The 576,716-nt window shown below is 45.4% G+C and overlaps 1 protein-coding gene across 1 annotated transcript; it reads right to left on the bottom strand.

Moving 5' to 3' along the window:
- Positions 1-181,045: 181,045 nt before the first annotated feature.
- On the bottom strand, positions 181,046-516,532 carry TTLL12 (tubulin tyrosine ligase like 12). The gene is made up of 15 exons (XM_029600086.1): positions 516,374-516,532; positions 448,366-448,529; positions 426,022-426,220; positions 423,191-423,350; positions 379,421-379,554; positions 364,724-364,800; positions 330,794-330,910; positions 330,517-330,700; positions 323,811-323,821; positions 271,470-271,581; positions 237,467-237,618; positions 237,289-237,370; positions 214,404-214,472; positions 202,955-203,093; positions 181,046-181,670 (listed from the first exon to the last, which is right to left on the bottom strand). Exons 1-15 carry the CDS (start codon positions 516,485-516,487, stop codon positions 181,519-181,521), a joined length of 1,866 nt encoding a protein of 621 aa, XP_029455946.1. The 5' UTR covers positions 516,488-516,532; the 3' UTR covers positions 181,046-181,518.
- Positions 516,533-576,716: the final 60,184 nt, after the last annotated feature.

The following is a 576,716-nucleotide window of genomic DNA, read 5'->3' as shown; positions in this document are numbered from 1 at the left end:
ACTCAAATTGTCAACAGCCCCACCCCACAAGGCAGGCCATACATTGGACCTCATCTTCATTAACGATAGCTTTACCATCTACTCCAATCCCACCTGCTCTCCAGTTCCCTGGTCAGACCACCGGGTCATCTACACGACCCTTAAGATAAAAAATCAGCCACCTCAAGTCCCCACCAAATCCACCATCCACTTCAGGAAACCATGTTCACTAGATCTACTCAGCGAAAAGATATCCAAAGCACAAACCAACTAGACCTCACAGACGCAACCACAGCAACCTCTTCATGGATCAATCTCACCAATAAAATTGCAGATCAAATCTGCCTAACATCAACCAAAACCATACAACCCGCATTGGACAACAGAAAACCTTTGTTTACCCCTGAACTTAAATCCCTCAAGCAAACACTAAGAAATAAAGAACAAAGCTGGAGAAAAAACCCTACCTACTCGTCACACACTATCTACAAATCCCTTCTCAACACATACAGGAACGCCATCCTTAGAACCAAGAAAGATTTCTACGCAAAAAAAATCCACAACTTCATTTTTGACTCAAAGGCACTTTTCTCCTACGTCTCCTCACTCACCAAACCATCTCCTCCCACTATCCCAGACCACCAAGCACTCAACAAAGCCAACGAACTCGTCAACTATTTTAAGACTAAAATCTCCAACCTTACCTATTCTCTCACAACCAACAGCCTCCCTCCAATACACCACCTCATAACCCTGCCTCATCAAAACGCTAGTCTCGAGTCATTTGAGCCCACCTCTTCTTTTGAGATAGAAAATACCCTCAAGAAACTCAAACCATCCTCCCACCCATCAGACCCATTACCGACAAACCTGCTCATTGCCATCCCGAACACCATTTCTAAACCAATTTCTGAAATTATTAACACATCGCTATCTCAAGGTTTAGTACCTAACCAGTTAAAATTGGCCATCCTCAAACCTCTGCTAAAAAAACCAAATGCCTCTCCATCAGACCCAGCTAACTTCCGTCCAATCGCAAACTTACCTCTCATTGCCAAATTGATGGAAAAAATTGTCAACAAGCAACTGTCAGAATATCTGGTAGATCATAACATTCTATCTCCGGCTCAGTACAGCTTTTGCAAATCCCTAAACACCGAATCGCTCCTACTATCACTCATGGACTCCATCCTCGTAAACCTGGAGAAAAAACAATCCTACCTGCTTGTTCTATTAAGATTTGTCTGCAGCTTTTGACACGGTAAAACACACACTGCTTATAGACCAACTAGCCAACATAGGCATCAAAGGCTCAGCTCTCAGTTGGTTTCGGTCCTTCCTGAACAATAGGTTCTATAAAGTAAGGATAAACAACAAGGAATCTCATTCCATCCTTACAACCTCAAGGATCTTCACTTTCACCCACCCTCTTCAATATCTACCTCCTCCCTCTCTGCCACCTACTCGCAAACCTTAAGCTTACCCATTACCTCTATGCGAATGACATACAAATCCTTATCCCGATCATGGAATCCCTTCAAAAAACTATTACCTATTGGTATTGGCCTTCAGCCAATTAAAGACCTACTCTCTAGTCTCAACTTAGTTTTGAATGCCAATAAAACGGAAATGCTCATTATCTCCCATGACCCCTCCACCATCTCATCAAGCTCCTCTCAATCAACAAATTCAAATATCAATTTCTCTCCTGACGTCAGGGATCTAGGAGCTTGGCTAGACAACAATCTAAACCTAAAAAAGTTTATAAACACTACCACAAAGGACTGCTTTTACAAACTGCAAGTCCTCAAAAAGCTAAAACCCCTCCTACACTTCAACGACTTCCGGCTAGTACTCCAATCCATCATACTATTTAAGCTAGATTACTGCAACTCCCTTCTACTCGGACTCCCCACAAATACTATCAAACCCTTACAGATGGTACACAACGCTGCAGCCAGAATCCTCACAAACTCCAACAAAAGAGATCATATCACTCCTATCCTCCGTAACCTTCACTGGCTTCCTATCAAACATAGGATTCTCTTCAAAGTTCTTACAAACGTTCACAAAGCGACTCACAAACTCGCGCCCATCATGTTAAGCACACAATTTCAACCTCATACATCTTCCAGACCCATCAGAAGCGCTTACAAAAGCACACTGTATGCCCCGCCTGCAAAAACATTACTAAGGAAACGAGCACTATCTTCAGCAGGCCCCCACCAATGGAACGCGCTCCCCCCAGATCTAAGACTTGAACCAAGTCATCAGGAGTTCAAAAAAAAACAAACTGAAAACCTGGCTCTTCCGCCAAGCCTTCCCAGACACTTAACGCTGCCTAGATGCTCGCATACTCGCGTACTATTTATTCAGTAGTCATTCACGTCAACCCGTCCACTTGTTCCCTATTAAGATACTGTGCTTTATTATAAATACTGTGTTTATATATACTTTATTGTATAATATATACTTTATTGTATATACTGTGCTTTATTGTTTTATTTATTTGTTACTATACTATGATACTTATTGTTCTATTTGTTACTATACTATGATACTGAGTTCAAATGTTTCTTGTAACTACACTATTCTATGTTCAATTTGTACTTTGTTCTATTGTTATATGTAAAGCCCCTCCCTTTTTTGGGCATCTCAGTGTTTTATGTAAACCAGAGTGATTTGTATTTGATACAAGAACCTCGGTATATAAAAATTAAAAATAAATAAAATAAATAAGTAAAAACTTTTTAAAATAAATCCGAAGCAGAAAGCCTGTGAGGGAATCAGTTGGACCATTAGATGATTGAGGGGTTAAAGGGGCACTTAAAGATAAGGCCATCGCGGAAAGATTAAATGATTTCTTTGCTTGGGTGTTTACTGAAGAGGATTTTGGGGAGGTACCCGTACTGGAGAAGGTTTTCATGGGTAATGATTCAGATGGACTGAACCAAATCACGGTGAACCTAGAAGATGTGGTAGACCTGATTGACAAACTGAAGAGTAGTAAATCACCTGGAGTGGATGGTATACACCCCAGAGTTCTGAAGGAACTAAAAAATGAAATTTCAGACCTATAAGTAAAAATTTGTAACCTATCATTAAAATCATCCATTGTACTTGACGACTGGAGGATAGCTAATGTAACCCCAATATTTAAAAAGGGCTCCAGGGGCGATCCGGGAAACTAGAGACCGATTAACCTGACTTCAGTTCCAGGAAAAATAGTGGAAAGTGTTCTAAACATCAAAATCACAGAACATATAGAAAGACATGGTTTAATGGAACAAAGTCAGCATGGCTTTACCCAAGGCAAGTCTTGCCTCACAAATCTGCTTCACTTTTTTGAAGGAGTTAATAAACATGTGGATAAAGGTGAATCAGTAGATGTAGTGTACTTGGATTTTCAGAAGGCGTTTGACAAAGTTCCTCATGAGAGGCTTCAAAGAAAAGTAAAAAGTCATGGGATAGGTGACGATGTCCTTTGTGGATTACAAACTGGTTAAAAAGACAGGAAACAGAGAGTAGGATTAAATGGACAATTTTCTCAGTGGAAGGGAGTGAGCAGTAGAGTGCCTCAGGGATCTGTATTGGGACCCTTACTTTTCAATATATTTATAAATGATCTGGAAAGAAATACGAGGCGTGAGATAATCAAATTTGCAGACGATACAAAATTGTTCAGAGTAGTTAAATCACAAGCAGATTGTGATAAATTGCAGGAAGACCTTGTGAGACTGGAAAATTGGGCATCGAAATGGCAGATGAAATTTAATGTGGATAAGTGCAAGGTGATGCATATAGGGAAAAATAACCCATGCTATTGTTACACAATGTTAGGTTCCATATTAGGTGCTACAACCCAAGAAAGAGATCTAGGCGTCATAGTGGAAAACACATTGAAATCGTCTGTTCAGTGTGCTGCGGCAGTCAAAAAAGCAAACAGAATGTTGGGAATTATTAGAAAGGGAATGGTGAATAAAACGGAAAAATGTCATGATGCCTCTGTATCGCTCCATGGTGAGACCGCACCTTGAATTCTGTGTACAATTCTGGTCGCCGAATCTCAAAAAAAGATATAATTGCGACGGAGAAGGTACAGAGAAGGGCTACCAAAATGATAAGGGGAATGGAACAGCTCCCCTATGAGGAAAGACTAAAGAGGTTAGGACTTTTCAGCTTGGAGAAGAGACGGCTGAGGGGGATATGATAGAGGTGTTTAAAATCATGAGAGGTCTAGAACGGATAGATGTGAATCGGTTATTTACTCTTTCGGATAATAGAAAGACTAGGGGGCACTCCATGAAGTTAGCGAGTGGCACATTTAAAACTAATCGGAGAAAGTTCTTTTTCACTCAACGCACAATTAAACTCTGGAATTTGTTGCCAGAGGATGTGGTTAGTGCAGTTAGTATAGCTATGTTTAAAAAAGGATTGGATAAGTTCTTGGAGGAGAAGTCCATTACCTGCTATTAACTGAGTGGCCTGGATTGGCCACTGTTGGAAACAGGATGCTGGGCTTGATGGACCCTTGGTCTGACCCAGTATGGCATATGTTCTTATGTTCAGTAGCGAATTGTGAGATGGTCTCGTGAGCTCTACCACACTCTTGCTAGCAAACATTCCAGTTTTAAACTACATGGATTTTCAGTGGTGAATTTCAGTTTTGGCAACTTAGCAGTGTTGCGTTTGGGGGTGGACCCCTGGCCTGAGGTAGTACAGGAACTGACCACAGGGGGCGGAGCACTGAAGGAGACAGAGGCAGTGGAGATCTTCACCACTGGAAGCCCGAGGTCCCCCCGGGAGGAGCCCATAGGGACCCGGGCCGCTGGGACTTAGGTGAGCCTCGCAGGGTCTCCTGGGAGAGTCTGAGTCCAGCATGCCCACAGGGACTGGAAGAGCGTTATTGGATTTGAGGCTGGAAACAGGTTGGAGATAAGCGAACCAGAAGAGTGTTGGTGATAACAAGGCTAGGGACAGAGCCAGAATCAAGCAAGGTCAGGCGAGCAAGTTCAAGTCCAAGAATCAGTCCGAGGAGTGGTCAACGAAGCAAGGGTCAAGATACAGAGGTCAGGCAGGGTCGAAGAACAGGCAGAGGTCTTGTGTAGGCGGCAGGCAGGCAGACGAGTCAGGAACAGGCTGAGGTCTTTGGCAGGCGGCAGGCAGGCAAGTAGGTCAGGAACAAGCAGGGCAAGGAAGCAGGAACAAGCAGGAAAGGAACTGGAACAGAAGGATCCTGGAACGAGACTAGGAACAGGCAAGCAGAAACACGAGCAAGGGCAATCTCAGGAACAAACCGACCCGATTGCCAAGGCAAGGAAGTGAGGCCAGGAACTTCCTTTTAACATTTATTTATTTTTATTTATTTATTTATTTTATTTTATATACCGGCAACCGTTTGCACATCGTGCCGGTTTACAAAGAACTTACAACCAAAGAATATATAGGCAAAGCCTTTACAAGGAACAGTGTGTAACAAAAAACGCAGTAATAAGGCAATTAACTAGATAAATAAGTAAGGGAGGGAGGGGTAGGGGTAGGCGAGACACAGGAGGGGGCGGGGGGAGGGTGAGAGAGGATACATAGGGAAAAGCTAAGTACAGGGGTTCGAGGAACAAATGATATGTACAGAGGTTATATACAAAATAGTATAATCGCAGGACAACAATGATTGAGGTGGGATAATGTGTGCGGTTGTACTAAGTAACATTTTATGTTTGTGATTCCTAGGAGGGGGTGGGTGTTGTGTGTAGGTCCTGTGGGGGGGTGTTGGTGGGGGGTGGTGGTCTGGTTAAGGTGTTAGTAGGGGATGATGATGATTGAGGGTATGCTTGGAGGAAGAGCCAGGTTTTGAGTTTCTTTTTGAAAGTGGGTGTTGATGTTTCGGAGCGTAGGTCAAGGGGCATGGAGTTCCAAAGGGAAGGGCCTGCGAGGGAGAGGGCCCTGTTGGTGGTGGAGATGAGTCTTGTAGATTTTATGGAAGGGGGAATAAGGGTTCCACGGAGAGAGGAACGGGTGGGTCTTGTGGAGGTACGAGGGAGGAAGGGTGGGTTTAGCCAGTTGTAATTATCGTTAGTGATACTTTTGTGAATGAGTGTAAGGGTTTTGTAAATAATTCGTGAGTGAATGGGAAGCCAGTGGAGGTTAATGAGGGTAGGAGTAATGTGGTCTTTCTTGTTGGCATTCAATCATGGTGCGCTGCGGCACTAGGCCCCGCCCTAGAACCTATATCAGGGCGGCTGGTCCGCGATTGCATAGGGGCTAGCTGCTGGGACGCTGAGACCCGGAGTGGGGCCTGGGGTATGACTGAAGGCCCAGTGACCGCTGCTGTGGAATGCCAGGGCCTAACTGGGCTTGCGAGGGCCGTGAGGAGACAGGACTGGGACCCGCTGTGTGATCCCGAAGGTGAGCGATACTGAGCGCGGGATGACCGCAGGTGGGGCGCGTAACAAGCAGTTGTCATTCAGCTAAGTGATAATGATTTATAGTTGTGTTCTGGTATTCATACGGAATTGAAAACAGTTTGAATACAGTATAATTTTGTCACAAAAACCTTTTAAGGAGGCTTTTGACCACTGATTGAGAGTTCAGCAATTGTATGCAGTTATTGCATTTTGCTCCGTTCTGCGGTCTTTTCCTTCTCTAAATATATTTTAATAATAATTTGATGACCAATACATATATACTGTATATTAGTGGTACCTTTTTTAGGGCCCGGATTCATCAAGATATTTTTCCATAGACATAAAATGGGAGAAAAGTCTTAGGGGCGGATTTTAAAAGGCCCGCGCGCGCCGGCGCGCCTATTTTGCATAGGCCGTCGGCGCGCGTAAGTCCCGGGGCTTTCGAAAAGGGGAGGGAGGGGGCGTGTCCAGGGGCGTTCCCGAAACGACGTGGCGTTTCGGGGGGCGGGCCCGGGGGCGTGGTCGAGGCCTCCGGACCAGCCCACGGGACCGGAGGATGGAGCGGGGCTGCCGGCCGACGCGTGCAAAGTTACGCCTGCTAAAAGCAGGCGTAACTTTGCCGACAAAGGTGGGGGGGGGGGTTGGGTTAGGGAGGGGAAGGGAGGGGAAGGTGGGGGGAGGGCGGAGGGAACAGGCAGGCCGCGCTGGGCTCGGCGCGCGCAGGTTGCATAAATGTGCACCCCCCTTGCGTGCGCCGACCCCGGATTTTGTAAGATACGCGCGTAGCCGCGCGTATCTTATAAAATCCAGCGTACTTTTGTTTGCGCCTGCTGCGCGAACAAAAGTACGCACTCGCGCAAGTATTTAAAATCTGCCCCTTAGTGAATCAGGCAGTTAGTGATTTGTTTAATTTGATCTCGCTTCCCATTAGTTTCACTGAAAAGACCAAGCAATACAAATGCTATTGGTAATCGCTGAAAGTATTTTTTTTTTTTTATAATACTGTTAAGTAACTTTATTCTTTAATTTTCACATATTTACAAATTTAGCAGTTGGGCCAGGTTTAAAAATGGGCACATGCCTATGGCACCAAATTCTGAAGGTACCTAAAAACTGGAACACCCTGACGCTCTCTGATTTTGGAGGACAAAACCTCCTGCTACTCTCTCCCATCCTCTGCCTATGGGTACTATAATCTTAAATACGGCCCTGTTTAGGGGTACATTTTCAACGGGTTAATTGGGATCAAATCACACAAAAAGGAATTAAGCGGGTAGATTTGATAAACTTGTGTTAGTGAATTTTCTATCGCCTGTAAAACTGTATGTACTTTTAACCATATTATAAAGAGGTGCTCTGGAGAGTGTTTCATAGGTGTGACTGGGAACTCTATGCAAACATTTAAATTTAAAATATGTATACACTTACAGGCCGATACAGTAAAGTCCGCGGGAGAGCGGGCGAACGCCACTTGTGGTGCGCGCGATTCTGTATTTAAATTAGGGCCGGCGTAAAAACAGGCAAAAGGAGGCACGGCTGTCAGTGGGTTTGACAGCCGACGCTCAATTTTTCCGGCTTCGGTTCTCAAACCCGCTGACAGCCACAGGCTCGGAAACCGGACGCCGGCAAAATTGAGCGTCCGGTTTTCGGCCCGACAGCCGCAGGCCGAATTCAATTTTTTTTTTTTAAACTTTTTTTTTACTCTTCTGGACCTCTGACTTAATATCGCCATGATATTAAGTCGGAGGGTGCACAGAAAAGCAGTTTTTACTGCTTTTCTGTGCACTTTCCCGGTGCCGGAAGAAATTAGCGCCGACCTCTGGATCGGCGCTAATTTCTGAAAGTAAAACGTGCGACTTGACTGCACATTTTACTTTCTGTATCCCGCGCGCATACCTAATAGGGCCATCAACATGCATTTGCATGTTGAGAACGCTATTAGGTGCCGCGGGTTGGACGCGCGTTTTCCTCCCCTTACTGAATAAAGGGTAAGGGAAAACGCGCGTCCAAGAGCAGGCTAACAGTGCGCCCCGTCGGAGCGCACTGTACTGTATCGGCCTGATAGTAAGTATGCCACTACCATGCATAACTTATGCCATTGTTAGACACTGTGTATGTGCATACTTTTAGTCACATAAGCTGATATTCAAACCCAATGTACTCATATACTTTATATTTGAGAACTTTCTGCAGGCTAGAAAGTATGCATATACTTCTGAAGTTAGTCACGGTATTGAAAATGTATCCCCAAATCAATAATTCTATTGTTTAATCTGCCACACCACTCCAGTGTAGCATTTGGAAACAACAATGGAAGTAAAAACCATTATACCTGATACCAGACTCTGTGTGAAGTACAGCATTAGCTGGAATCACTGATATTAATCTGCCATGGCGAGTGTCTTCTGTGCTGTTCCAGTAGCCAGAACGATCCTGCCTGGAGAACTGTCCTGTAGGTTGAGACATTTCTTGTCTGGCAAAATGGAAATATAGAGTTTAATTCTATTTATTCTTATTAACTGCTCACTCAAAATACAACTTAATAAAACAAATATTAAAAACACAACAATAAGTCATACAAAAAACCCCGAAGTTTAAAAATAAAATTATTTAAAATTACCTACATTGGGCCAGAGAATTAGCAAATACTGCTTACAAGTCTAGCATGGGAAGAGCCAAGATTTCATCTTTTTCTGAAAAAGTAGATAATTTGAGTTCATTTGCAAGTCTCTTGGTGCTGAATTCCACAATTCAGGGAATATGATGAAAAAAGTCCTCTTCCTAATTGTGCTTCTTGATACCTCTTTCACTGTTAGAACATTACATAGAATCTCCGAAGCTGAACGGAGACATTTCCTTGTCCTAAAAATCTCCATTAGCTGTTGTATATACTTTGCCCCCTGCCCTTTAGTCACTTTGTACATTAAGCTCATGTTCTTAAACTCAACTCTTTGAACTGGGAGCCTTAATAAAATAGCTAACCTGACTCTCGGTGAGACCTGTAGTCTTGGGGGAATTCTGCACTGCTGTGGAGTGCAGAATTCCCACCCTGCGCAGAATTGCCAAATTCTGTGCAGAAAATAGCAGAGAAGACCCCGGCATGCCGCGAACGGTGTGCCCGGGCCTTCATCTTCACCGGTGAGAGAGAATGTGTGTGTGAGAGAGGGAAGGGGGTATGGGGGAGGGGAGGGTGTGAGAGAGCATGGGAGGTAAGAGGTGGGGGTGGGGGGGATGCTTGAGTGTGGGTTTCAGAGAGGGAGCCTATATGATGGGAGGGGTGTGGGGGAGGGGAGGGTGTGAGAGAATATGGGAGGTAAGAGAGCAGGGGGGGATGCTTGAGTGTGGGTTTCAGAGAGAGAGGGTTTCAGAGAGAGGGAGCGTATATGAGGGGAGGGTTTGGGGGGGTAAGAGAGCAGGGGGGGATGCTTGAGTGTGGGTTTCAGAGAGAGGGAGCCTATATGAGATTGTGAAGGAGTGTGTATGTGTGTGAGAGACTGGGAGCTCGTGTGTATGAAAAAGGGATTGTGTGTATGTGAGGGGTGTGCCTGTGTGAAGGGATTGTGTCTGTGTGAGACAGAGCCTGTGTGAAGGGGTGCATGAGAGAGAGACATAGGTAGCCTGTGTGTGTGTATGAATGTGTGAAAGAGAAAGGGAGCTTGTGTGGGTGTGTATGCAAGAGAGAGGGCCCTGTATGAGGGGATGTGTGTGTGTGCGAGAGAGAGGGAGCCTGTATGAGGGTGTGTGTATGTGTATTAGAGAGAGGGAGCATGTGTATGAGAGAGGGAGGGACAGAGGGAGCCTGTGTGAGGGGCACTACTGAGAACAGGGTCAAACTTTGGGACTGGCAATAGAGTGGAAGGGGTTGAGTCTAGAGATGGAGGGGAGAGATACTGGCAGGTGGAGGAGTTGGGGCCTGAGAGGGCAAATTGGCCAGGGGAGTAGGGAGAGCGAGTGGAAGGGACACTGTTTACAGTGAATTTCTAGGAAAATTCTGCTCAAAATATTTAAAATTCTGCATCTTTAAGTAATAACTTTTCTGTATTAATTTAAAATGTAATTACTTAAAGACTGTCATGTAAATTGTGTTATTTTGACCAATATAAAGTTTGCAGAATTTTAATTTTTTGTGTGCAGAATTTTATATTATTTTTTGCGCAGAATTCCCCCAGGAGTAGACCTGAAATGATTCACAAAACAATGCATAAGCATACAATATGCATAAGGAAAACAGAGCAAAACAATCATAAATGCAGGCATTATGGGTAGATTTTTATTTATTTATTTATTTTTTATAATTAAAGTTTTTATTGGAGACAAGTTTGAAATTGTACAACAAACACTGAATGCACTTGTACAACAAAATAAACATTATACAAAAGAATGGTCTCCTCAACATTTTGTTATGAACCCCTCCCCTCCCTTCCTGGCTTAACAAATGCTAACATACAATGAACATCAAAACAATACAAAGTCAATGGTAAGTGCAAAGAAGCCTTTAGCCCAAAGTGCGAACATCCCGCCATTCAATGTATTGTTGCCATACCTTCAGAAATGACCCAAATCGTCCCCTCTTATGTGCGGTGATTTTACACAATATAAAAATCTTATCCACCCTTGCCTGAATTGCGGCCAGAGTGGGCCCCAAAGGAACTTTCCAATGATATGCTAATTCACATCTAGCTGCCGTCGTCACAAACCTAATGAACTGAGAACTATGTGTGTCCCCTAACATAGAGTCCTCGTTTAACAAAGCCACCTGAGGGGTGAGTGTCACCGGCTTATGTAGAATAGCCGTCACCCACTCCGCCACAGAGCTCCAACCCTTGGATACCATTCCACACTCCCACCATAAATGAAAGAAGGTACCTTCCCCACCACACCCTTTCCAGCACCTATCAGAGATAGTTGATTTGATGCGGTGCAAACGCGCTGGTGTATAATACCATCGATATAGTACCTTCAGTGCATTTTCCACCAAGGAGGCAGAAATCATTCCTTTCCCCAGAGTAGAGTACGTGTCAGCCCAATAGTGTTCATCTAAATTCGTCCCAAGGTCCCGTTCCCACGCAGACTCAAAGGACGGGGAAGACGACAGGTGATTATTTAACAGCTTATAGATCTTAGAGAGTAAATGAGGAACCCTATCCACCTCTTTACAATAAGTTTCAAATAGGGATACTGGGGATTTTAAATCTCGAGGCAGACCAGATTTTATCCCATAGCTGCGCAGTTGCAGGTAATGATATAGTTCCCCCGCTGCTAGCCCAAATCTCGTCTGTAGGATATCAAAGGGAACCCACCCTTGATTTTCCCATAGTTGCCCCCATGATCGGATACCCTTCGCAATCCAATCTCTGAAAATCCATGGGGCCTGCCCCTTCAAGAAGTCCTTATGGAAGAAAGGGGAAGCGTTTAGAGAGCCCACCCTATCCCCTATGAGCACGCTACGCCAGGATTCCCAAATCTGTAGAGTATTACACACAGGCGGTGGGAGATCCAAAGGTCTAGGCCACTCAGATCTAGGCCGCCAGATTAAGGTGAAAAGGGGACAACCCACTAATTTCTGTTCCAGCTCTATCCACTGCTTCCCCCACCCCTGCCCGTGCCATTCAGCCACACCACGCAGTTGTGCCGCCACATAATACCACACCAAATTTGGGACCGCAAGACCCCCTTGGACTCTTGGGCGATACAATACTTTACGCGCTACCCGTGGTTGCTTACCCTGCCAAATGAATTTCATGAATCGGCGCTGCCAGTTCACTAAAATAGGTTTAGGAATGTGAATTGGAAGCGTTTGGAACAGATAACAGAGCCTGGGTAAAATATTCATTTTAAAAGTGGCAATGCGTCCCAACCATGATATGTGGTAACGACTCCACTCCTCCATTTCCTTATACATCTTAGTTAACAAGGGGGGATAATTAAGACTAAACAAATCAGTTTTTGCACTAATATAGACACCCAAATACTTTATCTTATCCTTTGCCCAACGAAATGGGAATGCCGCTTTAAGAGTACAGACTTGAGTGTCAGGCAGAGATACATTTAAAATTTCAGTTTTGTCCCAGTTTATAGAGTAGCCCGACACCTGGCTATAACTTTGTATGATGCTAACCACTGAAGGCAAAGAGCTCGCCGGATTAGTGAGCATCAATATCACATCGTCAGCAAACATAGCCAGCTTAGAGGAAAAATCCCCCACTTGAATACCAGATACATTAGATGTATTTCTAATTTTTTGGGCTAAGGGTTCTATAAAAATAGCAAATAATAAAGGTGAAAGGGGACACCCCTGTCTGGTCCCTCTACCAACAGTGCAATATGAGGAGTACCCGCCAATCACCTTAATACAGGCTTTCGGGGCATTATACAAGGTTTGAATCCAATTAATAAAGAATTGACCAAAGCCCATCACCTCTAGTACTTGAAAAAGGAATGGCCAATGGACCAGGTCGAATGCTTTTTCTGCGTCCATAGCCATCAGAAGATAGGGAACATTGCACCGTTTAACCCACCATAACGAATCTAATATTTTCCGAACATTATCGGACGCCATTCGCCCAGGTATAAAGCCTGCCTGGTCTGAATGTATTAATTGTGCAATGTAATTGTTCAACCTGTTAGCCAAGATCTTAGCCAATAATTTATGGTCAATATTTAGGAGAGAGATGGGTCGATACGAACCACACTGGGTGGGATCCCTTCCCGGCTTAGCTATAATAGTAATGCCTGCAACATTGGAGTTAGGGGCCAGTTGTCTCTCTGTGCGTAGTGCATTAAACATCTGAGACAACGGAGCAGACAGCTCTCCGATAAAACTCTTATAGAAGCGGGCGGTAAACCCATCCAAACCAGGTGACTTGCCCACCTTCAATTGTTTGATAGCATTAGAAACTTCCGCTACAGTAATTTCTGTATCTAGACAAGTTCGTTGGGACTCTAATAAGGATGGCAGAGATAAATCCTGCAGAAAAGCCACTATAGCCGACTTTTCAATGGTTGTATTGCCGCTATAAAGAGTAGCATAGAAACGAAGGAAACGCTGTCTAATATCCTCATTAGAGGTAATCATTTGCCCCTGTTCATCTTTTATTTTAGTAATAAGATTCTGCATTTGCTTGGCCTTCAGCTTATTGGCAAGGAGCTTACCAGCTCTGTTCCCCCCCTCAAAATAAGCTTGTTCAACCCGCTCAAGGTCAAACGCTATTTTAGCAGCATCCAACTCAGCAATCTGAGATCGACAGCTGTCAATCTCCGCCATCCCCTGATGTGTAGCACTACCCTTATGTTGCTTCTCCAATTTCAACAGGCGGTCAACTAGTGACTGCCGCAATAGCCGCTCAGATTTCTTAACATAAGAGGCTCTAGCTATAAAAATCCCCCGTAGCACAGCCTTTAAACAATCCCATAATAATACTGGTGACATATCAGGGGTCAAGTTAAACTCCAGATATTCATGGATACTCCGTCTACATTGTTCAAGAAATGATTTATCATCCAGCAAACTATCGTTTAGCCTCCAAAAGCGCTGCCCCCTGTCATAGGCTGGAAAGGAGATTTCGACCCACAGCGGCGCATGGTCCGACCAGGTGATAGCATCTACCTGAACTTGTTTTACCCTATGTAAAAGACTCTTGTCCACAAATATATAATCAAGTCTGGAATACAAATTATGAGGCTTGGAATAGTAAGTGTACTCCCTCTGGTTGGGGTGAAGAAAGCGCCAGGTATCTTCAAGTTGAAAACGACAAAGGCATGTAACAAAACTCTGTCTGTCTTTCCTGGAGACAGAACTCCGATCCACAGAGACATCCATCTTAGGATTGATCGGGATATTACAGTCACCGGCCAATAAAAGGCTACCCTCTAAATTGGCTTGTATAATAGTCTGTAGAGGATGGAAAAAAACAAGCTTGTGATGCATTAGGAGCATAAACGTTCAAAGTAAATTGTTCTCCAGCAACCACGATATTAAGTAGCAAAAACCTTCCATCAGGAGCTGCAATACTTTTCCGTAATTCAAAAGCGAAGTCTTTCTGGAATAAAATCCCAACTCCCGTATATCTCCCGTCCTTTGTACACGCAGACCAGAATTGAGTGGGATAGTGGGAGGATCGCATTAAATGTTCGTATCTCCGCTTTAAATGAGTCTCTTGTATCAAGGCTACGGCAATATTAGCCCTCTGAAGCTCTTGAAAGAGAAGCTTGCGCTTGCGTGGAGAATTTAAGCCTTTAACGTTCAAAGATAACAATTTAAAGGTCGCCATCATGCAAATGTGAATAGTCCTCGCCCTTGTGGCTTGACCAAGAGTCCTTGACAGGCAGACCAAGCACTTCCTTGACAAATAACAAGTTTTGTGTATAAGCATGTAACTGAAAACAGCCGAGAAACCCCAAAAATTCCCTCCCCCTCCCCTTCCTCCCTAACCCCGAGACCATATAAACCTCTGGCCTCACAACCCATTTATAAGGGGAAATGGAACAGCAGAACTCCCACTGCCCATCCCACAAGGAATCTCGCAGAAAGAACAGCAAATAAAATAAAGCAGCCATCCGGAGGATGAATTACTGACGCAGCAGACTTAGCCTCCACTAAGGAACACTGCAGGGTCACGTTGGCTCACTAGCATGAATTTCTGGATCTGGTGTACGTCGAAGTCGTTTCCCTCCTTTGCCCATTCGCTGCCAACGAGGTTCGTCCTTCTGTGCTGTGTTAGGAGATGCCGGGGCACGATAGTCAGGCAAACGGTAACCCGCTTCCTGTAAGCATTTTGCAGCTTCTTGCATGGATTGCGCTTTGTAAGTTTCAGTGTACAAGGTATGTACACTGAAACTGATCCCAAAAGGGAATAGCCAGCGATATCTAAAATTTTCCTTATTTAAAAGCGCAGTAACTGGTTTCAAGTCGAAACGCTTCTTCAGCGTAAGAGGAGAAAGATCTGCATATACTTGAATGTCATGACCATCCAGCTGTAATTTTCCCTGCTTGCGGGCTATCAGATAAACCTTCTCCTTAACAGCATATTCATGAAAACAGGCGACGATGTCCTTAGCTTTATTAGCTACTTAAGGGCCCAATGCCCTATGTGCCCGCTCAATTTTCACTAGCGAAAGCTGCTCCACTTCCACATTGTTAGGGTGTCCCTGTCCTCGGAGCGCTTCCGTGCACAATTTGGACACTGTTTGCACACAATCAGCATACTCTGGCTCTTCCGGTATGCCGTGAAATCTCAGGTTTACTCTGCGGCTCCTGTTTTCTAAATCCTCCAGTTTGATGGATAGTTGCTGCAGTTCAGTAGCCATGGTAGCATTTTCTTTAGTAAGTACAGTGAGGGACTCCGCTTGGGCCTCTGTTAGGGTTTCATACTCAAAAATACGCCGGCCCATGTCGCTCACTTCCTCTTTCAGGTCGCCCACCACGTCTCTAATTTCTTTTTTAAAACTTTGCAAATCGTGCCGCAATTCACTGAACCACAGTTTAAACTCACCCCTCATCGGGATTTCCGATTCGGGGCCTGCCGGAATATCTGCCTCGGCGCCCTCGAGCGCTGATTCAGTCGCGTCCGCCATCTTGAATTTTTCGCGGCGATCCTCCCGCTCTCTTTTTTGGTAGGAATATTTTTGGAAATCAAGTCCCTGTTTCCTAGTCGACATGTAGGGACTGTCGGCTAGTCAGCACTGTTTCTGCCGCTCAAAATAGGCTCCGGATGGCTGCGAAAAAGCTAGATTCCAAGCGGTTCGGTCGGGAGCGGGGATTCAAGCTGCCTCACGCTCCGCTGACGTCATCAGCCCCCATGGGTAGATTTTAAAGGTGCGTGCGTGCGTCCATGTGCATGCACTTCCTGGCGCGCACACATGGACACACCGATTTCATAACATGTGCACGCCAGATTTTATAATCCGCATGCGCATGTGCAGACGGCGCGCGCAGGGAAGCCTAATTTTGTAAAAGTATGCGCGGCGATGAAATCCGGCCTTACCCCGTTCCCTCCCAGTCCGCTCCAATTTAGGAGTGGACTGAGAGGGAACTTTCCTATCCCCCTACCTAAACTCCCTCCCCTCTTCCCCTCTCCTCCCTATCTCCTAAACCCTACCTTTTTGTTTTGTTTTTCTTTGTTTTTTGATTTACTTCAGCTCCTGAGCTAAAGTATTTATGCACGCCAGCCGACTGCCGGCGTGCGCTTCCCGGGGATAGCGGCTAATGACTGCTGTCCCGGCTGGCCCTCCGGCCTGCCCCTTTTCAGGGCCCTGCAATTATACACGTATTGTCACTTACACACGTGGCTGGGCCCTTTTGAAAACGCGAACAGCGCGTGTGGCCGATTTAATATTCGGCCATATGTGTTTTAGATACAACTTAACAGAAACACTTATGGGTGAATTTTAAAAGCCCGTGTGCCAAAACTGGAAGATACACGAATGTCGGTCTGGCACATGCTGAGTGGATTTTAAAAGCCACATGAGTATGCGCGTATCTCCCAGTACACACACAAATGAAAAAGTCCAAAAAAGGAACGGGGTTCCTGGATTTATGAATAAAACCAGCATGTAGGAACTTATGCACACAAGTGCACGTTGGAGGTCTCCTACCATGTAACCTTACTTCTGCTTAGATGGCATGTAAGTTCTAAAATAAAAAAATATAGGTATGTCAGCAGGGTTTGAAGGGTCAGGGTTAAGAGAGGAAAAGAAAAGCTATTTAAATAGGGGGTTAGGAAGTCCTATCACTTAGCTGGGCGAACTGGGAATGAAGTGGTTTAATTGGTAATTGCATTGGCGCGCATTTCTATTAAAGTCCCCCCACTTATGCGGTAGAGGTGGCATTTGCGCACGTCCATATAAAATTGTGCATTTACGCAAGTACAGCCTATTTTATACCATGCATATCTATATGCGTGTATGTTATAAAATGGCTGCGGCTCTGGAAGCGAGCCAGCACATGTGTGTGTGTGTACAGTAGGATGGTATTAAAGTTACCATCCTACTGTAAATCTTTCCTGAACTTTCAATGGGAATTTAGACTGTTAAGGAATAACGTTTTGGAGGTACCTGCAACTTAGGAGCTGCCTGTCTAAAATAAACCTCTGTAGGAATTGTTCCTAGCTTAAAACACATCTAGACATGTTTGTGTAGTTAGGAGATTCAGTGAGATGCTGTTAGAAAGGATCTATTTAGAGGAGGTGTTTTAGAAAACAGAGCATCTGAGAGGGGCATGGGAGAGACCTTGGACAGCAGGAAGAAGAATAATATGAAAAGTCTTGATGCTTCACTTTGGTGTTCACTAAAGATGATCTTTGGAGAAGGACTGTCGCTGGTTGACAAGATCGTAGAAGGGGGTGGAGTAGATGAAACTCCATTTACAGAAGAGAATGTATGGGAAGAGCTAGGAAAACAAAGTGGACATGGGGGCTGATGAGGTACTTCCAAGGATACTAAGATGCTGGCAGGACTGCTGAAAAATCTGTTCACTAGATCCCTGGAAACCAGAAAGATGCCGTGAGATTGTCCCGCTTCACAAGAATGGGAGCAGAGACGAGGCTTGAAACTACAGGTCAATTAGCCTCACCTCTGTGGTGGAAAAATTAATGCAGAAGCTGCTGAAGGACAGGATAGTGAACAATCTCCAATCTGGTGGGTTGTTCGAACCGAGGAAGCATGGATTCAGCAGGGGAAGGTACTGTAAGACAAATATGATTTTTTTGATTGCGTGACTAGATAATTGGATCAGGAAAGAGCGCTCAATGTGATTTACTTGAATTTTAGTAAAGCTTCTGATATGGTCTCGCATAGGAGACTAACAAAATGAGAAGCTTGAGAGTGGGTGCCAAGGTAGTGCTGTGGATTGCAAACTGGTCAACTGACAGGAGACAGTATGTAATGGTAAATGGAACCTACTCTGAAGAAAGAACAGTGTTAAGTGGAGTGCCACAGGGATCAGTTTTGGGACCGGATCTGTTCAATATCTTTGTGAGTGACATTGCGGAAGGGAAAGAAGGAAAAGTTTGTCTATTTGTGGGTGATACTAAGATTTGCAACGGGGTGGACACACCTGAAGGAGGAGAGAAAATGAAAAGCGATTTAACAAAGCTTGAGGACTGGTCAAGGATTTGGCAGCTGGGATTCAGTGCCAAGAAATGCAGAGTCATGGATCTGAGGTGCAGTAATCCAAAAGAGCTGAATGTGATGGGCAGTGAAAGACTAATGTGCACAGACTGGGAGAGGGAGTGATAGTGTCTGGTGATCTGAAGGTGGTGAAGCAATGTGACAAGGCAATAGTTAAAGCCAGAAGAATGCTGGGCTGCACGGAGAAAGAAATAACCAGTAAGAAAAAGGTGGTGGTGATGCCCTTATACAGTTCCTTGGTATGGCCTCACCTTGAGTACTGCTTTCAGTACTGGAGCCTGTATCTCAAAAATGATAAAGATAGGATGGAGACAGTCCAAAGAAGAGCAACCAAATGGTGTGGGGGTCAGCATCGGAAGACTTATGAGGAGAGGTTGAAGGATCTGAATATATATATCCTGGAAGAGAGGAGGATATAATACAGACTGTCAGATACCTGAAAGGTTTAAATGATGCACAATTAGTAAACCTTTTCCAGTGGAAAAAAATCAGTAGAACTAGGAATCACGAAATAATCTCCAGGGAGGGCAACTAAGAACCAACGTCAGAAAATATTTCTTTACGGAGAGGATGGTGGATGCCTGGAATGCCCTTCTGGAGGAGGAGGAGAAGACAAAAACAGTGAAAGAATTCAAAGGGGCATGGGATAAGCACTGTGGATCCCTAAAGGCTGGAGAATGGAAATAAAGAAAAGAGTGCATGGGGGTAACTTGCTGGTGAGGTGATTACTACCCTTTACCAATAAGCCTTGATACTGTTGATGCAACTCCAACATTGCTCTCTGCTTCAATGGCAAGGGATAAAGGAGAATTAGATTCAGATAGCAACTAACAAGGGCCCTGACTTTTACAGTCTGGGAAACTGATAAGCATGGGGGTAACTACACAGCACGGCAGACACTACCATAAGCTTGTTTGGCAGACTGGATAGACCATTTGATCCTTTTCTGCCATTATTTCCATGTTTCTATGATTTGATCATGCCAGGGACTCAGATACCCATACAGTAGCCTACAAAGACTTCTACAGACTATATTGGAATCCATCTCAAATTAATGAAATTAACAGGCTGGCACCCGAAACTGTTGGAGGTGCTGTGGACAGGTGAAGGACAGATTCACATGATTTGGTTTTGTCTTCTTGCAAAAAGTTTTTAAACTGAGGGAATGAGCAGTTTCAGGGGAGATTCCTAGAGACCCAGTCTGGACTTAAGAGATAGACTGCATGGAATTGCAAAAAATGGTATAGCATGGTATAGAGAACAATACTGAGAAACTGGAAGAAGATGAGGTAAGACATGTTTATAAAGTGGGAAGTCTTGAATCAGATATTGCTTCCTTTGAATGTCTTCTTGCCCCTCTTAACAACTAATATGGTATATTTCCTAGGATTTGGGATAAAATTTTCATCTACCAAAATGCCAGTTGATTGAACCCAATTTCCCTTTTATGCTTTGTAGTTGAAGCAGAGAGCAATGTTGAGTTGCATCAAAGTATCAAGGCTTTTTGGTTAAGGGTAGTAACTGCCACATCAACAAATTATCCCTATACTTATGTTTCCTCAGACTGTAAAGGTCGGGGCCCTCATGGGTTGCTGTTCAAATCCAATTCCCCTTTTCCCCTCTAACATTGAAGCAGAGAGTTATGATGAAGTTACATCAAGAGTATGAAGGCTAAAAAAACAAACAAAAAACCCCCACTACCAAAAAAGGACGCACCAGCAAGTTACTTTCATGCATTCTTTTCTTTATTTCCATCCTTTTTATTTAGGCGGTAATGATCTGGTCTTGGTCAAAAACATTGGCCTCATCATTTGATGAAAAGGGTCTTAGCGTTCATCAAGGCCCTCTGGCCATCTGTGGTGTTGGTTTGGTCCCACATTATCCCTTGCTTGGTGTGGAGAGAAGCAAAATCCTGCAAATGTATCAAAAAGAGCAGGCGAAAATTAAACGAAGTGGGATCTTGGGTACGGGCCATAGGGGGACATGTTATCATACACGAGGATATTGTCACTGGCTGCATGGGCTTGTACAGGCCAGATGGGGTTCATCTATTTGAGGTTGGCACAGATCTCTTTATCCTCTCCTTGCAAATGGCCACAGAAGAACTAGTGGGTTAGATGGTGGATAGGGACCAAGTAAGGGGTTACTAGTACCTACTGTGGCAGGACCCCTCACTGGTGCACAAGGGGATGCTTTGGTGTTTAAGGGAGGGGGAAGGGCAATAGTCCAGATGCCAAAGATTATGCATAGGGGGTAGCTTGTGGGGGGGCGCATGAAGCAGGGTGGTATTGGTCAGCCTATTAATAAGCAGGGAGAGATGGACCTATGCAATGGATGACGCAAACCGAGATGGTGGCCGGTGTAGGGATGGCCAAATGGAGGCCTGGTGTAAATAAATAAGGCATGACTTGCAAGAACAGCCAAGGGGGTTGGTGAGGTAGTGGCACACTGCATGGAGCGGCAGTGGCCATGACGGCATTCACGGAGTGGGATGCCAGAGGGTACCGCCTTCACGGAGCAGAAGGTGGAGGGTTATTGCCTCACTGCAAACACGGCAGTCTTCTACAGTGAAGTCTTTGCTGGTGGGGGTGTAGGCCAGTCTCTTATAAAAAAGTGTAATGTTAGGTTTGCATAAAGTATTTCTTTGTTGGGTTTCAGTTCATGCTTGTATGCCTGTGGCCGTTTTTATCCACTCAATAAAGAGCAATATGGAAACTGTATTGTCATTATTAGTAATGGGGCCAGGGATGGGGAGTGGAATTCCAGGAAGCTACAGCATGCCCAAGTTAAGATTACTTCTGACGACCTGTTTGTTGTAGGCAACTTTATTTTCTTCCACAGGAGTGAATTTTCAAAGGGTTTTGTGTATAAGTAGTATGTAGGCATGCATATGCTATTTTATAAATGTCAAGAAAATGCACATATTTTCAGTTTTGTGCATTCATTTTCTGGGTAAAGAAAGGGGTGGTCTAGGAGCATTCCAGGGTGAAGTTCAGAAGTATGCACTTCCTATCACCCAGACAGATGGATTCAGGACCAGTGGGTTATGCATCTCTACCAGCAGATGGAGACAGAGCAAACTTATCACAGTATATACTCCTGCAGGGACATCAGCCTACCTGTACTGTCCATCTTCAGCAGATGGTGGACATGCATTTCCCTACTGGGGTTGATTCAAATTTTAGAGAATTAATAGGAGCTTTGTGTTGGGAATCCTGGCCGTAGACCACTGCAGCCAGGTCTCCCTACCTTGACTGACAGACTCCGGCTTCTGCCTTCCACAGCGACGCCTCCGGGTAGGCCGCTCCAGGCCTCTGCTGCGGCGTACTCCCCACGAGGGAGGCGCCGCAGATTATATCCTGGAATCCTCCCCCTTAGGCGTGCACACACAGCCTAGCCGAAGATTTAAAGGGCCGTAGCGGGAAACCTCTACGGCCCCCCAACACTAACATTATCGGTTGGGGTTATTTAAGCCCACTTCCTGCATCCTTTCCTTGCCTTGGCAACAGGTCAGCTCATGAGGTAGCTAGTTGCCCGTTCCTGTGCTCCAATCTCCGTTCCTGTATTCCAACATGTTCCTGACTTCGTTCCCGTGTTCTTGCTTGTCTAGTGCCTGTTCCCGAGTTCCTGGGTTCCTGCTCCCGTGATTCCTCTCCTACTCCGGTTCCTGCCTTCGGTTGATTCCTCGGTTCTGACTTCGGCTTGGTATTCTGATTCTTCTGTCTTCTGCCCGTCCTGACCTTTGGCTTGTTCTCTGGCTCCTGCTCGTCTTCTGCCTGCCCCGACTTCTGGCCTGGTTTATCGTGTTGCACCGCTGCTGCCCACCTCGACTCCTGGACCGTCTCTGTTCCTCTGGACCTCCGCCAGCCTTGACTCGGACCCACCTACTGGACTTCCCTCTGCCAGGAGACCTCCACCTAAGTCCTGCTGGCCCCGGCACCCAAGGGCTCAACCTGCGGGGAATGAGGGCTGGTAAAGGTGAAGCTCCTGATAGGTCTCCTGGTCCTGCACAGCCTCCCGCCTATGAGATCCACTAGAGGGCCTTCCCTCAGTGGATCCACCAGCTCTCAAGCCGGCTCAAGTGTCCACAGTTTCAACACTTTGAGTTGCCCCGCTCTCCTGTGGTGATACCTAATGGTCCATCCCCGAGTTGAGAATTCCTGAGGTGATTTCCATGGTCTCTCAGATGAGTGCCTTGGTCCAGTAGCTGGTTCTCCAGCCAGTGTGGACTTAGCTGATTAAAACAGCTGAAAGGCAGCGGGTGCAGGAAGCCAAACTCAGCAATGTAGGTATATGCCTTGACCCCCTGCAGCCAGAGATCATCTCTGTGGCTAAGAAACCTAAGCATCTTTCCCTCTGTGCTGCCTGTCATATTTGAGCATCTCAGTCTGGAGTGCCTCTAGCTTGTACCAGTGCAGCTTAGAGGCTCAAGGAGAATTATCTTCCTTTGATTTTACTAAGCCTGGTTCTTCCCACAGCCTGGTGATGACCAGGTTAAGGACATGTCAGGAAGGACGCCTGACCTTGGAACTCCCTTGACTGGTTCGTCAGCAGAGGACTGCAGCTCAGTGGGTGCAGCACAAGTGCCTTATGGTTTTGGCGTAGATTTTTCTGCCTTTCTTGGGTACAATTTTTTTCAAGGATTGCAATCCTTTCTTTCAGGCACAGTCCTCAACCCCGTCCAATCCTGTCAGTTCAGGTTCTCATGGGCGGTGGCCTCTCCCTCTTCCAGTACTACTATCAAGCGCTGAAGTACACCTCGATTGATAGTAGGTATCCCCTGATAGGAATCCGAATGGCACTGAAGATGAGGCATGTTCCTGACTCTTTGGATGATGAGTAAATCCTTTGGGACTGGAACCATATAGGACTACGTTGCGGATCTTTCATAGAGATGAACTGCTGGCTCTGATTTCTCAGACATTGAAGATGCTGGGAGTAAGTGAGGCAGAGTCCATGTCTGAAGCAAAGAAAAATTCCATTTTGGTTTCCTTTGCGTAAGCCTCTTGTTTTTTGTCTGTTATGGAGGCCTTTCAAGAAATGATTGATCTTGAGTGGGATGCCACGGAGGGCAAACTGCAAATTCTGAAATTCATTGCCAGAGGATGTGGTTACAGCAGTTAAGTGTAACTGGGTTTAAAAAAGCTTTGGATAAGTTCCTAGAGGAAAAATCCATAAACTGCTATTAATTATTAAGGAATATCATCTTGGGATTTATTTAATGTTTGGGTACTTGCCAGGTACTTGTGACTTGGATTGGCCACTGTTGGAAACAGGATACTGGACTTGATGGACCTTTGGTCTGACCCAGTATGGCATATCTTATAGTCGGACCTTGGAAGGTCTGTACCCCCAGTGGCGTAGCCACGGGTGGGCAGGTGCCCACCCAACTTAGACCCAGGCCCACCACCAAACTGGCACCGGAACTGCAAGGCTGTCGCGGGATCTCATCCCCGCGACAACGAACAAGAGAACCAACGCCTCGCGCGCCATCACGGCACACATGGGGGAAGCGCTGCTGCGGCCGTATGGCCAACCGGTCTTCCTGTTCGGGGGGGGGGAGCGGAAGCGCCGCGCGCAGCTTCCGCTTCCCCTCCCCCAATGCAGGAAAGATCAGCTGCCCTCTCCTGCTGCCACCCGTTCTCCTGCTATCTTCGGGCGTCGGGCCCGAAGTTCCTGTTGGGGGTGGGGGGAGCGGAAGCGCCGCGCACAGCTTCCGCTTTCTCCCCCAAAGCAGGAAGATCAGCTGCCTCTCCTGCTGCAACCGGACTCTTGCTATCTTCGGGCGTCGGGCTGATCTTCCTGCTTGGGGGGGGGAGGGAGGGGAAGCGACGTTGTGCGCTGCGCTTCCGCTCCCCCCCCCCCGACAGGAAGTTCGACCCGACGCCCGAATGATAGCAGGAGGCCGGTGGCAGCAGGAGAGGCAGCTGATCTTCCTGCTCTGGGGGAGAAAGCGGAAGCTGTGCACGTGCTTGAATGTGTATGTGTGGATGAGAATGGGAGTGTGTGTGGGTGAAAACTGGAGCCTGGGTGTGTATGTGGGTGAGAATGGAAGCTTGAATATGTGGGTGAATGGGAGCTCGAATGTGTGTATGTGTGGTTGAGAATGGGAGCCTGGGTTTGTGGGTGGGTGACAATGGGAGCTTGAATGTGTGTATATATGGGTGAGAATGAGAACCTGGGTTTGTGTGGGTGGGTGAGAATGGAAGCTTGAATATGTGGATAAGAATGGGTGCTTGAATGTGTGTATGTGTGGGTGAGAATAGGACCTTAAATGTGTATATGTATGGATGAGAATGGGAGCTTGAATATGTGTGGGTGAGACTGGGAGCATGGGTTTATGGGTGAGAATGGGAGCATGGGTTTATGTGTGTGGGTGAGAATGGGAGCATGGGTTTATGTGTGTGGGTGAGAATGGGTGCCTGGATGTGCGTCTGTGTGTGCATAAGAATATAAGCCTGGGGAGGGGTGAGAAAGTGAGAACTTGTATGTGTGTCTGCAGAGAATGTGAGCTTGTGGGGTGGGGGGGGAGAGCATATGAGAGTGACAGCTTGAGTGTGTGAGAGGGAGTCTGTGAGAGAAAGCGTGTATGTGTGTGTGTGTGTGTGTGTGTGGAAGGGAAGAAGACAGTAATAGAAGAAAGACACTGAAAAGGAATTAGGAAATGAGCTATAAGGGAAAAAATGGGAAAAAGAGACCAGGACCAACTGATTAGAAAATACAAAGATCAGACAACAAAGGTAAAAATATATATCTATATTTTGAGATGTTAGCAATTTAAATATAAGCAACACAACCGCTCTCTCAAAATTTATGGACAGGTAGGAGCCGTGTATAAAATCGTAATAAGAAGGCTAAAGTACCACAAATCACCGTGATGAATTATGTTTGTATCATTAAGTAAACCTCATACTTAGGCGTAGATGTGAATGCTATGCTGCATAATTTGGCATTATTTATCAGTAAAAAAAACAACTAGTAGACCTGCATGCCTACAGCCCACCCATGTTAACCTTGTGCCCACCCAAAAAATCAATTCTGGCTACGCCACTGCTGTACCCAGTGATGAGAGTGCGTCTATATTTCCTGAAAGTGGATGCGCGTGTCTATGCTGTCTCTAAACGGACAACTATCCTCATGGAGGGAGGAGTCGTCTTGAAGGATGTGCATGATAGGAGGATTGACGCCATCCTTAAGCATGCATTTGAAGCAGTGGCAATGACCTTACCTCTTGTTGTTCCCAGGTGGCTACATAAGAATATAAGAAATTGCCATGCTGGGTCAGACCAAGGGTCCATCAAGCCCAGCATTTTGTTTCCAACAGAGGCCAAACCAGGCCACAAGATCCTGGCAATTACCCAAACACCTAGAAGATCCCATGCTACTGATGCAATTAATAGCAGTGGCTATTCCCTAAGTAAACTTGATTAATAGCAGTTTATGGACTCATCCTCCAAGAACTTATCCAAAACTTTTTTGAACCCAGCTACACTAACCACATCCTCTGGCAACAAATTCCAGAGCTTAATTGTGCGTTGAGTGAAAAAGAATTTTCTCCAATTAGTCTTAAATGTGCTACTTGCTAACTTCATGGAATGCCCCCTAGTCCTTCTATTATCCGAAAGTGTAAATAACCGATTCACATCTACTCATTCAAGACCTCTCATGATCTTAAAGACCTCTATCATACTCCCCCCCTCAGCCATCTCTCGACTGAACAGCCCTAACCTCTTCAGCCTTTCCTCATAGGGGAAGCTGTTCCATCCCCTTTATCATTTGGTTGCCCTTCTCTGTACCTTCTCGATCGCAACTATATCTTTTTTGAGATGCGGCGACCAGAATTGTACACACAGTATTCAAGGTGTGGTCTCACCATGGAGCGATACAAAGGCATTATGACATTTTCCGTTTTATTAACTATTCCCTTCCTAATAACTGCTAACATATAAAAAGACATGGTTTAATGGAACAAAGTCAGCATGGCTTTACCCAAGGCAAGTCTTGCCTCACAAGTCTGCTTCAATTTTTTGAAGGAGTTAATAAACATGTGGATAAAGGTGAACCGGTAGATGTAGTGTACTTGGATTTTCAAAAGGTGTTTGACAAAGTTCCTCATGAGAGGCTTCTAGAAAAGTAAAAAGTCATGGGATAGGTGGCGATGTCCTTTCGTGGATTACAAACTGGCTAAAAGACAGGAAACAGAGAGTAGGATTAAATGGACAATTTTCTCAGTGGAAGGGAGTGAGCACTGGAGTGCCTCAGGGATCTGTATGGGACCCTTACTTTTCAATCCTACCTAATAAACGAAGCTTTGACCGATGTGCTGCAAATGCGCAGTAGAGAGCAGCTCTACCGCGCATGGAGCACGTCGGTCACAGTGTGCCTCTTAAAAATAAAAAATGGCGCTGTAGGAGCGGTGGCCCGAAGACCCGGAGCGGCAGGAGCGGCGGCGGCGGGGCACCGGCCCGAAGACCCGGAGCGGCGGCGGCACCAGCCCGAAGACCCGGAGCGGCAGGAGCGGCGGCCCGAAGAACCCGGAGCGACGGGAGCAGCGGCGGCACCGGCCCGAAGACCCGGAGCGGCGGCGGCACCGGCCCGAAAGACCCGGAGCAGCAGGAGCGGCGGCCCGAAGACCCGGAGCGGCAGGAGCGGCGGCCCGAAGACCCGGAAGCGGCAGGAGCGGCGGCCCGAAGACCCGGAGCGGCGGGAGCTGCAGCGGCGGCCCCGGCGCGGCAGGAGCGGCGGCCCGAAGACCCGAGCGGCGGGCGGCGCATGCGGGCGAGGGAGGGACAGACTTCCAGGAAGTCTGTCCCTCCCTCGCGCGCATGCCGCCGCTCTGGGTCTTCGGCGGAGATCGACTGAAGGGAGGAGGGATGAGAGGAGTGACTGGGGGGAGGGAGGAGGAGGGAAGGGGGAGTGACTGAGGGGAGGAGGGAGGGGGGAGAGAGGAGTGACTGAGGGGAGGAGGGAGGAGTGACTCAGGGGAGGAGGGGGGGGGGGGAAGTGACTGACTGAGGGGAGGGGGGGAAGGGAGGAGTGACTGAGGGGAGGGAGGAGTGACTCAGGGGAGGAGGGCAGGGGGGAGAGAGGAGTAACTGGGGGGAGGGGGGAGTGACTGGGGGAGGGGGAGATAGGAGTGACTGAGGGAGGGAGGAGGGGGGAGTGACTGAGGGAGAGAGTGGGGGAGGTGGGGAGGGAGAGAATGAGGGGGGAAGGAAATGATCCAAAAAAATGTTAATGTAGCCCGTTTTAACGGGCTCTTAACGGCTTCTTGTATATGTATAAATGATCTGGAAAGAAATACGACAAGTGAGGTAATCAAATTTGCAGATTATACAAAGTCATTCAGAGTAGTTGAATCAAAAGCAGATTGTGATAAATTGCAGGAAGACCTTGTGAGACTGGAAAATTGGGCATCAAAATGGCAGATGAAATTTAATGTGGATAAGTGCAAGGTGATGCAAATAGGGAAAAATAACCCATGCTATAGTTACACAATGTTAGGTTCCATATTAGGTGCTACTACCCAAGAAAGAGATCTAGGCGTCATAGTGGATAACACATTGAAATAGTCAGTTCAGTGTGCTGCGGCAGTCAAAAAAGGAAACAGAATGTTGGGAATTATTAGAAAGGGAATAGTGAATAAAACGGAAAATGTCATAATGCCTCTGTATCGCTCCATGGTGAGACCGCATCTTGAATACTGTGTACAATTCTGGTCGCTGCATCTCAAAAAAGATATAGTTGCGATCGAGAAGGTACAGAGAAGGGCTACCAAAATGATAAGGGGAATGGAACAGCTCCCCTATGAGGAAAGACTAAAGAGGTTAGGACTTTTCAGCTTGGAGAAGAGACGGCTGAGGGGGATATGACAGAGGTATTAAAAAATCATGAGAGGTCTGTAACGGGTAGATGTGAATCGGTTATTTACTCTTTCGGATAATAGAAAGACTAGGGGGCACTCCATGAGTTAGTATGTGGCACATTTAAAATTAATCGGAGAGAAAGTTCTCTTTCGCTCAACGTACAATTAAACTCTAGAATTTGTTGCCAGATTGATGTGGTTAATACAGTTAGTATAGCTGGGTTTTGAAAAAGGATTGGATAAGTTCTTGGAGGAGAAGTCCATTACCTGCTATTAATTAAGTTGACTTAGAAAATAACCACTGCTATTACTAGCAACGGTAACATGGGTACTTGCCAGGTTCTTATGGCCTGGATTGGCCACTGTTGGAAACAGGATGCTGGGCTTGATGGACCCTTGGTATGACCCAGTATGGCATGTTCTTATGTTCTTTTTTGCCTGCTGCAGCACACTGAGCCGATTTTAAAGTTTTATCCATTATGATGCCTAGATCTTTTTCCTGGGTAGTAGCTCTTAATATGGAACCTAACATCATTTAACTACAGCAAGGGTTATTTTTCCCTATATGCAAAACCTTGCACTTGTCCACATTAAATTTCATCTGCCATTTGGATGCCCAATCTTCCAGTCTCTCAAGGTCCTCCTGTAATGTATCACAATCCGCTTGTGATTTAACTACTCTTGAATAATGTTGCATCGTCCGCAAATTTGATAACTACACTAGTCGTATTCCTTTCCAGATCATTTATATATATATTGAAAAGCACTGGTCCAAGTACAGATCAATGAGGCACTCCACTGTTTACCCTTTTCCACTGAGAAAATTGATCATTTAATCCCACTCTGTTTCCTGTCTTTTAACAAGTTTGTAATCCACGAAAGGACATTGCCTCCTATCCCATGACTTTTTAGTTTTCTTAAAAGCTTCTCATGAGGGACTTTGTCAAATGCCTTCTGAAAATCCAAATACACTACATCTACCGGTTTACCTTTATCCACATGTTTATTAACCCCTTCAAAAAAATGAAGCAGATTTGTTAGGCAAGACTTCCCTTGGGTAAATCCATGTTGACTGTGTTCCATTAAAACATGTCTTTCCATATGCTCTAGGATTTTGATCTTTAGAATAGTTTCCACTATTTTTCCGGGCACTGAAGTCAGGCTCATTGGTCTATAGTTACCCGGATCGCCCCTGGAGCCCTTTTTAAATATTGGGGTTACATTGGCCACCCTCCAGTCTTCAGGTACAATGGATGATTTTAATGATAGGTTACAAATTTTAACTAATAGATCAGAAATTTCATTTTTGAGTTCCTTCAGTACCCTAGGATGCATACCATCCAGTCCAGGTGATTTGCTATTCTTCAGTTTGTCAATCTGGCCTACTACATCTTCCAGGTTCACAGTGATTTGGTTCAGTTCGTCCGACTCATCACCCTTGTAAACCATCTCCGGAACTGGTATCTCCCCAACTTCCTCATTAGGAAACACGGACATAAAGAATTCATTTAGTCTTTCTGCAAAAGCCTTATCTTCTTTAAAGGGGCTCTTAGGGAATATAAGGCCATTGCAGAAAAGTCTAAATGAATAGTAGGATTAAATGGTCAATTTTCTCAGTGGAAAAAAGTAAACAGTGGAGTGCCTCAGGGATCTGTACTTGGACCGGTGCTTTTCAATATATATATAAATGATCTGGAAAGGAATACGACGAGTGAGGTTATCAAATTTGCGGACGATAGAAAATTATTCAGAGTAGTTAAATCACAAGCTTACTCTTGTTTGCTTCTCTCAGGAGGTTGATGTCTCTGGAGTGAATTCCAGGGCAGTTATGGAACCCGCCTTACCCTTTCTAGCAGATGCAGGCTGCGATTTGATACACACCTTGGAAAGAAGAGTGACTTCAGTAATAGCGGCCAGGCATCAGTTATGGCTGAGAAATTGGTCTGCCGATGCGACCCTCCAAAGCTAATCTTATAAAATTGCCTTTTAAAGGCTCTCTCTTGCTTGGGAATGAGTTGGAAAAAACTGGCCATGAAATAGGGCCAATCCCTGGTTCCTAAGTTGCCAGAGGATAAGAGGCAATCGCTGCACCCCTTTGGAATGAGGGGTTCGTCTCAGGGGTTTCCAAATGTTTTCGTCCCTACAGAGGGACGACTTTTTCAGAGGACTCAGCCTTTCAAAAGGTCTCAGTCCCTTTCGTCCCAGACAGCCCAGGCGGGGTGCGTGCGTGGGTAGTGGAACATCCTGAGCCTCCCAATGAAGGTTTGCTTACCTACCCCTGAGAACAGGAGATGAGGGATGTCTCACTCTTTTATCAGAGGTAGGTCAAAACACAACAGATCAGTGCATCCTGGAGGTGATATAAGAGAGATATGTGCTGGAGTTTTGCAGTATCCTCAGGATGTGTTTCATGGTGTCCCTCCCTGCCACTCCGTGTAGAAGAAGCAGGCAGTGGAGTGTACACTGTCAAGGCTCCTCAGTCTAAGGACTGTCGTTCCAGTACCCACATCTCAAAAAAATATGGGTCGATATTCCATTTATTTCATTGTGCCCAAAAAGCAGGGCTCCTTTCGTCCCATCCTAGATCTCAAAGGGGTCATGGCATCATTTGTGGACAACTCATTTTTGCATGAAACATTGCGCTCAGTGATAATGGCATTGCAGTGGGGGGGATTTTTGACCTCTTTGGATATGTCAGAGGCGTACTTCCATATTCCTATTTGATTGGCGCACCAATGTTTTCTGCGTTTCATGGGCAGCAGGGTCAAGCGGTCTAGGTAATGTTGGACAACGCAATGATGGTGGCTTACAATCAATCGGCAGGGAGGAACAAAGAACCAGCAAGTGTCGCAGGAGATACGCCAACTTATAGAATGGGCAGAAGTGCATCTTCTGAGAATCTCAGCCTCGTACATTGCAGGAAAAGACAATGTAAGAGCAGACTCTCTCGGCAGGGAGAGTCTGGACCCAGAAGAATGGATATTATTGGACAAGGCAATTTCAGCTGATAGTGGATCACTGGGGCCTTCCGTTTCTAGACCTGCTGACAACTTCTCAACAATGTAAAAGGTTCCTCAGTTCTTACAGTCGCAGGAGAGATCTGAAGTCCTTGGGTATTGATGCTCTCATGCAGGTCTGGCCGGAGAACAAGCTGCTGTATGCCTTCTCCTGTGCCCCTGTTGGGACAGAATAGTTCAGAGAGAGTCGAAGGTCACAGGGGGATGGTTCTTTAATGGCACCAGAGTTGGTCCAGAAGACCATGGTATGCAGATCTGAGAAGGCTCCTGATGACTCCCCCCACTGCCTGAATCTGTTGCAAGCAGGGACCTGTTCTTCACGAAGATCCGATATATGGTATGGCCCTTGAGAGGGCGCTCTTGCTGAAGCGTGGATATTATACTGCGATGATTGCTACAAGCACGAAAGTTCTCCACTTCCTTAGCCTATGTGCAGGTTTGGTGACTATTTGAGGTTTGGTGTGAAGATTGAGGAGTGCTTCCTCGTTCAGTTAAGATCCTGCTAATTTGGGAAATTTTTGCAGGATGGGTTGAATAAACGGTTGGCTCTCCTTGCCTGTTTCAGGGGGCCAAATGAATGGTGAATCCTTATCGGCTCATGCAAAATGAGGCCAGTTTCTTGAGGGGAGTAAAACATCTTCGTCCTCCCTTGTGGTTACTGGTATCTTGGATTTCCTTGGCAGGCCCTAAGTTCAAGTGCTGCGTAGCTGTTTCTTTGCAGTTACTTGACCTTGAAAAACGGTGTTTCTTGTGGCGATATGTTCTGCATGTTGAATTTCCGAGCTGTAGGCCTTGTCTTGCCAGGAGCGGTTCCTTCAGGTGACTCCAGGAGCAATACAGCTGCGTATTGTTCCTTCTTTTTTGCCTAAAGTGGTCTCTTTCCCTATCCAGAGATGCCCTGGCATCTCTGGATAGGGAAAGAGATGTGGAAGAATATCACCTGTTGCATCTCTTGGATGTCAAGAGACACATTGTGAGATATCTGAAGGTTTCTTCTGTTTGTCCTTCATGGTGGAGGTAAACAGGGCAATCTGGCTTTGCGGGCTACAATAACTCGCAGGATTAAGGAGGTAGTCATGGCTGCTTATGTGGCCGATGAGAAGCCATTGCCTACTGAAGTAGAGCTCATTCCACTAGGGCTCAGCCAGTGTCATGGGCAGAGGTTAGATTGTTGTCTCCCATTGACATTTGCTGAGCTGCGCTGTGGTCCCTCCTTACACCACCTTTCCAGATATTATTGCCTGGATGTGGCAGGCCCCGGCAGATGCAGGCCTTTGCATGTGTGGTTTTGACTGGACCGTGGGCAGCCTCCCACCATATTCAGGGGTAGCTTTTCCTGGTCCTGAATCCATTTATCTCAGTGCTAGGAAATGAGAAATTACCTGATAATTTCCTTTTTCTTAATTCAGACAGATGGATTCAGCTTCCTGCTGTTGGTTTCACTAGGACATTCCAAACTAACTCCGCATATAGCTGTATATTTGAACACACTTTGTTACCAAACCATTTTTGGCACTTTTATTAAACGTCGATTTATTTATTTATTTAAAGAATTTTTATATACCGGGGCACGTAGCAAAACATCACCTCGGTTCACAGTGTAACATAACATAGCAAATAGCTTTACAATGAATATAAATAACGGTTCACAATATAAAATGATATAGTAGCAGGCTTTACAAAAGATTATTATTTGCTTGTAAACTATATACAAGAGGCTGAAAATTAACTATATACAAGGGAGGATGCAGTCAAGATTGACTGATAACATGGGCAACAGTAAGGTTTGGGGAGGAGGGGGGTGGCGGAGAGGTAGGGGTGAGCTGAAGGGAATATGGAATGGTAACATGGGAAACAGTAAGGGTTAGGGGAGGAGGGGGGTGGAGGGGAGGTAGTGTGAGCAGAAGGGTTAGGGGAGGAGGGGGGTGGGGTTATTAATTTATGTTATGATTTGTGCCTTCCTGTAAACCGGTGTGATGGTAAATAACTTAACGATGGTATATAAAAGATTTTAAATAAATAAATAAAATATATGACTGTGTTATGGTCCTCCTGTGTGGCTACGTGTTCCAGGGGTTACTGATAAATGTTCATCCAGTCCCCTAGATTAGTGTTCATACATTCTTTGCCTGAGTTCAGTGTTTCCTGTTGGTTGAGTACTGAAAGGGTTATCTGTTATTAATCAATCAAGTTTTTGCTAGTCTGTCCACAGTTGACTTTTGAAGAGAATACTTGTAGGCTGACGTCCCTGCAGGAATATATATACTGTGACATCAGTTTGCTCAGTCTCTATCTGCTGGTAGAGGTACAAATCCCACTGGTCCCAAATCCATATGTCTGGATTAAGGAAAAGGAAATTATCGTTGTGGTTGCTATTTTGTGAGTGATATATGAATATATATTATTAAACTTATTCATACATTTTTAGATCTGCTAATTGACTTGTACAATTGAAAACTGAACTTAGCTGTTTGCAGTTTTTAGGTGGAAGGTTTGGATAAATCAGTGGGGGTTCAGGGTGAAGTGCTAGAGGGTCTAGGTGAATATACTGGTAAACTGGTGATTCCAAGTATGTGCAACTATTTTCAAAATGGCATTTAATTATTGGTGTTTACACAGCATCACAATTATTTTGTGCATAAAATATGCATGAGTATACTTGTAAAATGGGTATAGAAAACATGCAGTTTCTTGCATTGGAAATATATGTGCTTATTAGGATGTGCAAATGAAAAAAAATTGTTTTGGTTTGTTCATTTGTTTTAGTGGGACCCACATTTGTTTCATTAGCTTCCACATTTAAAAGAAATTTCATTTATTCATTTCATTAGTTTGTTTTCATTTAATAGCTATGGGGGATGCTTTGCAGTTTATTTTGGGCTCCAGAATACTGGTTTTCTTATGAATTCTAATGAAACTTGTGGGGGTAAAGAACTCCAAGATACATAAAATGTGGCAGTGGCACCAAAAGTGGCATAAATAGCTTAAGTTTCTGCGTAGGGTCATAGGGGTACCAGCATTGGCAGCAGTTCTCCATAACATGAGAGCAGCAACAAGGTAGCAAGAGGAGGAAGAATACCCCAAGGTGCAAAAAGAGCACATCAGCAATAGTGACATGAACATCTGATGGAATTACGAGAGGCAAAGTGGTACCAAACATGGCATCTGTATCAAAAGGCACCATGAAGGGGGCACAAAGCAGAAAAGGTGGCAGAAAAATCACAAGGCACTGATAAAGGGACCAAGAATCAAAAAGAATGGTATCAAGATTTCAAAAGCACATGACATGTGCACAGACTGGCAAGAGCACCTCAAGGAGTAAGAGATGGAGAATACAAGGAAGGTACAGTAGCAGAAAGAATGGTTGTGGTTGGAGCATGGTATGCTGAAGCTGGAAGTGTCAGGCCCCAGGGGTTGTGGATGGAGCAAGGCAGGCTAAAGCCAGCAGTGTTAGGTCCCAGTGGTTGTGGTTAAAGCATGTTAGGCAGATTCAGGATATGTCAGGCCACAGTGATTATGGTTGGAGCCTGGCATGCTGAAGCTGGAAGTGTCAGGTCACAGAGGTTATGGTTGGAGCCTGGAATGCTGAAGCAGGGACGGATTTAGGATTTTGCCACCCTTAATCACTTTGTTACGGATTTGACAGTAGAACCAATGTAGAGAACCACCTTACCTTATTCTGTGAGATGATCAGAGTTGTCCGAGAGGCAGTCCGGTTGGGGCAGGCAGCTGGCAAGAGTTCCAGAGCAAACAGATCAGACGGCAGGCAGTATAGCAAGGCAGGTCCAAAATTTCCTCGACCTTGAATTGTGTATCACTTTCAACAATCGAGGTATTAGGTTTTTTCTTTCTAGAGGACTATGACAGATTTGCTGGTTTGAGAAGTGAGATGTGGAAAACGTCATGGATACGTAGAGATGATAGTAGATTAAGTTTAAGCGTGACTTTGTTGATTTGCTTAGCAATAGGAAAAGGACCAACAAATCCGGGTGCGAATTTCAAAGATGGTATGCACAAACAAAGATTTCGAGTGCTTAACCAAACCAAATCTCCAGATGAAGTTGAGGAGTCTGTTTCCTCTTTTTATCAGCTTGAGTTTTCATTTTTAAAACAGTCTTTTGTAAGAGGCATCGTGTCTCCTCCCAAGCTTAGCCATAGAACGGATGGTTTCATTAACTGTAGGACATGCTGATGGTGTAGTGATGGGTAGTGGAACTCGGGAGTGTCTTCCAAATACGACAAAAGAGTCTTTCTAGTGGCCTGAGCCATGATTGTTGTGACACATCTCTGCCCACATCTAGGATGTACTAGGAATTATACATTACATTTATGCTGATGATATCCAACTAATTCTACCTATAGATGACACAATAGAGAAAACATTAAATCTAGCTAACATGTACCTTAGCATTATAAAACAGCTACTAACCCAAATGGAACTTGTAATTAATATTGATAAAACAGAATTTCTACACCTAGAACGGAAAAATACTGAAATCAGCCAAACCTCAATAATCCTCAAAGACAACCAGAAAATTGAACTAGCTGGAAAAGTACGTAACCTTGGAATAATAATGGACCCTGAAATCAATCTAAAACAGCACATATCACTAAAAGTAAAGGAAGGATATGCAAAACTCATGGTACTCAGAAAACTAAAACCACTACTAACTCAAAAGGACTTCCGAACAATTCTACAGGCACTAATGTTCTCCAGCACGGATTACTGTAATGCCCTGCTGCTAGGACTACCAAATACAACATTAAGACCACTTCAGATACTTCAGAACACAGCAGCTAGAATACTAACCGGAAAAAGGAGGAGGGACCATATAACCGAAAACCTAGCGGAACTACATTGGTTACCGATTGAACACAGAATTAAATACAAAACCCTATGTACCATCCATAAACTAATTCATGATGAGAAATCAGACTGGCTAAACACAGCATTACGGGTACACGTCCCACACAGAAACCTTCGATCAGCAAACAAAGCACTCCTAACCATTCCTTTAGTAAAAACAGCAAGGCTAACCCAAGTGAGGGAAAGGGCCTTATCATTAGCAGGACCCACAATATGGAACACAATGCCTCCAGAGATCAGATTACAAAGTGATCTCAAGGCATTTAAGAAAAGTTTAAAAACATGGCTTTTTAAACAAGCATTTTACAAAGAGACGGGAGAATAGAAATTATTCGGGAATAGGCAGATAAGCACTGACACACAGTACTTAGGACGGTACAGTAGAGTAGTCCCTGAACTACACATCACAATAAGCATATTGATAACACCATGTATGATAAATTTACCCGTGAAAATACCTTCGGTACACTCGGTCATGACCCACTCCTCTAAAAATTATTTTGTCTAATGATATATTGTAACCGAACCTTTGACGGCACCTGTTAGAATGTACTATAGTACACTTTTACCCTACATTAAATATGTGCCTACATGTAAACCGTTGCGATGGTATATAACTTAGCGACGGTATAGAAAAGATGTTAAATAAAATAAAATAAATAAATAAGGATGCCCAATTGTCTTGACATTGATTAACATATGATCGAAGGAAGGTCTTAAGGGATTGATTAGTCCGTTCGGTAAGACCGTTGGATTGGGGGTGGTAAGCTGAAGAAAAATAAAGTTCAATTTTTAATTTTTTACAGAATTCTCTCCAGAATCAGGCCGTGAATTGAACTCCTTTATCGGAAACTATGCGTACCGGCAGTCCATGAAAATGAAAGATGTGTTATAGGAATAGCTGGGCTAGTTCTGCGGCGGAAGGTAATCCAGGGAGGGGAATAAAGTGGGCCATTCTGGAGAAACGGTCTAGTACAACCCAAATGACAGTGTTCTTTTCTGAAGGAGGGAGATCAGTGATAAAAATCAGTGGCTATGAGAGTCCATGGTTTTTTAGGAATAGGCAGAGGCTGTAATAACCCCAAAATCTGCCGATGGGGAGTTTTCAGAGCAGCGCAGATTTGACAAGACGCCACGTATACCTCTTAACATCCATTCTCCATTGGGGCTACCAATAATGTCTTGAGACAAGATCTCTGGTTCGTGGTACTCCGGAGTGTCCAGCTATATGAGGAATGTCTGGCTCCTTCGAAAAGGTATCGTAATTCTTCAAGAGCGGACTTTATTGCCAGGAGCTCCCGAACTCCAATAGTGTAGTTTTTTTCCACAGGGGAGTTTTTTAGAAAAGAATTCACAAGTGAGTAATTTTCCAGAATCCGATGGTTGTAGAAGAATGGCTCCTACTCCCACGGCTGAAGCGTCAGCTTCCAAGATTTTAGTACATATTAATGAATGTATTGAATTTAGTATTTAATTTATATTATTATACTTATTTTGTCCTAATTTTTAACATTGTTTAGAAGTTAATTATCGCTTATTTAAATGTTTTACTGTGACTATTGATTGTGATTTTACTGTTTCAAGTTTATTTATTGTTAACTGATATGATGGTATATAAAAACTAATAAACTATGAAGGGTTTGGTCGGGTCGGGGTGTCGTAAACAGAGGTCTTTTATAAATTCCTCTTTTAGACATTGGAAGGCATGGATGGCCTCGGGCAGCCAATTGTGAATAGGAGCTCCCTTCTTGGTCAAGGTGGTGAGCGGAGCCACTAGGGTAGAAAATGCTGGAATGAATTGTCAATAATAATTGGAGAAGACTACAAATCATTGTAAGGCTGTTATTATTTAGGATAGTTGTGGGTGGATCCTTGGGCCAGTGGCAGATGACCATGCCTCCGGGGTAGATCCCGAGAGGGACCACCAGTCAGGCTCAGAGTTTGGAGACAGACACACACTAGTTCTTTTATTAAACAGTATATTGAACCACCAGAGGTGGCAGTAGTGAGCTGGAAGTGCCCGGCTGGGCTGTAGTCCCTCAGGTACTGGAACAGCGATCCCTGCGATCCCTGGATGGCTGAGCTGTTGAGAAACTGAATATAGTGAGTAGGCAGGGTATGCAGAGTTCGTGAACAGAACCTTGATGGTAACACTCACATAATGGTCTCATGAAGCTTAGGAGCTGGAATGAATTAGGCCCTCGAGGAGCGAGTACCTGGTTCCAGGGAAAGCTCTGAGAGAGCGATGGTAACTCATTGATGTAGTAAGCAGCGATGACTTCAGGCAGAAGTGAATTCAGAAATAAGTCCGGGAATGAGGGCCCTCGAGGAGCGAGTACTGGTTCCAGAAAGCAAACTGAAAAAGCAAAGAGAGAGCGAGGCCCCCGAGGAGCGGGTACCCCTGGTAAGTCCGAGGAGGCAGAGTAGCTAGGAAAGCCTTAGCGAGTCCTTGCTAACTCGATAGTTAGCGATATCAGAGACCTTTAAATATTCGGTGCAGATGACTTCATCTCAGGGGGACACCCCTGAGGTTCGCGCCATTGCTGGTACTTCAGTCGGGACGCGTGCACCCCTAGCCTTCTGGGCAATATGGCGGATAGCAGCATCGAGCCGGTCCGGGGACATCGGAGGAGGTCGGCAGAATGATGCCACGGCAGCCAGCGTTCCATCAACCCCGGAGGGAGTCGCCAAAGCGGTAAGGTGGACGGAGTGGAGACGTCGGGCAGCGACGGTCGCAACAAAGGCTTTGAGTCCCACTGGTTGAGGCCATTCTAGGATAGCTCTGAGTTTCTCTGGGTCCATAGATAAACCTCTTTTGGAGACAATGTATCCTAAGAATGGTAACTGTTCTTTATGGAATAGGCATTTCTCTAGTTTGGCATATAATTTTACTCTGAGACATTGGAGAACTTGTCGTACATGATCCTGGTCTGATCTTGAAAAAATTAGTATATCGTCCAGATAAACAAGTACATGGGAGTACAGGAGACCTCTGAAGATTTTGTTAATCCTAGCTTGAAATACAGCTGGAGCGTTGCAAAGCCCGAATGGCATTACCTTAAATTCATAACGTCCATCACATGTATTAAAAGCCGTTTTCCATTCGTCCCCTTCTCGTATTCGGATTAAATTGTAGGTCCCTCTTAAATCGAGTTTAGTAAAAATCTGAGCCCCTTTGATTCGATCAAATAGTTTGGAAATAAGTGGAATCGGATATCGGTTCTTCTTGGTAATGTTATTTAATCCTCTGTAATCAATGCATGGTCGCAGAGACCCTTTTTTTTTTTTTTGACAAAAAAGAACCCAGCTCCAGCTGGAGGATGGTCTGATAAATCCCCGAGCCAGATTCTCCTGGATATACTGCATCATTGCTTCAGACTCAGTCTTGGAAAGAGTGTAAACTTTTTCCCTCTTGGGGGAGACTGACTGGGAAGTAAATTTATCCCATAATCATAGGGCCGGTGCGGTGGTAATGTTTCTGCTTGCTGCTGACTAAAGACATCCGCGAACTCCATGTATGGAGGTGGTATGCCTGAGCACTTGGTCATGGAACTGACTTGACGAGGTTTGACTTGAATTAAACAATTCTTATGACAATATAGACTCCAACTAGATAACTAGGGATGCTCAATCCAGACGGCGTTGATGTAACCTTAGCCAAGGTAGGCCTAGGATCACTTGATTAACAGAGGAAGGAAGTACATAGAAATGAATGGACTCCTGCTGTAACATTCCAGAATTCATTTTAACTGGTTTAGTGTTGTGGGAGATTCGGACCCCCAAGGGTTGACCCGAAACTGAAGAAATAGAGAGTGGAGTCTTTAAGGGTTCGGTGGGAATGTGATGAAGCTGGACTAGATTTTCCTCAATGAAATTGCCGGCCGCCCCTGAATCTATGAAGGCTTGGAGGTAAACAAACACTTTTTCCAGGGAAATGGTAACAGGAATTAATATTTGTGGAGAGGGAATGATGAGACCCAGGGAGGCCTCTCCTACCTGGCCTAGGTCCGAGAGTTTCCTGACTTCTTAGGGCATTTGTTCAAAAAATGTCCTGTTCTGGTGCAGTATAGGCAGAGATTATTTAATCTTCTACGTCATCGTTCCTCAAGGGAAAGTCAACACCGGTCAATTTTCATGGGTTCCTCAAGTGCGGGTTGGGATTCCGCAGACCTGGGTATCTCAAGTGGTCATTGAAACGTGAGTGCTAACCGAAAAGATCGCTGAGCAGATGCACGTTCTCGCGCTCCTTCCTGGAATCGTAAATCCAAACGAATTGCCAGACATATCAGTTCCTCCAATGATTCAGGTGGCTCCCCGGCTAACTCATCTTTTAAGGGTTCTGATAATCCCTGACGAAAGATAGCAGTAAGACTATCCTCTCCCCAGCATAGTTCGGCCGCCAAGGTCCGGACTTGTAGGGCATAATCCCCCACCAAACGAGAACCCTGCCAGATCTGAAGGAGGTCGGTAGCTGCTGAAGTCAAGCGTCCCGGCTCCTCAAAGATAAGACTAAATTCTTTCAAAAATTGGTCCAGGTTATTCAAAATGGAATAGTCTCTATCCCATAATGGTGATGCCCAGGCTAAGGCTGGACCCTTCAATAAAGACAAATTAAAGGTGACTTTAGTCTTGTCTGAAGGAAATAGTGAGGCTTGGAGTGAAAAGTACATGCGGCACTGGTTTATGAAGCCCCGACACTGCAGAGGTGCTGCATTAAAGCGAGGTGGAGATGGAAGGTGTAAGATGGCAGGTGGTGGAATGGCAGCAGGTGGAGTCACAGATGGAGCCAGTGCCAAGGCATCCATACGAGCATAAGAACATAAGAACTTGTCATGCTGGGTCAGACCAAGGGTCCATCAAGCCCAGCATCCTGTTTCCAAAAGAGACCAAACCAGGCCACAAGAACCAGGCAATTACCCAAACACTAAGAAGGTCCCATACTACTGATGCAATTAATAGCAGTGGCTATTCCCTAAGTAAACTTGATTAATAGCCGTTAATGGACTTCTTCTCCAAGATCTTATCCAAAACCTTTTTGAAACCAGCTACACTAACTGCACTAACCGCATCCGCTGGCAACAAATTCCAGAGCTTTATTGTGCGTTGAATGAAAAAGAATTTTCTCCGATTAGTCTTAAATGTGCTACTTGCTAACTTCATGGAATGCCCCCTATTCCTTCCATTATTTGAAAGTGTAAATAATCTATTCACATAAGAAAATTATTCCTCACCTGCTAATTTTCGTTCCTGTAGTACCATGGATCAGTCCAGACGGTGGGTTATGTTCCCCATCCAGCAGATGGAGTCAGAATAAAAACTCGAGAGGGGGCATTATATAAGCCCCTCCCCTTTCCTCAATCTTCAGTAAACTAGACTAGCAAAGCCAACAAGAGAGGAGATAGAGGGATCAAGTAAAGAGAAGCCCGAAAACAAGGCCAAAAAAGTGAAACTTGACTAAACATTACCCCAGAGGGAACTTGCCAACAGAACATGAACCATAACACTGGAAAAAATCCCAGGAAACAGAGAGAAATAACAGAAAGACTGACCTTCGAGCGGAGTCAACAATCCCAACTGAGAAGAGAAAAACCCCATAAAATACAGGGAGGGCGTCTGGACTGATCCATGGTACTACAGGAACGAAAATTAGCAGGTGAGGAATAATTTTCTTTTCCCTGTACGTACCAGGATCAGTCCAGACGGTGGGATGTACCAAAGCTTCCCTTACTATGGGTGGGCCACAGACAGCCCCGCTTGAAGGACTCTATCCCCAAAAGAATCCAAACCTGGCGCCCGGACATCTAAACGATAGTGGCGCGAAGGTGTGGAGAGACGTCCACGTGGCCGCCCTGCAGATCTCCTGGGGAGATACCGAAGAACTTTCCGCCCGGGACCGAAGTGAATATGCCCGAACAGAAATTGGAGAGATTTTCCCAGCCCCAAGATATGCGGCTGAGATCGCCCCTTTGAGCCAACGGGCAACAGTTGCTTTGGAGGCCAGATGACCCTTCCGAGGACCCGACCAGAGTACGAATAAGTGGTCCGAGAGACGAAACTCGTTAGTGACCGATAGATATTGAAGGAGACACCTTCTGACATCAAGCTTGCGGAGTTCCCTGGGTTCCGTCGAAGCGAAGGAAGGCAAAGCAACAGATTGGTTAATATGGAAGGCTGAGACTATCTTTGGTAAGAACGACGGGACCGTGCGTAAAGATTCTCCTTCGTCAGTAAAGCAAAGATATGGCTCCCGACAAGACAACGCCTGAAGCTCCGAAATACGACGGGCCGAACAGATAGCCACCAGAAATATTGTCTTGAGGGTGAGATCCTTGATAGAAGCCGACCTAAGAGGCTCGAAAGGCGGCCCGCTCAGTATACGAAGTACTAAGTTAAGATTCCAAGACGGACAAAGTGGCCTCAAGGGTGGCTTCAGGTGTCTAGTACCTTGCAGAAAACGTACAATATCTGGGTGAGCCGATAGCCTTGAGTCCTGCCCATTGTGCAGGAAAGCCCCTAACACCGCAACTTGTACCCTAAGTGAATTATAGGCTAACCCCAAATCCAGACCGGCCTGCAAGAAGGAAAGGACTTGCGTCACTGAAGCAGAGACCGGACGAATAGAACGTTCCTGGCACCATACCTCAAAGACTTTCCAGACGCGCACATAAGTGACAGAGGTAGACGTCTTGCGTGCCCTTAGGAGAGTGGAAATCACTCCCTCGGAGTATCCACGGCGTGTCAACTTGCCACGCCGTGGATACTCCGAGGCCTCTCAAAAGCCAAGCCGCAAGACAGAAGAGATCTGCCTGCTCGAAAAATATAGGACCCTGTCGCAGTAGATGGAAGAGATGATTAAGCCGCAGGGGTCCCTCCGCCGCTAGATGAAGAAGGTCCGCAAACCAGGGCCGTCTGGGCCATTCCGGTGCCACTAGAATGACTGGACCCGGATGGCTCTCTATGCGACGGAGAACCTTCCCCACCAGGGGCCACGGAGGGAAGACATACAGTAAGATCTTCGGAGGCCACGGTAGAACCAGGGCATCGACTCCTTCGCCCCGTATTCTCTTTGTTGGCTGAAGAATCGAGGGGCCTTTGCGTTTGCGGCCGTGGCCATAAGGTCCATGTGAGGAGTCCCCCAGCGGGAGGTTATTAGACTCATCGCTTCCTCGGAAAGCTCCCATTCTCCGGGATCTAAGCGCTGTCGGCTTAAGAAGTCCGCCTGTATATTGTCCACGCCTGCAATGTGAGAGGCTGCCAGACGACTCAAGTTGACCTCCGCCCACTGCATCAGTCTGTCCGCCTCCAGCGAGACGTGACGGCTCCTTGTGCCCCCCTGACGGTTGATATACGATACCGTGGTCGCGTTTGTCTGATAGGACCCTGACCGCCCGATAGCGGACCAAGGGAAGAAAACTCCTGCAACGCCAGGCGCACCGCTCTCGTTTCCAGACGGTTGATGGGCCACCGGGACTGTTCCGCTGTCCAAGTGCCCTGAATGGAATCCGCCCCGCAGACCGCTCCCCAGCCGGTCAGACTTGCGTCCGTGGTGACGACCACCCAGTCTGGGACCTCCAAGGAGACCCCAAGTGCTAGGTGGCGAGGAACCAGCCACCAGCAGAGACTGAGCCTTGCAACAGTCAATATTGGGAGAACCTCCTGAAATTCCCGCGACACTGGCTTCCAACGGGATAACAAGGCCCACTGAAGAGGACGCAGATGCGCAAACGCCCACGGGACTAGGTCTATGGTGGAGGCCATGGACCCCAGTACCTGTAGGTAGTTCCATGCTGTGGGTGCCTGGAGAGATTGGAACTGGAGGATCTGTTCGCGCAAGGCATGTGCCCGGTCCTCGCTTAGAAACACCTGTCCCAGATTGGTATCGAAGCGCGCACCCAGAAAATTCAACGACTGGGATGGAGAGAGACTGCTCTTGGGAAAGTTGATGATCCACCCTAGGGCCCGAAGTAATCGCACCACCTTGCTGACCGCTTGGACCCTCTCGGTGCGAGATTTTGCCCGGATAAGCCAGTCGTCCAGGTAAGGGTGCACCAGAACCCCATCTCGGCGCAGGGCTGTGGCCACAACCACCATAATCTTTGTAAAAACCCGTGGAGTTGTCGTCAAACCGAACGGGAGTGCTTGAAACTGAAAATGCTGTCCTAGAATTTTGAAATGAAGATAGCGGTGGTGCGCCCTGTGAATCGGGATATGCAGGTAAGTTTCCGTTATATCCAAGGATGCGAGGAATTCCCCTGGGTGGACCGCCGCCAGCACGGAGCGTAGAGTTTCCATGCGGAAACGTGGGACCCGGAGGTACTGGTTGACAGTCTTTAGGTCCAGGATGGGCCGAAAATTGCCCTCTTTCTTGGGCACCACAAAATAAATGGAATAATGACCCCGACCCAGTTCGGCAGCAGATACTGGGGTAATTGCCCCCAAAGAGAGAAGACTGTCGAGAGTTTGCCGGACTGCTTGTCTCTTGAGAAAAGAGCCACAGGGGGAGAAAAGAAACCTGTCTCTGCGCGGGCGGACAAAATCCAAGGCGTAGCCGTGTCTTAAGATATCCAGGACCCACTGATCTGACGTGATTCGGGCCCATTCCCCGTAGAAGCGGGCAATGCGACCCCCCAGTCTGGGAATCGGATCGCAGGTCAGCCTGGCATCATTGCAGTTTTGAGGAAGAACTCTGGGGCTGTCCTCCCTTGCCGGGCCTGTGGCCCCGAAAGGACCGGTTCCAGGTCTGCGAACGAAAAGGAGAAGTCCGAGACTGTTGATGCTGCTGTCTGGGAGGATGGTATCGTCGTTGAGTATGGGAGCGATACCTGGTGGAGCTGAAGGACCTAGATGTCCGCGGCCTGTCCTCCGGAAGCTTGTAAATCGCATTCTCGTTGAGGGACTTGATGATCTGGTCCAAGTCCTCTCCAAAGAGAAACTTACCTTTAAAAGGAAGCGAGCCTAAGCGTGTTTTGGAAGAGGCATCTGCTGACCAGTTTCGCAACCACAGAAGCCGACGGGCCAAGACCGCAGCGACCATCGAGCGGGCCTGGACCTGAAGGAGGTCATAGAAGGCATCTGCTCCATAGGTGAGCACGGATTCTAAACGATCCGCCTGCTGAGCTTCAGCATCCGGAAGAACCTGGGAGGTGAGCAATTGTTGAACCCATCGGAGTCCCGCTCTTTGTGCAAGAGAACTGCAGATGGTCGCTCGGAGGCCCAATGCTGAAACCTCAAAGATTCTTTTGAGATAAACCTCCAACTTCCTGTCCTGGAGATCCTTGAGCGCTGTACCGCCCGTGACCGGGATGGTAGTGCTCTTAGTTACAGCCGAAACTGCGGAATCCACAGCAGGAACGTTGAGGAGCTCCAAAAAGTCTTCTGGCAGAGGATAAAGTTTGTTCATTGCTCTACTGACCTTGAGAGAGGCCTCCGGTGAATCCCATTCTCTAGAGATCAGTTGCAAAAAGGTGGGATGAGTTGGAAACGCCTTCGACAGAGGACGAAGACCTGCCAGCAAAGGGTCCCCCTTTCTGCCCTGACAAGAGGCTGCTACCGGTTCTGGGGGAGCATCAATATCCATTTCCTGGAGAATATGAGGAATTAGGTCATCCAGCTCATCATACTGAAAAATTTGTAGGACCCTTGGGTCATCCCCTTCCACCTGAGAAGTGAACGTGGGGTCATCCTCTGCATCCGGGAGCGGGTCCCCTGTCGGAGGTTGCTGGGGCCACCCACTGGGGCCTGCGGGACCCGGGAGGGTCCTGGGTCTCCTGCGAAGAAGACCCCTCCAGGGACGATCCCAGACGCGCCCATTTGGGAAAAGGGAGTCCCCCAGGAGTCTCCAAAGGCTGAGACTTGCACTGTAAGAAAGCCCGGTACATAAGAAGCAAGAACTCGGGCAAAAACTCCAGAGGTCCCTGAGGAAAACTATCCTGATGCTCCCCTCCACGACCGCCAGGTTCTTGATCCCTTTATGAGAAGATGGCGCCGGCCATCCAGTGCTCCTACCATGTGACAGGAGCCGGCCAATGGCACGGATACCCTGTCACATGGTAAGGGCAAAGGGCCATCGGCGCCATCTTTATGAGTGGCAGCCGACGGCCCGAGAACGGGAGATCGCTCCCGGGACCACCACTAGACCACCAGGTAACTTTAAAATGTTTTGGGGGGGATCGGGAGGGTGGGGGAAGCTAAGGGGTCGTTTTTAAAGGGTCGGGTGGGTTTTTTTTTTATCGGGCCATCGGCGCCATTTTTGAGTGGCAGCCAAAATAGCACCGATGGCCCGAGAGCGGGAGATTGGTCCCCGCGCTCCCACTGGACCACCAGGTAATCGTAAAAAGTTTTGGGGGGGTTCGGGAGGGGGGGGGAAGGTAAGGGGTTAATTTTAAAGGGTCGGGCCTCACGATCAGATTTTTTCCCCCCTCTAGCCAAACCCGATCAATAAGACGATCGGGCACACGATTCACATCTCTAATACTAACTGCACTAACCACATCCTCTGGCAACCAATTCCAGAGTTTAATTGTGCGTTGAGTAAAAAAGAACTTTCTCCGATTAGTTTTAAATGCGCCACATGCTAACTTCATGGAGTGCCCCCTAGTCTTTCTATTATCCGAAAGAGTAAATAACCGATTCACATCTACCCGTTCTAGACCTCTCATGATTTTAAACACCTCTATCATATCCCCCCCTTTTTTTGAGATGCGGCGACCAGAATTGTACACAGTATTCAAGGTGCGGTCTCACCATGGAGCGATACAGAGGCATTATGACATTTTCCATTTTATTCACCATTCCCTTTCTAATAATTAACATAAGAAACATTCTGTTTGCGTTTTTGACTGCCGCAGCACACTGAACCGACGATTTCAATGTGTTATCCACTACGATGCCTAGAGTTCTTTCTTGGGTTGTAGCACCTAATATGTAACCTAACATTGTGTAACTATAGCATGGGTTATTTTTCCCTATATGCATCACCTTGCACTTATCCACATTAAATTTCATCTGCCATTTTGATGCCCAATTTTCCAGTCTCACAAGGTCTTCCTGCAATTTATCACAATCTGCTTATAATTTAACTACTCTGAATAATTTTGTATAATCTGCAAATTTGATTATCTCACTCGTCGTATTTCTTAACAGATCATTTATCAATATATTGAAAAGTAAGGGTCCCAATACAGATCCCTGAGGCACTCCACTACCCACTCCCTTCCACTGAGAAAATTGTCCATTTAATCCTATTCTCTGTTTCCTGTCTTTTAGCCAGTTTGCAATCCACGAAAGGACATCACCACCTATACCATGACTTTTTACTTTTCCTAGAAGCCTCTCATGAGGAACTTTGTCAAACGCCTTCTGAAAATCCAAGTATACTACATCTACCGGTTCACCTTTATCCACATGTTTATTAACTCCTTCAAAAACGTGAAGCAGATTTGTGAGGCAAGACTTGCCTTGGGTAAAGCCATGCTGACTTTGTTCCATTAAACCATGTCTTTCTATATGTTCTGTGATTTTGATGTTTAGAACACTTTCCACTATTTTTCCTGGCACCGAAGTCAGGCTATAGGTCTGTAGTTTCCCGGATCGCCCCTGGAGCCCTTTTTAAATATTGGGGTTACATTTGCTATCCTCCAGTCTTCAGGTACAATGGATGATTTTAATGATAGGTTACAAATTTTTACTAATACGTCTGAAATTTCATTTTTTAGTTCCTTCAGAACTCTGGGGTGTATACCATCCGGACCAGGTTATTTACTACTCTTCAGTTTGTCAATCAGGTCTACCACATCTTCTAGGTTCACCGTGATTTGATTCAGTCCATCTGAATCATTACCCATGAAAACCTTCTCCAGTACGGGTACCTCCCCAACAACCTCTTCAGTAAACACCGAAGCAAAGAAATCATTTAATCTTTCTACGATGGCCTTATCTTCTCTAAGTGCCCCTTTAACCCCTCGATCATCTAAGGGTCCAACTGACTCCCTCACAGGCTTTCTGCTTTGGATATATTTTAAAATTTTTACTGTGAGTTTTTGCCTCTACGGCCAACTTCTTTTCAAATTCTCTCTTAGCCTGTCTTATCAATGTCTTACATTTAACTTACCAGCGTTTATGCATTATCCTATTTTCTTCTGTTGGATCCTTCTTCCAATTTTTTAATGAAGATCTTTTGGCTAAAATAGCTTCTTTCACTTCCCCTTTTAACCATGCCGGTAATCGTTTTGCCTTCTTTCCACCTTTCTTAATGTATGGAATACATCTGGACTGTGCTTCTAGAATGGTATTTTTTTTTTTTAACAATGACCACGCCTCTTGCACACTTTTTACTTTTGTAGCTGCTCCTTTCAGTTTTTTTTCTAACAATGTTTCTCATTTTATCAAAGTTTCCCTTTTGAAAGTTTAGCACGAGAGCCGTGGATTTGCATACTGTTCCTCTTCCAGTCATTAATTCAAATTTATTTATTTATTTTTAACTTTTATATACCGATCTTCTTGTATAGAATACAAATCAAACCGGTTTACAGTGGAACAAAAAACTTCGCATGAAAGCGTTACATAGAACCAAAAAACATAGAATATACTTTGCATAGATTACAATAAATACAATATATACTTTGCATGGATAACAGTAAATAGAAAGGGCTGTGAATGCACCAAAGACGAACTGAATTGATATATAAATGAGGTACAAAGATTTAATAAATGAGATGCAAAAGGCATGGAAATAGGCTGAAGAGAAAGTGAAACATAGATTTATTTATTTATTTATTTAAGGATTTATATACCGGAGGTTCCTGTATAATATACATATCACCCCGGTTTACAATGAACAGTAACTATCGCTTCAAGTTAGCGGTTTACAATGAACATAGTTAATCCAAGAAACAGAATAAAATATATATATATAACAATGCTAACAGTTAATAAATAACAATTAATAAATGAAAATAAATGCAATAACAATTAATAAATAATTAATAAATAAACAACAATAAATATCAATGAAAAATGGAAATAAAAAATGACAATAAATAAAATACAATAGCGGTTGGTAAAATAACATGAGGGTTAATGAGAAAATAACATGGTTAAATAACAAGGTTATGTGAAATATGCTGGGGTGATCGGAAAATATGTGACTGATTTTCTTCCTGCTCTTGGTTCTATGGGAATGCTTGTTTGAATAACCAAGTCTTAAGTTTCTTTTGAATGTAGCGTGGCATGGTTCAAGGCGAAGGTCAGGAGGAAGCGAGTTCCAGAGTGAAGGGCCCGCTGTGGATAGAGCGCGTTTTCCTCAGCGAGGATTTAGCCGGTTGGGTGGTTAGTCTGTTTTGATAAGCGCTTCTGGTGGGTTTTGTAGATGTGTGTAGTTGAATTTGGAATGTTAACTTGAGCGGTGCGATGTTGTGCAAAGCTTTATGTATCATCATTAAGGATTTGAATTGGATTCTGAATTTAATCGGGAGCCAGTGGAGATGAAGAAGGATTGGGGTAATATGATCTCTTTTTTTGGCATTTGAGAGGATTCTTGCTGAGGCATTAAGGACCATCTGAAGTGGTTTTGTGGTGCATGCTGGTAGGCCTAGAAGGAGGGAGTTGCAGTAGTCCAGTTTTGGGAGTATGATGGCCTGTAGTACCATGCGGAAGTCTCTGTATAAGAGGAGTGGTTTTATATCAAGAGGGATTAAAAGATGCAGAATACCTTAATACAGTATACAATGCTTGCTAGGTGCCACGGGACAAGCTACGGTGAGTTGGAATGGTTACCCTGTCAGTTCTGGAAACACTGATTTAAATAACCTCGTTTTGAGGTTTTTTTTTTTTTTAAGGAGATTGGGCAGGGGTCTTGTCTGAGGTCTGGTGGGAGAGAGTTCCATTGCGTGGGGCCTGCCGTGGATAGGGCTCTATTCCTTAGGGATAATTTTACTTGCAAGTGTAACATACCTCTAGGAACTAGGGCAGAGAAATGTTGAATCATCATTGTGACATGAAAAGACTGACAATAGAGTGCTGTCTCTTTAAGAGCTGAGGGGGGGGAAAGGAGATTCAAAATTGGATTGTATTGAGCATGTGCGAACAGATCACTGCTCAGCCTGAACAGAGTTCCTGCCCTGCTCTGAACTAATAAATATTATCTGTGCTGATTAAGGTGAGCAGCCCTCTATAATTGTATTCATGTGTAATGTATTTATGTTAGTTAACATTGTTTTGAGATGTATTGAAGTTGTTTTTTTACTTTACCTAAAGAGATTTATAAAAATTGGATTGTACTGAGCATGTGCGAACAGATCACTGCTCAGCCTGAACAGAGTTCCTGCCCTGCTCTGAACTAATAAATATTATCTGTGCTGATTAAGGTTCTCTTTTCTGGAACCCTGCTGTGGACGACTTGGGAGTAGTTGAACTGTGCCCTGTCAGAATTTGAAGGTCTTCTTTCGGATAGAGGCTGCTGTATTGTGGATTTGACAGTTGAAGCAAAGAGCAGTACTGACGCCCTCTTCAGCTCTAAATTCAAATGGACACACAGTAGGATACAATCTGGGACTTTGCTTGTTCAGAGACTGCTTAAGGTCGGGTGCTATATCACATGCTGATTCTGGTTGAAATACTTAACATGAGTTTATGACAAAGTTGAGTTTTCTCTTGTACTATATACATGTGTTTATATGACAAATGCAGATGCTTAGGAAGTGAACAGATTTATTTCAGTCATTCATTCCAGTAAAGATAAAACTGTTACTCACTAAAGAGCGTGTGGATTCATTTCTGATACTGGGTTGGGAATCAAAGTGCAGGTTTCAGACACAAGGAGTCATAAAGAAAATTGAACTTCAAGGGTTACACAAGGCGTATAGAGTGCCTTGATAGGCTCTTCTAATCGGTCTGATCGAGGTGTGAGGGCGCAGCTGGAAGGTGAGATCAGAGGAAAGATTGTGTATGGATTTGTGCAAAATGGTCAAAACTTTATAAAGTATTCTGAATTTGATAGGGAGCGAGTGGAGGTTGTAGAGGATGGGCGTGATGTGGTCACTCTTTTTTGAGTTTGTTAGGATCCTGGCAGCCGAGCTCTGTAACATCTGCAGGGGCTTGATGGTGTTGGCAGGAAGGCCAAGAAGCAGGGAGTTACAGTAGTCAATTTTTGTGAGGATGGTTGATTGTAGAACCAAGCGGAAATCCTGAAAATGCAGAAGGGGTTTCATCTTTTTTAGTACTTGTAATTTGAAGAAGCATTCCTTGGTCATGTTGTTTATAAATCTTTTGAGGTTGAGCTGGTTGTCCAGGAGCACACCCAGATCTCTTACATGAGCCGTGGTTTTGTAGTTGTCGGGTATAGTGGAAGGCGAGTTGAGGAGGAAGTGGCTGTCCCCCTGAGAGACGATGAGGATTTCTGTCTTGTCCTTGTTGATGACTAGATTGAGACTGGAGAGGAGTGTGATGATTTCATGGAAGCAGCTGTTCCAGAAGTTTAGGGTTTTTTTGTAGCGATTCTGTAATAGGGATGAGAATTTGCACATCATCCGCATAGAGATAGTGTTTGATCTTTAGCTTGGTAAGCAGGTGGCAGAGAGGTATATGTTGAAGAGTGTTGGTGAAAGGGAAGATCCTTGGGGGACTCCCAGATTGGAGCTGACTGGGTGCGATTCTTTGTTGTTTATTTTTACCTCGAAGGCTCTGTTGCCGAGAAAGGATTTGAACCAGTTGTGAGCGGTACCTGTGATACCAATGTCTGCGAGGCGGTCTAGAAGGATAGTATGGTTGACTATGTCGAAGGCTGCAGAAAGATCTAGGAGAACAAGTAGAAGAGGTTGTCTTTTGTCCATGCTCAGTATAATGGAGTCAGTGAGGGAGATTAGAAGGGAATATGGATTTCGCAAAGCACTAAACACGGAATGTGTTTAGTGCTTTGCGAAATCCATATTGTGAAGGAGCTAGAATCTTGTGTTCCTCCAGGTATTCTGTGAGTTGCTTATTAACTATTTTCTCCATATGCTTGGCAATGATGGGTAGATTGGCAATGGGCCGGAAGTTCGATGGATCCGCTATTGATAAGTTGGGTTTTTTTAGGAGAGGTTTCAGGATGGCCAGCTTTAATGGGTCTGGAAGAAGACCTTGAGCTAGCGAACAGTTAATAATTCCTGTGATAGGTTTTGCAATGGTGTTAGGGATTGAGATGAGGAGGTTTGACGGAATGGTGTCTAATGGGTGGGAGAAATGTTTGATTTTCTTGAGAATGTTTTCGATTTCGAGAGAAGATGTGGTTTCGAAAGTTTCTAACCTTGCGCCCAGTTGAGTTGGGGTTGCGATCGAGGGTGGGGGCGGTGGGTTAGAGGAGGAGAGCGGTCTGGTGAGATTGATAATTTTATTCTCAAAGTAGTTCGCCAGTTCTGTAGCTTTGATGAGTGTTTGGTCTTCTGGAATGGTCGGAGGGGTGGGTTTCGCGAGAGCAGAGATGTAAGCGAAGAGGGCTTTAGAGTTAAAGATGAAATGGTCCCAAGCGGCCCCACCACCGTTACCTCTCTCACCAAATCCTGTGCTCCACTGAGATTTAGATCTAAAATTGCTTCCTCTCTCGTCGGTTTCTGAACCAATTGCTCCATAAAGCTATCATTTATTCCATCCAGGAATGTTCTCTCTTTAGCGTGTCCCGATGATACATTTACCTAGTCAATACTGGGGAATTGAAGTCTCCCATTATTACCGCACAACCAATTTGGTTAGCTTCCCTGATTTCTCTTAGCATTTCACTGTCCATCTCACCATCTTGACCAGGTGGACAGTAGTATACTCCTATCACTATAGTCTTCCCCGACACACAAGGTATTTCTACCCATAAAGATTCAATTTTGCATTTAGTCTCATGCAGGATGTTTACCCTGTTGGACTCTATGCCATCCCAGACATAAAGCGCCACACCGCCTCCACTGGGGCATGACTCCACTGACTTCCTCTGCTTGCTTTGCCCCAACAGTTGTTGGGTCATGCCTCAGTGGTAGTGTTTGGGGCTAAGCAAGCAGAGGAACTCAGTGGAGTCATGACTCTGCGGTGTTTGGGAAAGGCAGGCAGAGGATCTCAGTGAAGTTATGCCCCAGTGGTAATGTCAGTTTTTTGTGGCAAGACAGGCAGAGAAAGTCAGTAGAGTCATGCTATAGTGGTGGTATTTGAGGAAAAGGAGACAGAAGAACTCAGTGGAATTATGCTCCAGTAGTAGTGATTGGGGAAAAGCAGTCAAAGGAACTCAGTGGAGTCATGATCCTAAAGCTTTGTTTTCAGAATGTTTCCAGCAGGGCTTAATTTGTAAACAAAAAGGAAGCGCACCTGTGCAGCAGGGGAGAGGTAGAAGGGAGGAAAAGACTAGGACTCGGTGTGAAGGGGAGGGGCCAAGGCCAGATTATACCTGTTTTCTAAACATATACACTCTCTCACACACATATATGCGAACACATCCAGTGGCAGCAGAAGCAGTAGGGCTGGCATTCACCTCCGGTCTTTTTGACCTTGGCCATTCTCCCTCATGGCATCCTCAACTGTGCCAGCAAATTGCATAAAAATCAAAGCCATGTGGCTGCTCCCATCTCAGGATAAGCAACTCACACTTCTCTGTGCTTCCTCTGGCACCTGGGGACCTATAAATGTTCCATACCACCACCACCAGCTCTGCTCTTTTCTGCAGGGGAGCTAGAACCGATTTACACGGCTATCTCATCCTCCTTAGGTCCCAGAAAAAAGGTGGCAGAAGGCCATTCTTGGTTGTTCTGAGAGAAATTAAGTCCTGGGTAACAGAGACAAAAAAAGGTTGAATTAATACAAGTTTGAAACTTGTGAGCAGCAGTACTTATCACGAAGGCCATGGTTGAAGCCCTGACAACTGGCACTGCTGTTTATAAGTTTCAAAGTTGTGCCAATCCCACCTCTTTTTCTTTGCTATGTAGTGTCTACTTCAATATCACCTTCCTGTTCCCAACAGAACACAAGAAGGAAGGGCTGGATTAGGGAGCAAAGTGACTGTTCTCTGCTCTGACTGGTCTAGGATAACTACCTGTTCTCCACTTCCCTGCAGGCTGTCTGAAGGGGAGGAGCTGGAGCAGAACCCTCTTGCTGCTCTGCCATTTAAAATGGCCTGGAATGCAATTCTGCCATTGAAAAGATATGGCAGAATTGCATTCCAGGCCATTCCCCCACAAATTAAGCACTGGTTTCCAGTGATGCTTGGTGACATGCTGTTCAAAACTTGGATGCTTTGCAATTATAAAGATGGTTGCCTTTTGTGCTCTGTGGATGGAATACTGATTTAAAGACATTTGCTGGACAAGTCCCCTGATACAACAGATGAAATTTCCAAAACATTGACCATATCAGGTTTACTGGGTTCATGGTGACTTTCCGAGTAGACTGCATTATTGCTTCAACCTTAAAGATAAGTGCAGTTGTTTTTGAAAATTGTGTGTGCAAAATATTAAAAAAATCTAAAGAAAAAGTACTGTTCTATATCAGGCACTGATAATTATACACAGGGTTGTAAACATAAATATATGCATTCTCTATATTCTTGTATGAGCAAGTGTGGCCCACAAGTATGAAGGTGCCATTATATTTAACAATATAAGCACAATTTTCAGCAATCTTAGTGACAGGGGTTTTTTTGTATTGATTGTTTCAAATTTTGGTTCCTCCCAGGACATATATCTTAATAGCATGTTGTGACAATAGGCCTAATATCATATGGGTTATGAGTGCTTGCAGGGTTTTCTGGTAGGCACCACAGCAGTGATAATTTTACTTCAAGACTGTACACTTTGTCCATTTTCATGTAAAATCTATTCTAAATACAATTTTTTAAAATTGTGTGTGTGTGTGTGGGGGGGGGGGGGGGGGGGGGCTTGCAACAGGCGTGGGGGCGGGCACTAGGCTGCAAGATTCACCTAAGGCACCTAATACCCTTGCATCGGCCCTGCTGGACATTGCACTATCAGAGGAGATAGCAATAAAGGGAAAAGACAAAAAATGGACAGAGCCCAGAGAACTTGGGCCTTTTTGTTTGAACAGACTATGCAGAACTGATAAAGTGGTTCAGAGAAAAGTCTATGATAAGTGATCAGTAAACTACTGTTATGTACCACAGTGGATCATGAATAAAGCAGAGGCATTAGGACAGTGGTTCTCAACCGGTGTGTCGCGACACACTGGTGTGTCGCCAAGAACACACAAGTGTGTCGCCACACTTCCCGATCCCCCGCTGCTCCTCCGCCCGGGCTTAAAATGCTGTCAGCCCGGGCGGAACGCGGCAGAACAGCTGGAGTCGGCAGCACGGTCTCTTCTCCCCGCCCCCCCCCCGCGGCCCGGAAGAGGAAGTGGTCAGCAGCGGGTGTGTGCGCGGGAAGAAGAGACCATGCTAGTGTGGTCAGCTTTGGCCCGAAGAACAGAAGAGAGACATAGCCGGAGGAATGAGCAGCACGGCTCAGAGAAAAATGAAGAAGAGCGTCAACCCCCACGGCCGATGGGACTCCTTTCTCCGCGCGAGGGCTGAAAATGAAGGAGATTAGGGTTGGGAGGAGGCTGCTGTTGCAGCTAGTTCCGGGGAGGAAGGGAAGGAGAGAGCGTGAATAAGCAAGCAAGCATGTGTGTTTGAGATCCTGTGTGTGTATGTATGTCAGTGAGATAGCATATATGTGAATGATTGAGAGCCTGTATATGTGAAAGAGTATGTCTGTGATTGAGAGCCTGCCTGTGAGAGAGAGAACATGAATGTAAGTTTGTGATTGAGAACCTGTTTGTGTGAAAGAGTATGTGTGAATGATTGAGATCCTTTGTGTGTGAGAGAGATCATGTGTATGTATGATTAAGAGCCTGTGTGTATAAGTAAGAGAGAGAGCATGTGTGTCTGTGTGTGATTGAGAGCTGGTTTAGGTGAGTGAGCATGTGAGTATGTGATTGACAGCCTGTGTGAAAATGAGAGAAAGAGAGAGAGAGCATGTTTGTAAGCATGTGAATGAGAATCTGTGTGTGAGAGAAAAAGACAGCATGTATATGTGTGTGATTGAAAGCCTGTGTGTGTAAGCGTGAAAAGATAGACAGCATGTGTGTAAATGTGTAATTAACAGCCTATATAAGTGAGAGAAAAAGCATGTGTATATGTGAGTGACTGAGAGCATGTGTGTATAGGTGTGTAATTGAGAGCCAGTGTGAGAGAGAGTCATTAATGGCTGACTGAGAGGAGAAAGTTCCAAGCAAACCACCCCTCCTCCTGCTACTTCAAAGCAATCTCAGGACACCTGGATATCAAATGTTCCCAGGTACCCAGAGTAGTTAAATCACAAGTGGACTGTGATACATTACAGGAGGACCTTGCAAGACTGGAAGATTGGGCATCCAAATGGCAGATGAAATTTAATGTGGACAAGTGCAAGGTGTTGCCTATAGGGAAAAATAACCCTTGCTGTAGTTACATGATGTTAGGTTCCATATTAGGAGCTACCACCCAGGAAAAAGATCTAGCATCATAGTGGATAATACTTTAAAATTGTCGGCTCAATGTGCTGCAGCAGTAAAAAAAAGCAAATAGAATGTTAAGAATTATTAGGAAGGGAATGGTTAATAAAACGGAAAATGTCATAATGCCTCTGTATCGCTCCATGGTGAGACTGCACCTTGAATACTGTGTACAATTCTGGTTGCTGCATCTCAAAAAAGATATAGTTGTGATGGAGAAGGTACAGAGAAGGGCAACCAAAATGATAAAGGGGATGGAACCGCTCCCCTATGAGGAAAGACTGAAGAGGTTAGGGCTGTTCAGCTTGGAGAAGATATGATAGAGGTCTTTAAGAACATGAGAGGTCTTGAACGAGTAGATGTGACTCGGTTATTTACACTTTCGGATAATAGAAGGACTAGGGGGCATTCCATGAAGTTTGCAAGTAGCACATTTAAGACTAATCGGAGAAAATTCTTTTTCACTCAACGCACAATAAAGCTCTGGAATTTGTTGCCAGAGGATATGGTTAGTGCAGTTAGTGTAGCTGGGTTAAAAAAAGATTTGGATAAGTTCTTGGAGGAGAAGTCCATTAATGGCTATTAATCAATTTTACTTAGGGAATAGCCAAAGCTATTAATTGCATCAGTAGCATGGGATCTTCTTAGTGTTTGGGTAATTGCCAGGTTCTTGTGGCCTGGTTTTGGCCTCTGTTGGAAACAGGATGCTGGGCTTGATGGACCCTTGGTCTGACCCAGCATGGCAGTTTCTTATGTTCTTATCCAGAGCAAAATAATGTTTGTATCCTTATTTTTCATCACTGGGTCTTTGATTCTGCTATTTTGAAATATTTTATTGGTATCTAGAAATTTTTTATATGAGTTTTTAATTATTGGATATTCCATGCATCAGCTGTTTCAAAATAATCTGTTCTTTTTGTTAGTATGGTTTTACTGCTACTGATTTTATATTTCTTGATTTGTTTTATAAGAACATAAGAACATAAGAAAATGCCATACTGGGTCAGACCAAGGGTCCATCAAGCCCAGCATCCTGTTTCCAACAGTGGCCAATCCAGGCCATAAGAACCTGGCAAGTACCCAAAAACTAAGTCTATTCCATGTTACCTTTGCTAATGGTTTAATAATTACATCAATGGTTTAATAATTACATCAATATTTTAATTGCATGTTATACATTATTGGATGGTCCACAGTCTGTCCAGCCTGTTTTCCGTCAAAACTGTTATATTGATTTTAGTATATGTAATACCTATTAATAATGTCAATGTAAAGCCTGTTGCTAAGTTATTGTTAAATGTAAACCGCGGTGATGTATTTCTTTACGTACTGCGGTATATAAAAACCCTTAAATAAATAAATAAATAAATGGCAGTGGCTATTCTCTAAGTGAACTTAATAGCAGGTAATGGACTTCTCCTCCAAGAACTTATCCAATCCTTTTTTAAACACAGCTATACTAACTGCACTAACCACATCCTCTGGCAACAAATTCCAGAGTTTAATTGTGCGTTGAGTAAAAAAGAACTTTCTCCGATTAGTTTTAAATGTGCCCCATGCTAACTTCATGGATTGCCCCCTAGTCTTTCTACTATCCGAAAGAGTAAATAACTGATTCACATCTACCCGTTCTAGACCTCTCATGATTTTAAACACCTCTATCATATCCCCTCTCAGTCGTCTCTTCTCCAAGCTGAAAAGTCCTAACCTCTTTAGTCTTTCCTCATAGGGGAGTTGTTCCATTCCCCTTATCATTTTGGTAGCCCTTCTCTGTACCTTCTCCATCGCAATTATATATTTTTTGTGATGCGGCGACCAGAATTGTACACAGTATTCAAGGTGCAGTCTCACCATGGAGCGATACAGAGGCATTATGACATTTTCCGTTTTATTCACCATTCCCTTTCTAATAATTCCCAAAATTCTGTTTGCTTTTTTGACTGCCGCAGCACACTGAACCGACTATTTCAATGTGTTATCCACTATGACACCTAGATCTCTTTCTTGGGTTGTAGCACTTAATATGGAACCCAACATTGTGTAATTATAGCATGGGTTATTTTTCCCTATATGCATCACCTTGCCCTTATCCACATTAAATTTCATCTGCCATTTGTATGCCCAATTTTCCAGTCTCACAAGGTCTTCCTGCAATTTACCACAATCTGCTTGTGATTTAACTACTCTGAACAATTTTGTGTCATCTGCAAATTTGATTATCTCACTCGTAGTATTTCTTTCCAGATCATTTATAAATATATTGAAAAGTAAGGGTCCCAATACAGATCCCTGAGGCACTCCACTGTTTCTTTTTTCCTTTATTGCATTGCATATAGAGACTCTGGCTTGTTGCAGTTTCCAATTCAGTTTTTTCTGCATGCTTCTAGTTATGTGTTTTGGTCTCTTTATTCTTTGTTAGGTGAGGGTCAGCACATGTGATTTCAGTGAGGTTTTCTGCTGGCGTGTAGTTTCTGTGTAGGGCTCTATAGCAGCCTGGCTTGGTCCGTTTTCCTATTAGATGTATTGGTGTCTTAAGGTCTGGTGTAATATTTTCAGTGTTGCCTTTTCTTAGGTAAGGTGGTTACTGTTTAAGTGCTGGAAACTGATGCTGTTTTGATGTGGGATGTTTACTGTTTATGCAATTTCTGTTCAGACAGAATACGTATTTTATCCTTGTATCATTTTAAACAAAAATAATTACCGGACCTTTACTTTTTATTTCTGCCGGGAATTGTATTGAGCAGTGTGTCACACATGTGAGCGTGGCCTGTCAGGTGTGTCACGATGGGAAAAAGGTTGAGAACCACTGCATTAGGAGATAAATGAGTCAAAGAAACCATTTCATTGCATCTACATAAGAAATGTCATGCAGGGTCAGATCAAGGTCCATTGAACCCAGCCTCTTATCTCTGACATTGGCCAGTCCAGATCACAGATACCCCAGCAGACCCGAAAGAGTAGATCTATTTTTTTTTTATTCACTCCTAGGTATAGCTGTGGCTTTTCCTAGTGTACCAGACTAATAACGTTTTATGGACTTTTCCTTTAGGAACTTATTTATTTATTTGTGGCTTTTATATACCGAACTTCGTAAAGAAACATCAGATCGGTTTAAAATAGAACTTCAAAATTCAGCAACAAGAGCTTTACATAGAACTTGTAAGAGAACAGTGAATAGAACTACAAAAATTAGGAACTAGGCTTATTGTAGAAACTTAGCTAGTAGTTATTGGTAAATATAGATAAATATAGATAACATTGGGAGAAATGTTTGGGTGCGGAAGCAGGAGGGAAAGATTGGGGGGAGGGGGGAGGAGGGAGATGGCAAGGATCTATTTACAAAATATACATTTGTGTGGTTATATAAATCATGACATAATAGTTAAGTTTACAAGATAAATGTGATTGTGAGAGATAGACATCGTATGCGAGACCAAGTATTTAGAACTGAAGGATCTGTTGGGGGTGGGGACATGGGAAGGTGGTGCATTGAGGGAGGAGGGAGGGGACTTAGGGAGGGGAATTACAAGGGGCTGTAGGTGGGCTGAAAGGAGGGAAAGGAGGATGAACGGTTGTGTGGGAAGGGAGAGAATAAAGTCAGCAACAAGGATAGTGTTGAGACCTACGCCAAACCTCTCTTAAACCCTGCTATGCTAGTCATATTAACATATTCTCTGGCAACAGATTCCACAGCTTGATTGGGCATTGAGTGAAAAAGTTCTGTCTACGATTAGTTTTAAATTTGCTGGTTGCTAGTTTCATGAAATGACTCATTGTTTTAGTGTTATTTAAAAGGGTAAATAACCATCTCTATTTACTCGTTCCACCAGACTTCTATCATGTCACCTTTCAGCTGTCTCTTTTCCAAGCTCAAGAGCCCTAACCTGTGTAACCTCACTTTATTGAGGTTATACAGGTTTATTCTATCCCTTTTATCATTTTTGTTGCCCTTCTCTGCAATTGTTATAGTTCTGCTATGCCTTTTTTGAGATGGAATGGCCAGAACTACACACAATACTCAAGGTGCAGTTGCACCATGGATCAATATAGAGGAATATGATATTTTCCATTTTATTCTCCGTTTCTAAAGAGGATCGATCCTAAAAAAATAAAAACTTTCAAATGTAAGACGTGTGCCAAAAATATTAGAAAGAACCAAGCAGCCTGTATTTTGGTAGGAAAAAGTAAGAGGTTTGCATCAATACAAAGAATTCTGCTGGATAATACAGCTGTGAAAAAGCCACATCCTAGACATTGTCGTTAAATGCATTTAGAATCTGCACTTTTGCTTTAACTTAATTATTTCTATTTCAAGTTCATCCTCAATTATATCTTTTGAAGAAACACCAGATGGACTATCTATTTTTCCTTTGTGTTTCATTTACAGATTTCCAGTTTCCCTGGATGGATAGGAGTCCAGATGCTTTTCAGAGACTGCAAATGGAGGAAATCACCGCTGAGATGCTGCCTTCTGGACAGATAAAAGGATTCAGTTTGCTCTTTGTTTTGTTACTTTGAAAACATTTTTTAAAAATTACAAAATATAAAAAATTGTTTCCTTGGAATTTTCTTTTGCTCTCTTACCTAGAACTTTCTTCAAATATTATTCTTTCTACAACACAGGTAATATGTACAGAGGATTTGCAAAGAAATTGATACAGAAAAGGAATCCACATTTTCTTCTTATGTAAATATATTTTGTTGCAATCACAGGCATAGTAAACTAACTAGCATTTCCTTAAGTAAATAATTTCTGATACATTCACGTGCATTACATTACAGGAGTATTAATCAGGTTGTATCCTTTTGATATTAAAAGCACTGGAAGGATAGTGTGTAATTTCTAGCACCAGTCTGGAAGCTAGATAGAATTAATATTGAATGTAGCACTATAATACAACTTAGGGCTGAGATATTGTCATGGATTCGCCTGCCATGCAGCCTCACCATGCTCTGGTCCTGCCTGCTATGACACTTCCCTGCCTGCAGAGGACTCGTGAGTTCTGCTTCCAGCTATCTGAGCCATCCTCTCACTGACCACCTGACAGCCTATTTTGCAGCTTCTGTTCCTTGAGCTTCATCTGCAGCCTTGCCAAGCTCCGCTTTGCTGCTTGTACCACACCCAAGCACCAACCCCATTTAACCCTGCCTTGCCAGAACCACCGTGTCTCTACATGGAGTACCCTTGGCTCTCTGACCTGGCCATTGTAGGCTTGTATCTTGTGGCCTCCAGGCCTTCTTGTTCCTGGTCTTGTGGCGTATCTAGGCCTTATGCTTTCTTGCACCTTGTCTTGTCTTGGAGGATAACCAATGGGACAGTGCTATACCGGGGTACAAATTATATCGCAATGACAGAGAGGAGCACCCGGGAGGCGGTGTGGCGCTTTATGTCCAGGATGGCATAGAGTCCAACAGGATAAACATCCTGCATGAGATTAAATGCAAAACTGAATCTTTATGGGTAGAAATCCCTTGTGTGTCGGGGAAGACTATAGTGATAGGAGTATACTACCATCCACCTGGTCAAGATGGTGAGACGGACAGTGAAATGCTAAGAGAAATTAGGGAAGCTAACCAAATTGGTAGTGCGGTAATAATGGGAGACTTCAATTACCCCAATATTGACTGGGTAAATGTATCATTGGGACACGCTAGAGAGATAAAGTTCCTGGATGGAATAAATGATAGCTTTATGGAGCAACTGGTTCAGGAACAGACGAGAGAAGGAGCAATTTTAGATCTAATTCTCAGTGGAGCACAGGACTTGTTGAGAGAGGTAATGGTGGTGGGGCCGCTTGGCAATAGTGATCATAATATGATCAAATTTGAATTAATGATTGGAAGAGGAACAGTATGCAAATCCATTGCTCTCGTGCTAAACTTTCAAAAGGGAAACTTTGATAAAATGAGAAAAATTGTTAGAAAAAACTGAAAGAAGCAGTTACAAAAGTAAAAAGTGTGCAAGAGGCGTGGACATTGTTAAAAAAATACCATTCTAGAAGCACAGTCCAGATGTATTCCACACATTAAGAAAGGTGGAAAGAAGGCAAAACGATTACCGGCATGGTTAAAAGGGGAGGTGAAAGAAGCTATTTTAGCCAAAAGATCTTCATTAAAAAATTGGAAGAAGAAAATAGGATAATGCATAAACGTTGGCAAGTTAATGTAAGACATTGATAAGACAGGCTAAGAGAGAATTTGAAAAGAAGTTGGCCTTTGAGGCAAAAACTCACAGTAAAAATGTTTTAAAATATATTCGAAGCAGAAAGCCTGTGAGGGAGTCAGTTGGACCGTTAGTTGATTGAGGGGTTAACGGGGCACTTAGAGAAGATACGGCCATCGTGGAAAGATTAAATGATTTCTTTGCTTTGGTGTTTACTGAAGAGGTTGTTGGGGAGGTACCCGTACTGGAGAAGGTTTTCATGGGTAATGATTCAGTTGGACTGAATCAAATCATGGTGAACCCTGAAGATGTGGTAGACCTGATTGACAAACTGAAGAGCAGTAAATCACCTGGATCAGATGGTATACACCCCAGAGTTCTGAAGGAACTAAAAAATGAAATTTCAGACCTATTAGTAAAAATTTGTAACCTATCATTAAAATTATCCATTGTACCTGAAGACTGGAGGATAGCTAATGTAACCCCAATATTTAAAAAGGGCTCCAGGGGCGATCCGGGAAACTACAGACTGGTTAGCCTGACTTCAGTGCCAGGAAAAATAGTGGAAAGTGTTCTAAACATCAAAATCACAGAACATATAGAAAGACATGGTTTAATGGAACAAAGTCAGCATGGCCTTACCCAAGGCAAGTCTTGCCTCACAAATCTGCTTCACGTTTTTGAAGAAGGAGTTAATAAACATGTGGATAAAGGTGAACCAGTAGATGTAGTATACTTGGATTTTCAGAAGGCGTTTGACAAAGTTCCTCATGAGAGGCTTCTAGGAAAAGTAAAAAGTCATGGGATAGGTGGCGATGTCCTTTTGTGGATTGCATGTAATGGTCAGGCTTGTGAACCCTTGGACCGATGGGAGGATGGTAAACATTAGGTGGTGGGTCCTTAGGTTCCCCCGTCGGGTGGCGGAGCGGAACACAAGATGTGACAGGCTGACTCTCTGCACGAATACTGAGGCGACTGTGGAGACCAACGAAGAATCGTGAAGTCAGAGATCCAACTGGGTCTTCGCCACTGGAAGCCCACGGTCCCCCGGGAGGAGCCAGTAGGGACCTGGGCCGCTGGGACTTAGGTGGACCTTTGAGAGGTCAAGGAGACGAGAGCTCGGGGCAAGGGCCAACTGGAAACTTCACCCCTGGAAGCCCGCGGTCCCCCCGGGAGGAGCCAGTAGGGACCCGGGCTGCTGGGACTTAGGTGGGCCCTTGGAGACGATGGTCCAGAGAAGAAGTCCAAGGTTAAGTGCCAGAGGGTCATCGCTTACCAGTCCGAGGTCACACACTGAGGGATCGCCGCTTGCCAGTCCGAAGTCACACACCAGGAATCACCGCTTGTCAATCCAAAGTCAGGTACCAAGGAATCACTGAGACGAACCAGGAAACAAGGATCCAAAGCACAAGAAGACTCACCGAAGCAAGCAAACAACGCTGACAGGAGACGTTGCCAAGTCAAGGAATGAGCCGAGGGAAGTCTCCTTTTATACTTCCCCCTGGTCTGGAGCATTGGAAACAGCTGTAGACAATTAAAGGGAAGAGGTCCCTTTAAATCTGGTAAGGAGGAGCAGCCTCGCGCCTAAGATGGCGGTGGCCATCTTGGATTTCGGCCACGGAGGAAAAGCTGCCCGATGCCGCGAGGGAGGAGCAGGGATGGCTCACAGCCGGGCGGCCACTCCGGAGGCACGCGCCGGTGCACGGGATCGACGGGGTACCGGACTTTGGCAGCTTCCCCCGATGGTGAATAAAACGGAAAATGTCATAATGCCTCTGTATTGCTCCATGATGAGACCGCACCTTGAATACTGTGTACAATTCTGGTCGCTGCATCTCAAAAAAGATATAATTGCGATGGAGAAGGTACAGAGAAGGGCTACCAAAATGATAAGGGGAATGGAACAGCTCCCCTATGAGGAAAGGCTAAAGAGGTTAGGAATTTTCAGCTTGGAGAGGAGACGGCTGAGGGGGGATATGATAGAGGTGTTTAAAATCATGAGAGGTCTAGAACGGGTGGGTAGATGTGAATTGGTTATTTACTCTTTCGGATAATAGAAAGACTAGGGGGCACTCCATGAAGTTAGCATGTGGCACATTTGAAACTAATCGGAAAAAGTTCTTTTTTACTCAACACACAATTAAACTCTGGAATTTGTTGCCAGAGGATGTGGTTAGTGCAGTTAGTATAGCTGTGTTTAAAAAAGGATTGGATAAGTTCTTGGAGGAGAAGTCCATTACCTGCTATTAATTAAGTTGACTTATAAAATAGCCACTGCTATTACTAGCAACGGTAACATGGAATAGACTTAGTTTTTGGGTACTTGCCAGGTTCTGATGGCCTGGATTGGCCTCTGTTGGAAACAGGATGCTGGGCTTGATGGACCCTTGGTCTGACCCAGTAACATAGAAACATAGAAATGACGGCAGAAGAAGACCAAACGGCCCATCCAGTCTGCCCAGCAAGTTTCACACTTTTTTTTTTCTCATACCTATCTATTACTCTTGGCTCTTAGTAACCTTTTGGTTCTATTTCCCTTCCACCCCCACCATTAATGTAGAGAGCAGTGTTGGAGCTGCATTTAAGTGAAATATCTAGCTTAGTTAGTTAGGAGTAGTAACCGCTGCAATAAGCAAGCTACACCCATGCTTATTTGTTTACCCAGACTATGTAATTCAGTCTTTGATGGTTGTCTGTATATAGATCCACTTTTCTTCATTCCCCCTGCCGTTGAAGCAGAGAGCTATGCTGGATATGCGTGAAGTATCAGACTTTCTCCCCTGCCGTTGAAGCAGAGAGCTATTCTGGATATGTGTGAAGTATCAGACGTTCTCCCCTGCCGCTGAAGCAGAGAGCTATGCTGGATATGCGTGAAGTATCAGACGTTCTCCCCTGCCGTTGAAGCAGAGTTATGCTGGATATGCATTGAAGGTGAAGTATCAGGCTTATTTGGTTTGGGGTAGTAACTGCCGTAACAAGCAAGCTACTCCCCGCTTTTTTGTGAATGCAAATCCTTTTTTCCACATTCATTCACGTCCTCTAGACTTTATGGATCCAGTGTTTATCCCACGCCCCTTTGAAGTCTTTCACACTTCTGGTCTTCACCACTTCCTCCGGAAGGGCATTCCAGGCATCCACCACCCTCTCCGTGAAGAAATACTTCCTGACATTGGTTCCGAGTCTTCCCTCTCGGAGCTTCAAATCGTGACCCCTGGTTCTGCTGATGTTTTTCTGACGGAAAAGGTTTGTCGTTGTCTTTGGATCATTAAAACCTTTTCAAGTATCTGAAAGTCTGTATCATATCACCTCTGCTCCTCCCTTTCCTCCAGGGTGATGTACATATTTAGATTCTTTAATCTCTCCTCATAAGTCATTCGATGAAGACCTTCCCACCTTTTGGTCGCCCTTCTCTGGACCGCCTCCATCTTGTCTCTGTCTCTTCGGAGATACAGTCTCAGAACTGAACACAGTATTCAGGTGAGGCCTCACCAAGGACCTGTACAAGGGGATAATTACTTCCCTTTTCTTATTCGATATTCCTCTCTCTATGCAGCCAGCATTCTTCTGGCTTTAGCTATCGCCTTGTCACATTGTTTCGCTGACTTCAGATCAGTATGCCATGTTCTTATGTTCTTAGCCTATCTAGACCTTTCCTTGCTAGTGAAGTCCTGGCCTTTGTGTCTCCAGCCTTTGGGCTTCTATGTTCTTGCTTAATCCTTGTCCAGTCATGTCCTAGTTTGACATGTCTGGTTCTCTCTTGTTTGGTCTTGTTGTGCCCAGCCCAGTCCCGTTCCTGGTATTCACTGCCTGTCATGACACTGTCTTGTTTGTGCCACAGCCTGTGCCTAATTCCAGTTCTTGGCCATGTCTCTCCCAGACCGTGCTCAGTATCTTGCCTTATCCATGTTGGTGTTCAGTGCTCTGCTCCAGTAACCATCCAGCCCTGCTTCAGCCTCTCCAGCCTGACTAGGCTTGCTCCATTCTCTCCAGTCTAACCAGCCTTAATTCAACCTTTTTCAGCCCTGTTCCAGTCTGTTTGGTTTTACCATAATGTACTGGCACTGCAGCAAAATCCTACTGGCTCCAGAACCAAGGGCTCAACCTGCAGGGGAGGGGCTGACAAGGTGGAAGACCAGCCTTTGTCTAGCCCAGTGTCCTGCTTGTAGTCCTGCACAGCTCCTGAAGTGGTGTACCCTGATCCCAGTAACCATGACAGATATAATGATATACTTACTATGCTACGCTAAGTAAAATTATGTCGTTTGTGAGTGTAGGTCATGGGTAGCCCTGTTAACAGAAATAACTATAATACTAAAAAAAAAAAAATCTCTATCCTGGATTGCGTTTTCTCCCTAGTATATGGAGAAGATTAAAAGTTAATCAAGGGTAAAATAATCCAGATTATTATTGCCCTATTGCGTGCTATGGGTTCCTAATCAGTTACCGTACATGCCTTACCAGTTAATGTTCCTCTCAAAGCCTGTGTTCCTCTCAAAACAATCTTTACCAGGAACATGTGTGTGTCTCATAAAAAGGACAAGTGAAGGTAGTGAGAGTAGGTAGTGGACCAAACAATTTTTATTTAAGCAACTCCCATGGAAGGTGCTACAGTGGTTTAGACCTGGGTTTAATATAGTGACACTTAAAGAGTTCTAGGGGCAGAGAGGCCAGTAGCAGTTAAGGTGCTGTGTTGGAAACTCTAGAGAGAAGAAGTGTGTTACCTTTTCCCTCTCCTGCAAGGTGTTGCATGAGGGCAACACTCTGGATGCCTTGGAACGACTTTTTGCCTTAGTGAAAAAAAAAGCTTGATAAGGTTATTTTCCATTTTTTATTTTGTAGTGGAGAATTTCCCCTTTTGGTCCAAGGGAAGATAGTTCATCCCCTTCTTGGGTTTGTTTCCAAGGGAAGAAATCCCTGTTTATTTTGCAGAGCATTCTCTAGACGTTTTCTAGGAACTTGCAGTCTTCTTGTTGTACTTTTTGGACGTGGAGAAGGAGCTTTGCATCAGCTATTTCAAATGGTGTATTAGTATCATCCTGGTATTCATACCTGGGAACTTTTGATTTCCAATCACCCTGAGATTACCGTGAATGCGAGGACTAAATGTGCCAAACTTACTCTCATACACACACACACACACACACACACACATTAACACACTCACATGTTCATGATCACTTTCACATACACACACACTCATTTTTACATGCTAACTCTCATTCCTCATTCTCTGACACATTCTCACATGCTTACTTGTACCTTTACTCCTCTCATTTTCCCACATACACTCACACATGCTCTCTCACTCACTTCTCTCCCTCTTCCACACATACAAATGCCCACTCACCTCACACCCATGTTCATTCACCCTTTCATGTGTCTTCCTCCTACACAAAACACACACAATACATGCTCTTTCCCCTTCCCTGTTTTTCTTCTCTCTCTCTCTCCCCCACCCCTTCTTTGGTCTTGAAGCTGCTCTTCCCCAAGAACTGCTAACCGTTGAACTCTACTGCTTTTCCAGGAAACAAGCAGGTAAATCCCCCTTTTTTAAATTTTCTTTTTGGGACACCTGCGGCAGCAGGGACAGTTATATGGGCAGATACCTGGGATGAGCAGAAGCAACAGCCCAAAAATGTTTTTTCTTCCCACCCCTTTTCAAATAATATTTTTTCACTGTTTGTTTGGAGCAGACAAGACTCTCCCCTATCGGGGGGGGGGGGGGGGGGAGGGAGAAGGGTGCTCTTGAGCAGCGACCAATATGGCTGCCTGAGCTCACAGCTCCATGAGACCTCACCAGCAATCTGCAACGGAAACCTATTTAAATAAATAATCGCTGTTACATGAACCTAACAACTTCTGTATATGGCTGCACCCAAATCAGGCAAAATAGAAGCAGCTTTCGCTGCCGCTTCGTGCTCCAAAAGAGCGAAGCAAGATCTGCCGTCGCTGGACAAAACTCCACTGCTCAAAACTATGGCGTTGGCCGAATTGGTATTAAATGGAGCTTAAACAGCTGAAGGAGATGATTCAACTGAATATCAACGCTACAGCGGCAATAAGGGGAGACCTGCAAACCATATCATCACAAATGGCTAATTTCCAAATGCACTTCGACGATCTTGAAACGTAAACATCGTCCCTGACAATAACTACTGCGACACTCCCGTGCCTCACCTGTGATGTTGAGAAAATGGAGCAAGAGATAGAGGACCTCTCGAATCGAAATCGCCGCAACAACATACGTATATTAGGGGTACCCGAAGGAGCTGAAGGTACTGACATGATTGCTTTTCTTCTTAAACTAATCCCTTCAAGTTTGCAACTCAATTTTGAGCATTCCTTTGAATTAGAAAGAGCGCATAGAGTACCATCGCGGCCTCCCCATACCGCCAAATATCCGCGACCTATTATTTTTAAAGTGCTCCTTTACCCACAGGCACTGATCATCTTAGCGGCGGTAAAAAGCAAAGCTCCGATTCAATATCAGGACAACACTATTCTTTTTGTCCCAGACTTAGCAAAAACCATGGCAGGCCGGCAGAAGGCCTTTCTTGCCTTGCGGCCCCGGCTACAAGTTTTGGGGGCACATTATGGCCTATTATACCCAGCCCAAATGCAGGTTACCTGTCATAACCAGACCAAGATTTTTGTAAAACCTGAGGATTTGGAGGAATTTTTGCGCCCTCTGGAATAAGGTCAATCCATGGTTACCTGAAAATCAATCCTTTCTTTCTTCAGGATTCACATTGTCTTCTCTTAAACCACGGAATACTATGGAGAAGGTAAACACTAGACTCATTTATCAAGATGAAGCAATCTAGTTTTTATTTTAACTTTGACATGCTTTCTTTTTTTTTTCTTGTGCCATACTAGCACCGAGGCACTGCCCGATAAGGAAGGGCAGACAACATGACCTTGAGTTCTTACTTTACATAGGACTTCTATGTGGTTTTTTCTGTATTTACCAATGAAATGTTTTTTTGTTTTTTTTTACTGGTGAGGGTCAGGGAGCCAATGGTCCACCCAGAGACCCTACTTTTTTTTTTGACTACTTGGTGCTTTGCACTATAAGTTTACGTCACATGTTTTCCCTTTTTCTTTTTTTTGCTTCCCTTGTTCATTATTCATGTCGCCATCTTCATTCACTCTCTTATATCTCCACTTTTTTTTTTTTTTTTTTTATCTATGCATCTCTGCCATTTGCATCGCTATGGACTCATCACTTCTTTTCAATATGGAATTATCTGTGTTTTTAAGGACTGATCTATCCCATACGCAGAACCAACCTCTCTCCTCATGGCATCTTCTATTAATGCTTTCACATTGGTTTCTTTAAATGTCAACGGTTTTTCACACCCGATCAAGAGAAAAAAATTTTGACTTATTTGTTATCTTTGCATATAGATATTGCTCTCATTCAAGAAACTCACCTTTTGTCCAGTGAATCCCTTAAATTACAACAACAGTGGGTTGGCCAAGTTTATTTTAGTCTGGCCTTGCAGAAAAAGAGGGGTACAGCTATCCTGATACATAAGTGTTTGGGGGCACAGGTCTTACACCAAGCGGCTGATCTGGATGGACGCTGGAATCTGGTACAAATTACCATATCCTCTGAAATGTTTACTCTCCTTCATATATACGCACCAAATATTGATGACCCAGATGTTTTTCATTCCTCCTTTGCGCAACTCTTAACTTTTGACTCCTCTCAATTTATTATAGGGAGAGGTTTTAATCAACCAATGGATCCTTTTCTAGATAAAAAGACGTGAGTCAAGGCAACAGTATCTAAGTCCACTACAGCTTTGAGACATTTGACTTCTACTTTCGGACTGCCTGACCCCTGGCGCGTACTGCACTCCATGGATAAAGACTTCACCTTCTATTCCTTCCCTTACTCATCCTACTCTAGAATTGACTTTTTCTTAACTTCTCATACGCTAATACCAAGAATTACAGCGGCAAAAATTTGTCCAATTATAATCTCTGATCGTGCGGCAGTCACTCTTACTTGCACTTTAAGATCGGCCATTTCATCAGACCGACGGTGGCGTTTCAACTCCACTTTATTGGCGGAACCGGATTTCTCCAATCTACTTCAATCCAAGATATCGGAGTATTTCCAATTCAATAGTACTCCAGATGTCTCCACCCCCACAATCTGGGCTGCCTTTAAAGCTAATATCAGGGGAGAAATAATTAGCTATGCCAGTCGTCATAAGAAATCCCAAACAATTGCTTTACAATCCTTACATAACGAAGTCTCCACACTAGTGGAGTCCTGCCATCTCTCTTCAGGACCTACTTAAGGTTAAGGTACAAATACTATCAATTGCTCAGTTCTCAAGTTCAAGTGGGTATTTTCCGGACTAAAGCATTATATTATGCTGACAATAATAAATGTGGTCACTTATCGTACCTAAAAAAAAAAAAAAAGCAGAAAAACACTGGATTGTTAAAGTTTATCCTCAACGCCCAGTGACACTGGACTCATAGTTACTTCAGGCCTTTCGAAACTTGTACACTTCACTATATCAATTGGAAGTCACGGCGACTCCAGATCTAATTTGCAAGTTTTTCTCTACATTGTCTTATCCCATCTTGTCAGAGTTGCAAATAGCAGTACTGGACACGCCCATAATAGAACATGAAATAAAGAAAGCTGTCACATCTCTATCAGCGGGAAAAGCACCAGGCCCAGACTGATTCCCTTCGGACTTCTATCAAGCTTTCAAATGTTGCGTCCGTCGGTCACAGACGGCTGCGACAGCTCTGCCTCATCTCTCTTCTATCCTTTTCCTCCTCCCTTGGAAGGATGGCTGCCTCTGCTGCTGATTGCCGAAACCCTCAGCGTCTCCGAGATAGCATGGGCGTCCCCGTCCGCAATGCTTCTTCCTAGGCCTCCTAGGGCATGCTGCCTACGCTTTTGAATACGTCATGGCAGGGGCGTCCCCACCACATGACTCAGTACCCTCCGGGTATTTAAACCTCAGCTCCACTCCAATACAACGAGTTAGCAAGGACTTTGGTTTTGCTACTCTGACCACTTCTAAGCTGCTCGCTTGGATTCCTTGCTACCCTCTGGGGTATCTCACTCCTATGGAAGCTCTGGGTACCCGCTCCTTGGGGGCCTCTCGCTTCTATCTGCCCTTCGGGGTTCAACTGCCTAACCCAAGGACATCCGCTCCTCGGGGGTCCTGTCTGCTTTCTTTCAGGAACCCTTGGCGCTCCTAGGTACTCGCTCCTCAAGGGCCTATTCTGCTCAGGGTATTCGGCACCTCGGACCATGGGTCCTTCTGTTCATTCTACTACCGAAGGAAGTTATCAGCACTGCCACACTGTGAGTATCTCTATGCTCCAGCTCTTCCTATTCCACCCCTTCAGGTCATGGCCTATCTCACGCTGCGGAACACTACCGGACCTTTGCTACATCTGGGTGAGACCATCTACTACAGAGACTGTCTGAGCTTACTGCGATATCACTGGACTACAGTACTGTTTCATTCCTTGGGCAGATTCAACAGCACTATAACAAAGCCTTCTTACCTCAGTGTCTGCTTACTAAGAGTCTAGCCAATCTTTGTAGTCTCCCACAGGGCCTCCCCCCTGGTGGGAGAAGTCATCGCCACTTCGACCAAGAGTCCACAAATATGCCACAAAACACAACAGATTGCTAACTCCATGAACTCGGCTCAGCTTGCAGCCTTGCTGGCCATTCCTGGCCTAGCCCAGCGGATCACTGAGCAACACAAATCTCTGGAAAGCCAGGCTGCTGCCTTCAGTCAGTTACATGCACAGCTGAATACTTCAGCAACTCCAGTGAAAGAATTGCTGTCTCAGATGGTGACCGTCAAGACCACCGTACCATTATCCACACCTACCCTTTCACAGGTGAAGCACAGATGTGTAGAGGGTTTGTCAACCAATGCAGTATACATTTTTCTTTACAACCTACCCTCTTTCCCACAGAAGCTTCCAACACCACCTATATCATAGAAACATAGAAATGATGGCAGAAGACGACCAAATGGTCCATCCAGTCTGCCCAGCAAGTTTCGCATTTTTATTTTTTCTCATACTTATCTGTTACTCTTGGCTCTTAGTAACCTTTTGGTTTTATTTCCCTTCCACCCCCACCATTAATGAGAGAGCAGTGTTGGAACTGCATCTAAGTGAAATATCTAGTTTAATTAGTTAGGGGTAGTAACCGCCGCAATAAGCAAGCTACAGCCATGCTTATTTGTTTACCCAGACTAAATAATTCAGTCCTTGTTGGTTGTTGTCTGTATATAGATCCACTTTTCTTCATTCCCCCTTCCATTGAAGCAGAGAGCTATGCTGGATATGCATGAAGTATCAGTCTTTCTCCCCTGCCGTTGAAGCAGAGAGCTATCCTGGATATGCAATGAAAGTGAAATATCAGGCTTATTTGGTTTGGGGTAGTAGCCGCCGTAACAAGCAAGCTATTCCCTGCTTTTTTGTGAATGCAAATCCTTTTTTCCACATTTCCTCTTGCCATTGAAGCTTAGAGCAATATCCTATCTCTACTTGAAGGAAGAGCCTTGGCTTGGGCTTCACCGTTATGGGAACGTGAAGATCCTATCCTGAATGACCTATCAGGATTTCTGAAACTTTTCAAGTCTGTCTTCGATGATCCAGCTCACCAGACCGTCGCTGGATCTGCTCTGCTTAATCTCCAGCAAGGTAATAAACCGTTTACAGACTATGTGATCGAATTCAAGACTTTAGCATCCGAACTACACTGGGACACTGGATGTTTACGTGCTATCTTCATGGAGGGCCTCAACTCTCGCTTAAAGGATGAACTGGTGGCTTGCGATCTGCCCGATACCCTTGAGTGTCTTATGGAACTGGCCGGGAGAATTGACAGTCATATTCGAGACTGGAACTCAAGAGGTTAAGAGTCCTCAGAGGCCTGTCCCGAGAGCTAACTGTCCTAAATCCGTGCCAATTGCCTCAAGCCTCCCGTCTGTCCTAGTTGCCTATGCAACTAGGACAAAGTCATTTAACTTCTAAAGATGATTTTGCAAACACATGGGGTTATACATGTACTGTGGCCAATCAGGCCACACTGTCCAAACCTGTCCCATCTGTCCGGAAAACTGCAAGGCCTAGGATCCGCAGAAGGACTCCTCCTAGGCCTCACCACTCCATTATCTCTACCAGTCTCACTTCTCTGTGGAAGCCTTGAGTTCAGACCCTTGCCCTCATAGATTCCGGAGCCGGAGGAAAATTTCATCTTAAAATGCTTGGTAGAACATCTACGGATTCCTACCACACCAATAGCTAAGCCATTGCTATTATCTTCAATCCATGGGGAACCACTTCCTAGAGAAGTTTCATTGATTACCCAGGCCATTGGTCTGCGCACCGGAGCTTTACACTCTGAATCCACCTCCTTCCTCGTATTGGAAAAGGCCATGCATCCGGTGGTACTTGGACTGCCCTGGCTACAAGATCATATGCCACAGTTCAATTGGGCAACGCTGGAATTATCCCAGTGGGGACCTGGCTGTCATGGCCGGTGTCTCGCAGAAGTCTCGCCACTAATATGCATGCCCAATACACTATCGTTACCAGGCTTACCTAGCAATACGCCTCCTTCCAGGATGTCTTCTCTAAACAAGCAGTAGATGTACTTCCACCTCACAGAGTTTTTGATTGCGCTATAAATCTGAAACCCAATGCGGAGCCTCCAAAAGGAAGAGTTTACCCTCGTTCTGCAACTGAGACTAAGGCCATGTCCGCCTACATACAAGAGAACCTTCAAAAGGGATTCATCAGACCCTCCAAATCCCCGGCTGGTGCAGGATTCTTTTTTGTGGGGAAAAAAAAGATGGCACCTTACGTTCCCTGCATCAACTACAGGGGTCTGAATGAAATTACCATCAAGGACCGGTATCCCTTGCCCTTAATTTCTGAACTATTTGACCGACTCCAAGGAGCCAAGATATTTTCTAAACGTGGATCTCAAAGGAGCTTACAACTTGGTGCGCATTCGTGAAGGAGACGAATGGAAGACACCTTTTAACACATGCGATGGACACTTCAAATATCTCATCATACCTTCGGACTAAGTAAACGCACCTGCAGTCTTCAAAACACCGATGAACGACATTTTATGGGACTTACTAATATCATGTGTTGTAGTATACCTTGATGATATTTTTGATCTTCTCACAAGATCTATTTATAAAAACTTTTCAAAAGGGATGTATCTCGTTAACATTCATATAACATGTTTGTAACCTTCCTATGTTTGTAAACAGTTATGATGGCTTTATCATGAAGTCGAATGACGTATATAAAACCTGATAAGATAGATAAATAAAATAAAGATCTACAAACACATCAAGAGGACGTCAAGAAGGTTTTAAGACGCCTGCAGGATAGTACCACTTACACGCAAAAATAGAGAAGTTGCAGAGGTTCCACAAGGAGTTCTGTACCCTTCCCTGGGTTACAATGTTTCTAAAAACAGGTTTCAGATGGACCCCCAAGAAATTAGAAAGCATCCGGGATTGGCCCCCACATACAGGCCTGAAGGCACTACGCCGCTTCTTGGGCTTCACGAACTACTACCCATTCCTTTATCAAGAACTACTTATCATTGAAGGTCCCTCTCACTGCTATGACCAGAAAGGGAGCCAATCCCGCCAACTGGTCTCCTGAAGCCATATCAGCCTGACTCTCAAAGAGGCTTTTCAAAACAAGCCGTGCCTCCACCATCCAGACCCCGCATCGCCCATTCATCGTCGATGGTCGACGCACTCGGAGTCGGCGTGGGAGCTAGTGCTCCATCCCTGCTCCTTCTTCTCAAGGCAGTTCTCGCCTGCCGAAAGAAATTATAGAATCGGAGACAAAGAGTTACTTGCAATTAAGCTGGCCTTTGAGGAATGGTGTCCTTGGCTGGAAGACGCACAACATCAGATAGTAGTGTACACCGATCACAAGAACTTGGAGTACCTCAGACATGCATGACAACTTAATCACCATCAAGCAAGATGGTCACTGTTCTTTAACAGATTCAACTTCCTTTTGAAATGCCGTCTGGGAGAAAAGAACACCCAGGCTGATGCCCTGTCATGATCCTCTTCCCTCAGGATGTGCTTGACGAACCCCATCGCATTGACCACAGGAAGGTGATCCTTGCAGCCACTCATGTTGTACCTGCTGGGAAGACAGTTGTAGCTAGAAATCAAAGGAAGAAACTGTTGAAGTGGGCGTACGATTCCAGCCTGGCCGGCCATCCTGGACAGAGTCGTGCTTTTGGCCATGTTACAGCGGTATTACTGTTGGCCAACCATGAAAGAGGATGTACAAGCTTATGTGGGTTCCTGCGCTGTCTGCGCCAAGCAAAAGCTTTCAGCCAGACGTCCTTGGGGTCTGCTTCAACCCTTGCCAGTGCTGGATGAACCCTGGACACATATAGCAACCAATTTTGTGGTAGACTTACCACTCTCCAATGGGAACAATACCATTTGGGTCACCATTGATCGCTTCTCCAAGGATGGCCCATTTTGTAGCCTTACCAGGATTACCCTCTACCGTGGAGTTAGCAAGACTCTTCAACAAACATATCTTCTGCCTTCATGGAATGCCTAAGCATATTCTGTCCGAACAGAGCAGTACAATTCACTTGCTAAATTTTGGAGAGCCCTATGTCAAAAGTTTGACATCTCCTTGGAATGGACCCTCCGCTTACCACCTCAGTCTAATGGACAGACTGAAAGAATGAACAGAACGCTAAACAGTTTCTACTGTCCCTATGTTACTTCAAGAAACAGCAAGGAAGGCTGTCTAACAAAGCTTCAATTTACAATATCCGTATTTATGTTTTCCCTTAATTTATATTATAATATTAGTTTTTTGCTGTGTAATTATACTTTTTATAGTGCTTTTCATTTTTTAATTTTTTTTTTATTTTTTACATGCTTAGCCTTCATAAGCAATTCGTAAGCAAGGATCTGCTCCTTAAAGTAGGACAGAAAGCAAAAAAGATCATGATGCTCACCATCAAGAGGTACCTCAGCTTCAAGCCTGGCAGACAAAGTCTGGCTGAGTACCAAGTTCCTTCGTCTTAAACTACCTTCAGCACGTTTTGCACCTCGCTAGTAGGACCCTTTGCAATCCTTCAGCGCTTGGGAAAATCTGATGTACAGTTTGAAACTACCTCTATCAATGAGAATACACAACACCTTCCATGTCTCTCTGTTAAAACCCTTGCTGCTCTCAGAGTTCTCTAAGAAGACCCCAGAACCCTTAAACCTGGACACGGAGGATGACATTGAGTATGCTGTAGATGACCTCTTGGATGTCCATAGAGAGGCAAGACATGGGAATACCTCATCTCCTGGGAGGGATATGGACAGAAGAAAACTCGTGGGAGCCTCTGGCTAACATCATGGATAAAGACATGGTACGTCAATTTCATCTCGCACACCCTCGAAAACCCAGACAATCAGGAAGAGATCCTAGAGGGGGCCACTGTTGCGTCCGGTCGCAGATGGCTGTGACCCGCTCTGCCGCTGCCATCCAAGGGATGCCAGCGGAGGGCAGCCATCTCTTGGAAGGATGGCTTGCTCGCTGCTGACTGCCGAAACCCTCGGTGTCTCCAAGATAGCATGGGCGTCCCCATCTGCCATGCTTTTCCTGAGGCCTCCTAGGGCACGCTGCCTACACTTTTGAATACGTCATGGTGGGAACCTCGGGGGCGACCCCACTGCATGACATCAGTACCTCCGGGTATTTAAACCTCAGCTCCGCTCCAATACGACAAGTTAGCAAGGACTTCGGTTTTGCTACTCTGACCGCTTCTAAGCTGCTTGCTTGGATTCCTCGCTACCCTCGGGGTATCTCAATCCTACGAAGCTCTGGGTACCCCGCTCCTCGGGGGCCTCTCGCTTCTATCTGCCCCTTCGAGGTTCAACTGCCTAACCTAAGGACACCCGCTCTTCGGGGGTCCTGTCTGCTTTCTTTCAGGAACCCTTGGCGCTCCTAGGTACTTGCTCCTCGAGGGCCTATTCTGCTCAGGGTATCCGGCACCTCAGACCACGGGTCCTTCTCTTCATTCTACTACTGAAGGAAGTTTATCAGCACTGCCACTCTGACTATCTCTGTGCTCCAGCTCTTCCTATTCCACCCTTCAGGTTCATGGCCTATCTCGCGCTGTGAGACCTTTGCTACAGCTGAGTGAGACCATCTACTACAGAGACTATCTGAGCTTACTGCGATATCACTGGACTACAGTACTGTTCATTCCTTGGGCAAGATTCAACAGCAGTATAATAAAGCCTTCTTTCCTCAGTGTCTGCTTACTAAGAGTCTAGCCAATCGTTATGGTTCCCCACGGGGCTCCTCCCCGTGGGAGGTGTCATCGCCACTTCGACCAAGAGTCCCCAAATATGCCACAAACACAACACCAAAAAGTGCTTATTCCACATCTACATGGCTATTTTTCTTCACTTCCTTCTCATCCTGCCGCCGCTGCAGCCTTTACTGAAGCTTGGATAATGGTGTTTCCATAGCCAGGAAGAGATGATACTGCTGTAGCAAATTATAGACCCATATCCCTCTTAAATACGGATTATAAAATTTTTGCTAACATTTTTGCTAAAATTTTAGCTACCAGACTCTCCCAACCAGTATGTTCTCTTATTCACCCAGATCAATCCGGTTTTATTAAACACCGATTAATAATAATACCCGCCTTTTTTTACATATACACGAACAGGCACTCTCCAGCTCCAAGCCCGTGGTTGCAATTTCATTGGACGCAGAGAAGGCCTTCGACCGTGTCAAATGGCTTTTCTGTTTGAAGCACTCCATTGGTTTGGTGTGGGCCCCACATTTATTTCTTGGATTCAACTCCTTTACAAATCTCCATCTGCTTTTTTATACATAAATAATTTGGCTTCTCCCACCTTTTCTCTGTTCTGAGGGACACATCAAAGCTGTCCTCTGTCCCCATTTTTATTTAACCTGGCTTTGGAACCACTACGCTTGGCCATTCCCCAAACTTTGTCCATTGAAGGTGTAGTTATCGGATATGAGACTTATAAATTATCTGCTTATGCTGATGATGTTCTCCTTTTCTTAACTAATCCTGTTACATCACTCACAAATTTATTTAACCTGATTTCCTCATACTCTTCCCTATCTGGTTATAAAATAAATTGGCATAAGACAGAGCTTCTCCCCTTGAACTACTTAGGATCCACAATCGATCTCACCTGTTTTTCACTGAAAAAAGTATTGACTGGGCTTAAATATCTAGGAATCAAATTTTTTACTGACCCTGTGCACACGACAACCAATTGTGAAACTATGATACTACAAACAGTTAAGGGAAGCCACATTGCAATGGTCCCCTCTGCATCTTTCTTGATGGGAGAGACTGGAAACTATTAAAATGGTCTTAGCACCCAAAATCTCTTACATATTATCCATGATACCCATTTATTTCCCTAAAGATTTCTATAGGCAACTGGATAGGATATTACAGAGATTCCTTTGGTGCAATAAAACCCCCAAAATAGCCCTTGTTAAATTGAAAGCCGCACGGCAGAACGGGGGGGGGGGGGGTGAACTTCCCTGATTTTTATGCTTACCATCTGCAACAAGGATATCATTTTTTCAATGATGCCTCTGATCCCTCGAATCAACCCAGATGGCTGTCAATCGAAAAATATATCCTGGCCCCATATCCCGCTAACTGCTTTCCTGGAATGTCTCTACTTCTCAGACAGGCTTCCAATCCCATTATACGAACACTGCATCGTACCTTTTTAGAATTCGAAGCTCTCCGACCATCTAACACATATATGGAAGGCCTCTAGGATGGCCCCTATTTGGCACAACCCTCTTATCAAGATAGGGGGGCACCCAATTATTGGCCAATTTGGCAATCCTCTGGAATTTGGACCCTCTCTTCCCTCCTTCATGATAACACATTGATACCGTTCCAAGACCTCCAAAACAAATTTGAGCCCTCTAAAATACAATTCTATGCTTGGTTACAACTCCAAAGCTCTCTCCCCATCTTCAAGCTTCAAGAGCTATTTCTAGATCAATCTCCTTACCTCTTAGTCAAATATCGGGAATATGGGACAAGAGGTCATTTAGCATCTCTCTTTTACAAATTGTTAAAAGAACTCTTATCCAGACATTTCCCAAAGCTTCTCCATCCATCCTGGGACTCCGACTTTCCCTAGGCTCCAACATTTGGAATGTGTCTACCCGTATATCTTTATCCTCCAGCCTGACCCAGACCTCCTATTTCATATTACATAGGGCAATCTGGACCCCTTGGAAGCTCTATCAAGCAGGTTTGTTAGACTCCCATGCTTGTTGGTCATGTTCAGCTAGTAATGCCTCCCTCAGTCATATGCTCTTTTATTGCCCTTTTGTACATACCTTTTGGGAACAGGTGTGGGCAGTGATATCGGATATTCTAAATTTACACCATCCCATTACATATTCTCTGGTTATTCTCAAAGGGGCCGATCCTTCTTTAACCCTTTCCTCCCCTCAACGTAAATTAGTGGACTTTCTTCTCACCGTGGGTATACACAATGTTATGTCAAATTGGAAAAGAAGTGATTTACTCTCTGAACATCTTTGGTGGAACTCTGTATGCTTATATTGTAAATATAGAAAGCCATGGTGATAAAATATAACAGAATAGTGAAATGGTTATAGGTGTGGAAACCCTTGGATGCTTATACTGCTTCTAGAACCTAATTTACACATACAGATTAGTCTTTAACCATCTTTAAGAGATGCACCTATACTTTCTCTTCTGTGCTTCTTCCATCTCCTCTCTTTCTTATACTCTCTGTAGTCTTTTCTTTTCCCTTTTTTCTGCTTTTATCTTTTTTTTATCTTTAAGTGATGCCTACTGTTTCAATGTATCAGTAAAGAACAGTTGTTTTGTTAATATATACGCTGCTGATGTACGTTATCCCAGCTGTTTTGTATTTTACTTTGTTTGTATCGGTATACTGTTCTTTTTTCTTTCTCCTTTAAATAAAAAGGATTTAAACACACAAAAAAAGACTCTCCCCTATCTATCTCTTTCCTTCAGCCCTCATTTCTAGTCTAATTGTCTAAGTTTTTCTTTCCCCTCAGGTTTATCCCTCCCCCTCCCCACCAAGTTTTCAGTTCAGAACAGGTTTACTGCTCTTTAGAAAGTAGGAGCCCTTCTCCTTTTTTACCCCTAGTCATTTTCTGTGAGTATTAGTTGTTTGCTCCACCCATTTTTCCTCCATTTTCCTGTGGGTTTTTTTCTTATTTTACTTAGAGCTGAGGTAAAACTTGTTCAGCACAAACTGTTTTTTTTTTGTTTTTGTTTTGTTTTTTTTTTTAAGTCTTATCCCTTGTCTTCCCTATCCCACTCATGGGAAGAAAAAAAAAATCCCAAAATATTTTTTTCCTTTATAAAGTGCTAAGCATCCATACTTGCCTCAGCAATGCCACAAAAAAACAAGAAAGGGTGAACAGATATTTCTTCCTCCCCCCTACACAGGATGTCTTAAAAGCCACAGGGCATATCACACAAGCCCCATCAGCATCAGGTATAGGCCCAATAGCGGCAAGATCGCAACCTACTGCATATGTGCAGCTGCTCCCAGCTCCTTTAGCCCAAGGCATCTCTCAGCAACTGGCCTCAGAGGTGGAGACTTTTCACCAGGACAGACCAATACCACAAAGCCTATGACACTGTTTCCTTCCACCACCACTACTGTGGCAGACCTAGTTCAGAGGGTCCCCAGCATTAAGTGTCCTGACCACCCCCAAAAACATTGGGCTGAGAGAAAATACTTACCGGTCTCCAGGGGGCACCAAATATACGCTAATACCCACAAACACTACCGCAGGAATACCACAGTGTTATATAACCGCGTCCCTGAGAACATCCATGCTACACCATCCACACAGGTGTCAGGACTGATGACTCCATGTGCTACAATAAACCTTTCATCAGCCCTGATGGCCCCACCTGCCTCTGGTGGGCCCGTGGCAACCGCCAGATAGCACCACCCTTACAGAAGAAAAAACTGGGTTTCCATCACCTCACGTCGTCCAGGAAGGGAATAAGAGCATCCCAGCCACCATGGGGGAGACGGACGGGTACACTAACCCTTCCAAATGCCACCTTGGAAGGAAAGCAGGTCATCCCAATCACCCCAAGCGGGATAACTACCCTGCACCGATCAAGTACAGCCCTGGAAGGAACAACCCTGACCCAAGTCATCCAGGGAGGGTTAACCCAGCAATCATGCACCACCCTGGGAGAAAGTGTACCAACTCCAGTAGCCCCAGGAGGGGTGGCACAGATGCAGTGTGCCACCTTGGAAAGGAACACACCAACCCTGATTGACATGGGAGGAATAGAACATCAGACATGCATCACCCTGGGGGGGGGGGGGGGGGATACCCTAACTGCAACTTCCCTGGGAGGGGTGATGCAGCCTGAGAGGGAACACCCAAACTCTACTCAACCTGGGAGGGATAAACACAGCCAACCAGCAAGACATCAATGCGAGTGGAAACCTACCTGCTTCAGTCATCACTGCCCCCACAGGTGGGATCCATCATACAGAACCCACCCCAAAGTAGAGGCAAAAGGAAAGATAAAGTAAAAGTCTATGCCAGTGCAACCTCCAGGGATTAACACCCCCCCCCCCCCAAACTCATCAAAATCTTTCCACCCAAACTACTCCTACCTAGTTTCGTAAAGATTTGTGCCCCATGCAGGAAGTCTAAAAGTTCACTAATTAGGGGCAGTGGGTATCTGTTCTTGCAGGTTACAGCACTGAGACCCTTATTGCCTGAGGGAGAAATTCTTCTTGCCAACAAAGAATAATCCTGCCCCTGCAGGAGATGACGAAGGGCAGATAAAACCCCGCTTCAAGTTTTCCTGGATGTAAATGGACATAGCCGCTGTTTCCAGGAGTGGATAATGGATAGACCCTGCCCCTAGGTGGCATCTTACCTAGAAGTAGCTTGATCGGGCAGTTGTAAGACCTGTGGAGTGGCAGTGTTTCAGCATGCTTTTTACTACGAACATCATCAAATGATGCGTACTGAGAAGGAAGGCCCAGGGGGATCCGAGATCTGAGTCTAAGCTAGCAGGCACTGGTGGAACGACCCGGGTGAGACATCAATGCTGGCAGGATGGCTCCCAAGCGGGCAATCTGTACAGCCTGACAGTCAACAGATGGATTATGGAGCGTCAGCCAAGGCAAGGATGATGGGGCTGACTGAATTGGATAGAACATAGGGGATATTTCTTTTTGTGCAGGAACCCAGTTTGATGCATGGATTAGTAAGGTGACCAAGGACAGCTGGCCAGGGAGGGGTGTGCCATAAACAGAGGATATGATAACTGGCTTATCCAGAGTCCCTCTGGGGAGGTTGTGCTGGCGAACCAAGGCCTCATTTATAAAGTCGCTGTCAGCATCTGAGTCCAAAGAGCTCGGTATGCACCTTGGTAACACAGGAGGTGAGGCAAACTGTACGAAAATCTGAGGAGAGGATGAGGGCTGGCCTAGGATTGCCTCTCTGATCAACCCTAGGCTCAGAAGTTTCCCACCTTTTCAGGACAACAGCTAGTGAAGTGCCCCTGAGCCACACAATAGAGGCAGATGTTGAGCAGCTGACACCTCTGCTTCTCTTCCTTGGTAAGGCAGGACCTGCCAAGTTGAATGGGTTCTTCTGAGGGGGGAGCAGGCAACGTGTCTGTGGGAGGGAACAGAGGCCATTGAAACTGTAGCACTAGCCTGAAGTGACGAGAGGTCTCCCTCTCTTGGGCTCACTCTTGAAAGTGAAGGTTCACTTGTATGGCCAGGGTGATGTGATCCTCTAGAGCAGGTGGCAGGTCCTGGTTCACTAGCTCATCTTTGTTGCATTCTATCAGGCCCTGCCAAAAGATGGCGTTGAGACTATCTTCGCCCCAATGGAGTTCCAAGACCAGCCTATGAAATTGGATAGCGTAGTTGCCCATGGTGCCCTGTCCGATATGAAGTAGTTCCATAGCTGTGGATGAGGCCCGACCACACTCATCAAATACCTTCCGGAATTGTCAGTGGAAGTTATCCAAATTCTCCACTAGGGTGTCATTCCGTTTCCAAAGGGGTGATGCCCAGGTTAGGTGAGGCCCTACCAGGAGAGACAGCAAAAAGTTCACTTTAGTTTGGACTGCAGGAAAGCTGGCAGCCTGAAGTTCAAAGTGCATTTTGCACTGATTGATAAAACCTCAGCAGGCCCTAGGATCCCCATCATACCTGAATGGTGGTGGAAGATGTGGCATGAGTCCCAGATGCTGGGCAAGAGCAGCTGGAGGGGACCCCAGCGCAGGTGGGCTATGGAGCTGCATGGATTCCATTCGGGCCACCAAGCTTAGAAGATGTTGGTCATATTGTTTAGCTGGTCTTGTTGTTGCTGGACCTGGATAGCCAACCATGAAATAGCCTGAGCCAGGGATGAGTCTGCCAAGCTCATGGCCCAAGCCTAAGCTCATGGATGTGAGCCCTTGGGCAGTGGCACGGTTGACGAAGCCTAGCAGGTGAACCTAGTAGGTCCATGCCGACAGAAGGTAGACACACTCTTACTAGAACTCGAGCTGGTGTTTCACCTATACCAGCCCCATTCCCCACAGGGTTCCAGGGGTTGGCAGGGCTTAGGAGAAAGTCCCATAAGAAGCGGTCTGATGAAGTCAGATCTTGGGCAGAGGTTAGGGCTGGCAGCAAGCAACAGAAACTGGATCCAGGTCAAGGTCAGGGCAGGCAATGAGTGTCAGGGTCCAGGCTACAGTGGAGGCAGGCAGCAAGAAGGCAAGCTGGGGGTCAGGGCAGGCGGCAGTCCAGAAGAGTGGTCAGTATCCATTGCAAAGGTCAAAACCAGAATCAGGCAGGAGATGGACAGACAAGACACATGGGACCAAGGCACAGGCAGGGCGGACAGGAAAGGCAACAGAGAGGCAATGCAAAGCAAGGAGACGACGAGGCAAGGCAGGAAGGTCACAATGAGGCAAGGCAGGATGAGGCAAAACTAGGCACAGAGACTAGTAGCAAAATGCCCTGCAACACAGGCTAGAAATGTGGCTGGGGTTTAAATCCTCAGCCCTCGCTGATGTCATCTGCTGGCACCACTGCTGTTTCCCACTGTGGGGTCCTAGTAGTCCAGCGTGTGCTGTGCCCGTGCACCTAAAGGGAAGATGCCGGCATCCATGCTTTGTTGGCACTGGGAGGGGGGAGTGGGGCTGGCCTGTGGCCAGCCAAACATAACCTACAGATCCCTCCTTAAATCAGCAATCACTTTAACCCACCTTGCTAATACAGCAGCTTATTCTATCCACCATGAAAATAGATGTGCCTTCACAGACTTACAAAAATTCAAATAAATTTAGCTCCATTCTCACCTGAACTGGCCATTTGTTCCAAATGTTTGGTGCTGTCACTCTAAATGCCCACTTAGCATAGCGAGTCAGCCAGATTTTCTAGCAACACGTAGCTATCAACTGAAAGCCATGAGAAAACTAAGAACACTGCCTGGCTTATATCAAGTCAGTTTATCAAATCCATATTTTGGACAATTGCCCCTCATACATCAAAACACCATTACTGGAAATTTAAATGTGGCTCTCTAAGCTATTAGAAACCAGTGTAAATGGGACAACAAAGGAAATGCACTCTAATTTTGAGATTTACCATACACTAAACTAGTAGTATTATTTTGTAGCATCTGAAGCTTCCAGGTAAATCTTTTAGGGAAAAGAATCATTTTAAATAAAGCATTTCTACCAATCATAGTTAAGTCAGATACTGCTAAAGTTCTAATTGATTATATATTTTCTCCAGCATCCTATTTACATTTAATTTATATAAATCTTGCCAATTAACTGGAATTCTAATTTCTAAATATGTTATCTTCAGTTCAGACCATTTAAATGGGAATGTCCCCTTCCAAAGATGTTGGACAGAAAAATTAATAACTAGGGTCTCAGATATTTTAAAGTTTATCACAAATCCAGCAAATGTAGTAAATTAATTAAATATATCTTGTGTAATTGAAACAGAATTTGTTGCATCAGTGACAAACAATAAGATGTCATTATTTAGCTCACTTCCAATCTTATTTGTGTTTGTTTTATTGTTGTCCTGTGGAAAGGCCAGGAGCAGGACCACACAAAAAAACACAAATAAGATTGGAAGTGCAATAAACCTCAATAGACTTTCAGAAACATGTGTTCATGATAAGCTAAACAAACTTAAAAGTCAATAAAGCAATGGGGCTACTTGGGTATTAAGAGGAACTTAGAGAAGTTCTAGGAGCTCTGCTGGCTGACCTTTTCAATGCATCTTTAAAGTTAGGTCCGGAGGACTGGAAATGGATGGATGTGGTTCATATTCACAAAAGTGGAAGTAAGGAGAAGGCAGGGAAACTACAAGCTTCTGTGGTGAGAAAATTAATGAAATTACTGCTAAAACTGAGTACAGTGCAGTTTCTGGAATCCAATGGATTGTAAGATTCAAGGCAGCACAGTTTTTAACCAGAAGTAGTTCTTATTAGACAAAGCTAATCAATTTCTTGAATCGGGTGTCCAAACAGTTGGATTAGGGGAAAGTGCTAGATGTAGTGTACTTGGATTTCAGTAAGGCCTCTGAAACGTTTCCACAGAGGTGACTTATAAACAAGCCGTTAAGCCCTTTAAAATGGGCGAGATTCCATCGGTCAACTGGCACGTCAGTCAGAGCCGCTCTGTTCTCCACAACTTCTTATCCTTCCCACTTACTCACTCATATTCTCTTCCTTTTTCCTTCCATCCCCTCATCTCATCCACAACCCCTTCCTTCTCCCTCAGCCCTCCTCCACTCCCTCTTTTTCTCTTCTCCAGAACGTCTTACCCTTCCCACTTACGCACTCATATCCTCTTCCCTTTTCCGTCCATCCCCTCTCACCTCATCCACAACCCCTTCCCTCTCCCTCAGCCCTCCTCCACTCCCTCTTGTTCTCTTCTACAGGGCCGGCTGTACCCTGCTGAACCTTTGAGATACAGAGGACGAGGGGCGCCGCTATGGGGACCTGCCTCTCTCCGTACCTCCCTCCCTGTGTATTGTGGCTTTTCATTGCTGTCCCTTTGCGTGCTGGTCTGTCTGTCCCTACTCCCTACCCCCTTTCCCCGGCGGTGGAGGGACAGGCTCAGGCTGTTGTCGGTCTGACCTCCTCCTCCTCCCCCCCCCCCTGGTGGCAGGAGCTGCAGCGGCGGTCGAGGGGGATGTCGCAAGTCTTTTCACTGCTGTCCCTGTGTGTGACAGCCGGCCATCCCAGCTCCCTCCCCCCTTCCCCAGCGGAGGGACGGGCTCAAGCTGTTGTCGGCCCAACGTGCTCTCTCACCCACAGTAGAGAGCGGCTCTGACCGACGTGCTCTCTCGCCCGCGCATGCGCGGCAAGTTGGGCAGAGCCGCTCTCTACTGCGCAATTGCGGATCGGTCAGAGCCCATTTATATTGTAGATTAAGCCCTAAAGTGATTAACTGGCTTAGAAACTGGTTGAGTGGGAGCGACAAAGGGTAGTGCTAAAAGGAGGAGAGGGATGTTACTAGCAGTGTGCCACAGGGAGAGATTCTTGGACTGGTTCTTTTCAACATTTTCATGAGAAATATTGTGGAACGATTGTCAGGAAAGATATATTTTTCTATCAATGATACCATAATCTACAACTGGAATATGTGGATGATATGAGGAGCAATCTAGAGAAGCTCGAAAAATAGCCTGGGTTCTGGTAGCTAAGATTTAATTCAAAATAATGCAGTTATGCATTTAGGATGAAAAAAAACAAGGGAGAAGTACAGTAAGAGGTGAAATTCTTCTAAGAAAGAAAAGCAGGATCTGGATTGATCATATATGATCATCTTAAGGTGGCCAAACAGGTAGATAAGGTGATGGCATAAGACAAAAAGATGCATGCATTTTTAAGGAGAGGCATAGTCGGCAGAAAAGGGTTAGTGATACTGCCCCTATAAAGGTCGCTGATGAGACCTCATTTGGAATACTGTGTGCAATTCTGGAGCCTGCACCTTCAAAGGATACAAACTGGTTGGAATCAGTCCACAGGGTGGCTATTAAAATGATCATAAGAACATAAGACTTGCCAAAGGTCCATCAAGCCCAGTATCCCATGTCCAACAGTGGCCAAGCCAGGTCCCAAGTACCTGGCAGGATCCCAAGGGGTAGATAGATTTCAAGCTGCTTATCCCAAGAATAACCAATTGATTTCTGTAACTCGTACCTTAACAATGGTTAATGGACTTTTCATCCAGAAACTTGTCCAAAACTTTTTTAAATGCAGCTGTACTAATAGCTTTCACCATATCCTCTGGCAATGAATTCCAAAGTTTAATTATGCATGGAGTAAAAACATATTTCCCTCTTATTAGTTTTAAATGTATTACCTAGTAACTTCATTGTGTGTCCCCTGGTCTTTGTTCTTTTTGAAAGAGTAAACTGATCAATGTTTACTCATTCCATTCCACTCATCCCTCAGCCAACTTTTCTCCAAGCTGATCATTGGTCTTCATTCTGAAACATATGGGGACAGACTTAAAGATTTAAACATGTATACCCTGGAGAAAAGGTGAGATAAGGGATAAGGTTTTCATGCATAGCAGGTGGGCCTCTTTCAATGGAAGGAGGCTCTAGAACAAGATCTCATAGGATGAGGATGAAAAGGTCTAAACTCAGGAGTATTCAAAGGAAATATTTCCTTACAGAGAAAAAGGTAGTGGTTGCATGGAACAGCCACTCAATGGAGCTGTAGTGATAAGAACAGTATCTGAATTCAAGAAATCATGGGATAAACACAGGGGATTTCTGACAGTGTGATAGGGATTGTAAAACCGAATTAGTGTGGATGGGCAGACTAGATATGGTCTTTGTCTGCTGTCTTATTTCAATTTTCTATGCAAAACAGATAAATATTTTAGGCAATGACCTTTGTAATGAGGTCATAGAAAATATTTGCATTCGACAACTTTTCCTTATAGATCATTGTTGTGTAAGCAGTGGTGTACTGTAGACCTGTGGTCAACTACTCCAGTGGTCAGCTAAACCTTTTAGCAGGTTATTTGTAGTGATCTGTGTGTTATGTTTTGCAGATCTGATCAGTTTTCAAACAGTGTTATCAAATATTTTTCTTGATCTTTCAGACCTTACCTTGACCTCAACAGTTCCATAACACTTCCATTTCTTAACTATATTTCTGACAGTTGAATTTGCTAGCTGGAAGCATCGAGATTTTTTTTTTTTATAGCCTTTTCATGCTCTGACAAAGTGAATTATTTTCATGTTCAAATGTTCAGTCAACTACTTTGAGGAGCCCAGGTGTAAAGGAATGTATATTAGATCCTCTTTAAAAGCCCTGGGTCCACCTTAAGCCAGGAAGGAAGGAAGGTCTAATCTGAGGGTGTTTTCCTTAGAAGGGGATAAGAAGCTAAGCCCAGAGAGAACCCACAGGCCCCAGGAAAGAGAAGGAAGCCTACGGAAGGCTAATAGAACTAAGAGTTATATTGTTGTCTTTATTTTGTGAACTATGAAGGTAAGCAGAGCTGTTGTTTTGTTTTCTTGTCATTAATAAAGAAGTTTATGAGAGAACAGATAGAATCCGACCTGAAACTTAAGAGCCGACAGGCAGGGTTTATTTGTATTTTGATTCATCCTTGAAGGAAAATTTTGTGGTATATTTAGTTCTGAACAGAGCTGAGACCTGCAAGAACGTTTGTGTGTGACCAGATCCAGCTGACATAGAACAATTAAAACAGGCCCTTGTGGAAGAGCAGCAGCAGCTCCTGAAATGGGTTCAAACCCTATACGAACAATATGGCACGCAACTAGGAGTGTTGAACCAGCAGCATGGGGCACTGATACAGATGGCCCAAGTAATATAAGCTGCTACAACATGGGCAACCCCAGTGTTGTTTAAAATGAAGTTGGGAGCAGACTCAATTGTTTTGTTAAAGAACTTTGAAAGAACATCCTGCATGACTGGTGGCCAGAAGCTAGCTGGACCACCTACCTGACAAATCTACTTATCGGCAAGAGCCAAGCCACCTTTCAAGCTGCAAATTCAGATGGGAGGAGAGCTAACTACTCTGCCATCCTGGAAAGAGCAGAGAACATGGCAGAAACATACTGGCAATAATTCTGGAGAGAAGCATCCTACAGCCTGGGGAAACTCCACAAAGCATTTTTCATTGGCTAAAAGATGTTGGATGGAAGTGGCTATGACCAGCCCAAGTGAATTTGGTTGTGTCAGCACCCAGGGCTCATCCTGGAGACAGCGTTGGAAGTGGACACCTTCCACCATGCTCAGTTGATGTTGGAAGTAGGGAAAGAAACAAGAAAGACAGTCCACACAGGTTTCTTGGCATGGTAATGAGAATGCAGGACCCCAACAATGTTCCTCAGAGCAGGACAGCTCTGGTTCTGCATTCAGGTTACAGACCCCAGCCTTCCCAGCTTATTTCAAACTGTGGAACAAGAGGCCATATGGCCAAAGACTGTTGCCATGAAAAGGAGCAAACCTAAGGAGGTCAGCCTGATGACACAGTCAGTCACCACTGAAGGTTAAAGTACCCAGAAGCAAAAGAAAACCTCCAAAATGAGGATGATCCCAGACTGGAAGAGGACCCGAGGTACCTGCATGAACAAGTAGCAAGATTGTTGATGTTTTCCCCTCTTGCTAACTTTGTGCTGGGTAGGGCCATAAGGAAGAGCATTGCCTTTATGGTAAGAAAGAGAAGATAATAAAATAAGATGGCCAAACTGGATCAGTCAAAAGGTCCAATAAGCCCAGTATCCTGTTTCCAACAGTAGCTAATCCATATCACAAGTACCTGGCAGTATCGCAAAGGGTAGATACATTCCATGCTGCTTATCTCAGGGATAAGCAGTGGATTTCTGCAATACCACCTTAATAATGAATTATGGGCTTTAACTCTAGTAAACTGTCCAAACTTTTTTTGGATACAGTTACACTAACATCTTTCACCACATTATCTGACAATGAACTCCATAGCTTAATTATGAGTTGAGTAAAACAATATTTTCTCTTATTAGTTTTAAATGTACAACTTAGTAACTTCATTCTATGTCCCCTAGTAATTATACTTGTTGAAAGAATAAAACTAATTAACGTTTACCTATTCCACTCCAATCATTATTTTACAGAATCTATCATACCTCAGCCGGCTCTTCTCCAAGCTGAAGAGTCCTAACCTCTTTAGACTTTCTTTATAGGGGAATCATTCCATCCCCTTTATCATTTTGGTCACCTTTCTCTGTACCTTTTCTAATTCTGCTATATCTTTTTAATATATAGTGACCAGAACTGCGCCACAGTACTCAAGATGAGGTCACACCTGGAGGGATACAGAATCATTATGATATTCTCTCTTTTATTCTCCATTTCTTTTCTAATAATTCCTAGCATTTTATTTGCTTTCTTGGCTGTTGCTGCACACACTGAGCAGAATATTTAAGTGTGCTTACAACGATAACGCCTAGCTCCTTTTCCTGAATAGTCACTCCTAATGTGAAACCCTGCATTGTATAGCTATAATTTGGGTTACTCTTCCTTAAGTGCATCACTTTGCACTTGTCCACATTAAATTTCATTTAACATTTGCATGCCCAGTCTCTCAGTTTTGGAAGTTTCTCTTGCAATGTCTCAGAGTCCTCTTGAGATTTAACAACTTTGAATAATTTTGTGTCATCATTAAATTTAATCATCTCCAGGTCATTTATAAATGTATTAAAAAGCAGTGGCCCCAAAACAGATCCCTGGGGCACTCCATTATTCATCTTTCTCCACTGAGAAAATTTACCCATTTAGCCCTACTCTTGTTTTAACCAATTCCCAATCCATAGGAGGACACTGTTCCCTATTCATGATTTTTTAATTTCCTAAGAAGTCTCTCCTGAGGGACTTTGTCAAATGCTTTCTGGAAATCCAGATATACTAGCTCACATTTATTACGCCCTCAAAAAATGTAGCAGATTGGTGAGGCAAGACATCCCTTGGCCAAATACATGTTGGCTTTGTCCCATTAAACTATGCCTATCTATATGTTCAGTAATTTTATTCTTTTAGGTTAGTTTCTACAATTTTGCCTGGCACAGATGTCAGACTCACTGGTTTTGTAATTTTCTGGATTACCCATGGATCCTTTTTTAAAAATTGGTGTTAAATTGTCAACACTCCAGTCTTCACATATCATAGACAATTTAATAATAGTTTACAATTACCAATAGCAAGTCTGCAACTGCATTTTTAAGTACCTCTAGTACTCTGGGATGTATACAATCAGGTCCATGTGATTTGCCCTAGCACATCTTCCAAGTTCACTGAGATTTGTTTCAGTTCCTTTGACTCATCACCTCTGAATATCATTTCTGGCATGGGAATCTCTTATATCTTCTCTCTGCTACGGCTTTGTCATCCCCTAAGTGCCTATTTACTTTGAATTTATGCATCTATGACAAGATTCTTTTCAAATTCTCTGCCTTCCTTATCAATGCTTTGTATATAACTTGCCAGTATTTTCCAAGAGTATAAAGACTAGGGGACACACAATGACGTTACTAGGTAATACATGTAGAACTAATATAAAGAAATATTTTTTTTTCTCAATGTATAATTAACATAAGAACATGCCATACTGGGTCAGACCAAGGGTCCATCAAGCCCAGCACCCTGTTTCCAACAGTGGCCAATACAGGCCATAAGAACCTGGCAAGTACCCAAAAACTGTCTATTCCATGTTACTGTTGCTAGTAATAGCAGTGGCTATTTTCTAAGTCAACTTAATTTATAGCAGGTAATGGACTTCTCAAAGAATTTATCCAATGTAGAGATTACTTACCTGATAATTTCCTTTTCCTTAGTGTATGCAGATGGACTCCAAAACAAGTGGGTATAGTGTGCTAGTGCTAGTGCTAGCAGTTGGAGACGGATCTGACGTCAGCACGGGTACATATACACCCACAGGAAGTGTAGCAATTCAGTAATCTTCCTTGCAAAAGCTTGTAGCTGACCGATTGTTTAAATGAACAGGATTACCCTGACCAATTGATGGTAGCTGGAGACCGCCAGTGTCTCAACCGGAAGGCGTCGACACCCGGCAGGGTGGAAGCCCTATATAAGCAAAACATGGCTTACCGTGAGTCGGCGAATCCGCATGTATACCGGCAGCCGGGCGGGATGCTGAGTCCATCTGCATACACTAAGGAAAAGGAGATTATCAGGTAAGTAATCCCTACACTTCCTAGCGTGTAGCAGATGGACTCAAAACAAGTGGGATGTACAAAAGCTACTCCCGGACTGGGCGGGAGGCTGCCCGAGGACCGTGTAGGATTGCCCTCGCAAATGCTGTGTCCTCCCTGGCCTGACGTCCAGACGGTAGATAGAATCTGGAGAAGGTATGGAGGAGGACCACGTCGCCGCTTTACATATCTCTGCAGGCGACCAGCATCCTAGTTTCTGCCCAAGAGGCCGCTTGCGCTCTGGTTAGAGTGAGCCTTGACCTGTAGAGGCGGTGGTTTTTCCCGCCTCAACGTAGGCCTGCCTTGATAACTTCTTTGATTCAGTGGGCGATGGTTGGCGTGAGGCCGCTTCCCCCTTGCTTCTCCAGCTATGAAGGACGAACAGATGGTCCGTCTTTCGTACTGCTTACATAAGAACATAAGAAAATGCCATACTGGGTCAGACCAAGGGTCCATCAAGCCCAGCATCCTGTTTCCAACAGTGGCCAATCCAGGCCATAAGAACCTGGCAAGTACCCAAAACTAAGTCTATTCCATGTAACCATTGCTAATGGCAGTGGTTATTTCTCTAAGTGAACTTAATAGCAGGTAATGGACTTCTCCTCCAAGAACTTATCCAATCCTTTTTTTAAACACAGCTATACTAACTGCACTAACCACATTCTCTGGCAACAAATTCCAGAGTTTAATTGTGCGTTGAGTAAAAAAGAACTTTCTCCGATTAGTTTTAAATGTGCCCCATGCTAACTTCATGGAGTGCACCCTAGTCTTTCTACTATCCGAAAGAGTAAATAACCGATTCACATCTACCCGTTCTAGACCTCTCATGATTTTAAACATCTCTATCATATCCCCCCTCAGTCGTCTCTTCTCCCAGGATGAAAAGTCCTAACCTCTTTAGTCTTTCCTCATAGGGAGTTGTTCCATTCCCCTTATCATTTTGGTAGCCCTTCTCTGTACCTTCTCCATCGCAATTATATCTTTTTTTGAGATGCGGCGACCAGAATTGTACACAGTATTCAAGGTGCGGTCTCACCAGGAGCGATACAGAGGCATTCTGACATTTTCCGTTTTATTCACCATTCCTTTTCTAATAATTCCCAACATTCTGTTTGCTTTTTTGACTGCCGCAGCACACTGTACCGACGATTTCAATGTGTTATCCACTATGACACCTAGATCTCTTTCTTGCGTTGTAGCACCTAATATGGAACCCCAACATTGTGTAATTATAGCATGGGTTATTTTTCCCTATATGCATCACCTTTGCCACTATCCACATTAAATTTCATCTGCCATTTGGATGCCCAATTTTCCAGTCTCACAAGGTCTTCCTGCAATTTATCACAATCTGCTTGTGATTTAACTACTCTGAACAATTTTGTGTCATCTGCAAATTGATTATCTCACTCGTTTGTATTTCTTTCCAGATCATTTATAATATATTGAACAGTAAGGGTCCCAATACAGATCCCTGAGCACTCCACTGTCCACTCCCTTCCACTGAGAAAATTGCCCATTAATCCTACTCTCTGTTTCCTGTCTTTTAGCCAGTTTGCAATCCACGAAAGGACATCGCCACCTATCCCATGACTTTTTACTTTTCCTAGAAGCCTCTCATGAGGAACTTTGTCAAACGCCTTCTGAAAATCCAAGTATACTATATCTACCGGTTCACCTTTATCCACATGTTTATTAACTCCTTCAAAAAAGTGAAGCAGATTTGTGAGGCAAGACTTGCCCTGGGTAAAGCCATGCTGACTTTGTTCCATTAAACCATGTCTTTCTATATGTTCTGTGATTTTGATGTTTAGAACACCCTTTCCACTATTTTTCCTGGCAGTGAAGTCAGGCTAACCCGGTCTGTAGTTTCCCGGATCGCTCCTGGAGCCCTTTTTAAATATTGGTGTTACATTTGCTATCCTCCAGTCTTCAGGAAGAATGGATGATTTTAATGATAAGTTACAAATTTTTACTAATAGGTCTGAAATTTCATTTTTTAGTTCCTTCAGAACTCTGGGGTGTATACCATCCGGTCCAGGTGATTTACTATGCTTCAGTTTGTCAATCAGGCCTACCACATCTTCTAGGTTCACCGTGATTTGATTCAGTCCATCTGAATCATTACCCATGAAAACCTTCTCCATTACGGGTACCTCCCCAACATCCTCTTCAGTAAACACCGAAGCAAAGAAATCATTTAATCTTTCTGCGATGGCCTTATCTTCTCTAAGTGCCCCTTTATCCCCTCGATCATCTAACAGTCCAACTGACTCCCTCACAGGCTTTCTGCTTCGGATAAATTTAAAAAAGTTTTTACTGTGAGTTTTTGCCTCTACAGCCAACTTCTTTTCAAATTCTCTCTTAGCCTGTCTTATCAATGTCTTACATTTTAACTTGCCAATGTTTATGCTTTATCCTATTTTCTTCTGTTGGATCCTTCTTCCAATTTTTGAATGAAGATCTTTTGGCTAAAATAGCTTCTTTCACCTAGCCTTTTAACCATGCCGGTAATCGTTTTGCCTTCTTTCCACCTTTCTTAATGTGTGGAATACATCTGGACTGTGCTTCTAGAATGGTATTTTTGAACAATGACCACGCCTCTTGGACATTTTTTACTTTTGTAGCTGCTCCTTTCAGTTTTTTTCTAACAATTCTTCTCATTTTATCAAAGTTTCGCTTTTGAAAGTTTAGCACGAGAGCCTTGGATTTGCACACTGTTCCTTTTCCAGTCATTAAATCAAATTGATCATATTATGATCACTATTGCCAAGCGGACCCACCACCGTTACCTCTCTCACCAAGTCCTTTGCTCCACTGAGAATTAGATCTAAAATTGTTCCCTCTCTCGTCAGTTCCTGAACACAATTGCTCCATAAAGCTATCATTTATTCCATCCAGGAACGTTATCTCTCTAGCGTGACCCGATGATACATTTACCCAGTCTATATTGGGGTAATTGAAGTCTCCCATTATTACTGCACTACCAATTTGGCTTAGCTTCCTTAATTTTCTCTTAGCATTTCACTGTCCATCTCACCATCTTGACCAGGTGGACTGTAGTATACCCCTATCACTGTAGTCTTCCCTGACACACAAGGGATTTCTACCCATAAAGATTCAATTTTGTATTAGTCTCATGCAGGAGTTTATCCTGTTGGACTCTATGCCATCCCGGACATAAAGTGCCACACCTCCTCCCGAGTGCTCATCTCTGTCATTGCGATATAATTTGTACCCCGGTGAAGGGGGGAAGCAAGAGAAGGGGGGGGAAGCAAGATGGCGGCCAAGTGAGAGGTGTGTGAAGGCAGCGTGTTTCCTTCTCTCTTCAAATTTGTAAAAATTTACCTCTAAATGCCACATACGAAGCGTAAAGCTCGACTAAGGGAGAGCTTACCGTCTACTAGTATTGGAGATTTGACTCAAGCTACGATTCCAACCTTCTTCACTTCGACACCTACGCCTTGTAGTTCCGGGAGCGACAGCCGCGGAGGGCAGAGATGAGGAGCGTGCATCTCAGCCCCTGGCTGACGAAATCTCGCTAAGTCCCGGCGCACCCGAGACTCCCCCCCCCACCGCAGTGTATGGAAGGCCGCGGGACAACGCAGGCAACTTCGCAGGGATACCTCGCAGAGCATCGAGCTCAGGGTGAGAGACCCATCGAAGGAAACATCGCAGCTGGGTATATAGCAACACCAGTCCAACCTTGGATGAGGGAAGGGAAACTGCCATTGGAATCGCAAGTGCTGGTGAGTTCAGGCAATTGACTCCTTTCTTGTAAAGCCTGAAATAGTCACAATGGATACCATTTGGGTTGCATTAGCAGCAGTTGAAAATGCAATTCTAAACCTATCTAAGATGTGTGTGGAAACGAAATAAACGTAGTGTTGAAAGTGAAAGAAAAGCTGAAAAGCAAGAACAGACAATCCAGGGGATGGAAGAAAAAGTCAAGAATTTGGAAACTTTTCAACACCATGTAATACAAAAGAGACTGTGACTGATAAAAGATAGAAATCTAGAAAATGCAATAAGGAGTGGCAATATAAGAGTTTTTTAAATTTTCCAATTATAACTTTAATAACACCATTGGAGTTGTTTAAAAAATATTTAAATCTGTCTTGAAAATTCCGCTAGAGGCAATGCCGCTGATTACTAAGATATATTATTTACCAGTAAAAAGAAATGAACAGCAGAGTCAAGAACAGCAAGACCCAATTAAATATTTCACAAGTACTGGAACTTTCTGTTGAGGATGTAGTAAACAGCAAGAGGAAACTCTTTTTCGTATCCTTGCTTTTCAATCAGAAAGAATAACGTATTGAAGATGTTTTTTCCGAAATAGGGCTGCAGTATTCTATGGTCAAAAGTTATGGCTTTTTTCCGGACATTTCGAGGCCCACAAAAGAAAGGAGGAAAAAAATTTATCCAACTGAGAGAAGATGCGATGGTTATTTTGTTCAAGTTTACTCTTCGTTACCCTTGTAAATGCGTAGTCAAGTATTTAGACTCCGTCTATGTTTTTTTTGAACCCTCGCAACTCCGTTTTTTCATAGATTCTCACCGACTAACTGCGATATAGGTAATGGCAGTGGGTTGCTAAAAGGTATAGAATGGCTGGGTTTGGTCACCTTAAATTTCTTTTTTCATGTTAACCTTGAAGTTCGTACGCTCCTTAGAAGGTTTCTATACCCCCCTCAATATTTCTTAATATTGATTGGTTACTGTATGATTATGTCTTTAGTACTTCTTAAATAATATGATATACCAATATGTAACCTATAATTTCAATCACAATGGTTTATTTGTGTAAAAGGTGAAAATGCAATAAATAAAAAATAAAAAAAAAAATAATAATTTGTACCCAGGTATAGCACTGTCCCATTGGTTATCCTCTTTCCACCATGCCTCTGAGATGCCAATTAAGTCTATGTCATCATTTACTGCTATACATTCTAATTCTCCCATTTTACTTCTTAGACTTCTGGCATTAGCATACAAACATTTCAAGTTTGTTTGTTGTTTGTATTTTTATTCTGCTTTTTAATTTATAGGGATAAGTTAGAATTTTTTAGCTCAGGTGAGTTTTTAGTTACAGGCACTCGGACTACTTTTCTAATTATTGGAACCTCACTGTCGGGATGCCCTAATTCTAATGCATCATTAGTATCCTTTAAAGATACCTCTCTCCGAAACCATGCGCTGCTGAGCGACTGTCGGCTTTCCCCTTTGTTTCTAGTTTAAAAGCTGCTCTAACTCCTTTCTTAAAGGTTAGCGCCAGCAGTCTGGTTCCACCCTTGGTTAAGGTTGGAGCCCATTCCCTTCGGAAGAGGACTCCCCCCTTCCCCAAAAGGTTCCCCAGTTCCTAACCTCCTTCTTCTGACATTTCCAAGTATCTGGCCAGTATTTCTGCCGAATGTCGAGATGACGCAGTATTCGACTCTTCTGACTTCTTCAAACCTGCCGTAGATGGCAAGGATATGGTTTGGTTGAGGTGAAAGTGTGAGACCACTTTGGGTAAGAAGAAGGAACCGTGCGAAGATGGATAGCTTCTGGAGTGATTCTGAGAATGGAATCACGGGCCAGGACAGTGCTTGCAGCTTGAGATGCGGCATGCTGAACACACAGCCAGCAAGAACACCATCCTCAGGGTTAACAAACGGAGAGACAGGCCTCGAAGGGGCCTGAAGGCGGATCCCGCTAGAAATTCCAACACTAGGTTGAGGGTTCCACAAGGGCACTGGCCACTTCAGTGGCGGGCGAATGTGTTTGACTCCTTTCAGGAAACGTGAGACGTCTGGGTGTTTGGCAATGGTGTTGCCGTCACTCCTGGGGACCGTAGCAAGATAGCGCTGCTACCTGAACCTTGATGGAGCTGAGAGACAGACCCTTCTGAAGTCCATCTTGTAGGAAGTCCAAATGATAGGAATCTTAGCGGCATGTGAATTGGTGCTGTGAGAGAGTCGCACCAGTCTTCAAAAACTCTCCAGATCCTGATATATGTCAGTGATATGGAGAACTTGCGTGCTCGGAGGAGTGTATCGATTACCGGCTCCGAGTATCCTCTTTTCTTCAATCTAGCCCTGTCAATGGCCAGACCGTAAGAGAGAATTGAGTTGGATCCTCATGGAGGATGGGAGCTTGCCGCAGGCAGGTCCCTGTGTGGAGGCAGGCGAAGAGGATTCCCTGACCAGTAGTCTTCTCATGTCTGAGTACCAGGGTCTTCTTGGCCAGTCCGGAGCCACTAGAAGAACTAGGCCTCTGTGTCGCTGAATCTTGTGTATAATGGCGCCCAGGCAGGGGCCACAGAGGAAAGGCATATAGCAGGATTCCCTGAGGCGTATGGCTGTACCAGGGCATCGATCCCCTGGGATAGCGGATCCCGCCTGCGGCTTGAAATATCTGGGGTACTTGAGCGTTGGACCTTTCTGATAATAGGTCCATGCCCGGCGTCCCCCACTGATCCACAATCATCTGGAAAGCTGTGGGCGACAGCTGCCATTCCCCTGGATTTAGGCTTTCTCTGCTCGAGGAAGTCTGCCGTGGTGTTGTCCTTCCCGGCAATGTGAACGGCGGAGATATCCTGGAGATTCGCTTCCGCCCAAGTCATCAGGGGGGCTATTTCTAGAGAGATACCTGTTGGCTTCTGGTTCTGCCCCGTCGGTTGATGTATACGAACCGTGGTGGCGTTGTCTGACATCACTCTGACCGCTCTGTTGCGAAGTATGTGGGCAAGTCACAGGCACGCTAGCCTGACTTGCCCGCTTTGCCTCTAGTCGGTTGATGTTCCACCTTGACTCTTCTCTGCCCCACCGCCCTTGGGGGTGAGTTCTTCACAGTGTGCGCCCCATCCGTTCAGGCTAGCATCTGTAGTGAGCAGGGTCCAGGTTGGGGAGGACATTCTTGACCCCCGGCTCATGTGGCCGGGCTGCAACCACCACCGTAGCTGATTCCACACTCTGGCTGGTAGAGGTAGGTGTACGGTGTAGTTCTGTGATCGTGGGCTCCACCGAGATAGGAGGGCGCGTTGTAATGGTCTCATATGCGCCCGCGCCCATGGTATCACCTCCAGAGTGGATGCCATGAGGCCGAGGACCTGTAGGTAACCCCGAGCTGTGGGCCGGCTGGCGCTCAGCAGGGCCTGCAGATGAGGTCCGGAGTTTCGACCTCCCTTTGGAGGTCAGGCTGACCTTGTCTTCCTGGGTGTCGAATTGAACCCCTATGTATTCAGCAACTGGGACAGCTGTAGGGAACTCTTGTTTATGTTGACTACCCATCCTAGGCTTTCCAGAAGAGCTATAACTCTGTTGGTTGCCCGGTGGGTCTCCTCCGGTGACTTTGCCCTGATCAGCCAATTGTCCAGGTAGGGATGGACGAGAATTCCTTCCTTCCTGAGTGCTGCCGCTACTACCACTATGACCTTGGTAAAGATCCGCGGCGCGGTGGCTAACCCAAAGGGTAAGGCTCGGAACTGGAAGTGCTGATTCAGGACTTTGAAGCGTAAATAGCGCTGGTGATCCCGATGGATTGGAATATGCAAATAGGCTTCTGACAGGTCTAGGGAGGTGAGAAACTCCCCTGGCTGTACTGCATTCTTGACAGACCGTAGAGTTTCCATGCGAAAGCTGGGGACCCGTAGGTATCGGTTTGACTGACTTGAGGTCCAGGATGGGCCTGAAAGTGCCCTCCTTCTTAGGTACTATGAAATAAATGGAATAATGCCCAGAATTTATCTCCTCTGCAGGCACTGGGATTATGGCTTTTAGTGCCAGGAGCCTCTGTAATGTCACTTCTAGTGCCGCCTTCTTGAGAGGCGAACAAGGAGATTCCACAAACTTGTCCGGCGGGAGCCGAGAAAATCCAGGAAATAACCTTCTCGGATGATGGTGAGGACCCACTGGTCCGAAGTAATCTCGACCCACCTGCGGTAGAAGAGGGTTAGCCTGCCCCCTATGGCTGCTACCCCCGGATGGGGTCGGCTGATTGTCATTGTGGGTTGTGGCCGGGCCAGAACCAGAGTCGGTTCTCCTCTGTTGTGCTTAGCCCGAAAGGGCTGGTTCCTGGCCTGAGAACGAGGTGCTTGATAGCGAGCCCATGTAAGGGTTGAAGCACTGAGAGTTTCTACCTCTGGACGGTCTAGAAACGAACGCTGGTTCCTCCTCGACCTGTCTTCTGGCAGACGGGGTAATGGAGAGGCACCCCATTTGTTAGCCCAGTTCTCGAGATCGCTGGCGAACAGTAGGGATCCCTTAAAGGGCATTCTTCTGAGGCACATCTTGGAGGAAGAGTCGGCAGCCCAGTTGCGTAGCCAGAGCTGTCTCCTGGCTGCCACTGAGGATGACACTCCCTTGGCTGCGTTACGAACAGGTCGGAGGCTGCGTCAGTGAGGAACGGCCGAGAGTTAGATTCCATGTCTTCTCCAGGGGTGTTGTTCTCGCTTGTGATAAACAGGAACGCGGTCACCACGGTGCAGCAGGTCACGATTCTTAGGGACATGGCTGCACCACGAAAGCTTGTTTCAGAATGGTGTCCATGCGCCAGTCATGTGCATCCTTGAGGGCCGCTCCCCCCTCCACTGGAATTGTGGTTGACACTTCACAATTGTGTTAACCATTGGTGTCTACCTTAGGGCATGCCAGCAGCTCCTTGGATGCCGGGTCCAGAGGGTACCATGCCTGAGAAGGCCCGACCCCCCCTTTGAATGCGGGCCTCCGGCACAGTCCATTCCAGATCTATTAGCTGCTGTGCTGCTTGTAGGAGGGGAAAATGGTGAGCCGTTTGGCGCAGGCCCTCTAACATGGGGGTTCATGGTGAGGGTCCCCTGGGGTGACCCGGCCCGGAATGGCCAGTTCTGATAGGCATTGTGAGACCAGGCCTGGAAGATCCTCTTTCCGAAATAGTGTCTCATGGTCCGATATGGTTCTATCTCCGAGGGAAGTTCTCCCTCCTCGGGGGGCTCCTCATCTTCCTCGGAGCAATCCGAATCCCCATACGTGGGGCTTCTGGGTGGCGAGTGGCCGCGCCTAGGTCTCGAGGGTCCAGGGGCCGGATCATCCGGAACAGAAAAGCCCATTCGAGGAGCAGACTGCATCTGGACAAAGGCGTGGATCCCCTTGAATAATTCCACCCAGGAGAGTGAAGCCGGATCTGGCCTTAGGAGCACCAGGTCTCTCGGGTTCCCTGGCTGCTCCTCCCCGGCCTGCTAAGTTCCGGAGTGTTCCCTGAGGAACCGCTGGGCTGGGAAGGGTCCTGTCCTGGGACTCCCATGGCCTCCTCACATTGGGCACATAGTGAGTCTCCTTCCTCGCTCTTGTGTGGCTCTGAGGTTGCATGCTGAGCAGAGGCTTAGAGCTCTTATGGCCTGATTCTGGAGGTGCCGGCTCTGCGGAGGTATGGGCTCTCTGATGCTCCATACGCTTTGCAATATGTATCGCCTACTAATATGCGCTTATCTTATGAGTGTGCGCTTATCAAACCTGCGCTTAGCTGCATTGCACCTATGAAACGGGCGCCTACCAACAGGCGTCTTATGAACATGCGCCTATCAACGGCGTCTTAGGAGCGTGCGCCTATGACATGCGCCTATCAACGGCGTCTTATGAATATGCGCCTATGAATGTGCGCCTATGAACGGCGTCTTATGAATATGCGCCTATGAACGTGCGCCTAGCCGCTTGCCGCCTATCTGCTTGCGCTTAGCTACGTGCGCCTATCTCAGTGTGCGCCACAGCAACGTGCGGCTAGGTAGCGAAGGCGAGTAGGCAGGTAAAATGTGCGACCTCCTCGGCGGGCTGCCACTGAAGCAAGCCCTGCGAATCCTCACTTCCTCGGAGACCACAGTAAAGATGTACGCTCTTACCTTGTCTTCGGCGCTTCCCGGCTGCGACCCGGGCGGTCTCCGGCTGCGGGGGGAGAGGGTGAGTACCTTCACCACCGCCGCGCTCGAGGAAGTGCACCCGCTGCCTCTAGGCCGCTCCCGGAACTCGTCTCGCTCGAGGGGCCCAAGTCCTCGCCTCTCGCTTGGGGGCCAAGTCCTTGCCTCTACGCCGCGCCCGAGCCCTTCTCACTCCGGGGCTAGGTCCCTGCCGCGAATCGGCCACCGGACCGAGGCTCCTACCTCCGAGGGACCACAGAAGTCAGCTCGGGAAACTCAACTGGGTGAGTTGACCGACTGGTATCACCGACAGGAGTGCGGGGCTTCGTCTTCAGTAGGTTTTCTTCTAGGAATTTAGTCGTTAGAATTTGGAAACACGCTCAGCGAGCGTTGAGGTAGCTCCAAACTGCTTTGGAGACGGAAATTACTGAATTGCTACACTTCCTGTGGGGGTATATGTACCCGTGCTGACGTCAGATCCGTCTCCAACTGCTAGCACAGAGCACACTATACTCACTTGTTTTGAGTCCATCTGCTGCACACTAGGAAATCCTTTTTTAAACACAGCTATACTAAACTGCACTAAACACATCCTCAGGCAACAGAGAGGAGCACCCGGGAGGCAGTGTGGAGCTTTATGTCCGGATGGCATAGAGTCCAACAGGATAAACATTCTGCGTGAGACTAAATGCACAATTGAATCTTTATGGGTAGAAATTCCTTGTGTGTCGGGAGAAGACTATAGTGATAGGAGTATACTACCGTCCACCTGGTCAAGATGGTGAGACTGACAGTGAAATGCTAAGAGAAATTAGGGAAGCTAACCAAATTGGTAGTGTGGTAATAATGGGAGACTTCAATTACCTCAATATTGACTGGGTAAATGTATCATCAGGACACGCTACAGAGATAAAGTTCCTGGATGGAATAAATGATAGCTTTGTGGAGCAATTGGTTCAGGAACAGACGAGAGAGGGAGCAATTTTAGAACTAATTCTCAGTGGAGCACAGGATTTGGTGAGAGAGGTAATGGTGGTGGGGCCGCTTGGCAATAGTGATCATAATATGATCAAATTTGAATTAACGACTGGAAGGGGGACAGTAAGCAAATCCACGGCTCTCGTGCTAAACTTTCAAAAGGGAAACTCTGATAAAATGAGAAAAATAGAAAAAAACTGAAAGGAGCAGCTACAAAAGTAAAAAGTGTGCAAGAAGCATGGTCATTGTTAAAAAATACCATCCTAGACGCACAATCCAGATGTTTTCCACACATTAAGAAAGGTGGAAAGAAGGCAAAACGATTACCGGCATGGTTAAAAGGGGAGGTGAAAGAAGCTATTTTAGCCAAAAGATCTTCATTCAAAAATTGGAAGAAGGATCCAACAGAGGAAAATAGGAAAATGCATAAACGTTGGCAAGTTAAACGTAAGATACTGGTAAGACAAGCTAAGAAAGAATTTGAAAAGAAGTTGACCACAGAGGCAAAAACTCACAGTAAAAACCTTTTTAAATGTATCCGAAGCAGAAAGCCTGTGAGGGAGTCAGTTGGACCGTTAGATGATCGAGGGGTTAAAGGGGCACTTAGAGAAGATAAGGCCATTGCGGAAAGATTAAATGATTTCTTTTCGTCGGTGTTTACTGAAGAGGATTTTGGTAAGGTACCCGTACTGGAGAAGGTTTTCACGGGTAATGATTCAGATGGACTGAACCAAATCACGGTGAACCTAGAAGATGTGGTAGACCTGATTGATAAACTGAAGAGTAGTAAATCACCTGGACCAGATGGTATACACCCCAGAGTTCTGAAGGAACTAAAAAATGAAATTTCAGACCTATTAGAAAAAATTTGTAAACTATCATTAAAATCATCCATTGTACCTGAAGACTGGAGGATAGCTAATGTAACCCCCATATTTAAAAAGGGCTCCAGGGAAGATCCGGGAAATTACAGTCTGGTTAGCCTGATTTCAGTGCCAGGAAAAATAGTGGAAAGTGTTCTAAACATATAGAAAGACATGGTTTAATGGAACAAAGTCAGCACGGCTTTACCCAAGGCAAGTCTTGCCTCACAAATCTGCTTCACTTTTTTGAAGGAGTTAATTTCTCTTAGCATTTCACTGTCCGCCTCACCATCTTGACCAGGCGGACGGTAGTATACTCCTATCACTATAGTCTTCCCCGACACACAAGGGATTTCTACCCATGAAGATTCAATTTTGCATTTAGTCTCATGCAGGATGTTTATCCTGTTGGACTCTATGCCATCCCGGACATAAAGCGCCACACCCGCCTCCCGGGTGCTCCTCTCTGTCATTGCGATATAATTTGTAGCCCGGTATAGCACTGTCCCATTGGTTATACTCCTTCCACCATGTCTCTGAGATGCCAATTAAGTCTATGTCATCATTCACTGCTATACATTCTAATTCTCCCATCTTAATTCTTAGACTTCTGGTATTAGCATACAAACATTTCAAAGTTTGTGTTTTGTTTGTATTTTCATTCTGCTTTTTAATTGATAGGGATGTGTTAGAATTTTTTAGCTCAGGTGAGTTTTTAGTTACAGGCACTTGGACTACTTTTCTTATTATTGGAACCTTACTATCGGGATGCCCTAATTCTAATGCATCATTAGTATCCTTTGAAGATACCTCTCTCTCTGAACCATGCGCTGCTGAGCGACTGTCGGCTTTCTCCTTGTTCTAGTTTAAAAGCTGCTCTAACTCCTTTTTAAAGGTTAGCACCAGCAGTCTGGTTCCACCCTGGTTAAGGTGGAGCCCATCCCTTCGGAAGAGACTCCCCCTTCCCCAAAAGGTTCCCCAGTTCCTAACAAAACTGAATCCCTCTTCCTTGCACCATCGTCACATCCACGCATTGAGACTCCAGAGCTCTGCCTGCCTCTGGTGACCTGCACGTGGATCAGGGAGCATTTCAGAAAATGCTACCCTGGAGGTTCTGGATTTAAGCTTTCTACCTAAGAGCCTAAATTTGGCTTCCAGAACCTCCCTCCCACATTTTCCTATGTCGTTGGTGCCCACATGTACCACAACAGCCGACTCCTCCTCAGCACTGTCTAAAATCCTATCTAGGTGACGCGTGAGGTCCGCCACCTTCGCACCAGGTAGGCATGTTACCAGGCGATCCTCATGCCCACAAGCCACCCAGCTATCTACATTCCTAATAATCGAATAACCAACTCTGGCGGCCGACCTAACCCTTCCCTCCTGGGCAGTAGGCCTTGGGGAGATATCCTCAGTGCGAAAGGACAATGCATCACCTGGAGAGCAGGTCCTTGCTACAGGATCCTCTCCTGCTGCACCCGGTTGATGCTCTCCAATCATGAGACCTTCTTCCTCCAAGGCAGCACCAGGGCTGCCAGTCTGAAGTTGGGACTTGACTACTATGTCCCTGAAGGTCTCATCTATATACCTCTCTGCCTGCCTCAGCTCCTCCAGGTCTGCCACTCTAGCCTCCAGAGATTGGACTCGTTCTCTGAGAGCCAGGAGCTCTTTGCATCGCATGCACATGTACAACTTCTCACCAGTGGGTAAAAAATCATACATGTGACACTCGATGCAAAAGACTGGGAAGCCCCCCTCTTGCTGCTGGACTGCTGCCTTCATCTCAATTTTGATCAGTTCCTAGTTAAGTTTTAGGTTGCAATGGGAGTAGGAATGTGTCTAACGTCCTTTAAATGTATTAGTGAATTCACTATATGTCTGGTAGTGGCCTACCGAGGTCTGATCAAACTCTCAATAAAGTTTTTGCTGTTGGGTTATTTTTTTGTGAAAGTGGCACCTGCCTATAAATTAAAGGATGAGCTAGGGGTGGGAAATACAGTCTAACTTCAGTTAGTCAGCCAGAGTGATTCACTGCTTTCTTGATTAACAAATGTTGGTACCTATTCAAACCAAATCACACTACCTCAACACCTTTCCAAGGTGAGTAACTGAGCTGAACTTTTCAACCTTTTTACTTAGGTATACACTGCTCCTAGCTTATTTCTAGCTTCTGGCTACTTTTTTTTTTTTTAAATACAAACACTGAGTTCTGCTTACTAGCTGCCTTACAGACTTTTAAAAATAAACACACTACCTACTGCTTACTAGCTGTCTTATTGACTATTTAAAAATACAGTCTAACTTGTTTATTCACTGCCTTACTGACTATTAAAAGCACAAACACACAAACACACTAAATAATATTCCCAAATAGTTAACTTTGCCCCAATACTTTTAAAAAAGACAAGCAAAAACTTACTATTCCTTTCAGCCACCAGCAAGGTGATCCTCTCCTCTCAGTGCTCCCATCAAATATGTTCATGTGGTATTTTAATCTGGTTGATTTTTTTTTTAATTGGTAGTTTAAAATACCTCTTCAAAAAGCAGTAGCACTACTAAACACAAATGTTTAGTCAGTCCGCAATAAGAAGAAATTATATTGTGAACCTTCATTTTTTTCTGTCAGGTTTTGTTTCACTGCTTACAAATAGTAGTTTGACATTTTTGCAAGCTCCTCCTGATTTGCCACTTCTACTAGTAATGACCTAAGAAACAGGTAAGTGTTGTACTTGTGGGGGGTCGGGAGGGTGGGGGAAGCAGGGGGATTGGTTTTGAAGGGTCTGGGTGGGTTTAGGGTTATTTTTGTGTGCCGTTTTTCCCGCCCTCCCCCAAAGTGATAGGAGAACCCCCACGAACAATATCGTGGGGTTTTCCTATCGTTTCGGGGGAGCCCCCGATTTCGGATGATTTTGAAAATATCGACGATGTTTTCAATCATCCGAAGCCCGATTCACATCCCTACTATTAATTGCATTAGTAGCATGGGTTCTTCTTAGTGTTTGGGTAATTGCCAGGTTCTTGTGGCCTGGATTTGGCCTCTGTTGAAAACAGGATGCTGGGCTTGATGGACCGTTGGTCTGACCCAGCATGGCAATTTCTTATGTTCTTATGAGGAACCTGCACTGGTGCCATGCTTCTTTTATCTACTCTACAAATGAAGACAGCATTAAAGAGCTACAGAGGCATGATCTCACGGCTCAAGAGTTTTGAGAACAGATCAGAATCAGAGATGTGCACTATTATTTTCTGACAACCAAAAATGTTCACACCCAAATTAGGTGCCCTAGGTGAAACTTCTGCCTTGCACCCCCCCCCCCCCCGACCTCATTCACTCAGACAAGCCCCCCCCTCTCTTATACACACTTAAATTCCTTGTCTCATTCACACATGCTCCCTCCCTCTCTGTCACTAATACCATTGTTCTCTTGAACACACACAATCCCTCCCACTCTCACACACACACACACACACACACACACACACACACACAAGAAGCGCCGCTTGTGGCCCGCTGAGCCTCTGATTCTCTTGGCCGCAAGCAGGATGTGCTGCTGCTCATGGCTCGCCAAGTGTCTCCTTTTCTCGACCACGAGCAGGATGGGTGCTGCTCGCGGCCTGCCAAGTTTCTACTCTTCTTGGCCGTGAGTGGGATGGGCTCCGCTCGCGGCTCCACATGGCTGCTCTTTGCCACCTCCTAATGGAAGGCGCCCTAAGCAACCACCTAGTTCACCTATTGGGACGCGCTGGCCCTGAGGAGTTCTAGGTATATGATCAATCAAGGGTGCAAAAATATGTGAAAACTGGAAAATTGATTTCTTAAGGTAGTAGGTTCTGCTTTAAAAATGTATTTCAGGGCTCACCACATCACAAAGCTTATTACTTTTTTGCTAGATCCCTACACAAACTAAAATTTAAATAGAAAACACAGACTTGATCATTTGCTTAGTTGTCTTCAGTATATATCCTATATCTCAGGCTGGCAAATAGGATTTTTTTCCTACACAAAAAACAAAAGTAATGATATCTCACCAATTGTTCTTTTACATATGTTTTTACTGAAAACTTCATGCCAATAACCTGGGACTTTTTTTTTTTTATTCACATCACCCATAATTTACAGTAAACACACATTTATTAGTAATGTTATACTCCATTCAGAGACTCAGCAAATCAAGTTCCTTTTCAGAGATGATGCTTCTTTTCCCCCTGAGGGTGTAACATGAACATCTAAATAAATAACAGCAATCCCTATTTAACTGAAAAACAAAACCCTAACTGCTTTATCTGGCCACCTGATCCAGCTCCATCTTGGAAAACTATTTCAGTCTTAATTTTCTAAAGGTAAACGGCTATGAATTTGATCTTGTAAACATCAAGCTGAGGAAGGCAATGATAAAATGCAATTAAACAAAATCTCTCTCTAGTTTAAAGATTTTACATATTTTAACACTGTTCATAATTTGAATATAACACTTTTTTTTTAATGTTGCCATTGGTGACAATTTATATAATACTGTAATGTCTTTGGCTTTTCATTCTCAGTTATGTTGCTTCCTGTAAATACATTGTATATGGGCACAAGAGTAAAAACATTTGTTTCTATTTAAATATTCTTGTACTAGTGTGAAGTATATGCTTTCTGTATACTGACGACATTGAGGTCAATATTCAAAGTTGGCTGTTTAAGTAACTTAGGGGGTTATTTTCTAAAGCTAGCGTACGCGAAAAGGGACTTTTTGCGTGCGATAGCTAAATAGGGGAGGAGTCAGGGCGGCACTGGGGCGGATGCCGCGAAGTCAGCGTGGACGGCGAAAAGATAAGGAGCCTTTTCGCTTCCAATTTCACACCCAATAGCAGCACCTTTTACGATGGCGCTATTCGGTGTGAAAGCCGGCAGAGATTGCAGGCCCGCCCCTGATTCATGCCGCTGCGGTGTCTTAGAAAATCTAGATATAATTTATCTAAGTTACGATGTAGAGTCACTGGCATGGCGAAGCCGCTGAACATACCGTATATGTGCATACTTTGCCGGATAATTCTACCTGGCTAAGCTTAAACCTGCTCTAGGGGCATCTAAACTTAGACATACACTTATACGCCTAACTCTGAATATCAGTAGTCAGACTTATAAGTTATATGTCTAACTCGCTCTGCCTCCAGTCCGCCCAATGCACGCCCACTTTTTTTTGTGCGTACATTTTTAAGGGACTTATATGGCTAAGTGGCAGCCACTGAACGTACACGCATATTCAGCGGCTGCTACTTAGCTGCATAAGTCCCGCTTATCCAGTTAAATAGCACTGAATGCACTTTCAATATCAGGCCCATTGTGTATTAAACTGTAACGTCAAATGCTAAAAAGAGGAACTATTTTAGTCAAGCTTCATTGCTTACCACACTGCATAGGATTACAGCTCACACTGCCAGTAATTCTCCTTTATACTTTATCCCATTGTGTTCTAAGATGTACTGTACTTTTCCGGGGGAGGAAACAAAGAACTGCTAATTCCAGAATACAGGATAATGGATTTTATAAAAGTCAGAATTAGATCAATTTGTCAAGCTGGTGCTATCCCAAGTACCAACCCTATTGCATATAGCCCTCTCAGACCACATGGTTCTACATAGATCAGACAGCAGAAATTGCTTACCCTGCATTTAGGTCTACATCCCTTTCATGTACCTCCATAGCTGCTCTACCAGCAAGAAGCTACAGAATTCCTACCTGTTTCCATGTCATCATTAGTCCCAGACTTTATATTATAATTCTTGTCCCAATGCAATCTGCACGACATAAGGTCTGGACTGCCTTAGGATATCCAATAAAAAAGCAGGTCTGATCTCACATCACATAAGACACAGAGGTAAGCTATTGCATTATACAGAATGATGTGAGCTAAACTTTGTCTGTCTAGCCTGCCACATATCGCCACCCCATGGCCAGAATGTTAAATATCAGTTGTACTTGTCCCACATTTTCTTAGATTCAATGCTGCTTTTATCCCCACCATTTTCACTGGAAGACTGTTCTACGCATCAGCCTCCCTTTCTATAAGGAGTGCTTCTTTATATTATTTCTGAGCTTACCCTCCCCCCAAACTTATATAATGATCCCCTATTCTATAGCTTCTTTCTACATAAAAGTTTTATCTCTTGCACATTATTTATGCTTTACAAAAGGTATTTTTTCTAGACATAGAAAGAATCATGTTAGCCCATCAAAAATAAACTTAAAAGGAACCCAATAAGTTAGTTGCATAGGAGGGATACCTTTAGAAAGCTACCAAATATTTACAGAAGCACATGTCAGAAGTACTGAAGTCCCTATCTGACACAGATTACTTAAAGTCCCTGAAGCTTGCAACATTAGTGATTCATTAGTGATAACTTTTTATAAGGCCAACAAACTTTATTTTTTTTTTGCAGGCCAATCATACAAACAATACATCCTTTGAAATTACAGGAATGTGGAGGTTATTATTGACATACTGAATATATTGACACAGAAAAGAACATATGCAAATTTAAATTTATAAAATATGTTTTTTGCTACATAGCTTTCCAATACCTTATTCTGCACTGAAAAAGTGATGGTGCACACCACCATGACTATAAGCAATGGCCAGCTGATACTCTGGAGAACAATAAACAGGACTAGTTATAAGGAGAACCAAAACATGAAAATAAACTAAAATTCTTGAGTGCATTTACATATGACTAGTTAAGGATATTATGAAAATCATACCTGTTCTAATATTAGGTTAAAAGAACCCTTTAATTTGTAGTTTTTAAAGTTACAGGTTTTGATATTTTGACATTTTTTTATCAATATTTTTTTAGGATTTCATCAATTTTTACATCAATAAAATACATGAAATAAGGATTCCACAAGTACCAAGAAAAACAACCAACATAATTATGGATTATCAATCCAAAACCTTTTCTCTAGTCCTCATTAAAATGGAGAGTGCTACCAAGCAAAGAAAGAAGAAAAACCAAATATCAATTTCATATGAGGGACATGTTATTTCTATTCTTTACATCTATTCTTTACTTTACATAAATAAAGTTATAAATAAATAATATTCCTCAGCATTCTAGATCACTCAGTTTTCAACTCTTTATCAAGAAGAAAAGTTTATAAATGTATAGGATCATAGAAGAGAAACTTATTTCCATTTAAAGTAATGCAACACTTGAATGGAATTTGAGTAGAAACAAAGCACCTAGCGACAAAACCCTGTCTTTTAATGCTAGAAATTGTTTTCTTTTGAAATTTATAATTTTTTTTGTCAATTACCGGTATTTCTTGGGAGGTTTACACTTCTTCAAAGCAAATACATTATCTAACATTAGATTATCTGAATTTCTACAACTTCAGATTACCTAAACATCTATATTCCCTCAAAGTTTATAGAAGTGCATCAAAACTGTCCAATGCAGAAAAGGAATTACCAGATGCAGAAAAAAATTGACAGACAGTTACATGATTTGAGATTGATAAGATTTTTGGATAACGACTCTATAGATGTTATTGCAATATAGTTCTACAAATAGTGTAAACTTCATTCACAAATGATCAGTGTTGAGGCAACCATCGACTCAACTGCTTAATGAAAAGCTGTTATTGTTTTGATTGCTGGGGCAGGTGATTTCATTAGCTGTCGCCATTTTATATTTAGAAACACTATTACTGTAATTTTATCATTCACGTTCTTTAACACACTAACGCCTTTCCAAAAGTAATGCTGTCTATTCTGCGCAAAACACTTACGCATTATTCTTTGAAATATTAATACAAATCTTGCTAGCGAAATAATGTTCTAACTAATCATTAAACCACCTAGAGAATAGATTTAGAGCGGACACCAGAAGAGACCGTAATTCTTTAATTATTCGCATCCGAATTCCAACCCAATTCAAATGTTGACTTCACAGCACCATCTTCTCCATGCTATAATCTACTGTAATTGACAATCCCACGTCTTAGTATAAATCAGTTTTTCACTTTCATATTTTTTTCGTTACATTTGAAGACAAAGTATTTAGCAAATTATAAAACCATTACCTTTTCCCCCTCTTACCCTGAAGCGACAGCTGCCCTATAGAAAAGAGAAAACCATGATTCCATCAACAATGCACATTTCCTAAAAGATCTGTTTTTTATTAAAAGGAGCGCGGTGAACAACTTACAGCAGCGTCACTTCTAAACGGGATTTATTGTTTGTTCCGTGTTCTCCAAGACTTTCGATTCACCACGTTAGCCAATTCGAGCGTGTCATACATAGGGCGAGGCGTCCCCGGGCGTTGAGCTCTCTACCCGAGCCCCGCCCTTCAGTCAGGTAAAGAAAACATGGTAACAGTTATGAGGACGGTTGTAGAGGGTCATAGATGGGTACAGTGCTAGTGCCAGAAAGGAATTTGTGATAAAGGCAGTACTGGTAGAGTAGTCGAAATAAAGAGTGAGACCTCTGAGTTTTTATTTCTCTGGCTAGGTCAGAGCAATGGCAGAGGAGGGATATTGCGCAGTCCTCCTTCAGTTGGGGAGAAGAGAGGCGGACAGGATGCTTGTTTACCTCCTGGGGAGAAGGGGAGTTTGAGCTTTGGAGACGAAGTGAAGCAGATAAACAGCAGGGAGCTGGTTTGATGCTCTCTTGTTACTTCATCGAAGCTCCATTTGAGGAAACAGGAAAAGGAAGCACGGGACAACTCCTACAGCTGAACCGGGCAGTAGTGTCAATTTATTGATTTTGTCCTAAATCTGGAGATTTTAGAACTGTGAAAGTGGTAGGGAGCTAATTTAGCAATAAACTTAGTGACTCTCACAGCTCTAAAATTTCTAGCTGGTTTCGTACTTAGCACATCTGTCATCAAGAATGTGTAAAAGAGTGAGCCCTCTGGCTAGAATATGGTGGTGGCTGGTCCTGCCCACTTCCCGCCCTCTGCCTAATGTTCCCAGCTGGCTCCAGATTTTCAGGATGGATTGATCCAGTCCTGGTTTTACTCCTCTGCATGCACTTATGGTCTTGCTTTTCTTAAAGAATGCAATAGTGAAATCAGAATAAGTTCTAGAATGCAAGGAGGAGGTCCTAGTTTTACTCCTCTGCATGCAGGCACTTATAGTCTTGCTTTTCTTTCTTTCTTTTTTTTTGAGAATATTTTTTTTAGTTTTATATGGCAATACATAACAGGGTAGCAAATCTCCAGAGATTTCCTCTTCATCAGATACAACTCAAAGAAACTAAAGGATTATCCAGCGTAAATGAGTACTTACATATATATATATATATATATATACCAATATATGTGGAGTAAGTTAGATGCATGTGGCGTATGTCCTTCAGATTTTGCTTGTGGTTATTGCTTTCGCTGTGATGAAAAACAATCCATCCGCAACAGTAACAAGAACTAGAACTAAGAATAAAGTACAGAGTACAAAGTACCAATTACAAATACAAATAAAGTACAGTAGCAGATCAAATGAGATAACTTTGTTAGGGACGTTGTCCGGGCATCTCATTATCACTAACTTGTCCAGTCTCTCCCTTAGCCCTGATTTGTATCCCCCATTTCCTCCCTCCCTTCCCCTACTCCCCCCCCCCCTTCCTGTTTTCCCTATTGTATTTTTCCAGATAACATGTAATGTAATGTGCAGGAACTTTATAAGGTGACATCCGTGGCACTAGTGATGTGGAGATATGGTCTGAGTGTGTATGAGCTGTACCAATGACTTTAACATTGACCGGCGATAGTTTCCCAATTAATTGTTAGGCATCCATAGTTCAATGTTGTATATGTTGTATTATATAATCTCATAGAATTTGTGATAACTAGTCATGTAACTCTTGCTATTTACTGCTGGAAGCCTCTGTTTAGTGGACCCACCCAACTCTGGGATGTCTATGCTGCTTATCGGGTTTACTCCATCCAACGCGATATTGGGCGCAAGCCACCAAACTGTAATCCAAAGTATTAAAGCCATTTCCAACAGGCCTCAATCTTAATGTTTGCACGCAATGACAATAACCCTGTGACCAGATGTGTTTCAGTGATTCTCTATTGTTTTGGTCAACGTGGGAGACAAGTAAGTTAGAAATGCAGCCATGTTTTTTGATTAGCCGCAAATCTCTTTGGGGAAGCAATCTGGGCTATCACATATTCGAAGGAGCATAGTTGGATCATTTTTCGGAACCAATGCTCATACTCCGGACCTTTCTCGAGTCATTTTGACAAGATTACTCTCCGCCCTACTATGCCGGCTTTCCCAAGAAACATCTTGTTAGCAGATTCGAGAGTAAGATCTAACAAGGTTGTGGTTCCGAAGAGCCATGTTAGGATGCAAGGATAGCAGGACTTGGAGAAATCGCTCACATTGTAACTTAATTTTTCCCCAGAATTGCCGGATTACTGGACACTCCCAGAAACAGTGGAAGTAGGTACCTTCATATAATCTACGTTTCTAACATAGTGGTGATCCGCATCTGATAAGCCCGGGTAGGGGTGATGTACATTTGCCATAGAAATTTATAATGAGACTCTCTCAGAAGTACGTTATCTGAGATATTGGGCAAGGTGGCGTAGTTATTTTTAAATCGGTGAATGAGAGAGTGAAAAGGAGCCACCCATGCCACTTTGTATATATGCCTTGTAATACCTTTGATTCTGTACTCTTCAGCAATGCCTTTACCAAGGCTGATATGGTGGGACACTGTGTCCTCCCCCCTGTAGGATTTCCCTGATCTGTTTTGTATACGGAGTATCAAATGGTTCCTGCGATTTGCTCTTTATAAAATGCTGTACTTGTATGAAGGCAAAGAACCTTCTTTATGTACCTGTAGGAAGGCAAAGAACTACTTGAAATTCTTGTTGTAGTTAAGCGTTAGGGGTCTTCCAGATATTGAATCGAATAACGGGTAAACGTAAAGCAACCCACAATTCTACCATCTCCTAAAGGTACTCATCTCTAAACCTGGAGCAAACAATGAATGATGTGCAATTGTGATCATCGGGGATAGTCGGTATGGGTGGTGGCAGTATGTGCATAACTGCATCCACGCCCTCCTACAAGTCCCCAGTACCAAGTGTGGCTTAAGATGCGGTGGTAACCATTGACTATCAAGTTGGAGAAGAGGGTTAAGTGAAGGCACACCATACCATTCCAAGAGACTATGATATGGGACAGAGTTCGCAAGTGAGAATATCCAGTCTCTCACATATCGCAAACAGCAAGCTAAATTATACATTTGCAAGTTGGGAAGGCCTAATCCCCCCTCCTCCATAGGTCTCATTATGGTCTCCAGTGGCAATCTGGCCCGTCTTCCCTGCCATAGATATATTCGTTAGGCCCAGAGGAAAGGTTTATGGTCTCACTTAACAACCCAAATAGGTAGCATCTGCAATATATATAACCATTTGGGGAGGAGAATCATTTTAAAAAGTTGAATGCGTCCTATTAAGGAAAGGGGCAGAGAGCTCCATCTAGTTAAGGTTGATGTAGTGTGATTTGTTGACTTTTTTAAAATATCTTGTATATGCAATGGAATCTTAATCCCTAAATATTTAAGTTCCCTCGTCACCCATCTCAGAGGGAAGGGTCCTGGCCAGTTCTGGTGAATAGTTCCTGTGATATCTACAGCTTCAGATTTATCATGATTAATTTTAAGGCCTGCAAATCGTCCAAATGGATGCTGTAGCTGTAACACTGCCGACAACCTGTAGGGATCTGTGAGAAAAACTAATACATCGTCGGCAAACACTGCCACCTTGAAAATATGATCAGGACCCCCAAACCCTCTTATATCTGGAGAAGCTTCTAGTCTTTGTAGCAAGGGATTGATAGAGAGAATATAGAGCAAATGCGTTAAAGGACAGCCCTATCTGACTCCTCTTTGGATGTGGATGTCCCTGATAAAAGCCCGTTAGCCACAATGTGAGAGATCGGTTTATCATATAGAAGGATATATTGTAGAAATTCATCCTGGAATCCAAACCTGCGAAGAATCGAGAACATGTATGACCAGGACACTTGGTCAAATGCTTTCTCGGAGTCAAAGCTGATGGCTAAGGCTGGTATGTTTTGAGTTTGACAAATGGTAAAGGCCGTGATTAGTTTAACTATGTTTGTGTTTGCTTTCCAGCCTTTAACAAAGGCTACTTGGGTAGGGGAAATCAGTGAAGGCAGTATTAAGTTTAGTCGTTTGGCGAGCACTTTAGCTAATAATTTTAAGTCACAATTGAGTAAGGAGATTGGCCTATAAGAAGCAGGTAATAAGGGATCTTTGCCTGGTTTAGGAAATACTGTGATGTGGGCCATATTAAAAGTGGGTGGGAATGCCTTTTGAGTGAGGCCATCTACATAAAAATTAGTCAAAGGCACGAGTATATAAGCACTGAGAATTTTATAGAAATTGTATGAAAAGCCATCTGGGCCTGTAGATTTCCCTGATTGTACCAAGTTTATCGCTTGAAGCACTTTAAAAGTCTGGATGGGGCGATTTAGAAATTCAGTTTGAGCAGTTGTGATATTAGGCAGTGGGAGATTCTGAAAAAAGAAGATCTCTTCCCGTCCCTCAGCCGGATCTGCCGTATATAAAATCTCATAGAAACATCTGAGGACTTCACTTATGTCCTTCTTTTTCATAGTTATGTCTCCCCTGTGTGTTCTCATCTGCGTGATACATGTTTTATTTATTTATTTGATTTTATATACCGACATTCATTGGAATATATCACATCAGTTTACATTATAACTAAGGAAATAGTAAGACTAAAGTGTCTTATTATTTATACATTATAACATTATAACTTTATAACATTGAGGGCATAAAAAGAACTTAAGGCTAGGGTAACATTTATAACATTGAGGGCATAAAAAAACTTAAGGCTAGGGTACCTTGTAGTTGATACATTATAACTTATAACAATTTTAACTCGAGACAAAGGGGTCACATTATTGGTTATTATTGGTACATATTAACATTGAAAACATAGAAAAATAGAAACTGTGAGACATAGTAACAGAGTGTGTAGGAATCTTTGTTTGATCAGGGGAAGGTTAGAGGGAGCTGGAAGGGGTTTGGAGGGTATTTTATGGGAGAGGGGAGAAGAATTAGTCTGTGTGCTGGTACGCTTTTCAGAATAGCCAGGTTTTCAGGTGTTTTTTGAATGATTGGGTGGAGGGTTCTAGTCTTAGTTGGGTGGGCAACTTGTTCCAGAGGGAGGGGCCCGCTACTGAGATGGTGCATTCTCTGGTGGAGGTGAGATGAGCTAGTTTTGGGTGGGGGATGGCAAGCAGACCTGTGTTTTGTGATCACAGGTTTCTCTGGTAGTCATGGGGGGGGGGGGGAGGTGACCTTTAGCCATTTGATTTTTTCGTTGTTGATGGCTTTGTGCAGGAGGGTGAGGATTTTGTATTGTGACCTGTACGTTATGGGGAGCCAATGGAGTTCTTTTAGTATGGCGGTGATTTGTGAGGAGCGATTGCTGTATGTGAGGGATTTGGCTGCTGCATTTTGCAGAAGCTGGAGGGGTTTGGTGGAGGAAGCAGGTAGTCCGAGGAGGAGGGAATTACAGTAGTCCAGTTTGGAGAGTATGAGGGACTGTAGAACAGTGTGGTAATCGTGGTTGAATAGTAGGGGTTTGAGCTTTTTGAGGACTTGAAGTTTGTAATAGCCCTCTTTGATTGTTAAGTTGATATGCTTTTTCATGTTGAGTTCAGAGTCCAGAGTGATTCCAAGGTCTTTTACTTCGTTGGTGAATTTGATGTTTGGTTGTACAGGCACGACGTCTTGGATGATCTTTGTGGTGGATTTGTTTGAAATGTGTAGTATTTCTAATTTTTTGTGATTAAGAGGAAGTGATATCTTAGTGAGGAGGTTTTTTATTTGGATGGAGAGGGATTCCCAATAAGAGATGGTATGTTTTCTTTGAAGGGGAGTCGAATCTGGATGTCATCTGCGTATATGTAATAAGGGAGGTCCAGACTGGAGAGGAGTTTGCAGAGGGGGAGCACATATATGTTGAACAGGGTGGAGGAGAATGAGTATCCTTGAGGTACACCGTGGGGGAGTGGGAATTGTTTTGATTTGTAGTTGTTGAGATGAACTTTGTAGGATCTGTTAAATGGTTTTGCTCCTACCTATCTAAGGGTATTTTCACCTAACCCATTCTCAGTTAGTCGGGTTAGTAGTATGTCATGGTTTACGGTATCAAATGCGGCAGAGATGTCCAGTAGTATCAGAAGGTAGGAATGACCGGTGTCAATGCCTCTTAGTGCTGTGTCTGTGAGGGATAAGAGGAGAGTCTCGGTACTGAGGGATTTCCTGAAACTGTGTTGAGTGGGGTACCGTATATTATGGTTTTCCAGGTGTTCAGTGAGTTGGAGATTCACATGTTTCTGTATGATTTTAGTTATGAATGACAGATTTGAGATGGGTCTGAGGTTGGCAGGGTCAGAGGGGTTTAGATTTGATTTTTTGAGAATGGGTTTGTTTATGGCACATTTCAGGGCTTCAGGGAAGATACCTTGTTCAAGTGAAGTGTTTATTATGTCAGCAATAGGTTTGGCGATGAGATCTGGGATTAGTTTGAGTGTCTTGACAGGGATGGGGTCGAGGGGATGGATGGCTGGGTTTATTTTTTGAATGATTTTCTTAACTTCGGTTGAGGCAATAAGATCGAAATTGGAACAGGTGGGGAGTGCAGTGTTGAGTGGGATTGGGAGTTTCTAGTTTGTGTAAGGGTTGTAGGCTATCAGCTTTGAAATTTTATCTGAGAAGAAGTGGGCAAGTTCTTTGCATGTCTTTGTGTTGTTGCCTGTGATGGGAGAATGGTGGCTGGATTGAGTCAGTTTGGCAACGAGGTCAAATAGGGCTCTGGGGTTGTATTGGTGTTGATGGATTTTCTTCCCGTAGAATTCTCGCTTGGCTTTATCGGTGTTGGTTCTGTAGATGTGAAGTAACATTTTGTATCTGTCGAGATGGGGGCGAGTAGGATGTCTTCTCCAGTTTTTTTTCTGCAATATAAATTGTTTCATAAAATGTATATAGACATGGTGAGAGCATGTAAAATGAAAATCAATGATTCAGAACTTTGTATTAAATGTTGCACTGAACGGAGCACTTTAGTACATAGTTTTATGTCCAGTTCTTTTTTCATTTCTGGACTGTAGAAACACAGGTCATTGTATCTGTCAGTCAGTGAAAACCACCCTTCTGTGAAAAACTTCTTTTACTGGGATCCTTACAAGCGATATGTAATTTCTGTAAGAGTCAAGCAAAGTTTCTTCATATTGGGGCCGATTTTAAATATTACGCACATGGGGTACATTTGTGCGCACTATCCAGCGCGCACAAATGTACACCCGATTTTATAACATGTGCACGCTGCTGCGAGCGCAAGGGGGTGCATACGTGCAACTTGCACGCACCGAGCCCGAGGGAAGCCCCGATGGCTTTCCCCGTTCCCTCCAAGGCCGCTCCGAAATCGGAGCGGCCTTGGAGGGAACTTTTTTTTTCGGCCCCCCCCCCACCTTCCCCTATCTAACCCACCCCCCAGCCCTAACTAAATCCCCTCCCTACCTTTGTTTCAAAAGTTACGTCTGCCTGAGGCAGGTGTAACTTGCGCACCCCGGCCAGCTGCTGGCGCGCGAACCTCCGGCACGGCCACTGTGCCGGAGGACTTGGGAATGCCCCCAGCCCCACCCCTGGACTGCTGCCACCCTCCGGCCCTGCCCATTTTTGAAAGCCCTGGGACATACGCGCATCCCAGGGCTTGTGCGCGCCGCCGAGCCTATGCAAAATAGGCTCGGTGCGCGCAGGGGTAGGTTTTCGGGGTTACGCGCATATCTTCAGCGCGTAACCCTTTGAAAATCTACCCCATTGATCTTACTGGCTAAATCTTGTATCCTATTTTGGTGGATTAAACTAATGGGTCCCCACGCCTTTGATGTGGTATCAAAAGTTAGCAGATTGGGTGCAAATTTGCATGATGTCAAATTTGCATGAAGGAAAGTGCAAAAAATATATAAAATTATGGTAAGTTTAACCTTTTAACTACAACACTTACCCAATCATTATTAGCCAAAGGATACTCTTCAAAGTGGTGATTGGACCAAAGGGATGCTCTCCTTCTGATGTGATTAAAATAACAATGTATGGAAGTATGTGTGAATGATGAGTGCATGAATATGAGTGAGTATTGTGTGTTCTTTTATCTCCGTTTAAGAGAATAAGATAAAACAAAAAAACTGTGGGGTAGATTTTATAATTTAGCACAAACGCGTACTTTTCTTTGCGCACCAGGCGCGTATCCATTAAAATCCGGGATCGGGAACTTTCTTTTGCCCTCCCCCACCTTTATCACCGGATTTACGCCTGCCAGAGATGACCCGGGGGCTGTTCCAGAGGGCACGGCTACGCCCCCGGAACGCTCCCGGGCCGAAACCACGCCCGCGGCTCCGCCCCCGAAACGTTGTGTCACCCGCGCCACGCCCCCGAAACGCCGCGTCACGACCGCCACGCCCCCGGCACGCCTCTCCATGCAAGCCCCGGGACTTACGTGCGTCCCGGGGCTTGTGCGCGCCACCGAGCCTATGCAAAATAGGCTTGGCGCGCGCAGGGGTGGTTTGGGGTAGGTTTTCGGGGGGTACGTGCGTATCTTACGCGCGTACCCCTTTGAAAATCTACCCCAGTATGCATAAGGGGTGAAATGTCATAATGACCTTGTCCATAGAAGTTCATTGCCAGGATATCTTCAAGTGATGATTAGCAGTATAGTTGTTCTGACCATTCTGTAAATGTTATTTACCAATTGTAATTTTACACTGGTGTTTTTTTCAACCTTTATGCTTAAATAAAAAGTTAAAAAAAGGAATACAACTTAGAGCAAAATAAAAGTTTGTGAATCAGGGAGCCACATTCAATATGAAACTTAAACATTTCCATTGTAACAATACTCTATGGGCCTTAACAGCATCTATATACCTATGATGTAAATTTTTAAAACTGCATTTTTTTATATTTAGCATCAAGCGAAAGTTTTCCAATGTTCTCAAAGCATTACACCATATCAGAAACTCTAACTCCCATAGAGTTAGTAATTTCACATTTTATTGGTCTAACACCAAGTTCATAATGGACCGGCATGGTATTTGTGTAAGAAAGGTGATGGGTACAGATAATCACCATCGTCTATGGAAGTTGAAAATTATGGGTTACAAATGTGGCTTAAGTGTTTGAAATATTTTAAACGAAAACATTTTTTTGCTATATTGAATAGCAGCAATGATTTTGAAGGAGTTTTTCGTGGATATGAACTAGGAAACTTGAGGAATCCGATGCAGCAATATGTTTAAAGAGTAAGTTTCTCATTTTAAATTTGGGAAATGTTGTATATATTGTTCAGGGGAGTTATTAATAGAAGCAATATATTATAGATTAAACAGTGAATACATTGTGGAACTATATTAATGGTGGAGGAGGTTTCAGTGGATGGGAGTAGAGAGTTTCATAGTGAATTATAGTTCGTATATGAAACATACTGACAAAAATAACTAATGGTTATTTATAAAAAAAAATTTTAAGGTTGAAGCATTGAGTTCATTTGAAGCAGAAGGATTTCTATGGAAATTAAAATTGAGTGCAGAGCGGTTATATCTTTTAGAAAAATTTAAGTAATGTCGGCACCCGAGATTTGAAGAAATCTGTTAAGAACTGATAAAGTAACAAATGAAGATTGACTGCCTTAATATTAAAAGTTGATGGAGTATGAGCGATTTTGGGGTGAGAAGAATTATGTCCTGGAACTCTTCAGTTAGAAAACATCATCATCGTGAATAGAGTTGGATTTGAACATTGTAGAAAATTTCCTGAGGAAGCCTGATTTAGGTGAAATAAAGAAGATCCAGTTTTGTTGGGTTTGGATTTTCATGATGATATGGATTTTCATATTGCGAACCAGCAATTAGGTACATCAAGCAATAGGCTTAAGCAGTAAACACAGGAGTCATGCTGGCCTAGGAAATCTTGTAGGAACAGTGGTGACACCTAATTTGTTGTCTGCCATCCAGGGCTGGCGCATCCATTAGGCGAACTAGGTGGTTGCCTATGGCGCTGACCCTTAGGGATGCTGAAGAGCAGCCATGTCTCGCTGCAAAGAGGAGTAGAGATTCATTAGGCCATGAGCAGCGTGCACTGCTCAAGGCCCTGAGAAGCACGCAAATGAGGTAGGAGTCATGAGGACAGCTAAAGTCAGGTCAAACTCAATTTTGGAAATTTGAAACAATACAAATTTTCTTTTTTAAGAAAATAAAAAAATAAAGACAAAAATAAAATACTTGGAGGAAAAAAATGAAAAGAAAACATATCTCCTCAGTTATTTCACAAACAAGCTTCAACTCCACTGAGAGGGTGAGATCGTGTGACTAAATTGTCCTGCTGTCTGTCTACAAAAAACACATAAGCAACTTATCAAAAAATATTTTCCAGGAAAGAAATCAGAGGTCCAGGGTTGCTAAGGGTTTGAAAGGAAGATTCATTAGCTGAGAGAGAACTATATTTAGATTCTACTGAGTATGTAGGTCTCTTTTGGAGCTGAAGATGGTAAGGGCCTTTAATGAATCTTACTACTACTGGATTTTAAGAAATTGAAAGACTTAAGGGGCATACTGACAAAATCAAGCATACTGACAAAATCAGTCTTCCATCTTGATTTGGAAAGACTGCGAAAATATTGCAGTGCAGAAATGGAGCAATTGAATGTATTCTCCTTCTCAGACATACTAAATGGAGAATCTTTTCCATTTAAAATTGCAGGAACGTCTGGGGGAAGGCCATCTTGCTGTGAGGATAACTTCCTTTATTTCTAAGGATAGGGTCATGATTTGCACTACTTTTTCAATATGAAAGTTGTGAGTACCAGAAATGGAAGGAGTAAGTGTTAGGAGATTTGGAAATATTCATAGATTTTCCAGGTGAGCAACAGTTAAGAGGTTGATGTCATGGAAACTATACCTTGTGTGGCTAGATGGGGATTATTTGAACCAAGTTGCCTTTGTCTCTTCTTAATTTGAAGACAGTCTTGGATATTAGCAGTAGAAATGCAGTAATATAGAACTCACTGCTAGTGGATATTTGTGAATGTGATGCAAAGCATTGATAAGGAAGGCAAAGAGAGAATTTGAAAAGAAGCTTGCCATGAAAGCAAAAACTCATAAGAAAAACGTTTTCAGATACATTAGAAGTAAAAAGCCTGTGAGGGAGTCAGTTGGACCATTAGAATATCAAGGGATAAAAGGGGCACTTAGGAATGACAAAGCCATAGCAGAGACCACATTAATTATTTGCTTTGGTCTTCTTGAGGAAGATGCAAGAGATAGCCTTGTCAGAAATTATAACGGTGATGATTCAGCAGAACTGAAACAAATCTTGGTGTATCGGGAAGATGTAGCAGGGCATACTGACAAACTAAAGAGTAGCAAATCACCTGGATCAGATGGTTTACATCCCAAAGGGCTGAAAGAACTAAAAAAATGAAATTACAGACCTGCTATTAGTAATTTGTAAACTATCATTAAAATGGTTTAAGGTACCTGAAGACTAGAGAGCTGCCAATGCAACACCAATTTTTAAAAAGGGAGCAAGGGGTGATCCAGGAAACTACATACCAGTGAGTCTGACAACTGTGCCAGGCAAAATGGTAAAAACTATCATAAAGGACAAATCTGCTGAACATATAGATAAGCATAGTTTAATGGGACAAAGTCAACATTTATTTAGTCATGAGAGGTTTTGCCTCGCCAATCTGCTACATTTTTTTTTTAGGGTGTAAATAAACATGTGGATAAAGATGAGCGAGTTGATATAGTGTATATGGATTTTCAGAAAGGATTTAATAAAGTTCCTCATGAGCGACTTAGGAAATTAAAAAGTCATGGGCTAAGGGGCAGTGTCCTATTGTGGATTGGATTATTAGGAAAGGAATGGAGAATAAAACAGAGAATATCATAATGCCTCTGTATAGCTCCATGGTGCAACCTCATCTTTGAATATTGTGTGCAGTTCTGGTCATCGCATCTCAAAAAATGATATAAAATTAGAAAAGGACAACCAAAATGATAAAGGCAATGGAACGATTTCCCCTATGAGGAAAGGCTAAAGAGGTTAGAACTCTTCAGCTTGGAGAAAAGATGGCTAAGGGAGATATGATAAATATCTATAAAATAATGAGTGGAGTGGAACCAGTAAACATTAAATGGTTGTTTACTCTTTCAAAGAGTACAAAGAATAGTGATATATTTAAAACTAATAAGAGAATATATTTTTTTACTCAATGGATAATTAAGGGCTGGAATTCATTGCCAGAGAGAAAGCTATTAGTGTCACTGAGTTTAAAAAAAGATTTGGACAGGTTCCTGGAGGGAAAGTCCATAAACCATTAATAAGATGGAGTTGCAGAAATCCTCATACGAAGGATTGATCCCTACTTTTTTACTAATTATTAATAAACCCCCACCTTTTTGTTTAGGTCTAAGAAAATGAAATACCTCATAATTAGAGTGGGAAATTTGGTTTAAGAGAACATTATCTTTGTCATTCAGCCAGGTTTCAGAGATAGTGGGGAGTAGATCCTCTAGCAGATCTATACCCTAACAGAGACTGAACAATTAATAGCAGAGTAAACCTTAAGCAGGAGGAGATAAGCAAGTTTGCTTACCGTAAACGGTGTTTCCGTAGATAGCAGGATGAATTAGCCATGCTGTCTGGGAAGCGCCGCGATCCCGGGTAGGCGGAGTTTCTATAGCTGATCACAGAGTTTTCAACTCTGTGCATCAGCGTGGTCGTGTTCCCGCGCGGTTCCCTCACCTCTTCAGTTTCTTTATAGCCAAGCGAGAGGTAAGTCCAGAAGGTATGTCTGTCTCTGTGTGACTGTCTAGGGAGGAGGGAGGGAACGCATGGCTAATTCATCCTGCTATCTACAGAAACACCGTTTACGGTAAGCAAACTTGCTTTTTCCCGTCGATAGCGGGGCTGAATTAGCCATGGTGTCTGGGAGTCCCAAGCTCCCGGGTTGTGTCCTTGTATATTCATTGTTTTGAGGTTAGGACATCAACCCTTGAAGTGGTAGACAGTCTCATGTTCTTTTTAGTGATGATAAGACTGCTGTGCCTAGTGCTGCATCAGAGGTCGTTTGCTGTTGGAGGCAATAATGCGATGTGAAGGTATGAGTGGATGACCATGTTGCCGCTTTGCAGATATCAATTAAGGGAACTTTGTTCAAGTGGGCAATAGATGCTGCGGTGGCGTGGATTTGGTGCGCCTGAAGCTTTGTGGGTAGTTTAATTGAACGTTTATTGTATCAAAAAAGTATGCATTGTGATAACCAACTGGCTATGGTCCTTTTTGAGACTGGTTGTACAGGATCATTTGGGTTAAAGGAAAGGAACAGTTGAGAAGGTCTCGAAGTTGAGTGAGTCCTGTTCTTATAGTAAGCCAATGCTCTCTTACAGTCCAACGTGTGAAAAAGTTTTTCACGCTAGTTATTATGTGGTTTTGGCATAAAAATTGGTAGAGTTATGGTTTGATTAAGATGAAAAAATGTTACCATCTTAGGTAGAAAGGAAGGGTGAGGATGAAGGGTCACCTTGTCATGGTAGAATTCTAGATAAGGGGAGTAGTGAACCAAGGCTTGTAGTTCACTGACCCTCCTTGCAGAAGTAATGGCAATGAGAAAAACTGTTTTCCATGTCACATATTTGATGTGGCTAGAGTCTAATGGTTCGAAAGGCGGAAGCATTAGTTGTTCCAGCACTACATTTAAGTCACATGGAATTGGGGGCTTAGTCACCGGTGGGCGAAGCCGGTTCATTCCCTTCATGAATCTAGAAATCAACGGATGGTTGGACATTGGAAGGTTATTAAAAGGTTCATGAAAAGCTGCTATAGCACTGATATGAACTCGTACCGAAGTAGTGGCTAATCCTGCTTCGTAGAGTGTGTGCAAATACTGCAGTAATTGAGTGGCAGTGGATGAGAAAGGGTTTATGTATTCTTTGGAGTACATCAGTCCAAGTAATGTTGCCACTTTTCTTTCTAGTTACATCTGGTTGAAGGCTTACGTGACGCAATAAGAATATCCTCTAATTCAGAAGATAAGCCTAAGGGAGTTAGTATTTGTCTTTCAATCTCCATGCTGTGAGATGAAGTGATTGATTTGTGGGGTGAAGTAATGAGCCCCTTCCTGTGTCAGAAGATGTGGAAGGTTTTGTAGCGTTAGCGGTGGATGAGTGGAAAGTTTCACGAGATACGCGTACCAGGGATGTCTTGGCCACGCCGGGGCTATTAAAATCATGTCTGATACGTCTTGGATGCATTTCTGAATCGTTCGAGATATGAGTGGAATGGGTGGATAAGCATACATCAAGCCTGGCATCCATGGAATGAGAAAGGCATCTGGAGCCATCCTTAGATTGCTGGGGTAAATTGAGCAAAAGGTGTGGACTTGTCTGTTTGCTTCCGTGGCAAAGAGGTCTATTCTGGGAAACCCCCACTGTTGGAAGATGTTTTGTGCCACCTCTGGATTTAAGGTCCATTCGCGTGGATGAAAAATCCGACTGAGACGATCTGCTGTTACATTGTCCAGACCTGGAAGATACGAGGGTAAGTCAGTAAGTAAGTCACAAAAACATACATGGGATTAATATTCATGAAATTTATTTAAATGCAAAAGATTAATTATTTACTGTGAAATATACAGAATATAGTCACAAACAGTTTTTCTGGAAAAACCAACTACTTTTCAATGTAATCGCCGCGAACATTTATACATTTGTCCCAGCGTATGAAAAGTCCATCAAAACCTTCTGCGTAAAAGTCTTTTGGCTGGCATCGTAACCAGCGCTTCACCTCTTGTTCCACTTCTTCATCGCTGGTGAAATGTTTACCACCGAGATGACTTTTCAGTTTGCCAAACAAGTGAAAATCGCTGGGTGCCAAATCCGGACTGTATGGTGGATGTTCAAGAACTTCCCAGTACAGGTTCCCAATTGTCTGACGAGCCTCATTCGAAGTGTGTGGTCTGGCATTATCGTGAAGAATCAGCACTCCTCTTTTTTCCAGATCTGGGCGTTTTCTACGAATAGCTCCTTTAAGCTTTAATAGAGTAGCACAGTAGGAAGCTGAATTAACAGATTCACCACACTTCTGAAAACTGTTTAAGAGTATCCCATCTCGGTCCCAAAACACAGTCAACATCACCTTTCCTGCAGAAGGCACAAACTTGAACTTTCTCGGTGTCGGTGATAGTGGATGCTTCCACTGCATGGAATCTCGTTTCGCTTCTAGTTGATAGTGGTGCACCCACGACTCGACACCAGTAACAATACATGCCATCATTGATTCACCTTCATTTGCATAACGGCAGAGATTTTCCAAACAGTCACCCATCCGGTTGTTCTTATTGTCTTCGGTCAGCTGTTTGGGAACCCATCTTGCACAGACTTTGCGAAAGTTCAATGCATCGTGCACTAAGGAATATGCTAATCCGTGAGAACACCCAATTTCTTTGGCAACTTCGTCAATTGTTACCCTCCAGTTAGCGCAAACCATCTCTTCAACCTGCTTCACAGTTGCCTCTGTCGCAATCTCTACAGGTCGACCAGGTCTGGTTTCGTCATTCACGTTGGCACATCCTTGTGCAAATTTATCAGTCCAGTTATAAATTGCTTTATGTGAGAGACATTTCTCTCCATATACTGGATACATTTCTTCATGAATGTCTTTTGCCACTAAGCCCTTAGCCAATAAAAATCGGACAACAGCACTTTGTTCTTCGACCGTACAATCTGTCAACACGGCAGCCATTTTCCTTGTGTACACAGCCCCTGCACATGCACAATTTAAATAACTATTTATGTACATAAGCACTTCTAAGGTGCTGCCATCTATGGAATATGACAACATTACAGATATATGTTTTATTACCTTAGTAGAGAGATTTGTGACTTACTTACTGACTTACCCTCGTACGTTGCTTGAATTGATACTTGGGCTTTGATTGTCCAATGTAGAATTCATGTTGCTTCTTGGCATAGAGTCCAGGAACCAGACCCTCCTTCCTTGTTTATGTAAAACATGGCTACCTAGTTGTCTATATATACCATGTGGCTTAAACCCTTTATCTGATCCGAGAACGTTTGAAGTGCCATCCAAATGGCTCTTAGTTCCAGGAGATTGATCTGGTATGTAGATTCCTGATGGGTCCACAGACCTTGAGTTTTCAGGTCGCCCAGATGTGCCCCCCAACCCTTGTTGGAGGCATCCGTGGTCAGTGTTATCTGGTGAGGTGGTAAACGGAATGGAGCTCCCGAGGCAAGGTTCTTGGGAAGGAGCCACCATCGAATGTCCTCTTTCATTGCGTTTGTAATTTGAATTCTGGTGCTGAGTGCTGTATGAACTGAGACCACTGAGTCTTTAAACCCCATTGTAAGTGACACATGTGAAGTCTGGTGTGAGGAACCACATAGATCACTGCTGCCATATGACCCAGAAGTTGTAGAACCTGGAGTGCAGATGTCCGGTTTCTGTGAAGTAGGCTGTGTGCCAATGATTGTATGTTCTTCATCCTGTCTTGAGGAAGGTTTGCTCTCTGTTCCACCGTATTTATGAGAGTGCCTATGAACTGTAGTATTTGAGTCTGTTGTAGGTGAGACTTCTCGAAATTGATAAGAAATCCCAACCTCTGAAGGCATTCGATCATACGTAATGTATGATCTCTCAGTGTAAACTGATCCGATGCTACTATTAACCAGTCGTCCAGATAAGGAAATATTTGGATCGAAAGTTTCCTGAGGTGAGCCACCACCACTGCTAGACATTTGGTGAATACTCTTGGGGCTGAAGATAGGCCAAATGGGAGAACCTTGTATTGGTAATGTATATTCTGAACTTGGAAACAAAGGTAACACCAAGAAGACGGGTGAATTGGTATATGGGAATATGCATCCTTCAGGTCGATGGAACATAGCCAATCGTTGTGCTGAATCAGAGGTAGGATATTTTTGAGAGAAGTCATTTTTAATTTCTCTCTCTGTATGTGTTTGTTGAGTAGTCGGAGATCTAGAATGGGTCATAGGTCCCCCGACTTCTTTAGAATGAGGAAATATTGGGAATAAAACTCTTGGTGTTGTTGATGAAGGGGAATAATCTGTATAGACTGTTGAATTTGTAGGTTGTTCAATTCTACTGTGAGGGATGTGGAGTGGGATTGTATCATCCTCTTCGGAAGAATATGAGGAAGAGAAGGAGTGGATTGAAGATTTAGAGAGTAACCGTTTTTGATAATGAGTACCCACTGATCTGAAGTGATGGATTCCCAATTGTCCCCCGACTTCTTTAGAATGAGGAAATATTGGGAATAAAAACTCTTGGTGTTGTTGATGAAGGGGAATAATCTGTATAGACTGTTGAATTTTGTAGGTTGTTCAATTCTACTGTGAGGGATGTGGAGTGGGATTGTATCATCCTCTTCGGAAGAATATGAGGAAGAGAAGGAGTGGATTGAAGATTTAGAGAGTAACCGTTTTTGATAATGAGTACCCACTGATCTGAAGTGTTGGATTCCCAATTGTGGAGAAAAAATTGAATGCGTCCTCCTATGAAAACCGGTAGTGGTGGTGGATGTATTAATTTCAAAAAGAGGAGGCAGGTTTCTGTTGAGGGGCTGGCATTTGTTTTACTTGTCTTTGTTGTCTGGCACGACCCCTAGAACTCGGCGGAGCTGTATTTCTTGGAGGGACATACGGTTGAGGCCTGTACTGCGAATAAGGCCTGTTGTATGGTCTGGAGTAATACCGGCGACGGTAAGGATAGAATCGATGTAGCGATTTTTAATCTGCAAGAGTGGTGAGAGATAGTACAGCTGCACTTTGTTTCCTTCAAATGGGATATGATGTCTCCAAATTTATCTCAAAGAGACTGTCACCCATACATGGGATGTCGGCTAACTTCTTGTGTACATCAGTTTGAATTGCGCTGGCTTTGAGCCAAGCCATACGTCTGGCCGCTATAGCCGAAGCCGACGCTCTTGCTGAAGATTCAAAGGATTCGTAAATGGAGTGCAGTAAATGCCTGAGTCCTTCTTCCATATGTAAAAAAGATTGGTGTGGTGTGTTGTCCTCCGAAAGACACAGTGGATGCACTTTTTGGAGTGATTCGAAAAGGTACTGCGTAGTGTAAAACTGGTGATGCTGTATCCTGTTGGTGAGCATGGAGGAGTGATAGATCTTTTTTCCAAAATCATCTAGGCATTTATTCTCTCTGCCCGGTGGAGTATTTGAATGCAACTTATTTTGTTTTGCCTTGGACAAGGCTGATTCTACCACGATGGATTGGTGGGGTAGTTGGGCAGACTCGTAAATTGGTGAATTACGCATCTTGTATTTGATGTCAATTTTCCTTGAAGTAGCCAGTGATGAGAAAGGAGTTTTCCAAATTTTAAAGAGTAGATTTTCTAATACAGAATGAGTAGGAAGAGCAGTGGGCTTGGGAGGAGATTCGAATATCTTTAATAAACCGAGCATTTCAGCTCTGGGGTCAGGTGTTCTTCCTGTTTCTACCTGAAGAAGACTGCCTACTTTCTCAATAAATTTTGCATAGGTCAAGTCCTCCGGAGGAGAATACGGTTCAGGTAGTCCTTCCTGAGGGTCAGATGGCATTCCCGTTGAAGAATTCTAAGAATGCACTGATTCTGGAGAACCTGGACCGATGGGTTGAGTTGAAGTATCTTCTTTGACCAGTTCTAGAGGTTCTATACTTGGAGGCGATGCCAGAGAACCCTCTGGAGAATGCTGTGGTGGTAATTCTTTCATTTTTTCCAATTCTTGGAAAAAAGAGCTGAGAATATCTGAGATTTTTGTCATAGTAGATGCCGCCAAAGTACCTTGTGGAGGAATGTGTAATTTTTGCTTTGGGGCTTTTGTTGGAATTGTCACAAGCAAAATATCCTCAGGTGCTTTCCCCTTGTGTTGACCTTGAGGAGGCATAACAGGCAAAGGGCAAGTATGTTTTGTTAATGGCATTTATAAGGAAGGAGAACGTCTCTTCTCTCTAGAAACTGATGAGAGACTGGCCAAAGAACTACCACTAGGAGAACGGCCTGATGATAAAGATTCAGATACCGAGAAGCCTTCAATGTCTACATCAGAAGTTAAGGACATTCCTGAAGAACTTCTAGATCTTATTATCTGTTTTGCAGAAGCTATATGATGTAACTTATGGCGATGTTTGCCCGATACACTTCGTTCTGGTGATTAGAGGTGCATTGTTTTAGCGCCATGTGCTGTAGGAGCGTCCAGGATTAACCTATGCTCTGTAGGTGCGTTGTGCGATAGGCCTCGCGCCATATCTGCTCCGTGCGCTGTAGCTGCTCAGTGCGTTGTATGACGCGTCGAGGATGCGTCATCACGGCAATGCACCGTAGACGCGCCGTATCCATGCTTCATAAGTTTGAAGCGTCGTGTTGTGTTTTTTGACGACGCTGACGGCGCCGGACTCCGAAAAAGTACCCGCCGGTACTTGCGCCAAAGCTCCTCAGCCAGATCCCCAGCTCTTGAACGAGGCCTTGAGGGTGTGTGAGACCCTGGCCTGTAACGTTTTTTGGGTCTCTCGAGTCCTGCTGGTCCCAGTGAGGACGCCCGCTTCGGATTGGCCTTACCCGACTTCGCCGGTCCCAGCGAAGAATGGACGGAGGATGGTGGGCTAAGGGGCAGTGTCCTATTGTGGATTGGGAACTGGTTAAAAGATAGAAAACATAGAGTAAGGCTAAAAGTTAAAATTTCCTAATGGAGAGAGGTGAATAGAGAGTCACATAGATCCAAACTGGGACCACTGCTTTGTAAGATATTATAAATGACATGGGAATTGAGTGAGGTGATCAAATTTGCCAATAACACAAAGTTTATTCACAGTTATTTATATTTTTAAAAATTTAAATATTTATATTTTGCCTCTATCAGACAATACGTGTTATATCAAGGGGGATTGTGAGAAATTGCAAGAGGACCTTGCAAAACTGGTAGATTGGACATGCAAATGGAAAATGAAATGGAATGGAAAAGTGCAAAATGATGCATTTAGGAAAGAGTAACCCAAATTATAGCTACCTAATGCAAGGTTCAACATTAGGAGTCACCATTCAGAAAAAGGATCTAGGCATTATTGATATTGATCAGTTTGCAGCAGGAGCCAGGAAAGCTAAAAGAATGCTAGGAATTATTATTGTACCAGGCTTCTATATTTAGAGGTATTCTTTTCTTCATTAATAGTTTTTTCTCTGGATAGGACTAAGGTTTTCAGCTATGTAATTGATATTCTGATCCCAGGAGTCAAATGCTGAGGGGGGGGGGGGGGGGGGGGGGGGTGGGCATTGGTTTGATGTAGTTCAAGGAGTCACTTTTCTATTGCTTCTGCAAGTACCTCCATGTCTATCTTTTTCCTGAAGGTAAAATTACGATTATCTATACTTTTATGAGTTGGGTTAAGGAAGGTTATTTCTGCCTTTATTAATTGGTGATCAGACCAGGGTAAACACCTTAAAATCCATACACTAATGACACAAAACACTGTATATAATTTTTCACTTTAAAGTGCACGAGTGCCTCCAAAATGTTTTACAAAAGATAGAAAAACTTTTCTTCACAGGGTTTCCGATGTTTTAATTAGGGTACTATGTACTCCCAATGTCATTTGTTTCTCAAACTTCACTGTACTTAATTCACACAGAGAGAAAGAGGTTACTCTATTCCTCCATCATCTGTTTCTCAAGTCCAACAACGGATCCTTGTTTCACCCGTGAACGGGCTTCCTCAGGGACATATTATAAAATCACAGGTTGTGACCTATTCTTTGTTTGTAAATACCTCGCTCAAAAAGATTTCCAATAAAGTACCACCATAACTTTCCTTATACAGCTTACAATGAAAGCCTTCAAAGAAGCGAAAGACGCTCTCACATAACGGACCAACCTTAAATGTCACAGAAAACGTAATTATATACAGTGTTTTGTGTCATTAGTGTATGGATTTTAAGGTGTGAAAGGGAGTGACTGTTTTTCATTGATTTTAAATGTATTGTGTTTATATGTTTAATAATAAAAATTTTGCACATTAATTATATAAAATTATATTTCTCTATGTGTATGTACAAAAGGGATTTCTAGAGAAATTTGATGATATAGTCCCTATGTGTTTTGTTTGCCACATCTTAGATTGTAGGCAGCCTGCCATGCCAAAACATTGTGCCCACATCTTAGATTGTAGGCATCTTAGATTGTAGGCAGCCTGCCATGCCAAAACATTGTTAGCATAAGTTCCAAAGTGCTCTTTGAGGGAAAACTCAAAGAGTCTAAGGATTCTTTTACCTTCAGTGGGGATGCTAGCTATGTCTCCATCTAGCTTCTTCACTGAAACTCCATGGGAGTAGGGGCACCTGGTCTTTTTCAGGACCGTGCACCTAATACCTCAAAAATTTCATTGGAATCTGCTTAAGTGCTGCAGAATATCTGAGCCAGAATTCTCCTCGAAAAAGGAGAAATTAATGTATGGATGAGCTTAATTTGTTTAGTGAGGTTTGAAGCTCCCTCTAGTGTCGGCTGCTGGTAAGACTGTCGTGGTGTTGGGCTCTGGGTTGTGCATTCCTCTTTCCACCCCCACTGATCCTTAGGGAATTGTGGGGTTTAGCAGGACTGCTTGAGCTGTGCTGGGATACTCTGATGTCTGTATGCACAGCTTTGGAGAGGACAGTACTGTGGCATTATGCATTCTCCTTTCAATAACTGAACCATACTTTGGAAGTTGCAATTGATACCTATATTCTTTTAAATCAGATATCAATTCCTGATTCTCTTTCTCTAACTTTAAATTTGCTTCTTGCAGCTGGCAAAGACAAGTTGCATTTTGATTACTTGTCTGCAGAGAGCTGTTTACCTTGCCTTTCTATACTGGCTGGAAGTCTGGAGAACATGGGCAGAGGAGAAGCTTGCTTCTTGGGCTTGGTTTTGGCAGAGTAGACAAGCTGTCCCAGAAAGACTAGTTTCTGGATCTCGTGCTTGATGTCTGTCCGGGCTTGCTCTTGCCCCTCAATGTCTCTGACTTTGTGTCACTCTCCGCACTTGAGCAGGCATCTCCTCTCTCCTGTCACCTGGCCAAGCCTGGTCTTCTTCTTCTCGATAGCAGGGAGTGCTAGTCTGCTTCTGGCTCCCCTTTCACTTTCATGAATACTTCGCCACAGATTACCACTTTCTCAGCCTTCAGGGGGTCTTTCACTTGCAGGGTCGCCCTCAGGGTTTGCCCTTTCTGGGTCTCCTTTAGGGTTAGTGCTCTTTTCTTCTTTGCTCTGTCTTATACTTTCCATCTGATAAATATGCATAAGCTCATGCATGGTGGTGGGATGGATGGTCTTTTGTCGCATTGCAGGACCTTTCTGCCCTCCCCATTTCCTCGGGGGGGGGGGGGGGGTGGTGTCCTGCCATGTTGTAGGACTTCTTCTCCCTCACCTTTTCTTTGGGGAAGAGCTGCCATGGCTGTATGCCAAGCTGTTATGCCAGAGTGTTTTCCTCTGTCTCAGACTGCCCCCCCTCTCTTCCAATGGTGGGGGTCTTTGTGACTCTGCTTTGCCTCATCCATGACTCCTGCTTATGAGCTTAAATTGTATTGTCTGTTTGTTTCTTTATTTAGACAGATATTTGCAAACAGACACATCTTGCTAAGGTATCCCTCAATGTATCAGGACAGGTTATCTTTTTTCCACTAAGACCATGTTGTTTAATATTCACTTGGGCAGAAGTTCTTTCTCTTGCTGTGACAGTGTCTGGGACCTGTCAGCACACTGGACAGTACACTTCTTTGGCTATTCATTTTTGGTAACTCAGTGGTAAAACATGAGATATCTCCCTACATATTCCAAGTCAAATTGGGCAATCACATATTGATACTTTCCATATCAATACAGGGGTCCCTCCAGGCTCAGCACTCTCAGCGACACTATTCAATATTTATACGATTTATTTATTTATTTGCTTTTATATACCGACATTCATTGGGATATATCACATCTGTTTACATGTTAGCATGGAGAAATAGTAGGACAAACGTATCTTACTATTTTTACATGGAACAGAGGCAAATCAACAGTTAATACAATTACATTTTAGCAGTGGTGAACATTGAAAAAGAATTGATTCAAACAGCTCAACAGGGCAATAACTATAGTTACATAGGGAGGTAGGCATCTCTAGTTATTTACATAGGGGAAATCTGTACATAGGAGGCATAGTGGGGCTTATTGAGGTATGCGGGCATTTCTAAAGGTTAAGTAGGATTGTGACGTTTCCATTTTATTGTGAGGTTGGGATGGAGAGGGGGGGGGGGGGGGAGGGGGGGGGAGTTACGCTTGAGAGCTGAAGGCTTTTTGGAATAGCCAGGTTTTTAGATCTTTTTTTGAAAGACTGGGTGGAAGTCTCCAATCTGAGTTGTTTAGGGAGTGTGTTCCACAAAGAAGGGCTAGCTATTGATATGGCACATTCTCTGGTTGCGGTGAGGTGTGCTTGTTTTGCAGAGGGTACGTTTAGCAGGCCAGTGTTTTTTAGATCTGAGGTTTCTTGGGTGTGATGGTGGTAGAGGGTGTCTATTAGCCATTCTGTGTTTTTATTGTTTATTGATTTGTGTAGTAGGGTAAGGGCTTTGTATTGGATTCTGTAGAATATTGGGAGCCAGTGAAGGTCTTTGAGGATGGGTGTGATGTGGGCGGAGCGACTGCTGTTTGTTAGGGATCTGGCTGCTGCATTTTGGAGTAGTTGCAGGGGTTTGAGGGTGGATGAAGGAAGTCCAAGTAGAAGGGAGTTGCAGTAGTCCAGTTTGGAGAATGATCCCTCTGTGCAAACTACTGGGAGATTTAGGAATTACATTCTTCCTGTATGCTGACATTTTTACATTTCATTCTCTAAAGTAGTAGAAAATACAGATTCGACACTTTCAACCTATATGAAAGCAATACAGCAGGAACTATCGCAACTTAAACTAACATGAAACCCTAAAAAGACTGAAATCATCTGGTTAAGTAGAAAGTCTTTGATAGCTAAACCACTGGCTCTAGACCTATGTAATTTCCAAATTACTCCCTCATATCAAGTACAGGATTTAGGTATCCAGCTAGATGAGAACCTTACTATGAAAATGCACATTAGCAAATTAATACAGGTTACGCCAAGTTTATTTATGTATTTATTTATCGAGTTTTATATACCGTCATTTGGTTTTGCCATCATAACTGTTTACAAGTTTCGAAGTATAAAATGTTAAGAGGTTAGTAGATGCATTGACATACAGCATTCGTTTATAGTATTAATAAGGTTGAGAGTGATATTCTTAACGTATCAGGGGGTTTGATTGAGTTCTTAGTTCCGTTGGTAGGCTTTGGTGAACATCCAGGTTTTAAGTTCCTTTTTTAAGGTTTTTGGGTTTGGTTGAGTTCTTAGTTCTGTTGGGAAGGTGTTCCAGAGTTTGGGGCTTCCGAGGGATATGGCTCTTTCACGAGTTGAGGTTAGTTGTTTGGAGCGCACAGGTGGGATTTTCAGAAGGCCTTTGTTGGTTGAGCGGAGGTTTCAATGAGATGTGTGTATTTTTATTGTTGTACTTAACCAGTTGGATCGTTCTTTGTATATTGTTTTGTGCAGTAGGGTCAGTATTTTGTAGTCTATTCGAAATTTTATTGGGAGCCAATGTAGTGCTATGAGAATTGGTGTAATATGTTCGTGCTTTTTTGTTCCTGTGAGAATTCTGGTGGCTGTGTTTTGTAAGATTTGAAGTGGGCGGATTGTGGAGAGTGGTAATCCAAATAATAGGGAGTTGCAGTAGTCCAGGTTGGAAAAGATAAGTAGTTGCAGGACTGTTCTGAAGTCATGTGGAGTGAGGAAAGGTTTTAATCGCCTTAGTGTAAGTAGTTTGTAGTATCCTTCCTTAATTTTATTCGTGATGTGGTTCTTGAAGGATAATTCACTGTCGATGATGACCCCTAAGTTACGAGCATGAGAGACAGGGGAAATTGTTGTCTTTTGGTTCTCTATGCTGAGCGGTGGTGGGTGTGATGGGGTGTTTTTTTTTTGTCCAGGATAATTATTTATGTCTTTTTGATGTTTATTATGAGTTTCATGTTGGTTAATAGTTGTTTTATTTTGGTGAGATGTTGGGCAGATCTGATAGTGTCATTGTACCATTGATTCAGATGTTTTGGGTTTTTTATTGCCTTTTAATAGTGGGGTTTATCTTATCTGAGAATGCTTTGGTAATGTTGAGCTAGGAGGTAGTGGCGTTTTCAGTGCTGGATAGGTCTATGCTTGTTAGTTCAGGTTGTAGTTTTTCTAGCAGTACTTCAATATTAAAAGGTGGACGGTATGTGATCGACATCGGTGAGTTTTTCTCTGATGTAAGTTTTACGTTGTGAGTCACGTATGACTGGATTAATGAGTGATCTGACCAGGGTATTTGTGTTATGTTTGTGCTGTATGTAGGCCAGAAGTCTGTGTTAATAAAGTCAAGGTCTAAGGTGTGACCTGCCTTATGGGTTGGGCCAGTGATGATTTGTTTTAATCCTAGAGCTCATAGAGCGTCTGTATTGTTGCGCATATGGGAGAGTGGGGGAAAGTGTCCATGTGGATGTTGAAGTCTCCTAAAATGATGATGGGCTTGTTTAAGGTTAGATTGGTCATAAGGAATACATCAGTTGAAACCTTTATTAACTTTTGAAGACTTCAGAACTGTATTGCAAACTCTAATTTTCTCAAATCTAGACTATTGTAACGTCTTATTTTTTTGGTCTTCCTGCATGCCTCTTAAAAATTATTACAAATATTACAAAATGCCTCAGCAAGAGTCTTGTTAGGTTCCAGGAAATTCGATCACATTACACCAGGGGTGGGCACTTCCGGTCCTCGAGGGCCACAAACCAGTCTGGTTTTCGGGATATCCCTAATGAATATGCATGACATAGATTTGCATACAACTGAGGCAGAGTGCATGCAAATCTCTCTCATGCATATTCATTAGGGATATCCTGAAAACCAGACTGGTTTGTGGCCCTCGAGGACTGGAAGTGCCCACCCCTGCATTACACCCTCACTGATTTCACTACACTGATTTCTAGTACAATCCTGAATCTATTTAAAGTATTAATACTAATATTCAAAATCATTCATTGTTGTAACACCGATATGATAGGTGTGACATTACACACCACAGAGAATGCTAAGATCCCAAAATAAAGTACTACTGACTGTTCCAATAATATGAAGCACACACCTGATGCTTGTAAGAGATCGTGTGTTTTCCAAAACTTTGGAATTCTTTACCTGAAATGCTACATATGATACCAGATAGAAAGAGATTTAAATGTGAACTAAAAACATGGCTATTCAAAAATACATACAACCTAACTTAAAACATCAGAATGTAGAGATCTACTATAACAAGGACAAGATGTACTAATTGATGCATGAGAAATAAATTAATGAGAAATTGTAAGAATCTCAATACAATGTACAGAATGTGAAATTTATTTTATTTTTGTACTTCACATCTTATGCCCTTAATCTTTAATTAATATGTATTTGAACAATTCAATTGATAGATGTTAATGCCTGTTTATGAATATTTCTTATGTAACCTGTCATTATTTTATGATTTATAACTATGAATATCATTATTATAAACTACTGTGATCTTTACATGGAACAGAGGTATATAAAAATGTCTAAACTCTCCAGAGACATGAGCATGAAGGCCAAACACTGAGGAAAAACAGACCCAGTAGGAAATCTCTCTTCCTTCTCCTGCTTTTTTACCCTTTTTTTTTTATAAAGTAAAACTTTTACCTTAGCTCAGCCCTCCCTGACTGAGAGTAGGAATGGGTCCTGGCTTCGGGGGGGGGGGGGGGCGAAAGCCTTCACTGCTAAACCTCTCTTGGCCTGCAACTGCTAATTACATTCCAAGTCCACCCCATCCCAGTCTACTGGACTGAAGGCACTCTACTGAGAAAGGGACTGAACAGTATCACCTCAAGTGACAAGTGATGCTATATAAACGTCTTGTCTTCCTGATGTCTCCTTTTGCACTTTTCTTCCTTTATTTCTTTATTTTCTTGCTCGCAGGCAATCCCCTGTAGGGAAATGCATTTCCACTATCTACTGGAGAAGGAGAATACTGGCTGGCTGATGGTCAGGGTGGAATTATATATCCATGGCATCAGCTTTTGCTCCATCTCCATCTCCATCTGCTGGCAGAGGAGCATAACTCACTGGTGGGGACTGACCTGCACGAATGCAGAGGAACATGCAATTTGTTTAAAATGTAACAATAATGGAAATACCACTTTGATTTGTAAAGTATGAGGTATATCAAACATATTAAAACATACATACATTAATTCTTGAGCCCACAGAACACAGAGAGAGAGTCCAACACTAGGGAGTCAAGTGCTGGCCTTTTTGAACAAAAGGGAATTTGTGGATAAACAGTTGCAAAAAGGTCCACCTGCAGAGTTCCCCAGAGCAGAAAGAAAATGCAGTGTTGGGGTGGAACAGCCATTCGTGGAATTGTAGAAGACTCTTCAATGAGTACTCCAAGACAATTTCTGCCCTGGAGGTGAATAGCATTGAGGAATATTTATCTTGGAATTGCCCAGATACATAGCTTGCATGTCTCTATACGTAAATCTGAAGATCTTGTTTCTCCTTGTTTATGCAATGCATTGTTACTTGATTATCTGAATTTAAACTACTGTTCCCTTCATCCATAGTTTGAATGCTAAAAAAAGAGCCTTGAAAATGATACTTAGTTCCAGAAGGTTTATGTACAATTTTTGTTATTGTATTTTCAAAGTTCTTTGAGAAAAGCAAGTTTGCTTACCATAAACAATATTTCCGTAGATAGCAGGATGAATTAGCCATGCTGTCATGGAATCTGTCAATCAGGCCCGGGAGGCGGAGCTTGTCAAAGCAGAGAACAGAGCTTTGTTCTCTGCGGCTGCACATGTGTTCCCGTGCAGGAAAGTAACGTAATCTCCTCAGTCTGTGATTAAGCTGTAGTGTAGTCGAAGACTTGGTGACTGCCAGGGAGGAGGGCTGGTCAGCATGGCTAATTCATCCTGCTATCTATGGAAACATCGTTTACGGTAAGCAAACTTGCTTTTTCCCGTCAATAGCAGAGCTGAATTAGCCATGCTGTCATGAGAGTCCCAAGCTCCCGATCACATCAGTTATGATATATGTGTTTGTACGTGATCTTTGACAGTGTGGCAGTCACCGTGGACTGGAGGACAGAGATTGCAGTATTGCTTGCCCTATATTCGCATCAGTGGCTGCTTGTTGGTCAAGGCAGTAGTGAGATGTGAAGGTATGAAGCGATGACCATGTAGCAGCCTTGCAAATGTCTATGGGTTGTACATTCTTCAGGTGTGCCCAGGAGGCTGCTACAGCTCTGACTTGGTGAGCTTTAGGAGTAGAATGTAATTGTAAATTCTGTTTATCATAGCAGAATTTGATGCACTGTACTATCCAGCTGGGGATGGTGCATTTAGCCACTGGTAATCCAGGTGCCTTCGGGTCGAAGGAGACAAAGGGTTGAGAAACACGGGAGTCTGAGTTTGTCCTTTCTTTGTAGTGTGTTAAAGCTCTTTTACAATCTAGTGTGTGCAGTAGTTTTTCCCTATCATTTGCGTGCGGTTTAGGGAAAAAAGTTGGTAATTCCATGGTCTGATTGAGATGGAATTGAGTAACTACTATCGGTAGGAAGGATGGGTGAGTTCGGAGAACTACCTTCTGGTGATGAAATTGCAAATATGGAGGATAATGGACCAAGGCTTGCAATTCACTAACTCTTCGTGCTGATGTTACTGCAACCAGGAATACCACTTTCCATGTGAGGTATTTAATGTGTGACGAATCCATGGGTTCAAATGGGAACAGCATGAGCTGCTCCAACACTATGTTGAGGTTCCATTGAACTGGAGGTTTAGATACTGGAGGACGAATGTGAGTTAACCCCTTCATGAAACGAGACAGTAATGGGTGATTGGATATAGGAATATCGTTGATTGGTCTATGATAGGCGCCTATGGCGCTGAGGTGAACTCTGATGGATGATGTTGCTAGACCAGCTACATATAGTGTATGAAGATAATCAATGAGCAACTCAGGTGAGCAGTCCAATGGTGGTATACCTTTGGAAGTGCACCACAGGCAGAGTAATATTTCCATTTATAGCTATAATTTTTCCTGGTTGAGAGTTTCCTGGATTCTAACAAAATGAATTGTGCTGAAGTGGAAACTCCTTGTTCTGTCAGAAGGAGCCTTTCAATCTCCACGCTGTCAAGTATAGAGATGAGTGTAGCGGGTGTAGAAGTGTCCCTTGATCTTGGCAGAGAAGATCTTGTCGATTCGGTAATAGAATTGGATCCCTGATGGATAGTCGAAGCAGGAAACTGTACTATGGTTGCCTCGGCCAGGCCGGGGCTGAGTATCAGTTGAGCTTTGTCCGCTATGCACTTCTGAATTGTTCTTGTTATGAGTGGTATGGGAGGAAAGGCGTACAGAAGGCCTGTCGTCCACGGAATGAGGAAGGCATCTTGAGCGATCCTGAATTGGCTTGGTCTTATCGAGCAGAATTTGGGAACTTGAGCATTGATCTCTGTTGCAAAGAGATCTATCGAAGGTGTCCTGCACTGCATAAATATGTCTTGGGCTATTTCTGTATTGAGTGTCCATTTGTGGGGATGAAAAATGCGGCTTAGTCTGTCCGCTCTTGTGTTTGCAACTCCTGGTAGGTAGGTTGCTTGGAGATGTATGGAATTCCGGTGAGCGTGTTCAAAAATTATCAGGGTCTCCTTGCAAAGGGACCATGAACAGGACCCTCCTTGTTTGTTGATGTAAAACATCGCCACTTGGTTGTCCGTGTAGATCATGACCCTGCGTTGTTTCAGGTGGTCTTGGAATACTCGTAATGCATTGCGAATCACTCTGAGCTCCAGTAAATTTATTTGCAGGTTCTGTTCCGAGATTGTCCATAACCCTTGTGTTTCGAGAATCTCGAGGTGTGCCCCCCAGCCCTTGTGAGACGCATCTGTGGTTAGGACTGCATTGTGAGGAGGGGGACTGAACAACACTCCTTTGGACAGGGTGGAGTCTAGGAGCCACCATGTTATATCTTTTTTTCATTTCGGCGGTGAGCGATACCTTCTGCGCCAATGGTTGTGAATGTTGTTTCCATTGGCGTTTTAGTCCCCATTGCAGGCGCCTCATGTGTAGCCTGGTGTTGGGAACCATGAAAATCGCCGCCGCCATGTGACTGACTGTCTCTGAGTATGGTTCAAGGTATGTAGAAGGTGACGGAAGTGTGATATTCTGTCACCTGGGAGGCATGCCCTGTTGCACATAGTGTCCAGGCATGCACCTATGAACTGTAACTGTTGTGTTGGTTGATGTGTGATTTCTGAAAATTGATCACTAATCCTAGTTCCTGCACAATATGTATCACCTGATGGAGGTGATCTAGTAAGATGTTGTGAGTTGGGCCGATTATGAGCCAATCGTCCAGATATGGAAAGATGGTTATACCTTGTTTCCTGAGATGAGCCACCACCACTACCATGCATTTGGTGAACACTCTGGGTGCAGCCGACAGTCCAAAGGGAAGAACTTTGTACTGGTAGTGTTGATGTCCGTAGCGAAAGCATAGGTAACACCACGAGGATGGATGGATTGGAATGTGTGTGTAAGCATCCTTCAGGTCGATGGAACACATCCAATCGTTGGTTTGAATGAGAGGAAGAATTGACTTCAATGATACCATTTTGAATTTCTCCTTGGTGAGAAATTTGTTCAGTTCCCTTAGGTCTAGTATGGGGCGAAGGCCCCCTGACTTCTTGGGTATGAGGAAGTATGGGGAATAAAATGCTGCTGATCTGGAGCATGGGTGAATTTGTTGAATTGCTTGTTGTTTGCGAAGCAAAGCAATTTCCTCCCCCAGTTGTGGATGGGGGTTGTGAATCTTGAATGTGGAAAGATGAGGCAATATGGGTTTTGTGGCAAATTGGAGTTGGTAACCGTGACATACTATCTCCAAAACCCATTGATCTGGTGTTACTCTTTCCCAGGCTTCCAGGCAAGAACAAATTCTGCCTGATGGAGCTTGATGTTGTGGTGGCAGCTGTGTAACTAAAAAGATGAAGTCGCTTTTGCTGCGGTAGTCGGCTGTTGTGCCTGCTGTCTCTGGTTACGTGGTTTACCTCTACGTTGGTTTGAGGTATTCTGTTGTGGAGCAGAACGCTGGTAGGAAGGATATGGTTGTGTACAAAAAGACTGATAAGATCTATAGGGTCTCCTGGCATATGATTGCCTACGAGTAGATCCGATATAACGACGTGTGGTCGAATAGGTAGGATGTGATGTTAATGACTGTACTGCTAGAGCTTCTTCCTTCAATTTACCTACTGTGTCCTGGAATCTTTCTCCGAATAGGTTATCTCCTGTACATGGGAGGTTTGCTAGTTTCTCATGTAAGTCTTCACGTATCGAACTTGAACATAATCATGCTAGTCTGCGGGTTGCAATGGCTGTTGCTGATGCCCTGGATGATGTTTCATGTGCTTCGTAGATTGCCCTCAAAAGGTGTCAAGAACACTTTTCCATGTCATGAAGAGGCGGAGGTGTCTGATCTGCTGTTGAGGAAAGCATACCCTTCATAGCTTGCATGCAGTCATATAGGTATTGTACCTTATAGAATTGATGGTGCATAATTCGGGCAGTCAACATCGAGTTATGGTATATTTTCCAGCCAAACTCATCTAAATATTTGTTGTCTTTCCCGGGTGGGTACGAGGAATGCGACTTTGTTTTCTTAAATCTTTGCATCGCCAACTCTACTACAATTGAAGCGTGAGGTAATTGTGGTAGAGTGTACGGTGATGTTTTTCTCATACGAAATTTTATGTCTGTTTTCCTGGAAATGGCTGCAATTGTATAAGGCGCATCCCAGGACTTCTGTAAGATTGAATGCAGGAGCTCTTGTGGTGGAAGAGATGTTGGTTCCCCTGGAGTATCAAAAATCTTTAGAAGACCAAGGGTTTCTGCTCTAGGGTCTGTTTCTTTTTGGACCTCTAGATGCAGTATTGTACCCAATTTTTCTAGGAATTTTGGGTATGTAAGATCTTCCGGAGGGGAGTACGGTTCCTGAGGTTGTTCCTGCAGATCCGACGGAAATCCCATAGATGATGATGGGGATGTTTGTATTGAAGGAGAATCAAAGGATGTATCTTGTGTATGAGTTGGCAAGGCTGGTTGATTTATTATGGGAGATATCGGCGGTTCTACCGACGGTTCTCTAGTAAGCTGTGTTTTGTGTTCCGGAGAACTATCATCACCAGTATTAGTCATTTTAAATGATGACTAAAGCGTTTCATAAAAACCTGCTAAAGATTGAGACAATTGATAAAATGCCTCTTGTATGAGAGGGCATTGTCATATGACCATCTGGTACTCGTGAGACACCTGCTTTAGGGTGCATTGAGTTATTGTGAGGTGAAGTATTAGGTACCTTTCTGTCGTTTTGTATTTTATTGACTGATATGTTCCTCGAATCTTCTGAATCTGTAGACGTGTTCTACAGAAACAACCTGTATTACCTCTCTTTGTGAGAAGGTATTAGAAGGCGGTCTATGAGATGATTTAGAAGTCGAAGGGCTTATTTCCCATGTAGCACTCCTCTTTGCCAATTTTTTATGGTGAGAGTGTCGTGAGTGCTTATGATAATAGTTAGATGACGACTCTGTATGACTTCTACGTGAGGAAGGTGATCGTTTCCTATGTTTTTTTGTAACTTTCCTGGTATCTGCTCCGGAAGAAAAGGAAATGTGTGAACGAGATGAAGTTATTGGTGAAGAAGCTGAAGAAGAGCTTTGTGAAGGGTAACTTCGTCGTTCCAACTCATTCAGTAATACCTGAGATGAGTAATTATGTCTTTTATGCGTAGATTTAGATCTATGCGCGGATGTAGATTTGTGCGCGTATCCTATTTCCGTGCGCGCAAGGGTTATCGGCGCATAGATCTCAATGGAGTCGGTGCTGTATGCGCAGATTTCGAAGGCGCCGTGCCCGCATTTGGACTGTGCGGTGGCTTCTTCTGCGCCGTGCGTGCCGGTTTGTTCGTGCTGTGCGCCGATCCCTCTCCCAGTGCCGAAGTAATGTGCGCCGATACTTTTTCGTGCGCAGGCGGCGCCATAGGCGCAGAAGTGTCGGCACAGAGGTTTCTGGCGCCAATATGGTACGTTGCGGCTCTTCAGGCTCTGTGGATTTCTTAGAATCCATTGGCTTTTGTCGTTTTGCGGTCTCCTTACCTCCAAGAGTGGAGGATTGACGTTCCGACGAAAATGTTCTCTTTGGGGTAGATTTTCAAACCGCGCGAATTGGCGTACTTTTGCTGGCGCATCAGGTGCAAGCAAAAGTACGCGGGATTTTAGTAGATACGCGCGTAGCCGCTAAAATCCTGGATCGGCGCGCGCAAGGCTATCGATTCCGTATAGCCGGCGCGCGCCGAGCCGCGCAGCCTACCCCCGTTCCCTCCGAGGCCGCTCCGAAATCGGAGTGGCCTCGGAAGGAACTTTCTTTTGCCCTCCCCTCACCTTCCCCTCCCTTCCCCTACCTAACCCACCCGCCTGGCCCTGTCTAAACCCCCCCCTTACCTTTGTCGGGGGATTTACGCCTCCCGGAGGGAGACGTAAATCCCCGCGCGCCAGCGGGCCGCTTGCGCGCCGGGACGCGACCTGGGGGCGGGTAAGGAGGGCGCGGCCACGCCCTGGGCCGTAGCCACGCCCCCGGGCCCGCCCCCGGAACGCTCCCGACACACCCCGAAAACGCCGCGCGGTTCGGGCCCGCCCCCCGACACGCCCCCTCAGAAAACCCCGGGACTTACGCAAGTCCCTGGGCTCTGCGCGCACCGGTAGGCCTATGTAAAATAGGCTCACCGGCGCGCAGGGCCCTGCTCGCCTAAATCTGCCCGGATTTGGGCGGATTTAGGCGAGCAGGGCTCTTAAAATCCGCCCCTTTTTGATGGAGCCGATGAAGTCAGTGCGCCAGGCGATGAATGAGCCTCCGATGGGTCCCTTGAGGCAAAAAGTTCCTGAAGCCTGTAGGCCCTTTGTTTTAGTGCTCTAGGTGACATCCTAGAGCAAAATTCACAATCTTCCCGATTGTGATCTGGTCCTAGGCATCTGTAACATTGGTCGTGTCCATCCGTAACCGACATTACTTTGCCACAACGACAGGGTTGAAACCCCAATTTTGACATTTTATTACTTTAATGCTGAGGAGAGAACAGCTCTGCGTGCGATCCCGCTCACGGAAAAAAAGCTCCGCCTCCCGGGCCTGATTGACAGATCCCATGACAGCATGGCTAATTCAGCCCTGCTATCGACGGGAAACAAACATTGTTGAGATGTATCCCCCTACCTTTATTGGAAGCATCTATAACCAATACTTGAGTCTGTTGAGAATGAAAAGCCTGACCACACAGAAGATTTGAAGGTTGGGTCCCTCACTTCAATGAACATGTAAAATGTTTTGATAGAAGGATCTTGTATGTCATTGGCTGTCAATACTGGCTCTCTTTGAGTTTCAAGTACCACATAGCTGGTTTCATGTGTAGATAGGCAAAGGGTGGCACATGAACTGTGGCTGCCATGTGACCTAGCATCTCCATGAAGGATCTGGCTGAAAATGATATTTGGATGGATAAAGAGAGAAATAAATAAGTTGATGTGACATTCTTTGAAGTGGAAGAAATGCTTTTCCTTGAAGGGTGTCTAAGTAAGGTCTTATAAAGTCCAAATGATGATTTGTAATGATATTGGACTTCGGTAAACTGACAATACATCCCAAGAATAGAAGTGTACAAGGAGTATAGGAAGTTGTGAGGTTGATTTCCTGATAGGATCTACTTAATATTAGCCAGTCATCTAAGTATGGAAAAACTAAAACATTCTTTTTCCGGAATTGGTGCTACAACTGGTAGGCACTTCATGAAATCTCTCGGGGATGCAGTTAGACCTAAAGAAAGAACATGATATGGATAATATTGTACTGTTACTGTGAAATAAAGATACTTTGAGATTGAGGCGAATTAAGATGTGTGTGTAAGCATCCTTGAGATCCAGAGTTGATAACTAATTGTTAATGTCTAGGTAAGGAAAGATGATGCCTAGTTAATTCATTTTGAATTTCTCTCTTTTGAAATATTTGTATAAACTTCTCAAGTCCAGAATAGGATAAAACTCTTGACTTTTTTGGGTTAATGAAATATATTGCACAAAATCCCTTGTTCTTCTCCATTATTGGGAATGGCTATATTGCAGTGGCTACCAATCACAAGCTTAGTTTCCATTGTAGGAGCTGAAATTGTTTTGGAAGAACTGAATAAGAGGTTGATGGAGTGAGGGGGGGGGGGATATTTTGAAATTTTAGGCAATAGCTCTTTAAGATTACTTTCAGCATAGTTATGATAACACTGAGGATGAAAAATTGAACAACTTTGGAGTGGGAGCAGGGGGAGAGATAAGACATGGTGGTATATAAAGTTAGGCCCTGATTTCTGAGTGGTTTGATGAGCAGACCTCGGTTGGGCCCTATCCCTAGGATGCGATTTGTTTCGCTGATACTGCTGAGGTAGTTGCTGCTGTGCATAATGCCTCTAGAAAGGTACAACTGCTACTTTTTTCGTAGATAATATAATTGCTTTCTGTAGAGTTGTAATGGGTACTTTCTATGAGTAGACTGTTCTGAAAGTGACTGCAGATAGCATTGGAAGATGGAGCAATTATATTTTTATACTTCATTTCAGAATATGTCAATCTCCCATAGACAGTACATCCGCCAACCTGGCATGGACGATCTCTTGTAGACCTCAAGCTCTCAACCAAGCCAATGTTTTGGCCCCTATGTCTATGGAAAAAGATCTTGAAGCTGTTTTGAAAACATTGTATGAAGATCTAATACAGGGTTAAGTGCATTCATCAGCTTCAATGAAGTGAGGTGTAAACTGGGTCTTCATGTCCAAATGAAGATAAAATATTGCATCTCATTATTTAAAAACATAAGATTTGCCATACTGGGTCAGACCAAAGGTCCATCAAGCTCAGTGTCCTGTTTCCAACAGTGGCCAGTCCAGGTTACAAGTACCTGGCTGGATCCCAAGGGGTAGATAGATTCCGTGCTGCTTATCACAAGGATAAGCAGTAGATTTCCCCAAGTCCACCTTAATAACTGTTTATGGACTTTTCCTTTAAAAACTTTCCAAACCTTTTTTTAAATGCTACACTAAAAGCTTCCACCACATTTTCTGGCAATGAATACCACAGCTTAATTGTTCTTTCAGTAAAAACACACATTTTATCTTATTAGTTTTAAATGTATGACCTAGTAACTTCAGACCCCTAGTTTTTTTACTCTTTGAAAGAGTAAAAAAAAAAATATATTGTTTACTAGCAAAACTCTACTCAATTTAAAAACTTCTATCTTATCTCCCCTCAGCCATTTGTTCTCCAAGCTGAAGGGTCCTAACCTCTTTAGCCTTTCCTCATAGGGAAATTGTTCCATCCCCTTTATCATTTTGATCACCCTTCTCTGTACCTTTTCTAATTCTGTTGTAGCTTTTAGGAGAAATGGAGACCAGAATTGCACATAATATTCAAGATGAGGTCACACCAAGGAGGACCCTGTGAGACTGGAAGATTGGACATCTGATGGCAGATGAAATATGTGGACAAGTGCAAGGTGATGCATATAGGGAAAAATAATCCATGCTGTAGTTGCACCATTTTAGGAGTCACCAACCAGGAAAAAGATCACGGAGTCATAATTGATATTACATTGAAATTGCTGGCTCAGTGTACTGTGGCAGTCAAAAAAGTAAATGGCACGTTAGGAATTATTAGGAAGGAAATGGCAAATAAAAATGAAGGATGTCATAATGCTTCTGTATCGCTCAATGGTTAGATTGCACTTTGAATACTGTGTGCAATTCTGGTTGCCGCATCTCAAAAAGATATACTTGCGCTAGAGAAAGTACAGAGAAGAGCAACCAAAATGATAAATGGCATGGAATGATTCCCCTATGAGGAAAGGCTAAAGAGGTTAGGACTGTTCAGCTAGGAGAAGTGACAGCTGATGGAGGTCTATAAAATCATGAAAGGATTTGAACGGGTAAAAGTGAAATGGTTATTTACACCTTAGGATAGTACAAGACTAGGGGGCATCTAGGCCGTTAGCAATTTACACATTTAATATAAATCTGAGAAAATTATTTTTCAAGCAACATACAATTAAATGCCAGAGGATGTGGTTAAGGCAGTTACTGGATAATTTCCTGGTCGAGAAGTCCATAAACTGCTATTAATCCACAGGGAATAGCCATCGCTTGTTGCCTGCATTAGTAGCATGGGATCTATTTAATGTTTGGGTACTTGCCAGGTACTCACACTGATTGGCCACAGTTAGGGACATGATACTGGGCTTAATGGACCCTTGGTCTGACCTAGTATGGCATATCTTATGTTCTTATGATACAGAGGCATTATGATATGGTTTTATTGTCCATTTCTTTCCTAATAATTCTAAGCATTCTATTTGCTTTCTTGGCTGCTGATGTACACTGAGCAGAAGATTTCAGCATATCAATGATGATGCCCAGATCCTTTTCCTGTGTAGCAGTAAAAAAAAAAAAAAGTGGAGATCGGTGTATATAAAAGAGACCTTTATTGAAATATGCCCAACTCTCGCTGAGTTTCGTGTCCCTAGCATACCATCATACATCAGGGACTCAGCCCACATGATCACCATTCTCATGGATTTATCACTTGGAAATATAGACATCATAATGGTTACATTAGATGTAGATTCACTCTACATGAATATACTTCAGGACAAAGCCATTAGAATTATAGAACAGACCATCCATGGTAAGAACACACATCCACGTATACCCACCCAATTCATTATAGACCTAGATACTATTGCACTGACCAGAAACTCTTTTGCATTTGATCACCATTACTACATTCAAACTAAGGGAGTAGCCATGGGGTCAGCAATGGCCCCATCTATTGCTAATTTTTATTTATATGTAGCTGAATTTGAAAAGATCTTTTTGACAGACCATATATATTCAGACAGTGTTATCCTTTGGAAAAGATACATCGATGACGTATTTTTAATATGGAAGGGACAGCACTGTGGACCTCCTGAGGTTTAAAGACTGATTGAATGGTCTGGATGTGAACTTGAAGTTTAAAATGCAATATGACTAATGAAATAGCATTTCTAGACATACTGATCAAGAGAACACAAACAGGTTTTGAAACAGACATATACCGTAAACCAGACACAAATACATTCTTATGATAGTTGCCACAACAAGTCCCTCCTATGTAACTTACCATACAGTCAGTTCTTACATTTAAAAAGACTACGTACAGACACCAATACGTTTACACAAAGATCCAAAGAAATGAAGACCCATTTTTTAGAGAGAGGATACTCCAAGGAATGTATCAATGATTGTTTCATGAGAGCTGACAAACAGCGACATTCCATCTTACTAAAGACTCACACAAAATCTGTGAAAAAAGATGAAATCATATGTCCACTGACATTCACGGGCCTATCCCATACTATAACCCAGACAATTAGAAAACATTGGCATGTACTACAGGTACTCCCAGTATTCCAAGGAAAGGACATCATGGTAGCCAACAAATGTGAAAAGAACTTGAAGGAATTTTTGTCACAGACAGCGCTACCAACACACAAGCCAATAGAAAAGAAACCAGTAGGACACAGCCCTTGTGGCAACTGTAGTGTATGCCCTGTAAATCTGAAAACACAGACCCTTACAATCGGCCCTACAGGAAGGGTATTCAAACTACAGAGTTCCACCAATTGTAAGAGCACAGGTGTCATTTATGTTGCTATCTGTCCCTGCGACAAGATGTATGTAGGTAAAACAGACAATTTAGTAAAAGAATCATCGAACACAGAAGTGCTATTAATAGGCATAGTGAAGGTAAATCTTTGGTGACACACCCTGTAGAAATGAGCCACACGTTTGAAGATTTCAGATTGTGTATTGTGAAAAAAACATACGCAAACTGGAGAGGAGGTAAATTTGATAATACATTACTCAGATGGGAACAGAAATTTTAGATTTGATTTCAATTCTATTTTCCCTTTTGGACTCAACTGTGACATTGATTTAGGTGTTTATCTGTGAACAACTTAGTGTTAGGTACATATCTCCATGCAGTCATACCACAAATTTTTTCAGCAATTCTCAAATTTTAATGTTTGTTTTATCCACATATTTCATTTTTTAATATTCAAATTTTAATTCATATTTATACTTTTATAAATTTGTAACTTTTATTTTTATACTTTGTTTTTACTATTTATATACTAACATTCTGTTGCTATCATGTTTACTTTTATACTTCGTCCCGATTTTTATTTTTTTATATTAGCTACATCATACTATTTTACTTTATATTATTTAATATTTTATTTACATTTCCATACAATACGAACCCTTTTATTGATTTTATTCTATCACATTCGTTCATTTAGTGGTTTTATTTGATTTTTAAATAACCTTTTTCTACCATTAATATTACCGTTAGTTGATTTTTTTTTATTTTGTCCCTGCATTTTAGATTTTCTATATATTATCGCGTATTTTAGTTATGTAATGTATTCCCTTTGCCTACTTTAATTATTTTAATTTGGTTTACCATTTTATTTCCACATTTTTTATTCTCTATCCACTTTCTGGTTTTTATTTTTAGCATAATTTTATTTCATTTTCCAATCACGAAGGTGAACTTTTTTTATTTGACTGGTATAGAATTAAAAGACACACTGTCAAGACCCCTCACTCTTCCTGTTTATGCTGCCCGTATGCCTAGTTTAGAAATCTCATATTCATTATGCATATGTGTTTACATTCCTCTAGTCTCTTTTACTTTTTAATCAACACTAGGATGTGCAGACATTGTACCCCAAGTAATTCAATATGTGATCCGCTGCACTGACGGTCAGTCACCGGCTTAAACCAGTTTGAGTTTTGGCGGGCATTGGTCAAAGCATCGCAAGGTTTTCCTTAAATATTGCCCTGGCTCGCTGGACCGCTCTACAGCGGCAGGACTCCGTGGACACAAAGCACTGGTAATAGGTTTCTCCCATCAGATAGATGAAAACCCAATTCGGGTAGAGGTTTTCCATCATTTTCATTACTACTTGAAGCCTTGACACTTAAGAATATGCCGATAGTTTTCTTAGGTTGATGTCTATTCAAACACGGTCTGGCGTTACAATTTTCAAAGCGGTCCGGTGGGATACACATTCATTGTATCTTCGTATGCAATTTGCAGTGATTTTTGAGTGTTTTCCCACTATTTAGTTAAGGAATCCATTTGTTTATAAGCTATTTAATATAGATACCCAATTCAAAGTCTATTAATCTGGATCGAGTGTCATTCAAGACATTTGCGAGGAGACCATTCACCACATGGATGTCATGTTGAAACCTGTGGCATTATAAAATATGGAGGTTTTGAATTAGCTCGACCTCCATTTGGACGCAGTTTTGTTTGTTTTCAGTTTTTATAGTGATCGGGTGACACATTTGTTTGTTTTCAGTATTTACATAGTGGTCCGGCAGCACTTACATTTACTTAACTGTAAATATTCTTGTATGGTTTTCCCACCAGTCAGTTAATGTATTTATCTGGTTTTTGAAGATAATCATTATAGATTTTCTATGTTTAAGCCAGTGTCTTTACAGTCTTCATGTAAATGTATTTTGTATCTGTTCTTAGTTTCTTTTGAAGCAGTCAGATTGAATATGGATTTATGCAAACCCCGGAGACATAAATAAAGAATTGTGATCACCATATTCCAAACTGGATTATGCATTGACACTGTCCGGATCACAAAGGTAGCCACAATAGTAAGGAATGCGACGATTGTATAAGGCGTTGTTCACATGCATCCATTTATTTTACTTTTTTTCTATATCATAAGGTATACTTCACACTGTGACGGCTTGTGCGCCCCTAATATCTCTTGTGACAAGTCCACTCTGATACATTGGTCACATCGGCACTCATTACTAGTTTGGAAAAAATAAGTCACAATTGAAGGTACAGGATTTCCATCCACAGCATATAAGGGGCACTACTATTTCCACAATTTTATTGTATTTATTTAATTTATCAGCTAGTATTTTTAACATTTTATATACAATTCTAAACTATGGTGTAGATTTTCAAAGGGATACGCGCGTACCCCCCAAAAACCTACCCCAAACCCCCCCTGCGCATGCTGAGCCTATTTTGCATAGGCTCGGCGGCGTGCAAGCCCTGGGACGCGCGTAAATCCCGGGGCTTGCATGGGGGGGCATGTCGGGAGTGACTCGGCGTTTCAGGGGCATGTCGGGAGTGACGCGGAGTTTTGGGGGCGTGTCCAGTGCCATGGTTCCGGCCAGGGGGGGTTCCAGGGGCGTGGCAGCGGCCCCTGGACCGGAATATGGAGCGTGGCAGCCGGCCCGGCACGTGCAAAGTTACGCCTGCTTCGAGCAGGCGTAACTTTCGTGATAGAGGTAGGGAGGGGGTTTAGATAGGGCCGGGGGGGGTGGGTTAGGTAGGGGAAGGGAGGGTGAAGGAAAGTTCCCTCCGAGGCCGCTCCGATTTCGGAGCGGCCTCGGAGGGAACGGAGGCAGGCTATGCGGCTCGGCCTTGCGCACGCTGACCCCGGATTTTAATGGATACACGCGGCTACGCGCGTATCTATTGAAATCTCGCGTACTCTTGTTCGCGCCTGGTGCGTGAACAAAAGTACGCCTGGCGCAGATTTATAAAATCTGCCCCTATGGGTAGAGGTGAGCCACTGTTTTACCAAAAGGTCTATATATGCTTTTAGTTTTTATTTTTTACCATTTTATGTCTGATCCACTAAATAATAATTTATTTTTTTCTCTCTCTCTTTTTTTAAGAAGTAACAAATTGAGCACACGACTCAATAGACAAATTGAGCACACGACTCAATAGACAAAGCGGGAGTAAAACTTCATACTCTTTACCCTGCTGACATGCAGTAAGCGGTTTCCCCCTATTCTTTTTATTTTTATTTCTTATTTTATCACTTTCATTTTTAGTTTCATATCCTATTTTAATGTCTCTTTTACCTGTTGATATGTCTTAAGTTATCCTCTTCAGTACCTTTATGGAATAATTCAATACTACCTTTGCTGTTTGTTTTATTACCAGTTTGAATATCTACTCCTTTTCATTTTTATTTCTTATTTTATCATTCTTTCATTTTCAGTTTCATATCCAATTTTAATGTCTCTTTTACCTGTTGATATGTCTTATGCTGACACCAAGTTGTCCTTTCCAGTACATTTATGATATAATTCGATACAACCTTTGCTGTTGGTTTGATTACCAGTTTGAATATCCACTCCTTTATGATACAAGCACATGTCCCCACATAAACACTTGATATTATGTGATCTCTTGACACATTTCTTTGTTCAGTTTGAACCCTGTATTTTATATAGTTTTTACATACCATTATGATGTCTTCATGCATATACATGGTTCATGTACAGTCCAAACATCCATGTATGTCTTCTATTCAGTTTTCAATTTTTTTATATGTGTGTTTTAATCTTATATTTAATTTGGTTTTCGATTGTAGTAGCCCCTGAGGCAGCTTTTGATAAAGAGCGAAACTCGGCCAGAGTCGGGCACATTTCAATAAAGGTCTCTTTTATATACAGCAATCTCCACTTTTTTTTTTTACTGCTACACAGCAACCTTGGATCGGCTTCCGATTTGTTTTTTCAGATCCTTTTCCTGAAAGATGACTCCTAATATGGAAACTTGCATTGTGTAACTATAAACTGGGTTACTCTTCCCTAAGTGCATCTCTTTGAACTTGTCCACATTAAAATTAATTTGCCTTTAGCATTGGAACTCGGTACCAGCTGGGGAGGACCAGGGGCTGTATCCCCCCCAGGGCCTCCTCGCACTGTATACACAGGGCCATGGCCTCCTCATGTTGCGCAGCTCTGATGTGGCATGCTGGGCAAAGGCCTTGAACTTCTTCTCCGGTGGTGCCATGACTTGTGCGCATAAAACACAGGGTCCGGATGGCTTAGTTATGTGCTCCGGCTGTCGAAGTTGTGCGTGTAGACTTGGTGTGCGCAGACCGGAGTTATGCCCTCGGCCCAGAAAGCGTGTAGTTATGTGCATCGCTTGTGCGCATGGTACTTGGGCACATGACGTTGTGCGCACAAGGTATTTATGTGCCCGGCTCGCCTCTGTGCGCACAGGTTGGGGCGGTGGACAGGGCGGCGAACAGGTCAAGATGGTGTCAGAAACCATGCCGATAAAATGGCGACTACCTCGGAGGGTGTCCACGTGGGAGGACCCTCAGATCTGACCGAGGTCTGGCCCTGCTAGGGCTGATCAACCCGGTTGTACTGGTACCGGCTGGCGACCAGTGCGACTTTTCAAGCTTCAGAGACCGGAGACTTTTAAATAGATTTCTACCTTACCTTGTCCCGACGCTTCCCGGTCTCATTCCGGGCGATCTCTGGCTGCGGGGGGAGAGGGAAAATACCTTCACCGCCACACTCAAAGTTGCACCCGCTGCCTCTCAGCCTCACCCGTTGCCGGGGGCTAAGTCCACGCCGGACTGAGGCCAACCTCCAAGGGTTCGCGGAAATCACCTCGGGAATTCTCAACTGGGGGAGGGACCCAAGGGGTGTCACCGCAGGAGAGCGGGGCTCGTCTGTAGAGGTAAGATTTCTTCTTGTTTTGGGTTTTTTTGGTAAAATTACTCTTAACGCTGAGCTAGCATGCATAGAGTCCTGAACTGCTATGGAGATGGAAAATACTGAAGAGCTGCACTTCCTGCAGGGGTATATGTACTAGGACTGACGTCAGATTGAAATCTGATCCGTCTCCAACTGCTATCAGGAGTACACCATACCCATTGGTCCTGAGTCCATCTGCTACATGCTAGGAAAGCCTCATCTCTCTGTTTTGCAGAGTCCTCTTGCAATTTCTCAAAATCCTCTTGCAAGATAACATGGAATAATTTTGTCTCATTGGCAAATCTGATCACCTCGCTCGTACCCATTTCTAGGTCATTTACAAATATATAAAAAAAAGCAGTGGTCCTAGAACAGATCCATCGGGTACTCCACTATCCATTTTGCCTGGCACAGATTTAGTGGTCTGTAGTTTCCTGGATCACTCTTGATCCCTTTTAAAAATTGGGATTACATTGGCAGCACTCCAATCTTCACGTTCCACAGACAATTTTAATGATAGTTTACAAATTACTAATAGCAGGTCCACAATTTCATTTTTCAGTTCTTTCAGCACTCTGGACTGTGTACTATCTGGTCCAGGTGATTGGCAAATTGACAAACTAAAGAGTAGCAAATAGTACATCTTCCAGCTTCACTGAGATTTGGTTGAATATTATTTTTGGCATGGCATCTTCCCAAGTGAAGACCAAAGCAAAGAATTCATTTATTCTCTTTGCTATGGCTTTGCCATCCCTAAGTGCCCTTTTAACCCCTTGATTATCTAATGGTCCAACTGACTCCATCACAGGCTTTTTACTGTGAATATGTGTGAAAGTTTTTAAGATGAATTTTTGTTTCCAAGGCAAGCTTTTTTTTTTCCAATTTTTTTCTTTGCTTTCCAGTGTATATGCTGTTTCCTGTTTTCTTCAATTCCTTTTTCGTTTCTTAAAAGATGTTTTTAGCCATTATAGCTTCTGTCACCTCACCTTTTAACCATGCAGGTAATCATTTAGTCTTCCTTCCACCTTTTCTAATGTGTGGAATACAACTGATCTGGGCTTCCAAGATGGTATTTTTAAACAAAGTCCATGCCTGATGTAAACTCTTAAACTTTGCAGCTGCTCCTTTCAGTTGTTTCCTAACCATTTTCCTCCTTTTATTAGTCACCCTTTTGAAAGTTAAATGGGGTCACAGTAGATTTCTTTAGTGTCCTTTCCCCAGTTATTAATGAGAAATTACTACTTACCTGATAATTTCTTTTTCTTTATTATAGACAGGTGGATCCAGAACAAGTGGGTTATGTACCTCTACCAGCAGATGGAGACGCAGCAAAGCTGACATCAGCTAGTTGGATGCTTAGCTGGGCTCCTGGTTGAGTGTCCAGTTTTTAGCAGCGTTCATTTGAGGCACACACACACTTACTTATATGCACAATGTGAGCAGCCTTGAGGGTGCTCAGTTTTTGGGCACTCGAGACACAGGGTTGTACCCCTAAATTTTTTAAAGCACAAATAAGGTTAGATGCACACTTTTCAGTTGTCTGGCAGAGTGTATGGACAGACTTATGGTGCCTATAACAAAGAAACCTAAGCGCCTTATTCTCTGTGCTGCTAGTCATATTCAGGCATCTCAGCCTGGTGTTCCCTCTAACTTGCCAATGCTGCTTGGAAGCTCAGGGGGAACTGCCTTTGTCTGATTTTACTAAGTCCGGTTCTCCCCAGCCTGATGCAGGTCAGGGTAAAGACATGTCAAATGGGGCACCTGACTCTGAAGCTCCCCTAACTGGTTTGTCAGTGGGGGAAGGTATTTTAGTGAGCACAGGAGAGGTGCTTCCTGGTTTTGGCATGCATCCTTCTGCCTTTTCTCAGGTGGAATTTGTTCAAGGATTGCAGTCTTTTCTTCAGGCACAGTCCTCTGCCCCAACCAATCTTGCCAGGTCAGTCACAGGTGGTGAACTCCCACACACCTTGTGCTGTGGCTAAGTGTCAAAGTATGCCTAGATTGGCAGTCGGTCTTCCTGCTGGGATGTTTTCCGGATGATGAAGTCAATCCTTACTCCCTGGAGGATAGGGAAATTCCTCCAGGATTGGAGCTGTATAGAACTATGTTGCAGTTTTTTATAAAAATAGAACTGGTAGATGTGAATCGGTTATTTACTCTTTCGGATACTAGAAAGACTAGTGGGCACTCCATGAAGTTAGCATGGGGCACATTTAAAACTAATCGGAAAAAGTTCTTTTTTACTCAACACACAAACTCTGGAATTTGTTGCCAGAGGATGTGGTTAGTGCAGTTAGTATAGCTGTGTTTAAAATAGGGTTGGATAAGTTGTTGGAGGAGAAGTCCATTACCTGCTATTAAGTTCACTTAGAGAATAGCCACTGCCATTAGCAATGGTAACATGGAATAGACTTAGTTTTTGGGTACTTGCCAGGTTCTTATGGCCTGGATTGGCCACTGTTGGAAACAGGATGCTGGGCTTGATGGACCCTTGGCCTGACCCAGTATGGCATTTTCTTATGTTCTTATGTTTTTCATAGAGATGAATTACCGGCTCTGATTTCCCAGACATTAAAGATGCTGGGAGTATCTGTGGCTGAATCCATGCCTGCACCAAAGAAAGATCCCATTTTGATTTTTTTGCGTAAAGCCTCATGTTTTCCTTATTATGGAGGCCATTCAAGAATTGATCTTGAGTGGGGCACCCTGGAAGCTAATTTCAAAGGGGGACGAGTCTTGGAAGGACTGACAACCTGGATCCAGCTCTGAAAGAGCAATTACGCATTCCAAAAGTGGATGCACTTGTGTGTGCCATCACCAAGCAGATGGCTATTCCTGTAGAGGGAGAAGTGGCCTTCAAGAATGCTCATGATAGAATTAAGGCCATCCTTAAGCAAGCATGTGAAGCAGTGGCAATCACTTTGCAAATAGCTTCTTGCTGTTCCCTGGTGGCTTGCTTTTGTTAACTTCTTTCTCAAGAGGTCAATGAATCTGGTGTGAATTCCAGGGCAATGATGGAATCAGCAGCCGCCTTTTTGGCAGATGTGAGCTGATTTGGTCTGCACCTCAACCAGAGGGGTGGCTTCGGTAATAGTGACTAGGCATCAGTTATGGCTGAGAAATTAGTCAGCTGATGTAACTTTCAAGTCTACCTTTACAAAGTTACCCTTTAAAGGCTTGCTCTTGCTTGGGAGCGAGTTGGAGAAAATGGCCAATAAGTGGGGCTGGATGATAAGTAGATACACACTCCTTTAGCATAAGAGGTCATACTATGGGATCCCAACGTTTTTGACCCTATATAGGAGTGGCATTTCAGAGGACTCAACCTTTTGGTAGGTCTCAGTCATTTCACCCCAGACTGGGCGCAGTCTGGGGTAGTAGACCCTCCTCCGAGCCTCCCAATGAAGGTGTGCCGACCCATCTCCGGGAACAGGAAATAGGAGGGGTTGCCTCAGAAGTGGGTTGAAATCACATCAGACCAGTGGGTCCTAGAGGTGATACGAGACTGGATATGCGCTGGAGTTTCATAGTGTTCTTCGGGATGTGTTCATGGTGTCACCCTGCAACTCTCCACAGAGGAGGCAGGCAGGGAGTGTACATTGTCAAGGCTCCTTGGTCTGAGGCCTGTGGTTCCAGTGCCCATGACTCAGGACAATATGGGCCAATATCCTATTTATTTCGTTGTGGCCAAGGAGGGCTCTTTTCATCCCATCTTAGATCTCAAAGGGGTCAAACATAATTTGCAGGTGACTCATTTTCACATTGAAACTTGCGCTCAATGATAATGGCCGTGCAGTTGGGGGAGTTTCTGACATCTGTATGAGGCATACCTCCAAATTCTAATCCGGCTAGAGTATCAACGTTTTCTGTGATTCACGGTTTCGGAACATCATTATCAGTTTCAAGTGCTGCCTTTTGGTTTGGCCACTACATCCAGAACATTTTCCAAAGTTATGATTGTGGTGGCGGCAGGATTGAGAAAGGATGGGATTCTGGTTCACCCGTACTTGGACAACTTGCTGATTCTGGCCAAGACTCTCGAACAGATCATCCTGGTGTTGCGCATGGTGATCTCCTTGTTGCAGGAGCTCGGTTAGGTGGAGAACCTGGCCAAGAGCAGTCTTCAGCCATCGCAGTTGCTAAAGTATCTTGGTGTTCAGTTTGACATGAAGTAGGGCAGGGTGTTCCTGCTGGAGGGTCATTTTCAGAAACTGATGGCACAGGTGCGTCTATTGATGAACACAATAAGCCCGACAGTATGGTCCTATCTACAGGTGCTCAGATTGATGGCGGTGACACTTGAAGTGGATGAGGGCACATGTGTGCCTCTTCAGCGCACTCTATCTTGTTGGAGCCAACAGTCTCAGGACTACTAGATTCAGCTGATGGAGGTCTGCACACACCTGCAGTGGTGGTTAAAGGGGATCATCTAAGAAAGGGGGATTTCCCTAAGCTCTCCAGACTGGCTAGTACTTATGACAGTGCAAAGGCGCTGGAGTCCAGAAGAGTCTCTCTAGAGTATCAATCAAATGGAAGCATGTGCAGCCTGGTTGGCATGCTTGCAGTTTGGTGACCGATTGCAGGGTCAAGCGATCCAAATAATGCCAGATACTTGTTGCATCCGTCGGTCTCAGAAGGCTTTGACCTCTGTGCCTCACCTTTCTTCCTTCTCTCTCCTCAAGCCTTGGGACGATGGCTGCTGCCGCTTCTTTATGCCGCTCTCTCCGGTGTCCCCGGATCAGCAACGGCGTTCGCCATGATTTTCTTGAGGTCCTCCTAGGGTGCACGTGCACACGCCACCCACGTCTTTATCCATGTCATGGTGGGAACATTGGGGGCGTCCCCTCAGTGATGTCATTACATCCTGGTATTTAGCCTGCCCTTTGTTTGCTAACAAACTTAGCAAGGATTGGACTGCCTCCGGTCTAAGCTGCTCTGCCGCTTCCTAGCTGCCGCAGGAAGCTCTCTCTCTCTCTGCCCTTCGGGGTAATTCATCGCTAACCTGGGTACCCGCTCCTCGGGGAACCCTTATGCTCTCTTACAGGTACCGATCTGGGATATCGGGTACTTGCTCCTTGAAGGCCTGCTCTTCCTACTCTGGTGCCTTCCTGATCTACTTCTTCCTGCCAGGATCTTCATCAATACAGCTATATACTTCAGTGAGTAACTAACCTTATCAGTCTGTCACATCTTCAGCTTCAGCACTTGAAGTCTGCATCTGGGACTTTCCTCTACTACCCTGTGCTGCCTACCATCTACTCAAGTGTGGGACTGGTCTCCTCTGCTGAGGACCCCTGGACTACTTCTACTGGGTTACCTCACTGCTGCCACTCCCTGGGCGGGACCACCAAGCTGTATAATAAATACAAATTCTCTATGTCTGCATGTATAGAGTCTAGCCTAGTACTGCAGTTCCTCATGGGGCTCCTCCCCGTGGGAGTGGCCATCACCATAGTACCCAAGAATCCACTCCAACACTTCAAAACCATAACAATACTGTCATTGCACTGACTTACATCAATCGACAGGGAGAAACCAAGAACTAGCAAGTGTCGTAGGAAATAGATCAGCTTATGAAATGGGCAGAGGTGCATCTTCAGAAGATCTCAGCCTCGCATATTACAGGAAAAGACAATGGAAGAGCAGACTTTCTCAGTAGACAGAGGCTGGATCCAGAATGGGAACTGTCAAAGAGACATTTCAGCTGATAGTGGATCTCTTGGGCCTTCCGTTTCTGGATCTACTAGCAACTTTTTGCACTGTAAAGGTTCTACATTTCTTCAGTGGCAGGAGAGATCCAAAGTCCATGGGCATCAATGCCTTTGTGCAGGAGGGTGAGCTACTATACATCTTCACCTGTGGCCCATGTTGGGCAGAGTGAGCCAGAAGATCGAGAGTTACAGGGGGATGGTGTTTCTGGTGGCACAATATTGGCCCAGGAGACCATGGTATGCAGATCTGCAAACGAACCTGGTAGACTCCCCCTCCGGCTTCCAGCGCACAAGGATCTGCTGCAGCAGGGGCCTGTTCTTCATGAATATTTGACTGTTTTGTGTTACAGTATGGCCCCTCAGAGGGCTTGCTTGATGAAGCGTGGATATTCTACTGCAGGAATTGCCAACTTGCTGAGAGCGTGAAAGTTTTCTACTTCCCTAGCTTATGTATGGGTTTGGCAAGTGTTTGAGGCTTGGTGTGAAGATCAAAGTGGTATTCCTTGTTCTGTAAAGATCCCGCTCATTTTGAAATCTTTGCAGGATGGATTAAGTAAAGGGTTGGCCCTTATTTCCTTAAAGGTACAAATAGTGGTTCTTGTTGGTTTCAGGAGTCAGATGAACAGTGGATCCTTGTGAGTTCATCCAGATGTGGCCTGTTTCTTGAAAGGAATGAAACATCTTTGTCCTCCCTTGTGGTTACCAGTGCCCTTGTGGAGTCAATCTAGTTATGGATTTTTTTTTTTTTAGCAGGCCCTACTTTTCAACCTATGCATAACCTCTCCTTGCAGTTACTGAGTTTGAAAATATTTTTTCTTGTGGCAGTTTGTTCGACTTGTAGAGTATCTGAACTGCAGGCCTTGTCTTGCCGGGAGCCATTCCTTCGAGTGATTCGGGGGGTGATTCAGCTGCTGTTCCTTCTTTTTTTGGCAAACGTTTCAGATTTTCACTTGAATCAGTCCATTTCCCTGCCATCTCTGGACAAGGAAAGATGCAGAGGAATATAGTCTGTTGAGGCCCTTGGATGTCAAGAGACATATCGTGAGGTATCTGGCGGTTTCTAAACCTGTTTGTTCTCCATGGTGGAAGTAAACAGGGTAAGCTGGCTTTGTGGGCTACAATAGCTCATTGCATTAAGGAGATAGTCACGACCGTGTATGTGAATGCTGAGCAACCATTACCGACACAGGTTAGGGCTCATTCCACTAGGGCTCAGGCATTGTCATGGATGGAAGATAGATTGTTCGCATCGACATTTTCCGAGCAACAACGTGGTCCTCCTTACACACCTTTTCCAGGTATTATAGTCTGGATGTGCAGGCCCGGGAGGACGCAGCCTTTGCATGTGCGGTTTTGACTGGACCGCGGGCAGCCTCCCACCCTGTTCAGGAGTAGCTTTGGTTCAGCTCACTTGTTCTGGATCCACCTATCTAAATGCTAAGAAATGAGATTAATACTTACCTGATAATTTCCTTTTCTTTAGTATAGACTGGTGGATCCACCTTCCCGCCCTTGGCTGCCGGCAGTGTGTGCTATTGTCCTCCTGTGTGATTGCATATTCCAGGGGTTACTGGTAAGTGTTAATCCAGTCCGTAGCTTAGTGTTAGTACATTCTTTGTCTGAGCTCAGTGTTTTCCTGTTGGCTGAGTACTGGAATGGTTATTTGTTAATAATCAAGTTTTGCTAGTTTGTCCATAGTTGGCTTTTGCAGAGAATACTGGCGGGCTGATATTACTGCAGGAGTAATTAAACTCCATCCAGTTGTGCAACCAAAAAGGCTGTTCAACCTGCCAAGCTGCCCAAGTTCCCTAAGCTCCCCTGATGCACCAAGCACCGAGATAAGAGAAAGCAGAGTTGCTTACCTGTAACAGGTGTTCTCCCAGGACAGCAGGATGTAGTCCTCAAATGTGGGTGATGTCCCTGGCCGGAGCCCTATCACGGAAACTTTTCTATCAAAGTTTCTAGAATCTTTGACTGGCATACTGAGCATGCCCAGCATGCCATGATCCCTGCAGCCACAGGGGTCTCCCTTCAGTCTCGTTTGTAGCAAAAGGTGTGAGAGAAAAAATAAAATAATAAAACGTTTCATACCCAACTCCGCGGGGTGGCAGATGGGTTTCGTGAGGATTACATCCTGCTGTCCTGGGAGAACACCTGTTAAAGGTAAGCAACTCTGCTTTCTTTCAGGACTGGCAGGATGGTAGTCCTCACATGTGGGTGATTAGCAAGCTACAGGCTGGCTCATATTTGTTTGGACCAATAGTGTACAACTTGTGCAACAGGCACAACTGGCGTACTGTTGGGAAAAAATGAGACAGCCTGAAAATCACAGCAGATTGGATGTGGAAGGAGTTGGGATTATACTGGAAATAAGTTCTTCAAGACGGATTGTCCAAAAGCAGAGTTTTGACATCCTTCCTTGTCCAGGCAGTAATGTGCTGCAAACGTGTGAAGAGAGCTCCATTTTGCAGCTTTGCAGAGCTCGGCAATCAGCACTGAACCATAGTAGTGTGCTACCGAGGTTGCCATGGCCCTTACTGAGTGTGCCTTCATTCGTCCCTGGAGAGGAATGCCTGCTTTTTCATAGCAGAATTCAATACAGTCTGCTAGCCAATTGGATACAGTTTGTTTGCCCACTGCAACTCCTAGTCTGTTTTTGTCAAAATAAAAAACAGAGTTGGGTGGATTCCCTAGGGACTGCAGTGCAGTCTAGGTAAAATGCAAGTACATATTTACAATCCAAGGTGTGTAAAACTCTCTCACCCTGGTGAGAGTGAGGCCTTGGGAAAAAAGGTGGGCAAGACTATAGACTGATTCAAGTGGAAGTCAGTAACCACCTTGGATAGGAATTTAGGGGGAGTATGTAGGACCACTCAATCATGTAGGACCCTTGTATAGGGTGGATATGTGAAAAATGCTTGTAATTCACTAACTCTTCGAGCAGATGTAATGGCTACTAGGAAGAGAACTTTCCATGTAAGAAATTTAACATCGCAGGAGTGCAAAGGCTCAAACAGGGAGCGCATGAGCCTTGTAAGTACTACATTTAGGTCCCATTCAGTAACTGGTGGCCTGGGGGGGGGGGGCTTAAGTTCTAGTAGGCCCTTCAAAAACCTACTCACAAGGGGTTGCACTGTTACCAAGGCATCCCCGACTTCCTTGTGGTACGCTGAGATAGCATTCAGGTGTACCCTCACCGAAGAAGTCTGTAGACCAGAGTCTGAAAGGTGCCAGAGATAGACTAATGGAGATGGAGTGGGGCAGGAAAAGGGGTCGATACCCTTTTGCATGCACCACATGGTGAATCTTTTCCACTTAGAACGATAGGATTTTCATGTGGAAGGCTTTCGTGAAGCTACAAGCACTTGAGAGACAGCAGTTGAAAGGTTGAGCGGTTGGAGGATCAAGCTTTCAACACCCATGCTGTAAGGGATAGGGTCTGAGGGTTTGGATGGCGTAACATGCCTTGGTTCTGAGTGATGAGAGTGGGCGCTGTGCTTAGGCGAATAGGTTCTCTGATCGAGAAGCATGGGAAACCATACTTGAGGCCAATACGGGGCAATGAGTATCATTGACCCTTTGTCCTGTTGTAGCTTCACGAGGGTTCTGGCTATCAGCGGTATCGGGAGATACGCAGATAGGAGGCCTGTGTTCCAGGGGTGACCAAAGGCGTCCATGGCTAACTTGTTTGGTTGTCTGTGCAGGGAACAGAATCTGCCCACTTTGTGATTCAGTTTGGATGCAAAGAGGTCTATGGTTGATTGACCCAGCATTGGAAGATTCTGGTCATTACCACAGGATCCAGGGACTACTCGTGGGGAAGGAACTGTTGGCTGAGGCGATCTGCTACCACGTTCTACATGCCTGGCAGATAAGTGGCCCATAGATACATGGAGTGTGCAAGGGCCCAGGCCCAGATTTGTGCGGCTTCTTGGCAGAGGAGATAAGAGCCTGTACGGCCCTGCTTGTTCAAGTACCACATTGCAACTGTGGTGTCTGTTTGTATGAGAACTGTCTTGTATGAAAGGCAGTCCTTAAGAACATAAGAAATTGCCATGCTGTGTCAGACCAAGGGTCCATCAAGCTCAGCATCCTGTTTCCAACAGAGGCCAAACCAGGCCACAAGAGCCTGGCAATTACCCAAATACCAAGAAGATCCCATGCTACTGATGCAATTAAAAGCAGTGGCTATTCCCTAAGTAAAATTGATTAATAGCAGTTAATGGACTTCTCCTCCAAGAACTTATCCAAACCTTTTTTGAACCCAGCTACACTAACTGCACTAACCACATCCTCTGATAAATTCCAGAGCTTAATTGTGCGTTGAATGAGAGAGAATATTCTCTGATTAGTCTTAAATGTGCTACTTGCTAACTTCATGGAATGCCCCCTAGTCCTTCTATTATCTGAAAGGGTAAATAATCTATTCACATCTACTCGTTCAAGACCTCTTATGATCTTATTTATTTATTTAGCGTTTTTATATACCGATAATCGTTTGGAACATCTAATCTGTTTACAGCAAAAGTGATGTAGCCACAGGCTTTACAATAAACTTTGAACATTGGATAAGAACACAAATGCGAAAAGCAAAGGATAAAGGGGGGGGGGGGGATTGTACTATAAGATAAGAACAAAGATGCATGACATAAGTAGAGAGGCTATAGGATATTTTTGCAAAGTGTTTACAATTGGAAGGAGCAAAGGTTGAGTAGGAGGGGGTCAAGGGGGGGGGGAGGGTAGGTGTAGGGTAGAGGCTGAGGGAGGAAGTGGGAGGGTGGGTATGGGGGAAGGGTATATAAGATCACAGGGGGATTGGTTGGTTGAGGGTCGAAGGGGGATTGGGTGGTTGAAATCTTAAAATCTCTATCTCAGCTGTCTCTTCTCCAAGCTGAAAAGCCCTAACCTCTTTAGCCTTTCCTCATAGGGGAGCTGTTCCATCCCCTTTATCATTTGGTTGCCTTTCTCTCTACCTTCTCCATCGCAACTATATCTTTTTTGAGATGAGGCGACCAGAATTGTACATAGTATTCAAGCTGCGGTCTCACCATGGCGCGATAGAGGCATTATGACAATTTCCGTTTTATTAACCATTCCCTTCATAATAATTCCTAACTGTTTGCTTTTTTGACGGCTGCAGCACACTGAGCTATTTTAAAGTATTATCCACTATGATGCCTAGATCTTTTTCCTGGGTGGTAGTGCCTAATATGGAACTTTAATATCATGTAACTACAGCAAGGGTTATTTTTCCCTATGTGCAACACCTTGCACTTGTCCACATATAGAGCATAACGTATAGCTCGAAGCTCTAGGAAGTTGATGTGAAACGTTGCTTCGAGCTGTGGCCAAGTACCTTGAGTTTGAAGGTTGGTCACATGAGCTCTCCCAACCCAAGGTGGATGTGTCTGTGGTCAAAGTTATCTGTGGAACTGGTTGCTGAAAAAATAGACCTGTTAGTAAGTTGACTTTGTTCGTCCACCAAAGAAGCGATGAACGTAACTGGTGGGTTACTTGAATGTGGGATGACAGCAGTTGAATGGTTTGGAGCCACTGAGATTTCAAATTCCATTGAGTTATTCTCATGGCCACTCTGGCCATGAGAGTGACGTGGACTGTGGAAGCCATGTGTCCCAGTAACTTTGATGGGCTGAGGCTGTTTTCTTTGTGTGCAAAGATATAGCTAGTCCAGAGAGTGTGTCTGCGCGGTCATTGGGCAGGAAGGCCTTTGCCACTGTGGTGTCCAAATCTGCTCTGATGAAAGTCAGGAGGTGAGATGGAGTCAGGTGGGATTTTTGGTAGTTGATGAGAAATCCCAACGAGTGTAGCAGATTGATGGTGAGCTGGAGAGTGTCAAGAGCTCTTTGCTTGGATTGGCTCTTGATGATCCAGTCGTCCAGGTAAGGAAAGACGTATGTGTGTTTCTTGTGTAGATGGGCCGCAGCCACTGCTAGGCACTTTGTAAATACACAGGGTGCCAAGGCAAGCCCGAAAGGCAGGACTCGGTACTGAAAGTGTTGATATCTCACTATGAAACGCAGGTACTTGCGGTGAGGTAGGAATATTGGGATGTAAGCGTCTTGAAGATCCAGACAACAGAGCAGAAGGGGAAGCATGGTGCCCGAGGACACCATCCTGAATTTTTCTTTTCATAGAAATTTGTTGAGATTGCCGAGGTCTAAGATGGGGTGGAGGCCCCTGATTTCTTTGGAATGAGAAAATAGCGGGAGTAGAACCCTCTGCCCTGCTGTGCTTGGGGAACAGGTTCCATGGCCCTGGCACCCAGAAGGGTGGACAGTTCTGACTCTAGAAGACCTGTGTGATCTTCTTGTATCCACAGCGGATTGGGTGGTAAGTGCAGGGGTACCATGAGGAAGTTTAGATGGTATCCCTAGGTTATGATGGATATAACCCATTTGTCTGTGGTTATGTTGAAGCCAGTTGGTTATGAAGTGGCAAAGTCGACCTTCGACTGGCAAATCTGGTTTTAGATTTATAGAGTGACTGCTGTTCTCTGGATAGGCCTCAAAATCCAGAGGCCTGGCTTGTTTGCTGTGGTGGCTGAGGCCTGGATGTCTTAGGCTGTCGAGGATGTGTTCTCTGAGACGGTCTAGTTGGCCTCACGCGAGATGCAGGTGGGTAGTATCTGTGTGGGCGATAAAATAGTTTTCTAGGGTCCCTTCTAGTGGATCTTCTTGCAGAAGAAGGGGCCTCAGTCGTCACTGTTGATAATTGCTGCAGGGTCTCATATTGTTTTTTAATTGAGCCACTGTGTCTTGTATCTTGTTGCCAAATAGGTTTTCACCAGTGCATGGTAGATCGGCAAGTTTGACTTGGCCTTCAGGTCTGAGATCAGATGATTTTAGCCAGGTCTACGTCCTGGCGCTGATTCCTGTCGCTGACATGCGAGAAGCTGTTTCAAAGGAGTCGTACACAGCAGGAACCTCAAGTTTGCCAGCCTCAAGGCCTTTATCTAGTTTGGCGTTGAGACTATCCTGTTGCTGTTGGGGAAGAGAGTCAGCTATTTCCTGAACCTGCTTCCAGAGATTCCTTTGATACTGTGTCATGTAAAGTTGGTATGCAGCTATGCGTGACACTAGCATAGAACCTTGAAACATCTTGCGACCTAAGATGTCAAGGAATTTTTGGTTCTTGCCAGGAGGTGTTGAAGAATGTGGTCGCAGTCTTCTGGCCTTCTTTTGGTGCATACTCAACTACCACCGACTGATGGGGCAGTTGTGGTTTTTGGAATCCAGGAATATGTTTGACAAGATAAGTTGCATCATTCACAGGCTGAACAGCACAAGGATGCTCCCAGAGACGATGTTGCAGATATACTAGCACTTCGTGTACCGGTATAGCCATCACTTCTTTAGGTGCATTCACAAATTGAAGATCCTCTGTTTTGTGGCATGTGTCCTCCTCTGTAATAAGTTCAAAGGGAATTGTCTCTGACATCTCCCTAATAAAATTGGCAAAGGAGAGATCCTTGGGGGGGAGATTTTCTCCTTTCTTCTGGAGGAGATGGTTCTGATAAGATATCCTCCATGGATATGTTGGTGTCACCATCTTCCCATGTGTCAGAAAAGGTCTCTTGTCGAGATCCTGAAGGAGGAAAGAAGATTGGTATGGTAGGATGGGTTGGCACCGATGGATCCTTCGATGGCCTTGATGGAAGATGAGGTGGCACTGATGCGGGTTTCGACGGCATCTGAGGCATCGATGGAAAATGAGGGCCTCTCGGTCCCGAGAGCCCTGATGGACCAGGCATCGGTGACAGAGGACTGGAATCCGTGCCTTCGTCGTCTGAGGATCTCGGAATGGGAATCGGGGATTTCAGAGGCTTTGCTGATTGCTTTGGCATCGGTGGCCCGGGTTGTGTTGGCAGGGCACTGATGAGGTTATCCAGCCTGGTTAGCAATGGTGCAAATATTGATGGTTCCAGTGTTGGTGCCAGTATGGGGGCCGGCGTCGATGCCTGTAGATCTCAGAGAGCATAGAGCACTGCTTGGCAGATGAAACCGTCCAGTTCCTCCCTGAAAGCTGGTGTAGATATCACAGCTACAGGGGGTAGCAGGCTAGGCACTACTGGCACCTCAACAGGAATTTGTGGGGGCTCAGTACCCGGCCCCGATATCAGTGGGGATTGCCTTGGCTTTTTTGTGTAGAGAGGGTGTTAGTCTCCTTTACCTGTGTCTTCTTCACAAGTGGCTCAATAGCCAGAGGCTGATGCAGTGTCAGTGCTGGCACCGGGAGTCAACTTGCATCGGTGCTGGTGTTTGTGCTTCCCTCGGTGCTCAGTCCAGTCTTTCCCCAGTACTGAGGTAGATGATGTGGATGCTTTTGACGGAGTCTGTGACAGACTGTCATTGCTGCCCTGGTGCTCCCGGCGAGGTTTGACAAGTTTTCTTCGATGCTTCCTGCCGGTGACGATTGGGTGGATATCAATGGAGCCAACTTGATTTTGAACAGAGTCTCCATCTTGTCGAGGTGAGCCCACCTATCCTTCGGAGTCATCTGGGTACAACTTGGGCAGTGAGACACGTTGTGTGATGAGCCGAGGCACAGCACACAGACATGTGGGTCGGCAATTGACATGGTTCGGGGGCATTACGGTCATTTTCGGAAACCTGTTGCCATAATGGCAGAGGTTGAGGCCCAAAAACGGTCGATGGCCTGCGGACACCGAAAAAGGTGGGAGTGGGAACCGACTGGGGATAGTGAACTTACTCACCGAACGATGGAAAAACACTATCATGATGGGAGACCCCTATGAGGGAATCTTTTTTTTTGAAGTAAAATATATTAATTTTTTCCGTGAGGAAATTCTCACAGAGCTCCTAACCATGAGGCAAACTGCAGTGTGGAAAAAAAAAGTGACTGAAGGGAGATCCCTGTAGCTGCAGGGATCATGGCATGCTGGGCATGCTCAATATGCCAGTCAAAAGTTCTAGAAACTTTGACAGAAAAGTTTTCCGTGATAGGGCTCTGTCCAGTGACGTCACCCACATGTGAGGACTACCATCCTGCTTGTCCTGGGAGAAAGGAGGAATCCCTACAAAAATGTTTTTTTTTTCTTTACCTAAGCTCAGCCCATCCTAGCTGAGTACAGAATCGGACTCCAGCTGTGGGGAGAAAGGGCATATATTGTCAACATCACGCTCAGCTTCCTGCACCCGCTTGCCTTTCAGCTGTCTTTTACAGCTAAGTCCACGCTGGCTGAAAACCAGCTACCAGACCAAGGTACTCATCTGAGGGAGAATCCAATATATTAACACAGGAATTCTCAACTGAGGGAGGGGTTGTATGGAAAGTGGGGCAAATTAATTTTCTTTTCTCTTCCTAAAAACTTTAAGCAAACCCCAGTAGTGAGATGCGCATCCACCATTTGCTGGAGACAGAGAATACTGGTGACCTAATGTCACTGCAGGAGTATATATATATATATATATACTGTGATGTCAGCTTTGCTGTGTCTCCATCTGCTGATAAAAGTACATATCCCACTTGTTCGGGATCCATCTGTCTAAATGCTAAGAAAGTCAAATTTGATCATGTTGTGAGAACTATTGCCAAGTTGCTCCAACACTGTTACCTCTTGCACAAATTCCTGGTTCCACTAAAGACTAGGTCTAAAATACTTTCCCCTCTCGTTGTTGTTTGTACTAATTGCTCCATGAAGCAGTCATTTATTTTATCTAGGAATTTTACCTCTGTATCATGTACTGATGTGACATTCACTCAGTCAGTACTAGGGTAACTGAAATCTCCCATTATTACCGTGCAGCTGATTTTGTTAGCTTCCCTAATTTCTTTTAGCATTTCATTGTGTTTGTTCATTCTGGCTAGGTGGACAATAATACACCCACCACTGATATTATATTCTCCTTTTCACCTGGAATTTCTATCCATAAAGGTTCAACATTGCATTTTTGAGTCCTGCAGAACTTCTACCCTTTTTGACTCAATGCCCTTTAATATATAGTACCACGCCTCCACCAATTTGATCTATCCCATCATTTCAATATAATTTGTACCCTGGGATCACAGTGTCTCATTGGTTATCTTCTGAGATTCCAACTATCCAGCTCTTCATCCAGTGTTATACACTCTAACTCTCCCATTTTTTTAAAGACTTCGAGCATTTATATACAGACATTTCCAAATATGTTTTCTGTTTGTATTAACAACCTGCTTATCACTTGGCAGTTGTAATTTGAAATCTTTTTGCTCTGTATACTCTCTACTTAAAGGCCTTTGTCTACTTTAGCATTTATTGCAACCTCTCTTCTGGGATGCCCTAATTTCCCTACTCTCAGATACATCATTCCAAACCATGCACTTTGGAGTGACTGTTGCCTTTCCCCTATGAGGAGTACTCCTATTTTCCTCCTTAAACCTGAATGGGACCAGGTTGGATGCCTGGTCCACCTTAATTCCTCTTGAGAGAAAGAGCTCTGTGGGTGGGGCAGAATAAAAGCTGGGATCCAGGTGGGGATAATCAGACCACACCAAGGTCTCTGGTAGGAAGGCAACTCCTATATGCAACACACTAAAGAGTGTACATTGTCTGAGGAGAAGAGTCTAGGGATGTGCATGTGTGAAGTTATAATAAAGAGTACTGTTTTAAGAAGGCTTGAGTCAGTTTAGTTTGTCTCCAGGCCTGTGGGAATCACTGCTCATTCTCACATATGGTGTTAGAAGTGGGATTTTTTTTCTTAGCAGTAGACAGAACCCCTCCCCCCACCCCCCCAAAGAAAATGTGTGTGTGGAATGCAGAGAGTTGTGAAGAGGAGCTGTGGTTCTAACCACTGTACAGAACTCAGGGGGCTTGTGCCTCTAAAACTAAGTACAAAGCACAGGGAGTGCACAGTGGTTTGTGAAAGGGTGTGGCAAGAGCTGCACTGAAGAGAAGAAGTTACAGGTAGAGAGGAAACAGTGAATGGGCCTGTTTGCTGGAACAGCCAGAGGTTTAGGGATGAACCAGCTAAAGAGAGAAGTCCTGCTGGGAGATAGACAGGGATTTAACAGTGAGCAAGTTATCGCTGATTATGCAGGATTTTTTTTTTCTTACTTTTGCCTTGAAAAGAAACATGAAAAACAATGATGCAGCAAGGTTGTGCTGAGCAGGGTGTGGCCCCGGAAAGCTGCCAGAGTTGGTTGAGAGGGTTGTGTGTGGGGGCATAAGTCCATGCCATACTGGGACAGACCAAGGGTCCAGCATCCTATTTCCAACAGTGGCCAATGTAGGCTATAAGTACCTGGCAAGTTTCCAAAAACTAAGTTTATCCTCTGCTACTGATGCTAGTAATAGCAGTGGCTATTTTCTAAGTCAACTTGATTAATAGCAGGTAATGGACTTCTCCAAGAACTTATCCAAACATTTTTTAAACCCAGCTACACTAACTACACTAACCACATCCCCTGGCAACAAATTCTAGAGATTAATTGTGCAATGAGTGAAAAAGAACTTTTTCCAACTAGCTTTAAATATGCTAAATGCTAGTTTCATAGAGTGCTCCCCAGTCCTTCTATTATCCAAAAGAGTAAATAACAGATTCACATGTACCTATTCTAGACCTATGATGATTTTAAACACTTCTATCATATCCGCCCTCAGCTGTCTCTTCTCCAAGCTGAACAATCCGAACCTCTTTAGTCTTTCCTCATAGGGGAGCTGTTCCATCCCCTTTATCATTTTGGTCACCCTTCTCTTTACCTTCTCCATCGCAAATATATATTTTTTGAGATGTGGCGACCAGGATTGTACACAGTATTCATGGTGTGGTCTCACCATGGAGCGATACAGAGGCATTATGACATTTTCCGTTTTATTCACCATTCTCTTCCCAATAATTCCTAACATGGTTTGCTTTGACTGCTGCAGCACACTGAGCTGACTATTTCAATGTATTATCCAACATGACACCTAGATCTTTTTCCTGGGTGGTAGCTCCTAATATGGAACCTAACATTGTGTAACCATAGCATGGGTTATTTTTCCCTATATGCATTACCTTGCACTTATCCACATTAAACTTCATCTGCCATTTGGATGCCCAATTTTCCAGTTCCACAAGGTCCTCCTGCAATTTATCACATTCCGCTTGTGATTTAATTACTCTGAATAGTTTTGTATCATCTGAAAATTTGATTCTCACTCTTCATATTACTTTCCAGATCATTTATAAATATAGTGAAAAGCATGGGTCCCATTACAGATCCCTGAGGCACTCCACTGCCTACCCCCCTCACTAAAAAAAATTGTCCATTTAATCCTACTCTCTGTTTCCTGTCTTTTAACCAGTTTGCAATCCACGAAAGGACATCACCACCTATCCCATTACTTTTTACATTTCCTAGAAGCCTCTCATGAGGAACTTTGTCAAATGCCTTCTGAAAATCCAAATATAATAAATCTAGCCATTCACATTTACACACATTTTTATTAACCCCTTCAAAAAAGTGAAGCAGATTTGTGAGGTAAGACTTGCCTTGAGTAAAGCCATGCTGTCTTTGTTCCATTAAACCATGTCTTTCTATATGTTTTGTAATTTTGATCTTTAGAACAGTTTTCACTATTTTTCCTGGCACTGAAGTCAAGCTAACTGGTTTGTAGTTTCCCAGATCACCCCTGGAGCCCTTTTGAAATATTGGGGTTACATTAGCCAACCTCCAGTCATCAGGTACAATGGATGATTTTAATGACAGGTTACAAATGTTTACAAAAAGATCTGAAATTTCATTTTTTAATTTCTTCAGAACCCTGGGGTGTATACCATCCAGTCTAGGTGATTTACTACTCTTCAGTTTGTCAATCTGGCCTACCACATTTTCTCTGTTTACCCTGATTTGGTTCACTCCATCTGAATTATTTCCCATGAAAACCTTCTCTGCAACATGTTTCTCCCCAACATCCTCTTCAGTAAACACCGAAGCAAAGAAATTGTTTAATCTTTCCGCAATAGCCTTATCTTCTCCAAGTCCCCTTTAACCCCTCAATCTTCTAATGGTCCAACTGACTTCCTTGTATGCTTTCTGCTTCAGCTATATTTTAAGAAGTTTTTACTGTGAGTTTTTGCCTCTATGGCCAACTTCTTTTCAAATTCTCTCTTAGCCTGTCTTACCAGTGTCTTATATTTAACTTTTCAACACTTATGCTTCATCCTATTTTCTTCTGTTGGATCCTTCTTCCAATTTTTGAATGAAGATCTTTTGGCTAAAACAGCCTCTTTCACCTCACCTGTTAACCATGCCAGTAATCGTTTTGCCTTCCTTCCACCTTTCTTAATGTGTGGAATACATCTGGACTGTGCTAGGATGGTTTTTTTCCTTTTTTAACAATGTCCACGCCTCTTGCACACTTTACCTTTGTAGCTGCTCCTTTCAGTTTTTTTCTATTTTTCTCATTTTATCAGTTTCCCTTTTGAACATTTAGCACTAGAGCTACTGTCCCCCTTCCAATCATTAATTCAAATTTGATCATATTATGATCACTATTGCCAAGCAGCCCCACCACTGTTACCTCTCTCACCAAATCCTGTATTCCACTGAAAATTAGATCTAAAATTGCCCCCTCTTGTCAGTTCCTGAACCAGTTACTCCATAAAACTGTCATTTATTCCATCCTGGAACTTTATCTCTCTAGCATGCCCCGATGTTATATTTACCCAGTCAATATTGGGGGTAACTGAAATCTCCCATGATTACTGCACTACTAATTTGGTTAGCTTCCCTAATTTCTCTTAGCATTTCACTATCCATCTCATCATCTTGGCTAGATGGATGGTAATATACTCCCTATCACTATACTCTTCCCCAACACACAAGGGATTTCTACCCATAAAGATTCGATTGTGTATTTAGTCTCATGCAGGATGTTAATCTTGTTAGACTCTATGCCATCCCGGACATAAAGCACCACACCGCCTCTCCGATACTCCTCTCTGTCATTGAGATATAATTTGTACCCTGGTATAGCACTGTCCCATTGGTTATCCTCCTTCTCCCATGTCTCTGTGATGCCAATTAAGTCTGTCATCATTCACTGCTAAACTTTCTAATTCCCCCATCTTACTTCTTAGACTTCTGGTATTAGCATACAAACATTTCAAAGTGTGTTTTGTGTTTTGTCTTTTCATTCTGCTTTTTAATTGATAGGGATAAATTGGAATTTTTTAGCTCACGTGAGTTTTTAATTACAGGCACTTGGACTACTTTTCTTATTATTGGAGCCTCACTGTTGGGATGCCCTTATTCTAATGCATTATTAGTATTCTTTGAAGATACCTCTCTCCGAATCATGCTTTGCTGAGTGAATGTCGGCTTTCCCCTTTGTTCTAGTTTAAAAGCTGCTTTAACTTGTTTTAAAAGGTTAGCGCCAGCAGTCTAGTTCCACCTTGGTTAAGGTGGAGCCCATCCCTTCGGAAAAGACTCCCCTTTCCCCAAAAGGTTCCCCAGTTCCTTACAAAACCGAATCCCTCTTCCTTGCACTGTCATCTCACCCACGCATTGAGACTCCGGCACTGTGCCTGCCTCTGGGGACCTGCGCATGGAAAAGGAAGCATTTCAGAGAATGCGACGACCCTGCAGGTTCTGAATTTCAGCTTCCTACCTAAGAGCATAAGTTTGGCTTCCAGAACCTCCCTCCCACATTTTCCTATATCATTGGTGCCCACATGTACCACGACCACCAGTCCTCTCCAACACTGTCTAAAATCCTATCTAGGTTATGCCTGCCACCTTTGCACCAGGTAGGCATGTTACCAAGCAATCCCCATGCCCAACAGCCACCCAGCTGTCTACATTCCTAATGATCGAATCACCAACCTAACCCTTCTCTCCTGAGCAGTAGGCCTAGGAGACACATCCTTGGTGCGAAAGGACAATGCACCACCTAGAGAGCAGGTCCTTGCTATAGGATCCTTTCCTGCTGCACCAGGTTGATGGTCTCCGATCATGAGACCTTCTTCCTCCAAGGCAGCACCAGGGCTGCCAGTCTGAAATTGGGACTTGGCTACTATGTCCCTGAAGGTCTCATCTATATACCTCTCTCTGCCTCAGCTCCTCCAGGTCTGCCTCCAGCGGCTGTCCCTGTAGAAGTGAGCAAGCTAGTTTTCAGGCAGGAATGCAGCCATGTATAGCTGGCTGGTAGGAGTTCCCAGCTCTCCAGAACTAGAGGGAAGAGAAAACCTGAGGCTGAGAAACCAGAAAGCCTGCTCCCAGGTGCCCTGGCCAGGCCGGAGATGGATGGGTGGAGACAGTGGTAGAGATAAAGATGATTGCAGCAGGGATTGACCAGGTGCTCAGTGAGCTCTGGAAATGCACCCGAGGAGAGAATGCGGTGAGCCCAGAATGGGGCAGCAGTGAGAGGCTAGAGTTTGATACTACAGGGATGTGGACAAAGAACCTGTAGCATGCCCAAACACTACCGGGAGTCCAGGAATACCTCCCGTGAGAAGCTCAGAGGAGGGGGCTGTGACGAATCCTCAGAGAGCTCTAGGGAGAGCGACCCAGACTGCCCAGAAGGATACAGTACTGAGAGGCCTGTGTGACACAGTAGAGAATAGCCTGAGTGAGGCCTAACAATAGCATTACAAGAGGTCTGGAGAAAGACCCTCTAGGGTGCCCAAACACTGCCGGGAGCAGAGAGTGAACTCCTGTGAGAAGCCCAGTGAGAGGGCATGAGAAGTCCAGAGAGGACAAAAGATGCCAAGAAGCATCATGGAAAGTCCAAAGGGTGGAGCTGCGAAGACCCCAGCGAGTGAGGCTGTAAGCAACCGGCATGGGCAAGTGGCCAGAGAGCAGTGAAGGAATAGCGATGAAACCCCCACAGTCAGTCCAGTGAAGGGATAGCGATGAAACCCCCACAGACAGTCCAGAAAGTGGTGCTGGGGTGGACCGTGCACCCGGAGCCAGCAAGGTACTTTATCAAAGGACTGTGGGTGCACATTGCAAAGTGGATGGTGGATGATGGTTGGTAGGGATGTGAATCGTGTCCTCGATAGTCTTAACGATCGATTTCGGCTGGGAGGGGGAGGGAATCGTATTGTTGCCGTTTGGGGGGGTAAAATATCGTGAAAAATCGTTAAAAATCGTTAAAAATCGAAAAATCGAAAAACCGGCACACTAAAACCCCCTAAAACCCACCCCCGACCCTTTAAATTAAATCCCCCACCCTCCCGAACCCCCCCCCAAATAACTTAAATAACCTGCGGGTCCAGCGGCGGTCCGGAACGGCAGCGGTCCGGAACGGGCTCCTGCTCCTGCATCTTGTCGTCTTCAGCCGGCGCCATTTTCCAAAATGGCGCCGAAAATGGCGGCGGCCATAGACGAAAAAGATTGGACGGCAGGAGGTCCTTCCGGACCCCCGCTGGACTTTTGGCAAGTCTCGTGGGGGTCAGGAGGCCCCCCACAAGCTGGCCAAAAGTTCCTGGAGGTCCAGCGGGGGTCAGGGAGCGATTTCCCGCCGCGAATCGTTTTCGTACGGAAAATGGCGCCGGCAGGAGATCGACTGCAGGAGGTCGTTCAGCGAGGCGCCGGAACCCTCGCTGAACGACCTCCTGCAGTCGATCTCCTGCCGGCGCCATTTTCCGTACGAAAACGATTCGCGGCGGGAAATCGCTCCCTGACCCCCGCTGGACCTCCAGGAACTTTTGGCCAGCTTGTGGGGGGCCTCCTGACCCCCACGAGACTTGCCAAAAGTCCAGCGGGGGTCCGGAAGGACCTCCTGCCGTCCAATCTTTTTCGTCTATGGCCGCCGCCATTTTCGGCGCCATTTTGGAAAATGGCGCCGGCTGAAAACGACAAGATGCAGGAGCAGGAGCCCGTTCCGGACCGCTGCCGTTCCGGACCGCCGCTGGACCCGCAGGTTATTTAAGTTATTTGGGGGGGGTTCGGGAGGGTGGGGGATTTAATTTAAAGGGTCGGGGGTGGGTTTTAGGGGGTTTTAATGTGCCGGCTCACGATTCTAACGATTTATAACGATAAATCGTTAGAATCTGTATTGTATTGTGTTCCATAACGGTTTAAGACGATATTAAAATTATCGGACGATAATTTTAATCGTCCTAAAACGATTCACATCCCTAATGGTTGGTGTGTTGTCTGGGGTAACCCTGGTAAGTGGTGGTGAGCCTAACCCGAGGACCCTTGCCAAGTATGATTGGCAGGAGGCCAGAGAAATGAGGGTGGGGATGTGATTTACTTCCTGGGAAGAGATCCAGGGGACATGAAGATGCTCAGACCAATAGGTCCAAGCTGGGGGGGGGGGTATGTGAGGCAGTGCCCCTATTTTCCTCCTTAAACCTGTGTGGGACCAGGGTGGATACCTGGTCCACCTTAATTCTCCTTGAGAGACAGAGCTCTGTCGATGGGGCCCAGCAAGGAATAAGAGCTAGGATCCAGGTGGGGATAATCAGACCAGGCTGAGGTCTCCAGGCAGAAGGCAGCTCCTGTATGCTACACTGGCCAAACACTGAGCTGAGACAAAGCAACACACTACGTAAAGAGTGTACACTGTCTGAGGAGAAGACAGTCCATGACTGACATGTGTGAAGTTTATAATAAAAAGAGTACTGCTTTAAGAAGGCTGGAGTCAGTCTAGTGTGGCTCTAGGCCTGTGGGAATTGCCGCTTGTTCCCACATCCCCCATCATCTAGTTTAAAAGCTTTGCTTTCTCCTTATTAAAGGCTAGTGCCAGCAGTCCCCACCTTCCCCAAAATGATGCCCAGTTCCTAACAAACTTAAAATCCTCTTTCTTACACCACCGTCTTATCTACACATTGATATTCTGGATGTTCTGTTTGTCTCTGGATCTTGCCTATGCAGCAGAAAGATGGAAATAGAGTGCCAATGCTTAAAGTGTGCCTTTGGTATTAAAAATCAGTTGGAGAGTGTGAGGCTTAGATGCCATGTTTAGGCATTCCCTGTGACTGCTATAGAACACTTATTGACAAAGGTATGACAACACCAATGTGGCTAGTCCCTGATGGCATCAGAAACTCTTAACAGAATTGTAAGTTTTATTCTAAGTTGTAAATTGGGGCGAGGGAGTCTTAAATATTTCCCTTTTCCTTCTAATGTTAAATTACATGTTTGACATTTTAGAATTCTCCGAAGCTTCGTTTCAGGAAAACAATACTTACAAATATGTGGACATCACTATTATTGAAATTAAGAGAAAGCTGCTGGGATGTTGGGTTATTTCTATATGTAACCATAAAAGTAGACAGGCATACATTTAAAGTAGAAAAGCACTAGCTCCATAGAAAGATCTGCAATTCCATTAACTTGAAATCTTCCAACAGTTAAGACCTTGGGACCCACCTCCTTTCAGCAAGAATAAACTAATCTAAAAGATTAATATAGTTGCTATGTGAAATGAAACAAAAACAAAAAGAAATGTTACAAAAAAGTTTGAGAAATATGCACATAATACAATTAGATCATGTAAATAGGGTTGGTAGGTCAATTCATTGTAGCATCCTAAATATAATTCATTACCATTGATTATAAAATGAACATTTTTGTGTTCAATAGGTACTATTTTGCAAAGAGAAAATTATGGTTTTAGTTCAATGATACAGTTCTGAATGATACACATAATAGGAAAGTTTGAATACCACTAACTTAATAGAGACATAGGTGCTAGAGAACCTGAGAAGTGCCAGTTGCTTGCTCCAGTTGCTGGCCAATAGTACTAACATTTTCTGTTTTTCCATATTTAGCATAAGCAACTATGTAAATTGGTAATGAGATGAAGTTGAGTATTTGCATATCTCTACACTGCATAAGCATAGCAGCAAAAACTAGAAGATTTATCATTTCTGTTGAATGCTTAGAGACAGAACGTTTAGACATATTAATCTGTCTCTACACAATGCATGTCACATTACAGTTCTTAGGTTCATCCAGAAATAATACACTGAAGATATCATTAAAAAATGTTGTGTGATACTGGCACGCTCTAGCACAGTCTGGATTGAAGTTCACCTCCAGGATCTGAGGCTGCATAATTCGTTTCCCTAAAAAAGAAAAAAAAATTAATTTATATTCTCTGTAATTAGATTAATAATATATAAAGAGGGATAGGTACTGCTTTGACAGTTTTCTTAATCCAAATCAATTGAAATATGTACAAACATCTGAGACTAGACTAAATGACAGACTGGCATGTATGGCACAAATTTCTCACACAAAGCAGTGTTACCCTCATTCCCCTTCAACTAAAGCAAATACAATTTAACTTGTATTCTCTGATGATGCTCCATGTGTAGGGGAGTTCTGAATTACGTGTGCCATCTAAATAATCTGTTTAGTACAGCCACAAGTTATATTTTCTGAAATTATATGTAATGAGGATTTTAGATATAAACAACATCCCCTTATTTATTTTATTTATTTAAAAATATTTCTATACCGGACTTCATGAATGGGATTCATATCAGGCCGGTTTACATGGAACAAGGGATAAACCAAAGTAACCATAAATAAGAAAGGTCGAAACTAGCAAAGTTACAATGTAACAGGGGGATTAAACTTGGGAGCTAGAGTAGCTAGGAATACGAGAGATAGGAGTAAGAGAGGTAGGAATTAACTACATATTAATCATATAAGATGGTTATGAAATTAGTAAACATTCAGTTCCTTGATCTGAGTCTGAATTATTATTATTGAAGAAATAGGGATCTGCTGTCATTGTTAAACAGGGAAAGCATTATGGCATTCGTTTTTTGTTTCCCATCCAAAACAAAGATAAATTCATTTTGCTTCTGCATTTGAGCAATTAAACATGTAAACAAAACCTTAAAAAATAATAAATGAAAGTAGAAACAAAATGAAATGAAATTTTCGCATCTGCATACATACATACTGAAAATTTCTATCATTCCTCAACTTTGTTCCAGGTCAAGCACAGCATAGTAAATGACTGCAAGTTGCCTGGGTAGTAATTACTGCTCCACGCAGGTTCTCTCTGCCTTCTGTTAAAGTAGTACCTGCTGCTCTGTATAGGTTACCCCTATTCAGAAAGGTTACATCTAAGGTTAGTAATAGGTTACCCCTTTTCTTCATTTTCATCCTCTAGCCCTTAGGGAAAGGAAAACTAGTTCTTACCTGTTAATTTTCATTCCTGCAGTACCACGGATCAGTCCAGACCGTGGGTTGAGCCTCCTGTCCAGCAGATGGAGACAGACCAAAACTGAAAGGGTATCCTATATCAGGACAGAGCCTACCCTGCGGCCCTTCAGTATAACAATTATCAAAGCAGAAAAACAACAAATGTAAACAGGATCAAGCAAGTAACCAAAAAGCTCAATTGAGCAACTCAATAACAGTGTAGAGAACATGGTAGAACTAAGCGCTCTTGCTTAGTTCTACCATGTCCAACAACCAAAGCTTCCAGTGTAATCGTCGTGTTCAGTAGAAAATGAAATATCGACTTCTGAGAATCTGCAATAACAAGCTTCGAGTGGACAGTAAGAAAAGAAAAAAACAGGGAAGGGCGTCTGGACTGATCCATAGTACTACAGGAACGAAAATTAACAGGTAAGAACTAAATTTTCCTTTCCCTGTACGTACCCGGATCAGTCCAGACCGTGAGATGTACCAAAGCTTCCCTAAACCGGGTGGGACTGAGACAGTCCCGCTCGAAGCACTTGTCGCCCAAAGGACCCAAAAACTGGTGGTTGTACATCCAGGCGGTAGTGTTGAGCAAAAGTATGCAGAGACGTCCATGTAGTGGCCCTGCAAATTTCTTGCGGAGAAACGGATTAGCTCTCCGCCCAGGAAGTAGCTTGAGAACACGACGAATGAGCCTTTAGGCCCTCAGGAACCGCCCGACCTTGACAAATATAGGCAGAGGAAATCGCCTCCTTCAACCACCGCGCGATAGTAGTCTTAGAAGCCGGTTTGCCCCAATTAGGGCCACTCCAGAGGACAAAAAGATGGTCCGAGACCTGAAAGTCATTGGTGACCTGGAGATACCGGAGTAGAACTCATTTGACATCAAGTCTGCGAAGGTCGCCTCCGGCGGTACCTGCAATCTCCTCTGGGAAGAATGCTGGAAGCTCCACCAACTGGTTGACATGGAAAGTGGAGACAACCTTCAGCAGAAAGGAAGGCACAGTCTTGAGAGAAACTCCTGAATCGGAAAAACGCAAAAAAGGTTCCCAACAGGACAATGCTTGGATCTCAGAAACACGTCAAGCAGAAAAAATAGAGACTAGAAAAACTGTCTTGAACATGAGGTCCTTTACCATAGACAGACGGAGAGGCTCGAAAGGGACCACACAAAGAGCCCGGAGGACGTGATTAAGACTCCACGAGGGGCAAGTAAAACAAGCGAGTGGTCGCAGATGCTTGACTCCCTTCAAGAAACGAACCACATCCGGGTGGCCCGCCAAGGGATGACTCTCGACCCGTCCAAGGAGAGAGCTGAGAGCGGAAACTTGCACGTGCAGGGAACTGCAAATAAAGCTCTACTAACTGTCCCCTCTGTCAAATCAGCACATCTCACACAAGTAAGGGAAAGAGCACTGTCACTGGCTGGTCCTGTACTCTGGAATACCATGCCACTCGAAATAAGACTACAGACAAATCTGAAATTATTCAAAACTAATCTGAAAACCTGGCTTTTTAAACAAGCATTTTATAAAGATAAAGAAAAGGAGAAAAATAGTTGAGCGATAAGGATGCACCAAGCTACAAGTTTTTAGTAACCTACATAAGCATATTAATGTTAAAATCAAACTGCCTAATTTGTTCCTAACAATCAGGTTTAACTTACACACCTAGTTTGTTATTTTACATTGTTACCGTACTATGATGGCACACGAGTAATTTGTAATCTATACCACCCATATTTCTCTTTATCGTGCCCTTCTGTAAACCGTTGTGATGGTATTTAACTTAATGACGGTATAGAAAATTTTTAAAATAAATAAAATAAAATAAACTGAAGGAAAGGCCCTTGGAGAGACCCTTCTGTAGAAAAGAAAGAACCAACGAGACCGGAGCGGAGCGTGCGGAGATGCCAGACTCTGCACAGTCTCAAAAACCTTCCAAATGCACAAGTAAGCCAGGGAAGTAGACTGCTTCCTAGCTCGCAGCAAAGTGGAGATAACCTCCTCCTTAAAGCCCTTACCCCTCAGGCGTCTCCGTTCAAAAGCCAGGCCGCTAGACAAAAGCGATTGGCCTGGTCGAAAAATACGAGCCCCTGCCGAAGCAGATGAGGAAGATGGCCTAGCCGGAGAGGTCCGTCCGTTGCCAGGTTGACGAGATCCGCAAACCATGGTCTGTGAGGCCATTCGGGAGCTACCAGGATCACTGGCCCTCGGTGGAGTTCTATTCTTTGGAGAACTTTTTAGGCCAGAGGCCACGGAGGGAACACGTACAGAAGAACGTCTGCAGGCCAAGGAAGAGCCAGAGCATCCACTCCCTCCAAGATGTGCTCTCTCCAGCGGCTGAAGAACTGGTTGGCCTTTGCATTGCGCAAGGTCGCCATGAGGTCCAGGTGAGGGGGACCCCACCTGTCGCTGATCAGAGCCATGGCTGCTTCTGAGAGTTCCCACTCCCCCGGATCGAGAGATTGACGACTGAGGAAATCGGCCTGTACATTCTCCTTGCCCGCTATGTGGGAGACTGCCAGGCACTCCAGATGCCGTTCTGCTCAGTCGAAGAGACGGCTGGCTTCCAGGGCCACAAGGCGACTGCGAGTGCCTCCCTGACGGTTGATATAAGCCACGGTGGTGGAGTTGTCGGAAAGAACCCTCACTGCTTTTCTGCATATCAGGGGCAGGAACTCCTGCAGAGCCAGACGCACCGCCCAGGCCTCCAATCGATTAATATGCCAACGAGACTGAACCGGAGACCAGATCCCCTGGGTGGACTGGGACTGGCAGACTGCGCCCAGCCCGAGAGACTAGCGTCTGTGGTTACTATCGCCCACTGTGGGGATTGAAGAGGCATTCCCCGGAGCAGGTGAGGAAGCGAAAGCCACCACTGCAAGGCAGACGGTAGAGGCCAAAAGCGTGAGAACTATGTGAAACTGTTCCGACACCGGCTGCCAACAGGTTAGCAAAGCTCTCTGTAACTGTCGCATATGAGCAAATGCCCAAGGGACGAGGTCGATGGTGGAAGCCATTGAGCCCAAGACCTGAAGGTAGTCCCAGGCCGTCAGAAGAGGCAGCGAGAGCAGATTCCAAACCTGGTCGATCAACTTGAGAGCCCGCGCCCGAGGTAGGAACACCTTGCCTATCCGAGTGTCGAAGTGGGCTCCCAGGAACTCTAACACCTGGGAAGGCTGAAGATTGCTTTTGGGAAAATTCACTACCCAGCTGAGAGATGCAAGGAGAGCTGGAACCCGATCCACCGCCTGTCTGCAGAGAGTCTACGACTTGGCCCTTACGAGCCAGTCGTCCAGATAGGGGTGGACTAGGACTCCTTCACGGCGGAGGGCCACCGCCGCCACCACCACCACCACGACCTTGGTAAAGGTTCGTGGCGCGGGAGCGAGGCCAAAAGGCAGCGCCCGAAACTGAAAGTCCTGGTTGAGGATGTGGAAGCGAAGATACGTCTGGTAATCATGGTGAATCGGAATGTGGAAGTAGGCCTCTGTCAAATCGAGAGAAGCGAGAAACTCGCCGGGGTGAACCGCTGCTCTGACCGCTCTCAAGGTTTCCATGCGAAAATGTGGGATCTTGAGGGCCCGGTTGACCCTCTTGAGGTCTAAGATCGGCCGAAAAGCCCCGTCCTTCTTGGGAACCACGAAGTAAATAGAATACTGGCCTGCTCTGAGCTCCTCTTTCGGAACCGAGACAACTGCACCCAGACTCAGAAGCCTGGCGAGCGTTTGCTCCACCGCCTCCCACTTGAGATGATCTCATGGGGAGAATACAAAGAGGTCCGGTAGATTGTGAACAAATTCTAAGGCGTAACCGTCTCGGACAATGTCGAGAACCCACTGGTTCAACGTTGATTTTGACCCATTCCTCGAAAAACAGGGAGAGACGACCACCCAGAAAGGGAACCGAGGAATGGGTCAACCAAACTTCATTGTGTGGTGGGCTTTGTGGTAGTGTGCTGAGACTGTCCCTCGCGGAAGGAGCGACACCCACGAAAGGGCTGAGACCAAGATTGAGACCGGGAAGAATAACCTCTAGAGGAGCCACCTAATCCGCAGGGCGTATATCTCCGCTGACCCCGGAAGCGAGGACGGGAGGGCGTAAAGGATAGAGATTGTTTCAGACGATACTCCGGTAGCTTATGAACCTTGTTTTCCCTCAAGGAATTAATGAGCTGCTCAAGTTCCTCTCCAAAAAGCAACTTACCTTTGAAGGGCAACGTGCCCAGCCGTGCCTTGGAGGACTGGTTATTTATTTATTTTATTTATTTAATTTCTTTTACTATACCGATGCTCAAGACCAGGTCTTATCGTACCGGTTTACAATGTAACTGAGGGGAAACCAATTAACATCTAGGTCGAAAGTAAAGTTACATTAAACAGGGAGCGTAAAACATGGGAGATGGAAGACAGGACAGATTTTAAACTAAAACAACTGGAGAGTGTTAAATATAATCAACAAAAAAACTATATGTTAAAGATACATAAACAGAGATTTATCCTAGGCGATTATTAACAAGGTAAGTCCAGTGGGAGAAGGAGAGGGGTGAGGTGAGGGGGGGGGGGGGGGGGGGGGAGAGGGAAATGAAGAGGTGGGAGGGATTAGGGAGGAGTGGAAGGGTGAGAGTCAGTGATGGTTGAAGAAGTTCCTTCAACGGTAGGCTTCTGCGAACAGCCAGGTTTTCAGTTTCTTTCTGAATGTTAGATGGCATTGTTCCTGGCGTAAGTCTTGGGGAAGTGAATTCCAATGTAGCGGACCTGCTGTTGAAAGTGCTCGCTTGTGAATAGAGTTGTGGACCGAGGATTTGTTGGGGGGGGGGGCCTTGAGCGAACTTTTGTAGGCAGTTCTGATCGGCCTTGCGGAAGTATGTAATTCGAGTGGGAAGGTGAGTTGGAGTGTGGATTGCTGGTAGACGGATTTGTGGATGACGGTGAGGGCCTTGAAAAGAATTCTATATTGGATGGGCAGCCAGTGTAGGATTTTTAGGATTGGTGTGATATGGTCCTTGCGACGTGTGTTTGTAAGGATCCTGGCCGCTGCGTTGTGCAGCATCTGAAGAGGTTTGGTAGACGAAGCGGGGAGACCGAGTAGTAGAGCGTTACAATAGTCGATCTTTGAAAAGAGTATGGCTTGAAGCACGGAACGGAAATCCTTGAAGTGTAAGAGCGGTCTTAGTTGCTTCAAGACCTGTAGCTTGAAGAAACATTCTTTAGTTGTAGCGTTAATGAATTTTTTGAAATTCATTCTAGAGTCAAGGGTGGCCCCAAGGTCTCTGACCTGGCTTGCTATTGGGATGACTGCATTATTGGCGAAGGGGTTGTTATCACTAGGGGAGATAACCAGGAGTTCCGTTTTGGACGTATTTAGGACCAGGTTGAGACTCGAGAGAAGAAGGTTGATGGCGTGTAAGCAGTTCTTCCAGAAATTTAGAGTAGAGGAGATGGGGTCCGATATGGGAATTATGATTTGCACATCGTCCGCGTATATAAAATGGGTGAGGTTGAGGCTATTGAGTAGCTGGCATAGAGGGAGTAGATATATATTGAACAGGGTAGGGGAAAGTGAAGAACCCTGGGGTACTCCTTGGTTTGATGGAATGGCGTGGGATTCTTTGTCATTTATTTTGACTTTGTAGTGCCTGTTGTTCAGAAAGGATGTGAACCAGAGCAGTGCAGAACCAGATATGCCTATTTCCATTAAACGGTTGATGAGGATAGAGTGGTTTACCGTGTCGAACGCCGCAGAGATGTCGAGTAGGGCTAGAAGGTATGATTGTCCCTTGTCAAGGCCCATCAGGATGTTGTCCGTTAGAGAAAGAAGGAGGGATTCTGTGTTTAGGCGTTTCCTGAATCCGAATTGAGAAGGGTAGAGAATATTGTGGGAGTCAAGGTAGTCTGTGAGTCGGATGTTGACAAGCTTTTCCATTAGCTTGGCTATAAAAGGTAGGTTTGCAATGGGGCGGAAGTTTACAGGGTTGGCTGGATCCAGGTTGGGTTTTTTTAGTAAGGGTTTCAGTGAAGCAATTTTTAAGGAGTCCGGGACCGATCCTTGATTGAGGGAGCAATTTATGATGTCTGCGAGCGGTTCAGCAATGGTGTTAGGGATGGTGAGAAGGAGTTTGGTCGGTATTTGGTCCAATGGATGTGAGGAAGGTTTCATTTTCTTGATTATTGATTCTATTTCCAGGGAGGATGTCTGTTCAAGAGTTTCTAGTGTCGGTTTGTGGATAGTTGGAGGAGGGTTAGTGGTTGCGAGGCTTAGTGGTTGCGAAGGGTTTGGAGAAGTGTTAGTTGATGCCAGGGGGGCAAGTAGGTTTTTGATTTTGTTATCAAAGAAGATAGCCAACTCTGTGGATTTGTTCTGGGCTTCTTCTTCTGGGATGGTAAGGGGCATAGGTGTGGTAAGGGCAGCAACATATGAGAACAGAGTTTTTGGGTCATATAAGAAGCCGTGTATTTTTTTGGCGTAGAAATCTCGTTTGGTGCGGGTAATGGATGTCCTATAGTGGCTCATTGCAGTTTTGTAAGAAGCCAGTGAGGAAGGGGAGGAATCTTTCCGCCAGCGTTGTTCTTTGTGTTGTAGATCTTGATTGAGTTTTCTTAATTCAGTTGAGAACCAGGGTTTTTTGTTTGTGCGGGCTGGGTTGATAACTTTTGAAGATACGGGGCAGATTCTGTTTGCTACTGAGTGTGTAATAGTTTGCCAGGAGTTAATAGCGGTATCAGCATCGGAGAGGTCCAGTTTAATTAGGTCTTTGGCCAGGCTGTTGTTGAGAGTGTCCATGGAACAAGGTTTCCTGAACTGGATCGAGGATTTAGTAGCAATAGGGGTCAGTTTTTGTTTTATAGATAGTTTTGTAGTTATCATCGAGTGATCTGACCAGGGGATGGGGGTGCAAGAAGGTGGGGAGATGGGCGAGATGGTTTCGTTAGTGAATATCAGGTCAAGCGTTTGGCCTGCCTTGTGTGTGGGATTGTTTATAATTTGTTTGAATCCCATAGCCTGGAGAGATGAGAGAAGGGCTTCGCAATTAGATGATGGGGTGGGGGAGTCAACATGGAGGTTGAAATCTCCTAAAATGATAGCAGGTGAGTTAGTGTTGATGTGTTTGGCTATGATTTCGATGAGTGGAGAAGGGTCGGATTCTAGGAGCCCCGGGGGGGCGTAAATAAGGCAGATTTGAAGCTGGGAGGATTTGAATAGTCCGATTTCTAATTTGGTCGTCGATTTGAAGGCTTGCTGGGACAGTCTCAGTTCTTTTTTTGCTATTAACATTATTCCACCCCCTCTTTTTTTAGGTCTGGGGATAGAGAAGATGTCATATTGTTGTGTTGGCAGTTGGTTAATTATGGCGGTGTCTGTGTTTTTCAGCCATGTTTCGGTAATGGCACAAATGTCCGGTTGGGTGTCCAGGAGGTGGTCGTAGAGCATGTGAGATTTTTTTGAGAGCGACTGCGAGTTGAAAAGGGTTAAGGTGATTAACGATAAGCCTAGGAATTGTGTTAGAGGGGAGATCATGATTGGAATCAGGGATCTCTTTGAGCGTAGATTGAGCACGGGTGTATTGGCTCTGTGGGGGAGTAAGCGAGGGATAATCAGTATGGGGAAAGTTTGTAGCATGCTGTCTTTTTGGAAGAAGTTGCTGGTGGAGAAGATTGTTGGATGACTGCTGGGTGTTGGAGTGGCTTGATGAGTGCTGGATGCTGGAGTGACTGGGCAATTGCTGGAAGAATGCTGGATGCTGGAGTGACTGGGCAATTGCTGGAAGAATGCTGGATGCTGGAGTGACTGGAAGATTGCTGGAAGAATACTGGATGCTGGAGTGACTGGGCAATTGCTGGAAGAATACTGGATGCTGGAGTGACTGGAAGATTGCTGGAAGAATGCTGGATGCTAGAGTGACTGGGCAATTGCTGGAAGAATGCTGGATGCTGGAGTGACTGGAAGATTGCTGGAAGAATACTGGATGCTGGAGTGACTGGGCAATTGCTGGAAGAATGCTGGATGCTGGAGTGACTGGAAGATTGCTGGAAGAATACTGGATGCTGGAGTGACTGGGCAATTGCTGGAAGAATGCTGGATGCTGGAGTGACTGGAAGATTGCTGGAAGAATGCTGGATGCTGGAGTGACTGGAAGATTGCTGGAAGAATGCTGGATGCTGGAGTGACTGGAAGATTGCTGGAAGAATGCTGGATGCTGGAGTGACTGGGCAATTGCTGGAAGAATACTGGATGCTGGAGTGACTGGGCAATTGCTGGAAGAATGCTGGATGCTGGAGTGACTGGGCAATTGCTGGAAGAATGTTGAGTGTAGGAGTGGCTGCACGACTGCTTGAGGAGAGCTGAGGTGGAGCGCTTGGGTGAAAGAACGGGTGCAGTAATAGAAGGAGGTAGTGAGTGTCTTCTAGTACAGTGTGCTGGAGCGCACGAAGCAGCGCACAAAGGGGCAGGCCCCTTTGTCGTGCTCCTTAGGCGCGCGACGCCTCGAGCAGTTTCAGGGGAGGCGTCAGGGCTTCCGGGGAGGGCTTACCGGTTCCTGCTTCCTTCTGCTGTCCGCTTTGACGCCGCTGGGTGTTTTTTTTTTTTCCTTTAAATTTGTGTTGCCTCGGAGGCCTCGCGAGAGGCTTGTCTCCGGTCCACCTCCCCTGGCCCCGATAGGCCGACGCCGACTGCGCGGGGAGGGCCGACCGAGCAGAGGGGGAAGAGCAGGGCGGCGAAGCAGGAGGTAAAAAGGGTGTGCCTCGAGCAGTTTCAGCCCTTTAAAGGGCTCTGGGGAGGCGTCAGGGCTTCCGGGGAGGGCTTACCGGTTCCTGCTTCCTTCTGCTGTCCGCTTTGACGCCGCTGGGTTTTTTATTTTTTTTTTCTCTTTAAATTTGTGTTGCCTCGGAGGCCTCGCGAGAGGCTTGTCTCCGGTCCACCTCCCCTGGCCCTGATAGGCCGACGCCGACCGCGCGGGGAGGGCCGACCGAGCCGAGGGGGAAGAGCAGGGCGGCGAAGCAGGAGGTAAAAAGGTTGGCAGACCAACTGCGCAGCCAGAGGAGTAATCTAGCGGAGACCGCTGAGACCATCACCTTCGCCTGGCCGCGGAGGAGGTCGTAGAGCGCATCAGCCCCATATGCTATGACGCCTTCCAAACGCTCAGCCTGCTCTGCCTCTGCAGGCGGGAGGTTCTGGGTGCCAAGTAATTGTTGAACCCACCTAAGACCTGCCCGCTGCATGAGACTGCTGCAGATAGTCGCCCGGACTCCCAAGGCCAAGACCTCAAAGATACGCTTCAGATGGGCTTCGAGCTTTCGATCCCGTCTGTCCTTCAAAGCCGTTGATCCCACCACAGGGATAGTAGTGTGCTTGGTGACCGCCGAAACGGAAGAGTCCACGGTGGGAATCTTCAGCATGTCCAAGCATTCCTCCGGGAGGGGATAGAGCTTATCCATAGCTCGCCCCACCCGGAGTCCCGCTTCGGGAGCCTCCCATTCCTGCAGGAGCAACAACTTATGCATAGGATGAAAGGGAAAAGCGCTTGCCGAAGCCCTGAGTCCCGCCAGGACCGGGTCCATATCCTTGGGCTCCTCCAGCCCCAGCTCCTGAAGGACAAAAGGGATGAGGGGCTCCAACTCCTCCCTTTGAAACATGCGGAGGACTCTAGGATCATCCCCTTCCAGGGGTGGGAGCGCGCTCGCCAAATCCACTGTAGGATCTGGAATAATTGGGGCCACCGGGGGGTCAGGAATAGGGGCCACTCCCAGGACCACCCGCACCCTAACAGACCCCTGGGGCTCCGGGACAGGGAGAGTGGGCAACGTCGCCGGGTGTGGGATGGCCTGGGGTTGGGTCCTCCTCCTGCAAGCTGGCCAAATATGATTTATGCAGGACGACAAAATCGGAAGAAAAATGGGACCTGGATTTCACGGGGGGGGGGGGGGGGGGGGGGCGCGGAGGGAGAAGCAAGGGAGGGTCAGGGACCTCATCCTGGGGGGGCTCGGGGTTTAAATCGGGGGGGGAACTCCCTTAAATTTTGCTCCCCAGCCCCAGGCAGCTCCAAATCGGGAGCTGCTGAAATCCCCAAGATGGCCACCGTTCCCGCAGTCTGCTGACCCGGAACGGCCTGGCCATACGCTGGGGATTCCATCCCTGGGGTAAATTTGCTTGCCCTGCCAAGGAGGGGCATTCCTAGGCAGGCCCCCTCACGCGATAGGCACAACGAGGGCTCCCCACAGGAGAGGCAGGCATTTGGCCGCAGCACCCTCAGCAAAGAGGAGCTGTGAGCTGAAGAAAAAAAAGCAGCTGAAAGCTAAAAATAGCTGACTGACAGCTTTGCCGGCAGGGGAGTGAAGCCTGCATGCTCCTCTGTGTCTGGCTGCCGGCTAGACTCTAGCAGGGAAAAAGTCAAAGTTTATTTAATTATTATTATTTTTTTAAAGCATCCAAACTGAGAGCAAAAGAAAGCAATGGAGCACTAAGCTCCCTAGGCAGCCAGAGGGGGGAGATGAAAGACTGGACCACCAGCCTCGGTCCCCACACCAGGAACCAAACACGGACTTAGGCTATGCCCCGCACAAGGGGCGAAGCCCCCCTAAGTCCGACAAGAGCCAGGAGACGGGACCGTCTCCTGCAAAGGAACTAAAATCAATTAAACTGAAAAGGTCTTTAATTAATTTATTTTTTATTGAAAATCCTACAAGATTCCCTAAGGAAATAAGAACTTGCTTGATCCGAAAGAAAGAGAAGGAAGAAAGGCTGACTAGCCCAAATCAGGAGACCGCAGGGTGAGCTGATCCATCTACTGGAGACAGACAAATACTGAAGGGCTGTAGGGTAGGCTCTGTCCTGATATAGGATACCCTTTCAGTTTTGGTCTGTCTCCATCTGCTGGACAGGAGGCTCAACCCACGGTCTGGACTGATCCGGGTACGAACAGGGAGCCTGGGTTTATCCCATTCCCTTTCGAATTTCATTATCATTTTGGCCTTCACCACCTTTTCCAGAAGGGCATTGCATGCAACCACCACCCTTCACATGAAGAAATACATCCCTACATTGTTCCTACCTCCTTGGAATTTCAAATAATTAACCCTAGCTCTATAATTTCCTTTCCATCAGAAAATGTTTGATTTTTCTGCATTATTTATATCTTTCAGGTATTTAAAATATTTATTATATCTCATGTGTCTCTCCTCTTCTCCCGGGTATACAGTACATACTGTATTTAGATCTTCCAGTTTCAAAAGTCTTGTTGTAGAACCCACTCAATTTTGTTTGCTTCTCTCTGAACCACTTCCATCTTCTCTCTATCCTTTTTGAGATAGTCTCCACATGAGGCCTCACCAAAACCTGTACAAGGGCATCATCACTTTTTTCCCTGCTTGTCATGACTCACTATGTAGCCTAGCATCCTTCTGGCCTTAGCCACCACTTAATCACATTGCTTTGCTAACTTCAGATTGTTAGACACTATCACTTCAAGATCTCTCTCCTAGTCCATGCATAATCAGTCTTTCACCCACCATTATAAATAGCTCCTTTGGATCACTGCACCCCAAATGCATGACTCTGCCCTTCTTGGCACTGAATCCTAGCTGTCAAAAGTTCAACCACTTCAAACCTTGTTCTCTCTACTCTTAAGATCTTATTGTCATCGGCAAAAGGACAAATCTTTCTTTCTAACCCCTTTGCAATGTCGCTCAAAAAGATGTTGAACAGAACAGGACCCAGAATTGACTCCTGATCACTGTTCTCTCTTCAGAATAGTTTCCATTACACACTGTTATCTGTCACTCAACCAATTTGAAATCCATGCTATCACTTTTGGAACCTTCCCAGGCTTCTCATGAGCTTCCTATGTGGAAACATATCAAAAGGTTTGCTGAAATCCAAGTAAACCACATGAAGTGCTCTTTCTTGATCTAACTTTTTAGTCACCCAATCAAAAAAAATCAGCAAGGTTCATTTGGCATGACCTTCCTTTGGTAAAACAACGTTGACTTGAATCTTGTAATCCTTTCCTTCATCAAGGACTCCATTAATATTCCCACAATTGAGATAAGGCTAACCAGCCTGTAGTTTCCAACCTCCTCCGTGCAACCACTTGTCTGAAGCTGGACCACAACCACCTCTCTCGAATCTTGCAGCAACACTCCCATTTCCAAAGATCTATTGAACTGCTCAGTCAGTGGACCCATCAGCACCTCTTAGCTCCCTTAGTATCCTGAATGTATTTCATCAGGCCCCATGGCTTTATCCACTTCAGTTTTGCTAGTTCCACCCAAATACTCTTCTGCAAATGTGGTGGTATCTACCCCACACAAATCTGTACTCTTGTCAACTAGCACAGGCCCTTTTTCATAATCCGAGAAAATGGCTATCAATTGCAGAGTTATGATGATGTCATTATTAAATCAGCTGATAAAGGGGGAGCGATTGTCACTCAGAATGTTGAAGACTATGTGGCTGAGATAGAAATATAACTAGCTAATAGGGAGTTTTATCTTACCCTTGAGAGTGATCCTACTTTAGAACTTAAATTAATAATAGATCAGCTGTTAGAGCAAGCAATCTCTGCACGCTGGATTACTCCAAAGGAATACACTTTTATAGTGGTTTCCTTTTTATCTCTAGACCTATTTCAGCTAAGGGTTCTCTATTAGAGCCACTCTCTATATTTGTAGAAAGTTTGAGAAACTTAGTGGAATAGCTACCCTTTTACATTCAAGATTCGGGACACATCATTAGAATTCTGGAGAACTTAACAATCCCTGCTATAGGCTTTGTGGATGGCCACTATCAATGTGGCCTCCTTATATACTAACATTCCGCAAGATGAGGCCATTGATATTGTTCGTGAATGCTTGGAGCAGAGGTCAGGACCTTGTAGAGTTATCACTGATTTTTTGGCTGAATTGACATCTATAGCAATGAAACAAACTTTTTTTAGGTTTAAGAACTGCTATTTCCAAAAGATTAAAGGGGTTGCCATGGGGCGTCAACGGCCCCTGATATAGCTAATCTATATATGGGTAAATTTGAAGAGCAAGTTCTTTCGGTATCCCCATGTAGAGATAAAAATTTTTTGTGGAGACAATTCATTGATATCATCTTATTGTGGTCGGGTCCACGTGAGGATTTAGAAGAATTTTTGGGTTGGTTGAACAGGCAGAATCCCCATTTACAGTTCTCTTCAATGGTGAGTGCGACCCAGATAAACTTTTTGGACCTTTCTATTTCATTGGACTCAGAAGGGTTTCATTTTTCAATTTTTAGAAAAGCGACAGATCACAATACTTTGCTTCATTTTCAAAGTTGTCATCCTTTGAAACTTAAGCAGAATAAACCAGCAGGTCAATTTTTAAGACTAAGAAAACTCTGCTCTTCTACTTCTGAATATATGGATAAGGCACAAGATATGTTGCTAAGATTTGCTGATAGGGGTTACCCAGGAAGGTTCTCAAACAATTCTTAAAAAAAGAGGGCGATGGGCAAATCGTGATCATCTCTTATGTCCACAAACACTTTGTATGCAATCAAAATTGGTTTGTGTATTATCCTTTACATCTGACACTTGGTTAGTATGAAAAAGCATCCTGAAACATTGGAATGTTTTAAGGCTTCTTCCACCATTTCAAGAAACTCCATTGTTTGCCTTTTCAAGGGCACGTAATTTGAGAGATTTGCTGGTTCATTCAGCAACGCAGACAGCCTCCAGACAAACACAGAAGGGTCACCACTCTTGTGGGCAGTGCAGTGTTTGCCCATTTTCTTTTCATGGAGAAAGGGTGATTTTACCCAATAGATGTTTTAGACCACAAAGTGAAAGGACGTCTTGCAGTTCTAGCGGTGTGATCTAATTAATTTGGTGCCCTTGTGCCTTTTGTTACATTGGTAAGACTTCTCGCAAAGTGAAAGTCCGTATTCAAGAACACAAGCTGCATCCAATGGGGTAGACCAAAAGCTCCATTAGTGGGCCATTGGGAGTCTGCTGGTCATTCTATTGAGGATTTGTCCTTTGTAGTTTTGGAACAACTTGCACCTCGTACTAGATGGGGTGATTTCAATAAATTTCTGTTGTTGAAAGAGCAATTATATATTTTTTATTGGAATACTGTAGCCCCAAGCAGGTCTTAATAAGGAGATAGAATGGAGCTCATTATAAAAGAGTGCTGTTCTGCAAGTTTTTCCTTCGATAGAAGACTTGATATTGTTCTTTTACATTTATATATATTGATAAAGTTTGGTTTAAAAATTGTGCGTCTGTGAAACCGGAAGGTGAGGGGTGGGGCTGATGATTTTTAACAAAGTGAGTATGCTCACGCAGTTTCAAGCACTACTATGAGTGAGAGGATCGAAGTGTGAGTGCTGGTGAGTTTCTGATTAATGTATTAGCTTTTTGAGGTATTTTAGGATATTTTGTTTGTGGGTCTGATATTTTCTGGGTTTATTTGCTTGTACAGTAACTGCTATGATCCCCTGATGTAGGCAGTCATGTGCTGCCAAAATGCTGCAGCTTCGGGTGTTTCTCGGATAAACAGTATATCATCGGGTGGGATGAAATGAGTTTGATATTCTGGAGGCATCTTTGAAATGAATCCCGTGAAACATTGTAATCCGTGAGAATTGGATGTGTCTGGGACATAGTACACCATCATTGCTCTCCTTGTTTTGAAACATCGGGCATCTTTCGAAGAAGCTGATCTTCGGGTGGAACAAGCAACTTTTGAGCCAGTTGCATTATAGCAAGCTTCGGAATCAAAGTACATTGTTTGAGTGCTATAAAAACATTACTACATTGTATATTGAATGTGGATTATTTTCCCAGGAGAGCTTCACAATTTTTGAACTGTTGAAGTGTATTTTTGAGAACTTTGAAACTTCAGACCGTTTAGAAATTGAGAGTTTTGAAAAATAAGCAGTTTTAGTTTTTAAGATGTTTGTTTTGAGTAGTGGGTGTGGTTACTATGGTACATCTTGGAATGATAAAATTTGGGGGATGAGGTCTGCATTTTGGGAAGGGTTGTGTGGTATGAATGTCTGTGATATGACAGTGTGTATTCTTGGAGGGGTTATACCACATTGTATGGGATTGTTTGGCTGATTTGTTCTGTTGTCCATGGAGAACATTTGTTACAGGTAAGCAACTTCATTTTCTCCATAAGCAAGCAAACAAGATAAAAATAGCCTCACAAGTGGGGATTCCCAAGCTGAGGGTTGCACAAACAATATCTCGTCTTGCTTAGTAATAAGCAACCCAAGAAAAGAAAAAGAAGAGGCAGGTGGGAGAGCTGAAGGTATTAAAGAGGTTTTTGAGGCTTGCTGGGCCAAAAGCACTATCAGTGCAGATACTTTCCTTGAAGCATACAAAGAGTCTGTCAGTTGGGCATGGCTCAATTATGACAAACTCTTCCGGGATAAGATGGAAGAGAACCAGTTTATGTCCTGGGAAACCCAGGACATTAGCTTATGGCTTAAGCAATGGATAAAAAAGCGGATGCAAGGGCACATACACGGCATTCTCCAAAAGGCAGGTGGCAAACAGTGCAGGTAGCAGGACAAAATCTTGGGGCGCACAAAAACAACATGCTAGAGATTTAATAAATCTGCATGCACTTTTGAGGATTGCAGGTTTAAGCATGTCTGTTCCATTTGTTCGGTCCTACATCCTATGAGCAGATGCCCGAACGCTTCTGGGAGATCTACAAAATCAAAATGAGTTTGCAGAATTTCTCAAGTCTCCATCCCCAGTAAAAGTGAGTGTGATGCAGGAGTGGTTGAATCTATCTTAGAAGGAAGGAGGCTCAGAAGTTGGTAAAGGGTTTATTATCCCCTTCCAGGGACCAATTTTCCCCATTGATTCTAAGAATGCCCCGGTGGTACGACAATCAGATATCATACAACAGAAGCTTGACTCGGAGTCTGCCACTGGAAGGATGGTGGGCCCATTTCATAAGCCACTGTTTAATGAGATTATTCTTTTTCCATTGGCAGTTGTACCTAAGAAGGAGCCAGGCAAATTCCGGCTCATACAGAATTTATCTTACTCCCAGAGAGAATTTGTTAATTGTTTGCCGGTGGAGGAATATATGGTTCAATACACATCATTTGACAATGATAACCCTATTGCGGGAATGAAGGCAGGGTGTGCAGATGGCGAAAACTGACTCTGCATTCCAACTCCTTCCAGTGCACTCTTCTGGCTTTCCTTTGTTGGGTTTTACATTTTGCAGCATGTACTATTTCAATAAATGCATGCCAATGGGATGTGCTATATCCTATGCATTCTTCAAATTATTTAGTTCCTTCACTGGGTCATAATTCATTGATGTCTGAGAAATGTCATCCATTATCTAGATGACTTTTTGTTTGCGGGCCCAAAGGATTCTGAAACATGTGTCCTTTTACTTCACACATTTCAGTATATTGCCAGGGAATTTGGAGTGCCTTTAGCTCAGGACAAAACTGAAGGCCCATCTACCGTAATTCATTTATTGGGAATAGAGCTCAATTCAGTTGAGACGGTATCAAGGTTGCCAGTAGAAAAATTGCAGAAGCTCCGGTCTCTGTTGCATCATGTGTTATCAGTGAATAAATTAACTGACTTCTGTGCAGTCTCTCATTGGTAGCTTCAACTTCGCCTGCAGGGTTATTCCCATGGGGAAGGTGTTTTTAAGGCAATTGGTAGCAACAACCATAGGTGGCCGTAAGCCGCATCATTTCATCAGGGTGACAAGATTTCTCAAAGAGGTCCTGGGCTTTATGGGTCTCTTTTCTGAACCAATTTAATGGGATTTCCCCATGGTAGGAAGTGCCGGTGTCCAGACTAGATTTGAACATATATTCTGATGCCTTGGGTGGTGGGGTTTCAGTGTATACTGTCAAGGCTCCTGGGTGTGCTGCACCTTGGCCCGCAGAGTGGGGCAAGACAGGATTAACTCGGAATATCACCTTCCTCGAGTTACTTATTTATTTATTTATTTCGGATTTTTATATACCGACATTCTCAATACAAGTATCGAATCAGGTCGGTTTACATAGAACAATAACTGTCGCAATAAAGGCGTTACATTGAACAGCGTTTCTTAACATATATTTTCTTAACATATCACATATAAATATAACTATAAATACAACTTAAATATAAGTATAAATACAACTTAACTTAAATATAAATACAACTTGAATATTACATAAACAATAATAATAATGATGATAATAACTCGTCGACAGGACGAAGATCAATTCCCATTTTAGTGGCATTGGTCTCTGCAGCAGTCAGACTATTCAGTCAAATCAACCTATTTGCATCAGAGAAAAACAGAAAACTGGAAGAGTTTTGCTCCAATCTTCAGTGAACTCATCTCTGCTCAGATGGTTTTCTGCTTGAATGGAATGCAGTTCTCATACATGCTTTTTCATCAATTCCACTGATAAGAACATAGGAAGCTGCCTTACTGGGTCAGACCGAGGGTCCATCAAGCCTGGCATCCTGTTTCCAATAGTGGTCAATCCAGGATACAAGTACCCGGCAAGTACCCAGATATTAAATAAAGCCCATGCTACTAATGCCAGTAATAAGTAGTGACTATTCCCTAAATCAACTTGATTAATAGCAGTTTATGGACTTCTCCAGAAAATTGTCCAAATGTTTTTTTAAACCCAACTACGCTAACTGCCTTTACACATCCTCTGCCAATGAATTCCAGGGCATAATTGTGTGTTAAGTGATAGCCAAAACGGTGCCAAAAATACTCAAAGACTGGGCCCGTCTGATCCTCATAGCGCCAGCACGGTCCAAGCAAGTTTGGTTTGTGTATTTAGTAAGGTTGTCCAGCACATCTCCAATCTCTCTCAGATCAAATCCAACCTTATTATCTCAGAAGAGGGAAGTCTATTTCATCAGAACCTTCCCTCACTTAACACGATGGCTTGGATGTTGAACATTCAACTGCCAAATTATACTTGCCCAAGGAAGTTGAGGACATTAGTATTTGCCAGAAAACCATCAATAAGAAGAGCCTACAATTTCAGATAGAAAAGGTTCTTCACATGGCATCAATCCAATGCCTTTGATCCATTCACATGCAAACCCAAACAGTAACTGAAATATTTGCTCTCTTTCTGCAAAAGGACTTAGCACCTTATCAGTAAAAGTACATCTTAATGACACAGCAGCTTACCATACTCAAATTGAGGTTAAGTCAAACTCCATTCAGCTGTTAGTTTCTAAGATAAATGAAAGGCTTATGATATATTAAACCTTTAACCATTCCATGGGATGTAAATGTAGTTCTGGCACAACTGATGAAGCCGCCATTTGAACTAATGGAGTCAACTTCTCTCAAGTTCCTAATATGAAAAGTAATATTCCTTATCATAGTAACATCAGCCAGAAGAGTCAGTGAGCTTCAGCTTTAGTTCATTATCTGCCATGACAAGGTGGTGCTCCACACCCACCCCAAGTTCTACCAAAGTTGTATCAGCTTTCCATATTAATCAGGCCATTGTGTTACCTACATTTTTCCTGAGGCCATATTCACATGAAGATGAGAAAGCCCTTCTTACATTAGACTGTAAAAGGACTCAGCCATATCTTCAGGCTTTGCAATTATTTGTCTCTTATGTTCCTAAGACTGCGCATAAGTAGTGGCCAAATTTACACTATTCAACTGGCTAGCAGACCATCACACACTGCTATATGCTAGCAGGCTTACTAATTTGGAAGTTGCGGAATATAAGTATTTTAAATAAATAAATACCATCAAAGCTCATCAAGTTAGAGCCCTGGCTGCATCAGTGGCTCATCTGTGAGCCCATTCCTCTCGGAGATATCTGCAACATGATCATCAGTGTACACCTTTGTATGCTATTACTGTCTGGACAATCTTTCAGAGTGACAAATTCGGACAAGCAGTTTTGCCTAGCTTGTTCAACCAGCAATCTACTCTCAAAGGTGGAATCCAGGCTGCTTATTCAATAAATGTTCCACTGCAACCCTCAGCTTGGGACACCCCACGTCATAGCCAATTTAGCCCTGCTTGAGGATGGAGAAAGCAAGTTTTCTTACCATAAACTGTGTTCTCTGTAGACAGCAGGATGAATTAGTCATGCTAAATATGCATCCACCTCCCTGGAGAGTCGATTACCTAACTAAAATCGACTAAGGGGGCTCACGAGGCAATGCCTGTGTGGGAATAGTTGCAGATGCTCAGATGTCACCCACATATCATGGCTAACTCATCCTGTTATTCACGCCGAATACCATTTATGGTAAGCAAACTTGCTTTACTTTTTTTGGCAGCAACTGAATGCCTGCTGTAGAATGATTTGGCACCAATGAACTTGCTGATGACAGACATCTTTGGTGCTGCTGACTTCTTACATTCTGGCCTGTGTTCAGAATCATGGTACTTAGAGCTGTGTCTCAAAGAGGAAGCACTCTCTTTTTCAAGAAGTAGAGGAGGAATGGAAGCTTTTATTTTGCCATTTTGGTGACACAGGTGCACTAGTAGTTCATAAAAGAAAGATCAAACAAAGAACTTATTTTATCCTTTTCAAGAGATGTCTTGGAAAAGAACTTCAGTTATCTATATTCGATTGCTCTTGGCACAAAGCCTCACAATTAGCTATGTCATGAGAAGGACCCAAGCACCTCAGGCAGACTTTATTGAAGTCTGTTATAGCCATCGTGTGACTGCATTTCCTGTACTGTTTTTCCTGACATGACTGAAATTTTCTCCTCTTTTTTCTTTTGAGCAGACTTGATAAAATATAAAATACTGGATAAAATGAAAAACTGAAGCAAAGTGCAAAAATACCGTATGCTTGCAGAAGAGAATACAACATCCTGCCATTGTAGCAGAAGAAAGAAGCCTGAGGAGACTTGCATGAAGCCACAGTTTAGGAACACTTGTGCATTCTCAGAAAGACTTTTTTTTAAGCTTAGACAGCATGCACGTCATCGCTGTCAGATGATGTCACTGCACTTATGTGGCTGTTTTTGACCTGCTTGTTCATGGAGAAAATCTTCAGTACACTTGGTCCTGTGTGTCAAATTTCCAATGGCAACATTTTTAATTTATTGATCTGGAATTAGTTGCAAATTCTCTGTGAAGGTGCTATATAAAAATGGAAGCTAAAATACATTAAAAAAACAAAAAAAAAAAAACCCAAAACAGTTTAAGGAAAGGGTAGCAGCATACCTTCACTGTTTTTATCCCATTTCAACATCAAATCAATAGCATACACTGCTCGAGATGATGGATAATCGCAGATACCCAATGGGGCAGGTTTTGCTGTAGCTACTTGGAATAGCTCTACAAATGCCTTAAAAATTTCTGCCTGAAAAGAGAAATAAATGACTTAAAGATTGACTGGGTATTTGCAAACAAGAGAGATTCATATTGACAATAAACCTTGGTTATATCAAATCAACTTTGCCTTCCACAACTATTTGTTGCAACAATCAAATTCATGTACAACACTTTAAGGACATATTTGTTGGCTGCAGCCCAAGTGGATGTAGCACTGTACAATATCTTCTAGAAATACTTTGTAAAGTACACACAAGAAGTGTATTGATTTATTTAATTACCATGGCTGATACCAAAACAAACTGCAAGTTTGTATTGTACCTACAAGAAAGATCTTCTGCTATCCTTCTCTCCTTCCTTAGCTACATCTCTCACCATTTCTCCCTTTCCAGGCTAGCCTTCCATAGTTTTTCCTCACTCCCTTGTGTTCTCTTATCTCCCCCTGCTGTTACTTCTGTCTACATGAAGCTGGGTTTTTTTTTTTTTTTAATGAGCCACAGGAAAGAAAAGCAGCTGTGGCAGCTAGAAGGACTGGGAAAGCAGTGGGGGCCAAAGAAACAGCAATGGCAAAGGCCACAGGCAGAGAAAGCAAAATTGCTTACCTTGTAATAGGTGTTATCCCAGGACAGCAGGATGTAGTCCTCACATATGGGTGACGTCACTGAACGGAGCCCAGGCGGGAAAACTTTCTGTCAAAGTTTCTAGAAACTTTTGACTGGCCCAGTGAGGCCACTGAGCATGCCCAGCATGCTATGATATTCTCTGCCACAGGTGTCTCTCTTCAGTCTCGTATGTAGCAAAAGCGTTAGCAAAAAAGAATAATAAAGGTAGAAGGCCCAACTCCGCGGGGTGGCGGGTGGGTTCTGTGAGGACTACATCCTGCTGTCCTGGGATAACACCTATTACAAGGTAAGCAATTTTGCTTTATCCCAGGACAAGCAGGATGCTAGTCCTCACATATGGGTGATTAGCAAGCTAGAGGCCGAGTCATTTGTGGATGCATTAATTCTTTAGCCCATGCATTACTCATAACCAGGCACATAAACTTTGGTCCCTGATACCTGTATATCCCAAATTAACACATCATTTATTCTTAGTTATTCTCTACATGTTTCACGTATCATAACGAGTTACTGTTGTCTTTACATATATATTTTATACTATTCTATTTATTATTTATTTTATTTCAAGTTAGTTATTTACACCATTATCTATTTATTACATGTTATTTACTATATAGATTCTCGTCATTTGATGAGTCACTGTTGTTTATTTAATATTTATTCTCATGTTCTGAAACTCCGTTTATTGTAACGCCTCACCGCGATTGTTTTGTTTTATGTAAACCGACCTGATTTGATATTTGTATCGAGAACGTCGGTATATAAAAATGCTAAATAAATAAATAAATAAATTTGGTAGTGGAATATTGTTGAAATGAGTCAGTCGAGGATCACATAACATTGGATGTAGAAGGAGTTGGGTTTAAGCTGGAAACAAGTTCTTTACGACAGTTGTCCGTAAGCTGAATCTGGTCTTCCTTGCTTGTCCAAACAGTAATGAGCTGCAAAAGTGTGAAGTGAACTCCATGTTGCTGCTTTACATATGTCAAGTATTGGCACTGAACGATAGTGTGCAACTGAAGTTGACATTGCTCTTACTGCATGTGCTTTTACTCGCCCTTGGAGAGGAAGGCCTGCTTGTTCGTAACAAAACTGTATACAATCTGCTAGCCAATTGGATAGAGTATGTTTACCCACTGCCTTGCCCGGTTTGTTTGGGTCATAGGAAACAAAGAGTTGATTGGATTTCCTGTGGATTGCAGTGCGGTTTAAGTAGAAAGACAGAGTACGCTTGCAATCTAAGGTGTGTAAGGCTCTCTCTCCTTGGTGAGAGTGAGGCCTTGGAAAGAATGTGGGTAAAACTATAGATTGGTTTAAGTGGAATTTCGTAACTATCTTAGGGAGGAATTTAGGATGAGTACGGAGAACCACTCTGTCATGTAAGAACTTAGTGTAGGGTTCATATGTGACAAGTGCTTGTAACTCACTAACCCTTCTAGCTGATGTAATGGCTATGAGGAAGATAGTTTTCCATGTAAGAAATTTTAGATCACTGGAATCTATGGGTTCAAAAGGAGAACGCATGAGTCTGGTTAGAACCAAATTTAGATCCCATTGTGTGACAGGGTGTCTAATTGGTGGTTTGAGGTGAATTAAACCTCTCATAAACCTGCTGACAAGAGGTTGTGTAGAGATAGGTGCATCTGCTACCTGATTATGGCAAGCTGAAATTGCACTTAAATGTACTCTTACAGATGAAGTCTGTAGACCAGATTCTGAAAGATGGTACAAGTAGTCTAGCAAAGACTTTGTAGGGCAAGTGATGTCGTTTTGCTTGTACCACAAAGTGATATCGTTTTGCTTGCACCACAAAGTGTATCTCTTCCATTTGGAAGCATAGTGCCTCAGGGATCTGTATTGGGACCCTTACTGTTCAATATATTTATAAATGATCTGGAAAGAAATACGACGAGTGAGATAATCAAATTTGCAGATGACACAAAATTGTTCAGAGTAGTTAAATCACAAGCAGATTGTGATAAATTGCAGGAAGACCTTGTGAGACTGGAAAATTGGGCATCCAAATGGCAGATGAAATTTAATGTGGATAAGTGCAAGGTGATGCATATAGGGAAAAATAACCCATGCTATAATTACACAATGTTGGGTTCCATATTAGGTGCTACAACCCAAGAAAGAGATCTAGGTGTCATAGTGGATAACACATTGAAATCGTCGGTGCAGTGTGCTGCGGCAGTCAAAAAAGCAAACAGAAAGTTGGGAATTATTAGAAAAGGAATGATGAATAAAACGGAAAATGTCATAATGCCTCTGTATCGCTCCATGGTGAGACCGCACCTTGAATACTGTGTACAATTCTGGTCGCCGCATCTCAAAAAAGATATAATTGCGATGGAGAAGGTACAGAGAAGGGCTACCAAAATGATAAAGGGAATGGAACAATTCCCCTATGAGGAAAGACTAAAGAGGTTAGGACTTTTCAGCTTGGAGAAGAGACGGCTGAGGGGGGATATGATAGAGGTGTTTAAAATCATGAGAGGTCTAGAACGGGTAAGATGTGAATCGGTTATTTACTCTTTCGGATAGTAGAAAGACTAGGGGGCACTCCATGAAGTTAGCATGGGGCACATTTAAAACTAATCGGAGAAAGTTGTTTTTTACTCAACGCACAATTAAACTCTGGAATTTGTTGCCAGAGAATGTGGTTCGTGCAGTTAGTATAGCTGTGTTTAAAAAAGATTTGGATAAGTTCTTGGAGGAGAAGTCCATTACCTGCTATTAAGTACACTTAGAGAATAGCCACTGCCATTAGCAATGGTTACATGAAATAGACTTAGTTTTTGGGTACTTGCCAGGTTCTTATGGCCTGGATTGGCCACTGTTGGAAACAGGATGCTGGGCTTGATGGACCCTTGGTCTGACCCAGTATGGCATTTTCTTATGTTCTTATGTTGTGGAAGGTTTACGTGAAGCTATAAGAACTTGGGATATGTTGGATGAAAGATTGAGTGGTTGTAAGATCAAACTTTCAACATCCAAGCTGTCAGGGATAGGGATTGGAGGTTGGGATGGCGCAACCGACCCTGATCCTGAGTTATGAGAGTGGGAGCTACTCCCAGTCGAATGGGATCCCTGACTGAGAGGTCTAGAAGTGTGGGAAACCATACTTGTCGAGGCCAATATGGGGCTATGAGTATCATAGTCTCCTTGTCCTGTTGTAGCTTCACTAGAGATTTGGTTATGAGCGGTATTGGAGGATACGCGTAGAGTAGGCCTGAGGTCCAAGGGCGAGCAAATGCGTCCTTGGCTGGCCTGTTGTTCAGGTTGTATAGGAAACAGTAGTTGTCCACTTTGTGATTCAGATGTGATGCAAAGAGGTCTACTGTTGGTTGTCCCCAACATTGAAATATCCTGGTCACTAGTGTGGGATCCAGGGACCATTCGTGTGGTTGGAATTGACGACAGTCTGTCCGCCACTACATTGTGAATGCCTGCCAGATAAGTGGCCTTGAGAAACATGGAGTTGTTCAAGGCCCATCCCCATATTTGAGCTGCCTCTTGACAAAGGAGGTATGAGCCTGTCCCTCCTTGTTTGTTGATGTACCACATGGCTACTGTGTTGTCTGTTTGGATCAGCACAGTCTTGTTTGTAAGGCAGTCCTTGAAGGCATGCAGAGCATAACATATAGCTCGAAGTTCCAGGAAATTGATTTGAAATGTTGCTTCGAGCTTTGTCCATGTTCCTTGTGTTTGGAGATTCCCTATGTGAGCTCCCCAACCCAAGGTGGATGCATCTGTAGTTATAGTTATCTGTGGGACTGGTTGTTGAAAGGGTAGGCCCTTGCACAAATTGTCCTTGTTCACCCATCATAGTAGAGAAGAACGTAGTTGGTGGGTTACTTGAATTGGAGAATGCAGTGGTTGAATGGCTTGTATCCATTGTGATCTTAAAGTCCATTGGGTTAATCTCATGGCCAATCGTGCCATAGGAGTGACATGAACTGTGGATGCCATGTGGCCTAGTAATGTTAGAAACTGATGAGCTGTTGCTTGTTTCTTGGAGTGAATCGAGTTTGCCAGTAGGGAAAGTGTGTTTGCTCGATCTTCTGGTAGAAAAGCCTTCGAGAGGCTGGTGTTCAAATCTGCTCCTATGAATTGTAGCAGATGGGTTGGAGTTAGATGTGATTTTGGATAATTGATGAGAAATCCCATGGAGTGTAGTAGAGCAATTGTTCGGTTGAGAGACTGTATTGCCCCTTGTTGAGATTGGCTTCTGATGAGCCAATCGTCCAGATATGGGAAAACATGTACACCTTCTTTGTGTAGGTGTGCTGTTATTACTGCCAGACATTTGGTGAACACTCTGAGAGCAGAAGCTAGTCCAAATGGCAGCACTCTGTATTGGAAATGTTGAAGGCCCACCATGAAGCGCAGATACTTGCGATGAGGAGGGTATATTGGTATATGGGTGTAAGCATCTTGAAGATCCAGAGAACAGAGCCAATCTCCTGCTTGAAGAAGTGGGAGCATTGTGCCTAGGGAAACCATCCTGAACTTTTCTTTCTTTAGAAATTTGTTGAGATTTCTGAGGTCGAGGATGGGACGTAGGCCTCCAGTTTTCTTTGGAATGAGGAAATATCTGGAGTAGAATCCTCTGCCCTGCTGTGACCTGGGCACTGGTTGAATGGCCCTGGCTCTCAGGAGGGTGGATAATTCTATTTGTAATTGAATTATTTGAGAATTTTGTTGTGGGTAGGAAGTTGGTGGGAATTCTGGAGGAATTGAGAGAAAATTTAGTTTGTAGCCGTGAGCTACTATGGAAAGTACCCAGTGGTCTGTTATATTTTCCCAATTTGAGTGGAAATGTGAAATTCTTCCTCCCACTGGTATGTGTTGTTTGGGGTTTAGGAGGAGGGCCTGTTCTCTGGACTGTTGTCCAAAAACCCGTAGATGGACCAGTCTGTGGAGGAGGCTGAGTACGGGCTGTTCTGGGTTGCCTGGATTGAGAGCGCTGAGTAGGCCTAGAAGGTCTAGTCCTTGCAGGCTGATTGTAGTACCTTCTTGGTCTGTAGTATGGTCGCCTAGGTTCTCGTCGAGGAAGACGCCTAGGGGCCTGAGTTGTTGGTTCTTGTGGTATTTGGGACAGCTGTCTTAAGGTCTCCGTGTGATCTTTAAGTTGTTGGACAGCATCCTGTACTTTTTCTCCAAAAAAGTTATCTCCCAGACATGGCAAATCAACAAGTTTTTCCTGAACTTCAGGTCTGAGATCTGATGCCTTCAACCAGGCCCATCTTCTTGCTGTGATGCCAGCTGCTGCAGTTCTTGAGGCAGTGTCAAAATTGTCATAAGCAGCTCGTACCTCATGCTTCCCAGCTTCAGGCCCTTGGTAATGATGGCTTGTGCAGATTCTTGGAATTGCTCTGGGAGAGAATTTGTAAATTGTTCCATTTGCTTCCAGAGATCCCTTTGATACTGTGTCATATACAGTTGATAGGCGGAGATTCTGGAAGATAGAAGTGCACCTTGGTACACCTTTCTGCCAAGGGAGTCTAGAAAGCGATGATCCTTCCCTGGAGGAGCTGAGGAGTGTGGACGTACCCTCTTGGATTTTTTCTGGGCAGATTCCACTACCACAGATTGATGTGGTAACTGTGTTTTTTGAAAACCTGGTGCTTGCTGCACTAGGTAGGTAGTGTCCACATGTTTGTTAACTGCTGGAACCGTGCATGGGTGCTCCCATACTCGGTGTTGTAGGTCTAAAAGCACCTCATGGATAGGGATTGCCAGAACCTGTTTTGGTGGGTCCACGAACTGCAGGACCTCTAGTGTATGTTGCCTTGAATCTTCTTCTGATGAAAGTTTGAAAGGGATTGTGTCTGCCATGTCTTGGTCAAAACTGGAAAAGGATAAGTCCTCTGGTGGGGATCTTTTCCTTGATTCAGGAGGTGAGGGTTCTGACAAACTCTTCCGAAGAAGTATTTGACCTTTGATCATCCCAAGAATCTTCTTCATCTGGTTCTTGATAGGGAGTTCTTGGGGTTTTTCTTAAATTTGTGGAAACACCCGATGGTCCAGGTAAAGGTTCATCGATGGAAATCATTGGAGGGATGTTTTCTGTGGTTTTCTGAGGAGTTGTGTCGATGACATTGTGATATTTTTGTAGAAGACGTTGAAAAAGTGCTATCTCCTGAGGGTCACTATCATCTGGTACTGTTGGTATCGATGAAATGGTAGGTGGCCTCGATGTCGTTGTTGAAGCTGGTCTTCTCGGCGTCAATACTGTCGACGGCGGTATCATCGATGTCATCGGTATCGATGAAAGAGATGGGATTTGAGCGTATATCGACGTCGATGACGTAATAATCTTTGGTGTCGACGCCGATTCCCTCTGTACTGGAGTCAAGAATGACCCCGGCATCGGTGTTACCACCGGCATGGACAAGTTTGCCGGCATCGATGTAGTAAGCATCGGCATCGACAGAGAAGTCCGTACTGAAAGTTGATCCTTCAGAGCCTGTGAAATCGCTTGTCGGATTAAATCTGACAATTCCGGCCGCACAACCGTTGGGAGCAGAGCGGTTGAGGGCGGTGGCGTAGGCTGAAGCACAAGTTCCTGAAACGTACCTTGTGTTGGATCAGTCGCCGGCAATGGAGTCGAGGTAGGCCGAGGCATTGAAAACTCCGATGTGTCCTGATGTTTAGCCCGCTTCGCTGTCGAGGCTTCCTGGGAAGCAGGGTCGGAGAACGAGGGGCTTCGATGCCGGTGTCGATGTTTCGACTTCGATTTTTCTGTCGATTTTGTCGACGTCGAGGACGATGAAGGGGACGAATGATCCCCCGACTGTCCCGGGCGAGGTTTTTTAAGTACTATGCGCTTAGACGCTCCAGCTAGAGACGACTTCGATGACTGCGACTGAGAAGGTATGAGTTGCAGGCTGAATAAATGCTCCATTTTTTCGAGCCTGGTTTTCCGGGTTTTTGGCGTCATCTCCACACATTTTGGACAATTTTGTACATCATGTTTTTCACCCAGACACAGCACACATTCGGTGTGTGGGTCTGTAAGTGACATTTTTCTGGCACAAACAGGGCATTTTTTGAAACCTGTTGACATTTTTGTAACGATCGACGGCCGATTCGACTGAGGAGAAAATTCTTTACTCCCCGAAACAGAAAATTTGAGACTGGGTTACTTACCGGCCGGTAAGGAAAGACCCCGAGAGATTTTCTGTGAGAGAGAATATCAAGTTTAAAACTATTAAGTCGAGTTAAACGTTGAGAAACACTCAATGGCTCCGGACCTGCGATGCTAACCGCAGCGCAGAAAAACGAAGGCTGAAGAGAGACACCTGTGGCAGAGAATATCATAGCATGCTGGGCATGCTCAGTGGCCTCACTGGGCCAGTCAAAAGTTTCTAGAAACTTTGACAGAAAGTTTTCCCGCCTGGGCTCTGTTCAGTGACGTCACCCATATGTGAGGACTAGCATCCTGCTTGTCCTGGGATAAGTGGTGTTCCTCATCCGCAGCAGCACTGGTGGGAAGGAGGATGTCCTGGAGCTAAGCTTCCAGCAAGTGAGCTGAAGGGAGATGAGCCAGCCTGACCTACAGCAATACCAACAGGACAACGACAGGCACCTGACCCATACATCATTGGCTATGGGGAGGCAAAATAAGCTGCAACATTTGTGGAAGCATAGTGAGGTAGATTGGCCTGGCACAGAAGCAGTAGAACACTGACAGTTTCCGCACAATTTGATGGGAAAAACTAGATTCTGCAGCAAATCCTATGATACTTGCCAGAGCATCACAGGAAACAGAACTCTTATATTATCAGGCCGTAGCTAGCCTATGTGACTGATTGTCTAATTGATATGTGTCTGACGTCCTAGGTATCTTAATGGCAGAGGTGCACATATCAGTTTTCCAAGAAGGTCAAGGTAACCTGCACAGAGTTACTATGGTCTAAAGTTTTTGCACAACAGCCTGAAACATTTTAGTGGCTGTGAGGATGGTTACAATATTTGCTAAGGCAAGGCCAGAAAGAAAGCTGGGGTGTTGGATTAAGTATTTGTCTTCTTTGCCTTGACTACAAGACCAGGCCTGAAATAATCCACTGAAGGAGGCCAGCTGTAGAACAGAATTTGAAGTTGTTTGGGACAGGTATGAAGGGCAGAAGTAGAAACAGCATTGAAAAGTGAGAACATGCCATACTTGGTCAGATCAAGGGTCCATCAAGCCCAGCATAGTGTTTCCAACAGTGACCAATCCAGGCTATAAGTACCTGGCAAGTACTCAAAAACTAAGTCTATCCCATGCTACTGATGCTAGTAATTGCAGTGGCTATTTTTAAGTCAATTTGATTAATGGCAGGTAATGGATGTCTCCTCCAAGAACTTATCCAAACCTTTTTTAAACCCAGCTATACTAACTGTACTAACCACATCCCCTGGCAACAAATTTCAGAGTTTAATTGTGCGTTGAGTGAGAGAGAATTTTCTCAAAGTGTTTTAAATTTGCTACTTGCTAACTTCAAGGAGGGCCCCCTAGTCTTATATATAAGGAAAGAATAAATAACCTATTCACATTTACCCATTCTAGTCCTGTCATGATTTTATAGATCTCTATCATATCACCCCCTCAGCCATCCCTTTCTCCAGGCTGAACAGCCCTAACCTCTTAGGCTTTACTCATAGGGGAGCTATTTCATCCCCTTTATCGTTTTGCTCGTTCTTCTCTGTACCTTCTCCAGTGCAACTATATCTTTTTTGAGAATGGCCCACAGTACTCTAGGTACGGTCTCACCATGGAGCGAAAACAGACATTTATTACAATTTATCACAATCTGCTTCTGATTTAACTACTCTGAATAATTTCGTATCATCTGCAAATTTGATTACCTTACTTGTCGTATCCCTTTCCAGATCATTTATAAATATATTGAAAAGCAGCGGCCCCTGAGACACTACACTGTTTAGCTTTTTCCACTGAGAAAATTGACTATTCCTACCCTGTTTCCTGTCTTTTAACCAGTTTCAGTCCACGAAAGGACATTGCCTCCTATCCCATGACTTTTTAGTTTTAGAAGCCACTCATGTCAAACACCTTTTGAAAATTCAAATACACTACATCTATTGGTACACATTTATCCACATATTTATTAACCCCTTCAAAAAAAAAAATGTAGCAGATTTTCCCTTGAAATGAAGTTGGCCGTAGAGGCAAAAACTCAAAAACTTTTTAAAACAGATCCAAAGCAGGAAATTGCGAGGGAGTCGGTAGGACCGTTAGATGATCTAGGGGTTAAAGGGACTCTTAGGGAAGATAAGGCCATCGCGGAGAGACTAAATTAATTCTTTGCTTCAGTGTTTACTAAAGAGGATTTTGGGGAGATACCCGTTCTGGAGACAGTTTTGAAGGGACATGATTCAGATAAACTGAACCAAATTACAGTGAACTAGAAGATGTAGTAGGCCAGATTGACAAATTAAAGTGTAGTAAATCACCTGGACCGGATGTTATACACCCTAAAGGAGGTAGACCTTAGATGATTGACTCTTGCTGTCATAGACCTAACATTCCCCTCTAAGTAAGTTAGATACAAAACAGGTTTCTCTCCAATATCCTCTTCAGTAAACACTGAAAATATACAGATGCCAAGAAAAGAAGCTGTAAGTCTCAATAGACAAAAATAGAGGGGAGCAGTACACTCATTGCAGCGCAGGAACTGCTATATATATAGACTGTAAAGTACTTATCTCTTTCAGAAAGAATTGAAATAATCTGTCCATTCTACACTGAATGCAGTATTGTCATCCATTTGTAAGATTCTGTGGTGTACTTGTCAGAAAAAGCACATACTTTCTTGCAGAATCATACTGTTTTTATTAAATGGATTTTAAAAGATGCAAAGGAAATAAAAGAAGTAGTTTTAGAAGGTAATTTTCAGTATGCTTAAGTCAGCATACGTGCATGTATGTGTACAGAAAGTTATGCCTATATTTTATAAACTATGTGGTGGGAGCAACACAGTTTATATTATACCGCACATCTCTTCCATATGTTTCGGTATGCAAACATTTTTAATGCAGGTAGCCATATACTTTTAATACTTATTTTATAAACATACATATTTTATGCATAAAAGAATTGCAACAACTACATAATTATAGTTTATACACAGAGGAAAGTATTTCATAAAATATGCATGTACTTAGTTTATGAAAATACTTATGGGCATACTTTTAAATCACCAGTTCACTGACAACTCCACCAGTTCATACCTAGACTCTCCATCACTTTACTCTGACCCCCACCACTTAGCCCCTATCTTCCACCTAAAAAACTGCAGACGTTTGCAACTTAATTAGCAGGTATAAAAGTATGTTTGCTAATGAATGCATGTACACTTACAAAATAACGTGTGTGCGAACTACTGAATCCCACCCCTAAACTGCCCTTTTTTTTTTCCCATGTATGAGCGACATTATTAGTATGTGCATACGTCAGACTTTTAGAAAATACTACTTGGATAATATACTACTTATATATTTAACTTCCAATATTATGCAAACGCTTGAAAAATTACCCCTAAACCTGTAATAAAATATTTTATTAATATTTCTCTTACAACAGTCTTCCTATTTAGAATACGTTCAATATTGCCACAACCAATGTCATCACTATTTCTCCTACATTATTTTTTTTTTTTATCCAGTAATCTCTTAAATTGGACTATTAGAAAATGATATCATACCTGTGTATCTTTCCAGGAATATCCTGGGTACTGCTTCTCAAACAGAGGAATAAACTCAGCACAATGAACCTGCAATCAATTTTTAGATAATAAATTGCATATTCGGAGTCACTGGCAACTTTTTCCACATACTTCTGTAGAGCAATATAAATCACTTAAATCCATTTAATTTTAAAGCAATAGATATCTGCAACAGAGAGAACAATCTTCTGTGGCTAAACAAATGTATTTTATTTATTTATTAAAGGCTTTTATATACCGACTTTCTTGATACAAATCAAATCAACTCTGTTTACATCGAACTAAGCAGTAACTATTAACCAACCAATCAACAAGAGACAATTTAAAAGGAGCATAAAGTTACATTATAACAAGGATGCCTTAACCGGGAGTAGGAAAAAAGAGAGGAAGAACGAAGATAAAGTACAATATTCGATAGGGTATGGGAGGAAGGCAAGGAGCCGACCTCATGATAACTTGTAAGCGTGATTTAGCATTTGTTTATTTACATAAGTGATGGAACAATTCTAAGTCAGGCTGTTGGACTGGAGGCGGGGAAGGCTCAGCAGAACAGCCATGTCTTTAGTTTCTTTTTAAAAGTTAGTAGACAAGTTTCCTGCCTGAGGTCCAGAGGCATGTCGTTCCAGATTGAGGGACCTGTGATAGAGAATGTCCTGTCTCTGATGTTTGAATGGTGAACGATTTTGATTGGAGGAACATGTAAGGATCCCTTGTAGGCATCCCTCAAGGGTCTGGCTGTCGAGTGCAATTTGAGAGGGTGTAGCAGATCAAGAGGGGTCTGATGGTGAATATTTTTGTGGATAATTGTGAGTGATTTATGGAGAATCCTGAAGTTTACTGGGAGCCAGTGAAGATCTTTTAGAATGGGAGAGATATGCGCTCTCCGATTGGTATTCGTCAAAATTCTCGCCGCTGCATTTTAGAGCAACTGGAGGGGTTTTATAGTAGAAGCCGGGAGACCTTGCAAGATGGAATTGCAGTAGTCGATCTTGGAGAACAGAATGGATTGGAGGACAGATCTGAAATCGTAATGGAATAGGAGCGGTTTGAGTTTTTTTGAGTACTTGTAGCTTGTAGAAGCACTCCTTTGTAGTGTGTTTTATAAATTGCTTTTGGTTCAAGTGACTATCAATTATGACTCCAAGATCTCTAGCGTGGGATATTTGTATGTTAGATTGCAGTTGGTGATGGAAGGGACTGCCTTCTGGGGTGTTTAGCAATAGTTCTGTCTTGGAAGTGTTGAGCACCAGGTTGAGGCTTGAAAGGTGATGGTTGATCGTTTGCAGGTGAGAGTTCCATAATTTGAGTGTTGAGTCCAGTGAATTGGATATGGGGATTAAAATTTGAACATAGTCTGCGTATATATAGAACTTAAGTTTTAGATTTGAGAGTAAATGGCAGAGAGGGAGTATGTAGATGTTAAACAGAGTGGGCGATAAGGAGGAGCCCTGGGGGACTCCAAATGGGGCGTTAGTGTGAGAGGATTCCTTGTTATTAATTTTAACCTTATAGTCTCTATTGCTAAGGAAGGAGTCGAACCATCTAAGAGCTGATCCTGCAATTCCTATGTCTGATAGCTGGTTTAGAAGCGTATTATGATTTACAGTATCGAAAGCTGCAGAGGTGTCGAGAAGGGCTAGGAGGAACGATTGTCCTTTATCAAATCCAATGTATATTTGATCAAGGAGTGAGATGAGGAGGGTTTCGGTATTGTGTTCTTTTCGGAAACCGTATTGTGACGGGTGTAGGATATTATGGTCTTCTAAGTAATTTGAAAATTGCTTATTTACAATTTTCCCCATGATCTTAGCTACAAACGAGAGATTTGAAATGGGGCGGTAGTTGAGGTCGTCCGGGTCCAGGTTCGGTTTTTTGAGTATGGGTTTGAGGGTGGCCGATTTGAGAGCATCTGGGAATATTCCATGTGAGAGGGAACAATTGATAATATCAGCTAGATATTTGGAGATGAATTCTGGTCTGAGAATCAGAAATTTGGAAGGTATTTGGTCCAGAGGGTGGGTCGAAGGTTTCATTCTTTTTATCAGATTTTCCATCTCTAAAGTGTGAGTAGGATCAAAGGATTCTAAGCTTATGTCTGTGTTTGATAGGTGGAGGGTATCCGGAAGCAGTGAGTTTGAGCTGGTAGGTAATCTAGCCAGGGTGTTGGAGATTTTGATCTGAAAGAATAAAGCCAGATCGTTGGCCTTCGATTGGGCAGTATCGTCTGGGATGGTAGGGGGAGCAGTTTTGGTGAGTTCCGATACGTATGAGAAAAGAGCCTTCGCGTCAAACATCATATCATGTATACGGTGGGCATAGAAATCTTTTTGTTCGAAGTGTGCCATTCTGTAATGGTGGAGGGTGGCTTTGTATATGGTTAGAGAATGGGGATTGGGATTCTTCCCCCATTCTTTTTCTTACCGTCTTAGGTTTTGCTTCTGGGTACGGAGCTCATTAGAGAGCCATGGCTGCTTGTTTTTTTGAGAAGGATTTATGTTTTTTTTTGACAGTGGGCATAAATTATTGGCTATCGTTTCAGTAATTCTTTGCCAGGCGATAATAGCAGAATTGGGGTTAGATAGATTCAGGTTAGGAAGTTCTTTGATTAGAGAGTTGCCGAGGTCTTCCAAAGGACATGGTTTCCTGTAGTACAGAGTGGTCGCCTGAGGGGGCGCAGAAGATCCTGTCAATGACCTGATGGTGGAGGTGATCATGAAATGGTCTGACCATGGAACCGGGAGGCATAGAGGGGGTGAAAGTGGAATGAGGTTGGAAATTGTGAAGATAAGGTCAAGGGTATGACCTGCTTTATGTGTGGGTTGGTTGATGTATTGTTCGAAGCCCATGTCCGAGAGGGCTGATAGGAAGGCTTCGCAGTTAGAAGATCGAGGATTGGCATCGATGTGAAGATTAAAATCTCCAAGGATTATGGCTGGAGAATCTAGTTTTAAGTATTTGGCTAAGATTTCCACCATAGGAGAAGCGTCTTGATGTAAAAGACCAGGGGGAGCGTAAGTGAGGAGGATTTGGAGCGACTTGGATTTGAATAAGCCTACCTCCAGTTTAGGTATAGTACTGATAGATTGTAGAGTGAGGTTTAGAAATTTTTTGGCAGCTATGAGACCTCCCCCTTTTTTCTTTTTTCTGGGTAAGGAGAAGACATCATATATCTGTGTAGGAAGTTGATTTATTAAAACTGTGTCTGAGGGCTTCAGCCAGGTCTCCGTGATGGCACAGATGTCTGGCCTGGTATCAAGCAGATAGTCGTGAAGGATGTGAGTTTTTTTGGTGATTGACTGGGCACTGAATAGTGTTAAAGTGAATAGGGCCAGCCCAAGTAGTTGTGTAAAGGGGGAGATCAACATCGGAGTTAAATTTCTGCGAGATATGGGTTGGTATCGTAACGTTGGCTTCATCTTGAAGCAGGTATTATTATGTAATGTGTGTATTGGGTATCCTAGCATCATGATAGGACTAAAGAGATCATTGACGGGATTTGCCAGCAGATGATATTCTACGACGTAATGGAAGTGAAGAATTGTGGAGGTATTCTTTGAGGGGATATGATTAATGAAGCATGGCAGTGCCGATCCTTAGCTGAATGAATGGTGGAGAGGCTAGATGAATGCTGAAGTGGCTGATTGAAAGCTTGGGATGGCTGGATGAATGCTGAAGAGCCTGGACGAATGTTGAAGAGCCTGGACGAATGCTGAGGTGATTGGATGAATGTTGAGGAGGACCTGAGTTAGGTGTGTGTAGGATTCTCAAGATGGAGTGTAGAGAGTGGCTGCTACTTCAAGGTTCTGGTGCGCACGAAGGGGCGCACAAAGGGGCTAGCCCCTTTGACGCTCGGCGCGCGGCGCCTAGCAGAGCCCCGGTTAAAGCCCAGCAGGGCTGGTTCTGATTGGGTGGGAGCTCGTTCGGTGTGCAGGCCTTGGCGCGGTTTTCAATTTTTTTATTTTTTGCTTTTTGCGTTGTGCGGTCGCGCGGTCGGCGCTGGAGCCTCCCGGGTGGGGAGCGATTTTACTGACCTTCCCCCGGCGGGGCTTTGGCGCCGATTGCGCAGGCCTACCCCTGCTGATCCATTTCCAGCGGCCGAAGACTGAAGAGATGGCGCCTAGCAGAGCCCCGGTTAAAGCCCGGCAGGGCTGGCTCTGATTGGGTGGGAGCTCGTTCGGTGGGCGGGCCTTGGCGCGGTTTTCAAATGAGTAGAAAATGAAAGAAAACCTGAAGTCTCCTTATGTATTATAGCTCTACATAGCCAGACTTCTTTCACAATAAAGGAATAACACAAAAATTGTTTCTTCATGGACAAGCAGGATAAAGTCAGCCACACAAATCGATAATGTCATCCAATAGCACAAATAAATATAGAGAGAGAGTTAGAGAGATAAAGCTCTCTAACTGAGAAAAACCAAGGTGCTTTTTCTGAGCATGTGCAGACCTTCCTATGCAACTGCCTGTTTCACCTCAGCCTTTTTTCCTTCTGCTCATGCATTTCTTTATTTTCTTATTTTGACTTTTTTTTTTTGCAAGTCTCCAAAATAAATATAAAGATAACTGGGTTAAAAATAGTGAAAGAAAAAATTATTTTGTTATATTCTTTTCAAGATGCCAGAGAAACTGGGCTTCAAAAGTTGTTCACTGCATCTGGAACATTTCCTCATCAGACCAACATGACCAGTGTCTCAAATGTTTGGGCCCTTCTTATGACTTACATACACACAGGGCCAGAAGGTTGAAGAGCTAAACATTTCAGGATATTCTGGAGTCACCACAGACCTCCACCTCAGGAAAGAGAAGGAAACCATCAGCAGCTGAAGGACCTCTGCCAAAATTTAAAAAGGCAGAGTCTTCTCATGCTTGGTATCATGATTTGGTAGAGTCTCAGGACAGGTGCCATTGCCTTTCCAATAAAAAGGGAGATATATTTTATTATTTTTATTTAGCGTTTTTCTATACCGGCATTCATGATTAGAAACCACATCATGCCGGTTTACATAAAACAAGGGGTGAGAACAAGAAACGAAAAACAAGTGCAAGGAGAACAAAAGTTACATTACAACAGGGTCTTAAAACTGGGAAGAGAAATTAGAATAAGAGAGCCGAACGGTAGGGATTAAAATATTTACATTATTTACATTATGATATGAAATCTATTGTATAGTTTGCTGTCTCTTGTAAAATTACTATCATTTAGATCGGGTCTGGGAAGGCTTGTTTAAATAGCCAAGTCTTAAGCCTTTTTCTAAAAGTCGGTAGGCATGGTTCTTGTCTCAGCTCCGGAGGGATAGAGTTCCATAATGAAGGGCCGGCTGTGGAAAAGGCTCGGTCTCTGAAAGTTAGGTAGTGAGTGGTTTTGGTTTGGGGGACATGGAGTGATCCTTTGTAGGCTTCTCTGATGGGCCTGGTGGAAGTGTGTTGTCTGAGAGGAATTTGTAAATCGAGCGTTGTTTGGTGATGTATGGCCTTGTGGATAATAGTGATGGATTTGTGGATGATTCTGAAGTGTATAGGCAACCAGTGCAGGTTCTTGAGAATGGGGGAGATGTGATCTCTTCTCCTGGTGTTGGTCAGAATTCTCGCAGCTGTGTTCTGGAGCATCTGAAGGGGTTTGATGGAAGCGGAAGGAAGACCTAGTAAGATAGAGTTGCAGTAGTCTATCTTAGAAAAGATAACTGCTTGAAGTACCGTTCTGAAGTCTCGAACGTGCAGGAGCGGTTTGATTCTTTTAAGTACTTGGAGTTTGTAGAATCCATCTTTAGTAGTTTGTTTGATGAACGATTTTAAGTTGAGATGGTTGTCGATAATTATTCCTAAGTCCCTTGTTTGGGTGGTAGGTGGGTTGGTTGGAAGACTCAGAAGTGGGTTACTATTGTCAGGTGAGATGATCAGAAGTTCCGTCTTAGCCGAATTTAATATCAAGTTTAAATTCGATAAGAGGAGATTGATTTCTTTAAGACAGAGTTCCCAGAATTCAAGAGTTTTGGCGATGGTTTCATTGATAGGGATCAGGATCTGCACGTCGTCCGCGTATAGGAAGTGGATTAGTTTCAGGCGGGTTAGTAGTTGACAGAGTGGAAGGAGGTAAATATTAAAGAGTGTAGGTGAGAGGGAGGAACCCTGAGGAACTCCTAAAGATGAGGAATGTCGGGAAGATTCCTTGTTGTGGATCTTTACCTTATATCCTCTGTTGCTGAGGAATGAGTTGAACCATGATAGGGCAGTTCCTGATATTCCTATGTTCGACAGTTGGTTGAGGAGGGTCGAATGGTTGACAGTATCAAACGCAGCCGAAAGGTCTAGAAGGATGAGTAAGAAGGATTGGCCTTTGTCTAGTCCCATGATGATGTTGTCAGTCAGGGATATGAGTAGAGTTTCCGTGCTTGATGCTTTACGGAATCCATGTTGAGAGGGGTAAAGTATTTTGTGGTCTTCAATGTAGTTGGAGAGTTGAGTATTGACCAGCTTTTCCATTATCTTGGCAATAAAAGGAAGGTTTGAAATCGGGCGAAAGTTGTTGGGGTCTTTATGGTCAAGATTGGGTTTCTTTAAGAGTGGTTTTAGAGAAGCTAGTTTAAGTTCTTCTGGGAAAATTCCCTGGGATAATGAGCAGTTTATGATATCTGCCAGGGTTTTGGAGATTGTTTCCGGTATAAGAAGGAGGAGCTTTGTAGGTAAGTGATCGAAGGGGTGGGAGGAGGGTTTCATTTTCTTAAGTAACAGGAGGATGTCAGAGGCTGTGATGGGTTCGAAAGATTCCAAGGAGGTTCCTTTGTTTAGTATCTGTAGGTCAGCGGTGATAGGATTGTTACTAGGGGTCAATCGCTTTAGTAGGTTAGATATTTTATCTTGGAAGAAAGTAGCTAATTCCTCGGCTTTGGATTGAGCTAGGTCTATGGGTATATCTGGAGTGTTGATGTGAGTCAGGTTGGATACGTAAGCGAAAAGAGCTTTTGCATCAAATACAAGGTCATGTATTTTGCTCGCATAGTAATCCCTTTTTGTTTTTAGTGTGGAGTTCTTGTAGTGATGTAAAGCGAGTTTGTAAGCGGCTAAGGTGCTGGGGGTTGGGGCCTTGCGCCATTTGTTTTCTTTGTGTCTAAGGCTCTGCTTAAGCGTATGGAGGTTGTTTGAGAACCATGGTTGTCTTTTTGTTGAGTTTGTGTTTAGTTTTTTTGCTGAAAGAGGACATAGTTTGTTTGCTACTGTCTCGGTGATGTTGTTCCAGGATAGGATGGCTGAGTTAGGGTCAGAGAGGTTAAGATGGGGAAGCTCTGAGGTGAGCTGGTTGTTGAGGTCGTTAGAAGAACAGGATTTTCTGTAGAGAAATGAGGATTTCGGTGGGGGATTTTTTCTGAGTTGTGTCAGGGAGAAAGTGGCGGTGATTAGTGAGTGATCTGACCACGGGACCGGAGTGCAAGAAGGAGGGGAAGTGTATTTGATTCCTGCGTTCACGAAAATGAGGTCCAGGGTGTGGCCAGCTTTATGGGTGGGCTTGTTGACAATCTGATTAAAGCCCATAGCTGAGAGGGCCATGAGTAGAGCCTCGCAATTGGTGGTAAGAGTAGGGTTGTCCACATGTAAATTGAAATCTCCTAAAACAATAGTCGGGGAGTCTAAATTCAAGTGTGTTGTTATGATTTCTATCAAAGGGGAGGCATCTGAGTCCAGGAGACCCGGAGGGGCGTAGATGAGTAGGACTTGGAGATCGGCTGTTTTGAAAAGTCCTACTTCAAGTTTAGAATCTGACTTGACTGGAAGCTGGGTGAATTTCAGCTCTTTTTTAGCTGCCAAAAGGATGCCCCCTCCCCTTTTTTTGAGACTGGGGAGGGAGAAGAAGTCGTAGAGATCGATGGGGAGTTGGTTTATTATTGCTATGTCTGTTGGTTTGAGCCAGGTTTCTGTTATGGTACATATGTCTGGGTTGGAGTCCAAGAGATAGTCATTGAGGATCAGGGATTTTTTGGTGAGAGATTGAGCGTTGAATAGCGTAAGGGAAAATAGTGTTAGACCTAGTAGTTGTGTGAGAGGAGAAATCATAATAGGGATGAGGGCTGTGTAGTTGCGAGATCTTTGTGTCATTGTGGTTTTTCCTGTGTGGAGGAGGTTGTGTTGAAGAACTGGGATAGGAAGTTTCAAGGTCATTCTGACCTGAAGAATTAGGGATGTTTAGTTGAATTTGAGTGTGTAGATAATTGTGTATGTAGGTAAGGTGGATGCTGAAATGGCTGACAAACGTTGGATCAGACTGGGTGAATATTGTGATGATGAAAGCTAGTAATGTTGGGTGAATGCTGCTTTGATGAGAGTTTGTAACGCTGAGTGGATGATGTGCGGATGAGAGCTGGTATCGCTGGGTGAATGCTAGTTGAATGCACTAGACTGTGTGCCGCGTTGTGGGTCCTGAGGTGGCTGTCCGTTGTGTGTGAGTCCGTTGTGGGTCCTGAGGTGGCTGTCCGTTGTGTGTGAGTCCGTTGTGGGTCCTGAGGTGGCTGTCCGTTGTGTGTGAGTCCGTTGTGGGTCCTGAGGTGGCTGTCCGTTGTGTGTGAGTCCATTGTGGGTCCTGAGGTGGCTGTCCGTTGTGTGTGAGTCCGTTGTGGGTCCTGAGGTGGCTGTCCGTTGTGTGTGAGTCCGTTGTGGGTCCTGAGGTGGCTGTCCGTTGTGTGTGAGTCCGTTGTGGGTCCTGAGGTGGCTGTCCGTTGTGTGTGAGTCCGTTGTGGGTCCTGAGGTGGCTGTCCGTTGTGTGTTAGTCCGTTGTGGATCCTGAGGTGGCTGTCCGTTGTGTGTGAGTCCGTTGTGGGTCCTGAGGTGGCTGTCCGTTGTGTGTTAGTCCGTTGTGGATCCTGAGGTGGCTCTCAGTTAAGTGTGAGAGTTGTTGAAGAGGTCTTAGATGCCGTTTACTCACAGTGCGTTTCTCTGGAGTCTGTGGTGGATGGACGTCTGTGGGCTTTCCATGTAATGGTTAAAGAAAGAGTGGCAACAATGGTTAAAAGACCTTGACTGTAGCTTTGCTCAATTCTTCGGGTCTGCACGAAGGGGCGCACGGAAGAGCATAACTTATCTCTTTTTTTTTGGGATCGCTCTGGGCCTTTTAAATCTGGTTTGGTCGCGTCGAATGAGGTAGGTAGGCGGCGCGCCCTGCTGACGTGGATTAGGCCTCTAATAACGTGCCTCTCGCGGTGGGATGGCTCGCGGGGGGAGGGCCTGTCGGTGCGGTGGCGAAGGCGGCAAGCCGAACTAGCAGGAAGCGAGCAAGTTTCCCCGCGTGGTCGGCGCGGGGGCCCACGGCGGTAGGGCGAGAGTAATGGCCTTACCCCGATGGGCTCAAGCGCCGAACGCGCGGGCCTCTCTCCCAGCTCTACCTCGCTCCTGCGTTCCTGGACGTCCTCTCGGGTCCTGCTGCCGCGGCAGAAAAAAAAAAGAGATAAGTTATGCTCTTCCGTGCCAAGGGATACTAGTGCCATGCTGCCAGAGGTCAGTGGTACAGAAAAGTGCAAGCCATCCCCTGTGGCACACAAAAGATTGATGTGCAGACTGATCCTGTCAAATGAATCGCTCTTTGACACAGATATTTTTCTAGCACCATCCACTAGTAAAAGCAGCAGAGTCTAGTTGGCAACTAAATCTTCTCAACGCTGAGACATTTTTCAGTGATGAACAAACAAAGCAGGAGAATTTGGCAGACACCACTTGCAAAACAAAAAATTCCATTCTTTATGCCTATTCTGGTCTCAGAATCAGATAGTTCATAACCAGGTATTCCTCCAACAAAAAAAAGAATATTCCTTTATGGAAAAAAATGTGGCTGGATTTTATGAAAAAGTAATGTCTTCATTTCTGGAGACTATGGCCTCCAAGTTGGACAGTCAGTCCACTATTCCACCTTATCAATATAGGGATCAGTAGATCTAAACTCAGATCCAGAATCTCATGACTCACCTTCTTCCAGAGACAAGACAACTCTTGAAGATCCTCCTATTCTAATGTCTGATTCACAAGGTGGTAGAGTCATCTTATGCCTCTTTTTCATTTGATTCAGATGAGAAGGAATCCTTAAGTCTTTGGTCTAATTCTTTCCCTCAGCATACCAGGAGTACGTCTCTTGTAGAAATAACATAACTGGCCTTTGAACAAAAAAAAATGACCAAAGAACATGCCATACTGGGTCAGATCAAGGGTCCATCAAGCACAGCATCCTGTTTCCAACAGTGGCCAATCCAGGCCATAAGAACCTGGCAAGTACCCAAAAACTAAGTCTATTCCATGTGATTGCTGCTAGTAATAGCAGTGGCTATTTTCTAAGTCAACTTAATTAATAGCAGATAATGGACTTCTCATCCAAGAACTTATCCAATCTTTTTTTAAACACAGCTATACTAACTGCACTAACCACATCCTGTGGCAACAAATTCCAGAGTTTTATTGTGCGTTGAGTGAAAAAGAACTTTCTCCGATTAGTGCCACATGCTAACTTCATGGAGTGCCCCCTAGTTTATTATCTAAAAGAGTAAATAACCGATTCACATTTACCCGTTCTAGACCTCTCATGATTTTAAACACCTCTATCATATCCCCTCTCAGCCGTCTCTTCTCCAAGCTGAAAAGTCCTAACCTATTTAGTCTTTCCTCATGGCGGAGCTGTTCCATGCCCCTTATTTTGGTCACCCTTCTCCATCGCAACTATATCTTTTTTGAGATGCGGCGACTAGAATTGTACACAGTATTAAAGGTGCGGTCTCACCCTGGAGTGATACAGAGGCTTTATGACATTTTCCGTTTTATTCACCATTCCCTTTCTAATAATTCCCAACATTCTGTTTGCTTTTTTGACTGCCGCAGCACACTGAACTGACTATTTCAATGTGTTATCCACTGTGACACCTAGATCTCTTTCTTGGGTGGTAGCACCTAATATGGAACCTAACATTGTGTAACTATAGCACAGGTTATTTTTCCCTATATGTATCACCTTGCACTTATCCACATTAAATTTCATCTGCCATGTCGATGCCCATTTTTCCAGTCTCACAAGGTCTTCCTGCAATTTATCACAATCTGCTTGTGATTTAACTACTATGAACAATTTTGTATTCATCCGTCGTATATCTTTCCAGATCATTTATAAATATATTGAAAAGTAAGGGTCCCAATACAGAGGACTCCACTGCTCACTCCCTTCCACTGTTTCCTGTCTTTTAGCTAGTTTGTAATCCATGAAAGGACATCACCACCTATCCCATGACTTTTTACTTTTCCTAGAAGCCTCTCATGAGGAACTTTGTCAAACGCCTTCTGAAAATCCAAGTACACTACATCTACTGGTTCACCTTTATCCACATGTTTATTAACTCCTTCAAAAAAGTGAAGCAGATTTGTGAGGCAAGACTTGCCTTGGGTAAAGCCATGCTGACTGTTCCATTAAACCATGTCTTTCTATATATTCTGTGATTTTGATTTTTAGAACACTTTCCACTATTTTTCCTGGCACCGAAGTCAGGCTAACCGGTCTGTAGTTTCCCTGATCGTCCCTGGAGCCCTTTTTAAATATTGGTGTTACATTAGCTATCCTCCAGTCTTCAGGTACAATGGATGATTTTAATGATAGGTTACAAATTTTTACTAATAGGTTTGAAATTTCATTTTTTAGTTCCTTCAGAACTCTGGGGTGTATACCATCCGGTCCAGGTGATTTACTACTCTTCAGTTTGTCAATCAGGCCTACTGCATCCTCTAGGTTCACCGTGATTTGGTTCAGTCCATCTGAATCATTACCCATGAAAACCTTTTCTAGGACGGGTACCTCCCCAACATCCTCTTCAGTAAACACTGAAGCAAAGAAATCATTTAATCTTTCCGTGATGGCCTTATCTTCTCTAAGTGCCCCTTTAATCCCTCGATCATCTAACGGTCCAACTGACTCCCTCACAGGCCTTCTGCTTTGGATATATTTAAAAAAGATTTTTGTTTTTTCCTTACTTTGGCTGGCTCATAACAGACCATTTCCTTCAGGAAGCTCATTCCTTTGTACTCTGCATTATGAACACCCTTCAATCCCTGGAATTTCCTATCAATATCCTAAAAAATCAGCATGAAGTCATCTATTATAGACTTCATGGGAGTCTACCTGGACACACAAGTTTATGGATTTCTCCTGAAGGAGAAATCCATAGACTGTTATTAACCAGATAGACTTGGGAAAAGCCACTACTCATCCCTTGGTGTTAGATGCATGGGATCCTGCCAGGTATTTGTGACCTGGATGGGCCACTGTTAGAAATAGGTTACTGGGCTTGATTGATCCTTGGTCTAACTCAGTATAGCAGTTCTTGTGTTCTTTCTGCCTCATCAAAATTAGTCCTAAGAATCACGAATCAGAGACAGGCTTCTGCCCACCTCTTCATGAAGGTGTTCATTAACGTGCTAGCAATGGTCCATGCGTCATATGGACCCTTTTTACATTTTCACAGGAGTCAAGCTCAGTGCCAACTAAAGTTTCAATAGAACCAGCATCTTCAACAACTGTCAGCTAAAGTGATTGTTCAAATATTTTTTCCCCACTAATCCCAGTTCCAAGAGACTAACAAATATTTCCAGTCAAGGCTGGGGTGCGCATTTGAGAAACCTCCACTCTAAAGGAACCTGGTGGTGAGAGGTTGCGTCATAAATCAGTATTCAATTCTCTCAAAGTGTTTGTTCCATGAGTACAAAACAAGGTAGTGTTAATCCAATCAAGTAGCAATGTTCTTAATCAAAATACAGGGAAGAACAGACTCTCAGCCTTTGCCTAGAGACTTCCAGGATTTGGAAATTGCTAGAAGAAAAATGTAGTGAAAAATTGTCCCATGTTCCTTCCAGGAAATCAGAATCAGATAAGACAGCTTATATCACTAACTATAACTGCACAAATAGTTGCTACATGATCAGATAGTACAGGAACGTTTTAATCTCAAAAAAGATATAGTTGCGATTGAGAAGTTACAGAAAAGGGCAACCAAAATGATAAAGGGAATGGAACAGCTCCCCTATGAAGAAAGACTAAAGAGGTTAGGACTTTTCAGCTTGGAGAAGAGACGGCTGAGGGGGGATATGATAAAGTTGTTTAAAATCATGAGAGGTCTAGAACGGGTAGATGTGAATTGGTTATTTACTCTTTCAGATAATAGAAAGACTAGGGGGTACTCCATGAAGTTAGCATGTACACATTTAAAACTAATCGGAGAAAGTTCTTTTTTACTCAATGAACAATTAAACTCTGGAATTTGTTGCCACATGATGTGGTTAGTGCAATTAGTGTAGCTGTGTTTAAAAAAGGATTGGATAAATTCTTAGAAGAGAATTCCATTACCTGCTATTAGTTAAGTTGACTTAGAAAGCAGCCACTGCTATTACTAGCAACAGTAGCATGGATTAGATTTAGTATTTGGGTACTTGCCAGGTTCTTATGGCCTGGATTGGCCACTGTTGGAAACAGGATGCTGGGCTTGGTCTGACCCAGTATGGCATATTCTCATGTTCTTATCTTTGTGCTATCCCATAAACAGACCTCTTTACATTGTTGTTAAGGAACAAATTTCCCACAAATTGCTCCATGAGACCAGCAGGGGACCAAGTTGCTGAGATTGTGTTCTCAATTCCTTGGAATCAAAAGATTCTTTACTTAATTCCCACAATTCCACTTATATACAAAACAGTTCAAAAGGTAAGAAGGGAGGGAGAAGAAATTATTTTGAAGGTGAAATTGAGTCTTTCCTGCTAATTTCCTTTCCTAGAGTTCTTCCAGACCAATCCAGACAAGTGAGCTATGCTCCGCTAGCAGCAGATGGAGACAAAGGCAACAGTTGTGCTGATGTCACCCTATAAGGGGTCCCGTGTTTACTTAAGCCTGTTAGTATTTTCTGTAGCAAGCTCATAGCCTAACTTCTAGCCAATTTATTTGGCCATTTTTTGCACAAAAACAGAGCATGTCATTTCCTCAAGAGGAGATATACTACTGGTTACCTTGGCATTCCTCCTTGTTGTCATTAGGTCCATACAGATCTTTCCCACCTGGCCACAAATATGGCAAAGGCCCTTTTTGAAAGTTCTCACTCTCCTCGATCCAGGGTATGCCAACTCAAGTAATGTGCTTGGACATTCTCCATTCCTGCTATGTGGGCTACCAACAGTACTTGTAAGTGCTGATCTGTCCAGAGAATGAGAAGACCCATTTCTTTGGCCACTTGAGATTCCTGGTTCTGCCTTGGTGAATCACATAAGACACCATTGTTCTCACAGGACAAGCAGGATGGTTGTCCTCACAAATGGGTGACAGAGGATGGAGCCCAACCACGGAAAACTTCTGTCAAAGTTTCAGGAACTTTGACTGGCCCCTACTGGGCATGCCCAGCACGGCACTAACCCTGCAGCCAGCAGGGGTCTCCCTTCAGTCTTCTTTTTTCCGCGCAGCAATAGCCACGCGGTCAAAGAGCTCTTAACCACGTTTCTGACAGGAATTTTTCAATTAAATTTCTGAAGAAAATTTGCCCCTCAGGGGTCTCCCTTCTTCAAATTTTTCACTCCACGGAACTTCGGTAAGTTTTTGCCGTCGTTTGGTCGACTACCGTCGAGTTTGGCCCTCGAGGCCCGTTGGCAGTCGACAGTCCCGCGGCTAAATTTTTGGGCTATGGCCATGGCGTCGGGGTTCCGTCGGTGTCCGGATTGTACCCGAACTATGTCAATCACAGACCCACATAGAGTCTGTGTTTTGTGCTTAGGAAGCGAGCATGATGTCCTGACTTGCACCAAATGTGCCCTAATGACACCAAAAGGTCGCAAAGCCAGAATGGAAAAGATGGGACTCCTTTTCCATGCTCGTACCCCAACACCATCGATTGCATCGACGTCATCGGAACCGGCACCGTCGAAGTCTCATCATCATCGACAGCCCTCCGGTGACCGTCTGCCATCGACGACTTCACGGCCATCGACTCCTGTCCCTTCCCCTGATCATCGAGGGGATCGGAAGGAGAAACATCGCCAGACGTCATAAGTCTCAGCCCGTCGAGGAACCGATGTCATCGACCTCCGTACTGTCCGAGCCTCCGCCAAAGAAGTCTCGACCAGAAGTGGCACCGTCCACTCCTGTCTCGCAGACACCGAGGCAACCCTCACCCCTCCGGGGTTTGGGAGCCGCGATTCCACCGGTGACTGTGGTCCCTCCGGCTCAGCCTCAGCCTCCCTCTCCCGTCGAGCCGGGTCTCCTTACCCCAGGTCTCCGGGCAGAACTGGACCGGCTGGTCCAGGAGGCCATCGACAAGGCGATACTACAGTTCCAGACTCCTCTGGCACCGAGAGTGGAACCGGTCACCGATCCGATTCCAGCAGCACTGGCACCGCTGCTTGCCCGGATGGAAGCGCTTATGAATGCCCTTCCATCGGCAATACTCGGATCACAGACAGCCTTCTCATCAGGTGGAGAAACACCGTACCGAATTCCCCCTTCGGGGGTAGTTCCATCGGTGCCTTGTCGTCCCTCGCCACCGATACATTCCTCGGGGGCAATACGCACATCAGCTCCACCGAGGATTCCAATGCCGACACAGATTCCCTCGATGCAGACACCGGTTCCTTCGAGGACATTCTCGATGCCCCCGGTGATTCCTTCCAATTTCTCGGAGCCTCAACCGGGGCCTTCAGGTATTCAGCCCCCTCATGGTCCTACAGGTCAGCATCCTGATCCTTATGACACCTGGGGTGATGATACCTCTACTGACACCGATGATTTGCCTTCCCCACCCTCTCCTGCGGGGAGTAGAAAGCGTTCTCCCCCTGAGGACCTCTCTTTCATAAATTTTGTGAAGGAAATGTCGGAGTTGGTCCCTTTCCAACTTCAATCTGAACAAGATGACAGGCACCAGATGATGGAATTGCTCCAATTCCTGGATGCCCCTAAGGTCATCACCTCTATTCCAATTCATCAGGTTTTTCTAGACCTTCTCAAAAAAAGCTGACTCTACCTATCTCGTACAGTCAGCACCTGGCTTTCAAAAACCACAATTGGACCATCATTCTGTTGTGGTAGAATCAGCTCAAAAGAAAGCTAAACGACTAAAGCCACATTCTTCCATACCTCCTACTAAGGAAAATAAATTCCTAGATAGCATAGGTAGAAAGGTGTACCAAGGAGCCATGCTGATTTCTAGAATAGCTTCTTATCAGCTGTATATGACTCAATATAATAGGGTCATCCTGAAACAGATGCAGGAGTACTCAGATGCCTTACCAGAACAGTTCCAACCACAGCTTCAATCCCTACTAAATAAAGGATTTGAAGCTGGGAAGCGTGAAATAAGAACGGCTTAAGACATCTTTGATGCTTCCACTAGACTTTCTGCTACGGCCATCTCTGCCAGACGCTGGGCTTGGCTCAAGTCATCTGACCTTCGTCCAGAAGTTCAGGACAGGCTCTCTGACTTGCCCTGTCTAGGGGATAATTTGTTTGGTGAGCAGATTCAGCAAATTGTTGCTGAACTAAAGGATCATCATGAGACACTTAAACAGCTCTCATCCATTCCTCCTGACTTGCCTTCTAAACAGCCGTTTAGGAAGGACTCCAAAAAGTCTTCCTTCCAGCCACGGAAGTATTATCCCCCACTAGCCAAGGCTAGGCCTGTGAGGTCTTACCATAAAACTCAACCTCGCCAGTCTCGTAAACAAAAGCCCGCAGCAGCTCCACAACCTGGCCCTGCGGCGGGTTTTTGACTCTCACTTAGAGAGCATTTGCCAAACCCCTCTTCCAGCCATACCAGTAGGAGGTCGGCTGTGCCACTTTCTAGAAAGATGGCATCATATCACCACAGATCAGTGGGTGATAGCGATAATTGCACAGGGTTACCATCTCAACTTCCTGACTCTCCCTTCCGACTCCCCACCCCTGCAGGCGTGGAGACTCACCGATCACTCTGTTCTTTTAGAGCAGGAAGTTTCTCTTCTCCTACAGTCAAACGCTATAGAACCCGTTCCTCCCTTACAACAAGGACTAGGGCTCTACTCCAGGTACTTCCTGATCCCAAAAAAGTCAGGAGGACTTCGTCCGATCCTGGACCTACGGGCCCTCAACAAGTACCTTCAGAAGGAGAAGTTCAAGATGGTAACCCTGGGCTCGCTTCTCCCTCTGCTGCAAAGAGGGGATTGGCTATGCTCTCTAGACCTGAAAGACGCATATACCCACATTGCGATCACGCAATCTCATCGCAAATACCTGCGTTTTCTAGTAGGCCGAAATCACTACCAATATCGAGTGCTACCTTTCGGCCTGGCATCCGCACCACGAGTTTTCACCAAATGCCTCGTGGTAGTTGCAGCTTTTCTGAGGAAGGCAGGTGTCCACATCTACCCCTATCTGGACGATTGGTTAATCAGGGCCCCAACCCAGCAGATTGCTCGGTCCTCCCTGACCCTAACAATTCAAACTTTGCTTTCTCTAGGGTTTCTTGTCAATTACGACAAATCCTACTTAGTCCCATCTCAGACCTTATCCTTCATTGGGGCAGACTTGGACACCTTACAGGCAAAAGCCTTCCTTCCTCATCAACGGGTTCAAACCCTTGTGTCCCTAGTTCGCCAGCTGCAGTCTCAACACACAGCAACAGCTCCTCAATTCCTCGTTCTACTGGACACATGGCCTCCTCAGTTCATGTGACTCCCATGGCCCATTTAGCCATGAGAGTCACGCAATGGACTCTGAGATTACAATGGACACAAGCTGTTCAGCCTCTGTCCTCCATTGTTTGCATCACCGATGCACTCCGTCTGTCTCTTGCCTGGTGGACAAATCAATCCAACCTCCTACAGGGCTTGCCTTTTCTTCCACCAGATCCCCAGGTAATCCTCACCACCGACGCTTCCAACATCGGTTGGGAAGCCCATGTAAACAATCTACAAACTCAGGGATTCTGGTCACTAGAGGAAGCCAAACACCAGATAAATTTCCTGGAGCTGCGAGCAATTCGCTATGCTCTAAAGACGTTTCAAGATTGCCTATCGAACCACGCAATCTTAATTCAGACAGACAACCAAGTGGCCATGTGGTACATAAACAAGCAGGGAGGCACAGGCTCCTTCCTTCTGTGTCAGGAAGCTGCGCAGATTTGGGCAGAAGCCCTCTCCCGCTCCATGTACCTCAGGGCCACCTACCTGCCGGGAGTAGACAATGTATTGGCAGACCAGCTGAGCCGTGTCTTCCAACCACACGAGTGATCACTCAATCTTTTGGTAGCGACCTCTCTGTTTCACAAATGGGGTTATCCCCACATAGACCTCTTTGCGTCCCCTCAGAACCACAAAGTGGACAATTACTGCTCTCTTATTTGGAGCCAGCACTCTCGGCCGAGGGATGCATTCTCCCTCACGTGGACAACCGGTCTGCTCTATGCATTCCCTCCACTTCCTCTTCTGTCGAAGACTCTCGTGAAGCTGCGTCAGGACAGAGGAACTATGAATCTGATAGCACCGCACTGGCCACGCCAAGTGTGGTTTCCCATACTCCAGGATCTCTCCATCCGCAGGCACATTCCTCTGGGAAAGGACCCGCATCTGCTCACTCAAAACGGCGGATGCCTCCTCCATCCCAACCTCCAAGCCTTGTCCCTGACGGCATGGATGTTGAAAGGTTAGTCCTTCAGCCATTTAACCTTTCGGATTCAGTTTCTCGTGTCCTGATCGCTTCACGAAAGCCTTCCACAAGAAAATCTTATTCCTACAAATGGAAAAGGTATACATCATGGTGCACTTCTCAGTCCCTTGATCCCCTTTCCTGTCCAATCTCTAAATTCTTGGACTATCTCTGGCATCTATCAGAATCAGGTCTAAAGACCTCTTCCATTAGAATGCATGTCAGTGCGGTAGCCGCCTTCCATAAAGGTATCGGGGGTGTCCCTATTTCAGTACAACCCCTTGTAACACGCTTTCTTAAAGGCTTGCTCCATTTGAAGCCACCTTTACGTCCTCCGGCCCCATCTTGGGACCTTAATCTGGTTCTTGGTCGCCTTATGAAACCACCTTTCGAACCTCTTCACTCCTGTGACCTTAAATAACTCACATGGAAAGTGTTATTCCTTTTGGCTATCACTTCAGCTCGCAGGGTTAGTGAATTACAGGCCCTAGTTACCTATCCGCCTTACACTAAACTCCTGCAGGACCAGGCAGTACTCCGCACTCACCCTAAATTCTTACCTAAGGTAGTTTCGGAGTTCCATATTAATCAATCCATCATACTACCTATCTTCTTTCCCAGGCCCCACTCCAACTCCGGGGAACAGATTCTGCATACCCTGGACTGTAAACGGGCTCTAGCTTTTTATCTAGACCGTACAGTTGCCCACAGGAAGAGCACTCAATTATTCGTCTCTTTCCATCCTAACAAGTTAGGGCAGCCTGTGGGTAAGCAGGCTCTTTCCTCATGGTTGGCGGACTGCATCTCCTTTTGCTATCAGCAAGCTGGCATTCCTTTCCAAGACCGTGTCAAAGCACACTCTGTGAGGGCCATGGCGACTTCAGTAGCACACCTTCGATCGGTGCCGCTTCCTGACATCTGCAAGGCTGCAACCTGGAGTTCCCTACATACATTTGCAGCCCACTATTGTTTGGACAAAGCTGGAAGACAGGATTCCATCTTCGGCCAATCTGTCTTGCATAACCTTTTTCCAACATGATGTACCAACACCCTTCCACCTTCCCGGTAGGGTGCAGATGCCCTCTCCCAAATTCCACCCCAGTTGTTGTGCCTGTTGCACGCCGTTGGGTACATTTGGTGCATGTTAGGACATCCTCAGCTCGGTACTCACCCATTTGTGAGGACAACCATCCTGCTTGTCCTGTGAGAAAGCAAATGTTGCTTACCTGATGTAACAGGTGTTCTCACAGGACAGCAGGATGTTAGTCCTCACGAAACCCGCCCGCCACCCCGCAGTGTTGGGTTCGTTTTTTATTTTATTTTTCGGCACTGCCTGTAGCTTTGAAACAAGACTGAAGGGAGACCCCTGCTGGCTGCAGGGTTAGTGCCGTGCTGGGCATGCCCAGTAGGGGCCAGTCAAAGTTCCTGAAACTTTGACAGAAGTTTTCCATGGTTGGGCTCCATCCTCGATGTCACCCATTTGTGAGGACTAACATCCTGCTGTCCTGTGAGAACACCTGTTACATTAGGTAAGCAACATTTGCTTTCCATTGCCTGGAAGGATTTGCGCTGCTTTTTCTTCCATAGGCTGAATAAACTCCTACAAGGCCTTACTTCCAGTTGACTGATTAACTAACTGGCTTCAAGGGAATGCCTTATCTCCTGCATCTCTTAATTCCAACAGCAAACTCTCCAACCAAAAAGGCTAGCATCAGTTTCTACCATCACCCAAGATGGGGTCTTTGGATCTGCTCCGGCTGCCAGGTTCTTTGAATTCAGCAACCAGACCAGATTTTTCTTCGTCTGTGCTGAAAACAGCAGCCTCATGGAACATGGGATTGACGTGACCACTGAGATAGGAGAGATTTCTGCAAGGGCAACATGTGTGCCCTTACAAAGTTCAAGACCGGGGCTGCTGTCAAACCCAAGACTTTTCAGGTAACCCCATATCCTGAAGCTTTGGTCCCACATAAGGTCCCACATTTGACCTTGAAGATTATTTCCGCAGTCACAAAGACGACCATTCTTTGTGTCAAATTGAGCACCCAGATATTCCAAAAACAGAGAGGGTTCCAGCATGCTCTTTGCAAAGTCCATCATGCAGCCCAGCTCCTATAAGAGCAGTATTACTCTGAAAGTGAAAGGCTGACTTTCCTACCACTTCTTTGCTCAATTAAGCTAAACATCCAGGTAAGGATGAACTAGAATACCCTCCCTAGTGCAAAGCCTCTGCCACAACCATCATATTGGAGAAAATCCTGGGGCCAGCCTGAATGGCAAAGCTCAGAACTGTAAGTGTCCTCCAGGTACTGTAAAGTGCAGGAATTCCTCTGTCGAATAAAGGACCATTAAAAACTCACTGTCCACATGATTGACCTCAGTTTCCATCCAGAAGAGGCAACCTTAGCATCCCGACTTGCTTCGGATTCAAAATGGACTGGTAGGTCCCTTCCTTCTTGGAACCACAAAAAATGAATACTTTTCTTGCAATGGCATACTAAAGTGGGGTGCGGTATGCCCCAAGTCTTTCCCAAAGAGATGCCTGCCCTTAAATGGAAATTTGGCAAGATGAGCCTTTGAGGCCAGCCAGAGTAAAACAGTGAACATCAACTCTTGGGGCCAGGGTTCCTTGCCGATGCCCAGTCCAGGTCATAAGAAGTGCTCACTGAGAAAACAGCTTTGACCAGGCACTTTTTTTTTTACTATCATTTCTTCTTTCAATTCTTTCCTCCATCTTCTGACAAATACAGGTGCAATGATAAACTGAAAAGCAAAAATAATCATATGCAAATCTCAGTTTATGAGTCTCCACTTGTGTTTTTTCCTATCCTGCTTGTCCATAGAAAAAGCTAAATTGATCACTTGTAATAGATTTTCTCCGTAGACAGCAGGATAAAATCAATCACACACTCCCCCTCTTGCCTCTCCATGGAACTGAAAAATATATGTGCAGTGGCAGCTGGAAAGAAAGGCCTACACACGCTTGGAAAAATCTTCCCTTTTGCTGAGTTCAGAGAGCTTTTTCCCCTCTTGATGCCATCAGAGGACATCACCCACTTATGTGTTGATTTATTCTGTCTATGGAGCGAGAATAATTTAGCTTAATGTATTATCCATGCCCAAGATATATGTTGGGATTATCAATATAAAAATTTTAGTATGTGCAAGTTTGTAAGGTTCCAAAACAGCTATAAAATTAAGCACATAACTGCACTTGATTATACAGCTGTCTTTGTGAAAAAAATGTTATAACACCTGGGCAGCACAAGGGGGCAAATGTATTGAAGTACAGGTGGCATGAATGATGACCCATAAGGATGAAGTTCAGAGGTATGATGCTACATGAAAAGAACAAATTTGAAATTAAAATGATCAAACAAAGCAAACACTAATAAATATTGCCTTCCTACAGCTATACATTCTGTTTATACTCCTCTGCAAACATCACCTCCTCCTCTCATCATTTTACTTTAAAACTCTTTAAAGCTTTGAAAGCAACCATTAATATACCACTGTAATATAACTTGTAATTTACTTGTGCATTTGGACAAAAACATCCAAAAACCTGATGAAAGAAGCACTGCTCTTGAAAGCTAGTCACATATGTATTCAGTCCAATAAAATGATATCACCTACAATTTGTTTGTTGACCTTATTATACCTGAAAATCAGTTATAAACATTTTTAATATTCTGTCTCATGCCTTTCATTTAGCATAGCAAATAATGTGTGCTAGTGTTATCCAAAACTGGAACTAATTAAAACAAACTTTAATTCCTTTTGGGAAAGGGTCATATCATGCGAATAAATTGTAAGCCATGTTTAGGTTAGGCCCATGAAGTATGGGCTATTTCTGGCTAGAGTGCAGATTTTTATCAGTATGAATGGTTCTATGCGGCAATATACAGTTTGTGCAGTCTTATATGGAAGATCAATATAAAAATCAATTTTTTTTAGTGAGGGTACAATACAGCATTGTATCAACAACCCTAGTCTTCATACATTTTCCACTTTGCCTCCATAATCTGTCTATTCACGCTTTCCATTGATCCTTGCCCAAGCCAATATAAAATTACTTTAATACTGGCTCTTTCTACACTTAAAGCATTCTCAATACCTTCCTAGTCCACGACTGCACTTTATTCTTGTGTTCTACAAATTAATAAACCAAGCCATTTTTCAGTAGTACACCTAGAGTCAGCTTCTCACCTGCTTTAGTTGCACATTCTGAGCATAGTTCATAACAGTAAAATGTTTCTCATAGTCATCCAATTTGTCCAGTGCAAACATCCTAGGAATTGAGCAAAGAGTACACACTCATTGACCAGCACATTGAGAACAACCTATATATTCTAGTTCCTAAAGAACACAGTATCAGGAATATTACCTATTTGAGAATCGAAGCCAGAAAACATCATAAGCATACAGTTTTAGTGGCTTTACTGATTGTAGAAGAACAATGTAACGAATGTCAAATTTCACTAATCCCACATCATCACGATGAAACAGTACTGGATCTTCAATATACTTGGACACCACCTAAAGAAAAAAAGAAAAAACTCAGAAGCTTCACATCAAAAATTGTACACACTGAATCCTAGTTTCAGAAGAATAGAAAGGATGTAATTTTTTATTTTATTTTTTTTTTTTTAAAGGACCAAACATGCAATGCTCATGTTGGATACGACTGTATTCCTCAGATTTTTATAACTACATTTATATAATTTGGTATCATTTATTATTTGACCTACTTGCAGAGAAAGATAATTGTATTTAATTGCATGATACCAAATTTGTAAACTTTTTTTTAAGCTTGTATCTCACGTGATTCAATGAAAAGGTGAGACATTAAATATGACAAATAAATTCTATTGAATAAATAGGGATTGATTTTCAAATGGATGTACTGCCTTTTGAAAATCAACTGGGGATAATGTGAGAAAGTATCTACTTCTACATGCACTCTCAAGAGGCCAGAGCAAGGATTTATGTGCATACGTTTGATTTCTGAAAGTATGTGCATTAATCTACTTGCATGAAGTTATACCTGCTTCAGAGCAAATACTTCATGTCATTTGTCAGCACACGTACTAGGGACAACCATGAAATTTCAAAACAGATTTTTGTGCATAGGTTCACTATGAAAATTCGGGCTTAAGTGTGTAGGTACCAAGAACCCTCAGACATTTCAAACAGCCTGCCTGGGGCTAAAGTACCCTCAAAGTTATCAATCTCTCCATTTTCAAAAAACTCAGTGCTTCAAATAAGAGGCCAAAATTTGGCTGCCTAAATTTATGAAAATTCTAACTTGGATGTCCAAGTTTTTAGCCAAATTTTTTCCCCAAATTTTTCTTAAAATTTAGGCATGTAAGTTAGATGCATAATATTGAAAATCAGCACTAAGGGTATAATTTTATAGTTTAGGTGGCAAATACACAAACAAGTTACACTAATGTTCATAGCAGATTTATGTTCCTAAGTCCGTTTTGAAAATTATCCTACCAAACTTACCTGCACAAAGTTATACCTGTTATTAAGTGCATGAAAAATATTTGGGAAAAGTATGTGCACAAGTCTAAATTCCTCTCCAACCTCGTTCCTGGGAATATATCTGTTCAGTCTGGGTAAACTTGGGTACATACAGGGCTTATGAGCATAAGTTTACCTGAATACAGGCTGGGCAATTTTGTAAAAGGACTTTTGTGGCAGTGTTCCTTCCAAGGAATGACTAGATGTGTGTAATGTTGAGATTACTTACCTGATAATCTCCTTTTCCTTAGTGTAGACAGATGGACTCAGAACGAATGGGTATAGTATGCTCGTGCTAGCAGTTGGAGACGGATCTGACGTCAGCACGGGTATATATACCCCCACAGGAAGCGTAGCAACTCAGTAATCTTCCTTGCAAAAGCTGTTATGGATGTGTGTACTTACGCTCAGTGAAATAGCGAAACAGGATCCCCTGACCGATTGATAGTAGCTGGAGACCACCAGCATTCTCAACCGGAAGGCGTCGACACCTGGCAAAAGGGGACACTCTTATGTAAACAAATGACATGGCTTACCTTGAATTGGTGAAACCCATGTACACAGGCAGCTGGGTGGGATGCTGAGTCCATCTGTCTACACTAAGGAAAAGGAGATTATCAGGTAAGTAATCTCAACATTTCCTGGCATTTAGCCAGATGGACTCAGAACGAATGGGATGTACAAAAGCTTTACTCCCAGCCTGGGCGGGAGGCTGCCTGAGGACCATGTAGTACCGTCCTTGCAAATGCTGTGTCCTCCCTGGCCTGGACATCCAGACGGTAGAATCTGGAGAAGGTATGGAGGGAGGACCATGTCGCCGCTTTACATATTTCTGCAGGCGACAGCATCCTGGATTCCGCCCAGGATGCCGCTTGTGCTCTGGTAGAATGAGCCTTGACCTGTAGAGGCGGAGACTTCCCAGCTTCTACGTAAGCTGCTCGTAATCCAGCGGGCGATGGTGGGCCACGAGGCCGCTTCACCTTGTTTCTTTCCGTTGTGCAGGACGAACAGATGGTCCGTCTTTCGTACCTCTTGTGTCACTTCTAGATATCTGGGCAGCAATCTGCCAATGTCGAGATGGTGTAATAAACGCCCTTCTTCTGATTTCTTCAAACCCGCCGTGGTAGGCAATGATATATATAATATGCGCTTAGTCATAGACAGGCGCCTATCACGGGCGCTCAATACCTGAACAAGGCCAACAAAATGGCGCCCTCCACGGCGTGCCGCCTACAAGCCACGCCGCCGATCCTCGGTTCCTCGGAGACCAAAAGTAAGAAATGTATGCCTTACCTGATCCTCGGCGCTTCCCGGCTGGAACCCGGGCGGTCTCCGGCTGCGGGGGGAGAGGGCAAGTACCTTCACCGCCGCGTTTGAGGATATAAGCCCGCTGCCTCGTCCACGCCGGGACCGAGGCGCCTCGCTCGCCCCGCCCGAGGGCTACGTCCCTGCCGCGATTCGGCCACCGGACCGAGGTCTTAAACCTCCGGGGGATCACGGAAATCACCCCGGGAAGCTCTACTGGGGGAGGGACCCCAAGGGTATCACCGCAGGAGTGCGGGGCTCGATGTCGCAGTAGAAATTTAGTAAGAAGAAAGTAGAAAGTAGATTGGAAAAACGCTCAGCGAGCGTGCAGGCTCTCCAAACTGCTTTGGAGACGTAAATTACTGAGTTGCTACGCTTCCTGTGGGGGTATATATACCCGTGCTGACGTCAGATCCTTCTCCAACTGCTAGCACGAGCATACTATACCCATTCGTTCTGAGTCCATCTGGCTACATGCCAGGAAAATTTATTTTTGTGTGAGCAACAATTTTTTTAAACCAATAGTTTTTGAGCACCATATTAGTACTGCATTTCTGTAGATAATACAAAGAAAATAAGCAAGTGAGTGATCATGTAAAGCCTGTGAGCAATCATTCACACTCTCAGCTTAGAGGGAACTATGATTTCTGAAGATAAAACACTTTTACTTGCAGAAACCTCTTTGAAAATTACACTTCAGGTGCTTAAACTTGCTTTCCCCTGATCTAACCCAACCCCCCGGCCCTGCCTACTTTTTGGCCACCTAAATTTTAGTGCCTTGTGAAACTAAGCACTTCAATTTAGATGCTCTACCAAGCATAATTTTTCAAATGGGCTAATTTAACCTCCTAACACCCCAAAACAGCTGGTTAAACCCTTGAAAAATTGACCACAAGAGATTAAAGTTGGCAACAAACAATTTTTGTGTTCACCTGTCCACCTGCCATCACTGTATAAGTCTACAGTTTACACTAAAACTTTTATTTCCTTTGGTTTAAAATGTGAAGTTTTGTTCTCCCTTCTATAGCTTTTGTTTTCAAGATATGTCATGAATCTGGGCTGCTAAGCAGCCCCCCATCAGGGGCCCTCACTGGGCCAAGCTCAAACCCACTTTAGCCACTGCCTTGAAGGCTGCATGATGCAGCAAGGCCAGCCCTATAAGAACCAGCTCACACTTTGCTCAAGGTCTCATTACAGACTCACCTCGGCTCCTTGCTCTGGCCACCCTTGCACTTGTTCTTGAACTGCGTGGCCTTCACAGACGTTTTGCCTTGCCTTGTTTCCATGTGGCCTCATTAGTCCTTCTTGTCTGGAACTATCTTGTCCCTGTTCATTTGTTTTTTTCCCTAGTTCCTGTCTGGGCCGCCTGGTCTTGCCATTGGTTCCTGTTTATATCCTGTTCTTGTGTTTTATCCTGTCCTGGTCTTGCCTGGTCTGTGCCCGCCTGTAGAAATCCTGCTTCCTTTGGGTCTCTTGGTCACGCTCCCTGCCAGTGGGTCTAGGTCTCCCAGTGGCCTAACCCATCTGTATAATCTCTGCTTTGTCTGTGTTCCCAGTTAGGCCTGTTTTGGTCTTCTTGTCTTGTTCTTTGTTTCTATGTTCCCTGCCTGTTTATTTCTCCTGTTCCCTGTGGGCCTCCCAGTGACCTAGCCTTCCTGTGCCTTGCCTAGGTCTCCCAGTGGCCTACCCTGTTTGTGTTCTCTGTCTGGCCCTTGTCTTGTCTAGGCCTCCCAGTTAGCCATCTGTACTCTGCCTTGGATCCCTGTTCCAGTTCAGCCCTTGTTTTACCCTGTTCCTGCCTTGTCTCTCTATGTGCCTACCCTGCCCAGCTTTGACCCCCTGTTCTGCTTTACCTTGCCCCCCAATCAGCTTTTCCTTGGGACTGTTCTTCTGTGGCTGATCTGGACTGTCTTCTGACCTTGCTTGTTTTCTCCCTGCCATGACTTGGACACTGACCTTGCTTGAATACTGCCTGCCTTGACCACAGCTTGCCATGCACCCTACAAGAGAAGTCCTACTGGCCATCAGAACTTGGGAACCCAACCCCAGGGGGAGGTGGCAGGCCAAGCAGAGGACCCTGCCCTGCTTTCCTGTAGAGCTCTGTACCGTTCCTGTGAGGGAATATCTCCATCCAGCCTGACCATGATAATAGCAGTTTCTATTCAACAGCAATTATATGAAAAGTCATTCTCAACTGTTATTAATATTACTTCAAAATGAGTGTTAGTTTAATTATCTTATTTTTGTCGTCCAAGTTTGTAAATATTTTATGAAAGCACGACTGTGATCCGCATTGAACATTTTGGATTTTGTGGAATATATTATTTAAATAAAAATACTATGCAGACACTATATTTATTAAAAATGTATCTAAATACATATCTAAAATTATGATGCTTTATTAGGTGGAAATCAATTTCTTTTGTTATTGCTGCTTTACTCAAAAGCAGTAAAATATTGTAAGTAAAATTTTCTTAGCCTCATAGCATTAAGGAACAAAGTATCAAGCAAATCAGCAGTGAATTCAAATGGACTTAGAACAGAAAACCTATTTGATCTCACAGATGGAGCAGCATTTAAAATAAAAAAAATAAATTCTACTTTCTAACTAATATTTTGGTATAGAGTAACTATTCTTGATCACCTTTGGCTTGAAACATGCTTAGGACCTTGAGTTGTAGACAGGAAAATTGGTTTTTCTGATAATTTTTGTTCCTGTAGTACCACAGATCAGGTCCAGACTCCTGGGTTTTGCCTCCCTGCCAGCAGATGGAGACAGAGAAAGTTTCACTGACAATGTACATAACCCATTGTGCCACCTGCAGTCCCTCAGCATTGTCTTGTACCCAAGCTAAGATGACAGCAACAACCATAAACGTCTAAGGAAACTCCCTCCCCTCCAATGAGCCGGAGGAAGGTGAAGTTGCCCAAAAAGACAACGGAAAACTCATTTCCCAAATATAACATAAGTGATCAGCATCAACAACTCCGCACTATACACAAAGCAACAGTATGGGCAGCGGACTCTCCCCCACAGTAAATGGGCAGGTCTCTGGATTGATCTGTGATACCACAGGAATGAAATTAGCAGGAAAGAACCAAATTTTCCTTTCCCTGTACATACCCAGATTAGTCCAGACTCCTGGGATGTTCTTAAGCTCCTTTTAACTCGGGTGGGACCTGAAGAGTTACGCTCGTAGAACACTCTCAAAACCTGTGGAAGCTGGAGCACAGACATCCATGCAATAATGCCTAGCAAAAGTGTGCAATGACTTCCCAGTAGCCACCCTGCAAATTTCATGCAGAGACACCTGTAGAGACTCAGCCCAGGTGGTCACCTAAGAATGTGTCGAGTGCGCCCCTAAACCTCCTGGCACCAGGCACCCTTTAAAAACGTAAGTTGACTCGATTGCTTCCTTTAGCCACTGCACAATTGTAGCCTTAGATGCCTTACCTTCCTTCTTTGGACCACTCCACAGTACAAAAAGGTGATCCGATCCACAAAGAAGTGATCCAATCTATGAAAATCATTAGTGTCCTTTAGACACTTCAATAATGCATGTTACCCCGACCGCTGAGTTCAGGGCCCTTATTGGTAACTTTTTGATTCCAATTTCCTTCCACCCCCGCCACTGATGCAGAGAGCAGTGTAGGAACTGCATGAAAATAAAGTATAAGGCTTAATGTTTGAGGATAGTAACCTTCGTAACAAGAAGTTACCCCGATGCTTGTATACTCATACTGCTCAGATCAATGCCTTGTTAGATGTTGCTGGATGTAAATCCTCTGTTCCTCATTCCCCTCCTGCTGCTGAAGCAGAGCGCCATGCTGGATATGCATTCAAGGTGAAGTATCAGGCTTGATTGGTTTAGGGTAGTAACTGCCTCAACAAGCAAGCTACTTCCACGTTTATTTGTTTAACCAGACTCTGAAATTCAGTCCGTGTTGGTTGTTGTCTGAATGTAAATCCTATTTCTTCATCCCCCCTGCCGTTGAAACAGTGAGCTGCGCTGGATATGCATTCAAAGTGTCTGGTTTAATTGGTTAGGGGTAGTAACCGCCGCAATAAGCAAGCTACTCCCACGCTTATTTGTTTACCCAGTCTGTGCAATTCAGTCCTTGGCTGTTGTCTGAATATACATCCTCTTTTCTTCATTCCCTCCTGCCGTTGAAGCAGTGAGATACGCTGGATATGCATTCAAACTGAAACATCCTGCTTAATTGATTCAGGGTAGTAACCACTTGTCACGCTTCCTCTCGTCGGTATAACTCACAAGTCCGTTTTTGTAGGGGCCCCGTCTTGAAGGAGTTTTTCCTAGGCACTTGGAAAACTCAATTGGAAGTTATATACAATTTCTTTTTTTTCAAGTCCCAAGACAGAGTTTGAACAGTCCTCCAGCCTACTTAGAAGGCAGATGCCTTCTCCGCTGAGCCCAGCAGCTTAGCCAACAAAGGCTGGCTTCCACAAGTCGACTTTAAATCTTTAACTTTGTTTTCAATCTTCAGAGATATCCAAAAAGGGAAAGAAAAACCCAAAACTAAATCTTCATATGTTTCTCACAAAGTCAAAAGTCTGGCCTGATGGGCCTAACTACTACCACTCCCACCGTATCTCTGGGATATTCAGCTTGTCCCAATAGATAACAACACCCGCTGGCAGTTTTCCTGAAAAATATCCTTTAAGTAGGTAAATCCAAACAACAAAAAGTCTTTATCCAACAGCTCACCTTCTTTGAAATCATGATGGCCGTCCTTCTTCCCACGATAGCAGGAGCATCCAGAGTCCAAGTCTTTTAGAGCAACCGGTAGCAAGGTCCTTCTTCCTCAGTCCCTGGCAGGAGACAGACTGCTCTGCTATGGAGTCCTTTTTATACTCAGTAAACTCCTCCTCCTCTAGTAAGAGATTGGCTCGTGGAGTCCCACCCTCGATTTGACCATCTTCCTGAAGCCAAGGATTGGCTTCTGGAGCTCCACCCTTTGTTTTCCACACCTGTGGTTTTTCCTGTCTCTATAGTTACCGGGGGAAGGAACCAGGGTACTTCCTTGGCTTGGTGTCGCTGTGTTTTCCTTCCCCCCCTTTTCTAGGACTTTTGGTTCCGGTGTTTTTAGCCTATATCTCTGGGTTGGGACATAGACCCCGTCACACCGCTGCAACAGCACGCTACTCCCATGTTTATTTGTTTAACCAGACTGTGCAATTCAGTCCTTGTTGGTTGTTGTCTGAATGTAAAGCAAAATTGCTTACCTTGTAATAGGTGTTATCCCAGGACAGCAGGATGTAGTCCTCACATATGGGTGACGTCAGTAACGGAGCCCTAGTGCGGGAAAACTTCTGTCAAAGTTTCTAGAAACTTTTGACTGGCAGCCTGAGGCTACTGGGCATGCCCAGCATGCCATGATATTCTCTGCCACAGGGGTCTCACTTCAGTCTTGTATGTAGCAATAAGCATTAGCAAAAATAAGAGTAGAAAAATAGGAAGGCCCAACTCCGCGGGGTGGCGGGTGGGTTCCGTGAGGACTACATCCTGCTGTCCTGGGATAACACCTATTACAAGGTAAGCAATTTTGCTTTATCCCAGGACAAGCAGGATACTAGTCCTCACATATGGGTGATTAGCAAGCTAGAGGCTGAGTCATTGTGTAGTGGAATGTTGTTGTTGAATGATTCAGCCGAAGATCACAGCAGTTTGGTTGCAGAAGGAGTTGGGTTTAAACTGGAAATAAGTTCTGTAAGACAGATTGTCCATAGGCTGAATCTTGTCTTCCTTGTTTGTCTAAGCAGTAATGAGCTGCAAAAGTGTGAAGAGAAGACCATGTTGCTGCTTTACATATGTCAAGAATTGGCACTGAATGATAGTGTGCTACTGAGATTGACATTGCTCTTACTGAATGTGCCTTTACTCGCCCTTGGAGGGGAAGGCCTGCTTTTTCATAGCAAAACTGTATGCAATCTGCTAGCCAATTGGATAGAGTATGTTTACCCACCGCTTTACCTGGTTTGTTTGGATCATAAGATACAAAGAGCTGATTGGATTTTCTGTGAACTGCAGTTCGGTTTAAATAAAAAGATAGAGTACGTTTACAGTCTAAAGTATGCAAGGCTGCTTCTCCTTGGTGAGAGTGAGGTCTTGGAAAAAATGTGGGTAAAACTATGGATTGGTTCAAGTGGAATTCCGTGTCCACTTTGGGAAGGAATTTTGGGTGTGTACGGAGGACCACGTTGTCAAGGAAAAACCTTGTGTAGGGCGCGTACGTGACCAGCGCTTGTAATTCACTAACTCTTCTAGCTGATGTAATGGCTATGAGGAAGATAGTCTTCCATGTGAGAAATTTTATGTCACAGGAGGCTATGGGTTCGAAAGGAGAACGCATAAGTCTTGTTAATACCAGACTCAAGTCCCATTCCACGACTGGAGGTCGAATTGGTGGTTTGAGTTGAGTTAAACCTCTCATAAATCGGCTGACGAGAGGTTGTGTGGAAATTGGTGCATCTCCTATCTTATTATGGTAAGCTGAGACTGCACTTAAATGAACTCTTACGGATGAAGTTTGAAGACCAGAGTCTGAAAAATGGTATAAGTAGTCTAGTAGTGAAGTAATGGTGCAAGTGAAAGGATCAATGTTGTTTTGCTTGCACCAGTAGGTGAATCTTTTCCATTTGGAAGCGTAATTCTTTCTTGTGGAAGGTTTACGTGAAGCTATGAGTACTTGCAAAATATGAGTTGAAAGATTGAGTGGTTGCAATATCAAACTTTCAACATCCATGCTGTCAGGGATAGGGACTGAAGGTTGGGATGTCGTAACCGGCCCTGATCCTGAGTTATGAGAGTGGGAGCTATGCCCAGTCGAATTGGATCCCTGACTGAGAGATCCAACAGTGTGGGGAACCATACTTGTCGAGGCCAATACGGGGCTATGAGTATCATGGACCCTTTGTCCTGTTGTAGGAGGATACGCGTATAGTATAGGCCTGAGTTCCACCTTGGGTTGGGGAGCTCTATGTGAGCTCCCCAACCCAAGGTGGATGCATCTGTAGTTAAAGTAATTTGTGGAACTGGTTGTTGGAAGGGTAAGCCCTTGCGCAAGTTGTCCGTGTTGATCCACCAATGGAGCGAAGAGCACAGTTGGTGGGTTACCTGAATTGGAGAATGTAGTGGTTGAATGGCTTGGATCCATTGTGACCGTAATGTCCATTGGGTTACTCTCATGGCTAGTCTTGCCATAGGAGTGACTGAACTGTTGAGGCCATGTGTCCCTAGTAGAATTAGAATACGATGAGCTGTTGTGTGTGTGCTTGAGAAATCGAGCTTGCTAGGAAGGCTAATGTTTATGCTCGATCTTCGGGTAGAAACGCCTTTGCAAGGATGGTGTTCAACTCTGCTCCTATGAATTGGAGCAAGTGAGACGGTGTGAGGTGGGACTTTTGATAATTTATGAGAAATCCCATGGCGTGAAGTAGAGCAATGGTTTGATTGAGAGAATTGATTGCTCCTTGTTGAGACTGACTTCTGATGAGCCATCGTCTAGATATGGGAAGGACATGAACACCTTGTTTGTGCAAGTGTGCTGCTATTACTGCCAGACATTTGTGATACTCTGGGAGCAGAGGAGAGTCCGAAGGGCAAGTACTCTGTATTGGAAATGTTGATGACGTACCATGAAACGCAGATATTTGCGATGAGGAGGAAATATTGGAATGTGAGCATATGCATCTTGAAGATCCAGAGAACAAAGCCAATCTTCCTTTTGAAGGAGTGGAAGCATGGTACCTAGGGAGACCATTCTGAACTTTTCCTTCTTTAGAAATTTGTTTAGAGGTCACGTGATGCAGTGCAGGGAAAGCCGTGATTTTTCCCTCGCAGCGCCGACCCTCCTGCATCCAGCCCCATCCACTGCTATTTTGACTCAGGCACACTACGAGGCCATTGGGGAATCTGCCCTGAACGAAGCTAGGGCTTGGTGAGCGATATGGAAGCTCGTCTCAAACAAAAGGACAAGGAAAGGGACAAGCCGCGCGGCTCGGAGGTACCCACCAATATGGTGCCGGCTACTCCACCCCCGCCGACAAAGGCGGCGATTTCCGAAGTCAAGACAGCGATTTCGGAAATGTTGGGTCCGGAACTGCAAAGTATCTCGACTAAACTCACTGAGCTTGCTTCGGCCTTCGCGGGGTGTGAGGCGTGTTTTTCCACCCTTGAACAGCGAGTGTCCGATTTACAAGACGGGGCGCACACCGTGGAGGCGGAGGTGGCAGCGATTAAACTGGTGGTCGAGAAGCAGGCAGACCGTATTGAAGATTTAGAAAACCGGTCCCGCCGGTCGAATCTGCGTTTCCTGGGCCTCCCGGAATCTATTCCTGACCGGGAATTAGTGACTTTCTTAGAAGGCTGGCTGAATAAGGAACTGGGCCTTACACATGCGCATGGGCCCCTGCGCATAGAACGGGCACATTGTTTAGGCCAGAAGAAGCCCTCTGACCCGCAGCCTAGAATCATCATTGCAAAAATTTTCAATTTTGTGCATAAAGGGGAGATTTTACAGGCTACCAGGGCAGGGTAAAGTTACTGATGTACGAAAACAAGAAAATAATGGTGTTTCAGGACTTTTCGGCTGCCCTGTCTGCAAAGCGCCGTGTCTTAGCCCCGGTCTGCACCCAACTCATCAATTTAGGATATCGTGCCACCTTGATCTACCCGGCGCGACTGCGAGTGATCACCCGTGAGGGTGTTAAGTGGTTCACCGAGCTGGCAGCGGCACAGGAGTTTGCGCGTACATCTTCTAAAAGGAGCAATCAGAGTTCTCCCAGCACCAGTGTGGACCCGGATTGAAGACGCCGGAGTTGTTCAACCCTTGTTTGATGCCTTGAATGGCTGTGGTCTGGTCTACACCCCTTTGCCTGGGGTTTTTTTTTTTCCCATTCTTATATTGCAGATCTAGGTGACGGGCCTGCCTGAGGCTGGTTATTGTTTTTTTGCCCGGGACTCTGTTCCAGCGGTTCCTGTTGTTGGACTACCCTAACAGTGGCTCAGTTTTTTTTCTTTTTTTTTCTTTATGCTTATTATTATTGTCATTTGTGTTAATCCTTAAGTGTGCCTCTGTATGGACCTTTTACGGTCCCAGATCTTATTTTATATTGAGTGGATGTGGCTGGAATGCATCGGGAAGGGGGGGGTGGGTGTTTGTATGCATGGTGGTGGCTTCTCTTAGAGTAAGAGTGAGGGGGGAAAGGGAACGGGGGAATGGGGGGGGGGGGGATGGAGGACAGGGTGGGGGGCATGGGATTTTTCATGTAGGGCACGATGTGGGGTCCAGGCACGTAGCTTTGGTGATCTCTTTCTTTTATGTCATGGCACTGATCTTACAGGGGGGTTTTAGCTGGGAGAACCTTCCTGCTCCTGCTTTATGTTTGTTATTCGCTACGTCTGTCACTCTTCTAGATCATGCCTGTTAGTGGACTTCGATTCATGTCCTGGAATGTCTGTGGCATAAATTCGCCCATTAAGAGGTCAAAAATATTGAACCATCTTAAGAAAAAACAGGTGGATGTCGCCTTTCTTCAAGAGACGCACCTAACCGATGTAGAACACGCCAAGCTTCACAGAGGTTGGGTGGGGGATGTGTATTATGCCTCCGCCTCCTCTAAGTCGGCTGGGGTAGCCATATTAATTGGTAAACATGTACCGTTCACTATTATACAGGAGCTGAAAGACCCATGGGGGCGCTATCTGGTCTTAATGGTAAAAATTTCAAATGTCTCAATCATACTTTGTAATGCTTATGCTCCAAATAATGATACGGCGGAGTTTCTGCATGCCTTACAGGAGTTGATGCTCCCCTATATAGATGATTTTATTATCATGGGGGGAGATTTTAATGCAGTCAGAGATTTACATTTAGATAAATCCTCTTTTAGCCCTAGAGATCGGGGTGTTAGCACTAGGTTGCTGCAGCTTGAACAGTCGGTTCATCTGCTTGATGCATGGCGGATCTTACATCCTAATGAGAGAAACTTCACTCATTTATCTCGAGCCCATGCAACTTGGTCCTGCCTGGATTATTTCTTTATCAGTGATAAACACTTTACAAAGGTTACTGATGCTTGTATTGGTGATATTCTTATCTCCGATCATGCTCCCATCTGGCTGGATGTGCAGCTCTCCCCTTCTATACCCGTTAATCGGCTATGGCGGTACCCCTACTTTTTGGCTGAGGATATTCCCTTCCAAGAATACTTACGGTTACATTGGCAAGATTATGTGACTTTTAATGAAGAACACAGAGCCAACCCAGTACTTTTCTGGTACACCGCCAAGGCGGTGCTTCGTGGAGATATCATCTCCTACGTGGCACAGCATAAAAAAATATTGGATAAGAGTCTCCTTACCTTAAGTACGCAATTGCGAACTCTTAAACGGCGCTTGGCTCATACTAATCTCCCGGGAGACAGGGAGGCCCACCGGGTAGTCCAAGGGAAAATTAATACGATCCTCCATCAGAGGGGGAAGAAGAGTCTACTCTATTACCAGTATCAAATGCATAAATATAGTAATAAGTCGGGCCGGTTGCTACATAACTTGGTGAAGGCATCTCGCGCCTCTAGGCACATCCCGGTAATCCGTACGGACACTGGGAAGTTGCATACCGATACTAAAGCCATTCTTGCACAGTTTCAGACATTTTTTTCCCGCCTATACACTACGGAGGGCTGGCATCCGGGTGTTTGTGCTAAGTTCTGTGAGAGGTTGGATTTGCCAGCTCTCACGGCAGACCAAAGGGACAAGTTGAACAGCCCCTTGGAACCGGAAGAAATTCAAAGGGTGATTCTGCAGTCCAAGCGTTTTAAAGCGCCAGGGCGCGATGGGTTCACTGTCGAGTTTTATAGAAGTCTGGTGGACTTAGTTAGTCCGGTACTGGCTCAGACCTTTACTGCGTTAATTGCTCAGGGACACTACCCACACCATGTTAATCAGGCTCATATCACGCTTATCGCTAAACCGGGCAAGGATGTTACCTCTCTGGCTTCATATAGGCCAATCTCACTCCTCAATGCTGATCAGAAGATATTGGCAAAAATCCTAGCGGATCGCCTGGCGGCTGTGCTTCCTACACTGATTGGGGAAAATCAGGTGGGCTTTGTGCGGCAACGCTATGCTTTAACTAATATTCGGAAGATCCTGGCGGCAATGGAAATGAGTCAGATGATGGAGGAGCCCTATCTTCTGATCAATGTTGATGCAGAAAAGGCCTTTGATCGTGTAGAGTGGGGTTATCTCTTTTTCATTTTGCGGGAGCTGGGGTTTGGTGGCTGGTTCCTGGATGCAATTCATTTGTTGTATCATGAGCCCACTGCTGTTATTGTTGCCAATAATGCTCAATCTGAGGTGTTTCCTATTACACGTGGTACCAGACAGGGATGCCCCCTGTCCCCACTGCTCTTTCTCTTACAGCTGGAACCTCTATTACTGTCCATTATCAATACGGCAGTGATACGGGGTATTCGAATGCACAATGAAATTCTTAAATATGTGGCTTTCGCTGACGATGTGATGCTTTTTTTGTCTAGGCCCCAGCGTTCCTTACCTCCACTAATGCAGCTCTTTGTTGAATTTGGCAGCTTTGCCGGCCTTCGACTTAATCCTACTAAATCTGAGGTCTTGGCCTATCCGGCTAACCTTAAAGACAGCTGGCCTGGTGACTTTCCATTAAAGTGGGCGGACGGATCCCTTCGATACTTGGGGGTGATCCTCCCGCCCTCCCCTGCTAGTCTCTATAAGGCCAATGTTCAGCCGTTACTTCAAGTGACCTTGGATAAGCTCCACACTTGGCATAATTTACCACTCTCTCTTTGTGGCCGTCTTAATTTATTCAAAATGGTGCTACTGCCAAAGTGGCTGTTTCTTTTGCAAAATCTACCTTTGTTACTTAGTCGTCAGGATCTTAGATCTCTTGACAAAGCCCTTCGCGTTTTTCTTATGGAAGGGAGGAAAGGGCGCGCATATCGTTGGTTGACCTTAAGGAACGCTGGGGTGAGGGGGGGATAGGAGTCCCAGACTTACAGCTTTACAATCTGGCATGCAATCTCCGTATTCTCAGGGATTGGATGTTAGATAAATCTTTCTATGTACATCTCTATGCGGAATCGGCATTGGTGATACCCTATGCCCTTTCTTATGTTGTTCAGGCTCCCTCCCCAGAACTCCCTTCTGTGCTCCTTCATTCTCCATCCGTTAAACCAATAAGGGACACTTGGAAACTGGTTACAAAGTTGTTAAAACTGCCTAGGCTGTGTGTGCCGCTGTTGCCTATACAGGGGAATGGTGCCTTTCTCCCTGGCTCCCAGACTAAAGGGTTTCACAACTGGAAGGCGCTAGATATTACTCGCTTGGGCCAAGTAATTAACGATGATGGTCAGCTGCTCACTTTTCCTGAATTACGCTCTCAGTATAAGTTGGACAATTCCCATGTCTTTCCATACCTCCAGCTTAAGCATTACTTTCAGTCCCTGCCGGTAGAACCTGGGCCCGTGGAGGTTCTTACCTCTTTGGATAAAGTACTGCGGTTTAAACGACCAGAAAGTTCCCACGTTGTCCCAGTATTATAAACGGTTACACAGTGTCAAGAAACATGAACCTTATGCCCTATTACTTGAACGCTGGAATAAAGATGGGATTTTTGCTCTCACAGTTTCTATCTTAAAAGCAAGCTTTGGGCGCATTAATTATATCACAGTAAATATGTACTACAGAGAGATGCAGTATAAATTTCTGAGAAGGGCTTTTGTTTCCCCCCAAGTGGCTCATCGTTCGGGGTTGATCCCGAGCGCTAACTGTGGTAAATGTCACGGAGCGATTGGACATTTATCTCACTCCTTTTGGGCCTGTCCTAATGTCCGTCGATTCTGGGGACGTGTCGCTTCTTATTTAATGGACCTGCTGGGAGTTAAATTGCCGATAACGCCCCTGCTTTTTCTTTTTGGTCATTTCCCACGTATTTCCCTAAAGCACGGTCCACGCACTTTCATTCACAAAGCTTGTTTAGTGGGGGAAAAAGTTATATTATTGCATTGGCGGGACTCTGCTACTCCCTCTTTTTGGACTTGGCGCAATCACCTACACCATTTGTTACGCATGGAGGAGCTGAGCTCACGAGCAGACCCTCGCTCTCGCAGACGCTTCTTGTTGATTTGGGATCCGTACTTGCAATCTTTACCGCATCAATCCCGCAGCTTGGTCATCAATGATTGCTGAGGTCGACGTAGCGTCTACCTATTGAGGATATGGCTTGCTGATTGGACATTCCGAAGGAGGACATACATGCATGGATTCTGCAGGTCTGTTTGTTTTGTCTTTATTAGGGGAGGGAGGGCGGGGGGGGGGTGGGTGGTGGTTACTGTGTTCTGGGGATGTTGTTATTCCTGGGTCTGTGCAGAAGTCAGTGTACAACTTCTCCAGACCCCTATTTTGGCTGTATATTTTGCCAATGTTGATATAATACTAATAAAAATCATTTAAACTAGAAATTTGTTTAGATTTCTGAGGTCTAGGATGGGCCGTAGGCCTCCTGATTTCTTTGGAATGAGGAAATATCGGGAGTAGAATCCTCTGCCCTGCTGAGACTGGGGCACTGGCTCTATGGCCCTGGATTTCAGAAGGGTGGATAATTCTATTTGAAGTTGAGGAATGTGATTTCTGCTGGGAGGAATCAGAGGTGCTTGAAGCTCTGTAGGTATTGTTAGAAAGTTGAGCTTGTAGCCGTGGAGTATGATGGAAAGAACCCATAGATCTGTTATGGTTTTCCATGTGCTGTAGAAATGGGATAATCTGCCACCCACCGGTAAGTGGGGGTGAGGATTCAGAGATTGGCTGGGTTCTCTGGAGATGTTTTAAAAAACCAGCTGTGGGACCTGTTTGAGCAGGAGGTGCAGGTCTGGTTGTTCTTTGTTGGTGAGGTTGTGGCCTGTTCTGGGATCTTGGTTGGCGAGGCCTTGTTGCCGGTGGATAGTATCTTTTAGGACGGTAATAGGGCCTGCGAATATCCCTTCGCTGGGTACGACGTACAGCGTGGGTAGTGGTATCATGAGGCATGGAAGATAACTGCCTTAAGGTCTCCGTATGCTCTTTAAGTTGGGAGACCGCTTCTTGAACTTTAGTGCCAAATAAGTTATCCCCTGCACAGGGTAGGTCTACTAACTTTTCTTGGACCTCTGTTCTGAGGTCTGATGCTTTTAACCAGGCCCATCTGCGAGCACTTATGCCAGAAGCTGCCACTCTTGAGGCTGTCTCAAATGAGTCATAGGCGGCCCTTACTTCATGTTTGCCGGCTTCAAAAGCTTTTTGGATGAGATGTTGCGCTGGTTCTCTGAATTCTTGGCGCAAGGATGGTAGGAACTCCTCCATCTGCTTCCAGAGGTTCCTTTGGTACTGTGTGATGTACAATTGGTAGGCTGCAATCTTAGAATTGAGGATTGCACCTTGAAAAACTTTTCTTCCAAATGTGTCCAAGAACCTATTATCCTTCCCTGGAGGATTAGAGGAGTGCACTCTTGATCTTTTTGCTTTTTTCTGTGCTGATTCTACCACCACAGAAGAATGCGGTAGTTGGGATTTCTGGAACCCCGGTGCAGGTTGGACTAAATAGGTGGAGTCCATTCTTTTATTGATGGGAAGAACAGAGCAAGGATGTTCCCACATTCTTTGTTGAAGTTGAAGGAGAATATCATGGATAGGTATTGCCATGACTTGCTTGGGGGGATTTACGAATTGTAGCACCTCAAGAGTTTGGTGACTGCGATCCTGCTCAGATTCTAATTTAAATGGAATAGAGTCGGCCATCTCTTGGATAAAAGAGGAGAAAGTAAGGTCTTCTGGTGGAGACTGCTTTCTTGGTTGAGGAGGAGACGGGTCAGACATGAAGGTTTCTGAGGTGTCAGATTGTGTGTCGCTCCAGGAATCATATTCTGGAGTATGAGGACCTGATTTTTTAGCTGGATGTGGAGGAGGTACACCAGAAGGTCCTGGAATGGGTTCTTGTGGAGAAGCCTCCTCTTCCACCGGGTTTGAAGGTAGAGAATCCAGAAGATCCTGATATTTTTTCTGAAGTATCGAATATAATCTTGCTTCAGATGATGGATCCTCTATAGAGGAAAGCGGCATCGTAGATTTGGTCTTTGTCATCGTTGACATCGGTGTCTTGTCTCTCGATGACTGCCCGGTACCCATGGTGGGTGTATACGGCGATGCCTGATGAAAACGAGCAGGAAGCATCGATGGTATACTGGATGAAAAAACAGGCATCGATGAGGGCATCAAGGTGAATGCCGTCATTCGCACTGGAGGAAGGAAGGAGTCCGGAAGCCGGACGGAGCCTTGCGGTGCTGTGTTTGTTGTCGACATGGCAATGAGTGGAATAGATCCGGTGGCCGATGTAGAGTAAGCCTCCGTTGTCGAGGCAATGGCTGGCATCGGGACGGTGCCCCGGCATCGAGACAGGTCCCGGCATCGGGTCAGTACCCGGCATCGGGAAATGTCCCGGAATCGCTGGCACCATCGATGGAAGAGACTTCGGTACTGATTGTACCGGCATCGGTGAAGTCTATGTTAAAGGGGACGTCACCGGCATCGGTGCCGGTAGTTGTTCCTTAATCGCTTGTAAAACTGCCTCATTTATGTAGGCTGCGATGTCCTGTGGCATCGATGAAGGTGGTGCCACCGGTGGAAGTGTCGATGCCTCCGTATGCTGTGGAAGTGACGTCGGAGTAGGCCCTTCAGGCACCGAGGGTATAGTAAGTTTAGGCCGTTTTGGTAACGGTTCTCCTCGGTAAAGTACCGACGGTGAGGTCGGGGCGTGCCTGTGGCGATGTTTGTGTTTAGGCCGGACGTCTACTGCCGAGCGTATCGACGATGTCGATGGGGTAGGGGAGGATTTATCTCCGGAACCGTCAGTTCGGGGCTTTTTTAACAGTACCTTTTTCGATACTCCAGATGGCGAAGATTTCGAAGAAGTTGCTGGAGAAGGAGTCAGTTGTAAGCTGAATAGCTGCTGGATCTTCTCCTGGCGGAGCTTACGGCCTTTTGGTGACATTTCTCACACGATGAAATGTCATGTTTTTCTCCGAGACATCGAACGCACTCTTCGTGCGGATCGGTAACAGACATTGTGCGGTTACAATTTGGGCATTTTTTGAACCCTGAGGACATCTTGACATCGACGGCCGTAAATGACAGGAATTGAATTTTCGTTTTTTTTTTTTTTTTTTAAACGAAATAATTCACCAGCCGGTGATATAGGAAAATATTTTTGAGACCCCTAATGGAGAGAAGTATATATTAGAATTGTAACACTGAGGTAATTCAGAGGGCTCCGATATCCGTGCTGCTGTCCAGCTGCGCGGAAAAACGAAGACTGAAGTGAGACCCCTGTGGCAGAGAATATCATGGCATGCTGGGCATGCCCAGTAGCCTCAGGCTGCCAGTCAAAAGTTTCTAGAAACTTTGACAGAAGTTTTCCCGCACTAGGGCTCCGTTACTGACGTCACCCATATATGAGGACTAGCATCCTGCTTGTCCTGGGATAAATCCTATTTCTTCATTCCCCCCAGCCATTGAAACAGTGAGCTGCTCTGGATATGCATTCAAAGTGAAGTATCAGGCTTAACTGATTAGGGGTAGTAACCGCTGCAATAAGCAAGCTACTCCCACGCTTATTTGTTTACCGAAACTGAGCAATTCAGTCCTTGTTGGTTGTTGCCTGAATGCAAGTCCTCTTTTCCACATTTCCTCTTGCCATTGAAGCATAGAGCAATGTTGGAATGGCATTAACCGTGTGAACGTTTAATGAATAAGGGTATTAATCACCAGGTTGTAGCTGTCATTCCCGCAAGCCATCCCCATGCCTCTTCTCTTCATTCCCATCCTCTAGGCTTTATGGATCTACAGTATTTATCCCACGCCCCTTTGAAATCTTTCACAGTTTTGGTCTTCACCACTTCCTCTGGAAGGGCATTCCAGGCATCCATTACCCTCTCCGTGAAGAAATACTTTCTGACATTCATTCTGAGTCTTCCTCCCTGGAGTTTTAAATCTTGACCCCTGGTTCTGCTGATTTTTTTTTCCAATGGAAAAAGTTTGTCATTGACTTTGGATCAATAAAACCTTTCAAGTATCTGAACGTCTGTATCATTTCACCCCTGCTCCTCCTTTCCTCCAGGGTGTACATATTTAGATTCTTCAATCTCTCCTCATAAGTCATTCGATGAAGACCATCCACCTTTTTGGTCGCCCTTCTCTGGACCGCCTCCATCCTGTCTCTGTCCCTTCGGAGATACAGTCTCCAGAAGTGAGCACAGTACTCCAGGTGGGGCCTCACCAAGGACCTGTACAAGGGGATAATCACTTCCCTTTTCTTACTCAATATTCCTCTCTCTATGCAGCCCAGCATTTTTCTGGCTTTAGGTATCGCCTTGTCACATAGTGTCAAACAATCTGAAGTAAGCGAAACAATCACTGCAAGGTCTCTCTCCTGCTCCGTGCACAACAGCCCTTCGCACCCCATCAAATGCATTTCTTTCGGATTTCCACACCCCATATGCATGACTCTGCACTTCTTGGCATTGAATCTCAGCTGCCATATCTTTGACCAGTCTTCCAGTTTCCTCAAACCCCGTCTCATTCTGTCCACTCCTTCTGGCTTATCCACTCTGTTGCAGATCTTAGTATCATCCACAAATAGACAAACCTTACCTTCTATCCCGTCCGCGATGTTGCTCACAAAGATATTGAACAGGACTGGTCCCAACACCAACCCTTGCGGCACTCCGCTCATCATCGCTCTCTCTTTAGAGTAAGTTCCATTTACCATCACACATTGTCTTCTGGCCTTCAACCAGTTTGCTATCCAGGCCACCACCTTGGCACTCACTCCCAAGCTTCTCGTTTTATTCACAAGCCTCCTGTGCGTGACCGTATCAAAAGCTTTGCTAAAATCCAAGTAGATGACACAGCGCTCTTCCTCGATCCAATTCCTTAGTCACCCAGTCAAAAAAGTCGATCAGATTTGTCTGCCAGGTCCTTCCCTTGGTGAATACAACAGTGCCTGGGACTCCAAAATTCTCCTGGCTAAGCAAACAGCTACCAAGTAAACCGTTTTAAGAGTCAAGTCCTTAACCGTATACCTCTTCAGTGGTTCAAACCCAGCCTCACACAATCCTCTAATGACTAGATTCAGATTCCAAAACATACAAATGTTCTGCATCTGAGGACACAAGTTCTTAGCTCCCCGAAGGACCCATATAACATCCGGATGCGCGGACAGAGGATACCCTTGCACCTTACCCAGAAGACAACCAAATGTTAAGGCCAGTCACTTGACCAGAACCTATCTGAAAATAAGCCAAAATGTCATGGCTGTCTGCTGCGGCCGCCCGCAGCCGGCTCAACTCACATCATGTCATGCTTGGTTCTCTACTCCTGGTGAACTCGTGGCTGTGGCCAACCGCTAACGCCACGTTCCTCCTAGCTCCCCGTGCTCCACGTGGCGGCAGGACGCCGTGATCAGCATTCCAACCCTGGCCCTCCTTAGGCGCGCACGCACACCATCTATCGTCCCTTTAAAGGGCCAATGGTGGGAACTTCATGCTTATCCCCGGCTGATGACATCACAGGCCTGAGATACTTAAGCACCACCTCCAGCCACCACTAACCGACTTGGCAACGAGTTCCCTGGTTCCTTCTGGTGCTTGCTCCAGTTCTCAGGACCTGTAGCTCCTGCTCTTCGGATCTCAGCGCTACTACACCTGGGACCCTGTCTCCACGCTTCCCGCTCCTCAGGGCCTGCCTTAGCACTTCTACATTGGAGATCCTGCTTCAAGTATGTCCTTTCTTCAAGATCTGGCTCAGCGCTGCAACATTACTGGACTGTGTCTGTGTCCCTGCTCCTCAGAGCACCTCACAGCGCTGCTACAGTGCAAGCTCCTGCTATTACGCTGCTGTGTTGCAGGCAGTTCCTCTGCACTACTACTCCACTTGTACCTGTTACAGCAGATCCTCCGCTCTAGCTCCGCTTCAGCACTTCAGGAGTACAAGCCTCTACTTCTGCATCTCCTCTCATCAGGGTCACTGCTACGTGGCCCTGTCCTATTGTCCCCGGAGCTGCAGTGGCCTTTCACCTCTTGAGGTCTTCTCTCCCTCTCCCTCCAAGAGTACATCGGTCTTGGACTATACCTAACCTTACTGACACTGTCTGCCTCCAGCCGCCTACTCTCTCCGGGACCAGCCACACAGAGGCGCGCCTAAGACCAGCCGGCCCCGGCACCCAAGGGCACAACCTGCGGGGAACGAGGGCCGGTACTGGCGAAGTTCCTGTTTGCCTCTGTTCCCGGCCAGCCTCGCCTCACGACAGTGGGGACCTGTGGGGCCCAACCCCTCAGGTAGCGTCAATCCCACCTCAGGCCAAGGGTCCACAAAACCTAACACAAAATATGAAACATGTAGCCTGAACAGGCTGAGGCTGCATTCTAATAACAAATCAGAACTTGAAGACCCTCCAAATTCACACATGTCAAGGATGTAGAAGGTCACCTAGCCTGCAATGAGGTGGAAATAACTGCTTCGGAATATCCCTTCCATATCTGTCATCTCCTCTCAGAAGCAAAGCCATGAGACAGAAGTAGTAAGCTGCCTGACCCAAAAATATTGGGCTCCAGTGGAGAAGAGTCAACCGATGTCCGAACCTCAGCAGCCAGTCTATGGCCATGTTGATCAGATCTGGGAACCATGGTTGTCATTGCCACTCTGGAGCTACTAGGGTCATGTTGCCAGGACGTTTCTCTATCTGCTATAATCCCTTGTCCACTAGAGGCCACAGAGGGAAGATATAAAGAAGAATCCCTCAAGTCTATCGATTCCTTCCATACCATGTTTCCTTCGGTGGCTATAAAACCATGACACCTTGGTGTTCTCTTTGGTCACCGTTAAGTCCATACGGGGATACCCTTATCTTCCATGAATGATAAACATCACTGCCTCCGACCACTCCCATTCCCGGTATCTAACTTTCTCCAACTGAGAAAATCCACCTGAACGTTGTCGTCTCGGGCAAAGTGAGATGCTGCAGCCGCACCAAATGCTGCTCTGCCCAGAGAATCAATTTCCAGGCCTCTAGTGCCACCGCCTGATTTTTGGTTCTATCTTGATGGTTGATGTAGGCCATAGTTGTCACATTGTCTGATAGGATCTGTACTGGATGGCTATGTAACTATGGCAGAACAGGAAAGCAATGCAAAGGCACTGCTCTTGTCTCTAACCAACTGATAGACCATGAGGCCTCCTGTTTTGACAACTGGCCCTGCGCCGACTGATCTTATTTATTATTTATTTATTTATTATTTTGTTATACCGAGTTTCATGATAGGGATCACATCAACCCGGTTTACAAATAACAATGTGTGCAAAGTATAGCGTAACTTAATAAATATTTCCAATACAAATTTGAACTTTAATACAGAGAATCAATTAAAAGGTGTGAGAAAGTTACAATATAACAGGGAAAATTAACTTGGAACTGGAAGAGGGGAGAGGTTTAAACAATGCAATATTTACATTTAACACAATTAAAGTGATAGTGCAGCAGAGTAAGTAAATAAGCCTATTGCATGAATGTGACGGTACATAAATATGAGCGGTAATATAAACAAGAGAATCAATATGACCACAGTAGAGTATGGTGATGATATGATAAACTCAAACGTAATAGTGATAAGATTATGATAGGTGGATTCTTATTTGGATCCAGAGGTTACATGGCAGTTTTGTGTTGATGATCTTGACACATCACCTTCCATCCGGAGAGGCTTGTATCGATGGTGGCTATTACCCAATTTGGAACCTCTAATTGCTCAAAATTGGTGTGTGAGTAAGCCACCATGAAGGACTGTTCCTGGCTTCCCTCTCTAATAGGGGAGAGAAGATGAAACTCTTCCAATAATTGGATTCTAGCAGGAGAGAAGACCCTCCTGCAGAGGCCACATATATGTGAATGCCCAAAGCTTTAATTCCAATTCCCAGACCCTGGGAACTGAAAGCTCTAGCAATGCTGAATTTGACTTTGCAATTTCAGCAATCGTCTCTCCGCCAGCATTGTCAAACAGAGATCTCAGATACTCTAGTGTTTCAGAGAAGACTAATGTTGAGATTACTTACCTGATAATCTCCTTTCCTTAGTGTAGACAGATGGACTCAGAATGAATGGGTATAGTATGCTCGTGCTAGCAGTTGGAGACGGATCTGACGTCAGCACGGGTATATAAACCCCCACAGGAAGCGTAGCAACTCAGTCATTTTCCTTGCAAAAGCTGTTATGGATGTGTGTGTACTGATGCTCAGTGAAATAGTGAAACAGGATTCCCCTGACCGATTGATAGTAGCTGGAGGACCGCCAGCATTCCCAACCGGAAAGGTAGACACCTGGCAAAGGGGACGCTCTTATGTAAACCAATGACATGGCTACCTTGAATCGGTGAGAAAACCCATGTACACTGGCAGCTGGGCGGGATGCTGAGTCCATCTGTCTACACTAAGGAAAGGAGATTATCAGGAAAGTAATCTCAACATTTCCTAGCGTGTAGCCAGATGGACTCAGAACGAATGGATGTAGAAAATCTTTACTCCCAGCCTGGGCGGGAGGCTGCCTGAGGTCCTTGTAGGACTGCCCTTGCAAATGCTGTTGTCCTCCCTGGCCTGGACATCCAGACGGTAGAACCTGGAGAAGGTATGGAGGGAGGGACCATGTCGCCGCTTTACATATTTCTGCAGGCGACAGCATCCTGGATTCTGCCCAGGATGCCGCTTGTGCCTCTGGTGGAATGAGCCTTGACCTGTAGAGGCGGAGACTTCCCGGCCTCTACGTAAGCTGCTCGGATAACTTCTTTAATCCAGCGGGCGATGGTGGGCAAGAGGAGGCCGCTTCACCTTGTTTCTTTCCGCTGTGCAGGACGAACAGATGGTCCGTCTTTCGTACTTCTTGTGTCACTTCCAGATATCTGGGCAGCAATCTGCCTATGTCGAGATGGCGTAATAAACGCCCTTCTTCAGATTTCTTTAAACCCGCCGTTGGTAGGCAATGATATGGTTTGGTTAAGGTGAAACTGTGAAACCACTTTAGGTAGAAAGGAGGGAAACCGTGCGAAGATGGATAGCCTCGGGAGTGATCCTGAGGAAGGGATCACGGCAGGAACAGTGCTTGTAGCTCTGGAGATGCGGCGTGCTGAACACACCGCCAGCAAAAACACCATCTTCAAAGTTAGAGAACTGAGAGACAGGCCCCGAAGGGGTCTGAAGGTGGATCCCGCGAGGAAATCCAAAACAAGGTTGAGGTTCCATAGGGGCACTGGCCACTTCAGTGGCGGACAAATATGCTTGACTCCTTTCAGGAAGCGAGAAACATCTGGGTGCTTGGCAATGGTCTTGCCATCCCTCCTGGGCCCATAGCAAGACAGTGCAGCCACCTGAACCTTGATGGAGCTGAGGGAGAGACCCTTCTGAAGACCATCCTGCAGGAAATCCAACACAATAGGGATTGTGGTCGCATGTGGATTGGTGCCATGAGTGTCGCACCATGCTTCAAATACTCTCCAGATCCTTACGTAGGTTAGGGAGGTGGAAAACTTGCGAGCTCGGAGGAGTGTATCTATCACTGGCTCCGAGTAACCTCTTTTCTTCAGTCTAGCCCTCTCAATGGCCAAACCGTAAGAGAGAATTGAGCTGGATCCCTGTGGAGGATGGGACCTTGACGTAGAAGGTCCCGGAGAGGAGGCAGGAGAAGGGGCTCCCCTGCCAGTAGTCTTCTCATGTCCGCGTACCAGGGTCTTCTTGGCCAGTCTGGTGCCACCAGAAGAAGTAGGCCCCGGTGTTTCTGAATCTTGTGGCTGATGGCGCCCAGCAGAGGCCACGGAGGAAAAGCGTATAGCAGAGTCCCTGGAGGCCATGGCTGAACCAGGGCATCGATTCCGTGTGAGAATGGATCTCGCTTGCGGCTGAAGTATCTGGGTACTTGAGCATTGGACTTGTCCGCTAGTAAGTCCATGTCCGGAATCCCCAGTGATCCACAATCAGCTGGAAGGCTGTGGGGGACAGCTGCCATTCCCCCGGACTTAGGCTTTCTCTGCTGAGGAAGTCTGCCGTGGTGTTGTCCCTTCCGGCAATGTGGACGGCAGAGATGTCCTGAAGATTCACCTCTGCCCAAGCCATCAGCGGGGCTATCTCGAGGGACACCTGTTGGCTTCTGGTTCCGCCCTGTCGGTTTATGTATGCCACCGCTGTGGCGTTGTCGGACATCACTCTGACTGCTCTGTTCTTTAGTCTGTGAGCAAATCGTAGGCATGCCAATCGGACTGCCCGGACATCTAGACGGTTGATGTTCCACCCTGACTCTACTCTGTTCCACCGTCCTTGTGCGGTGAGTTCTTCGCAGTGTGCTCCCCAGCCGCTCAGGCTGGCATCTGTGTTGAGCAGAGTCCACGTGGGGGAAGGACATCTTCGACCCCCTGCTCGTGTGGTTGGGCTTGCAACCACCACCGTAACTGGGTCCGCACTCTGGCTGGTAGAGGTAGATGCACGGAGTAGTTCCGGAAGCAGGGACTCCAGCGAGAGAGCAGGGAGCGCTGTAGAGGTCTCATAGGGGCCCTTGCCCAAGGTACCACTTCCAGGGTGGAGGCCATAATGCCGAGAACCTGCAGATAATCCCAAGCTATGGGCCGACTGGCTCCCATCAAGGACCGAAGACGCGTCTGAAGTTTTAATCTTCTCTTGGTGGTGAGAATGACTGTGTCTGCCTGGGTGTCGAACTGGACTCCCAAATATTCCAGAGATTGGGAAGGCTGTAGGCAACTCTTGTTTAGGTTGACAACCCATCCCAGGCTTTCCAGAAGGGCGATCACTCTGTTGGTTGCCCGATGGCTCTCCTCTCGCGATTTCGCCCTGATCAGCCAATCGTCTAGGTAGGGATGGACCAGGATTCCTTTCCCGCCCTGAGCGCCACTGCAACCACTACAATCACCTTGGTGAAGGTCCGCGGCGACGTGGCCAGCCCGAAGGGCAAAGCCCGGAACTGGAAGTGGCGTCCCAGCACCTTGAAGCGTAGGTAGCGCTGATGATCCTGATGAATCGGTATATGCAGGTAGGCTTCTGATAAATCTAAGGCCGTGAGGAATTCTCCTGGCTGCACTGCGTTCTTGACTGAGCGCAGAGTTTCCATGCGAAACCTCGGGACCCGTAAGTATCGGTTGACTGACTTGAGGTCCAGTACGGGCCGGAAGGTGCCCTCTTTCTTGGGTACCATGAAATAAATGGAATAATACCCAGAATTCATTTCCCGTGCAGGTACCGGGATTATGGCTTTCAAGGACAGGAGCCTCGCCAGGGTAGCTACCAATGCTGCCTTCTTGTGGATTGGACACGAAGATTCCACAAACCTGTCCGGAGGGAGATGATGAAAGTCCAGATAATACCCCTCTCGGATGATGGCGAGGACCCACTGGTCCGACGTAATCTCGACCCATCTGGGGTAGAAGAGGGTTAACCTGCCCCCTATGGCTCCGTCCCCCGGATGGATCGGCTGATTCTCATTGTGAGGCACGGCCGGGACCTGAACCCGGACCGGCTTCCCTCTTGCGCTGCTTGGTCCGAAAGGACTGATTCCTGGCCTGAGGACGAGGTGCCTGGTAGCGACTCCTATAGGGAATGAAGCGCTGGGAGCTTCTACCCCTGGAGGGCCTTGGAAAGGCGCGCTGGTTCCTTCTGAACCGATCTTCCGGCAGTCGAGGTACTGGAGAGGCGCCCCATGTGCTGGCCAGTCTATCAAGGTCGCTGCCAAACAGGAAAGAGCCCCTAAAGGGCATTCTGGTGAGGCGTGTCTTCGAAGGAGCATCGGCTGACCAATTCCGGATCAAGAGTTGCCGCCTGGCGGCTACGGAGGATGAAATCCCCTTGGCTGTGGTCCGGACTAGGTCTGATGCAGCATCCGTGAGGAACGAGAGAGCAGACTCCATGTCTGCTGCCGGAGCATTGTTCCTGACCTGTGACAAACAGGAACGCGTCACCACTGTGCAGCAGGTTGCGATCCGCAAAGATAGAGCTGCCACCTCAAAGGTCTGTTTCAGGATGGCGTCCAGTCGCCAGTCATGAGGTTCCTTGAGGGCCGCCCCCCCCTCAACTGGAATGGTAGTGCACTTGACCACAGCGCTAATCAAGGCGTCCACCTGAGGGCACTCCAGCAGTTCCTGGATAGCCGGTGCCAGGGGGTACATGCCTGTCAGGGCCCGATCCCCTTTGAATGAGGCCGCAGGTGCAGCCCATTCTAAATCGATCAGTTGTGCTGCTTGCAAGAAAGGAAAATGGCGGGCTGTAGGATGAAGACCTTCCAGCAGGGGGTTCTGCGCAGAGGGTACCGAGCGCTGGGACCTGTAATATCCAACTGCGCCAGGCACTGAGAAACCAGGTTGGAGAGATCCTCTTTAGGGAAGAACCGCCTCATGGTTCGGTATGGCTCAATCCCTGAGGGAAGTTCCCCCTCGTCCGGGGGTTCAGACTCGTCCGGTGAAACATCAGGGTCCGTCTGAACCGGACTGTCTGGAGGCGGGAGGTCCTGCCCACTATAAGGGCGCGACGGTCCAGGGACAGGATCCACAGGAGCTGCAACCGCAGCCGGAGCCACAGCAACAGCAGCAGCAGCAGGGCCTGGACGGGAAGCTGATTGCATCTGTACAAAGGCATGAATTCCCTTAAAGAGATCCACCCAGGAAATGGAAGCGGTCTCTAATCGCCGGGGTACTAGGTCCCCCGGGATTCCAGGTTGGTCGAGACTGCCCGCTAGATCTAGGGTAGCCCCTGGGGAACTGTTAGCAAACCTCGGTTGAGACTGGTCCTGGCCCGAGGCTCCCACGGCCTCCTCACATTGGGCACAAAGGGAGTCTGGCTCTTCACTGTGCGTGGCCCGAAGCTGGCATGCTGAGCAGAGGCGCCGCCGCTGAAGATGGTGAGGCGTTCTGTTCCATCGTGGAATATACGCCAAATACAATAGGCGCACAACAATATGCGACAGCAATGTGCACTTAATACAAGAAGCGCGCAATAGTATGCGGCAGCAAAATGGCGCTGAATAAAACAGGTGCTCAATAATATGCGGCAGCAATATACGCTTAATACAACAGGCGCTGAATACAACAGGCGCACAATATTATGCAGCAGCAATATACGCTGAATACAACAGGCGCTGAATACAACAGGCGCACAATATTATGCGGCAATATACGCTTAATACAACAGGCGCTTAATAATATGCGGCAGCCATATACGCTTAATACAACAGGCGCTTAATAATATGCTACAGCAACATACGCTTAATACAACAGGCGCTTAATACAACAGGCGCTCAAGAATATGTGGCAGCAATATACTCTCAATGCTATCCAATATGTGCTCATCAGCATGCGGTCAGCAATGGATGCTCAATGCTATCCAATATGCGCTCATTAATATGCGGTCAGAAATGGACGCTCAATGCTATCCAATATGCGCTCAGTAGTCTGCGGTCAGCAATATACGCACAAGGAAATACAATATGTGCTTAGTAGTATGCAACATGCACTCAATGATATCTCATATGCGCTTAAGCAAAAACAGGCGCCTATCATGGGCGCTCAATACCTGAACAAGGCAGACAAAATGGCGACCTCCACGGCGTGCCACATGCAGGCGATGCCGCTGATCCTCGTTCCTCGGAGACCAAAAGTAAGAGATGTACGCCTTACCTGATCCTCGGCGCTTCCCAGCTGGAACCCGGGCGGTCTCTGGCTGGGGGGGGAGAGGGCAAGTACCTTCACCGCCGCGTTTGAGGAAATGCACCCGCTGCCTCGTCCACGCCGGGACCGAGGCGCCTCTCTCGCCACGCCCGAGCCTCGCCCGGGGGCTACGTCCCTGCCGCGATTCGGCCACCGGACCGAGGTCTTAAACCTCCGGGGGATCGCAGAAATCACCCCGGGAAACTCAACTGGGGGAGGGACCCCAAGGGTATCACCGCAGGAGTGCGGGGCTCGATGTTGCTGTAGAAATTTAGTTAAGAAGAAAGGAAAAAAATAGAAAGTGGATTGGAAACACGCTCAGCGAGCGTGCAGGCTCTCCAAACTGCTTTGGAGATGGAAATTACTGAGTTGCTACGCTTCCCGTGGGGGTATATATACCCGTGCTGACGTCAGATCCGTCTCCAACTGCTAGCACGAGCATACTATACCCATTCGTTCTGAGTCCATCTGGTTACACGCTAGGAAAGTGGCTCTTTGCTAAGTTCACCACCCATCCTAGAGATTTCAAGCACTTTGGTACTTTTTGTACTGATTGTCAGAGATCCTCTGATTTCACACGAATGAGTCAGTCATCTAGACAGGGATACACTAACACTCTTCTTTTGAATGTGGCCGCCGCCACCACCATCACTTTAGTGAAGGTACGCGGAGCTGTTGCCAGCCGAAGGGAAGGGCTTGAAACTGAAAATGTTCCCCTTAGGATCATGAACCTCAGGAATCTCTGGTGTCTGGTCTGATGGCTATGTGCAGATACCCCTATGTCAAGTTGAGAGATACCAAGAACTCTCGCTTGCATATCACCGCTATGAAGGACCTCAGAGTCTCCATGTGGAAATGAGGAACCTTGAGAGCTTCATTAACCTTTTTTAAATTTAATACCATCCCAAAAATTTTTTTTTTTTTTTTTTTTTTTTAACCACAAACTAGATGGAATATAGGAAAATTGGTCCTCCCAGTTTTTAAAACTTGCCTCTGGGCATTTCAATGAAGGCCAAGTAACTCCTGAAATAGTTACAGGGTTTAAAGTAACAGGATGCTTAACTTAAATTGCCCTCCGGCCACACTGAGTGTGTTCAGGGTCAGAGCCATCAGACTTGAGCCATGCTGAGCATGATCAGGGTCTAACCTAACAAACTCAGAAAGACATCTCCGTGAAAAAAGAAAAAAATCTGAGCAGAGTCTGATGCGGCTCTCACTTTGATGTAATTTTTCCTTCTTCTAGAGGTGAGAAAGCCGAACCACCATCTGAATCTTCCGATGTCTCATGATCCATACACCTTTGAACATTACCAGGGACAGCTTCCCTGCGGCGTTTGCCCGCCATGACTGACAAATGGGAGGCCCGAGCACGTGATCCCTACATAGTAGGTTGCATCACCTTCACTGGGCGCCCCTACAGAAAGATCAGCAGGCCCTGGAAACATTCCACTCAGCAGAAGGAGGATGGGATCTATACTGGAGCCCATAGGCCCAACCTTGCTCTCTCCAACCTCTTTCAGGGAAACGTCTGCCATCGGGAACAAGGGAGGAGAACTGACCGTTGCCTCGCCTCCCACTCCACTCCCCTCCAGAGACACCATAGGCTAAGGAGATGTCCCAACATAGGCAAAAGCTATAGTAGTCAAATCGCTTTGAGTATCTAAACAGCACTGATACAAACGGAGAGGGAGTGAGGACTGAATTGCTCTCAGACTGCAAACCTCACAGACAGCAAGATACTTCGACCTGTTCATCCCTGGCGCCTAGCTCTCCTGAACTTTGGCTCTTGGAAGTCTCTTGTGTGCACACCAACACCACCTGGGCATACACGCGCATCCCTCCAAGATGCGCGCAAATACGTGCTCAAGACTAGGCTGCACTCATATGCACTCAAGTACCCATGAAAATATGCACTCCAGTCTAGGTTGCGGTCTTTCACGCACAAGTACCTATATAAATATATGCTCAAGTACCTGCGCAAGTACGCACTCAAGTCTAGGTCGCAGATGTATACGCTCAAAACTATGCCGTGGCCTTACGCGTACAGGTCCCCGTACATGCAACTGCCATGTGACAAGAATGAGTGCAAGGACCTACACATGTGGGAAAAGAACTGCTGCTGCGGCCTACCACGCAGCTAAGCAAATCCTTCCTGTACCTTCAGCCCATTTAGGCCCAGATCCATTCCACATCCGACACTGAAAATCAGCAAAGGCTTGAAGAGATTCACAACTTAGGCCTCATGACTGGCCAAGAATCCCTGGGGACTGAGGCAGAGAGCCAGCATCTCCCGCTACCTATTCAGCTAAACAAGCTTTGTGCATAAGCAAATTAAAACCGGCAGAAGACTTCTACCAGAACCAGAGACTCCTCAGTCAGTGCAAGTGTCTCTCTGAACCGCTGGCAATAGTTTAGGAGGGGGATTCCCCTGCTCCCACCAATGCTGCAGACCATGCTAGGGAATCTAAAATGGCCACCATTCTCATGCTAACAAGGAAAGCCTTAGTGCTAGATCCTGTCACCCATGAGGTTCATTTAGTCATCTATCACTGGACTCCCCCAAAGGCCTTCCCCAGCAGGGATGTGCACAGAATACAAGCAGACAACTTAGGCGTGATCGCGAGTCTGCACACAAACAGCACTGTCTGCCTCACGGCATTGCCAAGCGGCTTGAGCAGTGAACCGCTATTACCACCCCATTTACCTGAACCTCAGGAAACCCCTGGATGACCAACTCTGCAGCAGTGAACAAGGCCCCAAATGACCAGCACAAAGATTCCACTGCCTCCTAGTCACTCTTGCTTGTTTTTTTGTTTTTGTTTTTTTTTTTTTAAAACTGCACACACTGGTGTATCTAGCCTCTGAACAAAGAGGAACAGAAATTCAATTTGTCCCTACTCAGACAGGACTCCAAATGCAGAGCTGCCAGTGGAACCAACACTGGCTCATGAGGGATGAGGGATCTCGACTACCAGATATACATACCCACAGAATCTCAGAGCGAGCTAACATCAAGGGTCACCGCTTCCTGCTCGCCTGCCTCAAACTGGGGGGAATGGCCCCACCAGGACTTGACCCCCGGGAGGAACTGGAAATCTTTTTTTCTTTTATATACTCCAGACTGCAGGATTTACCAACTACCATCTGCTGGAGACAGAGAAAACTGAGGGACTGAGGTGGCACACTGGGTTGTGCATAGTGTCAGTGATGTTTTGTGTCTCCATCTGCAGGCAGAGAGGCAAAACCCAGGAGTCTGGATTGATCTGGATACGTACAGAGAACAGTGGTTTGTGATATGGTCTATAATTGATATGGAAGACCAATGCTTGAAGATAAGTCATTTCGCGGAACCAGGCCCTTCGTTTTTACTTTGTGGGGCAGTTATTCTATGACCTACAGGTCATACATGTCACCTAAGATGTTTAGAAGTCACTTTTAAGCTTACTTTCTGCAGGGAAGAAGGCTTAAGGACTCATCATGTCTGTGCAGACGCCTAATAACTTTTGTGTTTAGCATTTGATCCACACTAACATTTTCAGTACAAGTCAGGGTGTTCTGATTTGCGTGGATGGAAAAAAAAACCCCAAACAAAACTTGTGTATACACATGCCAGAAAGGAGGCTTCATTAGTTCTGCATGGAACTTTCTTACATGGACAGCAAATACAAATTAGGATGATTCTTTCCAGAGCAGAATTCATTCAATATGAATTTTCCTACTCTCAAAGGATCCACTGCTGTCCTCAAATCTTGCATCTTCAAAAATCTGTTAGCTTAATAAAGATACCATCAGTAGCTGAACAAAAAGGTAGCATTTCTCTTGCCAACTATTTTTGGTGGTCTAACTTAGAAGTTACCTTTTCTTTTGTAAAGAATTAGCCAGGTTACTTTGTTGATTGCAAGGTCACTTTAAAGCATTTGTACACTACTTAAAATCACCCTGTAAAAACTGGAAATTTTTGCTTCAGGTATATTCCATGTTGTAGTCATTCAGACTTCAGGTTATGACTTAGTGATATCATCAGCAGATGAAAAAACCAAACCTAAACATTCCACCTATACTAATCAGTAACAGAGTAAAGAATGATTCTACACAGAAAATGAAGATCTGATTTGTAAAAATAGGAAGTTCGGGTATCTTGTTTTCATAAATGGCCTGATTCAGCAAGCTCTTTTCCCATGGAGATAGAATTTGGGGGGGGGGGGGGGGTGGAAGCAGAGTGGACATGCTTAGGGAGGGTAATTTTATAACTGCCTGTATGTGCATTGTACACGCAGACTTCAGAGTATTTTCAAAGCAAATTTTTGCAGACAAGTTTGCTTTCAAAATCTTCGAGTTATAGGCTGAGTATGTGTACACATTACTTCACACAAAGTTATACCTGCTTTAAGGAATGCACAATTTGTGCAGGATAACTTAACACGCATACTTTTTAATAAAAACAAGTATACATTTAAGTCGCAACTCTGCTACCCCATCACCCCTTCCCCAGAATGTCTTGTCTCAGTGCATGAAATTGGTTACTTTCACATGTACTGAGCCCAGGTCAATTTTAGAACAACCATTTACACACAAATAGCAACACTTCAATAAGTAACATGCCCTTCTCATGACTTTTCTAAAGAAACAGAAGACTATATTTCTAAAAGCTAAAAAATTGCTTTATACCATTGCATGCATACATTCAAACACTACTAAATTAAAAAGACATTAAATTTTTACTAACTTTAGGTGTGCTCTCTCTTTGTCTAATGATATAGCCAAGGTTGTTGGTGATATGAGTATCCAGACTCCTAGCTAAGTTCCATGGCTTACAGATCCAGTGATTGTCTTCATCCCTAAAAAATATTAAATTAAAGATACCACATGACTTGGCATACATATACATAATATATACCTTTGATTTCTGAAAAAGCTTTTGGTTGAACTAAAACACACTTCTCTGAAATTTCAACTCCTAAAATACAAGTGGCTAAAACCATTTATAATGTTGAGATTACTACCTGATAATCTCCTTTTCCTTAGTGTAGACAGATGGACTCAGAACGAATGGGATAGTATCCGCGTGCTAGCAGTTGGAGACGGATCTGACGTCAGCACGGGGGTATATATATCCCCACAGGAAGCGTAGCAACTCAGTAATCTTCCTTGCAAAAGCTGTTATGGAAATGTGTACTGACGCTCAGTAAAAAGTGAAAACAGGATTCTCCTGACCGATTGATAGTAGCTGGAGACCGCCAGCATTCACAACCGGAAGGCGTTAACACCAGGTAGGGTGTACGCTCTTATGGAACAGAAGACATGGCTTACCTTGAATCGGTGAAACCCATGTACACAGGCAGCTGGGCGGGATGCTGAGTCCATCTGTCTACACTAAGGAAAAGGAGATTATCAGGTAGTAATCGCAACATTTCCTGGCGTGTAGCCAGATGGACTCAGAACGAATGGGATGTACAAAAGCTTTACTCCCAGCCTGGGCGGGAGGCTGCCTGAGGACCATGTAGTACCGCCCTCGCAAATGCTGAGTCCTCCCTGGCCTGGACATCCAGACGGTAGAATCTGGAGAAGGTATGGAGGGAGGACCACGTCGCCGCTTTACAGATTTCTGCAGGCGACAGCATCCTGGATTCAGCCCAGGATGTCGCTTGTGCTCTGGTAGAATGAGCCTTGACTTGTAGAGGCGGAGACTTCCCGGCTTCTACGTAAGCTGCTCTGATAACTTCTTTAATCCAGCGGGCGATGGTGGGCCGCGAGGCCGCTTCACCTTGCTTCTTCCCGCTGTGCAGGATGAACAGATGGTCCATCTTTCGTAGTTGTTGTGTCACTTCCAAATATCTGGGCAGCATTCTGCCAATGTCGAGATGGCGTAATAAACGCCCTTCTTCAGATTTCTTCAAACCCGCAGTGGTAGGCAAGGATATGGTTTGGTTAAGATGAAACTGTGAAACCACTTTCGGTAGAAAGGAGGGGACCGTCCGAAGATGGATAGCCTCCGGAGTGATTCTGAGAAATGGATCACGGCAGGACAATGCTTGTAGCTCTGAGATGCGGCGGGCTGAACATACAGCCAGCAAGAACACCACCTTCAAGGTGAGAGAACGGAGAGACAGTCCCCGAAGGGGTCTGAAGGTGGATCCCGCGAGGAAATCCAAAACAAGATTGAGGTTCCATAAGGGCACAGGCCACTTTAGTGGCGGACGAATATGCTTGACTCCTTGCAGGAAGCGAGAAACATCTGGGTGCTTGGCGATGGTCTTGCCATCCCTCCTGGGACCATAGCAAGACAGCGCAGCCACCTGAACCTTGATGGAGCTGAGGGAGAGACCCTTCTGAAGACCATCCTGCAGGAAATCCAACACAATAGGGATTGTGGTCGCATGGGGATTGGTGCCATGAGTGTCGCACCATGCTTCGAATACTCTCCAGATGCGAATGTAGGTGAGGGATGTGGAAAACTTGCGAGCTCGGAGGAGTGTATCAATCACGGGCTCCGAGTAACCTCTTTTCTTCAGTCTAACCCTCTCAAGGGCCAGACCGTAAGAGAGAATTGAGCTGGATCCTCGTGGAGGATGGGACCTTGACGTAGAAGGTCCTGGAGAGGAGGCAGGGGAAGAGGCTCCCCTGCCAGTAGTCTTCTCATGTCTGCGTACCAGGGTCTTCTTGGCCAGTCTGGTGCCACTGGAAAAACTAGGCCCCGGTGATTCTGAATCTTGTGGATGATGGTGCCCAGCAGAGGCCACGGAGGAAAGGCGTATAGCAGAGTCCCTGGAGGCCACGGCTGAACCAGGGCATCGATTCCGTGTGAGAACGGGTTGCGCTTGCGGCTGAAGTATCTGGGTACTTGAGCATTGGACTTGTCCGCCAGTAAATCCATGTCCGGAATCCCCCAGTGATCCACAATCATCTGGAAGGCTGTGGGTGACAGCTGCCACTCTCCAGGATTTAGGCTTTCTCTGCTGAGGAAGTCCGCTGTGGTATTGTCCTTCCCGGCAATGTGGACGGCGGAAATGTCCTGCAGATTCGCCTCTGCCCAAGCCATCAGTGGGGCGATCTCCAGAGATACTTGTCGGCTTCTGGTTCCGCCCTGACGGTTGATGTATGCCACCATGGTGGCGTTGTCGGACATCACTCTGACTGCTCTGTTCTCCAGCCTGTGAGCAAATCAAAGGCATGCCAATCGGACTGCCCGGGCCTCTAGACGGTTGATGTTCCACGCTGACTCCTCTCTGTTCCACCGCCCTTGTGCAGTGAGTTCTTCGCAGTGTGCTCCCCAGCCGCTCAGGCTGACATCTGTGGTGAGCAAGGTCCACATGGGTGAGGACATCTTCGCCCCCCTGCTCATGTGGTTGGACCGCAACCACCACCATAACTGTGTCCGGACTCTGGCAGGCAGAGGAAGGTGCGTGGAATAGTTCCGTAGACGGGGGCTCCAGCGAGAGAGCAGGGAGTGTTGTAAAGGTCTCATATGGGCCCTCGCCCAAGGCACCACTTCCAGGGTGGATGCCATGAGACCAAGAACTTGCAGATAATCCCAGGCTATGGGCTGACTGGCTCCCATCAAATACTGGATACGCTGCTGAAGTTTCAACTTTCTCTTGGTAGTGAGACTGACTGTGTCCGCCCGGGTGTCGAACTGTACTCCCAGGTATTCCAGAGACTGGGAAGGCTTTAGGCAGCTCTTGCTGAGGTTGATCACAAGCTTTCCAGAAGGGCGATTACTCTGTCGGTCGTCCGAAGGCTCTCCTCTCGAGATTTCGCCCGGATTAGCCAGTCGTCTAGGTAGGGATGGACCAGAATTCCTTCCCTCCTGAGTGCCGCTGCTACCACTACGACCACCTTGGTGAATGTCCGTGGTGACGTGGCCAACCCGAAGGGCAGAGCCCGGAATTGGAAGTGGCGTCCCAGAACCTTGAAGCGTAGGTAGCGCTGATGATCCGGATGGATCGGGATATGCAGGTATGCCTCTGACAGGTCTAATGCCGTGAGGAATTCCCCTGGCTGTACTGCAGCCTTGACGGAGCGCAGAGTCTCCATGCGAAACCTCGGTACCCGCAAGTATCGATTGACTGACTTGAGGTCCAGCACAGGCCGAAAGGTGCCCCCTTTCTTGGGTACCATGAAATAAATGGAATAGTGTCCAGAATTCACTTCCCAAGCAGGTACTAGGATGATGGCTTTCAAGGACAGGAGCCTCGCCAAGGTAGCTTCCAACACTGCCTTCTTGTGTATGGGACAGGAGGATTCCACAAACTTGTCCGGAGGGAGATGATGAAAGTCCAGATAATATCCCTCCCGTATAATGGTGAGGACCCACTGGTCCGACGTAATCTTGACCCATCTGGGGTAGAAGAGGGTTAACCTGCCCCCTATGGCTCCGTCCCCCAGATGAATCGGCGGATTCTCATTGGGAGGTGCGGCCGGGACCCGAGCCTGGGCCCGCTCCCCGCTTGCGCTGCTTGGTCAGAAAGGACTGATTCCTGGCCTGAGGGCGCGGTGCCTGGTAGCGACCCCTGTAAGGAACAAAGCGCTGGGAACTCCTGGCCCTGGAGGGCCTTGGAAAGGCGCGTTGGCCCCTTCTGAACCGATCTTCTGGTAGTCTGGGCACTGGAGAGGCACCCCATGTACTGGCCAGTTTATCAAGGTTGCTGCCAAATTGGAAAGAGCCCTTAAAGGGCAATCTGGTAAGGCGTGTCTTGGAAGGCATATCAGCTGACCATTTCCGGATCCAGAGCTGCCTCCTGGCAGCTACGGAGGATGAAATCCCCTTAGCTGTTTGTCCGGACGAGGTCAGATGCAGGATCCGTGAGGAACGAAAGAGCTGACTCCATGTCTGCCGCCAGAGCGTTGTTTCTAACCTGTGACAAACAGGCACGCGTCACCACTGTGCAACAAGTTGCGATCCGCAAAGATAGAGCTGCCACCTCAAAGGTCTGTTTCAGAATGGCGTCCAGTCGCCGGTCATGAGGCTCCCTGAGGGCCGTCCCCCCTTCAACTGGAATGGTAGTGCGCTTGATCACAGCGCTAATCAAGGCGTCCACCTGAGGGCACGCCAGCAGGTCCTGAATAGCCGGCGCCAATGGGTACATGCTCGTCAGAGCCCGGCCCCCTTTGAAAGAAGCCGCTGCCGCCGCCCATTCTAAATCTATCAGTTGTTGGGCCGCTTGTAAGAATGGAAAATGGCGGGCTGTAGGACGAAGACCTTCCAACAGGGGGTTCTGTGCGGAGGGCACCAAAGGGTTGGGACCTGTACTATCCAATTCTGCCAGACACTGAGACACCAGGTCGGAGAGATCCTCTTTAGGGAAGAACCGCCTCATGGTTCTATATGGCTCAATCACTGGGGGGAGGTCCCCCTCGTCCGGGGAGTTCGGACTTGTCCGGTGAGACCTCCTGGTCTGACTGATCCGGACTGTCCAGTGGCAGGAGGTCCCACTCGCGATAAGGGCGTGAGGGTCCAGGAACAGGATTCACAGGAGCCGCCACCGCAGCAGCCGCCGCAGTCGCAGCCACCGCAGGAACCACAGGAACAGCAGGAACCACAGGGCCTGGACGGGAAGCCGTTTGCATCTGTACGAAGGCATGAATCCCCTTAAAGAGATCCACCCAGGAAATTGAAGCAGCCTCTAATCGCCGGGGTACAAGATCCCCCGGGATTCCCGATTGGTCGAGACTGCCCCCTAAATCCGGGGTAGCCCCTGGGGAACTGTCAACAAATCGTGGCTGAGACCGGTCCTGGCCTAAGGGTCCCACGGCCTCCTCACATTGGGCACATAGGGAGTCTGGCTCTTCACTGCGCGTGGCCCTAAGCTGGCATGCAGAGCAGAGGCCAAGGGCTTTAATGCCTGAAGCAGGCGGCGCCGTCGCTGAAGACGCTGCTGCGTTCTGATCCATTGAAAAATGTGCGCAGAATGCTTAAAACAACAGGCGCGCAATAATAATAATATGCGGCAGCAATGGGCGCTTAATACAACAGGCGCACAATAATAATAATATGCGGCAGCAATGGACGCTTAATACAACAGGCGCACAATAATAATAATATGCGGCAGCAATGGGCGCTTAATACAACAGGCGCACAATAATAATAATATGCAGCAGCAATATGCGCAATATGTTCTCAGCAATAGGCGGCCAAGAAACAGCCCAAATGTATGCAATATGCACTCAGCAATATGCCGTTAGCAATACACGCACTATGGCTCACAATAGGCTTTCAGCAATATGCAGTTAGCAATATACGCTCAATAGCATTCAATAGGCGTTCAGCAATATGCGGTTAGCAATATACGCTCAATAGCATTCAACAGGCTTTCAGCAATATGCGGTAGCAATACACGCTCAATAGCTTTCAATAGGCGGTCAATAAACATGTGGATAAAGGTGAACCGGTAGATGTAGTGTATTTGGATTTTCAGAAGGCGTTTGACAAAGTCCCTCATGAGAGGCTTCTACGAAAACTAAAAAGTCATGGGATAGGAGGCGATGTCCTTTCGTGGATTACAAACTGGTTAAAAGACAGGAAACAGAGAGTAGGATTAAATGGTCAATATTCTCAGTGGAAAAGGGTAACAGTGGAGTACCTCAGGATCTGTATTGGGACCGGTTGCTTTTCAATATATATATAAATGATCTGGAAAGGAATACGACGAGTGAGGTTATCAAATTTGCGGATGATACAAAATTATTCAGAGTAGTTAAATCACAGGCAGACTGTGATACATTACAGGAGGACCTTGCAAGACTGGAAGATTGGGCATCCAAATGGCAGATGAAATTTAATGTGGACAAGTGCAAGGTGATGCACATAGGGAAAAATAACCCTTGCTGTAGTTACACGATGTTAGGTTCCATGTTAGGAGCTACCACCCAGGAAAAAGATCTAGTGCATCATAGTGGATAATACTTTAAAATCGTCGGCTCAGTGTGCCTGCAGCAGTCAAAAAAGGCAAATAGAATGTTAGGAATTATTAGGAAGGGAATGGTTAATAGATCGGAAAATGTCATAATGCCGTTTGTATCGCTCCATGGTGAGACCGCACCTTGAAATAATGTGTACAATTCTGGTCGCTGCATCTCAAAAAAGATATAGTTGCGATGGAGAAGGTACAGAGAAGGGCAACCAAAATGATAAAGGGGATGGAACAGCTCCCATATGAGGAAAGGCTGAAGAGGTTAGGGGCTGTTTCAGCTTGGAGAAGAGACGGCTGAGGGGGGATATGATAGAGGTCTTTAAGATCATGAGAGGTCTTGAACGAGTAGATGTGACTCGGTTATTTACACTTTCGAATAATAGAAGGACTAGGGGGCATTCCATGAAGTTAGCAAGTAACACATTTAAGACTAATTGGAGAAACTTCTTTTTCACTCAACGCACATAAAGCTCTGGAATTTGTTGCCAGAGAAGGTAGTTATGCAGTTAGTGTAGCTGGGTTCAAAAAGGTTTGGATAAGTTCTTGGAGGAGAAGTCCATTAATGGCTATTAATCAATTATACTTAGGGAATAGCCACTGCTATTAATTGCATCAGTAGCATGGGTTCTTCTTAGTGTTTGGGGTAATTGCCAGGTTCTTGTTGGCCTGGTTTTGGGCCTCTGTTGGAAACAGGATGCTGGGCTTGATGGACCCTTGGTCTGACCCAGCATGGCAATTTCTTATGTTCTTATGTTCTTATGTTAGCAATATACGCTCAATAGCATTCAACAGGCTTTCAGCAATATGCGGTTAGCAATATACGCTCAATAGCATTCAATAGGCATTCAGCAACAGGCAGTGTAGCAATACCTTTCTGTAACCGGCGGTTAGCAATACACGCTCAGTGGAAATGCTCACAACAATAAGGCCATATACGCACAAGAAGGAATAAACCTGCGCCGATTACCGGCGCCCTACCTGAACGAGGCCCACAAAATGGCGCCCTCCTTGGCGTGCCACGCCGCCGATCCTCTGTTCCTTCGGAGACCCGAACAACGAGATGTACGCCTCACCTGAATCTCGGCGCTTCTCAGCTGGAACTCAGGCGGTCTCCGGCTGCGGGGAGAGCGGGCAACTACCTTCACCACCGCTTTTGAGGATATGCACCCGCTGCCTCTTCCACGCCGGGACCGAGGCGCCTCGTGAGCCTCACCCGAACCTCGCCCGGGGGCTGTGTCCCTGCCGCGATTCGGCCGGACCGAGGAATTAACCTCCGGGGGGATCACAGGAATCACCCCGGGCAGCTCAACTGGGGGAGTGACCTGCGTGTATCACCGCAGGAGTGCGGGGCTCGATATTTTCACAGAAAGTAGAAAGTAGAATCTAGAATTATAAGAAAAGAGAAAAAGATTAAAGTAGTCTTGGAAAGCACGCTCGACTAGCGTGCAGGCACTCCAAACTGCTTTGGAGACGGAAATTACTGAGTTGCTACGCTTCCTGTGGGGATATATATACCCCCGTGCTGACGTCAGATCCGTCTCCAACTGCTAGCAAGCGGATACTATCCCATTCGTTCTGAGTCCATCTGGCTACACGCCAGGAAATAGTATTTTTCACCCACTTGGTTTTAATTTTAGTTAAGTTGGAATGCATCCACAGATAAATAGCAATATTTTATTGCACTATGCAGTCCTAGGAGAAAACATAACTTACTTACAATTTACTTATCTCAGTCTTCAGGGCTTCTTATGATGCTACACTGATTTCTTGCAAAGCAGTATCGAGCAAGTTCTGATATCAACTTATTAAGAATTATTAGCTTACACAAAGCTACATGGAAGGAAACTTCAGTTCATAGCATAGGCTAATCTGAAATAAGTAGCAAACAAAATATATTATCTTAAACTAGGGAGTCTACATTTGTACCTTAATAGCTTAGAGCTGGAGTTACATCCCCCTCTGCCAGCTGACAGATAAGAGAATCCGCAATCTGAGTCAATAGAGATTCCCAAGCTCAGAAACCTAGTACACTTTTGTGAGTAACACTTAAGTAAATAACTATCACGGCAAAACACATGTACAAATTTGTAGACAGTAGTAGTCCCATCTCATAGGAAATGTGTCAGGAATTAGAACAAAACTCCACACTAAAACCCAGCCTTGGCTCACACCCATAATCTGCTTCCTATGTTCCGGTGTCCGCTCTGTAGAATGTCTCTGGATAAAATCCCGTCCCAGACTTCATACTTTTCAAATTCATGTTGACCTCTCCTAGTCTGTTATTGTACTTGCCAAGGAAACTATGTCCATCTGACAAATTCATCATCTTTTTGCCATATAATTCCCTCCTCTGCTTTTACTTTCCCACCACCCTCTCCCTCTTCCCAGACTATGGCTGACAAGGTTCACATAATATCAACTTCTCAACCTTCTCTACTTTACCTCATTCTCCCCTACCTTCACTTCCTCTACTCTTCCCATCCACTGCCCATCCTTTCCTTCTTTCTGAATTCACAGTGGAAGAATTGCCCATCTTCTCTCCTCTTTTTAAACTCACTACTTGTTTCCTCTGACCCATTCCCACCCATCCCTCAGTTCCATTTCCCCTGCAGTCATCCATTCCATTTCTCACATTCTCACTCATTTCCCATTGCCTTCAAAACATGCGTGTGATCACACTATTTCTCAAAAAGCCATTAATGATCCCTACCTGTCCCATCTCTCTCCTCTCTTTTGCTTCAAACTATTTAAACATACTTTCCACTTCCATTGTCTTAACTTACTTTCATTTCAAGGAATTCTTGGTTCACTGCACTCCGATTTTCGCCCTCTACTTTCCACAGAAACGGCCTTTGCTAAAGTCTCCAGAGACCTGTTTATACCTAAAACCAAAGGCCTTCACTAACCCTTACCCACCTTGACCCATTTACCACTTTTGACACGGTTGATCGCCACCTGCTCTTCGATACTTTGTCCTCGTATTTCAGAACTCTGTCTTGCTTGGTTCTCTTCCTAACTCATCACAATTTTAGTTTGTCCTCTATTGCAAGCCAACTATTAATTGGTGGGAGTGAGGACTCTGTCCTCAGCTTCTCTTCTTTCTGTATACCAAATTTCCTTGGCTGTTCAGTGGTCTCAGTACACATCCCTGGACCATTACAATCTATTCAAAACTCAGATGCACAATTTATTTTTCACCAAAATAGTCACACTCATAATCCCTCCTCTCAAGTCACTACATTGGCTCCGTATTTATTTCTATATAGAGTTTAAGCTCATCTATAACAGCTTTCATTCTACAGTTCTTCACTTCCTCTACTCTCTTATATCATCCTACACCCCTCCTTATGAACTCCGCTAATATCTATCCACAAGTCACTCCCATCTTTACCCTTCTCCTTCAAAGCCAACTTCTGACTTGCTTTCTACCTGGCTGCACCGTATGCTTGGAATGAACTTTCTGCACTGATGCATTATCACTTTCTTGCCTTTTTAAAATCCAGTCTAAAACCAAACTTTTTAGGCCTTTTTAAATTTCAATCCCTGCCTAAAGCCTTATTGATTTTAATCATTTTAGGTAGGCTATAATTTTTTTAAATAAATGGAATTCCCAAAGACTCTTTTGCTCTCTCTGTTTGTCCTGAATAGACTAAAATCTACTGATTAGGTACTGTCTCATGTGCTTTTGTATAGTGCTGCATACATAAAGTAATGCTATAGAAGTAATAAATAGAAAAAAATTATATTTAATACCAGGTAAGCAATCTCCTTTAATGATCTTCTTGCTATAAGAGGATAGACGCTAGGATATATCACAGCAGTCCCTTAAATTGTAGGGAGGGAGATGAAAAGGTTAAGAAATACTGCTAACGCTTAACTTCCTGAATTACTTTTCCTCCAAAAGTCACATCAGCCAATAACATAGGTGGCCAACCAGTAGAATCTAAAAAAGATAGAAACAAGACAGCTGAAAAAGACCAGATGGCCATCCAGTCTGCCCATCCATCTAATTAAGCATTATAATTCTCAATACTTAGAGATCCTCTGAATTCAAGAAAGCATGGGATAAATACAGATACTGTTTTTGTCTCCACATCCACTGGGAGGCTGTTTCATACATCCACCACTCTCTTTATAAAGAAATATTTCCTAAGATTACTCCAGAGCCAATCCCCTTTCAAACTCATCACAGGACCCCCTTGTTCTAATCTAGAGCCTCCACCTTCTGTTGAAAAAAGGCTTACCACCTATGCATGGAAACCTTTGAGATATACTGAATGTCCTCTATCATCTGAAGACAGCTAAATCAATTCTGTTCGGCAAAGCTTTTGAATGATAGTTTATTTTATGTCTAGTACATGTATTTTATGTATTTTATTCATTTTAATGTATTACTATTGTGTTTTATAGATTTGTTGTATCCTCACCGAACATTCTGTGAGTGGAGAGAGCAGAATAGAAGTTATTGCTTAAATACATAAAAAAATAAGTATCTTTATTTATTTATTTATTTATTTAAGTTTTTTATATACCAACATTCAAGACGGTGGTCCCATCATGCTAGTTCACAAGAAACAGGGGTGAAATTATAATAAACTTTACCATTTAAACAATAGTGCAGAAAAGCAGTTACATATAACAAGGAAAACAATAACTTGGAATGAGAGAGGAATGAGGATCAGATAGTTATATACAAGTATAAATAACATTGTGAAAGGTGGTTATTAACGCTAATGCTAGCGGAGCTTGTTGCATGAAGGGAGTTAGATGGAGTTGGAGTTAGGGAAGGCCTGTGTGAACAGCCACGTTTTGAGTCTTTTCTTGAATGTTGAAATGTTGGGTTCCATTCTAAGATCGGGGGAATGGAGTTCCATAATGGTGGACCGGCTGTGGAGAATGCCGATCTCTAAGCGTGATGTGTCTGGTAGTTCTTGGCTGGAGGGTACTTGAAGTGATCCTTTGTAAGCATCTCTTGTCGGTCTTGTGGAATTGGTGTAATCGGAGAGGAATATGGAGATCGATTGGGGCTAATTGATGGATGTTTTTGAAAATGGTGAGAATGGCCTTGTAGATTATTATCTGAAGTGGATGGGCAGCCAATGGAGGTCCATCAAGATGGGTGTTATGTGTTCTCTTCTCCTGGTGTTGGTGAGTATCGGGCGGAGGCATTTTGTACCATTTGTAATGGTTTGGTATGTGATGAAGGGAGGAGACCAAGGCATGATGGGTGTTACAATAGTCCAGCTTTGCGAAAATGATTGATTGTAGGATCGTTCTGAAGTCATGTGTGTGGAAGAGAGGTCGTATTCTTTTCCGCACTTGGAGCTTATAAAAAGCAGTCTCTGGTGGTTTTGGTTGATGTTGGCTTTCAGGTTTAGGTGATTGTCAATTTGAACTCCCAAGATCTCCTCACTTGTGTAGTGCTTGGTACGATAGGATGAGTGTATGTGATGGAACTGTTTTCAGGAGTGATGAGTAGAAGTTCCGTTTTTGATGAATTTATTATCAGGTTGAGACTTGTAAGCAGTTGTTTGATATTTTGGAGGCAGGATTCCCAGTACAACAGTGTTTTTTGCGAGCGATTCTTCGATGGGGATCAGTACCTGAATATCGTCGGCGTATAGAAAATGTTTGAGATTGAGGTCAGTGAGAAGTTTACATAAGGGTAACAGATAAATGTTAAACAGGTAGGAGACAGGGATGAACCCTGAGGGACTCCTACTGCTGCGGGGTGTAGAGAGGATTCTTTATTATGAATTTTGACCTTATAACCTCTATTGCTGAGGAAGGTTCTGAACCATGATAGGGCAGTGCCTGAGATACCTATGGCTGATAATTGGTTGATGAGAAGGGAGTGATTGACCGTATCAATGCAGACGAGAGGTCAAGTAGTATCAGAAGGAAGGCTTGTCCTTTGTCTAAGCCTAGGATGATGTAGTCAGTCATAGAGATGAGGAGGGCTTCCGTGCTTAAGGTTTTACGGAATCCGTATTGTGATGGAAATAGAAGGTTGTTGTCTTCAATGTGGTTTGAGAGTCGTGAATTTACCAATTTTTCCATTATCTTGGCTATGAATGGGAGGTTAGCTATCGGTCTGAAATTTTTAGGATCGTTTGGGTCGAGATTTGGTTTTTTGAGAAGGGGTTTGAGTGAGGCAAGTTTGAGGTTGTCCGGGTAGAGTCCTTGTGTGAGGGAGCAATTTATGATGTCTGCCAGGGTTTTGGAGATAGATTCTGGAATTGCTAGTAGTAGTTTGGCTGGGATGTGATCCGAAGGATGAGAGGAAGGTTTCATTTCCTTAGGATTCCTTGGAATCTCAGCGGATGAAGTTGTGTCGAGTTCTTCTAAACGAGTGTAGTTGATTGAGGGTTGAGGAGTGGTTAGTGGAACAGTGGGTTCGTGGGGAGCTGCGATAGGAGAGTATTGATTTTATTGTTGAAGAAAAGAGCTAGTTCTTCTGCTTTTGATTGAGCTTGGTCATGTGAGATCTCAGGTTGTTTAACTTGTGTGAGGTTGGCTACATAGCTGAAGAGGGCTTTGGCATCGAAAACAAGGTCGTGTATCTTTGAGGCGTAGTAGTCCCTCTTGGATCTTAGGGTGCTGATTGTATTGATGCAGAGATGCTTTGTAGATTGAAAGGGTGGTTGTTCCTGGGTTTTTGCGCCATTTAGTCTCGTTTGTCTTAGTTGGAGTTTGAGCTTTCTTAATTCTGCTGAGAACCATGGCTGTCTTTTGGAGGAATTCTGGTGTGGTTTTTTTGTAATAAGAGGGCATAGTTTGTTGGCTATAGTTTCGGTGATTATCTCGCCTTTCCTTTAGGGCAGTGGTTCCCAAATCTGTCCTGGGGACAGCCCAGCCAGTCAGGACAGCCACAATGAATATGGCATGAGCGAGATTTGCATGCACTGTTCTGAAAATTGATTGAGGTTTACTTCACTTTCAATCTTATTTGTATGTTTCATGTAGTCTTACTCCAAGCCCTTCCACGGTGAACACATTTGTTAAGCAATTTGTTTTTTCCTAATCAGCCTCTACAAATTCCTCCCCTTTACCTTTGAGTCTCACAATGTCACTTTTGCACTTCCTTCTTAAAAACCCCCCCCCCCAAAAAAACTTGTTCCCTCATTTTACCCATATTTGCTAATTTTTCTTCTATTTTAAGTTTTGCATTCCTGACTACTTTCCCAGCTTCATTTAATTTTTCCAGACATTGTCGCTTGTCCTCCTCTTTCTGTGATCTCTTGTAGTTTATGAATGCTAACTTTTTTCCATTACCTTTTCAGCTCTTCTTTAGAAAAGCTAACAGCCTCTTTTTTCCTCTTCTCTTTATTTCCTTTCCTAACAAAAAGATTAGTTGCCTTTATGAAATTTCCTTTTAGTTTTGCACAGGGACGATTAAGAGGTCACTAATTCTAATGGCTTTTTCTCTAAAGCATACACCTAATCTCCCCTCTCTCTTTAATGCGTTACCCTACCCCCCTTACCATCCCTACTCCCCCCTCCCCTCTCTTCATTCCATATTCTGCACAAATGACATATTTTATGTGATACACTATTATTGTACATATTGTATATACTTGCAAACTTTGCTTATAATAATTTAATAATCTAACACTATTCGCCTTCATATTTCCCTCCCCATTCATTTACTCTCTTGTTAACATGTTATTCTTACACTATGTTAAACCTTATATTTCCCCCCCCTTTTCAATTTCTCACTTGTTAACATGTTATATTTGTACTATGTTAAATTTGTTCGATGTAAAGTGCCACCCCAGGCACCTGTTTTATGTTACGCTGTGAACCGATGTGATATCATTGATGAATGTCTGTATATAAAACCTTTAAATAAATAAATAAATACTGGTTATTTATATTTACTGCTTAGTTCGATGTAAACCGAGTTGATTTGTATCAAGTCGGTATATAAAAGCCTTTTTAATAATAATGGGAAGGCCATTGCTCTCTATACAGGACATATCCTGGTAATAATAAACCCGACTGCAAACACTCTGGCTTCATAAGCATCTATATGTTAATTCTTTTAAATATCCAGATATTGAGAGCTTAGAAATAAGCAAACACTGCTGAATGTTACTATATAATACAAAAAGATGTCAGCAAAACAAATATTTAGTAGGAGACAAGCTGGAAGCAAGAACTCTTAAACTAAATCCTTCTAATTCAAAGCACTGGTCACAAAGAATAGACAGAAAGCGTTTAAAATAAGAAGGGGGAGAGATCACATGATATAGTGAGCAAGGAAAGATGTGATTTTCTTTGCTCGGGACTCTCACCTCCCTGAGCTGCTTCCATTGGACAACATTTAAGATCTGCAGATCGCTAAGAGGTGCATGACTGCTGCAGGAATTCAGCCCAAACTTCAACTAGACTATGTCGATCAGATTTGCCGAAAAAGAAAGGAAAAAACAAGGCTGGGTGATTGAAAAATGGCAGATGCCAGACCTAGCCCGGAATGAAATCAGCAGTGGCCGATGCACTCAAACCACAATTTTAAAAAAGTTGAAAAACTGGAAGAGGTAACCTTGACACTGAACGCATATGATAAGCATTTTATGGATGTGGAACGAGTCTCTGATCAATGATTTCCTGGAGATGGTTCAAGCCGACATGGGAGAACTGCAGCAGCTGATAAAAAGCAAGATGAATGACTAAAGGACCTTGAAAACAGGTCCCGCCAAAATAATTTGCAGCTAATTAGATTACCAGAATCCATTAAAGAAAGAATTGCCTGGATTCTTAGAGTCCTGAATAATGCAGGAATTAGGCCTCTCAAGCACTCATGGCCTGTTGTGTATTGAGCAAGCTCACCGGCTGGGGTTATGGAAAGACTCCACGGACAGCAAAGGGCGGTTATGATGAAGATTCTGGGTTTCCTGCATATGACCAAAATATTACAAAAGATACGTACCAGGAAAAAGCTCACATATGGCAAAAAACTTGCTATTCTAGGATTACTCAGTGATGTTTGTCAGCATAGTGGTGTGAGTTCACCCCATGTGTTCGGGAGTAAAATTTTGCTCTTCTAAACCTGGTCAAACTGAGAATAAACCAAAATGATGGTTGTTAAAATGGTGCCAGTCGATTTGATGACGCCCAAAATTTGTGGAGCTGAGAGTGAAATAAGTTTAGCGAAATGTGGTAATTAAAGAATTTGACAGCTTGCTTGATGACCTACGAGGTTTGTGCTTTGATGGATATGGATGCCAGTGCTTAAAAAGACCCCAATTGTCGACTACAGAAAAGGACATTTCTTGCAAACATATCTGTGTTCTGCCGTTTAGGAGTGAGATTTGCAAGATAATTAAAATTTAGGGATCAAGTTATTGTTGCAGTCTACACTTTGTAACTTTTGTTTTCTTTATTCACTACACGTTACAAATGTAGGGGGGCTTCAAACTATTGTGATTCAAGCTATTTTACTAGATACAGGCAGGCTTGGATCCTATTATGCCTGTGTGATTGTGAAGTGGGTTGGGGGAGGACCTAAAACATCACTGAGTGATCTTGACACTGTAATGTGTATGAGGTATGAGGAAGATAAGGGGGGGGGGGGGGGGAGGGCAGATGGGTTGGGAGATACAGAAGTGGGTATTTGATGTCTGGAGTGACAAACAAATGATGAGTGGGCTAGATGGGATGCGCCTTAAGCAATGGGATGACATCAGGAACCTTAGCTGGGAGGTTTCCTGCTGGATGTATGCACAAACAGGGAGACTTGATAATACAATTTGTTGGAATGGGTAAGAACACAGTTAAATTAGTATCTTGGAATGTTTGTGATATCCATTCATAAAACGTTTGAATATTTTAATAGCTTTGAACAAAATGAAAGCTGACATAGTCCACCTGGCCAAGATGGTGAGACGACATAGGAAAATGTGGGAGGGAGGTTTTGGATCTTAGGTAGAAAGCTGAAATCTAGAACCTCCAGGGTAGCATTCTCTGAAATGCTCCCTGGTCCACGCGCAGGTCCCCAAAGGCAGGCAGAGCTCCGGAATCTCAATGCGTGGATGAGACGATGGTGCAAGATAGAGGGATTCAGTTTTGTAAGGAACTGAGAAACCTTTTGGGGAAGGGGGAATCTTTTCTGAAGAAATGGGCTCCATCTTAACCAGGGTGGAACAAGCTACTGGTGCTAACCTTTAAAAAGGAGATAGAGCAGCTATTAAACTAGAACAAAAGGGAAAGCCAACAGTCGCTCAGCAGCGCATGGTTCGGAGGGAAATATCTTCCAAGGATACCAATGCCACATTAGAATTAGGGCATCCCAACAGTGATGTTCCATTAATAAGAAAAGTAATCCAAGTGCCTGTAATTAAAAACTCACCTGAGCATTAAAAGATTTCCAATTTATCCTATCAATTAGAAAGCCAGATGAAAATACAAACAAAAACACACTTTGAAATGTTCATGTGCTAATGCCAGAAGGTCTAAGTAGTAAGATGGGAGAACTGCATGAGACTAAATCGACAATTGAATATTTATGGGTAGAAATCCATTGTTGTTGGGAAAAATATAGTGATAGTAGTATACTACTGTCCACCGGGCCAAGATGGGACAGTGAAATGCTAAGAGGAAATTAGGGAAGCTATAACAAATTGGTAGTTAGTGCAGTAAATAATGGTAGATTTGAATTATGCCAATACAGACTGGGTAAATGTATCATCGGGTCACGCTAGAGAGAGAAAGTTCCTGGATGGAATTAAATGACGGTTGTATGGAGCTATTGGTTCTGGAAACCATCGAGAGAGGGAGCAATTTTAGATCTAATCTTAGTGGAGCACAGCATTGGTGAGAGAGGTAACGGTGGTGGGCTGCTTGTAATAGTGATCATAATATGATCAAATTTGAATTGACAGGAAGGGGGACAGTAAGTAAATCTACAGCTCTAGTGCTAAACTTTCAAAAGGGAAGCTTTGATAAAATGAGAAAAAATAGTTAGAAAAAAAACTGAAAGGAGCAGTTACAAAGGTAAAAAGTGTGTAAGAGGCGTGGATATTGTTAAAAAAAATACCATCTTAGAAGCATAGCCCAGATGTATTCCACACATTAAAAAAGGTGGAAAGAAGGCAAAACGATCACCAGCATGGTTAAAAGGTGAGGTGAAAGAGGCTATTTTAGCCAAAAGATCTTCAATCAAAAATTGGAAGAAGGATCCAACAGAAGAAAATAGGATAAAGCATAAGCGCTAGCAAGTTAAATATAAGACATTGATAAGCTAGGCTAAGAGAGAATTTGAAAAGAAGTTGTCTGCAGAGGCAAAAACTCACAGTAAATTTTATTTTAAATATATCCGAAGTAGAAAGCCTGCAAGGGAGTTAGCTGGACTGTTAGATGATTGAGGGGTTAAAGGGGCACTTAAAGAAGATAAGGCCATTGTGGAAAAATGTTGCTCTGGTGTTTACTGAAGAGAATATTGGGGAAATACCTGTTCCGGAGAAGGTTTTCATGGGTAATGATTCAGATTAACTGAACCAAATCACGGTGAACCCAGAAGATGTGGTAGGCCTGATTGACAAACTGAAGCGTAGTAAATCACCTGGACTGGATGGTATACACCCCAGGGTACTGAAGGAACTAAAAAATGAAATTTCAGATCTATTAGTTAAAATTTGTAACCTATCATTAAAATCATTCATTGTACCTGAAGACTTGAGGGTGGCTAATGTAACCCCAATATTTAAAAAGGGCTCCAGTGGCGATCCAGGAAACTACAGACTGGTTAGCCTGACTTCAGTGCCAGGAAAAATAGTGGAAAGTGTTCTAAAGATCAATATCACAGAACATATAGAAAGACATGGTTTAATGGAACAAAGAACAGCATGGCTTACTCAAGGCAAGTCTTGCCTCACAAATCCACCCCGGAGCCCTTTTTAAATATTGGGGTTACATTAGCCACCCTCCAGTCTTCAGGTACAATGGATGATTTTAATAATAGGTTACAAATTTTTCCTAGTAGGTCTGAAATTTCATTTTGAGTTCCTTCAAAACCCTGGGGTGTATACCATCCGGTCCAGGTGATTTACTACTCTTCAGTTTGTCAATCAGGCCTACCACATCTTTTAGGTTCACCATGATTTGGTTCAGTCCATCTGAATCATTACCCATGAAAACCTTCTCTGATGCGGGTATCTCCCCAACATACTCTTCAGTAAACACTGAAGCAAAAAAATCATTTAATCTTTCCATGATGGCCTTATCTTCTCTAATTGCCCCTTTAACCCCTTGATCTTCTAACGGTCCAACTGACTCTTTCACAGGCTCTCTTAGGTAGAAAGCTGAAAACCAGAACCTCCAGGGTAACATTCTTTGAAATGCTCCCTGGTCCATGCGCAGGTCCCCAGAGGCAGCAGAGCTCCGGAATCTCAATGCATGGATGAGACGATGGTGTAAGGAAGAGGGATTCAGTTTTGTAAGGAACTGGGAAACTTTTTGGGGAAGGGGGGTGGGGGAGTCTTTTCCGAAGATATGGGCTCCACCTTAACCAGGGTGGAACCAGGCTGCTGGCGCTAACCTTTAAAAAGGAGACAGAGAAGCTTTTAAACTAGAACAAAGGGGAAAGCCAACAGTCGCTAGTTAGTGCATGGCTCTGAGGGAGGTATCTTCGAAGGATACTAATGAAGCATTAGAGTTAGGGTAACCCAACAGAGAGGTTCCAATAATAGAAAAAAGTAGTCCATGTGTTTATAAGTAAAAAATCACCTGAGCTTAAAGATTCCAAATTATTCCTGACAACTGAAAAGCAGAATGTTAATACAAAACAAAAAACACATTTTGAAATGTTTGCATGCTAATGCCAGAAGTCTAAGAAGTAAGATGGGAGAGTTAGTGTATAGCACTAAATGATGAGACTTAATTGGCATCTCAGAGACAAGGTGGAAGGAAGATAACCAATAGGACGATGGGGTACCAGGGTACAAATTATATCGCAGTGATAGAGAGGAACAACTTGGTGGCAGGGTGGCGCTTTATGTTCAGGATGGCATACAGTCCAACAGGATAAAGATCCTGCAAGAGAGTCTATATTTTATTTTCTTATTTTTCTATACCACCTATCATCAGCAGTTTACAAATTTTACATACATAAAATTTTAAAATAAATAAAATACAATACCAGTGCAAAATAGTGTAAAACATACAACATGAATAAGCGACTCTTGACCTTCCCCTCCAAACTCTTCAGCCTTGTCTCTTTACTTTTGCATATAACCCTCCTTAAAAAGTCAGGTTTTTAACATTTCCCTAAATAGCTTATGCTCTCTCATTAGCCTTAACTTCTCCGGCATTGAATTCCGGCTACTAATCACTTATTCATGCACCATGTTCAAGCTAGCTTCCTTCACTGAGGTGGTCACTAAAAGACCTTGGACCTGATTTTTCAGCAGTTTTCTTGTTCACTGGAGGGGACCCTTTGATTAGCCTGCAGGCTGCGTTTATATTTTTTGCGGGCTTCCGCGAGTGCCTTCTCAACATTTTTGTGGGGGGAGTTCCTTTTTTTATTCTCTCTCTCTTCTTTTCTCTTCATGGTGACCGGCATTCCTGATTGGAACCTTTAATTACATACTGCAATGGCCATTTTCCTGGTTGGGACTAATTTGAACATAGAACGGATGACTGTAGTAGAGGGGGTAGGGGGCCGGGAACTTGGAAGGAAGGGAATAGTGAGAAAGATCAAGTAACTGGAAATTACAGGAGCATACATTTAAGAAACAAAATTTTTAACAAGGAAGAATTATTTACAAATTAAGTTACCATGAAATATAAAAGGTTATAATGACATAACATACTTCAATTTAGTTACAAAAGAGATTATGTTACAAAAGTGATTATGATGCAGTGGTTATAAAGAACCAAGGGTCATAAGGGGCAATTGAGGGGGAGACGATAGAGATAAAAGTGGTGATGGTGTGCAGTTAGGTGTAGGTCTGCTTGAAGAGCCAAGTCTTAAGGCTCTGCTTGAATTTTTTCGGGCATGATTCTTGGCGGAGGGAGGATGGTAGCTTGTTCCATAGGGTGGGCCCAGCTAAGGAAAATGCCCGGTCTTTGGTGGAGCAAAGCTTAGTGAGTTTGGGTGATGGGGTATGTAAAGTTGCTAGGTGTTGCTTTCTGGTAGGTCTGTCAGGGTTACGAAAGGCGAGATGTTCTTTAAACCAGTGCATGTTTTGGTTGTGAAGAGATTTGTGGATGAGAGTGAAGGATTTGTATTTGATTCTTGATGTAACGGGTAACCAGTGCAGGTGTTTGAGTACAGGGGTAATATGGTCGTTTTTGTGGGTGTTTGTGGAGAATGCAAGCTGCTGCATTTTGGGAGTAATTGGAGGGGTTGGAGAGTGCTTTTGGGTAAGCACAAGAGCATAGCATTGCAGTAATCAATTTCAATAGGATGATGGCTTGGAGTATTTTACAAAAGTCATTGAGGTGAAATATGGGGTGTAAGTTTTTTTTTAAGGTGTGCAATTTGAAGAATTGGTCTAAGCGTGGCGTTGATGAATTTTTTGAGGTTAAAATGATTATCAAGGGTAATCCCGAGGCTACGCACGTGTTGAGAGAAGGAGATGCTGGAGGGGGGTGCGTTGACCGACGGTAGAGGTGGCTTAATGTTGTGAGGTGAGATAAGGAGGAGCTCTGTTTTAAGCGCGAGGAAGTTGTTTGATAGTAGGGTGCTGATGCCAGCGAGGGCGGATTTCCAGGACTCGAGAGCTTTGTGTAGTGTGTCAGTTACGGGTATCAGGATCTGAACATCATCCGCATATATAAAATGCGGAAGGCCTAGCTTAGCGAGGAGATGGCAGAGGGGGAGAAGGTATATATTGAAAAGTGTAGAGGAGAGGGAGAAGCCTTGCGGTACACCTTGTGTTAAGAGTGATTGGTTTAGATCTGCAGTTTCCAATTTGAACACTATATTGTCTATCATGCAGGTAAGATTGGAACCAGTGGACAGCAGAACCTGAAATGCGATGTCATTGAGGCGTTCTATTAATATGTTGTGGTTGACAGTATCAAAAGCGGAAAGAGATATCAAGAAGTATCAAAATGTGTGAAAGACCTTTGTCTAGGCTTTTTAGGATGTGGTCGGAGATTGAAATGAGCAAGGTCTCTGTGCTATTGGTGTTTGCGAAAACCGTATTGGGAAGGGTAAGAGAATGTTATGTTCATCCAGATAGTGTGATAATTGGCGGTTGACTGATTTTTCTAAGATTTTTGCAATGAGGGACAGGTTGGAGATAGGGCGAAAGTTGGTGAGATCGGAGGGGTCTAGGGTGGGTTTTTTTTTACAATAGGTTTTACAATGGCATGTTTAAGATTTTTAGGTACATTGCCAAGCGAGATGGATCTGTTGATGATGTTCGAGATGGGTTTAGAGATGATTTTGGGGATGGTGAGGAGGGCTTTTGTTGAGATTGTATCTGAGGGGTGAGTAGAGGGTCTGATTTTTTTTTAGAATGGATTCAATTTCTAATGATGAGGTGGTTTCGAATGCGGAGAGCCTTGCAGTGGTGTTGTCATAAATGGTTTTTGTGGGCGATTGCATAGAGGGGAAACGTGACATGATGTTGTCTATTTTCTTGTGGAAGAAGGAAGCTAGGTATTCGCATTTGGCCTGGTCTTCTATGTCGGGCGAGGAGGGTGGGCTGGTTTTTGTTAAGTTGCTTACTAATTCAAATAGGGCTCCAGAATTGAATTGGAGATGGTGGATTCTTTGAGAGTAGAAATATTTTAGTTTTATCGATTGCTACTCGATATGTGTGGAGGTAAGATCTAAACTTAGCCAGTTGTGCAGGGGTGGGGTCTTTGCGCCATAATCTTTCAAGCTTTCTAAGATTATGTTTCATGGTTTTTAGCTCGGGGGTATACCAAGGTTGTTTATTTCTTTTTGATGGGTCAATTACACGCGATTGTGTAGGGCAGAGCTTATTGGCTATCAAACTGGTGATGTGGTTCCAGGAGGAGAGTGCCGTATCCGCGTCTGTTAAATCAAGTGTATTGAGGTCATTAGATAGGGCAGTTATTAGGTCTTCTTGCTTGCAATTACATCTGTAGGGGATGGTTTTTTTTTGATTGGGTGGGAGTGGTGGTATTATTCATAGTACAGATTATGTCAATGCGGAAGTGCTCGGACTAGGAAATGGGGATGCATGAAGGTGGGTTTGTTCGGATTTGGGAATTGGTAAATATGAGATCAAGGGTGTGGCCTGCCTTGTGTGTCGGGTGGGAGATGATCTGAATGAAGCCTAGGACATCTAAAGAGGTTAGGAGGGAGTCACAGGAGGACGAGATAGGTATGACATCGACATGGAGGTTAAAATCTCCAAGGATTATTGCTGGAACATGTATATTTGTGTTTTTGGAGATGTATTCTATCAAGGGGGAGGTATGCAGAGGCTTCCAAGTCGCCGCTCTACAAATTTCCTGTGGCAACACCAACTGAGCGACCAAGAGGTCCAACTCAGGCGACCAAGAGGTCGCCTGAGTTTGAGTGGAATGGGCCCTCAAGCCTTCCAGAACTGGCTTACCCTTAAGGATGTGTTACTAAAGATGGGAATTAGCAATCTGTTATTAGAGCTCTGTTAAAGCTGAGAGATTGCTATCTCCAGCAACTCCGTTAATAACAGATTGCTCTCTGTTATTATTTAGAATAGTTGTGGGTAGATCCTTGGACCAAAGGCAGGTGACCATGCCCTTGGGGGAGCTCCCGAGAGGGACCACGGGTCAGGCTTTGTGTAGGAGACAGACACACATTAGTTCTTTTATTAGACAATATATTAAACCACCAGAGGTGGCAGTAGTGAGCTGGAAGCACCCAGCTGGGCTGTAGTTCCCTCAGGTATTGGAACAGCGATCCCAAAGTGGCTGAGCTGTAGAGAAACTAAGAAAGTGAGTAAGAACATAAGAAATTGCCATGCTGGGACAGACCAAGGGTCCATCAAGCCCAGCATCCTGTTTCCAACAGAGGCCAAAAACCAGGCCACAAGAACCTGGCAATTACCCAAACACTAAGAAGAACCCATGCTACTGATGCAATTAATAGCAGTGGCTATTCCCTAAGTATAATTGATTAATAGCCATTAATGGACTTCTCCTCCAAGAACTTATCCAAACCTTTTTTGAACCCAGCTACACTAACTGCACTAACTACCTTCTCTGGCAACAAATTCCAGAGCTTTATTGTGCGTTGAGTGAAAAAGAATTTTCTCCAATTAGTCTTAAATGTGCCCCATGCTAACTTCATGGAGTGCCCCCTAGTCTTTCTACTATCCGAAAGAGTAAATAACCGATTCACATCTACCCGTTCTAGACCTCTCATGATTTTAAACACCTCTATCATATCCCCCCTCAGTCGTCTCTTCTCCAAGCTGAACAGCCCTAACCTCTTCAGCCTTTCCTCATAGGGGAGCTGTTCCATCCCCTTTATCATTTTGGTTGCCCTTCTCTGTACCTTCTCCATCGCAACTATATCTTTTTTGAGATGCAGCGACCAGAATTGTACACAGTATTCAAGGTGCGGTCTCACCATGGAGCGATACAGAGGCATTATGACATTTTCCGATCTATTAACCATTCCCTTCCTAATAATTCCTAACATTCTATTTGCTTTTTTGACTGCTGCAGCACACTGAGCCGACGATTTTAAAGTATTATCCACTATGATGCCTAGATCTTTTTCCTGGGTGGTAGCTCCTAACATGGAACCTAACATCGTGTAACTACAGCAAGGGTTATTTTTCCCTATGTGCATCACCTTGCACTTGTCCACATTAAATTTCATCTGCCATTTGGATGCCCAATCTTCCAGTCTTGCAAGGTCCTCCTGTAATGTATCACAGTCTGCCTGTGATTTAACTACTCTGAATAATTTTGTATCATCCGCAAATTTGATAACCTCACTCGTCTTATTCCTTTCCAGATCTTTTATATATATATTGAAAAGCACCGGTCCCAATACAGATCCCTGAGGTACTCCACTGTTTACCCTTTTCCACTGAGAATATTGACCATTTAATCCTACTCTCTGTTTCCTGTCTTTTAACCAGTTTGTAATCAACGAAAGGACATCGCCTCCTATCCCATGACTTTTTAGTTTTCGTAGAAGCCTCTCATGAGGGACTTTGTCAAACGCCTTCTGAAAATCCAAATACACTACATCTACTGGTTCACCTTTATCTACATGTTTATTAACCCCTTCAAAAAAATGAAGCAGATTTGTTAGGCAAGACTTCCCTTGGGTAAATCCATGTTGACTGTGTCCCATTAAATCATGTCTTTCTATATGCTCTACAATTTTGATCTTGAGAATAGTTTCCACTATTTTTCCCGGCACTGAAGTCAGGCTCACTGGTCTATAATTACTCGGATCGCCCCTGGAGCCTTTTTTAAATATTGTGGTTACATTGGCCACCCTCCAGTCTTCAGGTACAATGGATGATTTTAATGATAGGTTACAAATTTTAACTAATAGATCAGAAATTTCATTTCTGAGTTCCTTCAGAACCCTAGGATGCATACCATCCGGTCCAGGTGATTTGCTACTCTTTAGTTTGAACCTGGAAGATGTAGTAGGCCAGATTGACACAGTGATTTCGTTCAGTTCGTCTGAGTCTTCACCCCTGAAAACCATCTCCGGAACTGGTATCTCCCCAACATCCTCATTAGTAAACACGGAGGCAAAGAATTCATTTAGTCTTTCTGCAATGGCCTTATCTTCCCTAAGAGCCCCTTTAACCCCTCTGTCATCTAATGGTCCAACCGACTCCCTCACAGGTTTCTTGCTTTGGATATATTTTAAAAAGTTTTTATTATGAGTTTTTGCCTCTATGGCCAACTTCATTTCAAATTCTCTCTTCGCCTGTCTTATCAATGTTTTACACTTACCTTGACAATGCTTATGTTTTATCCTATTTTCTTCAGATGGATCCTTCTTCCAATTTTTGAAGGATGTTTTTTTGGCTAAAATAGCCTCTTTCACCTCACCTTTTAACCATGACGGTAATCGTTTTGCCTTCCTTCCACCTTTCTTAATGCGCGGAATACATATGAACTGCGCCTCTACGATTGTATTTTTAAACAATGTCCAAGCCTGTTGAACACTTTTAACCTTTGCAGCTGCACCTTTCAGTTTTTTTCTATTTTCCTCATTTTATCAAAGTTTCCCTTTTTAAAATTTAGTGTTAGAGCTGCAGATTTACTTATTGTCCCCCTTCCAGTTATTAGTTTAAATTTGATCATGTTATGATCACTGTTGCCAAGTGGCCCCACCACCGTTACTTCTTTCACCAAATCTTGCGTTCCACTAAGAATTAAATCTAAAATAGCTCCCTCTCTTGTAGGTTCCTGAACCAATTGCTCCATGAAGCAGTCATTTATTACATCCAGGAACTTTATGTCTCTAGCAAGTCCTGATGTTACATTTACCCAGTCAATATTGGGGTAATTGAAATCTCCCATTATTATTGCACTGCCAAATTGGTTTGCTTCCCTGATTTCTCTTAGCATTTCATCATCTGTCTGACCATTTTGTCCAGGTGGACGGTAGTATACTCCTATCACTATACTCTTACCCAACACACATGGGATTTCTACCCATATAGATTCTACTGAGCATTTACTCTCTTGTATGATCTTTATCCTGTTGGACTCTAAAGTGCCACACTTTAGAGTCCAACAGGACTCTAAAGTGTGGCACTTTATGTCCTCCCGGACATAAAGTGCCACACCCCCCACCAAGTTGATCCTCCCTATCATTGCGATATAATTTGTACCCTGATATAGCACTGTCCCATTGGTTATCCTCCTTCCACCAAGTCTCTGTGATGCCAATTATGTCAATCTCATCATTTGCTGCTAAACACTCTAACTCTCCCATCTTACTTCTTAGACTTCTGGCATTGGCATACAGACATTTCAAAGTGTGGTTTTTGCTTGTTTTAACAACCTGCTTTTCAGTTGTTTGGGATAATTCGGTAATCATTAGTTTTGGTGATTTTTTACATATAGGCATATGAACTATGTTTGCTTTTGATGGAACCTCTCTGTTGGGATGCCCTAACTCTCCTGTTTCATTAGTATCCTTCAAGATACATTTCTCCGAACCATGCACTGCTGAGTGACTGTCGGCTTTCCCCCTTGTTCTAGTTTTAAAAGCTGCTCTATCTCCTTTTGAAAGTTAGTGCCAGCAGCTTGGTTCCACTCTGGTTAAGGTGGAGCCCGTCCTTTCGGAAAAGTCTCCCCTTTCCCCAAAAGTTTCCCCAGTTCCTTACAAAGCTGAATCCCTCTTCCCTGCACCATCGTCTCATCCACACATTGAAACTCTGGAGCTCTGCCTGCCTTTGGGGACCTGCACGTGGATAGGATATGCAGAGTAGATAGGATATGCAGAGTTCTGGAACAAGCTCTTGATGATAACACTCACACCACAGTCTCTTGAGGCAGCCCAGGAGTTGGAATGCAGTAGGCCCTCGAGGAGCGAGTACCTAGTCCCAGGGAAAGCTCTGAGAGATAGATGGAAACTCACTAATGTTGTAAGCAGCGATGATTTCTTAGCAGAAGTGGTATTCAGGAGCTGGTCCGGGACGTGGGCCCTCGAAGAGCGAGTACTGGTTCTGGACTGCGACCTGAAAAGAAAAAGAGAGAGCGAGGCCCCCGAGGAGCGGGTACCTCTAGTGAAGTCCGAGGAGGCAGAGTAGCTAGGTTTGCGGAGAGCGAATCCCATCTGCAATGATACCCTTGCTAACTCTTTGTTAGCGAAAACTGAGACCTTAAATATCTGGAGCTGATGATGTCATCTCAGGGGGACGCCCCTGAGGTTCGTGCCAACGCCGGTACATCAGTCGGGCCGTGTGCCCTTAGGCATCTGGTCAACATGGCTGCTTGCAGCGTCGAGCCGGTCCGGGAACGCCGGAGGAGGATGGCCTGGAGACGCCGCAGCAGCTAGCCTTCCATCAACCCCGGAGGGAGTCGCCAACGAGGTAAGGTGGGCGGAGCAGAGACGGATACAACAACAACAGGATATAATTGGATCCAACAGCCTCCTTAAGCCATCTCGCAATGGTAGTCTTGGAGGCCTGAGAACCCTTCTTCGAACCACTCCACAAAATGAAAAGATGATCAGATCTTCTAAAATCATTCGTGACTTTAAGATAGTGGAGCAATGCTCTATGGACATCTAGCAGCCTACGCTCTCGAGCATTAGACTCAGAAGCTCCCAAATCCGGAAGAGCCGGCAACTCCACAGACTAACATGGAAGGCGGATACCACCATCAGCAAAGACACACCTATGTACGATATGTGAAGGAATGGATCTTGACACGACAGAGCTTGCAATTCCAAAATTCTCCTAGCACAGCAAATGGCTACCAAGAAAACAACATTTAGAGTCAAATCTTTAAAGGTTGCCCTGCAGATAGGTTCAAACGGGGCCTCATACAAACCCCGAAGGACCAGACTGAGGTTCCAAGGAAGACAAACTCTCCTCACAGGAGGGAGCAAATAATTGACTCCTCAAATAAATCTGATCACGTGAGGATGAGAAGACAAGCGGTAACCATCCACGTTTCCTCTCAAACAAGCCAAAGCCGCCACTTGGACTAAGAGTTGAAAGCAAGACCCTTAACTAAGCCTTCCTCAAGGAAAGACAAGACGTGGGACAGTGAAGCCTGTAGTGCCAGTGGGGGTAAAACATATAGGAGAACTCCCCGTGGCCAAGGTAACACCAGGGCGTCTACAACCTCTGCTCCATACTCCTTTCATCTGCTGAAAGGACGAGGAGCCTTCGCATTGTGGTGCATCGTCATCAGATCAACATGAGGGTGGCCCCATTTCTTACAAATGAGCTGCATCGCTCTGTCAGACAGCTCCCATTCTCCTGGATCAAGGAGAGCGCAACTCTTTATTTAGGGAATAGCCACTGCTATTAATTGCATCAGTAGCATGGGATCTTCTTTGTTTTTGGGTAATTGCCAGGTTCTTGTGGCCTGGTTTGGCCTCTGTTGGAAACAGGATGCTGGGTTTGATGGACCCTTGGTCTGACCCAGCATGGCGATTTCTTATGTTCTTAACTGAGAAATCTGCTTGGACATTTTCTATTCCTGCGATATGCGATGCCGCTATTTGAACCAGGTGCTGTTCTGCCCAAAGGATCAGCTCCTGAACCTCCAGAGCTACTGAACGGCTCTTGGTGGCCCCCCTGTCTGTTGATGTAGGCTACGGCTGTCGCATTGTCCAAAAGAACTCGCACCGAATGCCCTTGAACCAAAGGCTGAAAAGTAAGTAATGCTAATCGCACTACCTTGGTTTCCAAGCGATTGTTAGACCAAGAAGCCTCCTCCACCGACCAGGAGACCTGGGCCGCTTGTCTCTGACATACTGTTCCCCATCCAGAGAGACTGGCATCTGTAGTCAGGATCACCCAATCTGGGACTTACAATGTGACCCCTCGCATGAGGTTGGGTGTCTGCAGCCAAGGAGAGAGGGACAGGCTGGTAAAACACCTTTCAATATTTACTAGGGTTTGTCAAGTGTGTTCAGTATCGATATGCAAAAATCACACCAATATTTCTTAATAAGTGTAAGATCATGTAAGATAAATTAAAAATTAATAAAAGGAGTTTTTTTAAGACTAATGATTAAACATCACCAGGAAGACTATTTGGTTAGCCATCTTGGCATCTGAAGTCTTTTTCCTCCTAACAAATTAATATAAAATAAAAAATTATTATTTATAAAAATTAATGATATTATTACACATGGTGTACTTAAATATTGGTGTGGTTTTTGCATATGGTGAAACTCCTCTGACAATGGACTCCACTGAGCCAAAAGAGCTCTCTGAAGCAGACACATACGAGCTAATCTTTGAGATAAAGATGAACAAGGACTCCCTGATGCCGCAATGTCGCCGCTACGACTACCATGACTTTGGCGAAGGTACAGCATGCCATGGTCAGGCCGAACGAATACGCCTGAAACTGGAAGTGCTGTTCTAAGACCATAAATCTCAGGTAGCATTGATGATCTCAGCGAATTAGAATGTGAAGATATGCTTCCGTCAAATCCAGCGATGCCAGGAACGCCTGGGTAAGTACAGCTGCTATCACCAACCGCAACATTTCCATGTGAAATAGAAGGATTTAACACGCTGCATTCACGCATTTCAAATCAAGAATGGGGGCGAAAGGATCCCTCCTTCTTCGGGACAACAAAGTAAATGGAATAGCGACCCGTTCAGAGTTCATCCAGAGGCACAGGAACCACGGCCCCCAAGCACTGCAACCTGTCCAAAGTCTTCTGCACCACTCTGGGCTTCTGCAGCGAACAGCAGGGGGAGATTAGGAACAGGTTGCGGACGGGCCGAGCAAATTTTAAGGCGTAACCATCCCTTATGACACTGAGGACCCACTGATCCTGGGTGATTCTGGCCCACTCCTCCTAAAAACAAGCCAGCCGACCCCCTATAAAAGGAAGGGCAGAGTGGGCTGGCCTCGCCTCATTGTGTCGATTTGGAACCTGAGGATCCTCTAGTGATGGGTGTTCTGAAGGGCCGATGTCCTCCTCGAAAGGACTGCTCCCAAGACTGACTGCGAGACAAAAAAGGCCTCTGTGTTGCTGAAGTGCTCCACGGTTGCCGAGATGTTCAACTGTCCCGAAAACACGGACAATGAGGAAAACTGTCTGCCCTTAGGCTTGTCCTCCGGCAATCGATGCACCTTAGTGTCACCTAATTGCTTCATGAGCTGATCCAGCTCCCCACCAATGAATGGCAGACACGCCAGCTGAGACTTAGATTATTATTTATTTATTTATTTTAACAAACTTAAATACATTGAAAACAAAAACTTCACACCAACTTCCTGCTCCAAACACTGAAGAGAACAGTCTAGCTCAATTCAGCAAGTTAATGAAAAGGAGAAGAAAATGAGGAAATTAGCCAATACAAAAAAATCCAGCCACTTAAGTGACCTTGTAAGGGTAGGGATGCCTCACAAGGAACCCTGATCCCTGGAAAGCTCAGAGCAACAAAAAATGGAGAAATTACTTACCTGATAATTTCGTTTTCCTTAGTGTAGACAGATGGACTCAGGATCATTGGGTATAGTATACTCCTGATAGCAGTTGGAGACTGATCAGATTTCAATCTGCCGTCAGCCCTAGTACATATACACCTGCAGGAAGTGCAGCTCTTCAGTATTCTCCTCAAAAAGCATTGTGGATAAATGATTGAATAATTTGAATAACTTGATTAACTTTATAACTTGGTTAACTTCATTTGAACTGGTTGAATTGGCTATAGCTGGAGACCACCAGTGTCCTCAACCAAGAAACGTCGACACCCAGTAGGATGGGTGTCCTAGATGAAGGAAAGCATGGCTTACCCGTGAATCACTCACTCCCGAGGATGTCCATGAGTAACGGCAGCCATGGGTGGTATGCTAAGTCCATCTGTCTACACTAAGGAAAACGAAATTATCAAGTAAGTAATTTCTCCAATTCCTAGCGTGTAGAAGATGGACTCAGGACCAATGGGATGTATAAAAGCTACTCCCGAACCGGGTGGGAGGCTGCCCATGACCCACTTAGTACTGCCCTTGCAAATGCTGTGTCCTCCTGAGCCTGAACATCCAGGCGGTAAAACCTGGAGAAGGTGTGGATGGAGGACCATGTCGCCGCCCTGCAGATCTCGGCGGGTGACAGCATCTTGGTTTCCGCCCAGGACACTGCCTGGGCTCTAGTAGAATGGGCCTTGACTTGTAAAGGTGGTGGCTGGCTTGCCTGCTTCTACGTAGGTCGCCTTGATGACTTCTTTGATCCAGCGGGCTATGGTTGCTACGAGGCTGCTTCCCCTTGCTTCTTCCCGCTGTGAAGGACGAATAGATGGTCCGTCTTTCGTACGGATTCCGACCTTTCTAGGTATCTGACTAGGAGCCTGCCGACGTTGAGATGGTGTAGACTTCAAGCCTCTTCTGAATTCTTATGCTCATCTGGCGATGGTAGCGAGATTGGCTGAGCTGGAAGTGAGACACCACTTTGGAGAGGAACGATGGAACTGTGCGTAACTGGATGGTTCCCGAGGTGAGTCTGAGGAATGGCTCTTGGCAGGACAGTGCTTGTAGCTCAGATATACGACGGGCCGAACAGACTGCCAGCAGGAAGGCTGTCTTCAGTGTTAATAGTCAGAGAAACAGGCCGCGGAGAGGTCTGAAGGAGGTTCCTGCTAGGAAATCTAGGACCAGGTTGAGATTCCAAAGAGGCACTGGCCACTTCAGGGGTGGTCCGATCTGCTTGACTCCTTTCAGAAAGCGGGAGACATCCGGGTGAGAGGCAATGCTGCCGCTCTTGCTCTTGGTTCCGTAGCATGACAATGCGGCCACCTGTACCTTGATGGAGTTTCAAGACAATCCCTTCTGTAGGCTGTTCTGCAGGAATTCCAAAATCTCAGGAATTTTGACCGAGCGTGATATGATGTTGCGGTCCTCGCACCAGGCTTCGAATACTCTCCAAATCCTTATGTAAGTTAGGGATGTGGAGAACTTGCGTGCTCGAAGTAGGGTGTCAATTACTGCCCCCGAGTATCCGCTCTTCCTTAGGCGAGTCCTCTCAATGGCCAGACCGTAAGAGAGAATCGAGCTGGATCCTGGTGGAGGATCGGTCCCTGTGGAGGTAGCAGCAGGAGGCTCCCTGTCAGCAGTCTTCGCATGTCTGCGTACCACGGTCTTCTTGGCCAGTCTGGGGCCACTAGAAGAACTGGTCCCCTGTGGTGTTCTATCTTGTGGATGACTGCGTCCAATAGGGGCCATGGCGGGAAGGCGTATAACAGAGTCTCCTGTGGCCAGGTCTGTACCAGGGTATCTATTCCCTGGGACTGGGGTTCCCGCCTGCGGCTGAAGAAACTGGGTACTTGGGCGTTGGACTGGTTTGCCAGGAGGTCCATGGTTGGTGTTCCCCAACTGTTTACTATCAACTGGAATGCTGTGGTCGACAGCCTCCATTCTCCTGGAACTAGACTTTCTCTGTTGAGGTAGTCCGCAGCAACGTGGTCTTTCCCGGCAGTGTGGACGGCTGAGATCTCTTGAAGATGATTCACTTCTGCCCATGACATTAGGAGGTCTATTTCCAGAGACACCTGCTGGCTTCTGGTTCCTCCCTGACAGTTGATGTAGGCCACTGTTGTGGCATTGTCCGACACTACTCTGACCACTTTGTCTCGGATTCTGTGAACGAACCTTAGGCAGGCTAGTCTGACTGCACGGGCTTCTAGGCGATTGATGTTCCATCCTGACTCTTCTTTGTTCCATTGCCCTTGGGCAGTTAGCTCCTGGCAGTGTGCTCCCCATCCTCGTAGGCTGGCATCCATAGTGAGTAGGATCCAGGTTGGTGAGGATAGTCTTGTTCCCTGGCTCAGATGGGCTTCTTGTAGCCACCATCGTAGTTGGGCCCGAACTCTGTCCGTGAGCTGAAGCTGTATGGTGTAGTTCTAGGACAGTGGATTCCATCGTGATAGTAGTGAGCGTTGTAGGGGTCTCATGTGAGCTCGTGCCCATGGCACTACTTACAGTGTGTATGCCATGAGGCCGAGAACTTGTAGGTAATTCGCTCAACAGGATTTGTAACTGGGTCATCAGTTTTGATCTCTTTGTCCGTGTCAGGATGACTTTGTCTTGTTTGGTGTCGAACCGGACTCCCAAGTATTCTAGAGATTGGGAGGGCTGCAGGCAGCTCTTGTTTGTGTTGACCACCCACCTGAGGCTCTCCAGTAGAGTTTTGACTCTATTGGTTGCCTGGTGGCTTTCCTCTGGGGATTTTGCTCTGATCAGCCAATCGTCTAGATAAGGGTGCACGCGGATTCTTTCCTTCCTCAGTGTTGCTGCCGCCACCCCTATGATCTTGGTGAATGTCCGGGGTGCAGTGGCTAACCCGAAAGGTAATGCCCGGAACTGGTAGTGACTGTCCAGGATCGAGAAGCGTAGAAAAGCTCTTGATGGATCGGAATGCGTAGGTAGGCTTCCGACAGATCCAGTGATGTAAGGAACTCTCCCGGTTGTATTGCCCTTATTACAGAGTGTAGGGTTTCCATGCATAAGCGAGGAATCTTCAGGTGACGGTTAGGTGAGACTTCTCAAAGCTCACTATGAAACCCAGATGCTGTAAGGTACTCAGGGCCTGAGAGGTGTGTTGTGCCAATTCTCCGAAGGATCTGCACGATATTAGCCAGACATTTAAATAGAAGACTAGAATATTGTCCTTTCTGAGATGAGTGGTTACCACTGCAAAGCACTTGGTGAAAAATATGGGTGTTGCTGCTAGACCAAAAGGTAGGACATGCATTGAAAATCTTCTTCTAGGGAATAACGTAGAGAATTCCTTCGGACCTTAAGTATAGATATGTATGTGGCATCTTTTAAGGTTGTCAACCAGTCTCTGAGATCTAGATGAGGAAGACTAATGTAATGGGAATGTTCCTTTTTGAGATATGAATTTGGATTTCTGAGATCCAATTTGGGACACAGACCACCTGATTTCTCTGGAATGAGGAAATCTTGGATAGAATCCTTTTCTTCTTTCCAAAAATTAATTCAGGCTCTACTCCGTGAAGGGTAGTAGATGTGTAAGCCCCTTGTGCTGTGGCATAGTTGACGCAGTCTCGAGGGCATAGTTGATGCAGCCACAAGGCCCACACCGGTAGCTGGCGAATGCGTCCTATAGTGGATAGTCTGGAGATTCACCTTTACCAGCCTCCTCCCCCACAGATTGAGCCCTTGTGTTCTGGTGGCTCAGGATTTAGTCTGTTCCTTAGGGCAGTGAAGAAAACTGAAGTTCAAAGGCACACCGGGGACAGGGCAGTCAGCAGACTTACAGAGTCAGGGACAGGCCAACATCGGGGCAGGCAGTTAGCAAGAATGGTCAGGTCCAGGCAGCAGGCAATCGTGGTCAGATGCAAGCAGCAGGCAATTGTGGTCAGGTCCAAGCAAGGAATCAAGATCTGAAAAAATCCAGCCAAGGGTGGACAATGACATACTGAAGACACTGGACAAGACAAAAAGGACAAGGTGAGGTTAGATGAGGAAGGATGGAGAAGACAAGGCAAGAAGAAGTGAGACTGGAAGGCAAGGCACAGGAACCAGGAATATAGACAAGAATCAGGAACCAACACGCAGGAGCAACACACACTACTTCAGAAAGAGACCCATTGCTGAGGTATCTGGTTCTCTACAGAAGGAGTCTTATCTGGAGGAGCACGAGTGGTAGTTACTACCATAAGAAACTTGCTGGGCAGACTGGATGGCCCATTTGGTCCTTTTCTGCCATCATTACTATGTTACGCGGTTTTAATCCCCCTGATAGCAGATGGATGGAAGATTCTGATTCGCTGACATCACCCCTTATAGGGCACTGTAAAGCCTGCAGCATTTCAGTATAAATGTAACAAAGCAAAATTATATAAATACTCTCCCCCAAGAGCAGGGAAGACAAAACAGTAGACCCTTCACCAACTAGGTACTTAAACAATTATATTAAACATTCAACAATAAACTATCTATCCTGCAAGAATGGGTGGGATTCTGAACTGGTCTGGTAGGACTCTAGGAAAGAAAATTAGATCAGAAACCTCCTCTCAACATCCTACCAGACCAGTCTAGAACACATGGGACATACCCAAGCCAATCTCAAACAGGGAGGGATCAACTCTGTCTTCAGGACCCCAGCCCCGAAGGAAGCAAACTCCCTAGCCTGGACATCTATCCTATAATGCTTGAAAAAGCGTGCAAAGAGGCCCAAGTGGCTGCTCTGCAGATGTGTTAACGTGACACAGACTTCCACTCTGCCCACAAAGTCGCCTGACTTTTCGTGGAGTGAGCTTAAAGCATCTCAGGGACCACAAATCTTTGGTTATATAAGCTTAAGTAATAGCCTCCTTAATCAATTTGGCTATAGTTGCCTTAGAAGCAGCACCCTCTCAGAATTCTTGAAGGATTTAGTCACTTTCAAGTATCTGAGCAAAGTTCTTTTAGTGTCTAACAAATGCAGATTTTCAAGCCGATACAGTACAGTGCGTGCTCCGGTGGAGTGCACTGTTAACCCGCATTTGGACGCGCATTTTAGACGTGCTAGCTTTACCCCTTATTCAGTAAGGGGTAATAGCGCGTCGAAAACGCACATCCAACTCCCCCGAAACTAATAGCGCCCACAACATGCAAATGCATGTTGCTAGCCCTATTAGTTATTGCCGCGTGATTCTGTAAGTAAAATGTACAGCCAAGCCGCACATTTTACTTTCAGAAATTAACGCCTACCCAAAGGTAGGCGTTAATTTCTGTCGGCACTGGGAAAAACTGCTTTTCTGTACACCCTCCGACTTAATATCATGGTGATATTAAGTCGGAGGTCCCAAAAGTTAAAGTTAAAGATAAAAATAATCAAAAATTTAAAAAAAAAAAAAAAGTAAAAACGGCTCGAAAACTGGACGCTCAATTTTGCCGGCGTCCGGTTTCCGAACCCGTGGCTATCAGAGGGTTTGAGAACCGACGCCGGCAAAATTGAGCGTCTGCTGTAAAACCCGCTGACAGCTGCCGGTCCTGTCCAAAAAGAGGCGATAGGGATGCTCTAGTGCCCCTAGCGCCTGTTTTTACCGCGGGCCCTAATTTGAATAATTTTTTTTTCTGAATCGCGCACACAGGAGAGCGGGCGCTCGCCTGCTCTCCCGCGATTTTTACTGTATTGGCCTGTTTGATAGTCCGCCACTAAATTTTTCTTCTTGAATGCTAGGATATTTACGGATTTGTTCAAGTGAAAATGGGGAGGAGACTTTCAGGAAAAAAAAAAGGAACTGTACAAACAAACACCAGCTTCTAAAACTTTTAGAAATGGATCCCTGCAATCATTATAAAGCAATATATACGTTAAGCCTATTTCATGCAGCTCTTTTCTTATTTTCTCCTTGAAAAATCTTTCACCCCCTTTTTTATACATCTTACTTAATGGGAAAATGTATATTTCCTGGAAATCTATATTTGCTAGATTTAAATGTATTATTGCATTTTCATATAGTAAGAATTGTCTTGCTTTGTTTTGTTAAAATGATAAAAAAAAAAAAAGTAATTATCCCTGCACGACAGGGCCTGTAACTTAGAAATATGTCTCGCCCAATAGAGCCACCAGAAAAACCGCTTTCAGTGACTTAATTGGCTCAAATGGAGATGTAGATAAGGCTCAAAGAACCAAATTAAGATCCCTCAGAAAAATCTCTTTACTAAGTGGTGGACGGAGATGTTTTACTCCTTTTAGGAAACGAGCAACATCATGAGCAGCTGCCATGGACAAATTTTGAATCTGTCCCCTGTAACAGGCAACAGCTGCAACTAGCACCTTCAGGGAATTCAAACCTAAATCATTTTGAAGTCCATACTGAAAAGGCAGGACTGTAGGAAATGAAGCTTTTAAAAGAAAAAAATTCCAGCTTCTCTACACCGAACTTCAAAAACTTTCCAGACCCTAATATATGCCAAAGATGTGGGCTTCTATCTAGCCTGTAACAGGGTGGTTATTACCTCATCCATATAATGTTTCTCAATCTTTTCATCCCAATAGCCCAAATTGCTAGACCAAAAAAGCCTGACCCTTGACATAACAGAGGCTGAACATATTCCAGCATCAGGGGCATGTGCACGTACTCTGATGAGATCCACATACCAAGGGTGTCTGGGCCAATCTGGAGCTACCAGAATTACTAGCTTCTAATGTTTTCTGTCCTTTGGATACAACTTGTTATGGGCCATAGTCATGACAAGGCTACTGCTGAGACAGAGCATCTACTCCTGATGACTCTGTTTCCTTCCTGTGGCTGAAGAAATTCATCACCTTGGGGTTTCACGCTTTGCCATCAGATCACAACCTGGCTTGCCCCACCTGCGCGTTATCAATTTGAAGGCTTCATTGGCCAGACACCATTCTCCTAGATCCAGGATGTGACAAGATAATCCACCTGAATGTTTTCCACTCTCATAATATGCAAGGCTGAGAATGCTAGAAAGTATTTCTCCACCTATCTGAACAGAAGTTCTGTTTCCAGAATCAAATTTATTTATTTATTTGAAGAGTTTTATATACCGTTATTCAGAAAGCCATCATAACGGTTTACAAAGTGGACAATTTTTATCATGGAAGTTTTGAGGCATCATAACATAGTTAACAATTACAGTAAAAAGCATAACATAATATATAATATAATATAACAAGTCTCTGAAGAAATATAGAGTTGGATGATGAGTGATGATTGTAAGGTTGAAGATTATAGTTGTGAGCTCATTTGAGAGTTGGTATGAGCAGATGATTGGGGGGCCAGTGAAGAATTTACGAAACAGTAGAGTTTTTAGGTCTTTTTTGAAGGTTTTTAAGTTGTGCTGAGTTCTCAGGTCTTCAGGTAGATTGTTCCAAAGATTGGGGGAGGCGATGGAGAAGGCTCTCTCTCTTGTTGTTGTTAGATGAGCATCTTTGATAGTGGGGATGGATAAGTAGTTTGAGTTATTGGAGCGTAGGTTTCTTGGGGAGTTTTGAAGAGTTATGTTATGGGTATTTAGTTCTTGGTGCTCATTGTTAAGAATTTTGTGGATAATAGTCATGGATTTGTATGCGATTTGTGCAGTAATAGGGAGCCAGTGAAGAGAGGACAAGATGGGCGTAATATGATCATTTCTTTTTGATCCAGTTAGGACTCTAGCAGCAGAGTTTTGAAGTATTTTATTTATGTATTTGATGAGTTTTATATACCGTTATTCGGTTGAGCCATCATAACTGTTTACAAAAGTGTACAATATCTTGTAACTGAGGATTAGTAAGAACAGTAAACAGATTGTTAACAAATGGGTAGCAGTACAGAAACATTTGAACCATTAAACAGTATCAGAGAAATGGATAACGAGTCCAGAATGAAATAATATTAGGATAGAGGGGGAAGGGAAGTAGGAATAGGGGGAAAAGGGGTGAATTATGGGGTAAGCAATTGGGAGTTCAGTTGAAAGTCGTGATGATTAGATGATTGAAAGTCAGTGAGGAACTTGCGGAACATTATTGTTTTTATTTGTAGAGGTTTGAGGGATGAGTAGGGTATACCTATTAGTAGGGAGTTACAATAGTCGAAGGTGGAGAAAATGTTTGGATTACTTACCTGGTAATCCCCTTTTCCTTAGTGTAGACAGATGGACTCAGAACAAATGGGATAGTATCCGCGTGCTAGCAGTTGGAGACGGATCTGACGTCAGCACGGGGGTATATAGCCCCACAGGAAGCGCAGCGAGTCAGTAATCTTCCTTGCAAAAGCTGTTATGGATATGTGTACTGACGCTCAGTGATAAGTGAAAAAGTAGAAACAGGATCCCCCTGACCGATTGACAGTGGCTGGAGACCACCAGCATTCACAACCGGAAGGCGTGGACCCGGGTAGAGCATACGCTCTCATGGAAAGAAAAGCCATGGCTTACCTGGAATCGGTGAACCCATGTACACAGGCAGCAGGGCGGGATGCTGAGTCCATCTGTCTACACTAAGGAAAAGGGGATTACCAGGTAAGTAATCCAAACATTTCCTGGCGTGTAGCCAGATGGACTCAGAACAAATGGGATGTACCAAAGCTTTACTCCCAGCCAGGGCGGGAGGCTGCCTGAGGACCATGCAGTACCGCCCTCGCAAAAGCCGAGTCCTCCCTGGCCTGGACATCCAGGCGGTAGAACCTGGAGAAGGTATGGAGGGGAGGACCATGTCGCTGCTTTACAGATCTCTGCAGGAGATAGCATCCTGGACTCCGCCCAGGACGCTGCGAGTGCTCTGGTGGAATGAGCCTTAACCTGAAGAGGCGGAGCCTTCCCAGCCTCCACGTAGGCAGCTCTGACAACTTCCTTAATCCAGCGGGCAATGGTGGGCCGAGAGGCCGCTTCACCTTGCTTCTTCCCGCTGTGGACGACGAACAGGTGCTCCGTCTTTCGTAGTTCTCGTGTCACGTCCAGATACCTGGGCAGCAATCTGCCGATGTCGAGATGGCGTAATAAACGGCCTTCTTCAGATTTCTTCAAGCCTACGTGGTAGGCAAGGATATAGTCTGGTTAAGATGAAACTGTGAAACCACTTTAGGGAGAAAGGAGGGAACCGTCCGAAGATGGATAGCCTCCGGAGTGATCCGTAGAAAGGGATCGCGGCAGGATAGTGCCTGTAGCTCAGAGATGCGGCGTGCGGAACACACCGCCAGCAGGAACACCAACTTCAGGGTGAGAGACCGAAGAGACAAGCCCCGAAGGGGTCGGAAGGTGGATCCCGCGAGGAAATCCAAAACAAGATTAAGATTCCATAAGGGCACAGGCCACTTTAGTGGCGGACGAAGATGCTTGACGCCCAGCAGGAAACGAGATACATCTGGGTGTTTGGCGATGGTCTTGCCATCCCTCCTGGGACCATAGCAAGACAGTGCCGTTACCTGAACCTTGATGGAGCTGAGGGAGAGACCCTTCTGAAGTCCATCCTGCAGAAAGTCCAACACAATAGGTATGGTGGTGACATGTGGATCGGTGTTGTGAGTGGCGCACCAGGCTTCAAACACTCTCCAGATCCGTACGTAGGTAAGGGATGTGGAAAACTTGCGAGCTCGGAGGAGTGTATCAATCACGGGCCCCGAGTAACCACGTTTCTTCAGTCTAGCCCTCTCAAGGGCCAGACCGTAAGAGAGAATTGAGCTGGATCCTCGTGTAGAATGGGACCTTGATGTAGAAGGTCCCGGAGAGGAGGCAGGGGAAGAGGCTCCCCTGCCAGGAGTCTTCTCATGTCCGCGTACCAGGGTCTTCTTGGCCAGTCTGGTGCCACTAGAAGAACTAGGCCCCGGTGAGTCTGAATCTTGTGGATGAGAGCGCCCAGCAGAGGCCACGGAGGGAAGGCGTACAGGAGAGTCCCTGGAGGCCATGGCTGGACCAGGGCATCGATTCCGCGTGAGAACGGGTCGCGCCTGCGGCTGAAGTATTTGGGTACTTTAGCATTGGACTTGTCCGCCAGTAAATCCATGGCCGGAATCCCCCAATGATCGACAATCATCTGGAAAGCTGTGTGGGACAGCTGCCACTCTCCCAGATCCAGGCTTTCTCTGCTGAGGAAGTCTGCAGTGGTATTGTCCTTCCCGGCGATGTCTTGCAGATTCGCCTCTGTCCAAACCATCAGCGGGGCGATCTCCAGAGAGACTTGTCGGCTTCTGGTTCCGCCCTGCCGGTTGATGTAGGCCACCGTGGTGGCGTTGTCGGACATCACTCTGACAGCTCTGTGCCTTAGTCTGTGAGCGAGTCGAAGGCAGGCCAAGCGGACTGCCCGGGCCTCCAGGCGATTGATGTTCCACGTTGACTCTTCTCTGTTCCATCGCCCTTGCGCGGTGAGCTCCTCGCAATGTGCTCCCCAGCCGCTCAGGCTGGCATCCGTGGTGAGCAAGGTCCACGTGGGCGAGGACATCGCCGACCCCCTGCTCAGGTGGTTGGACTGCAACCACCACCTCAGCTGGATCCGAACTCTGGCCGGTAGAGGAAGGTGTGTGGAATAGTCCCGTCGACGGGGGCTCCAGCGAGAGAGCAGGGAATGCTGTAGAGGTCTCATATGGGCCCGCGCCCAAGGCACCACTTCCAGGGTGGATGCCATGAGACCCAGAACCTGCAGATAATCCCAGGCTATGGGCCGACTGACCCTCATCAGATACTGGATACATTGCTGAAGCTTCAACTGTCTCTTGGTCGTAAGACTGACCGTGTCTGCCCGGGTGTCGAACTGCACTCCCAGATACTCTATTGACTGGGAAGGCAATAGGCAGCTCTTGCTGAGGTTGATTACCCAGCCCAAGCTTTCCAGAAGGGCGATCACTCTGTCGGTTGTCCGCAGGCTCTCCTCTCGCGATTTCGCCCTGATCAGCCAGTCGTCTAGGTAGGGATGGACCAGAATCCCTTCTCGCCGGAGGGCCGCCGCCACCACTACTACCACTTTGGTGAATGTCCGTGGGGACGTGGCCAACCCGAAGGGTAAAGCCCGAAACTGGAAGTGGCGGCCCAGAACCTTGAAGCGCAGGTAGCGCTGATGATCTGGATGGATCGGAATATGCAGGTATGCCTCTGAGAGGTCTAAGGCCGTGAGGAATTCCCCGGGCTGGACTGCGGCTTTGACGGAGCGCAGCGTTTCCATACGAAACTTCGGTACCCGTAAGTAGCGATTGACCGACTTGAGGTCCAGCACAGGCCGAAAAGTACCCCCTTTCTTGGGTACCATGAAATAAATGGAATAGTGTCCAGAATTCACTTCCCAGGCAGGTACTGGGAGGATGGCGTTCAAGGACAGGAGCCTCGCCAGGGTCGCTTCTAACGCTGCCTCCTTGTGCCGGGGACATGAAGATTCCACAAACTTGTCCGGAGGAAGAAGGCGGAAATCCAGATAATATCCTTCCCGGATAACGGCGAGGACCCACTGGTCCGACGTAATCTCGACCCATCTGGGGTAGAAGAGGGTCAACCTGCCCCCTATGGCTTCGTCCCCCAGATGAATCGGCAAATTTTCATTGTGGTGCGCGACCGGGGCCCGAGCCCGGGCCCGCCCCCCGCTTGCGCTGCTTGGTCCGAAAGGACCGATTACTGGCCGGAGGACGAGGCGCCTGATAGCGTCCCCTATACGGAACAAAGCGCTGGGAACTCCTGCCCCTGTAGGGCCGTGGAAAAGAGCGCTGTCCCCTTCTGGATCGGTCTTCCGGAAGTCTAGGCACAGGAGAGGCACCCCAGGTAGAGGCTAGCTTATCAAGGTCACTGCCAAACAGAAACGAGCCCTGAAAGGGTAACCTGGTAAGACGAGACTTCGAAGGCGCATCAGCTGACCATGGCCGAATCCAGAGCTGCCTCCTGGCGGCTACGGAGGATGAAATCCCTTTAGCAGTAGTGCGAACCAAATCCAATGCGGCATCGGTGAGAAAGGAAAGAGCGGACTCCATGGCTGCCGCTGGAGCGTTGTTCCTGGCCTGAGACAAGCAGGCACGTGTCACTACCGTGCAACAGGCCGCAATCCGCAAAGAAAGAGTTGCCACCTCAAAAGTTTGTTTCAGAATGGCGTCCATTCGTCTGTCATGGGGCTCCCTGAGGGCCGTCCCCCCTTCCACCGGAATAGTAGTGCGCTTGACCACAGCGCTAACTAAGGCGTCCACCTGAGGACATGCCAGCAGGTCCTGGAGAGCCGGAGCCAGCGGGTACATACCTTTCAGAGCCCGGCTCCCCTTGAAGGAAGCCGCCGGCGCCGCCCATTCCAATTCTATTAGTTGCTGAGCCGCCTGCAAGAAAGGAAAATGGCGGGCGGTAGGCCGAAGACCCTCCAGCAGAGGGTTCTGCGCCGAAGGAACCGAAGCACTGGGACCGGTGATATCTAGCTCCGCCAGACACTGAGTCACGAGGTCCGAGAGGTCCTCTTTAGGGAAGAACCGCCTCATGGTTCTATATGGTTCAATCCCCGGGGGGAGGTCCCCCTCGTCCGGGAGGTCGGACTCGTCCGGCGAAACCTCCTGGTCAGAGTGATCCGGACTGTCCAGTGGCGGGAGGTCTCGCTCCCGATAAGGCTGGGAGGGTCCAGGCACAGGATCCCGAGGCGCAGCCACCAGAGCAGCAGCAAGAGGCGCCGCAGACGCAGCCACCGCAGGAATCGCAGAAACAACAGGAACCACAGGAGCAGCCGGACCAGTAGGGCCTGGACGGGAAGCCGTCTGCATTTGGACAAAGGCATGAATACCCTTAAAGAGATCCACCCAGGAAATGGAAGCAGCCTCCAATCGCCGGGGTACAAGGGGCCCCGGGATACCTGACTGGTCAAGACCGCCCCCCAAATCTGGGGTAGCCCCAGGGGAACTGTCAAGAAACTGTGGCTGAGACTGGTCCAGGCCCGAGGGTCCCCCTGCTGCCTCACATTGGACACATAGGGAATCAGGCTCAGCACTGCGCGTGGCTCTAAGGTGGCATACTGAGCAGAGGCCAAGGGCTGAAATGCCGGAGACAAGCGGCTGCGCCGCCGAGGATGCGGCCGCGTGCTGATCCATCCCAGAGACAAGAAGCGCGCACAAATATGCGGTAGCAATAGGCGCTCAATACCACAGGCGCACAAGCCGAAGAATATGCGGCAGCAATAAGTCCGTAATACAGCAGGCGCACAATAATAAGAATATGCGGCAGTAATAGGCGCTTAATACCACAGGCGCACAAGCCGAAGAATACGCGGCAGCAATAGGTCCTTAGTACAGTAGGCGCACAATGGTAAGAATATGCGGCAGAGATAGGCGCTCAAGAGAACAAGCGCACAACAGCAATAATATGCAGCATTAACATGTGCTGAATACACCAGGCGCACAGCGGCAATAATATGCGGCAGCAATAGGCGCTGAATACACCAAGCGCACAGTGGCAATAATATGCGGCAGCAATAGGCGCTGAACACACCAAGCGAACAGCGGCAATAGTATGCGCACAAATACAGCAAGCGCACAGTGGCAAAGAAGCAGTCAATTCAAACATTGAATGAGGAGCTTACAAGAAAATGCGGCAAACATTCACAGTGGCAGCCAATACGCGTATCATAGACGCCCAAGAAGGAAGAGAGCCGCGCCTATTACGGGCGCGGAATACCTGAACAGAGCCGCTCCTCCACGGCTTGCCACGCCGCCGATCCTCGAGACTTCGGAGACCTGTGCGCAGAGATGTACGCCTTACCCCGCGCTCCGGCGCGTCCAAGCTGGAACCCAGGTGGTCTCCGGCTGCGGGGGGAAAGGGCCGGTACCTCTCACCGCCGCGAATGGAGGAACTGCACCCGCTACCTCGTCCACGCCGGGACCGAGGGCCTCGTAGCCACCCCGAGTCTCCCCCGGGAGGCAATGTCCCTGCCGCGTTCGGCCGAACCGAGGACTTTCCCACCGGGGGGCCACGGCAGGCGCCCCGGGAAGCTCAACTCGGGGGCGAGCTGAAAACGTCCCCGAAGGAGCGCGGGGCTCAATACTTGGAAGTAGAGAAAGGAATCTAGAAAATAGGAAACAAAAAGAGAAAAATTAAAGTAGTCTTGGAAAGCACGCTTGAACCAGCGTGCAGGCACTCCAAACTGCTTTGGAGACGGAAATTACTGACTCGCTGCGCTTCCTGTGGGGCTATATACCCCCGTGCTGACGTCAGATCCGTCTCCAACTGCTAGCACGCGGATACTATCCCATTTGTTCTGAGTCCATCTGGCTACACGCCAGGAAATGACAACTCGCTGTGCCTCTCTGATGATTCAAATAGACTACTGCAGTTGCATTGTCAGTGAACACCCTCACTGATCTTCCTTGAAACACAGAACACCTGTAGTGCTTTTCTTATAGCTCTGGTCTCTAGACAATTTATAGACTATGACAGCTCTGTTGACGCCAAGAGAACCTGAGCTGACTTGCCTTGACAATGAGTGCTCCAAACAGCCAGACTGGCAACTGGTACTATCACAGAATTCGTGTTTCTCTAGTGGTATCCTTTTGGCAAGATTCTGAACTGTGAGCCATCATTGTTGACTGGCTCTGGTTTCTAATGCTAATTTCGTCTTCACTTCAAAATCTTGCGATTGCGCACTCCAATGAGATAGGACAGACCTCTAATGGCTGCACGTGAGCTCCCGTGAGCTCTCGCCCGCATGGAACCCAGCATTTGTAAGTAATCCCAGACCCTGGGAGAACTAATGCTCAATAGGCTTTGAACTTGCAACACAAGCTTGGAAATTCTGTCCACTTTTAATATTTTGCCCTTCTGGGTATTTAAACCTATCTGCTTTTGGAAAGTTTTATTATCTATCCCATAACAACCATATCATCCTGGTCACTGAACATTTGGCCTTTTCTTCCAATCATCCAAATAATAACTATCACTCCCGTTTTGCGCAAGACTGCCACTACCATCACTTTGGAGAAGGTCCTTGGAGCTGTGGCAAAACCAAAAGGATAGCGCTTGAAGCTGAAAACGATCTGCCAGGACCGCAAACCTGAGATACCACTGGTGTGATGGGTGAACTAGAATATGGAGATATGCCTCCCAAAGATCCACAGAGGTTAGAAATTCTCCTTTTCTCATTACCATCATGACAGAACAGAGTCTTCATTCAGAAATACAGAACCTTCATTTACCTGCTTGAGGTCCAGAATGGACCTGAATATGTCCTCCTTTTTCGGAACCCCAAAATAAATGGGAACATCTACCTTGACACCATTCCTCATTTGGAACAACCACAGCTGCTAACTGAATAAGGCATTTTAAGGTTGAGCTTACTGCTTCCCTTTTTTCCACAGAGACACAAGGGGATTCCACAAATGCATCTTTCAACTGGCATACAACTTCTAAGGTGGATCTATAATCACAGAAATAATCATTTGATCTGTTATACAGACTCACTCCCCATAAAACTGGGACAAACACTGGAGAAAATTGGGGAATGAGTCCCTTGAATTTCATTGGGAAACTTTTAGAAGTGTGGCTGACTCCAGACACACTTTCCTGAAGAAAGCACTGCAGCTTGTTAGCAAGCTGTCCCTTCTGATACAAGATGGTCTTCCCTGGCCTGTAACGCCTTACCTTTCTGAACTTTGACCTAATAGAACTCTCTTTTTGAGACCGCCTGGGTCTATCCGGCAACTTCAGCAACTTGTAATCTCTATAATGTTTTACCAGATTTTCAAGATCATTCTAAAAAATCAACTTCCCTTTAAAAGGCAATTTAATTATCTTGGACAATGCGTCCATCAAGCAGTTTGACAACCAAAGCAAATGCCATGCAGCCACAGAGGACGCCATGCCCCTTGCTGAGATACAAATGAAATCATAAAGTGTATACACTACATAGGCAACACAAGCCTCCAGCCCTTTTGCCTCTCTCAAGGAATATCTTGCATAAGGATCTTCCACAGGAATTTGCTGTACCCAATGCAAATATGCCCAGAACATGAAACTACTGCAAACTACAGTTTGAAGAGCAAAAGCAGCCACTTTGAAAAGCTGCTTCAAAATAACCTAAATTTTCCTATCCAAGACATCCTTCAAAGTAATGCTGCCTTCCACTGGAATAATTTTTCTTCTTTATGACAGCCAAAACCAAGGTATCCACTTTTGGATACTTCAATAGTTCCACGTCTTTGGAAGGCAACGGGTAGAGCTTTGCCATGACTCTGCCTACATGGAAGCCCCCTTCGGGCAAATCCCACTCTGTTGTTACAAGAGCTCTTACCATCCTATGTAGAGGAAGATCCTAATGTCTGCAATGACCCTCCCAGAATGGGTCCTCCCCTTCTAAAAATGGTTCAAAAGGAGTCTCTTGTGGATCATCCCCTTCAGCAGGAGGAATCCTCCCCTCAAGTGGCTCTTCCCTTGGGTCATCACTCCCCTCTGGTTCTTTACCTAAGGAATCCATCTCTGAAGCAAGTGATTCTCCTTGAGCTTTAACCTGAGCTTTTTAGCTAGACCATGGCTAAGAATATTTTTTCTTTGAGCTCAAATCATGAAAGAAATGAGAAGAGGAGTCTTGAGGAAGTAAATCCAATTCTTTTTGGTACAGGTCACCTTCCTCTCTAAGTCTGCTAAACTTTCACCCCACTGGGGAGAGAACCAAGGCTCCACTAAGCTTCACTGAGCAGTTGCTGCCTTGCTCTGATAAAATGGCCACTGCAACCATTTTAGAAGGCTCTCCTTCCCCAGAGGAACTTGTTTCTGCACCGGACACTGCTGCTGTACTGGATTTCGCAGGCCCCACCTCCCAACATGCCCATAACAGAAAGGAAGTCTCTCAGTTACCGAAGCTTTTGCTGAAGTTCCCTCTAAACAGTTCCAGAACTCCCATGGCAACCACCAACAGATTGTAGTGCTTCCCATACTCTGTGAGAGCCGCCATGATGAGAAGTGCATTTGAGCAAACAAGAAAATGCTACTGTAGGGAGATATTTATATTTACCAATCAAACACCAAATATAGCCATGTACAGGCCAAATTCTGACAGGCCCCAAAAGGCACTGTCACTGCAAGAAAGAAGGAACTATACCCAAGTGATCTTTAAAACCTTGTCTTTGTGGAACATGAAGAGGCCTTGTCCTGATACACTGAAGGATACCCCATTAGATGTGCCTGTTTGTAGGGGCCTGTTTAAATAAAGAAACAAGATAAGACAATATGACTAAAGCATGAGCAGGAATCATGGTTCGGCCAAAGCAGAGTGCAGAGGTCATACAGACCCCCACACTTGGAAGAAAGAGAGGGGGCAGCCTGAGATAGAGAAAACCACTCTGATACACAGGGGCAGGGGGCAGAAGACCTGCAATATGGCAAAAGACCCTCCACACACCATGTGGTTATGCATGAGCATATACATATTTATCAGCTGGAAAGTACAAGACGGGGGGGGGGGGGGGGAGGAAGAGAAAAGGAAGGCGCAAACCCTGGGAGAAACCCGGAGAGCGACCATGAAACCTGTGCCAAAGCATCCCTGAAAGTAAAAGGGGGGCCAGAAGCAGACCAGCACTTCCTGCTATCGAGAAGGGAGAAGACTAGGTGTGGCCAGGTGATCAGAGAGAGGAGACCCCGGCTCAGGTGTGGAGAGTGACACTGAGTCATAGACAGTGAAGGGTGAGAACAAGCTCAAACAGCCGGCAAGCACCAGAGCCAGAAGCTAGTCTCCTTCCTGGACAACCTGCCCGTTCTGCTAGTACCAAGGCCAGGAAGCAAGCCTCTCTCCTGCCCACAGATATCACCTGAAGTCGGGACTTTAGGGTTAGTCCTAAGTATTAACATATTAAGGAAGGTAAGGTTTATGGCCCTGCAAAGACGCTATTGCTTCATTGTTCCAGTTGCCTTCCATGTTACATAATAATTCTTTGGAGTTCCCCCCCTGTGAACAGTTCTGGTCATAAAGCCATCCATATTTAGAACCTATTGGGAACATTTGTGAGCATTTATTCACTGCACTAGGAAGCTTTCATCTCTTGAACAACCCTTCGCAAGGCATCCTTTTTTCAACTTCAGGGTTTTCCCGATAGAATATCCGGATATGATTGTTGACTTATGAGCTAAGTGCCCTTGAAACGAATATCAGTTTTTCCGGGCCTCTGTCCTTCCAGATGCAGCCCATGTGGCGAAACACGGTCCATATCGGAGGACCAAAACCTCTAAGAATTTATGAATAAATGGTGGAAACGCATGATAAGAAAATTAGGTTCTTACCTTTGATAATTTTCGTTCCTGTAGTACCACGGATCAGTCCAGACTCCTGGGTTTGGCCCCCCCTCTAGCAGATGGAGACAGAAGTTTACAAACAAAAACTCCGCCTATATCTAGGCTGGTGCCACCTACAGTCCGGCAGTATTACTTAATGTCAGAGCAGGATAACGCAAATCAAACTGACTAATGAACCACCTAACCAGGACCAACAACACCGGTCCAACAGAATCATCATTACCGGTTCTCAACCCCCAACTGGGAAATCGAACCAGAGATACCGATAACGGACAGAAAATAGCGTGATATAGAACAGACAGCAGCAGCAGCCCACTTACACCGTGGCCTCTCCCGATAGCAGCACTCAACCGGGCGGGACACTGGACTGATCCGTGGTACTACAGGAACCAAATTTTCTTTTCCCTGTACGTACCCGGATCAGTCCAGACTCCTGGGATGTACCCAAGCGCACTTTACCTGGGATGGGATCCGGAGAGGCCCGCTCAAAGCACACCTTCTCCAAACTCTCCCGCGCCGGGAGCCTTGACATCCAAACAGTAGTGCCGGGAAAAAGTATGCAAAGATTTCCACGTGGCTGCCCTGCAAATCTCTTCCGCCGAGATATGCTGACATTCCGCCCAGGAAGTGGCCTGGGAGCGAGTAGAATGGGCACGCAGCCCCAACGGCAGAGACCCACCCTGCAGCATATTTATTTATTTTATTTATTTATTTAACAACTTTTAATATACCGATGTTCGTATGGCACATCACGCCGGTTTACAAGTAACTCAATTAAAGGAGGAAATTACAATGAACAGGGGGCAGGGGATGGGAGCAGGCCAGAAAAAAGGAGGGGGGTAAGGGAGACAGGAGAAGAGAGAGAAAGATAGGTAGCGTGAAAGAGAGTAAGGAACATATATGCCGAATTGATGGCCTCTTTTAACCACCGCGCAATGGTAGTCTTGGACGCCGCATTGCCCCTTCGAGGACCACTCCAGAGCACAAAAAGAGGATCGGAAACCCGAAATGCATTAGTTACCTCCAGGTAACGTAACAGGACGCGCCGCACATCCAGTTTACGGAGGTCCTTAGCCAAGGGATCCGAATCATCGAGTTGCAAGAACGACGGTAGCTCAACCGTCTGGTTGACATGGAAAGAAGAAACCACCTTGGGTAAAAAGGAGGGAACCGTACGGAAGGATACTCCTGACTCAGATATCCTCAAAAAGGGCTCCCTGCACGATAAAGCTTGAAGCTTGGAAATTCGACGCGCCGAAACAATGGCCACTAAGAACACCACCTTCAGCATCAAATCCTTCAAGGTGGTTTTGCGAATAGGCTCAAACGGAGCGCCACACAAGGCCCGAAGGACAAGATTCAAATTCCAGGACGGGCAAAGCTGACGAATCGGAGGCCGCAGATGTTTCGCCCCCCCGCAGAAAACGCGCTACATCGGGATGAGCCGCCACTGGCTTCCCCTGGATCAAACCACGTAAGGAACCCAGCGCCACCACCTGGACCCACAGGGAACTACATGAAAGACCCTTAGACAAACCGTCCTGCAGGAACAGAAGGATATCCGGCACGGCCGCTCGCGTAGGAATCACGTCCCGGTCCAGGCACCATGATTCAAACAACTTCCAGACCCTTACATAAGATTCCGGGAACGTAAGAGAGTAGAGACCACCGGTTCCGCGTAGCCCTTGGACCTCAGCCTTTTCCTCTCAAAAGCCAGGCCGCTAGACAAAAGCGATCAACCTGGTCGAAACACACGGGTTCTTGGTGCAGGAGATCCAGAACATACGGGAAACGGAGAGGCTCCTCTACCACCAAGTTCAGAAGGTCTGCGAACCCGGGCGTCGTGGCCACTCGGGCGCCACCAGTACAACGTCCGAGTGTGCCTCGATCCGCCGCAACACCTTTCCTATGAGTGGCCACGGTGGAAACACAGAATAGTACCTCTGTCGGCCATGGCAGAGCCAGAGCATCGACTCCCTCTGCTGCAGTCTCCCGCCTTCGAGCAAAGAACTGAGGCGCTTTCGCATTCTGGAAGGTTGCCTTCAAATCAACCGCGGGTGTGCCCCACCGAGCACAAATGAGCTGAAAAGCATCCTCCGCTAGCTCCCACTCTCCGGGATCCAGCCAATTTCAACTAAAGAAATCGGCCTGAACATTGTCTACCCCGGCTATGTGGGAGGCTGCTATACAACTGAGATGTTGCTCCGCCCAGGCAAACATGAGACAAGCTTCGGACGCCACGGCCTTACTCTTGGTTCCCCCTTGTCGGTTGATGTACGCCACCGTGGTCGCGTTGTCGGATAACACTCTGACTGCCCGACCGCGAATGAGTGGTAGGAACTCCAGAAGAGCCAGCCGGACCGCTCTGGTTTCCAGTCGATTTATGGACCACGACGCCTCCTGAGGTGACCACTGCCCCTGCATTGAGCGCCGTAAACACACCGCTCCCCAGCCGAGCAGACTGGCATCCGTGGTAATGACCGTCCAAGACAGGATCTCTAAGGGAACACCTAGACTCAAGTTGGTTGGACACAACCACCAATCCAAGCTGTCCCTGGCTGCCTGTGTCAGAGGCAAGGGAAGATGATATTATTCCGAGACCGGGTTCCATCGGGAGAGCAATGCTGACTGTAAAGGCTGCATATGGGCGAATGCCCAAGGCACCAATTCCAGTGTCGACGTCATGGACCCAACACCTGCAAATAGTCCCAGACAATGGGCACCTGCTTGGATAACAATCTGCGAATGCGCGCTTGCAATTTGAACATCCGGTCTCACGTGAAAGAAACCATTCCCTGACGAGTGTCAAACAATGCTCCCAAAAACTCCAGAGACTACGACGGCTTCAACCGACTCTTGGAGACATTGACTATCCAACCTAGTTTTTCCAACACTTGGAGTACCTGCTGGATTGCCGCTTGGCAGAGTGTCTCCGACTTGGCACGAATCAGCCAATTGTCCAAGTACGGGTGCACAAACAGACCTTCCCTCCGGAGGTGCGCTGCCACTACCACCATAATCTTGGTGAACGTTCGAGGCGCTGTGGCCAGGCCAAACGGGAGCGCCTGGAATTGAAAATGCTGCCCCAGCATTGCAAACCGAAGAAACTGTTGATGCTCTGCCCGAATGCCGATGTGGAGATACGCCTCCATGAGGTCCAGCGAGGCCAGAAACTCCCCTGACGCACGGAAGCGATCACGGAACGTAAAGTTTCCATTCGAAATCGAGGAACCCACAGACATTTGTTGACCCTCTTCAGGTCCAGGATAGGCCGAAACATTCCTTCCTTTTTTGGTACCACGAAGTAAATGGAATACCGGCCCCTGCGAAGTTCGTTGTCCAGAATGGGAACGATCGCACCGAGCTCCCTGAGGCGAGCCAGTGTGGACTGTACCGCCCAGCGCTTCACTGAGAACCCGCAAGGGGATACCAGAAAAAACGGGAACGGCCGGTGTGAAAAATCTAACTCGTAACCGTGTTTTATCACATCTAGGACCCACTGGTCTGATGTGATCCTGGCCCATTCCTCGTAAAATAGGCTGAGACGCCCCCCAATTCTGGGAACGGAGGAATGGACCGGCCGCCCATCATTGTGCAAGCTTGCCCCCCTGCACAGGCTGACCGGAGCCCGAAAAGAAGAAACTGATCCCCGGGAGCCTTGAGGCCGGCGACTACCGCGAAACCGCGACCGGGTAGGGGCTGCCCCCCTAGACCGCGTTCTGTCCTCTGGTAAACGGTGAACCTTATTCTCCCCCAGGGACTCAATCAAAGCTTCCAATTCTTTGCCAAATAACAGTTTCCCCCGGCAGGGCAAGGAGCCTAGCTGGGCTTTAGAAGTCACGTCCGCCGACCAATGTCGTAGCCACAGCGGCCACCGCCGAAACCATCGTTCTGGCTGAAGTGCGAAGAAGATCATAAAAAAGCATCTCTGCACTATAAGCGATCACTGCTTCCAAGCGAACCGCTTGGCGTGCTTCTTCCGGCGGACAGAGACTCATTGGCCAAGAGCTGCTGTGCCCAGCGGAGACCTGCCCGAAGGGAAAAATTACTACAAATTGCCGCACGAATTCCTAACGCCGAGACTCGAAGATCTTTTTCAGTTGTACCTCCAGCTTCCTGTCCTGCAAATCCTTAAGAGCAGTACCTCCGGTGACCGGAATGGTGGTCTTCTTCGTGACCGCCGCTACTGCCGAGTCCTATCTTCGGCAGTGCGCAGCATGTCCCAGGGCGTCCTCCGGTAATGGATAAAGCTTATCCATTGCTTTCGCCACCTTCAGCCCCAAATCCGGAGTATCCCCACTCCTTAAACAGTAAATCCGAGGCAGAAAAATGCAATGGGAAGCTGAAGGAGGCCCTCGGAGTCCCAAAATGATCAGGTCCGTTACACCGAGCCGTGACTCCTCCTGCGGCACCTGGATCCTAATTCCCCAGATTTCTGGGATAAGAGGCCCCAGTTAATCCTTCCTAAACAATCTGATCACCTTTTATTATTTATTTAGAACTTTTATATACCGGTATTTGTGGGGACCATCATACCGGTTCACATAATAACTGCAAGGTTGGGAAAGTACATTTTCAACAGGGATAGTAACTGGGGGCGCCGGGGATAACCAATAGGCAGAATGAAGGATAGAAAACAAGAAGGTATAACGAGAGGAGATAACAATTACAATTTACAATTACATTGAATATCTCCTTATATAAGGAGAGGGCGGTCACCTGGAGGGGGGGGGGGGGGCATGCGGAGGGGGAGGGAAAGCTATTCTGTGTAGGCATGGTTGAACAGAAGTGTTTTTAGTTCTTTTTGAATTTGATGGCACAGGGTTCAAGAGCGCATGTGGACAGGTAAGGGAGTTCCAGAGGCTGGACCGGCAATTGAGATGGCACGGTCGTCGGGTGGAGGAGAGAGAGCTGTTTTCAAGGATTGAACATGTAGGTGCCTTTGTTGGTGGATCTGGTGGCTCGGGTGGAAAAGGAGGCGGTGAATGGGAGGTCGAGCCAGTTTGAGTTGTGGGTGTGGATGGATTTGTGTATTATGGTCAAAGTTTTGTAGTGTATGCGGGACAGGATGGGGAGCCAATGTAAGTCCTTAAGGATGGGGGTAATATGGTCGTGTTTGCGTGTGTTCGTGATGAGTCTTGCAGTAGCATTTTGCAATAGTTGGAGGGGTTTTATCGAAGATAGGGGGAGCCCTAAGAGGAGGGCATTACAGTAATCAAGTTTGGAGGTGAGGGTGGCTTGAATCACTGTACGGAGGTCATGGGTGTAGAGCAGGGGTCTGAGTTTCTTTAGAACATTGAGTTTGAAGAAACCAGCTTTGAGGATGGAATTGATGTGAGGTTTCATACTGAGATTGGGATCGAGGAGGACTCCGAGGTCCCTAACGGAGGGTTGAGCAGTAAGGAGGTTAAGTTTAGGGTCGTTAGGCGGGAGGTCAGGGGGATGCGAGGAGATGTGGAGGAGTTCTGTTTTATTTGTGTTGAGTGCAAGCTGAAGGTTGGTGAGGAGGGCGTTGATAGCTGCTAGGCAATTTTCCCAGTGTTCCAGGGCATCAGATATAGAGTTGTGAATGGGAATGATGATCTGTACATCATCAGCATAGAGGTAGAATTTGAGTTTAAGGTCTGAGAGGAGGTGGCAGAGAGGTGTGAGGTAAACATTGAAGAGGGTCGAAGAAAGTGATGAGCCTTGCGGGACTCCTTGTTGTAGGGGGTATGAGGCAGATAGGTTGTTTCCAATTTTAACAGAGAACTTTCTGTTAGAGAGGTAGGATTTGAACCAGGTGAGGGCTATTCCTGAGATGCCGATGCTTTCTAGCCGTGTCAGGATGTGGTGGTGGCTGATGGTGTCGAAGGCCGCTGAAATATCGAGAAGGGCGAGGAGGTAGCTGTGGCCTTGTCCCAGACCTCTGAGGAGATGGTCAGTAAGGGAAAGGAGTAAGGATTCAGTATTAAAGTGTTTCCTGAATCCGAATTGGGAAACATGGAGGATATCATGGTTTTCAAGGTAGTCCATGAGTTGAGAATTAACCACTTTTTCCATTAGTTTGGAGATAAAAGGGAGGTTGGAAATGGGGCGGAAGTTGGCGGGGTCTTTTGGGTCTAGGGAGGGTTTCTTGAGGAGGGGTTTAACAACAGCGTGTTTGAGGGGGTCTGGGACTGTCCCATGGGTGAAGGAGCAGTTGATAATGTCTGCTATAGTGCTGGCTATGCATTCGGGGATGGCTATTAGAGCTTTGGTGGGGATGGTGTCGTTGGGGTGAGAGGCTGGCTTAAGTTTACGAAGGAGGCTTATGATTTCTTTAGAGGAGGTAAGGTCAATTGTGGCCATTGAAGGTTGGGTAGGAGGGGGAAACGAGGGTGGGTTAGTGGGGGGACAGGGATTGGTGGGGGGAAATCTGGAGAGCAAGTTGGAGATTTTACTTTGGAAGTAATTTGCCAGTTCTTCACATTTAGCCGCAGCCTCAGAGTCTGGAATGGTAGGAGAGATAGGGGTGGTGAGGCTAGTGACATAGGAGAAAAGAACTTTAGGGTTGAATTTATATTCATGGATTTTTTTTGCCATAGAAGTCACGCTTGTGTTTGAGGGTGGACAGTCTGTATATATGTAAGGCTGTTTTGTAGCTGGAGGAGTGTGCCGGGGTTGGGTCCTTGCGCCATTTTCTCTCTTTTGTCTGAGATTACATTTTAGGGTTTTTAGCTCTTGGGTGTACCAGGGCTTGGAGGGTTTCGCTGCGGTGTTTATAGTACGTTCGGAGAGTGGGCAAAGCTTGTTGGCAATGTCTTCAGTGAGGCTATGCCAGGAAGCTAAGGCTGTGTCTGGGTCTAAGCAGGTTAGTCTAGGTAGGGAAGAGGCTAATGCGTCAGATAATTCGTCGCTGGGGCAGGTTTTTCTGGATTTGATGGTGGTGTGAGTGGGATGGTTACTTGGGAGGGATTTCTTCATGGCGAGTCGGCTTTCAATGAGATAGTGGTCGGACCAGGGCACTGGGGTGCAGATGGGTGAGTCGGTGGTCTGGAAACTGGAGTTAATAAACATTAGGTCCAGTGTGTGACCAGCTTTGTGGGTTGGAGATGTTATAATTTGACGGAAGCCTATGGCAAGAAGTGATTGAGTGAAGGTTTTGCATGATGCAGTGGGGGGGAGTGAGTCAACATGAAGATTAAAATCTCCAAGGATGATGGAAGGGGTATCTGTTTTCATCCATTCTACAACAAATTCAATTAGGGGGGAGGGGTTGGACTCAAGGATGGTGGGGGGGGCATAAACAAGGCAGATTTGCAGGGTAGCTGTCTTAAAGAGACCTATTTCAAGTTTGGGTGGGGCGGGTATGCTGATGGGTTTCAGGTTAAGGTGTTTCTTAGCTGCTAGGAGAAGTCCTCCTCCTCTTTTTTTAGGTCGGTGGATGGGGAATATGTCATAGAGGGAGGATGGGAGTTGATTTATGAGGATGGTATCTGATTCTTTGAGCCATGTTTCTGTGACTGCACAAATGTCTGGAGTGCAGTCCGTAAGTAGGTCATTGAGGATTAGTGTCTTTTTGGATATGGATTGCGCATTCATAAGTAAAATGGAGAGGGTGGTGAGACCAAGGAATTGGGTTAGGGGTGAGGTAAGGATGGGGATGAGGGATGGTGGGGAAGGAGGGGGGGGGAGGTAGTCTGGAGAGAGGGTGATGGATGCGAGGGATTGGGTAAGCAGCCATGTTGTTACCTTAAAGGTCAGGTAGGAAGGGGGAGCAGGTAGATGGGAGGGGTGCACAGTGGACTAGCAGAAGATAAGCAGTGAAGAAGATATGCGGAGCAGCTATCTGAGTCCGCAAGTTTCAATAATCTGAATATAAGCAAATTACAGTTTGCAACAATAGGGTACATCCCCCTCGGTAGCATGGGACCCTCGGGATCCCGAGGCCCCCTGGTCTCCGTCCCCATCAACCCCCCGCGGAGGCTGGGACGGAAGATCTGGATCCCCGGACGGCTCTTCCGGCTCATCCGTGTCTGTGGTCGATTCAAGATCCCCCCTGGGAGCCAAGGGCCTCTGCTCCCGGACCTGTTTTGGACCTTTTCTCTGCCCGAGGCCCCGAGTCCAGAGTGGGGGTCTCCCATGCCCTCTTCTTGGCCCATCGACGGGCCTTGAAAGCCTTATGCATGAGGAGCACGAACGCGGACCCAAATGAAGAATCCGAGTCCGTAGCCGCCTCGTCCTCCCCCTCAGAGAGATGTGGAGGCAAGGGCCCAATGGCAGAAGTGAGACTGTCCCCCTTGGGCCCCCCCCCCGCTGCGGGGATAACCTCGGCGGAAGGTCATCCTCCCCCTCACATGCTGGCATTGCGCCTGCCGCGGCTTCCCGCGGTACTAAAATGACTGCCGTTCCTGCCGAAACCGCCGGCGAAGAAAACAAAATGGCTCCCGGACCTGGCTTCCCCGAAGCCGGCCCTGCACTAATCGCCGGACTGCCAACCTTGGGTCCGGCGCGCAACTGCCTGCTGCCCCGGGTCCCTGCCGGCGCCGAGGACCCCCCCTCCCCGCCGGAAATGCACGCGGGAACAAAGGCTGTCCCTCGACAGCCGCGGACCCGCAGGCCCGACATGCAGCCCTCCGCTGCATCGTAGCCCCGAGGAGAAGAGCAAGAAGAAACGAGGTAACAAGAAGAAAACCCTTCCTGGCAACGGTGGTACTCTACCTCTCAACCCCTCCCCCCCCCCCTACAGGAACAGGAGAGACAAGGCACAAACAAAAAAAACAGGCAGAGTAGTTGTTTGTTTTTTGACACAGACACAGTTACTGGCAAATCAGGTCCGGGCCCAGCTGGGGGGAGTGAACCGGGCACCCCGGTGTCACCCCCAGCACTGATGGACGCTGGAAGTGGAGCTCCCCCACGTGTCAGCGGCCTCAACCAGAGGGGATTGGTCCCCTCAGGACCTCGCTACCCTCTGGGAGGAAGGCTCGGTGACCAGCAGGCAAGCCTCTGCGGTCCGAGCCCTAATCAGTCTTCTTCCTTCTCTTAATCCTTCTTTTTTATTTTATTTTTTACACTATCTACCACCTAAATCTAGGCCTCAGCACAGATTGTAGGTTTGGCACCCTCTCCACCTGCTAGGAGACAGAAGAATACTGCCGGACTGTAGGTGGCACCAGCCTAGATATAGGTGGAGTTTTGTTTGTAAACTTCTGTCTCATCTGCTAGAAGGGGGGGGGGGGGCCCAAATCCAGGAGTCTGGACTGATCCGGGTACGTACAGGGAACTAAGTCTTCACTTTTTTGAGTCATTCGACAAGGATCTGTGAGCTCTTAGTGCTATATCATCTCAGTTTTTGGGTTATTTACCTCTAGTGTATAACCGCTCATCATCTCCACTTCCTATTGATATTTTGTTACCACCCATGATACAGAACTTTCTTTAAGGAAAACTGGTGTTTAGTAGCCAGGATGTTAAAGTATAGGAATTATTTTCTAATGCTATGTCCTGGCCAAATCTGATAAAAGAAAAGTCTATTTCTAAGGAGAAAACACGTCTTTTCCCTGACTTAGGATCACAAGTAAGGTGGGAGGGCAGCTGGCAGATCCCTGTACTTCTAAACCTGCTTACACTACTGCAGCTCACTGCTGTTTTTTTCCAGCTGCTGACTGAAAATCCCTGCTTGAAGTGGACTGTTTTTTGTTTTTTTTTAAACTTTATAGCCCAAAGCAAAAGTATACTTCCCTGAAAGAAGAAAGACCACTTGCTCAGTCACTCCTGGCGGAGGCTCTCTTCATCCTTCCCAGGGACTAATATTAACCCCAAATGAAGGAAGATCAGATTCACAGCAGGCAAGGAAGGAAAAAAGGGAGCTTTCAAATCCCACTTCACATGTAACAAAACCAAGCCAGAAGGGGGGCCACTGATCCCCACTGCTCATCCCTACCTCCAAGGAACAATTTGTCCCCAAGACAACCAGGCTGCAGGATTAACTCCACTACCATCTGCTGAAATTAGAGAAATACTGAAGTGCTCCAGACTTTCAGTGCCCTATAAGGGGTGACATCGGCGAATCTGAATCTTCGGTCTCCATCTGCTGGCAGGGGTCTAAATCCATGCATTCTGTATTTATCTGGTGGGATAAGGAATTTAAAAAAAATATATACCTTACCAGTGATGTCCAGAAGTCGAAGCACTGGGGTATGCTTTTGACTTTTTAGTCTTTTTAAGGCTTGATTTAATCAGAAAAGAGTCATGAGGAAGTTGTATCTTTGTGTGGCCTGTGCACTGTTCACAGTATTTTATCTATGCTTTTGGCTACTGGAGGCATGAAGAGTGTTTTTCAGATTTTGTAAGGCACCTGAATGAATTTTAGTACCCCTGGTTATCTGCCTCCCCCCCCGCTTTTTGATGCAGATAAAGTATAGCATGAGTGCTTTTACTCAGGCCATGGAGGGCATTTTCAGTTCCGTATTTTATATTTGGGTTACTGCTTAGATACCCAGGTAAAATGTTGAAAATAGAACAAAAAGAATGCTACTTGCTCAAGTAATGCAATACCACCTACTTAGAAAGCACTTCTTAGGATAAAAAAAACCAAAAAAAGTGTGAAAATGATTTACCTCCATTCACGGTGCTGAAAATACTTATGAATTGGGTTAATTCTGTTTGAAGGTTAAAAGTGCGGGGCAGCCATTTTGGCCCATCAGAACCTCCAATGCGCCTTGATATAGAAGCCAAACAATCCTTCACAGTCAGGAGGTTCTCACATGGAAACTGATTCAGCATCACATGAGGTCTCTCTTCACTCAGTTTTCTGTCAGAAATGAGAAAACATGAGTTTCATTAGTACATGTTCTCCTGCTTGTACTATACAATTTTTGCTTGCTGACAATTATCTGCATGGAACCTGTAATCTTTGATGTGGGAAAAATTGTAAAGGATGTCTGCTTCCTTCTCATCTTCTGTAAATGTAAATCGTGGATGGTTCAAATTGTTGAGCACTTGCTGGCATTTCTGGTGTACACTCTACAAAATAAATAAATAAATAAATAAAGCGATACCTAGCAAACAGTTTCAAACAGTTTTCAGATTCAAAATCTCAGTTGTAAATCTCTATTTACTGGTGGAATTTAAATATGAAACAAAAATAAAGCCATTTTCTGTGGCAATAAACCACAAATTGTTTAGAAAAACAGTTTGAAAAAACAATATTTTAATTCTGAAGCCATTATAAGTAAATAGAGCTTGCAATATATCATTTAAGAGTGGTTAACTGTGACGGTATCTTATACCAGCATTTTAACTATAATGCAGTTCAAATTTTTTAATCAGGTCTCAAACTAGTGCTATATTTTTTTCAGACTTTCTGTACATATAAAATAAAGAGTTATAGTTTATTTAGACATTTTATATACAGTCATTCCAAAAGTAGATCACAATGATTTACAAAATCATCATTAAAATTCTTGGTTGACATTCACATACTGTGTCAACATTTATATTCTGGGTCAACACAACAGCAAATGCATATTCTAGTTCATATCCATGCATTTTCTAGGTCAACACAACAGCAAATACAAATTCTAATTCTACTAACAATACACTTTATATCGTTTGGTCCTTATTGCTCGCTCCGCTAACATTGTCTCTGGTACTGACAATCGTATTTATCAGCATATTGGTATTTTACGTTAAATCATATGCATTTCTAAAGAGCCATGATTTCAACTCATGCTTGAAACTTTATTTCTGTTACCTGATGTATGACTCTGGAAGACAGTTTTATAACTTGGGGGCCCGCTATGGAAAACATTTGTCTCTAATTTGCAATTTGGTGCGTGTTCTGGATAGAAGGCACCTTTAGAAGTCCTTTGTTTTGTGATCTTAAAGGTTCTCAGTGGTGTGTATGTTGAAGTGTCGCTCCTAATAAGCATGGTTAATATTATTGATACTGAAAATTAGAGTTAATACTTTATAATTATTTTGGATTGTACAAGAAGCCAATGCAGTGCTATCAGCGAGGGGGTGATGTGGTCAAATTTCCTTGCCCCTAGTAAGAATCTAGTACTGGCATTTTGAAGTAACTGTAGTAGTTTTAGTAGTCCTGTGGGTAGGCCTAGCAATAGGGAGTTGCAGTAGTCTGAAAATATTAGAGTTTGTAAGACAGTTCAGAAGTCCTGTATTGTTAGTAAAGGTTTCAGCCCATGTTATAATTTCAGAGCTTGGTGTATCCTGTTTTGATTAATTTGCTTATATGTTTTTTCATCGTGAAGTTGTCATCGATCTATATTCCAAGCTCCCATACTTGATCTGAGGGAGTAATATTAATAACTCTTAGGTCTAGGGTTGGCAGTTTGATTATCATAGTTTCTCTCCTTAACCACACAATTTCAATGACACATCCATTTGATAAATATCGTAAGTGCCAACCCAACATGAAGAGAAGGCGGACAGAGCAAGCCTCGGGCTGCCGTATATAAAACTTAGGCACGAGCGGCAGGGAGCGTAGGCAGGGTGGGGGATTGAGGTAGCCAATGGCAATAACAGCGATTTCAAATTGCTGCGATGCTATTGGTTACCATGTAAGCAAATAGTCAGTGTCGGCGCGAGCGAAGGCAGTTGGGGTACCAGCGGCAAAGCAAGTGACAGGTGACTGCTTTTGCTCAACGGAGGATCCCAGACTGCCTTTTTCGATTTTTTATAATTTTTCAGGCGGGCAGGAATTCCTGTTCCCAAGGGGAATGAGGAGAGCCAGAGACAAGACAAGCGTCCCATTTGTCGGGGAGGCCTCAGTCAGCCTAAGGCGACCACAGCGCGCGAGGGGGCTGACTCTGGGCTCGACCGCCCCCCCCGGGGAAAGCTGTGGTAGTTTGCACTGGACCGGCGCTTTGGCCGACTGCAGAGGTCGTCTCCGGAGGCCAGCCCCTTTCCCTTCCGGTTCGGAGCCCCCCTTCGGGCCCCCCCCTCCCCATTGTAGACTCGGGTGAGAGTGGTCCCGAGCCAGATGATTTTTCTCCTCCCATTTCCCCTGCTTCCCCCCCCCCCCGTACCTCTATCTCATGCGCACAGGTTGACGAAAGTCATCCCAATCAGCTGCGCAGGGACCCGGTGCCCCTCCGAGGTTCCGGCCTCCCTCAGCTGTGCGTCCGTTTTTCCGGCTGGAGACATCTGCTTCTGGTGCTCTCGTGGCTTCGGAGCTGCTTGCCCCAACGCACAGCAGCGCGGCCGCGAGGCCATAAGAGGCACGTGCCTCAGGCATCCTCTCCGCGCATGCCGGATGCACTCAAGGTTCGGGCCGGTCGAGGGCAGAGCCGTGTTCATAGGGGGTGGCGCCATTGCCCTTTTTCTCCTGCGGGTTCCAGCGTCCCCAGGGTCCTGCTTCCCCAGAGATCCAGCGAGCAGTGCAGCGTCGTAGCAGAGCAGGAGGGAAGGGCAAGCAGCCAGCCCAGAGGCAGGGCCAGAGGGGTTAGAGAATCCCGGGCTCCATGGATGGGGGGAAGGTCCTGCCCCCAGGCCCCCTCTCCCAGCTTTGGTAGGGAGCCTGGTGCTCCCACTAGCCGCACTTATAGCTGACATCCTGGGACACCTGCTCTAAATTTAGTAATTACCTTAATGTAGCAGGGAGGGGAGGGCATCAGGGGTTGGCAACCAGCTATGGGTGATTCCCTTGGCGAGGAATTTTTCCCGGGAGGGAGTGGCCGGGGGACGAGTTCAGGAAAGGTGATAGGGTGAGTGGTTCCCAGGGCCAGGGCTTTGGCAGCGCACCACGGTGGCTCTGCTAGGGAGCGTGTGAGGGCTGGGGTGCAGGAATGTTTGCAGGCACTGATGACGGCGAGGTCCCAGGGCCGTCCAGACAGGAGGCATGTGAGAGCAAGATTTTCCAGCGCGGAGGAAAGAATCGAGGCATGAAAGGAGGGGCGATGAGGGACGGCCGGAGCAGCGGTGCATTGGGAGTCCCGGAAGCAGCGCATCGGGTGTTGGAAAAGGTATGATGGAAAAAGGGGAAGCGCGGACGGGTAGTAAACATGCTAGGAGGAAGAAGAGGTCTCGCACTAGCAGCAGTTCGAGTTAGTCTTCTTCGAGTTCGAGTGAACAAGGGTCAGGCTTGTGCACGGCGTTGGAGGAGGGTCCAAGGCATGATATGGGACATCCGGCTTTGGCAGAATTGTGGGAAAGAGGTGCCCAAGCGTTTAGTGAAGCGTATTAGAAGATGTAAATTTGTAAATATTTTTAAATTGTTAGAGGGTAAGAAGAGGCGGAAGGAAGGCTACTAAGAAAGCCAAAAAGAAGAATAAGAGGGAAGGGGTTGGACCAAAAATCTCCAAGAATACAGTCAATTGGGTTTCGTGGTTTTCTTACGCTTGGCAAGCATAGTCAAGTCATTTGATCCCACCCCAGTACAAGCGCTTTGTTGGCATATGCTGACAACATTTTAGGAGCTTTTAAGGATTACGAAGGGTTGGGCTTGGCTCAATTATGATGAAAAGTTCCGGGATAAAATGGCTGGGAAGAAATTTATGTCTTTGGGGATCGCAAGACATTCATCTGTGGTTAACACATGTGACGAATAAGGGAGCAAGCACTAGCAGAAGTGTGGGAGCGGGTGGAGGGGTTAGCGCTAGTGCAACGGGATCTGCAGTCAGAGGAAACAAGGGGTTTCCTTTCGAGGGTCCCGGAAGTTTTCGCAAGCTCGAGCAAGGTGTTAAAAACACGGGAAGTGGATCAGACATCTGCTGGAGGTTTAACAAGCTTACGTGCTTGTTTCCTGAATGCAAATTCAAGCATGCCTGTGCTACATGCGGGAGGCGTGCATTCGGCCACTAAGTGCCCTCAAGAACAGGGTGCAGTCCGTTACCAAGGGTGCTAAGTTATGAAGTATTGTACCAGAAGGCGGAGTCTCCAATTGTGCTCGAAGCTTTAGTAGAGGGTTTGAGATCTTATCCGGACTCAGCGGTAGTTCTTTGTTGACTGAGGGGTTTAGTTTTGGTTTTATTATCCCATACGAAGGCCTGGCTGGGGTGTGGAGGGAGGGCAAGGGAGGGCGAGGAATTCAAGATCCGTTGAAATTGTGAAATAAGCTACATTAAACCCATAAGTCAAACAATTACTTAACCTGCCATTATCGCAATCTTTGTACCTCTGTGCTTGTCAAAAAAATCCACTGCTGCTGCGTATGTGCTTCACTATGTCTTAGATAGGCATCCAGGAGACGTCATATTATGTCACTACCACATATCATCTTAGGTTACTAAAGGAATTAATCGAGAAGCATTTCATAATAATGCTGGTCAATCAATTCTTGATTAAGACCTGAAGGGCTGAGCTTGTGCCATTGAAAAATAAACTGTTCTTTATAAATGAGCTGTCTGGAGATGTATCCTCCATGATTGATTGTTCAATTCCTGATGAATAACGAAAAATTTTAGATCTTGCTCACCGTGGGCCATCTTAACCCAATGTTCCACTAATGGTGCATGCTTCTTATTTGTCCGTATACAACTGAAGTGTTCTCTAATGCGGATCCCTACTGAACGGATTACATGGGCATACTACTGCATATACCACTTAGGTTGATTTACATGTATAATGGTCAGTAAGTGTATTCTCCCGCATCAGGCTTGGATGTTTGAATACAGTTATACTCAGTACGTGAGTACATACTGAGCACTCACCGCATGGGTACTGTCCCCTTAAATTGCCGCAATCATCACTGGAGTCAACAAAATTGGAAAAAAAACCAAACTGTCCTTAAGGGATCTCCTTTTTTGAATAGCGAATACAGGAAATTTATTGAATAATGTGACCCCTGACGAGATATGCCAATATTTTTGCATTATCCTTTTTAATACTGGAAGTATACTTGGAAAAAGGAATAGAACATACTGGTCGACTCAATTAGTTTTATTACCTGTGAGGAGATTCTCGTGGTTAGCATATAATGCCCTTTTGTAAACTCCTATATATGGTTTTATTAGAATAACCTTGTTTCAGGAATCTTGATGATAATTCTTGGGCATGTTTATGTACATCAGTGCAGGAATAAATGTAAAATGTAAAAATCTGTCCAAAACAAATGTGCCTTAATGGTATTGATAATAGAAACTATCACAATCACATTGAGTCCATCACAAGAACAATTACAAGAACAAATTAGCCATCTTGAAAAATCTTTTGGTAGGGAGGAATTTGATAGAAAACTGAACAGTGTTAAGACACAAGTACATGAATTTAAGAAAATGATGGTCAACAAATTTCAGAGGGATCAAGGTGATTATACTAAGGTAACACCTTGGTTATATAAAGATAGGAAAAAAAAAAGAAAATAAATTTTCATCCTCCTCTGAAGAGTCATCAGAGGAAGAGGTGAGTGATAAACAGTTACGAAGAGAAGGAATGTCACTTTTGCTCCATCTACAAAGTTCAGACTGGCTGATGTACTGCGTGACAAATTACAGACTGAAATTCAATTAGGGAGAGTGGTAGGGCAGTTTGCCGTTCGGCCTTTTAATAGGATGCACTTATCGCCATTAGCAATGGGTATATGATGGGTTAACAAGGAACATCACATTCCTGGAGCTTTTCCCGATGATAGTGGCTTTGACCATTTGGGGTATGGAGTTGGCCAATAAGAAAGTAATGTGGTGGTGCGATAACTTAGGGGTGGTTCAAGTACTTAACAAACAGGCTGCAAAGTGCTCTAGGGTGTCAGCCTTGCTGAGGGAGATGGTTATTTTATGCTTGAGATGGAATGTAACCATACGAGCAAGACTTGTGCCGGGGAACTTGAACCTGATTGCGGATGCTTTCTCTCGTTTCAAGTGGGACGTCTGCAGGGCAGAGGCACTGCACGCGAGTTCGTAGGGAGAGAATTTCCCAGAGCATCTTTGGCAACTTGGCACGATGAAACGTGGAACTTGATCCGCCAATCACTGGCACCAGCGACATGGAGATCTTACATGGCGGGCAGAGGAGCGGTGTCTCGTTTTTTGATATCTTTGGGATGGAATGGGGGGGGGGGGGGGGGGGGGTGCGTGAAGGCGATGTGGTCCAATTTATTTTGTGGGCCAAAGGGGCAGGTTATTCACTAACATCGGTCCGGTGTCAATTGGCGGGATTCGCGGTTTTTTTCAGAAACTGGGGGGTTGGGGAAATCCAACTAGCAGTTTTTTAGTGAGAAAGATAAACATAGGCCGATACGATATACTGACTTGTTAAGAATAGTTTGTCGGTCGGGATATGAGATATTGTTGTTCAGACTAGCATTTTCTTTGGCATTTTTCGGAGCCTTAAGGATCAGCAAACTGGTTGCCAGATCTAAGGCGTGCAGAGATGGATCTGGCTTGCTGGCTCAGGATGTGCGGGTTTATGAGCATCGAGTGACAATGCGCATTAGGAAATCCAAGACAGACCAAAAAGGAAAAGGAGCTTGGATTTCCTTGATACGAGCCCATAATGATCTTGTTTGTCCAGTAAGGAATGCTCAAGCTTTTGTAAGGGTAAGGCCCAAAATTTGGGGGCACTTATTGGTACACCAGGATGGTTTACCGATAACCATTTACCTATTTTCTCATGTGTTGCAATGCGCGGTGGAAATTTTAGGGTGGGACGTGGGGAAGTACTCACCGCATTCATTTAGGATTGGAGCGGCGACAACAGCGGCAGAGTTGGGGTGGTCGGCGCACTGGATTCAGGCGCTAGGCCGTTGGAAGTCTGAGGCATTTCGGACCTATGTGCGGAAGTAGTTTGTTGGGAGAGATGGGAGCGAGGGGATTCTGTGTATTTTGGTTAATGCAATTCTTTGTCTTGCAGACACGGAAGGGGTGGTGCCTAATCGAGAATGTGCCTGGGTCGTGGGTCATTCTTTTGTCCATCGTGCACAGCGGAGAACTGTGAAGAGGTCTTACGGCAAAATTTTGAATTTAAACACCTGCCAGTGGATTGTGCGTTGGTTCGGCAAAGGGGGAATGCGATGGGGAGAGTTGCTTGCTTGTCTCCGGGGCAAAATACAAATATGGGGTGGTTCCAAAGTTGCTTATTATTTATTTGGGAGGAAATGACATAAATAAGCTGACCTGCAGGGAAACTAGTGGCAATTATGCGCAAAGATTTGGCAACTATTATAAATAGCATGCCGGGTACGAAAGTGGGTTGGTCCGATGTTATACTTTCGGATTAAACATCATGATGAAACCCTTATGGCGTAACGGTGTAAGAAACTGAATTGCCAATAAGGCAATGGTTAGTTCAACAGGGTGGTTTTTCGGTAAGACACAATTGGTCTTGGGAGATATTGGGGGCTTATTGCTGTGACGGGGTTCATCTTTTGGACATTGGCATGGATTATTTTAATAATATGCCCTGGAGGAAGGATTCAAGCACAAATGAAATAGTAGCTGGCCGCAGTGGGGGAAACAAAGACAAACAGGTTTACCTTTGTTTGTGGCTGAAAACCAAGCCCATAAGTTGTAATGTATTGTTTGATTTGTGAAGGACAATGGAGGGGGGGGAAAAATGCTCGTGTAGCTTGTGGCTGGCTGGACGAGAAGACCTAAAGAGCAAGGGGGGGGGCTGATGCTCAGCCGCAGCTTACCCTCACTGGTGCCGTGGGCGGGGTAACGTGGAAGGGTGGTTAAAGTAGGCTTACCATTGGGACAAGTGTGTAAGCGAAGAGGGTCATGAGGAATGAAAAGGTGTGGGGGGGGGATTAACTTTTGGTGTTATGTATAAGTTGCAGACCTCGTGTCGTGTTTTTATAAACTGCGGCCTTACTTTTTAATGCCATATTGTTGTTCAGTTGTTTTTTGTACATGAGCGAGAGGGAAGTGGGAGGGTACCAATAGGAGGGGATGCTGGTCTCGAGTCCTATGTTATTGTATTTGGGTCTTTTCCTTCATCGGGGCCAAATTCTGCAAACTGTTTATGTTGAATTTTTCACTATGAATAAACATTTAAAACCACACAACAGTCAATTAAAACAAACCATCATCTCCCTTTAATATAAAATCGTATGTGTCAAAATAAATTTCATCTCTTCACTAAAGACATTTTTCAAGAAAAATTTGTCAGTTTGCATGTGCTTCTCCTGGATCCGCCATGTTTGATTCTAGGAATGTATTCAGCTAATGAATAGAATGACAACAACACATCAACAGTCCTTCACAATCAAATATTTAACCATCTACTGTGGCCATTAATAGGCACTCCCCAGTATCACAAAACAACCTCTTTGCCTATGCTTAATCATCAGTCAAATGTCAATATTTTTTCATTTTTTATATGCAAGTAAACTTATTCACACTGCATGACAGAACTCCCTGACACAGGTCGTTTCAAATATCTGCGTCGGGGGATGTTATCATATACCAGCATTTCTTTGTCAATTGTTTAATACCAAATAGTTGCTAGAACGAGAGTAAAAACATACATACATATGGGATATATTACTTTGTGAAAAAGGGAAATATCATGCCCTCATTTTTACATTTTTTCCAAAACGGCACAGGTAATATTCACTTAAGTTGTTTTCAAAAGGCAATGACTAGCAGAAAACAGAAAACTCTTCTTTAGCATTACCTTCTTTCGCCATTACTTTTCTTGACAACAAGTCAGGACCGGAAGGGACAACCTAAAATTCCGGGTACTGATATTTATTCCAACCAAGTGAAATATATTCAGAGTCACCAATTACCATTCTATTTCAAGGTTTACCTCTCAGAGTGACCGTACTGAGGAGTACATTACAATTACCCTTTCTGGGAGACTCAGTCACATGTTCGAAAATTCCCCATTTGAAATCTACAAATTGATGATTGTGTTCTAAACATTGAGATACAACTGGGGTTTGAACTTTGCCAGTATTAACGCATTTATGTTCTGTCAATCGCATCTTGATACCATGTGTCGTGCGTTCTATGTACACTGTATTGCACGGACACTGTAAAAAATACAGTGTCATACGGCAATTAGTGTTTCCAAACAGTTTAATGATTTTCCCAGAACTATGATCAGTCCTCTGCGCTCTGTAATGGTTTGTGTGAAAAAATTGCAATTTCCATTCTGTATGCCCAATTATTGGTGATGCCTGCGACTGTATCTTCGGAAGTAAGGATAAATGTACAAGCAGGTCCTTAATATTCCTACCTCTCTTATTTGCTTCTATGGAGGATCCCTTAATACCTTATTTAGTGATAATACTTGTCAGTGTTGAAAAATGATGGATCATATGATTTTCGCCAGATGAGAATACTACCACACGCATACCACTGATGAAGCAGCCGGTTTTTCATTGTCCAACAGTAACCACATATGCTCTGTATGTACTGCTCTTTATATGTTTTGTTTTAATTATATGAACTGATATCTGCTTTCCAAAACTCATGCACTCAATCCTCCTTCTTTGAGAACATAACATCATGCCATACTGGGTCAGACCAAGGGTCCATCAAGCCCAGCATCCTGTCACCAACAGTGGCCAATCCAGGCCATAAGAACCTGGCAAATACCCAAAAACTAAGGTCTATTCCATGTTTACTGTTACTAGTAATAGCAGTGGCTATTTTCTAACTCAACTTAATTAATAGGAGGTTAATGGACTTCTCCTCCAAGAACTTATCCAATCCTTTTTTAAACACAGCTACACTAATTGCACTAACCACATCCTCTGGCAACAAATTCCAGAGTTTAATTGTGCGTTGGGTGAAAAAGAAAAGAACTTTCACCGATAGTTTTAAATGTGCCACATGCTAACTTCATGGAGTACCCCCCTAGTCTATTATCTGAAAGAGTAAATAACCGATTCACATTTACCAGATCTAGACCTCTCATGATTTTAAACATCTCTATCATATCCCCTCTCTTCTCCAAGCTGAAAAGTCCTAACCTCTTTAGTCTTTCCTCACAGGGGAGCTGTTCCATTCCTTTTATCATTTTGGTTGTCCTTCTCTGTACCTTCTCCATCGCAACTATATCTTTTTTGAGATGCGGTGACCAGAATTGTAAACAGTATTCAAGATGCGGTCTGACCATGGAGCGATAGAGGCATTATTACATTTTCCATTTTATTCACCATTCCCTTTCTAATAATTCCCAACATTCTGTTTGCTTTTTTGACTGCCACAGCACACTGAACCGATGATTTCAATGTGTTATCCACTATGACTCCTAGATCTCTTTCTTGGGTGGTAGCTCCTCATATGGAACCTAACATTATGTAACTATAGCATGGGTTATTTTTCCCTATATGCATCACCTTGCACTTATCCACATTAAAACTTCATCTGCCATTTCGATGCCCAATTTTCCAGTCTCACAAGGTCCTCCTGCAATTTATCACAATCTGCTTGTGATTTAACTACTTTGAATAATTTTGTATCATCTGCAAATTTGATTACCTCACTTGTCGTATTTCTTTCCAGATCATTTATAAATATATTGAAAAGTAAGGGTCCCAATACAGATCCCTGAGGCACTCCACTGCCCCACTCCCTGCCACTGAGAAAATTGTCCCTTTTTAATCCTACTCTCTGTTTCCTGTCTTTTAGCCAGTTTGCAATCCACGAAGGACATCACCAACCTCTCCCATGACTTCTACATTTCCTAGAAGCCTCTCATGAGGAACTTTGTCAAACGCCTTCTGAAAATCCAAGTATACTACATTACCGGTTCACCTTTATCCACGTGTTATTAACTCCTTCAAAAAAGTGAAGCAGATTTTTGAGGCAAGACTTGCCCTGGGTAAAGCCATGCTGACTTTGTCCCATTAAACCATGTCTTTCTATATGTTCTGTGATTTTGATATTTAGAAACATTTTCACTATTTTTCCTGGCATTGAAGTCAGGCTAACTGGTTTGTAGTTTTCTCGAATCGACCCGGAGCCCTTTGTAAATATTGGGTTACATTAGCCACCCTCCAGTCTTCAGGTACAATAGATGATTTTAATGATAGGTTACAAATTTTTACTAATAGGTCTTAAATTTAAATTTTGAGTTCCTTCAGAACCCTGGGGTGTATACTATCAGGTCCAGGTGATTTACTACTCTTCAGTTTGTCAATTAGGCCTACCACATCTTCTAGGTTCACCGTGATTTGGTTCAGTCCCATCTGAATCATTACCCCATGAAAACCTTCTCTGATGCGGGTATCTCCCCAACATCCTCTTCAGTAAACACTGAAGCAAAGAAATCATTTAATCTTTCCGCAATGGTATTATCTTCTCTAAGTGCCCCGTTAACCCCTCGATCATGTAACGGTCCAACTGACCCAGAAAGCACAAAGGAAGGCGATCTATAATAGCCGTCAGGATAAGATAAAGAATAGATGCCTGTAGTCTAAAATCAATCCTAGGATTGATTTTACGGTCCAACTGACTCCCTCACAGGCTTTCTGCTTCAGATACATTTTTAAACGTTTTTACTGTGAGATTTTGCCTTCATTGTACCTTGATTGAGTTGAGGGACAGGCCCTTCTGGAGTCCATTCTGTAGGAAGTCTAAGATTATTGGGGACTTTAGAGGAGTGTGGTTCGATGTTGTGATCTTCGCACCAGGCCTCAAAAACTCTCCAGATTCTTATATATGTTAGCGATGTGGAGAACTTGCGTGCTCGGAGGGTATCTATTACTGCCCCCGAGTATCCCCTCTTCCTCAGTCGGGCCCTCTCAATGGCCAGACCATAAGAGAGAATTGAGCTGGATCCTCGTGAAGGATGGGGGCCTTGTTTGTAGTAGGTCCCTGTGTGGGGGCAGGGGCAGTTTGCCAGTAGTAGTAGCAGTTTGCCAGTAGTCTTCTCATGTCTGCGTGCCAGGGTCTTCTTGGCCAGTCCGGGGCCACCAGAAGAACTAGACCTCTGTGTCGCTGAGTCTTGTGAATGATTGCGCCCAGCAGGGGCCATGGGGGAAAGGCGTATAGGAGGGTCCCCGGTGGCCAGGTCTGTACCAGGGCGTCGATCCCTTGAGACTGCGGATCTCGCCTGTGAGTGAAGTATCTGGTACTTGGGCGTTGGATCTGTTTGCCAGAAGATCCATGACTAGTGTCCCCCCACCGATCCACTATCATCTTGAAGGCTGTGATTGACAGCTTCCATTCTCCCGGGGGTTTAGGCTTTCTCTGCTGAGGAAGTCTGCTGTGGTTGTTGTCCTTCCCGGCGATGTGGACGGCGGAGATGTCCTGGAGATTTGCTTCCGCCCAGGTCATCAGGGGGGCTATTTCTAAGGATACCTGTGGCTTCTGGTTCCGCCCTGTCTGTTGATGTAGGCCACCGTGGTGGCGTTGTCCGACATCACTCTGACTGCTTTGTTTCGAATCTGTGGCAAGCCGCAGGCAGGCTAGCCGGACTGCCCGTGCTTCTAATCGGTTGATGTTCCACCCCGACTCGACTTCGTTCCACCGCCCTTGGGCGGTTAGCTCTTCGCAGTGTGCTCCCCATCCGCGTAGGCTGGCATCTGTGGTGAGCAGGGTCCAGGTCGCGAGGATATTCTTGATTCCCCGGCTCATGTGGTTGGACTGCAGCCACCATCTTAGCTGGATCCGAACTCTGGTCGGTAAGAGGAAGATGCACGGTGTAGTTCTGGGGTCGTGGACTCCACCGTGATAGGAGAGAGCGCTGCAAGGGTCTCATGTGGGCTCGCGCCCATGGTACCACTTCCAGTGTGGATGCCATTAGACCGAGGACTTGTAGGTATCCCATGCTGTGGGCCGGGTGGCGCTCAACAGGTCTGGAGTCGGTCCCCGGCAGCTTTGATCTCCTTGTGGGGGTCAGACTAACCTTGTCCTCCTTGGTGTCGAATCGGACTCCTAGGTATTCCAGCGACTGCGATGGCTGTAGGGAGCCTCTTGTTTGTATTGACCACCCATCCTAGGCTTTCCAGTAGAGTTATGACTCTGTTGGTTGCTCGGTGGCTCTCCTCCGGTGATTCTGCTCTGATCAGCCAGTCGTCCAGGTAAGGATGAACAGGATTCCCTCCTTCCTGAGTGTCGCCACTACCACTACTATTACCTTGGTGAAGGTCCGCGGTGCAGTGGCTAACCCGAAGGGTAGTGGCCCGGAATTGATAGTGGTGATTCAGGACCTTGAAGCGTAGGTAGCGCTGGTGTTCCCTGATGGATTGGGATGTGCAAGTAGGCTTCCGACAGATATTCTCCTGGTTGTATTGCACGTATGACTGACCGCAGGGTTTCCATTCGAAAGTCTTGGGACCCTTAGGTGTCGATTGACTGACTTGAGGTCCAGGATGGGTCTGAACGTACCTTCTTTCTTGGGTACGATGAAGTTAATGGAGTAATGCCCGGAATTTAATTCCCGTGCTGGTACCGGGGTTATGGCCTCTAGGGTCAGGAGTCTGGACAGGGTAAGCTTCCACTGCCGCCTTCTTGATGGGGTCGTGGCAGGGAGAGTCCACGAACTTGTCCGGATGAAATCCAGGTAGTACCCTTCTCTGATGATGGCTAGGATCCACTTGTCCGACGTTATCTCGACCCATAGCTGCGGTAGAATAGGGATAGTCTGCCCCCTATGGCTTCTTCCCTTGGAGTGGGTCGGCTGAATCTCATTGTGGGTGTGGCTGAGGCCTGGGCCCAAGCTGGTTCCTCCCTCTTGCTGTGTTTGTTTCCGAAAGGACTGGTTCCTGCCCGTAGGTGCGGGGCACTTGGAATTGTTCCTGTAAGGGTTGAACGCTGAGAACTTCTGCCTCTGGAAGGCCTGGTGAAGGAACGGCTGGTTTCTCTTCGTCCTGTCCTCTGGTAGGGCTAGGAACTGGAGAGTCGCCCCATTTGTTAGCCAGCTTCTCGGGTTCGCTGCCGAACAGGAGAGATCCCCTGAAGGGCAATCTTGTGAGGCGTGTCTTGGAGGAGGCGTCGGCCGACCAATTTCGCAGCCAGAGTTGTCTCCTGGCTGCCACTATGGATGACACTCCTCTGGCTGCCGTGCGTACTAGGGTCGGAGGCGCGTCAGTGAGGAACGAAAGTGCCGTTCCATGTCTTCCCCCGGGGTGTTGCTCCTGGCTTGGGATAAACAGGAGCGTGTCACCACGGTACAAGCAGGACGCAATTTGTAGGGACATGACTGCTACCATCAAAGGCCTGTTTCAGTATGGCTTCCAGGCGTCTGTCGTGTGCAATCCTTGAGGGCCGCTCCTCCTTCCACTGGGTATGGTGGTGCGCTTAGTGACCGCGCAAACCATGGCGTCCACCTTGGGGCATGCCAAAAGCTCCTTGGTTGCTGGGTCCAGGGGGTACATGGCCGATAAGGCTCGACCCCCTTTTAATGAGGATTCCGGCGTATTCCCACTCCAGGTCAATTAGCTGTTGTGCCGCCTGTAAGAGGGGAAAATGGTGGGACGTCTGTCGAAGGCCCTCCAGCAGGGCGTTCATTCTAGGGGTTCGCCCGGGATGGCGAGCTCCGACAAGCATTGATATACCAGGTCCGGAAGCTCATCCTTTGAGAAGAAGCGTCTCATGGTTCGATGCGGCTCTGTCCCTGAGGAGAGTTCTCCCTCGGAAAAATCAGTGTCCCCGTAGGTGGGGCTTCTGGGTGGTGGGAGCCTGTGCCTAGGCCTCGAAGGTCCTGGGGCATGAGGGTCTTCCGGAGCATATGGGTAGCCGGCCCAGGGTTCAGTCTGCATCTTGACAAGGCATGAATCCCTTAAATAACTCCACCCAGGAGATCGATGCCAGGTCCAAGTGAGGGCGCCGGTTTCCCTGGGGTTCCCCATCTGAGGGATGGATCAACTAGGGCCAGCTAGCTCCGGGGTGCCTCCCGAGGAGCTAGCACTGGGACCCAGGTGGGGCTGGCCCTGGCCTGGGTCTCCCAGGGCCTCCTCACAGTGTCGCATAGGGCGTCCGCTTCCTCGCTCGGTTGCAGCTCTGAGGTGGCATGCAGGGCAGAGGCCGTTGGCTTTTATGCCTATTATTGGAGGTGCCGCTTCTGTGGACGCGTAAGCTCTTATGCGATCCATTGCGTCTGGTATATGCGCGCCGGTTTTTGCTCTGCGCCGTAGGTATGCGCCTTGCAGTGTGCGCCTAAGGAGGTGCGCCCAAAAATTATGTGCGCTTATAATGCGCGCCCAACTATCGGCGCCTATTCAAAAATCGGCGCCTATAATGCGCGCCCAAAATCGGCGCCTACAATACGCGCCCAAAAATCGGCGCCTAAAATACGCGCCCAATTACTGGGTGCCTAGCTTAAAATATGCGCTTAGCTTAATTTGTGCGCTCAATCGGGCGGCGAAGAAAGACAAGATGGCGACGGCGAGCGTGTGGGCAATATGGCGACCTCCTTAGAGGGTCTCCACGTGGGTAGACCCTACTTCTCCTCGATCTTCGGAGACCGTCTAAAGGGAAAATGTACGCCTTACCTTGTCTTCGGCGCTTCCCGGTTTCGACCCGGGCAGTCTCCGGCTGCGGGGGGAGAGGGTGATTACCTTCACCGCCGCGCTCGAGGGGATGCACCCGCTGCCTCTCAGCCGCGCCCGAGCTCCTCTTGCTCGGGGGGCTAAGTCCTCGCCGCGATTCGGCTCCGGACCAAGGCTGCCTCTGTACCGCGCCCGAGCCCTTCTCACTCGGGGGCTAGGTCCCCTGCCGCGATTCGGCCACCGGACCAAGGCTCTCACCTCCGAGGGACCACGGAAATCACCTCGGGAAACTCAACTGGGGGAGGGACCCGAGGGTATCACCGCAGGAGTGCGGGGCTCGTCTTCAGGATGTTTTGTTCTTTAATTTGTTCTTTAATTTTGTTGTAACGCCCGGTGAGCGTGAAGATAGCTCCTAACTGCTTTGGATCGGAAAAATACTGAGAATCTGCACTTCCTGCAGGGGTATATGTACTAGGTGCTGACGTCAGATTGAAATCTGATCAGTCTCCAACTGCTAGCACGAGTACACTATACCCCATTGGTCCTGAGTCCATCTGCTACACGCTAGGAAATTGCAATTTTTTGTGCACAAACCATTACAGGGGCTCAGTGGACTGATCCGAGTTCTGGGAAAATCATTAAATGGTTTGGAAGCACTAATTGCCTTATGACTAAGTTTTGTTTTTTTTTTCCCCCCCCCCAGTGTCCATGGAATGCACGACATGCAGTATGAAGACGCGATTGACAGAACAAAAGTTGCGTTAATACTGGCAAAGTTCAAGCCCCAGTTGTATCTCATTGTTTAGAACACAATCATCATTTTGTAAATTTCAAATGGGGAATTTTAGAACATGTGACTGAGTCTCCCAGAAAGGACAATCGTACTGTATTCCTCAAGTAGAGAGAACCATTTTGGATTTTCTATTTAAATACTGTCACACTCCATGAGGGTTAAACTTCAAAATAGAATGGTATTCAGTGATCTGAATATCTTTCAACCTGGTTGGTATAAATATCAGTACCAGAATTTTGGGTTGTCATTTCCGGTCTGGTTTTGGCATCAAGAAAGAAGTAATGGCAAAAGAGGTTAACAATAAAAGTTCTGTTTTCTGCTGCCTTTGAAACAACTTTAATAAGTGAATATTACCCATGCCGTTTTGGAAAAATGTACAAAATGAGAGGCATGTTGGTTCCCTTTTCACAAAGTATATATCATTTACACATATATATATTTTAGTCTCATTTTAGCAACCATTTGATATTTAAAGCAACTGACAAGCAGAAGCGCTCATAATATGACATCTCCCTGACGCAGATATTCGAAACATGGATCCGTGTCGGGGAGTTCTGTCGTGTGCAGTGCTAAGTTAAGCTTTATTTGCAGATATATAAAGAAAGGAAAAATATTGACATTTGGCTGATGATTAAGCATAAGGCAAAGAACGTGTTTGATATCGGGAGTGCCTATTATGATGGCCACAGTAGATGATGAAATATTTGATTGTGAAGGATTGTTGGTGGAAACGCTGTGAAACATTATCCTAATTTTTTTGTACTTTTAATATATCGTGCAGAAAAACAACCAATCATCTCACATCATCGTGTTACAATTGACCAATCACTATCAAAGAATGGACTAAAACAAATAATTCAGTGTATTATGATATTGAAACCACCAATCCAAAAAAAAAAAAAAAAAGGTTAAGTTAAAACCACCAATCCAAAGGAAATGAAAAAGAACACAGACTAATCATCATTCCTGGATTTATAATACGGTAGTCCATTCAATATCATTATTCAGCCCCACTGGAGGATCATTAAGATTGAAGCAACGCTGCTCCTTGAAATTTAGAACAGATTGAATGTCTCCCCCCCCTCTTGGCAAAGTGACAACTCAATAATAGGCAATGAGAGATCCTCAAAAGCATGTTGAAAAGTCAAATAATGCTTAACCATGGTATTTTTTTTTTTTTTGAGTATTGAGTCTACTTCAATGTTCTCATAATCTTGTCCTTATAGTTTTTTTAGTTCGTCCCACATAAAGTATGGGCATGGACACTGTATTATGTACACAACATTGCTTGAATTACAGTCCTCTAGGTGGGACACTTTTGATGACTCAAGTGAAGATATGTCAAAAGTAGGTCAGACGATTCAGACACTGGACATTATAAAACTTCACTCCACAATTCAGGTTCTTTTTTAGGGATAAGCAGAAGATGCAGATGATCTCAGCAGACCTATCAACAATAACCACGCAGAAATCCAGTTACTCACGCGTTCCCGATACGGAAAGGTCCACAAACCAGGTCCAATACTCATTTATTTATATTTATTTATTTATTTTTAATTTTTATATACCGAAGTTCTTGTAGGGACTACAATCACTCCGGTTTACATACAACGAAGAACTGCTCAACAAAGAGCGGAGCTTTACATGGAACCGTATAACATATGGAACAGTATAACTGGTTGACAATTTAACATAGTGCTAAATAAAGTAATAATATTTTAACTGGTAATAAATAAAGAAATATAATATTTTATATAAGAAGTATAACTATTTAACGTAGCAATAAATATAAATATAAGCAGTGCCTAATATATATATGAAATAAAGTGAATTTTTGAAGATCTGCAGTAATTACTCATGAAGATAATACTCATTATTATCTTCATGAAGTAATTACTTCAATATTATCTTCATTATTAATTACTTCATTATTATCTTCATGAAGTAATTACGTCATGAAGTAATTACTCATGAAGATAATTACTCATGAAGTAATACTCATGAAGATCTGCAGTAATTACTCTCTGAAATATTTCTTTAACTCCTTCACAAGGAGCGGTACTAAATTTAGGCCTGTCTTTTGTGTCTATGAATTTACACAGTCCTTTTGAATGTCATATTTCAATACATCAATTCAGCAGAAAATTACAAATGAAACTGTACTGTTCGTCATATAACTTGGTTGAAGATACTTTATCTATTGTCTATAAGAAGTCAAAATAGGTTCCACCAGGACCATTATATCCCTATATTACTACCTTTAGGGATATTGTTTTAAAAGATATTCAAACTATTAAACAGCAACAATACAAAACATTTTAATTTACACACTGATTTTTTGGATGTTTTCAGATCTTTATCATTGGATGATAGAATCATAATTAAGATGTAATAAAACCTTAATAGGTGTTAGACTTAATAAACTGTCTTCAACAAGAAGTAGAGAATAATTCGATGATCCAAAATAGCTATGTCCCCATAGCTACTTATATATACACTGTGAGCCATATTTCAAGGATTGAATAAATTATTTTAGATCTTCGAATTATTCTCTACTTGTTGAAGACAATTTATTAAGTCTAATGAGAAATTGCTACTTACCTGATAATTTCCTTTTCTCTGATGAAGACAGGTTAATCCACATCAGTGGATTATGCACCTCTACCAGCAGATGTCCCAGTATATATACCCCTGCTTTGACATCAGCCTGCCAGTAATCTCTGCAAAAGCCAACTGTGGCCAAACCAACAATAATTGATTATAACCATTAACAGATAACCACTCAAGCACTCAGTAACAGGAAACACTGAGCTCAGACAAAGTGTAACATCACTAATCTAGGGACTGAAATGACACTTACCAGTTATCCCTGGAATGCAGCCTCTCAAGACCACTATATAATCATCAACCGGCAGGGCGGGAAAGTGGATTAACTCTTCACTAGAGAAAAGGAAATTATCAGCTAAGTAGTAATTTCTTATTTCTCAGCATTCAGACAGGTTAATCCATACCTAAGATATGTACCCAAGCTACTCCCGGAAAGGGTGGAAGGCTGCCCACAGTCCAAACACGCAAAGGCTGCGTCCTTTCACCTGCACAACCAAACAGTAATATTTGGAAAAAGTGTGTAAGGGAGACAACAATCAAAGCTCCGCCCATGACACTAGTGGAATGAGCCCTAACCTTAGGTAACGGCTCCTCGGTATTCACATATGAGACCGTGATAGCTTCCTTAATCCAATGGGCTATTGTAGCCTGCAATATCGGCTTACCCTGTTTACTCCCAACATGGAGCATGAACAGCTGGTCAGTCTTCCTACGAGTACTAGAAACCTCCAAATCTCTCAAGAGATGTTGCTTGACATCCAAAGTCCACAACAGATGATATTCTGTTGTGGACCGGCGGCTTTCAGAGCAGCAGCAGCAGACAAGGCCTGCGCGGTTGGCGCTTCAGCCTGTCGGGGTAAGGCCTTTAATTTCTGCACTTACCCTTCACGGGCTCCCCCGCCAACCACGAGGCAGGTCCCAAGGCCCTCCGCTCCTTCCGGCCGTCCTCCACCTCCGCGAGCCCAGATGCAGCGCCCAATTGGCCTCCAGGCGCCGCGACTGACGTCATCCGGGCGTCCCACGAACTTTTAAATTCTCACTCCTCCCAGCGTCTCTCCTCTTCAGCACCGGCGGCTTTCGGAGCAGCAGCAGCAAAGGCCTGAGCGGTCGGCGCTTCAGCCCGTCGGGGTAAGGCCTTTAATTTCTGCACTTACCCCTCACGGGCTCCCCCGCCGACCACGAGGCAGGTCCCAAGGCCCTCCGCTCCTTCCGGCCGTCCTCCACCTCCGCGAGCCCAGACGCAGCGCCCAATCGGCCTCCAGGCGCCGCGACTGATGTCATCCGGGCGTCCCACGAACTTTTAAATTCTCACTCCTCCCGGCATCGCGTGCCGAAGGAGCGCGACAAAGGGGCCCGCCCCTTTGTGCGCCTCCTTTGTGCATCACACTACCTTTCTCATACCGACTTACCTCTTTTCAGCTTTACCCACCCCCCTCGTTTATCCTTTCCCCTCACATTAAATTACTCTGTACCCCTAACATCCTACTTCCGCTCCTGCCCAATCTCTCCTTACAATGCCACCCTTTCACTGCAACTGCCCCCTACCACCCTAGCGCCAATACACTACAAACCAGACTCCCCTTTTATCATACTCACCAGTACAACTCCAAAGAAGGCTTATACCAATATCTATTTCCCCCCTAACACAATTCCTAGGCCTCTCACTTATATCAATTCTCCTTTTCAACGCCCAGTCCTTGCAAAAGAAAACACACATCCTCTATGACCTCCTAACTGACTACAACCCAGAAATCTGTGCAGTAACTGAAACCTGGCTCAGACCTCATGACAAAAAAAAAAAAAAAAAAAGCTGTTAAAAAAAAAAAAAAAAAAAAAGCTGTTAAATAAATAAAAATAAATCTGTGCAGTAACTGAAACCTGGCTCAGACCTCATGACACCCCCCTCATAAATCAACTACCCACCGATGCATATGATCTAATTTCCATTCCACGTAAGAACAAAAGAGGAGGTGGCTTACTCCTAGCTGCAAAAAAAGACCTTAAGCTTATACCCTATACTTGCAACCTCCCCAACCAATATGAAATTGGTCTCTTTAAACCTAAATCTTTCCAAGTCTGCATTATCTACACCCCCCCCTGGACTGCTAGAAAAAGACTCCTCTCCTCTGATCGAATTCCTCGCTAACTCTCTATCCCCAGAACTTCCCACTATCCTCCTAGGAGACTTTAATCTACATGTTGATGCCACCCCCCAATCTCCAGCATGTGAAGCCTTCATCTCCTCTCTCGAACCAATGGGCTTTACCCAAAACATACATGCACCCACACACAAAGCCGGACATACTCTTGATCTTATCTTTACAAACTCACCCATCAAAACCATCCATTCTCCTACATGTCTTCCTGTACCCTGGTCTGACCACTCTATCATCCATACCACCCTTGCACTCCCCCCTCCCACTCCTGCTTCCCCTTCCATGCCCCTATCACTCAAATACCGTAAAGCATGCTCCTTAGATTCCCTCTCTCAGGCCTGCTCTTCCATCACCAACCAACTCGACATCTCATCTCCGGACAATGCCTTTTCCTTCTTGGAACAATACCTTACCCTAAACAGTGCCAGTACTCTCTGCCCCATTATGACAAAAACTACTCAAAGCGGCCCATCCAAATAAAAAACCTTGGTTCTCACCTGAACTTAGAAAACTCAAGTCCCGCCTTAGAAAGGCTGAACGATGCTGGCGCAAAACTCCCCTCCCCAGCACACAAGACAATCTACTACCAACTTATTCATGAATACAGAAACATCATTCTTGTCACTAAATGAGAATACTATTCCAAAATAATACATGGTTTCCAACACAACCCCAGAACCCTCTTTACATTGATCACAGATCTTACTTACCAACTCCTCCTCAACACAAACCCAAATCCCCACCTCTAAGAACCCGCTGCAATGGAACCTGGCCTCTTTCTTAAAAACAAAGTCTCCTCCCTCACCGAACACTTCGTCCCCTAACCCCAATAATCTGAACCACCCCTCCTCAACCACTTCATCTACTTTGACTCCTCATTCCTCCACCCTGGAAATAGAAAACATCCTAAAAAAAAAATGAAACCATCCTCTCATCCCGCTGAAACCATCCCCTCTAAACTTCTTCTTTCCATTCCGAAAACGTTTTCCAAACACCTTTCTGTCATACTGAACTGCTCACTAGAACAGGGCATTGTTCCCAACCCACTCAAGCATGCAGTAGTTAAACCTATCCTTAAAAAACCCAATCTTGACCCCACCACCCTCTCTAATTTCAGACCCATTTCCAACCTTCCCCTCCTCGCTAAAACCCTAGAAAAGCTTGTTAACTCTCGTCTTTCTGACTACATTGAACAACACAACATTCTACCCCCTTCACAACATGGCTTTCGAAAGCACCTGAGCACCGAAACTTTACTCCTCTCTCTTACTGACACCATTATCAAGGGAGCTGACTCAGGTATTTCCTACCTCCTTGCTATGTTAGACATCTCTGCAGCTTTGATACTGTTAACCACACCATCCTCCGTAACATCCTAAACAGTACCGGTATTACGGGAGTTGCACTCTCCTGGCTTAATCATCTATCTATAAAATCGCCAATTCACAGTTCTCCTAGACAACAACGAATCTGATGCCATTAAACTGGATCAGGGCGTTCTCCAGGGCTCCTCTCTTTCCTAAGAACATAAGAACATAAGAAAATGCCATACTGGGTCAGACCAAGGGTCCATCAAGCCCAGCATCCTGTTTCCAACCAGTGGCCAATCCAGGCCATAAGGAACCTGGCAAGTACCCAAAAACTAAGTCTATTCCATGTAACCATTGCTAATGGCAGTGGCTATTCTCCAAGTGAACTTAATAGCAGGTAACGGACTTCTCCTCCAAGAACCTATCCAATCCTTTTTTAAACACAGCTATACTAACTGCACTAACCACATTCTCTGGCAACAAATTCCAGAGTTTAATTGTGCGTTGAGTAAAAAAAGAACTTTCTCCACCTTATTTAACATTTACATGCTTCCTCTCACCACCCTCCTCACTACTCTTGGCATCAAACACTTCATCTACGCAGATGATGTGCAAATCCTCTTCCCCTTCTCTGACTCTCTTAACTCAGCCCTCCAAAACCGGGAATCATGCCTTACCGCCATCAACAAACTCCTCACTGACATGCATTTTGCTCTCAACCCCCAAAAGACTGAACTCCTTATTTCCAACAAACTACCCCTTCCTTCCCCTCTCTATCCTACTCCTCCCACCACCTTCCACCCACACATCCACAACCTTGGTGTTCTTCTTGATAATCAACTCTCTTTCAAACCCCAAATCAAAGCTATCTTAAGTGACTGCTATTTCAAACTACAAACCATCAGAAAACTCCGACCCCTCCTGCACTTCTCTGACTTTCGCACGGTACTTCAATCTATCATCCTTTCCAAAATCAATTACTGTAATGCTCTTCTACTCGGCCTCCCCTCCAGCCACACCAAACCTCTACAACTTCTACAGAATGCTGCCGCACGTATCCTTACCAACACTAGAAAAAGAGATCATATCACTCCTGCCCTCATTGAACTCTACTGGCTACCAATCCAATCTCTTATCCTGTTCAAAACTCTATCCCTCATTTACAAAAGTATCACTAATGAAAACTAGAATTGGCTCTGCCCCCCACTCCTCCCTCGCACATCCACCAGATCCACACGTCCTGCCCTCCAAGGAACACTCTGTTCCCCCTCTATCAAACCCTTCAAGCTCATCTATACAATGAACAGGGCGTTCTCCCTTGCCACCCCCACTCTTTGGAACTCTCTCCCTCCAGATCTCCGCACAGAAACATCCACACCAAAATTCAAAAAGAAACTAAAACTTTTCTCTTTCAACAAGGCCTACCCTCCTGCTACTCCCATCCACATGAGTATTAAAACCTATTGTTCCATAGGACTGTTTGATTCTCTTGTAAATATTTTGTACATATAGTTCATATCTATTATAATACCTGTGTTTTCTATATCGATTGTAATTCCATTATCGCTTATTCTATAGTTAATGTTCTATAAAATGCTCTCTTACCTTTTGCTTCTTGTAATACCTTTTAATTTTTATAGTTAATGTTCCATGTAAAGGCTCTGCCTAACTTTTTCTAGTTAAATGTACACCGATACGATGTGCAAAACGGTTGTCGGTATATAAAAAACGTTAAATAAAATAAATAAAATCTTCCTTCACATCTCTTTCCCTGTCCAGTGTCGGCAGGGAAATCGTTTGATTCAGTGAAAGTCCAAAACCACTTTTGGCAAACAAAGGCGGAACAGTTTTGCAGTTGGACCATTTCCAGAGTCACTCGCAGGAATGGTTCCTGGAAAGAAAGCCTGCAATTCAGAAAGTCTATTGCAGAACAAACTGCCATCAGAAAAACCATCTTCAAGGTATGTATCCTCAAGGAAAGGGTACGCAGAGGCCAAAAGGTGGAACCCATCAGGAAATCCAAAACCAGATTAAAGCTCCACAAGTGCACTGGCAACTGCAATGGAGGGCAAAGATACTTTGGATCTTGCCTACGACTGAGGAAATGAGGTATCTTTGCATTGCGTGATGTTGCTAGCAAATCCAGATATGGTAGGCCCCAGAGGCTCACTATAAGCAGGAATGCTTTGTCCAGCCATTCCCATTCTCCTGCTGAGAAAACTGGCTCTCACTTTGTCTTTCCCTGCAATGTGGGAGGCAGAGATCTCCTGGAGAGGTACCTCTATCCATACCATGAGCTGTTTTATTTCCTGCTATACTTGTTGACCTTTGCTGCCTCCCTGGCAACTGATGTAAGCCATTGTCGTCGCGTTGTCTGACATCATGCGGACCGCTTGACCCTGCAAGTGGTCAGCGAACTGCAAGCATGTCAACTGAATGGCATGAGCCTCCAAGCAACTGATATTCCATAGTGACTCCTCTGGACTCCAGCACCCCTGCACCATCAATTCATGACAGTAAGCCCCCCAACATTGGAGGCTTGCATCAGTCATGAGCACCAGCCATTCCAGAACTGCAAGGAAATTCCCTTCCTCAGATGGTCCGCCTGCAACCACCAAATCAGCTGAGTGCTGATCTCTACTGGTAACTGATAATCTATGTTTAATGCCCTATTGTCTAATGTTTCTCTCCAACGTTGTGAATGTATTTTTGCTTTTATTGTTTAAGGTTCAATGTAATGCCCTCCGGCGGCAGTTCCGTTTCACTGTAAACCGGTATGATCTGTATATTTTACAGGAATGTCGGTATATAAGAATTCAAAATAAATAAATAAATAAATGACTGAAGCCATATCGAATATACCTGAGACTGTGGACTCCACTGAGCAAGCAGAGTGCACTGAAGAGGACATATATGCACCCTTGCCCACTGAACCACCTCTAGGGTGGCCATCATCAAACCGAGCACCTGCAGGTAAGACCATACTGTCAGGCGGACTTATCAAGAGCTGCATCTGAGCCATCAGCTTCTGAATGCCTTGCCTTGTGTTGAAACAAACACTGAGATACTCCAGCATCTGGGATGACTGTAAATTGCTCTTGACCAAGTTCACCATCCAACCTAGCTCCTGCAGCAAGGAGATCACCTTGCGCGAGTCCTGAAGACTCTCTTCCAAGCTGTTGGCCTGAATTAGCCAGAGCACCAGAATGCCATCCTTCATCAACGCTGCCACTACCACCACCATGACCTTGGAGATGGTTCTGGGAGCGGTGACCAAACTAAAGGGGAATGTTTGAAACGGATAATGTCAGCCGAAAATGAAGAAGCACAGAAATCGTTCATGCTCCAGACAAACGGGAATATGTAAGTATGCCTCTGACAACTCCAGAGATGTAAGAAACTCCCTTGACTGCAATGCCATTATCACAGAGTGTACCTTTCCACGTGGAACCTAGTCACTCCCAAATGACAATTGATTCCCTTCAGGTACAGGGTGGGTCAAAAAAAAAAAAAACCCTTCTTTTTGAGCACAATGAAATAAATGGAATAAGGTCCATATTTTCTTGTGATTTGGGCACTGGAACCATGGCCACAAGCTCAAAAGCCTCAACAACGTAGTCTCCACTGTCTACCTCTTTTGTGAGGAGCTGCAGGGAGACTCCAAGATGATGTCTGAAACAATGTTGAGAAACTCCAGAGCATAGCCATCCCCTATCACCTCCAGAACCCATTGGTCTGACATAATTCTGACCCACCTCCGATAAGTTATCTAGCTCTGTTTTATCTCCTGCTCTGGAAGGTGGGTCGGTACACCTTCACTGAGGGGGTCAGGAGGCTACCTGAGCCTGCACCCCATCTGGGCTGCCTAGGCCTGAAGGACAGAGACTTACCCAAAGGTCTAACCCTCTGTGAAGCCACTCCCTCTGAAGGGCTGAAAACATCTGAAACCCCTAGTATGGCATCTCGTGCTAAACTAGCGTGGCACCCGCTTATCTTCTGGCAACTGAGGAAGCTGGGACTAGCCCCACTTATCTGCCATTCTGTCCATCTCACTCCCAAATAAGAGTGATCCTTTAAAAGGTAATTTCTTAAGATTAGATTTCGAAACTGAATCGGCTGACCAATTCTGCATCCACAGCCGATGTCTGGCCGCTATCACCGAAGCCACCCCTCTGGCAAAAAGTAAAGACCAGGTCGCAGCCTGCATCCACCAAAAAGGTGGTTCCAGCTGCTCTGGAATTCAAACCAGTCTCATCGACCTTCTGAGATAGAAGCAAACAAGTGCGAGCCACCAGGGAGCATCAAGAAGCTATTTGCAAATTCATTGCCATTACTTCAAAGATCTGTTTAAGAATAGCTTCGATTTTCCTATCCTGAGAATCTTTTAATGCTGCTCTTTCTACCAGAATGGTCATCCACTTGGTAACAGAACACACCAGTGCATCCACATTCAGAAAAACAACTGCTCCCTCACCACCAGATCCAGTCTTCCAAGACTTGTCCTCCTTTAAAATTAGCTTCCGGAGCACCCCATTCAAGATGAATCAACTCTTGAATAGCATCCATAACAGGGAAGAAACAAGATGTTTTACGCAAAGTAACCAAAATAGGATTTTTTTTGGGCTCAGACATGGATCAGTACCCGGTACTCCCAGCATCTTCAGAGTTTGAGAGATTAGCACCGGTAACTCATCTCTATGAAAGAAGCACAACATTATTCTGTAAGGTTCTAACCCCGAAAGAATTTCCCTATCCTCCAGGGAGTAAGGAACACTTTCCTCATCTGTGCCATCTGGGTCCCCATCAATGTGTCCAGCAACAGGCTGAGACGCCTTCTGATTTTACTTGCGGCCCCAGCCCTGCTTGGTTTGGAAGTTTGTGATCCTGAACTTTCAGGTTTGGCCGGCTCTGCAGAATGAGCCTGTAGAAAGGACTGCAGACCCTGAAAGAATTCTACCCAAGAGAAGGCGGAAGGGTCCATACCAAAACCAGGGGACATTGGTCAGGCACCCACTGAGTTGCCCTCCCCTGATGACGAACCAGTTAGGGGAGTCTCAATACCAGGTGAATCTTCTGACAGGTTCCCTTTCTGCAACCTGCAGGGAAAGGCAGAGCTGAGCAAAATCAATTGGAGGCAAATCGCCCTGAGCCTCCAAGCAGTGCTGACAAAGATTAGAGGGAACCCATGGCTGTGATACTCGAATATATCAAGCCATGCAAACAGCAAGGTGCTTAGGCTTCTTTGCTATCGGTGTTATAGAAAAAAGGGATGTCCAGAGGCAGCACATCCAGAAACACAAGTGCTCAACAATTGTGTATCCAACAGTGTGTCCGTCCCCAGCAAACCCGGATGGAAAGCCCAAAAAACGAACGCCCAAAAATTAGGATGCCTGGTTTCTAAGCCTCAGCGCGCTGATGTGATGTGTGTTCCTGTTTCTTTTGGGGGACTTGGGGAGTCACAGTAGTTTGGCGGGTTGAGCGGCCCCTTGGGCTAGGCCCCTCTTAACTAGGACACTGCATGATAGGCCACGATGATGTTCGCACGTTTTAGACTGCACAAATTGCCCGTGAAAGCAATGCCTTACAGTTTGTGCCTTTGTGTCCTGGATAAGCATATGTCTGGACTGCGTGGTTGGATGTTCAACGCCTGTACAATGCACGACTAAAACTTGGATGTTCAACCACGCGATCCAGACAGACACTTATCCTGGATGCGCAGGCATGAACCGATATCAGGCACTTCACATTGCGCAGACTAAAGCGCGTGAATGTCATCGCCGCCTACCACGTGGTATCCCAGTGAAGCCTGAGGGTGGGGCCTAGCCCAAGGGACTACTCAACCCATTGAGCTGCTGTGACTCCCCAAGTCCCCCACTGAGACAGGAACGCATGTCAGATTGGCGCACTGAGGTTTGGAGACCAGAAACAGAAGAGGGGTCCCTAAATCTCTCTTCTAGACTTTTTTTTTTTTTTAAACTCTTTACCTGAGCTCAGCCCACCCTGGTTGAGTACAGAGTCAGTCTTCGGCAGTGGGGTGGGGGGGGAGGGCAATTGCCTTCACCACCATGCTCTGCTTCCTGTACCTGCTAGCCTCTCAGCTGAATCTCTCCTGGCAGCCAAGTCCACACCGGAAACCGGCTTCTGGACCAAGGCACTTGACTGAGGGAGGAATCACCAGATATCACCTCAGGAAAATTTCACTGAGGGAGGGACCATAACAAATGCACCGCATCAGGAGAAGCGGTGCATTTGTTAATCCCTCTCTCCTTTTCTCTCTTTTTTTTTTTCTTAAAAACAAGCAATCTCCAGTAGGGAGACGCACATAAACCATCTGCCGGAGATGGAGAATACTGGTGGGCTGATGTCAGAACAGGGGTATATATATATATCTACTGTGAAGTCAGCTTTGCTTCTTCTCCATCTGTTGGTAGATGTGCATAAGCCACTGGTATGGATTAACCTGTCTGAATGCTGAGAAATACCTATTAAGGATTTGTTACCTCTTATTTGATGATTACGGCACCAGTCTTTGACTGATTATACGTTTGTGTGGTGTAATTTTTCCACTTGTCTTATAGGATCATAATTAAACCTGCTGACAAAGGTGGTAGTGTAGTTGTACAAGATCAATTGATACAGTAAACCACAAAATACTACTAAAAAGACTTGAAGAAATTGGATTATGTGACAAAACAATAAACTGGTTCAGATCCTACCTAAACAGGTTCTTTCAAGTCCAGATAAAAAACACATTATCAGAAAAATTTAAACTTGAAACAGGAGTACCTCAGGGTTCAGAGCTTTCTGCTACCCTCTTTAACATATATATGCTACCCTTATGTCATCTGCTGGCAGGCCTAGGGATAATACATTACATTTACGCAGACGACATTCAATTAATTCTACCAATAGACGACACAATTGAAAAAACATTAAATCTAGCTAACATGTACCTAGACATAATTAAACAACTACTAAACCAGATGGAACTGGTTATCAACATTGACAAAACTGAATTCCTTCACCTTGAGAGAAAACATACTAAAATCATTCAAACACCGATAACCCTAAGAAATAACCAAAAAATTCAGCTAGCCGAAAAAGTAAGGAATCTGGGAGTAATAATGGACCCAGAAATCAACCTGAAGCAACACATATCTATAAAAGTAAGAGAAGGCTACGCAAAACTTATGGTCCTCAGAAGATTGAAACCATTACTCACACCTGCCCACTTCAGAACAGTATTGCAAACATTTATCTTTTCTAGCACTGACTACTGCAACGCACTCTTACTAGGACTCCCAAGCACATCGATAAGACCACTCCAGATACTTCAAAATACTGCAGCCAGAATACTAACGGGAAAAAAAGAGGAGGGACCATATAACCGAAACTCTAGCAGACTTACATTGGTTACCCATCGAATACAGGATAAAATACAAAGCCTTATGCACCATACACAAACTAATATATGATAAAGAAGCAGACTGGCTAAACACAGCCTTACGAGTACACGTTCCACAAAGAAACCTTCGCTCAGCAAACAAAGCACTACTAACAATCCCTTCAGTAAAGTCAGGAAAATTAACCCAAGTGAGAGAAAGGGCTTTATCATTGGCTGGGCCCATACTATGGAACACGATGCCCCCCGAACTCAGATTACAGAATAATCTCAAAACTTTTAAGAAAAATCTAAAAACATGGCTCTTTAAAAAAGCCTTCACTAAAGAGTGTGGAGGGTAGAGAATGAAAGTACAGGGTAATGCAGATGAGAATGAATTTACTCAATCCTACATTTAAAAAGTAATATTTCAAAGTGATAGTAACTCAATAATACACCTGGACATGGCCAACATTACTCAAATAATGATTTTATTTATGAAATTGTAACCAAACTTTATTGGCACCTGTTAGAATGTACGATATCCTACATTTACTTACCTTAGTCTATGTGCCTATTTGTAAACCGTTGCGATGGTATATAACTTAGCGATGGTATAGAAAAGTTTTTTAAATAAATAAAATAAATAAATACTGCTCTGAATTATTGAAACTGTCAAATATCGCTGCCTTGAAAGTGATCCAAAATGTGATGTGCAAGTTTTGATAGGTCAGCTATCTCCAGATAACACCCTTTTTTGATTACAAAGGAACAGCATTTTTTGACAGTTGAATATTCTCAAACTCCCTTATTGTATGGCACACCCAAGGAGCATATATCTAACAGATCCACTGGCTAGACAAATTATTTTGAGTAATGGGTCATTGTTAGAACTTCAGGCAGTGTTTCTTGATAAATTTCTACAACCACACATTCACAAAATGAAATCATATGTACAGGATATAACACAAATGTTAACCAAGTTGAATTCTTTACCATTGGTGGCTCATGATACAATACTTGTCACAGTGGATGTAACATCATTGTATACTGTGTCTCACGATACAACTATTCAAACTATTAAGAACTTGTTTGAAAAATTACATCGTGTTCCATCTCACTTTCTATCGTCAATTGCTAATTTTGTACTGAGAAAATTTTTCAAATCTTAAGACACATTTTATATACAAACACATGGTATTGCCATGGGTTCATCGGTGGCCAACTTGGTTATAAAAGTTTTGGAAGAAAAATTAGTTTATCCCTTACCATTCTTTTTAAACATCTCATTTTGGGTTTGTTACATCAATGACCTTTTTTTCTTATGGAATTCCTCTCATTCGGATTTTTTTTTTTTGTTTAAATAGATCAACAATTGTGATTTTTTTTTTAAATTTACTATGGCATCAGATTTATTCCATATTTCATTCTTGGACATTAATATTGAAAAAAAGACAATGAAGATTATCCTAATTTTCTTAAAGAGCTTGACCAAAACAATGTATCTCAGTTTTCACCTGAAGGCTTTTAAGGCCAGTCTTCCAGTCAGCCAGTTTTTTAGGATTAGAAGGATTTGTTCATCTTTTCAAGATTTTAAAGTACAAGTCTACCAACTAGCTTTACCTTTTTTTGAAAGGGGATATCCACTGGCTATTACATGGACAAAGGGAGGGCTCTCTTTTCTGATGGGAAAGCACTTTCTGAATATCTTAATAAAAAAGACTATTCTCAAAACACTTGTGCAATACAATACTCCGATAAAGCTGCCCTCATATCACAAAAGTATTAAGCACTACTGATAAGTCTTTCAATTTCATCCAATATTCTCGAAAGAATCATTGGATTTCCTATAAACGGGATCCAAACATTAAAACTGGGTGGTGAGGGCGTCAATGCATAATACTCAACCAACTACTATCTCAGCAAGACCTGTGGGACATTTGCCTTGTCATAGTTGTGACATGTGTGTTAACACCATTCAGGGTGCTGTTTCGGAACATCCAATAACAAACATTGTTCACAAACACAAGGAATATACTGATTGTAATTCAAGCAATGTTGTGTACATAATACAATGTCCAATGCTTTATGTTGTATAAACTATGAGACCTATAAGGATGTGGTTACAAGAATATCAGAGTAGATTCAATACTTAAATATAGATGCACCAATGGTCAAGCATTTTTCAACATGCTTTTGAGGACCTCTCATGGACTATTATTGAGTTTGTAACTTTGCAAAGTAGAAGGGAGGGGGGCGAGGAGGCATTCAATCTGTTCTAAATTTCAAAGAGCAGCATTGGATTTTCAGTCAATACCATTCATCCAATGGGCCTGAATAATGATATTGAATGGAATTCTTTATTATAAATCCAGGAATGATGACTTGTCCATGTTTCCTTAATTTCCTTTGGATTGGTGGTTTTAACCACCATTTTTTTGGTTGGTTGTTTCAACATTATACTATGCTGAATTGTTTACTAGAAACCATTCTTTGATAGTGGTTGGTCAATTGTAGCACGACGATGTGAGGTGATTAGTTGTCTGTCTATTCATTAGCTGAATATTTTTATATACCGAAGTTTAGCTAGAGGCCTTCACTCCGGTTTACATTTAAAACAACGAATTACATGTGCAGAAACCATTGGTATAACAGAACAGCAAACTGGTGCCTGGGATCAAAATGGCTGATCCAGGAGATGCACACTAAAAACAAACCACAAGATATTTCTTGAAAATATGTCTTTAGTGAAGAGAAAATCTTCTGAAATGGATGATTATTTTATATTTAAAGATGACAATGCTGTTTGTTTAAATGACTGTTTATGTGGTTTTAAATGTGTTCATTCACAGTGAAAAATCAATGTAAACTGCCAGAAATTGCCCGACGATTTGTGTGGGTTGGCACTTATGGGATTTATCAAATTGATGATACATAAGATAAGTGTCATTGAACTAAATCTTTTGATTTTATATGCAACAAAAAGTTTGAAAACAATATTGTACTAGTTTAAGACACTTTCATCGTTAATCACTCAAATGATATTTTGCAAGCTCTATATATTTAAGATGGTCTCACAATTATAATAATCAGTTTTTCAAACTGTGTGCTTTTCTAAACAATTGGAATTTAAATAATGCCAATTTTAATCATTTCTTGGAAAGTTCTAGGTAAAAAAAATGTTATTGAAACCAAGCAATGTAGTCACCCTATCAACATGCCTAGTAATTCACCTTTCTTTCAGAGATACAGTTTATTTATATATTGAGCTTATGAGGATTTAGAAAGCTGTTTGCTATTCAAAAGTACTGTAGATTATATTTTAAAGCAATCATTTTACAACCTGATTAAGCTTTTGAGCTGTTACTACTATAATTTTAGTTTTTCAAATGCACATATGCAGGTGAATTTTCAAAGCCCCTGATACATGTAAAACCCAGTTTTATGCATATATATATATAAAACTATTATAAGTTAGCCCAGGGCTGTGTGCATAAACATATGATTATTATTTGATTTTGCACATACTTATATGCACATAGGTAATTTCAGGGGGGTAGAGCTGGGACTTGTGCTATACTTTTTTATTTTCAAAAGTACACATTAAGTTAACCTGTACAAGTTATGCTCTGTGAAAAGCAAGTGCAATTTTGTACATGGTAAAGGGCTCTTACCCAAGTATTTTCAAAATGAACTTATGCACAAGTTTGCTTTGAAAATATGAGGTAAACTATGTGTGTAAATTATGTATAGTTTTGAAAATGCCAACCCTGCCTTTGATCCAACAACTTGCATGCATTGGTGTCCCCCACAAGTACTTTTATCAGCATTCAGGGTGGGTAATTTTCATATAGACCATCTAGCTACCTCCCTAAACATCATTTTAAAATGTGGCAATCAATGGAAAAATTCAATATTCCAGTACTTATCTTGAATCACATTCTATCTTAGACATGTTTGGTGTTGCAAACCACATTTCAGTTGTCCATCCCTGGAGAAGGCAATCTCTCTTAGAGAAATAATCAACTTCAAGTTAAGTCCATTATTATAAATGACAGACCACTACATGAGTCTGCCATTTTGGATATATTTCAGTAAAGCTTTGCACGTACTTTCTGCATTCGTTTTCATCTAAAAACATTTGATTGCTGGTTCACCCTACAATAGCCTGAAAAAATGCATTTACATTTGATCTTTCTTGGACTTTCACTGGACTATATTACTAAGAAATGTGTAAATACATACTTGAAAATCTTATTCTTGGGATAGGCTGGGGGTTTAATAGATACAGGCAGGGTTTCCTTATTTTCAGCTATAATAGCCTGAAAAAGAAAAAAACAAACAAACCACAGATTCCTTGTAAGCACCACAGTGGCAATTTTCAAACAGCTCACATTGGTGGTGGAAGGCCCATGAGTACTTTACTTGGAAACTTTCCACCAGTTTTCAAGAAGTACATGTATAATTTCCCTTCGAAAATTGACACAGGTGTAAGCACATATGGAACTTCTTTTTGTGTAGATAAAATTTTGTTGCAACATTCCATGCATAGATTTGAAAATGCAATGTGTGCATACTTTTCCTCCTCCAATCCAAACATATCTCCAGGAAGACATCCTCTCAATGTGGCTAAAAGTATGCATGGAATAATGTGCAGACATTTAGGAGGTAACAAAAACAAAACAAAAAAAACACAAAACGTACACATGCAGAAACGGGGATGTTGTGTCTGTGAACCCTTGGGCCAAGGCAAAATTGGTTCTACCTGCAGGGTCTTGGCATCGGGCATGGACCCAGGCGAAGTAGAAACCTATACTAGCCCACATTCCCCTTGGGTTGAGCCTTTGGGTGCCGGTGCCACCAGGACTTAGGTGTGGACTCTGCTGATGACAAAAGGGAAGATCCAAGGCCGGGCTAGGGTCATAGGTAGGTGGAGGTCAGAAGTGTTGAGGATCCAGGCAGATGTCAGAGGCAGGCAGCAGTCAAGCATGTCCAGAATCCAGGCAGAGGTCAGAGGCAGGCAGCGGTCAAGCATGTCCAGAATTCAGGCAAAGGTCAGAAGCGGGCAGTGGTCAAGGAGGTTGGAACAAACTGGGCAAAAGAAGTCTGGAACAGAGAGGAGTGAAGACTGAGCCAAGCTGGGACGAAGACTAGAACAAACAGAAGTGAGGACTGCAAAAAGCAGGAGTGAGGACTGGAACAAGCAGGGAAGCAACACACTACGCTGCGCAGCTGGACCTGTTCCTGAGGCAAGGCAAGGTAGTCGGTGAAGTCCTTAAACAGGACCCAGGCTGCTGGCATCTGGCACTGCAGCCTTTTCCCATAGGACCTTTAAAGGCTGGGCCATCGTGCGCTCGGTTAAGGAGGCCATGGGGATGTGAGAGTTGCAGTGACATCCTGCCACATGACAAAGAAGAGCGAGGCCTGGTGTCGGGATGAGTAGCACAGCTTGGTGGTGCCTCCCGCAAGCTGTTAACCCAACAGTATCCCCCCTTAGGCCCCCATGTAAAGTGGATATGCTTCAATTTTAGAAGCTAACATAGCCGATTGATATACCCCTCTATTGCTAGAGAGTCCAACAGTTTAGCATGCCAGAATGTTTGGATTTTTTTGCCCTTTTCTTTGCTGACTCCACAACTACAGATTCATGAAGGATTTGAACATTTTTCTGTGTTAGACATGGCTGGATCTTATATTTAAGATTTAGCTTTCTAGCTACTGGTGACTGACAAGGGTGTCTGCCACATTCTGGTTTGTAGCTCTTGAAGTACTCTATGCAGAGACTATCTTGGGATCTCCACTAGGACTGGGCCCTAATCTAGGATTTGTGAAAGAAGTAGGAGTTTGAGCATACCATTTTGCTACAGCACATCCTTGTGAGGCTGCTGCAGTGGTGGGCTCCTGCCTGCTCAAGAGCAGGTGGTATTCAAGATCTGCATGTTTAAGGGGAAGCAGTGCAGCTGTTTGGTTTAGCTTTTGAAGGAGATGGTTCCATTTTCTTTGTTCCCCTAATCCTGTTCGGCACTTTTTTGGTCCACGTTATGTGCATTTCAGTGTTTTGTATTGTTTTAAAGGATCTTTGGACTTTTATTCTTCAGATTTTTCTTGGTTCCCCTGGTCCTGATCAAGGAGGAAAGTACCCTTCACTGGAAAAGGCTATGAAGAGAGAAACCCTATCTTTCCCAATTCAAATGCAGATGTGCAATGTGGTAACGTTTTTTCTAATGCTTATGTAGTTTTTTTTATATGTCTTTTGGTTTTAGAAGGAAGTTTTCTGTCTACAAGTAGGAAAGAGGAGTTGTTGCCCCTAGTATTGAAACTTTTGGCCAGAAAGATCCAGTTAAGATCTGAGAACAGAGCTAGAGAACTGTAAAGATATTCATCTGTAGACCCCTAAAGGGGTCTCTATCCCTGGAAGAGAAAGAAGTGAAAAGGACTGGAGTTTTTGAATAACATGTGTGGCCTCAGGTATTTTTCCACTTTTGGTAAAAAAAGAAAAAGCAGCCATTTTTCAGATAACAGACCCTATTCCATTCTGAAAGTCTTTCCAGAATATCCAAAGGCATGCAACACTGAGGGGGACACTTACACAGACTGAAATGAATTTTGATTTACACTGAACATGGATGTAATAGTGAGAAAATGTTAATGAAGCCAGCTTGTAACTATTGAAGAAGTCACATAGTAAACACTGTTTGGAAAACCCATCTAGTATGCCTAGTCTTATTTACTAGTGCCTTCAGCCATATTGAGTACAACCACAGAAAAGATTTTCACCCTGCACCTTCGGCCGTCTTCCCAAATCTCTGAGGTTCTTCTATCCTTAGAAGAAGGTGAGCCTTGAGATTTAAGCTGTAAAAGTGATAAAATTTCTTGATGACTAATCCTCCGATTTTGGCAAAAGACTTCAATATTCGTGACAGAGTAAGTTGGAAGAAAGAGAGGAGAATCTAGTATATTAGTGAAATAGTTCTTGACAAAGTCACTTTACATCTTTCTTACAATGGGATGATGCTCCTGCTTGGAAGGCGTAATCTCAGTGTAAGAATAATCAGATTCGGGGGGGGGGGGGGGGGGGGAGTCAGTATAGTTTGCTAAGCAGAAGTAAAATCAACGTAACAATTTAGTTTGATGACAGGTGATGATGTCTTCTTATCAGCACCAAAGATAACCTGTTTCAAAGAATGATGGCATCAATAGCATTCAATTCTTTGCTGATGGTCTTCTGGTGTTGGCAGGCTTTGGAGTCCAAGTTTTTGGCATTGGAAAGCACATTTTCTCTCTCTTTACAGGAGGGGGAATGGTCCCTATACAGACACTTTTCCAATCATAGAGCTCAATTTGAGAGGACTCTCCTCTCTTTGCTTTAGGCACTTGTTCCTCAGCTAATGGTTTTCTCTCTTTTGAAGCACAGGATTGTGCAAACCCAAGCAATTCTTTCAGTTTGTAGCCTCTGGATTTTTATAGTTCTTGATATCCACGAGTGGGTGGCACAATTTTTAACATCATAGGATGAGCCTAAACAACTGATATATTGGTTGTGTTAGTCTGGGACAAGGTCATTTAGTAGGCACAGTGAGGGTACCTTTTGATGCTGGGTTTGACAGACACTGTGAAAACTTGCAAAGCTAAATCACACTCAATTTGTTTAGCTTTCTTGTCAAAACTATTTTTAAGAGGAGACTCATGACCAAAAATTACCAAAAATGCTAAAACACCTAGAAGATGGAAAAAAAAAAAAAAAGGAATTTAGAAAAAAACCATGAGTGGCTTAAAAAGAACGAGCACATGCAACACACATCTTTTACATCAGCGGTTCTCAACTGGTGTGTTGCAACACACCGGTGTGTCACCAAGCACACGCAGGTGTGTCGCCACACTTCCCGGTCCCCCGCTGACCCAGCTGCTCCCCCTGCCCCAGTGAAATGGGAACTCCTCCTCTGCCCAGGCTTACAATACTGATATCCCTGGCGGAACTCAGCTGGAGAGCTGGAGTCAACGGCACCAGCATGGTGTCTTCTTCCCGCCCCTCGCGGCCTGAAAGAGGAAGTGGTGTGCAGCGGCCGCACACATAGGAAGAAGAAACCATGCTAAGTAAAGTGAGTGCAGCACTGACCTGAATAAGAGCAGCGCGGCCCAGAGCAAAAAGGGGAGTAATGTCAGCCCCTGCGGCCAATGGGACTTCTTTCTCGAGGATGCAAGGACTGAAAGAGGAGGAGGTGGCTGCTGCTGCTAGTTCTTTGGTGTGGGGGTGGGGGAAGGGGGGGGCGCGAGAGAGTGAGCGAGCATGTGTGAGATCATGTGTGTATGTGAGACAGCATGTAAGTGATGAAAGCCTGTATGTGTGTGATTGAGATCCTTTGTGTGTGAGAGACAGCATGAATTTAAGTCTGTGATTGAGAACCTGTATGTGTGAGAGCATGTGTATAAGAGAAGAGAGAGTATGTGTAATTGTATGATTGAGAACCTATGTAAGTGAGAGAGCATGTGTGTGTGTGACAGAGCGAGGAGAAAGTTGCAAGCAATCCCCCTTCCTCCTGTGCGCGCGATACAGTAAATAAATTTATTTAAATTAGGCCCGGCAGAAAAAGAGGCGCTAGGGACACTAGCGCATCCCTAGCGCCTCTTTTCGGACAGGAGCGGCGGCTGTCAGTGGGTTTGACAGCCAACGCTCAATTTTGCCGGCGTCTGTTCTCAAGCCCGCTGACAGCCACGGGTTCGGAAACCAGACGCTGGCAAAATTGAGCGTCCGGTTTTCAACCCGCGAGCTGATTTCAAATTTTTTTTATTTTTATTTTTTTTTACTTTTTTAAACTTTCGGGATCTCCGACTTAATATCGCCATGATATTAAGTCGGAGGGTGCACAGAAAAGCAGTTTTTACTGCTTTTCTGTGCACTTTCCCGGTGCCTGGAGAAATTAGCGCCTACCTTTGGGTAGGCGCTAATTTCTGAAAATAAAATGTGCGGCTTGGCAGCACATTTTACTTGCTGAATCGCGCGGGAATACCTAATAGGGCCATCAACATGCATTTGCATGTTGCGGGCGCTATTAGGTTCAGGGAGGTTGGACGCGCGTTTTGGACGCGCTATTACCCCTTACTGAATAAGTGGTAAAGCTAGCGCGTCGAAAACACGCGTCCAAATGCCGGCTAACAGTGCGCTCTGTCGGAGCGCACTGTGCTGTATCGGCCTGTAAGAGGTTAGGCAATTGGCGTGGAAAGCTTTGTAAATTCTATGTTGAAGCTGCAGATGAGCAAATAGGTCAAGTCCTCACTCTACAACACCCTCTTTACTGGAAGTCCCCAGAGAGGTATATAAAATGAGACCTTCAGGGACATAGTAGCCAAGTCCCAACTTCAGACTGGCAGCCCTGGTGCTGCCTTGGAGGAAGGTGGTCTCATGATCGGACAGCATCAACCTGGTGCAGCAGGAAAGGATTCTGTAGCAAGGACCTGCTCTCCAGGTAGTGCACTGTCCTCTCGCACAGAGGATGTCTCCCAGTGCTATTGCCCAGGAGAGAAGTGGTAGGTCGGTGCTGGCAGGCGCTAATTTCTGAAAGTAAAATGTGCGGCTTCGCTGCACATTTTACTTTCTGTTTCACGCGGGAATGACCAATAGGCCCATCAACATGCATTTGCATGTTGCGGGCGCTATTAGTTTGGGGGGGGGGAGCGGGGGTTGGCCGCGCGTTTTCCACGCGCTATTACCCCTTACTGTATAAAGGATAAAAATAGCGCATCGAAAACGCACTGCCAAACGGGGGTTAACAGTGCGCTCAGCCTGAGCGCAATTTACTGCATCGGCCCGTATATTAGGTGTTATATTTCTCTTCATTTCTCCAGGTTTGCACTGCATGCAGAGTGGCTTTTTTGGCTTTCCATTCCAGTTTCTGTCTCCATATTTATAATTTGTGATATTTCTGTCCTTGGTGAAGGTCGGCTGTGTGTGTGACCAAGGTGAGGTATTTTACTAGCATGTAGACATTTGTATCAATCTTATTTGTTGTGTTTTCTCAATAGGATATGCACTAGTAGTAAATTACTGTCTTTTCATAATGAAGGCTATTGTACCTAGTAGTAAAGGGAGTTTGTTTTGCTTTTACTGAGTTGTCACCAGAACATCTTTTTTGTATGGTGAGTTGTATGGGTAATGACCTGGTTCTGTTCTGACCCATTGTTTGGGGTCGAGGGGGTTCCCGTGGATGCAGAGTGTATGTTTACATATAGCCCCGTGATAATCACATGTTCAATGTGTCACTCATGTGAGAACCATCTATGCCCCGGCCAAAAAAAGGTTGATAACCACTGGGTTAAAGGTAGTAATCCCATGCATTCCGTTAAGGGTGGTAACTGCTGCTCTGTGCAGATTACGCCCAAGCTTATCAGTTCTGCAGACCGTAAAAGTTGGGGTACTTGTTGGTTGCTGTCTGAATCCAATTCCCCTTTTCCCCTGTTGTTGAAGCAGAGAGCAGTTTTGGAGTTGCATCAAAAGTATCCAGGCTTATTGGTTAAGGGTAATAGCCACTGTACCAGCAAGTTACCCCCATGTACACTTTCTTCGTTTCCTTTATTACTTGGCCATAGAAGCAGTCCTGTGCTTTTTCCCTTATGTCTGTGTATCAGTATCCCAGACCATGGAAGTCGGGGCTCTCTTTTCTGAATCAAGTTCCTCTTTTCCCCTGACATCTAAGTGGGGAGCAATGTTGCAGTTGCATTAAAAGCTTCAAACATATTGGTGAAAGGTAGTGATCTCCATACCTTCTGCTAAGGGAAGTAGCCGCCGTACCAGCAAGTTACCCTACTGCAAACTTATCTCATTTCTGTCCTCTAGCAGTAGAGATCCACAGCATTTTCCCGTTAATAGCAGGGCTGAATTAGCCAGGCTGTCATGGTATCTGTCAATCAAGCCCGGGAGGCGGAGCTTGTCAAAGCAGAGATTAGATTTTTGCTCTCTGCGGCTGCGCGAGTGTTCCCACGCAGGAAAGTAACGGAATCTCCTCAGTCTGTTCTTTCCGCGAGCGGGATCGCACGCGGAACTGATTTCTCCTCAGCGTTATTTTAATTTTCTAAAATGTCAAAATCGGGGTTGCGGCAAGGTAATGTCTGTCACGGATGGCCATGACCGATGTTACCGATGCCTGGGGCCAGATCACAATCATCAAGATTGTGAGTTTTGTTCAAGAATGACCCTGAGAGCCCTGAAACAACGGGCCTACAGGCTTCGGGAACGTTTTGCTTCATCAGAGCCATCAGAAGCTCATTTGTCACCTGGCCTCGCGATCGCAACGGCTACATCACAAAAAGGGACATCTTCGTGGGATCCTCAATCCTCCAGGCTTGGAGGTAAGGACTTGGCCTGTCGACATAGGCCATCGGAGTTGGCAGACCCGATAGAGTCAATGGCGCCAAAAATCTCGGCGCCTAACATGACTTCTGAGCATAAAACACTGTTGGCGCCCATGACTTCGGCACCCACGACAGGATTGGCACACAAAACCTATGCACACATGGCGAAGACACCTGCGCGCACGGCGCAGGACGTATCTGTGCGCACGGCGCTGGATACATCGGCGCCTATAACACTTGCACGCACGGAACTGGAAACATGCGCACAAGTATGGTTCTGCGCACAAGTCAAAAATCGACGCACAAGTCGCAGAAACATTCAAAACACCCATCTCATCCAAGACAGCATGGGTTGAAACGATGATGTGATTCCTCAGGAATATCTCATTCCACCTCTCCATCTATAACCCCGCCTTGCTCGGGTACTTCTCGCTCTTCGAGATCTACTTCGATGGAATTCTCAAATGTAGGAGATGCTCGCCGTCTTCACATAAAGTTACACAGGCTCGTCGTCACACCATTATCATAAACATTCCTACTCGCACCACAAAAAGACGACAAAGACGAGTGCAATATGGGAAGTAAGTCCTTCGACTTCTATGTCATCTCATACACATGGTGCAAGCACCTTATCACATAGAGACGTAATACAAGTTACTTCCTCTAATGCTTCTACAGCCTCAGATGATTCCATGAGCATGATACTCGGAACGAAAGAGAAAGACTAAACTTTCCACTGCATTGCCTCAAAACTCTCCCATGCAACCTAAAGCATGTGACTCACAAACTCCAGCCGGTCATTCAATAATGCCCCCTCGTACAAAAGAGGCATTTTTGCAATTGTCCCAATCCTTAGCTGGGTTTTATGAAACACTTCAGTCATCCTTCAAGATGTCTAATGATACCTCTGTCAGTTCCCCGGAACATAAGACACATAATACTAGAGAACCGTCCGTGGAGCCTCCAGCATCCCCAATAACAAGACTATCAACTTCACCATTTCATAAACAGGATACACCTCTAGATTCCCCTTCTCCACAAACATCCCCATCATCATCTACGGGATTCCCATCAGACCCGCAGGAGCAACCTCAAGAACCATATTCCCCTCCAGAAGACCTTACATACCCAAAATTTTTAGAGAAATTGAGTACAATATTACATCTAGGAGGTCCAAAAAGAGACAGACCCTAGATCAGAAACCTTTGGTCTCCTAAAGATTTTCGATGCTCCAAGGGAACCAACATCTCTTCCACCACAAGAACTCCTGCATGCAGTTTTATAGAAATCCTGGGAAATACCTTACGTGCTCTCAGCAGTTTCCAGGAAGACGGATATAAAATTTTGTATGCGGAAAACATCACCTTACTCCATACCACAATTACCGCATGCTTCAATTGTGGTAGAGTCGGCGATGCAAAGATTCAAGAAGACAAAGTCGCATTCCTCATATCCACCGGGCAAAGATAAATACTTGGATGAGTTTGGTAGAAAGATATACCATAACTCAATGTTTAATGCCCGCATTATGCACCATCAATTCTACATGATGCAATATCTATATGAATGCATACAAGCTACAAAAGGTATGCTTTCCTCGACGGCAGATCAGATACCTCCGCCTCTTCATGACATGGCAGAGTGTTCGACACCTTTTGAGGTCAATATACGAAGCATACAAAACGTCTTCCAGAGCGTCGGCAACAGCCATTGCAGCCAAAAGACTGGCATGGTTATGCTCCAGTACGATATGTGAAGATTTACACGAGAAACTAACGAACCTCCTGTGTACAGGAGATAACCTTTTCGGAGAAAGTTTTCAGGACACAGTGGGAAAACTGAAAGAGGAAGCTCTAGCAGTACAATCCTTAACATCACAACTTCACTACTTGACCACGCATCGTTATGTGGGATCTACTCGTCGGCAATCATATGCCTGTAGGCCTTACAGGTCTTATCAGTCCTTTCATACACAATCGTACCCTGCTTACCAGCGTCCTGCTCCGTAACAGCACACCCCGAACCAACGTAGGGGTAAAGCACGTAACCAGAGACAGCAGGCACAACAACCGGCTGCTGCAATGAAATCAACGCCATCTTTTTTAATAACCCAGCCACCACCACCACTACATCAAGCACCACCTGGCAGAATTCATTCTTGCCTAGCAGCCTGGGAGAGAATAACAACCGATCAATGGGTTTTAGAGATAGTACGACACAGCTATCAACTCCAATTCACCACAAAACCCATACTACCTCACCTTTCCACTGTAAAGAGTCAAAGCTTCCAACCACAACTGGGGGAGGAAATTGCTTTGCTTCACAAACAGAAGGCTATTCAACGAATTTTCCAGAGGGATTTTATTCCCCATACTTCCTCATACCCAAAAAGTCGGGGGGGCCTTCGCCCCATATTAGATCTATGGGAATTGAACAAATTCCTGACCAAAGAAAAATTCAAGATGGTATCGAAGTCGATCCTACCTCTGATCCAACCCAACGATTGGATGTGCTCCATCAATCTAAAGGATGCTTACACACATATTCCAATCCATCCGTCCTCTTAGCGATACTTGTGCTTCCGCTACAAGCATCATCACTATCAATACAAAGTTCTTCCCTTTGGAGTATCGGCTGCACCCAGGGTTTTCATCAAATGTATGGTTGTGATGGTGGCTCATCTCAGACAACAAGGTATAACCATATTTCCGTATCTGGACGATTGGCTGATAATCGATCACCTCCATCAGGTGATAGACTGCTTACAGGAATTAGGATTAGTGATCAACTTTCAGAAATCACACCTACAACCAACACAACTACAATTCATAGGAGCATGCCTGGACACCACTTGCAACCGGGCATACTTCCCAACCGAGAGAGTAACACAATTGCGTCAACTTCTCCATGTGCTGAACCATACTCAGACACCTTTGGCGAGACAAATTTTGGTAGTCCTAGGCCACATGGCAGCGGCTAATTTTACAGTGCCCAATACCAGGCTACACATGAGACACCTGCAATGGGGACTAAAACGTCAATGGAAACAACACTCACAACCGTTGACACAGAAGTTATGGTTGACCTCAGAGATGAGAAAGGACATAACATGGTGGCTCCTAAACTCCACCCTGTCCAAGGGAGCACTGTTCAGTTCCCCTCCTCACAACGCAGTATTAACCACAGATGCGTCTCGCAAGGGATGGGGAGCACATCTCGAGATTTATGAAACGCAAGGTTTATGGACAATCTCGGAGCAAAACCTGCAGATAAATTTATTAGAACTCAGAGCAATTCGGAATGCACTACAAGTGTTTCAAGACCACCTGAAAAGTCGCAGGGTCATGACCTTTACGGACAATCAAGTGGCAATGTTTTACATCAACAAACAAGGAGGGTCCGGTTCATGGTCCCTTTGCAAGGAAATCCTGACAATCTTCGAACACGCTCACCGAAATTGCATACATCTGCAAGCAACGTACCTGCCAGGCGTGGCAAATACAAGAGTGGACAGGCTAAGCCGCATCTTTCATCCTCACGAATGGGCACTCAATTCGGAAGTAGCCCAAGACATCTTCATGCAATGGGGGGATGCCTTCAATAGATCTCTTTGCAACGGAGATCAAAGCTCAGGTTCCCAAATTCTGCTCGATAAGACCAAGCCAATTCAGGATCGCTCAAGATGCCTTCCTCATCCCGTGGACGACAGGCCTCCTGTACGCCTTTCCTCCCATACCACTCAAATCAAGGACAATTCAAAAGTGCATAGCAGACAAAGCTCAACTGATACTCATCGCCCCTGCCTGGCCAAGGCAACCGTGGTACAGTTTCCTTCTCCAACTGTCCATCACAGACCCAATTCAGTTACCGAATTGCCAGGATCTTCTCTGTCAAGATCAAGGGTCGCTCCTACCCCCATTACACTCATCTCTCCACTTGACAGCATGGAGATTGAGAGGCTCCTTTTAACAGAACAGGGAGTTTCCACTTCAGCACAATTCATCTTGTTAGAATCCAGGAAGCTCTCGACGAGGAAAAATTATAGCTAGAAATGGAAACGCTACTCTACCTGGAGCATTTCCAAAGGTGTACCACCATTGGACTGCTCACCTGAGTTGCTCATAGATTATCTTCATACACTATACGCATCTGGTCTAGCAACATCATCCATTAGAGTTCATCTCAGTACCATAGGCGCATATCATAGACCAGTTAACAATATTCCTATATTCAACTACCCCCTACTATCTCGTTTTATTAAGGGGTTAACTCACCTTCGTCCTCAGATCTCTAAGCCTCCAGTTCCATGGAACCTCAACATAGTTCTGGAACAGCTTATGTTTTCCCCGTTTGAACCCATTGACTCGGCACATATTAAATATCTCACATGGAAGGTGGTATTCTTGGTTGCAGTAACATCAGCACGAAGAGTCAGTTAATTACAAGCCTTGGTCCATTATTCTCCATACTTGCAATTTCATCACCAAAAGGTGGTTCTCCGAACTCATCCATCCTTCCTACCAAAAGTGGTTTCTCAATTCCATCTCAATCAGACCATAGAACTACCAGCCTTTTTCCCTAAACCTCATGCAAATGACAGGGAAAAGTTACTGCACACACTAGATTGCAAAAGAGCTTTAGCATACTACAAAGAAAGGACAAACTCGGACTCCCGTATTTCTCAACTTTTTGTCTCTTTCGACCCGAAGGCACCTGGATTACCAGTGGCTAAACGCACTCTTTCTAGCTGGATAGCACAATGCATCAAATTCTGTTACGATAAACAGAATTTACAGCTACATTCTCATCCTAAAGCTCACCAAGTGAGAGCAGTGGCAGCCTCCTTGGCACACCTTAAGAATGTACAACCCACAGACATCTGTAAGGGAGTGACATGGTCATCGCTCCATACCTTCACATCTCACTACTGCCTTGATCAACAAACAGCCACTGATGTGAAGATAGGGCACGCAATCCTGCAATCTCTATCCACTTGTATTTGGTGACTGCCACACTGTCAATGATCACGTACAAACATATATCATAAACAACGTGATCAGGAGCTTTGGACTCCCATGACAGCATGGCTAATTCAGCCCTGCTATCAACGGGAAAAAGCAAGTCTGCTTAACGTAAACTGTGTTTCCGTAGATAGCAGGATGAATTAGCCATGCTGACCCACCCTCCTCCCTGGCAGTCGCCGTCTCTTCGACTACACTACAGCTTAATCACAGACTGAGGAGATTCCGTTACTTTCCTGTGCGGGAACACACACGCAGCCGCAGAGAGCAAAAATCTAATCTCTGCTTTGACAAGCTCCACCTCCCGGGCCTGATTGACAGATCCCATGACAGCATGGCTAATTCATCCTGCTATCTACGGAAACACCGTTTACGGTAAGCAAACTTGCATTTATCCCACGCTCCTTTGAATTCTTTGACTGTTTTCTTCTTCACCACTTCTTCTGGAAGGGCATTCTAAGCCTCCACCACCCTCTTCATGAATATTTCCTGACATTGGCTCTGAGTCGTCCCCCCCTGGAGTTTCATTTCGTGACCCCTAGGTTCTACTGTTTTCTTTCCAACTGAAAAGTTTCAAAGTCTATTTATCATTGAAACCTTTTAGGTATCTGAAAGTCTGTATTGTATCTCCCCTACAGCTCCTCTCTTCCAGGGTATACATATATCCAGATCCTTCAGCCTCTCCTCATAGGTCTTCTGACCCAACACATTTTCACAGCTCTTCTCTGGACCACCTCCATCCTGTCTCTATCCTTTTTGCAATACAGGCTCCAGAACTGAACACAATACTCCACACACATCCCCTTTGATCCCCTCATTCATTGACATTCCCCCTAAATCCTATTCTGATCCTCTCATCCAACCCCACACCCCCAAAGGCCAATCCAGGCTTTGGGATGAAAGAACAGCAGTTTCCTCTCCCTTTGCTACCCAGTGTATTTGAATCCTATGGTTCCAACCATGACATTCTGGTCCTGGGTAGCAGGGAAAGAGGATGCAACCTGAGGTGCCATGTCACTATTGTACTCCTCTAAGCACCAAGCCTGGATCATCTGGGAGAGGCAGGAGAAATAGCGAATTAGCTCAGGATGGAGATGGAGAGAGATGCTTGGGCTGCCGCTTCCAGTTCCACCTAGATTCTGGTATTCCACAGTGATTCTGCAGGAATTCAGTGTTAAATTCAGGATTTTGCAGCCCTTCCCATGGTCGTACAATATGGGGGCCTGATTTTAAACATTGCAATAATGCATACAATAGTGTGCTTTTTCACAGAAAACTTTTCCACTTAGAGATGTTTACGTCCAACTTATTTTTATACTGAGAAATATGTTCAAGTTTCTATGTATGGCAGTCAATCACTGGGCAAGAAATTCACTTTTTTCCCCTGGCAATTTCCTCTTACTCCTTTGGGCTTCCAGCTCTATTGGGTTATGATACACTCTAGCCTTTATTGAAAACCACCTGGCATTTTACTATTTTATATCCCATGTCTTAGCAAATTAGCCCAGTCATTGTAGTGACAAAATCTTTAGCTAGGGTACCATTCACCTTCCAAAACCCTGCAATTGTAGGTCCTACATCTGGTCTCTAAAAGCTATTACACAATGACTGGAAATCCCTCTGCAGTATAGTCAGCTCTGCCTGGTGTGAGGAATGGAATACCTGATCAAGGACGTGAACCATAGGCCACAGTAAAGATTCTTTACCCTCTTTTATAATCCTGCATTTTCAGCCCTGAGAGATAATGTTATTACTGGAGGACCCAACAAATATCAGAGAAATTTCAGTCTTGCTGCCACATTTATGTCATGAATGGCCAACCTTGGGTCAAGTCCCATGGCTGGTCCCACTTACACCAGGATGCTGCTATGAGACGACACCATGAGTCACTATGCCTGCTCCTCTTCACCTCTCCCTTAACGTGCATGCACAGCACGCATCAGAACTTAAGAGCCTCATGCTGGGAAACAGCTAGAGGATGATTTCCAGCACAGGCTGGGCATTTAAACCCCAGCCACACTCCAGGCTGGTGCCTCAGCAACAGGTCCTCCTTGCCTTGCAGCGTGTATTGCTATCCTTGCCCCATTCCTGATCATGTCTTGTTCTCTGGGACCTTGTTTAAGTCCTTCCGGCCTCAGAACCCAAAGGCTCAACCTGAGGGGAAAGGGGTCGGTATAGGTGGTGAAGTCTAGTCCTAGTCCTAGAGTGTGTCCACCTACTGTCGGCATAGGCCTAGTGGGTTTGCCTGCTAGGTAGGGTGTGTCAACCGCGCCACAGTCCCAAGGGCTCACCATTCATGACAAGTTATCATGAATTTGACAACATTTTTTTTTTTTTTTTTTTTAAGACTAGAGTCTTGCTTCTGATTTGTATATTCTCAGTCTTCTGCAGTGCACTTTTAAACATTAAACCACAGCCTGAAGAAATATGGCATTGCTATATATTTCACTAGCAGGTAAAAACTTTTATATATAAAAATTAAACATTTTAAAATAAGGAATAAAGTATAATATCCATACTTTGGATATGTCCATAAAACAATAGAGTAAAAATGAAAAGTACATTAAATGTATACCTGGTAATGAGTTTCAGGTGGCTCAGGCAAATGATAACTGACATCACTCAGATCAGCTGGCTTCCATGGTAAGAGCAAACATTTTCTGATTAAAGGATCCAACACCCCATACGTATAGTCACGGGTTACTTCGTCTACAATATAAAAAACCCAACCTTCATAAGTGTTACAAATAAGAAATATACATGCTTATCTTTCATATCTACCGATTATCTAGACATCCTTGAACTACAAAGGCCACTAGCTGAGAGGACACATGATCCTCCATACTACCTTACCATACTATCCTGAAACTATTATTGGTTTGAAAATGGAAGAGCTGAACATTACTTTTTTTTTTTTTTTAATATTGTGATGTCAAACTTACTAGAACATCACAGAGGACATGAAACATTCAACCTGCATGTTAACATATTTTGCTCATTTCATTTTTTTTTCTTTTCCTCCCTCATCTCCCACCAAAAATGCTCAGGTGAATATTACAGGATGTACCTAAAAAAAAAAGCCAAAACAAAAAGAAGCATTCAGCTCAGTTTCATTATTCATCCTTTTACATCTTCAAACCAAAGAAAAGAATATCAGGTTCCCAAAATTTCCACATCACTATATACTTCCCCCTGACTTTTGCTGATAGGAGTTCAAGTTAAATCTATGAGCCCAGTGGGAGAAATTTGCAAACCCCATCTTCAAAGAAGCATTCTCTTCCCAAATGCCATCAACCTCATGGCCAATTGAACATGGTGCCTCTCCTGAAAATCCATAGTCTGCTCCAAGATAGAAGATATTATTTTACTCACATTTCACCCAATAATCCTTGATAACTGGACAACCATACAAAATATGATAAAGTGCCTCAATGAGCACAGGTCCTCCAACAATGGTCTGACTTAGCATTATTCATAGCACTTAAGCAGGATGGTACAAAATAAGCCCATCTAATAATTTCTTCATGCCATTACAGGAATAGCCCACACGGTACAGCTGCAACTCACCGGATTACTCCAAGGAGTGGCTCCATACCCGAGCTCTACAGTTTGTCCCTCCGGGAATGGCCTCACCTGTGCCAGCACCTATGCCCCATGTGGCACCCCTTCTCTTGGATGATAGAAACCCAAAGACCTGCCATGGGTTTATCAAATAGTGCCCGATTCATTTTGAGCTTCAAGCAACAAGCTTTCCAACTGACCGGTGCAAGTTAACATTTATTTTGTCCTTGTTTGCTGGTCCGGCCCGAGCATCTCCTCGCTGGTAGTGAAATGAACCCCTCATGGGGAACCTGGAAGAATTTCTCAAGCAATTCTGCCATATCTTCAATGAGCCTGAACACTTCCTCTGCAGCCGTGGAATTGTTTCACCTAAAGCAGGAAACCAAGAGTTTTGGTGCCTACACCATCCAATTTAGAACCTTGGTCTCTGAACTCAGATGGAATAAGGTGAGCTTAATGAGCATCTTTGGGCAAGGCCCAATTGACCGCATTAAGGATGACTTATGGGAAAAGATGTACCAACAGCCCTGAATATGCTCATCACTCTCTGCATCAAGACTGATGTCTGCATCCAAGAGTGAGAGAGAGAACAAGACTCCACTATCTAAGCAGCGCCTCCGGTCGAGGAACTTGAAACTGCTTCTATCACTAAGGAACCCATGCAGCTCGGAAGAGCTAGGCTAATCAATGAGGAGAAGCAGAGGCCCTGACATCTCAATTTGTGCCTGTACTGCGCCAGCCAAGGCCTCTATGTCATGCAGTGTCCCGACAAGTCAGGACTCCTGCATTTATTTTTATTTATTTTATTTAAAAACTTTTCTAAAAGAACATAAGAACATAAGAAAATGCCATACTGGGTCAGACCAAGGGTCCATCAAGCCCAGCATCCTGTTTCCAACAGTGGCCAATCCAGGCCATAAGAACCTGGCAAGTACCCAAAAACTAAGTCTATTCCATGTAACCACTGCTAATGGCAGTGGCTATTCTCTAAGTGAACTTAATAGCAGGTAATGGACTTCTCCTCCAAGAACTTATCCAATCCTTTTTTAAACACAGCTATACTAACTGCACTAACCACATTCTCTGGCAACAAATTCCAGAGTTTAATTGTGCGTTGAGTAAAAAAGAACTTTCTCCGATTAGTTTTAAATGTGCCCCATGCTAACTTCATGGAGTGCCCCCTAGTCTTTCTACTATCCGAAAGAGTAAATAACCGATTCACATCTACCCGTTCTAGACCTCTCATGATTTTAAACACCTCTATCATATCCCCCCTCAGTCGTCTCTTCTCCAAGCTGAAAAGTCCTAACCTCTTTAGTCTTTCCTCATAGGGGAGTTGTTCCATTCCCCTTATCATTTTGGTAGCCCTTCTCTGTACCTTCTCCATCGCAATTATATCTTTTTTGAGATGCAACGACCAGAATTGTACACAGTATTCAAGGTGTGGTCTCACCATGGAGCGATACAGAGGCATTATGACATTTTCCGTTTTATTCACCATTCCTTTTCTAATAATTCCCAACATTCTGTTTGCTTTTTTGATTGCCGCAGCACACTGCACCGACGATTTCAATGTGTTATCCACTATGACACCTAGATCTCTTTCATGGGTTGTAGCACCTAATATGGAACACAACATTGTGTAATTATAGCATGGGTTATTTTTCCCTATATGCATCACCTTGCACTTATCCACATTAAATTTCATCTGCCATTTGGATGCCCAATTTTCGAGTCTCACAAGGTCTTCCTGCAATTTATCACAATCTGCTTGTGATTTAACTACTCTGAACAATTTTGTGTCATCTGCAAATTTGATTATCTCACTCGTCGTATTTCTTCCCAGATCATTTATAAATATATTGAACAGTAAGGGTCCCAATACAGATCCCTGAGGCACTCCACTGTCCACTCCCTTCCACTGAGAAAATTGCCCATTTAATCCTACTCTCTGTTTCCTGTCTTTTAGCCAGTTTGCAATCCATGAAAGGACATCGCCACCTATCCCATGACTTTTTACTTTTCCTAGAAGCATCTCATGAGGAACTTTGTCAAACGCCTTCTGAAAATCCAAGTATTCTATATATCTACCGGTTCACCTTTATCCACATGTTTATTAACTCCTTCAAAAAAGTGAAGCAGATTTGTGAGGCAAGACTTGCCCAGGGTAAAGTCATGCTGACTTTGTTCCATTAAACCATGTCTTTCTATATGTTCTGTGATTTTGATGTTTAGAACACTTTCCACTATTTTTCCTGGCACTGAAGTCAGGCTAACCGGTCTGTAGTTTCCCGGATAGCCCCTGGAGCCCTTTTTAAATATTGGGGTTACATTTGCTATCCTCCAGTCTTCAGGTACAATGGATGATTTTAATGATAAGTTACAAATTTTTACTAATAGGTCTGAAATTTCATTTTTTAGTTCCTTCAGAACTCTAGGGTGTATACCATCCGGTCCAGGTGATTTACTACTCTTCAGTTTGTCAATCAGGCCTTCCACATCTTCTAGGTTCACCGTGATTTGATTCAGTCCATCTGAATCATTACCCATGAAAACCTTCTCCATTACAGGTACCTCCCCAACATCCTCTTCAGTAAACACCGAAGCAAAGAAATCATTTAATCTTTCCGCGATGGCCTTACCTTCTCTAAGTGCCCCTTTAACCCCTCGATCATCTAACGGTCCAACTGACTCCCTCACAGGCTTTCTGCTTCGGATATATTTAAAAACGTTTTTCCTGTGAGTTTTTGCCTCTACAGCCAACTTCTTTTCAAATTCTCTCTTAGCCTGTCTTATCAAACTTGCCAATGTTTATGCTTTATCCTACTTTCTTCTGTTGGATCCTTCTTCCAATTTTTGAATGAAGATCTTTTGGCTAAAATAGCTTCTTTTACCTCCCCTTTTAACCATGCCGGTATTTGCCTTCTTTCCACCTTTCTTAATGTGTGGAATACATCTGGACTGTGCTTCTAGAATGGTATTTTTTTAACAATGACCACACCTCTTGGACATTTTTTTTTACTTTTGTAGCTGCTCCTTTCAGTTTTTTTCTAACAATTTTTCTCATTTTATCAAAGTTTCCCTTTTGAAAGTTTAGCACGAGAGCCTTGGATTTGCACACTGTTCCTTTTCCAGTCATTAAATCAAATTTGATCATATTATGATCACTATTGCCAAGCGGCCCCACCACCGTTACCTCTCTCACCAAGTCCTGTGCTCCACTGAGAATTAGATCTAAAATTGCTCCCTCTCTCGTCGGTTCCTGAACCAATTGCTCCATAAATGTTGAGATTACTTACCTGATAATCTCATTTTCCTTAGTGTAGACAGATGGACTCAGAACAAGTGGGTATAGTGTGCTCGTGCTAGCAGTTGGAGACGGATCTGACGTCAGCACGGGTACATATACCCCCACAGGAAGTGAGACAATTCAGTAATCTTCCTTGCAAAAGCTGTTATGGATATATGTGTACTGACGATCAATGAAATAGTGAAAACAGGATTCCCCTGACCGATTGATAGTAGCTAGAGACCGCCAGCATTCCCAACCGGAAAGCGTCGACACCTGGCAGAGTGGACGCGCTCATGTAAGAAGTGATAAGGCTTACCTTGAATCGGTGAAACCCCTGTATAACGGCAGCCGGGCGGGATGCTGAGTCCATCTGTCTACACTAAGGAAAATGAGATTATCAGGTAAGTAATCTCAACATTTCCTAGCGTGTAGCCAGATGGACTCAGAACAAGTGGGATGTACAAAAGCTTTACTCCCGGACTAGGCGGGAGGCTGCCTGAGACCGCGTAGGACCGCCCTCGCAAATGCTGTGTCCTCCCTGGCCTGGACATCTAGACGATAAAACCTGGAGAAGGTATGGAGGGAGGACCATGTCGCCGCTTTACATATTTCTGAGGGTGAAAGCATCCAAGATTCTGCCCAAGATGCTGCTTGGGCTCTGGTAGAATGAGCCTTGACCTGTAGAGGTGGTGACTTCCCGGCCTCTACGTAGGCCGCTCTGATAACTTCTTTAATCCAGCGGGCGATAGTGGGCAGAGAGGCCGCTTCTCCTTGTTTCTTGCCGCTGTGAAGGACGAACAGATGGTCCGTCTTTCGTACTGTTTCTGTCATTTCCAGATATCTGGGCAGCAATCTGCCGATGTCGAGATGGCGTAACAAACGCCCTTCTTCTGATTTCTTCAAACCAGCCGTGGTTGGCAAGGATATGGTCTGGTTGAGGTGAAATTGTGAGACTACCTTAGGCAAGAAGGATGGAACCGTGCGAAGATGGATAGCCTCTGGAGTGATTCTAAGAAAGGGATCACGGCAGGACAGCGCTTGTAGTTCCGAAATGCGGCGTGCTGAACATACAGCCAGCAAGAACACCATCTTCAAAGTGAGAGAACGGAGAGACAGGCCCCGAAGGGGTCTGAAGGTGGATCCCTTCAGACCCCTTTTGACTGAATCAAAACTCAAGACTTGGCTTTTCATCCAAGCCTTCCCTTAAGCCTAACATTGTAACAGTTCTTTCATTTAGCCCAATAGACTAAATGACCGACCCAGCCACGGTATATCCATATGTTCTCATTCTCCAGTTGATTCTGTCCTTTATTTCCTGGCTACTCTAGCCCCCAAGTTCTATCTCCCTGTTATTTGTATCTGCGCTTCGGCCTTCCTGTTATATGGTTATGTTTCAGTTAACCCCTAGTTTTATGTAAACCGGCCTGATATGAAGCTTGTCATGAAGTTCAGTATAGAAAAATGTTAAATAAATAAAATAAATCCCGCGAGGAAATCCAAAACTATGTTGAGGTTCCACAAAGGTACTGGCCACTTCAGTGGCAGACGAATGTGCTTGACTCCTTTCAGGAAGCGAGAAACATCTGGGTGCGTGGCAATGGTCTTGCCATCCCTCCTGGGACCATAGCAAGACAGCGTAGCCACCTGAACCTTGATGGAGCTTAGGGAGACCCTTCTGAAGCCCATCCTGCAGGAAATCCAGAACAATAGGGATTGTGGTCGCATGTGGATTGGTGCCGTGAGTGTCACACCAGGCTTCAAATACTCTCCAGATCCTTACGTAGGTGAGGGATATGGAAAACTTGCGAGCTCGGAGGAGTGTATCTATCACCGGCTCCGAGTAACCTCTTTTCTTCAGCCTAGCCCTCTCAATGGCCAGACCGTAAGAGAGAATTGAGCCGGATCCTCGTGGAGGATGGGACCCTGACGTAGCAGGTCCCTGAGAGGAGGCAGGGGAAGGGGCTCCCCTGCCAGTAGTCTTCTCATGTCCGCGTACCAGGGTCTTCTTGGCCAGTCTGGTGCCACCAGAAGAACTAGGCCCCGGTGCTTCTGAATCTTGTGGATGAGGGTGCCCAGCAGGGGCCACGGAGGAAAAGCGTATAGCAGGGTCCCTGGAGGCCATGGCTGAACCAGGGCGTCGATCCCGTGAGAGAACGGATCTCGCTTGCGGCTGAAGTATCTGGGTACTTGAGCATTGGACCTGTCCGCTAGTAAGTCCATGTCCGGGATCCCCCAGTGATCCACAATCATCTGGAAGGTTGTGGGCGACAGCTGCCATTCCCCCGGATTTAGGCTTTCTCTGCTGAGGAAGTCTGCCGTGGTGTTGTCCCTCCCGGCAATGTGGACAGCGGAGATGTCCTGAAGATTCGCCTCTGCCCAAGCCATCAGTGGGGCTATCTCTAGGGACACCTGTCGGCTTCTGGTTCCGCCCTGACTGTTGATGTATGCCACCGTGGTGGCGTTGTCGGACATCACTCTGACTGCCCGGTTCCGCAGTCTGTGAGCAAATTGCAGGCAGGCTAACCAGACTGCCCGTGCCTCCAGACGGTTGATATTCCACCCTGACTCTTCTCTGTTCCACCGTCCTTGTGCGGTGAGTTCTTCGCAGTGTGCTCCCCATCCGCTCAGGCTGGCATCTGTGGTGAGCAGAGTCCACGTGGGGGAGGACATCTTCGACCCCCTGCTCGTGTGGTTGGACTGCAACCACCACTGTAACTGGGTCTGCACTCTGGCTGGCAGAGGTAGATGCACGGAGTAATTCCGGAAGCGAGGGCTCCATCGAGAGAGCAGGGAGCGTTGTAGAGGTCTCATATGGGCCCTTGCCCAGGGTACCACTTCCAGGGTGGATGCCATGAGGCCGAGAACCTGCAGATAATCCCAAGCTATGGGCCGGCTGGCTCCCATCAAGGACCGGAGACGCGTCTGAAGTTTTAACCTTCTCTTGGTGGTGAGACTGACTGTCTGCCTGGGTGTCGAACTGGACTCCCAGGTATTCCAGAGATTGGGAAGGCTGTAGGCAATTCTTGTTTAGGTTGACTACCCATCCCAGGCTTTCCAGAAGGGCGATCACTCTGTTGGTTGCCCGATGGCTCTCCTCTCGTGATTTCGCCCTGATCAGCCAATCGTCTAGGTAGGGATGGACTAGGATTCCTTCCCGTCTGAACGTCGCTGCTACCACTATGATCACCTTGGTGAAGGTCCGCGGCGCCGTGGCTAGCCCGAAGGGCAAAGCCCGGAATTGGAAGTGGCGTCCCAGAACCTTGAAGCGTAGGTAGCGCTGATGATCCTGATGGATCGGGATATGCAGGTAGGCTTCTGACAAGTCTAAGGCCGTGAGGAATTCTCCAGGCTGTACTGCGGTCTTGACTGAGCGCAGAGTTTCCATGCGAAACCTCGGTACCCTTAAGTATCGGTTGACTGACTTGAGGTCCAGTATGGGCCGGAAAGTGCCCTCTTTCTTGGGTACCATGAAATAAATGGAATAGTGCCCAGAATTCATTTCCCCTGCAGGTACTGGGATTATGGCTTTCAAGGACAGGAGCCTCGCCAGGGTAGCTTCTAATTCTGCCATCTTGTGGCTTGGACACGGAGACTCCACAAACCTGTCTGGAGGGAGACGATGGAAGTCCAGATAATAGCCCTCTCGGATGATGGCGAGGATCCACTGGTCCGACGTTATCTCGACCCATCTGGGGTAGAAGAGGGTTAACCTGCCCCCTATGGCTCCGTCCCCCGGATGGATCGGCTGATTCTCATTGGGAGGCGCAGCCGGGACCTGAACCAGAGCCGGCTCCCCTCTTGTGCTGCTTGGTCCGAAAGGACTGGTTCCTGGCCTGAGGACGAGGTGCCTGGTAGCGAGTCCTATAGGGAATGAAGCGTTGGGAGCTTCTGCCTCTGGATGGCCTTGGAAAGGCGCGCTAGTTCCTTCTGAACCTGTCTTCCGGCAGTTGAGGTACTGGAGAGGCGCCCCATGTGCTGGCCAGTTTATCAAGGTCGCTGCCGAACAGGAGAGAGTCCTTAAAGGGCATTCTGGTGAGGCGTGTCTTAGAAGGAGCATCGGCTGACCAGTTCCGTATCCAGAGCTGCCTCCTGGCTGCTACTGAGGATGAGACCCCCTTGGCTGTTGTACGGACTAGGTCGGATGCAGCATCCGTGAAGAACGAGAGAGCGGACTCCATGTCCGCTGCCGGAGCATTGTTCCTGACCTGTGACAAAGAGGAACGCGTCGCCACTGTGCAGCAGGTTGCGATCCGCAAAGGTAGAGCTGCCACCTCAAAGGTCTGTTTCAGGATGGCGTCCAGTCGCCTGTCGAGAGCCTCCTTGAGGGTCGCCCCCCCCCTCGACTGGAATGGTAGTGCGCTTGACCACAGCGCTAACCAAGGCGTCCACCTGAGGGCATGCCAGCATCTCCTTGATCGCCGGGTCCAGGGGGTACATGCCCGTCAGGGCCCGACCCCCTTTGAATGAGGCCGCTGGTGCAGCCCATTCCAAATCTATCAGCTGCTGTGCTGCTTGCAAGAAGGGAAAATGGCGGGCTGTATGACGAAGACCTTCCAGCAGAGGGTTCTGCGTAGATGGCACCGTAGTGCTAGGGCCTGTAATAGCCAACTCTGCCAGGCACTGAGATACCAGGTCGGAGAGATGTTCCTTGGGAAAGAACCGCCTCATGGTTCGATATGGCTCAATCCCCGAGGGAAGTTCCCCCTCCTCGGGGGGTTCAGACTCGTCCTCCGAGACATCAGGGTCCGCCTGAACCGGACTGCCCGGAGGCGGGTGCCCACGATAAGGGCGCGAAGGTCCAGGGGCAGGATCAGCTGGAGCAGCAGCAGGGCCTGGACGGGAAGCTGATTGCATCTGTACAAAGGCATGGATCCCCTTAAAGAGATCCACCCAGGAAATGGAAGCGGTCTCTAGTCGTCGGGGTACCAAGTCCCCCGGGATCCCAGGTTGTTCGAGACTGCCCGCTAGATCCGGGGTGGCCCCTGGGGAACTGTCAGCAAACCTCGGTTGAGACTGGTCCTGGCCCGAGGCTCCCACTGCCTCCTCACATTGGGCACAAAGGGAGTCTGGCTCCTCGCTGTGCGTGGCCCTAAGCTGGCATGCTGAGCAGAGGCAGAGAGCTTTCACGCCGGAATCAGGGGGCGCCACCGCAGGAGACGCCGGGGCATTCGAGTGTTCCATTGCAGCTTGCGAATGCAGCGCTGAAGAATATGCGCTTAATACAATATGCGCTCAATAATATGCGGCAGCAATATACGCTCAATGATATACAATATGCACTCAAAACTATGCGGTCAGCAATATACGCTCAATGATATGCAATATGCGTTCAATAATATGTGGTCAGCAATATACGCTCAATGAGATACAATATGTGCTCAAAACTATGCGGTCAGCAATATACGCCCAATGATATGCAATATGCGTTCAATAATATAGAAAAGTAGAAAATAGAAAGTAGTATTTGGAAAACACGCTCAGCGAGCGTGCAGGCTCTCCAAACTGCTTTGGAGACGGAAATTGCTGAATTGTCTCATTTCCTGTGGGGGTATATGTACCCGTGCTGACGTCAGATCCGTCTCCAACTGCTAGCACGAGCACACTATACCCACTTGTTCTGAGTCCATCTGGCTACACGCTAGGAAAGCTATCATTTATTCCATCCAGGAACGTTCTCTCTAGTGTGACCCGATGATACATTTACCCAGTCTATATTGGGGTAATTGAAGTCTCCCATTATTACTGCACTACCAATTTGGTTAGCTTCCCTAATTTCTCTTAGCATTTCACTGTCCATCTCACCATCTTGACCAGGTGGACGGTAGTATACCCCTATCACTGCAGTCTTCCCTGACACACAAGGGATTTCTACCCATAAAGATTCAATTTTGTATTTAGTCTCATGCAGGATATTTATCCTGTTGGACTCTATGCCATCCCGGACATAAAGCGCCACACCTCCTCCCGAGTGCTCCTCTCTGTCATTGCGATATAATTTGTACCCCGGTATAGCACTGTCCCATTGGTTATCCTCTTTCCACCATGTCTCTGAGATGCCAATTAAGTCTATGTCATCATTTACTGCTATACATTCTAATTCTCCCATCTTACTTCTTAGACTTCTGGCATTAGCATACAAACATTTCAAAGTTTGTTTTTTGTTTGTATTTTCATTCTGCTTTTTAATTGATAGGGATAAGTTAGAATTTTTTAGCTCAGTTGAGTTTTTAGTTACAGGCACTTGGACTACTTTTCTAATTATTGGAACCTCACTGTCGGGATGCCCTAATTCTAATGCATCATTAGTATCCTTTAAAGATTCCTCTCTCCGAACCATGCGCTGCTGAGCGACTGTTGGCTTTCCCGTTTGTTCTAGTTTAAAAGCTGCTCTATCTCCTTTTTAAAGGTTAGCGCCAGCAGTCTGGTTCCACCCTGGTTAAGGTGGAGCCCATCCCTTCGGAAGATACTCCCCCTTCCCCAAAAGGTTCCCCAGTTCCTAACAAAACTGAATCCCTCTTCCTTGCACCATCGTCTCATCCACGCATTGAGACTCCGGAGCTCTGCATGCCTCTGGTGACCTGCGCGTGGAACAGGGAGCATTTCAGAGAATGCTACCCTGGAGGTTCTGGATTTAATCTTTCTACCTAAGAGCCTAAATTTGGCTTCCAGAACCTCCCTCCCACATTTTCCTATGTCGTTGGTGCCCACGTGTACCACGACAGCCGGCTCCTCCCCAGCACTGTCTAAAATCCTATCTAGGTGACGCGTGAGGGCCGCCACCTTCGCACCAGGTAGGCATGTTACCAGGCGATCCTCACGCCCACCAGCCACCCAGCTATCTACATTCCTAATAATCGAATCACCAACTATGATGGCCGACCTAACCCTTCCCTCCTGGGCAGTAGGCCTTGGGGAGATATCCTCAGTGCGAAAGGACAATGCATCACCTAGAGAGCAGGTTCTTGCTACAGGATCCTTTCCTGCTACACCTGGTTGGTGCTCTCCCATTATGAGACCTTCTTCCTCCAAGGCAGCACCAGGGCTGCCAGTCTGAAGTTGGGACTTGACTACTATGTCCCTGAAGGTCTCATCTATATACCTCTCTGTCTGCCTCAGCACCTCCAGGTCTGCCACTCTAGCCTCCAGAGATCGGACTCGTTCTCTGAGAGCCAGGAGCTCTTTGCATCGCATGCACATGTACAACTTCTCACCGGTGGGTAAAAAATCATACATGTGACACTCGATGAAAAAGACTGGGAAGCCCCCCTCTTGCTGCTGGACTGCTGCCTTCATCTCAATTTTGATCAGTTCCTAGTTAAGTTTTAGGTTGCTATGGGAGTAGGAATGTGTCTAACTCCTTTTAAATGTATTAGTGAATTTACTATGTGTCTGGTGGCCTACCAGGGTTTGATCGAATTCTCAATAAAGTTTTTGTTGATTTTTTTTTTTGTGAAAGTGGCACCTGCCTATAAATTAAGGGATGAGCTAGGGGTGGGTTGGGAAACACAAACAGTCTAACTTCAGTTAGTCAGCCTGAGTGACTCACTGCTCCCTTGATTAACAAATGTTGGTCCCTATTCAAACCCAATCACACTACCTCAACACCTGAGTAACTGAGATGAACTATTCAACTTTTTTACTTTGGTATATACTGCTCCTAGCTTATTTCTAGCTTCTGGCTACTTTTTTTTTGGGGGGGGGGGGGGGGGTTGTGGGTTGTTTTTTTGTTTCAATATAATGCACTCAGTTAGTATTAAATACAAACACTCAGTTCTGCAGACTTTTAAAAATAAACACACTACCTACTGCTACCTTATTGACTGACTAAAAATACAAACAGTCTAACTTGTGTATTCACTGCCTACCTACTGCTACCTTATTGACTGTCTATTTAAAAATGCAAAACAGTCGTTTAGTAGAGCACCATCACAACGGTTTACAGTTAGGCACAAATATGTTTGGTTTCTAAATTATCCAAAAGGTGCCAGTATTATATGGTTACATAGTTCAATAATATACTCTAAATGGGGAATGGGTGTGGTTACCATTTATGATTGCTAGTGTAATCATATGTTTATATTGTCTTTCAAATATAATACTTAAATATGAGAAAATATGATAAAAAATAATAAAATAAGCAACTCTGCATTTTATACTGGTGACTTTCAGCTGTTTTCGCTGTGAAATGCTTTTTTGAAGAGCCATGTTTTTAAGCCTTTTTTGAAGAGTTTTAAATCCTTCATTAGTCTTAATTCCAGGGGTTATGTGTTCCATAGTAAAGGTCCTGCCAAGGATGGTGCTCTCTCTCTGACTTGGGTCAACTTTGCTGTTTTGACTGAGGGTATGGTTAGTAGAGCTCTATTGGCTGATCTGAGATTCCTTTGAGGGACATGTAATCGTAGTGCGGTGTTTAGCCAGTCAGCCTGTTCTTCATTTATTAGTTTATTCACTGGGCATAGTGTTTTAAATTGTACTCTTTGTTCTATTGGGAGCCAGTGTAAATCTGCAAGTGTCTGGGTGATATGATCTCTTCTGCCTTTACCAGTAAGTATTCTGGCAGCCGAGTTCTGTAATATTTGCAGTGGACCACTCTCCCTCCTCTCTGCAACTGCTTGTTCTGGTCTGCCTCAGCTCTGACATGGCAGAAGTTATCACAGATGCTTTCTTGGATTCTGGGTCTGTAGGCAATTTCATTGAAGAAGCCTTGGTGCAGCAGTATAACCTGTAAGGATATCATCCAGATATGGGAAATATCTCCCGGGTCATTTGGCAATGGTAATAGCCCCTCAGTCCTTGCAAATAGGAGCATCACATCAGGAGTGGATTATTCTTTGTCTTCCCTAGGGCTGTAAACCCAATTATTTTGGGATAATCACTGAATGGCAGGCTTTCACAATCTCCTGCTGGGGACTCAGATGCTGCAGAAATGCCTCCCTCCAGCTGTGCCACCTCAGGCTCAGACACCCATCCCAGTGCCTCAAGGATGCCCACCAGAAGGCCCAATCTTCATTGATGTTATCCATAAAAACCATGTCGAGACTATACTGCCTCATAGGTCACATGTTTGTGCCATTGACCTTTTACTGGGGAAGGAAGACGTTCCTGACATGAATGTCTCTAGCCAAGGGGCTAATTTCCCAACTCTTGGAATCTGTTGCAAAGGAGGAAATAATTGCTGCGATCTTCTCCTGCCAATGCCTGTACCATGTTGAGGTGCAAGCAGGCCAACCCCCAGAACATCAACTCAGAGGAGCCGCTCCTGGATGTAAGTGGTGGCCCTCCAGATTGCCCCAGTAATAAACACTGTGGTATGAGTTCAAAGAAATGCCAGACAGAAGAGACCTATGTCTGTGGAAAAAAAAACTGTGTAGAGTTTTTAGATCCTTCCGAACTTCTTGCACATAAGAAGAATTGTATTAAAGTTCTACCTGTCCTAATCATGAACAGTGAAGGAGGAATGCCCCCTGATGACTACTCGCAAGTTTCTCCTGCAAGTCTTCCAAATCAGCAATTCTCAACCGGTGTGTCGCGACTTGCCACTGTCTCGCCAAGCACCAGCAGGTATGTCATGCACTTTCTGACCCCCCGCTGCTCTTCCCTCATTCTCCTACACCCAGCAAGATACAGACAATTCTTTGACCTACACTGCTGCTGCTGCTGCTCCTCCTGCCTGGACTATAAGCACATTCAAGCCTGAATGGGACCAGCAGCAAAGTTCATGGAAGCTGGCAACAGCAACATGAGCTTTTCTTCTTCCTGCCCCCATGGCCCGGAAGAGGAAGTGATGTTCAGCAGAGTGCATAGGAAAAAGGGCCATGCTACATTCAAAAGTAGTGGCAGCACTGTCCCGAAGCAGCACCAGTAGGCGATTAACAAGAGGAGGCAGAGCAGCGTTAGCCCCTATGGTCAATGGGACTTCTATCTTGGGCCACAGAAGGTGGCTACTGCAACTGCCATGTGTGCAAGTGAGACCATTTGTGTAAGAGACAAGGCATGTGTGTGAAAGAGAGAGACTGGTCAGAGAAGTGAGTGTGTGTGAGTGAGTGAGAAAGAAAGGCTGGTCAGGGAGGTGACTTATGTTTGTGTGTGTGTGTGTGTGTGTGTGTGTGTGTGTGTGTGTGTGTGTGTGTGAGTGAGAGAGAGTGAGAGAGAGTGAGAGAGAGTGAGAGAGAGTGAGAGAGAGTGAGAGAGAGAGAGAGAGAGAGAGAGAGAGAGATTGTGGGTCCTAAGGAAGAGGACAGAGCTTCAGTAGCCATTGCTGCTTCTAGTGTGTGCTAATAGCCTGCAAAGAAAAGGAGTAGAGGAGCTGCTGGAGAAGTTATAAAAAACAAAACAAACACATCTTTAGTTAAGTTTATTTTGATTAATTGACTGCCATTTTAATTAATGGGCATTATGTGATGTGTCTGCTGTTTGAAATTTTTATTGGTGTTTGGAGAATTTTAAATAATTATGAGTTTTTAAGGATTGGATGTCATTCTGTTTAAGTTGTTTTGAAACATTTATTCTGTTTTAGTATAATTTTAGAATTATATACTCCTCAAGAAATATAAAACAACTAAAAATGAGCAGACAAAAACTGAACTGGAAATAGCAAAAAGCCACACTCTGTAAGCAGTGCAACAATGGAAAAACAAGAACATTAACTTTATGATCACTTTATTCTGTATTTGGTGAGTCTGTGTTCTGCAAGTGTGACATAGGCAACAGTATTCTGTAAGCTTATAGTTTCTATGTAGGGCTCAATAGCAGCTTGGTTAATTCTGTTTTCCTAATAGCAAGTGTATAGGAAAATTGGTTCTTACCTGCTAATTTTTGTTCCTGGAATACCAAAGATCAGTCCAGAGAAGTGGGTTTTGCATCCCTACTAGCAGATCGAGGCAGAGAATAAAAACTTTTCAGACACTGCTACTTAACAGAGTTCCACCTACAGTCCCTCGGTATTGATCTGTACCCAAGTCAAGATGTCTACTCCCAAAAAATCCAAAGGATTTCCATCTGGGGCGAGCAGAGAATCAAAGTTGGAGTACCCTTTAAAATCTGGATCTCAACCTCCAGGGTAATGAAAAACCTTTCAACCCTAACTGCTTAACTATATACAATCTTCGCAAAAAAACCTCTTCATTTTATAAACATCCAGAAGCAGGAAAGGTCTTTTGCAAAGATACAGGGACTGGAGTCTGGACTGATCTGTGGTATTCCAGGAATGAAAATTAGCAGGTAAGAACCAATTTTCCTTTCCTGTTCATACCAGAGATAAGTCCAGACAAGTGGGATGTACCCAAGCCCCCTTCACTCTGGGCGGTAATCCGAAAGACTCATGTGTAGCATTTTCTCCAAATGTCGCTTCAACTGACGTCCAAACATCCAGATGCTAATGCTTGGTAAAGGTGTGTAGGGAAGACCGCGTCACCACTTGACAAATCTCTTGTGGAGATAGCAGCTGATATTCCGCCCAGGAGGCTGCCTGAACCCAACTAGAAAGCGCCCGCAGCCCCTCTGGAACAGACTGACCCTTACAAAGATAGGCTGAAAAAAAATCGCCTTCTTAAACCATCAAGCAGTCGTACTCTTAGCTGCCTTACATCCCTTCTTTGCTCCACTGAATAAAACAAAGACCTCCGAAATTCATTAATGATCTTAAGATAATCACAACAGAGTTTGACGGACATCCAGTAAATGAAGTTCCTTAACATGCAGCATCTCTGCCATTGGGTGAGGAAAGGCCGGTAATTCCACAGTCTGGTTGAGATGAAATGAAGATTCGACCTTGGGCAAAAAGGAAGGAGCCATACACAGCGACACCCCATCGTCCGAAATCTGAAGAAAAGGATCTCTGCACAAGAAGACTTGAAGGTCTGAAATCAGTCTAGCTGAACAAACCACCACCGAGAAAATGGCTTTCAAGGTGAGATCCTTCAAAGACTCCCTTCTCAATGATTCAAAAGAAGGTCCACAAAACACTGAAAGAACCAGATTAAGCTCTCACGAGGGACACATCCTATGAACCAGTGCGTGCAAGTGTTTCGCTCCTTTAGGAAAATACACAATGTCCAGATGAGAGGTCAATGGCCTTCCCTGAAGCTTTCCTTGAAAACAGCCTAAGACTGCCACCTGAACTGGGAGTAAAATATAGGCCAGCCCCATCGCTAAGTCATCCTGAAAGAATACCAAAACCTGGGAAATGTTGATCTTCAAAGGATCCAGGCCATGTTCCCCACACCATACTCAAATACTCTCCACACCTGGATATACGCCGGCGAAGTGGAAGGTCTCCTAGCCTGCAGCAACATGGCAATCACTGACTGAATACCCTTTCAAGCGCCAGGCCACTAAACAAAAGTGATCCGACTGTTCTGAAAAGATGGGTACCTGGCGTAGCAACCCCTGCAGGTTCCCCAGCTGAAACGGGACCACCCACCACACCAGATCCGCAAACCATGGATGATGCAGCCACTCCGGCGCCACTAGAATCACCCTTCCTGGATGTTGCTCAATATAATGTAGCACTCTGCCTACGAGAGGCCACGGGGAAATATGTAGAGCAGAAGCCTCATCAGCCAAGGCTGAACCAGAGCATCAATTCCTTCACAGCCATCCTCCCTTCTGTGGCTGAAGAACCTATCCACATTGACATTTCCTTGAGTCGCCATAAGATCGAACTGGGGCCTGCCCCATCTGTTCCGAATGAGGGCAAAGGCCTCCACTGACAACTCCCATTCTCCAGGATCCAGCTGCTGTCTGTTGAGATAGTCTGCTTGCACATTGTCCACTCCAGCTACGTGAGAAGCTGCTATCACTGCCAGATGTTTCTCCACCCAGACAAAGAGCTCCTGAGCCACTAGCAGACTCTTTGTCCTGCCCCGACTATTTATGTATGCCACAGTCATTGCACTGTCTGAGAACACACACATTGCATGTCCTTGAAGTCACAGAAGAACGGCCATTAACGCCCTACAAACCACCCTTGTTGCCAACGAGTTCTGACCAGGATGCTTTCACTGGTGACCATCAACCTTGAGCCGTGTGTCCTAGAAACACTTTCCCCAACCACTGAGATTGGGGGCCTGGAGGTCCCAGACCTGGAGGTCCCAGAGTCTGGGACCTCCAGGTCCACTCCTTTCTTCAAATTGGGATGCGACAGCTACCATGAGACACTAAATCTGGATTCCCTCGGAAGTAGTAAAGGTAGTTGAGACTCCTCTGACAATGGATTCCAACAGGACAAAAGAGCCCACATCCATGGGACCAACTCCAGTGTGGATGCCATAGATCCTAGAACCTGCAAATTATCCCAGACTCTGGGAACAGACAGTTGCGAATAGACAAAGCACTTGAGCCTGCAACTTGACCACCCTCTCTGAGGTAAGGAACACCTTGACTAAGCTGGTATTGAACCACGCTCTCAGATATTCCAAAGACTGGGCCATCTCTAGATGGCTCTTTGCTAGGTTTAATCACACAACTGAGAGACCTCAAGCGCTCCATAACATCTCAAACAGAATGGCAGCACTCTGTCTCTGACCGAATGAGTCAAATTGTCCAGGTATGGATGTACCAGAATCCCTTTCTTTCTGAGGGCTGCCGCCACCACCATCACCTTTGTGAAAGTCTTGGTGCCATTGCCAACCCGAAGGGCAGCACTCAAAACTGAAAATGCTCTCCAAGCACCATGAATCTCAGAAATTTCTGATGGTCTGGCCTTATGGGAATATGCAGATTCGCCTCCATTAGATCCAATAATGTAAGGAACTCTCCCTTGGGCACTGCTGCTATCACCATCCGCAGCATTTCCAAATGGAAACGCGGTACCCACAGCGCTGCATTAACCTTCTGCAAATCGAGAACAAGCCAAAAGGTGCCTTGCTTCTTGGGAACTATGAAGTAAATTGAATATCTTCCTAGTCCCTGCTCCTCTGGAGGAATCGGAATGACCACCTCCAGTTGCTGCAGCAATGCATCCCATAGCACTGCCCACTTAGTGCAAAACGAAAAGGACACCACATAGGCCTCCCTATTTGGGCACAAAAATTGTAAGGCATAAGTCTCTTATCACTTCCAAGATCCATTGATCTGACATGATCTTGGTCCATTCCTCCCTCCTTCATTGGGAGGTCTGACTTCCTCCGGCCCCCTGGCCAGTATCTCTGGAAGATCTACGTGCACCCTGAAAGGACTGCTGCCTTCAAGAACCTTGTTTCTGTGTCGAGACTGAAGAATTCCTATTAGAGCGAAACGTCCTCATCTCTCAAAAGAGAGCGCGTAGTGGAAAGCTCTTCTTGACGGTCTTCTTATCCTCAGGTAACTTGTTCCTTTTCGACTCCCCCCAAATGCTACATCAGCTGTTCCAGATCTTCTCCAAACAGCTTCTCTTTAAAGGGGAGATTCCCCAGCTGTGCTTTAGACCACACATTCACCACTCAATTGCGCAGCCACAGGAGTCTCCAAGCCACTACCACGAACAGAATATTCCTGGCCAACATTTTCGACCATGTCATACAAGGCATCCGCCACATAGGCCACCCCCACCTCCAACCGTGCTGAATGGCAGGCATCTGTGGGAGCCGCTGATGTCTGCTCCTGTGCTTTCTGGACCCAGCACAAACTAGCCCTCTGCATCAGACTAGCACAGACTGCGGCCCAAATGCTCAATGCTGAAACCTCAATCTCTTCAGTAGGATTTCCAGTTTCCAATCCTGGACATCCTTCAGCGCAGCTGACCCTGCAGCGGGAATGGTTGTCTTCTTAGTTACTACAGACACCACTGCATCCGCATTTGGAAGTTTCCAAAGCTCCAGGGTCTCTTCAAGCAGGGAATACAACTTAGCCAAAGCCCTGGCCACTTTCAACCCTACCTCAGGAGCCTTCCAGTCCTGGTCCACTAATTTATTTTCCTTCTTCAGCAAAGGAAAAGTCTTGGTGGTTCACACAGGCCATCTAACACTGGGTGCACCCTTTTCGTTATCGGAATCCTCCTGTGTGACCTTGATCCCCAGTTCTTCCAACACATGGGGAATGAGGGGCTGCAGTTCCTCCTTGCAGAATAATCTCACGACCCTCGGGTCATCTCCTTCTGCAACAGGAATCTCCACCACATCAGGATCACCACCCATCAAGAGCACTCACAGGATCAATGCCCAGATCACATCACAGGCCCTCCTGGAGATCTTCACCCTCCGAGTCCTCAGATGTTTCCCATCTTCCCCCGACATATGTCCCAGATCCAAAAGCCGAAGAACTCCCCCGGACCTGGGCTGCGCACCTGCCCTAGGCTTCTTAGACAAACAGTGGGGCTTCTGAGAGGCTGGACGCTTACTTGCTGCCTCCCCTTTTGCCAGATAAGCCTTATGGAGCAGCAACATAACCTGTGGAAAATTCGTCAGACCCACTAGATCCCTTTCCTACCACGTCCTCCTTTGGCTCCTCTGCCCCTTCTCTATCTTCTACAGTGCCTGGATCCATTAGAGAAAGTGGGGGAAGAGAGAGTCCTTTAACTCCCTAGAAACAGCATGCTTCCTGCCACTTGGAGACAACAAGGCCACCATCTCCTCCGACTCCCAGGGGGTTTCCAGAATGAGGCCTGCAGAACGTGTGTGGCGACCACTGCCTGAGACCTCCACGGAGGTCCCTGCTCTTTTGGATGCACAGCCGGCGCACAAAGAAGCTCCATCGGTGCGAGACTTCCTCATCCCACAGGCCTGACAGTTTCCCGTGCTTCGTGGGAGGCGCCATGCTTCTGTCGTAGCCCACAGCAAAAATAACTCCACGAGCGCTGAGAAACTGCTGCTGATGCTGTCCTGGGGCTGAAGGAAAGTTGTGTGTGTCCCTTCTCACCCCCGACAATGGTCTCACCACCGAGAAACAGGTGGCATCAGCCTCACCACCAAGACACAGCCAACTGCACAGCCCTGCCAAACTCCTTTCTTTGTTTCTCTTTCTTTTAAAAGAAAAAAAAAATATAAAATCAACCAAGCAGTCCCAAGAAAAAAGAAATATATACTTTCCTGCTTCTGGCTGTCTGAAGAGGGTGAGAAGGCCTCAGAAGGAGTGAGGGAACCAGGACCCCTGGTTTATGCTCCCTCTGAAAGATGAGGGCCGAGCTAGAACAGGCATTACCAATCCCCCTGCTCGCCCTGCGCAACTCGAGGGATGGCCCACAGAGGACCCTAACACCTTGGGGAGCACAACACTTCAACTTCTTGAATTTCCTTTTTTTTTTTTTTTTTAAGAATATAATCTCCAGATTGCAAGTTTACACCTCTACCATTTGCTGGAGACAAAGAAATACTGAGGGACTGCAGATGGCATTCTCAGTTAAGTAGCAGTGCCTACAAAGTTTTTTATTTGCTACCTCCATCTGCTGGTAGGGATGCAAAACCCACTTGTGTGGACCGAGCTGGGATATGAACAGGAATAAGTGTTTAGGGTCTCACCCCCGACAATGATCTCACTGCCGAGACACAGGTGGCATCAGCCTCACCGCCAAGACACAGCCAACTGCACAACCCTGCCAAACTCCTTTCTTTGTTTCTCTTTCTTTAAAAAAAAAAAATCATAGGTCTTTTCATAGGTAGGGTTGTTACTGTTTGAGGGCGTTCCATTGTGCAGATTAGTTTGTGTGTATTATTGCAGATCCTGGGAGTATGTTAGTGCTATATTTCTATTTCTGCAGTTTTGCACTGCATGCAGCTGATAGTATTATTGGAACCTTGGCACGAGGTGAGGGTTGATACCACCTGCGGAGAGGAGCCCCACGGGTCCTCACTGCCAGGAGGCGAGGTCAGCTGCAGCAAGAGATATTATAGTGAGTAGAGGAACAAAACATCCTGTGTCACAGCGACGTGGTCTCAGGAGCTAGTAGAGAGAGAATACTGTGGAGAATCCTGAGGAGCGGAGTAAGAGATACAGTTCGGAGGGAACCCACAGTATACAGGCAGAACTGGAGATGCAAGTGCCAGAGCAGGAACCTCCGAGAAAGATGCGCTAGGCAGACCCCGAAGAGTGGGGAGCGTGAGACAGGAAATTCTGGAGGGACGCAGCAAAGGCTGTCCCGAGTGGCGGGGCTGCGTAGCGAAGAAGGCTCTGGTGTGATGATGTAGGCTGTCACACGGAGCGGGGAAAGCCCAGAGTCGAAACTCTGAAGTAGTTACGTAATCAACCCCGAGGAGCGGGGAAGTGCACGATGGAATCTCTGGTAGAGAAACTGAGGCACTATCCTAAGGAGCGGGGAGGTGCAAAGTAAAGTCATTTGTGTAGAACTTAGGCACTGCCCCGAGAAGACAGGAAGCGCAGGTATGGTCACTGGTGTAGATGCTGCCCCGAGGAACAGGGAAGCGCATAGTCGAGTTTCCAAAGCAGTAAGGCAGTTCTGAGGGACAACCCCGAGGAGCAGGGAAGCCGGCAGGCAGGATTCTCTGGAAAGCGCAGGGCTAGCCCGAGAAGCAGGGGAAGCCTGGAGATGATGTCAGAAAATATTTTAATATTTTGTGCTTTATTGATAATTACTTATATTTAGTGAAGTCAGTAATCAATTAGCCATAAAGAGACATGTTAGCATTAATACTCATAAGCCTTTATTTTTAAAAGCCATGGCTTTAGTCAAGGCCTGTGCTGAAAAAACTGCAAACAGCACTCTTCTCTACCCCCCTTACAGACCTTGAGAGGCTGTTTTCGACTTCTTGCTTATCTCTAAGTAAGAAAGCAGTCTGCATTTTATGGCCTTGGGCATCCTAAAACATGTGGTCACTTAGGCGTGAATCCTGGGACAGAGGGGAGTGCAAAAGCTCTTCTCTCAGAACTACAAAGAAAGCTAAAAAAGACTAAAAGATTGTTAGTTTGGCATCAAATAAAAGATTGAATATGGGCGCAGCTTTAAACAGGGTAAGAATAACTCCTATATTTAAATATTCTGATATGAAAATATTAATTGAACCTCATTCAAGGTTTTTAGAAATGAAGTTCTTCAAAGGCTAAAAAGATAGATGTATTGATAGAAAAGATACAGTTACCCTGGATCAAAGAAATCAAAGAGTTTTAAGGGTATAAAAACTTGAAGCAGTCAGAAGGAAAGGAGAGTGCTACTTTGATTTTCTTTGCACGTGATTAGAGAGACACAGAGTGGGTTGTTTCAGATATTTGGTAAATATATAATCATTTATTCAAGTATATGAGAACCTTTAAATTGCTATTGTTTCTAGATTGGCAGATGTATTAGAAATGCATTGATTAATTAAGCAAAAGATGACTGACATTTATCTGATTTTAATAATTTCAATTACTTTTTTAATGGCTATCACACTGATTGTAGGATATACTCTGGTAAAGTTAAGATTTGAACATAAAAGTGTTTCTTAGTCATTTAGAGATTTTATTCATACCTTTCTTTATCTGAAATAAAGAAAATATTTTTACTATAAACTGACTGGTTTATTTTAAATGCATGCTGTGTTGCATGAATTATTGGTGAATAAAGTTCTGTGGTAGATATGAACACATACCTCTGAAAATAAACTTTTTGTCTCTAGGCAGAAAGGGTAAGGAAGAGAATGGAAGTGGGGGTTTTTATCTAAGCAGGATTCCCTGGTTTTAAATTCTGCTAGTAGTAGAAACCCCAATACTTCCATTTAAACCTCTTTACAATGAGGTCTCCAACTGGAACGCAAGCAGGCCCCCAAGGAGCAAGTACCCCAGCCAGAGTCGCAGGTAGATCAGATACAGGAACCACGGGTCCGAGGAGACAGGAGTATGTACCAGTAGCAAAGGAATTCGTTGCCAAGTCAGCTAGCAAGGGGTGCAGGTGGTGCTTAAGAATCCCAACCTTGTGATGTCAGTCGGGGATGCCCCTGAGGTTCCTGTCATTGGGCCTTCAAGGGGGGGGGGGGAGGGTGTCCAGTGGTGCACACACGCACCTGCCTAGAAAGGTCCGGAGTCGGCGTGGGTGGCGGCAGCGTCCTGACCACCAAGAGGAACCCTGAGAACCCGGAGGAATACGGCAGCAGCAGCTAGCCCCAGCCGCGAGCAGGCCTGGAGAGAAGAGCAGGGCAGCACATGACGTGAGTTGAATCAGTCGCAGTCACCTGCGACAGATGATCATAACAGCAGCACAGCTTTTTTGGGTTTCCATTCCAGTTTGTCTCCATATTTGTAATTTGTGGTCTTTTTGTTCATGCGTGTGTGACAGAGGTAAAGTATTTTACTAGCATGTACATAAGAACATTAGACCACACTGGGTCAGACCAAGGGTCCATCAAGCCCGGCTCTGTTTCTAACAGTGGCCAATCCAGGCTATAGGTACCTGGTAAATACCCAAAACCAAAGTTTATCCCAGGCTACTGATGCTAATAATAGCAATGGCTATTTTCTAAGTCAACTTGATTAATAGCAGGTAATGGATTTCTCCTCCAAAAACTTACCCAAACCTTTTTTAAACCCAGCTACACTAACTGCACTAACCACATCCCCTGGCAACAAATTCCAGAGTTTGATTGTGTGTTGAGTGAAAAAGAACTTTCTCGGATTCGTTTTAAATATGCTACATGCTAAATTCATGGAATGTCCCTTAGTTCTTCTATTATCCGAAGGATAAGAAAATTATTCCTTACCTGCTAATTTTCGTTCCTGTAATACCATGGATCATTCCAGACGGTGGGTTATGTTCCATGTCCAGCAGATGGAGTCAGAACACAAAATTCCCAGGGGAGGACCCATATAACCATGCCTCCCCTGTAACAGCTCTCAGTACTAGACTAACAAAGCCCAAAAGAGAGAGACTAAAAATAGAGGGATCAAGTAATCAAAGAAGGAATTGAAATAACCACTGTCCAAATAAACAGCAACTAAATTCTGAATAGTGAACTTGCGAACAGCAGTGCGTGAACAAAAAAGACGTGCAGTATTCGAAATACAGAGTAAAAGATTGTTAAGACAGGTAGGCAGGGATGTCCCACAAGCAAACCCCCAAACCGAGGGAGGGTGTCTGGAATGATCCATGGTATTACAGGAACGAAAATTAGCAGGTAAGGAATAATTTTCTTTTCCCTGTACATACCAGGATCATTCCAGACGGTGGGATGTACCAAAGCTTTCCCATCACGGGTGGGCCGCAGACAGCCCTGCTCGTATTACCTTGTCTCCAAGATGACCGCCCGACGGAGCATCGACATCCAGGCGATAATGTCTCGCAAAAGTATGGATCGACTTCCAGGTGGCCGCCCTAAAAATCTGAGTGGAGACGGAGGAGCTCTCCGCCCAAGATGTCGCCTGGGCTCGAAGAGAATGAGCCTTGACAACCAGCGGAGGGGACTTACCTACGCCAAGGTACGCCGCTATGATCGCTCCCTTCAACCACCACGCTATAGATTGTTTGTAGGCCATGCAACCCTTTCGGGGTCCGGACCAGAGGATAAACAGATGATCGGAGAGCCGAAAATCATTAGTCACCTCCAGATTGCGTATCAGAGACCACCGTACATCCAGTCTACGCAGGTCTCCAGACTCAGAAGAGGCAAAAGATGGTAATTCCACCGATTGGTTGAGGTGGAAACCACTTTAGGGAGAAAAGAAGGAACAGTCCTCAGCGAAACCCCTTCAGGCGTGAAACGAAGGTATGGTTCACGACAGGATAGGGCCTGCAGCTCGGAAATACGTCTTGCTGAACTGATTGACAAATTGGTATGTAGAGATACACCTCCGTGAGATCCAACGAAGCCAAGAATTCTCCCAGATGAACTGCCGCTAACACTGAACGGAGTGTCTCCATGCGGAAACGAGGGACTCTGAGGGACCGGTTGACCTGCTTGAGGTCCAGGATAGGACGAAAAGTACCTTCCTTCTTGGGAACCACAAAGTAGATTGAATAATGCCCCCGGCCCAGTTCGGCGGCTGGCACCGGCACTATGGCCCCCAATCGAAGGAGACGATCGAGGGTCTGCCGCACGGCTCCCTGTTTGATTAAGGACCCGCAAGGGGAAAACAGGAACCGGTCCCGAGGAGCGCAAACAAAATCCAAAGCGTAACCGCGTCTTAGAATATCCAGAACCCATTGATCCGACGTGATTTGGACCCACTCTTCGTAGAAGAGAGCAAGGCGACCCCCCCCATCAAGTGACCACCTCGGGGGTCCGTCTGGCATCATTGGGTAGATTTAGCGGATGTACCAGCACCCTGCGCTTCCTTACCCTGGCGGCGCCCACGAAAGGGCCGGTTCTAGGAGTGCAAACGAGAAGAGGGAGCCCGAGGTGGCTGTTGCCTCTGAGGACGCGCTCTCCGCTGGTTACGATATCGGTTTCTGGAGTAATTATATGATCTTGACGAACGGGGTCGATCTTCGGGCAACTTGTGCACCGCGTTCTCATTAAGGGACTTGATGATCTGATCCAAGTCTTCACCAAAAAGATACCTACCCTTAAAAGGAAGGGACCCCAAACATGTCTTGGAAGAGGCATCAGCCGACCAATTGCGAAGCCAAAGGAGCCGACGTGCTGAGACCGCCGCCACCATGGTTCGGGCTAGGACCCTTAAAGGATCATATAAAGTATCCGCTCCATAGGCAACCACGGCTTCCAGTCTGTCCGCCTGGTGAGCCTCAGCGTCTGGTAAGGACTGGGAGGTGAGAAGCTGCTGCACCCACCGAAGACCCGCTCGCTGTGCGAGGGAACTGCAGAAAGCCGCCCGCAACCCTAAGGCCGAGACCTCAAAGATACGCTTGAGGTAAACCTCTAGCTTCCGATCCTGCATATCCTTCAACGCCGTCCCTCCAGTGACAGGAATAGTGGTATGCTTTGTGACCGCTGATACCGCAGAATCTACGGCGGGAACTTTGAGAATTTCCAAAAAAAATCGGCCGGCAGAGGATACAATTTTTCCATGGCTCTACCGACCCTAAGGTTGGCCTCCGGGGAATCTCATTCCCGAGTGATCAACTGCAAGATCTTGTGATGAGTGGGAAAAGACTTGGCTAGAGGCCGCAATCCTGCTAGGAGGGGGTCCCCCTTCTTGAGAGCCAGGTCAGGCCCCACCGGTTCCGGAGGGGGATCAATATCCATTTCCTGGAGGATGTAGGGAATGAGGTCATCTAACTCCGCCGCTTGGAAGATGCGGAGGACCCTAGGGTCGTCGCCCTCCACCTGGGCCGCCAAGGTGGGGTCGTCCACGTCAGGGTCCTGGGATTGTCCTTCCCCCGATGAAGTCTGTATTATCGATGGTGTCCCGGTAGGGCCACGAGATGTCCCCGCTCCCCCGCCTACTAAAGGGGGGTGAGCCTGAGGGAGGGTCCCACCCAGGAGGGGGGGTAGGACATGGTATCTTGGGGGAAGAGGGTCCCCAGGTCCCGAAGGTCGTGTCTCTGCTCTGAAGAAAAAGCCCTGTGCATCAGGACTATGAATTCAGGGGAAAAGGCCTGGCATCCTGAGGGGTCACCCACCGGGGGGGTCCCCCCTCTGCCTACCAGGATTAGACTCGGAGTAAGGGTCCAAAACGGGCCTAGAAGTGGGGAACGGATTATCCGTGTTCTCCTCAGAAAGCGCGGCATCAGAATCTTGCAACAAAATGGCCGCCGTTCCCACATTGAGAGGGAACGGGGCCTGGCGCTTCCTTCCCACGCGGTCTGCAGCTCGAACGTCCTTGTTAGTAGCTGGCGCACATTCCCCCTCGGGGAAACAGCCTGAGCACAGACCTTCTTCAGAAAATAATCCGGCCCTGTCTGAGCCCTCACAAGGCGCCGCGGACTGCATCGCCGCAGGGAGAGAGAGAGAGAGAGAGAGAGGGGGAGGCTCTACAGGTGGCTCGCGCCTAAAATGAGCGCCGACCCGGCAACGGACGCTTGCCGCGGTCCCCCACCAACCTGAAGAACTACTGACGGGGAATTACCCTCCCGACAGCAGGCGGCCCCGGGGAATGGTACCTCGCGGGGCCGCAGGTCGGGACGTCGGTCGCTGCCCAAAAGGGAGGTGGGAAAACCTGGGTCAGGAGGGAGAGGCCGGCGCTACCAACTTTTACCTCAGAGAGCCGAACGGAGTCCAAAAAATTGCAGTCTTCTGCTGAAAAAGAAGATGAAACAAAAATACACTTACCCCAACTGAGCCCCCAGTGAGGAAAATGAGAAAAGAAAGAAAACAGGCAACAGCCTGTCAGCAAGTGACCAGGCTAGAGAGCGATGAGCCAGCACCAGCGGAGAGCTCTCCCCCTGCTGTAAGAGGAGCCTTAGCAAAGTGACCTAAACTGTAAATTTAAAACTTCCTATTTTTTTATTTAAACTTGATCCCCCTGAGGAGGTAGCCCTAAGCTAACAAGCTGGGGACCACAAGTCCCCTGCTCACATCTGCTGGAGTCAGAACGTTACTGAGAGCTGTTACAGGGGAGGCGTGGTTATATGGTTCCTCCCCTGGGAATTTTGTGTTCTGACGCCATCTGCTGGACATGGAACATAAGCCACCGTCTGGAATGATCCTGGTATGTACAGGGACGGGCGATACAGTACAGTACACTTGGTGGAGCACACTGATAGCCCGGGTTTGGCCGGGCGTTTGACACCCTAGCTTTATCCCTTATACAGTAAGCGTATCGAAAATGAGCGGCCAACCCCCCCCGAAACTAATAGCGCCCGCAACATGCAAATGCATGTTGATGGCACTATTAGTTGTTCCTGCGCGATCCAGAAAGCAAAATGTGCAGCAAAGCCGAACATTTTACTTTCAAAAATTAACGCCTGCCCAAAGGCTGGCATTAATTTCTGCTGGCACCAGGGAAGTGTACAGAAAAGCAGAAAAAAAAACTGCTTTTCTGTGCACCCTCTGACCTAATATCATAGCGATAATAAGTCGGAAGCCCCCCCCCAAAAAAATCATTTAAAAAAAAAAAGTAAAATCGGCTGGCGGCCCGCAGGTCCGAAGACGGACGCTTATTAAATGTGAACCGGAGTGATATGTATTGTATACAGGAACGTCCGGTATATAAGAACCAAAAATAAATAAATAAAATAAATTTATGCCAGCGTCCATTTTCAGAACCCGTGGCTGTCAGCAGGTTTGAGAACAGACGCCGGCAATATTGAGCATCGGCTGTGAAACTCGCTGACAGATGCCGCTCCTGTCAAAAAGGAGGTGCTAGGGACATGCTAGTGTCCCTAGCGCCTCTTTTTACCGCGGGCCCTAATTTGCATATGCCACTCTCCTGAATCGCGTGCCCAGGAGAGTGGCATGTGCGCTCGCCGGCTCTCCCGTGCGTTTTTCTGTATTGGCCTGAGTAAATAAGATTCACATTTACCCATTCTAGACTTCTCATGATTTTAAAAACCTCAATCATATTCCCCCCCCCCGTGAGCCGTCTCTTCTCTAAGCTGAACAGTCCTAAACCTCTTTAGTCTTTCCTCACAGGAGAGCTGTTCCATTCGCTTTATCATTTTGGTCACCCTTCTTTGTACATTCTCCATCGCAACTATATCTTTTTTCAGATGCGGCGACCAGAATTGTACAAAGTATTCAAGGTGCGGTCTCACCATGGAGTGATACAGAGGCATTATGACATTTTCCATTTTATTCACCATTCTCTTCCTAATAATTCCTAACATTGTTTCCTTTTTTTGACTGCCGCAGCACATTGAGCAGACGATTTCAATGCATTATCCACTATGATGCCTAGATCTCTTTCCTGGGTGGTAGCACCTAATATGGAACCTAACATTGTGTAATTATAGTATGGGTTATTTTTCCCTATATGCATCACCTTGCACTTATCCACATTAAATTTCATCTGCCATTTGGATGCCCAAATTTCCAGTCTCACAAGGTCCTTCTGCAATTTATCACAATCCGTTTGTGATTTAACTACTCTGAATAATTTTGTATCTGCAAATTTGATTACCTCGTCATAATCCTTTCCAGATCATTTATAAATATATTGAAAAGCACAGGTCCCAGTACAAATCCGAGGCACTTTACTGCCCACCCCCCTACATTGAGAAAATTACCCATTTAATCCTATTCTCTGTTTTCTGTCTAATCAGTTTGTAATCCACGAAAGGACATCGCCACCTATCCCATGACTTTTTACTTTTCCTAGAAGCCTCTCATGAGAAAAACTTTATCAAATGCCTTCTGAAAATCCAAATACACTACATCTACCGGTTCACCGTTATCTACATGTTTATTAACTCCTTCAAAAAAGCGAAGCAGATTTGTGAGGCAAGACTTGCCATACTGACTTGGTACCAGTAAACCATGCCTTTCTATATGTTCTGTGATTTTGATCTTTAGAACACTTTCCACTATTTTTCCTGGCACTGAAGTCAGGCTAACTGGTCTGTAGCTTCCCGGATCATCCCTAGAGCCCTTTTTAAATATTGGGGTTACATTAGCCAACCTCCAGTCTTCAGGTACAATGGATGATTTTAATGATAGGTTACAAATTTTTACTAATAGGTCTGAAATTTCATTTTTTAGTTCCTTCATAACCCTGGTGTGTATACCATCGGGTCCAGGTGATTTAATACTCTTCAGTTTGTCAATCAGGCCTACCACATCTTCTAGGTTTACCATGATTTGGTTCAGTCCATCTGAATCATTAAACATGAGAACCTTCTCTGGAAAGGGTTTCTCCCCAACATCCTCTTCGGTAAACACTGAAGCAAAGAAATCATTTAATCTTTCCACAATGGCCTTGTCTTCTCTAAGTGCCATTTAACCCCTTGATCAACTAACGGTCCAACTGACTTCCTCACAGGCTTTCTGCTTCGGATATATTTTAAAAAGTTTTTCTGTGAGTTTTGCCTCTACGGCCAACTTTTTTTCATATTCTCTTTTAGCCTGTCTTATCAATGTCTTACATTTAAACTTGCCAATGCTTATGCATTATCCTATTTTCTTCTGTTGGATCCTTCTTCAAAATTTTGAATGAAGATCTTTTGACTAAAATAGCCTCTTTCACCTCACCTTTTAACCATGCCAGTATTCATTTTGCCTTCCTTCCACCTTTCTCAGTGTGGAATAAATCTGGATTGTGCTTCTAGGATGGTATTTTTTTTTTTTTTTTAACAGTGTCTATGCCTCTTGCACACTTTTTACCCTTGTAGCTGCTCCTTTCAGTTTTTTTCTAACAATTTTTCTCATTTTATCAAAGTTTCCCTTTTGAAAGTTTAGCACTAGAGCCGTGGATTTGCTTACTGTCCCCCTTCCTGTCAATTCAAATTTGATCATATTATGATCACTACTACCAAGTGACCCCACCATCGTTACCTCTCTCACCAAATCCTGTGCTCCACTGAGAATTAGATCTAAAATTGTTCCCTCTCTTGTCTGTTCCTGAACCAATTGCTCCATAAAACTGTCATTTATTCCATCTAGTAATTTTATCTCTGTAGCATGTCCCGATGTTACATTCACCCAGTCAATATTAGGGTAATTGAAATCTCCCATTATTACTGCACTACCAATTTGGTTAGTTTTCCTAATTTCTCTTAGCATTTCACTGACATTCTCATCTTGGCCAGGTGCACGGTAGTATACTCCTGTCACTATACTCTTCCCCAACACACGAGGGAATTCTACCCATAAAGATTCGATTGTGCATTTAGTCTCATGCAAGATCTTTATCCTGTTGGACTCTATGCCATCCCAAAGCGCCACCCCACCTTCCAGATGCTCCTCTCTGTCATTGCGATATAATTTGTACCTGGGTGTAGCACTGTCCCATTGGTTATCCTCCTTCCACCATGTCTCTGAGATGCCAATTAAGTCTAGGTCATCATTCATTGCTGTACATTCTAATTCTCCCATCTTACTTCTTAGACATCTGGCATTAGCATACAAACATTTCAAAGTGTGTTTCTTGTTTGTATTTTCATTCTACTTTTTAATTGATAGGGATAAATTGGAATTTTTTTTAGGTTAGGTGAATTTTTACTTACAGGTACTTGGACTACTTTTCTTATTATTGGAACCTCACTGTTGGGATGCCCTAATTCTAATGCTTCATTAGTATCCTTTGAAGATACCTCCTTCCGAACCATGTGCTGCAAGGCTGAGTGTCTGCTTTCCCCTTTTATTTAAAAATGTTTGTATACTGCTTTTACAATTTGGAAATTAATCAAAACAGTTAAAAATTAAAACATACATAATCTATTGTTTAAAACTATAAATATACTAACTAAAAATCAAATAAAATACATAATTCGTACGAACATTTAAATATTTCCAGAGAATAAATGCAGGATGAAGAAGAAAGAGGGCAAAAATCTAAGAATACATTTCTGAACACAGAGGGTAGAGGTCACAGAGAATGGCCTCCCAGCAGAGGTGGTAGAGACAGGGATAGTGCTGGAGTTCAAGAAAGCATGGAACAAGTACAAAAGGATTTCTGAGGAAGAGGAAGGAATTTAGACTGCATGTGTCAAATTGTCTATCTGCCGTCGTGTACTACGTTTAATCAGCCTAAAAATACTATATAGTACTCTAGTTTAATGGTAGCACAGCAATTATCAAGAAAAACTTTTTTGTCACTAGGAATTTAGAGGGCAAATTTAACATGTTTACCGGACTGAAACAGATATCTGAAAATTGCTCAGCCTTTCTGCGGGTGAAAATACATGCACTGTACTCTATTTCCAAAAGAAACAGGTGTTTTTCCAGGGGCAGATGGAGATAAGGAGCAAATGAACAGATTGAGATTTGATTTTAAAAATTTCTGTGCCTACTTCTCCCAGATCTGCACAAACAGGAGGTACCAAGCTTGTGGGAACTATTGTACCCACAGATCTTGCAGGTCAGATTTCATAGAAAAACTCCACAGGGAAATTTACCTTTATAAATAAGCTTGGGGGGGGTGGGGGGTCTGTGGATATAAAGTAAATATGGGCTTGCAACTTCTGCTAAGAAATGAAAATTGCCCCTTTATACGGTAAAAGTGAGATACCACTTGAATTTTTGCTTCTGATGTATTCTCAATTCTAGTCTAGGGCTGCAAACAGGTCTGGTTTTCAAGTTAACCAACATATGCAAATTAAGCCAAGTGAATACAAATACATGTGATAAATATTACATATAGCCTGAAAACCAAGCCACATACTGAAATGGAGACCCCTACACTATTCTAAGACTATTTTCCTCCCTCTTCAGTTATTATAGATATCTATTTTATTTTATTTATTTAAGGGTTTTTTATATACCGAGGCACGTTTGCAAAACATCACCTCGGTTCACATTGTAACATAACTTAGCAACAAGCTTTACAATAGTATCTTTTTTTTTTTTTTTTTTTTAACAGGGAGAGGGTTAACAATGGTAGGAGAATATGATACGAGAATTATATACATATGTACATATTAGTTCAAATAATTGAATTAGATCAGAGCAATTAGAGTAGATTGCAGGGGATGGTAATAAGGGAAGGGGAGGAGGATGGGTATATCCACAGGGGGTGGAGGGAGAAAGTAGAAAGGACGAGGGTCGGAATGGAGGATTTTGTCGCATCTAAGGGGAGAGTCAGTTCGTTAGTCAGGATACGCTAGTTTGAACAGCCATGTTTTAAGATTATAAAAACTGAAGAATCACAACCACACCACTATCCTGAAAACCAGATCCTGAAAATAACTAGTAGCTTTACTTATAAGTTTAGTTTATTAGGTTTTATATACCATCATATCGGGTATTCCATCACAACTGTTTACAATATAAAAGAACAAGCCGTTAAGCTACATTAAATTTTTTTTTCAGTCAATTTTAGAACACAGCACCCTTCTACACTTTTTCTCCCTCACTCCCCCTTCCCCTCGTTCACTCACCCCCTTCCCTCCACTCAGTCTTACTCACCCCTCTGTCTCCCACTGCCTCCCTCCCCCTCACTCTCCCCTCCCTCCCCTCAGTCACTCCCCACCCTCTCAATCCCATCCCCTCTCCCTCAGCCCTCCTCCACTCCCTTTTTCTCTGCTCCACAACTTCTTACCCTTCCACTTACTCTCATCCCTCTGTCTCTCACCTCCCCCTCATTCTCCCCCCTCTTCCCACCCACTCTCTCCTCTCTCCCTCCCACTCTCACTCTCTCTCCTCCCTCCCACCCTCTCACTCCCTCCTTCCTTGCTACTGGCCGCCGCTCCTCGTCGCTGCCACCGCTCCTCGCTGCCATGTTGATATCCAGCTGACGCTCGCTGAGACAAACGTGCCTGCCCGCACATGCGCAGTAGAGCTGCTCTCTACTGCGCATTTGCGGCATGTCGGTCAAGCTTCGTTTATTAGGTTGATAAAATACAATTGTAGGTATAGCATCAATAAAGCAAAATTGCTTACCTTGTAATAGGTGTTATCCCAGGACAGCAGGATGTAGTCCTCACATATGGGTGACATCACTGACGGAGCCAGAACGCGGGAAAACCTTCTGTCAAAATTTCTATAAAACTTTTGACTGGCTGCCTGAGGCTACTGAGCATGCCCGGCATGCCATGATATTCCCTGCCACAGGGGTCTCACTCCAGTCTCGTATGTAGCAATAAGCTTTAGCAAAAATAAAATAAAACGTATCGGACCCAACTCCGCGGGGTGCTACGTGGGTTTCGTGAGGACTACATCCTGCTGTCCTGGGATAACACCTATTACAAGGTAAGCAATTTTGCTTTATCCCAGGACAAGCAGGATGCTAGTCCTCACATATGAGTGATTAGCAAGCTAGAGGCTGAGTCATTTGTGACTGAGTCAACAGTGAAGTATTGTTGTTGAAATGAATCAGCCGAAAATCACAGCAGATTGGTTGTAGAAGGAGTTGGGTTTAAACTGGAAACAAGTTCTTTAAGACAGATTGTCCGTATGGTGAATCTTGTCGTCCTTCTTTATCTAGGCAGTAATGAGCTGCAAAGGTGTGAAGAGAACTCCATGTTGCTGCTTTACAAATGTCAAGAATTGGCACTGAACGACAGTGTGCTACTGATATTGACATTGCTCGGACTGCATGTGCCATTACTCGCCCTTGGAGAGGAAGGCCTGCTTGTTCATAACAAAACTGTATGCAATCTGCTAGCCAGTTTGATAAAGTCTGCTTACCCACTGCCTTCCCTGGTTTGTTTGGATCATAAGAAACAAAAAGTTGTTTAGATTTCCTATGGACTGCTGTGCGGTTTAAGTAGAAAGACAATGTACGTTTGCAGTCCAAGGTGTGTAAGGCTCGTTCTCCTTGATGAGAATGAGGTCTTGGGAAGAATGTGGGTAAAACTATGGACTGGTTTAAGTGGAATTCCGTAACTACCTTGGGAAGGAATTTTGGATGTGTTCGGAGAACCACTGTGTCATATAGAAACTTAGCGTAAGGTTCATATGTGACCAGTGCTTGTAGCTCACTAACCCTTCTAACTGATGTAATGGCTATGAGGAAGATAGTTTTCCAGGTGAAAAATTTAAGATCACAAGAATCTATGGGTTCGAAAGGGGAATGCATGAGTCTTGTTAAGACCAAGTTCAGGTCCCATGCCGTGACTGGAGGCAGAATTGGTGGTTTAAGTTGAGTTAAACCTCTCATGAACCTGGTGATAAGATGTTGTGTAGATATTGGTGCATCTCCCATTTTGTTATGGTAAGCAGAGATTGCACTTAAGTGAACTCTTACAGATGAAGTCTGGAGACCAGATTGTGAAAGATGGTATAAATAGTCTAGAAGAGAAGTAGTGGGGCAGGTGAAAGGATCAATAGTGTTTTGCCTGCACCACAAAGTGAACCTCTTCCATTTAGAAGAATAGTTCTTTCGTGTGGAAGGTTTACGTGAAGCTATAAGCACTTGAGATATATTGGATGAAAGATTAAGTGGTTGTAAGATCAAGCTTTCAACATCCATGCTGTCAGGGCTAGGGATTGGAGGTTGGGTTGGCGCAACCGACCCCGATCTTGAGTTATGAGAGTGGGAGCTACTCCCAGACGAATGGGATCCCTGACTGAGAGGTCTAGAAGTGTGGGAAACCATACTTGTTGAGGCCAGTACGGGGCTATGAGTATCATGGACCCTTTGTCTTGTTGTAATTTCACTAGAGTTTTGGTTATAAGTGGTATCGGAGGATACGTGTATAGTAGGCCTGAGTTCCAAGGGCGAGCAAAGGCGTCCTTGGCTGGCTGGTTCTTCTGTTTGTGTAGAGAACAGAAATTGGTCACTTTGTGATTCAGATGTGACGCAAACAGGTCTATCGTTGGTTGACCCCAACGCTGAAATATCCTGGTCGCTATTGAGGGATCCAGGGACCACTCGTGTGGTTGGAATTGACGACTGAGTCGATCCACCACTCCATTTTGAATGCCTGCAAGATAAGTGGCCTGGAGGAACATTGAGTGGTTCAGGGCCCATCCCCAAATCTGTGCGGCTTCTTGACAAAGGAGATACGAGCCCGTACCTCCCTGTTTGTTGATGTACCACATGGCTACTGTGTTGTCCGTTTGGATCAGAACAGTCTTGTGCGAAAGGCAGTCCTTGAACGCATGCAGCGCATAACGTATAGCTCGAAGTTCTAGGAAATTGATTTGAAACGTTGCTTCGAGTTTTGTCCATGTTCCTTGAGTTTGGAGATTGTCTATATGAGCTCCCCAACCTAAGGTGGATGCATCTGTAGTTACTGTTATCTGTGGGACTGGTTGCTGGAAGTCCTGTCCCTGGCGTAAATTGTTCTTGTCCATCCACCAAAGGAGAGATGAACGAAGTTGTTGTGTGATTTGGATTGGAGAGTGCAAGGGTTGAATGGCTTGAATCCATTGTGATTTTAAAGTCCATTGGGTTACTCTCATGGCGAGTCTTGCCATAAGAGTAACATGAACTGTGGAAGCCATGTGGCCTAATAATGTTAGAACGTGGTGAGCAGTTACCTGTTTCCGTGAATGTAACGACTTTGCCAAGAGGGACAGCGTTTCTGCTCGATCACCCGGTAGAAAGGCTTTTGCCATGATAGTGTTTAACTCTGCTCCTATGAACTGGAGAAAATGAGAAGGAATTAGATGGGATTTTGGATAGTTGATGAGAAAACCCATGTTGTAAAGCACAGCAATCGTGTGATTTCGGGAAGTTAGAGCTCCTTCTTGTGACTGACTTCTTATGAGCCAATCGTCGAGATATGGGAAAACATGAACACCTTGTTTGTGCAAGTGTGCTGCTATGACTGCCAGACATTTTGTGAATACTCTGGGAGCAGAGGCAAGACCGAATGGTAGAACTCTGTATTGGAAGTGTTCATTTCCTACCATGAAGCGCAGATACTTGCGATGAGGGGGAAAAATTGGAATATGAGCATAAGCATCTTGAAGGTCCAGAGAACAAAGCCAATCTCCTTGTTGAAGGAGTGGAAGCATTATGCCTAAGGATACCATTCTGAACTTTTCTCTTTCGACCGCTGACCAGGAGAGGGTGCAGGCCTGCGCGATCGGCGCGAGGAACCCACCGGGGTAAGGCCCAAAACTTTTACACTCACCCCAGCGGGTCCACTCTGCCGACCACGAGGCTCCCTCCGGTGCGATCCCGAAGCCGCCTCTTCGCCGCAGCGCTCCGCCCTCCGCTACCGCGCTGACCAACCCGGGGAAAGCTCCCAGCAGCCTTCAGGGATTCCCCCACCGGCTTTAAAACTACAGACACGTCCGGCGCCACGCGCCGAAGGAGTGCAACAAAGGGGCCCGCCCCTTCGTGCAGACCCGTAGGGCGTAATCCAGGACTCTCTCTAATAAAACATAATTGCTTATATCCTTCCTTTACCCTTCTACTCCCTTGCATTTTACTTTCTTACTTTTGCAGTTTGCTCAAACCTGCCCCTGACCCCCCCCCCCCCAGCCCCTTATACTAAACCTTGGCCCCCTGCACCTGCAGGCCCCGAACCCAGGTTCCTCTGAACACTCCATCAACCTTTTTAAGTCCATACCCTTCACAATTCAAGGCTCACTATAGTGCTACATCTATATATATCAACCAAAGCCTGACCTGACTAAGAGTTTAGTGCTGTTTCTGTTGTACCCTGATCCACTATTTCCCCTACAATGGCTACCTTTCCCATTTCCAAACTCCAATATAACTTCCTCAGACCCTCACCTCACGTCCATTCTCAAGCTCACCGTCAATACAACTCCCTCCTCCCTATTATGCTCACTCCCCTCACACAACTTCTAAGCATCTCAACCATAGCTATGCTTTTGATCAACTCACAATCGCTAACCAAAAAAACCCTTATCCTAAATGATCTGCTCCTCGACGAAAAAACTGATTTCTGTGCCATCACAGAGACATGGCTGAAGGACACAGACTCCGTTCTTGTCAATCAACTACCCAACACTGAATATGACATACACTCCATTCCCAGACCTAAAAAAAGAGGGGGGGGGGGGGGGAATACTCCTAGCTGAAAAGAAATACCTCAAGCTAAAACAAATTCCAATACTCCTCCCTGCCAAATACGAAGTGGGCCTATTCAAATCTTCCAAACTACAATTCTGCCTTGTATACACCCCCCCTTGCGTCTTAGATGCTGACATCTCCCCTATCATCGAATGCATTGCAGCAAACAAACATCAACAGAGACATACCCGCCATAGCCCTTGGAGACTTCAACCTCCATATTGATGTACTCCCACTCTCTCACAGCTGTCAAACCTTCCTCTCAGCTCTTAATGCGATGGACCTCCATCAAATCATTTCTAGCCCCACACACAAAGCTGGACACTCCCTTGACCTTATTTTCATGAATTCCCACCTCCTTCCACAATCCACCACATACACTCCCGTTCCCTGGTCAGACCACTTTCTCATTAAAACCTCATGCACAATCAAAAACTTCACCAACCAATCTAACACAAAAACTACAATTCAATACAGGAGAGCTTGTACTAGAGATGACCTTGTTGATACCCTCTCCGTCAACCTCAAAAACCTAGACCTCTCTGACTCCCAAACGGCCATAACCACATGGAACCATATCACTAAAGAAACAGCCAACAAACTCTGCCCTTTAATAACCAAAGAGATCTGCCCCTCCACTAAAGCTAAGCAACCCTGGTACACCCCTGAACTAAAACTACAAAAACACAATCTTAGAACCCAAGAAAAAACATGGCGCAAAGACCCATCTGCCAAGCAACTTGCCAAATACAGAACCTTACTACACAACTACAGAACTAACACCCTCAAAGCCAAACGTGACCACTACGCCTCCAAAATTCACGACTTTCAATTCAACCCAAGAGCCCTGTTCTCTCTCATCTCAAACCTCATCAAGACACACACAACGACTTCACCATGCGAGGACTCTAATACTAAATGCAACCAACTCGCCCAATATTTCCACAACAAGGTCGCCACCATCGCCTCCCACTTTTCCCATGTTCCCCCTCAGACCAATTCTACCCCAAAAGTCTCCGACTTCAAAATGGACACATTCAAAAACACTTCCCCTACTGAAATCTCTGCTATTCTTAAGAAAATGCGCCCCTGTACCCATCCCTATGATTTAATCCCCTCCAAAATAATCTTGACCATCCCTGACAGCATCTCCCTATCTCTAGCTGATATCATCAACATTTCCATTGCCACTGGGGATATTCCCACACAACTTAAATTAGCCGTTGTCAAACCTATTCTTAAGAAACCTAAACTTGACCCTTCCGACCTGTCCAACTACCGCCCTATCTCCAACCTGCCATTCGTCGCCAAAATCCTTGAAAAAACCGTTAATACCCAACTCTCAAACTACTTAGACCAACACCAAATACTCTATCCATCACAACACGGCTTTAGAAAGCGTTTCAGCACTGAAACCCTTCTCTCCCTCTCTGATTTCGTCATCAGAGGCTTTGACCAAGGTCAAACATACATCCTAGCTCTATTAGACATCTCAGCAGCTTTCGATACCATCAACCATACTATTCTACTCGATAGGCTAGCTGACATTGGCATCTCTGGGACTCCACTACGCTGGTTCAAATCATACATAAGTGACAGACAATATTTATTTATTTATTTAAATTCTTTTAATATACCGATGCTCAAGACCAGGTCTTATCGTACCGGTTTACAATAAACTATAAATAAATACAATAAACAATACAAGGTAAAAATAGAAAACCATGAATCCGAACCAATCGACATCACAAGGGGCGTCCCTCAAGGCTCCTCTTTATCATCCACACTCTTTAATATATACCTCCTCCCCCTTTGCCTGCTGCTTTCAAATCTCAGTCTTCCACACTTTGTCTAAGCAGACGACGTACAGGTTCTTATACCTATTTCAGATTCCATCTCCAATGCCCTAAAAAGATGGGACAGCACCCTCACATCCATCAACTGTCTCCTCACTCAGCTCAACCTAGCCCTAAATCCCAACAAAACAGAACTCATGATCATCTCTCCTCAATCCATCAATTCATTACCTACACTTGCAACCAATTCTCCCCCCTCTCTACCCACTTTCTCCCAAACTGTTAGAGACCTAGGTGTCACACTTGACCCCCAATTCAGCCTACAGAAATTTATCTCATCCACCATCAAAGACTGCTATTACAAACTTCACACCCTCAAAAAACTTAAATCCCTCTTGCACTTTAACGACTTCAGAACCGCCCTGCAAGCCCTTATTTTATCCAAAATAGACTACTCAAACGCTTTGCTCCTAGGTCTCCCGAAAAACAACCTTGCCCCCTTCAACTACTGCAAAATGCAGCTGCACGTATATTAACCGGCTCCCGCAGAAAAGAACACATCACACCTGTCCTCAAACAACTACATTGTCTTCCCATCACTGCCAGAATCCAGTTTAAAACCCTCACCCTCATACATAAAGCCGTCCACAATCCTGACATGCTCTGGTTCTCAAACAGTCTACATATCCGTTTCCCCTCCAGACCCACCAGAACACCCTACACAGCAAATATTCACACTCCATCTCCCAAACTTTACCACCTAACAACCACCAAACAACGTGCGCTTTCCCTAGCTGGACCCTCCCTATGGAACTCTATCCCCACCCAACTACGCCATGAAACCTGCCCCAAAAAATTTAGACAAAATCTCAAGACTTGGCTTTTTGCACGAGCCTACACATGAACCCCCCTGCTTGTTACTCATTCTCTCCAAACCCCTCACCTGCCCCTCTCCTCTCCCCCCAAACCCAGAACTTTTTCATTGTAAACAATTTACTTGTATATAATACTTGTATATAATTTTTATTGCTTATATCTAATCATGTTATTACGCTTATATATTTGTACAGTGTTTCCCATTTTGTTTCCCCTCTCTTACCCCCTCCCAGTTCCCTTATCAGTTTCATTGTAAAGCCCTGTTGGCCAGTTTTATGTTACATGGAAACCGATGTGATGTTTGCTTAACGAATGTCGGTATACAAAAATTTTAAATAAATAAATAAATAATAAATTTGTTGAGATTCCCGAGGTCCAGTATAGGACGAAGGCCTCCAGTTTTCTTTGGAATGAGGAAATAACGGGAGTAGAATCCTCTGCCCTGCTGGGCCCAGGGTACTTTCTCGACTGCACTGGCTCTCAGAAGGGTGGATAATTCTATTTGAAGGTGAAGAATGTGATCTTCGCTGAGATGAGAACGTTTTGGTGGAAAATCTGGAGGGATTGAATTGAAATTGAGATGGTATCCTTTGTGGATGATAGACAGGACCCATTGGTCCGATGTTATCTATGCCCAATTGATGTAAAACTTTTGTAGTCTGCCTCCTACTGGTAGCGTCGGGTAAGGGTTGGTATGTGGGCTCTGTTCTCCGGACGTAATCTCAAAAACCAGTGGCAGGTCCAGTTTGAGGGGCTGGTGCTGGTCTTGGAGCTCTTTGCTGTCGCTGTTGAGGTCTTTGCTGAGATCTAGGAGGTCTCGGTCTAGACGATGGGGGGTAGTATTTTCGCTGTCTGAAGAAGGGCCTTCTGGTATCTCTTTGTGATGGTCGTCTGGCAGAATGTGTAGAAGGGTCATGTGGCAGTGTGGATAACTGCCGCAGTGTTTCTGTATGCTCCCGTAGTTGGGAAACAGCATCTTGGACTTTTGAACCAAACAGGTTATCCCCCAGGCAGGCAAGATCAACCAGCTTGTCCTGTACCTCTGGTCTTAAATCGGATGCTTTAAGCCAGGCCCAGCGTCTTGCAGCAATGCCCGAAGCAGCTACTCGTGAGGCATTAAAACCCTTATTTATAACAGCCTGTGCAGCTTCTTGATATTGTGCAGGCAAAGATGGCACAAACTCTTCCATTTGTTTCCACAAGTTTCTGTGGTATTGTGTCATATACAAATGGTATGCTGATATTTTGGAATTCAGCATTGCTCCTTGGTACACTTTGCGGCCCAGCTGGTCAAGGAACCTATTGTCTTTCCTTGGAGGGATTGAGGAATGGGCTCTTGTCCGTCGAGATTTCTTTTGGGCCGATTCCACAACCACTGAGTGGTGGGGAAGCTGTGTTTTTTGGTATGCTGAGGAAGGTTGTACCAAATAAGTAGACTCTATGCGCTTGTTTATTGCAGGGACTGAACAAGGGTGTTCCCAAAGACGTTGTTGTAATTGTAACAGAATGTCGTGGACAGGTATGGCAAGAGCGTGCTTAGGGGGATCAACAAATTGAAGCACTTCTAGTGTTTGTTGCCTATTATCTTGTTCAGTATGTAATTGAAAAGGAATATTATCTGCCATTTCTTGTACAAATGACTGGAATGTGAAATCTTCCGGTGGTGACTGCTTTGTGGCAGGTGGCGGAGATGGATCTGACATAAAATCCTCTGATGATGGTTCGGAATCCGTGTCAGACCAGGAATCATATTGAGTCGGTTGATGAGGTGGTGTTGCCTTTTGAGTAGTATGTATCCCAGAGGGTCCTGGGTAAAGGATCATCTGATGAAGAATGTTCAGACGGTACATCTTCTGGTGTGGTTGGCAAAGAAGATAGTAAGTCCGTATACCTTTTGGTAATAATATCCTGTAAGGACCTATCTTGAGAGATTGGTCCTTTTGTTACCAATGAAGCTCTCTTAGTGTGAAATGCCTTTTTGGGAAGGTATGGTATAGTGGGAGCAGTGGTGTACAGAGGTAGTGATCTTGACATCAATGACATAGGTGTCGTTGAGGTAGGGAGGAATGAGAATTCTGAGATTGGTATTCTCGAAGTGACTGATGTCGATGGAGGCATCGAGGAAGTGACAGGCATCGACAATAGTTGCATTATCGGTAGTATGGATGGTATAGTACCGAGAGTTGGTATCGGCGATCCCGCCGGCATCGGCGATGGAAGTTGCTTCTGTAATGCATCTAGTACTAATTTTTGAACAAGGGATGTGAAATCCGGTGTAGTCGTTATCGGTGAAGGCGATGTTGAAGTCGAAGGTAACGCAGGCATAGAGGTTGGAGTTCCAACGACTTTAGGCCGTTTCGCTAACGGTTCCGATGGTGGTATTGACGATGGTCGACGGTGCTTGTGCTTATGTTTTTGCTTAGATTGTAACACTGACCTGATCGATGCGGAGGACGGTGTCGGTGACGGGGCGTCCCCCGAACCCTCAACATGTTTTTTCTTAAGTAGAAGCTTTTTAGTTACCCCTGAGGTGAAGACTTGGTCGAAATCGATGGCGATGGTAATAATTGTAGTTGGAAAACTTGGGCCATCTTCTCCCGTCTGAGTTTGACCCTTTGGGGTCATTTGTTGGCACTGAGAACATGATGAAATTTCATGTTTCTCTCCTAGGCAGATCACACATTCGGTATGCAGATCTGTAACGGACATGGTCCGGTTACAAGAACACTTCTTGAACCCGGAGGCCATGCTGAAAAAACAGACAGCCGTCGATGGGAAGTCTGAGAAAAAGAATCGCCAAAAATAATGAGAAGTCTGAGAAAAAGTTTGTCACCGTCCGGTTCTAAACAGGAATGAGACCCGATGTGGGAAAAACTTTGAAGTTTTATTTAACTTTTTTAGTAAATTTTGTGAGGAGACTCACGGGGCTCCGACGACCGCGGTGCTAATGGGCACGCGGAAAAACGAAGACTGGAGTGAGACCCCTGTGGCAGGGAATATCATGGCATGCCGGGCATGCTCAGTAGCCTCAGGCAGCCAGTCAAAAGTTTATAGAAACTTTGACAGAAATTTTTCCCGCGTTCGGGCTCCGTCAGTGACGTCACCCATATGTGAGGACTAGCATCCTGCTTGTCCTGGGATAAAACAGGTTTCAAGCAAATATAACTATAAAATAACAAATAAATAACGATTAATACATTTAAACCATAAAACTAATACAAGGATAAAATAGGAACAGCAAGTAAGATAACAGCTCTTAAAAAATAAAAGCAAGAGTTACGAGGCCATTCTCAATTGGGTTCTGCATACGCACAGCAGAATAACCATGTTTCGAGTTCCGACTTGAATTTTTTGGAATCAGATTGTAATCTCACCTCAGCTGGCAATGTATTCCAGAGTTTGGGGCTAAAGACACCGCACAATAGCTATCACTTAATTTTATTTCCTAAACTCTAACCCTGCTGCCATATTGAAAAATGTAAATTATACATACCACCGTTTTCAAGATCTCGAAGTGGCCAGAGAAGAGTGTAAGCAATTTCTTGCTGCATATAAAAGAATGGGGCTGTTCCAAATGTAGGAACATCAGAATGCTGAATTCGGGATCCAAACTCATCCATTATATACCACACTGGAACCTTTTCCTCTGCAGACTGAACAGTTAAAATCTGTTAGCACAGCATATACAATGAAAGAAGAAAAATATTGTCACTGCTTAAAAACACGTACTGAAAATGGCTTGGCCTATCCTGGTGAACCAGTTCCCAATTAACTGCATTTGAGTCTCTTGCTTTCTGAATATCTCCACTGCTGCAGCATGATTGTTTTCCATTCATATGCTGCCAGCCCTGAATCCCTTTGATATCATTTTATTTGGTAGAGGGTTCTGTAAGTTTGTTGTATTCTGAAAGTGTATCCCAGCAGAAAAGGGATGTTTACCTTTAATTTCAGGAAAGAAAGTTATAAACTATTGAAAGCTTAAGAAGTGGGTTGAAGGAGTACAGGTAGAATAATCAACATTGCAAACAGGATGTAAGAAAAGCTGAAAACTGAGCCACAGGAAAAACAGATTCAGTAACTTTTGTACTTTTCTTTCTGCAATTTTCCCACAGTTCTTGTCATTTACTTTTGGTGATTTTTTTCCCTTTCAGGCTGGTTTGTTTTTCACATTCTACTCTGATAGCCTTTGGGGTAAGATATTTCCAGTTGTTTAACCTTAATTCATCAACACTGTTCAACAGAGACAATGCGGTTATGAAGCAGAAAAAGTCAAAATTCAAAATAAAAGTAAAGGCATTAAAAACAGACCAAACAGTGAATTCAAATAATGAAGGTAGGAGGAAGTAGAGTGGCAGTTAGCTTCACAGAGGCTAACCAAATTCAATGGTGATAGCTTCTATGTCTAAATAACTGTTTCATACGAATCACGTACATCAGAAGGAAGGTAAGAGCAGTGTCTATCAAGGGGATTATCATTTTAGAAAATAGAATAATTTTTTTTCTCACACACACACATATACCCCCCCATTGTTGGTTGGTCAGTCACACTGTCATGTGTCTGGTCACCAGGTGGCACCCAAACAGTGAAAGGTGCAATGTACAAAGACAATTGGGCTGATTCTGTAGTGTGCGGTAAAACAGGCGCTCTCCCAACACACGCCCAGCCACCTCTCCTGGGCGGGTAATCCTGTATTTAGATGAGGGTTTGTGCTAAAAAGGAGGCGTTAGGGACAATAGTGCGTCCCTAGCACCTACTTAGCAGTGGAAACCCAGGAGAGGTGGCTGTCAGCGGGTTCAGAAAACTGACCCTCAATTTTACGAGGTCCATTTTTTTAACCCGCTGACAGCCACGGGTTAGGAAAATGGATGCTTGTAAAATAGAGCATCCGTTTTCCTAACCTGACCGCATTTTTTTTTTTTTTTACCACCTTTTGGCTCCTCAGACTTAATATCGCTAGATTATTGTCAGAGGATGTAGAGAAAAAGCAGTATTTTCTGCTTTTCTGTACGCTTTTTCCGGTGCTAATTTCTGAACATAAAATGTGCAGATCGGCCGTACATTTTTTTTCAGTACCCTGGGCAAATGACTAATAGCCTCATCTACATGCATTTGCATGTGATGAGCGCTATCAGTTTCGGCGGGGGTTGGACGCGCATTTTCAACCCAGTAAACCCCTTACAGTATAAGGGATAGTGGACGCGTGTCGAAAACGTGCATCCAACAATGGGTTAAATAGTGCGCTTAGCTGTGCGCACTTTACAGTATTGGCCTGAATATGCTCTGTCTACAAAGTACTGTCACAAACATGCACTCGCCCCCACACACACACAGATAGAGTAGGATTGTCAACTGTGCAGATTTTCTCTGGACAGTACGGAATATAAAGGCAGTATACAGAAGCCAGATGGAGGGCTAAAATGTCTGGAAACTGACTGGATTTTATCCCGCCAGTCTAGCGCAGCAGATACACTGGCACCCGCATCTCTCAGCTTGAAGGAGCTGTGTAAAAGTGGTAAATGAGAAGGGAGGCTGGGGCTACTTTTGGTATTTGATGGACTTTGGGGGGGGGGGGGGGGGGGGGGGAGCAAATTTTTAACTTGATGGATTTGGGGAAGCCGGAGCCATCGCCACAAAGATGCTTTTTTTTTCCATTTCTATTCTTGGGATGGATGGGGAGTCAGGCCCACCTCTTTGCTGGGATTGTTTTTTTTGGGCCAGCAGCCCTTTAAGGCAATAGCGGTTCCTTGAGGTTGGGGGCCACCATAGAGTAAAGGGTCGCTCACCACATTCTTTTGTCATGTAGTGTTTGGCTGTGACACAAAATAAACGCACCATGCAGAGACAATCCTTTCGGTAGAAGGGCTCCACTATCACAGTGACAACCTCCCACGATAGTGGGACCCCTCCCGAGTAAAATATTTTGCGGCTTAGTGACTGTAGGCCTAAGTTAGGGAAGTTCTTGGACTGTAACTCGGAGGAATAGAGTTTGTCGGATATTTAGAGATAGATAACTTAGCCAGGTAAGTCTGGTCAGGCCAAAGACCTGTCCTAAAGTTAGCTGGCTACATTCAGCCAGCTAACTAAGATAGCTGGCTATATTCAATAGTGCAGCTACACTACTGAATATACCTCCAAAGTTAGCTGGATAAGTTTGTCCGCTTTGCTATATGGACCTCTATAAAAATGTGTTTTTCACTATTGCTTCAGAAGCAAGTTGCTTCTCTTAGATGCCTGGTGGGCCTGTCTGCTGTTAGATTTCAATATTTTAGGATTCTAATACTTCCCCATTCAGTTGACAAAATTAGATTGCTTTGCAATATTACCCCCGCAGCCAGCTGATATGTCTGGTTGTACTTCCACATTTGTTTCAACACCTCTTCAACCACACCTTCATCTGGAACCTCGCCATGAAACTCAATTCCCATGAGGTTTCCCATTCTATGCAGAAGGCCAGGAACCTGCAGCAGCTGCTCCCGAGCATGCTCCACCCGGTATGTCCAGGCATGGTCAATCAGGAAAATGCTTTAAAAATGACAGAGAAAAAAAACCACACAAAAAAACAGGTTTTCAGCAACAGTCATATCTGAAATAGTACACTGTAGTTCTATTTTCTCTATCATGTTATACATTATCTGTAAACCAATACAATGTGCAAACGGCTATTGGTATATAAAAACCTTTAAATAAAATAAATATATTCAGTTTACAAAGCACTTTATGATTGAGTATAACAAGCAGCATCTTACAGCTCAAAAATAAACATATCAAAACATTAAACAGTATAATTGGTATTCTACTATACTGTTTTTATAGGTATCATGCTGTTTTATTCTAATGAAATTCATTCTTTAAACGGAAGGCAAACAAATTACTTCAAGATTTTTATGTTTGTTATAATAAAACTATATTCAATAAGGATTATTGCCAACTGCAGCAGAACATGAATAAAGTTCCCATTATTATATACCTGTTTAATGGAAGTTCAAAGCAAACAGAGTTGCCAAGGTTTTTACTTGAAACTTTTCTATTACGAAATTACTATAAAGAATTGAACATTTTATTTATTTATTTATTTATTTAACATTTTTATATACCGACCTTCATGAAAGAAATTCATATCAGATCGGTTTACAGATAACATGGGGGAATAACAAAGTCAAAACCATATAACAAGAAATGAAAGTTACAAATAACAAGGGGTATTAACCTGGAGGGCTAGGATAGCCGGAGCGATAGTAAGGCATAACTGAATAAAATTAGATAATACAATAATATGAAGAGGAGAGGCATAAGTGTATTGACTACACTTGTCGGAGTGTTTAATAAGGAAACAGTATCTGAACTAGTGAGGAATTGCTGGTTCTGTAGGCTAGGGGAAGGCTTGGCTGAAAAGCCATGTCTTAAGTTTTTTACGGAAGGTAAGCGGGCATGGTTCTAATCTGAGTTCTGTGGGCATCTTGTTCCAGATGGCTGGGCCGGCTGTAGAGAAAGATCTTTCTTTGGTGGATGATAGGCGAGTGGATTTCGTTGTAGGGGGTTGTAGGGTACCTTTATATGCTTCTCTGATCGGTCTGTCTGATGAGTATAATTTGAGAGGAATCTGGAGGTCTAGTTGTTGCTGATTATGGATGATTTTGTGAATTATAGTGAGGGCCTTGTGTAATATTCTATATTTTATTGGCAGCCAGTGAAGGTGCCGTAGTATGGGAGTGATGTGAGTTCCTCTGTTGGTATTGGTCAGGATTCTAGCCGCAGCGTTTTGGAGCATCTGTAATGGTTTGATAGATGAAATGGGGAGCCCGAGGAGAAGAGACTTACAGTAATCTGTTTTGGAAAAGAGCGTGACTTGCAGCACAGTCCTGAAATCTTGGAAGTGGAGGAGGGGTTTGAGCCTTTTCATGACTTGTAATTTATAAAAGCAGTCCTTGGTAGTGTTATTGATGGCTTTCTTAAGATTCAGACGGTTATCAATGATTACTCCAAGGTCCCTTACTTGCGTAATCTGGGTGTTGCCTGCTGGTGGTTTGATTAAGGCTGAGTGGTCCGAGGAGATGATTAGGAGTTCTGTCTTGTTTGCATTAAGAACTAGATTCAAGTTGGTGAGCAGACTGTTAATGGATTGAAGGCAGATTTCCCAAAAGGCGAGAAATTTAAGGAGAGATTCTGTAATGGGAATCAGTATCTGTACGTCGTCTGCATAGAGATAGTATTTTAATTTTAGGTTAGTAAGCAATTGACAGAGGGGCAGGAGGTATATATTGAACAGTGTGGGTGACAAGGAAGAGCCTTGTGGTACTCCTAATGTTGATTTGACATCTGGGGATTCATTGTTATTGATTTTTACTTTGAAGCTTCTGTTACTTAGGAAGGAGTTAAACCAGCTCTGTGCAGATCCTGTTAATCCGATTTCTGCTAGTCGATTTAGTAGGATGGAGTGGTTCACGGTGTCAAAGGCGGATGAAATGTCAAGAAGGACTAGGATAAAAGATTGTCCTTTGTCTAGGCCCATGAGGATGTGGTCGGTAAGGGAGATAAGTAGGGTTTCTGTACTAGCTGCTTTTCGAAAGCCATATTGGGCTGGGTGAAGGATATTGTGTTCTTCCAGGTATACGGAGAGTTGTGTATTTACCACTTTCTCCATGATTTTTGCTAAAAATGGGAGGTTGGATATGGGGCGGAAGTTGGAGGGTTCACTTGTGTCGAGGTTAGGTTTCTTCAGGAGAGGTTTGAGGGATGCTGTTTTCAGCCTGTCTGGGTAGATTCCTTGGGCGAGTGAGCAATTTATAATGTTGGCCAAAGCTCTGGAGATGGTATTCGGGATGAGAAGCAGTAGTTTAGTTGGAATGTGATCTATTGGATGGTTTGATGGTTTTAGTTTCTTAAGTATAGATTCGATTTCCAGTGGTGTTGTAGGTTCAAAGGAGTCGAGGATGGCCCCAGTATGAGTAATGGAATTGAAGAGTATGGAGGGTGGAGTTGCATTGGTGGGTAGGCGTGCTAATGTGTCTGCAGTTTTTTTCTGAAAGTAGAGTGCTAATTCCTCTGCTTTGGATTGTGCTTGGTCGTCTGGTATGGTGGGGGTTGGGGATTTTGTGAGTTGAGAGACATAAGAGAAAAGGGTCCTGGCATCAAATTGAAGGTCGTGTATTCTGTTGGCATAGAAGTCTCTTTTTGTCTTTAAGATGGAGATCCTGTAGTTGTGGAGAGTGCGTTTGTAGTCAGACAAATTAGTGGAATTGGGGAGCTTACGCCATTCGCATTCTTTGTGTCTAAGGTTTTGTTTCATCTGCTTGAGTTCTGGGGAGAACCAGGGTTGTTTCTTTTTCTGTGTTGAGTTGATTATTTTCACCGTTTTAGGACATAATTTATTCGCTATTGCCTCAGTGATATTGTGCCAAGTGAGGAAGGCTGCATCTGGGCTGGAAGTGTCCAGATTGGGGAGTTCTTTGGTGAGATGATCGCTGAGTGTGTCAGAAGTGCAGGTTTTCCTAAATTGGATAGTGGAAGGGGGTTGAGGCGGCTTAGGGCTTTCTTGAGTCATGAGGGTGGTTGTAATTATTGAATGGTCTGACCAGGGAATTGGGGTACAGATAGGATCATTTTTATAAGATATATTAGAATTGATGAAAATGAGGTCGAGAGTGTGACCTGCTTTATGGGTAGGTTTTTCTATGATTTGTTTTAAAGCCCATAGCACCCAGGGTGGTAAGGAGTGCTTCACAGTTGGGGGTGAGAGGAGAGGCGTCTACATGGAGGTTGAAGTCCCCCATTATTATGGCTGGCAAGTCCATGTTGATGTATTTGGCTATTGTTTCTATGAGGGGGGAGACATCTGAGTCCAGTAGTCCTGGGGGAGCATATATAGAAGAATTTGTAGATGTTTAGATTTAAAAAGACCTAATTCGAGTTTCGTAGGTGTGATGGTTTTGATTGGAAATGAGTTGAGTTTGAATTCCTTTTTGGTGGCTAAGAGAATACCTCCTCCTCGTTTCTTTTGTCTGGGGATCGAGATGATGTCGTAGAGGTGAATCGGTAACTGGTTTATTAGGGCTGTGTCTGAGCTTTTTAGCCAGGTTTCTGTGATGGCACAGATGTCAGGCTTTGAATCTGAGAGGAAGTCATTGAGGACGTGTGTTTTCTTTGTCAGAGATTGTGCGTTGAGTAGGGTAAGGGAGAACATGGTGAGACCTAGCAACTGCGTGAGAGGAGACGTAATGATTGGAATGAGGGATCTAGTAGTGTGTCTTAATGGTTGTTGAAAGGCTTTTGAGTGATAGAGGTGGCGGTGGAATATGATAGGGATAGGGAAGATTTGCATGTTGACTTCTCTAGGGGAGGAGAGTGTCGTGGTGGAGAGCTAGTCTGACTGTGGGAGGAAGAGATCCCTAGAAAACTGATTGGTTGTAAGAGCTTGCAGCAGTTAGAGAGTGCAGCATACGTCTGTCTGCTGTAGAGCTGGATGTTTGGGCGAGCTGTATGAGTCTGTCTGCTGTAGAGCTGGATGTTTGGGCGAGTTGTTTGAGTCTGTCTGGATGGGAGAGCTGAGAGTTGTGCGCTTCGTGACAGTTGGGGGTGATGCCCTTTACATAGGGTCTCGGAGGTGGCTGGAGAGTAAGGATGAGTACATATCCAGTGGAAAGGAGGGGGTGGAACCCCAGGTAACCGCACTCAGATACGCACTAAGGGGCGCACAAAGGGCAAGCCCGTTTGTCGCGCGACGCCTAGCTCCCTCTCATCGAATTAAGCCAGAGGGGCTGTCTCCCGATTGGCTGTGCGGCTGAGCTGGCGATTGGTTCCGGCGAGGGAGGAGGCGGAGAAGAGGCGCGATTTTGATCGGGACAGCCTCGTGGTCGGTGCCGGGGCTTCCGTGGGTAAGCTGAGAATTTTTTAAGGCCTTACCCCGGCAGGTCTCGGCGCCGAATGCGCAGGCCCTCAGCGATCCCCGAAGCTCCCTCTGCAAGGGAGGCAGGGGCGCCACGGCCAAACAGGGCTGGCAGGAACAAGAGCCTTGATTTAAAGGGTTTTTTTTGGGTTTTGTTTTTTTTTGGGTTTGGCGTCAGTACCTTTGCTCTGTTTCTGGCCTCCTGTTGGTGGAGCGGGTCCCGCCTATGGGGAGTGCACCAAGGGAGTGCACTGCTCCTTTGTCGCGCTCCTTAGGCGCGAGACGCTAGGCGCGCGACGCCTGGGTGTCTCTCAATTTGAATTTAAAGTCCAATCAGGGCTGTCCCCTGATTGGCTCGACGTGGTCAGCGTGCCCCTCGGAGGCGGAGGAAGCTGCGAAGGATGTCGTCAGCGTCTTGCGGTTCACGGAGCCGGCAGGGGCTGCCTCGTGGTCGGGGTCGGAGGCGGCCGTGGGTAAGTGAGAAAAATCGGGCCTTACCCCGGCGGGTCTCCGGCGCCGATCGCGCAGGCCCTGCTTCGTTTCGCTCTCCCTGCTCTGCCGTGCTGCGTCCGGAAGAAGAGGGCTCAGTCCGGGAGACTTTTGAATTTAAAGGCCAATCAGGGCTGTCCCCTGATTGGCTCGACGTGGTCAGCGTGCCCCTCGGAGGCGGAGGAAGCTGCGAAGGATGTCGTCAGCGTCTTGCGGTTCACGGAGCCGGCAGGGGCTGCCTCGTGGTCGTGCTTACTACTCTTGCCCTGGCATGCCACCCAAACATTCTAAATGACTGACATTTAGATGATACAGTAGGAAAAGCATATAATTAAAATAATGATCTTTCCCAGGACACATTCCCTAGCTAACAGACATTTTCATTGAAATAAAAAAGATAATCATTGAATTGTTAGTGGCCAGAATACACATTTTTGGTTAATCTTGCTCTCTCTTTATCCCCAGCACCAAGATGACGACTAGGGGTATACACGGGTACTTTCATGGCTGAGAAGTGAAAAAAAAAAATTGCCTCAAACTGAATCTCTCGTGGTTGCTCTGCATCAGAAGATTTCATTCTATCAACCAGCACTTCCCCTGAGCACAAGCTTCTCATCTCTGCTTACCATCACAAATAAGAGACTTGTGGCACAGATCTCCGGGTATAGCAGAGACAGAGAACCAAATAGATACACATCTATTTCTATTGCCTGCACCTTTAAAGACCTGATAGGAGTCATTTTTCTTTTAAACCATACAGTTCAGAAGGAAAGAGTAATCTGTTTAGGAAAAGAAAAGTAACAATTGAAATATAAATAACTGCACCACCCTAAACAGGTAATGAACAGTGGAGTACAAACTTGTTTTACTCTATTTATTTATTTATTTGCAGTTTTTATATACAGACATTTGTTTAGTAACTTCACATCGGTTCACAGAGAATATAAAATTGCAACCGTGCTAAGGAACATAGGGTTAGCAACAGAGCATTACATTTGACACATTAACATTAACAGAGCAATACAATTAACATTAATTAAGGGGAGAGGGGCAGGGGAAGAAAAGAGCATAACTATATGAAAAATATCTGAGCATAAACGTGATTAAATAAGATTAGTATCTCTTTTGTTCATCTTATTAGATTGCAGTGTGATGCAATTTAGATAAATAATGCAATATCATGGATCTTATATACAATTTGGAAAGAGGTTGCTGGAACAAATGGAAATAAGCTGTTAGGTCATTGCTAGGTTGTAAATAACTGGGGGTTAGGGAGAGCACTTATGCGAATTCTAATGTGGAAGAGGTGAGAGTGCATGTGATGTGAAAAAATATAGATTAGGTATATGCTTGTAGGAATAGCCATGTCTTGAGTTTTTGCTTGAATTTTATTGGGCAGGTTTCTTGACGCAATTCTGGTGTCATGTTGTTCCAACAGATTGGCCCAGCTATGGTAAATGCACGTTTTTTAGTTGACTCAAGGGCTGGACTTCTAATTCCACAACAGCTTTTACAAAGTTGCTCCTATCTGCATGGTAGTCAGTGGTCTAAATCTATTGACTCTTTCTTCTTATTGTTTCTCAATTCTTCTCTTTTCTCTCGTAAACAGGGCCAATGAAGGGGTAATAGGCACCCTAAACAAACCTTTGGTCTTTCGTTTCGCCCTGCCTACTGGTAGCAAATCCAGTAGTGTATTACCATCTTCAGCAGTACTGGCGCTGGCACAGCAAACCCCACCCCCCCCCCCCCCCCCCCCCCCCCCCACACACACCGATCTTTTCCTTCACCCTCTATTGAGCTTCCCCTCTCGCTCTCTGCCCCCTGCCTGATATCCCTTTTCTCACTCCCATCTTTTTTCTTCTCCTCTTCCCCACAGTATTCTGCTCTTCCCTCCTCACCTAGCATACCAGCATCACCCCAATCCTTTTGCTTTTCCACATTACTAGCATCTTCTCTCCCAACTTCTGTAAAATTTCATTTTCTCAGTCTTGTCACTCCCTCTATAATCTCTCCATCTGCACCCACTCAGCACCCTCACATCCCCAGCCCCCCCAAACACATTCTCCCTATCTCCCACCTACCCAGCTCCTTCTCTATCTCAATCTCTATGACACCTGCCCAGTACCCTCTTCTCCAACCCTGCCCTGCCACTTCTGCAGCATTCACTTTCCTCTCTACCCCCACCCCTCCCAATGCCAGGCCTCCTCCTGCATTTTTCACTCACTGGCAGAATGGGCTCCACCAGAGTCCCTATATCCCAGGGCCTCTTCCTCCTCTCCAGCTATTGGTGGGATGGACTCCAGTAATGGCCTAGAGTCTCTTCTTTCTCTTCAGTGGCTGATAGGATGGCCTCTGCAAGCAGCCCAGGGCCTTGTTCCATTAGGATTTTGCTTCCTCAAAAGGCTTGGTACGCTAAGCAACCACCTAGTTCACCTAATAGAAATGCTGCCCCTGCTGGTACAGTTTCCATGTTTTTTCAAATCAGCTGTTGTGTCTCCTATTCTTTAAAAGCCTCGTCTTGATCCCAATTCTGTTTCTATGAGTAAATTTCCTTGCTTCTCTTATGTTTTCCAATATATGGAATGTTGGAAACAGTCATGTAAAAGGGAACTAATATCCATGTTTGTCCATCATGGACAAAATAACTCTCCAAAGAAGGGACAAAAAAAGTCACCAAATTTGTCTCTCTACTTAAGAAATTTGGAATATCTTAGAAGAGTTTGAAAACTGGAAAGAGTTGGCCAGTATAGTCATAGAATGAACATACCCAGCAAATTGCCATTGATTTAATATAGGATATCACTCTTCATGCATTGTTTCTTTGTGTCCACTGCTCATCATTTAAAATGTAGCACACATTTCTTTTTTTTTTTTTTTGCAAAGCAGTTTGGTTTTTTTTTTAATACTGGGGAGCCCATGCTTCCTCATCTGAATTTACATCAGAATGGTTTTTGCAAACTGAGTAAATTGAGGTTATTGCTTCTCTGCCTGTCTTGCTTTAAGCCAAGCTGCTGAAGGGTGGTTTTGGAGTGGAGTGCTCGCCAACATTCCATTGCCTCTAATTGTCTTCCATAAGCAACATTATCCCTACACCTAAGGGCTCACACAGACATTCAAAGAAAATCAGATTCCAAGCCTGTTTTATTAAAGTTACCAAATTAGCAGACCATAAGTAGCATATTTCTTGTATACCCTGGGTCAAAATACAGAAAAAAAACAAGTTCTGTTTGAACATGAGAGGCCAAGACAGTTCATCAGAATTCAGAACAAGTCCAAATAGCTTGTAACAGGACTCAAACAAATCCACGAATAGTATATGCCCAATGCAATTCAAATACAGGCCGATACAGTACAGTGCGCTCCGGCGGAGCGCATTGTTAACCCGCGATTGGACACGCGTTTGACGCGCTAGCTTTACCCCTTATTCAGTAAGGGGTAATAGCGTGTCGAAAACGTGCATCCAACCCCCCCCCCCCGAACCTAATAGCGCCCGCAACATGCAAATGCATGTTGATGGCCCTATTAGGTATTCCTATCGATTAATTCAATCGATTAATAGCCTCCTCACCAATCTAAACCTGATCCTCAATACTAACGCAGAAACTTCTAAAAACGTCCTTGTCTATCAGATGTAGTCCCCCGTCAGGTCCGCTATGACCGAAAACACAAGGAATCAACTCTATTACACACACCTGAGACAGCCTCGGTTTGGCAGAGAGTAGGAGGTAGGCTCCCTAGGCAGGCTTATAAAAATAGCCAGAATAGACTCGACGCCCAGACAAACACAGCAGGCGTCGCACGTAAGACAAATGAAGCTCTGCACAAGTAAGTTTTCAATGGCAAGGTGGGTAAGAATTCAAGCATTATTAATAAATGTGAAAGGAAGTTTTTAGAAGTTTCTGCGGTTTAAGATTTATATCTTTATATATTGAAGGTTTACTGCACACTGTGAACCCAGTATAGGACACAGCACATTCTCCCATAGTCCCTGAAGCAGGCACACCGTGCCAAAACATGGCCCGTGTCGGACATGCAGCTCCGTACCCATGAGACATTACAGAGGCGACGACCCTGATAAGTATGAAATAAGATAAGAGTGGGACGGAAAAGCAGCAGGGGAGAAGGGATTTTTAGAAAAACTGAAAAATTAAAAAAGAGAATCGTGAGAGATATTGTTCAATTTAATAAAAGAATAATAGACGGAGGTCAAGGAGAGGATAACTGTAAATCGGTTACCCTCATGGAATAACCTCCGTACAAGATTACCACCAAGCAAGCATTCCCTTGTATGTTTAAGTTGGTGTATTTTTGAAAAGGGAAAGAGGTTGGTTAGTGACTGTTGCTAGTAATAGCAGTGGCTATTTTGTAAGTCAACTTAATTAATAGCAGGTAATGGACTTCTCCAAGAACTTATCCAATCCTTTTTTTTAAACATAGCTACACTAACTGCACTAACCACATCTTCTGGCAACAAATTCCAGAGTTTAATCGTGCGTTGAGTGAAAGAACTTTCTCCGATTAGTTTTAAATGTGCCACATGCTAACTTCATGGAGTGCCCCCTAGTCTATTATCCGAAAGAGTAAATAACTGATTCTTCAGGACATCTCCTCTTGATGCTTTTGCATGGGAAACTATGGAATTGGGTAGAACAAGTGGGAAGGAGGCATGGCAATCCTCACAGACTAAGAATGAGGATGGGACTTAAAAAGTCACCTTGAGCCTTTCTGGGTATTTGTTTCAGCCTTGAAGCTTCCCGCATTGTGCATCAAACTTCCCGGCACCAATGGATCTTTCTGCATAGGTGGTGCAAACTGCAGCATGCGTGCTGGGCTCTTCCATTTCAGCGGCACAGAGATGGTCTCTGCAGAAATCAATTCCTTGATCGGCTGTTGAAACAGGAAGGCTTCCTTATGCCAGCCATAATAAGATCCCCTGCAGACTTGCTTTCCTCCCCATGATCCTCCATTATGCTCAAGGAGGATCAAAGCCTGATCAGGTAGTGCAGTTCTCAGTGATCTGCCTTTAGGAAAGAAGAAATTCATCTTCTCTCAAGGGAACCTAACTTTCCAACTTCTCCTTCAATTTACCCTGATGCCACTCCATAAAGAAAATTACGGAAGTGTAATATTGAGAGGACTTCTCCTCCTCCTCCTGATCTTATTCCTCCTCCTTCCAGGACCACTTTTTCACCAGACCAGGGGGCCAATCCCCTGGGGAAGGAGGAAGAAATTAGAAGGGATTCAAACTACACTCTGCTTTATATAGAAAGCTGGTGCATCAACAAAAACAAACACCGGAGAGAAGGGCAACACTACAGCTGAGGATGTCAGACCCAGGCATCCCCTCTTCCCCTGGAGTGGTAACTACCAAAGGAGTCTGCACCACACCATGGTTATAACTAAATGGAATTTATTTAATTTATTTATATACCAAAGTTCATATGTACATCACATCAGTTTACATATAACGGATAGAGAGGAGGAAAAGGAAAAAGGTGAAGAAATTACATTGAGCAAAAAATACTGGGTGAACAAAATGGCAAATATGTAAAAGGATGTAATCAAAGAGATTAAAAGGATAGAGGAGGAAGGATAGGCAATGAAGGGAGAGAACAGTAGAAACAAAGTAACTAAATCAACATATTGAGGATAAATTTGTCAAAATCAAAACCTTAAGCAAAAACAATTCAATATGGCTCCCCAAAACACTGATATTTATATTTTATGCAAAAAAATTAAACGCCATTGGGATATATAAAAGCACAACATTTTCAGTGGAAACAGAAGGCAGGCCAGAATTAGACACTTAAATGTAAGACAAAAAATTCAGAAATCCTGACATCCATTTATTCTGAACCTTAATATATTTTTTCAATTAAAGTTTCTTGTATAACATCTCAAAACATTTTACAATGAATAAATGCTTCCATCTCATTCCTTTTTGCCATAAGAATTGTCAGATATCAAAATACAGTAACCCAAACCAATTGCTTCCACTGTTACTGTGACCTAAGAATCTTCTGAACCATATTCCCTGGATTTTTCAGAAGTTTTAGTACCAGTTCTCCCTCCCCTCCTCCCCCCATGCTTGCCCCCACAATCCGTAGTTGTGTGCTGTTGAGCTTTCTCCAGTTATGAGCTGGCAGCTATCACTACTTGCCTTAGAGACATCAGATGAGAGTGCAATTCTGGATTAGGAATATTCAACAAAAATTTTGGATCCCTGGGTATGATGGTGCCCGCCATTCATAATATTAAATTCAGTGTTCTTTCCCAATAAGAAATCATCTCTGGGCATTACCACCATATGTGAAAAAAAAAAAAGGGGATCCCATCTGACCGCAGTTTAAACAAGCATCTATCATTTACAGTAGGGTAGAACTTATGCAACCTCTCAGGTATCAGAAGCCAGCAATCGAGTAGTTTATAAATATTTTCAACAATAATAGAAGAGAAAGCTTTTCCCTGTATCTAAGAGACAATTATCCCAAGCAGTCTCTTCCAACTGATATCCCAGATCTTTTTCCCAGGAAACTAAATGATTAGGTTTCACTAGAGGCTCTTCATTTAGTAAAGTATAATGTTAGTTCATGTAATCCTATTTCTTACCTGCTCTTTCACAAAAAAAACCTCAGTGTTTTGCCTTTCATTAGGTTCCGCTTTACCTCAGTCTATTATAAAATGCGTAAGCTGAACATACAGAGATCATCAGGAAGCAAAAATGTCTGTTGCAATTTGTTAAAAGTTATCACCCTCTTTCCATCCCAGTCTTGTTTCAGCCTAGTAAGCCCCATCTCTCTCCATCTTAAAAAGGACATTGTAGTTATGCATGGGTAAAAATCATTATAGTGAAATGATGATCGAATAATAGAAGGACTAGGGGGCATTCCATGAAGTTAGCAAGTAGCACATTTAAGACTAATCATAGAAAATTCTCTCACTCAATGCACAATAAAGCTCTGGAATTTGTTGCCAGAGGATGTGGTTAGTGCAGTTAGTGTAGCTGGGTTCAAAAAAGGTTTGGATAAGTTCTTGGAGGAGAAGTCCATTAACGGCTATTAATCAAGTTGACTTAGGGAATAGCCACTGCTATTAATTGCATCAGTAGCATGGGATCTTCTTAGTGTTTGGGTAACTGCCAGGTTCTTGTCGCCTGGTTTGGCCTCTATTAGAAACAGGATGATGGACTTGATGGACCCTTGGTCTGACCCAGCATGGCAATTTATGTTCTTTCCCCCAAGAATGAATATATCCATTAATCCCACACCTCCAATGTAAAAGAGGTGGTGGCAGTTCTGAAGACTGCCTAGACTTTTTAGGCATTCAAGACCTCACTTCCAATGGGATTCCCCCTTCGGTGTGTTCTCCAGTTGAACCCATTTAGCCTCTCCTCTTTTATGCCAATTTATTACTACATATAGATGGACTGCAACATAGTACCATTGAAGATTCGGAAGCCTCAATCCACCTCTATACTTTGGTTGGTACATAAGTCCTTTCGCTACCCTAGGAAGCCTTCTTTTCTTCCTATTTGGCCGTTCGCAGGGGCACCCCCGCAACAGGCCTCAAATATTCTCCAGATCCGTATGTATGTCAGGGACGTTGAAAACTTCCGCATGCAGAGCAATGTGGCAATTGCGTCCGCCAAATATCTGCACTTCATCACGCGAGCCCTCTCAAGGGCCAGACCGTAAAAGAATAGAGCTGGATCTTCGTGAAGAATTGGGCCTTGCTGGAGAAGATCCCTGTGCAGGGGGAGGCAAAGGGGACTCTACATGAGAAGCCTCTGCATGTCTGCATACCACGGGCACCTGGGCCAATCCAGGGCCACCAGAAGAACTAGTCCTCTGTGGTGTATGATCTTGCCCAGCAGAGGCCATGGGGGGGAGGCATACACTAAGTCCTCCTCTAGCCATGTCTGGACAAGGGCATCGATCCCTTGGGAGTGCTGATCTTGTCTGACTGAAGAACTGGGAGACCTTTGCACTGTGAGATGTAGCCAGTAGGTCGAAGGATGGGAGGCCCCAGTGATCTACTAGGAGCTGGAAGGTTCTAGTCAATAGCGTCCATTCCCTTGCTTCCAGGCTTTCCATGCTAAGAAAGTCTGCTCTGACGTTATCTTTTCCCGCGATGTGGGAGGCAGAGATCCCTTGGAGGTTTAACTCCGCCCATTCTATAAGGAGGTCTATTTTTAGAGGCACTTGGTGACTCTTGGTTCCTCCCTGGCGGTTGATGTAGACTACCATTGTTGCGTTGTCCAAGATCTCGCGGATTGCTTGCCCCTGGAGTCTGTGGCTGAACTGCAGGCATGCTAATCTGTCTGCCCGCACTTCCAGGCGGTTTAGGTTCCAGTTTGCCACTTCCTCAGTCCATCGCCCCTAGGTTGTCAGTTCCTGACAGTGAGCTCCCCACCCCCGGAGGCTCACGTCCGTTGTGAGGATGATGCAGTCCGGTGGGGAGAGGCTTACACCCTTGCTTAGGTGAACTTCCTGTAGCCACCACTGAAGCCAAGAGCATAGGTGGAGGTGAAGTGAGTAGTCTTGAGACAGTGGGTTCCAGCATGACAGTAAAGGAGTGCTGGAGAGGCCAGGGTAGATGTCGTGAGGCTGAGGACCTGGAGATAGTCCTACATCCTGGGGCGCATTGTGTTTCTCAAATCGACGCACTTGGTCCATATCAGTTTCCTTCTCCTCGAGGGAGGGAGGGAGGGAGACTTTGCCCTGCTTGGTGTCAAATCGGGCCCCCAGGTACTCTTGTTTATGTTCACGACCCAAACGAGTTCCTGTAGGAGAGAGCTGATCATGCAGGTGACATGGAGGCTCTCTTCCAATGTCTTTGCCCGGATCAGCCAGTCGTCCAAGTAAGGGTGCACCAGGATACCTTTTCTTCACTGCCGCCGCCACGACAGCCATAATTTGTGAATGTTCTGAGGGCCATTGCCAGGCCGAAGGATAATGCTCGGAACTGGTAATGGTGGCCCAGTACTGCAAAGTGCAGAAAACGCTGGTGGTTTTGACGGATTGGAATATGAAGGTAGGCCTCAGAGAGGTCCAGGGAGGTCAAGAACTCTCCCAGTTGCACTGCCATGACGACGGAGCCAAGAGTTTCCATGCGGAAGTGGACTATCCACAGGTGACTGTTGACAATCTTGAGATCTAGGATGGGTTGGAAAAAACCCTCTCTTTCTTGGGTATGATGAAATAGATGGAATAGTGCACCATATTTACTTGGGGTGTAGATACCAGAGTTATAGCCCTCAGACTGAGGAGCCTTGTGAGTGTGAATTCCACCAGTTTCTTGTGCTGGGAGTGGCAAGGTGATGAACTTGTCCTGAGGAAAACTGCGAAATTCTAGAGCATAAACTTCTCGTATGATATCCAGCACCCATTTTTAAGAAGTGATCTTGACCCACCGCGGATAGAGGGATAGTTGATCCCCTATCTCCTCATCCTGGTTGTCTGTTCTGAAAGGATTGAGCCCTTCCCAAGGGCCGAGATGACTGAAATGACTAGATTCTGTAGAGCCTGAAGCTCTGGGAGCCCTTATGGGTGAGGGGCGCTGTGACCTCTCTTTCTTATCTTCCGGTAGCCAGGGCACTGGAAGTTCACCCCACTTACTGGCAAGTTTCTCCAGTTCGCTTCCAAATAGGAGGGAACTCTTAAAGGGCATCTTTGTGAGATTCGCCTTAGAAGTTGCGTCCGCTGACCAATTTCACAGCCATGGTTGCCTTCTGGTCGCCACTGCAGAGGTATGCACCAGGTCCAAACTTGTATCTGCCAGGAAGGCTGCAGTGGGTTAGATCGCCTCTTCAGCGTGAGCCCCTGAGCTATCTGCCTCTCTCTCGAGGAACAGACACTAGCGAGCCACGAGAAAGCGATTTGCAGTGTCATCGCTATCGCGTCAAGGCTTGCTTAAGGATAGATACCAACCGCCTATTGTAAGTATACTTCAAGGCCGCTCCTTCCTCTACAGGGATAGTTGTTTGCTTCGAAGCGGCACAGACCAGGGTATCCACTTTCGGGAAATGCAGGCATTCCCTGACCTCTGGGTCGAGAGGATACAATGCCTCCAAGGCCCGACCTCCTGAAAACTTGCCTCTGGGGCGTCCCATTCAGATCAAACTGGGAAATTGTCCCTGCTCGGAAGTGTGTTTGCCTGTTAAGTTTTTCTGTTGACATAAGAACATAAATTGCCATGCTGGGTCAGACCAAGGGTCCATCAAGCCCAGCATCCTGGGTTTGATGCATCCTGTTTCCAAACAGAGGCCAAACCAGGCTGCAAGAACCTGGCAAGTACCCCAAACACCAAGAAGATCCCATGCTACTGATGTAATAGCAGTGGCTATTCCCTAAGTCAACTTGATTAATAGCAGTTAATGGACTTCTCCTCCAAGAACTTATCTAAACCTTTTTTGAACCCAGGTACACTAACTGCACTAACCACATCCTCTGGCAACAAATTCCCAAGTTTAATTGTGCGTTGAGTGAAAAAGAATTTTCTCCAATTAGTCTTAAATGTGCTACTTGCTAACTTCATGGAGTGCCCCCTAGTCCTATTATCCGAAAGTGTAAATAACAAATTCACATCTACTCATTCAAGACCTCTCATGATCTTAAAGACCTCTATCATATCCCCCCTCAGCCGTCTCTTCTCCAAGCTGAACAGCCCTAACCTCTTCAGCCTTTCCTCATAGGGGAGTTGTTCCATCCCTGGAATTGCTCAAGTCCCGCCCCACATGCAAATGACAAAATACCAACCATAGACATAAAAAAAGTAGCAAACACAGTATCCCCGACATTAGCAAAGATAGTTAATCTATCCTTAGAGGAAGGAACCATGCCAGAGACACTAAAAGGAGCAATAGTAAAACCAATTTTAAAGAAGAAAAACAGTGACCTGCTTAACCTGAGCAATTACAGACCAGTATCAAACCTACCCTTAATTGCAAAATTAATAGAAAAAAACTATACAAAAGCAACTAGCGGAACACTTAGATAGCAATAATATCCTGTATCCATCACAACATGGCTTTCGAAAACACTATAGCACAGAGACACTACTGCTTGCGCTAACAGATAACATCATGAGAGGTTTTGACAGTGGTAACATTACATTCTGTGTGATGCTATAGACCTATCAGCAGCCTTTGATACCATAAATCATGACATACTTTTAAATAGACTAGAAGAAATAGGATTAAGTAACAAAACTATCAAATGGTTAGATCATATCTAAGCAACAGATATTTCCAAGTACAAATCAAAGACGTAATGTCAGAAAAGATAAACCTTCAAAACAGGAGTACCACAGGTGTTACGACTATCCAATCCGGGAAGTGGATCCTTGGGCCGGCCGCCAGGAAGGACGACCGGGAGGCCAGAACACACACTGGGCTGACGAGCTTCACCATGGAAACCCCGTGATGTCCTCCAGAGGAGCTGTAGGAACCCAGGTCGCTAGGGCTTAGGCGTCTTCACCCTGGAAGTCCGAGGTCCCCCCAGGAGGAGCCCGTAGGGACCCGGACCGCTGGGACTTAGGCGAAGTACTGATGAACCCAGGAAGAAGTGTGAACCGGAGTCAGGAACTGGCTGCAAACAGGCAAAGTGAAGTCACGGAGCTGAGTCAGGACTGGAGGCTGGCAGCGGAGACGGAGTCACGGATCGGAGTCGAGGCGGGTGGCAGTCAAGCAGGGTCTGAGTCACAGGCAGAAATCAGGGCAGGCGGCAAACTGGCAAAGTCAAAGTCACGAGCTGGAATCAAGGCAGGCGGCAAACAGGAACCAACGATTAAGCAAGCAGAATACAAGGCAGGCAGGCAGGAATCAGGAACCGACAGGAGGCAACTAGCACTTCAGAAAGTGACCTCGTTGCTAGGCAAAGATAGAATCCCCGGGCTCGGTTTAAATCCCCCTTACTGGCGTCTGACGTCATCAGGAGGCGGATTCTGACATCCGGGGCTGCACCAATAAAACGGCGGTCCTCACGCGTGGCACACCAAGGGGGCGGAGTCTTCGGCATCTCCCTCGTGGAGACGCCGCTGCCATGCGGCTTGGGGAGGTTTTCAGCCGCTGCCACGCCGGCTTGGGAGGTTTTCAGCCGCTGCCACGCGGCTCGAGAGGCTCGGGGACCGACGAATCGCGGCGCCTCAGAAGGAGGTAAGGGCCCGGTCACTGCCCCAGTGACCGGAATCGCAACAACAGGATTCAGTCCTATCGGCCACACTCTTCAACTTATATCTCTTACCGTTATGTCACCTGCTGGCTGGTCTGGGCATCACACATTATATATACGCTGACGATATTCAATTAATACTACCCATTGACGACATAATTGAAAAAACATTAAACATAGCTAAAATGTATCTAGATATCAAACAACTACTAAACCAAATGGAATTAGTAATTAATATAGAGAAAACAGAATTTATACATTTAGAATGAAAAAATATTGAGATCGTTCAAAATCCAATTATACTCAAAAATAACCAAAAAATAGAATTAGCAGGAAAAGTACGGAACCTAGGTGTAATAATTGACACAGAACTAAGCTTAAAACAACATATCTTTTTTAAAAGTAAAGGAAGGATACGCCAAACTTCATGGTGCTTAGAAGACTTAAACCACTTCTAACTGCTGCCAACTTTCGATCAGTACTGCAAGCTTTGATTTTTGCAAGCACTGATTACTGTAACGGCCTTCTACTAGGTCTACCATACACTAAGACCACTACAAATTTTACAAAACACAGCTGCTAGAATCTTGACAGGTAGAAGCAAAAAAGAGACCACATCACAGAAACTCTGGCGGAGTTAAACTGGCTACCCATTGAGCAAAGAATTCAGGTCAAAACACTATGCACCATACATAAATTAATACATAACGAAAAAGCAGAATGGCTGAACACAGCCCTTCGCATACACGTCCTGAACAGAAACCTGAGATCAGCCAACAAAGCACTCCTAACTATTCCATCAATCAAAACAGCAAGACTAACACAAGTAATAGAAAGAGCACTATCCTTGGCAGGACCCATACTATGGAACACCGTGCCCTTGGAGTTAAGATTACAAAGTGACAGCAAAACCTTTAGAAAAAATTTAAAATCCTGGCTCTTTAAACAAGCTTATCAAAAAGAGAAGGGAGAATAGTAATCAAGGAAATGCAAGGTACAAACAATTGAACACCCACACACAACCAAAATCAATATGTGTGTAATTTTTTGTTATTTAGTTTAATCTTCATTTTTTTTCACTCATCAATAAAGGATAAAAGTACAATGATAAAGCTAATTTCATATCCAAAACCGATACAATGAGAAATGGACATGATTTATCACACTTTCCAATTAATATTGTTTACAAACTATGTTATCAAACCTTAATAGCACCTGTGTAATTTGATATAATTTAGCATCATTTCTATGTGCCTTACTGTAAACCACTGCAACAGTACCCATCTGAACGATGGTATAGAAAAATGTTTAAATAAATAAATAAGCGCAGTTATGTGCGCAGAGGGCCGGCCCACACCATGCATACTGACTGAAGAAGGGGGAAAAAATGGCACCGCACCAAACTACACGCAAGATGGCTCTACCGTGGACTGCCATGTGGAGAGTCCACCAAGTCAGAAGCGGGGCCTAGCCCATCAGGGGGCCGCTCAACCCACTCGGAAAAACCCATTCCCTGAACGGGATCAGGAATGATGTTGATATGTGCCAAGCAAGGAGACCAGAGGAAATTCTTACTGAAGCCCTTCCACGCCTCTGGATCAGAGGAGTTCTTCTCTACTTACCTGGTCTCAGCGCTTATCGGCCGAGTACAGAAACTGTCTCCGGCTGCGGGGGGAAAAGGGCATAGGCCTTCATCGGCATGCTCTGCTTCTGCACCAGCTGTCTTTCAGCTGCTTCAGCAGCAAAGTCCACGCTGGGAGCTGGCTACCAGACCAAGGGGGACCCTTAGATATCACTGCAGGAGAGCAGGGCTCAATCTTCTTAATTTGAAGGTAAACTTTCTCTCCTTGAATTAGTACTGCAATCCCGCTAACACCAGTGCTGGTGTGGGGATAGCACCCAATCTGCTAGGAGACTGAGAGATACTGAATGGTTGAGGTTGCTACAGGGGTATATCTAGGGTGACGTCTACTTTGAAACCTGACTCCATCTGCTAGCAGGGGAACACATAACCCATTGGTCTCGAGTCCATCTGGCTACATGCTAGGAAAACTTTGGTTGGTACATAAGTACTCTCACTACCCTAGGAAGCCGCTTTTTCCAAATGAAATTAAAGATTTTTTTCTGCCACAGGTGAAGTATCATATCTGATAAGGGGACTGATAGCATCTGAAGAAAAAAAACAAACAAACTTGGAAGTACATTCATTTTGATCACTACAATCCTTCTCAACCATGAAAGATCTCCCTTATCTCATCTAAGTCCTGAGATCACTCACCAGAGCATCATAATTTAGAGTAAATAGCTGAACTAGTCGTGCCCCAATGCAGACTCCAAAATACTTTATCCCTTCCCTCACCACCTTAAATGGAAACCTGCTTTTAATTACCTCCGTTTGCTCTGTAGAAACTGAAATGTTCAGAAATTCTGATTTCTTTTCATTAATTTTAAAACCAGATACCTTGCTTAATCTCTAACTCTGTCATAAGGGGCTGCAAGGTTACCATTGAATCCAATATTTTGTTTGCCGACAATGTACTTTTCACAATGATAATTTAAATTCATCACCTCCTACTTTTATTCCCTTGTCTCAAGAAGACCTCTAATCCTGTTAGCCATAGACTCCAAAGAGAGAAAAAGAGGAGTGGTAATAGTGGGCATCCTTGCCTGGTATCCTTTCATACTGGAAGAGAGGCAGAATAACCCCCATTTATCTTGATACACGCAGAGGGGCCACATACAGTTCCCTAACCCATGTCACAAAGTTCCCTACCATCCCCATTTTCTCTAACACTTTGAAAAAGCAGCCCAATGTACCCTATTGAAAACTTTTTCAATGTTCACAGCTAATACCAAAAAGTATAGTCATCTGCTGCACCCACCATACCAAATTCACAACTCTGCGTACATTATCAGATACTAACCTCCCAGGGATAAACTCTGATTTTTGTGAATCAGAGATGGCACTAACCTTCCTAACCTAAGGGCCAACACTTTCACCAGAATTTTTAATCTACATTAATTAGCGATATTGATCTATATGACCCACACACTGTAGCATCCCTGCCTGCCCTCGCCAACACTGTTATACCTGTCATGTTGGACTCTGCTGCTATCTGCATGGAGATTAATAACTAATAATAATGGGTCTTGAATGACAATGTCAATAATAATATCTTTAGCAAAGTATTGCCGAGGAAAGTGCTTAGAGGACAACAGCCTCATGGTTTTTGCGAGAGTTTTTTGACAAACATATCCACTTTCAAATGGGTTGCTTCCTTACACATTAGTTTCCACTTATTAGGAGCATTCTGCCCTTTGACATTCAATGATACAATTTTTAGATGAGTCATATCAGTGAACATGTACATGAATCCACTCCCTCCCTCCCCATGCCTTTCCCCTTCCCCCACTCCCTTCTTAATAACCAAGCACTCCATGAGGAATGTCAGTCACATCAAAGGCCTTTCAATAATTGAGCCAAAATTTCTCTTTTCATCCATAACAAAGAAACATTATAGTAGTCCTCAGTAAATACATTTAAGCATCATTGATTCTTCGGGGGGGGGGGGGGGGGGGGGACGACAAAAAAAACCCCAAACAATCTTCTGAAGACATGGAGCACATCCATTGAGTAACATTTCACTTTTCAAATATATTTCCAGTTTTGGCAGCTAATCTTTCAGTATTGGCCTTCTTCGCAGTCTCCTACCACTATGCAGTATCTTCTGCAACTTAGGAGGGCCAAGCTTAGTTGATACAGCAATAGCTTCTGAATCTGTCCTAGCTGTATTGAAGACCTACAGCATTTAATATCTTAGCTGCCTCATCCACTGTTTTGACTCAGGAAGCCACTCCATTTATGGAATAACTAAGTCTGAAAGGAAATAGCTTTCTGCAGCACAAGTAGGATCTCCCTAAATTCTCTCCTCTTTCAGATCATTATCAGGGAGATATCTTGAAAAACTTCCAGCCAATGGCCCTTCCATAGTAATCGGGTCTATTCTCCTGACCTGCCCAAGGACTTTTTCTTTAACAGAGTATTTGTGAAAGCACGCCATCATCTCTCTTACCAAATTTCCTCTGGGCTGGCCCAAAGATCTATGTGCCTGCTCCAATTCAATCTTGGGTATGTCCTCAGACTCCTCATCCATGCCCAGGATCGCAATACAAAACATTAGTTACCACTTGCGAGCAGTCCACAAAGTCAGTTCCTTCTGGTACTCTCCGGATGTTAAGGTTTCCCCGACAAGGACTATTCTCCAGATCATCTAGCCGCTCGCACCATTCAGCTTTGGCTGTTTTTAGATCACTGATTGACATCTGATGTTGTGCCATGGCTGCCTCATGCTTGTCCAGCCATGTCTCTGCCTCCTTCACCCATTAACCTAAATCATTAAAGTCTCTGTGAAGTTCAGCTACTGTTTTCGAAATATCTTTTTTGATCAAATTCATATCCTGATGCAACTCAGAAAACCATACTTGGAAATCATTTCTCATTAGCATTTCGGAGTTTTTTTGTTTTTGTTTTGTTTTTAGAATAATGCATCATTTTTCTTGGTGCAGCCTACCTCCTCTGCACTCTCCTCTGACTCACCATCATTATGGAGCCTTCTTCAAACAGTGCCGTGCTGTTGGTATAGGCAAAGAGCTTTAAATCCAACAATTTATTCTGTGCCAACATCTTTGGCCAAGCACTGATAGATTATGTGCTGTCAGTTACAGCTGGAGGCAGGATTGGTATTATAAAATGAGGATTATATGCAGTGGAGTCAGGAGCCCAGCATTCAAGCAGCCATTCAGTAGCATGACATTACTTGCTCTCCTTATTAATATTTTTACTAAACTGCAGGTTTGCTGGTGGGCCAAAGAAAGTTAGGAACAACTTAGCAAATAGAAGTATAGCACACAGCTATATCACATCCACACACACTGACTGAAATTATTGTAGATAGGGTCACTAACATAACAGAAACAGTACAGTTTGGTTTCCTGAAATAAGAAATTATCTTTTGAAATATGTTTTAGAACATGCTGATTACCTAACACGTTTGCTTCAGATCTGCAGATTATTAGAAGCAAGAAACAACAAGCACCTGGCATCAGCTTCCAAAACAGTCACATACCAGTGGGGATTAGAAGCCTGAAGCCCATTTTCATGGGTAACAATAACTTTGTAGCAGGGCTCATTCCTAGAATTTGTTTTCATTTTTGAGTCCTCTTGCACTTCAGTCTCTTCTTCCAGCTCTTCTACTTGCATTATCCCAAACATTTCACCCGCATCAAACATCTAAGGAAAAAGGCAGAAAATGTATTTTATTGAAAAAGTACAAACATTATCTGAAAACCTAGATCCTTATAGATACCTTGTCAGTTAATTTGCTTTAAGGAATATTCATAATCAAAAGTTGCAGGAATAAGAATAACAGTTTTACACTCTCTTATCCTGGTTTGATAGGTTAGCTTTAAAATCTTTTATTATTGGTACATGTATCACCTCCAATTACTGCCCAATATCCACTCTCTTTCATGGCTAAAGGTCTGGAAGCTGCAGTTCTCCATCAATTTAGATTTCATTGATTCAAATAACATCCTCAACCAATACCAGTTCGTTTTTAGGAACCACCATAGCACCGAACTGCTAATGCTATCTAGCTTCGACACAATGAGATGTCGATTCGACCATGGCGCTTTGTTTCTCCTATGTCTACTCGACATCTCCGCTGCCTTTGACATGGTTTATCACCCAATCCTGCTCTCAAGGCTACATACCTTTGGAATAACTGGTACAGTGTTGAAATGGTTCTCGTCATCCCTTAGCAACAGGATGCAGCAAATCCAAATTGATTCCTCTACCTCTTCATTAATGCCACTGAACTCTGGAGTACCCCAAAAGGATCCTCTCTCTCTGCTGTGCTCTTTAATCTTTACCTACACCTATTATGCCACACCCTTGAAGACCTTGGAGTACACTAAAAATATCTATGTGGATAATAATCAGTTCTTTCCCTCTCAAGGAAATATGGGCCCTGACTAAATCTTTCCTTAACAACTACCTTACAACGATCCAAAAATAACTACACAACAACAACTTAGTGCTCAACACATCTAAAACAGAAGTTTTTGTGCTATCATGCCATCCAGTCACCAATACCCCCCAACCATATCACTTTCGATTCCCATTCCCACTGCCCAAAATGATTGGAACTTAGGAGTCACTACTGACCCCTCTCTCTCCTTGCGTAACCATATAAGAAATATCAACAACTCTTTCTACAAACTACGCTTGCTATACCATCTTAAACCCTTCCTCGTATTATCTATTTCAGGTCTACTCTGCAATCCCTACTGTCCCTTCTCAGGGCCAGATTACTGCAACTCTCTCCTGTCTGACTTACCTCTAAACACCACCCGGCTACTACATCATACAAAACTCGGCAGCAAGACTCCATACTGGCACTCACATGCGAGACCACATCTCTCCCATTCTAAAGTCTCTCCACTAGCTCCCTATCTTCTTCTGAATACAATATAAGCTGGCTATGATCGTCCACGCCTCGATCCACAACTTAAAGTCCCATTGGATCTCCACAATAATAAAAATCTACGCCCCCACCCGAAAGCTCAGATCATCCAACTAGATGCTAGTAGAGGCTCCACCAGCAAAACTCACAAACATGGAAACCAGAGAACACACTCTCTTCTCCGCTGGACCACTCCTATGGAACAGCCTACCAAAGATAATTAGATATCTCCAAGAAAGAACTCTCTTCAAAAAAAGCCCTAAAAACTTTCCTCTTCAAGAGAGCATTCCTGAACCAAGATGACAATGGACTACCCACAATTTGTCCCCCTGCAAGGAATACTATCTAGTCATCTTTTCCTCTCTTATGACCCCTCGGCACTTCTGATCTCATACCTTGCTGATGTCCTCCCCCCAAGATTTTGCATTGCCTTTCCTCCCTTCTCTTTGTCTGTGTGTGTTCATAATTGTACTCCGCTCTGAATGTAGGAAGGGCAGGTAATAAATGCTTTATAAATAAATGCATGGTTAAGTAAGAAATTCTATTCTTAAGAATGAAGTTATCAGTCTACCCTGTACTTTCCATATCTGACACCACTGAGCTTAAACAGAAGTCAGCAATGCCAGTGCTGCAATGCCATAGCCTCATCAGATTTCCACAACATTCCAATTTAGCACACACATGATAGATCCTAACATAGTTAAATTGCAGATTCCTTGGCTAAACCATAGGACATCCTTCCAGCATTTCACAGATCATGAAGTCGAGGAAGGTAATTTTCAAACAGCCTGCATAGGTTAGTCTCTGAATAATATTTACCCATAGAATTTTCAAAGCCATGTATGGACATAAAACTGCTTTGAAAATATACAGGTGTGAATAGACTGCCCCCCCCAACACACATGCATAATGTTATGCCTGCTTAAGCATGCACTAAAATCCCAATCCTGCCTCAGTTGTGCTCCCCCGGAATACCTATTTAGTATGCACATAAATGCAAGTTTGCTTACCATAAACAGTATTTTCCATAGGATAGTCGGATAATTTAGCCATGCTGTCTGAGTGACATCTGCGTATCACGGGGCAGAGCTGTCTTTCCAAGCTCACAGAGTTTCAGCTATGCACCTGCACAGTCCTTCTCACACAATCTGAGTGTCCTCAGTTGATGATTAAGTTCTTATATGCGGAGCAAATTTATTAGGATGTCCATAGAGGAGGGCGGATTTGCATGGCTAAATCATCCTATCTACAGAAAACATTGTTTTCGCTAAGCAAACTTGCTTTTTTCCGTTGATAAGCAGGCTTATTTAGCCATACTGTCTGGGAGTCCCAAGCTGAGGGTTGCTTGCACTAAATTTATTATTGTTCATTTCTTTTTTTTTTTTGCAACCCACGCATCCTGTAGACAGCCTTTAAGTTCTTTGGACGTGGTGCAAAACTGCCAATCCCAGTGCACTGTCAGCCACTGACGGTTGGTCGAGATAGTAGTGAGATGTGAAAGTATGAACTGATGACCACATTGCCGCTCTACAAATGTTCTGAATTGGAACATTAGAGGTATGCTACTGAAGCCGCTGTCACTGACTTGATGTGCCTTAACGCATTAGGTAGCTTTATTGAGTGTGATATATGATAGAGCTGAATACATTGAGTTATCCAACTGAAAGTTATTTTTGTCATTTCTTTTCCAGGATCATCCGAGTTAAAGGAGATGAAAAGTTGAGACATACGTTCAATTTCTTGAGGGTTTTTTTCCTTGTAACAGGTCAAGGCCCTTTTGCAGTCTAATGTGTGAAGTGCCTCTTCCCTCTCATTCGCATGAGGTTTATGGAGAAAAGGTGGGCAGCGAAATAGTCTGATTCAAATGGAATGCAGATACTACCTTCGGCAAGAAGGATGGATGCGTACGCATTAAGACCTTGTCATGGTGGAACTGCAAGTATGGGGAATAGGTCACTAGGGCCTGAAGTTCACTCACTCTCCTATGTTACTATGAGGAGGAAGAGTACTTTCAAAGTTGGATGTTTCAATGTTGTTGACTCCACAGGTTTGAAGGGAGGGCCACATCAGACTCTAAAACAATGTTTGTGTCTCATGGAACAAGAGGTTTCTACACTGGCGGGCGAATCCGTAGTAGCCCCTTCATAAAGTCTGAGATTAGGGGAGGAGATGAAATGGAGGGGTTTTCTCTTGTTGTATGACATACTGCTATCGTACTTAAGTGTACTTGTATGGATGTTATCACTAATCCTGAAGTGGAAAATGTGTGCAAATACTCCAATAAGCATTCCGGGCAGCAAGTGAAAGAAAGGGTCAATCCTTGCTTTCTACACCATTTTGAATCTCTTTTCCACCTGAATACATAATTTTTCCTGATTGAAAGTTTTCCAGCTGCTATTAAAACTTCATTATGTGAGATGGCAGCTGGAATCGTTTTAGGACCATCTGTTCAATCTCCATGCTGTCAGCTGGAGAGAGGAATACATTGGATAAATGAGCATTTTGTTTTACTATCAGGCTGATAGCGCAATGTTAACCCATGATTGGACGTGCGTTTTATGCGCTAGCGATACCCCTTATTTAGTAAGGGGTCGAAAAAGCGTGTCCAACCCCCCCGAACCTAATAGCGCCCGCAACATGCAAATGCATGTTGATGGCCCTATTAGGTATTCCCGCACAATTCAGAAAGGAAAATGTGCAGCCAAGCCACACATTTTAACTTTCAGAAATTAGCGCCTACCCAAAAGGTAGGCGCTAATTTCTCCGGGCACCGGGAAAGAGCACAGACAAGCAGTAAAAACTGCTCTTCTGTGCACCCTCAGACTTATTATCATGGCGATATTAAGTCGGAGGTCTCGAAAGTTACAAAAAGTTAAAAAAAAAAAAATTTGAAGTTGGCCCGGGGCTTGAAAACCGGACACTCAATTTTGCCGACGTCCGGTTTCCAAACCCGTGGCTGTCAGCGGGTTTGAGAACCAAAGCCAGCAAAATTGAGTGTCGGCTGTCAAACTCGCTGACAGCCACCGCTCCTATCCAAAAAGAGGCGCTAGGGACGCGCTAGTGTCCCTAGCGCCTCTTTTTACCTATTTTTACCGCCGACCCTAATTTGAATACTCAATCGCGCGCACAGGAGAGTGGCCTGTGCGCGCCGGGAGAGCGGGCGTTCGCCCGCTCTCCCGCGGACTTTACTGTATCGGTCCCTATGTTAGTAGCTTTGTGCTATCCCCCAGGAATAATGGTGGATGACTGGAAAGTTGTACTGGATAGGTATACCACGGCTGCCTTGGCCACACTGGAGTGATAAGTATCACATTCGCTTTGTCCTTACAGATTTTTGTACCATCCGATATATTAATGGGATCGGTGGGTATGCATACAGGAGGCTAGTCAACCAAGGGATCAAGAAATTGTCTCAAGATATCTTCCGTTTGCTGGGAAGAATTGAGCAAAACATGTTTAGTTTGTGTTGTTCTCTGATGCGAATAGATCTATTCAGGGAAATCCTCAGTGGTTGAAAAGATCGTCCACTATATTCTGGTTCAGGGACCATTCATGAGGGTGAAAGATCATGCTAATTCTGTCTGGTTTCATGTTCAATTATGGTAAGTAGGATGCTTGCAGGGTGATCTTGTTCTTCTCTGCTCATTCCCAAATCTGTACTGCTTCCTTTCACAGAGTTTTGGAACCTAACCCTCCTTTGTTTATATAGAACATTGCTACTTGATTGTCTGTGTGAATCATCCTTTCCTTGAAGTGTTGATGCAAAATGTAAGCACTGCATTCTTTATCACTCTCAATTGCCACAGGGTTATTGGAAAATGGCAGTCTGTTGAGGTCCATAGGCTTTGTGTTTACAAATGAAGTAGATGGGCTCGAAACCTTTGTTGCAGCATCCGTCGTATTAACTGATGAGTAGGATTCCTGAATGAAACCCCTCATGTCATGACTGAAAGGATCAGCCACCAAGATATGTCTTTTTCATGGAGGCTGTGATACAAACCTGCTTTGTCAGTCTGCCTGCGTTGATTCCATTGTGACTTTAAAACCCCACTGTAAATCGCCTCATGTGAAGATGGGTGAGAGGGACAACATTTATTGCTGCTACCATGTGTCCAAGTAGTACCAGAACCCGGCATACATCGTCTGGGGTTACTGTTGAAGTAGACACAGGGAATGTAGAGTCTGAGCCCTGCATAGGGGCGTGTGAATCCTTGCTCCTATGAACTGAAGAGTCCAACAAAGGATCGAGATGGGGCTTCTCATAATTTATGAGAAATCCCAAGTCTTCTAGGCAACAAATAGTCTCAATCAAGTGACCCGTAGAGTTTGCAGATTCGGAGAGACAATGAGCCAATCATTAAGGAACAGGAATATCTGGCTTCCTCGTCTTCGTAAGTGAGCCACTACCACCGCAAGATATTTTATGTAGACTCTTGTGGCAGAAGAAACCAAAAGGCAGGACTTTGTTTCCAGGTGGGCAAGCAGGATTACCAGTACAAAGGTAGCACAAAAGTGAACTGTGGATGGGAATGTGATAAGCATCCTTTAGGTCCAGAGAGCACATTCAAATGCTGGGAGGTAGAAACATAAGGATCGATTTCAGGGAAGTCGTTTTGAATTTCTGTTTCTTGATGTACTTTGAGAGAACAGAGCTCCAAAATTGGGCAAAGACCTTCAGACTTTGAGGATGAGGAAGTATTGGGAGTAGTAGCCCTTGTTGATAGGATCTTTTATATGGGGTAAAATATTTTTTGGTGGCAGGATGGTGATCTCCAGGGGAAATTAGTGACTGTACTGCCATATTTTGTTCTTTTATCTGAGAGACTGTTTCCCTCAGCTTCTCTCTTAAAAGCTTGTCATAGACATCTTCACAAATTGCACTGGAGCAATACCAATCTGTCTCGCAGCATTGGAAGCCAGTGAAGTCTAAGCGGAATTGTCAAAGGCCTCAAAGACAATTTGTAAGATGTCTTAGACCATATTACAGATCTATTAAAGGCTGAGGTGCTGTTTGATCCCCTTTGGCCCGTAACACAAATGGTTTCAATTTCTGGATGCATTCGTAATATAAAATTGGTGTTGCTAGATATGGGCAAGTAAGTAGTGTATTGGAATGTAACAGACTTTTGCTTTTTTTCATGGCTGATTCGATGACCATGAAGGTATGTGGGATCTGAACCATGCCACAGTGAACAGATTTCTGCATCCTAAATTTGAGATCAACTTTCTTGATGCTATGACCATTGTGTGAGGGGATTCCCACGCTCTATCCATGATCAAATTCAACAGCATATGAGGGTAGAGATGTTGGTTCTAACGGTATCTACAAGATCTTTAAGATACCCATTGTTTCCACTCTAGGGTCAGGAATCTTGTGTGTCTCCACCTTAAGAAGCGTGCCTTCATTTTCCACAAATTTGGAGTATGTAAGGTCTTCAGATGATGAAGGCGGCTCTGGGGTTTCTCCAGCAGGTCTGAGGGAATGCCTGTGGAGCTCCTTGAGAAAGTCTATGATGATTCCTGAGGCTGGTCTTTTGGCTGAGGGGAAAAATGTGGACTCAGGCTAGATTCTGGAACAACCCCTTCATTTATAGAAGAAAGGGGATAATACAAAAGTAGAGAACAATCCCCTTCAGATGGGCTTGGTGAATGATGAAGTCGAGAATGATACTCTGTAGAGAGATTCACAAAGGCGGCGTTCAGAATGGAGCTGATTTGAGACACTGCATGTGAAGCTGACGTAACAGGAGCCGTTTGACATCTTCCGTCCTTTTGGGATACTTCATCTCCTGATAGGCTATGAGCTGAGTGAAATTTGAGACCTCGACCCCCCTGGAGTGGGTACTGCCAGCAATAGAGACCCTAGATCTGGCCACTGAAGGTTTTCTTAACCAGAAGTCTGGGTCTCTTCAGCAAAGGTTCCTGAAGAGTAGGAGAACAGTGATGTCTACGCCCTCTGGATGAGAGGCTGGAATGGACTTTTTGTCCTGAGTGGTATGACTCAGAGGAGGAAGATGAAGATATCTTTCAATTCTTTATTTATTGCTTTCCAAATTATCACAACAAATCTTTTACAAATTATAATATCATAGTAACTGATTGACTTTTTTTTTTTTTTTTTTTTTTTTTTTTAACATTTAGGAAAAAACATAACCACCATATTAGTTACAATTTAACAATCAGTTACTAATAAGGCAAAACAAAGTAAAATATCCATTCTATGAGTGGTCTATTTAGCATAAATCTTTAAGGAAAAATAAGCATTATCTATGACCCACATTTAACAACAAAATACCGGATATTATATTGCTAGAAGAGCTTTGAGATCATCCGGATCTGTAAATATATAATTTTTACCATCTGATTTTACAATACATCTGCATGGATATTTAAGTATGTAGTACTCTCCTCTGTCTAGCACCCCCTTTCACAAGAGCAAGAATTTCTTTCCATGTAACTGGGTAGTTTTTGCAAGGTCTGGAAAAATCCAGACCTTTTGACCATAAAACATAATTTGATCGATTACGAAAGAAAGATCTCATTATATTGTCTATCAGTAATAAATGCAAACTGGATCAATAGAGTCCCTCATGTTTTAAACTACTAAGTCATCCTGAGATTTTTGTAATAAATCAGATAAAATAGTTCATTGGATCTGTTATAGCTTTTGTTCTAATGTCTCTTTTTCTCTCTCCTTATCTTCTCTACTTAACCGATGTTATTCTAACTCCCTTTTCCTTATTCCTAAATAAAATGCCATAACGATTACTGGTAAGCATTTATCAGGAATCTTTAATACTTGTTTTAAATAATTCCTAAACAATTCCATTGGTTCTATCCTTTTTATAATTGGAAAATTATTAACTCTTAAACTTAAAAATCTTATCGAATTTAAGGTTTTCTATTCTTTTAACATCTTGTTCAACACATTTGATGGTTTTGAATTTTTTCTATTTGTGAGACTCGTTTATCTATCTCAACCACTTTTTTTTGTTCTTCCAATTTTACAGAATTTTGAAAGGAAGAATTAGTAGTTTTCATTACCTCATTCGTTAAATTTTTAAGAAACTACACATATTGAAAAGGCTGAAACCTCTCCTCCATTTTCAGGACTTTAGAACAGTCCTCCAAACAATTCTATTTTCAAAAATTGATTATTGCAACTCGCTGCTGATTGGCCTCCCAGCTATCACCACCAAACCACCTCAAATGTTGCAGAACTCAGCAGCCAGGATTCTAACCAACTCTAGTAGACGAGATCACATCACACCTATTTTAAAAAACCTACACTGGCTCCCTATTAAATCTAGAATCATTTTCAAAGTACTAACCATAACCCACAAGACCATTTATTCCCAAACTTCGCTAGATCTAAGCGACCCACTTCGTCCTCACGCTTCACTGAGACCTATCAGAACCAACTACTTAGGCACCTTATATGCACCTCCAGCCAAGTCACTGCTCAAGAAACTAGCATTCTCGACTGCCAGCCCCTCTCACTGGAATACTCTTCCCACGGACCTTTGTCTAGAAACTTGTTGTCGAACGTTCAAAAAGAAGCTCAAAACTTGGCTTTTCACAAAGGCATTCACTTAAAGGTCTCCGATTCACGCTTTTCTTACTCTACGCCAGATATATGATGCCGTAACCATAATTTCGCCAGTTAATTGGACTAAAATATGCACCCTGGCTTAAGAAGGCTTTCGTTAATCCGAGCTTGACTGTTATTTACTATGTGTTTTTTTGTAATAATAATTTTAAATCGTTCTCACCTTTTCTATAATCTCTGACAAGTTAGCCCTGTTATTTTTAACCTCTTGTTAGATGTAATTTCCAACTTTGGTTCTATGTAAACCGACGTGATATGTACCAGTACATGAACATCGGTATATAAAAGCCTTTAAATAAATAATAAATAAAGAATTTATTAATTGATAAATCTAATTTGACCAAGTAATTCCACACATTTTCTAAGGTTATATTTGCAGGTTTTTTTGTTTGGTTTTTTTTTTTAAACAGTTTCTGCTTTAAATTATTCTCTCAATATCATTCTGTTTCTCATTATTAGGGCTGCTTAACTTTGGGGTACTAGTTTCTCTAGGAATAGCACCAGAGTTCTCAAACATGCTCAACTGTATTGTTTCTTGTTCCACTTGCTTAGATGGTTCCAGAATTGTATCTTTTTGCTTCACAGCAATCAATCAAATCTGGAGATCTCAATGCTTCTTCCTGCTCATTCTCTGGAATCTCGGGGCAGCCCCCCCTTCACTTTCAGGTGGTGGAGGTGTTACTGGTGCCCCGGGACTTAATGATGTTTCCTCGATCAGAGGAGGGGGATTCCGCTCTAATATCCCTCCTACAGCGATCTGTCCCATAGGGGAATGATATGGTGAGTCCAACCATTCAGACACAGTCCTTTATCCTGTTTCTACAGCTGCCATACCAATTGGAGGCCTTACTTTGGCCTTCATTTTTGGTATGTGGCATATTACCACTAAAATTTTAAACCAAGGAAATATCCAGGCTATGGGTTGTATCCAATGGAATAATGCACAAACTGAAGATTTCACTTTGAGGAGGCTTTAAGGGAGCAGGGAGACTTAAAAGGTAATTTTATTCCTACCTGGAGTGGTATAAGAACATAAGAACATAAGAAAATGCCATACTGGGTCAGACCAAGGGTCCATCAAGCCCAGCATCCTGTTTCCAACAGTGGCCAATCCAGGCCATAAGAACCTGGCAAGTACCCAAAAACTAAGTCTATTCCATGTTACCATTGCTAATGGCAGTGGCTATTCTCTAAGTGAACTTAATAGCAGGTAATGGACTACTCCTCCAAGAACTTATCCAATCCTTTTTTAAACACTGCTGTACTAACTGCACTAACCATTTTCTCTGGCAACAAATTCCAGAGTTTAATTGTGCGTTGAGTAAAAAAAAAACTTTCTCCGATTAGTTTTAAATGTGCCCCATGCTAACTTCATGGAGTGCCACCTAGTCTATTATCCGAAAGAGTAAATAACCGATTCACATCTACCCGTTTTAGACCTCTCATAATTGTAAACATCTCTATCATAACCCTCCTCAGCCGTCTCTTCTCCAAGCTGAAAAGTCCTAACCTCTTTAGTCTTTCCTCATAGGGGAGCTGTTCCATTCCCCTTATCATTTTGGTAGCCCTTCTCTGTAACTTCTCCATCGCAATTATAGCTTTTTTGAGATGCGGCGACCAGAATTGTACACAGTATTCAAGGTGCGGTCTCACCATGGAGCGATACAGAGGCATTATGACATTTTCTGTTTTATTCACCATTCCCTTTCTAATAATTCCCAACATTGTTTGCTTTTTTGACTGCCGCAGTACACTGAACTGATTTCAATGTGTTATCCACTATGACGCCTAGATCTTTCTTGGGTTGTAGCACCCAATATGAAACCCAACATTGTGTAATTATAGCATGGGTTATTTTTCCCTATATGCATTCACCTTGCACTTATCCACATTAAATTTCATCTGCCATTTGGATGCCCAATTTTCCAGTCTCACAAGGTCTTCCTGCAATTTATCACAATCTACTTGTGATTTAACTACTCTGAACAATTTTGTGTCATCTGCAAATTTGATTCTCTCACTCATATTTCTTTCCAGATTATTTATTAATATATTGAAAAGTAAGGGTCCCAATACAGATCCCCAAGGCACTCCACTGCCCACTCCCTTCCACTGAGAAAATTGTCCATTTAATCCTACTCTCTGTTTCCTGTCTTTTAGCCAGTTTGCAATCCACGAAAGGACATTGCTACCTATCCCATGACTTTCTACTTTTCCTAGAAGCCTCTCATGAGGAACTTTGTCAAACGCCTTCTGAAAATCCAAGTATACTACATCTACCGGTTCACCTTTATCCACGTGTTTATTAACTCCTTCAAAAAGGTGAAGCAGATTTTTGAGGCAAGACTTGCCCTGGGTAAAGCCATGCTGACTTTGTCCCATTAAACCATGTCTTTCTATATGTTCTGTGATTTTGATGTTTAGAACACTTTCCACTATTTGTCCTGGCACTGAAGACAGGCTAACTAGTCTGTAGTTTCCCGGATCGCCCCTGGAGCCCTTTTTAAATATTGGGGTTACATTTGCTATCCTCCAGTCTTCAGGTACAATGGATGATTTTAATGATAGTAAAAATTTGTAACCTAATAGGTCTGAAATTTCATTTTTTAGTTCCTTCAGAACTCTGGGGTGTATACCATCCGGTCCAGGTGATTTACTACTCTTCAGTTTGTCAATCAGGCCTACCACATCTTCTAGGTTCACAGTGATTTGATTCAGTCCATCTGAATCATTACCCATGAAAACCTAGGACTTGCAGGATCCAAGACATGTGGGTCTCAGCATTTAATTCAGGCAAGTTCAGATTGCTTCTGGTAGAATCCCGGCAAAGCCCAGCTTAGCTGAGCGCGCAACTTTAGCAGCACGCCGGCGCCTGCTGCGAGCCGCAGACCGTTCAAATTTGTAGTCGACTTCCGAGTCCCGCCTCCAGTAAAAGCCCCTCAGTGTCAGCAAACCCAGCAGGTAGGATGACAATCACCATCGGGGCAAGGCAAAGCTTACTCCCGGATTTAGCTGTTTCTCAGGTAATCTTTGCTCCCTCTCCTCTTGGCCTCCGGAAGATGAAGATATCTGAACTGGAGATTCCTCTCCCTCCTCCAGGTCTAACAGATGAAGGAGATCATTTTGGCTTGGAGGCCTCCCTTCTAACAGGAACTGGTTTTGTGACAGGCAGAGCTGTTGGGTTCACCTTCTGACTGTTCTCCCCACGTCGCATGCTTCCATGAAACACTAAGGGACTTTAGCTTCTTCGCTGCTGAATGGTCCGTCGATGCGCTGTGTTGGTGCTGTTCAAGGTGTCTATGTGAGTCGGTGATTGTGGATGCATTGACGTGTCTGTCTTCTCCTGTGAACTATGCAATGCTCTGTGTTGCATCGACTTCTCTGATGCTTTCCCCTGCGTGGACCTCCGACGCCTTGCAATCTTCCAGCATTTGCTGCGTCATTAGACCTGGATGTTTGTTGCGTTGATTGCTCTAGCGACCCCTGCATTGCAGTTTTCTTTTCTGACGCATTTTTTGGCATTTTTGTCTTTTTAAATGCTGGTAACTTACTGGGAGTTTTCCCCGACCTGGCTACTCTTGGCCTCCACCAGTTCCACAGACGACGATAGTCTTACTGGGACTGGGTGGAGCAGCCTTTGCGCTTTGGAGAAAGGTGTGTAGCTACCGGAAGATTCTTGTTGGAGCCTCAAAATCTTGGCAGCTCTTTGGCACTGGGTGCGGGGGGGAGGGGGGGGGGGGACATGCCACAATCCCTGCAGGCCACTTAATCATGTTCCAAACCAAGGCACAGATAACAGTAATTGTGTTTGTCAGTCAGACATGATCTTACCACACTGGAAGAGCTTAGAAACAGGTGCTTTCAGTATGGTAGCACTTAAAAGTGCTTTTGGTTCACAAATAACAAGAAAAAAAAACAGAGAAGAAAAAAGCAAAGAGAAACATGTCCATACTGCTGTGAGGAGCGCAGGAAAAAAAAAAAAAAAAAATCAACTGAGGACACTTGCAGATTACATGCAGGAAGGACCGCACAGGTGCATAGCTGAAAACTCTGCAAGCCTGAAGATACAGCTCCGCCCTGTGCTGCCCAGGTGTCACCCAGACAGCATGGCTAAATAAGCTTGCTTATCGACGGAAAAAAAGTGCACACAAATAGTTTTCCATGCATCTTGATAGGTGCATACACAAGGAGGCTATTTTCAAAGAGCTTCTTCTGTGCATAAAACTAGGATGTATATCCCCAAGTGTATTTGCCATATAGTTTACCAGGAAAGCTTACATGATGAGTATTTCTTCCAGGCTACCAACTATAGGGGCACAGTGTAACTTCTGCAAAACCTAGCTGAGCCTTACTGTTACACTTCCAACCAAAACATTTTTTGGCCAAGACAGTTCAAATTTTGATGACCCAAAACAGTTCCAATGAGAAGTTTGGGGGCAAACAGTAAAATATGTTTTGCAGCCTTCCAAAAATTTTCAGAGCTTAATGAATCATGTTGTTTTAAAATGAAATGCATTACTAAATTACTGATCTGAAAAACAATATGCATGCCACACAAATACAATAAATATATATATAAAAAATGAATTTGGCAATATTGTTTATTATCCCCCACCCCAGGACAAATTACCATTAAACCGTGGTCCTTGTTTCAGATAGTGCACTAATTAGGGGGAGGCACCATTCCTTACAACACCTCCGATTCAGAGAGCTGGGATGGCCATCCCCTGGAGATTTTTAAGCAGCTCTCAGAGTCTGTAGGCAGTGCTTTCAGTTAGAGTTAGGTGGTAGTCAGGCACATTTTTTCTGGAGTTGGTTATGAGCCTACTTAGAGGAGCCAGGCAAGCCCTGCCTGGGGATCCTGAATAAGATCGGAAGGCTGCACTACCAATCCACTAACTAGCTGGCTGGGCTTACATCTTGTTTTGTCAGAATTTTGGGCCTTCTTAGTGGTTGGAAGCCTTGAGACCCTTGGGGGTGTTGCCTGAGTTCAGGGCACGGGGACCCCCGTCTCTGAGGGACCAAGGTTAAGGAAGATCTGACCCTCTGCAACCTTTTCAGGGACGAGAGGTGGTGAACTGATTCAAGGACCTTCCAATGTTGTGCTCAGTTAAGGGGAAAGGATTTCTTTTTGGAAGAACCAGGAGGAAGAATTTTACTGCTCCGTCCTGCAGGTTCCTGAGAGGATCCCTCCCACCTGGGATCCTATAAAACTAGAGAGAAACTCTAGTAACAGTGAGTAACTTCATCTTGAGACCATCTGAGGTCACCCAACTGGAGTTTTCAGTCCTTGGGGAAAGAGGGTTTTGACCCTCTGAGTGGAGACTTTTTTTGTTTGCCATGTTTGTCAGACTGGAGGGTTTTTTCCTGTCCCAATAAAAGATGCTCTGCCCACCTGGGAGCCTCGCTACCATCACTCTCTGGAAAGTGTGTGTCTCAGTCCTGGTGATAGACACTCCCTGCACAGATTGAGGGAAAAGGACTAATCTGAGAATTGTTGTGGTGGACTTTGCTAATTGTGCCATTTCACCTGATTACCCATCAGTAAAAGATTTAATTCTGGATACTAAACCAAAGACTCCATTGTTTATTGGTATGTACAGCACTCTCAGTGGGAAAGTCAGCGTATCTCCCCAAGGAAGAGTATCCTAGCACCCCTGTCACTCCGGGCCCTGAAAGACTCTCTTGCCCCCCACCATAAAGAACTCAGGCCCTGGGAAGGAAAGAAATTGTGTGTATAAGAGCTAGCCTGAGTGAACCAGCCCCAGAGACTTACAATGGAGAAATTATTTACCTGATAATTTTGCTTTCCTTAGTGTAGACAGATGGACTCAGGACCAATGGGTATAGTGTACTCCTGATAGCAGTTGGAGACGGATCAGATTTCAATCTGACGTCAGTCCTAGTACATATACCCCTGCAGGAAGTGCAGCTCTTCAGTATTCTCCTCGAAAAGCAATTGTGGATATATGCATAACTGAATAACTTGGTTAACTTTATTAACTTGAACTAGTTGAATTGGCTATAGTTGGAGACCGCCAATGCCCTCAACCGAGAAACGTCGACACCCGGTAGGATGGGTGTCCTAATTGGAGGGAAGCATGGATTACCCGTGAATACCTCATTCTCAGGGATGTTGCCCGAGAATTCCATGAATGACGGCAGCCGTGGGTGGGATGCTGAGTCCATCTGTCTACACTAAGGAAAGCGAAATTATCAGGTAAATAATTTCTCCATTTCCTAGCGTGTAGCAGATGGACTCAGGACCAACGGGATGTATAAAAGCTACTCTTGAACCGGGCGGGAGGCTACCCGTGGCCCGCTTAGTACTGCCCTTGCAAATGCTGTGTCCTCTCAAGCCTGAACATCCAGGCAGTAGAACCTGGAGAAGGTATGGATGGAGGACCATGTCGTCGCCCGACAAACCTCAGTGGGTGACAGCATCTTGGTTTCTGCCCAGGACACTGCCTGGGCTCTAGTGGAATGGGTCTTGACTTGCAAAGGCGGCAGCTTGCCTGCTTCTACAAAGGCCGCCTTGATAACTTCTTTGATCCAGCAGGCTATGGATGCCCGCGAGGCCGCTTCCCCTTGCTTCTTCCCGCTGTGAAGGACGAATAGATGGTCCATCTTTCGTATGGATTCTGACCTTTCCAGGTATCGGAGTCTGCAGACGTTGAGGTGGCGCAGGCAGCGAGATTCTTCCAAATCCTTATGCTCATCTGGCCATGGAAGCGAGATGGTTTGGTTGAGATGGAAGTGAGAAACCAAACCACTTTGGGGAGGAAGGATGGGACCATGTGTTTCTGGATGGTTTCCAGAGTGAGTCTGAGGAACGGCTCCCGGCAGGACAGTGCTTGTAGCTCGGAGATACGACGTGCCGAACAGACTGCTACCAGGAAGGCTGTTTTCAATGTTAATAGTCGGAGAGGTCTGAAGGAGGCTCCTGCTAAGAAGTCTAGGACCAGGTTGAGGTTCCATAGGGGCACTGGCCACTTTAGGGGTGGTCGGATCTGCTTGACTCCTTTCAGAAGCGGGAGACATACGGGTGACAGGCCAGGCTACCAGCCTCACTCTTGGTTCTGTAGCATGACAATGTGGCCACCTTGATGGAGTTGAGACACAATCCTTTCTGTAGGCCGTTCTGCAGGAATTCCAAAGTCGCGGGAATTTTGACCAGGCTTCGAATACTCTCCAAATCCTTATGTATGTTAGGGATGTGGAGAACTTGCGTGCTCAGAGCAGGGTGTCAATTACTGCCCCCCAAGTATCTGCTCTTCCTCAGGTGAGTCCTCTCAATGGCCAGGCCGTAAGAGAGAATCGAGCTGGGTCCTTGGAGGATTGGCCCTTGTTGGAACAGATTCCTGTGTGGCGGTAGCGGGTGAGGGCTCCCTGTCAGTAGCCTTCGCATGTCTGCGTACCACGGCCTTCTGGGCCAGTCCGGGGCCACTAGAAGTACTAGTCCCTTGTGGTGTTCTCTCTTGTGGATGATTGCACCTAATAGGGGCCACGGTGAGAAGGCGTATAAGAGTTTCCTGTGGCCAGGTCTGTACCAGGGCATCGATTCCCTGGGACTGAGGTTCCCGTCTGCGGCTGAAGAAGCTGGGTACTTGGGCGTTAGACCGGTTTGCCAGGAGGTCCATGGTTGGTGTTCCCCAACGGCTTACTATCAACTGGAATGCTGTGGTCGACAGTCTCCATTCTCCTGGGTCTAGACTTTCTCTGCTGAGGTAATACGCAGCAACGTTGTCTTTCCCCGCGATGTGGGCGGCCGAGATATTGTGAATGTTCGCTTCCGCCCATGACATTAAGGAGTCTATTTCCAGAGACATGTTGGCTTCTGGTTCCTCCCTGATGGTTGATGTAGGCCACTGTTGTGGCGTTGTCAGACATGACTAACTGATTTGCCCCGTAGTCTGTGACCGAACCATAGGCAGGCTAGTCTGACTGCCCATGCTTCTAGGTGGTTGATATTCCATCCCGACTCTTCTTTGTTCCATTGCCCCTGGGCGGTCAGCTCCTGGCAGTGTGCTCCCCATCCGTGGTGAGCAGGATCCAGGTCTGTGAGGATAGCCTCACTCCCTGGCTCAGATGGCCTTCTTGTAGCCACCATTGTAGATGGGTCCAAACTTTGTTCGGGAGCTGGAGATGAACGGTGTAGTTTTGGGTCAGTAGGTTCCATCGTGACAGTAGTGAGCGCTGTAGGGGTCTCACCTGAGTTCTTGCCCATGGCACTACTTCTAGTGTGGACGCCATGAGGCCAAGGACTTGGAGGTAGTCCCATGCTGTGGGACGAAGCTCGCTCAACAGGGTTTGCAACTAGGTCATCAGTTTTGATCTCCTTGCCAGTGTCAGGATGACCGTGTCTTGTTTGGTGTCAAACCGGACTCCCAGGTATTCTAGAGATTGGGAGGGTTGCCGACAGCTCTTGTTTGTGTTGACCTCCCACCCGAGGCTCTCCAGTAGAGTTTTGACTCTGTTGGTCGCCTGGTGACTTTCCTCTGGGGATTTCACCCTGATCAGCCAATCGTCCAGATAAGAGTGTACAAGGATTCCTTCCTTTCTCAGTGTTGCTGCCACTACCACCATGATTTTGGTGAACGTCCGGGGTGCTGTAGCTAACCCGAATGGAAGTGCCCGGAACTGGTAGTGGTGGTCCAGGATTGTGAAGCGTAGAAAACTCTGATGTCTTGATGGACCGGAATGAGTAGGTAGGCTTCCGACAGATCCAGGGATGTAAGGAACTCTCCTGGGTGTATCGCCCTTATTACCGAGCATAGGGTTTCCATGCGGAAACGAGGAATCTTCAGGTGGCGGCTGACTGACCTGAGGTCCAGTATGGGCTGGAACGTTCCTTCTTTCTTGGGAACGATAAAATAGATGGAATAATGTCCAGTATTTATTTGTTGTGCGGGTACCGGTGTTATAGCCTCTAAGGCTAGTAATCTGGTCAGTGTATCCTCCACTGCCATCCTCTTGGAAGGATCATGGCAGGGGGAAACCACAAATTTGTCCGGAGGGAGGTGGTGGCAATCCAGGTAATATCCCTCTCGGATGATGGTTAGGACCCACTTGTCCGAAGTTCTCTCGACCCATCTTTGGTAGAATAGGGCAAGTCTGCCCCCTATGGCTTCTTCCTTTGGGACGGGTCGGCTGATTTTCATTGTGGGGTGCGGCTGGGACCCGGGCCCAAGCCGTCTCCCCCTTTTGTTGTGCTTGTTCTGAAAGGACTGGCTCCTGCCTGCGGGGGGAGCCGCTTGATATGTGCTTCTGTATGGGTTGAAGTGCTGTCACATCCTCTGCCCCTAGAAGTTCGGGGGAAAAAAAAAAAAAAAGACACTGGTTTCTCTTATTCCTGTCCTCTGGTAGCCGCGACAGTGGGGATTCGCCCCATTTGTTGGCTAGCTTCTCTAGTTCGCTTCCAAACAGAAGGGTTCCCTTGAAGGGCATCCTTGTGAGTCTCGTTTTGGATGATGCGTCGGCCGACCAGCTTCGGAGCCAGAGTTGTCTTCTGGCTGCCACGGCAGATGACACGCCTCTAGCTGTGGTGCGCACCAGATCCGAAGCAGCATCTGTGAGGAATGACACAGGGCTTCCCCGAAGTGTTGTTCCTGGTCTGTGATAAGCAGGTGTGTGTCACAAAGGTACAGCAGGCCGCGATCTGCAGAGACATAGCGAAGACGTCAAAAGACTATTTGAGGATGGATTCCAGACGTCTGTCTTGAGCATCCTTGAGTGCTGCTCCTCCCTCAACTGGGATAGTAGTAGTGCGCTTCGAGACCGCGCAGACCATGGCATCCACTTTCGGACATGCCAGGAGATCTCTGGCCGCCGGATCCAGAGGGTACATGGCTGCTAGGGCACGCCCCCCCCTTTGAATGTGGTCTCCGGGGCTTCCCATTTCAGGTCAATTAGCTGCTGGACGGCTTGTAACAGTGGGAAATGACGGGAGGTCTGATGGAGTCCATCTAGGAGGGGATTCGTCTTATATTCCCCCGAGGCACTTGTGCCTGGGATAGCGAGCTCTTTCAAGCTGTGTGTGACCAGGTCTGGAAGGTCGGCCTTGGTGAAGAAGTGCCTCATGGTTTGGTGGGGTTCGAACCCTGGGGGGAGTTCCCCTTCCTCCAGGGGTTCTGAATCCTCATCTGAGTTGTCCGTGTCCCGAATGTGGGGCTTCTGGGTGGTGGAAGCACTTCTCTGGGCATAGAGGGTCCCGGGATGTTGAGGTCCTCTGGCGGAGGCTGTGATCATATTATCGCAGGTCCTGGCTGCACGTGGACGAAGGTATGCAGGCCTTTGAAGAATTCCACCCATGAGATAGATGCTGGGTCTAAATTGAGAGGTGCTGTGTCCCTGGGGAGCCCCGTTTGAGGGAGGCTCCCGCTGGGGGACGCTAGGTCCAGCGTACTGTTTGAGAAGCTGGAACCCGGTACCGGCTGGGAAGGACCATGGGCTGTATACCCCAGGGGCCTACTCGCACTGTAATATACAGGGCCGTGGCTCCTCAAGCTGCGCAGCTCTGATGTGGCATGGCTGGGCAAAGGCCTTGAGCTTTCTTCTCCGGTGGTGCCATGACTTGTGCACGTAAAATACCAGGGTCGCGGATGGCTTAGTTATGCTCTCCTGGCGTGTCGAAGTTGTGCGCGTAGGCTTGGTACACGACTCAGAGAGATGTGCCACGCTGTTTGTGCGCACAGACCAAAGTTATGCGCTTGACACAGAAAACATGTGGCTATGTGCGTCGCTTGTGCGCACAGTACATGGGCGTGTGACATTGTACGTGCAAGGAATTTGTGCGCATGGCTTGCCTCTGTGCGCACGGGTCGGCGAGCAGGTCAAGATGGTGACAGCAACCACGCAAACAAGATGGCGACCACCTTGGAAGGACCCTCTGATCTGACCAGGGTCTAAGCCCTGCTAGGGCTGATCAACCCGGTGGCACTGGTACCGGCTAGCGACCTGTGCGACTCTTCGAGCTTCGGAGACCGGAGACTTTTAAATAGATTTCTACCTTACCTCGGCACTTCCTGGTCTCGTTCCGGGCGATCTCTGGCTGCGGGGGGAGAGGGAAAATACCTTCACCACCGCGCTCAAAGTTGCACCTGCTGCCTCTCAGCCTCACCCGTTGCCGGGGGCTAAGTCCATGCCAAAGGTCGGCTACCGGGACCGAGGCCAACTCCCGAGGGATCGTGGAAATCACCTTAGGAATTCTCAACTGGGGGAGGGACCCAAGGGGTGTCACCGCAGGAGAGCGGGGGCTCGTCTGTAGAGGTAAAATTTCTGCTTGTTTTGGGTTTCTTTGCTAAATTACTCTAACGCTGTGCTGGCGTGCATTGAGTCCCGAACTGCTATGGAGATGGAAAATACTGAAGAGCTGCACTTCCTGCAGGGATATGTGCGCTAGGACTGACATCAGATTGAAATCTGATCAGTCTCCAACTGCTATCAGGAGTACACTATATCCATTGGTCCTGAGTCCATCTACTACATGCTAGGAAAAATTATTTTACGGCTCCACTGGCGTGCATTCAGCACCTGGGGATGCGGTTACATTTATGAAATGCCCACTGCTAGGGACACTGTTTCTTCTCATGCACTAGAGTTCACAAGATAAGAAAGGTTAAGGAAAATATATGGAGAGAGCAAGCAAAACATAGGGAGTATGACAAACATCAGAGGGAAAAATTATTTGATTCTGCAACATATAAGGCGGCCTTGTCAAATTGCTTTGAATCAAGGCACCACCCCCAAAATTTAGGAGTAAGCCATTCTCCCTGTCACCGAGTTGGAAGAGTAGGGGTTATGCAGATGAGATGGTTCAGAGAGCTTTCTACCCCCTGCCCCCCCCCCCCCCACACACACACGGCCACCCCCTCCTGACCATGAACTCTCCCCCCCCCCCAAAAAAAAAGCAGCCACCTAAACACTCCCAGCAAGCCACTTCAGCTAGCACCTCTCATCCCAATAGTCTGTCCCCTCTCTCAAACCCCCCCCCCCCATGTCTGCCACCCAGTCACTCCCTACCACTCAAGAAGCTAGCTGTGTAGGTTAATAGATTTATAGTTCACTCAGAACAGCTTTCACAATTCTGTAGCTGCTCAATGAGAATTTCCTTATGTTTAGGTGACTATTTCTTTGACATGAAACAGAGGAGCTAACAAATTTCTACTGTGCGAGTAGGAGACTTTCCTTAACCAGGATATCTTAGCTAATTTGAGCCAGTACCCCCACCTTGCAGGCTTCCACAACTGTTTCCTTTCAGTGTGCACCACATGCACTCAGCCCTCAATGTAAAAAGGTGCGCTTGGCTGAGCTCACGTTAACATGTGGTTGCATACAATTTGTTTCCCCAATTTACGAAAGTTTAATGCACACAAAAAAAAAAACAAAAAACGTGCACACAAATTTGCACTCCTCCATGCACATCCCATATTAATCAAAGAAAGGAATAGAATATAAACCAGCGAATATCATATTGCCTCTCTATCGCTCCAAGATGCAACTATCAGGGCCAGTGCAAGGGTATTAGGCATCCTAGGCAAACCTTCTGCCTTGCACTCGCCCCCCCCCCCCCCCCGGTCCAGGTTCCCTCTCTTACACACTTAATTTCCTTGCCTCATTCACACACACACCCCCTTACGCAGGCTGCCTCCATCTCTCTGACTAACACCATTGCTTTCTATTACACACACACACGCCATTCATGGTGCGCAGTATCTCTGCTTCTCTCAGCCGTGAGCAGGGTGGGTGCCGTTTGCGGCTCCACATTGCTGCTTTTTGCTGCCCCTTAATGGCTAGCGTCCATCTAGTTTGCCTATTGGGACACGCCAGCCCTGGCGACTATATATTGAGTATTGTGTGCAATTCTGGTGACCGTATGACAAAAACAAGATATACAGAGAAGGGCAACCAAAATAAGAGGGATGAAACAAGTCCTCTATGCGGAAAGGCTAAAGAGGTTAGGACTCTTCAGCTTGGAGAAGAGACAACCAAAGGGAGACATGACAGATGTCTATGAAACAATAAGCAGAATGGAACAGGTGAAAAACAAATCAGTTTATGTTTTCAAAAAGTACAAAGACTAGGGACATGCAATGAAGTTATTAAGTAGTACATTTAAAACAAATAGAAGAAAAAATATTTTACTCAATGCATAATTAAACTCTGGAATTCATTGCCAGATATAGGGAAAGCTAATGATAATTGGTTACAAAAAAAAATAAAATTTGGACAAGCTCCTGGAGGAAGTCTATAAACCTTTATTAAGGTGGACTTGGGGAAATCCACTGTACATCCCTGGGATAAGTAGCATGGAATCTATTAATGTTTTATGTGCAGAGAATAACTAAAAAAACACAAAACTGAAAGTGAGCCATGTTTTACACAGAAAATGTGTGCACAAAGCATATGTATAAATTATCTTTTGGGATCCTGCCATGTACTTGTGACCTGGATTGACCACTGTTGGAAACAGAATTCTGGACTTGATGGACCTTTGGTCTGACCCAGTATGGCAAATCTTATGTTCTTACTCTCCTAATGCAGAGAGTTGCACACAATCTTAACATGTTTTCTTAATACTGCAAATTTAAATCCTGGGTCACAGGTGAAATAAAGTTTCTGGGCTAGTTAAGTCTATGGGGCTGAATTGTAAAATTAGTGGTTTGGAGTCCTATACTCAGGATTTATGTGCAAAAATATGTGCACAAAGCATATTCTCTTATTCCTCTGATTCTAATAAAACTGTTCAACACATATTACAATTTATACTGTCATTCGCATTCCATGCTTTTTAAAACTCCCAATGCATCAGGAGCTAACTTTTTTTAGCACAAAGTAAATGAAGAGTGAAGTTCAGCACACATTTTATATTTATGTCTTATTACACGGGAGCCCTGAAGAACAGAAGACAGGCTCTGGAATGAGAACTGTTAAAATGTGTGTTAGCTTGATTTATTCCTAGAATATACGCATTTATCTGTAAACCCAGTCCTCCTTGGCCAGGACTCCACTACTAGTTTATCTTTTAGTTCTGTCAATCAAAATGAATCCCAGGAAAAGATATCTTATCTGTAATCCCTTTGCATGTAAGGAAACAAGACGTCCATTGGCTATTTTTTTTTTTTTTATTCTCAGCTTCAGTATTAATTAATTCCTATATGCAGTCTTAAATTCACTAATGCAGGGGCTCAACCTGAATGCATCTCTATCAAATACTAAGTTCTCTTGCTGCACCCAGGCCCATAACACCAACAAACCCTTCAGCTTTAAACTGCACTTAGGGGCAGATCAATTTAGAGCTCCCAATTTTAGATAGTAGGCTGAAATCCAGAGATTACACTGGCTGCCTATTACTGCAGTAGCACATTTAAGAGTACTGTTGCCAACCAGTCAGAAAACTCCATAAGTGAATCTAACTCTATAGCTGGATAGGGAATGACTCATCAATTAAATGAAATATTGAACCTTAAACAAAGTGAGAAGAATACTGAATTAAAAAAAAACAAAAAACAAAAACTGAAGGACAGACAAGTGGCCATTTCCCCTCTAGCAATAAGCTACTCACCAAGACAACCAATTTCAGACAATACAGCAGAAATAGAGAGAGTGCTGTTAAAAGAGCAAGAGCTCATCTCAACTTTTTTGTTAAGATTTGTAGGTATGTGAACCTTGGGCCAAGGTGAGATGGTACCGCCCACAGGGAGGAGCCCTGTGAGCCTCACTGTCGGGAGGTAAGGTCTCAGCGGACATCAGACACAGGTGTGGAATAGAGTCTTTATTAGATAGAAAGGCACTGCCCGAGGAGTGGGGAGTGCAGGAAAAGTCACAAAGTCTGTGAGATCCAGCAATGGTCCGCAAAGCGGGGTACACGATAGGTTCCCTCTGTAGCAATGATTCGGTGTGACCTGCAGCACAGGGTACATCAAAAGGATTCCTTACTTGGAGATGATACGGTAGTGGCCCGCAGCACGGGGTACACCGGAGAGGAATTCCCACTAAAGATGGTACAGTAGAGGTTCACCGAAGAGGTCTCCTATTCGAGATGGTACGTAGTGGCCCGCAGCACGGGGCACCGGAGAAGAAGACCACAGAGTCAAGGTACTCACAGTAATGGATGTTCCAGCAGAAGCCCTGGGGAAAGGGGTTAGGCAGTAGTCCAAGGCGAGGAGGCCCTCCTAGGAGCTGATAGCTAGAGACGAGGAAGGGCCCCAGTGGAGCGGGTACCCAGAGTGTCTCATGCCAAGTATGCAGGAACTGGAACGGGAAATCCGTAGTGAGCGAAGCAGATTCAGCAATGAGGGAACTCGTTGCCAAGTCGTCAATAGGCAGGGCCAGCTGGCTTAAGTATCATGGAGTGAAGGGACACCCTCGAGGTTCCCACCATGATGTGCTTAAGACTGGCCAGTGCATGCGCGCCTAAGTGATCCCGAAGGCAAGATGGCAGTCGGCAGCGTCCACGCCATCCTGGGAACGCCAGGCAGGTCAGCGGTAGCTGGCGGAGGTCGCCACTTTCCCCAAAGATGTTAATGCAGTGAAGAAAGAGGTGAGCATTAGTGATCGCAGCCATCTGTGACTGACTGGCGTAACACTTTTTTTGTTTGAAATATATTTAAGGTGGCAAAGGAACAATAAATCATACATTGCAACACAACAAGCATTCTACAGAGTGCACAAAGATAGTACAATTATGCAATAAAACATTGATAATTCCACCTCCATGGCCCACCCCGACCCATCCCCAACCCTGCTGCCATCCAACTGAATACAACACAATGTTATCGAACAAGGAAGATATCACAAACATACATAGGGGCGGATTTTCAAAGGCCCACACGCGTAAATCCTTCTGGATTTACGTGCGCCGGCCCGCCTATTTTGCATAGGCCGCCGGCGCGCGTAAGTCCCGGGGCTTTTGTAAGGGGGCGTGTATGGGGCGTGGCCTACCTGACGCAGTGTTTCGAGGGCGGGCCGTGGCGTTTCGGGGGCGGGCCCAGGGGTGTGGCGCCAGCCCGGGGGCGTGGTCGAGGCCTCCGGAACAGCCCCCGGGACCGGAGGACGGAGCGGGACTGCCGGCCGACGCGCGCAAAGTTACGCCTGCTTCCAGCAGGCGTAACTTTGCCGACAAAGGTAAGGGGGGGGTTAGATAGGGGAAGGTGCGGGGAGGGCGAAGGAAAGTTCCCTTCGAGGCCGCTCCGAAATCGGAGCGGCCTTGGAGGGAACGGAGGCAGGCTGCACAGCTCGGCGCGCGCAGGCTGCCGATTTTGCGCAGCCTTGCGCGCGCCGACCCCAGATTTTATAAGATACGCGCGTATCTTATAAAATCAGGCGTACTTTTGTTTGCGCCTGCTGCGCGAACAAAAGTACGCGCTCGCGCAACTTTTTAAAATCTGCCCCTTAATGAATAGACATCCAATGGACACAATACAACAATCTACTTTAGTTACATGAAATAGAAAGATGTATTAAATGGTAGCCAAATTTTTTTTTTAATACGGTCTCGCAGTTTCTTGGAATCCTCTTGAACCAAAGTTGTATCTAACAAGTAAATGTCCAAAAAAAGAGGCTTTTGACATTTCTAAAGAAGGACCCAGAGGATTTAACTAGTGCCTTAATATCAGGCGCAAAGCAATTAAACATCCCTTAACCAGCAGCAAACTGTGGTGCATATTCACATCTGATGAATCACTCACATTGCCCAAAAAAGACAAAACGCTGCTGACCATGGCTCTGTCAAGACCTGAATAGACTCAAAAAAATATTTTATAGAGTTCCAAAAATGATGTATACATTGCAATCCCATTGACAAAGGACCAAAGATGCAGATGTGAATGCACATTTGCTGCAAACACTTTACATGGCCAAAAGATAGCCCTGTGCAATATTTTAATATGTAGTTCCCAAAGAAGCACACATTTCATAGAACACCTGTTTAAAAGATTACAGTCTAAGATATTATCAGCCATGAGCACAAATCCAAATTCTCCCATCCATTTCGCTGCTAAAGTACAGTAAATGTCATAGTGATTGGTCTCAAGCACATAATTTTACATCATAGACAGACACCTTTGGTTTCACCATCAGATGTAATCTCTGAAAGGCGCTATTCACGATTTCCTCCAGACCTGGCATTAGTATTTGCCACAGATAGCCTGTCACATGCAAATAAGAAAATCCATTATTTGAAAGTGAAAATGCTCCAAACAGTAGCTAAAAGATTGGACAGTCCCAGACTGCAGATCCATAAAACACGAGAGAGTTGTCCTCCCCCCCCCCCCCCCCCCTTGTGCAGAACAGGAAGAACACTTTACTCGTGGACCCAGATAGGAATTTGGGGTTCCTCAGTAAGGGCAAACAAAGAGACACTTGCCAAAGATCCAGATGGGACCTGACAGTTTGCCAGACTCTCTTCATTGCAATAACTAACAGTGCGGTTGCTATATGGTGTAGAAGCTTATCTGTCCTAGCATGAAGCACACATTTCAGGCTCATAGGATATCCAAATTCACTTTCCAAGGCTAACAATTGTCTTATTTTCTATAGTACCCAACCATTCCCTAAGCACCAATGATAAAAACACAATGATATATTTATGTAAGTCAGAAAAGCCCATCCCATCATCATCTTTAGGTGTAATCAACATTGAAAATTTTAAACATGCTCTGCACCTCCACCAAAAAAATAAATTGGTAAACAATTGGTGTAAAGTTGAGATCCTTACGTAAAAGTGCAAAGGGCACCATCTGTAATTAATATAGACTCTTTGGGAATAATACCATTTTAACAAGCACCAAACAGCCAGCAGAGACAAAGAAATTGCATCCAGCTAGCTAGTTTTCATTTGATGTCATATATTAGTGGCTGAAAGTTAATCCCATACCATAATTTTGGTAGGCGATAAACTTTAATGCCTAAGCAGTTGACAGTATCAGATACCCAGCATTTATTTATTGGCTTTTATATATCGATAGCCATTTGCACATCATATCGATTTACAAGGAACATTGCGCTTGAAAGAAGAAGCATGACAGTTACATGGAACAAATTGGTATCATAAGGATAACAGAAGTAAAGAAAAATAATTAAATTAAAATTAAAGATTAAAATTATAATTAAAATTTAGTAACTATGTACAAATATATGCAAAGGTGATGTAGGGGCAACAGAAGTATAATATAATTATAAGCTAGTTACATGTTCATCATAAGTTAAGGGGTGAAGGGAAAGTTTGGCCAGTTGGACATTAAGTGCCCCAAAATACTTATAGCCTCTGATTTATGAAGATTTAATTTTAAGCCTGAAAAACTACCGAAAACCGAAATGTAGTCCAACCCTTTGGGAAATACTGTTTTCGCCTTTGTTAACAGCATCGGCATGTTGCCTGAGATCATCATTCTTAAATCAGTGGTACAATCGTAACTCCAGTAATTGCATTATCATTTCTAATTTTATGAAATAGTGGTTCCAAAGACAAAATGAATAGTAAAGGGGTCAGAAGGCAATCCTGCCTAGTGCCCCTCTGCAACATAAGAATGGGGGAAGTTGCATCATTAACACTTATATAAGCCTTCGGGCATGTATATAAGCCTAATTGCATGTAAAATAAACCCCCTCAAACCCAAAGTGTTCCAAAACCGCAAAAAGATAAGGTGGAGTGGGATTATCAAAGGCTTTTTCTGCAAAGCTGGTCCAGCAGCTGATTTTGATGACAAGATTCCAGGGCCAATAACAATAGTCATGTTGGTGCTTTGCGTCTGCCCATCACAAAACCGGTTTGCTCTGGAGATATGAGAGAAGGCAGAACCTGCTTGATTCAATTAGTAAGCATCTTAGCATATATCTTGATATCTTGATTCACTAATGAAATGTAGAGATTACTTACCTGATAATCTCGTTTTTTCTTAGTGTATGCAGATGGACTCATGAACAAATGGGTATAGTGTGCTCGTGCTAGCAGTTGGAGATGGATCTGACGTCAGCACGGGTACATATACCCCCGCAGGAAGTGCAGCAACTCAGTAATCTTCCTTGCAAAAGCCTTATGGATATGTGTGTGACTGACCGATCTATTAAATGAATATGATTACCCTGACCGATTGATAGTAGTTGGAGACCGCCAGTGTTCTCAACCGGAAGGCGTCGACACCCGGCAGGGTGGAAGCCCTATATAAGCAAACATGGCTTACCGTGAGTCGGCGAATCCACATGTATACCGGCAGCCGGGCGGGATGCTGAGTCCATCTGCATACACTAAGGAAAAGGAGATTATCAGGTAAGTAATCTCTACATTTCCTAGCGTGTAGCAGATGGACTCAGAACAAGTGGGATGAACAAAAGCTACTCCCGGACTGGGCGGGAGGCTGCCTGAGGTCCGTTTAGGATTGCCCTCGCAAATGCTGTGTCCTCCCTGGAGAAGGTATGGAGGGAGGTCCACGTTGCCGCTCTGCATATCTCTGCAGGCAACAGCATCCTAGTTTCTGCCCAGGAGGCCGCTTGCGCTCTGGTAGAGTGAGCCTTGACCCGTAGAGGTGGTGGTTTTCCCGCTTCTACGTAGGCCGCCTTGATAACTTCTTTGATCCAGCGGGCGATGGATGCCCGTGAGGCCGCTTCCCCTTGCTTCTTCCCGCTGCGAAGGACGAACAGGTGGTCCGTCTTTCGTACTGCTTCTGACATTTCCAGGTATCTGGACAGCAGCCTGCCGATGTCGAGATGGTGCAGTATTCGACCTTCTTCCGACTTCTTCAAACCTTCCGTGGTTGGCAAGGTTATGGTTTGGTTGAGGTGGAATCGTGAGACTACTTTAGGTAAGAAGGAAGGAACCGTGCGAAGATGGATAGCCTCTGGAGTGATTCTGAGAAACGGATCATGGCAGGACAGCGCTTGTAGCTCTGAGATGCGGCGTGCGGAGCATACGGCCAGCAGGAACATCATCTTCAAGGTTAACAAACGGAGGGGACAGGCCTCGAAGGGGGTCTGAAGGCGGGTCCCGCTAGAAATTCCAAAACTAGGTTGAGGTTCCACAGGGGCACTGGCCACTTCAGTGGCGGGCGAATGTGTTTGACTCCTTTCAGGAAACGTGAAACGTCTGGGTGTGTGGCAATGCTGCTGCCTCCACTCCTGGGACCGTAGCAGGATAGCGCTGCCACCTGAACCTTGATGGAATTGAGGGACAGACCCTTCTGGAGTCCATCTTGCAGGAAATCCAAAATGATAGGGATTTTAGCGGCATGTGGATTGGTGCTGTGAGTGTCGCACCAGGCTTCAAATACTCTCCAGATCCTTCTATATGTTAGTGATATGGAGAACTTGCGTGCTCGGAGGAGTGTATCTATCACCGGCCCCGAGTATCCCCTTTTCTTCAGTCTAGCCCTCTCAATGGCCAGACAGTAAGAGAGAATTGAGCTGGATTCTCGTGGAAGATGGGACCTTGTCGCAGCAGGTCCCTGTGTGGAGGCAGGGGTAGTGGATTCCCTGCCAGCAGTCTTCTCATGTCTGCGTACCAGGGCCTTCTTGGCCAGTCCAGGGCCACTAGAAGAACTAGGCCTCTGTGCTGCTGAATCTTGTGTATAATGGCGCCCAGCAGGGGCCATGGAGGAAAAGCATATAGCAGGATCCCCTGAGGCCAGGGCTGTACCAGAGCGTCGATCTCGTGGGAGAGAAGATCTCGTCTGTGACTGAAGTATCTGGGTACTTAAGCGTTGGACCTGTCCGCTAGTAGGTCCATTCCCGGAGTCCCCCACTGATCCACAATCATCTGGAAAGCTGTGGGCGACAGCTGCCATTCCCCCGGAGTCCCCCAGTGATCCACAATCATCTGGAAAGCTGTGGGCGACAGCTGCCATTCCCCCGGGTTTAGGCTTTCTCTGCTGAGGAAGTCTGCCGTGGTGTTGTCCTTCCCGGCGATGTGGACGGCAGAGTGTCCTGGAGATTCGCCTCCGCCCAAGCCATCAGGGGGGTTATTTCTAAGGATACCTGTCTGCTTCTGGTTCCGCCCTGTCGGTAGATGTATGCCACCGTGGTGGCGTTGTCCGACATCACTCTGACTGCCCTGTTTTGGAGTCTGTGGGCAAATCGCAGGCAGGCTAGCCTGACTGCCCGCGCCTCTAGTCGGTTGATGTTCCACCCCGACTCTTCTCTGTTCCACCGCCCTTGGGCGGTGAGTTCTTCGCAGTGTGCTCCCCATCCATTCAGGCTGGCATCTGTAGTGAGCAGGGTCCAGGTTGGGGCGGATATTTTTGACCCCCGGCTCATGTGGCCGGGCTGCAACCACCACCGGAGCTGATTCCACACTCTGGCTGGTAGAGGTAGATGTATGGTGTAGTTCTGTGATCGTGGGCTCCACCGAGATAGGCGGGCGCGTTGTAATGGTCTCATATGAGCCCACGCCCATGGTACCACCTCCAGAGTGGATGCCATGAGGCCAAGGACCTGTAGGTAAACCCAAGCTGTGGGCCGGGTGGCGCTCAGCAGGGCCTGCAGACGATCCCGGAGTTTTGATCTCCTCTTGGAGGTCAGGCTGACCTCGTCTTCCTGGGTGTCTAGGTATTCCAGCAACTGGGAAGGCTGTAGGGAACTTTTGGTTGTGTTGACTACCCATCCTAGGCTTTCCAGAAGAGATATAACTCTGTTGGTTGCCTGGTGGCTCTCCTCCGGTGACTTTGCCCTGATCAGCCAATCGTCCAGGTAGGGATGGACGAGAATTCCTTCCTTCCTGAGTGACGCCGCCACTACTACTATGACCTTGGTAAAGGTCCGCGGCGCGGTGGCTAACCCGAAGGGTAAAGCTCGGAACTGGAAGTGTTGGTTCAGGACTTTGAAGCGTAAGAAGCGCTGGTGATCCCGATGGAATGGGATATGCAAGTAAGCTTCTGACAGATCCAGGGATGTGAGAAACTCCCCTGGCTGTATTGCACTTCTGACTGACCGCAGAGTTTCCATGCGAAAGTTGGGGACCCGTAAGTGTCGGTTGACTGACTTGAGGTCCAGGACAGGCCTGAAAGTGCCCTCTTTCTTGGGTACTATGAAATAAATGGAATAATGCCCAGAATTTATCTCCCATGCAGGCACTGGGATTATGGCTTTTAGGGACAGGAGCCTCAACAAGGTCGCTTCCAGTGCCGCCCTCTTGAGGGGAGGACTTGTCTTCCGGTAGACGGGGTAATGGAGATGTGCCCCAACTGTTTGCCAGTTTCTCGAGGTCGCTGCCGAAGAGGAGGGATCCTTTAAAGGGCATTCTTGTAAGGCGTGTCTTGGAGGAGTCGTCAGCCGACCAATTTCGTAGCCAGAGCTGTCTCCTGGCTGCCACTGAGGTTGAGACCCCCTTGGCTGCCGTACGGACTAGGATGGAGGCAGCGTCAGTGAGGAACGACAGAGCTGATTCCATGTCTTCTCCCGGGGTGTTGCTCCTGGCCTGTGATAAACAGGAACGCGTCACCACTGTGCAGCAGGCCACAATTCGTAGGGACATGGCTGCCACCTCAAAGGCTTGTTTCAGAATGGCGTCCAGGCGCCGGTAATGTGCATCCTTGAGGGCCGCCCCTCCCTCCACAGGAATGGTGGTGCGCTTCACAATTGCGCAAACTATGGCGTCTACCTTAGGGCACGCCAGCAGCTCCTTGGTTGCCGGGTCCAGGGGGTACATGCCAGACAAGGCCCGACCCCCTTTGAATGAGGCCTCCAGCGCATTCCACTCCAGATCGATTAGTTGTTGCTGCTTGTAAGAGGGGCAAATGGTGGGCCGTTTGACGAAGGTCCTCTAGCAGGGGGTTCATTCTAGGTTCCCCTGGGGTGCCTGGGCCTGGGATAGCGTCCCAGGTCCAGGAGATCCTCCTTAGGAAAGAAGCGTCTCATGGTTCGATACGGCTCTATCCCCAAGGAATTCTCCCTCCTCGGGGAGCTCGCCTTCTTCCTCAGAGTAATCTGAATTTCCATAAGTGGGGCTCTCAGGTGGCGGGTGTCCATGCCTAGATCTTGAGGGTCCCGGGGCAGGGTCATCTGGAACACATGGGTCCGTTCGGGGATCAGACTGCATCGTGACAAAGGCGTGAATCCCCTTGAATAGTTCCACCCAGGAGAGCGAAGCAGGATCTAGCCTTAGGGGCACCAGGTCTCTCTGGTTCCCCGGCTACTCAGCTCGGCCTGCTAGATCCGGGGTGTTCCCTGAGGAACTGGCAATTAATCTGGGCTGAAACCGGCCCTGGCCTGGAACTCCCAGGGCCTCTTCACATTGGGCACATAGGGAGTCTGCTTCCTCGCTCCATGTAGCTCTGAGGTGGCATGCTGAGCAGAGGCCTAGAACTTTTATGCCTGATTCTGGAGGCGCCGCCTCTGAGGACGCATAGGCTCTCATATGCTCCATCGCGTCTGTTATCTCTATGCGCCGTTGCGCTCCCAGCCTAAAGTATGCGCTTTGCAGTATGCGCGAGGCTTATGCATGGCGATGTGCGCTAATTAATGTGCCTAACAATGTGCGTCTAACACTGTGTGCCTATCAGGGTGCGCCTATCACTGTGCGCCCCAACCTATCCAATACCACATGTGCCCGATACCTGTGAACAAGGGCAGATGGCGACGGCGAGCAGGCAGGCAAAATGGTGACCTCCACAGCGGGTCTCCATGTAGGCAGACCCCGCTAATCCTAGCTCTTCGGAGACCAGCAAAGGTGAAAGATGTACGCCTTACCTGATCTTCGGCAATTCCCGGCTGCAACCCGGGCGGTCTCCGGCTGCGCTCAAGGAAGTGCACCCGCCACCTCCAGGCCGCGCCCGAACTCGTCTCGCTCGGGGGCCAAGTCCTCACCGCGAACGGATCGGGACCGAGGCGCCTCTCATCCGCGCCTGAGCCCTTCTCACTTGGGGGCTAGATCCCTGCCGCGATTCGGCCACCGGACCGAGGCTCTTACCTCCGAGGGACCACGAAAATCACCTCGGGGAACTCAACTGGGGGAGGGAACCCGATGGTATCACCGCAGGAGTGCGGGGCTCGTCTTCAGGTAGGATATCTATGAATTTAGACGGTAGAATTTGGAAACACGCTCAGCGAGCGTGAGGGGAGCTCCAAAACTGCTCTGGAGATGGAAATTACTGATTGCTGCACTTCCTGCGGGGGTATATGTACCCGTGCTGACGTCAGATCCGTTTCCAACTGCTAGCACGAGCACACTATACCCATTTGTTCTGAGTCCATCTGCTACACGCTAGGAAATAGGCCATTACGACCCTGGATCAGTAAGATCCCTACCTAGCTTAGGCAGCACAATAGCAGCCATTTCTGACATTGAGCTGGGAATTAGTTCTTTCCCCGCCATAAAATTAAATAAGGCCGCCAGGGGATCAGAGATAAAGGGTTGCAAATGTTTATAAAATAATGAGTTGAGCCATCCGGGCCTGGAGACTTGTGCATGCTCAACTCCTTAATAACAGAAGCTATTTCAAACTCCGAAACGAGCCTATTTTAATCTTCAATTTGTGCCAGTGTTAATCCGGGAAGATTCAGGTCTTGAAAAAATTTTTCTATATGGCCCACAGTAGGGTCTGATAGTACTCTTTGAAAACTTCCCCTATATGTGAGGTCAAAGCAACATGTGTTCCATCCAATCTCTTAAAACCACTAATGAATTTAGACTGATGTTGAGCCTTAGTCAGGTTAGCTTAGATATGGCCAGACTTATTGCCATGTAAGTGCTTTAAACAAGAACATTTATTAATGTATTTATTTCAATTTATAATACAGGTATTCAAAGGAAATCATATCTGTTTACATTCTAAAACAATAAGTTTCATCAAAATAAAAACAAAAACAAACATTAATAAAAGTATTCAAATCCAATATAAAACAACAGCATCAGTACAGATACTCACAACAATGTTAATCTAGCCACTTTTTGTCCTTCAAGTGTACTTACTTACTTCCTTATTTTGTTTTCCAAATGCAAGATTAAATAAATGTTTTTAATTTCTTTTTAGAACTTGAAAAGAACCCCTATCCTGGTTAAAAGAAAGATGGGGGAGGGAGGTCAGGGGGTGCCTGACTTGGCTCTGTACAATTTGGCTGGCAATTGCCATATTGTCAGGGCATGGCGTATTTACGTCAATGTGTCGGCAGAAAAAGCCCTGGTAGCCCCATTGGATTTGAAATACGTGCTGCAGACTTCCTCAGGTAAACCTCCATCTTTTCTAATCCAATCCACTTCAACTGCGCCTCTCCAATATTTTGGTTACTGTTAGCCAGGTTTTTCGAAGATTGGAAAACAGTAGGGCTCAGGGACTCCAGCAGGGATTTAATGTAATGCTGGATTTGGAGATAGGAAAATACCTGATCGTTACTTAGATTATACAAGTCCTTCAATCCTGGAAATGAGTGTTTGCCCCTCCTCGGTAAACAAATGACCCAACTAAGTGATACCTTTAGTGGCTCAGAGGTGAATCCTGCTGTCTGAGACCCCGGGCAGAAATCCAAGTTCCCCTGGATAGGCAACAGGTAAGTGATCTTGCTAACCTGGAGGGGTGCAGATGCTCCTTCCTTTTGGACTTGGCAGAATCATCTTCACTACATGATGCAAATGGATGATCTGTCCTCTCGATGTTCTCCTCTCCAACACTGGAAATTCTTGTTGGTATGGGACCATTCATCCAGGCTCTCCCGCACGGATCCAGGAGTTTGATTCTGAATGCTTGAATATTACGTTTCCTGTACTTTTGACATAAGCAATGGAGCCTTAAGTTACTCTTTTGGTGTTAGGATAACAGTGTGGTTTTGATGTTTTTTGGTCCTTTTTCAGTATGGGTGGGGTAGGGGCTGGTGTTACAAAAATGAAGAATAGAAAGATTCAAGTGTAACTCGTTCAAGGGTGTCTCAGAGGCACAGCACCCTCAGTTCTGTTGTATTGTTTATGTAAACAAAAAATGTTTCAAACTAAAACTTGAAAAGATTGGCTCTAATCTCAGATCGCTTGGTAGTTCATGCCATATACAAGGGCCAGCCAAAGATAAAGTACGTGAACGAGCTCTAAGTGTGCTAATTTTGGTGATGGAATTGCTAGCTGTCCTTGGTACTTTGCTCTTAAACTACGTTGGGTCGTCTGTAGCCGGAGCGAGGCATTAAACCATTCATTTTTAAACATTTAAAATAGTGTCTAGCTTTCAAATGCAGAAGATCATTTAAAAACTGCTGAGTGGTATGAAATTTATCTTTCCAAAACGCAGTTGACTTCATACCATTGTTTCTTGTAATAAGTCAGTTGCCTCCCCAGCTCCAAAATCTTTTGGGATTGAGTTTCTCTTAAAAGATACATAACTGATAACGTCCCCTCAAAGAACAGCTTTAGCAGCTTCTCAGAACAAACCTGGCTGTGACTGGTGCATGGCATTAGCATTTTCATACAATTGCCATTTCTCTTGCAAAAACTTTTGAAAACCATGCTCCAGATTCAGCCATTCTGGCATGGGCCATTCATCTAACCCAAGCATCCTGCCCAAAACAGCCCTTTTGCAAAAAACTGGGCAATGTTCTGAAACAAGCAAGTTCCCTATTTCAGCCATTTCAACAGCATTAAAAAGAGATTCAGAAGATGGCCACCAACTGAGAAGCACAGCAAAAGCTCTCTCCAATTACCCATTTCAATTTTTTTCTACAATGCCTCACACTAAGCAATCTGCTAAGCTGAGGGAGAACCTTACTAGTTCTCCCTCGCTGGACTCACTTTAGCCCCAGATCAAGAGTTTTTTGCAGTCACGCCAGCAGTTAGCCCGGGAGTGATAGCCATTGCGGGGGGTGACGGTGAGCAAACACTGCCCCCGCTGGCTGAAGAGATCTCCCCCTCACCGTGGTCTGCAGGTGCCAGATTCTTTGTCAATCTCCCCAGAGGTGAGTTGGGGAGTTCCGAATTTGGATACGAGCGGCAGTAGTACAGGCTGGCAGCTTTGGATACCACCTGAGAGAATAGCCTCTTTTTTGGGGGTGGAAAGGGAGGGGGGGGGGAAGACTTCTGGAGTGGCTGCTCCTATAGCTTCAGCCCTGTTATCAGCCCCATCAGTTGATTTGGACGAAGGTGGTGTCTTGAACGTTCCGGTTACTAAACTTGGACTTAGTAAACCCCCAGTGATTACACTAGAAGTTGTGTGGAATGCTTTAGTGACTCTTGAAGCTTCTATTTCTTCTCTAACCAAAGCTGCTTTGGACACTAAGAGTTTTAGCTAATGCTAACTTAGTTTCATTTTATGGAAGTAGGTTAGAGGCAATACATCGATTGAGAAAGTTCAGCAAGTTTTGGATCAATCTGAACAAAATACAATCCAAGAAGCTTGAGAATACAGAAAATTCCCTCAGAAGTCTCAATTTAAGGATATTAAATTTTCCTATTATAAAACTGATTTCCCCTGTAGACCTCTTTAGGAACTATATTTCTCAAACTTTGAAAATTCCTGCAGCTGTGTTGCCGGTAATAACTAAGGCATAGAGGTGGGGAGTCCGGTGGCACGGAGAAAAAGTTCAAATGGCAACCCTGAGCAATTATTGCCAATACCCATTGGTGGGAGGTGATTGAGTGCCATGTGTTGTGGAAGTGGCACAATTGACCTCCCACTGGTATGTGAGGCAGAGGAATCTGGCTGCTGCTCTCTAGGTGGAAGTCAAAAACCTGAAGCAGGTCCTGGTTGAGGAGCTGCTTGTGGCTTTTGTTTATGTGTTTGACGAGACTGAAGTTTTTGATAAGGTCTCGTGGCACAGGATCTGGTTGGTGGCGGGTAAGACTTCATCAGGCGGAAGAAGGACTTCTTAAGAGTCCTTTCTGAAGGGCTGTTTTGAAGAGAAGTCGGAAGCCATCAGAGAGAGCTGTCTTAGGGTCTCATGATGGTCCTTAAGTTCCGCCACCGTCCGTTCAATCTGTTCGCCAAACAAACAGATTATCTCAGATACAAGGCAGGTCGGATAATCTGTCTTGTACTTCCGGGCGAAAGTCGGAAGACTTGAGCCAGGCCCACCGTCTCGCCGAAATAGCAGCTGCAGATACTCTAGTAGAAGTATCAAAGATGTCATAAGATGTTCTGATCTCATGTTTGCCTGCCTCAAACCCCTTGTTTACTAGGGTTTGTAATTGTTCTTGAAATTGCTGAGGCAGGGAGTCCGAGAAGTCCTGTATCTGCTTAAAAATGACCCTGTTATATTGGGTCATATAAAGCTGATAGGTGGCAATTCGGGAGATGAGCATTGACCCTTGGAAGACTTGGCGACCAATGGTATCTAGGAACTTCTGTTCCTTGTCAGGGGGAACAGAAGAGTGAGGCTTTGACCTCTTCGCTCTCTTCTGTGCAGACTCCACCACGACAGAGTTGTGATTTCTGAAAACCTGGAGCTGACTGCACCAAATAGGTAGTGTCAGCTTTCCTGTGTACTGGAGCCAGGATGTTCCCAGTTCTTCTTAAGGAGATCTAGAAGGACCTGATGGATGGGAATAGAGGTGATTACCTTGGGAGCATCCAGGAATTGGAGCAACTCCATCATCTGGTGCCTATCATCCTGTTCAGTCTGTAATTAGAAGGGAACCAATTCAGACATTTCCTTCACAAAGTTTATAAAGGAGAGGTCCTCTGGAGGAGAACGCTTCCTACTTTCAGTGGGTGAAGGTGGTAAAGGTAAATCGGTGACTGTCGAGGAATCATCAGCATCAGCACATGTCCCTCTAGGAACTAGAGGGGGACAGGGTGGTGGAATACCTGAAGGTCCCGGTCTAGGCTCCGAAGGAATTATCGGAGGCACCGATGACGGCATTGAAGGCACCGGCATCGAGGGCATCGATGGATGGCTCGGCACCGATGGTTGGATCGGTGGCGAGGGACATATCGGCATCGATGGCTGAGGTAGAACTCCCGATGGAGGGATGCGGAAATGTGTTTCTCCACCCAATGACACTGTAAGTGGGGAGGGCACTGGAGCCATCGGAGACCCGGGATGCATCGGTGGAAAAGCGGCCACAAGCGCTTCCATCCTGGAAAGCAGCGATGCCAGCACTGCCGGAATCGGGTCGATGATTGGTTCTGTAAGCGGTGCCGGTGTCAGAGGAACCTGAAGTCATTGCATCGCCTTGTCGATGGCTTCCTGAACCATCCGGTCCAGCTCTTCTCGGAGACCTGGAGCAAGCAGCCCCGGCTCTGGAACAGAAGAGGGAGGCAGAGGCATAGCCAAGGGACCACCGTTAAAGGTGGAGTCGTGGCTCCCGACCCCCTGTCGGGCGAGGGTTGCCTCGGTGACCCGGTTGCAGAAACGGTCTATGCCTTTTCTGGACAGAGTTTCTTTGACAGCGGCTCGGACGATGGCGAGGTCGATGATTTCGCTCCCTCGATGGTCCGAGACTTACGGTGTCGATGGCGATGTTTGTCCCTGCGATCCCCTCTGTCCTGAGGGGGGAGTAGAGGGTGTCGATGGCCGAGAAGTCTATGCCAGGCGGTCACCGGCCGGTGGTTGATGCTGGCGTGAAGTTGACGGTGCCGGCTCTGATAACGTCGATGCAATGGATGGAGTCGGGGTTTGACACGGAAGAGAAGTTTCATCTTATCCATTCTGGCCTTGCGACCCTTCAGTGTCATTGGGGCACATTTGGTGCAGGTCAAGACATCATGCTCGCATCCTAGACACATTACACAGACTTTATGGGGGTCTGTGATAGACATGGTGCGCGTACAGTCCGGGCACTGATGGAACCCCGACGCCATGGCAAAAATCGAGCCGCGGTACAGTCGACGGCCAGTAGGCCGCGAGGGCCAAACTTAACGGTAATTGACGGAAAACGGGTAAAAACTTACTGGAGTACCGCGGTCTGAAAAAAGTTAGAGGAGGGGCCCCTGTGGGGCAAATTAACTTTTAATAAATCTGTGAGGAAAATTCCTATCAGGAATCTCTTCAGAGCTCCTTTACCGCGAGGCTATTGCTGCGCAGAAAAAAGAAGACTGAAGGGGGACCCTGCTGGCTGCAGGGTTAGTGCCATGCTGGGCATGCCCAGTAGGGGCCAGTCAAAGTTCTGGAAACTTTGACAGAAGTTTTCCTTGATTGGGCTCCATCCTGATGATGTTACCCATATGTGAGGACTACCATCCTGCTTGTCCTGTGAGAAAGTGCTATATCAGGGTACAAATTGTATCGCAGTGACAGGAGCATTTTGGTGGTGTAGTAGTGCCTTATGTCCAGAATGGCATAGAGTCGAACAGGATAAAGATTCAAAATGAGACTAAATGCACAATCAAATCTTTAAGGGTAGAAATCCCTTGTGGGGGAGAGCGGTGACGTCACCCGCAGAAATGGTCGCCTGAGCTCAGTGCTCTCTCCTCCGCCATAAGCAATCCTCCCCCATCGCGAGCACCGCCGAGCGAAACCTACCCAAATACAGCGAATTCGCAGCGCCAGAGACCCGCGATGTCCACCCCGCGGAAAAAAACGGATTTAAATAGGTTTTCCTTCGCGGCGGCGTCCACGGCTGCGGCCCTGAACAGCGAGGAGGGAAACAAGATGGCAGGACAGAGGCGGCGACGAGAAAGGCGACCTGGAGGTACCCACCCGCCACGCCACGAATTTAGACTGTGGTTTCAGGAGATAAGGGGAGATACGGCCCGGTATCGGGAGGAGCTGGGAGTCATGATAGCAGGCATCCAGAAGGAGGTCCGCGATATCGGTCACAGGGTGGATGAAGCGGAGGTGGGGCTGCAGGAGACGCAGACGGAGCTGGCAAGGCTGCAGGATGAACAGGGGAAGGTACAAGATCTGCAGGAAGACCTTCAGCACCAGGTGGAAGATCTAGAGAACAGAGCAAGGAGGGTTAACCTCCGGTTTCGGGGCATACCAGAAGGAGAGGAGTACAAAGATTGTGCAATGACAGTTCAAAGTATATGTGCTCAACTACTGGATCCGGAGGGAAAAGCAGAGCGGCCTAGGGAGGTCGTGTTGGAGCGAGCCCACAGGATCTATGGCACCCCACGTAATAACTTACCACGTGACATAATAGTGTGCTTTCACAGCTTCTTGGTGAAAGAGCAAGTGGCACAGGCTGCCAGGGCCCTGGGCACTGTAACATGGAAGGGCCATAAAATTGAAATATTCCAGGATTTAGCCATCTCCACCATAAAGAAGAGGCGGGCCTTTCTTGAGAGATCATAACATAAGATACAGATGGCTTTTCCCCTTCGGTTTATAGTTTGCTATAGGGGGCGTCACCTCCAGAGTTCATCAAGTCATGGAAGCAGAGGATATCCTGAGAGCGGCAGGACTTCCAGATTCTCGCTCACCAGAGCGTACGGAAAAGCTGGTGGACGGGGGTCAGCGCAGAGGACAACGGCCCAGGTGGCAGAGAGTGGACACGGGCAGGGGACGCCTGAGCCGGAGATCGGGAGGTGCTACTGACCTTGAAGCACCTGGATAGGACACTGGGGGCGGGTGTGCATGAGACATATGCAACCCGGCTGGGCAAGCAGGGGGTGGCGGGCCTGAGGGCTATGGTACTCAGAGTGATCTGGGATGCTGGGTTTTGCAGCTAAACTGGGGATTTATCTGTTGGTTATAAATTGTTCTAAGTCATGTTATCAATTATGTTGCAGCGAGAGAGGTAAAGTGACATTAAGGTTGGGGGGAGACGATTTTCAGTACTTGGGAATGAATGGGGGCAGAGGGGAGGATGGTTCAGTGCGGTGGGGAACGTCAGCTCTCTCAGGGATTTGAACCACATGGTGGAGAGTGGTTGTAGGACGGGAGGGGCGGGGGGTTGGGGGGGAGGGGGGGGGAGGGCTTGGGGAGAAGAATGTTATTCCATATTGCGGCTGGTGTGATTCTGACTACGTGCATATTGGTAAAATGTTATTTGTGAGTAGGGGGGTCTGGCAAGCAGATGGCGCTCAGCTCACTTTTTTGTCAGCATGGGGCTGATAACTATTGCTTCCTTGAATGTGAAAGGCCTTAATACCTTTCATAAACAACAGCTGATGTTTAAGGAAATGGCCTTGTTGAAGGCGGACATATTTTTCAGTCAAGAAACTCATATCAGGAAACGCCACAAACGTTTGCTTACCTCTGTAGGTTACCCTCAGGTGTATCATGCTGCAGCGACAGGGCAGCACAAATATACTGGCGTGGGTATTTTCTTTGCTAAAGCTGTGGTATCTTGTCAGTACTCAGGGATGTGGAGGGATGATACATATTAGTGAAAGCTACTATTAATGAAGTATTGTTTACCTTACTGAATGTTTATGCTCCAAATACGGACCAGTCCCCATTTTTTACTAAACTATCTACAGTCCTTAGTGAATGGGCGGAGGGGCAACTCGTAGTGGGGGGTGATTTTAATTTTACCCGTTACCCTCATTTAGACAACACGGGCAGGGGAGGAGTTGGGAGCAAAAATATCCGGCAAGCCCTCAAAAACCTGATAGCTGACAGGGGCCTGGTAGATATTTGGCGGCTTCGTAACCCTACGACCCGCAACTATACTTTTTTCTCAAAGCCCCATTCCTCCTATTCGAGGCTTGATTACTTCTTGGTTGATAAAGCCCTGGTGGGGGTCATTAGGGACACGGATCTTGGTATCATTTCCTGGTCCGACCATGCCCCGATCTGGATTAAGCTTTATTTGGGGAGTCCACAAGCAGGAGTGAAATTCTGGCGGCTGAATGATAGGCTATTGGATGACAAGCTCTTCGTGGATGAGATAAAGGTTAAACTAGTACAGTATCTAGAGCTCAATGATAACGGGGAGGTTACACCTGGTGTTCTGTGGGATAGCATGAAGGCCTATGTGAGGGGTCTCTTTATAGCCCGGGCCTCGTATGTGAAAAAGGAGAGGGAACGGGAGAGAGGTCAGTTGATGGACCAAATAGCCCGACTGGAGCTGCAACATAAGCGCACTCTTGACCCGGCCCTGATAGGGAAACTGGGGGAGGCTAGAGGGGCGCTACAGGCCTTGGATAAGGATCAGATAGCCTTTTTGCTGCAGAGACTGGAGCAACAGCATTATGAATGGGGAAACAAAGCAGCGAGACAACTGGCAAGGAAGCTAAAAGAAAGGGAAGCGCAAGCCAATATTATTAAGATTAAGGGGCCTCAGGGCCACTACGTATATACCCAGCAAGAAATAGGGCAGTGCTTCAATAAATTTTACCGCACTTTATATGATGCAGAACAGTTGAGCACTCAGGCGGAGATAAATCAGTATCTCAGGGACATACCCCTTCCCGTTTTGTCTGATGGACAGAGGACCCAGCTTAATGATGAACTCAGAGAAGGAGAAATAGCCTTCATTATCAAGGATCTTAAATCGGGGAAGGCCCCGGGCCTGGATGGGCTCACTGGGAAATTCTACAAGACCTTCAGCGAGGAATTGACACCTACCTTAGTGTCCATGTATAATGCTTTACGCGGTGAGGGCACGATCTCCCGGGAGGCAAACACCGCGGGTATAACAATACTGGCCAAGCCGGGACGGGATCATACCCTGTGTGGCTCTTACCGACCCATATCATTGATTAATATAGATATGAAGATTTTCGCAAGGGCGCTGGCTGTCAGGTTGGGGAAAGTGGCACCTGGGTTGGTCCATAGCGACCAGTCGGGGTTTATTCCCGGGCGACTGGCGTCAGACAATGTGCGTCGGGTGGTGGAACTGATGTGGTGGGCCCAGACTAATCGTATTCCCGCAGTATTACTCACGATTGACGCCGAAAAGGCGTTTGACCGGGTTCACTGGCCATATTTATTTAAAGTCATGGAGGTTATGGGCCTGGGGGGAACACTTTATCACTTGGATTACCAAATTATACGGGAACCCACATGCCAGAATTAAAATAAATGGGGCCTATTCTGACCCCTTTGAGGTGAAAAGGGGCACGAGGCAGGGGTGCCCTTTATCCCCGTTATTGTTCGCAGAGCATATCAGAGGGCACCCAGACATCCAGGGGATTCCCATTCAGGAGGTATCCTATAAATTATCACTTTTCGCTGATGATTTGTTATTTACAGTTGCCCAACCGGAGGTTTCCCTGCAGCCTCTATTGGAGGCTATGAGTCTATTTGGCAGATTATCGGGGTTTAAAGTTAACGCTGATAAATCTGAATTGCTTAATGTTTCCTTGTCAAATGATCAATATGCAGCGTTGGGGAGGGCGATGCCTTTCCGATTGGCTAAAGAGGCCATAAAGTATCTGGGTGTTAAAATTGGGACCCATTTGGATGACTTATATAAGCTAAATTACGATGTCTTAATGGCCCGTATACAACACGATTTAGGAAGATGGGACAGGTCGGACCTAACCTGGTTCGGGAGGGTGGCAGCCATTAAGATGAACGTTTTGCCTCGCTTTTGCTACCTATTCCAAACCCTACCTGTAGCGATTCCGGAAGGAGCCATGAGAATATGGCAACGGAAACTCTTTCAGTTTATCTGGAAGAGGAAACCCCCCAGGGTATCCCGCAATATTTTATATAAAGATAAGGCTCGAGGAGGCCTCAACATACCTAATCTCCAGTGGTATTATTCAGCTATCATGTTGGGTGTGATCATTAGTTGGCACATAAAAGGCACACCCAAACCGTGGGTGGCCATAGCGTTGGCAGGTTCGGAGCCAGTGTCCTTAACCTCTCGGGTCTGGAGCCGAGACCTGGGGAAGGATACATTCAAGTCCCTTACACCGTTCACACAAATCGTCCTGAGGCACTGGGGAAAATGGAAGGAGCGCATGGTGGGTAACAAGAGCATATATCCACTTACCACCTTCTTATTGCATCCTAGATTTCCACCGGGGCAGATTCATGGCTTTGCCCGGAGGTGGCGACACCTGGGGGTCACCACAGCCGGTCAATTCTATCAGGGGTCTCAGCTGATTCCAGTAGCAGATTTTCAAAGCATATATGGTCTATCACCCAAAGACCTGTATGCCTAACGACAAATCATACATTTCCTCCGGTCCGAAGGGGCACCTGGTGCATGGTCGCAGGGCAGATCTCTATATGAGTCGCTCTGTGCACAGGCTCAGCCGGTACCCAAGCCCATTTCTCGCCTATATATGCTTCTCAACAGTGGCCCCAAGGGAAAGATGGGTTACCAAGCTCGGTGGGAAAAAGATTTGGGTAAATCCCTATCGGAAGCAGAATGGGACCAATGCCATATGATTGTGGGGCGGGGATCTATTTCTGCTACTATTAAAGAGAATGGGTATAAACTCATGTACAGGTGGTACATGGCACCGGAAAGACTGCACTGCATACAACCCCAGATCAGCGACCGCTGTTGGCGTAAATGTGGAGAGAAGGGAACATTCTTTCATATGTGGTGGCTCTGTAACAAAATCCAGGGGTTATGGGCTGACGTGACTAGGTTTATCACCAACACTCTGGGGGTGGCCATCCAGCTCGATCCTAAGGGATGTTTACTAGGGTTACTGGGAGACATTGGGGACGAAAGACAGAGAAGACTTGTATTGCATGTCTTTATTGCCACAAGGTGTGAAATTGCCTTTAAATGGAAAGGAGACGATGTGCCTACACTCACACAGGTATTAACAAGATTGGATAGAGTATACCAGATGGAATATCTGACTGCAGTTACCCACGACCGGGTCCGCAAATTCCATGCCATTTGGGAATCATACCAAGTATGGAAGCACATACAGTAGTGATTATTCTATATCTACCAGCCTGATTGTTGCAGTGTAATATGGTCAACAGGGTGGGGGGGACGCAAACAGGGGGAGCTGTTCAAGGACTCACGGCACACTTGTTGTTGATTAAGATTCCGTTTATTATGACAGAGGGCACATTGATGTAAAACTTGAGAATGTATCACACTATGCATTCGTTTATTTGTGCACAGGGTTGTAAGAATACTGTTTGTGCAGTTGACTGTTCTACCTGTGAAGGTATGTTGTAGTTCCTGTTATGTAAGAGATTAAATAAAAAATTAAAAAAAAAAAAAAAGAAATCCCTTGTTTGTTGGGGAAGAGAATATTGATAGGAGTATACTACCATTCACCTGGCCAAAACGGTGAGATGGACAGTGAAATGCTAAGAGAAATTAGGGAAGCTAACCAAACTGGTAGTGCAGTAATAATGGGAGATTTCAATTACCAATCAAAAATGACTGGGAACACAAATTTTAAAATAGCCTAGATGAAGGTGCCAGCACTGTCTAAAATCCTATCTAGGTGATGCATGAGGTCCGCCACCTCTGCACCAGGTAGGCATGTTACCAGGCGATCCTCATGCCCACTAGCCACCCAGCTGTCTATATTCCTAATAATCAAATCACCAACTATGATGGCTGACCTAACCCTTCTCTCCTTGGCAGAAGCTCGGGGAGAGACATCCTCTGTGCGAGAGGACGATGCACCACTTGGAGTGCAGGTCCTTGCTATAGGATCATTTCCTGCTGCACCAGGTTAATGCTCTCCGATCATGAGACCTTCTTCCTCCAAGGCAGCACCAGGGATGCCAGACTGGAGTTGGGACTTGGTTACTATTTATTTATTTATTTTATTTATTTATTTTTAATTTTTATATACCGAAGTTCTTGTAGGGACTACAAATCACTCCGGTTTACATAAAACAATGAACTGCCCAACAGAGAGCGGAGCTTTACATAGAACAGTAGAACATATGGAACAATATAACTAGATGACAATTTAACATAGTGATAAATAAATATTATAGTTTAACTGGTAATACTAGATGAAAATTTAACTAGATGACAATTTAACATAGTGATAAATAAATTATAGTTTAACTGGTAATACATAAAAATTATATTATTTAATATAAGCAGTATAACTATTTAATGTAGAATAAAGGCGTATTAACAGTGCCAAATATATATATAGAAATGAATTTTTTGAACTCAAAGATAGTTGTTCCGTTGCAGAGTCTTAAAAAAGGACTTGGTGTGGTGTCCATGATTAGGAGATACCTAATATATAGGATGTCTGTCCGTCAGAGTAGAATTAAGCGTCTGGGAAGGCTTGTTTGAAAAGAAAGGTCTTAAGTCTTTTTTTGAATTCTTGGTGACTAGTTTCTAATCTTAGATCTGGGGGAAGCGTGTTCCACTGGTGGGGGCCCTGCTGAAGAAATCGCTCGTTTGCTCAATGAAGATTTATTTGCGGAGCATGCAGTGTTCCTCTGTATGCGCTTCTGATTGGTCTGGAAGACGTGTGCGGTTGGAGTTGAGAGGTTAATGTGATGGGAGCTAGTTTGTTTGTCGCTTTGTGGATGATAGTGAGTACCTTATAGAGTATCCTTTGTTTAATGGGAAGCCAATGTAGATTACGAAGGATTGGGGTGATATGATCTTTTTTGTTAGTGCTTGTTAGTATTCTAGCTGCTGAATTCTGAACCATCTGTAATGATTTGATAGTGTTGGTGGGTATTCCTAGAAGCAGGGAGTTGCAATAGTCGAGCTTAGAAAGAATGATGGATTGTAGTACTAGCCTGAAGTCGGAGAAGTAAAGGAGGGGTTTAAGTTTTTTGAGGACTTGCAGTTTGTAAAAGCAGTCCTTTGTGGTATTATTTACAAACTTTTTTAGGTTTAGATGGTTGTCTAGCCATGCTCCAAGGTCTCTGACGTCAGGTGAGAACGTGATATTTGCGTTTGGTAGAGAGAGGCTGGAAGAGATTGTGAGTGGATCCTGGGAGACAATGAGCATTTCGGTTTTATTAGCATTCAATACTAAGTTGAGGCTTGAGAGTAAATTTTTAATAGGCTGAAGGCATTCGTTCCAGTAAGTGATCGTTTTTTGAAGGGATTCTGTAATCGGAAGAAGGATTTGTATGTCGTCTGCATAAAGGTAATGAGTAAGCTTGAGGTTTGAGAGTAGATGGCAGAGAGGGAGGAGGTAGATATTGAAGAGGGTGGGTGAAAGTGAGGATCCTTGCGGGACTCCTTGCTCAGTGAGGATTGGATGCGATTCTTTGTTGTTTATCCTTACTTTGTAGAATCTGTTGCTTAAGAAGGAATGAAACCATCTGAGCACTGTGCCTTTGATCCCTATGTTGGCTAGTTGGTCTATTAGAGTAGAGCGTTTTACCGTATCAAACGCAGCAGAAAGATCTAGAAGAACCAGCAGGTAGGATTGTTTTTTCTCCAGATTAACTAGTATTGTGTCCGTGAGAGATAGTAGGAGCGATTCGGTGTTTAGGCGTTTTCGGAAGCCATATTGAGCCGGGGATAGAATATTATGTTCTTCCAAAAAATCTGACAGTTGCTTGTTGACAATTTTTTTCCATCAGTTTGGCGATGAGTGGTAAGTTTGCGATGGGTCTGAAATTAGCTGGGTCTGATGGGGAAGCGTTTGGTTTCTTTAGTAGTGGTTTCAGGATTGCTAATTTTAACTGTTAGGAAACTAAACCTTGAGAAAGGGATTGTGTTGATAATTTCTGCAATTGGTTTTGAGATGGTGTTTGGTATGGCGATGAGGAGATTTGTTGGTAATGGGTCTGATGGGTGGGAGGAAGGTTTGAGTTTTTTGAGTGTGTTTTCAATCTCCAGTGAAGAAGTGAGCTCGAATGAATCCAGGCTTGTGTTTAGTTGTGGCAAGGCTGTGAGATGGTGTGTAAGGGTAAGGCTGTTGGATGTGATTGATTGTGTAAGGTTGGTGATTTTTGTCTTGAAGTAGTTGGCTAGTTCGTTTGCTTTGTTGAGAGCTTGGTGGTCTGGGATAGTAGGAGGAGATGGTTTAGTTAAAGAGGAGACGTACGAGAAGAGAGCCTTTGAGTCGAAAATGAAGTGGTGTATTTTTTTTGCATAGAATTCTTTCTTTGTTCTAAGGATGGTAGTCCTGTAGGTGTTGAGGAGGGATTTGTAGATGGCATGTGTTGAAGCCATCTACAAGGTCTCATCTATATATCTCTGTCTGCCTCAGCTCCTCCAGGTCTGCTACTCTAGTCTCCAGAGATCGGACTTGTTCTCTGAGAGACAGGAGCTCTTTGCATCGGATGCACACATACGTCATCTCACTGACTGGTAAAAAAAATCATACATATGACACTCGATGGAAAAGACTGGGAGGCCCCCCTCTTGCTGCTGGACTGCTGCCTTCATCTAAAATGTGTTCAGTTCCTAGTTAAGTTTTAGGTTGATAGGGTGTAGGATTGTGTACGATTTAGGATTCTTTAAATGTATTAGTTTGTTCACTATAAATCTGGTAGTATCCTACAAGGGAATGATCAAACTCTTGATAAGGTGTGGGGAATTTCTGAGTTTAAAGTTTAAAAGGCTGATTTTATTTTATTTTTTTAAAGTGTGAAAGTATCACCCACCTATAAATTAAAGATGGGCTAGGAGTGGGTGGGAGGGTTGGGAAATACAAACATACAAACTTCTGTTTTTTGCCTGACTTTCTGACTACCTACTTAAAAAACACACACTAAACAATATACCCCAATAGTTTTTTTCTCCTCAATACGTTTAAGTTTTAAAAATTTCTCCAATAAGGTGATCCTCTCCTCTCAGTGCTCCCTCTCTTTTCTTATTATGAGGATGGCAAAAGGATTTTTTGCCTATATATTTTGATATTTGTGACATTTCCTTGCATACCTCATGTTTCTATAACAAGGGATTTGCATTTGAAATGCATGAAAAAAGAAAGAAAAAGATTCAGATAAGATGAAATCTATTCTAGATTTAGTTGGGTGAGCTTTTGCATGGTGAGTGAAGTCACGCTTGCCTGTGTGAAGAGCCCTCCAAATGTCTAAGGATAGAGTATCACAAATAAATTGAACACCTTTATTCTTTCCCAACTTAGAAATTGTAGTAGATGAGCATCTATCTAAACCTGGGTTTAGATAGATGCTCATCTATCCCAAAAAGCACACCCTCACCCCCTAAAGTTGAAACGCCAGTAACAATGCTCGTGAAAAACAGCATGATCATATCGGATGGATGCATAACTGAGATCAAAATTATCTCTTTTCCAAATAAAGTGCCTTTAATCATAATGATCCTCCCAGCAGGATTGCAGAAGAAACGACACCTATTTGTGAATCAGTATGGCTACCCCTTTATTTATAGTGGTTCCAGAAAGAAGAAAAGAAAAACACCTTTTCCTGTTTTTTTGGGGATCCCATACTGGCTACATTTCAACTGATCTATTGCAGGGTAATTAGCCATGATGTACTTCTGCTGTTAAATAATGAAAGCCACCCCCCATTTGGTACACTAAGGATAAATGTGGAGAAGTGCTCCCAAACACCCAAGCGAGTCTTATGAAAACCCCAAACAGTACCCAAAAATTACTCTGAAATAATGTGCATATGAGCTATTGAATGTGATACACAGAAGAACTGTGGATGGACCTTAAAAGTTAATCTAAACCTCCTCGAACATCCCCCTGTTCCCACCTTCCCCAACCAATAAACCACCAAGAGAATGCACAGCTATTGCTGTCACCCTTCATTTAAAGAGCCAGGGAAACAAATGTGACCCGGTGTCAATCCCAAAAGCACAAATCAAAAGTCTTTCCTATAAATGCAAGCACATACTAGATAATCTCACACTAGAATAGGAAGGAGTGGAGAGAATGAGACGAGATTTAAGGAAGCTGGAAGAGTGGTCGAAGATATGGCAGTTGAGATTAAATGCCAAGAAGCGCAGCGTCATGCATATGGGGTGTGGAAATCTGAAAGAACTGTATTCGATGGGGGGTGAAAGGCTGATGTGCACGGAGCAGGTGATAGTGTCTAACGATCTGAAGTCGGCGAAACAATGTGACAAGGCGATAGCTAAAGCCAGAAGGATGTTCTGGCTACATAGAGAGCTACATAGAGAGAGGAATATAGAGTAAGAAAAGGGAAGTGATTATCCCCTTGTACAGGTCCTTGGTGAGGCCTCACCTGGAGTACTGTGCTCAGTTCTGGAGACCGTATCTCTGAAGGGATGGAGACAGGATGGAGGCGGTCCAGAGAAGGGCGACCAAAAAGGTGGATGGTCTTCATCGAATGACTTATGAGGAGAGATTGAAGAATCTAAATATGTACACCCTGGAGGAAAGGAGGAGCAGGGGTGAAATGATACAGACTTTCAGATACTTGAAAGGTTTTAATGATCCAAAGTCAATGACAAACCTTTTCCACTGGAAAAAAAAAAATCAGCAGAACCAGGGGTCACGATTTAAAACTCCAGGGAGGAAGACTCAGAACCAATGTCAGGAAGTATTTCTTCACTGAGAGGGTGGTGGATGCCTGGAACGCCCTTCCGGAGGAAGTGGTAAAGACGAAAACTGTAAAGGATTTCAAAGGAGTGTGGGATAAACACTATGGATCCATAAAGTGTAGAGGATGTGAATGAAGAGAAGAGGCATGGGGGTGGCTTGCGGGAATGACAGCTACTACCTGGTGATTAATACCCTTATTCAATAAACATATACACGGTTAATGTGACTCCAACATTGCTCTATGCTTCAACAGCAAGAGGAAATGTGGAAAAAAGAATTTGCATTCACAAAAAAAAAAAAAAAAGGGAGGTGGGGGGGAGAGTAGCTTGCTTGTTCCGGTGGTTACTACCCCAAACCAAATAAGCCTGACACTTCACTTTCTATGCATATCCAGCATAGCTCTCTGCTTCAATGGCAGGGGGGAATGAATATAAGAGGATTTACATTCAGACAACAACCAACAAGGACTGAATTACACAGGCTGGGTAAACAAATAAGCATGGGAGTAGCTTGCTTATTGCGGCTGTTACTACCCCTAACCAATTAAGCTTGATGATACTTCACTTATATGCAGCTCCAGTACTGCTCTCTACATCAGTGGCAGGGGTGGAAGGAAACTAGAACCAAAAAGTTACTAATAAGGGCCAAGAGTAACAGATAAGTATGAGAAAAAAAAAATAAGTGTGAAAGCTTGCTGGGCAGAATGGATGGGCCATTTGGTCTTCTTCTGCCATTTATTCTATGTTTAGACATGAAAAGGTATCAGGTATAATATTTGCTTACAGCACAGCTTACAGTTCCAACAAAGTAGACCCACTACCTCAAGACCCCTTATTATGCCCAGATGTACAGTCAGTCAAAAAGAAAAGCACAACCCACAAACAGTAACAAATATCCAAAGTGACTGCTTTATACTGTCATTTGTCATTACTGTTAAGTCAATATGACAAATAACCAACTGAAACTGCTCCAGACGGATTCGAACATGAGCAGCAAAAGCAACATATAACTCACCTTCCAGAATAATGAAGAAAATGATTCAGGTTATTGAGCCACATACTGCTGCGCTTCAACTGGAAAGGCAAAAAGGTGCACTTTACCGTTGTGCCACAACTGAAGTCTTGCTAGATACTGCAAGGCAAGTCACACTTGTTTGTAGGCCAGCTGCGAACAAATTGGAACAAACTCCTTTCCTTTTGAGTGCCACTTTGCTTGAAAAATCTTGGAAGATTTTGATGGAAGAATGTGGAATTGAAAAGGAGAGATCTTTCGGGAGGCCCTCCAAATAGACTGCTTGTGAACTTAATTCAGTATGCGAGCAATGACAACTCGCAGTCAGAAGTCTCCTCCTTTTCTGTTCCCCAGCTGGTGTGCTCTTTCAACCACCAGATCAGATGCCAAAGTCGGCAAATTCAACACCTCTGTAAGCCAGGTAGTCAATATTCCTCCCAGATCACAATCTGCCACTTCCTCGGGGAAACCCACAGATTACTGTGGCACGATCTATTTTTGAGATCTTCAGTTTTTCTTCCTGGGCCTCCACCATCTTCCTGAATTGTTCTAATTGCCTCCTATTAACAAAGGCGTCATCCTCAACCGAAGAAACTTGCCCTTCCAAGAGCGCCATGCTGGGACTGAATTCAGATAAGGTGGTCTTGAATTCAGCAATCTGTTCCCAAATAGTATCCAGTTTGCTAGTAATTGAGGTAGTAACCGCTAGCATGAGTGCACTCACCACCACGTCGTCGCAGCCATCTTAGTATCTCCCAGCTTTGATTTTTCTTTATCTTTTTTTCACAAGTCTCAACGGCATGCCCAATGGAGATTTTGGCATATGTATTAATGCTCATGTGCGCTATAAGATTCAGGGGCTTGTGAATCTCTAGAATGTCAAAAAACAACCTAATTGCCACAAAAAGGGAATGACACCCAGAGCCAGAAAGAAACACAACCTCACAGGCTCATCACATCATGTGACTCCTCAACTTCTTTTTAAAGAAATGTTTCTACAATGAGAAACTGAAAAAAAAATATGACATAACAGAAGGATGAATAAGAAAAAAAAAACATTTAATAAGTATAAAAAGGGAGAAAAAAAACCTGTATGCATTTTGGGGTCTCATGTCAACTGTAGTGAACCATACAATACTCATTACTTGAACTTCCATGGGGTAAGGGAAGTTACAGAAGATGACTGATGGAAGATCCTCCCTTGGCACAAATAAGGCTGATAGGTCATTTTTAAAGTATATTTTAAAACCACAGCAAATACAGTATAGGCAAATGTTAAGAAAAGCTTCTGAGCTATGGAATTCTAAGAAGTCGCTTGGGATAGCTTAGTTGGAAGATGGTAGTGTTAGCCATTACAGGAAGAGACTTCACCAGATGGTATAAACTAACAGAGAAAAATCAGAGTTTTGGGGAGTTGGGAAGGAAATGGAGAAGATCAAAACCAAAACATGCAATGGTTCTCTGAGCACCTGTCTTTCAATAAACAAACCGTCCAATCAGATCCCAACATCAGGCCAGACTGCCGATCCCTTTTCCTAAACTAACTAAACTTGCATCCACTAAAGAACGTTCGCTCATCATTGCAGGAACCAAAATGTGGAACAGTATGCCCGCGGAACTGCGCCAAGAACCCTGCCACCGAAAATTTAAGCATAACCTAAAAACATGGCTGTTTAGAAAAGCCTTCCATTGAAGTTGCAAAGATAAGCCAATAAGAGAATGCATACAGGCTTGGTACACAGTAAATGGGCCAGGAAGAAGAGGTAGCCCAGGAGGGATCCTGGAAGATTAGAGCTAGTTTGTTAGGGGGAAACAAGGCCAGATTATCTGGGCCAGCCACTAAATTTGCATGTGTGAGTGCTGAAGCTGAGAGGTTTGTGATAGGAAGAAGGACTGTGGCATGAATTTAAATGTAGGGCTCTATAAGATAAGAACATGCCATACTGGGTCAGACCAAGGGTCCATCAAGCCCAGCATCCTGTATCCAACAGTGGCCAATCCAGGCCATAAGAACCTGGCAAGTATCCAAAACTAAGTCTATTTCATGTACCGTTGCTAGTAATAGCAGTGGTCATTATCTAAGTCAACTCAATTAATAGCAGGTAATGGACTTCTCCTCCAAGAACGTATCCAATCCTTTTTTTAAACACAGCTATACTAACTGCACTAACCACATCCTCTGGCAACAAATTCCAGAGTTTTAATTGTGCATTGCGTGAAAAAGAACTTTCTCCAATTAGTTTTAAATGTACCACATGCTAACTTCATGGAGTGCCCCCTAGTCTATTATCTGAAAGAGTAAATAACCAATTCACATCTACCCGTTCTAGACCTCTCATGATTTTAAACATCTCTATCATATCCCCCCTCAGCAGTCTCTTCTCCAAGCTGAAAAGTCCTAACCTCTTTAGTCTTTCCTCATAGGGGAGCTGTGCCATTCCCTTTATTTTGGTCGCCCTTCTCTGTACCTTCCTCATCGCAATTATATCTTTTTTGAGATGTGGCGACCAGACTTGTACACAGTATTCAAGGTGCGATCTCACCATGGAGCGATACAGAGGCATCATGACATTTTCCGTTTTATTTACCATTCCCTTTCTAATAATTCCCAACATTGTTTGCTTTTTTGACTGCCACAGCACACTGAACAGACAATTTCAAGGTGTTATCCACTATGACGCCTAGATCTCTTTCTTGGGTGGTAGCACCTAATATGGAACCTAACTTGTGTAACTATAGCATGGGTTATTTTGCCCTATATGCATCACCTTGCACTTATCCACATTAAATTTCATCTGCCATTTCGATGCCCAATTTTCCAGTCTCACAAGGTCTTCCTGCAATTTATCACAATCTGCTTGTGATTTAACTACTCTGAACAATTTTGTATCTGCAAATTTGATTTCCTCACTAGTCATATTTCTTTCCAGATCATTTATAAATATATTGAAAAGTAAGGGTCCCAACTACAGATCCCTGAGGCACTCCACTGACAAAGAGCACTTGAAAGCTGAGGCGCACAAGGATTTGATTGCTGGAAAAACAAGAGAATCAAGGAAATGAGCAAAAAACATAAGCCCCGTGATTGCCAGATTTTTTGCAACACTCGGCTAGAAGAACTGGGCCCAGGCTGCTAAAGAATATACTTATACAGCAGGTGTTACTAGCAGCAGACCTCAGACCTAGTTTTCAGGATGGACATAATGAATATGCATGAAACATATTGCATACAATGAAGGCAGTGCACGTAAATCTCTCATGTATATTCATTGAGGATAACCTGAAAACCAGACCCATTTATGGCTCGAGGACTAAAGCTGGCCCACTCCTACCCTACAGAAGAGTAATGCAACAAGGATGTAATATTCAGTAAGCTGGCTAGCATTCAAGTTATCCTGCAACATCTAGCCAGGTGACTTGTTCCAGATATTCACTAGGATAAAACTTCCAAGTGAATATTACCCTGTTAAAAGTTAGCCAGCTACTTTAGCTGAGAAACTTTAAACTAACTGGATATCTTTTCAATAAATGCCAGTTAGTTTAAAATGTTATCTGGCCCCATGGGGCCAGATGAATGTAGCCAGTTAAGGGTAAAGTTAAAAGCATATAGCCAGTTAAGTAGTGATGGCTTTTTAAAAAAAAAAAGATAGTGCATGGGCCTAGCAGCCTGAATCCATGATTCCCACTCAATGGTGAAAAGAAAGTTCCCACCCACCCCTCAAATCTCTCCAGATATTAAAAAGCATGAGCTTTCACACCATCTTTCCCTAATACAGATTTTCCTTAAAAAGTGGCCCCTATCTTGTCCCTTCATCTTACTTTACCCCTTTCACCCTCCCAGTACCTTAAAATTGTACAGTCTTCAGCCTGGATCATGGTAACAGCCTACTGCAACTCGGACACGGCACTTTTAGTGTTGCTGGAAAATTGGGCATCCAAATGGCAGATGAAATTTAATGTGGATAAGTGCAAGGTGATGCATATAGGGAAAAATAACCCATGCTATAATTACACGATGTTGGGTTCCATATTAGGTGCTACAACCCAAGAAAGAGATCTAGGTGTCATAGTGGATAACACATTGAAATCGTCGGTTCAGTGTGCTGCGGCAGTCAAAAAAGCAAACAGAATGTTGGGAATTATTAGAAAAGGAATGATGAATAAAACGGAAAATGTCATAATGCCTCTGTATCGCTCCATGGTGAGACCGCACCTTGAATACTGTGTACAATTCTGGTCGCCGCATCTCAAAAAAGATATAATTGCGATGGAGAAGGTACAGAGAAGGGCTACCAAAATGATAAGGGGAATGGAACAACTCCCCTATGAGGAAAGACTAAAGAGGTTAGGACTTTTCAGCTTGGAGAAGAGACGACTGAGGGGGGATATGATAGAGGTGTTTAAAATCATGAGAGGTCTAGAACGGGTAGATGTGAATCGGTTATTTACTCTTTCGGATAGTAGAAAGACTAGGGGACACTCCATGAAGTTAGCATGGGGCACATTTAAAACTAATCGGAGAAAGTTCTTTTTTACTCAACGCACAATTAAACTCTGGAATTTGTTGCCAGAGAATGTGGTTCATGCAGTTAGTATAGCTGTGTTTAAAAAAGGATTGGATAAGTTCTTGGAGGAGAAGTCCATTACCTGCTATTAAGTTCACTTAGAGAATAGCCACTGCCATTAGCAATGGTTACATGGAATAGACTTAGTTTTTGGGTACTTGCCAGGTTCTTATGGCCTGGATTGGCCACTGTTGGAAACAGGATGCTGGGCTTGATGGACCCTTGGTCTGACCCAGTATGGCATTTTCTTAAGTTCTTATGTACTATAATTCACAAATGGCGTGAAGTGATGGAGAAAGCTTCTGGGATAATCATGGGATGCTAGAAACCAAACCTGAAAAGTAGAGCAGAACTGACCCATGTCTGGGAACAAAACAGCTTGGTGAGGACAGAGGATAACCTGTGTGTGTAAATATATTAAAATGTTCTAAAAATCCACATGTACTGGATCTGATGTTACCAAAAAGGTTTCAGCTTCTGCAGGTATTTGTGCAAAGCCAGCACCATGAACAACTTATGAGCCACAATCTGAGCGCTAAGCATAGATCCCTGGAAGATCTTTAATCCTACATCTCCAAAACCTTAGGGTGCCACCCAGGAGACAAATTAGTGTGATCACAAGTGCGCTTTATACATTTCAAGGCTGTTTCCACCACTACAGAATAGTGCGACAGCAGAAAAGCTCCCATCTGCCATGTCCTCATCTGTAAATCCTAAAGGAGTCTATGCATCATAATGGACACAAGAGTCCATGGAAAGTTGAAGAAGCTGAAGCCCAAAGACATCCACTCTCAAGTCTTCCTGACACTGATGGGTAGTGTCTTCATCAGCTTATCTAAGAAATTTGAGTAACATAGGTCTTCTGGGGCAAGTCCAGTAAAGAGTCCGAAGGGGTCCCTGTTGAATCTTCCTCCTTTCCCAACCAAAGGAGCAGAATGACCCAAGGATGATGAAGGCAACAGAAGTGGAAATCTCCACTGGTCTGAAGGGAAAATCTCTCGAAGGAACTCTGAATGGACTGTTCCCATTTCTTGCCTCTCCTGGAGGGGATAGATATACCACTTCAAGTAGGTGACTACTTACTCCTGCCCCAGGAGTGGTACAAGTCTCTGGCAGGGTTTTGACCAGTCCCACTAAATTGGAAAATCTCTATCTTGAAAGGAGAGGTTCCAACCTTCTTCTGTGATATTCACAACTTAGAGACAAAAAATTATTCACTAGCTCCAACAGCTGGGCTCTTACTGGCTGAAGGACTCTTTGCCCTGGAGTTGAAAAGACACATCCTTTTCAGAAACCCAAATCATTCCATCCTCACTAAAGAGATGCCAACAATGGTAATGCCAAATGGAACTTGGAGCATAGATGTAGCAATGGCTCTCCGCATCAGTTGTGTCGATACCTCTCATTGATCAGCATTGGATTGTACACACCGCACTACTGCCAATACCCTTCTGCACCATAACAGGATTACGGTGCTTAGGCAACAAGGTGCTATGCTCCAACAAGCATGAAGCTGTATTAGACTGCGCCAAGGAGATGCTCTGCACCAAGGAAATGGAAGACTCCCTGGACAGCACTAGGTCTGAATGAAACAAGTGGCTCATTGCCATGGAGATCTTCTGCACTATGAAAATTTATGGTACTGTGCCAATAAGGCAAGCTCCCACCTTGGGGATCCCTCACCTCTCTTAGCTGCATTTCTCTGTGCTATGCTCAACCCCTGACTCGCGATGGATCAGGGAACTGGCACCCCAAGGTGGTAGGAGCCTTCCCCAACTTAAGAACATAAGAGTCATGTCCATTGAGCCCAGCACCCTATCTCTGACAGTGGCCAATCCCAAACATTAGGTCCAGTTTCTTGTTGTTCAATCCCAGCAACAAGTAATGGGTCTCCTGGAGTCACGTGACAAGGGCCTGATTACTAAGGCTCTTCTCCCATTCTGTGTTTATGGGGAAAATGCTTAGTAAATGAGGCTCTTCAGTTTGGAGAAAAGACAGCTGAAGTGAGATATGATAGAGGTCTGTAAAATCATGAGGAGTGGAACTGGTAAAAAGCCAGTTTACTCTTTCAAAAAAATACACAAAAAAAAAAAGGCTAGGGACTTCATGAAGCTACTAAGAAGCACACTTAAAACTAATCAAAGAAAATATTTTGGGTTTTTTTCACTCTACACCACAATAAGAATCTGGAATTCATTTCTGGAGGATGTGGTAAAGGTAGTTCGCAGAGCTGGGTTTAAAAAGGTTTGGACAAGTTCCTAAAGCACTAACCAGATAGACTTGAGGGAAACCCATTGCTTATCCCTGGGTGTAAGCAGCACATTATCTACTATCTGAGATCCTGGCAGTACTTGCAACCTGGATTGGTCATTGCCAGAAACAGGGTACTGAGCTCGACAGACCCTGAAAGATCAGTTCTTATGTAGTCACAGGCAAAAAGAAAGTAAAATTAACAAATATTTCTGTTTAGTCTCTGAGCCTGAAAAGGAGCCACAAGATTGCCAGAAATCTCCTCTCCTTCCTACAAATTCCTTGGATGAGAGGGTATTCTGGGTTTTCCCTACCAAACTTCCTACCCTTCAAGACAGCTTGACCTTTTTTTTTAAAATCTATTTTAATCATGACAGATATAATAAGTGCTTGTGTTTGGTTGAGAGGGATCCAGTGGCACCTGAAAAGGTGATTTCTTTTCTGGTTTCCTGTGTAAGCAGGAGCCATTGACGTGTTCCAGCATGGCATAAGCCACAGATGATCACAAAATTGTTATGGCTTAAACAGAACGATTTATGTCCTTGTAAACAAGTAGTTAATGGATTTTGTCACAGATGCATCATTTTACTTTTTTTTTTTTGGAAGGTACTTCATTGTTTTGTGGTTTTCAAAAAAAAAAAAAAGTCTGAAAAGGTAAAGGCAAAAGTTTGCATTCAAAAAATTTCAAAGATTTCAGAAAAGAAGACTGACAATATCTGGACAAGCTAAGAGAAGCTGAGAAAAGTTAGGAGAGCAAAGACGCAACAGAAGAAAAAATAAATAGGTAGTTAACTTTATTTAAAAAGTCACCCACCTTTTAGGAAAATAAAGGCAGTTTATAAAAGCTAAAAATTATATAATACATTCAAGAAGGGAAATAAGCTTTTAGATTGTTAGTGACACGAGGAAGTGCAAACATGGGATTATAATATTAAGGGGTAATGTGAAAGCTGGAGATGGAGCAGCTCCTCTATAAGGAAAGGCTAAACAGGTGAAGACTCTTCAACTTAGAAAATAAATTACTGAGGGGAGATATGACAGAAGTGTATAAAACCATGAGTGGAATGGAAAGGGTAAATGCAAAACCGGTTTATTTTCCAAAAAATAAGAGAGTCTAGGAGAGCTCCATGAAGTTAAGTAACGCATTTAAAACAAGACAGAAAAAAATGTAGTAAAGGCTGTTTGTGTAACTGGGTTTAAAAAAAAAAAAAAAAGTTAGGACAAGTTCTTGAAGGACATCTATAAACTTATCAACCAAATAGACTTGGGGAAGGCTACTGCATGGAATCTACTACGTGAGATCCTTCCAGGTACTTACTTATATGACTTGGATCGGCCTTTGTTGGAAAAAGAACAGAGTATGTTGGACCCTTGATCTGACCCAGTAGAGCAGATCTTATGTTCTGTTGACTTACTTCCAGGACCGTGCCCAAACTGTTTTTAAACTCAGCTATCACAGTTGCCTTGATCACATCCTCCAGCAACAAATTCTACAGCTAGATTTTGTGCTGAGTGGGGGAAAACAAAACAAACAAAAAAAAAACACTCCCACCACTTTGCCCAATTTGTTTTATATCTGCTATCTGTTAGTTTCAAGGAGTATCTCTAGTTATAGTATTATTTGAAAAAGTTATTGTTCCCATTTACCTCCTCCACCCTACTCCTGATTTTATAAAAAAATAAAACAAAAAATACAAACTCCTCTTATCCTCTCTTGACCATCTTGTCTTCAAGCTGAAGAGCCCCAACTTGTTTATTTTTCTTCATAAAGAAGCCATTGCCACTCCTTAGCCATTTTTGTTGCCCTTCTCTGTTGCTCTTGCGGATATAGAAAGACTAGGGGCACTCCATGAAGTTAGCATTGTGGCACATTTAAAACTAAATCGGAGAAAGTTCTTTTTCACTCAACGCACAAACTCTGGAATTTGTTGCCAGAGGATGGTTAGTGCAGTTAGTATAGCTGTGTTTAAAAAAGGATTGGATAAGTTCTTGGCAGAGAAGTCCATTACCTGCTATTAATTAAGTTGACTTAGATAATAACCACTGCTATTACTAGCAACGGTAACATGGAATAGACTTAGTTTTTGGGTACTTGCCAGGTTCTTATGGCCTGGATTGGCCACTGTTGGAAACAGGATGCTGGGCTTGATGGACCCTTGGTCTGACCCAGTACGGCATGTTCTAATTCCACTATCTTTTCTGAGATGGAACAACCAGAGCTTGCGGGATAAGGAGGGAGAGGTACCCTGCTACAACTTTCTGAGACAGGATAAGCAGCAGTTCCACTACCCTACCTCTTTCTGTCCTTTAGCCAGGCTCTTACCTGGTTGCGCCCTCCACAGGAACTTTTTTTTACAAATGTGATGCTGCTGCACCTACAGGAACATCTTACAATAATAGCAGTTGGAGGCATCATGTCCTGGGTCCAGGCAGCGATAACTGATAAATGAACATCCAGCACCCACAAATACAGGCCTTCAAAATTGCTAAGTGTTCTTGGTTTTAAGACTTCTCCATAGTCTTCTAGCCTTTTTTCTCTTAGAACTGAAAATTCTTTTGAGGGATAACTGAGGCAGTGACAAGAAAAATTGCAATGAGGGAGAAAAATAGCCAAAAACAAAGCCAAAAGACAAAATAGAATGTATCCTTACAGTAACAAGGATGCAAAAAGACTGAAGTTCACAAGGCATGAATTCCTATGCAAGCTCACTAAGAATTTTACTGAGCTCTGAGAACTGGGTCTGTGTCAGCACCATTGGTTGGTGCGACCTTGTATTATGGATAATTCATGTCCGCCTTTGACAATGGAGAAACATATTACCAGATTGTTGGGGGAGAAAATTTATAAAGCACTAAAATACAGACAGTACTTGCATGTAATCTGCTTTGAAGTGCCTGAAAAGAGGAATATAAAATCAAATCACCTAACCAAGCCAACACAGTGATAACCCTTAGACAAGAAATACAGATTGCAGCTTCCTCAAACATTTATTTCCCGTCGATAGCAGGGCTGAATTAGCCATGCTGTCATGGGATCTGTCAATCAGGCCCGGGAGGCGGAGCTTGTCAAAGCAGAGAACAGAGCTTTGCTCTCTGCGGCTGCGCGTGTGTTCCCGCGCAGGAAAGTAACGGAATCTCCTGTTTTTTCCGCGAGCGGGATCGCACGCGGAGCTGATCTCTCCTCAGTTTTAAAAACAGATTTAAAAATGTCAAAACCGGGGTTCAAACCCCTGTCAATGTGGAAAAATAATGTCGGTCGCGGACGGACACGACCTCTGTAATAAATGTCTTGGGCCAACTCATAATCGAGACAATTGTGAGTTTTGTTCAAAAATGTCACCTAGGGCATTAAAACAAAGGGCCTACAGGCTTCAGGAACTTTTCACCTCACGAGATCCGTCTGAGGCTCATTCATCCGCCTGGCCCGCTCACTTCATCGGCTCACCGAAAAGGAAAAATTTACAGCTGGATCCTAAGTCCTCCACTTTAGGAGGTAAGGTAAAAGCCAAAAAGACAAAGGCCAGTGGGTTCCTCTAAAATCCCCAGTGCCTAAAGAGCCGCAACATACCTCATCAGAGGTGGAATCCTCGGCGCCGAAGACTTCTGCGCAGAGAATGGAGTCTGCGCACACCTTACAGCTTCCGGCGCTCATGGCGCAGGGAAAACCACCGCGCCGAAAACATGTGCGCACGGCGCCAGACAGCCCTGTGCGCACGGCGCGGGACCCCCCTGTGCGTACGGCGCCGGAATTGACTACGGCACCAAAGAAACCTACGCGTACGGCGCAGACTTCAAAGAAACCTATGCGCACGGCACTGAAAACATCTGCGCCGATAACACATGTGCGCACCGCATCAGAAAGACATGCGCATACAACTACAACTGCGCATGAATCAACTTCCGCGCACAGATATACAAATGCGCATAAGTCTAACAGTAGCGCATACGCGCATATCTGCGCATAACTCTATATCTGCGCGTAAGCATAAATCCGCGCATAAATCCAAATCAGCGCATAGATCAAAATCTGCGCATGGAAACCATAATTGTTCAAATGAATTAAAGACGAGCTTGAAGCGAAAACGATACCCTTCACACAGCTCTTCTCCAGAGACTGGAACCACAGATTCTGATACATCATCTGATGACTATCACAATTATTCAAGCCACTCCCACAGTAATAAATTACCAAAGAGGAGTGCTACATGGGAGATAAGTCCTTCGACTTCTATATCACCTCGTAAAGCTCATACCTGCTCAAAGAAAGAAATAGTACAGATTTTTTCCTCGAACACTTCTTCAGATTCAGAGGAATCAAGGGATAATCAGTCAATAGACTACAGGAAAATAGGAAAATTCCTACAACTTCACCTCAAATAAATATCGCTCAAAACCAGACAGTCGTATGGTAATGCCCTCTCATACAAGAGAAGCATTTTCCAACTGTCTCAATCTTTAGCAGGTTTTACGAGACACTACAATCATCATTTCAAATGACAAATACTGATGATGACAATGCTACACAACATAAAGCACAAATGACTGAACAACAGTTGGCAAAACCACCAACATCTCCCAATTTCAGCCAACCAGCATCAACAACTCATATCCAGGAGACATCTTTAGATTCTCCTTCAATACAAACATCCCCATCATCATCAGTGGGATGTCTCTCAGACCTGCAGGACCAAATACAAGAACCATATTTCACCTCCTGAAGACCTTACATACCCAAAATTCTTACAAAAAATGGGTACCATTCTACATCTAGAGGTCCAGAAGGAGACAGACCCTAGGGAGAAACCCTTGGTCTACTAAAGATTTTCGATACTCAGGTGGAACCAACATCTCTTCCACCACAAGATATCCTACATTCAGTCTTACAAAACTCCTGGGAGGCCCCTTATACAATAGCAGCCGTTTCCAGGAAAACAGACATAAAATTCCGTATGAAGAAAGAGTCACTATACACTCTACCACAATTGCCTCATGCATCACTTGTAGTAGAGTCGGCGATGCAAAGATTTAAGAAAACAAAGTTGCATACCAACTTTCCACCGATGAAAGACAACAAATATTTAGATGAGTTTGGAAGGAAAATATTCCATAACTCCATGTTAACTGCAAGAATTATGCAACATCAGTTCTACATGGTGCAGTACCTCTATGAATGCATGCAAGCTATGAAAGGTACTCATTCCTCAATAGCGGAACAGATACCTCAGCCTCTTCATGACATGGAGGAATGCTCTCGACACCTCTTGAGGTCAATCTACGAAGCTCATGAAACATCTTCCAGGGCATTGGCAACAGCCATTGCAGCCCACAGACTAGCATGGTTACGTTCAAGTTCGATACGAGAAGACTTACATGAGAAGCTGACAAACCTTCCATGTACAGGGGATAATTTGTTCGGAGAAAAATTCCAAGAAGCAGTAAGTAAATTAAAGGACGAAGCTCTAGCAGTACAATCGCTAGCATCGCATTCCTATTTATTCGACTACACGTCGCTATGGTCGGGTCTACCCGTAGGCAATCATATGCCAGAAGACCCTATAGATCTTATCAATCTTTTCGTACGCAACCATACCCTGCCTACCAACGTCCTGCTCCACAAACCAATACCTCAAATCAACGAAGAGGTAAACCACGTAACCAGAGGCAAACAGGCACAACAGCCTGCTACTGCAGCAAAAACAACGCCATCTTTTAGTTACTCAGCCGCCACCACAACATCAAGCACCTCCAGGCAGAATTCGTACTTGCCTGAAAGTCTGGGAAAGAATAACATCAGATCAATGGGTTCTGGAGATAGTACGTCAAGGTTACCAACTCCAATTTATCACAAGACCCATATTGCCTCATCTTTCCACACTCAAGATTCACAATTCCCATCCACAATTGGGGGAGGAAATTGCTTCACTTCGCAAGCAACAAGCAATTCGACAAATCCACCCACATCCCAATTTAGCAGGCATTTTATTCCCCGTACTTCCTCATACCAAAGAAGTCTGGGGGCCTTCGCCCAATACTAGACCTAAGGGAGTTGAACAAATTTCTCACCAAGGAGAAATTCAAAATGGTATCGTTGAAGTCAATTCTTCCTCTCATTCAAACCAACGACTGGATGTGCTCCATCGATCTGAAGGATGCTTACACGCACATTCCAATCCATCCATTCTCGTGGCGTTACCTGTGCTTTCGCTACAGACATCAACACTACCAGTACAAAGTTCTTCCCTTTGGACTATCGGCTGCACCCAGAGTTTTCACCAAATGCATGATAGTGGTGGTGGCTCATCTCAGGAAACAAGGTATAACCATCTTTCCATATCTGGACGATTGGCTCATAATCGCCTCAACTCCGAACATCTTACTGAATCACCTTCATCAGGTGATAAACTGTTTACAAGAACTAGGGTTGGGTGATAAATTTTCAGAAATCACATCTACAACCAACACAGCAATTACAGTTCATAGGCGCATGCCTGGACACTACGTGCAACAGGGCATACCTCCCAGATGACAGAATATCACATTTCCGCCAACTTCTACACACCTTGAAACATACTCAGAGGCCGACAGCAAGACAAATCTTGGTGATTCTAGGCCACATGGCAGCGGCGAACTTCATGGTTCCCAACACCAGGTTACACATGAGACGCCTACAATGGGGTCTAAAACGCCAATGGAAACAGCATTCACAACCATTGACGCAGAAAGTATCGCTGACCACAGAAATGAAAAAAGATATAACATGGTGGCTCCTAGATTCCACCCTTTCCAAAGGAGCGTTGTTCAGCCCCCCATCTCACAATGCAGTCCTAACCACAGATGCATCTCGCAAGGGATGGGGGGCACACCTCGAGACTTACGAAACCCAAGGATTATGGACACTCTCAGAACAGAATCTACAAATATATCTATTAGAACTCAGAGCAATTCGCAATGCCTTGAAAGTCTTCCAAGATCACCTGAAAGGACGCAGGGTCATGATCTACACAGACAACCAAGTAGCAATGTTTTACATCAACAAACAAGGAGGGTCAGGTTCATGGTCCCTCTGCAAAGAAACCCTAACAATCTTCCAACACGCTCACAAGAATTGCATTCACCTCCAAGCAACTTACCTACCGGGAGTTGCGAACACAAGGGCGGACAGACTAAGCCATATCTTTCATCCACACGAATGGACGCTCAATACAGAGATAGTACAGGATATATTTCTGCAGTGGGGAACACCTTCGATAGATCTCTTTGCAACAGAGATCAACGCTCAGGTTCCAAACTTCTGCTCGATACGACCAAGCCAATTCAGGATCGCCCAAGATGCCTTCCTCATTCCATGGACGACAGGCCTTCTGTATGCCTTTCTTCCCATACCTCTCATAACAAGGACAATTCAGAAGTGCATAGCGGACAAGGCTCAACTGATACTCATAGCCCCGGCTTGGCCGAGGCAGCCATGGTACAGTTTCCTGCTTCGACTATCCATCAAGGATCCAATTCTATTACCGAATCGTCAAGATCTTCTCAGCCAAGATCAAGGAACACTTATACACCCGCTACACTCATCTCTACACTTGACAGCTTGGAGATTGAGAGGCTCCTTCTGACAGAACAAGGAGTTTCCACTTCAGCACAATTCATATTGTTACAGTCAAGGAAACTCTCAACCAGGAAAAATTATAGCTACAAATGGAAACGCTACTCGGCCTAGTGCACTTCCAACGATGTACCACCATTGGACTGCTCCCCAGAATTGTTCATTGATTATCTTCATACTCTATATGTAGCTGGTTTAGCAACATCATCCATCAGAGTTCACCTCAGCGCCATAGGCGCTTATCATAGACCAATCAATGACATTCCTATATCCAATCACCCATTGCTGACTCATTTCATGAAGGGTTTAACACACATTCGTCCTCCGGTATCCAAACCTCCAGTTCCATGGAACCTCAACATAGTTCTGGAACAGCTCATGCTTTCTTCATTTGAACCTATGGACTCAGCACACATTAAATACCTCACCTGGAAGGTAGTATTCCTGGTTGCAGTAACATCAGCACGAAGAGTTAGTGAGTTACAAGCTTTGGTCCATTATCCTCCATACTTGCAATTTCATCAACAAAAGGTAGTTCTACGAACTCACCCATCCTTCCTACCGAAAGTAGTTACCCCATTCCATCTCAATCAGACAATGGAATTACCAATATTTTTCCCTAAACCTCATACAAACGATAGGGAAAAGCTACTGCACACATTGGATTGTAAGAGAGCTTTAACACACTACAAAGAAAGGACGAACTCGGATTCCCGTGTTTCTCAACTCTTTGTTTCCTACGACCCGAAGGCACCTGGACTGCCAGTGGCTAAACGCACCATCTCCAGTTGGATAGCACAGTGCATCAAATTCTGCTACGACAAACAGAATTTACATTTACAGTCTATTCCTAAAGCTCACCAAGTCAGAGCAGTAGCAACATCCTTAGCACACCTGAAGAATGTGCAACCCATAGACATTTGCAAGGCAGCTACATGGTCATCACTGCATACCTTCACATCTCATTACTGCCTTGATCAACAAGCAGCCTCGGATGCGAAGATAGGGCAAGCAATACTGCAATCTCTATCCTCCTGTCCACGGTGACTGCCACACTGTCAAGGATCACGTCCAACCATATATACCATAAATGACGTGATCGGGAGCTTTGGACTCCCATGACAGCATGGCTAATTCAGCCCTGCTATCGACAGGAAAAAGCAAGTTTGCTTACCGTAAACGATGTTTCCGTAGATAGCAGGATGAATTAGCCATGCTGACCCACCATCCTCCCTGGCAGTCACCAAATCTTCGACTACACTACAGCTTAATCACAGACTGAGGAGATTCCGTTACTTTCCTGCGCGGGAACACACGCGCAGCTGCAGAGAGCAAAGCTCTGTTCTCTGCTTTGACAAGCTCCGCCTCCCGGGCCTGATTGACAGATCCCATGACAGCATGGCTAATTCATCTGCTATCTACGGAAACATCATTTACGGTAAGCAAACTTGCTTTTTGCCTAAGTAGCACTGCCCAGTTCTGCCCATTGCATCCAACAACTTGTGTGGTTAACTAGATAGCTGAATAAGTAACTTATCCAGCTATGTAGCAGCCGCTGAATATAACCTGGTAAGTCCTACTTATCCGACTATCTAGCATTTGAATACTGTCCCTCTGTTTTATGAATGCACAGCCTACTCTTTATTACTACATAAGAAGTTACTGCAATGATAGCCAATGCATATCACAAGTGTACAAGATGGCATTCCTGGGCCATTCTACCTGCATTAAAGAAAATTTCTAGCAAAAAATGAATGACATTCATTTGATCATACATTAGATATTTGCTATTGAAAAAGGAATGAGGCTCTATGGCTTTTGCTTTTTTATGCCCGTTCGCTGACGGTAGCATGGGGTTAGAATCATTTGAGGTACTCTTTGCTCTTGGGGAAGGTGGCCTATGCTGCTGGAGTTCTTGTGCCTCCGTTTATTATCAAGTGCCTTGTTGTAGATGCTGCCTATTAATATACTACAAACGTGTATGTAGTAATACAACAAAAATAAAAGTTACTGAAAAGTCTTTATTTTGAAGACTGGGATACTTTTAGGCTTGAGACCTCCCTTTCACGTAATACTTGGGCTAGTTTTGGGCTACAAAGCATCTAACCTCGCTTAAAATCTAGTAACACTGCGTTCGCTCCCATGTGCAGGAAGGAGTTGGGGCGTGGGGGAGGTTCCTGTTGCGTTTTTTTCGTGTCCACCCCAGATTCATTGGCGCCTGCGCATACAGCACCAAAGGACATCTGTTACACGCGCGTGCACGCGAACTCTGAGCATGGGAATGAGTGAATGACGCTTATATTCAGTAATGCGCTGCTTAATTGCAGCGTTTATGAGGCTAAGCCCCATAGAGAGAAATCAAAAGTTATAGAGTTAAAAGATCGAGCGAAACGACAGCCTTTGTACAAACCTCACTGTTGAGTTTCTCGTACAAGCTCTTCCAGTAGCGAGTAGGGACAGCAGACGAGCTGAGCGCTGCCGCGTGCAGTTGTACAAACCTGTCGTATGCGTCCTGCTGCGCCATACTTTTTTTTACCTGATGGGTTCAGACTCGGCGCGAGCTCCCTATGCATGCTGGGAGACCGCCTTAAAGGCGAAGTTTTCACGCCTTTGCATGTCATAGCTGGCACAAGTTCTGTGCCGCCTGTAGTTGCAAGGGTAGGTTAGATGAGGGTCTCTTGTAGCATGGTGTTCTGTTTTTATAATAATCCTAAGACACTTAATATTTTTTCACAAACTAAAAGCAACTGTATCTTAGCTGCGTGAAGAAAGCATAGTATCCAGAAGTTTGTTTTTGCTCTTTGTTTTACAGACGTTTCTACTATTAATTTAATGAACTTCGGTTGCACATTGTGGCCAAACCAAAGGCAGAAATATTGGCTAAATATACTGAAAATCAAACGGTGGAGGTTGTACAGTCCAAAAAAGCTAAGTAGGATGTTGATATTATAAACAGGGCTTTAGACCGATGAATATAAAAAAGTTAATGAAATTATTGCAACAGTCTGAAAGCAAGTGAAACTAGAATTGGACAAATTTTTAATGAAGAAAAGTGTGTTCATAACAAACTGACTCGTTCATCATCATATAACTGAACAGGAAGGCATATAGACAGTAATAATCGCATACCATAAAACAATTGTTAATAGTTATATCACAAAAACACCACCACCTTCATCATAATCAAAATTTGTTATTCTGTTAATCTACTTTGCCCATATATGTTTTATTTTAAAAGTTTCTGTGAAGAATATAGTTAGCTTAAATATGTGCAGATATCTGCTTAAGTTTACAAACAAGAGGACTTCATTAGCAGGAGGCAAAATGGCTGGTAAAACAGCTTATTCTTCTTCATTGTCAAGCAGGCATAAATTGGCCTCATGAGCATCTGGTTTTGTTTGTTACTGCATGGATGTGTTTTCCCAGTCCCTGTTTTTTTGACTGTATTTTTTCTGCCTTGGATTTGCAGACCTTGTCGCCACTGCCTCAGCAGCCCCTCAACAGGATTTTTAAGTTCTATTAACAACCCCCCTTCCCCCATATAACAAATTTAAAGAATAGAGAAATCCAAGACAAAAGCCTGCAGTCAGCGGATAAGTGTGGCATGGCCAAATATCTGTTTTCACTGCCTGGGCCTGGATCATAATGCACCCAACTGCTCTGATTGTGACTGGATGTGCCCATGGGTGCAGCAGTACTTCACCTGGAAGAAGCTCTGTGGAAGGTGCCCTCAGATAAGACCCTAAAATCTCAGCGTGAGGGTGGGCAACACAGCTGCTCATCCTCCTGGAGCAAGGCCTCTTCAGACTCCTGGCATCATAAGAAGTATCCATTGCGCCAGGATTCAACATCCTTGTACTTCAGCAAATCTGCTTGGATGGCCTCCTGAACCATCACAGTTCGAGTGTGGCACAAGAAGCAGAAGGTGCCAGAAAAGGTGCTGAAAAGTGTGTCTGTTTTGGAATACTAACCATTACAGCGTGAATTCACCTGGATGCACACCTTCAGTCACTTGTTAAGCATACTGACAGACTAATAGCACCTGTGGCTAAATAACCTAAGCACCTTTCCCTCTATGCTGCCTGTCATATTCGGGCATCTCTGCCTGGCGTGCCCTCTAACTTGTGCCAATGCTGCTTAGAAATTCAGGGAGAATTATCTTCCTCAGATTTTACTAAGCCTGGTTCTTCCCAGCCTGATGACGACCTGGGTAAGGACATGGCAGGAGGGGCGCCTGACCTTGGAACTCCCTTAACTGGTTCATCAGTGAGGGACAGTAGATCAGTGGGCACAGCATAGCTGCCTTCTGGTTTTGGCATGGATTCTTCTGCCTTTTCTTGGGTATAATATTTTCAAGGATTGCAGTCCTTTCTTCAGGCGCAGTCTGCAGCCCATCCAATCCTGTCAGGTCAGAGTTGCAGGCAGTGACCTCTCATTTACCAGGTATTACTGTTAAGCGCTGACATACACAAAGATTAGCAATAAGTCCTCCCGATAGGAATCCAGATGGCCCTGATGATGAGGCCGATCCTGACTCTGGAGAATGGAGAACTTCCTCTAGGACTGTGTTGCGCTTCTTTCATAGAGATGAGCTACCGGCTCTGATTTCCCAGATGTTGAAGATGCTAGGAGTATCTGGGGCAGATTCTATGTCTGAGCCAAAGAAAATTCCCATTTTGATTTCTTTGTGTAAAGCCTATTGTTTTTTTCCCTGTTATGGAAGTTGTTCAAGAATTGATTGATCTTGAGTGGGACATCCTGGAGGCTAATTTCAAAAGGGGTCAGGCTTTGGAAGGCCTGTACCCCCTGGATCCAGTGGTGAGAGAGCATCTGCGTTTTCCGAAAGTGGATGTGCTTGTCTGTGCCACCTCTAAGTGGACGACTATCCCTGGGGAGGGAGGAGCAGCCTTGAAGGATGTGCACGATAGGAGGATTGATGCCATCCTTAAGCAGGCATTTGAAGCAGTGGCAGTCACCCAGCAGATAGCTTCCTGTTGTTCCCTGGTGACTCGCTCTTGTTTACTTCTCTCTCAGGAGGTTGATGTATCTGTAGTGAATTCCAGGGCAGTTATGGAGCCAGCAGCCACCATTTTAGCAGATGCGGGCTTTGATTTGGTCCGCATCGCAGCCAGAGGGGTGGTTTCGGTAATATCGGCCAGGTGTCAGTTATGGTTGAGAAATTGGTCGGCTGATGCAACCTCCAAGGCTAACCTTACGAAATTGCCCTGTAAAGGTTCACTCTTGTTTGGGAGGGAGTTGGAGAAACTGGCCAGTAAGTAGGGCAAATCCCTGTTTCCTCGGTTGCCGGAGAATAAGAAGCAGACACCATGCTTCTTTGGCATGAGGGGTCATGCCAGGGGTTCCAAGCGTGTTCGAACATTCAGTGTTACGAGTGCCGGCAGCGGCAGACCCGCGGCTCGGCCCCCTTACCTCTCAAGTGACTCCAGTGCCTGGTCCCTCATCCCTGGCGGCGGTAGGCTGCCAGCTCCGTCCTCGGGCCGCCCCAGTGCCTCCGGCTCAGCTACAAATCTTGGTGTTCTGCATTGGGCTTCTCCGCATGGCCCGCGGAGAGATGCCGCCTCTCAGCGCCGCGCCCGCATCTCTAAGGCTTAAGTAGGGCCCGCGGCGGGAACCGAGCCGAAGCCCCGGATGATGACGTCAGCAGAGCTCCGGTATTTAAGCCCAGACTCCGCTTCCTAAGATTGCCTTTGCAACAGGTCACCTCACTGGTCGAATACTTGTTGCCTCCTTGTGATTATCCTCGTTCCTGGTTATTGATCCTCGTTGACTCCTGTTACTGATTTGCTTGTTCCTGCATTCGTACTCTTCAACCCTTCCTCAGATTGCCTTCAAGGACTTTGACTCTGCTTTGCCTGACCACGCCGTTGACTCTTTCCAAGTCCGGACCTCTGCTTTGCATGACCCACGCCGTTGAATCTCTCCAAGCCCGGACCTCTGTTTTGCCTGACCACTCCGTTGCCTCCCTCCCGCCTGGACCTCTGCATTGCCTGACTACACTCTTGACTCTCTCCTCGTCCAGACCTCAGCCTTGCTCGCCACTGCTTCCAGATTGCCACCAGCCCTGACTCCAGCTTGCTCTACGAAGCTTCTTCAGTCTAAATCCTGGACTTTGCCTATTCAGGCTTCGGCCTGTTCTTGCTTGGGCACCCCCTGTCTGACTTTGGTTCTGTTGGCGCCTGGGTCTCCGGGACGCCACCTCGTCCAGTACAGACTCTCTCCTGTTGCTGCCTCTGGGCTGACCTCGATCCTTCCATTGATGACGACTGATGGAGGCCCACCTAAGTCCAGCTGGCCCCAGCACCCAAAGGCTGAACCCGCAGGGAACGAGGGCTGGTATTGGTGAAGCGCCAGCCAGTCTCCGTCCATCAGCCCTCTTCGCCTGCCGACGGTGGGGACCCGTAGGATCCCTCCTACGGGTTGCGTCAACCCCACCTCGGCCCAAGGGTCCACCTCTGGCGCAACAGGTTGCAGGGGCCATGGACTCGGCCGAGCCGCTTGCCCTCCAGGCTGTTCCTGGCCTGGCCTCAAAGGTATAAGAACAGCAACAGTTTCTCAAGGCTCTGGCCTCCTCTCTTGAGCTACTACATAAGAACATAAGAACATGCCATACTGGGTCAGACCAAGGGTCCATCAAGCCCAGCATCCTGTTTCCAACAGTGGCCAATCCAGGCCATAAGAACCTGGCAAGTACCCAAAAACTAAGTCTATTCCATGTTACCGTTGTTAGTAATAGCAGAGTCTATTTTCCAAGTCAACTTAATTAATAGCAGGTAATGGACTTCTCCTCCAAGAACTTATCCAATCCTTTTTTAAAAACAGCTATACTAACTGCACTAACCACATCCTCTGGCAACAAATTCCAGAGTTTAATTGTGCGTTGAGTAAAAAAGAACTTTCTCCGATTAGTTTTAAATGTGCCACATGCTAACTTCATGGAGTGCCCCCTAGTCTTTCTATTATCCGAAAGAGTAAATAACCGATTCGCATCTACCCATTCTAGACCTCTCATGATTTTAAACACCTCTATCATATCCCCCCTCAGTCATCTCTTCTCCGAGCTGAAAAGTCCTAACCTCTTTAGTCTTTCCTCATAGGGGAGCTGTTCCATTCCCCTTATCATTTTGGTCGCCCTTCTCTGCACCTTCTCCATCGCAATTATATCTTTTTTGAGATGCGGCGACCAGAATTGTACACAGTATTCAAGGTGCGGTCTCACCATGGAGCGATACAGAGGCATTATGACATTTTCCGTTTTATTCAACATTCCCTTTCTAATAATTCCCAACATTCTGTTTGCTTTTTTGACTGCCGCAGCACACTGAACCGACGATGTCAATGTGTTATCCACTATGACGCCTAGATCTCTTTCTTGAATTGTAGCACCTAATATAGAACCTAACATTGTGTAACTATAGCGTGGGTTATTTTTCCCTATATGCATCACCTAGCACTTATCCACATTAAATTTCATCTGCCATTTGGATGCCCAATTTTCCAGTCTTACAAGGTCTTCCTGCAATTTATCACAGTCTGCTTGTGATTTGACTACTCTGAACAATTTTGTATCATCTGCAAATTTGATTACCTCACTCGTCGTATTTCTTTCCAGATCATTTATAAATATATTGAAAAGTAAGGGTCCCAGTACAGATCCCTGAGGCACTCCACTGCCCACTCCCTTCCACTGAGAAGTCTCTATTGTCACACACTAGGGATGTGAATCGTTTTGAACGATTAAAATTATCGTCAGATAATTTTAAAATCGTCCAAAATCGTTAGAGTGCACGATACAATACAAATGCCCCCGATTTATCGTCAGGGGCATTTGTATTGTATCGTTAAATAGGGCGCGGGAAAACCGGCACACCAAAAAAAACCCTAAAACCCACCCCGAATCTTTAAAACAAATCCCCCACCCTCCCGAACCCCCCCAAAATGTTTTAAATTACCTGGGGTCCAGTGGGGGGGTCCCGACGCGATCTCCCTCTCTCTGGCCACAACTGCGTTGAGAGAAATGGCGCTGGTGGCCCTTTGCCCTTATCATGTGACAGGGCAAAGGTAGCGCCGGCGCCATTTTGGTTCCTGGTTCCCGACGTCACGCATCCAGGAGATCGCCCCCGGACCCCCGCTGGACCCCCAGGGACTTTTGGCCAGCTTGGGGGGGCCTCCTGACCCCCACAAGACTTGCCAAAAGTCCAGCGGGGGTCCGGGAGCGACCTCCTGCACGCGGGCCGTATTGCCAATCTTCAAAATGGCGCCGGCGCTACCTTTGCCCTCACTGTCATACGGGCATGACTCGGAGAAAAGGGACTCTGAGTTACTCAGACATATCTGAATGGACATTACCCAAAAAAGCCTTTTCTAAGGGCTTTTCCCTGTGATTTTTTCCACTGATTCCCCAAATCTCTGCCAAGAGAGATTTGCTAACAGAACTTTGGCTGCAATGAAGGCTGAGTTCCATATTCAATACCTGCTCTGAGTAGAAGTCTTGCCATCATCCCTTGAAGACCTTGGCAAGCTGGTAAAGTTACCCTTTTTCTGATATATCTCAAGAGATGTCTGTGAGACTTTTTAGGTTTTATTTGTCATCCACCATAAGGGGCTTTGGCTGGATTACCCTGTGGTATCGAGACAGTGTCCTGTTACAGGTGTGACCTTGGACTTGTGCAGTTCCTTGGAGAGTGAGAACACTGGCTTAATTACTTTCTGCTAGGCTAATTAGTGCAGCAATTGTGTAATTCCTAAATGCAAAGTTGAACTTAGATAACACTTACGTTTTGATTATCTTTTACTATACTGCCTTGTCCTGTGAAACCGAAACTGTAATAAACTAAACCAAAATCAAGGAAAGAAAAAAAATCTATACCATTTTAAACCTTGTTTTACCTTATGCTGACTGACTACCTCATAAAAGTGTCTATATCTGCTCCCTAAAACTAATGAATTTGTATCATAAGGTTATTGGTTAAATCTAGTAATCCAGGTAATGTTATCTATACCAGATACTCCTGCAAGCCAAAACATTCTTAGTTGGGAATATATCTGCCTGTTATAACACCATAAAGAAATTAGAATGACATTGACAGATTACTTGAGCCATACTCTCATAAAAATGGCCAAATAATTCACATTTTTCTATTATGCAGCACTGATCTGTCACTGTAATCTCTGTTCAACTCCATTTATCAGAGGACTAGAAAACGTTAAGTTGTAACCTGAAATAAAAAAAATAGGGATACAATTCCCCAATAAACCTCTCCAACTATTTATTTGTGAGAACAATTTTTAAGAAGTTGTAGGAAATTTAAGTCTTGTGTAAAATGCTACCTGAGTTGAGACAAATATAAAAATAAAGCAATATGAAATATATTTTTGTCTTCCTTTTCTGATGCTATTGGGAAAATATTAGGATGTATATATTTTTCCCATTTTGTTTTATTTTTCATTTTGGTTGTTTCATTTATTTAAAATAAATAAAGAATGGTACAAAATGGTACCATCAAGATCAGTTTTTGGTTTGAACAGATATGTTTTGCTTATCCTTATTTGTGATTATTCTTATTTTATTTATTTATATTCTGCTTTTGGCACTTCAAAGCAGATTATATTTGTTATGAATTAGAATGTGGACCCCTGTTCCGAGGTAGAGTCAGTGCTACCAAAAAGGAGGTCAACCCTCTTCGGTCTCTACTGTCGGATGGCAAGGCCTGCTGATGAAGATGTTTGGATGATGTCTTCACCCTGGAAGCTCGTGATCCCCCTAGGAGGGGCACGTAGGGACAGGGCCGCTGAGACTTAGGAGACTCCCTGAAGAGTAAAGATAGTCTGGATGCAGGCACCTCCTGCCAGTCGTGGGTTCCAGACAGCTGGCACCTCCAGCAGGTCGTGAGCAGTCCGGGAGTATAAGTCGAAGTATAGTCCAAAGCCGGTCCAAGGGTCGAAGTCCAGAAAGAGGTCGAGAGCCGGTCCAGGAGCAGACGGGAGAATGGTCCGAAGCCAATCCAGGAGCAACAAATGAGAAGGGTCCAAAGCCAGGCCAGGTCAATACCAGAAAATCACCACCACAGGTCCGAAGGTCAGGAGCCAAAGATTCAATCCAGCGAGGAGAAGAAGCAGAAGCGGGACGGAGAGTGGATCCAGGAACACGGAACACAGGAACCAAGCACAGAGCCTCGATACCAAGGCAAGGTCTGAGGGTCAGACCTTGCCTTAAATACTAAAGGTGAGGGAGGAGTACCGGGAGGGAGCCACAACAACTTCCTGTCGTGGCCCATTTAAATATATTCTTCAGCCATGCGCGCGGCCCTAGCCAACCTGGAGGGGGCGGAGTCTTCAGGCTGTGCAGGACCATGTGGCCGGCTTCTCGCAGCGGCCGTGGCTGCGAGAAGAACACTGGGGAAGGCTGCCTGCACCAGCAGGAGCCTCAGGCCAGACCCGACGCTGCGAGTGAGCATTGGGACCCCGCTGCGGACTGCCGCGGCCGGCGGCCATGATAGTCGACTCCAGTCGCGGGCTGCCGCAGCCGGCGGACATAGCATTCAGGTACTGTAGAATCTTAAAAGGTGCGCGTACTACCCAGTGCGCCGATTTTATAACATGCGCGCACTGGCGCACGCATGTTATAAAATACATGGGCCGCATGCACATACGCACTGGATTTTATAATCCGCGCACGTATGTGTGGGCGGCAAGTGCACGGGGGTTAAAATTTTGCAAATTCACACAGCGACGAGATCAGGGCTCCTCAAGTCCGCTCCAATTTAGGAGCTGACTGGGAGGGAAATTTCCTACCCCCTACCCTATCCTCCCTTCCCCTTCCTCTCTCCTCCCTACCCCCTAAATCCCCCCCTTTTTTTTTTTACTTTTTTTCTTTGAGTTACTTCAGGGCCCGCCCTGAAGTAATTTGCGCGCGCCAGCAGTCAGTCGGCGAGTGAGGCTCCGGAACAGCAAGGAATGGCACTGTCTCGGCCCATTCTGCTCCGCCCCCCTGGACCACCCATCCCCGCCCCACGGCCTGCCCATTTGTCAGGGCCCAGCACTTATGCGTGTAAGTGGCAATTTCTATGCACGTGGCAGATTTAAAATCCTCTCATGAGGTTCAAGTTATTTTCAATAGGGTGATGTTGAAAAGAAATAGAATATTCTTGCATGCACATGGCTTTCATGTCTTTCCTAGTTTAAAATAACCTGACTATAGATCAAGGATTTGGAGTTCAGGGATTCTGAGAAGAAAACAGTCAACAGACTGTTGACTGTTGGAATAATGAGAAATTGCTACTTACCTGATAATTTTCTTTACTTTAATATAGACAGGTGGATCCAGAACAAGTTGGTTATGCCACTCTACCAGCAGATGGAGACAGAGCAAATCTGACATCACAGTATATATACCCCTGCAGTGATATCAGCCCACCAGTATTCTCTGCAAAAGACAACTGTTGACAGACTAACAAACTTGGTTTCCCAGTGTGTAGACAGATGGATTCAGGACCAGTAGTTTATGCTCTCCTGCCAGCAGATGGAGCAAGCGGATGTCAAAGTATACATAACCCTGCAGTGACCCCAGCCTGCCAATATTCTCCATCTCCAGAAGATGGTGGACGTGCATCTTCCTATGGGGATTGCTTTCGGCTTTTTGAAAGGAGAAATTTTAAATTCAGGAAAAGAAAGCCCTGCTCTCCTGCAGTTATACCTAAAGGTCCCTCCCCCCAGTTGAGAATTCCTGAGGTGATTTCTGTGATCCCTCAGGTGTGCCTTGGTTGGGTAGCTGGGTTTCCTGGCATGGACTTAGCTACTAGTTCAGCTGAAAGGCAGCAGGTGCAGGAGGCCAAGCGTGGTGGTGACGGCAGCTGCCCTCTCCTCCCGCAGCTGAAGACCTCTACTCAGCCGGTAAGCGCTGAGCTCAGGTAAGGTTTAAAAAAAAAAAAAGGTTTTACTTGAATCAGAGACAGAGGGGTGCCAATGTTCATTCCCGCTCCCATTGGGTTTGGGGAACTGGGTAGCTTGGCGGGTTGAGCGGCCCTCAGTAGGTAGGCCACGGCGGCCGTTTTCACATGCTCTTGTGCGTGTCCTGCTGTCCTCTGTAGGCCATCAGTATGCGCAGTGTGTCGGATCTGTGCATGTGTTGTGTGCTCAGATTTTGGGTGTGCTTTTTACACGCTGAAACTTTTTTATGTGCTTAACTTGGTGCACAGGTTGTATGTGCACCTTACCATGCTTTCTTCTAGGCTCTTATTTTGTTGGGCGCATTTCATTTTTGAGTGCGAGCCGTTCCGACACACGTCTACCGCAGCGATGGCACCAGTAAGCAAGAAGCCTAAGCATCTTCCTATTTGTATTGCCTGTCATATTAGCGCTTCTCAGCCTGATTTGTCTTCTAATCTGTGTCAGCACTGCTCAGATACTCAGGAATAGTTCTTTCTCAGATTTTACTAAGCCTGGCTTTTCCTATTCTGATGATGAGTTGGTCATGGCCTTGACTGGGGGGATGCCAAATCTTGGTTCTCCCTTGACTGGCTCCTCTGCTGGCGAGGGCAGTTCTGTGGGACCAGCTCCAGTTCCTTCTGGGCTTGGTCTGGACCTGGCTACTTTTTCTTGGGTGGAACTTCTTCAAGGCTTACAAGCTTTTCTTCAGGTGCAGCCCTCCACTTCCCCCATTTCTGTCCAGTTGGACCCTCAGCCAGTGGCTCCTCCCTCTTCTAGTCCCTTGCTTAAGTGCCGGGGCTTGGCCCAGCTCCCTGTGGGTGTTCCTGACAGGAATCCAGATGGTACTGATGATGAGGTTGATCCGTATTCCCTGGAAGATGGGGAAATTCCTTCAGGGCTGGAACTGTATCGAACCATGTTGCGGTTCTTCCATAGAGATGAACTGCCGGCCCTGATTTCCCAGACCTTGAAACAGCTGGGTGTTCCTGGTTCAGATGCTATGTCAGAGCTGAGGAAGAATCCCATTTTGGTTTCCTTACGTAAAGTCTCTTGTTTTTTTTCCCAGTGATGGATGCCATCCAGGAATTGATTGATCTGGAAATGGATTTCCCCAGAGGCAAATTTTAAAGTGGGTCAGACATTGGAAGGCCTGTACCCCCTGGATCCAACTGTGAGAGAGTGTTTGTGTTTTCCCAAAGTGGATACTCTGGTATATGCTGTGTCTAAGCGATCGACTATCCCTGTAGAGGGAGGCAAGGCCTTGAAGGATGTACATGATAGAAGGATTGAGGCTATTCTTAAGCAAGCCTTTGAGGCAGTGGCAATTAATTAATTTACCACTGCCACCTTTTTAGCAGACACAGGCTGCGATCTGATCTGAACTTTGGCCAGAGGAGTGGCTTTGGTGATATCAGAAAGGCGTCAACTCTGGTTGTGAAATTGGTCAGCTGACACAGCTTCTAAAGCCAATCTTACCAATATGCTCTGTAAAGGCTTGCTCTTGTTTGGGAGCGAGTTGGAGAAACTGGCCAGTAAGTGGGGTGAGTCTCCGGTGCCTCGTGTGCCAGAGGATAAGAAACAGTTACAGCATCCCTTTGGTATGAGGGGTTGTTTCAAGGATTCTAGGTGTTTTCGGCCTTACAGAAGGATGACCTTTCAGCGGACTAGCCTTTTGGTAGGTCTCAGTCCTTTCATCCCTGGCAGCCCAAGAGAGGAGCAGGCTCTGGTGGTGGACCTTCCCAAGCTTCCCAATGTAGGTTTGCTAACCCACCTTCTGGAACAGGAAATAGGAGGATTTCTCTCTCTTACGGAGGTGGGTCAAGATCACGTCAGACCAGTGGGTCCTGGAGGTGATGCACAAAGGGTATGCACTGGAATTTTGCAATATTCCTTGGGACATGTTCATGGTGTCCCCTTGCCATTCCCCACAGAAGAAGCAGGCAGTGGAGTTCATGCTTCAAAGGCCCCTCAGACTGAGGTCTGTGGTTCTGGTGCCCGTGTCTCAAGAAAATATGGGGTGATATTCCATTTATTTTGTCGTGCACAAGGAGAGCTCCTTTCATTCTATCTTGGATCTTAAGAGGGTCAACCATCACTTGAAGGTGACTCATTTTCAAATGGAAACCTTATGCTCTGTAATAATGGCGATGCAGTTGGGGGAATTTTTGACCTCCTTGGATCTGTCAGAGGCTTACCTTCATATTTCCATTCGATTGGAACGCCAATGTTTTCTACACTTTGCGGTGTTGGGGCGCCTTTTGGTCTCGGTACCGTTCCCAGAATATTTTCCAAGATTATAGTGCTGGTAGCAGCAGCCTTGTGAAAAGAAGGAATTCTGGTGCACCCATATTTGAACGACTGGCTAATTTGAGCCATGACTCAGGAAGAGAGCCGCTTAGTGACACACAAGGTGATTTCCTTGTTGCAGGAGCTTGGTTGCGTGGTGAACCTAACCAAGAGCAATCTTCAACCATCCTAATTGTAGGAGTATCTGGGGCTTCGTTTCAACATGGGACAGGACAGAATTTTCCTGTCAGAAGTTTGGATCCAGAGATGTCTCAACTGCGTCAGTTGATGAATACCATACACCTGACAGTGTGGTCCTACCTACAGGTACTCAGTTTGATGGCAGTTACCCTGGAAGTGGTGTAATGGACAAGGGAGCATATACGTCCTCTTCAGTACTCTCTGCTATCTCGTTGGAACCCGCAGTCTCAAAACAATGTGGTTCGACTCCATTTGCTGATGGAAATCTGCTCTGGCCTCCATTGGTAGTTGCAGGAGGATCATCTGAGAAAGGGAGTTCCCTTGTCCTCTCTGACCTGGTTGGTACTCTTGACAGATGCGAGTCTCCATGGTTAGGGGGCTCAGTGTCTGGAGGTTAACTGCCCAGGAGCGCTGGAACGCTGAAAAGTCCTGCTGAACATCAATCATCTGGAGGCCTGGGTGGTATAGCTGGCATGCTTGCAGTTCAGCCACAGGCTGCGGAATCAAGTGGTTCATGTGACATCGGACAATGCGACGATGGTGACCTATATCAATCACCAGGGAGGAACCAAGAGCCAGCAAGGGTCGCAGGAAATAGGCCAGTTGATAGATTGGGCAGAAGGTCATCTGCAGATAATCTCGGCCTCTCACATTGCAGGGAAAGACAATGTAAGATCGGACTTTTTCAGCAGGGAGAGTGGGTGTTGTCAGCCGAGTAGTTTCAGCTGATTGTGGATCACTGGGACCTTCCGTTCCTAAACTAGCTGGCAACTTCTCGAAATGCGAAGGTTCCTTGCTTTTACAGTCACAGGAGAGAGCCATGGTCCCTGGGAATAGATGCTCTCGTACAGGTCTGATTGGAAGACAGATTGCTTTATGTCTTTCCTCTGTGGATCTTGCTGAGCAGGATAATTCGCAAGATCAAAGGCCACGGGGGACTAGTTCTGGCCCAGGCATCCATGGTATGTGGATTTATCTTACAAGGGACACTCCATTCGGGTGTTCCAAGACTTCTCAGCCTCGGTCTCTGAAGCCCGAAAGAGCTTTTTCCCGATTTGTTCGACTCTCCATAATCGTGGAGTGAAATTCTCCCTGCAATACCCGGTGCGGCTGCGCATCTGGTCAGCTGACAAAGTTCACCTGCGAAGGCCCAGGCTTTTATTGCCACACTGGATAACTAACAGGCCTTAGCCACCGTATGTTCCGGTTTAGGCAGGTCGGAAGGTAGAAGGTGGACCCTTGGGCTGGCCTACCAGTGGCTGGGCAGGCCGGGAGGCGGAGACAGTAGCAGGCTAGGTTTCACCCGGAGCCCGAGACCCCCCCCGGGAGGAGCCCGTAGGGGCCTGAACCCTTGGGACTTAGGAGCTGCAGAGAGGAGTAGAGATATAAGTCCAGTAACAGCCCGGAGGCCTACCAGGAAAGTCAGAGAGTCACTGAAGAAAGGCCCGAAATGGATTGCGACCCAGGTAGCCTGGTAAAAGGGGCAGGCAGGCTGGAGAGTAGTAAGAGGCAAGCCGGGGTCTGGGTGGACAGCAGGCAGAGACGTAGTCAGAGGCAAACCAGAGTCGTGGTGGGCAGTAGGCAGAAGGGAAGTCCAAGGCAAACCGGGGTCTTGGCGGGCGGCAGGCAGAAGCGTAGTCAGAGGCAAACCGGAGTCTTGGAGGGCAGCAGGCAGAAGCGTAGTCAGAGGCAAACCGGGGTCTTGGCGGGCAGCAGGCAGAAGCGTAGTCAGAGGCAAACCGGAGTCTTGGCGGGCAGCAGGCAGAAGCGTAGTCAGAGGCAAACCGGAGTCAGCAGAACGCAGAGAGACGATCAGGAAGCGCAACTGGCGACAACTAAGCAGTTGGGAACCTCGTTGCAAGGCGCTTGAGTAACGGCTGGGCGCCGGTTATATTGGGAGCTGGGAGTGAGGTCATCAGAGTAGGCGGAGCCGGGCTTCCGGGAGCAGGACGCTCAAGACGGGCGTCCCTGCACGCGCACGAGGCCGGCGAAGGACGAGTCAGCAATGGCGTCCGCCACGTGGAAGATGGGCGAGCAGGGAGAGCTTCGGCACCTGGGCCATGCGGGAACCTGCAGGTGCCGGCGCGGAGGTAGGCAGTTCTGAGCCCGATCAGAGGGGAAGCGGTCGGGACCGCAACAGTACCCCCCCCTTTACGGCCCCTCTTAAGTGGACCCGGTTTATCCGGATACTCCAGATGAAATTGGCGGAGAAGGGACTTGTCCAGGATGTTCCGGCTGGGTTCCCAGTGTTATCCTCGGCACCGCAACCCTCCCAGGCGAGGAGATACTCCCATCTGCGATTGTGGAAACGTTCGTCGAGTACCTCGCGTACTTGGAACGTGGGATCCTCGGCGACAGGGGTAGTCAAAGGATCCGGAGGCTTGCGATGATAACGGGAGAGGACCAGAGGTTTCAACAGCGAGACGTGGAAGACGTCATGGATCCGGAGTGAGGATGGCAACCTCAATCGGTAGGACACGAGACCTACTCACTCAGCAATCCGGAAGGGAACTCAGAATCTAGGGGCGAAGCGTCTCGAGGGAAGCCGAAGATGAATATTCTTCGTACTCAACCATACCCGGTCTCCTGGCAAGTACGTGGGTGCCGGGCGTCGATGGCGGTCAGCTGTGCGCTTGGCAGCGGCAGCTGCGAGGTTTAGCTTGTCCTGAGTAGTTTGCCAGAGAGTCTTTAGTTGTTGTGCCGTCATCTGGGCGGCCGGGGAGACACTGGATGTATGACTGGGAAGTGGAGGCCTAAGTTGCTTCCCATAAACCAGCTGGAAGGGAGAGAGTCCAGTGGCAGCATGAACCTGATTGTTGTAGGCGAACTCAGCCCATGGCAGAAGCTCAGTCCAATTATCCTGTCTTTCATTAATGAAAGCCCGTAGAAAGTTCTTTAGAGAGCGGTTCATCCTCTCAGACTGACCATTACTTTGGGGGTGAAACGCGGTGGAAAAGCTGAGTTGTACCTTATTTATTTATTTATTTATTTATTTATTTTAAGTTTTTTTATACCGATTTTCCTGCATAAAATGCATATCAAACCGGTTTACAATGAAACAGAATGAGCAGGAAGTAAAATTCCTTGAAGCACTTGCAGAGGGCCCTCCAGTATCGTGCGGTGAATTGGGTCCCACGATCCGAAACAATGTCCACGGGAATTCCATGGATCCGAAAAATATGTCGGGCGAACAAGAGGGCCAGTTCCGGTGCTGATGGTAGCTTGGGTAAGGGGACGAAATGTGCCATCTTCGAGAAATGGTCGACCGTGACCCAAATGACCGTCTTCCCCTGGGACAAGGGCAGGTTGACCATAGAGTCCGTAGCCAAGTGGGTCCACGGTTCTGCAGGCACCGGGAGCGGCTGTAACAGGCCACAGGGAGGACCCGGACTGGGTTTTTGTTGAGCACATGTAGGGCATGAACTCACATAGGTACGTACGTCCTGTCGCAAACTAGGCCACCAGTAGAACCGGTTGAGGAGCTCCAAGGTCCGTTCTCGTCCGGAATGTCCTCCCGTGAGGGAGTCATGGGCCCAACGTAGGACTTTTAGCCGATCTCACCGGGGAACTACGGTCCTATCTTGGGAAAGGACCGTTAATGCGGAGTGGAGAACCTTACCGGGATCCAGGATGTATTGAGGAGGATCCATCTCTTCTTCTGCCATGGAGGTCCTGGACAGGGCATCCGCCCGTAGGTTCTTCGCGGCCGGGCAATACTGAACGGTGAAATCAAATCGGCTGAAGAACATGGACCATCGGGCTTGGCGGGGGTTCAATCGTTGAGCTTGGGACAGAAATTCCAGGTTCTTGTGATCTGTGAATACGGTAATGGGGTGCCTTGCACCCTCGAGCCATTGCCTCCACTCCTCCAAGGCAAGCTTGATTGCCAGGAGTTCCTTGTCTCCAATCGAATAATTCGCCTCAGCCGGGGAGAATTTCTTGGAGAAGTAGGAGCAGGGCAGTAGTTGTCCAGAGGAGGAGTGTTGGCTGAGGACTGCCCCCACGGCCACACTGGAGGCGTCAACCTCCACGATGAAGGGTTTAGTTGGATCAGGGTGACGAAGGCAAGTATCTGCCAGGAACGCCTCTTTTAGGTCCGAGAATGCCTTCAAGGCGGCGTCAGGCCAGTTCCTGGGGTCAGCTCCCTTACGGGTTAAGGCGGTGAGGGGCGCGACTTGGTGAGAGTAGCGAGGAATAAAATGTCTATAAAAGTTGGCGAACCCTAGAAACCTTTGGAGGGCTTTGAGGCCCAGAGGCTGGGGCCACTTGGTTATGGCCGAGACTTTCTCAGGGTCCATCCTAAAGCCAGTGGAGGAGATAATGTATCCTAAGAAGGGCAGTGACTCGGCTTCGAAGATGCATTTTTCTAGTTTGGCATAGAGGTGGTTATCTTGGAGAGCTTTCAGAACTTGTCGGACGTGTTGGCGATGAGACTCCAGATCCTTGGAGAAGATGAGTACATCATCCAAGTACACTATCACGTGGGAATGTAGCATTTCACGTAGGACCTCGTTCATGAGGTTTGGAAGACGGCCGGCGCATTGCAGAGTCCGAAGGGCATTACCAGATACTCGTAATGCCCATCCCTGGTGTTAAAGGCCGTCTTCCATTCATCCCCAGGCCGCATACGGACGAGATTGTAGGCCCCTCGAAGATCAAGTTTGGTGAAAATGCGTGCCCCCTGAAGACGGTCCAGTGGCTCTGGGATTAGAGGCAGAGGGTAGCGATCACGCTTAGTTATGGCATTCAAACCACGATAGTCGATACAGGGGCGGAGTGAGCCGTCCTTCTTAGCCACAAAGAAGAAGCCCGCTCCTGCGGGGGAACGAGACGGTCGAATGAAGCCTTTGGCCAGGTTCTCGGTAATATATTGAGACATGGCTGCGGTTTCCGGTAAGCACAGCGGATACACTTGGCCTCGGAGAGGCGTGGAGCCCAGTAGTAGATCAATAGGGCAATCGAATGGCCGGTGCTGCGGAAGAATCTCTGACATTTCTTTGGAGAAGACGTTAGCAAAGGCCTGGTAAGGTTCTGGCAGGAGGAGCGAGGAACAGAGTTGTATTGGCCTCCTGGGACGAGGAACCTGTAGGCAATGAGTGAAGCAGTGGGGACTCCATTGGGTGAGCTGGAAGGTATCCCACTGGAAGACTGGTGAATGGCGCTGTAACCAGGGCAGACCCAGGACCAGGGGGTGCACAGCCCGTTCGAGGATTAGGAGAGAGATCTCCTCAGAGTGAAGCAGTCCGGTCTGGAGGGTCAGAGGACCTGTGCAGCGTGTAACGGTCCCTGGGAGCAAGGTGCCACGAATGGAAGAAATGCACAACGGTGGAAGCTGGGGTTGAGTGGGAAGTTGCCCTCTGCCCCAGAGTCTATAAAGGCACAAGTCTGAAGTTCCCCACCGGGATACTTGAGAGTCACTGGAAGGATGCAATGAGGAGCTGAGCCTGCAAAGCCTAGGAGTAGCTCCTCATGATGACCTAGGCTCGGTCATTTCCCCGGACGTTCGGAACAATTGGCGAGAAAATGACCCTTGCCCCCACAGTAGAGGCATAGACCCAAGGAGCGGCGTCTCTTTCTCTCCTCAGGGGTCAGGGGAGACCTCCCCAGCTGCATGGGTTCTCCGGGAGTGGCGGAAAGAGAAGGTACCCTGGGGCTTGAAAGCCGTGCGGAACTAGGAGTTGGTGGTGGTGTTCTGCCAAAGGAGCGATTCTCCTTATCTTTCTGCTGTAGACGACGATCCACCCTCCCAGCAATATCAATCAGGTCATTGAGGTCATCCGGAAGATCTCGGCCTGCGAGCTCGTCCTTAATGCGGCTAGCTAGGCCCTCCAAAAAGATCCCCCTCAAGCAATCATCCCGCCAGCCCACTTCCATGGCTAATGTTCGAAAGTCTATCTTATAATCGGCCACGGAGCGAGTCCCCTGCCTGAGGTGCAAGAGCTCCGAGGTGGCCGTAGTCTGGCGTGCGGGATCGTCAAAGGCAAGGCGGAAGTTCAGTACAAATTCTTGAAGGTTCTGCAACAAGGGATCCTGATGCTCCCACATGGGCGAAGCCCAGTCCAGTGCCCTGCCATCCAGCAAGGAGAATATGTAGGCCACCTTGACTGCATCTGAAGGGAACTGTGCGGGCAGAAGGGTGAAGCGTACATAGCACTGGTTCAAGAAGCCTCGACATGTCTTGATGTCCCCTGCATAACGTGTTGGGGCAGGTAATTGGGTTGTCGAGGCCGGGCTGGATACTGAGGCAGGAGGCGGAGCTGGAGGCGGGACAGAGGGAGCAGTATCCAGGCGGCCAAGCAGTTGCTCTACAGTGGCGGCCAAGGTATCAATGCACTGTTGTTGCTGTTGGATGCGTTGTGCCATCCCCGGGATGACCTGGAGCCCTGGATTCTCCGCCGTGTCCATGGCCTTGCAAACTGTTCTGGTTTAGGCAGGTCGGAAGGTAGAAGGTGGACCCTTGGGCCGGCCTACCAGTGGCTGGGCAGGCCAGGAAGCGGAGACAGTAGCAGGCTAGGTTTCACCCGGAGCCCGAGAGCCCGAGACCCCCCCGGGAGGAGCCCGTAGGGGCCTGAACCCTTGGGACTTAGGAGCTGCAGAGAGGAGTAGAGATATAGGTCCAGTAACAGCCCGGAGGCCTACCAGGAAAGTCAGAGAGTCACTGAAGAAAGGCCCGAAATGGATTGCGACCCGGGTAGCCTGGTAAAAGGGGCAGGCAGGCTGGAGAGTAGTAAGAGGCAAGCCGGGGTCTGGGCGGACAGCAGGCAGAGACATAGTCAGAGGCAAACCAGAGTCGTGGCGGGCAGTAGGCAGAAGGGAAGTCCAAGGCAAACCGGAGTCTTGGCGGGCAGCAGGCAGAAGCGTAGTCAGAGGCAAACTGGGGTCTTGGCGGGCAGCAGGCAGAAGCGTAGTCAGAGGCAAACCAGAGTCTTGGCGGGCAGCAGGCAGAAGCGTAGTCAGAGGCAAACCGGAGTCAGCAGAACGCAGAGAGACGATCAGGAAGCGCAACTGGCGACAACTAAGCAGTTGGGAACCTCGTTGCAAGGCGTTTGAGTAACGGCTGGGCACCGGTTATATTGGGAGCTGGGCGTGAGGTCATCAGAGTAGGCGGAGCCGGGCTTCCGGGAGCAGGACGCTCAAGACGGGCTTCCCTGTGCGCGCGTGCGAGGCCGGCGAAGGACGAGTCAGCAATGGCGTCCGCCACGTGGAAGATGGGCGAGCAGGGAGAGCTTCGGCACCTGGGCCATGCGGGAACCTGCGGGTGCCGGGGCGGAGGTAGGCAGTTCTGAGCCCGATCAGAGGGGAAGCGGTCGGGACCGCAACACCGTAAGCATTTTTTTTTTCTCTTTTTTTCTCTACTCTCCTTCCAGCAGGAACGCGATCAAAAGCGGCAAATCTTTTCCTTGTTTGAAGGAGCGCTTGATTGGAGGAGGGGTTTTTTTGTAGCCCTCGATCTTTTCTCCCAGTTGAGAATGATTGCCGCAGACAGATATCTTTGGGAGCGACTTTGTGCATCTTTGATTTCAGAAGCCGTACACACTCGCGATGTACCCCACATCGGGCCGCGATCGGGCTTCCTGAACCATGAACAAGCCGGGGTTCAGTTGGGGAACCCGAAGAACATTCGAGACCCGCCGGCAGCTATGACCGTTTAGTAGCTTCACTCAATATTCCTTTTATTTATTTTTTTACTATTTTTTTCTTTTCTGCTGGCTGATAGACTTCGACATCCTGATGGGAATGATCCTCCTATTACCCAAAGCTGGGTATAGGAAGCTGATTATATGATCTGGGGGCTAAACGATATAGTTCACCTCGGGTCTCCCTAGGTGACTAAACTAACTACTTTACTGTTAAAAGGTGTTGACTCTGTTTAATGGTTATCCAAGATCTGTATATTTTATAATGTTTCATTGCACGACATTCTCTGTATTTGGAGTGGGTCTGGTCACATCAAACTAGATCACTGAGCCTTCTTAGATGAAGGCACTGACATGGGTAAAGGGGAATATGAGATTAAGGGAATGTTGGGGGTTGGTAGGGGGGACTGGACAGGGAAGGGGGGGGAAGTAGGGGGCGAATTGAAGGGTGGGCAGGGAAATGTTTTTTCATTACACAATGAGACGAATCCGAGGTTTCCTCCTCCTGGTTTTTGTAATATCAGTTTGGTTACAAGTAGCTCTGGTGGGGACCCTGGCTGGAAGGGTCACCACGGCCGATGCGAGATAAATTTCAGGGAAGTCTGCTCTTTCTTACGGGATAATGGCTAATTCCACTCGCTTTATTTCCTGGAATGTTTGTGGATTAAATTCACCCATTAAACTCTCAAAGGTGCTCACTTTGCTAAAAAGAAAGGCACCGGCAGTAGCTTACCTACAGGAAACCCATCTTAGTGATAAGGAACATGCTAAGCTCTGCTGGACTTGGGTGGGTGACGTGCAGTATGCCTCTACCACGTCCCGGACCGGGGGGGGGTGGCAATATTGCTTCGTAAGCAGCTCCCCATAAAAATTAATAAGGAGATTTGTGACCCTCTGGGCCGCTACCTTATTTCAGTTACTGAACTTTTCCATCAAACAGTGATACTATGTAATATCTATGCTCCTATTACTCATGACCCCCGTTTTTTCAGGAATCTCTTCGCCCATCTGCTCCCATATCTCACGGATGTCCTGATAGTTGGGGGGAGACTTTAACACTATTCGAGATCCCCGACTAGACGCTTCCCAGGGGCGCCACCGTGAACCGGGCCAGGGCAAGGGCCCAACAATGTTGGAAAACACTACATTTGCAAGACGTTTGGCGAACCCTTCACCCTACCGAGAAGGACTTTACACATGTCTCTCGGGCGCACGCGACCCTCTCAAGGTTGGATTACTTTCTCATTAGTATACGGGTTTTCTCTCACATTGTGGATGCTGGTATAGATGATATTGTGATCTCCGATCATGCCCCGGTGTGGGTGGATTTTAGGTTCTCTGCTCTTGGGTCCTCGTCAAAGATTTTGGCGCTACCCCTATTTATTAGCCTCCGATGAAAAATCTCAGGAATTTGTGTGCACCAAATGGGCTAATTATGCACTTTCTAATGAGGCCCTCACATCACAGTCTGTCCTCTTTTGGTATACCGCGAAGGCTGTGTTGCGGGGGGAAATCATTTCCTACGTTGCTCACCATCAGAAGATACTTAATCGACGTATTCTGTCCCTAAGCACCCAACTACGTAAAACCCGCTCCCAGTTGGTTGCTGCGAACACACCGGAACTGCATACCCAATATTTGTCCCAACAATATGCGTTAAACTCCCTCATATATCAACAAGCAAAAAAAAGTCTGCTGTACTATCAATACCGGTTTTATCAATACAGCAATAAAGCTGTTGCAGTCCCGACTGCTTCTCTTCTGTTAGGGCTCAGGCCCGCCTACCTCCGCTTCAGTGATCACCGCATTTCACCCGCTGCGGACCCCGGGGGCTTCTCTCTCCACGTGGCGGCCCGCCATTACGGGCCTGCTTCCCTTTGGTCTCGCGCATGCGCGAGGACGTCCCTCTTGAGCGTCCAGCTCCTGGAAGCCCGGCCCCGCCCGCGCTGCTGACGTCACGCCCAAGTCCCGATATAACCAGCGTTCAGACTCTCTCAACGCCTTGCAACGAGGTTCACAACTCCTTAGTTGTTCTCAGTTGCGTTCCTGTTGATCTCCACGTCGCCTGGAACAGGTTTAAGTCATGGTGTTCCTCACTGTCCCTTGATCCTTTCACTTGTTCCACCACAATGTTTCTAGACTATCTCCGGCACTTGTCAGAATCAGGTATAAAAACTTCTTCCATCAGGCCGCATGTCAGTGCAGTAGCTGCCTTCCATAAAGGTAGTGGGGATGTTCCCATTTCGGTACAACCCCTTGTAACACGTTTTCTGAAGGGCTTGCTCCACCTCAAACCTCCACTGCGTCCTCCGGCTCCTTCTTGGGACCTCAACCTGGTTTTGGGTCGGCTCATGAAACCACCATTCGAGCCTCTCCAATCTTGTGATCTTCGCTATCTCACATGGAAGGTGATTTTTCTTCTGGCAATCACATACGCTCGCAGAGTTAGTGAGTTACAGTCCTTAGTCACCTACCCACCTTATACTAAACTTCTGCATGATAGGGTAGTACTCCGCTCTCACCCTAAGTTTTTGCCTAAGGTAGTATCGGAGTTTCATGTCAATCAATCCATTATACTACCCACCTTCTTTCCCAGGCCCCATTCAAATCCAGGAGAATGGGCTCTGCATACCCTTGACTGTAAACGTGCTCTAGCATTCTATCTAGATCATACAGCTACCCATAGAAAATCCACCCAACTATTTGTTTCTTTGCATCCTATCAGATTGGGTCAACCTGTGGGTAAGCAGACTCTCTCCTCCTGGTTAGCGGACTGCACATCCTTTTGCTATCAGCACATCCTTTTGCTATCAGCAAGCAGGCACTTCAAGACCGTATTAAAGCACACTCTGTCAGGGCCATGGCAACTTCAGTAGTGCACCTATGCTCGGTGTCGTTTCCTGATATTTGTAGGGCTGCTACCTGGAGTTCTCTCCATACCTTTACAGCCCATTATTGTTTAGACAAGGCTGGAAGACAAGATTCCATCTTTGGCCAGTCTGTCTTGCGCAACCTATTTGCAACTTGATGTACTGTGGTGATTTGAGCCGGAGGTGAGTGTCTGTGCTGTAAAACTTCGGGTGTTTTCTTTAAGGTGTGAAGGTTACTGATATTTCAGGCCATTCTAGTACATTCTGGGAGAGGGGCATCAGCCTTCTCTCCCAACAAAGATTCAAGAAACAACTGTGCCCTGCATCCCGCAGGGACACACAAATTGGCCTGAACAGAAGTCATGTTGTCGTGACATAGCTGTCCAGAGGTGTTCCCAGGCTCGGAGCTTAGAATATGGGGGGGGGGGGGGGGGCGCACTGTTAGGTATGCTCCCAGAGGCTTCAAGAGAACTCATGCCAGAAGGAGGAAAGGGAGGCCATGACCCTGGCAGGGAGGCTTCGGGGTTGCTCCCGTTTGCCCAAGTGGGACCCCGAGGCTCGGGGCTAACTAAGTGCGGGAACGCCTCACTGCTCCCGTACACGCGCTCCGTGGAGGGCGTGCGCCACTGCCCGAAAACAAAATCCTAAATGTGCAAGGTCAGCGAAGGCTGGGGTCCATCGCGAACCATGCAGAGCACGTCCGCTATCGCCCATCTCCAGATGAAATGGTCTATCGTATCCGTGGCTTCAGCATGATCATACTCGGCCCTCACCCTGGCCCGCACCACACAACGAAAAAAGGATACGCAGTCTTCCGGGGTGTCCCCATCCAACGCCACAGTCTTGGTCTTATAGATGATGTATTTTGTGGTGGCTAAGATGTAGCTGATAAGGTGGTCCCTGGCCCTCAGCCTCTTGTTCCTTGATCGGGTACAGCCGTAGAGAAACAGATGAGGGCTGAATTGTAGCCAAAAGCGCAGGAGGAGGGTCTTCAGCTCCGTGAGGAAGGGTGTTAGCTGAGGTCATCGCAGGAAAATGTGTTCCAGCGTGTCCTCTTCCCCGCAGAACTCGCACCCTCCTCCTGAACCCTTGATGTGTGCCAGCAGGCTGCCTGTCGTGACGGCCCTGTGAGCGATGCGCCAGCTCAAATCCCCGGTGAGCTTCGGAATCAGTTCCAAATAAAACTGCTCCCACCAGGGCTTTTGTGCATCACCTAAAACCTCCACCAGGGTGTAACTGGGCGGCTGGAGAGGGTAGCCTGGTGCACCTGGTGGTGCACCAGATCAGTTAGGGCTGTCTTCGTGGCTTCCCGAAAAGGCACCCACTGTAGCTCATACAGTCTGCTGAGGCTGTGGGGAGGGGGACAGGGAGGTCGAGGGGGACATTGTTGAATCAGGGGGCTGATGGTCAGGTCTGGGAGAACAGGGGTGGGGGTGGTTAGGGGTGGGGACTCCTGGCCTGAAGGACCCCCTCGGATGGGCTGGAGGGGCCAGGGGGTAAAAAGGCCCCGTATCTCTTTGAGCAGTTGACCGGCTACGTACGGGTGCCCCATGCCCATACGTCGGGTCAGCGCTTCTGGGAACACCCAACATCGCCGGTCTGTGCTCAGGAGATCTCCGACCCGTGTGGTCCTGGACTCTATGAGCCATCGGCACACCTGAGGGGACTCCAGGGTATTCACAACCAGAGTGGGGTTGTGAATAAGGGGCTCTTCTGGAGTATCTAAACTCAGGGGTGCCAAGGGATCTTGTGTTCCAGAGACCACACTCCAGGCTTTGAAAATGTCTTGGTAGAAGACCGGCAGCGACGGGAAGTCACATGCGTACACTTCCCTGTCGATCACCAACAGCTGCCAGTCATACCACAACCCGCCCACTTGCTGGAGGAAAAAAAGCCCCCAGCGTGCGCCACTGCGGAGGCGGGTCTGCGTACAGGAATCTCCGCAAGGCCTGGAGCCGCAGGGTGTGGACTTTACATCTTATGTCCACCACCCCTGCCCCCCCTCCTTGAGGGGGAGCCCCAGGACACCTGCGGAGACCCAGTGCCTCCTCCCGGCCCAGAAGAAGTCCAGCAACTTCCTCTGAGTCCGGGAGATGAACTCCCCCGGAAGGACATGAGCTGGACGAGACCCTTCCACGCCCCCAGACGAACTGCGACCTTTTCCTCCAACTCCTTCCAGTTCGCCGGGACCGCGGACTTTGCAGCGGTAAGGTGGACACCCAGATATTTCAGGGTCCCCCTGCCCCAGGAAAAATTATCAATCTGGCTAGGGGGTGCGTCCACCTCTTGCGGTCTTACCCAAAGTCCGGAGCTTTTGGCCCAGTTGATTCGGGCCGAGGATGCGGATGAATAAACCTGCTGGCAGGCTCGCACCCTCTCCAAATCAAGTGGGTCCTGGACCATGAGGAGTACGTCGTCAGCGTATGCTGACAGGGTGATCCGCATTTCCGGCACCTACAGCACCAAGCCAACGAGCCACCTGCGCAGAAGACACAGAAACGGCTCGATGGCCAGGGCATAGAGCTGTCCGGAGAGCGGGCACCCCTGACGTACTCCTCGACCGAATGCCAGAGGCGCCGTCAAGGACCAGTTGACCTTAACAAGGCACTCTGCAGAAGAATACAGGACACGGAGAAGACCCATGAAACAGGGGCCGAATCCGAATGCCTGAAGGGTTCCCGTGAGGTACGTGTGATCCACCCTGTCGAAGGCCTTCTCCTGATCAAGGGACAAAAAGCCTACCGACAGACTTGCCCTACGGCAAAAATGAAGGTGGTCCGGACCAAAAAAATGTTGTCAAAGATGGTCCGGCCCAGGACGGTGTAGGACTGATCGGGGTGGATGACACCTGCCAGCACAGACCCCAGCCACTGCGACATCGCTTTGGCTACGATCTTATAGTCTGTGCATAGCAGGGAGACCGGACGCCAATTCCGAATGTCGCGCAGGTCCCTGCTGTTGGGCAAGAGGGTCAGCACCGCGCGACGGCTGGAGAGGGGAAGGGCGCTGGTCTCCCAGGCTTCCTCTAGGACCCACAGGAAGTCAGGTCCTAGGAGATCAATAAAATGGGCGAAGAACTCAACGCTCAGTCCTTCGATGCCCGGTGTTTTATTGTTGGGCATCTGACCCAGCACGACAAAGAGGTCGGCCAGAGTGAAGGGCTTCTCCAGCCTCTCTCTGTCGCACTGACTGAGCGCAGGAAGCCCATCCCACAAGTCCCTGCTGGCATTGGGATCGACAGGGTCTGGAGAGAAGAGGGCAGAGTAAAATTCCCATGCCCTCGCCCTGATCCTTTCCGGCTCTGTGAAGGGGGTTCCATCGGCGGAGAGTAAACACGTCATCCACCGCTTCTTCCCCCTCCTCTTCTCAAGTGCGTAGAAGAAGCACGAGCTGCAGTTCATTTCACAGTGGAACTGGACTCGCGAGCGCACAAAAGCCCCTCGGCCTCGCCGCTCCTCGAGGGCCCGAAGGGTGCGCTTCTTCTCCTTATACTCTGCCTGCAGCTGGTGCTCGGCATCAGAGAGCCCTGCCTCAAGAGTGAGCAGCTCCCCTTGAGCCGCTCCGTCTCGTGACGCTGCTCCCCGTTAACGTCTCTAGCATATTGCCGACAGAGAAGCCCGAGGCGGATCTTCCCCACATCCCACCATTCGGCGAGCGAGGGGAAGTCCGACTCGAGCCCGCGCCAGTCTCCCCAAAACTCCCGGCCCGCCGTCACAAGCCGTTTCTCCTCTAAAAGCGAGTTGTTAAAGTGCCAATAGGCACCACGAGGCTTGACTGGGTCGAACCTCACCTTCACGGTCACCGTGTGGTGGTCCGTGAAGGCCGCCACCTCATTGGCACTAGAAAGGGCTCGTGACATCAACCCGAAGGAGAAATAAAAACGGTTGATCCGAGAGCGAGACACCTGTCCGAACCACACCTGGAGAAAGGTGTGGCCGTCAGATGTCCCGGGGTGATGACTTCGCCAGACGTCAGCCAGGGACAGGCGATGGACCACCTCCCTCAGGACAGCTGACAAGGCGAGGTGCCGTTGGCTCCCCGTACGGTCGCCGTGCTCGAGGGTACAATTAAAATCACCCCCGAGCACGACCTCCTCGTCGGCATCCAGGGTGTCTAAATGGGCCGACATCTGGCGAAAGAATGCTTCACGTTCTGGTCTGGCATTCGGGGCATACACGTTAACTACGTTAATCATGCAGCCCTCGATCTGGGCCCGGAGGTGAAGCATGCGACCGGGCACGACAGGTCAGACATCCAGCACTTTGGCCTGCAGGGATTCCGTCAGCAGGATGGCCACCCCGCCGGATTGCCCGACGGAGTGGTTGAGCTCCACCCTGCCGCGCCACCCCAGGAGCCAAGCTGCCTCGGTCTCTGGGGTGGAAAGGGTCTCCTGAAGGAAGGACACCGAATACCCCCCCGCCTTAAGAAGGAGAGCACCCAGTGCCTCCGGAGACCCCTCCTGCAGCCGTGGATGTTCAATGTGCCAAATGTCAGAGCCATTCTCCATCAGCAATGCAAACGGTCGCATGGGGTGGCAACTCACAAGGGGGGGGGGGGGGGGTCGCCTGCCCCATGTCAGTCCTGTTTCTCCAGCCCATCAGGCTGGCCGAGAACCTCCTCAGATGACAGGAAGAGGGTCGGCTCAGCCAAGGGAATGAGGGGTCCCGGGAGGCCGTGGGACTCAGCGGAATCCGCAGGCCCTCCCATCTGGGGGTGGCCCTCATTCTCTACTTCCCTTCGATGGGAACTGGACCACCCCCTGAGGTCTGGGGCAGTATCCAACAGACCAGCAGGCAGAGGTGAGCAATGAGGAGGGGTCCCCGTGTCCATCTCCTCCTGGATGGAAACCTCAACGGCAGAGGGAACCACTGAGCACTCTGGAGGGGAGGGGGGTCCGCTCCTCCACCTGCGACCTCTCCTGCCCGCTGATACGCAACCAGAGACCCTAAGGGCTCTGTGTCTCTGCCAATCCCTGCCTCTGACTCCGGAGGCCTTCCTCTTCCCACCAGCATATCCCCGGAGGGCGTGTGCACCTCATGCTTTGGGTGGGGAGAGGTTGGTGTGACAGCAGGCGCTTCATCAGAGCCATCAGCAGGGAGCAGGCTGTACAGGGGGAGGTCTATAATGGGAGTGAAAGGGAAGGGGGACTCCAGAGGCCCACCGCAGACGAGTTCAAGGAAACTGTCCACATCCCAGACCTGCTTGGGAGCCCATGATGCGCCTAAGGCAGGCAGGCCTGAGATCTGCGGTGGGGCTTTCCTCTTCGGGCTGGAAGGACCAGCCTCAGGATGAAAGGACCAAGCTGGCCCTTCCGTGGTAACCCTGCGGCCTGACTTGTTTTCTGGGAGTCCCCTCTTCCTAATTGAACCAATGGGTGGAAGGGGAGCAGGCAGAGAAGCATCCTGCCCCGCTTGACTGTCAACCCTCCGGCAACAGAAGATGCACGTCGGGGGCTAGTCGCCACATCCAACGGAGGAGAATCCCCTGAGTTCTGCCGAGGCAATGCAGCTCGCTGTATCTGAGGCTCGGCACGTGGAGCAGATGTGACAGACGGCTTTCCCAGGGGTGAGGGGGCCCTGGCGTCCGGGGTACCGCTCTGGAGCGCGGCGGCCCTGGGAGGACTGGCTGCGGGGTGATGCTCTCACTCCCCTGAGGGGCTTGTCCTCGCCGCTGAGGACAGTCCTTCCGTATGTGCCTCGCCTATTTATAGAGATAGCACCGGTCCTCCAGGGTGGTGTAGAAGATCTTATATGAGCGGCCCCCATCCCACACAGGGAACCAGCCCTCGATGCCTTCCGTCCCCCTGGGAAGCACGAGCCATGCATGTCGTCTGAGAGACTCCACGTGCTTCATCGCCTTGGTCTTGAACCCTAGGGGCAGGACCACGATTGAAGAACGCACATCCCCCAGGGTACTGAGCTGCTGCCTCAGCCCGGCCTCTGTCAGGAAGGGCAGAACATTGGACAACACTACTCGCACCCCTTGTGCATCTAATGGCTCCGGAGAGTGAAACAATCCGCCGACCACAAGCCCGGTGACCAGGGCCTTGTGGGTGGCGGCCATGGAGCAGAAAAAAATTATCACCCTGCCGCTCTCTCTGCTTGCTGAGTGGACATTCTCCGCCCCCACGATCTGTGCCGCCGCCAGTGCGTACTCCTGGATGCTGGTTGTGGCCAGCATCTCGCACCTGACGACATGTTTCCAGTTTAGGCCACAACGGCCCCCTGTGATGACACTTGAGGGTGGGGGGCGTGGCCTACTCGTCTCATTTCCAACAGGAGGGGTGGGGAGGGGACCAGCTGCGATGGATGCATACGACTGGGCAGCTACGGGAGGTGTACCTGGATCCGGTTCCACCCACTTTGTCTTCCCCTTTTTCTTCCTCCCTCCTTGGGCTTCGTCCCCGGTACCCTTGGTGCCCCCGCTACTGGTGCCATGGGATGCAGTTATGGGAGGGATAGGGCCACCTCCAGCCTTTGTGCCTCTCATCGGGATGCCAATGGCCAGCGGTAAGGAGAGTGCAGGAACACTTACAGGGGTTGTTTGGTGGAGAGGCCCCTTGCGGTTATGAATGTCACTGGCTGAGGGGAATTCATCGGCTGACCCGCCCTCGCTGTTAATGCCAAGGTTTGTGGTGTCTGCCCTGGCCTGGGCATCGCACGCAGGTGTTGCTGGCTTGGCCTGGAACTGTGTTCGGGATGTAACGTCACCCATGAAGCCCTCCTTCACAGGAGGGGGCTCCTCCACAGCGGGTGCCCTGCTTATGCGTGGAGCCCATTGCACTTTCTTAACTAGCTGTGCAACGCTGGTCTCTGTAGGTCTTTGAAAAGTCTTAGAGGGCCCTTCACCCAGACTCCCGGGCCCTAGCTTGTCACAGGGTCCCCCGGCTGGCTTCCCAGGCTCCTCTACCTTCCGGAGCTTGGGTTTTGTAGAGTTTTTGTTACGCCACCTTGCTGGACCCTTCCGGGGCATGATGACTTTTCGGGTGGTCCCTAGGCGCTGGTGATAAAAGGGGGGCCTCTCTTCACTATGATAGCCTTAATGGTGCTGGTGAATGAGCCTCTGCTGGTACCCGCAGCCTTCCTGGGTTTTTGTGATGTGGAAAAAAAACCTAAAATAACAAAAGGATGGGAAGGGGAAAAGTAGGGGGGGGGGGGGAGCGGGGGTTGGACAAGGAAGGGAAGGAAGCTCAGGAGACTCGGGATGTCGGAGGGGCCAATTAAGGCTTGATAGATGAAGGCTGTGCACAGGCCTAAGTGGTTCTGTGCACAATGGAAAAAGCTGATATGGGGGAAGGGAAACTCAAACAAAAAGGAAAAATAGGGGTGGTGACTATTAACTTAGGAACACACAAAAAGATAAACCACAACACTCAAAAGAACAAATGAACCACAGACAATTCAACAAAAGAAATAAGGAACAAACAAACAAACAGAATTACAAACAAAAAACCACAAACCTACAAGCAGACATACCAGGAACAAACAGATGAACAAACCAGAACAAACCTACCAAATTAACTTTAAAGTAATAGGAACGGGAAGCCTTCCTGGTGAGAGAGATCTGTGAGAGGACGAGGGGGACCGTACCGGAGAGTCGCTGAACCCGCCTCCCAACCCCGACGTCATCAACAGCTGACGAGGCTGTGCTATAAAAAGATCAGCACAGCGGCGGAGAATTGGAAGCCTTCCTGGTGAGAGAGATCTGTGAGAGGACGAGGGGGACCGTACCGGAAAGTCGCTGAACCCGCCTGCCAACCCCGACGTCATCAACAGCTGACGAGGCTGTGCTATAAAAGATCAGCACAGCGGCAGAGAATTGGAAGCCTTCCTGGTGAGAGAGATCTGTGAGAGGACGAGGGGGACCGTACCGGAGAGTCGCTGAACCCGCCTCCCAACCCCGACGTCATCAACAGCTGACGAGGCTGTGCTATAAAAAGATCAGCACAGCGGCGGAGAATTGGAAGCCTTCCTGGTGAGAGAGATCTGTGAGAGGACGAGGGGGACCGTACCGGAGAGTCGCTGAACCCGCCTCCCAACCCCGACGTCATCAACAGCTGACGAGGCTGTGCTATAAAAAGATCAGCACAGCGGCGCGCAGCCACCGGCGCGCCGAAGCCGCACGCCAAAGGGGCGCGCCCCTGGAGGAAAATCTGAGGAGAGCTCCATATGGGGAAGAAAAGGAAGATAAAACCAATAACATCTACCCCAGCCTCTAAGGAGATGAAAGGCCCTATGGATAGTCATATAATCCATAGAGGGAGTCAGCAAACTGGAGAGACTGCTCAGGAATTATCTTTCTCTTCTGGGATGAGCGCAAGTCCCGTCCAGGACCAAAGACCCGTCAAGGACCATAGTAATGGGGTGGTAAGTAATCTTAATACCACCGCTGTTACTGAAGTGCCAATTTCAGCAGAGGGAGGCACCAGAGAATTGGAGCCTATGCCCTGTGCTGGAATAATGGAAGGGGAAGCTGAATTGGCAGACCCTGAGAACATCTCCTTGGCAGATATATGGAAGGCTGTAATGAAAATGGAAAAGAGACTTTCTCAATCCATGACTCAATCCACTGTTTTTACAGCTGAGATTAAGGGAAAAGTGGACGACCATGGGAAGAGGATAGAGCAATTGGAAACTGCAGACAAGATGATGAGTAATCAAATTACCTCTTTACAAGCGAGTGGGAATGCATTTATTAAAGACTCTTTAATAAATGCATAGCTCTATGCTTCAACGGCAGCATAGCTCTCTGCTTCAACGGCAGGGGAGAAGAAAAAAGGATTCGCACTCACAAAGCGGGGAGTAGCTGGCTTGTTACGGCGGTTACTACCCCAAACCAAATAAGCCTGATACTTCACTTTCAATGCATATCCTGCTTCAACGGCAGGGGAGAAGAAAAACTGATACTTCACGCATATCCAGCATAGCTCTCTGCTTCAACGGCAGGGGAGAAGAAAAACTGATACTTCACGCATATCCAGCATAGCTCTCTGCTTCAACGGCAGGGGAGAAGAAAAAAGGATTCGCACTCACAAAGCGGGGAGTAGCTGGCTTGTTACGGCGGTTACTACCCCAAACCAAATAAGCCTGATACTTCACTTTCAATGCATATCCTGCTTCAACGGCAGGGGAGAAGAAAAACTGATACTTCACGCATATCCAGCATGGCTCTCTGCTTCAACGGCAGGGGAGATGAAAAACTGATACTACAAGCATATCCAGCATAGCTCCCTGCTTCAACAGCAGGGGAGAAGAAAAACAACCAATAAGGGCTGAATGGCACGGTCTGGGTAAAGCAGATGGGCATGGGTGTAGCTTGCTTATTGCGGCGGTTACTTCCCCTACTTCCCCTACTACCCATAACTAATCAAGCTTGATATTTCACTTGGTTGCAGCTCCATCACTGCTCTCTACATTAATGGTGGGGGTGGAAGGGAAATAGAACCAAAGAGCTAAGAGAAACAGATAAGTATGAGAAAAAAATGTGAAGCTTGCTGGGCAGACTGGATGGGCCGTTTGGTCTTCTTCTGCCGTCATTTCATTTCTATGTTAATGATATATAGAAATCTTGAAATGTTGGAAAATAATATCCGAAGCAAGAACTTAAGGTTCTTAAACTTTCCATATACTAGACTGTTGTCACCACAAGAGTTATTTAAAAAATATACTAAAGAAGTGTTGGGTATAAGTAGTGATTTACTGATATCGAATATCTATTACATATCTAGTTATAAGAGAGATGGGAAAGTAAATGAGGGTGAGTTGGATGAAATAATTGATAAAAGTCCCAATTTGACATTCTTTTTAGAAACATCTGGGGATGATATAACAACTAGAGCAACATTAATAGTAGTTTTCGGATTAGAAATTGAAAAGAATCTTGTTCTACAGAAATATTTTAGGAATAAAAATTTCTTATTCTGTGGTAAAACTGTCCAAGTGTTCCCTGATGTCTCTAGACCTACCCAGGTGAGGAGGAAGCACTTTTTGGCAATGCGAGGAAGAGTTTTAGCCATTGGGGCTACATTCTTCCTCAAATTCCCATGTAAATGCATTATTTTCCATCAAAAAAACAAATTTGTTTTTCTACAACCCGACCACCTGGAGGTATTTCTTTTAGATAAGGAGGGATCTGGGGTTCATGAACAGCCTACATGACGGGTTAATTAATTGGTCATATAAGGATCTACTCACATGTTCTATAATTAGACGTATTACCTTTATTATTTCTTTATGTGGCTTCCCAGATAAAGTGGACTAAAAATATTGGGGATAACATATAATTTATTACTTTTTGTATTTTTTCCTTTTGCAAATTGATATGTAACCCTTAATTTCCTGATTTCTTTCATTGTAAATGTTATGAAACTCAATAAACTATAAATAAAAAAAAAAAAAAGTAATAGGAACAAAGAAAGAAAAGAAAATGGGGAAGGGAGAAGGAACAAACTGCAGCTACTCTGCCACACCCAGGTGCCTTGCCTTGGAAACCTCAGCCAAGAAAGTTAAGAAGTAGCTTACCTGGTGTAAGGGAAACTGCAGAATCAGCTCAGCATGTTTGACATGCAGCACAGAGTGGGATGACCTGACTAAACCATCCTTGAGTCTGTAATGCATAGTTCAGACTGGGATTGTTGGCATAGATCTGATTCTAGGATAGTGAGTAATCCTGTCCCACATACACACAGTCTAGTTTGGCACGCACACTTGTTTACATTAGGCTATAAAAGACAAACAGCTATGGCCCAGAGAGAGAGAGAGAGAGAAACCTGCTGTTCCTTTGCAACATGCAAAGTGATGCTTCTCCTTTGCAGACGTGCAAAGTGACGAGACCCCTTCGCCTGTGATGTGCTCTCTCCTTGCCAGGCTGATGACTAAAAGGGTGTTGTGAGTATTGGCCGAGATACAGTGCACACACAGATGTATATGCTTAGCACTATTTTTTATGCTTAGAACTGTATACCTTTATGCTTAGAACTATATATCTTTAATGCTTAGCATTGTTAAGATTGTATATTTTAATGCTTAGAACTGTATATCAATAATGCTTAGAATTGTTACTTTTACTAAGATTGTATATCAATAAACATATTATTTTTACTTTTACCTTGTTCTCGCTTACCTCATTCCTTACACCTGGGGTGAGGCAGAAGCAGCCACAGCAAGGCCAAACTCCCTGGGGGAGAAAGAAGGAGATTCTCCCCTGCCTTGGGGAGAAGGAACCAGGGGAAAAGTTCCCCTGAAGGGACGCAAAAGCAAGCAGCTCTCTCCTCCGAGAGAGAGAGAGAGAGAGCGCTCAAGCCAGCAGCCTCCAGACAACAGGTGTGAGGGTGACTTTGCAGGAAGCAAAAGGAAACTACATTTCCAGATGCCCTGGTAGTCAGCCCTGGGAAGGGTTAGGAGCAGGGAAATAAAGAGGCGGTGTCTTCCTAGGGAGGGGTAGTCTAACTCACATATGGGCCAATACAGTAAGGAGCGGTAGGAAGAGCTGCGTTAGTGCCGGGCGCACCCACGGTTGCCGCACGCACAGTGCAGCTCACCTACCACTCGATACTGTATGTAAATAGCTTGCAAATGCAAGCTGCGTCTAAGAAGCGTCCGTGAAGCGTTAGGCCCGCGCAACCCATTTTACTGTATAGAGACATTTGAAATGACAGGTACCAGGAAGTGGACGGTGCTCCTACGCTCGGGATTGCCAGTCCTCTCTCCCCTCCTCCCGAAGCAAGCAAAGAAAGCGGAAAAAAATCGAAAAAGCGAAAAAAAAAGTTGCAAGATAGAGAGAGGAGAGAGGACAGGCAATCCTACGCTCGGGACTGCCAGTCCTCTCTCCCCTCCTCCCGAAGCAAGGCGCGAAAAGCAGTCTTGCTTTTCGGGAGGAGGGGAGAGAGGACGGACGAAAGCAGCTCCTGTGCGTCCGATTGAGCCACTCAAGACGTGACGTCACGTGCCGTGACACCAAACGTCGTGACGTCACGCCTTGAACGGCCCAATCGCACGCACAGGAACCGCTTTCGCCCATGCGGGCAGCTGGAGGCAGGGGAGCCGCGTCCGTCGTCGCCGATGTCCGTCTCTGGAGTAGGGCTGCAAAAAAAGTAAGTTGCTTCGTTGCTTTTCACTGCCAGTCCTCTCTCCCCTCCTCCCGAAAAGCAAGGCTGCTTTTCGCGCCTTGCTTCGGGAGGAGGGGAGAGAGGACTGGCAGTCCCGAGCGTAGGATTGCCCGTCCTCTCTTCTCTCTCTCTTGCAACTTTTTTTTTCGCTTTTTTTTTTCGCTTTTTCGCTTTTTTCCGCTTTCGTTGCTTTGGGAGGAGGGGAGAGGACTGGGGCTGCCCCGGAGACCAGCACCCATGGACGCAGCCAGGGCAGGTGAGCGGGGGCTGGGGGAAAGTTTACCACCTACCCTTACCCCTGCCTCTTACGCAGGGGTAAGGGTAGGCGGTAAGTTAGCAGGTTAAACGCGCGGCAAAACAGCAGGGTAAAAAAGCGATAGTCAGGGCGCACGTTACTGTATGGGAGGGAATAGCTAATAGGTTAAAGGGGATTGTGTATCGCAGGAAGGGCTAACGTGGCCGAAAAGTGGGCGCACTTTACTGTATAGACCTGAAAAAGAGAGGCACCCTCCAAAAAGTGGACAAGCAATTCAGGAGAGCTCAATGGAAGGTTAGGAGGATTGAGAGGCTGAGGCAGAAGGAGAACAGTGCCCATGTTGCGGTCCCGGTCGCTAAGTTAGCGACCGGGTCCTTAACTGGTTCCCGGGTCCCCCGGCCGCACCGCGAACCACTCGCTGGAAGGCCTGCCTGGCCGCATGGCAGTGGCGTCTCCCTTGTGGAGACGCCGTCGAGGCCCGAACTCGGCTCCTCCCCTTGCTGGGGAACGCGCGCGCACGGGAGGCCGCGGCTCTTGTTGGTCCAGCACCCGGAAGTGCTGAACCGCCCCCTTCTTGATGTCAGACGCCGGCAGGGTACTTAAGTCGGCGTCTGTCTCTCCAGCCTTGCCTTGCAACGAGGTCGCTCTCTGAGTACTAGTTGCAGTTCCTGCTGATCCTTGCTCCAGTTCCTGTGGATCCTTGCTCCAGTTCCTGCTGTTCCTCATTCCAGTTCCAGCCTTTCCTGTTCCAGTCCCTATTGTTCCTGCCTTGCTCCAGCTTCCGCTGACCTGACTCCGCTTCCACCCCGGATTCTTCCGCTCCCTGCAATGTCTCCAGCCAGCCTTGACCACCGGACTTCACCTCGACTCCTCTCGTCTTCAGCCAGCTTCGACCACCGGACTTCACCTCGACTCCTCTCGTCTTCAGCCAGCCTCGACCACCGAATCACTCCTCGACTCTTCTTGCCTGCCAACCGTCACGACCGCAGGACCTCTCCTAAGTCCCAGCGACCCGGACCCCTACAGGCTCCTCCAGGGGGGGTCTCGGGTTTCCAAGGCGAAGATTCCTCTTCGACACCTGCTGTGCTCCGCCTCCCGGCCTTCCTCCATTCTCGGAGCCCACGCTCCACTCAGCCGGCCCAAGGGTCCACTAACAGTCTCAATCCACAACAGTTTGCAAGGCCATGGACCCGGCGGACGCAGCCGGTGTACAGGCCATTCCCGGAATGGCCCAGAGAATCCAGCAACAGCAGCACTGCTTAGAAGTACTGGCTGCCACAGTCGATCGCCTCGCAACTCGCTTGGACGCTAACCCTCTGGAGGTGGTCCAACCTCCATCCCCGGTACCCACACCGCAGCCTCCGGCACAGACTCAGCTTCCAGCGCCTACTCGTTATATCGGGGATGCCAAGACGTGTAGAGCTTTCTTGAACCAGTGTTTCATCCGGTTCTCCTTGCTACCAGGGCAGTTCCCCTCGGACGCCGTCAAGGTGGCTTATATCCTCTCCCTACTTGATGGGAAGGCCATGCTGTGGGCGTCACCCATGTGGGAGCATCAGGATCCTATGCTGCAGGACTTGCAACGGTTTGTGGCTCATTTCAAACAGACCTTTGATGAACCCGCTCGCTTGACCACTGCCACCACAGAAATCTTACAGTTGAAACAAGGGTCCCGAACCCTGGAGGATTACGCTATTGAATTCCACACCCTAGCTATGGAGCTAGGTTGGCAGGATGATTGTCTGCGAGGCATTTTCCTTGGCCTCGCAGGCCGCATTAAGGACGAGCTGATGGCTCGGGACATTCCCAGCACCCTGAACGAAGTCATAGACCTTGCCGGGAAAATTGACCGTCGCCTTCAGCAACGGGCCAAGGAAGGCCAAGTACTTCGCCGTCCTGTCTCTCTGGTGCCTGCCTTCTCTAGACCCCTGCCTACCGCTCCGAGGACACAGCCTCCTCCCAGCAATCCTTCTACTGAGGAACCCATGCAGATCGGGCGCACACCTCTGTCCGAAGAGGAGAGAAGACGACGCCATAATCAAGGACTGTGCCTATATTGCGGAGGCAAGGGCCACTTCCTGGCTCAGTGCTCAGAGAGGCCGGAAAACGCCCGAGTCTAGGGAGGTGGGAGGAGCTCCCCCTAGGCTGTGTCAATGCTGCTTCTCAATGTACGGTCCCTATTACGCTGGAGTACCCTGGAGGCTCCTTCCAAACTCTCGCCTTCGTGGATTCTGGAGCCGGGGGAAACTTCAACTTAAAGGATTTAGCACACCAACTTGGACTCTCCACTGTACCTAGAGAACCTCCTCTGCGAGTCACCTCTATCCAGGGGACTCCCCTTCCTGGCGACATCACGGAGCTCACGAAACCTCTGACTCTATGAACCGGGACTCTCCACACGAGAGAATCTCCTTTTTGTTGCTCGAAAAGACTGTGCACTCAGTAGTCTTAGGACTACCCTGGCTACAGCTGCATGCCCCCGTGATACATTGGGACTCACTTCAGATTGCTCAATGGAGTTCATACTGCTTCCAAAACTGCCTTGAATTTCCTCAGAAGCCCAAGGTCACTCTCTGCCAGACAGCCATTGGACTTCCTACGCCGTACCAAGACTATTCCGACGTGTTCTCTAAACAAAGGGCGGAAATCCTCCCATGCCACCGACCATTTGACTGTGCCATTGATCTTCTGATCAATGGCACAGTCAAATGGTCAGTGGCATGGGAGGCACCACTCCGCCGCGTGGCCGAGTCTACCCGTTGTCCCTACCTGAGACCCGGGCCATGTCCGACTACATTACAGAAAACCTCGCTAAAGGCTTCATTCGCCCTTCACACTCTCCTGCCGGGGCAGGGTTCTTCTTTGTAGCCAAGAAGGATGGCACCCTTAGACCCTGCATTGACTACAGAGGGTTGAACACCATCACCAAAAAGGATCGATACCCGGTCCCCTGAGTTACTCGACAGACTACAAGGAGCAAAGGTTTTTACAAAACTCGATCTTCGTGGAGCTTACAACTTAGTTCGCATTCGCCCAGGAGATGAGTGGAAGACGGCATTCAACACCCGTGACAGACATTATGAGTATTTGGTGATGCCTTGTGGTTTGTGCAACGCTCCAGCCGTCTTCCAAAATCTCATGAACGAGGTGCTCCGGGAAATGCTCCATTCATTCGCCATAGTATACCTTGACGATGTCTTGATTTACTCCCAAGACATAGCCACCCACCGACAACATGTCAGACTAGTTCTGCAGGCTTTAAGAGACAATCACCTATACGCCAAACTTGAGAAGTGCCAGTTCGACTGTGAATCCCTTCCTTTCTTGAGATACATCGTCTCCTCCATGGGGTTCCAAATGGATCCCGAGAAGGTTTCGGCCATCACTAATTGGCCACATCCCTCGGGCTTGAAGGCTCTCCAACGATTCCTCGGATTCGCTAATGTCTACCGGCACTTCATTCCTCAGTACTCTCTGAAGGCCGCCCCACTCACCGCTCTCACACGTAAGGGGGCCAACGCTCAAGACTGGCCTGAAAACGCGTGCTTGGCCTTTGAAGAACTGAAGCAAGCATTCTTGGAAGCTTCCTGCTTGTGCCACCCGAACCCACTGTGCCCTTTCATTGTGGAGGTCGATGCTTCCAGCTTAGCGGTCGGGGCTGTCCTCAGTCAACATGATGCTTCTGGCAAGCTGATGCCGTGCTCTTACTTCTCTAATAAGTTCTCACCAGCCGAATACAACTACGGCATCGGAGACAAAGAACTTCTAGCAATTAAACTCGCCTTCGAAGAATGGAGGCAGTGGCTTGAAGGGGCTAACTACCCCATCACTGTATATACGGACCACAAGAACTTGGAGTTCTTGGCCCAAGCTCAATGGCTGAATCCTCGCCAAGCCAGATGGTCCCTTTTCTTCAGTCGCTTTGACTTCGTTCTCAAGTATCGACCCGCAGAGAAAAACATCCAAGCGGACGCCCTGTCCCGTACCACCCAACCTGAGGAGGAGGAAGAGCTACAACATATCCTGGACCCCGCACGTGTCCACCTCGCTCTCACCACGCTAAACTCAACGACAAGAACTATCGTACCCAAGAAACTCCGGAAAAAAGTTCTGACTTGGGGTCATGACTCTTTATTTATTTATTTATTTATTGTTTTTGTTATACCGAGTTTCATGATAGGCATCACATCAACCCGGTTTACAAATAACAAGGAGTGTAAAGCATAACGTAACGTAAAAAACAATATTTTCAATAAGAACCTTGAACTTTAAATACAGTGAATCAGAAAAAGGGAGAGGGAAAGTTACAAAAAACAAGGAAAATAAACTTGGGATGGAAGGGGAGAAATTGAACAGCACAATATTTACATTTCAGCCTATTGATACATTAGAATAGCAAGTGAAAAAATAAGACTATGAAACGGTACATAGGTAATCAAATGAATAAATATGACAGTTGTGAATGGTAATAGTATGATAAATATTCAGCAGGAATTAGTGAGAGAGGGTTTGAGGTTGGTTGATTCGTGTTTACATTCCATTATTGCATACGAGTTAGTGCTAGTGAGAGGAGGTTTTATTCAAGGCTTGGAAATGCTTTTTTGAAAAGCCAAGTTTTTAGTCTTTTCCTAAATGTTAAAGAGCATGGCTCTTGTCTCAAATCAGGTGGGATCGAGTTCCAGAGAGCTGGACCTGCTGATGAGAAGGCTCTGAGACTCAAGGATTTATGTTGGTAGGTTTTGGCCTTTGGAATTTGGAGTGACTCTTTGTAGTGTTCCCTGATAGGCCTGGCGGAGGTGAATTTTTAAAGTGGTATTTGTAGGTCAAGTTGCGTGTGTTGGTTGATAGTTTTGTATATGATGTTAATGGTTTTGTACATGATTCTATAGTGGATCGGAAGCCAATGGAGGTTTTTGAGAATAGGTGAAATGTGGTCAATTTTCCTGGAATTTGTAAGGACTCTGGCTGCAGAGTTCTGAACCATTTGTAAAGGTTTGGTGTAAGAAGCTGGGAGGCCTAATAGTAATGAGTTGCAATAATCTAGTTTGGAAAAGATTATTGCTTGCAAGATTGTTCTGAAGTCCTGAGTGTGAAACAGCGGTTTTATTCTTTTCAGGATATGTAATTTGTAGAAGCAATCTTTGGTGGTTTGGTTAATGAATGTTTTGAGGTTGAGACGATTGTCTAGGATGGCTCCTAAGTCTCTTACGTGGGTTGTTTGAAGGAGTGTGGGTGGTTTAGGAAGTGTGTTATTGTTTTCCGGTGATATGAGCAGGAATTCTGTTTTCGAAGCATTGAGTACAAGGTTTAGACTGTTGAGGAGAAGTTTAATTTCTAATAGGCAACTGTCCCAGTATTCCATTGTTTTTGAGATTGATTCTTTTATAGGGATTACGATCTGTACGTCGTCTGCAAAAAGGAAATGTTTCAGGCTTAATTTTGTTAGTAGTTGGCAGAGTGGTAGCAGGTAGACATTGAAAAGGGTGGGTGAAAGTGATGATCCTTGCGGCACTCCTCTATTAGAAGGGTGGTATTGGGATTCTTTATTATGAATTTTGACTCTGTATCCTCTGTTTTCTAGAAATGTTTTGAACCAGTTTAGTGTGGCACCTGTTAAACCAATGTTTGCCAGCTGTTTTAGAAGAAGGGCGTGGTTGACGGTGTCAAAGGCCGCCGAGAAGTCAAGGAGGATTAGAAAATATGCTTGGCCTTTATCAATACCAGAGAGTAGGTAGTCCATGAGTGAAATTAGTAGCGTTTCGGTGCTTGCGGCTTTGCGAAAACCATATTGGTTTGGGGACAGAATACTGTGGTCCTCTAGGTAGTTGGATAGTTGGGTGTTTACCAGTTTTTCCATGATTTTAGCTATAAATGGTAGGTTGGAAATAGGGCGGAAGTTGTTGGGATCACATGCATTTAGATTTGGTTTTTTTAGCAGTGGCTTGATTGAGGCAGTTTTTAGGTCATCTGGGTAGATGCCATGTGATAAGGAGCAGTTTATAATATCTGCTAGGGTTTTTGCTATTGTGTCCGGGATAAGAAGAAGCATTTTGGTAGGGATTTGATCAAATGGGTGTGATGACGGTTTCATTCTTTTTAATACATTTTGTATCTCTGTGATTGTGATGGGTTCAAAGGCATTAAGTTGGATGTCTTTATTTTGGGGAAGATATGTGTTATCTGGAGACGTAGTGTTTGGAATCAGCTGATTAAGGAGATCCGATATTTTTTTGTTAAAATGAAGAGCCAATTCGTCTGCTTTAGTCTGGGCTTGTTCGGGTGGTATATCTGGAGTGATAGGTTTAGTGAGGCTGGAAACGAAGGCGAATAGAGCTTTTGAGTCAAAGCTGAGATGATGAACCTTTCGGGCATAGTAGTCTCTTTTGATTTTCAACGTGGTACTTTTGTAAAGATGGAGTGATCGTTTGTAATCAGAGAGTGAGGCTGGTGAAGGGGCTTTGCGCCATTTTCTTTCTTTTTGCCGAAGTAATTGTTTGAGTTTTCGTAGTTCATCATTATACCAGGGTTGATGTTTGGATGTATTAGCAGACCTTGTTTTGGTTGTCAGTGGGCAGAGAGTGTTTGCTATAGATTTTGTTATTTTGGACCAGGATTGGAGGGCAGCGTTAGGGGTAGATACTTCAATGAGTGGTAGATCCGAGGTTAGAGCTTTACTTAGATGTTCCGAGTTGCAAGGTTTTCTGTATAGGAAAGAGGGTCTTGAGTTGAGTTTGGAGTCTGATCGAGGTAAGGAAAAACTGGTGGAGATTAGAGAATGATCTGACCATGGGACTTTTTTGCAATTTGGTTGTTTTGTAAGAGAAATACCAGTGTTTGTAAAGAGTAGATCGAGCGTGTGGCCTGCTTTGTGGGTGGGTTTATTGATTTGTTGTCTGAATCCCATCGCTGACAGTGCGGTGAGGAGGGCTTCACAGTTTGTAGAGAGGGGAACTTTGTCAACATGTAAATTGAAGTCACCCAGGATTATAGCAGGGGAGTCAAGATTGAGATGCAGAGTTATGGTTTCGATGATAGGAGAGGAGTCTGACTCTAGTAAGCCTGGCGGGGCGTAGACTAGCAGGATTTGGAGTTGTTCTGATTTGAACAATCCTAGTTCTAGTTTAGTTACTGTACTGATGGGGTGGTGTGAGAACCTTAAGGATTTTTTTGCAGCTAGGAAGATACCCCCTCCTCTTTTTTTTTGTCTTGGGATGGAGAAGAAATCGTAAGTCTGCGTTGGTAATTGGTTAATGAGTGTGATGTCCGTGGATTTGAGCCATGTTTCTGTTATGGCGCAAACGTCTGGGGTTGTGTCCTGCAGTATGTCGTTGAGTATAAGAGTTTTGTTGGTGAGAGATTGGGCGTTGAATAGGATTATGGTGAATAGGGTGAGGCCTAGTAACTGTGTAGTGGGGGAAATCATGATTGGGATGAGTGATTTGTAGGTGCGTGGTCGGTAGTACATTATTGTTCAGGTTGGATCGGTGCTGGATGAGTGCTACCGGAGCTTGGATGTGCTGCTAGAGACTGGATGTGTGCTTCTGTAGCCTGGATGAGTGCTGCTAGAGATTGGATGCGTGCCTCTGGAGACTGGATGCGTGCCGCAGGAGACTGGATGCGTGCTGCTGGATGAGTGCCTCTGGAGACTGGATGAGTGCTGCAGGAGACTGGATGAGTGCTGCAGGAGACTGGATGAGTGCTGCTGGATGAGTGCCTCTGGGGACTGGATGAGTGCCTCTGGAGACTGGATGAGTGCTGCAGGAGACTGGATGAGTGCTGCTGGATGAGTGCCTCTGGGGACTGGATGAGTGCCTCTGGGGACTGGATGAGTGCTGCAGGAGACTGGATGAGTGCTGCTGGATGAGTGCCTCTGGGGACTGGATGAGTGCCTCTGGGGACTGGATGAGTGCTGCAGGAGACTGGATGAGTGCTGCTGGATGAGTGCCTCTGGGGACTGGATGAGTGCTGCAGGAGATTGGATGAGTGCCGCTGGAGATTGGATGAGTGCTGCTGGAGACTGGATGAGTGCCGCTGGAGACTGGATGGGTGGATGTGTGATCGCTGGATGGATGGATAAGGGTGGGTAATGGCTCTTGCTCTGGGACGCTCCAAGGAGCGCACTAAGGGGCAAGCCCCTTAGGTTGCGCTCCTTCGGGTGCGCGACGCCTGGTGCGCGACGCCCCAGGGAGTGTCTGCAATTTAAGGGCCTGAAAACAGTGCTGGGCTAGACGGCTGGGTTGGGGGTGGGAGCAGTATTACTCACCACGTGGTCCTGCTGCTTCTCTTTATTTTGCAGGTTTCTGAGCCCTCTTGTCTCTTTTTTTCTCTTAATTTCCCGGTTCACTGTTCACTGCTGGCTCACAGAAGGGAGGGGTGAGCGGGCTCTTGCCCCGACTGAGCTGTGCCGACCGCACGAGCCCCTGCAGTGGAGGAGGACAGAGACTGAGAAAGGATCCTGGCAGAAAGAGGGACGCCCAGGGAAGCGTCTGTAATTTAAACGCCTGAAAACAGTGCTGGGCTGGGGGTGGGGGTGGATGGGCATGCAGGTAGGGAGAGAACGCTGGACCTCATAAACCGCTTTTATTGGTGGCCCGGCCTTCGAAGGGATGTCTCGCTCTACGTTAGCTCGTGTCCCACTTGCGCCAAGCAAAAGCCCCTGGTTGGTCCTCCAAGAGGGCTATTACAACCATTGCCCGTACCTACGGAACCGTGGATCCACATCGCCATGGATTTTGTGGTAGACTTACCCTCTTCTCAAGGCAAGACTGTCGTATGGGTCACCGTGGACCGTTTCTCGAAAATGGCCCATTTCGTGCCACTGGCCAAACTACCCTCCGCAACCGAACTGGCCTTGTTATTCACTCACCACATATTCCGCATCTATGGCTTGCCCCAGGACATTGTCTCGGACCGAGGTCCGCAATTTACAGCCAGGTACTGGAGGGCCCTTTGCAAGAAATTTGAAATACAACTTAGCTTCTCCACCGCCTTCCACCCGCAAAGCAACGGGCAAACGGAACGGATGAATCGTTCTCTAAAGCTGTTCTTAAGAACTTTCACCAATCACAAACAAGACAATTGGGTAGAGTTGCTACCCTGGGCAGAGTTCGCCTATAACAATCAAGTACACGCAGCAACGGAAAGGTCACCCTTCCAAATCGTATATGGAAAGCAACTCAAACCACCGTTGCCAGTACCTGTACCGGTCTCTTCACCTGTGGCGCAGCTTACCACCCAACAATTGGGTAAACTCTGGATGTCTACCCAACGGAGGCTCCGTAGGACCGCACTCCTCACTAAGTGGTACAGTGATCGACATCGAAAACCCGCACCCACCTTTTTACCAGGAGATAGAGTGTGGCTCAGTACCAAGAATATCCATTTGAGACAACCCTCGAAGAAGCTGGCACCTAAGTTCTGTGGCCCCTTTCGAGAGGCGGAAAGAGTAGGGCTGGTGTCCTACCGTCTGCGTTTGCCCACCACTTTACGCATTCATAACGTCTTCCACGTCTCTCTCCTAAAACCAGTAGTCCTCTCCAGGTTCCATCAAAGACCACCGGACTCTACCTCTGCACCCACGGCCGAGGACTCCACCTTCCAAGTACGAGAAGCCTGGATACTCGTTTCACCAACAGACGTTGGGAATACTTGCTAGCTTGGGAGGGATGCGGGGATGAGGACAATACTTGGGAACCTGCTCGCAACATTCTGGACAAATCCCTTCTACAACAGTTTCACGCTGATCATCCTGACAAGCCTGGGCCCTTGAAGAGGGGGCGTAAAGGAGGGGGTACTGTTGCGGTCCCGGTCGCTAACTTAGCGACCGGGTCCTTACCTGGTTCCCGAGTCCCCCGGCTGCACCGCGAGCCGTGCGCTGGAAGGCCTGCCTGGCCGCATGGCAGCGGCGTCTCCCTCGTGGAGACGCCGTCGAGGCCCGAACTCGGCTCCTCCCCCCACTGGGGAACGCACGCGGCTCTTGTAGGTCCAGCACCCAGAAGTGCTGAACCGCCCCCTTCTTGACGTCAGACGCCGGCAGGGTACTTTAGCCGGCGTCTGTCTCTCCAGCCTTGCCTTGCAACGAGGTCGCTCTCTGAGTACTAGTTGCAGTTTCTGCTGATCCTTGCTCCAGTTCCTGCTGATCCTTGCTCCAGTTCCTGCTGATCCTCGCTCCAGTTCCAGCCTTTCCTGTTCCAGTCCCTATTGTTCCTGCCTTGCTCCAGCTTCCGCTGACCTGACTCCGCTTCCGCCCCGGATTCTTCCGCTCCCTGCATTGTCTCCAGCCAGCCTCGACCACCGGACTTCACCTCGACTCCTCTCGTCTTCAGCCAGCCTCGACCACCGGATCACTCCTCGACTCTTCTTGCCTGCCAACCGTCACAACCGCAGGACCTCTCCTAAGTCCCAGCGACCCGGACCCCTACGGGCTCCTCCTGGGGGGGTCTCGGGTTTCCAGGGCGAAGATTCCTCTTCGACACCAGCTGTGCTCCGCCTCCTGGCCTTCCTCCATTCTCGGAGCCCACGCTCCACTCAGCCGGCCCAAGGGTCCACTACCAGTCTCAATCCGCAACAGCCCAGGCACACTTTTATTCTAAAGCTAAGTCAGCTCTAAGATTTCTCTTTCCCTTTTCACTCCTGTGCAGCAGTTGGTTGAATAAGAGTCTCTAGCACTGTTATGGGTTAATCAGAATGGCTAGGTCTATTACTGAAGAAGCAAAGATACATTTTATTTAAATGTTGAGAGCAGTGAGACATTCCCAGGGAAAGTTTTTAGCTTATTTATAGTGTAGACATTATGCGCTTCTCGCCTTTTCAGATGCGGAGGAAACGTTTGTGGCAACCACTCTTCAGTATAATAAAATTGGTATATGGGTGCGTTTCCTTTCTGAGAAATTGCCTTCTCAGTACTTGGAAGTTTTGACTAAACAATGGAGTGAAGACTTGAGATTCTTGCATCTGAGCACTGGGCAACAAATTTTCACAAAAGTCATGTTACGGAAATGAAATTAGTCAATTCTTATACATTTCCATGTGCTAAACACAAATGTGACTGTGAAAATGCAAAACTGGCTCTAGTTTTTTTGTAATATGCAATAATATAATTACAACTTGAACTGTATGCCAATAGCTAACTGGGCAACACATTTTCACAAACGTCATGTTACTGAAATGAAATTAGTAAATTCTTATACATTTCCATGTGCTAAACATGAATGTGACTGTGAAAATGCAAAATTGGCTCTAGTTTTTTTGTAATATGCAATAATATAATTACATCTTGAATTGTATGCCAATAGTAGGAGACCTACGGTTAATACCATTTTGAAAAATGAAGTCATAGACTACGTCTTAGATTTCTTTGCTTGTCTCTTGTACACCTGTTCGGGAGCATCTCTGCGAAGTGTCCAGCAGTAGTCAGCCAGCATGAATATTTCAAATGCTCACCCTTTCTGACTGGGCTTCATATAGTACACTGCTGACGTCAGCTTACTCAGCAGCAGCATGGCAGTAGAACTGCATTGCATCAGAAAATGATGTAATAAACTCTGGATGATGTGTGCATGGTGGTATTATGCAATATGATGCAATATTACATCATTCTAGGCTTATTTACAATCCTACTGGATAAATTTACATGACTAAACATAGAAAGTGAACTATATTAAATATCTTCAAAACGAGAGCCAATAAAAACTTTTCATGGTCATATTCGTGTTCAGCACATCAAGATACTACAGAGTAGGACCTTTTTAGGTCAGTAACACTTTCATTGTTGCCCAGTGTATTAGTAGAGCATTTGACATGATTTATAGGTATACAAGCCGTTAAGCCCGTAACAACGGGCTACATTAAAACATTTTTTTTCAGTTTGGTTTTCAGAAACCTCATTTCTTCTCCCTCACTCCCCCTTCCCCTCTCTCATTCACCTTGGTCACTCACCCCCCTTCCTCCACTCACCTCCCTTCCCTCCCCTGCCCCCACTCAAACTCCTTTCCCTCAGTCTTATTCACCCTCTTTCTCTCACTGCCTCCCTCCCCTCTCACTGAAACCCCCTTTCCTTCACTCTCACCTCCCCTTCCCTCATTCTCACTCCTTCCCCTCCTCAGTCACTCCCCACCCTCACTCTCATCCCCTCCCGTCCCCTCTCAGGCACTACGCTATGTGACTCACTCCTTCCCTTGTGGCACAGCAGTCTGTTACTCTTGGCCCTTATTGGAAACCTTTTGTTTCTAATTTTCTTCCCCTCTGCCACTGATACAGAGAGCAGTGCTGGAGCTCCATCAAAGTAAAGGCTTGCTTTGCTCTCTTTCTGGGAGACCTGTGCCTTTAAGAAATCGGCTCAGGGACTTGAGAGGGAGGAGGGAGCAGGGAGCAGGGAGCAGGGCTCTGGCTTTCACTTTTGTTGCTTTGCTTTGTGGGGAGTGGGGGTGGAGGAATGCCCAAGTAAACTCTTCCCCTGGTGGCTGAGACCCCCCCCCCCCACGGGTTGATAGCACTGCTCCCCCCTCCCCCCTGCTGCAGTTGCTGAATGTTTACTTGGCTTCTCCTTATCCGCAGAACTCAGGGGGCGGGCTGACTCAAATTTTCTCCGTTCCATTGTCTTCGCTGTGCTCCTGCTGCTTCTAATCTGTTCAACTGGATGTAAGGAGCAAGGCCCCTTTGCAGCACGTGGGTCTCTACTGCATTTGCTGGCGACTCTTCTTTCCTCCTCCTGTCCCTGTTCGTGACGGTCCAGCCGTCCCTCCCTACTCCTCCCCCCCCCCTGGCGGTGGAGGAGGGACGGGCTCAGGCTCTTAACATATCGCAGCGGCAGCTCCCTGCCGTTTCCTCCTCCCCTCTGTCGCTCAGAGTTCTCTGTGCCGCACATGCGCAGTAGAGCTGCTCTCTACTGCGCATTTGCGGCACGTCGGTCAAGCTTCATTTATCTAGTTAGATGGTGCCTGTTAACTTGTGAGAGATTCAATTTAAGGTAATCCATCGTACTTATATATCTAGGGACAAGGGGGCTCGTTTGTGCCTCTGGACATCTGATGAATGCTTGAAATGTTCCCATCTTCATGGGGGATCTTTGTCACATATTTACAGAATGCCCGATGCTGCAATCCCTTTTGGCATAAAGTCTGTGCAGCTATAGAACAAACGCTGGGCAGTTCCATTGCATGGGACAGTGGCCTCCTTTATTTGTATTTGTTTGAGGACCACATGCTTCCTGGAAGAGGTCAGAGGTTTATAGTAGTTTTTTTGACTTTGGCCAAAAGCGTGATTTTATCATCCTGGCATAATGCTGACGTACTGGCCTTTTCGGGACTGGCAACAAGCAATGATTCATACTGCCTCCTTAGAACCTATGAGGAAACAGGAGCTTGGCCGTAAACATAGTGTGCTTTATTTGAAAGGTTATTTTGCATTCTGGGATAAAGTCTCTAAATGGAAGGCCGGTTAGCTGTTCCTTTGTTCAGCTGGCAATGTATACTATAATGGACCACTGAGCTCCTATTTATAATCTGCTGTAATTGGTGTGAGTGGTGGATGAATATGTGGGCCTTGGGAGTGGGGGTCTATTGCAAGGGTGGGAATCTTCTTGGGCTTGGGTAAGATGCCAGGGGGTGGGTGAATATTACTAAAATTGAAGAAGTGACTGTACTTATTGATGGTACTTCCATTTCTGTTGCATTTTCATCAATGTTTTGGTACATATTGTATTGGCATTACCATGTTCACTTCAATAAAAATGACATTTCAAAAAAAAAAAAGAAACCTCCAGATGTTTCTTGACCTCCAAGGGTTACAACAGGCAATATTCCTCCACATCTCTCTCCCTAAACAGAGACAGCAGGGAAATGTAATGATTCAAGTGAAAATCCGAGACCACTTTTGGCAAAATGGTAGGAACAGTTTGCAGCTGTATCACCCCCAGAGTCACTCGAAGGAATGGCTCCCAGCAAGACAAGGCCTGCAGCTCGGATACTCTATGCGCAGAACAAATTACCACAAGAAACACCGTTTTCAAGGTCAGTAACTGCAAGGAAAGGTTACGCATAGGTCGAAAAGTAAAGCTCGCTAAGAAATACAAAACCAGAAGACTCCACAAGGGCACAGGTAACCGCAAGGGAGGACGAAGATGTTTCACTCCTTTCAAGAAATGGGCCACATCTAGATGAGCCCCTAAGGGTCCACTATTCACCTGATCCCTGAAACCGGGAAGAACCACTACCTTTACCTTCAAGGAATTAAGGGCCATGCCTTTATTCAATACATCCTACTAAAATTCCAAAATGAGCGGGATCTTAATAGAACGAGGAACAACCCCTCAATCTTCACACCAAGCCTCAAACACTTGCCAAACCCACACATAGGCTAAGGAAGTGGAGAACTTTCTCGCTTGCAGCAACATGGCAATCATCGCAGTAGAATATCTATGCCTCAGCAAGCAAGCCCTCTCAAGGGCTATACTATAAGACAACATCGAATTGGATCTTTGTGAAGAACAGGCCCCTTCCGCAGCAGATCCCTGAGTGCTGGAAGCCAGAGAGGGAGTCTACCCAGAGCCTTCACAGATCTGTATACCATGGTCTCCTGGGCCAATCTGGTGCCACCAGAAGCACCATACCCCTGTGACCCTTGATCTGTCCTTTCCTAACTACCTCTTACCCCCTCTCCCAGTTTTGACTCCCCTGTTAAAATGTAATTTCTAAGCTTAACCAGTTTTACTGTAAACCGGCATGATGTCTACAACTAATGCCGGTATGTAAAAATGTTTAAATAAATAAATAAATAAATAAATAAATCTTCTGGATCAATCTGCTGAACTTGGCTCAGGGGGGAAAGGCGTATAGCAGTTCACCCTCCGGCCACTCCTGCACGAGGGCATCGATTCTCAAGGATTTTGGATCATTCCTGTGACTGAAGAAATGAGGAATCTTTGCAGTGTGAGAAGTCGCCAGTAGATCCAGAAATGGAAGGCCTGGCCATCCACTACCAGCTGAAATACCTCATTTGACACCTGGATCCAAACTCTGTCTGCTGAGAAAGCCTGCACTTCCACCCATTCCATAAGCTGGGCTATTTCCTGCCATACTTGTTGGCTCTTGGTTCCTCCATGCTGATTGATGTAAGCCACTGTCATTGCATTGTCCACCACCCAACCAAGCTCCTGCAACAAGATCACCTTGCGCAAACACCAGGAGGCTCTCTTCCAGAGTCTTGGCGTGAATCAGCAGTTGTTCAAGTACGGGTGTACCAGAATCCCATCCTTTCTCAATTCTGTCCTATCTTCCGACATCCATGTTTTTACTCTCCCTGTTTTAATGTAACTTCTCTTTTCCACTTATACGTTAATTGATTTTCCCCTTGTTCTAATGTAAACCGGTACGATAAGACCTGGTCTTGAGTGTCGGTATAGTAAAAGAAGTTAAATAAATAAATAAAATAAATAAACTCTGCTGTTACCATCACCATAACCTTGGAAAATGTTCTGGGTGCAGTGACCAAAAGGTAGAGCTCAAAACTGATAATGATGTCCCAAAACCAAGAATTACAGAAAATGTTAATGCTCTAGTGGGAGTATGTAGGTACACCTCAGAGAGATGCAAGGACATCAAAACTCCCCCGACTGCACGGGTATTATCACTGACCGCAAGGTTTTCCATGCGAAAATGAGTCACCCGCAAATGACGGTTGACCACTTTGAGATCCAGGATGGAACAAAAAAAGTCCTCCTTTTTGGGCGCAATGAAATAAATGCCCACTGAACCACCTTCCTCCGCTGACAAACTAGTTAGGGGAGTTTGAAAATCAGGTGCCCCTTCTGGCACGTCTTTACCCAGGCCCACATCAGGCTGGGAAGAACCGGGCTTAGTAAAATCAGACAAAGGCAAGTTTTGGAGGTTAGCAAGACTAGGGTTGACCCTCTCCCACAAGGATGATTCCCAGGTCAGGGTTTGATCAGAGAGGAGTGAAATTATATAGGCCACATTATCTCATTCACATATGAAGCTGGCTGTTTGGAGCTTGACGTGGATTAAACACTGGTTAATAAACCTCCTACAGGCTTTGGGATTGCCATTATATCAGGGTAGTAGCAGCAGGTTGAGAATGGGAGTATTATGGGGAAGGCCAAGGCAGCAATCAGTCATGGAAGAGCTGGTGGAGACTTTGCCATGGATAAGGATAACTTCAGCTTGTACAATGGCTGAGACAGGTCTTGCAGTACCCTATCATTTGGTCTTGGGTTTTTCTGTTGCTGCTGAACCATGTTAGAGAAGTTCCGCAGAAAATCAGGGAGCAGGTTTGCATTTGGGTTCATGGCCTGAGCAAATTTTAACAGGGTAGCCCTCCAGCTACTCCTTCTTTCCTTCCGGGCTGAGGTGCGAACACTTTGGGCCATTGCTGGATTGTCACTGCCTGATCTGTGAGGAGATCTGACTCAAACAGGTGACAACTGATGAAAGAAAATGATGGGCTGAACCAAGGATGCAAAGTAGTAGGGCAGGCAAGGGTCGAGGCGAACCAAATATTTCGCAGAGAGGAGTACCAAGCCAAGGTCAGGATAGGCGGCAATCATAGTGATGTCAGAACAGTCCGAGTTAAAGCAAAAACAGGAACAGGAGGCAGTGAATAGTCCAGTTCAGGGGTAGCAGGTAAGTATGAAGTGAACTGGGCTTCCTTAATACTTAGCACTTATGTCATCTAACTGCCCTATAAAGGGCAGTTTTCAGGCCTTATAAAGTTTGATACTTCCTGGGTATATCCCTAGTCTTTTGCAGGATTCGGGGCAGAGCCAGGACACCAGAGGCTATGCTAGAAGGCTGCAGGGAGGGCAAGACTCCGGACTGGGACATAAAGGTACTGAGAGTTGGCCGCAGTGCAAGCCACTAGAGTCGGTGACACATTAGTTACAGGACTCTTTTCCCACATATAATAGACTCCATTGACAGAAGTGCACAGGGACACAGTACAATTTGGTATTACTAGACTATTCAACTGGTTCCCATGGACCATCCCAATATGCACTTTGCTGAAAAAGTGATTGCTGGAGAAAGCATAAACATTTTCTGTCAAGTGGGATTCCCATGCAAATTTTAATTGATCAGGCACCAATTTTATGTCACAGCTGCTGAGGCAGATCTGGGCCACAGTTTGTAAGAAACATTTATGTACATCCACCTATCATCGCTAGATGGATAGATTGGTTCAGCGAATCAACCGGACTCTGACAACCATACTGCAGAGGTGTGTTGACAACACTATCCATGATTGGGATAGCAAATGTTGCTTACCTGTAACAGGTGTTCTCACAGGACAGCAGGATGTTAGTCCTCACATATGGGTGACATCATCAGGATGGAGCCCAATCACGGAAAACTTCTGTCAAAGTTTCCAGAACTTTGACTGGCCCCTACTGGGCATGCCCCGCATGGCACTAACCCTGCAGCTAGCAGGGGTCCCCCTTCAGTCTTATTTGATAGCTACAGGCAGTGCCGAAAAATAAAACAACAAAACGTTACGAACCCAACACCGCGGGGCGGCGGGCGGGTTTCGTGAGGACTAACATCCTGCTGTCCTGTGAGAACACCTGTTACAGGTAAGCAACATTTGCTTTCTCACAGGACAAGCAGGATGGTAGTCCTCACATATGGGTGAGTACCGAGCTGAGGATGTCTGAATATGCACCAATGTACCCAACGGCGTGCAACAGGCACAACAACTGGGGTGGAATTTGGTAGAGGGCATCCTGAACCCCACCGGGCAGGCGGAAAGGTGTTGGTACGTCACGTTGGAAATAGGTTACGGAGGACAGATTGGCCAAAGATGGAATCTTGTCTTCCGGCTTTGTCTAAGCAATAATGGGCTGTAAAGGTATGGAGAGAACTCCAGGTGGCAGCCCTGCAAATGTCAGGAAGCGGCACCGATCGTAGGTGTGCTACTGAAGTCGCCATGGCCCTCACAGAGTGTGCTTTAACACGGTCTTGGAAAGGAATGCCTGCTTGCTGATAGCAAAAAGATATGCAGTCCGCCAACCAGGAGGAGAGAGTCTGCTTACCCACTGGTTGCCCTAATTTGTTGGGATGGAAAGAGACGAATAACTGAGTGCTCTTCCTGTGGGCAACTGTACGGTCTAGGTAGAACGCTAGAGCCCATTTACAGTCAAGGGTATGCAGAGCCTGTTCCCCTGGGTTGGAGTGGAGCCTGGGAAAGAAGACAGGTAGTATGATGGATTGATTAATGTGAAACTCCGAAACTACCTTAGGCAAAAATTTAGGTTGAGTGCGGAATATCGCCTGGTCCTGCAGGAGTTTAGTGTAAGGCGGATAGGTAACTAGGGCCTGTAACTCACTAACCCTGTGAACTGAAATGATAGCCAAAAGGAAAATCAATTTCCATGTGAGATATTTTAGCTCACAGGAGTGAAGAGGTTCGAATTGTGGTTTCATGAGCTGCCCGAGAACCAGATTAAGGTCCCAAGAAGGGGCCGGCGGACGCAAAGGTGGCTTGATATGGAGCAAGTCTTTAAGAAAACGTGTTACGAAGGGTTGTACTGATATAGGGACATCCCCGACACCTTTATGGAAGGCGGCTACCGCACTGACATGCATTCTGATGGAAGAGGTCTTTAGACCTGATTCCGATAAATGCCAGAGATAGTCCAAAAACCTTGGGATTGGACAGGAAAAGGGATCAAGGGACTGTGAAGAACACCATGAGGTATACCTTTTCCATTTATAGGAATAAGAATTTCTTGTGGAAGGCTTCCTTGAAGCAATCAGGACCCGAGAAACTGAATCTGAAAGGTTAAGTGGTTGAAGGATTAACCTTTCAACATTCAGGCCGTCAGGGACAAGGTCTGAAGATTGGGATGGCGTAGACATCCGTCGTTCTGAGTGATCAGAAGCGGGTGCGTTCCCAAGGGAATGTGCCTGCGAATAGAGAGATCCTGGAGTATGGGAAACCACACTTGGCGTGGCCAGTGAGGTGCTATCAGGATCATGGTTTCTTTGTCCTGACGGAGCTTCAAGAGAGTCTTCGAGAGAAGAGGAAGTGGAGGGAATGCATAATGCGGACCGGCTGTCCACGAGAGGGAGAATGCATCTCTGAGCTGAGAGCGCTCGCTTTGAATGAGGGAGCAGTAATTGTCCACTTTGTGGTTCTGAGGGGACGCAAAGAGGTCTATTTGGGGATAACTCCATTGCTGGAAGAGAGAGGTTGCTACTGAGGGGTTGAGAGACCACTCGTATGGTTGGAAGACACGACTCAGTTTGTCTGCCAAGACATTGTGCACTCCCGGCAAGTAGGTGGCTCTGAGGTACATCGAGCAGGAGAGCGCTTCCGCCCAAATCTGCGCAGCTTCCTGACACAGAAGGAAGGAGCCTGTGTCTCCCTGCTTGTTAATGTACCACATGGCCACCTGGTTGTCCGTTTGAATCAGGATGACGTGATTTGATAAGCAATCCTGAAAAGCTCTGAGAGCATATCTGATTGCTCGAAGCTCCAGGAAATTTATCTGGTGTTTGGCTTCCTCTGGAGACCAAGATCCTTGTGTCTGTAGATCGTTCACATGAGCTCCCCAGCCGAGGTTGGAAGCATCGGTAGTGAGAATGAATTGAGGATCTGGTAGGTGAAAAGGCAGTCCCTGGAGGAGATTGTTCCAATCTTTCCACCAGGCGAGGGACAGACTGAGTGCGTCGGTGATGTGGACAATGGTTGACAGAGGCTGAGTCGCTTGAATCCATTGTGACCACAGAGTCCAATGTATGACTCTCATGGCCAGGCGGGCCATTGGTGTGAGATGGACTGAGGATGCCATGTGTCCGAGAAGGACAAGGAATTGCCGTGCTGTTGCTGTATACTGAGACTGCAACTGATGAGCGAAAGACACGAGGGTTTGCACTCGTTGCTAGGGTAGAAAGGCTTTTGCCTGTAAGGTGTCCAAGTCTGCCCAATGAAGGACAAGGTTTGAGATGGAACTAAATAGGATTTCTCGTAATTGACGAGAAATCCTAGAGAAATTAGAGTGTGTAGGGTCAAATCCAGGGACGATCGAGCGGCTTGCTGGGTTGGGGCCCTGATTAACCAGTCATCTAAATAGGGGTAGACGTGAACACTTTCTTTCCTGAGAAAGGCTGCGACAACTACGAGACATTTGGTAAAGACTCGTGGTGCCGATGCTAGGCCGAATGGAAGCACCTGGTATTGATAGTGCCTTGGGCCTACTAAAAACCGGAGGTACTTGCAATGAGCTGGGGCTATTGCAATGTGGGTGTATGCGTCCTGGAGGTCCAGAGAGCAGAGCCAGTCTCCTCTTTGTAGAAGAGGTAGAAGCGAGCCCAAGGTTACCATCTTGAACTTTTCCCGCTGGAGGTACTTGTTGAGGGCACGTATGTCCAGGATTGGACGAAGCCCCCTGGATTTTTTGGGGATCAAAAAGTACCGGGAATAGAACCCTAGGCCTTGTTGCAAAAGAGGGATGGGTTCTATTGCCCTTAACTGGAAAAGAAGGGAAACCTCCTGTTCCAGAAGGACAGAGTGGTCGGTTACTCTCCACGCTTGTAGAGGTGGGGAGTCCGGTGGAAGAGCAAGAAAGTTCAGGTGGTAACCCTGGGCAATGATTGCTAGCACCCATTGGTCGGTTGTGATTGCCACATTCTATGAAAGTAGCATAATCGACCTCCCACTGGTATGCCTGGCAGAGGGATCAGGCTGCTGCTCTCCAAGTGAAAGTCAAAAACCTGAAGCAGGCCCCGGCTGGGGAGGTGCTTGTGGCTTTTGCTTCTGGGGCTGGCGAGGCTGAGATTTTTGATAAGGCCTCGTGGCTTGGGACCTTGTTGGTGGGGGATAGTACTTCCTTGGGCGGAAGAATGACTTCTTAAGAGTCCTTCTTGAAGGGCTGTCTAGAAGGGAAGTCAGAAGGCATCAATGAGAGCTGTTTGAGGGTCTCATGATGGTCCTTTAACTCAGCCACTATTTGCTGAATCTGTTCACCGAACAGATTATCTCCTATACAGGGCAGGTCAGAGAGCCTGGCTTGTACTTCTGGACGAAGGTCAGAAGACTTGAGCCAGGCCCAGTTTCTTGCCGAAATGGCAGTTGCACTCTAGTGGAGGTGTCGAAGATATCGTAAGCTGTTCTTATCTCATGCTTTCCTGCCTCAAACCCCTTGTTGACAAGGGTTTGAAGATGTTCTTGGAATTGGTCAGGCAGGGTTTCAGAGAAATCCTGTATTTGCTTGAAAATGACCCTATTGTATTGGGTCATATACAGCTGGTAGGAAGAAATTCTGGAGATGAGAATGGCCCCAATATTGTCTAGGAACTTGTGTTCCTTGACCGGAGGGGTATAGGAGTGTGGTTTCGTCCTTTTTTGCTTTCTTTTGAGCTGATTCTACCACAACTGAGTGGTGGTCAAGCTGAGATTTTTGAAAACCAGGGGCTGACTGTACCAGATAAGTAGTGTCAGCCTTTCTGTGTACTGGGGCAATGGATCCAGGTTTTCCCAGTTCTTTTTGAGGAGATCAAGAAGAACTTGATCAATGGGAATAGAAGTGATCACTTTAGGGGCATCCAGGAATTGGAGAAGCTCCATCATCTGGTGCCTATCATCTTGCTCCGTCTGAAGCTGAAAAGGGACCAATTCTGACATTTCCTTCACAAAATTAATTTTGAGTGAAAAATGCAAAAGTGATTTTCTCATGCTGAAATGTGTTTCTTTCACTGTTAGAACCAAGTTTTCAATGGTTTTGTACATTTCTGAGGAGAAAATGCAAGTTTTGAGTGAAACATGCAAAAGTGATTTTCTCATGCTGAAATGTGTTTCTTTTCACAGTTAGAACCAAGTTTTCAATGGTTTTGTACATTTCTGAGGAGAAAATGCAAGTTTTGTGTTAAACATGCAAAAGTGATTTTCTCATGGTGAAATGTGTTTCTTTCACAGTTAGAACCAAGTTTTCAATGGTTTTGTACATTTCTGAGGAGAAAATGCAAGTTTTGAGTGAAAGATACAAAAGTGAATTTCTCATGCTGAAATGTGTTTCTTTCACTGTTAGAACCAAGTTTTCAATGGTTTTGTACATTTCTGAGGAGAAAATGCAAGTTTTGAGTGAAAGATACAAAAGTGAATTTCTCATGCTGAAATGTGTTTCTTTCAGTGTTAGAACCAAGTTTTCAATGGTTTTGTACATTTCTGAGGAGAAAATGCAAGTTTTGAGTGAAAGCATGCAAAAGTGATTTTCTCATGCTGAAATGTGTTTCTTTCACTGTTAGAACCAAGTTTTCAATGGTTTTGTACATTTCTGAGGAGAAAATGCAAGTTTTGAGTGAAAGATACAAAAGTGAATTTCTCATGCTGAAATGTGTTTCTTTCACTGTTAGAACCAAGTTTTCAATGGTTTTGTACATTTCTGAGGAGAAAATGCAAGTTTTGAGTGAAAGATACAAAAGTGATTTTCTCATGCTGAAATGTGTTTCTTTCACTGTTAGAACCAAGTTTTCAATGGTTTTGTACATTTCTGAGGAGAAAATGCAAGTTTTGAGTGAAAGATACAAAAGTGAATTTCTCATGCTGAAATGTGTTTCTTTCAGTGTTAGAACCAAGTTTTCAATGGTTTTGTACATTTCTGAGGAGAAAATGCAAGTTTTGAGTGAAACATGCAAAAGTGATTTTCTCATGCTGAAATGTGTTTCTTTCACTGTTAGAACCAAGTTTTCAATGGTTTTGTACATTTCTGAGGAGAAAATGCAAGTTTTGAGTGAAAGATACAAAAGTGAATTTCTCATGCTGAAATGTGTTTCTTTCAGTGTTAGAACCATGTTTTCAATGGAATTTGTACATTTCTTAGGAGGAAATGCAAGTTTTCAGTGAAAGATACAAAAGTGAATTTCTCATGCTGAAATGTGTTTCTTTCACTGTTAGAACCAAGTTTTCAATGGTTTTGTACATTTCTGAGGAGAAAATGCAAGTTTTGAGTGAAAGATACAAAAGTGAATTTCTCATGCTGAAATGTGTTTCTTTCAGTTTAGAACCATGTTTTCAATGGAATTGTACATTTCTTAGGAAGAAATGCAAGTTTTCAGTGAAAGATACAAAAGTGATTTTCTCATGCTGAAATGTGTTTCTTTCACTGTTAGAACCAAGTTTTCAATGGTTTTGTACATTTCTGAGGAGAAAATGCAAGTTTTGAGTGAAACATGCAAAAGTGATTTTCTCATGCTGAAATGTGTTTCTTTCACTGTTAGAACCAAGTTTTCAATGGTTTTGTACATTTCTTAGGAGAAAATGCAAGTTTTGAGTGAAAGATACAAAAGTGAATTTCTCATGCTGAAATGTGTTTCTTTCACTGTTAGAACCAAGTTTTCAATGGTTTTGTACATTTCTGAGGAGAAAATGCAAGTTTTGAGTGAAACATGCAAAAGTGATTTTCTCATGCTGAAATGTGTTTCTTTCACTGTTAGAACCAAGTTTTCAATGGTTTTGTACATTTCTGAGGAGAAAATGCAAGTTTTGAGTGAAAGATACAAAAGTGAATTTCTCATGCTGAAATGTGTTTCTTTCAGTGTTAGAACCATGTTTTCAATGGAATTGTACATTTCTTAGGAGGAAATGCAAGTTTTCAGTGAAAGATACAAAAGTGAATTTCTCATGCTGAAATGTGTTTCTTTCACTGTTAGAACCAAGTTCTCAATGGTTTTGTACATTTCTGAGGAGAAAATGCAAGTTTTGAGTGAAACATGCAAAAGTGATTTTCTCATGCTGAAATGTGTTTCTTTCACATGTTAGAACCAAGTTTTCAATGGTTTTGTACATTTCTGAGGAGAAAATGCAAGTTTTGAGTGAAACATGCAAAAGTGATTTTCTCATGCTGAAATGTGTTTCTTTCACTGTTAGAACCAAGTTTTCAATGGTTTTGTACATTTCTGAGGAGAAAATGCAAGTTTTGAGTGAAACATGCAAAAGTGATTTTCTCATGCTGAAATGTGTTTCTTTCACTGTTAGAACCAAGTTTTCAATGGTTTTGTACATTTCTGAGGAGAAAATGCAAGTTTTGAGTGAAACATGCAAAAGTGAATTTCTCATGCTGAAATGTGTTTCTTTCACTGTTAGAACCAAGTTTTCAATGGTTTTGTACATTTCTGAGGAGAAAATGCAAGTTTTGAGTGAAACATGCAAAAGTGATTTTCTCATGCTGAAATGTGTTTCTTTCACTGTTAGAACCAAGTTTTCAATGGTTTTGTACATTTCTGAGGAGAAAATGCAAGTTTTGAGTGAAAGATACAAAAGTGAATTTCTCATGCTGAAATGTGTTTCTTTCACGTGTAGAACCAAGTTTTCAATGGTTTTGTACATTTCTGAGGAGAAAATGCAAGTTTTGAGTGAAACATGCAAAAGTGATTTTCTCATGCTGAAATGTGTTTCTTTCACAGTTATGACGTTAGCAGCTGCTACTTGCTCTTTTGTCCCTCCTCCTCGGTGAGTTGAGTAGTTAATTAAGTGTTTACCCAGTTACCCCCTTTGTTATAATCCTTTTAATGAGCAGACTGACTCGGTTGTTGGTTATAAAATTGGCCGCAGCTTTTATTTAAACATAACATAATAACCTTCAAAATACCCGCGCCGGCAGGGGGAGGGGGTTCTACTGCTGCCCGCCGCGTAGACCAAGCAAGGCAGCAAGACGATGCCGGGCCCCCCGCCATGCTCCCGAGCAAGGGGGCCCCTCGCCTCATACACCTCCCGGCCCTCACGGCTACCCCGCCGTGGCGTGATGACACCAGCACCACATGTAATCCACCTGTACCGGCCCGGGTACCCGCCCCCATTAGCTGCGACAAACCCAAAACATGAACAAATACTGAAATTCCTTACTAACATTAATTGCTAACTAACCTATGGCAGAAACATTGGGTGGGTGGGTGGGTTGCTTGCTCTCTGCTGGCGATCCAAAAGGAACGCCCTCTGCTCTCTGCGGCCCCTTTATGGTGCCGTTGTCGTCATCATAGGGAGCCACTGGCGCATCCTAACCATCCCTTGTTCATCCCGCCTCCCTATCCCTGCCTAGCCCTCCCTGCGTGGTCGCTTCCGCTTTCGCTCGCGCGCTGCCGTCATGGGTGGGCCCGAGGTAGCGACCCGAGCCCACCTTGACGTTAGCAGCTGCTACTTGCTCTTTTGTCCCTCCTCCTCGGTGAGTTGAGTAGTTAATTAAGTGTTTACCCAGTTACCCCCTTTGTTATAATCCTTTTAATGAGCAGACTGACTCAGTTGTTGGTTATAAAATTGGCCGCAGCTTTTATTTAAACATAACATAATAACCTTCAAAATACCCGCGCCGGCAGGGGGAGGGGGTTCTACTGCTGCCCGCCGCGTAGACCAAGCAAGGCAGCAAGACGATGCCGGGCCCCCCGCCATGTTCCCGAGCAAGGGGGCCCCTCGCCTCATACACCTCCCGGCCCTCACGGCTACCCCGCCGT

This window comes from Rhinatrema bivittatum, chromosome 4 (assembly GCF_901001135.1).
Source record: "Rhinatrema bivittatum chromosome 4, aRhiBiv1.1, whole genome shotgun sequence".
NCBI lineage: Eukaryota > Metazoa > Chordata > Amphibia > Gymnophiona > Rhinatrematidae > Rhinatrema > Rhinatrema bivittatum.
The sequence above is the reverse complement of the archived record's forward strand: the minus strand, read 5'-3'. Positions and strand labels throughout refer to the sequence as shown.

Excerpts from the sequence above, each read along its gene's own strand:
- TTLL12 (XM_029600086.1), bottom strand. The coding sequence starts at position 516,487 with ATGGCGCAGCAGGACGCATACGACAGGTTTGTACAACTGCACGCGGCA. Across the intron at positions 448,530-516,373 it reads ACGAGAAACTCAACAGTGAG|ATGTTTGATGCGGGTGAAAT; the intron begins GTTTGTACAAAG and ends CTTTTTCCTTAG. Across the intron at positions 379,555-423,190 it reads TCGAGATCTTGAAAACGGTG|ACGAAGTAACCCGTGACTAT; the intron begins GTATGTATAATT and ends TTTATATTGTAG.